The following is a 483153-nucleotide window of genomic DNA, read 5'->3' on the forward strand; positions in this document are numbered from 1 at the left end:
ATATGGTGTAGTGAACAGGATGTTGAACTAGGACTCAGAAAACCCTGGGTTCAAATCCCCACTAGGTCATGAAAAATCACACGTTGTTCAGGGAGTACAACCACTCCCTGAACAACCCACATACCTTGAAAATGATGTTAGAGTTTACAGCACACAACAATAACAAGTCTCCTGTTAGTATCTCCTTAGCTCTCCATTTTTCAAAGATTATGCTGCAGTGCCTCTGTAGTTTTAGCCTTCCCTAGCACACCAACGTTTTGGACAACAGCTCCCATCATCTGGTAGACATGGCCAGTGCTCAGGGAAAATGGGAACGGTAGATCAAAACTCTGGGAAGTGCCCAGTTGTACAAGTCTACAGCTGTGGTCTTTCCACAATACAAGGATGTCTGAATGTTATGTAAAAAGCTAGAATAAATTGGGCAGCATATGTTCAGAATATATGCAGTATTAAAGAAGTCATGCCTGGGATACTTTAAATCAGAGGTGAAATTACTGTTGAATCAGAGTTCCCTTTTTCCCCCCTGATGAAACCTGATTTTTTAATATAGATATTTATAAAATTTTATCTAACGTTAAGGTTGATTGCTTTCCTTTGATGCAAATGTCAATACATTGGGGCAGCAGGCAACATCTCAATGATTAGTCTCAAAGAAAATAGCAACAGAACTCCTGAGTAATTTTCAGCTTGAATAGTCACTACAAAAATTGCTCCAAATGGGGAATAAATAAGAGCTCTTTGGATTCCCTCTGAATACAAACTTTAGTGCTCTGTCATATTTCCAATGCTGAGAATTACACTGAAAATAGGATAGCAGAAGAACAAATAAAACTACTGTTTTGGGAATGTGGTTTTTTTTTTTTTAAAGCTTGTGTAGTTAATTGGTCTATTAAATCCCTCTATTCCACTAGTAATCTCAGCAGTTCAAGACAGAGCAGATCTTGGACTACTTTTATAATACAATTATTTATTAGTATAGTTCTAAAGCCCAAACAGATCTCCTGTTAAGGAAATTCCCATAATTATAAAAGTAATTAAATGTTACAGTTATATTGTAAAAAGAGCAATGTTGCCCCTAGTTATGTTACAGTTGCAATGTCATTGTTATATTTTAGTCATTTGGAAAAGAAATTAGGCACAAGTAACTTGTTGTTGTTTAGTCAGTAAGTCATGTCCAACTCTTCATGACCCCATGGACCAGAGCATGCCAGGCCCTCCTGTCTTCCACTGCCTCCCAGAGTTGGGTCAAATTCATGTTGGTTGCTTCGATGACACTGTCCAACCATCTTGTCCTCTGTTGTCCCCTTCTCCTCATAACTAATTGCTTCCAGACTTTGAGCCAAAGACTTCCTCATGGGATAGATCTCTCAGCAGAAGGGGCAGAAAATGATTCCCTTGCTCATCATGATATTTTGTAGTAGATACACCTGTGTATACATTTTGTAAATTATTCCTTCTTCATTCATTCTGGGTTTCCTTTAACACGTTTGAGGCAGTATACAAGACTCTTCCCTTTCTGCCTCCATTTATCCTCACAAGTTCAACATGGGAGATACCTTAGGCTGTGGATAGGCCCCAGATTGTCCTTTGTGAAGTTAGCTGTGGGGTCTATATTTTCTCTTTGGTAGGTTAGCATGAGGAAAAGAGTCTGTTCAAATGTGATCCTGTGGAGACGTTCCACCTCACTCACTGGCCATTCATGTTTGCTTATCCAGGGAGGCTTTTGGAGCTGAATTAGTGATAGTCCTGCTCGGGTGTTAAGTTCATCAGGAGAGGCCTTTCTCTCAGTCCCACCATCTTGACAGGTGCCTTTGGTAGAGACACAGGAGAGGGCTTTCTCTGTGGCTGCTTCCAGACTTTGGAATTCCTTCTGCCTCCTTATACCTCACAAAGGGGCTATTACGTCACACACAATCACTCTTCAGTACCACTGCCACCAACCATTCCCTCAAATGAAGCTTCAGGCCAAAGTATGATTTAAAAATAAAAATAAGATTTATTGAATACAAACAAAAGGAATGGTAAATCACTTGTATGTAAATAATAAATCAATCACTATAATAATATAACAATCACACACACACTCTCACAGACTCTCACTATATAGCACAGATCTTATCTCCACAGAATCTCCTTACCCTAACCGACCCTAACTCTAAAGCCCTATCTCCCTAACCGTCCCTATCTCAAAGCCCTATCTACCTCCCTCACACCATTCACTCCCCTTATATACAACAGCTCCACCCCTTAAGTCCCACCCTCCATCACGCCATTGGTAGGTGACACACAGCTTCAGCAGTGACGGGCAGGTGATGTCATAGCTGTCTGTAACACTTCTCACAAGAGGCCATTCTGACCCCATCTTTGCTGTCCTTCCACAAGCAGGCAAAGACCGTTCTCTTCAGGCAAGCTTTCCCTCTGTAAGATTTCTTGATGATGAAAAGACAAGAGGGAGGGGTCTAGCTTCATAGCCTGGGAGCAGCTGCAGAGAAGGCCCTCTCTCATCTCCTTACCTAACAAGCCTGAGAAGATAGCGGAATGGAGAGAAGGCTGCCCTAGCAGATCTTAAAAGCCAAGAAGGTGCATATGGGGTCCTTTAGAGTAGACAGTCCTGGACCCAAGCTGTCTGCTGTGTATCTGTTGTGCAGTTGACAGATGAATATTTAGTTTTGTTGATGAAGGGCTGAGCAGACGCAGACTGCATATAAGACATATTCATTTAAACATTCTTTGTAAGCCAAAACAGAGGTCCTTTACGGAATATTAAATATCACAGATGAATAAACAAAACTTGAATGACATCCATGTAATTGATTAGGTCTTTCCAGGTAAGGCAAGATTACGCCACAAAATATAACACAAGAACTCTCTCTCTCTCTTTCTCTCTCTTCTCTCTCTCTCTCTCCATCCACCCCCATCTACAGTTTACAGTTACGTATCTGACATATGTAAAACCACGTAAGATCATAAGGATACCTCATGACTCACTAGAACATGTGTTACTCTCCCAGTGAATTCAGTGGAGCTTAAAAGCATTTAAAGGAAGTGCTTCTGATTTTCATGGTGAGATGAAATAATTCAATTTGAACACATCCACATTGACTGAGAACCATCATGGATTTTAGTTATAACATTTTAGCTTATCCCACATTTTCACACTTGCTCCCAGCAACATAGGTTATTATATTTCTTAATTGCAATATCTGTGTGAACTCTTTCTTCCAGCTATCTTTTGCATTTCTATTGCTGTTTTCTACATATCACATTCAGTTGTCATAGTAAAAGCTCACTTTGAGAATCACTAATTTGGACCATTATAAGGAGACATAACTAGTAAGAGTGTGAAAAACACCCAATTAACCTGTGTTTTTTTTTTTAATCTAGAGAAGTTCACACCAGACGTTAGTGATCAAAATAAGAAAACCAAATGCTTATTTGGAAAAATATACATAGTAGCAAATTAATCCTAAAAATATTATTCAGGCATTTATCAGTAAACTTGCTTACATCTAAGCATTGAAAGTCACTGAAACATTTTAAAATATTGTAATGAGTTTTAATAACAATCTATGTACAAGACAATGACTGTGTTATCTTGAGTCAATAATGGACCAGAAAGCTTGGACATGACCTATGGATGGTACCAGCCCCAATATCTGACAAATTCAGATGATCTGTCTTTGTCAAGATGTGAAATTTTGTGTGTATATAGTGCTAAAATGATTAAGAGGGGTATAGAAAAAGCAGCCATGAAAATGAAAGTGATTTGAAAAGTGAGGTTTGGACAATAGTTTAAGAGTAGGTACAAAACAATCAGCCAGGTCTCCAGCCAAGTCTAGGAACAAGGTACATGAATATTGCCCTTGGAAAAGAATTTCATTTGAGGCTGACAGTTCAATGTGGATATTTTTTTTAAAAAAATGAAAGTGTGATGAGACAAATAAAATTTTGCAAAATGTTAACTTGATTGATAGTGGTGTTTCCAAGTCTTATAATGTTCCCCTTCTGTAGCTAATATACTCTGGTTTTACAGTATCTTGTGTACCAGATGCTTTGTTGTATTCTTGCAAGCTTTGCAAATCTTAGTCACAACAATAATGCTTAGCATTATAATGGCATTTTAATGGCTGCAAACATCCTCACATTGTATAAGAACAAAGGCAACAGGGGCGACTGCAATAACTACCCTGGCATCTCTCTTCTCAGCATTGTAGGGAAGCTGCTTGCCCCTGTTGTGCTGAAGAGACTCCAGGTGCTTGCAGACAGAGTGTATCCAGAATCACAGTGTGGATTTCGAACTAATAGATCTACCACTGACTTGATATTTTCCCTCAGACAGTTGCAGGAGAAATGTAGGGAACAATGACAGCCACTCTTTGTGGCCTTCATTGATCTCACAAAGGCCTTCGATTTGGTTAGCAGGGATGGCCTTTTTAAAATACTTGCCAAGATTGGATGTCCACCTCAACTCCTTAACATCATCAGGTCCTTTCATGAGGAAATGAAGGGCACTGTAGTTTTTGATGGCTCAACATCAGATCCCTTTGACATCCGAAGCAGAGTGAAACAGGGCTGTGTCCTTGCGCCGACCCTGTTTGGGATCTTTTTTGCTGTCATGCTGAAGCAGGCCTTTGCAACCGCAACAAAAGGTATCTACCTCCAGGCTAGATCAGACAGAAAGCTCTTTAATTAATCTAGATTAAAGTCCAGCTAAAATGCATGCGGGACTTCCTCTTCGCCAACTCCTGCAGAGTTTTGCAGGATTTAAAGATCTTCCTGCTACCTACCAGCCTTCTCCTGCAAGCCTCTTCAGCTCCTGCATTAATGTTAACATTGTGAAATGTGCCTTTGGAAAGACAGATTTGCCAGGATCATTTGTAGTCTCTTCCTTGGTGGAATTCTTCACAGATTTAAGACATTATTGAGGGAATGTGCTGTTGTCTTGGAGACAGCTGGCTGTGGACTGCTTATGCCTATTTCATCTCCCAGGAACGCTGACACCGGAAAACCTCCAAACCACAGTAGGAACTGAAAGAAAATGCTAGCTACATTGTTTGCTCTCACAGTATCAATATTATATCACACAGCTATAGTAATTTCTCTCCAAGCCTTGTTACTGTAACTTCCATTTATTTCCACAGGACATTGGTTTGTTGGTTCATTTGCAAAATGGGACATGCTGGGTCTTAAAGGACTTTGGAAGCTGAATAACCTGATCAGCAGCCCCACTATCCATTTCCAAGCAGTGCATGTGTGCGATTACTAAACAGGATGGAGAAATTGCTCTGAACACGACCAGAGGTACTTGGTTAGGATTTCTGGAACAACAATTCAAATTTAAGTCTCACTGGACATTGGAATCAATGTGTGCTGCAAAGCTTCTAAGAGTTGGTGTGGACAGGTTCGTCTTCAGCAGGACGTGAACCCTGAGTTTGCACGGGAAGAAGAGGCGGAGGCGGTTCTGAACATTTAACATGAGTCTTTTTATTGTCCAACATACTTAATTCAACAGCTTCAAATAAACTTAACTCTGGTATTTATTTATTTATTTATTTATTTATTTGATTTTTACCCCGCCCCTCTAGACAGCGTCTACTCGGGGCGGCTTACATAGGCTAAAACAAATTAAAAGAACATATAAATAACATATATAATACAATAAATCCGATAACTACGTACTTTCACATCTGGTGTTCTCAAATCACTTCTCACAGAGGGGCCGGTCCAAACCATTCCCGATCGGTCATAGATCTCGGGGGGGGTGCTCCTCACAGCACAAACTGACCCACAGCATGGGTGTCGTGCCCAGTCCCCCTCGTGTTGTGGATGGAGTAAGGAGGGACTGGGACGGAACACCCTCCGTCCCCCACACTGGTTGCGAGGGTACACTACCACAGTCCATTCCAGTGGTTCTAGTTCACCCTCTTTAGTAGGCAAAACTTTAGGGTCTGGCAACAAATGTCCTCCAAGCTGCAGGTTTGGAAAGTCCTTCATCAGACCCGTAACGCTCTTTGGCCCAAGTACTAACTCTGTTTGGACACCTCGACTCTTCCTCTCTGGTTGTCCTCCGTCCGTTAGGATTCTGAAGGTTCTCCTCTTCCTTTATAGCTTCCTCCCAGATAATTAAGTCTAACTCCTTCCCCCTTTTGTCAGCTAGACACACCTCTAGTGACTCTTTACATTCCACCTCCTCCTGACCTATCTCCACTAGTATCCCTTCCACACATCCGCTGCTTTCCTCATGGGTATGTTCGGTAGAGGACGGCACACTAGCCTCCGCTCCTTCACAGTTGATGACCTGTGCCTTCTAATTTCACACATAGTGTGTTGTTTACTTAAAATAGCCTTTCCTAATCTTTTATATATTTTTTCCAACATTGTACAGAAATATAAATATTCAGTCCCTCCTATCAATGTCATATCATTTTGGTACATTGAAATATTTGGTAAGGATTGTTTCATAATGTCTGGACATACATGTGTTCTTCCTTTCTCCTTTCTTCTTCCCCCGTCCTCCTGATAAAGATGACGCTACTTCAAAAAGTAGTCTCATTATAGCTTTAATGCAGTGGCCGGAACTACTTGGTCTCTTGGGAGCACTGCCTGCCTGCTTGCGCATTGACCCAAGGCAGTCTCTCAAGTAAATAACATGGTCTGTAAAATGCTCCTAATTAGATATTTACCACAGGGAAGGGTTTCACTGCTAACAGAACTCTGCTGCAGAGGATTTTAAATGGAAATACAAGATCCATCCTGGCAAATACACAGTCAAAAGGGAAGGACAGATAATACAGATAAATAAGGATAATAATTGCATGTTTTCAAGTTAATTTTGACTTGAGATGAGCCTTTCCAGGGTTTTCCAGATAGAGAATACATAGAAGTGGTTTACCGTTCCTTTCTTCTGGAAATGCTCTGGGATTGTGCAACTTGCCCATGGCTACACAGGCTGGCCTTTCTCCCAGGAGGCACAGAGAACGAATCAAACGCTCAAACTCTGTTTCCTCATCCAAATACCTAAGCCATCAAGCTATCCAGCCAGCTAATAGGCAGATAAAGCCTCATTCAATTATTCCTACTGCCAGAAGATGAGTCTTTCCACAATTCCATACAGAAAGTACCCAAACAGCTAACAAATCTTATAGCAACTCATTCCTTCTCCTGTCCCTTCGCATACAGTATCTGCTGCCTAAGAAACAATTTGTAGTTGGGTTATCAAATTTGTTTTCAAAATATTATGGCTAGGATCTTATAAGGTGAGCACAGAGTAGCAGGACCATCATGTAAGCATTCTTCTTGCTCCTGCAGGCTCCTTGTCATGTGCCCTGTCTCACACACTGCATGTGAGAGGAGTCCAGGCCAGGTATGTGAAAAGCAGCCTGCCAGAGGATCTTATGCAATAAGTATGCTGCTCTACATTCTCTGAATAGGATCATCATCATCATTTGCTGTCAAGTCAATTCTGACTTACGGCAGCTCTTTCCATGGTTTTCTAGGTAGAGAATACTCAGAAGTGGTTTATCATTCCCTTCTTCTGGGGCTGCCTTGGGACTGTGCAGCTTGCCCAAAGCTACACAAGCGGGCTCTTCTCTCTAGAGGCCCAGAGGGGAATCAAAATCAACCTCTGTATCTGCAGCTAGGTACCTAAACCACTGAGCTATCCAGCTAGCTTCTGAACAGGATACAAGCATATGTAAAATGTATCTTTTATGGTTCTTACTTTTTTAAAGCTCTATTTTTGAATGCATAATCATTTACATTTTACCCTTAGAAGTGTGCGCGCGCATGTGCATATGCACATTCATGTGTGTTGATGCACACTCACTCACCCGCAGATTACAGCCACATAAATTATAAAGTTTCCAGTCTAAAACTTGGCAACATTTGTCTATGAATATTGACAGTCTCCAATAGTTTTTTGCCATTTCAATCAGGAAATACTGGCTAGTGTCCCAGAGTTTGGAAAAGTTACTACTTTGGACCACATTTCCCAGAATCCTTGGCCAACATGCTATCTGAGGAACTCCAAGAGTTGTAGTCCAAAGGAGTAACTTTTCCAAGCCCCGCTATAATATTGTTTTAACATTCTACATGTTGCCATTCTGTTTTGGAAGGACAGTTCTTGTGGGTTAGCATCTCAAGCGTCATCCATGGTGCACTAGAATGAGATGGAGTCTGCCTCCACCTCCTTCTGGTGCACCCCAAGAGGAAAAAGTGGGGCACCTGAAGTGTGACATCAATTGCCAGGGATGGGAAGAGAATGCCATAAACACTTCAATGCATTTATAAACTCTTGCGGTCTCATGGCTGGGAACTGAAATTGAAAATCATTTGGTTAGCCAATCTTGGAAAAGAAGAGTGATGCAAATATAATTAGCAAATAAATAAAGAGACCTAGTGTCATATCTGAGGAGGCTCTGGGCAAGGTGATCTCCACATTCAGAAATTGTCTAGCAAGCACCCTCTAGGAATCTTAGTGGGTGGTGAGGGCAGAAGAAACAAGAAGAAACCATTTGCTATAACATTTCCCATCAATGCTGTTGTGGACATCTGAATCAGAGAGACTGAGTGAGAGGCTGATGATATTCACTGCAACTGATGAGTCTTCTGCTTCTCCTGTTAGTTTCAGTCTCATAACATACGTGTGCATGCAAACATGGATGCATGTGTGCATATATACATCCAGCATATCCTCACTATGCCAGATGGTAATGTCAGGTCTGTAAAATAAATACCGTATTTGCTGGCATACAAGACAACTTTTTGGCCCTGAAAAACATGTCCCCAGGTGGGGGGAATGTCTTATACGCTGGGTGCACTTCCAGCAAACCCTCTCTCTCTCCCAGCGAAGTCACTTACCTGGTAGTAAGACCGAGTAGACCAAGCGCCTCCTTCGTAGCCTGGGAACAGCCTGACTCTAGTGCCAAACAGCTGATTGTCGGGAACCAGCAGAGAGGTGGCAGCCATTTTGAGACGCGACCACATGGCTGCTGCCTCTCAAAATGGCTGTCGCCTCTCCAAAATGGCTGCCGCCTCTCTGCTGGTTCCCGACAGTCAGCTGTTTGTCGCGGATGCTGTCCTTCTTCCAGCAAACCCTCGCTCTCTCCCAGTGAAAGGAACCAAAAGCGGCAAAACGAACTCTCCCCATGATGCAGCCAAAGCAGAATCACGCATGTGTAAGAGGTGGTAGTCTTATATGGCAAGCATATAACAAACTCTGCATTTTGAGTGGAAATGTTGGGGGGTCATCTTATACGCCCAGTCGCCTTATACGCCAGCAAATACAGTAAACAGTTCACAAGAATGAAGAAGTATATATTGGGTTTTATCAAAATTAATCTCACATGATCAATATTACCAAATCTGGACCTTTCATGGCCATGTTAGCAAAATGGGAGAGGTAGATGCATGATGTGAGAGCTAGTGTGGCTGAGTGTATATAGTGCTGGATTATAACCCTGGACACCTGGGTTCAGATCTCCACTTGGCCATGGAAACTCTTTCCCTGAATATCTCACCTATCTTGAAAATTCTAATGGAAGGGGGTGGGTGGAGTTGCCTTAATTTGGAAGCAAGTTGGCTGCACACAGCATCAACATAAGCATTGGGTATGACTTGAATGAGTCTTAGAGGAGAGCTGTCAAGAAATGATGTAAGCTAAAGATAACAGCTGACTTTGTACAAGCCTGACCTTTACCACATGAAATTGATCTACAAAGACATGAAGTGACCCTTGTAATCTTTTAAGTGAGGCTTCACCCATCACAAGGAGAACTTTAAAATAGCTTGTCAAATTTAAGAGGTTTACAATGTGTGTTGCCTTAACTAAGAATTCTGAACCAATGCAGAAGAATATACATATATTCAGATCTAACTAGCTATGGCAAATTCAAGTATGCAAACATTCTCTATTATTATTATTATTATTATTATTATTATTATTATTATTATTATTATTATTATTATTATTATTATTATTATTATTATTATTATTATTATTATTATTATTATTATTATTATTATTATTATATTGATGCATATCAAATAACATGTGTCTGTTTGTATTAAATTCCTGTTCCCATCCTAAATTTGGTGACATTTCATGCAAAATGAAGATCCATTCAGTGTCGTCAAGGAGCTCAAGTCAAAGCTCTTCATAAAATAACTGTTAGGATTTTTATTGTTCATTCATTGCCAACATGATTGATAAACTAATCTTTCTGTTATTTTTTTTGAGCGTTTCTTCTCTGAACGATCTCTTTCCTGCCAAAATTTTTACATCATCTTTGTACTTTGCTTTTCATTTTTCACAGTTGATCCACTGCTGTGCCACCAGCATTCAAAAATAACCTTAACAAAGACAAAACAAGTTCATTGTACATGTTGTAAAAACAACAACAATGAAGAGTAGAGAAAATCAAAATCTCACTGGTTCTCACCAATTGTTTTAAGCAAGAGCTTGGACCGAATGTATCTCTGGTTATAGTTTTGCTTAAAATGTGACCAAAACTGGGATGGGGACAAGGATTTCATACATACAGGTATAAGCAGACCATACTGACCTACTTACTCCAAATACTTTATTCTAAGCATGATAAAAGACCGGATCTAGACTAGACAGAAGACTGAACAAAACCACATCAATCAGTCATTTCAGCTGGACTTATGCACGCATATTGCTCTGCCTTGGGTGTCATGCTTTAAACCTCATTGACGTAGGGAGCAAACTGTCTAAATGAACAACTTAAGAATGACTTGGGGGGGGGAGATGCGTTTTTTTCCTTTCATACATTGAGTTGCTTGAGATACCTTTCCCACTAATGAGACTGTATGTGAAGCAAAAGCATTTCTGATCTCAACTGTTGCATTTTGCCCAGTCACTGATGCAAGAAAATATATCTTCCAAGTGCAGCTCAGCTGTAGGTATTTTCCTATATTGCTGACAGATGTGGGTGAGTTCTGTCAGTAAAGAAGGCAAGAGGGAAAAGCACAGAGTAAGTGCTCTTCAGCTTCCCTGGGGAGCAACACAGCAGCATTTCTCCACACGCCTTTCTTGAAATGAGGCTTAGTAAGTAGATTCTATTAAAAATGTTACTGATAGAACTAAGCACATAGTTGGCACAGTAGTTAGTAATAACATAGCTTTTCAGCATGACACCTGGCAAGCGACAAAAGCAAATAAGTTCTGGTATCTACTGTTAGCCAGTTCAGCTGGCTTCTCATACACCTGAGGCTCAAACTACAGTTTCCAAACTGATGCTCATGGGAAATTTCGAGATAATAAGCAAGTGTACAAAATGACTAGCGGTGTACGTGGAAGGGGATGGGTGGAACCACAACTGCACACAAATACACACAGTGTACACATACAATTATAAATTTCATTTATTAGGAGCTTAGAAATAACACAATGCAAAAAAATATTAATTTTGCAACAAATAAGAGAGCAAGCCAACTGATATGTCTTATCTTTTAAAAAAAATACATTCTGAAAGTACTTTCAAACTGTTATTTTAAAAAGAGTAGACACATCTGCTTGTTCTCTTGTTTGGCACAGAAGCAAAAAAATTAGCATTAATCCTAACACATTCTTCCCAAACTCTAACTGATGGCTCTTCTCCTCCACATAACCTGGCAGTAACCCAGTAATATATATCAGGCTAAGGATGAGAGACTGACCCAAGTAAGTCTTATGCCTTGGAAGATCCAGGTTCAGCATTCTAACTACTACACATGCTGACTCTTATATTTTATACTAACAGAACAATCATTAGAATATCTATTCGGATATGAAGTTGATTACATTCAAGAGACTTATCCCTGATAAGTGTGCTTAACATTGGATCTTTAATTACTAAGATGATTCTTGTTAATCAAGAGTAGAGAACCTAACATAAATGTATGATGGTGATGATGATGATGCTTCGAATTACTGATTACAGTTTACAGTATCGAGCCATGAAATACAATATCAGGTAATGCATTCCATCCACTAGCTATGTTAATCTGTTGCAGCAAAGCATATTTTGGCATTTTATAGATATAGATATAGATACAGATATAGTGCTCCAAACATGAAGAGTTATAGGTTATTTGCATGTGGTTAAATAGGTTGTGGTTTAAGTAAGCTCAAGCTACATGTTTTGTTAGTCTAAGTGATAACAGAAATCTCTCTATCTGGACAATCTGGAAAGTGATCCATATCAACAGACTATAGAGTATTCTCAGTGGAGAGTTAGGAGAAGAAAAAATGATAACAGTTGGGAATATGGGAGAAAGGTAGCACGAGAGTAGGTGAGATTGTTGCTGGTAAAAGGTTACTGTAGTTACAGTATACTATTCCTGATGTTGCAAACTATCCTAGAGGGCAGCAGTGGAAAAGAGAAAGCAGGCTTAACCTGGCTGGTTGTTAATAGGGGATTCCATCAGAACCTTGTGCCCATTGCTTAGAGCTGTCAGGATTATTTTGCTGCCCAAACAGAGAAGGGTCTTTATCTGCTTTGCTTTTTACATTGCATTATATATCTGAACTGTACAAATCTGTATATCTATCTCTGTTTAACTAAATCTCTCTCTCTTTTCTCTCTCTCTCCCTTTCCCTTTCTCTCTTCCTCTCTGGCTAACCCCAAAGTGTTGTGGAAAAATTCTTTCTTTCTTTCTTTCTTTCTTTCTTTCTTTCTTTCTTTCTTTCTTTCTTTCTTTCTTTCTTTCTTTCTTTCTCTCTTTCTTTCTTTCTTTCTTTCTTTCTTAGTATTGCACAATTTCAAATTATGTGTGTATGTGAAATATGTGTATAGTTAAAACCAATCAAAATGTTAAAATAATTAGACTATTTTCAACCAGAAGCAGGCTACTTCAATAGTGTTATCTTGACAGTTTGCTAGATCTTCTTCTGTAATTCAGTGGGGCATAAACTGTATGTACATAAATGCTATGTTGATTGTATCTCTCCACACAGAAAATTTGTCCTGTATCCACTAGCAGTAGGGCACTCACCCCTGGATTTTAGCCAGAACTTTACAGGTGCCATCCAAAATGCCAACGTTATTTGAGAGATGGTGCTCTGTAAAGTTCAGACTACAATTACTATGGTTTCACATTAAATATGTATATTTGATAACAAGGGCCTCCAGATTGTAGAGCAGTGGCAGCTGGTGTCCAGTGTGGTTCAGAAACAAGGTACTCCAGAGTAGGTGAGAAACAGAACTAGGACAAAGTCAATATTCATCTGGTGGTGGCAGACAGGCAGAGAAAAATTCACACGTACACACACACAGGGGGGAGGGGAGAAGGGAGAGGGGAAGCCCAATCTGACTAGTACTTTGAGGATTCTGCGGTGCCCCTGATTGGATTTGATAGCACCCCATGGTGCCACAGTTCTCAATTTAGCAACCATTGTACTATTAAGTTGTCTCCAACTTAGGGCATCCCATTGATATAATGATCTCAAAAAGTTCCTTTCATTGATACTCTTGTTCAGGTCTTACTAACTAAAGACCATGGGTGTTTTTCTTGAACAAATCCACCTCATTATACAGTATCTATCTCTTTTTCTACTGCATTAAACTTTTCCTATTATTGTCTCTTCCAGAAACTCTTATACCTGTAATTACCTGAAAATGCAATACGTTAATGCTAGACCTATTGGAAAGAATATGAAACATAAGTAATATAACTTCAGGGGCTTTGCAAGGAAATTCCCATAAACCTTTTAAATTATACAAACATCACATCTTCCGAAAACTGGAATGAGCTTCCTTGACATAGAAGGGTTAAACAAATCACTCTATCCTGCTTCCTAGGTAGAGAGTCATGCTTGATTCCTAGCAACGCAAATGGTTGCTTAAGCAGACCGATAGGTCTAGGGAATTAAAATTTGGAACGTTCCAAAGTTATTCTTCGTCCCTGAGGTGTTCATGATGTAACCACTGTGTTGGGAATCTTTAGCTGATATATGCAAAGTGCTTCGAAATCTGTTATCTGCTTTCGAAGTGTAAAAATGTTATTGGCTTAAACCCTATGCAGGAACATTCTTCTCATTTTTCACAGGTTACTTTGGCAACGTGGAGGTGTTCCACTTACAGACATCTGGTGCTATTTCATCACAGGTTTAAAAAACAGCAACCCAGCTCTCAATTTAAAAAAAAACTGTGCCAGTTATCAAGTAAACTCTGAAGACTCCTAGTATGCTCTAGGAATAAAGGAATGATCCAAATATTTGTGGAAAGTAGGTGTCTCCAGATGAAAGGAATTATTATTTTCTTATACAATTAGATTTAGAATGGTTCTTCCATACATTAGCATTGTTATGTGTATGTCTTTTATATAGCTATATCTATAATATATAATTTAATTCATGACAGAGGAATTGGAAAGGGCAGAAACTGAAATGTTCTGCTATAATAATTAACATTTCTGTTTCACTTGTAACTCTAAGATATACTGCAATCTTTCCTCCATTATCAGTCTGCTTATGTACCAGGTTTAAGGTGTTGGTTCTAACATATGTGTAAAGTCCTTGAAAGATTTGGTGCCTTGCAGTCTGTCTGAACGTCTCCTGTCAAGTTTGATTGCCCATCTGACTAGGTCCTCAGAGACCATGCACCTATGAATATTGACACCTTGAGAGGCCCGGAAAACAACTACCAGAAGCTAGGCTTTCTCTGCTCTGGCACCTTCCTTGTGGAATGTGCTGCCACAGGAATTACACCAGATGCCTTCCCTCCTTGCTTCTAAAAACCACTAAAACCAGAGCTTTTCAAGGAAGCTTTTGGGGAGGATCTCTTCAGTTGATGAAATGTGTGTAGGAGGAGGAAAGATTCTTTGCTACCTGACAGTTTTCTTGCCACCTGTCTTCTTTAATTCTTCTGTTCTTTGTATTTTAGAATGTGTTTATGAATGTGTTTTTCATAATTTTTATGATTTTTCCTTTACTTTTTGTACACTGCTCAGAGTAGCACTTTGCTAGATAGGCAGTATAAAAATTGGATGAATGAATGAATGAATGAATGAATGAATGAATGAATGAATGAATGAATGAGATGGTGTACTTGAACATGCACAGTATTACGTTATAAGGTTCTATTTTCTACTTACCTGAAAATTACCGCCACTAAAGTCACTGAGACTTGCCTCTGAATAGACATGCATAGGATTGGGCTACCAGGCTGCTATCTGGTAAGTACCCAACCTCTGTGTAAGCTCCACTAAACACAAAGGTCTTACTTCTGATTAATAAATATGGGATTGAGCTACAAAGCTATAAAGACACATTTATATAGGAACATGCCCCAGTGGTCACAGAATTGAGCTAATTTCTGATGTTGTAATAATAGCAACCTATCCAAAGTATACTGTGGAATGAATGAGTCCATTCATTGTTTCTCTGGATATACCAACCCTCGGAAGACTGTCATAAATCCCAAATCAGCCTGAGATTAAAAAAGCCACCTGGAGGCTAGGAGCTCCCTCTTGACTTTGCCTCTCTGGGAACTTGCACATTGTTTACTGAAGAAAATACACAGAAATTCATGCACAGATAAAATGCCACACAGTTCCTTTCATAAAACTGGGAGAGCTGCCATTCTGTACTTGGCTGTGCTATCTCCTGCTGTTTGTACCTTGTTCTGCAATATTACTGTGGAACAAATTTGTCTCATTTGCGCATTTGTACTTTCCTGAAAACTGGTATTGGTACATAGGGGAGCAAAATGGTTTCAAAATTCAGCTGAAGTTCAAAAAGAATGAGTTTTATTGTGAAAGGTTGAGGCAAGTGTCCTTTCTCATCCAGGGAATGAGAAATCCATCAAACTTCCAAACCTCTTTGAGAGCAATACGGGTCCTGTAAAAAAAAAAAAAAGGTAAAAATTTCAGGTGAGGTCCTGGAATTCACTGAGCATTGGTGGCTTGGCAGAGGCCCCAATGAAGCTGATGAAATTGGGGGTTAGGAATTGGAGCTGTGGAAAATGCTGCTTAAAGTTACCCAGCCAAGCTGTTGTCTGCTGCCTACTTTCTCTTAACAAATATGAGGCACAAACTAAAAAAAAAAAAAAAAAAAAAAAAAAAAGAACCAGAAGGTTTGTTAAAAATTGCTGGTTTGTTGGTTCAGGTTGATCATATTGTAGGGCTGCAAATGGTCAATCCGGTGGTGCTCAGCCCCAACTCAGAGCCCCGCAGCACCTGATTGGGGCTGCATGGTGCCAGATTGCCCATTTGCAGCTATGGAGGTGGAGGAGGTGGCAGGACCAGGTAGAGAGGTGACGGGGCAGTGGGAAGAAGTGAGAGGCAGGCTGTGGGGGTGGGAGATTTAGCTTCTCCTTGTCCCAGGCACAAACATTTAAAAAAACAATCCGGTTCATGGTTCATTTTTTTAAAAAAGTTCAGATGGTTTGGGAATTGTGAGTAACTACAAAAAACCATGAGCCACCACTTTTGTGTTCTGTGCCCCTCTCTAGTTACAACTTCTTAAATTTGCCCCCCAGGAGATTTCTGTTTCTTCAACCCCATTCCCCTTACAAATACTGTACATTTCTTTCTCTCTCTCTCTCTCTCTCTCTCTCTCTCTCCAATCCATGAGAGCGCAGAATTCTGACTCCAGTCCTCTGAAGATGCTGGCCACAGAGACTGGTGAAACGTTAGGAACAACAACCTTCAGAACACAGCTAAAGAGCCCGAAAAACCCACAGCAACCATTCCTCATACTTTGGAAATTATTTTAAATTTCTTCTCAAAACTGGGGTTGAACTGAAAAACAGAAAGGAGCGAGGAGCATTTTCCCTTCTTTCTACTTGCTTGTTTGTGTTTGCACATTCAATGGCTATGCCCAAAGCTTCCTCTGTGAAACTGCAAGTGTTGCGCTGATTAGCAGCAGGCTATATAAGAGAGAGCCAGTTTACCTGGATATCAGCAAAACTCCCTCTGAGCCTGAGGAGCATGTCGAAAAACGTCTTATTGAGTTTTTGCTACTTTCCCTTTCCGTTTCTTTTTTTTTTAGAGTGCACTTAGGAAGTAACGTTGAAAGACTATTTAAAGTGTAAACCAATATTATCAGTACCCATTCCTCCTTCAATTTATCAAATGATTCATTGCTTTTAAAAATATGTATACCCATCTTTCTTCAACAGAGTTCAAAGTGGTCTGTCATTTTTTTGAATAAGTAGGTTTTATTATATAATATCCAATGCAGATGCACCCCTGATATTGATTTTAAAAGTATTTGCTTCAGTTTTTATTGGAATAAATGAGCTCAACCACTCTGTTTCTTTTGTTGTTGTTGTTGTTCTACGTTTTCTTCTTCTACCCCCCAACCCTTAACAAGTTTTATTGTTTTTCACATTGCAGATCTAGCATGGCTCTTTTAAATGTAGGATATAGTTGAACAACGTACCTTGATCTGGTAGACTATAAGATTATTCACCAATTTATGTTTCTCTCACCCTCTCTCAGGACTGGGGCCATGCTGGAACCATGCAACCTCGGTGCATGCAGGATGGGCCCCATCCCTCTGGGGAAAACGGCTCTAGAGATTGCAGGACTGGGCTCTTTCCCCGCAGCTGTTGACACCTGTGGAAGCTGAGGACTGGGCTATATGAGAACAGGCTTTCCCTACAGACTTTTGCCTCAGCAACAAAGGTCTCTGACTGTGTTGTTATTTCTGCCTTGCCTGGTGGTTCCTGTTGTGTCTGCTTATCCTGTTGTTCCTGCCTTGCTTCTCCTTGTGTCTCTGGACCCCTGCTGCCTTGATACTGTTCCTCCTGACGTTGCCTCCTGGATTGTTTGGCTATGATTTGTATCATCCTTCAGTGGGGTCTCGACTTACGAACGGCTCGACATACGAATGTTTCGACTTACGAACCGCTCTCATATGAATATATGGACTCGACTTACGAACTTAGATTCAAGTTACGAACTCTTTTTTTTCCTTTTTTTAAAAGCTAAGTCATTTTAGGTTAAAAGGAAAAAAGAAAAAAATATCCCCCTCTAGTGGCAGAAGGCAGAATAGCAGCTTCCCATTAGTTTCTATGGATGAAAAGAGCAGATACGGATTAAATGGTTTTCAATGCATTCCTATGGGAAATGCAGATTCGACTTAAGAACTTTTCGACCTGAGAACTGCCTTCCAATACGGATTAAGTTCGTAAGTCGAGACCCCACTGTATTTGGTTGCTGTTTGGACTCAGAAGCTTAGTTGCTTGGTCTCTGCTTGGGCTGTGGGGTTGTTTCTAACTTGTTCCTGTGGTCTTGCTCCGGAATGGTTCCTGGTGCCTTTTCTACTGAACCCTGACACCCTCATCTTGTTCAATTCCTGTCGTATATATTCAAGGCTACCCTGTAGTTCCCCCTTTATATAGCTCTTTACGCATTGCTTCACTTGTGAGTGGACAGCTATGAATTCAATCCTCCTCCTTGTTATTTACATTATACTTATGCATTGTGGATAGTCTAAATAAAAGAAAAATAATAGATAGATTCTTTGAAACATTACTTTTGTGCACCAGTTTTGATTTTAAAGAGTCTTGTGGCACAGTTCTTAAACTGCAGTACTGCAGCCAAAACTCTGCTCAGAACCCAGGTTCAATCCCAGGTAGCCAGGTCAAGGTTGACTCAGCTTTCTGTGGTTGATATACAGTGGTACCTCGACTTAAGAACTTAATCCGTATTGGGACTGCGTTCTTAAGTCGACACGTTCTTAAGTCAAAGCACCATTTCCTATAGGAATGCATTGAAAACCATTTAATCCGTATCTGCTGTTTTTTGTTCTTAAGTCAAGGCGCTGTTCTTAAGTCCTATGGGAACTAATGCAAAGCTGGTTAATCCGTATCTACCACTAGGGGGTGATTTTTAATTTTTTTCTTCTTTTGACCTAAGGTGAACTTAGGTCAAAAAAAGGGCAGGAAAGGTTTTTTTTTCTTTTTTTGGTTCTTAAGTCGAGGCTCCGTTCTCAAGTTGAAGCAACTTTTTGCAAACAGAACCATTCTTAACTTGTAGACACAAATGCAACAGTAGGCAATATCTATCAAACCACTAATAAAATTCAAACAAACAAAGTTTTTGTGGATAAAGTAGAGTTTTATCCATGAATGCTTGCTGTTCGTTTGATTTTTAGTAGTCTAATAAAGGTATTGCATACTCTTGCATTTGTGTAATCTTGAGGACTACACGGCTTTTTCCTATCTCTTCCTGAAGAAATGCGCAGAAAGAAACAGATCACCCCCCTCTCTCTGCCTGTAGGCAAGAATGTAAACTCCCCCTGGACATCTTGCTGTGAAACCACTTCGGTAGCAGCAAGAGCAACCGATGGGAATGCAGACGCTAACATACCTGCCTGGGGACAGCCTCATTCTGGAATCCAGTAGCAACACTCCAGATGAGGAGAATTTAAAAAGGTTTATGCTGCAGATGATTTCCAAGGGGCCTCAGGGTTCCTTCCATGAGGAGATATATGGCAAGTCTCTGCTTGTGGCAAGCTGGTTGGCTCATTCATTCTATACAAGCAGGAAGTGTGAGCCCTTGTATGATTTTGTTGACAACCTTGCTTGTAGATCTGGTAGATTATTCACTGTGAGCTAAATAAAACAATGGTCCAAAAGGCAGAATTGTATGCATATGCCTTATTCAGGGCACACTTGTCACACATCACTAATCCTCAATCCCAACCAAATAGTTTGCCGAGAAAATCAGAGGTGTCAAGGTGTTGCCCAGAATGGTGTCTTTGTTCCGTACTTCTGCAACTGTGATAGGATTTTCAACAAATGTGGGATATTTAAGGAATGGTTTTACCAGTGCCACACCACCAACACAAGTGAGGTTCCAGTAGCTATGGGGGGATTTGAACCCATATCTCCTGAGTCCATCACTCCATCTACTATATCTCTGCCCGGAATGAAGAAAGCCATGTTTCAGAAAAATTTGAAGTATTGCAGTACTCTCATGGATCCTGCAACTGAAAAAAAATTGCATTTTTCGTACATTAACCAGACTACAAAATCAATTTCAATAAAGACACAATAAAAGGAAAGCCTTGATATTATTTTTAATATATCTTTTGATGCTATCAGTGTTCAATGCTTGAATTTTGTTAAGAACTTTTGTGAACCGCTGAGAAGTCTTGGAGTGCTTCTACCTGCAGGACTCATGGTGTGATCAGTCAAAGGACATGGTGCAGCTGTTCCATCTCTTCCTCTCCACTTGAAGTTTGTGCAAGGAAAAAAGACTGAAGTATAGGAAAACACATTAAAAGATGAAATTGATAGCAGCAGAGCATAGGTGTACACACAGATGTGTGCACATCTATGAATATACACATATTCACATCTATTTTACAGCTTCAGAGTTAATTTTGATAATTCTGCTTCAATATGGTTTTTCATGCAGACTGCTTTACTATGGTCAGCTGAAATAATAAAACAAAGATACACTGAATAAACTTATTTCTTATTTCTCTGCAACTTGATATGGTAATAAGGTTTTTTTTATGGCTCTGCTTTCTGAGTTCTGTTCGAATGCACTGATTCCAGCTTGCAGAAATTTCCTGTGGAGCTACATTTGAGATAGGCAACCATGAGGTTATGGAAGTCTTGCTCTCTGACTGCCACAAGATGGGCAAAAGTGGGCATTTTCATGTGCGCTTTATATATTATAATCTCCTTCCAAAATATGCATGCTCCATAATCAGCAGAGAATTGCAACTGACGACACGGCTGGTCTTTATTCCCAATGAGCAATCAAGATCCTGGTTTTGAAAATTATTTCTTTATGTAATGATAGAAATCACCGGTAGGAAAAGTTGACAGACAGAAGCAGTTAAGTTTTGTATGTACAACAGAGCAGAGTAAGAAAACAGATGCCCAGTTAACAACAGGATTAATTTGTAATTTTATTTCCACATAAAGCTAGTCCAGTGTACCTCTGGATAATATGTTAATACTGGGTAACCCGCTTTCACAGCTCATCCTGGTTTCCATGGTAGTATGGCTCAAACATCCCTTTATTTTGAGAAAGGTGAAATGTAAACCATCTGTGGCTCAGGATTTAGGTGTTACAATACTGGAAAGAAGCGAAATGTAAAAGAAAGCCAAGTCAGGAAGGACAACAACAACGATGCCCTGCCATCTTCCTTAATGCAGCTTTTAAATGAGACTGCCAATTATATTGCTTGGTCCAGTAGGGCACGGGAAATAGACTTGGATCAGTCACCTTGAATGTGGCATCGTTTGAAAAGCTGGGAAGTGGATATGTTGCATTAGGCAAGACAGATATTTGCATGATCCAAAGAGACCTTAGAACACACTTTGTACCCATTTAAAAGACTCTTGTACCAAAGTCACACACTCAATATATTGTTTGCTACTTAAAACTTGTAGCTACTGTTGCTGATAAAAATGTTCCTGTTGCAAGTCTCTCTCATCCAATTCCCAGATGACTTCCCTCTTTCTCTCTCTGTTTGTGGTTCCTGGGAGTCTTCTGTCTTGGAGAGCCTTCTGAGGGGTGCAAAATCTGGATACAGGTCTTATAGTGATTTAGAAAACTGCAGACTGAGTGCCATTTTGAAACTACAGTATGGCTTGCAGTATGTGAAGTGACAGATGTTACTGCAAATTCCATCCATTTTTTTCCAGAGTGTCATTTCATCATTGGTTTTCTTCAGTGGAGGGTGGTGTGAATGCTGTAGACATAATATTGATTTCAGAGAAGACTTTGACAATTTGTCCCATGATAATTAGCAAGTTAACTAGGTGTGGGCTGGCTGGAACAAGTGCAACGTACCCTCTAAATTTCAGCTCTTCCACCTCTCTCATGCACAACTTTGCCCCTGTGTATGCATACTCTGCCCCCCCTCCAAGCATGGAAGGTTCTGTAATTACTGAAACCTAACCATCATGTAACTGTCCAGTTTCCCCCCTAGATGTAGAACTTTGCACTCATCCCTGTTAAATTTCATTCTGTTGTTTTACCCAATGCTCAAGCCTATCAAGATCTTTTTGAAAGTTGTTCCTGTCTTCCAAGGTATCAGCTGTTCACCCAATTTTGCATCATCCACAGATCTGATATTTCCTGCACTTCCTTATCTGAGTCATTAATAAAAATGCCGAAGAGTACAGGGCCCAGGACTGAGCGCAAGGCTGGCATTCAGGAGAAATTTGGACAACAATTTGTCAGATTGATTTTGATTTGGATTTCTGCACTGAGGAGAGGGTTGGACTTGATGGTCTTATAGGCCCTTTGCAACTCAGTCATTCTATGATTCCAGCATTAAGGAGAAATACATGTATGTTGTTTTAGCTTCAGCTCTGTTCAGACAACAATGCTCATCCTCTTCATGACGGGATGCAAGCGTCTCTCTTCCTCTCTGTTCATGCATTCAAGTATCCAATCCCTGTTATATAAGTAACCTTATTCATAAACATGTTGTAGGTAGTTGTGTGCAGCCTCCCACCATCCATGAATTCAGAATAAGCCCATGTTCTGAACAGAACTCTTGCGAATGACTGAACTAAGCTCACAAACAGTTTTTGTTTGTATTAGTGGTCTGATAGTTGCGGCAGCTTTGACTGTTACAGATTGTATTTTTAACTTACGCTTTAAAAATACAAGTAGTGTATTATTAATGGTTGATGGATTGACTTTACTATTGCTAACTATCTAGAGGCCAATGTTTTCATCCCCTGAAAAGTGGGATAATCCCAAGAAACAAATGAATACTGTTGTTGTTGTTGTTGTTGTTGTTGTTGTTGTTGTTGTTGTTGGGAACAAATAAAATAAAAAGTAGAACCTATTCCTATCATGAAGCTATAATTGATAGCACTGGGATGTGGAGCTGGTCCATATTTGGCAAACATGGAGGAGCATTGTATTGTAGTAACGTTACTCAGGGTCACCAAATGACACCCAAGTTGGTACGTTATGTTGGTGCAAACAGGGTTTAATCAGAACTAAGATTAATCTTAAGGATTTCAGCTAATTCCCACAATCTATGTACAGGAACCACAGAGTGCAAGTCAGAAAGCAAGACTTCGGAGAAGACTTGAACTCCGCAGTTTGTGAGAGAAACCTACATGTTCATTTTCTGGTTATAAACTATCACCACAGGGCACAGCTCTCTGCATCACAGCTATGTCTGTCTGCATGACTGAGAAGCCAGGTCCAGTATAAATCTCATATGGAATGTAGACACATTTACTGATTTTCTCTTTGATCACTGACTGCTGATTAATCATGTGATTTCAAAGTATGAATTAAATTTGTTCCTGGAAGATTAGGATAATTCTAGCAATAAGTGCCCTATTGTGGTCATATGATCATAAAAAAATATTTTTTAAAAAGAGTTTGGTAGATTTCCTTTGTTTTAGTAAGTTAGAAAAATATAACTTTAACTTAATCTTCAGAAGGCCATACGCTGTTTCCCCTAAAATAAGACCTAACCTGAAAATAAGCCCTAGTATGGTTTTTCAGGACGCTCGTAATAGAAGCCCTACCCCCAAAATAAGCCCCAGTTAAGTGAAACCCTGCCCTCCACCATTGTGCAGCAACCAGAAGATGACATGACTGTACAGTATTTGAATAAATGTAGATGGTTGAACATGACAAAAATAAAACATCCCCTGAAAATAAGCCATAATGTGTTATTTGGAGCAAAAATTAACATAAGTCCCTGTTTTATTTTTGGGGAAACAGGGTACATCCCCACAGGTTTTTAAAGCTGTGAAATGCTGCTTTCAAAAAAAAAATTATAGCGTTTTCCTGGAAAGAGAAGGAGATCACCACATGGTTCGTTTGATCCTTGTGATTCCCATGAGACCCAACAGCATTAATGGTAATCCCTCACATGTTGAATGAAAGGAAATGGCTTTTAAGAATACATGAATTCGTTCCTTGTTGTGACATGAGAAAAACAGAAATATACTTCATGGCTTTGAAAATGATCACAGCATCAGTTTCCCATTCAAAATGTTTCTGCCGTTCCCATACAAACTTGCAGTAGGTAAAATGCTGTAGATACTGCATATTGTTCCTTTTAATAAGAATATAATGAAACATTGCACAAAATCCTGTTGTGTAACTAACTACTCAGGCACAATTTGACATTGCACCCACGGTGGCTGCGCTAGCACCGAGGCAGAAGTGCTATCTACGAAACACTTCTGCCAACACATTTTTAGCAGCAGGTAGGAGGTTGAAGTTCTTGTGGTATGTCAGCCAGGATTTCATCACTCATCTCTCTGGTGAAATATTTCATAACGTTGTCATAAAGTTGCAATTCCTTCTAGGATTTAGCAGTAGGGTCTCTAGTTAGAGGCAAGTAAAATTTGAAGTAGGATAATGGTCTGCAGGCTTCCTCCAATTATTCAATTTGTCCATTCCTTATCTGCCTCTGATTATAATATTGAAATTATTTTTTATGCTGTGGATGCTCCACTTGGCTGAAGTTGTACGTTGAACTATGTCTTTATCTTTAAATGACCTAAAAGTGACTGAGGTAAAGAAAAACAGCTACAAAAGGAGACACAGCTGAGAAAAAAAACACATACCGTACATAAGTTTCAGACAAAAAGGATTACCAAAAGAAAAAATTATCACCCCAAAATTCTTAGATCACTACATATTTTAACTCACAGCTCTACCAACAGTCTTGTATATGGGCTAGACTCTGGGAACTGATTAACAGATGTTCAAGAAGCAGACTATTATTCCCTGTTGCAGTGAGTTTCTATGACTGTGAGTGCTGCCCGACCCTTCCTAAAGCAGAGGGGTAAGTAGACCCTCCTCAGCCATTGTTTCCATCAACTCCAGTCTCGCGGACCTGCTCAAACTTGGTTTTATTCACATTGGGAAGCAGAGTACGGAAATAGAAGGGCACTGGGCATAACTCTGCCCACCAGTGGGCGGAGGCAACTAATCCAAGGTGATGAATTGCCTCTACTATCCCCCTGACAGTCCAGTCTCTACCTGGCCCCAACTTGCTGTCACTGGAGTCTGTTGGTGGCACCAAGGGGCTTCAGCACAGTCTAGAGCCACCCCCTGCCTTTCTAGGAAGCCATGCACTGCCAACTGCTTGTTAGAGCCCATGTCTCTCTGGCTCTCCTGCAGCCATGTGCTTCTTCTCTCTCTTGGGTATCAAGTGCTTTTGCTGGGTGGAGGTGGGGGCTGGATGCCTCACCAAACACCAAGGTCTCCACAGGACAGGCGAGGGGATAATGCTGGTGGAATAAACAGGGGTGCACCTACACCTCTCCTTGGCCAATCAAGCCAAGGAGATTGGGTTGAGGTACCTCAACCCAAGCTCAGCCTAAAGCTTCTGGGCTTACAAATTGTCCACTTCCCCAGTGACACAGAAGATGGGGGTCAGCTCCTTCGCAGCCTAGCCTCACATCCCTCCTCACATCCTGCCATCTCGCCTGATTCCATCTTCGTCTTTATCTGGGGTGGGTGGTGTATTCCTCATTACAGTGAACTTCCAGGCAACTCCTGGCACTGTGTGAGTCCTTTAGTCAGGAGGCTTGCATGTCACCAGATGACAGCAGAAACTGCTTCTGCTGTCATTGGTCCAAGAAAAGGGTTCATGCTGCTGATGTATTCACAGCTATGCACAGAACTCTGAAGCTTATAGCTACAGGTGTCACTGTTCTGTTACTCATCATAGGCATCCTTCAGTCTCGAGAGACTATGGTAACGTGCTCTGTATGGAGGACATGGAACAGCATCTAGTGTGGCTGAGAAGGCCAATTCGAGAGTGACCATCCCTTCCACACTGAGGACAAATACAATCTGTACCCTGTCCAGCTTCCTGATTTTGCTGCTTTCGTGACTGCTTCTTTGCTTTGGCCTGCTGACTATTATGCCACAGTGGACTGTATTCTGAAGAGCCCTCTGTTCTCCTTCCTTCTGTTTGCTCATGTGTTCTTCTGTTATGCATGATGTTGTGGTACAATCCAGCTGTTCTATTACCTGAATGGGTTCCTCCCAAGCATGGATAACACTGGGTGTGGTCAGTAAGCAACCTTGTGATCCATGTGTGATGCTGGAGTTTCCAAGACCACTAGAGAATATGTCTTTCAGTATTGTAGTTTTGACTTTCCCCAGCAACTGTTGTGATGTTGAGAACAGGATCATGCTGCAGAAGCATTAGCCCTGAGAAATTGCCCCAGCACAATCAGTCAATGGAATCACAATGTTCTTTTGTTTATTTGAACAGTTTATATGGACAGTGACCAATTTGATTAGGACAATAAAATAACTTCATAGCCCTTGACGGGAAATATCATGTCAAGCATTAAGGACATGAAAATCTAGAGTAAACAATGTAAAACTGTTTTGATGGTGTGCTGTATCTAAACGATCAAAGATCATATGAACTGTTGCATTTTTTTCCTAATTCACAAGAACATACAGTTTAATACATTACTTGGAATGATCTCTAGGGCATCAAAATGATTATTTACACAGAGTGAATAATTTTTAAAAGTCCGTTTAGGTTCCACTTCTATATATGTAAACTTTTTGCCTTTTGTTTTTCCTCCATTGAGAAAAGCTGGGCAGCCTGAGATCTTTCTTGACTTAAATATTTCTCAGTACAGTACTTGGATCTCACTTGTTCTTTGCCTTACATAAACTTGCATTTTCCCTTATGCTCCCCTTCTCTGAGGTCTGAGGGCATAATCTACTTCTTTCAGGGGCCTCATTCAAACTAATTGTTGTGTTCTATTTCACTTCAAAGACTGCTTACTCAGGAGACACCTTGTGAGTTACGTTATGATTTGGAAATCAACCAGAAATTCACTCATAGGCTGTCTCCTGAGTAAGCATCTTTGGAGAGCAATAGAACACTCCCCTGCTCCAAAATCACAGGTTACTGATTAGCAATAGATGCCTCCTAGATTACTTGAATTTTTTTCTTCATTTACTCATTTATTTCTCTATTTTGATAGCAGCAGACACTGCAAATTATAAACCAGAATTTATCAGATAAATAAAATGGCAAACAAAATCTCCAGTTAGCTAAGATGATGCCCCCTGGGCTGGTGGTCCTCCTGAATCAAAGTTAGAATCAGAGAACTTGCTAGTGTAGATAACACACATTTTGAAAGTAGCATTAAATGAAATTAACTTAGGCCACAGTTACATTGCTGAGTTGAATCAATTTCAGTTCCAATTATTTTAAATTAATTTACAGTCACGTGGTTTTTGTATCGCTATGTGCCTTCACTTTGAAAATTATTACTCTAGTATAAAGTGGTGGCTTAAAACTGCTTCGGGAAATTACATGTGAGGTTTAAATCATTTCATTAACCAGTATGTTTGCAGACCATATTTTCAATGTTGTGTAGCATTTCATCAGTTTTTTTAATCGTCTGGAATGCCTGCATTTCTCTCTTTTTAAAAAATGATTTTAAATATCACTACAGTGATGCAGTGCTAAAGTTTAAAAAAACAGTGACCGCCCACAAAGTCAGTATTTAATAGAAGTGTCAGATACAGCTTCAAGACAAAGTAGGGAGGCAATGGGGTCCGGGTGGGGAGGGGCAGGCATCCCATTTTGCCCAAGCAAAACAACAAACTGAGTAGAAAAATGTTCAGCACTTTGTTTCATTTCAGCAAAATAGCTTGCATGAACCATAAACACAACCAGCCTAGTTTGTGTTTTTTTCTGGTTCATACAGTAGTTTGGTTCATTCCCATCTCTAATTGAAATGAGAGATATTATTAGAGAAGAATGCAAAAAATAATTGCTGTAGTAAAAAGGAAAGAAAACCCTAGATGGATGATGAAAGAAAAATTTAAATTGCTAAGGATGGGCTAGAAGCAAAAGTATAGGGTATCAAAAGTAGGGTTAAAATTGTGAACATAATTTTCAGTGACTTTCACATACTGTACAATGAAAACAGTTTCCCTAGAAATAGTTCACTGAAGATTGATATATACGTATACTGTAATAAACACACACAGATCTATCTATCTGTCTATCTGTCTGTGTATACACATATACATGTACATATATGTATGCATACGCATGCACATACACACACACACAAAATGCACACACACAAATAGATAAAACAGCTGAACATAGGATGGGATTTTCCTAGGAAGTCAGTTGCCTAGGAAAATCCATAGTGATAGAGGGTTTGCTACAGAAAAGCAAACACCCTTTCATCCATTTCATTCAGATGAGGAAACCTATTAACCATTTTGCTCCATCTCCTGTATCTTCTCGGGCCATTCTAACACCCCTTGGAATACATCACCAGAATGTTGTCTGTGATACTGCCTCAGGGTACCCACAGTGATAGTCTTGCTTACATAAATCTTAAGAGTCAAGAATTACTCACAGCGGAATCTCTTTGTAGCACTGGGCTGCAAAGGATGTCTGAAATGTAGGAATCGTTTCCAACCAACCCCAAACCTGTAACAATATTTACGGGCAAATTAAAGCTCCACATCCCCTTGATCTACAATTAAGTCCAAGTCAATAGGTGCTTGACTGCTGCTGCAGGAGCCTCTCCCTCTTCTCGTTTGGTTCAGTTTGACCTTGGCACAGTGAAGGAAGCATCCAGGGTGCAGCCCTACCACCTCTTTACTTGATCATTGCCCTGCATGGGTTATAAAAACTGCCAGCAGGGTTATGATGGATTGCGTTGTGAACCTCTCTAACGGAGGAATTTCTTCCCTCATGTGTAAAGAAGACTATTATGTAACCATCATTAAATGATGACATCTGGCCATGGACAAGCTGAACAACATTTGCCTGATCACCAATATACACTTTTTGGGCAAGGTGATCAAGCAGGGGGTGGTAAAGCAGCTCCAGACATACCTGGAGGAGGAAAATTGCCTTAATCTATTCCAGTCTGGATTCAGGCCACTGCGAGCCACTGAGATGACACTGGTCACGCTGCACAATAACCTTTTTAGGGAGGCCAACAGAGGGAGGCCATTCCTGAAGGACTGCCTCCTTCCATATGAACCTACTCGGCAGTTAAGATCTAGCCAGGGGGCCCTTTTGAAAGAGCCATCCCTCAAGGAGGTAAGAGGGATGGCTTGTAGACAAAGGGCCTTTTCGGCAGCTGCCCCCAGACTATGGATGCCATCCCGACTGAAATTCATCTGGCACCGACATTGATGACATTTCAGCACCAGGTCAAAACCTTCCTGTTCCAGAAGGCTTTTAATTGAAATAACATCAACTGTGGGTCTTGATGATAATTTTAATTGTATTTTAATCATTTTATCTTTTGTTGTATCTTGATTGAGTTTTAATTGTTGTAAGCCACCCAAAGACCTCTGGGTAGTGTGGGCGGCATATAAATTAAATAAATAAATAAATAAATAAATAAATAAATAAATAAATAAATAAACAAACAAACAAACAAACAAACAAACATCCATCTACCTTGTTGGTCTTCCTTGATCTCTCAGCAGCTTTTGATACCGGTGACCATAGTATCTTTCTGGACAGGATCTCAGAGGTGGGGATTGGGGGACTGCCATTGAGTTGGTTCTGGTCTTTCCTTGAGGGCTGTGTCCAGAGAGTTCTGCTGGGGGATGAATTGTCAGCCCACTGTCCCCTCAATGGTGGGCTCATCAGTATCCCCAATGCTGCTTAATACCTATGTTAAGCCACGAGGGAGGTCAGGAGAGTTGGAGAAAGGTGTAATCAATATGCTGATGACGCATAACTCTATCTATCACTTGCCACCTCTGAAGCGGATGCCATCCAGATGTTAGAACACTGGCTAGTTTTGTTCTTTTTATGCACCAGGGTTAACATGCTCAAAATTTAATCTGGTTAATACAGAGATCTTGCTCCTGGGGTACCACTCAGATAGGCTAGGTGTATTATCCCTAGACTGGATGGCATTGCCCTCCCATTGATGGACCAACTACATAACCTGGATGTGCTTCTGGATCCAGCACTGTTTTGGGATTTCTGGATTGCAGCTGTGTCCAGAGCAGCCTTCAACCAATTTAGGCTTATTGCACAAACTGGCTTAAGCAGGTTATTCCTGTCTTGTGCCCAGGGTCAGTTTTACTGTCTAGTGCCCAGAGCTGACCAAAACTGGCCGTGGGCACTTCAGTCCACAGATACTCACTGGACTTGCAGTAACAGAGATGGATTCAGGGCAGATAAACAGAAGAGAGAGGAAAGGGAGGAAAAGAAGGGGAACGAAATACTGGAGGTAAATCAGCTGTGAATGTGCATTACAGAGAATGCGTTGGGCCCACAGAGATTTCACTGATGGGAATGCAGACTAGGTAAGAGATGTAGTTTGAAGGAAGACATATAGCTACATTTTAAACTGTTGACATAGAGATAAACCCTAACTACAGTATAGTCTTTATTTCAAAGACATTCATAATAGGAAAAGGGGACACATTCAAAGCCAAGTCACAAAGTGGCATCTGGCAGTGTCACCCAGCTGAAGTTATACCTATTTAGTAGTACATGTTTACTGTACTATGTGTACTGATTGATGGTGTGCATTGATGCTGTACCTCATGCTAGGACTCACCTGCCAAGTACACTTATTTCCTTGGCACAGCACAGAACTCCTGCCTGTGTTTGTTTGTCTTTTTCCCCCATGGAAATTGTAACAGTGGTTTATTGCAATGCTGAACAACACTTACCATCACTAAGTTCTTCTTAGTACTTTTTTGAAATCTTCCTTCTTGTAATTTGATCTGGTCCTACTCTGTGAAGCTGCAGAAAATAAGTTTGCTCCAGTTCCCATGCAACAGCCTTTGCAATATTTGAAGATGGCTAACATATGGCTTCTTAATCTTCTCTTTTCCAGGTTAAATACAGCCAACATTCTCAAGCACTCTTCACAAGGCTTCTTTTTCAAACAAAAGAAGTTAGTTGGGCTAAAATCCCACTGCAATAAATGGCAGAATGTAGTTGTGACTAACTTTATTCCGTATGATCTCAACAGGACTTAAACATGAATAAGATATGCTTTGTAGTCTTATTAACAACCATCCCCATCTACCTGAATTTAATATTTGCTTTCCAATGTATAGTATGAAAATCTGCATTAATGATTTTAGGCTTCCTTTTGTTCTATTCTTGCACATTTCTTGCATTATATTTTATTTTTGTTTAAATTTTTTGTATTTCATTGTAAATCACGCTGACTACTGAGCACTCACTGAGTGGAGGGGCAACTCAGAAATATTTTAAATAAATAAATGACTGCTCCTAATATGGAATTTCTTTTATATATATATATATAGAATCACAGAATCATAGAACCATGAACTTGGAAGGGGCCTATAAGGCCAACAAGTTCAAATCTCTGCTCAATGCAGGAATATATATCAAAGGACCATTTTTGGACTATTAAAACAATATAGGAAAGGCAGTAAAAATGTCTTCCCTTAAGAATCTTAGAATCATAATCTGTGTTTGTTTATTTATAATAATTTCAGAGCTGGAAGGGACCCTTTGGATCATCAAGTCCAGCCTCTATCAAGGCAGCACAGTGGGAAATTGAATTTCCAACCTCTGCAGCCAGATACCTAAATCACTGAGCTATCTATCCAGCAGTTCATCACACTTCACTTTCTTCCTGAAATGGGACTCAAGGAGCTCACACAATTTTGGGAGGAAAAAAAAGATACAAATAAGAACAGAATTAAGCAATTTATAATATTAAAAACCACAGAATTTAAAACAAATTTAAAAGTATATACTGTACCTTTTAAAAAAAGTACAGTGGACCCTCTACTTACAGAATTAATCCGTACTGGAATGGTGGCTGCAGGTCGAAAAGTCTGTAGGTCAAGTCTCCATTGACCTACAATGCATTGATAACCAATTAATGCCATAACGGGCCATTTTTGTTCCATTTTTTTTTTTTCTGGTCTGTAGGTCGATTCTACAGGTGCAAGTCGAACCTAAATTTTATGGCCAAAGAAGTCTGTAACTCGAAAAGTCTGTAAGTAGAGCCGTCTGTAAGTCAAGGGTCCACTGTAGAAGAGAATGGCATTAAGAGTTCCTTCAACAGCCGCTAGTAGTCTGCCAAAGGACGGCTTGAATACAAAGGTATTTGTCTTACTGGGACCCATTAGATGCCCTGCTCCACCGGATGCAGTGATTTGCCTCACCTCTTTTTTAAGTAAATAACCAATAAGCTGCTTAAAAACAAACAGTTGCAGCTAATGCCCTCCTAAAAGTCATAGTGATCCTGACATCATCTGGTTCCCCTCGCCTTCTTCCTACCTAGGATTTCCCAGTAGATCCTTTAAGATCTCTTCCATGCTTACACTTGCGTCTCTGTGTGTTCTGTGCTGTCAAATCAGAACCGACTTACAGCAACCTTAATAGGGCTTTCAAGGTAAGTGAGATATTTCAGGAGTGGTTTTAGCAGCTCAACTCTCCCAATGAGTTGCCATGGCCAAGTGGAGATTCGAACTCTCTTCTTCAGAATCCTAGTCTGTCTTTCTATCCAATACACCTCACTGGGAATCCATACTTACATCTAAGAAACTTGTTTTGTTTGCCTTTGATGTCTTTAAGCACATACTGGCCAAAAAAAGATGGATTCTTTAAAGTCCCTTAAGTGTAAGCAAATAAAAAACGGTTGTTGTAGGTTTTTTGGGCTCTTTGGCCGTGTTATGAAGGTTGTTCTTCCGAAGGTTTTGCCAGTCTCTGCGGCGGGCATCTTCAGAGGACAGGAGTAGCACTCTGTGCTCTGGTGCAGTTTGTTTGGGAGTTGACTAAAAGACTGGCAAAACGTTCAGAAGAACAACCTTCAGAACACGGCCAAAGAGCCCGAAAAACCCACAACAACCATTAGATCCCGGCTGTGAAAGCCTTCGCGAATGCATCAAATAAAAAACCTTCTTTATTTTTAAAAATTGTTCATTATACGTGAGTAATGCTTCTGAATATAGAAGCAACTATTCAGGTTCCCAATGCTAACAAATCAAAGGCATTTAAAATACTTATGAGATGCTTCGCCTTGCTAAAAGATGTCCTTATTAATTCTGAAGAAATAATTATGATAAAAAAGAGGTAGTCCTCTAGTGAAGGAAACCTTAGTTATTCACATGAGTTCTAGATAATTATGGTAAGCTGCAACCACCAGGGCAGGACATTTTGATGTCCAAGAGTTCCCTTTCATTGCAGAATCCATAGGGAATGGAATCGTATAGTGTAAATCTTCTATAACATTGCTGCCTGAAACAAGTAACGTCCTCATGCTTAAGCCACTTGCTATGTACAGGTTTTAGAACAAAAATGGCTGGATAAAAAAAATTGTTCTACCTCCTCTAAAGTTTATTATCACCGGTGTAATTTTCTGTCCCAGCCAAAGTAATATGTTGGGAAAATAAAATGTCCCCCCAACATTTTTGTTATTTTTCTTATTAAGCAAACAATAAAACAGAAGTCATATCCTGTGAACATCAATAGGTTTGGCCTCTGGGAAACTGTCAGTGGCTTCTGGTGTTCATGGAACCCAACTTAGAACCCTACAATGCTAAGTCTATTCTGTTATGGCCAGAAAATGCCATGGTGTTCAATGCAAAACAGACAGATGGATAGTTGCATACATATATAAACCACAATGCATTTGTTCAGATAGTATGTTTTGTTCAAACTACTGCTAAAGCTGCAGCTCTCTTTTGTGGACTGAGTTCTAATATTGTTTGTTACTGTATATGACACATACTGTACATTTTAGTTTTTTATTTTTGTTGAGAATCTTTTCTACAGAAAAAAATAGTATTTACATTTTCTAAGGGATACACTGTTGATGGTAGTGTATCCCTCATAATACTGTACATATAGATTTTTTTTTAAAAAAATCTCTGTTGTGCATCTGATGAAATGGACTGGAGCAGTCCATGAAAGTTTAGGTATGCCAGGTAAAGTTCGTTCATCCTAAAGGAGCGTCATGACTTTTTATCATTTAAATAAAATGCAGTATTTAAAACCGTTTGCAGGAGCCCGATTTTTTGTTTTATTTTGTTTCTTTTAAAAACTTAAGTTTTATTTATTTTTTATTTAACCATGTTTTTATATTAACTTTATATAAAAACTTACGTAAACTTTTGATTTAATTCTATTTTTTTTTTTAAATTAAATGTTTAGATACAGTAAACTGAAGTGGTGACGGGATCGGGGAAGAAGGAAAGTCGCCTGGGTGTGATCTCGAGTGTGACACGGGGCTGGCTCAGGAGCTTCAAGCACATGCTCTCGCATGCTTCATCCCCTCACGGCGCCACCCTGCCAAGTGCTAAATGAAGAAGGGATAATTCCCGCGCCATTTAGGGGAAAAGATTAGTTTGGTCAGTTAATCCTGTCCTCCCCCTCCCTCCCCCCCCCCCGGTTGGCCGCGTCGCGCCGAGCGCGGGAAAACAACACCGCCGAGGGCAATATGTGGCGATCTGGGAAAGGCGCCGAGGGAACCTTGCGGTGCCCAAGGAAAGCCGCATGCGCACTGCTGGCCCGGCGGCAGTAGAGGCGCGGGGAGTGGCGTGCAGGAGGGACCGAGGGGTTTCGGAGCGAAAGTTGCCCGGGACGCCGCGCGCCGAGACCCGCTGGAAGAGGAGGAGGCGGCGGCGGCGGCATTGTCAGGGGGCAAGAGGACTCCCCATAGGAATTTCGCCCCTTTCCCGACGATAAGCAGGGGAAAGTGTGGGTTGCTGGCCCTGGGGCGCCCGCTTCGGGGCTCCAAGCACAGCCGCCGGGAGGGAACGAGAAGGCGCCTATCTGACCATGAAGCGCAGGAGGTTAGCGGCCGCTGCTTCCTCCTCCTCTTCTGCCTCTGCCGCTTGGCGAGCCCCCGGCCACGGCGAGGAGAGGAAAGGCAGGTGGATGTGAAACTTTCCAGTGGGATGCTGCGCGGAGCTCCGCGGCTGCTCCTCGCCTGAGCCATCGATCGCCTGGATCGCGCTCTTTCTTTTGCTCGCTCTCGCTCGCGTTCCTTCTCCTTCCAAAAGCTGCCGGGTTGTTTTTTTTTTTTTTTTTTGCAAGGGCAGCACTTTGCACACCCTCCCCCCTCTTCTCCTCCTTCTGTGGAGGGGAGCTCCTGGATGCTGGGGTGGCAGCCGCTCCTCTAGCGTCGGCGGTGGCTGCTGGCTCGCTCGCTCGCCTGGCTCTCGCCTCCTTCCGCGCTTGTGCCAGGGCGGGCCTGCGGAAAGGGGGCGGCGGCGGCGGCGGCGCCAGCGGCGGTTCCTTGCGCTCGCTGCCCATTGGCACCGGCAATGGGATCGTGAACCCCAGCGGAGATCGGGCAGGACCAGTTCGCTACCCGCTGCGGGGCGCCTTTCTCGGCCACTTCGGGAGGTGGCGGAGAAGCTTTTCTTCTCACCTGGCTGCCCGTTCTCCTTGATGCGTGTCTCCCCCTTGGTCGTGAAGATGAAACCGTCCGCGGGGAGCGCTTCCAAGTGAACTGCGCTTCCAAAGACACGGAGGGGACGGATCTTGCTCACGGGCCCCTCCGAGCGTGTCCAGGCAGCTCCGGATCGCGATGGGTCTCGAAGTGCAGCCGGTCTCCCCCTCGAAGCCGTCCCTCTCCAAGCTAAGGAAAGTTCGCAAGAGGCGGGAGATGCTGTTGCAACAGCTCGGCTTCATCTGCGCGATCCTGTTCTTCGTGTGGTGCATGGCCAGTCTGCTCTCCAAGCTAGGTAAGCGGGGCAGAGGTGGCCGGCCGGTCAGAGAAAAGAAGTAAAAGGGGTTTGTGAGGTTGGGCTGGAAAGAGGAGGCTAGGGTTGTATAAACAGAAGTTATACCAGCTTCCCCAAGCTGGTAGAGGTGTTTTCTCTGGCGCAACAGTTGCTGTGATTCACACGTGAATGATTCCTCCTGTCTGAATTCCAGTACGTTAGAATGTGAGAAGATCCTTGTTGAGTCAGATCTATACTCATCCCATAACCCACTATCATCCTGTGTCCAGTCAGGTGCTGGTTGGAAGACCAGGAGCAAGACCAGAAAGCAGTAGCCCAGGTCTAGCAAACCTTTGGCTCTGCAAATCTTATTACACTCAAGATCCCATCATCCTTAGTCATTCTAGTGTGTAGGATAGTACAATGGGAGTCATAGTTCATCAGCATCTGGAGGATTGAAAGCTTCTGCTGTCTCTGAATATTGTTTCCAGCCACTAGTATTCACAGATAGACTGCCTCTGAAAGCTGGAGGTTCATCTTTAGTGAATACAGTATGTCTATTTCCCCCTTTAAAGCTAGGAAAGGTCTTAAGTTCATATGTTCAATAATAAATTTTATGTAGCATTGAAGGGTGTGTGCATTTAAAAATCCTTCCTCTTTCCTGTCCTCTCAGAGACAGCAATATCCTACCTGCTTTTACATTGCCCTTACAGTGCAAACCAATATATCGTTTGCTTTGAAGTTCCCTGGACTTCAATGGGCTTTACTTTCAACTAAATGTGTTTAGGATTGAAGCGTTAATCACTGCAGAGATCATGTTTCATGCTTCTTGATTCACACGAGCATGTGCCACATGGTGGTGGGAGGGCATTTGATCCCAGGGGAACTCTGATGCAGCGTTGCTCCTAGATACTTAAGCAAATGACTCAGGCAGGTCGTTTCAGGGCAGACTTGTGTATGTGTTTATTCCCCAAATAGCAGGTAGGAAAAATGCAATTAATATATGCTTATTTCTGCAATGATCATAGAGTTTATGCATGAGAGTTGATTTATTATTTGTAAATCTCAAAGTAAGATCTGAAATACTGAGTATGTGGAACAGTTTCTCTCCCATAAACAAACAAGCCATTGGATCCCACTTAAGTGTGACATGTATGACTGGAGAATATTACTGTGAATGCCTGTGCATTAAGATTGTTCCGAAAGATGGGGGGGAGAACAGCACAAACCTGGTGTGTGGGTTTTCTTGTATCTCTGTATAGTTATACGAATACTGTAGTGATTTAATAGTTTTCCCATTCCATTTCTTTGTACAATGTATGAAAGTGACAGCTCTCACTGCTTGCATTTTTACCAGAAAAGAATTTTACTAATTATGATCAAATGAACTTCATTTTTCACCTTATGAAGTGTCCTGTGAAAGCTGAGTTGGGAAAAACTTGATTGCTGAAACCTTCCTGCTGAAATACTTTCTGTTTACCTGCTGTGCTGATCTAGTTCTCTCTGCCTTCACTCCGAAGCTTAAAACACTAATTCCAAAATGAGCAGATTAGAATTAGGGTGGTCAGATCAACATTTTAAAGCAAAACAATAAGAAGCCATAGACTTTTGCTGTCTGCTCTGTGGCGTTTGATGAAACACTGTTGGATCAGGCTCTGGGGGTCATCTGTTACAAATCTATAGGGATTTGCCATATTCTCGAACTGTAGACAATCCTCTGAAATACAGACTCTTAAATAAGTGGACATCTGGCAACCTCTGTCAGAGGACTGCCCTTTTCCCTTCCCCACTACCAGCAAAGCATCTTGTGTGCTTTTAATGAGAGACATTTGGCCAAGAAGTTTGGCTGGCGTGGTAGCTCCTCCCTTATTAGCAGAGGTAGGAAAAAGCTCCTTTTCCAAACATCACTCTGACAGGTAGTTATTAAATGAGTGACCTGGGAGGCAAGGGATTGGCAGCTCTCCTTTGCTTAGTTACCTCAGTGGGTGTGCTGGCTGTCATTTCTAATAGTAGGTGTTGTGGAAAATGCAGCATCATAAACCAGATCAAGGAGGCAGTATGGTGTGCCTTGTGTTCAGAGAAGATAAGAGGTTTCCTTCTGTGCTTTCCCTTCTTAACAGAATGGCTAAAGGACGAAGGCTGCAATCTTCTACATTTACCTGAAAGTTGTTGTTGTTTAGTTGTTTAGTTGTGTCCGGCTCGTTGTGACCCCATGGACCAGAGCACGCCAGGCCCTCCTGTCTTCTACTGCCTCCCGGAGTTGGGTCAAATTCATGTTGCTTGCTTCGCAGACACTGTCCAACCATCTCGTCCTCTGTCATCCCCTTTTCCTCTTGCCTTCACTCTTTCCCAACATCAGGTCTTTTCCAGTCAATGGACTCACATCAGAGGTACAGAGTTCAGATTCTACCTCCGGTGGCGTTGGTTTGAATGTTTTTCCCAATCTTGTTGAACAAGGTTGATGAATATTAATATTTACTGTTTATCTTGTTGGAGAAAAGTCCTGATGTTAAAGAATACTAACCTTTAAGATCTGGGTTCTGTCAAAGGTGGGTATCTCATTGGTGGGTCGCCTTAAGTGGTAAGGGACACAGGACACTGAGAAATAAACCTTATCCCAAGAGTCCTCTGATAGAGGGCTTACACAAATAAGGCAAGCCAAACACCAGATTCTTCAAGGAACAAAACTAAACAACACACCTGTTTCCTACTTTGAGTATGAAGGCAACTGTACCTTCATACTCAAAGTAAGAAGTAGGAATGGTCAACTGGACCATTCTCTAAGCCAGGATTCGCCTTTAATTGCATAAAATCTGTTAAGAGGGAGGAGTATGTGAAGATTATATGAAATGATAATAATCATCTTAAAACTGCAAACCTGGAAGGGACTCTATGGATCATCAAGTCCAGCCCCTGTCAAGGAGGTAAAATGGCGAATCAAATTCTTAACCTCTGGCTCTGCAGCTGCTAGAGACCTAAACCACGCATCTATCGAACAGAATGTTTTTCCCTGGAAGCCTTGTCCAATTTCCCTAAAAGTTTGTTAGCAAACAACGAGACAACCTCAGATCCTTGAAATCTACCTCACCTCTTCTGAGTATCAGGTTGAGGTCTTCCTCACATTGCTAACTGCTCCTTTCAACAGAAGATGGTAAACATTGAGCCTATGTGACCTTCTTCATGCAAAGCATGCACTCTACCCAGTAAGCAATGATTCTTCCTTCTCTTCTTGGGCATGCCACTGCTTTCTCAGTCTGAGTATTATGCATATGGATATGTGATATTTCAAGGACCAGTGAGATAATGTGCACAGAGCTACAGAACACTTGACATACCTGAAGGCAAAATGAGGATGGGCAACGTACGACCCTCTTGATGTTGCTGAACTGCAGCTGTCATTAGCCATAGCAGTGTAAACAGTGGAGGGATGTTGGCAACCACAACTGTATAACATCAGGGCAGTCAAGTCCCAAAGCCCCTATTATTGCTACTCTGTTCCATCCCAAAATAAAATGGATATCAGGAGGATAAATATTCAGTTAAAATCAGATACAAACCTACACTAAAGCCTCATTCACTGGTTTAAATGCAGATAGCAAATGGCTGCAGCAGTGGCCTAGCTTGGGCAAGTCTCCAGGCAAAGGGAGTTTTTGTGCCAGTTGTGTGGGAAGCGCCAAGGATGTCTCTCTGCTCTGTGCTCTTATTGCTCTAATTTGGAGAAAGTATAGTGTTGCTAAGAGAGGACTATTGATTGGCTTTAGAGATTTTATGTTGGGACACAGAGGAGTTGGCAGTGTCTATCATTCTCAGAGCCCAAACAAGGTAAAGGAAGAAATCAAAGCCAGCCTTTCACATTGATCTTAAAGGGCAGAAGGGAGTCACGAATAAGAGCTGCAACAAAATGTTGCACTGAGTCCTCAAGTCCTAATATAAATGCTTCTATCAGGCCTTCTGCAACTCAGTCTTCCCCAGCTTGCTGTGCTGCAGATATGTTGGACTTTAAATTTGACCCCATTCCACCCCTGGGTATCCTGAACAAGCTAAGGATAACAGAATCTTTAGCCTAATATATATATATATAGCAGTGGTCCCCAACCTTTTTAGGGCCATGGACCAGCTGGGGACAGCGAGCTCCGTGCACCCCCCACAAGCATGACATGCCCACCGTGGGCACGACACGCCCACCGTGCGAGCATGACATACCCACCATGCGTATGTGCATGGGGGCGGTGATCTGTATCTGCGGCCCAGTTCCAGTAAGCCCACAGACCGGCACAGGGGTGGGGACCGGGGGTTGACGACCCTTGATGTATAGGACACAAGGTTGGAGAAGGCTGCTTTGAGCCATTGCATGCTCATTCATTCTTCTCTTAATTTTCTCATTTTCTTTTCTAACCTAGGACCCTGTGATTCATGATAAGCACAGTACTTAGTACTGTACTCAGTAGCTTATTGTTACTAGAATGTTTGGACTTTCTTTCTTCCTCTCCCCTGGTCCTGCTTCATTAAAGAAAAAGAAACTGTAACCTCCATACTTCAGCATTCTCTGCAAAAATGTAGACATTTCTATCATGCTTCTTCCAGGCTCGATTTGATTTAAATCACAATTTAAATTCTTTTAAAATTGATTTTTAAAGATGATTTAAATTAAAAACCAATTTTTCAAAAATTTTGCACATTCAAAATTTTATATTTATTTAAATCAATTTGATTTTTTAAAAAAGTCATTGCTTTTTATCCACCCTGCTTGTGGCCCTATTTTAGTTTTGGTCATGTTGCCAAGGGAGGATTTAGATAACATTAGATTGTTGGTATTGGCCCCTAGCGCGCGCCCCCCATTTCCAAGAAGAAGTAAGTCACCATATTATGCATCATCAAAACAGTTATCCTAATAGAGAATACTCAGAAGTGAACTACCATTCCCTTTTTCTATGGGTACCCTGGGACTGTGTAGTTTTCCCAAGGCTACACAGACTGGCTCTACATGCAGGAGGCACAGGAGGGAACTGAACTCTGAACTTCTGGCTCTACAGCCAGATATCCAAACCACTAATGTATCCAGCCAGCATTGTGAGGGACAGCCTTATGTAAATACAGGATAATAGTTGGTTTAGAGCAGTGGTTCCCAACCTTGGGTCTCCAGATGTTCCTAAACTAAAACTTCCAGAAGCCTTCACCACAGGCTGTGCTGACCAGGATTTCTCGGAATTGTAGTCCAAAAACATCTGGGGACCAAAGGTTGGGAACAGCTAGTTAGAGCGTCTAACTCTACAATCTGCTGGAACATGTCATATTTTATTATGGATCTGCAGCTTCCTTAGAACATATCCAAACCGTCTTGGATTTGGCCACAACATCAGTCATCGTGGCAAAAGGCTTGACTGCCATTCAAAGAAGACCTGTGCAACCTATCTCCTTTGTGAATGAACTCCCTGGACTCATGAAAGGAGACAGCATAGAATCACATTGTCTTCCCCCAACATTTCACACCAATTGGGATTTCCCTTTTTTTAGCATATTGACCTGAAGCTGAAGGAGCAGGTAACAGCAGTTGTAGAGGGAAGTAATAAATCTTTCCAGGACAACTTTATAATCTCAGAGGCATGGCAATCCAAGTTGCTTACTGAGTATGTTTTGTTGGAAAGTTGTATATGTTAAACTTCAGACCTTATCAGTCACTGTGATATATGTATTTTGTGTTGTGTAAGGGTAGATATGTTCTCATCCCCTTATAATATCTCTAGTTATCTGAACTCACATATTTGGGTTTATTGCAATTTATGTAGTAAAATAAACATACAGTACCTGTATTTCATTGCACTAGATGAGTTTATTATGCTCATGCATTTGCTTATTTTGCCTTTGAGTTAGAGAAGTATAACTTACTTTTAAATGAACAACATTAAGTTCCAACCCAGTAACCTGTTATTTTATTACTTCCTTTGCTTACATTTCCTAAACCAGATCTACATGGATGAACCCACAATGTCTGTTAAGGAAGCTGTGCCCGCTCTTTCTGCTTGTATAACTAGCAATTTCTATAAGCATTCAAATTGCAAGCTCCTACTGGGCTGTTTTGAAATAAAGGCTTCTTTGAATTTAGTCTCTGTTCAGTACGCTCGAAAGGGATTCTTGAACTAGCCCATGTGTTAATTGAGAACCATGTGAGTGCTATGTGGGTTATTTGGTGGGACTTGTGATGGCTTGTCGGTTGAGCTGGTTGCCAGGGGTCCTCTGTGTATCCTAAATAAGGCAATGTTGCCGTCAATCTTTTAAATAGATTTTTTTTTTTGCCTTTGGTCTGTGTCACTGGTGATAGAATCTGAATTTGCTTTTAAAGAACTTGAGATTCATCCTGGATCAAATCAAAAGCTGGTCTAATCCAGAACTGTTTGCATAGAGGACAGCAAGGTGTCTGTGCAAAGCTCACAAACAGGACATGAGTATGATGTCAACCTCTGACTTCAGTTCTCCAGCAAATGATATTCAAAAGCATCTTGCTTTTGACATTGGAGATGATGTATTACCATCATAACTATTAGTTCATCCTCCCTTATAGAGCACCTTTCTTTGAGTTCTTCTCTTTCAGTACAACAAATTTTTTTTGCAGTTTTTGAGGCTTTTCCAAATTTCGGAGGCACACATGCGTGAATAATAATTATTACATTTCAGCAAGCCAACTTATGGCAGCCCTTCCAGGGTGTTAAAGGTATCAGTACTCGAAATTGGTTTAACAATTGGTGGGACAGTACAGCACATCCAAGGCCACACACAAAGCATATAATCAATCAATCAATCAATCAATCAATCAATCAATCAATCAATCAATCAATCAATCAATCACCTGTGGTGGTTGATTGGTCATATGCCTTGTAGTCTTGGGTAGGGTTCTCTTGGGTGGCACAGTGGGGTTTTGCTCCTAGCCTCTGTCTCCACAGAAGACAGACCTACTGGGCAGAATAGAACCTAGAAGGCAATTCTTTCCCTGTTAACAATTGTAAAAATTACAGAGTAGGAAGACATGTTAGACAACATGTAGTCTAGAGGCTTTATACCAGATCCTGGATCTACAGCCAGTTGAGCTACAGTTGATCAACCAGGATTTCTGATTCCCTTATCATAGAATCATGAAGTTGGAAGGTGCCTGTAAGGTCATTGAGTCCAACAGCTGCTCAATGCAGGAATCCAGATCAAAGCAAATCTGACATATGGTTGCCTAACTTTCTCTTGAATGCCTTGGAAGCTGGTCATTGAATTTTAAGAACTATGTTCTTGTGAAGGGAAAGACCAACCTCGGCGGGTCTTTCTGGTGGAGCCGACTCTCTTAAAAACCTCAAAGAGGACACAGACCAGCCTTCCTGCTTCCTCAGGTCGAAAGCAAGACCAGGTACCGACACCTTGAACTTAGAGGAAACCCCCCCAAATGGGGTGGTATCCTGTGCGGTGGATACCAGTGAGTTGGAAGAGACATTTAAAGGGTTAATGGCTGCTGAGCCAAATAAGGAAGATTTAGAGGGAAAGGAGAAGGTGGAGTTCAAGGAGGAGGAATGGGGTTGGGGGACATAACCGTGGGCAGGGGATATATCCCTGGTGGTTGGGAAATGGTGTGGATCGAGGATCCTTGGACCGGACGCTGGGAACAGGTCCGTGTGCCCAAGGAGGAGGCAGAGCGGAGGCATAGGAGAGGTCTAATGCAGAGGCCCTCCTATTGGGGAGAGACGGAAGCTAAAGCCTGGCGTAAAAAGCTGCGAGAGGCAAAGGAGGCTAGTGAAAGGGAAAGGGCGGCCAAACAAGCATGGCATGTAGAAGAATTGAGGAAGATGGGCTGTTACCTGGTCCCTGGAGTGCCTCGCCAGGCGAAGGAGACCCCTCATGGGGGTGGATGGGAGACGAAGAAACCCTCCCTTTATTGAATCCCTTTTTGCAAGGTTATGACAACCCCGAGTTGGGGGAGGTCCCGGTTGGACCTTGGGGACTTGAACCTGTTGCAATGGTTATGAACAATACTGAAGTACCCTTACCTGAGTTGGACTCAGTGCAAGAGACTAAGCAACCACCACCTGTTAATGTTGACGTTCCAGTTGTTAAGGTTAATAAATCACAGTTATAACCAGAACCAAAAGCGTCGACTCCTTTTTGGAACCCCTGGGAAGCCCCAAAGACTGAACCCTCACAGTTCTCTCTTCATTTCTCATATTCAAATCAAATTGCTGGACTCAGAATTTTTTACCTTCTATGGCTTAGGCCGCTGGCTTGGTCTCGGGGCGGTTTCAGCGAGGCGGCCGGTGGTGCCCGTATTGCACCCATTCCGTGCTAGAGAAAGAAGACACGTGTTTCCTCCCTTTGCCTTCTTGCCTGGTGAGTGGAAGAGGCGGGTCCGTCTGTGGGGGGAGCTCTCTTTGACATGGCTTCTCGGGCCAACTCTGCCATTATTGGGAGAAGTACAAGCCCTCGCGCGTGGGAAGATGTGCCTAAGACACGGGAGGGGAGGGGGTGCATGTGGTCCGTGATGCTTCTTTTAAAATCCAAGATACTATGTATGCATAATATTAAGTATCTCATTTTGTATGCTGTACGCCGCCCAGAGTAGCGGGATATAAACATAAACAAACAAACAAACAAATGTTCTGTACTGCAGCTAAAACTCTGCTCATGACCCGGGGTTCAATCCCAGGTAGCGGCTCAAGCCTTCTATCCTTTCAAGGTCAGTAAAATGACTACCCAGCTAGCTCGGGGGGCAATGTGTAGCCTACATAATTAACTTGTAAACCGCACAGAGAGTGCTTGAAGCGCTATGGGGCAGCACGCTTTGCTTTGCTTTAACTGGGCTGGGTCTCTGGGTTCTAATAAACAAAACCAACAAAGTATTTGTTTGTTTGTTTGTTTGTTTGTTCGGTTTATATTCCACCCATCTGGTATATTCGACCACTCTGGGTGGCTTACAGCACTGGTTCTTAACCTTTGTTACTCAGATGTTTTTGGACTGCAACTCCCGGAAGCCTTCACCATCAGCTCTGCTGGCTGGAGTTTCTGGGAGTTGCAGTTCAAAAACACCTGAGTAACAAAGGTTAAGAACCACTGGCTTACAGAATATCAAAACAATTAAAAAACATAAAAACATTAGCATATAACAATAACAAATAGTGCAGGAATAAATAAATAATAAATAGCAAAGCAAAAGAAATCAGTAGTTGACAGGAGGGAAGGCCTAGATGTACATCCATGTTTTCAGTTGGCATTTGAAAGTACCCAGCGTAGGGGCCTCGTGAATCTCCGGAGGAAGGTTGTTCCAAAGGCAAGGAGCCACCGCCGAGAAGGCCCGGCTTCGAGTCTTTTTCCTCCGGGCCTCCTTCGGCGTAAGGCTCCTCAGCCTCACCTCCTGACTTGTGCGGGTGATCCGAGTAGATCTTGGTGGGAGCAGGCGCTCTGCCAAGTATCGAGGTCCTAAACCGTTTAGGGCCGTATAGGTAAACATTAGAACTTTGAATTCAATGCAGAAACGGATGGGCAGCCAGTGCAGCATGGCCAGAACAGGAGAAATATGTTGGCGTTTTCTCACTCCAGTAAGGAGTCTGGCCTCTGCATTCTGCACGACTTGAAGTTTCCGCATCAGCCTCAAAGGCAGCCCCACGTAGAACGCAGTGGTCTAATCTTGAGATTACGAGCGCATGTACCAAGGTAGTGAGCGCCCCCATGTCAAGGTAGGGTCGCAGCCGGGCAATCCGCCAAAGGTGGAAAAAGTCGGTGCGAACTACCGACGCCACCTGGATCTTGTATGTTTTCCCAACCCTGATGTAGTTTACTCTTCCTCAGTATAGAAGTTACAGTGCAGTGGTTACAACTCCATCTTTCTTGACAGACATTTGTGCAGCATCTGCTTAATGACCTCCTGAAAGAAAGCCTGCCATTTCTTGGGATAGCTTATTTGAAGGTGAAAAGCAGCAAACATCTCATGTCCTGAACTATGTAAATCAGAGTTAATCCCAAATTGGGCGGGGGGGAGGTCAAGTGCAAGATGTGACTGCTGTCATTGTGGTCTCCAGCACTAGTCATTCCACTTCATACCCACAAAAACAACAGTGTATTGTGCAAGATTGTTTCTGCTTGAATGAAGGGACTCTTCTTGAAATGGACTGAGGAACTTTGGGTGAACCCAGTTGGACTGATTAAATGTTGCCATGGTGGTCCAATGTTTATAGGTTCAAGTTTTCCCCCTTACTAAGCTAAATCTCAGTTTAGTCGATGCAGCCGTTGTTCATAATGATCTAAGGAAACTGGTCGTTTGGAGAGAGAGATGTGGAAATATATATTTGTTATATATATTAGTTTTACAATATGTTATTGTTTTATGTAAGCCACTTTGGGGCATACATTGAATGATAAGCACAAAATCAAATCAACAACAACAACAATAAACAAACAAAAATTGCAGTTGGAAAAATATGTAGACATACTTGTCTGTAATCCTTTTGTAAACTGGCAGTCTATAGCCAAAGACTTGGCTGGTTATTTCAGATCATATGGTGACTTTTAGACTGCCTCGTCTCTGGAGTTCCTGGCCAACCCCTGGCCATGGGTATCTCTCCTCCCTACCAGATTTCCTTCCCCTTTCAGATTTTTCTCTATTGTTTTTCTTCCCTATGATGTCTGTACCACTTCCTTTTTTAGTTAAGCCTTCCTTAGAATGTCTTGCTTTCGTTAGTCTATTGCCCTTTAAAGACTTCTGCTTTCTCATTTTCTAGCCTTCTGCTATTCCACTCTTCCTCAAAAACATGCACATTTGTAGGTGACAATTTACGTGTAGAATGGGGAGGTTTCAAGTGTGCGTCTACATGAGTTGATGGCTGAATTACAAAGCAGAATAAAGGGAAGTAAGCTGTTGGCTAAAGATACTTCCAACGCTTGGTTAAAAAAAGCATCTTGATGCTGTGTATGATGTTTACTTTTAAGAAGCACTGCAAAGACTCACTGAACATTTCAAAGTACTTTTTGAATGTTTTTTTCAGTATCTAACATAGCCTCTCCATAAGGTCCAAACACTGATCCACAGGGTGTTTTTTTACTATCTTGTTTCCCCATATAGTTATCTGTAGCTCAAAAGAAAGCAGAGGGAGAAAAAAAGAGAGGAGATAACTGCTTATATAAAATTTATCTTGCTGATAGCTGTCCTTACTCATTACAGATATATTAATTTTTTCCCATGGATGTATCATTATACTGTATTCTACCCCTGCGTTGGCTTCAGTATTTAGATTATCTATTTATCCATTTATTTATTTAAAATATTTTTATCCCACCTATCTCCTTGAAAAGGACCCTGGGTGGGTCCTTTTACATCATTAAAAGACAATAGTAAAGCAAAAACAGTAAGTATAAAAGTATTAAAAAGGAAACAAAAGAGATGCCAATCTGAGAAATGGAAAAAACAAGTAGTCCTAAAAACCAATAAAAACAGCAATGCATAGCAACCCATACAAAAATCATACTCAGGTGGCCAGTTACTGGGGGAAGGCTTGGCTGAAGAGGAAGGTCTTTGCCTGCTAACAGAAGGACATTAAAGATGAGGTCAGACTGGCCTCGTGTGGGAAGGAGTTCCAAAGTCTGGGACGAGCAACAGAGAAGGCTCTCTCCTGTGTCCCCCTCAGATGCATCTGTGAAGGTGGCGGGACTGAGAGAAAGGCATCTCATGATCTTAACACCCAAGCTGGCTCATAATGGGAAATATGGGCTTTGAGATATCTTGGACTGAGGCCATTTAGAGTTTGGGTGCTAATTTGTCCTGAGAACAATCCTGTGAGATAGATTAGATTATGAGATAGTGCCTGAAATCTTGTTGCTTAGCATAAACCAAATTGTAACTTTCTGTTTGTTCCTCCCTTGTAAACTCTCCTTGCTGCGATTCCTACCGGCTGGTGCACATGTTGGCTTATGCATAGGTGCCCTGGGAAACACACAAGAGACGCTTTGTTTACCACGAAGGAGTGAACCTAATGTTATGATTTGGCTTACACTAAGCAATAAGATTTTGGCCAATGAGCAGCACAAGCTCACACAATAGGCTTCCTAGCTAACTGTAGATTTTTATTCTGATTTTTGCCCCAAACCACTACTCTAAGCACTGTACTATACTGACTCTCTCCTCTCGATTCTCTTGTCTTGCTGCGGCTTTTATTCTACAGTATGCATTCAGCCAAATATAATGTAATACATACCAATAGAAGATGCCAAGTTTTGCTGAAGTCCTAAGGAATCTATATCTTATGAGGGGTGATGGAAATTGCATATGGATGGAAACAGCCAAGGCTTTTTTGTCACTATAAATAATGTGCCTGTGTTTTTTTTCACGCAGGACAAGATTCTGCTATTGTTGAGAAGAATGTTCTGTCAGAATTATGGAGGAATAGAAGATTGATGGCATCAAACAATGAGTCACACGAAGAAAAGAACTGCACAGAACCAGGTAAGAAATGGAGACTGTCAAGGTATTCTTGGCCCAGCTTTCACTTTACTCTGTTGTTTTGCTCTTTGAAGAGCTGCGGCAGCGTGTTGGACCCGAAGACTCTTCCACGCAGAAAGAAGGTTTAATGAGCTAAAAAGTTCTTGAGAGACAAGTGTCAGAAGAACTTAAGGCTTTGCCGAGTCAAGCACAGATGTAATTTTTAGGCATACAATCATATACCTGAGTCTTCGCTGTGGTTCTTCTCCCTGGGATGCTTGTCCCTTGCAGCTGCGCATTTTGTTTGCACCTGTGTATTAAAAAAAGAGTTTTGTGTTTTTTTTTAGTATGGGATATTCAGATGTTACATGTTTTCATTATATTTAGTGCTGTAAAAGGATGTTGTTTAGTTTATCCAGTTTTACTGATTTCCTCAGAAATGTAACAAAGAAGAATTAAAACCAGGGAAGATAAGCTTGCATATTGCCTTCATCCTAGTGGTCTCTAGCTAAGATCATAGGTTTGCATGGCCCTGTCACTCACCAGGCTCCTACTCTGTCACTTAGGACTGCATTTAATTGCAGATCTCCATGGCTTAAAATACCTAGCCATGTTTTTGTATTTCCATTGCTTTTTCCCATCACTCCCAAATTTTTATTTTTTTTTCTACCCTGATGAATAGAATGGAGAACGTATGCTGTGTGACAAACATGTACATCTTTTAAGCTCACAGCTGTTCATAGGATCTGAAATGTATTCTCAGTGAATCATTCAAATAGGAATGAGGCTATAATTTGAGTCAGTAATTGCTGTTTCCCATATTACATGCTGCGCTTATTAGAATGATGCATTAAAAATACTCATTAGAATGGGATGTTTTTACCATTACTTGCAAAACAGCACTCTAAAATCACAGCCAAGGCCAAACTAAAAATTAATGCTGGTCTTTTCTTTAGGGCCAGACATATCTCTGGTCCTTAAATCTCATGTTCTGATTTTTGTACCATTGTTTGCTTGACAAATCAGTGGATAATTTCACTAGGTAGTCGTTTCATTTTGCTGACATCTTGCTTTGCATGTTCTTTAGTATACAGCAGCACTCCCATATCCAAAGGGGATCTATTCTAAGATGTGCCCCATATGGGGCAGGACAAAGGTCACAAAAGGGCAAGATAAAGGTCACAAGGCCTGCCCCTCGTATGTTGTATATAGGGCTGTGGTAAATTGCGGATTACTGAAACCACAGATACCGATTCCATGGATATTGGGGGTGGGTGGGTTTCCTACTGTACAGTGGTGCCTCGCATTACGACATTAATTTGTTCCAGCGAAATCACTGTAGAATGAAAACGTCATAATGCAAAAATAAAAAGCCATTTGAAACGCATTGAAACCCCTTTAATGCGTTCCAGTGGGCTGGAAACTCATTGTCCAGCGAAGATCCTCCATAGGGCGGCCATTTTCGGTGGCTGTCTTGCGAGGAATCCGTCCAAGAAAACAGCGGGGAGCCATTTTATTTACCCGGCGGCCATCTTGAAACCGTCAATCAGCTGGAGGAAAATCGTCATTTTGTGAAGAATCGGTTCCCGAAGCAGGGAACCGATCATCGCAAAGCGAAAAAAACCCATTCAGTCCATCGTTTTGCAATCGCAATTACGATCGCAAAAAGATAGTCATAATTCGGTTTTGTCGTAATGCGGGGCAATCGTAAAGCGAGGCACCACTGTACTTGTTAATCACCATTTATTTATTTATTTATTTATTTATTTATTTATTTATTTATTTATTTATTTATTTATTCATACACACACGCACGTACGTACATACGTACGTACGTACATACATACATACATACATACATACATACATACATACATACATACATACATACAGCACCATCTAGTAGTTTCCTTTACTCTGGGCAATTTCAGCACTAAACTCTTATTAAGGAAGAGAAACATTATTTTACTTTATCAGCTATTCATCACATTTCTTTGCTGGCTTTCCTCTTTTACCCTTTCCCCATTTTGAAAATCTTGGATTCATAATGGAGCGTAGAAAGGAGACTACTGCATCATGGTTTATGGTCACCTGTTGAGTGAGAATGCAGTCTTCTCCCAGGAGCCAATAGCATCAGCTCCATTAATGCTTCCAAGCTCAGATTAAAGCTTCAGGGGTTTGCCAAGTTTCCTTACTTAGGTATCTCACAAAGTATACACAGTATATTACCTTATGTCCGTGTGCATTTTTAAAGGGACCTACAAAGAAGCTTGATGGATGGAAATCTTTTGTTAATCCTTATTCCTCATTGCCCCAGAGTTTCTATATAAGATATAATGCTAGTTCGTAGATGTAAGAAGACCGTAATGTGTCACATTTGTCTATACATGTAACATTTAAGCATAATGAGAGGCAGGCTAGATCAAATTAAGGGTCCATCTGCTTCAGTGTCCTATTTCCTCTTCAGTGCTTTCTTTTAACTGTGAGCTAAAACAAATATATATTGTTGTTAGGTGTTCTTAAACACAATGTAAATTCCCATTAGCTCATGGTCTCTACCTGTTAATTTGTTAATTACCCTTTGAAGTGATATAAGCCACTGCGGGTGGCCATATCTCATGTCAGCGAGTTCTAAAAAATAATGGTCTATTCTGTGAAGTAGGAATTGCTTTCATATACCTTCTAATAAAAACACAGTGTTGCTTATTCACATACACGTTATATTGAATAGAGTAACATTTCTGCACCTAGGACGTGCACTTATTGCATATTTAAAAACAAGCTATCCTAGGGGCTAAATGCTAGTCTAAGGAGAAATCTAATGCAGATTAGACGACAGTTCACTGTCAGCTGCAGATGATTATTCACCACCAAATGAAGATTCAAATGAGCAATCCAATCAATGTGTACACAGGTATTTGTCTCTGGATAATGTTTATTGACACATACAGAGTTTTATTTATGGGATACTGAAGAGGACAGTACTTTAATACATGTATTGACAATGTCCGATTAATTCTGTATAATGTCCCAAAATCTAAGTTTAAAATCCACTCTAATCTGAAGAACTATATATTTATTTTGGGGCATTCACAGAAATTTCTAGGGCTGTAAACAATTGCGCATGTCAGCATTCACCAAATTTGAAGCTGGTACTGCTTATTGGCACTGCTATGGCTGTTGTAGTTGTTTGGTAAATTCAATCAAGTATGTAATTGGAGAAATGTGACTTCATTTGTAAATGAGTGGATTTATGTTTCCAAATGGTACTTTAGGAATACAAATAACAGGAAGTAGGAACAAATTTTACTTGCCCCACTCAGCGGAATTTTTAATATTTTCTTCAGTGTTGGTGTTAATAATTAGAAAGTGTATATGTACATTCTGTATGGTGCAACTACCAATTTAAGAGCATCCATCCATGGTGGTATAACATATTGTTGTGTATGTATGATCATCTTGTTTCCCAGCGTGGAAATACCAATCTGGAGCTCATCACAGAATCACTGGGATTTTAACATTCTGAATCTTCTGGGATTATTCACAAGTAATGGCTGCCTCATTCTTCTTCCCTATCTCTAGATCATTTGTATAGAAGAAATAAATTGTCCGGTCTCAGTTAGCCTGAACATTTTAGTTTATTCAGAGTCCTAAAAAGAAAAAGACAATGCAGACTGGTAGAATAGGGTAGAAGAGCCATTTTTGTAGGAGGATCTGGCTTGGTAAAAAACATTGGTCGATGATGTTTGATTAGGAAGCGTAACTGGACAGTTTGGGCAGAATGCTGGAGATTACCTGTGTGTTGTGTTTCAAGGGGAACTCTAGGAGCCCTTAAATATAGAGCAAGGATAGACTTCTTGGTGCCCTCTGGATAACTTGAGCCTCAACTTCCATCATCCCTTATCACTGGCCATGCTAGCTTGTGTTGATGGGAGTTTCATCCCAAAATATAATGAGGACACCAGATTACTCACTTCTGGACTAAAGTGGTTACAGAGGCAGTATTTTTTAATAAACTAAAAGAGGTGCTTGGCAGCAGTTGAAAAGGTGGTCCATGCACATTACCTTGTCATCATTTAGATCATTTCTTCAGTGGGAAGCATATCAGCTGTTACTGTTAGAAGATTCAACACAGATTGTGCTGTTACTGATAGCAGATTCAGCAAAATATGTTTATCCATGCTAATTGAATTATGAATTCATATTCATGATATGGTAATTGGTAGAGAAGTATCAGGCAGACACATTTTGTCCTTCTCAGAAAATCATTGCATAAATTATTTGCAGGTAAATGCATGATATAAATGGCTTTAGAGAAGAAGCCAGAGGAACGAGAAAGTGAGGTAGGTCTGGCTGAGAGAGGTGATTGGCTCAAGGCTGTCAAGGTCAAAAGTGTGACACTTGAACAAAGCCTCAGAGCACTGCAGAACTTAATAACACCTCTTGGTAGTTTGAATCTGTGATGATCCATCACAGCTAACATTTATCCATAAAATGATTAAATACCATTGTGAACCAAATAGTCATGACAATTATATCAAAGTTCAACTGAGTATCAAGGTATAAATCATTTACTTGCTCCTGCCTTGTTCACCAGGACTGTAACTTCCTGACTTGCTCCATCTCTTTTCAGAGGATGAGAATAAATCAAATAAAGAAAAATGAGTCCAATCAACATTAGCTTATCTAATTCTACAAGCTTTATCCATCCACATTGCTTCTATGCATAATAATTCAAAGGTTATGGAAAGCATTAACTTTTTGAGAAGTCAAAACCATGTGGCCTCTAAATATCATTCTTACAGCTGTGAGCAAAAGCTATAGTTACAAATATTTAAAAAAATATACGAACTTAAGCTGTTAGCAAATACTTAAGTTAGACTAATATATTTCAGTAATAAGCTTTCAGCTAAAGTTACTGTCAAGAACAGTGCCAAAATACACGCGCTTACAGCCTTAAAAACACATGTAAAAAGTGTAAATCTGTAGTAGTAGAAATACATTTTCATTCTTTTAGCAAATATACTTAGTTTTTATATATGCTTACCCAGCCATCTGCCAGTTTACCTCTGTGGAGGATGATCCATGATTTCTGTGTGTTGCCTTTGTGCTGCTCTGTCTCTGCAGCTTTTGTCATTTTTTCGTCCCCTTGGTTCTTTGACTTGGTTTGGCTTGGGTCCATTGTGGTTCAGCTGGCTTTGCTGGCTGGCTGGCATCTTGCTTACATTACATTAGCCCTTTTATAGGCATGGATGGTTATATTTCCTAATCATTTTTTATACATTTTCACTCCAGTTGCAAATTCTAATTCTAGAAGATGAATTCAAAATCATATAGATTCAGCTACCCAAGGGAATGTTCGCTGATAAGAGGAAGTAAAAACATTCCTCTTTATCTTTATTCTGTCCTAAACTAACAGACTCAATGTGTTTTCCTATTGAATCTGCTGTGGTAGCAAATTCCATGCATTTGCTATGGAAGTTGCCACAGTTGTGAACTCAAAAGACTTCCATTTATTCTGCTCCTTAGGGAGATTACATGGGAATAGATAGGATTTTGTCAATCACACCTGAGTTCTCTCCAATAAATACTCAGCATATTGCTACATAAACAGTTACTTTTTTCTTTTTTCCAAACTTCCATGCTATAGTTATATTCCACATTTCCACAATTATAGTTCTCATCATATAATATTTTATTTATACAAAATACCAAACTTTGACACATCCTTGAAGGGGAGTGTGGATATGTCTTGTTTGTAGATTTTTCTCTGTTGTCCATTAATCCAATTTTGCAATCTTGACGAGGTCACCAAGTCAGCTTCATGGCTAAGTGAGGATTTGTACCTGGTCTCATAAAACCCAATGTGGAAATGGTAAAACAAAACAAAACAAAAAAACAAACAAAAAAAACAACCAGAAGGAAACAAAAGCAAAAAAATGAAACTGACAAAAATGTCTTGGTAGGCTGTGGTCAGCAGTATGATCTAGGAGTGAATTTGAAACCCCCTTAAGCTTGCTAAGGCTGTACACTCCTTTCCTCATTAAATGTTCTGACCGCCATGAAGGATTAAGAAAAAAAAGTCGCTTACTGGTTATGTTTTGGTGCTTTATTTGCTCATTTTGTTACGTCAGCTGTTATTTTTTCTTATTTTTGCTTTGTGAGGTGATGTGACCTGTCAGGATGCAAGAAGAAAGGATGATAAAATATTTGCAGTAATAAATGTGTAAGATGAATGTGAGATGCTGAAAATATTCCCTGTTTTTGCACAAGTTTGTTTGCATAGAATTCGGGTTAGAAAAACAATTTTTAAAGTACTACTGCATCTGCAGGTCTCTTAACAGGAAATCACGGGAAGGCTGCAGAGCAAAAAACTTAGAAGCTCTTGCTGTGTGCTCAGGTCAATATAAAAAACAATGATCCTGGATGTTACCTACTACCCATAATTATTATCATTAGCATAAAATGAACACATGCTTCCAGGATAGCGCTGATGGGGTAGTCACATGCATAAGGAGATAGAATTCCATATCCTTTAATACTTGTGCAGCAGAGAGAATTTCAGCACAAATAACTTACAATGCAAGCTACACACCTGCTGAAATTCCTTCTTCCACAAAAGTATTGCAGGTTTAGGAGCCCTGTCCTCTTGTGCGTTTAGTCATCTTCTCTGTGCACAACCCCCACCAACATGAATGGGAATGTGTACAGAAACATAGTCATAGAATCATAGAATAATTGAGTTGGAAGGGGCCTATAAGGCCATCGAATCCAATCCCTGCTCAATGCAAGAATCTAAGTCAAAGCAGACCTGACGGATGGTTGTCCATTTTTCTCTTGAATGCCTCCAGCGGTGCAGCATCTGCCACCTCCTGAGGTTGCTGGCTCCATTGTCATACTTCTCTAACAGTTAAAGAAGTTCAACCTGGCTTCTTGTAGATTGAAAAAAAGTAAAGTAAAGGTTCCCCTTGACAATTTTTGTTCAGTCGTGTTCGACTCTAGGGGGCGGTGCTCATCCCCGTTTCCAAGCCATAGAGCCAGCGTTTTGTCTGAAGACAATCTTCCGTGGTCACATGGCCAGTGCGACTTAGACACGGAACGCTGTAGATTGAACCCACTATTATATTTCCTGCACTCTGGGATGATTGAGAAGAGATCCTGCCCTTCCTCTGTATGACTACATTTCTTGGGATTTCAAAAGTATTGTTATGTCTTGCCTCAATCTTCTTTTCTCAAGAGAATTTCATTTTATTTATTTATTTATTTATTTATTTATTTATTTATTTATTTATTTGATTTTTACCCCGCCCCTCTAGACTACGTCTACTCGGGGCGGCATACATAGGTTAAAACCCATTAAAATAAACAAACATGTATGCAGGTAATTATAGCCAGGCAAAAGGAGTTGATTTTACTATTTCTTTGGCCTCCAAGTACTTATCAGTGCAACCTCAGCTGAGCTACATGTGCAGCATAAGAAGGTAACAGGAGAAGACTTTGGGCTCATTTAGCTTACATCCCTCGCTGGCATTTAAAACAACTAAGCCATGCCCAGTTATTACCTCCTCTCTCTTCCTAGTATGTAATCTCTTCTTAAGGACTTGGGTGAAATCTAATCAGCAGGGAAGAGCCCATGAGTAACAGTTTCAATTACCCACATAGAACAAATAGGACAGCATCCCAACTTGACAGGCATTCGTAGCCACAGGCCTAATTCTCAATGAGGTGATAAGGCTGTATGTCACTTGCTACTACAGATGGAGGCCCATGTACATGAACGTTCTTTGTACAAAACAACAACCATGCTCAAGAGAAAACCGGTGTGACAGATAAAACCCCTTGTCTTCACAGCTAGTTTTCTAGCTTAAAAAAAGGAAATAAAAAAAGGGAAAGAACATTCAGTCATGTGATCCAACACCAGTTTTGACATTGATTTACCATATGAGTGAGAACTACGTTGGAGATGGATTATCAGAAGATGTCTCAATAACAAAGAAGGCCCTATTTTCTCTGGTACTTTCTCCCAGGTAAACGTACATGGAATTATAAAGTACATTTGCTATAAAGAAATCTCTGCTGAACACAGTGTGATTTACATCTGAGCAAAGATACATCTGGTGTGCTGCATGGTCGAAGTGTCTAGTAAGGATCAGAAGCCTTTGACTGGAAGTTTTGGACTTCGTTTATCAGAAACAAACCATATCAACAGCCATCCAAATAGTGATCTGCATACCTGTATGGACAGCCCTAAGATGGCACGCTCTGGTACTAAAAGCACAATAAAAATTTTGTTGTTGCCATCCAGGAGCTTCTAGTATTACTTTAAAATTCAAGGACCAACATAGGGAGTCATTAGGGCTACAAGCTGGTGTATATTTTAAGGTAGCATGTCTTTCTGCCTACTCAGGTGACTATGCCTATGGACTTGTGTCTATAAAAACTTACAGTTCAGTTTGGGACTTTGCCCAGAGAAAGATAGCCTTTATTAACTCCCAGCTTGTTCCCTGATTCCAATTCCCTAATTAGTTCTTGGATTGCTTCCCACTTGATAGCTCAGTTCTGACAGTACAAAGAGCAATAAGCTCAAACAATATAAACAGAATATGTAACATTTAATCCTGGGATCAAAGAAATGTTATAGTAATCATTTAAAGTAGTGGTGAAACAACAACTGATAACCAGAATATTTATTTATCTGAGTCAGAAACCACTACTATTTAAGACAGTTCTTTTAGTTTACTGCCCTCCATACCCTGTAGATACCACATCTGATGAGAGAGATATTTTCTTATAATTGGTGTGATGAATCCAGCTAACACTGATGTGAATAGGCTGTTTTCCACTGTGCCAAAATTACATCAACTGTATGCACATCTTCACTTTTCTTAAAAACCCGCAAGGATTGTACAGTGGTGCCTCGACTTACAAACTTAATCCGTTCCGGAAGATGGTCCTAACTCGAAATGGTCATAAGCTGAAGCACAATTTCCCATAGGAATGCATTGAAATGCATTTTAATCCATTCTGGCCAAAGGGGGGAAAAATCACCAATTAAAAAACCCCCCACACACTGCAAGACCCATCAGAAACACGATTAATCCGGCTGAAAAAAAAAAAGAAAGAAAAGCAAACAAATTGTGGAGGACCCATCGGAAATACAAAAAAAAGCAAAGCAGAAAGCAAGAAAACCATGCAAGACCCATCGGAAATGCAACAACAAAAAAAAAGCAAAGCAAAAAGCAAGCAAACCCCACAAGACCCATCGGAATAGGGGAATAAAACCCCCCAAAAGCAAGCAAACCCCCAAGACCCATTGGAAAGGGGGGGGACTCAAAAAGCAAGCAAACCTCCCAAGACCCATTGGAAATGGGGAAAAAACCCCAAAAAGCAAGCAAACCCCCCAAGACCCATTAGAAATGGGGGGAACCCCCCAAAAGCAAGCAACCTCCCAAGATCTGTCAGAAATGGAAAAAACAAAACAAAACCAAAAAACAAACCCTGCAAGACCTATCACATCATAGAAACATAATCCCACTATCCAGCCCAAAGCCACGCTGCAAAACCCACCCAGAACTGTTTTTAAAAAAACAGAAAACAGCACCTTACCTTACCAGGCAGTCCGAAGCCTCCTCCAATCACACATTCCCTAAACGTTGGGGCGAAAGAGCTACAAAGAAGGAGCCTCTTCGCCACCAATGGTTAGCAACTTGAATTCCCTGCCTTTCCCCCCTGCCTTATCCTGGTTGTAACTTGAAGCTCTGGCCACAAGCTCCGAGCTCTCAAAGGGCTTCCTCCGATGTTGGGCGGTAAGTTCCGAAGGCAAGAAGGCAGGGATAAAAGGCGGGAAATTCGAATTTTCAGCCTTTTCTCCCTGCCTGTTTGCCTTCCGAGCTCTCAAAGGGCTTCCCCCCCGACATTGGAGGAAGCCCTTTGAGAGCTCCGAAGGCTCCCAGCGGCGGCAGCAGTAGGGTGGCGGGGGTTTCCTGATGCCTTCCAGGCAGAGAAGCAATGGAAGGCATCCGGAGACACCCCCCCTGCTGCCGCTGCTGCTGGGAGCTGCGCCGCGCCCGGCAACCCCAGCCATGCTCGGACTCCTGGGAGTCTGAGCATGGCTGGGGTGGCCCGCCGTGGCACGGCTCCCAAGTGGCGGTGGTGGAGAGGGGGACCTTCGGATGCCTTCCAGGCAGAGAAGCAATGGAAGGCATCCGGAGATCCCCCACCCACCCTGCCGCCGCCGCCGCCGCTTGGAGCCGTGCCGCGCTGTGCAACCCCAGCCATGCTCAGACTCCTGGACAGTCCAGGAGTCCGAGCATGGCTGGGATCGCCCGGCGTGGTTCGGCTCCCAGCAGCAGCAGCGGCAGGGGCCCTCCAGATGCCTTGAGGGCTTCGCTGCCACCATGGGAGGCATCTTGGAGGTCCCCCCCACTGCCAATATCAGCGGTGGGGGGGACCTCCAAGATGCCTCCTATGGCGGCAGAAAAGCCCTGCAAGGCATCCGGAGGCACGACTTACGGCCTACGGACTGGAAGGGGGAGGCTGGGAAAGCGCGAAATTTGAATTGGGCACTTTTCCCGCCTCCCTTTTCTGGTCTTGAGGTCGATTCTCCGGCCGCAAGTTGAAGTGGAATTTTGTGGCTAAAGAAGTTCGTAAGTCGAAACGCTTGTAAGTAGAACCGTTCGTAAGTTGAGACCCCACTGTAGCTCCCTCCCACTCAATCTACAAATTTGCAGGTTGATAGTATTCTCTGCTGAAGAGCTCCAGTGCACTTGCCTGAGCTGTAGCATTGGGACACTCCAGCAGCAAACTCTAAGAGTCTTATCAAACTACAAATCCCAGGATTCACTAGGATAAAGGTTTGGCCTGTACTGTGTGGTACAAGTACATGTTCAAGAATACTAGGTGTTGAGCTTGGATCATGTGAGGTTGTAGTGCTTTGATTCCAAAATGTCCTTGGTTAGGGTTCTCTCACCGTAAATTCTGTATTACTCCTATTCAAATGTGCCGAATCAATAACATACTGTATTTTATTCTCTGTGATCCATTTGCATGGTCAGGAGACTGACAGCATAGAAAATGGCCTTCTTGGTGGTTGTGAGGTAGTTGACCTCAGCCATCTGTTCTTCCCCTATGTCTCTGGAAGGCCCATTGAACATGGAGGCTTTTAGACCTCAGGCAAGTGCTGAAGCTGGTCAGCTTGTCCCCTGGAGAGAGGAAGCTGAAAACTGATGAGAAGCAACGCCTGGGGAAGGAGGTGGGGGCTGGTCTCTGCTGGCAGCTGAGGAGCATAAAGCTGAGGGAGACAGAGGCAAAGGGGAAGGCAGGAGCGATAGAGAGCTGGGTATGGTGGATGTGGAAGAGTAACCCAGCATATACACCAGAGACTAGGGACAAGAAGAGTCCTAATGTGATCTGCCAGAAGAGCCAGAACTGGACTTCTTAGCAGAGGAAATGTGTAAGCACACTTTCATGAGAGATCCCCTATAAGGGGTCCTAGTCAAGCCTCACGTGGCCCAGGGAAAAGAAGGAAATTGCAGCACAGAGCAAATCCCCCAACAGTTGCTGTCATGATCAAGCCAGGAGCCAGGACTGCCAACCCTGATTCTAACTCAGAAGATGAAAAGGAAGTACAGTGGTGCCTCGTTTAGCGACATTAATCTGTGCAGGAAAAAACGTTGCTAAACGATTTAATCGCTAAGCGATTTTAAAAAGCCCATGGGAACACATTAAAACGCGTTTAATGTGTTCCTATGGGCCAAAATCTTACCTGTAAGTGAAAATCCTCCATAGTGACAGCCATTTTGGGTGCCTCTAAAGCGAGGCAAAACATCAGTCACCATTTTGTTTTTCCGGCGGCCATTTTGGAATCGTCGATCAGCTGTTAAAAATGGGCGCTTTGCCATGATTGCTGTGACAAACCCAGACCTACTGGGATCTATCACACAGTTACTAAGCTGCCACCAACCATTCCCTATAATAAGTCACACAGACCAGGGATGGATTTTTAAACAACAAAAGAATGAGGTTTATTTTAAATACAAACAGGGTAAATAAAACAATCAGGTGAATAAAATAAAGTAACGTGGCTTATCCTCACTCATACATACACACAGTTTGGTTCACACAGAACCCTTAACTTGAAGCACAGACCCTGAACCTATCAGTTCTGGCTAACCAACAGACACCTGAACCTATCAGGTTGGTACTCTGACACACAGAAGTACCCTGTCTGACACACAGACTCCCACAACAGCTTCTTCTTCCCAGCTGCTGCTTCGTCACATCCCAGTGTCTCTCAGTGTCTCCCTCTCACCACACAGGTTTCACATTTATATACAGTACAGCCCCTCCTCCTGATGTCCCGCCTTCCACTCCCCATAGGATGGAACTTTCCCTCCAAACCCATGACAGACAGGTAACATCAGTGCTGTATGTAACACCTCCCCTCTTTATAAGTTGTTTTGTAGGGGGAAAGCTAAGGTGCTTTTCACCAAAAAACAACCTGTATAAAACACACAACAACAGTTATACATACCATATTATACTTACTTATACTTACATTCTAAGTTAACCATAGCAAATAGGCATTTAAACATTTACCATATACATTACATCAATTTACCTTTATTCATACAAACCAAATTCAAAAAACAGGTACATTTAACTTTTGTCATCATTATATACATATAGTCCATGTTCTTTCGCCGTCTTCATTCTTCAGGTCTTCTTGATAAGGCGTCAGCAACACAGTTCACTGACCCTCTGACCACCTTCACTTCAAAGTCATAGTCCTGTAGGTTTAAAGCCCACCTCATAAGTTTGCTATTGTGGGTTCTCATTGTCTTTAACCATTGCAATGGTGAATGGTCAGTACACAGAATAAAATGTCTTCCCCAGATGTAAGGCTTGGCCTTCTGGATCGCGTAGACTATGGCCAAACACTCCTTCTCCACGGTTGCCAAATGTCTCTCACCTTTTTGAAGTTTCCTACTCAGGTAGGACACTGGATGCTGGTCACCATTCTCATCCTCCTGGCACAGAACTGCTCCTACCCCGCTGTTAGACGCATCGGTGTAGATGATGAACTCCCGGTCGAAGTCTGGAGCACGCAGGACAGGATAGTGGATTAATGCCTCCTTCAACCTCTGGAACGCCGCCTCACAGTCGCTGGTCCACGGGATGCGGTCATCAGCCGTCTTCCTCGTCAGATCGGTCAGCGGAGCCGCAATCTCGCTAAACCTCGGGATGAACTTTCTGTAGTAGCCCACCAACCCAAGAAATGATTTGACCTTTTTCTTGGTGTTGGGTCTAGGCCAATCACGAACAGCTTCTATTTTGGCCTCCAGGGGTTTTATCACTCCTCCCCCTACCATGTGACCCAAGTATTTTATTTCTGGGCTACCCAGCTGACACTTGCTGGCCTTTACTGTTAGCCCTGCTGCACTTAACCTCTGCAGCACTAACTCCAGGTGTATCAGGTGATCTTCCCAGGTATTACTGAAGATCCCTATGTCGTCAATGTAGGCCACTGTAAAGTCACTGAGCCCTGCCAAGGTCTGGTCCATCAGCCTTTGGAATGTGGCTGGTGCATTTCTGAGACCAAAGCTCAGGACTCGAAACTCATAGAGACCAAAAGGGCTGCAAAAGGCAGTCTTTTCTTGATCCCTGGGATCAATTCTTAATTGCCAATATCCCTTTACCAGGTCCAATGATGAGATGAACCGACAACCCCCTATGGTTTCAATCAGGTTGTCTAGCCTGGGCATTGGGTAGGCATCAGGAGTGGTTACACGGTTTAATTTCCTGTAATCAACACAAAACCTAATGCTCCCATCAGGCTTGTCCACAAGGACTATCGGAGAGGACCAAGGACTAGAAGAGGGGACGATTATGTTCTCCCTCAGCATCTCGTCCAGCTCCTTCCGCACCTTGTCCCTATAGGGTCCCGTTACTCGGTATGGGGATACTGCCTGCGGGGGTGCATCCCCTGTGTGGATCCGATGCATCACTCCCTTCACTATCCCCGGCTTGTTGGAAAACACCTGTTGATATTTACTAAGCAGCATTTTTAGTTCTTGCTGCTGGTCTTGGGTGAGTGCAGGACTGATCTTTACCTCCTCTGGGTTGTATTTTACTTCCCCTCTACCCTCCCAGAAGGGTAATTCAGCTTCCTCACTCTCAGCTGCTTTTATCGCGAATAAAACCCTCTGTTCCCCTCTGTAGTAGGGTTTTAGGGCATTCACATGAACCACCCTCCTTGCTTGGTTCTCCTCCTGCTCTATTAGGTAGTTCAGGTCTGACATCTTGGAAATGACCCTATATGGTCCTGCCCATTTGAGCTGCAGTTTATTCTCTCTGCAGGGCCTAAGCCAAAGCACTTCCTCCCCTGGGTCAAAGTGCCTCTCTCTAGCTTTGTGGTCATACCATGTTTTCTGTCTGACCTTCTGAGCTTGCAGGTTTTCTGCTGCCAGCTCTAGATTTCTCCTTAGGTCATTCATCAAGGTGTCTATGTATGTCACAACGTCTTGTGGGTCATCCTGGGTGATCTGCTCCCTATTTTGTTTGATCAAATCAAGGGGCTCTTTCACCCCTAAGTGCGCAGCAAACATGTCAGAGTGACCCCTTTGTAAGATCATGGGGCGATACTTTTCAGGTACCACCAGCTGACTTCTGATCCCATCTCCCCCTTTTGAGATATTCCTCAGGGTCTCTCTATATAAAATCCCCTTTTTCTCCAGAAATCTCACTGGGGTTTCAGGTGTTAGCTGGGCGTCAGTCACCTGTTCAAATCTGCTGTCTGTGGTTAAGGTTTCCACCACAGCTTCTGAACTCCCCTCTGCTTCCGTCTCTGGCTCATCATTACCCCCCTGAACTGTCCCTGTGGTGGCTTGTGAGCGTGTAATCACTAGCACCCGTTTCACATGTTCAGCCAGGTCATTTCCCACGAGCACGGCTGCTGGCAGAGTCGATGAAATCGCTAGCCGCCAGTCTCCCCTCCAGCCTTGAAAGTTGACAGGTACCTCTGCTACTGGCAGAGAGATTACCTGCCCCTCAATCCCTGCCACCTTCATGCTCTCATTTGGGATTATAAACTCCCTAGGAATAATATCTGGATGGCACAGGGTTACCTGGGAACAAGTGTCCCGCAGCCCCCTATACTGACGGTCAAGTATTCCTACGTCCACCCCTGCTGTCTCAAACAACTGAGAATCTGTTTTTACCAGCAAGCAGCGTTTTACCTCCACAAGAGGACCATTTTCCTCAGCCTGATCAGCAGCGGTAGCTGTTCCAGACTGAGTAGCCATGGCAACAGGCTCCCTCAGTGAGACTGAGCCTTGCTCTTTCTGGACACAGAACACAGCTTTTGGCTTGGTCCCACTAGACTCCTGAGGCACCATTCCTTTTAGCTGCTTTAATTTCTCACACTCTGAGATTAGATGACCCTTTCCCTGACAGAAATAACATTTTCTGGTGTATTTTGATTCTCTCTCATCTTGTTTTGGTTTTCCCTCCAAAATCTGAGGTCTTAGTTTCATGTCTGAGGGCTTCCCTTCACCATGGGCCCCTCCCCCTTGCTGGCTTCTCCCTGGTCCCTGAGAGTACTTGCTGTAGGTTTCTTTGGGTTTACCTACAGATTTCCCCTCACCCAAGGGCTTTCTTATTTGGGAAATAAAATCTGCGACCTCCGCGGCTTCTGCCACAGATTTCGGTTTCCTTTCCCTCACCTGGAATTTCAATTCCCCATGCAGGACTGAATAGAACTGTTCCAGCGCTATCAAATCTTTAAGCTGCTCATAGGTCTCTGTCCCTTCCTGCGATAGCCATTTCTCAAGCAGCCTCACCAATTGGGCCCCCACTTGGGTAAAAGTCTGTTCTGGTTTTTTTGTGAGGGACCTGAATCTTTGTCTCAGCTGCTCTGCATTTATCCCATGTCTGGCAAACACCAGCTTTTTAAACTCTGCAAAATCTTTCATCAGTTCCTCAGGCATCTCGGCATAGACCTCAGCCAGGCTACCACTGATTAAAGATCGCATGATGGTCATCTTCTCAGTTTCCCTCACTGAGAAGTCCACAAACGCTCTTTCCACTAAGGAAAAGAACACCTCAGGACAATCTCCCTTGTGGTACACAGGGAATTTCTTCAGGTCAGCCTTAGACAGTTGGCCTCCCTCAGAATCCCTATTATTATTATTGTTCTGATTCATCAGTTCCAATTTTTTTAATTCAAACGCCATCCTTTCTTTTTCCAGAGCAATTTTCTCTCTCTCTCTCTCTAGTTCAAATGCCATTTTCTCTCTCTCTAATCTTTCCTCCATTTCCCTCACCCTCAGTTCATGCTGTTGGGCTAGGAGTATTTTTCTGAGTTCTGGGTTCTGCTCTCCTGTGCTGTCACCCTGCACTGAGCCAAATTCATCCTCAGAACCTTGGTCAATCTGGGGGTCTTTCACATCACTCATTTCTGCCATCTGGCTTCGAGTCAAGGGCATAATCCCCCCTCAGAACAGGCTGCTTTAAAAGTCAAGCCTCAAAATAAAACGACCACTTTTTTCCTTCTTGCCTCAGAACCAGCTCTCCCTAGAGATTGCTGCTGTTCTTCAGCACTAAACTTGCAACAGTATCGAGTCAGAGCCTACCCCCCTCTGCTGGGCCTCTCAGCTGGCAAGCTAGATCACTGTTACTACGCAGTTTTGCCTCAGCTTTTTCCCGCCAAAACCAGGCTGCCTCAGAGCACCTTAATCTAAGTCTCCCCAGTTGGCACGTTCTTCTACTAGCGCACCTCCCCGTGAGGTACACCTAGAAGATTACCTACGCGCCTCAGACTGTCCCTGACTAGACCCCCCTTGCTCTGGGCACACTTGCCAAGGCTTTGCTGGACCACTGGACAACTGGACCAGTCGTATCCCACACGCTGGACACCAATCAATGTGACAAACCCAGACCTACTGGGATCTATCACACAGTTACTAAGCTGCCACCAACCATTCCCTATAATAAGTCACACAGACCAGGGATGGATTTTTAAACAACAAAAGAATGAGGTTTATTTTAAATACAAACAGGGTAAATAAAACAATCAGGTGAATAAAATAAAGTAACGTGGCTTATCCTCACTCATACATACACACAGTTTGGTTCACACAGAACCCTTAACTTGAAGCACAGACCCTGAACCTATCAGTTCTGGCTAACCAACAGACACCTGAACCTATCAGGTTGGTACTCTGACACACAGAAGTACCCTGTCTGACACACAGACTCCCACAACAGCTTCTTCTTCCCAGCTGCTGCTTCGTCACATCCCAGTGTCTCTCAGTGTCTCCCTCTCACCACACAGGTTTCACATTTATATACAGTACAGCCCCTCCTCCTGATGTCCCGCCTTCCACTCCCCATAGGATGGAACTTTCCCTCCAAACCCATGACAGACAGGTAACATCAGTGCTGTATGTAACAATTGCGTCCCCTCGATCATCGCAAAGCGATTTTTACCCATAGGGGCCATCGCTAAGCGATCGCTCTGGCGATGGTAAAAAGTCCATCGCTAAGCGATTTCACCATAAAACGGAGCGATCGCTAAGTGAGGCACCACTGTACTTGTACCAATGAGAACAAGAGCAGCATCTCTTCAATAAACACCTAGGACTAGCAGTCACACATGTCTACAAACCTTCCTTATGAGGCAGGAGCTGATGGGGGCATCTCTAAGGACCATTGGCAAAGCCTTGGTTTTTGTTTGAACTGGCATTGGTGGAGACAAGCAGAGGCCTTGAGAATGTAGGACTCCTTGGGAAACCAGGGACTTGAACTCAGTTCTCTAGTGGACAGATGGGTGGGGGCTTGACAATGTCAGAAACAGTGTTGTATCACCCAGCGAAGAGTTAAAAAAAGAGTTGTTTCAACTTCCAGTGTGGAGCCTATGGATACACAGATTGAGGAGGGGCTTCCCACCACTCCAACACTTGGTGGGGACAGCAGTCCTCCCAATGGTGCTACGTTATCTTTGGGATACGTTTTCCAAAAGAATTTAGGAAATGCCTCCATTGATGAAATTGGAGTGTCAGATTAAACTCTTTCTATTTAATAAAACATTTAATTGAATGCTTTGTTGTTTTATTTACAACTGCCCATCAAAATGTCAGTTGCTGGCAAACTTAAAGGGGCTGAGTTGGTTGTAATTGTTTGTGCTGGTTAGTTATTTGCTTTAATACTGGCATAGTACCTATTTCTCCCAACCCTTTATTAGTAGTTTAGCCCTACGGAATTGATGGTGACACCAGAGTCCTGACTGACGGTTGGAATTCATTGATCTGTTTATTAAATTCTTATCCCTTATTTCTTCCATTGAGATCAAGGCAACATATGTGACACTCCTCCCCACTCTATCCTCACAGCAGCCATGTACGTAGGTGTAATGGATGTTTTGCAGGTGTTGTGATGCAGCAACAAGTTCACAAACTTTTAAAAGCTGCCATGACACAGGTTATTGTGCAAGAAAAGATCCATACTTCTATTCTTAGCCTGAAGTAGAAATACCAAGCGAGGCACAATAATAAATCCATTCCCAGATGTGATAAACTTTTCAACCAGCTCTTTGGGCTCATTCCTTCTGTATACGGAAGACAGCAAGGCCTTTCCCCCCTCCTCAGCTAGAAAAATTGTCTGCATTGTTTGTTTGGTTCCCCCCCCCCTCTGCTGACAAGTAGAAGGTGGAAGAAGCATTCAAAATAGCAAGGCAAACTCTCATGAACTCCTGTTCCAAATCCCAGCATGCTTAGACATCTTTGGCCCAGGGCATACCTGCTGCCACGAGTGAATCCTGGTAATTGAGGAATATTACGACTTCCACATTTATCCATTATTTTCTGGATCCATATTCCAGCTCTGTACTGAGCTTTCAGTTGTTGTTGTTTCATATACAAGACCTTACTTCATCCAGATCACTCAGAAGTCTGGAACTTCGGGCCCGTGGCTGATTTTGAAGCCCCTGGTTAAGACATTAATACAGTCTGAGAGTAAGTCACTACTCAAGAAATTTCATGATCCTATGCGTACTTGAACCTCCATCTCACAAGTCCCAGTCCAATTCACTACACCATATTGGCCCATCTCCTCTCCTCAGAAAGCTCTAGATATAGCATCATTTGAGGGCGCTCAGAGGAAAAAATGGCAGCCAGTTTACATTGGCCGGTGGCAGGAGATCTCCATCTGCTGGCACCACCACGATAGGCAACAATGTTAAAATAAAAAGAAAGAAAGAAAGAAAGAAAGAAAGAAAGAAAGAAAGAAAGAAAGAAAGACTGACTGACTGACTGACTGACTGACTGACTGACTGACTGACTGACTGACTGACTGACTTGGTGGTGGTGCTCATTTTGTAAGCATTAAGAGGACCTTTGTGCCTCATGTATGAATATCACTAAGGCAAGACAGAATATGGAAAATAAATAAAATGTACCACATTCTATCCTCGGTAGTTTTGATGTTTTCCTTATGGACCAGTTGAATGAAAAACAGACCCAGAACACAAGAACACTAGTGAATTACTTCAAAGCTTTACATTTTTTTTGATATTGATTCAAGCTTTATTAAAAGATCAGTGGAAGGGAGAGGCCACTGCTGTTCTAACAGGCTAAAAGTCATTTTTCTCTCTTAGTGATTGGTTATTTCCTATGAAAAAGAGGAACACAGAAGGAAGCTTAGTTTGAACAAATCTAGGAATAGTCCATCTCCTGTCCACTTCCTTTTTTAGAACTGTGTTAGATCTGATTCCAGAAGCGGCACAAACCAACAAAACAAACAGATCTTCAAAGTGAATTATATCCAGGAGCTTCCATCATACAGCAGACTTGGGAATATTCCATGTGTTTCTTTGAATTTAGTGCCAGTTTTATGAGCAATGGAGAAGCAAGTGCTAAAATCAAGGAGCTCAATTAAAAACAAGAAGGGGCCTTGTACAACTTAAAAGCTGATATGTTTTATTTGGAGTTCATGAACTTCATCGGATGCCATCCCTTCTGCCCCATTTGTACAAAATCCCTCTCCATGGAAGATTTGAAATGCTTTGTATTCTTCTGACTGAAGTGATATGACTCAATTTAGTAAGTTTCCTCATTTATTTAATTTACCGTGTTTATCCCATCAATATGCATTCCTTGGGTGACTTACAAAATTGAGAACAAAACACAGCACTGTGTTTAGAATATTAGGAATACAAGTAACTCAGTAAAATGATACCTAGGTAAAGGTAAAGGTAAAGGTTCCCCTTGACAATTTTTGTCCAGTCATGTTCGACTCTAGGGGGCGGTGCTCATCCCCGTTTCCAAGCCATAGAGCCAGCGTTTTGTCCGAAGACAATCTTCCGTGGTCACATGGCCAGTGCAACCTAGACATGGAACGCTTTCACCTTCCCATCAAGGGAAGGCGGGAGCTGGGACAACTGACGGGCGCTCACTCCGTCACGTGGATTCGATCTTACGACTGCTTGGTCTTCTGACCCTGCAGCACAGGCTTCTGCGGTTTAGCCCACAGCGCCACCACGTCCCCTAAAAAACCCTTAAGTTGAAAAGTAAGAAAAAGAGGAAACAGAAAAAGACCATCCTTTAAAACCTTTTTCTTAAGTTCAAAAAGACCTTGCTGAAGGAAAAGGCCTTATCCAGTGCTAGAAAGATGACAAACAAAAGTGTTAAGTGAGCTTCTCTGGGGAGACTTTTCCATAGCTGGGTTGCCAGCAGTGAGGAGGACTTTTCTGTATCTTGTGTTTTATTTGACACAGGGAGATCTTAAGATCTATGTATGCAGAAAAAGGCAGTATTTCAGCCTATATAGGCCCATGCCATTAATGATTTTTGAATTTTCAACCCACACTTTAAAATGTGCCTGGAGTCTTACCCTTGTGGCCCTGCCCCAAAGTTCTTCCACGTTTGTGAGTATAGAAGGACAGTTGTGTAATCTCAGCCCTTGCCAGGTGCTGCTTGTCAAGGCAAAATATTTAAGTGACAGTAATCACCCAATAAGGGACGTGGTGGCGCTGCGGGTTAAACCGCAGAAGCCTTTGTGCTGCAAGGTCAGAAGACGAGCAGTTGTAAGATCCAATCCATGCGACACTGTCACTTGTCCCAGCTCCCACCAACCTACCAGTTTGGAAGCATGTAAATGCAAGTAGATAAATAGGCATTCCATGTCTAGTCACTCTGGCCACGTGATCATGGAAATTGTCTTTGGACAAACGCTGGCTCTATGGCTTGGAGATGGGGATGAGCACCGCGCCCTAGAGTCAGACACGACTGGACTAAATGTTAAGGGAAACCTTTACCTTTACCTAATCACCTATTACTGTAAATGGAAATGCTGGAGCTAGGGCCTTTTGCATACAAAACATTTGCTTCTTTACTGACCTATAGTCCTTATATGAAGGATGCAAACATCGTCACATTGTACAAGAACAAAGGAGACAGGGGCGACTGCAATAACTACCGTGGCATCTCTCTTCTTAGCGTTGTAGGGAAGCTGCTTGCCCGTGTGGTGCTGAAGAGGCTCCAGATGCTTGCAGACAGAGTCTATCCAGAACCACAGTGTGGATTTCGAGCTAATAGATCCACCACGAACATGGTATTCTCCCTCCGACAGTTGCAGGAGAAATGCAGGGAACAACAACAGCCACTCTTAGTGGCCTTCATAGACCTTACAAAAGCATTTGACTTGGTTAGCAGGGATGGCCTTTTTAAAATACTCTCCCAAGATTGGATGCCCACCTCGTCTCCTTAACATCATCAGATCCTTCCATGAGGGAATGAAAGGCACTGTAGTTTTTGACGGCTCAACATCGGATCCCTTTGACATCCGAAGTGGAGTGAAACAGGGCTGTGTCCTCGCACCAACCCTTTTTGGGATCTTTTTTGCTGTCATGCTGAGGCATGCCTTTGGAACTGCAACAGAAGGTGTCTATCTCCGGACTAGATCAGACGGAAAGCTCTTTAATCTCTCCAGATTGAGAGCAAAGACCAAAGTCCAACTGAAATGCATGCGGGACTTCCTCCTTGCAGATGATGCAGCCATTGTTGCTCACTCTGCTGAAGACCTCCAACAACTCATGAATCGTTTCAATAAGGCCTGTCAGGACTTTGGACTAACAATCAGCCTGAAGAAAACACAAGTCATGGGCCAGGGCGTGGACTCACCTCCTTCTATTACCATCTCCACACAAGAATTGGAGGTTGTTCATGACTTTGTGTACCTTGGCTCAACCATCTCTGACACCCTCTCCCTGGATGTCGAGCTGGATAAACGCATTGGCAAAGCAGCCACCATGTTCTCTATACTCACAAAGAGAGTATGGCTCAATAAGAAGCTGACGACATATACCAAGATCCAGGTCTATAGAGCCTGTGTCCTGAGCACACTCCTGTACTGCAGTGAGTCCTGGACCCTTTGTGCACGTCAGGAAAGGAAGCTGAACACCTTCCATATGCGTTGCCTCCGACGGATTTTTGGCATCACCTGGCAGGACAAAGTTCCAAACAGAGTAGTCCTAGAATGAGCTGGAATATTCAGCATGTATACATTACTGAAACAGCGACGTCTACGTTGGCTTGGGCATGTTGTGAGAATGGCTGATGGTCGGATTCCAAAGGATCTCCTGTATGGAGAATTAGTGCAGGGAAATCGCCCCAGAGGGAGACCACAGCTGCGATACAAGGATATCTGCAAGCGGGATCTGAAGGCCTTAGGAACAGACCTCAACAGATGGGAAACCCTGACATCTGACCGTTCAGCCTGGAGGCAGGCAATGCTTCACGGCCTCTCCCAATTTGAAGAGACCCTTGTCCAGCAGGCCAAGGCAAAGAGGAAGTCACAAAAGCAGCAAAACCAGGGAGCTGGACAGGGGACAGATTGGATTTGTCTTCAGTGTGGAAGAGATTGTAACTCTCAAATTGGCCTCTTCAGCCACACTAGACGCTGTTCCAAGTCCTCCATACAGAGCACGACACCATAGTCTTTCGAGACTGAAGGATGCCTAACTGGTCCTTATATAATCTCCTTTATCCTGTATGTATCAAATAATCTTCTCTCACCTGAGAAATAATGGTTCCCTAGCCATCCAAGCAAGAAGTCTTTCTTAGGCTTTTTCTTAGAATCCTTTTTAGCTAGGGATATAATTGTTCAAATCCAACGTACACTTTTAACATCTCAAAGTTGTGTTCTTTTATCACTAAGAGTTGTTTTTCCCCTTCAACCTTTAACCTGATAGTACTAACCAGGTACCTGAAAGAGCTTATCGACTAAGATCAGCAAAATGCTATCTTAACCTCGTCATTTGTGATTAAATGTATTTCTATAACCTCTCCAATTATCAAATCAGAGAGTTTCTGGCTGTTCTGTTTCCTTCACTGAACTGGATCCTGGTGTTCTTTAACATTTTTATTAATGACTTGGATGGGTTGTGTGTGCAGGCAATGCTTATGTAATTTGTGGATGATACAAAATTGGGTGGAAAAGATCTTGGTAGGCTGAAGCACTGGGCTGAAAAGAACAAAATGAATTTAACAAGGGTAAGTGCAAAGTTCTACACTTAGGGAGAAAAACCAAATACACAGTTACAAGATGGGGGAGTGTTTAGCTCAGTTGTACTATCAACAAGAAAGATCTTGGAATGGTTATAGATCACATCCTGAAAATGAGTGCAGAAAAAGGTGAGCTATGGCTGCAAGAAAAGCTGATGGTATTTTAGACTGCATTAGCAGAAATATAGTTTCCAAATCCCATAATGTGCTAGTCCCCTCTATTCGGCAGGGAGCCCTAGAGAGCCTCAGAATTGGAAAGAGGGAAATGGGAAGTTTTTAATTAAATTAAATATTACCATCATGGGATGATGGCAACATCCTAATTGTGCAGCATAAAATTACACCAAAATAATTTCAGCCACTGCCTGTCTTTTAAATATTTTGTAAGTAATATTGAGACCCTTGACTGGGAGATATTACACCACTGGGTGTAAAGAAAATGAATGAATGAATGAATGAATGAATGAATGAATGAATGAATGAATGAATGAAGCTGTTTTAGTGATGGAGCAGAGTTGAGAGCAAAGTGGAAAATTCATGGAGGAGACATCCATCTATCTGATGAGTAGTCATACACTCTTTTTAGGATCAGCGACCTGCCAGTACGTAGCCAGTTTGTGGAAAACAGCATCAGGTCAGAGCTTTTGTTCTCATGTTCTGCTTGTGAGCTTCCCAGAAGCATCTCTTTGGCCACCATTAAGGATCTTAATGTGAACTGAGTTCATAAATTCATAAAAGTATTTTCATAATGTATGGGGAGGTAAGATGAGGCAAGCGTGGGTTTAGGTCCAGCATGCAGACTAGTATAGGAGGAGCTCCACACTGTAACAAAACCTGTAAATGTATCTTTAGTACATATACGACTAGCAGTTTGGCTTAAAGCAGGAAGAGTATTTATATTAGTGAGGTGGGTTCAAACTTATATTAATTATTTAGATTGGAAAACATGCAAACACAGAACCATCCAGCTTTCTAAAAAGACACCGCCATTTTTATAGAGGGTATTTATAAGGACATCAATTACAGTTCCTGTCTTTATTGACTGGAGCCTGATAACGTCTTTTTGTTGGGATAAGGGTCTCAAGTGATGATTGAATGAAAAAGCTAAGGAAAAAAAACACAGAAAAAAATACACCTAAACCCACCTCCTATAGTAACCAGATGGCATCTTGTTATTAAACATACTGGTTTCAAGGGATTAATACATATTTTTTAGTCAACCTACATGATGTTATGTAGAACACAGACAGTTGGTTGTTTGGAAATGTTTGGGGTTTAGATAAGAAAGAAGCAATGTGTAGATGATAAATCCTTTTTTCACCATGTGTCATTCAACATACTGCTTAAATGTTATGTTTTTCCATTTAAAATGAAGGCTCTGTGTAAATTCTAAGGTAATATAGTGGTGAATATTTAGTATTTGAACTTCATTTTATTGCCCCCACCCCATAACTACTGTAAAAAAATCATTTCATTTTGTTTGCTTTACTTAAAAATAGATTGTAAGCAGTCTGTTTTCCTTGCATGTCATTCTATATTTGCTGCCTATTGATTTCACTGATTTTAATGCGTAATTTTGAAGTGGATTGTGTTCGTGGTGGAGCCTTTATGGGGCTGTTGCACTAGCAATAAAGTACTTCCAATTGGCATAAAGGTTGTGTGGATTACTGTAAAGATAATATTCAGATAGTCTTTCTCTGTTCATGTGTGTGTTAAAGAGAAAAACATTAAAATATTAAGGGCTTTGCAACATCTATTAGGAGAGAAGGGGCAGCCCAAGAACACTCTCTTCTGTGGTTGCCAGCTTCATTCATTCATTCATTCATTCATTCATTCATTCATTCATTCATTCATTCATTCATTCATTCATTCATTCACTTTTTACAAATCCATGCCCCTGTGACATTAAGCAGATTGATTTGTGGACATCAGAATACAGTGGACCCTCGACTTACAGACTTTTCGAGTTACAGACTTTTCGAGTTACAGACTTCTCTGGCTGCAAAATTTAGATTCGACTTGCAGCCAGAGAATTGACTTACAGACCAGAAAAAAACCAAAATGGAATAAAAATAGAATAAAAACCACTGGTTATGGGATTAATCGGTTTTCAGTGCATTGTAGGTCAATGGAGATTCGACTTATAGACTTTTCGACTTGCAGCCACCATTCCAATACGGATTAATTCCTTAAGTAGAGGGTCCACTGTATGAAGTTATTATTATCACCACAGGAGCATGCTCATTGTATTGTTCAGTTGGCGGCATGTTGTTCTCTTCTGTCAAGTCAGAACAGGCTACGGTCCTGCCCACACTGGGAAATGTGTGGTCTGGTCTGTACTTAAAAGGTTCTTATCCTAAGTGCAACCTATTTTAACTCTCACTTGAGCAATCCTCCTATCCACGCTTGAGATTGTGCCATGGGTCTTCTCCTATGCTATGGATCCATAGAAAGCAATGTGCACTCATGAGTAAAAAAGGCAGCAGCAACAGAAGTTGAGGACAGCTGCAGCGTGAGGGGAGAACATTGGGGTGAAGGTTGGGGTAACAAGAGAGGTGACCTCCCTTTTTCCAACCCTTCTTCTCTGCTGGAGCTGTTCTGCTGTGTGGGGACAGAGCCCATGTAATCAACATAGCCCCTTTCCTTGCCTTTTCTCACAGCTGTCATTCAGGGGCTGTGGTGACTTTCCTTTTCTTGCAGTGTATCAACCGGGCATGGATTAGAATTTCACTGTGTTCACTTAGGAAAATATTAGAAATAAAAGAAGACAAAAATAGAGAAGTGGGTTTCTCCATCCTCCATTTAATGCCACAACCCATATAATACATTACAGGGTTGTCTCCTTAGTTAACGCCACCCCCAGTGTCATTTGGTGAAAGTACTCATCTGTGAAGGCCAAACAAAGAGCTATTATGGTTCTCAATGAATCCTGCCAAATAGATTGCATGCCCCAGCTCTGTGCCAGTTTGTTGTGGGACAGCTTTTAAAGAAGGATGAAGTAGAAACACAAGTGGGCAAGTTTTTTTTTCTTTTGTGTCAGGGAGTGCCATCAGGGTTCCATATGTCATAACTATATGCCAGTGTTGACAGGCTCTTATAGTGACCCCAATAGTGCTTTCAAGGCGAGTGAGGTATTTAAGGAGTGGTTTTACCAGTTCCCTATCCCCAGTGAATTTCCATGGCTAAGCAAGCATATGAACCCAGGCCTCCTGAGTCCTAGTCCATCACTCTATCAGCTGGCAGCTTAGGCTTAATTAGGCAAATGAAAGAGCAGCTTAAAACATCTGAGGGAATTCTGTGAGAGCCTTGCATAAGGACCATGACAGCCTGGCTAGTTTCAAATTCGGTCCCTGCCACTGCTCCTGTGACTAGGGCTTATGTCTGAGGGACTTTTTTTTCCTTGAATGGCTTTAGTTATTGCTAACCCAATATGGGCTCAGTAGGCTAACCATGATCTCTTTTTTTGTTGTGAGTCTGAAGCTTCTGCTTACTCGTCTTTGACTTACCCAAACTTATCTGAGGAAGCAACATCCATTTCAATTTCCATCTTTTCCCTCTGGGAATTTTGGAGGGATCCCCTAAACAGGGCTGCCCACTTCTGAATTGGTCCTTGGAAATAAGTGTTACCTACTGCCAACGTTCCCTCTTATTTTCTGTCCCGCTGCAGGGGTGGTGAGCAGGGGCTTCATTTGAAATGGGAAGTAAATAAATCAGCTGCTGGCTGCCCATGCACAGCCCTGATAGAGCTCTTGGCGAGCGCGCACAAAGCTTAAAAGGAACATTGTTCATCGCTAACTGCTGCAGAGCTCTTTAAATGTACAGGCAATGGTGCAATCAGGTTATTTTAGGCACTGGACTTAATGGGCTTATAGGAGTTGGTCAATGTACATACATGTGTGAGAGAAAACACACAATGTGCAATACTTCAGTTACAAATCGTGCAGCTAACATTTCCCTTCGTCTTTCTTTCCATACTTTACAACTGCTCCTACATTTCTGACATGAAGGAGCAAAAACAAATACAAATTTTACTCAGCTAAAATAAAGTCAATGCAAAGCAGAAGCAAAGTGTGCTTCTTATATACTGCCCCATAGTGCTTAAAGCACTCTCTGAGTGGTTTACAATTTAATTATGCAGGCTACACATCCCCCCCCACACACACACACACCGTGAGTTGAGTACTCAGTTTACTGTCCTTGGAAGAATGGAAGTCTGAATCAATCTTGAGCCAGTTACCTGAGCCCATTGCAATCAAACACAGGTCCTGAACAGAGTCTTGACTGCAGTACTGCAGTTTAACCACTGTGCCACGATACTCCACAAAGAGAAATGAGTGTGAGCAGGTTCCCATTTTAAATTCACTTAAACTATAGTGCCTTCATTACTGGAAGAATACAATGAAGTTTGCTTGTGCTGCCCTGCCGTTCAGCATGCAGTTGGCCAGTCTTTGAAGGCACATGTTGTTGGAGAAAGGAATCTAAAACATAGATAGCTGTCATATTCTGAGTCAAACTGGTAATCCATCTAGGTCACTCATTTCTACACTAAATGGCAGGGTTTCAGAAATGGCTTTTTCCTAGTGTTACTTGGGACCATATTCATACATCATACAAGCAATGTCAATTATCTTTTCTCCCTACTTAAAAATTAGTTCCTGCAGGCTTACATTTTTATTTATGTAAATATTACATGGCAAAGCTTCATCTCTTTCCCCTGTGTGCTATTTTGGTTACGTGGTGACTTCATATTTTGAACTAAGATGCAGGATCTTATTATTATTTAACAGCCATGGACAAAAGCCTCTTGTAATTATAAGATTAGCCAGAGTTACACTGTGTTGCATTCTGCCTTAAGTCCGTGGGTGTGTGAATACATGTGCTCTTTGACTGAAAGCGTGATCTGACCTTTCGTATAGGAGCTTGCTTTCAACCAAAAGATTTATTATGTTGTTAAAAAGACTTATTGACTAGTTTTCATCCCAAGCTTCTAAACACTTGGAGGCAGCAAAGCAGATGCTAATAGTGAAGGCCCAAATGTAATGTTTTGGGAGTCCAATAAAAACTTATAATATGGGTTCCTTCTGCACTCAAACCATAATATCATCCCAGTATACAATCTCATAAGTCATAGAAACAAAGTTTCTGTCACAATTCTGAGATTACTTTTTCTAAATTTAGAAGAGATACCCGTGTTGATCTGTGTTAGCATATCAGGCAAAAACAAAGCAAAAATGGGAAAAAAGACAAAAACGTTGTGGCACCATACAGACCAACTGCTATATTTTAATGTGAGATTTCATGAACAAGTCCACTTTTTCAGACTGAAGGTGTGTCTGAAGAAGTGGACATGTTCCACAAAAGTTTTCATTAAAATATAGCATAACCTAAAATAATTAGGTTATGGAAGGCCAGTGGAAGTGATGGCACTCCAGTTGAACTATTTAAAATCTTAAAAGATTATGCAGCTAAGGTGCTACATTCAATATGCCAGCAAGTTTGGAAAACTCAACAGTGGCCAGAGGACTGGAAAAGATCAGGCTACATCCCAATCCCAAAGAAGGGCAGTGCCAAAGAATGCTCCAACTATTGTACAATTGCACTCATTTCACACGCTAGCAAGGTTATGCTCAAAATCCTACAAGGTAGGCTTCAGCAGTATGTGGACTGAGAACTCGCAGAAGTACAAGCTGGGTTCCAAAGGGGCAGAGGAACTAGAGACCAAATTGCTGACTTGCGCTAGATTATGGAGAAAGCCAGAGAGTTCCAGAAAAATATCTACTTCTGCTTCATTGACTATGCAAAAGCCTTTGACTGTGTGGACCACAGCAAACTATGGCAAGTCCTTAAAGAAATGGGAGTGCCTGACCACTTTATCTATCTCCTGAGAAACCTATATGTGGGACAGGAAGCAACAGTTAGAACTGGATATGGAACAACTGATGGGTTCAAAGTTGGGAGAGGAGTATGACAAGGCTGTATATTGTCCCCCTGCTTATTTAACTTATACGCAGAATACATCATGCGAAAGTCCAGACTGAAGGAATCCCAAACCGGAAGAAATATCAACAACCTCAAATATGCAGATGATACCACTCTGATGGCAGAAAGTGAGGAGGAATTAAAGAACCTTGTAATGAGGGTGAAAGAGGAGAGTGCAAAAAACGGTCTGAAACTCAACATCAAAAAAACTAAGATCATGGCCACTGGTCTCATCACCTCCTGGGAAACAGAAGGGGAAGATATGGAGGCAGTGACAGATTTTACTTTCTTGGGCTCCATGATCACTGCAGGTGGAGACAGCAGCCACGAAATTAAAATATGCCTGCTTCTTGGGAGGAAAGTGATGACAAACCTTGACAGCATCTTAAAAAGCAGAGACATCCCCTTGCCAACAAAAGTCAGCACAGTCAAACCTATGGTTTTCCCTGTAGTGATGTATGGAAGTGAGAGCTGGACCATAAAGAAAGCTGACTGCCGAAGAATTGATGCCTTTAAATTGTGGTGCTGGAGGAGGCTCTTGAGAGTCCCCTGGACTGCAAGGAGAACAAACCTATCTATTTTGAATGAAATCAACCCTGAGTGCTCACTGGAAGGACAGATCCTGAAGCTGAGGCTCCCGTACTTTGGCCATCTCATGAGAAGAGAAGACTCCTTGTAAAAGACCTTGATATTAGGAAAGTGTGAGGGCAAGAGGAGAAGGGGACGACAGAGGATGAGATGGTTGGACAGTGTCATCGAAGCAGCCAACATGAATTTGACCCAACTCCGGGAGGCAGTGGAAGACAGGAGGGCCTGGCGTGCTCTGGTCCATGGGGTCACAATGAGCCGGACACGACTAAATGAACAAACGAAAATAATTTTAGGGTGTTACTAATTTCTTGTCTCTCCCCCCACCCCCCATTTTTGTTCTGCCTGACTTTTATAAATTTATGAAACTACATCATGGGCTGCACTGATTTTTTTCCCCTGCTAAAATGCCATCCTGTCTCCTGCAGCATCTTGGTTTTGCTTCTTTGGTTTAATAGAATACCCAGCTTCAAAAAGAGCTCTGTCATTTGTCTTCATGAAGTTATTATCCTGTTGAAGTGTTGATGGTTTCTGAAAATCCTTATGGATCTGCGTAGCCCCCTTTTGCTTGTTTTAGACATGTCATCCAGTGCACTGTTTAGGGTGTTAGCTGCTGTTGCTGTTGCCTAACTGTGTTTGATGTCTGAGATAGTTAGCTCACTCTGTCCTATGCTATAGATGGCTCTCTATTGCCTAATAACCAAGCCAGAGGGTGCTGCATATAAAACTGCTGAAGGCTTGAGATTTGGGAGAAAAAAACATATTTACTGTTTTTGCTTTCACATAAAAGAGGAGCAGGTGCAGAAGCAACAGAGGCAGGAACAGTAATGCACACTGACCTTCTCCATCTCTCCCATCTGTCCTTTGCCATGTTCGCAGAAGAAAGGCAGGCAAAATTAGTGAGATTGGCCACCTTTTCAATCATAGCAAATGGCCAGGTATCCTTCCAAAGTTTCTTTGCCAGTCTCTGTCATACGTGCCAGAAACAAACACAAAGCAGTTGGAAGCAAATGCCTGAATTAATGGGCTTGATTTGCATAATTAGCAGGACATCTGTATAAAACACAAATTGGACTGTCTGGATCTGAGGAACCATGTAGAGGACTGAAGCCTGTCATGACTACTGATAATTGATTCCTTTTTTACAATCAGGGTTTCTTTTGAGAGGAAAGTGTCTGTCATGCATTTGACGAGGTAAAGAAGCAGAAAACCTGTAAATGGGAAACATAATGTCCTGGAGAGGTTACATGAACTATGCTGAATGTTGCTTGTGGATGCAGAGAACGAGGTTCCTCCTCATTGCTCACAAGCCTGTTTATTGAAATAAAAGTGGGGAGCCATGTGGCCATTACAAAATACATATGCAAGAATAGGTGATACCTTTATAGGCCACTGATAAAAAAATTAAAAAAACCCATACAATATGCAAGCTTTAGTAGGTAAATCCCACTTCTTCAAAGCAAATACCAAAAGTCCAAACATTTGTTGCAAGATGGGGTTTGCTAGGAGGGACCTCTTAGATTCAAAGTTCTTGGCAAGATGAATTTTGCCTATCTATTTATTAAAAGCCTGTTTATTGTTTCAGTTGATGTTGGGATTCAGTTTCAACTTGCTCTGTGACTGGCTCAATAAAAGTACATTTCTCCCTTGAATTGCATGGATCTGAGCAGTTTTGGTTATACACAGGGGCTTCCTTCCCCCATAAATAAATTAGTGAGCAAGTAAGTAAATAAATAAATAAATATAAATAAATTAATAAATTAATTAAATGCTGCTGTTTACTGCTGATAGTTGTCTACAGGAAATGGCCTGATAAGGGTGGGTCTTGGGCTTATCTAGGGCCTTTTGTTGACGGTGTGGCAGCTCTTGGTCCAATGGCAACACCCCAGGTGGCCCCCTCTCCTAGGAGGGCGCTGGAGCATGCCAGGAGGCTGACATGGGTTGGGGGGGAGGGTCTGTGTGCATGTGCGTGTGTGTGTGTGTGTGTGTGTGTGTGTGTGTGTGTGTGTGTGTGTGTGTGAGAGAGAGAGAGAGAGAGAGAGAAAGAGAGAAAGGAATAGGAATAGGCATTCTTCAGTCTCGAGAGACTATGGTATCGTGCTCTGCATGGAGGACTTGGAACAGCATCTAGTGTGGCTGAGAAGGCCAATTCGAGAGTGACAATCCCTTCCACACTGAGGACAAATACAATCTGTCCCCCGTCCAGCTCCCTGATTTTGCTGCTTTCGTGATTGCGTCTTTGCCTCGGCCTGCTGGACAAGGGTCTCTTCAAATTGGGAGAGGCCCTGATGCACCCCCTGCCTCCAGGCTGAATGCTCAGATGCCAGGGTTTCCCATCTGTTGAGATTCATGCACAGCAGGAGGGAAAGCCAAACACGTTCCATATGCGTTGCCTCCGACACATTTTTGGTATCACCTGGCAGGACAAAGTTCCAAATAGAGTAGTTCTAGATAGAGTTGGAATTTTTAGCATGTATACATTACTGAAACAGCGACGTCTACGTTGGCTTGGGCATGTTGTAAGAATGGCTGATGGTTGGATTCCAAAGGATTTCCTGTATGGAGAATTAGTGCAGGGAAATCGCCCCTGAGGGAGACCACAGCTGCGATACAAGTATATCTGCAAGCGGGATCTGGAGAAAAAGAGAGATCAACTATTTATGCTTTGTAGTAATTGAGGGGAGCATACAAGTTATACACAGATTTTGAACTACATGGGGGCCCATCATCCCTAACCCCAACATTATTGAAGGGAGAAGTGTATATAGATTCTATCTCCCTCTTCACACACAACCCTTCCCGCTCAAATATACACATTCTACATATATAGGTTTACATATAAATCTTGTTGAAATAAACTGGGATGTGCTGCCCCAGGGTTTTTTTTTTTTTTTTGCAATGTTGCATGCATTGTAGCAACACAATGTGAATATATTCAAGAACCACACTTGTTAAGTGTTCTTTTTCTCACCCCTCTAGACTGTTGTAGGAGTTCACACTGTGTTCTCAGGTTACCACATGGGGACTGATGGGTGCTGCTCATGCAGCTGCTGGCCATTGCCACCAGATGGTGACCATGGCACAAACTCCTATAGCTGCCACAACTGCTCGTTCATGCTTCTGTTCATTTATGACCCAGAAGCAGGACTGGGTGCCAGCATTAGGAACAGAGCCAGTGAGGAAGCATCTTCAGTGATGGGAAGGCAATCAGAACCTTTGGGCTGGATCCTCCCATCTGTTTCCCATCAAGAATGGCAGCCCTCAACCTAGATTTGCCCTTCAACTAATGCCATTTACTTCTAGTATCCAGGAAGACAAGCCAGAGAGACCATGTGAGCAGAGCAACCACATGTCCTCTCTCAGGACAGGGAGATCTTCATCTGAAGGTCCATCAGAAGTCAACCTGCTTATCATAGGTGTTCTCCATGTAAGGGGCTGTCTGGTCAAAGACCAGTAAAGACCCATAAAAGGATAAATCAGGGACCTGAAAGTTTTCCACCCACAATGAGCAACTGGATAGCAGATTCTGGGGGCAAAACAGGTTACAGTCTTCCCTGTCCAAGAGAGATGCACCATAATTCTGTTTAAAGTATTTAAAAGCATTTCTTATTTTGCATCTGTCAATATAAAGTAGCATGCAGCACCAACAAAGAACGTTATGCAACTCTTCCCCCCCCCCAAAAAATACAATTTTAATGCATATCCTTTTTTGTCCTTTTTTTAGTGTTGTACATCCTCCTTTTCGTCGATGTGTAAGTGGTCACCCCTCTTTCCAGACTAATCATCATGTTCATTCCTTACGTCCCACGCCAGGCCAACCTTGGCAATAACAGACTGGTAGTAATGAGGACACCTCAGTATTGTCTAGGAAATTGTCAGAGCACAACTCAGTGGTCTCAGTCATTAGAGGCAATGAGTTATAGTAAAAAAACATTTTTTCATTTAGGTGCTAGTTCAATGGCAAACTAATCCACCACCACCCCCGGCTTGCTTTGTCTGCTTGCCAAGAGATGGACCACTGTCTGGCATTAGCAGGTCGCAGGGTAGGAGCCAGTTGTTTTGGGGTTCAGTCTCTGGCAGGGTCAGTGGCGAAGGTCCATGTGACCTGTAGTCCAAAGCATCTTGGGGACCAAAAGTTCTTCCTCTTCTGTTCCCTTGCAGAGCTTGTAAATAACAATACTGTACGACTAGCAGTTACAAAGGTACTTTTTGCAGTTTTCCCTCTAATTTTCCAGAGTGCTGTGCAGCAGGTCCGCCCCATTGACTGGAAGCAAATGGGCAGAAGCAGTGGCTCATCTGCACGTGACTGATACAGTGCTGCACAACCTCACTCCCACGCACCTTAGAGGGAACATTAGGAATGAGTACACCGAAGTTACTTGGGTGTAATAAGTAATGAGTTGCATTCAGAAGTCCCTTTCAAAGGACATTTTGATACATTACATTGTTAGAAGCATATTCATAGAAACCTTCCGGGTTTTATCTCATTATCTGTCCCTTGGCAAAGAAAGTGTACTTTGGTTTTTGCCCTTTGCATTTTTATAAATGGCAACACTTAGTGTGGTGTAGTGGATAGAGCAGTGGTTCTTGGACTGTAATTCCCAGAAGCCGTCGCTACCACCTACGCTAGTCAGGGTTTCTGGGAGCTGCAGTCCAAGAACACCTGGGTTACCCAAGGTTGGGATCCACTGGGACAGGATCGAGTGCTATGCTATGTCTCAGGAGATCTGGTTTCAAGTCCCTGCTCAGTCAGCTATGGAGACTTGGGGGGGGGGGAATTGGTTAACCCACTCCTTAAATATTTCACTTACCTGGAAAGCCCTATTCAGGCTGCTGTAAATCAGTTCTGATTAGGTGGCACATAATCTCATTTTTATAAATATTTCCAAGGTGTGTTATCCCAAGTAGCTACTACAAGGAATGAGAGAGTGTTTTCCTGCATTTGTTGGCCTATTGGCAGTGCGAGCCCATTGTGTTAATAATGCACAATGCACCAAATTACTTCTGCTATTGAAGCAGCAACAGTAGCCTAGCTGCTGAGAAGTAATGAGTAGTGCTACAAGTTTCTTTTAAATTATGACATTCTAAACACTGGGAAAATGGCATACATCACTGCATGAGCCACCCAACTGTGAAGTGAGAAATATATCCTACCGACCTTTAACTAATCCCCATTTCATATCAAGCCCTCTAGCAATATGATGCTCTCTAAGCTTTGTGTTATGATTCAATCAAATGTTTATACATTTTTTATTTGGGAAGTGAAAACAGAGCAAGAAGGAAGGCAAAACAAAACAAAGTCATCACCTTTCTCGTCTTATTAGTGGGTAGAATGATTTCAAATTATCATGCAAAAAGGGGGAGAAATGCTTATTTATGTTATATTAAACTTCTCATATTGAAATGTACAGATTTCCTGAACAAACATGCATAGTGGTTGATTACCATATATATTTATTTACATGGGTTGGCAAATAGATGCAGTTTCTGTGCTGTCTGGGAAACGCAGTCCAAAACATTTGATAATTTAGCCCATGTATCTTTTGATAATTTTGCCCATATATCTTGTAGCTATTTATAGAGACAATTACAGGTGGGGGCAGTTTGGCTCTTTTTTCTTCCTCTTTTTATAGGGGACACTTACTGATAGCTATTACAAGCCTCGGTGATGGAATTTACTAGAAAGGGCTGATGGCTACTGGATGGAACAGTGTTTCTACATGAGATCAAAGTTAAATGTATTCTTTGGTCTGTTAGAAGAAACATAAATATTTAAAGATATAAATATTCAGAAACTAAGAACTGAGCAGAGCGTAAAGCTCAAGAAGTTACAGGGCATAAAATGGAAGTACAAGATTTTCAGGCAGTGTTAAGTGGGTGAGATTCAGCAATGGGTTTCCTAGACCCTAATCCTTGTGATAGATTGAACATCCGGTACACAGTATTACTGTTTTATGTTTATAATATTTAATAGCAGAAGCCATATTTCCTTAACCTCATTCAGCTTTTTCTATATGAAGATATTTTAAATCAATCTATCTATCTGCCAAAAGAAAAAAAACCATGCCTTTAACTTGAAACCATAAATTGAGCCTTTAACATGCTGGTTTGTACTACTGTGTTTCCCCGAAAATAAGACAGGGTCTTATATTAATTTTTGCTCCAAAAAACGCATTATGGCTTATTTTCAGGGAATGTTTTATTTTACAATCATGTCAATCTTCTGATTGTTGCACAATGCTGCACAATGGTGGACAGCGGGATTTCACTTAACTGGGGCTTATTTTTGGGGTAGGCTTATATTACGAGCATTCTGAAAAATCCTACTAGGGCTTATTTTCAGGTTAGGTCTTATTTTCAGGGAAACGGTAGATTTGGATTTTATTTCAAATTATATTATTATAAATAGATAATATGCTATAATTTAAAGGTGTCGTTTTTTTTAAGTACCACTGATACGTTTACTGGCTGATTAGCAGAAACTTCAGCATCCATCTTTTTTTAAAGGATTATTTACTTTCTAGAGAAACAGGCTCAGCCAATCAGAGATTAGGTAGCAAACGTGATGACATAGAGATGCCTGAGAATGAGGGCAATCTTCCTCAGTCAACATTGTTCACATTCGTAATGAGTGATCACCTGCTTTTTACCAAATGATTCTGAGACATCACCAAAAAGTGGGCTCCACCCGTTTTGCCTCAGCCCTATATACATTTGAGGCCTACATGAATTTGTCAACTATGAGAGAAAAGTAAATGATCTTAAACTATCTGGACAGTGTCTGGCATATTATTTATTATGTGTGTAACTCATAGTTCACCAAAAGAGCTTCAGCCTTTCTAGGTAGAAACAACCTTCAACCTAGATGTGACTTCGGATGAGTTGAAAGACCACCGTTTGAGCAGAAACATCCAATGAGCATGGAGGAAACCCAGGGAGCTTGTGGCCCCGTAGATGTTATTGAACTCTAGTTCCCATCAGCCTCAGTCAACCTGGCCAGTGATGAGAGAAGCAGTCCAGTGCAGGAGATTTAAACATGGAAGATCAACACTTTAGCCATTATCCTACGTAGGCATCTTTCACAATAAGCAATTGACATGTTAGATGCCGAAAGGGTAGCTGAAGAACACTGAGATTTCTTGCCTGTAAATTTTTGCCACATAATAATTCTTTCCTGTAGCCAGTCTGCACAATGAATGGGCTTGCTATGGAAAGTGAAAAATGTCAGGAATTTTAAGCTGTGAGTACCCACCTTAAGTCTTCTGAGAGCTGCACAGCTTTACATAGTTCTGTGCATAATCCCCTCAGTATGCTTTGCTCCCTTCCAACACCCCCACCCCATGAAATGGAACAGCTGACCCCCCCCCCACTGTAAGTAATTAAAAAGGAAAACTTGGACTCACATTGTCTTTGTTAATTATTAAATGGTACCAGACTTCAGTGTGAAATTAAATTGATTAGGCGCAGGAGAAAAGTGAAAATGTCTGTTTTTAAAGAAGTGTATAAAATATAATATGGTTGCCAGCAAATTTGGAACATTTTCAGCTTCAGTTGTTGCAGTCTCAAGTTTAAATGCTTCAGTCTTGTATATACCCTTACCTGGGAGTAAGTCCCATTAAACTTAATGAGGCATACTTTTAAGTGGACATGTAGTCGTGTACTTGTTTTAAGAACATAAGAACACAGCTGAATCAGACCAGTGTTTTGTTTAAGTCATCATTCTGTGTCTGGTGGCAAAAATGCAGATATACATATTACAAATATATTTCAATAATATATTTTTAAAAGAATGCAGAATAAATATTCAAAAGCTCCACTCATTTAAGCCATGAAATTACTGTATTTTGCTTCGTGACTGGAGGTGGTCTTATTTAGTGTTAGCAGAACTGCTGCCTGTGTCTTGTCATAGTCTCCAGTTGGTACCTTAACCATTCCACCTGTCCTGTAATTATACAATGGCTTGGTTATTTAAAAAAACACACCACACAACTTCATATAAAGCTGTTATATGCTGATAAGTTACTTCTGATGGTTGGTGATTACATGAGTTGAAAACATTCAGAATGTCCTATCATTATTAGCTCTGCTTAGATCTTGCATACCAACAACACATGTTAGATTGTTCTTTCTTCCTACTGCTCCTTTCCCACTTTCTAGCAATATGTTTTTCCCCCAGTAAATTCTGCTCAGGTGTTCAAACTAACAGCTGTGGATTCCTTTACTAAGTCAAGCCATCCCACGTTAAGTCTTCTGTTTTTCCTACTGCCCTTCCCTTTCCAGCAGAATAGGCTTTTCCGGTTAGTTCTCTATTCTCATTACAGTTGCAAGGTAGGATAGCCTCAGTTTACTCATCTTTGCTTTATACAGAGTTCAGACAGATTTGACTGCACATCCTCTTATTTGCTTTTCTGGTGATCTGAGGCTGAACTTGTTCAAAAACAGCCCTCTAACAACTGCTATGTGTTTTTGTGAGAATGGGTTGACTGATGAAAGAAGGAGTCAGGTGTTTCTGCATGGTGTGTCTTTGGTACTGAGTGAGCACAAGGTTTTTTTTTTTTTGTAAACCATCTTGATTACTGACATTGGTGCCATTAAGTTGTCCTTTGCTATGCAAAGCTTGGCATCTTTTTTCCTGCTGGCAATATGGGCAGGATATTGTGCAGCAGTACTGGACCATTTCCTGGAATTTTCAATAGTAGATGCAGAAGTACAGTATCCCAAATTCATAAATTAGAGGGGTTTTAAAAGAATTGATAAAGATAACTAGACAGCAGCTGCCCCTCAGCAAAATTCCACATGACACTAATAACTACTTGTTGGTTTGCAGTATCTTGCAACAGTAAGTTCCATGTACAGTATCAGATATGAGCAGCTTGATTTGCCTTTTCTCTGTCCTAATTATACCATCTACAGTGGGGTCTTGACTTGAGAACTTAATCTGTATTGGAAGGCGGTTCTCAAGTCAAAAAGTTCTCAGGTCAAATCTGCATTTCCCATAGGAATGCATTGAAAACCATTTGATCCGTATCTGCTCTTTTCCGTCCATAGAAACTAATGGGAAGCTGCTATTCTGCCTTCGACCACTAGAGGGAGATATTTTGTTTCTTTTTTTCTTAGGTCAAGAAAGGTTCAGAGAAGGCAGGGAAAATACAGTCCAGGCAGTACCAGGCAGTCTGAAGACTGTCTCCCAATCCACTCTCTAAATGCTGGGAGGAGTGAGGAAGCAGACAGGCACCCTTTTCACTGGCCAACATTTAACTGAAAGTGCTAATTTTGCACTTTCCCTGCCTCCCACGTGGGTTTTTTCAGTTCTTAACTCAAATCTAAGTATGTAAGTCAAGTCAATATTTTCCTATGAGAGCGGTTCTTAAGTCAAAATGTTCTTAACTCAAGCCGTTCTTAAGTCAAGACCCCACTGTATTCATTTATGTATTTCGAGCAGGTTGAGACCACCTTTTCAGATTAAGCACTTTCAAGAAGGGGTTTTGTAATACCAACTACAAACTTAAAATGATGTACAGTAGGTTTGTGATATCTGTGCATGATGTTCCAAGCCCCCAGCCTCAGATGTCAAAAAACGCAGAAGTCGTGAATGCTATACATTGTATGCTCCCTCTAGTGGACAGTTCTTGTAACTACATGTTTGAAATATGTATAAATACGTACAGTATTTCTGAGGTTTTTTACTTAGTATTTTCAGGCAGCGGATAAATGAATCAGCAGATACTGATCCCGGGGATAAGGGGGTCCTACCGTATTAACAACAAGGCCAGTGGAAGTGATAGTATTCCAGTTGAACTATTTAAAATCTTAAAATATGACACTGTTAAGGTGCTACACTCACAGCCCTGTGAAACCATCACCACAAAGCACAGGATTCACATTTCACAGGATGATTTAAACTTCTAATATTATGGGAAAAGAAGATAACATTTCTCTGTGTGATGTCCTTTTCCACCCCCTGCAAGCTTTCATGCAGCTACATTGTGCCCCATTAGTTTTCTTTTTCTTTTTCCTCATCTGAAAAGCCTCTGATAATATAGTTTCTTCTCGTGTGGCAGCTGCTTCATTCATTGTCTTATTATCTGCTTTTTTCCAGCAGTACAGTATTATTATTTTTTGAGACTGTAAACAGCACTACAATTTCATTTTAGTCCATTAAAATGAAGTTGTTAAGGACACCCTCCAGTTTGGGTTCTTTGTTGCTTAATTTCCCTTCTTGGAGGCAAATTAAATTTTGTTCTCAGCGGGGATAATGTGCATATATGTTTAGCAGTGGGATCTGACCTCTTTCTAAGTACAAACAGATTTTAAAGTGTTTTTTGTCATTATGAAGCCCTAAGCAACCTGGAGAGTCTCATTGAGGCTCTTCCGCAGGGCGGCTTCATTGTTTTCCAATATGGATTTACAGCAGAATCAGTTACTTAGCATTCTTGCATGTGGGTTTGTTTGTTTTTTCAGCCGCTGGCAGCCATTCATTTTTCATCCTGCCAAAGATTTGGGGGGAAAGGTAAGAACAGGCGTGAGGGATCAAGCCAAAGGTACCAATGGCTTCTGCCGACTACTGAGAGGAACTGATCCTGCAGTGGCGGGATCCTTGCTTGGATCATAGGCTTGTCACCAGGGGTCTATTTTTTCTAGTGTTCTCATAATGACCAACAAGGTGCCCATGAGCATCTCACAAGCAGGACCCGAGGACCCCAGACTGCATGCTTTGCCCAGAAACTGTCACTCAAGATCTCACTACACAAGATGTTGGTTCCATATGTGTTTTCCTTTGGGGGGGGGAGGGGACCCTGTATTTTTATTATTCCACCTTTTATCTTGAAACTGCCCCTTTTGTAGTTTTTTTATTGTCTGATTGTTTTTATTTTAATTTTATTGTTGTTGGGTTTTATTTTAGCACACTGTAAACTGCCCAGAATAATGCATCACACTAATGGGGCAGCATATTATTAATTATTCAAATTGTCTCATGAATTTGCTTCAGGCTGCATTTGCAAATTAGCTTGAGTTTGTTTTGTAATTCATTATTTGGGAACAGGACCTCTTGGTTTGCATACCTGATGCTTCAGACACAGGGAGGCTGAAAGATTTCCATACCTTGAGGAATAATATTGTAAGAGGAGGAAATACATGTTTGCCAGATGGAAATCTCTTTAATCTCTCTAGATTGAGAGCAAAGACCAAAGTTCAGCTGAAATGCATTCGGGACTTCCTCTTTACCAATGATGCAACTGTTGTTGCCAATTCTGCTGAGCAGCTCCAAAAACCTATGAATCATTTTAGTAAGGCCTGCCAGGATTTTGGATTAAGAATCAATCTGAAGAAAACACAAGTCATGGGCCAGGGCGTGGACTCATCTCCCTCTATTACCATATCTACAGAAGAATTGTTGTTGATGATTTCGTGTACCTTGGCTCAAGATCTCTGACACTCTCTCCTTATATGTCGAGCTGGATAAATGCATTGGCAAAGCAGCTACATGTTCTCTAGACTCACACAGTATGACCTAATAAGAAGCTGACGGCATATACCAAGATCCAGGTCTATAAAGCCTGTGTCCTGAGCACACTCTTGTCCTGGATCCTTTGTGCAGGGCAGGAGAGGAAGTAGAACACGTTCCATATGCATTGTCTCTGACGCATTTTTGGCATCACCTGGCAGGACAAAGTTCCAAATAGAGTAGTCCTAGCTGGAATATTTTTGGCATGTATACATTACTAAAACAGCAATGTCTACATTGGCTTGGGCATGTCGTGAGAATGGCTGATGGTCGGATTCCAAAAGATCTCCTATGTGGAGAATTAGTGCAGGGAAAGCGCCCCAGAGGGAGACCACAGCTGTGATACAAGGATATCTGCAAGGATCGGAAGACCTTAGGAACAGACCTCAACAGATGGGAAAGTTTGACATCTGAGCATTCAGCCTGGAGGCAGGAGGTGCAGCACTGCCTCTCCCAATGTGAAGAGGCACTTGTTCAGCAGGCCAAGGCAAAGAGGCAGTCCCGAAACCAGCAAAATCAGGGAGCTGGACAGGGGATGGATTGTATTTGTCTTCAGTGTGGAAAGGATTGTCGCTCTCGTATTGACCTTCTCAGGCACACTAGACGCTGTTCCAAGGCCTCTATTCAGAGCATGTTATCATAGTTTCTCGAGAATGAAGGATGCCTACAGAGCACATGTTTGCCTTAGTACCGTATTTTTCGCACCATAAGACGCACTTTTACCCCACAAAACAGGGGGGTGGAAAGTCTGTGCGTCTTATGGAGCGAAGAAAACAGATTATATTTTCCTGTTTTCTTCTCCTAAAAATTGGTGCGTCTTATGGAAAGGTGCGTCTTATGGAGCGAAAAATACGGTAATTTATTTGACCCTTGAAGACATACAGCCTCTGATATTGGAAGTGATAACTGTATGGGCACCATGGTCAGTAGCTGTTGATGGGTTTACCCTCCATGAATTTGTCTAATTCGCTTTTAAAGCTGTTTAACTTTGTAGCCATCTCTCTACCTTAGGGTGACAAAGTCCATCATTGAACTATTCCCTATGTAAAAGACATATTTCTTTTTATCTTGTCAGGCAAAACTGAAGCTAGAATAAAAAATAAAGAAGGCAAAAACATTGTGGCATCTGAAAGACTAGCTGCTATATTATATGCCACAATGGTTTTCTCATCTTTATTGTTTTATTTTTGTTTTGGTTTTGCCTGACATGCTAGCAGAGACTAACTAAAACTGCCTTTTATTTGTCCCAGACCTTCCACCATTCAGCTTCCAAAAGAACAGGGAGGTGTCTGTTAATTTTTTATATATGTGTGCTGTGCATGGGCAAATTGCTTCAGACTTACGGTGACCTTAAAAGAATTTTCAGGGTATGTGAGATATTTAAAGAGTAATTTTACCACCACCCTGGCTAAGCAGGGATTTGAACCCAGGTCTTCTGAGTCCAAGTTAATCACTATATCCATTACTCCACACTGGATCGTGGTGTCTACTTTTTCTACAGTATGCAGAGAAAAATGGATCACCCCCCCACACACACACTTCTAGTTGGATCAATCCTACAAGGAAAATTTACAGTGTTTGAGGCTGTTTCATTTAGATAGAAGAAAAAGCAAGTGAGAGACATGCCTAAAAGTTTATACTTTTTCTATAACATGTATAATTTTTATAGATCTCTCTCTTGCATCTCATTTTACACATTCCATTCCACACCATCCCACATCTCTGTGTGTGTGTTTTCGCTCTCTCTCTTTCCTGTATGTGTGTATTGTGAGGAACTGTAGAGCTGGAAAGGACCCTATGAGTCATCAAGTCTATCCCCTGTCAGGGAGAGACAGTGAGGAACTGGACTCCCAAACTCTGGTTCCACCTCCAGATATTGATTCTAAACCACTGAGCTATGCTACCTTTTTGATTACAGCACCCAGAATACCTTGGGAATGCATGGCCATGGTCATATCTGTGGTGAAATTTTGGGAACATGTGAGTGTACAGCATTAATTAGGGTTTCTGATTGAAAGGAAATAGCTGAAATAAGAGGAAAAAAAAGATAGTTAATACTGTGGTTCCCAGCGTTGGGTCCTCAGATGTTTTTGGATTACAGCTCCCAGGAATCCTGGCCAGCACAGCTAGTGGTGAAAGCCTCTTGGAGTTTTAGTCCAAGAACATCTGGGGAACCAAGTTTGTAAATCACTGTTAATATATCACAGCAATATGGATGAAAACAGCTGGAACAGAAGTCATTTAATAGCTTACAAATTGTAGTTTTGGAATCGTGGCATACTTGCTGTTCAGCACTGCAGTCTTTATGTAGACTTACCTGGAGTAAGTCCAATGGAATGTGCTTGAATTTACTTATGAGTAGACATGCATAGGATTGTGCTGTTGGTGACCTACTTGCAAGTATCACACTATTTATATAGCTGCTTTAGACTGCCAAGATAGCAGATGCTTTCTCAGGAGTCAAACTTTCTCCTTAAGATAATTTCATAATCCGATGCTAAGATAAAAAGCACTGGGAAAGTAGCTTAGCATTGCATTACATCTCTAGGATGTCATTCATGACTTTTAAATAGATTCTGACTTGGCCTTTTCTATGGTGTAAGGAAAGAAAAGTCTGTGCCAAATGTAACTTTTCAGTGAAATTTCAAAGTTGGAATCTGAATGATGTGAATAGGGGCTTTTGGAAGTAGGCAGAGGTTACAGGAAAGGCACGAACTGTGTGCTATTTAAAGCTGAAGCCTATTAACAAACTCATATCGTACAATGCATAACAGTACAATAGAACCACAATAAAGCAAATGTCCTGTCTACCCTTGCTCTAGGAGATAGTTTTTACCAAGAAAATGTGGCATCCATTTTTACTATTATAAGGCTTGTAATTTTTAGAGTTTGTACTTTTACAGTGCTGTAATTTCGTAGTCAGATTTGCAAGGCCAGATTTTGTAATTAAAAGCTGGTTCCTACTTTGCAAACCGGGCAGCACACTTAAAAAATATGTGTGGTTGCTTGTGCCTGGATATTGTAGTCTGGGGCACAACATTTTCAGACCCAAGAACCACATTATTGCCCTAGTTAGCAAAATGGGACCCAATTTTTAATTTTTCCTAATATTTTTTTAAAGAGGTCTGGTCTGTTGCTTATATTGTATGACCAGGACTTGCTAAAATGGTATTATAGTATTTTTAGAATAAGTGTGAGCTTGATAGTTATCTTTTTAGATAGAGGGCTAGTTTTCTTCATGGAGAGTTGGATTTCGAATCTGTCTTCTGAGGATGGAAGTGCTCCTTCCATTACAGAGTTTCAAAATGTTGGTTAATTTCCCTTAGCTGTGCAGTGGAAGTACAGAGATCCACAAGGGAGAATAGCTACAAATTCCATTCCTTTCTCATTAACTGGCACTGTCTCAATTCAGAGACGTTTGTAGGAGAAAGAATAAAAACATGTCTTTACTTACAGTTGTGAACAGATCAAAAGCAAATCAAAAAAACCCTGCTTCCAGCAGACTAAAAAGAGGGAAAGAAACACCTAGCAGAAAGGCAGTTTTCTCTTTCAGTTCAGAAGTCAGAAGGAACCATTGGTTAGCGTGGGACAGATTGACTGTCACCCCAACCCAGAAAAAGTCCCTCCCAGTCATTGATGCCACAGGCAGCATGTGAGGGTGTAAAAATTCCGACACCTATGTCTTCTGATCCCATTCTGAACAATCTTATTGATAATGTTTGTAAATGTTCTCTTTCCTCCACAACCCCCACACCCTGGTTCCTTAGTCCTCCTTATACGTTCTTGAAGATGTGAGGGGAGGTGATACTGCAGACTACAGAAGGTAGGGACCTTTATTAGAACTACAGTGACGCCTTGCTAGACAGTTACCCCGCATGACAGTTTTTTCGCTAGACATTGACTTTTTGCGATCACTATAGTGATTTGCAAAACAGTGATTCCTATGGGGGAATTTCGCTGGAAAATGTTTGGTCCCTGCTTCGCAAACCGATTTTCACTAGACAACGATTTTGACAGCTCCCTCCGCACTCGCAAAACGGATCTTTTTGGGATCTAAGCTTCCCAAGACAGCTATTTAAACAGCTGATCGGCGGTTTGCAAAGCGGCTTTCCTATGGCCGCTCTTCGCTGGACAATGACGATTCTTCCCCATTGGAATGCATTAAACAGGTTTCAATGCATTCCAATGGGGAAATGCTTTTCGCTAGACAATGATTTCGCTAAACAGCGATTTGAGTGGAACGGATTATCATCGTCTAGCGAGGCACCACTGTACTAGTATCCTAGAGCCAGCACGGATTATGGTCATGCTGGATGTGGAATTCCTGGAGTTATAGTTTAAAGAAGTAACTTTTCCCATCTCTGCTTATGTGAAGAAACAGAAAGTCATGGGTCTCACTTGAAGGAGTTCTTTCATTTGCAAGGCAAATACAAGCAAATAATTGAAAGTAGCACCTAGGGTTAGATTTTTTCAAAGGTTAAATTCACACTTGGGTGCCTCCCTCTAATTGAAGGTCTGCAAAAGCTTCAAAAAGCCATTGTGATCCAAGGTTCAATCAACAATCCTGACCTTTGAAAAATTTGCCTGTTCAGCATTTATTAATGTTAAAGGGTGGTCTAAATCATCTTTGAGGGAGGGCAGACATCAGCGAACTTGAATACTTTGGAGAATCCAGGTTTTTATTAAAGATAATGATGGAAAAAAAATTCACAAGAAAAGGTGATCAAGAGTGTGGGTGTGAAGTGGCGGAAAAGCAATGCACAGATTAGAATAGTGCTTTATGGATTACCTGAGGAACACAATCTCTTCCGGAGAGCTGGAGAAGCCACTGACCTTCTTTGTACTTAATAATGAAATGTGTCACAATATCCTGTCTCCAAATAATGGATGATGGGGAAGATTTACTTCAAGGTAGAGGGAGTAAAAAGCAGTGATCATTTTAAAATAAAATTGATTGTGGAATCATGATTTACATTTTTTAAAAATGATTTTTTTAAAAATCATCAAAAATCTGATTTTTTTTTTTTGAAAGAATTAAATCTGATTTTAAATCAAATCCATCCTGCTTCCAGGTGGGAGGCCCAGTTTGCCATATTTTCCCATCCCCTTTTCAGGGCAAGACATTTGTAAATTACTGAAATTAGGGGGTCATAATCTGATGCTGATGACATTCAGCTCAAATTTGTATATATATATTTTTCCTCTGGATTAAGCTCTTGATGGTGGTGGGGAACTTTCCTGTAATTTTTGGAACATCAAATGGACAGACTATGGATGGCACCGACTAACTAGCCCTTGGAATGCATATAGTAAACATAATCCATAACTTTCCTGAAGTGTATGGTTGCTTCCAGATGGGGGCTTTTTGCCAAGCAAAAAGCATCATGCAACTGGTCCATGTTTTCTTCCATAGAACTTTGAAATAAAGGGCAATGCATCGTGTCGGAGGAAAAGACAAGAAGCATTTATAGATCATTGGAACAGTCCAAATGAGAGAGACAGCATCTAGATCCTGTGAGTGAAGCAGGAAAATTGAATAATAAAATATGCATCTTGTTCAGCCATGGCTATAAACACAACATGAAAGAAATACAGGCAGAATCATGATTGTATAAGTCACATAACAAACCTTATAAGGTGGTGTGTGAAGAATTGTTTCCAGTCCGTTGTCTTCTTCAAATGTGTCGGGGACTCCTAGGGGACCATATGGCCCTCCATTGAGAATGGCTGATCTAGAACAGTGGTTCCCAACCTTGGGTCCCCAGATATTCTTGGACTAAAACCTTCACCACTTGCTTTGCTGACCAGGATTTCTGAGAGGAACATATGGAGGAATGTATGAAGACCCAAGATTGGGAAGACTTCATGCAACTGCTTTATACAGTGTTCCATCTAAAGCTCAGAAGCAGTGTGCTACTTGCTTGCAATCGCCTGTGATTCCAAACTTTGGTTCCACATGCTTCAGTTTGAATAGCAAAAGGAAGAAGTAGAAACAGTAGGTATGAGGAACCGGGAAGTCTTAAATGTTATCCTACTCTTTATTGTGAAGTTCAGACAGGCTTGCTCAAGACTCCTCAGAGTCTTCTGTCTTCAGACCAATCAATGCTCCTCACCCTGTTGGTTCTGCTGGACCATTCAAAGGCTTTCTTTACCATCAACCATTTTATTCTTCTGACCCATCTCTCTGAGATGGGACTTGGAGGCACTTTTTTTACAGTGGCTCCAGTCATTTCTGGAGGGGAGAACTCAGAGGGTGGTGCTGGGGGGACTCCTCTTTGACACCTTGGCCTTTAGCCTGTGGTGTTTCTCAGGGATCTGTTTTGTCCTCTATGCTGTTTAACATATACATGAAATCACTGGGAGAGGTCATCCAGAGTTTTGGGGTTTTGTGTCACCAGTACGCTGATGACACCCAACTCTATCTCTCCTTTCCATCTACAGTGGGGTCTTGACTTAAGAACGGCTCGAGTTAAGAACATTTTGACTTACGAACCACTCTCATAGGAAAATATTGACTTGACTTAAGTACTTAGATTTGAGTTAAGAACTGAAAAAAAACCACGTGGGAGGCAGGGAAAGTGCAAAATTTGAACTTTCAGTTAACTGTTGGCCAGTGAAAAGGGTGCCTGTCTGCTTCCTCACTCCTCCCAGCGTTTAGAGAGTGGATTGGGAGACAGTCTTCGGACTGCCTGGTACTGTACTGCCTGGACTGTATTTTCCCTGCCTTCCCTGAACCTTTCTTGACCTAAGAAAAAAAGAAACAAAATATCTCCCTCTAGTGGTCGAAGGCGGAATAGCAGCTTCCCATTAGTTTCTATGGACGGAAAAGAGCAGATACGGATCAAATGGTTTTCAATGCATTCCTATGGGAAATGCAGATTTGACCTGAGAACTTTTTGACTTGAGAACCGCCTTCCAATACGGATTAAGTTCTCAAGTCAAGACCCCACTGTAAATCTAAGGAAGCGGTCTCGGTTCTAAATCAGTGTCTAGTGTCAGTAATGGACTGGATGAGAGCAAATAAACTGAAACGTAATCCAGACAAAAGACAGAGGTGCTCCTGGTCAGTAGAAAACCAGATCAAGGAATAGGGTTGCATGCTGGATGAGGTTACACTCCTTCGGAAAACATAGGCACACAGTTTGGGAGAGTTCCTGGATTCATCTCTGAGCCGGGGTGCCCAGGTTTTAGCTAGGAAAGTCTTTGCACAATTAAAATTGGTATGCAAGCTGAGAGGTCTGATCTGGCCATGGTGATGCATGCCCTAGTTACATTTCGGTTGGATAACTGTAACACACTCTATGTGGGGCTCCTTTTGGAAGGTGTTTGGAAATTCCAAAAAGTCCAAAATGCCACAGCCAGATTGTTAACTGGGGCTGGTTGTAAAGATCACATAACCATCCTGTTACAGTAGCTCAACTGGCTGCCGATCTGTTTCCGGGCACGATTCAAAGTGCTGGTTTTAACCTATAAAGCCCTAAACAACTTGGGTCCAAGCTATCTAAAAGACGTCATCCTCCTCTATGAGCCTGCTCAGGCATTAAGATCATCAGGGGAGGCCTTTCTTTTGGTCCCACCACCCCCTCACAGGTGCACACGGGAGAGGGCCTTTTTTGATGCTGCTCCCAGACTCTGGAACTCCCTCCCATGGGAAGCTAGGCTGGCCCCATCTTTGCTGTCCTTCCTCAGGCAGGCAAAGACCTTTCTCTTCAGGCAGGCTTTTCCTTAATGACTGGTGGTCTGAGAAGGTTTTAAATGGACTATTGTGCTCTGTTGTTTTAATATTGATCTCAGTTACCATTTTAATATAGTACTTGTTTAATTCTTTTTAAAATATTTGTATACTTACTATTTCAGCTTTTAAATATTATTTTAGTGATGCAAGCCACCTTGGGTCCTTTTGGGGGGAAGGGTGGCATAGAAATATTTTAAATAAATAAATAACATAACAGTATAAAAGAAGTCCTTGAAATAATAGGATAGTATTACAGTGAAGAAGTAGATTTCCTGATACTGTAAAAATTGTAAGAACCCTGCTAGGTAAGGTAAACGTTCACCTTGATATTTAGTCGAGTTGTGTCTGTCTCTAGGGGACAGTGCTCATCCCCGTTTCCAAGCCATAGAGCCAGCGTTTGTCCATAGATACTTTCCGTGGTCATGTGGCCAGCGTGACTAGACATGGACCGCCGTTACCTTCCCACCATGGTAGTACCTATTTATCTACTTGCATTTTGCATTCTTTCGAACTGCTAGGTTGGCAGGAACTTGGACAAGTGACAGGAGCTCACGCCATCGCATGGATTCAATCTTACAACCGCTGCTCTTCCGACCTTGCAGCACAGAGGCTTCTGCAATTTAACCCGCAGCGCCACCACGTCACCAAAGAACCCTACTAGATGAGCCCAAAGGCCTAATTTGGCTACCAATGAATGGCTGGATAGCTCAGGAGTTCAGGTACCTGGCTGTGGAGCCAGACTTTGAGAGTTTGATTTCTCGCTGTGCCTCCTTGACAGGGGCTGAACTCAATATTCCATTGGGTCCCTTACATCTTTGCAGTGTTAGGATGATAGGGATAATGTTTTATCATCAAAAGGTCACTGTTTGTTTTTTGTTCTTTGTTTTCTGTTTTAAAAAATATTTTTAATGATTGATAACCTATTCCAGTATTTGTATTATTATTACTATTAATAGTTCTATTCCTCAGTAACTAACCTTATACCTTAGGGATGCCCACGAGCCCATGAGCACAACTGCAACCTCCTGTTCCTGTTCCTCATACCAGATGTTTGCTTTTAGGATATTCTTGCAAATGTCATTTTTGCAAACATCTGTAAATTATATCACCTGTGTGTCAACACAAGACGTGTTTGATGTCATTGTTGATGTCACAGATGTTAGCCAGTTGGTACCCACACATCCATATGACCATGGTAGTCACAATACTCCAAACAGTGTGATGTCTCCCCAACAGATATCCTAGTTGAAGGAAACATGTTTGGTTCACGCTAGCGCCAGCACAAAAACCCCTTCAGTCATCTCCTCACCAGGGCTTTTCTGAACTGATTCTGCCTCTAGGTTTTTAGAATACCGTATTGGGCCTCTCATTTAAAAGTTTAATAGGTAATTGTTTTGATTGAATATTTGATTGAATATTTAACAACCTGTATTTTATTTTATTTTTAAAAACTTTTCTGGATATCGTAAGATTTGGTAGCATGCAAAGGTGCTAACTCCCATTCCTTCTTTGCTATGCTGGCTACCAGCAAGACAGGATGCAGGATGCTATAGGAACTACGTTTCCCCCAAGGGCTCCTACAGCTGCAGAAGCTCTTGCGTTCTGCACCGGGCATGTTGTTAGCAAATGCACAGCAAAGCTGGAAGGGACCTTATGCATTATTGGATTGAGCCCCTGTCAAGGAGGCATAGTGGGGAATCGGAACTCCCAATCTCTTGCTCCACAGCCAGATACTTAAACCAGCCATCTCCATCATTTTCTTTTCCTGCTTCCTGTCACTGCTGTTATACACTTCTGTTCTGCACAGGGTATATATTTGTTGGGGATGTAAATGTACATATGTGTGAATGTATTTAATCCATTAATTTATATCCTACCTTTATCCCTGTGATGGGATTCTGTCTTTACTTGTCTTCTCCTTACAGTCAAATATTAGAAATTACAACCCTCTTCTTCTCATCAGTGAAGCTGTGAGGGTGTTCATGGTCTTTTGAAAGAGTTCTCACATGAGCAAGAATGATTGTGTTGCACAAAAAATGCCCATTTTGCACAAATAATCTGCTTTTTAACACAAAATATCTACTCCCCCCTCATTACATGGTATTTAGGCAAAATTGTCCAAATTTAGGATGATTGTTGGTTTATTTAAGATCCGAATGGGTTCTTCACACCTTTCTTAGTAATCAGCTTCCAGTCTATGTGTGTTTTGCTTCTCAAAGAGAAATGAGACTAGAGACATTTTACACAACTTACAGAGAGCTTGAAAAGGGAAAATAGAAACTGGAGGTGAGGAATCTTGTAGGGCTTTAGGATGCATAATCCAGGTGTCTTGTTGTGCTAGGTTGCATTGAAGATGCCAGTAGAAGGCATCCCATATCTTCAAAGTCAACAAGAATCAATATTCTTCCCATCTGTAGTATTCAGGCATGTGTAGTCGAGCTTTAGGGGAATAAATTATTGTGTAGGGAAGATTTTGGGTTATAGTGGAAGCTAGGTGCAAAATTTGGGAGTGGGAAAATTGGGAATGATCATCCGACTCCAGTCAAACTAAACCAAAGCTCAAAATAGCGTTTCAAGTTATCTAAGCCACCTTGGGTCCTTTTAAGGAGAAAGGTCAGGTAAAAATATGTTAAATTAATAAATAATAAATAAGCTATCCATACAAACAAATGAAAGCTTTCTGATTTCTGTTATCTCTCCTCATGTTGCAATTTAAGCAAGGATGCTAGCTTTAAGTTGAAAGCACAGAAATGGAACAGCCATCTCAGACCTGGAGAACAATAAGAAAAAAAATGGATGGAAATGGAATTGGGTGTTTTATGTGTCCTGGCGAGCATTTCATTTTATCATATTAATGTCAGAAGAAAGGCCTCTATTTAGAGATGGGCACAAACCGGTTTGTCCCAGTTTGTCCCAGTTTGTAAAGGTGGCAGCACAGGCGCTGCTGCTCCCCCTTCCCTGCCTCCTCTGGCTCAAGCAGCCGCTCAGCAGCCCCGCGTGCGAGGCTTCCTGCACTTCCTCCACTGACCTTCCAGTCCTGGCAGGAGCTCAGGCTTCTCTGCCCCGCCCTCTTGGCTGATGGCCCACTCAGGCAAAAGGGCGGGGCAGAGAAGTCTGCGCTCTTGCTCGTGACTGGGAGATTCGCCAGGGAGGTGGAAAAAGCACGCAAGCTGGGCCTGCTGAGTGGCTAGTCGGCTAAGGATGCAGGGGAGGGGATCAGCAGCACCTGTGCTGCCACCTTTATGAACTGGAATGAACCAGTTTGTGCCCATTGATAACTTTACTCCTCTAGAACAGTAGGGATTATTGTTGAATACATTGGTATCACACCTGAAAACCTACACCTTTTAAAAAACGTATGTATTCTTTTTGCCTGTGTACTCATACATTTATGGAGCCAAGCATATCTCTTTTGGCCAGCATACTAGGGAAAAGGGCACTCTAAAGGTGATTTCTTGTATCACGAATAGCTTCCAACAAGCTATTTCTCTCTACGATGACAAAAGTTCACAGGCAATGCATTTGGATGCATTGTCAGAATGCAATAGTCTGTAGAAGGCATCACGTATCTTCAAAGATGTAAAATGTTCAGTGGTCCAAAATGCAAGTGTCCATGCCAATAAAGAAGTGGCTAGCATGAAATGGAACGATTATACATGAGCACAGAGCTGTGGCCTCTGTAACAGTATGCACTGTGATGCTACATTACCATCTGAAGCAGAATCAGGGTAAAGAGTTGCAGCAGGATTACTTGCTGTGAGCTTCAGTGCTGGGAACAGCTAATATGTGGGATACCATTGTGTAAAGCTTTTAAAGCTTTTAATTGTAACAAAATAATGTATAAGAAGCATCATAGGGAGAAATAATTGATTTGAATACATTGATTTGAGCCTTGCAGTGGTGATGAATAACTTTGTAGTTGTAGTTTCGCTTTCGCTCCTGCTGCAGTATAGTCAAGAAAGGGTCGTGCTCAAATTCAAACTGGAAAGTACAGTGGTGCCCCGCATGACGATGATAATCCGTTCCCTTGAAATAGCTGTTAAGCGAAATCTTCGTCATGTGAAAAACAATTCCCCATTGGAATGCATTGAAACCCATTTAATGCGTTCCAGTGGGGAAATTACCTCGTCGTCCAGCAAAAATTGTCCATAGGGGGAGCCATTTTCCGAGCGTCGATCAGCTGTTAAAATGGCTGCCTTGCGAAGCATGGGTCCAAAAAAACACTGCAGCCATTTTAGGAACCTGACGATCAGCTGGAAAAAACGTCGTCTTGAGAACAAACGGTTTGCGAAGCACGGACCTAATCGTCATCAAATGAAAATCCCCCATAGGAAACATCGTTTTGCGATTGCTATAGTGATTGCAAAAAAGTCATCGTCCTGCGGATTCGTCATTTAGCAGGGTCGTTGTCATGTGGGGCACCACTGTATGAGGAACACATCATAGAATTTGTTGTAAGACAGAACTTCATTGGCAATCCTAAAAGATCAGCTACAAAGGTATTAAAAGCCTTCAATGAATATTTCATTCTATTTAAAACATAATAATGACTTTCTCAATACACATTTATCAATGTCCTGAGCTATGTTTTCTTTTCTTGCACTGTGTAAGCCAATACCGCTTATTGCACACAATATGATTTCCAATGGCCCCCTGTGGTTGAATTTCTTTGACCTGTAGTAGTTACTGATTATGGGGTTCCACAATTTCACATTGATTTGACATTGTTGAATTGCTACTGACAAATGATAGAGCGTAATGGATTTACTTTTCATAAGAAGATGTTCTATCTGTGATAGAAACAAATAGGGATAGGCCAAAGTCTGTTTGCTTCACTTTTTAATACCAATAAAGTCCATGTGTACTTTCTGAATTATTCTGTAAACTGGAACATGGTGCTCTTTCAATATTTGTACTTCTCTGAATTTACTGACAATTTTCTGATTAAAAATGCTTCTAAAAATACATACGAAATGTTATATATTAGAAAGTGCTTGGAAAAATGCATTAGGAGAAATCATTTAGAAAAATGCATGTACATGTTTGGGTGGACTTTTAAGAAATGTTCACAAATGGAAAAATGAGACACGCCGAACGTATGCTTGAAAAATGTGAAAGTTACAGAAGCAGAGCAAATGGATTAATCTCCGCTTAGTCACTAGACTCTAGTGGGAAATGCTTTAATCACATGCATAATTCCTCAGGGAAAGATGTCCATGACTTCACCAAACAAATGAATCTGATAAAAGGCAGACTTATATTCCTTCACTTCAATTAAATAACCTGAAATTTTAAACTGGTGAATTCCAGATCATAGCATTTTAGAAAGTTTGATTTATTTTTTTATTGTTTAGTTGTTAAGTCGTGTCTGACTCTTCATGACCCCATGGACCAGAGCACGCCAGGCCCTTCTATCTTCTACTGCCTCCCGGAGTTTGGTCAAATTCATGCTGGTAGCTTCAATGACACTGTCCAACCATCTCATCCTCTGTCGTCCCCTTCTCCTCTTGAGTTCACACTTTCCCAACATCAGGCTCTTTTCCAGGGAGTTTTCTCTTCTCATGAGATGGCCAAAATATTGGAGTCTCAGCTTCACGATCTGTCCATCCAGTGAGCCCTCAGGGTTGATTTCCTTCAGAATGGATAGTCTCCTCCAACACCACAATTCAAAGTATCAATTATTTGGCGGTCAGCCATCTTTATGGTCCAGCTCTCACTTCCATACATCCAGAGGTGGGATTCAGCAAGTTCGCACCTATTCTATAGAACCGCTTCCTAAATATACTATTGGTTCTTAGAACCGTTTGCTGGCCTGAGATGAATGAAGGAGGAGGGGCCAGGTGACCAGTGACGAGCGGGGGAGAGGGGGGCACAATTAGCTGCCTCCCTTCCCATGCCACACTGAGCCGTCTGAGGTGAGGTGTGGGTGAGAGAGATAAAGCCCTGGAAAGAGCAGAGGCGTCACTGGGGGAAAGAGGGGGGAGGATGAGTCCTTGACGTCACTGGAGGAAAGCCCATGGCCTTGAGGCGGGGGGTGATTGACAAGGCATGAGGGCAGGACATAGAGGGAAAAAGTTTTGGGGTGAGACCACTTCAGTCAAACACCCAACTGTCCTGGTTTTACTATGATTTTTTCAAGTTAAAGGTACCACATAAGACTGTTGCTCTGCTAGAAACCACCAGCTTCCCATACCTTTTGTTTCTGAGACACTGTCACCGGACTGGTGTCTCCATGTCCGTCTGTCTCACTCATGGGAAAAGTAATTTTCCCGCTCCCTCTTTCTCTCCCTCTGGGCACAGTGCCACCTAATTCAACCAGTTCCTCTGGCTGGGCACCTAAGGCTGCTCTCCTCCCCTCTTTGCCACTTCCTGAAGTGTTTCAGGAGGGGGGGAGCTTCATCCTTGAATTACCCCTTTTATGGCATGCCGGGGGGGGGGAGAGAGATTGGCATGGAAGCAGGGAATAGTGGGGTGCAGGGGGGGGACAGGCATCTGAAACAGGGAGGGCAGCAGGGGGAGGAGCAGGGCGCATGTATGAGAGAAGGCTTGGCAGCCCCTTCCATGCTCAGGCACAGCTGCAAGTGCCCGGTGCAGAGCCTGCACTCTGGGCATTGTGTGTGTATGTGGGGGGGGGGGAGAGGGAGTTCTGACCTGCCCCCTCTGGACAGCCGGAGCTCAGTGACACCGAAGGTCGCTGTAGGTGCCACAGTCAAAAGCACCTACCTGCTATGGTGGGTACTGTATGGGATGTACCATGGTTGGATGGGATGTACCATGAGTCTGGTGTGCTGTGAGGACAACTCGCCAGCCATGCCACCTGTGCCACGGTGGCATGAAGGGAAAGAGGGAACTGAGAGGAGGAAGTGGCCGCTGAGGGTGAGTGGGGGAGGTGGAGCCTGCCAGGGCTCTGAGGGAAGCCATCATCACAACCAGTGCCGCCACCAACACCAAACCCCTCAAAGCAACTGACGAGGAGAAGCGGTGGGGAAAGTAGAGGGGAAAGATGGAGGAGGAGGAGACCTCAGAGGAGTCAGTAACTGAAGGACCGATTAAGGTGGTGGGGTTGAGGTGGAGTGGCGACAGATTGAAAAGAGACCATACCTTCCAAGCCAGAAGGAAGTGGGAGAGGGGGAGAAGAACTCCACAACAGGTGCGCAAAGGCGGCCGGCCTCCAGGTAATAACAAGCAGGGCTATCAGTCATTTCAGGAGCAGGAAAGGGGATGGAAGCAATTTTTACTGGTGAGCTATAGGGTGAAATAGGAGGTAAAGGGAAGGAGAGATGTGTCAGTTCTCTGTCAAACTTGGTCATAAGCACCCACTGTGACGTGTGTGTTTGTGTGTGTTTGGCACATGTCTACGGTGAGGGTAACAGCAGCGGTATGCCCAAACAGATACACTTATCTAGATGTCTTAATCATGTGAGAAGTAGTTATGATGATAGGCAGTAGGGAGACCACTGTGGAAGAAACCCTCATCGGATCCCACTGTCCTGGGCATTTATTTATTTATTTATTTATTTATTTATTTATTTATTTATTTATTTATTTATTTATTTATTTATTTATTTATTTATTTATTTATTTATTTATTTATTTATTTATTTATTTATTTGTCAGTAGGACACAGAACCTGTTGTTAATTTATTTGAATCCCACCACTGCATCGCTACTGGAAAAACCATAGCTTTGACTATGTGGACCTTTCTTGGCAAGGTGATGTCTCTGCTTTTTAAGATGTTATCTAGGTTTGTCATTGCTTTAATCCCAAGAAGCAGTTGTCTATTAATTTTGTGGCTGCTGTTTCCATCTGCAGTGATCATGGAGCCCAAGAAAGTAAAATCTGTCACTGCTTCCATATCTTCCCCTTCTGTTTGCCAGGAGGTGATGGGACCAATGGCCATGATCTTAGTTTTTTTGATGTTGAGCTTCAGATCATTTTTTGCGCTCTCCTCTTTCACCCTCATTAAGAGGTTCTTTAATTCCTCCTCAATTTCTGCCATCAGAGTGGTATCATCTACATATTTGAGGTTGTTGATATTTCTTCCGGCAATCTTAATTCCGATTTGGGATTCCTCCAGTCTGGGCTTTCACATGATGTATTCTGCATATGAGTTAAATAAGCTGGGGGACAATATGCAGCCTTGTCATACTACTTTCCCAATTTTGAACCAATCTATGGTCCATAGAGTTCTAACTGTAGCTTCCCGTTCCACGTATAGATTTCTCAGGAGATAGATAAGGTGGTCAGGCACTCCTATTTCTTTAAGGACTTGCCATACTTTGTTGTTGTCCACGCAGTCAGAGGCTTTTGCATAGTCAATGAAGCAGAAGTAGATGTTTTTCTGGAACTCTCTGGCTTTCTCCATAATGCAGTGCATGTTAGCAACTTGGTCTCTCGTTCCTCTGCTCCTTCGAAATCCAGCTTGTACTTCTGGGAGTTCTCAGTCTGCATACTGCTAAAGCCTGCCTTGTAAGATTTTGAGCATAACCATGATAGCATGTGAAATGAGTGCAATTGTACAATAGATGGAGCATTCTTTGGCACTGCCCTTCTTTGGGATAGGGATGTAGACTTATACTTTCTAATCCTCTGGACACTGCTGAGTTTTCCAAACTTGCCAGCATATTGAGTGTAGCACCTTAATAGCGTCATCTTTTAAGATCTTAAATAGTTCAACTGGAATGCCATCACTTGCACTGGCCTTGTTGTTAGGTTTTTCCAACTTTCTTCAGTTTAAGCTTGAGTTTTGCTATAAGAAGCTCCAGGTCTTGTATTTGCTGACTTTAGATGCTGTATTTGCATCTTTGGCTGCAGAGAACATAATCAATCTGATTTCAGTATTGCCCATCTGATGATATCCATGTGTAGAGTCGCCTCTTGTGTTGTTGGAAAAGAATGTTTGTGATGACCAGCTTATTCTCTTGACAAAACTCTAATAGCCTTTTCCCCTGCTTCGTTCTGAATTCCAAGGCCAAACTTACCTGTTGTTCCTTTTATCTCTTGACTGCCTACTTTAGCATTCCAATCCCCTATAATGAGAAGAACATCTTTCTATGGTGTCAGTTGTAGAAGATGTTGTAAGTCTTCATAGAATTGGTCAGTTTCAGCCTCTTCAGCATCGATGGTTGGTGCATAAACTTGAATTATTGTAATGGTGAAAGGTCTGCCTTGGGTTCGTATTCAAAGCATTCTATCATTTTTGAGACTGTATCCCAGTACAGCTTTTCCCTCTCTTTTGTTGACTATGAGGGCTGCTCCATTTCTCCTACGGCATTCTTGCCCACAATAGTAGATAAGATAATCGTCTGAATTGAATTTTCCCATTCCCATCCATTTAAGTTCACTGACGCCCAGGATGTCAATGCTTATTCTTGCCATCTCCTGTTTGACCACATCCAGCTTACCAAAGTTCATAGACTTTACATTCCAGGTTCTTATGCAGTATTTTTCTTTGCAGCATCGGACTTTCCTTTCACTTCCAGGCACGTCTACAGCTGAGCGTCCTTTCGCCTTTGGCCCAACCACTTCATTAGCTCTGGAGCTATTTGTACTTGTCCTCTGCTTTTCCTCAGTAGCATATTGGATGCCTTCCAACCTGAGGGGCTCATCTTCCAGTGTCATATATTTTAGCCTTTTGGTTCTGTCCATGGAGTTTTCTTAGCAAAGATACTGGAGTGGCTTGCCAGTTCCTGCTCCAGGTGGATTGCTTTTAGTCAGAACTCTCCACTATGACCCGTCCATCTCGGGTGTCCCTGCATGGCATAGCTCATAGCTTCTCTGAATTATTCAAGCCCCTTCACCACGACAAGGCAGCAATCCATGAAGGGGGATACCATTGCTACACAATTCTAAATAGATTTATTTGAAAGTAAATCTTATTGATTTTAGTTAAACTTACTGTGGAGACTCCTAGCTGCCAAGGACTACAGTCAACACGTACTACTCCAATTTATTTTTTTATCATTTTTCAGTTCAGCTTAACTTCTGAGTTAGTCTGAACTGCAGTTAACATTCTAGCAACTAACTCCCAAGCCAACATTGTGTGAGTTCAGTCTGTTACCTCCTTCCCTTCCCTCTTTCAAAGCATGAATCATGGATTCATCAGGGGACTGGAAAGACATGAAAGACTGAAAGAACTGGGTGTTTTTCACCTTGAGAAAATGCTGAGGGGAGATATGATAGCACTTTTCAAATATGAAAGATAGTCGTATGGAGGAGGGGCAGGAGCTGTTCTCAGTCATCTGTAATGCAGGACATGTAATAATGGACTCAGTTTGCAGGAACCCAGATTTTGGCTGAATATCAGGAAAAACATCTCAACTATTAGAGCAGTACGACAGTGGAATCAGTTATCTTGAGAGGTGAGCAGCACTCCCACGTTAGAGAAATTCAAAAGAAAATTGGACAACCATCTGTCAGATCTACTTGAAATCCTGCACTGAGAGGAGGTTGGACTTGATAACCTTATAGGCTCCTTCCAACTCCATTATTCTATGATTCTATTGAAATGCACTGTTGCATTCAAGAGTTGTCAAGAGTATGTTGTCAAATCCCAGATTCTACACTAAGGAACATAAAAGAAATAAAACAAGTTACAGTGCAATCCTGAATCAAATATGTCCTGGATGTGGGAAATTAAGATTAAGCACAAGCCTCTTCTGTGGGCAGAAATTCCCTTTGACTTCTGGAAATTGCCTTTTGCATAGGACCCTTTCTAGGATCTCAGCTAGCGGAACCGCTGTCTGAAATCTACCAGCAGAAGAGCCAAAAAGAGGACATAGTAAGGAATGGAGTGAGGAAGAGCCTTAGTTATGCCAGGCCCATAATCTTATCCATCCCAGGGATACAACCGCAAGTTTGTCAGCACAAAGTTAGGCCAAGGTGACAACAGTCCTAGATGTTTTAAGTAATTTTTTATATCCCTGTTCAGTGAAGCTTCAGTTGCCCTAGTGTCGGTTCAGCTGGCCCTTGACCATCTTGACCAGTCAAGATTGTGTTCTAAATTATCCTAAACTAAACAGTATGTAAGAGGTCACGTTATATGGAACAGCACAGGTCACTAATGATGATTAGAAGAAAGACCCATTCTCCAGGGGGAAAAAAACCCTCTGTTTTTGACAACCCTAAGGATCAGGCAAGAAGTTGACAAGAGAGTTGGGTGTGACATGGCCATATTCTCTGATTATGTCTCTAAAAGCAGAGTCTTGACCTTCCAAACATGATTTCTTTGTTTTTATGCCACCTTTCTTCCTGTAGGGGACCCAAGGCAGTTTACAGCAAATAAACCAGTTTTTAAAAGATGGTATGAATATCATATTTGAAAAAACAATTACATGCATATTAAGATTAAAAAGCAAGTTTAAAAACAATTTAAAAATATTTAAAAATCTGTAAGTTCAAAACCAGCGTTCCTCAGACTATTTATTGTTTAAAAGCCTGCTTAAAGGTGTATCTGCAAGGAGAAGGACAAGAGGGAGGGGGTCAGCCCTGCTTCTCAGGGCAGTGCATTCCAGAGCCTGACACCAAGAAGGCCCTCTCCTTTGTCCTCAACAAATGAGCTTAGGAAGGTGGTGGAACCGAGAGAAGGGCCTCCCTAGAAAATCTTAAAAGCCAAGAAGACTCATATGTTATAATATGATACATCCAACATGTAAGGAAACTAAGACAAACTACTTGTTGCATGAATATGTGAAAGGGATTATGAGACTATTCCCCCTAACATGTGGTCTCTGGCTGCAGACACAGAGGTTATCTAACTCCCTGTCCATTTGGGAGTTCAACTTCCTACTGTGCCTCCTTGACCAGGGCTGGACTTGATGATCCTTAGGGTTCCCTTCCAGCTGTGCAGTTCAAAGATGATGATGATGCACATATCTGTCATGCTCCATTGATGTTTATCTGGAAGAAAACAGAAAAAAAAAAACAGCACATGATGTCTCTGCCTTTAAGAGTTGTCTCTTGTTTTAGCATGACAATTTTTTCCCTGAAGAATTATTTGTATGAACTCCCAAATGTACAGGGATAAGACTATTGCAAACATCTTCGCTAAGGGGAGGAACTGGATTTTGTCAGCCTTACGATCATCTTTGCGGTGGCAAACTTAGTTTATCAAGTGGAGGGGAAACAAAGCATTTATATTCCCACATGCAGTGCTGCTGAAATTTTAATTGTCTGAAGACGTTCATAAATATACAGGAAGCTGACTAATAAGTAACTTTTGGAATTTCAGAAAAATGAAATGAATAAAAAAAAACTTGGCACTTTCCAATAAAGATGTTCTCGGCAATTACTTCAGCCAAACAGTTCTTGGCTGAAAACATGTACTTTGATTAATTCCTGGCATTCTGAGATAAACAGTGGAAGGGCTTTAAAAAAAATTAACATCATAAATGCAACACTCGCTATGTGTGGGAGAACCTTAACGAATATAGATATAATAACTGAGAACATCCTAAGAATTTTATGTTGTCTGCCCCCACCCCCCGTTGGTATATTGCCATTGCTATTTAAATTATCCTCAACAGAAATTATGATTTCAAATTGACATAGTTGAATATGGGTTTCATGTCTTGTTTAATGTGACTTACAACTAGATATAGATGTTCTCATACTGAGAAAGTCAGCTGATGTCCTTTGCTTGTTTTGGCACTGATCAGAAGACATCAAAGGCCTCCTGTATTTATTTATAAATAAAGTAAAAATTACCAGTACAGTACAGGTTTTTGAATCTAGACTAGCAGAACACTGGCTTGCTATGGGAGATGATTGCTTTCCTCTGCCACAACTGTGATTTCTGTATTCCTTGCATTTCTACTCTGCTTTCCACATCATGGTCCTGAAACATATTCTCTGCCTCAGCTACAAGAAGTTCCAAACACACTTGCATTCGTCAATATAAGTTTATTGTTCGTTTCCTGATCCTTTATTCACATCCTTGACACTAATGTATTTTACATTGACACTAGTGTATCCAAGAATGATGCATAAGGGGAAGAGTGGGGAGTAGGAAAAAATAAAGTTCTAGTTTGCTCCTTCCTAAACAGCCTTTTCCTAATTTTTAAGATGCACTGAATTGTTTGAGCTGTTGGTCTTATAAAGCAAGCGGACCTAACCCCTTTTCACAAGCTGACTTGTGTCCAATGTCCAATGCCTCCCTTCCTGTTCAGAGGTGGGAGAATTTGTTTTGGGACTGTATTGCAGCTAAAACTGTGCTCACGACCCGGGGTTCTATCCCAGGTAGTGGCTCAAGGTTGACTCAGCCTTCTATCCTTCCGAGGTCGGTAAAATGAGTACCCAGCTCGCTGGGGGGGGGGCAATGTGTAGCCTGCATTATTAACTTGTAAACTGCCCAGAGAGTGCTTGAAGTGCTATGGGGTGGTATATAAGCAGCACACTTTGCTTTTTGCAGAATTCCATTCTGGGGATTTCAGTACAAAATGCTAGCAATTGGATTTGAGAAGTTACCCATAAAGCAAATGCTTCCTCTTCCTGTTCCAACATTTAATGTGATGGCTGAATAGCAAAATCCAGATTCATGCAATCTTCATGTGATCAGAAGCCCTGCACAATTACATGATGACTCTATACATGCATAGATATCATTCCTCAGGTGTCCCCTTTCAGATGCCATGATAATGGAAATAGAGAAACAAAGGGTCAATGCCCTGGGCATGTCCCTCCCTTGCTTGCTGAAGCTGTCAGAATTTTCTTATTGGTTTCAATGATAATTCAAATAATTTTTAAAAGACCTTTGAACAGGAAGAAGGCAAAGAAACAGCTACTTGCAAAGGCTTTCACGGCCGTGTTCTAATGGTTGTTCTGGTTTTTTTTTTGGGCTCTTTGGCCGTGTTCTGAAGGTTGTTCTTCCTGACGTTTCGCCAGTCTCTGTGGCCGGCATCTTCGGAGGACAGCAACCTGTACTCTGGGTTGCTGTCCTCTGAAGATGCCGGCCACAGAGACTGGCAAAACGTCAGGAAGAACAACCTTCAGAACACAGCCAAAGAGCCCGAAAAACCCAGAACAACCAAACAGTTACTCCTTCCTTCCTTTTGGCCTACCATGTAAAATCAGCAGAGTTTGGGCTGTGGTAGCTTTGTACGCTGCTGCCCTAGGTAGGATAGTCAGTAGCCATTTTCAAGGAAGGAAAAAACCCAGGTCACTTATATTTGGGTCATTGTACTTTGGATTGGATTTGTTATCTAACAATTGCTCTAAAAATAGTGCAAGCCATTGTGTGGTTCTTAGGTAAGAGCTTTCTCCACTTGTCTGTTCACAAGTACTGCCAGCAATCTTGGAACTTGCTCCATTGGTAACAAAATGCTGAAAAATCACAGATTTTGAACATGGAATACAGTATTAAGTCAAAGCATTTTTAGCTTTGTAGTGCAGTGGTCAAATCCATTATATAATTATTGACTTTACCTCTATGTCCAATAAGCTTGTTATTTTGATATAAAGGTAACTATTGATAACCTTAGATGGACATGTGTGACTGATGTCAGAAATAATGAAAAACTGCTAATAGATACCATGGTTCCCTGAAGATAAGACAGGGTCTTATATTAATTTTTGCTCCAAAAACCACATTAGGGCTTATTTTCAGGGGATTTTTTTTCATGTACAACAATCTACATATATTCAAATACAGTCATATCATCTTCTGGTTGATGCACAATGGTGGAGGGTGGGGTTTCACTTAACTGGGGCTTATTTTAGGGTTAGGGCTTATATTACGAGCATCCTGAAAAATCATACTAGGGCTTATTTTCAGGTTAGGTCTTATTGTGGGGGAAACAGTGTATGAAAATGGAGACCAGGAATCTAGGAATTCAGCTGGAGTTATTGAGTCTGCATACCTTGCTGCCCCAGGTAAACAGGTGCTGCTACATATTTTGGTATCTAAAAATTTGACCCTGCAATTACAGTAGACCCTCTACTTACGACATTAGTCTGTATTGGAACGGTGAGTGCAAGTCAAAAAGTCTGTAGGTTGAGTCTCCATTGACCTACAATGGATTGAAAATCAATTAATGCCGTAACCGGCCGTTTTTGTTCCATTTTGGTTTTTTTCTGGTCTGTAGGTCGATTCTCTGGCTGCAAGTCGAACCTAAATTTTGTGGTCAGAAAAGTCTATAACTCGAAAAGTCTGTAAGTTGAACCGTCTGCAAGTCAAGGGTCCACTATACTCATTTTAGTATATATGAAGGAGAAGTTTGTGTAGCATGAAAGCTAACCTGAGCATCTCGAGATACCATATAATTATGACTATAATGGATAATATTCTTCAGTCTTGAAGATTAAACTCTCTGAATACAACCCAAATTTTCTGATAATTTCTCTATATATAACATAAGGCATTCGTGGTGTGGTGCATAACCGATAATTTGTTCCAGCATGATACTGAATATTGCCTTGTCCCTCCCTCTTCAGCTAGTGGGAAAATTTTTGATCTGATGGATCAAAAGCCTTCCCCAGACAGCAAAAGTGCTTTAATCTGTTGGAAGCTTCTCTGTGTGTGCACCAGGATCTCTTCTCAGTGATTCCTGTCAGGATTGCGATGGAAAAAAGCAACAAATGCTTTTTGTCAAAATGCATTTTCCATACTGCTTCTTGAAGTATTGTGCTATGTATCATTTAGATCCTGGATTTTTTTAAAGATCTGCAGTGGTCACACATGCATATTGAATGAATCCAAAGGAATCAGTTCCCAAAGGCTTCTGTCTGTTATCAGAATGGAATAATTACAGATCACAGATGACACATCAAGACCAGTTATGATGTTTTCACTCCTTTTCAGTCTCAGTAGCTTGTAGTTTCAGACCCATCCTTTGAGTGTAATCCTATGGGGCCCTCATACAGTCATGGTGAGAGTTACTGTATGCAATAAAGAGCAGAACTTGTTAAGAAAATTTTGTGCTATGAAACATTCCTGCTTATGGTTCTAGAAGGTAGAGAGCAATGTCCTTTTTCAGGGTGCTCCATTATTTCCCACCTGTAATCTTATTGTTGTTGTTTAGTCATTTAGTTGTCTCCGACTCTTCGTGACCCCATGGACTAGAGCACGCCAGGCCCTCCTGTCTTCCACTGCCTCTCGGAGTCATGTCAAATTCATTTTGGTTGCTTCGATGACACTGTCCAACCATCTCATCCTCTGTCGTCCCCTTCTCCTCTTGCCTTCACACTTTCCTAACACCAGGGTCTTTTCCAAGGAGTCTTTTCTTCTCATGAGATGGCCAAAGTATTGGAGCCTCAGCTTCTGGATCTGTCCTTTCAGTGTCCTTCTGTAATCTTAGCTTTCCATTACCCTTTACCTAACAGTCAGCTTTTTATGTCCATTGAGTGTGTTTAGTGCTCATTAAGCTATTTTGCTCCTGCATTATTGTGCTGTTTTCCTTGAAGATTTCTGAAAACCCTTGGGTTCTTCATAGTCTCTTACTGTCTCTCCTTTACATGGCTGATACCATGAAGATCAAAAGACAAAACATCGCTTCTCACAGTTCTAGCCAACTAGCTATTCTCTCTTCCAGGACTCTTTACTCCATTCTCCTTAGATTCCTACTTCGTAGAGAATCAGCAACTCATGTTCATTAAACATGAGCCACTGAGCCTGTTTTTGCCCCCAAGGGGATATCCACCCCCTTTTCTCTTTTTGTCCCAAATGTTTTTGTAAATCCCTACATGGTGTGATCCCTGCACATCTTCTGATACCTTCCTCTTGTGTGTGGATTTTGCAGTTTCTTCTGTAGCATGTATTTGCTGTGTTTTGTTCATTAATCCCTTTGTTTTTGAGCCCTCTTCTTTTTCTGCTGTCTTCTAAGACTTCTGAGCAATTTCGCTTTCTTCTTCTGCATAGTTACACAAAAGATATGTTAGAAATGGTGTTCTTCTCCCACTGGGTTTGTTCATTGCAAGAGAATACCAATCTCTCCCCATCGCACTCTCTCAGGAATAAGTGTCATGTGATCCCATGGATGCAAGTGAACTTACATGGAAACAAAATTTCATTCTCAATTGCCAAAAGGGAATTTCTGCAGCATTTCCAATAGAGTATATACAGGGCTGGTGCAGAAATCAGTTCAAAAGTTCACAGTAGCACAATTTTAGATGCATTTGTTAACAGGATAAATTCTATAATTTATTTCTATAATCCTTATTAAGTTATCTTAACAAGGATTGTAGAAATATTTTCTACCAGATTGGTGACAAGTTTCAAGTGATTTAAAAAAAAAACATTGGTAAAACCCATTTCTTGAATTATTTGGCAGATTTTTATCCCATGTTTCCTCCACTGGCTTTAAGGTGACACGAATGCATGGTGGGTTAGGCAGAGAGAGGGAGAGAGGGACAAGCCTGACATTGTCCTGCTATTTGGTCCATGCTGGGGACAGGCTAGTTTGCTCCTTTTGCCAGTGACCAGAGAACATATTTGCCAGGATGAACTGGCCCCTCCCCAAAGCACCTTCTTGGGGCTACTGTTTGTTAAAGGTAAAGGTAAATGTTCCCCTTGACATTTTTAGCCCAGTTGTGTCCGACTCTAGGGGGCGGCGCTCATCCCACTTTTCAAGCCATAGAGCCAGCGCCTATCCGAAGACAGTTTCCTTTGTCACGTGGCCAGTGTGACTAGGGAACACCATTTTACCTTCCCACCAAGATGGTACCTATTTATCTACTTGCATTTACATGCTTTTGAACTGCTAGGTTGGTGAGGAGCTGGGACAAAGTGACGGGAGCTCACTCCGTTGCGTGGATTCGATCTTACGGCTGCTGGTCTTCTAAACCTGCAGCACAGGCTTCTGCAGTTTAGCCCACATGTCCCCTGTTTGTTAGCTGCAGATAAATTCATTCCATTCTGGGCTGATTCAAGTGTGTGGGATCACTGGGTTTGAACCAGAGTGGCTGCTGGCTGTCCCTTCTTTCCTTTTAAAAGGAAAGATTGTTTCCCTGTAAGGGGAAAGATTTCTCATGATTGTGGAGAACCTGTTTAATGATGTTGAGAAATAGAAATCTTTCCTTTTATATCTACCTTGCAGCTCACCTTTGGAGGTGAAGGGAGGGGACATTTTGCATTGCTTTCTAACCCTCTTTTTTGAGTACAGTATTGCTAATATATCAGCAGCACTTTGGAAGGTTTTTAAAAGCCCTTTCAAAACATCACTGATGCACTGTATCAATTAGGGCAATGGTCACACACTAGTAATCTTGACTTTTATAGCAACAATATTTGTAATCAAAGCAAAAAAAAAATACAATTTGTTTCTTTTATACACCACCCTTTCACCCTGCAAATATTCATTGGATTTAGGATTTAATACTTCACAACGGAGTCAGTCATTTGTGCTTTATAATCTGTCAGTTGCCATAATAATGATAATCATATTTGGCAGCTTTCTCTTGGTTGAGCCAATCAAATTGAATCACAGACACTGCTGAGATCAAATGTTTTAGCAATTGCTGTTTCTTGGAGAAAGGGGGGAGGGTGAAAGGAAGAAGGTCTTAGGAGCAAGAAGGGCTTGCAGTGTCTGTGAGGGAAAGTTTTATCTTTGACTTTTTTTAAACCAATCAAATGTTTAATTCAGAACTACATTGTGGAAGGCGAACCCTCCAATTTTGTTAAGTGCTGTTTCATTGCAGGCTGTTTTGCAATCAATTTGCATTGTCTTAGCAGGGTAGTCACTTAGCACAGAGGTGGCAAATGGCTTTCCAAGGACTTACTCTTTGCAGTCTCTTTTAATGCTCTCCTCATGAGGCTATGTGTGGGTTTAATTAATGGGTTTAATTCATTGTGCACATCTCTTAAAAGCTCGTTGGTGATCGTGAGGAAAGTACAAGTGATATCTCTGCCCATGACTAAGAACTGAAAAAGAAAAAGATAGCTGTTTTGGAATCAGCTGTCTAGTTTGACTGTTTCAGAGAGGTCACCTGAGTGAGTCTGTTGTAGCAAAAACAGTTGAGTTCTTGTGGCACCTTAAAGGCAAGTCAGTTTATTGTGGCAGAACCAAAGTTAATGTAATGAGGTATGCAAAGTATTTTATTGCAAGAATGTTTTTGGAATAATATTTCTTCTCTCTGTGTGTTGGTCACAGAGGCTTATGCCGCAGTAAATTTGTGTTAGTCTTTAAAGTGCCTCTGAGGGAACAGAGGAGATGAATGGCCAGTTCTTTAAAGAGTAAAATGTTCTCTATCAGCGCTGCCTTTCAGGTGAATATACATAAGGCAAGAATAATCCTGCAAGTTAAGGAAGTTGTTGGGGTCTGGTCCGGTAAATGTTTGAGTGATATGATGTTGTAAAAACTTAGTGCATGCTAATCTGGTGCCCATATAAAAATTGTTTGAAGCTTGTGCTCAACAGAAATCAAGAAATATTAGGCCATACGGTCACTATGGAGTGTCAGTTTGACTTTCTTTGATTGTGATTTGTGAGAGGACCAATCTTGACTTCTCCAACTGAATCTAATCTGGCTTTCTATATGATATGTTCTCCATACAGATTGAACAGATAAATGCACTGTTGTCTGACACCTTTGCTTATAGGAAACCATTCTGTCTCTCCATATTCTGTCGTAACAGTAGCTTCTTGTGCACAGTACAAGTTATGCATCAGGACAATCAAGTGCTGAGGTACACACATTTCTTTCAGAACAATCCATCGTTTTTCATGATCCACAGAGTCAAAGGCTTTGCCGTAGTCTGTAAAGCATAAACTGATCTTCTTCTGAAATTCTTTTGTGCTCTGTAGTATCCAGGAGATATTTGCAATATGATCTCAAGTGCCTCTTCCTTTTCTGAATCCAACTTGAACATCAGGCATTTCTCACTCCATATAAGGTAAAAGCCTTTAGTTGCAACACCTTGAGCATCAGTTTTCTTGCCTGGGAATTAAAGCAATGACCTATAGTTCTTAGGGACTGAAATGTATATTGAATGTTTCCAGTGACAGTCTGGGGGCCATTAGTTTGTTTTTTGTATATGTTGGCGTATTGGGAAGTTGAGTCATGGCAACTGGACTTCTTTCTTGTTAGGTTGAAATGTTTTGCTACTCATCCAAGTAGCTTCTTCAATCTGAGGAGAGTCGGTAGGAGATCCCTGATATATCCTCCATGTTGGTTTCATTTCCCCCTGGTCTGAATAGGCTTGTTAGTCTCTTCCAACAACATTTGGTTCCATGTGGTTCCCTGCTTTTGCATTCCAGTCTCCTATGATTGTAAGTATGTCTTGTTTTAGTGTGTGATTAATTTCCTCTTGGACACTTGTATGAAAACTTTCATGTTGATCTTCTTCAACATTAGTAGTTGGAGCATAAATGTGAATGATAGTTAGCTTAGATTTTTCCTGGAGTGTGATTGATATTATTCAATCAGTCCTTGCATTATAGCCCCTAACTGCCTGTGCTACATCTTCCCTCAGTTTAAAGTTACTCAATTGCTCCTGAGTTTGTCATTTCCAGAGTAAAACAATTTGTATTCATTACACTGAAAAGATCCCATCCCAGTCCACTTTATTTCACCAATACCAAGCACTGCACTGTTTATACTATACTTCCATTTCTTGTTTCGCACCAGGGTCGGGAAAAAAATCATTGGGCTTTTTAAAAAGTCAAATTCAATCAATTGAAACCATGATCTAATTTTTTAAAAAAATTTAATTTAAATTATCAAAAAGAACATGTTTTAAAATTTTAAATAGTGATTTAAATCAAATCCACCCTGCTTCCTGTTAACTTTGATACATACTTCTCACATTCCATGTTCTAATTGTATGTTGTACAGCTTTGGACTTTCCTTTGCCTCTTCCCTAGCAGCTGGTTCAATGGTTTCCAACCTTGGGGGTCTCATCTTCCAGCCCTATCTCTTGTTACATTTTGGACTGTCTCATCATAGGGTTTTCATGGTAAAGAAGCTTCAGCAGGAGATTACTGTTGTACAGTATTAACAAAAGTTTTTCTTATTAGTTAACAGTTTTACATTCATTTGTATACACTTTCTGCTCATCCGATAGGCTCTTACAAATCAATGCCTTTGTTACTGAGTCTTTATTTTACCAATAATATCTAGCTTCTGCATGTTTCTGATTCCGTAATTTCTATACAGTAATATACTCACAAGGCCGTTAAATTAACCTTCAATCTGGTCTTCCATTAAGAAAAGTTAACAGAAGTAAATTTTGGAAGTTTTCCAGAAAAATTCTTAGTCTGGTAAAAAAAAAATTGTCTTTGTATTTCTGAGTGAGTTTGGTTACTTCTCTTAGAAAAAGGAGTTTTTAAAAATGAGCAAAACAATTTTTTTCTTCAGTTAGTATTTGATTTATTGGGGAGGGGAAAAAGAAAAATGGAAATACTTAGAAAACAATAAAACCTGAAAAATACTGGTTAGCTGTCTGTTAGAGCAGGGGTCTCCAAACTTTTCACCGTGAGGGGTACATCATATATTTTCCATCTTTTTGAGGGCCGAAGGAACACGTGCCTGCATGCCCCCCACATACACCCTGCACACATGGGCCTGCAGATCTAAGTCTGTGACATTTGCTGGGGTGGCTAAAAAGACAAGGCAGGACAGATGTAACTCATGGGTTGTAGTTTGGAGCCCCCTGTGTTAAAGCAAAGCTATTCTGCCCTGTTTGCCTGGGCCTATAATCTATTGAATAATTTGGCTAATTCTTTTTAGGTATCAGGTACAAACAACAGCTGCACTTGATATGGAAGTATTTTAAGTTTACTTACGGTTGCTATCTATAGTTACAGTCAGTAGAGGAAATAGGAAAAATGGAGTCTCCACACATGGGAGAGACCCCTCCATGATCCCTACATTCTTGGGTGCTCAGAGGAAAGGAAAGGAGAGAGAGAAAGACTTAGAAATAAAGAAAGTGAAACAAACAAAGAGGAAGAGATAAAGGAGAAGCCAGAGGCAGGAAAAAGAACTTTGCTAATAAGTTAGTGGGAAAGGAGAACCTCTTTAGATCCCCAAAGCACCCCCCCCATTGATACCTAGTGCTAGAAAGCATGGTAGATTATTATTATCTCAACAAGACTGGAGAATAAAAGTGAATACTCTGACAACAGAAAACTCTTATACTTGGGCAGTTCAGAACTTTCCTATTATTCTAAGTAAATCCTAATACCTTAAAAGGTTGCAAGAAAGTGTTTAAAAATCATTTAAAAGAAATTTTAACTAAGGAAATGTCTATGCATGTTGTATGAGATGCACTGAAACCTGTGGTGATGTATTGAGTACATTACAAGAGATGGCCAGACTGAAAAAGAATCCTAACGATGCAGGCAGAAATAAAGGAATTAGAAACAACATAAAACATAGCTGATTACCCACCCACCCACACCTGCCCCTGGTCTTGGGTAATTCTGGCATAAATTTCATATACTTTGGGATGCTTTGCTTGGCATAGTGTGTGTGTTGCGTGTTCTGTTTTGTTTTCCACTGTCCAGTTTATTTAATGACCATAATAAATTCATTTATTTCACATACAATAATAGGATTTTTAAAGACTTGACAAATACAAGGAAAAATTAGATTTTTTTAAAAAAAATAGTTTGGTTAACTGCACAATAAGAGTGACTCCTTCAATAAGCAAGTACAGTATCTGTTCCAGTTGTACATCTTGTCTAAAACATGTCACAGCGCACAGCTTTCTTTGCAGCCCAGCTAGCAAAGCAGAGGAACCTGGCTTGGAGTTAGCTGTGTCGGGGAAGCCGTAAGAACATCTTGCACAATCGCCATCCCATTAGGGATGTCTGATAAGGTGAAGAAAGCACATGCCTGGCTTGGTTATAAAACAGTCAATCCACGTGGCTAGTAGTGATATGTTCTGTCAGGCTTATGAGATTTTGGAACTTAGACCATTGGCAAGCTGCCCTTCAGCGGTATAGACAGGGCATATGGGAGCAATGCTCTCATGCTACCCAAGAAACCTGGCTGGAATAATCATCTGGCATCCATTCTAAACAGAAACAGGTGTCAGTTGTGTGCAAGACTTATCCTCCTGATTTTTTGCAGAGCCAGTTTATCCTGTAAAAAAGCAAGAGCTCATTTGGTCAATTAAGTACAGTAGTGCATTTCCCTGTAGCAATTACTTAGGGAAGGATATTGATAACATGAGTTTTATTGTTCTGTTTAGAATATGTACTGGGTTATCTGTGACTCATCTCTTTAGTTCTGCAGAGTCTAGCCATCCAGTAGTTGTTTTTTTAAAAACACAATGTATCCTTTTCGTGAATTTGTAGATTGCTACAGAAACTCACTGAATACTGCATCTGGAAATGGTTGTGATACAGCACTCTCTTATTACATCATTAGTCATTTCTGGTGATTTCATCACAATATTGAAACTGAAACTAAACTCCATGATCATTTAAATATGTATGTATGTATGTATGTATGTATGTATGTATGTATGTATGTAAGTATGTATGTGTGTGTGTGTGTGTGTGTATGTATGTATGTATGTATGTATGTATATGTATATGTATATGTATGTATGTATATATATATACAGTACATTCACACACACACACACACACACACACACATACATACATACATACATACATACATACATACATACATACATACATACATACATACATACATACATACACGTATTTAAAAATAAGCATTTATGCGTCCATTTTAAAAATCTGAAACGACAGCTTACAGTTCAGTCATAGATGTGTTTATCTAGGAAAAAAAATCCAGTCTGCTCGGTCGGTTTACTTTTATATGATTGGGGAAGGCATATCTAAAGTCTTTGCACTTATTTTAGCGATTTATACTTATTTAGTATCCTAAATAGTAGCACAGTGTCATATATAACATTATGTACTGTGAAACATAATTTCTATATAGTCACCATATTTATTCAAGCAAACTGAGTATATTTTTTATTTTGGTTTTTTTTTATAATTTTATTTTTTAACATAAGGGATGACAAAAAGGAAAAGGGGACTTGGGAATTTATGGGGAAGAGGAGAGACCATAACATGCTAACAACCATTCTAAACTTAATGCCATATCATAGTTTTAAATTGTTCTGTTTTCTCTTTTCTGCCTTTTAGATTAAGCACTCATTTCAGTATATGCTATTTACACGTTGCCTGTTAATTTAGTCCATTTGTTGAATAGGTCCCATCTTTCTGTTGCCTTTTGTAGGGGGTAATCCTTCATGACTTCTGATAAAATGTCCATTTCTGCTATTTCCCGTATTTTTTCAATAAGATCTTCTTGCTTCGGTATTGTAGGACTTTTCCAATTTTTTGCATATAAAATTCTAGCTGCCGTAACAATATACATGACTATATGTTTCTTTGACTTATCTATGTTATCAGGTATCATACTCAATAAAAACAATTCTGGAGTTAATGGCACATTACAGAGGATTATTTGTTGTAACATAGTATGTACTCTTTTCCAGTATTTTTTCGCTACTCCACATATTTTTTATTTTGGAGAATGAAACATAAGCACAAAGATTTCTCAATAAGCCTTCGCAATTACAGCCTAAGAAAGCAATTTTGTATGTGAGTTCAACAGAATGTATTCCCAAATAGCTTTGTATAGGAGTGCAGTCTAACTCAGCACTTTTTAAGTAACCTTAATGTGCAGTTTTTAGGGAGTGTATCTCATTGAAAATCAATAGGCCTTTGGAGTAAATATGCATAGAGTTGCATTGCTAATGTTAAACTTGCAATGTTGGACTTACTTTGGGCACATCATGAGAAGACAGAATTCTCTGGAAAAGACAATAATCTTGGGAAAGGTTGAGGGCAGCAGGAAGAGAGGAAGATCAAACACAAGATGGATTGACTCCCTAAAAGAAGCCATAGGTTTGACTGTGCAAGAGCTGAGCAGGGCTGTTGAGGACAGAACAGTTTGATGATCACTCATTCATGGGGTTGCCATAAGTTGACGGCGACTTGATGGCACATGACAAAAACAATTGGACTTGAGCCAGGAAAGGCAGGTTCAAATACTTAGCTTGGCCTTGTGGCAACCTTGCATTAGCTTTCCTGTGGACGTTGTGCAGAAAAAATGGGATCCAAGGCATTTATGTGTTGTGTATTCTCCTTGGAGCACAGATTCCATACAAATTTGGTAGGCAAAGAAATGTCACAAGTCCTATGCACACCTATATGAAGTTTAAAAAGTGGGATGCATTGACCCTACCACTCCAGTGCCCCAAATTTGGGGTAACGGGGTAGAAAGCCAGATAGGAATTCAAGCCATACCCACCATAATGGCCCTAGGTCTACCCATTAACTTTCACACAATCAAAAGGCTGCCATTCATTCAATGAGATCTCTGCCCTCCACAACAATACAGAGTGGTTCTCCTGCATGAGTGAGATTTTTCAAGGGCAATGCCTATACAGAATTCAGACAGACTGCAATCATCAAAAGATCCTTGTAATAAACTGGCTCTTTCCACCCTCATCTTCTGAGCATGAAAACATTTTTTCAAACTATGTCTCAGAGTTCCAAGCTCTACCCAGCCCTAGATCTCTGTCATCCTGATGACTGTGATGATATACTGTAACTTTATGTGATGATACAGATTTAAGCAGTGATACAAGTACAGAATCAATCCTATCACAGCAGTGAGGCCATGCCCCGGGACTCTGGAGGTGGTTAGCCTGGAGGAGCCAGGGGCAAATTAATTTAGTTGGTTATAGTATTTGTTATTCTTCTCTCTTACATTTCATGCATATAAAAAAAATTTCCAGTTGGATTTTCCTGCCTTCGCGATTAGTTCTTACCATCACTTTTGGAGGGTATTTTGCTACTTAGTAATAAAAAGGGATGCATCCTGCTTTTTATACTGAGATGCAATAGGAGGGCAAATCCTGAGTGTAGCACAGGATCAAGCTGAACAGGAGGATCATTCAGAGAGGCATGAGTAATTTGAAGTAGCTGCTTGATTTTTCACCATCAGTTTTACATAATGGGAAGTTCCTTTTTGTATTATACCTGGCTGGCTTGAAGTCTATGGGAACTCTCATCCGAAAGAAGAACATTTCCAGGTTATGGGTTATTCTGGTAGTTTTCCTCATTTTCTCCTTCCTTCCTTGCCCTAAACATTCTTATCCATTGTTAATTTTTTAGGGCAGAAACAGACATTATAAATAGCCTGTTATAAGAACCAAAAAAGTGTTAGTGTTGAATGGGTCTCGCTGAGGTAGTTGGTAATGAGGTTCCATAATGAGATATCAGACCTCATAGGAATCCCATGCCTAAATCTTAAAGATGAATCTCAAAATAAAGGAAGTTAATTTTCAAACTCTAGTAGGTTAGATAGGGTTTCTGCTATGAAATCTGCACCAAATCAGCCCTTAAGGTTTTTCTTCTTCCTAAATGCACTGTTTATAGCATTTGTTCTGTATTTGGTGTTTCAACCACAAAAGGAATAAAGTTAAGAAACTTGGCTAAGAATTAAGTATTGCCAGTTTGTGACTGACTGTCATTTTGTTAGGCATTGACAGAACAATTTCAAAAGTGATCATACTTTAAAGGAAAACCCCCATGCTATCCTCACATCTTTGCGCTCTTCCAGTCCTCTACATTTCATACCCTGACCCAAAAAGGCGAGCCCTTTTTATATGCTGCACAATACATGGGGCTCCTTTGAACATGGCCCAGAAATTTCATTATGCCAGTGCTTTCCCATTTACTTGGCTTCTATGCCATTTTCAGGTAAATTCAGAGATTCTGGATTTAACTTTTAAGGCTCTTTACCAGACCTGAGCAAAGTGCAGCCCTCCAGATGTTCCTGAACAGCAAATCCCAACATTCCTCACTGTGTGGGTTAGGCCCAACTCTGCTCACAATTAGCTGTGTGGGCTAGGCCCAAATCTCCTCACTATTGGTTGTGTGGGCTAGGCCCAACTCTCCTCACTATTGGTTGTGTGGGCTAGGCCCAACTCTCTTCACTATTGGTTGTGTGGGCTAGGCACAAATCTCCTCACTATTGGTTGTGTGGGCTAGGCCCAACTCTCTTCACTATTGGTTGTGTGGGCTAGGCACAAATCTCCTCACTACTAGCTGTGTGGGCTAGGCCCAACTCTCCTCACTATTGGTTGTGTGGGCTAGGCCCAAATCTCCTCACTATTGGTGTGGGCTAGGCCCAACTCTCCTCACTATTGGCTGTTTGGGCTAGGCACAAATCTCCTCACTATTAGCTGTGTGGGCTAGGCACAAATCTCCTCACTATTAGCTGTGTGGGCTAGGCCCAAATCTCCTCACTATTGGCTGTGTGGGCTAGGCACAAATCTCACTATTAGCTGTGTGGGCTAGGCCCAACTCTCCTCACTATTGGCTGTGTGGGCTAGGCCCAAATCTCCTCACTATTGGCTGTGTGGGCTAGGCCCAAATCTCCTCACTATTAGCTGTGTGGGCTAGGCACAAATCTCCTCACTATTAGCTGTGTGGGCTAGGCCCAAATCTCCTCACTATTGGCTGTGTGGGCTAGGCCCAACTCTCCTCACTATTGGCTGTTTGGGCTAGGCACAAATCTCCTCACTATTAGCTGTGTGGGCTAGGCACAAATCTCCTCACTATTAGCTGTGTGGGCTAGGCCCAAATCTCCTCACTATTGGCTGTGTGGGCTAGGCACAAATCTCACTATTAGCTGTGTGGGCTAGGCCCAACTCTCCTCACTATTGGCTGTGTGGGCTAGGCCCAAATCTCCTCACTATTGGCTGTGTGGGCTAGGCCCAAATCTCCTCACTATTGGCTGTGTAGGCTAGGAATTATGGGAGTTGCAATTCAGCAACATCTGGAGGGCCGCATTTTGCCCACCCCTGCTGTTTACCATTCCGACCATATTACCTGGAGGATCTGGTAGACAGGTGTGGATGCTGGCAGTTAGGAATCAGAACCAGTTCTGATGGGGAAAGCTTGGCTACCAGTTACCCAAGTGGTATAGTTTTCTGTCTGGATGCGGTAGTTTTGTCCTCTCCCTGCTTCTCTTCTGGGCCAGAGGCCTGGTCTACCGAAGCCCGTGTAGACATGCCTGCTGCTGCTTCAGCAAGTCTTTGTATATCAACCATCTTTCCTCCACTTTCTTTGCTGATCTTGTCTGTAATCTACACAGCCCACCAAATTAATTGGCAAAGTCTGCCCCCGGGTCTTCCTAGGCAGTATAGGGCTGCCAGGCCAACCCCAGATGTCAAGTTAAGATGCCTTCACCACAGGTGAATGAGAAAGAGATGTGTTCCTTAAATTTGGCACCTGAGGGCTGTTACATACAGCACTGATGTTACCTGTCTGTCATGGGTTTGGAGGGAAAGTTCCATCCTATGGGGAGTGGAAGGCGGGACATCAGGAGGAGGGGCTGTACTGTATATATATGTGGAGCTTGTGTAGAGAAGCTGGAGAAGAGCTGAGAGAAGAAGCTTGAGTGGGAGTCTGTGTGTCAGACAGGGTACTACTGTGTGTCAGTCAGTACCAACCTGATAGGTTCAGGTGTCTGTAGGGTTAGCCAGAACTGATAGGTTCAGGGTCTGTGCTTTAGTTAAATGCGTTCTGTGTGAACCAAACTAGTGTATGTATGATTGAGACTAAGCCACGTTACTGTATCTTATTCATTTGATCATTTTATTTTCCCTGTGTGTTGTTTAAATAAAACTTATTCCTTTATTTGTTAAAAATCCATTCCTGGTCTGTGTGACTCCTTACAGGGAATGGTTGGTGGCAGCTTAGTAAAAGTGTGGCATCCTCCAGTAGGTCTGGGGTTGTCACATTGATTGGTGTCCAGCGTGTGGGATACGACTGGTCCAGTTGTCCAGTGGTCCAGCAAAGCCTTGGCAAGTGTGCCCAGAGCAAGGGGGGTCTAGTCAGGGACAATCTGAGAGTGCGTAGGTAATCTTCTAGGCTTACCTCACGGGGAGGTGCGCTAGTGGAAGAACGTGTAACCTCAGATTGGTGGGACTAGATTAGGGAGCTCTGAGGCAACCTGTTTTGGCGGGAAAAAGCTGAGGCAAAGCTGTGTGAAATAGCAGTGATCTAGCCTGTCTGCTGAGAGGCCTAGCAGAGGGGGGTGGACTCTGGCTGGCAACAGTTGCAAGTTAGTGCTGAAGAACAGCAGCAATCTATAGAAGGCTGGTTCTGAGGCAAAGAAAAAAAAAAGTGGTCGCTTTATTTTGAGGCTTGACTTTTGAGAGCAGCCTGTTCTGGGGGGGGATTATGCCCTTGACTCGAAGCCAAATGGCAGAAATGGGTGAAGTGAGGGAACCCCAGGTGGACCAAGGTTCTGAGGAGGAATTTGGCTCAGTGCAGGATGAGAGCACGGGAGAACAGAACCCAGAACTCAGGAAAATGCTCATAGCCCAACAGCATGAACTGAGGATGAGGCAATTGGAAAGAGAGGAAAGATTAGAGAGAGAAAGAAGGGAGGAAAGGGAAAGGCAATTTGAAATGGAAAAGGAAGAGAAACAGGAAAGGGAAAGGGAGAGGCAAAGACAATTTGAATTGGAATTGCAGAGAGAGAAAATGGCGTTTGAGTTAAGAAAATTGGAACTGATGAATCAGAACAATAATAACAATAGAGATTCTGAGGGGGGCCAATTGTCTAAAACTGACCTGAAGAAATTCCCTGTATACCACAAGGGAGATTGCCCTGAGGTGTTCTTTTCCCTCGTGGAAAGAGCGTTTGTGGACTTCTCAGTAAGGGAAACTGAGAAGATGACCATCATGCGATCTTTAATCAGTGGCAGCCTGGCAGAAGTCTATGCAGAGATGCCAGAGGAGCTGTTAAAAGATTTTGCAGAGTTTAAAAAACTGGTGTTTGCCAGACATGGGATAAATGCGGAACAGCTGAGGCAGAGATTCAGGTCACTCACCAAGAAACCAGAGCAGACTTTTACCCAAGTGGGGGCCCAACTGGTGAGGCTGTTAGAGAAATGGCTATCTCAGGAGGGAACAGAGACCTTCCAGCAGCTCAAAGACTTGATAGCGCTGGAACAGTTCTATTCAGTCCTGCATGGGGAGCTGAAGTTCCAGGTGAGGGAAAGGAAACCTAGATCTGTGGCAGAGGCGGCCGAAATCGCAGACTTTATTTCCCAAATAAGAAAGCCCTTAGGTGCTGAGGGGAAATTGATAGGTAAACCCAAAGAAACCTACAGCAAGTACTCTCAGGGACCAGGAAGAAACCAGCAAGGGGGAGGGACCCATGGTGAAGGGAAGCCCTCAGACACGAAACCAAGACCTCAGATTTTGGAGGGAAAACCAAAACAAGATGAGAAAGACTCAAAATATAGCAGAAAATGTTATTTCTGTCAGGGAAAGGGCCATCTAATCTCAGAGTGTGAGAAATTAAAGCAGCTAAAAGGAAATGTGCCTCATGATTTGAGTGGAACCAAGCCAAAAGCTGTGTTCTGTGTCCAGAAAGAGCAAAGCTCCTTGTCACTGAGGGAGCCTGTTGCCATGGCTACTCAATCTGGAACAGTTACATCTGCTGATCAGGCTGAGGAAAATGGTCCTCTTGTGGAGGTCAGGCGCTGCTTACTTGTGAGAACAGATTCACAGTTGTTTGAAACAGCAGGGGTGGACGTAGGAATACTTGACCATCAGTATCGGGGGCTAAGGGATACTGGTCTGTGTGACTCCTTACAGGGAATGGTTGGTGGCAGCTTAGTGAAACTGTGGCATATCCCAGTAGGTCTGGGTTTGTCACAAGGGCAAAGTCAGAAAGGCCTGCTTCTAGTGCTCAACTAGTTATGAGCTAATGACAAAAGCAAACATTGTTTCATCTTATTGGAGAACAAGGTACAAGACATAAGCCAAAACCTTTATTGGCATAAAGAGAATAAAACATAACCAAACTAGTTCATTAAGTGTCCCACGCATTTGGAGAACAAGCTTTATTGAAGTTTATGATGAAAGGAGAGCAGCAGGGAAATATAAAATATCTTTTAGCAATCAGTTTTGTACCAGTGAGGACCATTGGCTCAGGGTTTGTTCTAGATAAGTCCAAGAAAAAGATGAAATCACATTGTTCTTCAACATTTTTAGTTTGGGACAGCATCTTTCGCCATTACACCTGAAAGCAGGAAGCCAAGGTACAAAAGACAAAAGTGCTTGGCATACAGCTGTCCCCTCCAACATCTGGCTGCTCCTCCCCCCAATATTGGCTACCTGGGACAATCACCTCACTTTGGTTAGTGGTAGGGGCAGAGTGGTTGACATTTGTTTTTGTTTATTTCTGCTTTCCCAAGATTGTCACTGTGGGAACATTCACTGAGCCAATTCACACATAATCTGCTGGATCTTTTTAGCAAGAGTTCGGTATAGCAGATCTGATCAAAATTTTGTCTGATCATTATTTTGAAAAGACTAAGCTAAGTACACAGAACACAGACAGAGTTCTAACTCCTGTCCTCTGAAGATGGCAGCCACAGAGACTGGTGAAACGCTAGGAAGAGAAACCTCCAGAACATGTCCAAACAGCCAGGAAAACCTACAACAACCACTAAGCTAAGATTCTGTATGATTACTACAGATTTCCTACAGAATTCTATAATGATCCTATCTTCTGTTGTCTGGAATTCTCGAAGAAGGGAAAGTATATGGGTGATCCATGATGAAAACATAAAAGGCTGAGTTATAGGAGGTAGATTCTGCACTTCATAAATTATTGTTTGCGCACTGCCTTTATAGTTTGCTATTGTCATTCTGTCAGTGGCAGTTTTGTGTGGGACAGGAAGCAACATAATATGTACTGCCTATCTTCAGCTGCTTCAAATCTCATCCAGTAATCCCTTAGCTAATGAGATTCGGAAGTGATAAGGCCAAGAAACCTGTTCACTGTTTTGTTTTGTTTTAAAATAAAACATGAGATTCACAGGAAGGCTGAGTTTTGTACTTTTCCTACTTGGACACTCAACCCACTATCACAGCGATGGTGAACCTATGACACGTGTGCCACAGCTGGCAAGCGGAGCCCTTTCTGCCGGTACGTGAGCCATAAGTTGCCAGATCACTACTTCCCCCCCACCGCGCAGCCAAACCTGAGAAGGCAGCTGCAGCCGTGGTGCTGGTGCTTTGGCAGGCGGATCCAGAACAGCTGGTGCTGGTAGCAGATCTGGAGTGGGGTCTCGAGGCACCTCTGTGCTGGGATTCTCCCTTCCACTGCCACTTCCGGTGCCGCCATGGCAGTACGTCACCCCACTGTTTTTTTTCCTTCCCCAGTTTGGGCACATAAGCCCAAAAAGATTCGCCACCACTGCACTATCATATATGGAATATTAGACAGCTATTGTTTGCAGCAAAGAAATGTACTGAGTACATAAATCAAATTAGCATAATTATAAGTCGTTTAGGTATTTGGCTGCGAGCTAGAGGTTGGGGGTTTGATTCCCTACTGTGCCTCTCTGACAAGGGCTGGACTTGATGATCCATTGGGTCCTTTCCAGCTCTGCGGTTCTAAGATTATTATTATTGTCTCTGCAGTACATCATATTGTTCAGTTCCTCTCCCCTCTCCTTCTGGCTTACTTGGCCCTTGGAGATTTTTTTTTCTTCTTCTTCTCATGTGCCTTCAGTGAAACACCTTTGAAAAAATATTGCTTTGGTACAAAAATACAAGCATATTTTTATTATTTTATGATGTTTTGTGCCTATCGCCATTAGAAAGGGCAATAGGGGAGGTTTTCATTTCTAGCATAGCAAAGTTTTATGCATTTGTCCTTATTGATTCCCTGTTGGGTTTTGGAACTATTGGCTATCATTCTGAACCTGCTATAAATAACTCAGTCCTTTATTGCAGTTTGCATCATTAATACAACTTCATTTAATTTTCTTTTGGCTAAAGTTTCCAGAGAGTGGGGTGTAGGTATACCAGAAACTGAAAACACATTACAGTACTGTATCTCTTTAGTCTCTACTCCTCATGCTGGCATATATGTCCTTCTCTATACATAGTCATCACTAATATATTTTCTCATAAAACCAACCATGACAGCAAGCATAGTTTGAAGTACATTTGAAAACCATGTTTAGGATTTGGCAAAAGTGAGGTTAGATCCAGTTTTAATTCCAGCTGGAATACATTATGGTTATCTTTTTACTGATTTGGTTGGTGCTCAAGAGGCTTTGTGAGTTTGTCAGAAGAAGCTCATAAGCACAGTGAGTAAACAAGTGCATTCTGTGTGGTCATTTTGTGAGGGAGTTTGAAGAAGGCAGGTGTGCACTTGCAAGAAAGATGGAAGTTGAAGGAGCTTTTGTAGTGACCTCTAGCACCTGTAGTGTGTTTTACTTTCTGCTTTAGGTTGTTAGGCATAGGACTGGGCAGATTCTCACCTTTAAAAAAAGATTCTTGAAAAGCTCCCCTTTGAAGGGGAGCTGAAGCTACTGAAGAAGCTACTTGGATGAGTAGCAAAAGTCTCAGCCTCATAAGAAAGAAGTCTAGTTGCCATGACTCAACTTCCAGATAACCTCACCTGGATAACTGAGAATCTTCACAGATACACTCCCCTTTAAACTGCTGCTTTTGGGCTGCAGTTCCCAGGATTCTGGGGGAATTCCTGGTGAATTTGGGGAATTGCAGTCCAAAAGAAGCAAAAGTTCCATCCTTAAAACCTACAGGTGTACCTTATGCTATTTGTGGGAGGAACACCTAGCATTAGCTAGGTGTTCCTCCCACAATCCTCTAGTGCACAGGTATTAGCATAAGGTATTAGCATATGCTAATACCTGTGCACTAGAGGATTGTGGGAGGAACACTTAGGCCCTAATGCGGGTCCCACAGGGCACTGCAAAACACTGAGGAGCTCTCTTGGCCTCTGGCAGGACTGGGGCTGTGCAGCCCTGTACTGAATGGGAGGTGCAGCCAGGGGGTCACCATGCCTTGTGGGGTCAGGGGACAGAAAGGGGTATGAGGTGCAAGGGCCATTCCAACTCATACCTTGCAGAGGAAATACCATGTCATAAAAGTGGTTTTCCCAGGGGGAGGCTGATCTCTGTGATTTCCCCAAATGTGGGGAATTCGACTGCATAATTTGTGTTAATGGGGGATTACATTTGTGATTACCCTGTTTTTTTACAATCTCTTTACCCTTTGGTTCTTACTGTTTTCACCATTCTTTGCCATTTAAATTTGCAGCCATAGCCCCATTGGGAATACTTTGCAAGATGGTCCCCCCCCCCCATTGAAATATATTAATTACATAAGACATACTTTTTTAATCCCAAAAAGCTAGGGGAGAAAGTGCATGCTGCTATTTTTCCAAGAGGCAGACCCTGGAAAGCTAGCAGCATACACTTTCTCCCCCACTTTTTTTGGGATAAAAAAGTAGGTCTTATGTAATTAATTGGGGGGGGAGAGAACTGTCTTGAGAAACAGGGTAAAAAAAAACACGTTTTGTGAGGCAAGGACCCAAATATCGTCCAGCAAAAACTGCCCATAGGAACAATTATTTTGCGAAGCGCAACATTGCTCGAAAAAGTCATCATCTAGTGAATTCCTCATTTTGCGAGGCAATCGTCTAGCGAGGCACCACTGTATAGTGGCAGTAGGGGATTCTACTGAGGGTGAAGGAGGCAGGATTTTGCAGACCAGACAGGATGTCTTGGGAGGTGTTTTATCCCTTGTACAAAGATCTCGCGCAGAAGGCTTACCAAGACTCATCAAGTCCACTGATTATCATCCCTTTTTTTCTGATCCATTTTAGAACTAATGGTGGTGTCATAAGCCGGTACAGGAACACATCAATGGATGAGAAAAGAAAAGAGGGAAGCAGTTGGAGAGAATGACCTAGCGTATTTTAGAGCAAAGCAAAAAAACATGGAGCACAAGGGTTTTTTTTGGTCAACTCTTTCTGTTGAAGGTCCTGGCTCAAGAGTACTGAAAATGAACAACTGGCAGCCTTGTTTGTTTGTTTGTTTGTTTGTTTGCTTGTTTGTTTAAAATCTTTTCTCCCTACCTTTATCCTTAAAAAGGCCCCAGAGTGGCTTACACGTCATTAAAAAGACAAAAGTGGAGAACTGGGAACTTTTTATTTTGAAAACACACAGACAGCATCTAGTTTGATGCTTAAGCCATTAAACCAATTGTTCCCAACATGTAAATTTGACTTGGTTTGACTTGATCTTGAGAAACTAAGGGCCACCAACTTTCTGCTTGCTGCAAATATAGGTTTCCATATCTGCAGTAACAATAATCTTAGAACTGCAGAGGTAGAAGGAACCCACTGAGCCCATCCCCCATCAAGGAGGCATAATGGGGGCTCCCAACCTTTACAGCCAGGTACCTAAGCCACTAAACTATCAAGCATCTTTGTGGTCTTTTCTAAATGCTCACAGACTACCTGATTAATGATTTGTTCTAGATACTTTCTTGGTAGTACAGTCAGGTTGACAAAGCAACTGCTGCCTGGAGCCTTGCAAACCCCCCCCCCCATTTCTGTAGAGGAGATGACATGTGCCAGCCTTTGGTTTTCAGGCTTCTCACCTGTTCTCTGAGAATTCTCTTAGATTACAGACAATCTGAAATAATATCCTTCAGTACCCTTGAATGGAGCTCATCTGGCCCTGCAGATCTGGAATCAATTGAAGTAGCTGGGTTTTCATTACTTATCTTGGGCAGCAGTCTCCCCTCACTTTCTCCTTCATTCCACTTGTACTAGCTTAAACGTTCTTTTCCTTTGGGAAGAGGACTTGATGCAAGTACTGTACACCTTCAGCAGTTCTGCCTTATTTCTGTCACCCTTAGTGTTTTCCACATCCTCCACATAGCAGACCTACCACTTCCTTTCTCTTTTTCTTGGTCTGAATACAGTATAACTAAAATGCACACACCCTTTTTGTTACTTTTAACCTCTCTTGCAACTGTGGGCTTATTCCAAGTTTTACACCTCACGAGCATCTCACTAAAACACGAGATCTTTGTATTCTTCTTGGTGATTTGCCCAATTTCGTAACTGCCCCACTTACACCTTATCTTATGCAACTGTATTGGTTTCTTAAGATGTCCCTCCACTTTTTTCATTTTAGAGCAGCTTATGGTTATGACATTTGGTCTTTAGGAATTTCCCAGTCTTCATACCCTGCCTTCAGTTTGAGTAACTTTGACCATAGAGTTTCACCAGTATTTCTTTAATCTGCCTGAGACCAGTGATTATACTAGAGATGGGGGTATTCGTATTCGCATACAAATATCTCCGCACAGCTGAAGTTAATGAGCGTCTTCCCCCTGGGGCTGGACCATCCACTCACATGTCCGCCAGTGGCCTCGCTCATCTTTCCAATCACTCCCGGAGCCCCACTCTCTTCCTGCCTGGCTAGTCACTCCAGGTAAGGGGAGGGAGGATGAGTCTCCCTACATAGCTACAGAGTCACTAGCCGAGCAGGAAGAGAGCAGTGCTCTGGGTGCAATTGGAAGGATGATTGAAGCCACCGCTGGACACATGAGTAGGCACCAGGCTGCGCATTAACTCCAGCTGTGTGGGGATATTCATATTTGTATACGAATACCACCATCTCTAATCGTTACACTGCTCTCAGTTTCCCCCTTCCTCAGGACGTACGTATAACAAATCCCCATACAGCATGCTCACTTCCATTCCAGGTTCCCACTATTTCCACTTGGCTAACTCGTTCTTCCCTGCTGGTAAAGACCAGATCCATAATAGTCTGTCTTCTTGCTTCTTCCACATTCCAGAATATAAAGTTGCTCGCAAGGCAAGTGAGGAGTTTGTTTTACTTACTTTTTTTGACACGTTGGGCTTCTGATGAAGCCTCTTATGACTACAGTGTCTTTCTTCTTTGAATGGTTGATAATCTGATCGCCAGACTGGTTTGGTCTGGTTATGTGGTCTGCAGCACACACCTGCCCCCATGATGTCCTTGTTGTTTCTTCTCTCCTCTGACTTTCAACTAAATGCTCTTCCTCTGCTCCAACTCATCCATTTCCTCACAGCTGCACACATAATTTTATACATAATTCTACCCCTCTGCCCTTTTTGTTGTTTTCAAAATAAAATGTTCACAATTCTCCTCCTCCAAGGTCCTGAGTCTCCTATGGAATCCCATTCATCATGGGGAAACTACAGATGTCTACGGACTAGGGATGTTTAATTTCCCCCTGTTGCATTCCTGCAGCTCACAATAGCTTCCCTGTGATAAAAAGGATTCTACAGGAGCCTCAGGACCTTCAGCATTCATATCCGACATTTTTTGTTTCTGAAAAATCCCAGTAACTCAGCCTTTTGTGGCACAGCTGTGCAAACAGGATTTCAACCGATTCATTCCTTCATTCCCCACCTTTCTCCTTAAAAGGATCCAAGGCAGCTTACGTAATTAAAAGACAATATTAAAGCTAACACCAGTAAGTATACAAATATTTAAAAGGATCAAACAAATACCATAAAAACATGAGCAACACCAAAATACATCCAGAGTAGTAAGGTGTACCAGTCCATTAAAAAAACCCACTCAGACAGCCAGTCACTGATGGAAAGCTTGTCTGAAGAGAAAGGTCTTCACTTGCTTGTGGGACAGTAAAGATGGGACTGCCTTAGCCTCCTGCGCAAGAGAGTTCCAAAGTTTGGGAGCAGAAAGAGAGAAGGCTTTGTCCCATGCTCCTACTAAAGCCCCTGTGAAGGTGGTGGGACTGAGAGAAAGGCCTCTCTTGATGATCTTAACACTCGAGCAGGCTCATAAAGGGGGATGTGGTCCTTGAGATAGCTTGGGCCCAAGCTGTTTAGGGCTTTATAGGTTAGATCCAGAACTTTGAATTTTGTCGACAAAATCCTGAAATGGATCAGCAGCTGTAATGTGCTCTAGGAGGGACTGCTGTTAGTAGGGGGGTTATGTGGTCCCTTTAGCCATCCCCAGTTAGCAATCCAGCTGCTGCATTTTGGAACCACTGAAGTTTCCTAACAGTTTTCTTAGGCAGCCCCTCATAGAGCATAGTACAGTAATCCAGCCAGGATGTAACTAAGGCAAGTATCACCCCGGCCTTTAGCACTGATTTAAAAGAGGTGTTCCTTTTAAGTAGTGAAATACATGATTTTATCATTTAGCTTGCTTTGTTTTGTCATAGTCGTTGGAAGTCTGACTGGTGAGGCACACAGCAAGAGGGAAAAAAGAGTTATCTATAGAGAAAATATATTTGCCTTATTTTAGCATGACCTTGGCTTAGTAACAGAATACAGATAACCATTTCTATATGTGGTTACAAGGTGACAAAACAAGGTTTTTAATTTTGCATTCCACTATCTTCACATAATAATGACCAACTCACAAACTGGGGGTTGGAGCATTGATTTAGACAAGATGCTCCTTGTCCTTGAAAGACATGATTTTCCTCATCTACATATCTTTCATTTAGATGTACTCTCAGAAAGACCTTTCTGCATTCTTTTTCTTTAAGGCCATAATCTGTACCTCTGGATAATTACATGGATTGAAATTTGTTTATTTCAGGTTTTTGAGAACCCAGGAAGGTTTTATTAACTGCAATATACTGTATTTTTTGCTCCATAAGACGCACTTTTTCTCTCTAAAAAAGTGGGAGGGAAAGTACATGCATCTTCTGGAGTGAATGCAATAACCCAGGGTTCAGCCACTACCACCCAAAAGCCTCCCACTGCCATGCTGGGAGGCCTCTGAACTGGCAGCAGAGACTGCTTGCTGTTTGGACCTCAGCATTCTGCACTGCTAGCTTTCCAGGATCTGCTTCCTGCAGCCCACCTAGAAAACCAGCAAAGCAAACAGGCCTATGGCAACAAGCAATGCAAACAGCCAAAGACCAAAGAGTGATTCTAGAAAAACCAGAAACACAGCCCCCACTTAAGCAGTTTATTTTCCCACATTTAGGGAAATCACAGGGGTCAGCTCATCCAAAGTGCAATAGATGAACCTTACCCTGGGAAAACCACTTTTACAACAATGGTATCTCCCCTACCAGGTCTGAGTTTGAAGGGCCCCTAAGCCTCCTGGCCCTTTGTGTGCCCTACCCTCCAAAGGCATGGTGACCCCCGGCTGCACATCCTGATCAGAACAGGGCTGCACAGCCCCAATCCCAAAAGAGGCCAGGAGAGCTCTTCAGTGTTTTGGGGTGCCCTGCAGGACCCCCATCAGGGGCTGGATGTTCCTCCCACAATCCTTCAGTGCACAGATATTAGCATATCTCCCTGCTTGCATCACCCAATTGGCTTCTCTATTGGAGAAGCAAAGCAGGAAGGAGGAGTCTCTTTCCCTTCACCTTCTGCAGAGAAGTTAGACCATGTGACCAACCAGACATGTGGAGAACCAGAGAGAGAGAGATAGAGAGAGGACAGAAACAAAAGCTTCTAAAATTGCTAGTAAGTTTAATAGACCTGAGAATGGCGAGGGGAAGATAAAATTACTACTGAGAGCCTGCTGGATGGGGAAAAGGTGGCTAGATATAGCTGTCTGTAGTTCAGAGCTTGGTAGTAAGCTGCATCACTTCCCCATAAATTAAGCCTAAATAGAAGTAATTTTGCAGATATTTAAAACATTAAGGGACCTGGGGGGGGGAGGCTAATGTGTATTGTTAGCCAAATTTCATTCTGAAGCACAGAATGATTAAAAAGGCACTGAGCACATGCAGAATAAAGTTCAAAAGGGAAACCAAAAGGGACCTAACACTCCTTTCCTTAATATATTACCACTAGGGCTACAGGTTTTATTTCGTGTATTAGCTTGCCACAGTTTTTATGGACTCATCAGGAGCAAGGCAATTTGAATTGCAGAGGGCAGATCTGAATCACAGATCTGAATATGTCCAAGTAAAGCTTTGAAATCTTGAAAATTGGTTTAAGAACCCTACATTTCATAAATAGCATTTCACACGTACACACACACAACTGGAAACAGAAATTTTAGTAGTATTTTTGTGTTAACAAAAGCTGCATGGTGTCGCTCCCCCTGTTTTTATTGGTTTTTCTTAATCATTGTTGTTCTACAATATTGCTGGTAGATTTTATCTTTTCATTGTGATTCCCAGCTACTGTATTTTATCGTATTGTAATCTCTAAAATTGGACAACTATCTGTCAGATCTGCTCTGATTTGGATTCCTGCATTGAACCAGGGGTTGGAATTGATGGCCTTATAGGCCCCTTCCAACTCCATTATTCTATGATTCTGTGCTGCTTTGAGATTATATTTGTAAAAGGAAGCAGGCAGTAGATGTGGTGATGAATAAGGGGCACATTTTTCTTGCAGAGTATGGGAACTCATTCTACCAGTGCAAAGCAGAAAAGGCTAGCATTTAACATTCCTTTTAAACTAGAGGTAGTAAAATATGCTAAGGAGTATGAAAACAGTGAATAGTGCAGAGACATTTTGGGCCTCCTCATCTGAAAAAATGATTAGAGAGTGGAGGAAACAGGAGGATCAGCTGCAAAAAGCTGATAAAAGTAAGCACACTTTCTGTGGACATGCTGCATGCTGCAAAGTAAAGAATTGAATGGTGGAGAGAGAGAAAACTATTGCTGTAAGGAAGGGAGGGAGTGGAAGTGAGGCATGCTTTGCTGTTTGCTTACACCTATGCTGGTGGTGATTTCTTCATCATAGCTCTTATTGACTACCCAGCAACAATCTGTTTATTCATCTCTTTCAGTGCAATAACAATTCATTATAAGTGTTAAAACTTGAGATGGTAATTCCCACTCATTGTGTGTCATCCTGCTGTAGAAGTCTGCTTCATGATTCTCCACTTCTGGTACATGTATGACTTGTGAAATGACATGCTTGAGAATACACCAGTCCCAAAACTGTACTGTTAGTAGCAAGAAAGACATGGATTTTGTTCCTCCTTGGTGGTTGATATAAAGCATTGTAGTGTTGTTGTCTGTGGCTATTGAAATAACTTTGCCAACTACAAATTGTTCAAAAGCTCTCACTGTGTTGTACACTGCAAGAAGATTGAGGTAATTGATGTGACAACATCTATCTATTGGTACTGCCTTATGAATTTGCCAGAATATTTTTTTTCCGGTTTTCCTCTCCTAAAAATGAGGTGTGTCTTATTTGGAGGTGCGTCTTATGGAGCAAAAATACGGTACTCAATGAACCTTAATCTTTCCTGATTGTTAAGTTGTCTCTACAAGTTCAGTTCCATAACTCGTCCTTCCTTGTTTACCTTTTTCTTTTCCCAGCAATTCATGAATTCCCTGATGATTTGTTCACACACAAGGAAAGGAAGCAAGGAGCAATATTGCTTCATATTTTTGGTGTAAGTATGCTCAGGCTTTCATGTATATACTGCTAGAATTAATTTGATCATTAGTCAAAATCTGCCTTATAATTATCATTCATTAACTTTTAGAAAACATTTTTAGCTTTCCTGATCCAAAAGATGTAAGCAGAGCAACACCATTTAAAGGGAGCTCTGTTCTCTTATCAATTGATTTTCTCAGGGAAGATTGCATCCTAGTAGGATGCAGAAGGTCCCAGGTCCCATCACCAGTCATTTCCAGTTAAAAAGATCAAAAGGCTGTTGATAGGAAAGACTTTTACCTGGTATCCTGAAGAGCCATGGCCAGCTATAGGCTATGGTGGGCAATATGGAGAAATAGTCTGAACTGGGACAGGGAGGTTCCTTTGTCCACAGCTTGGAATTTTTTTTAAACTATAACTCCGAGATTCCTAGAGCCAGTACAACTTGTTTCAATGAAAGCTGGGTTGCCATGAAAGCTGGGTAGCTGGATAGTCTGGGAAGTGTAATCAAACAAACTAAAATGTCTAACTTCTGAATACATGTGCTTTCAAGCCAAGAATATATTTGCTTCTCTTCTACTTCCGTGTAAGGGGTTCAGAACAACCAGGGTGGTAAAGGAAGGCAGAGAGGACAGGTGAGGTAAGATACAGGGAATGTAGTGTGTATGGAATATGGAAGAGATTGTTTTCAGGGGAAAAGAGACTGCAGAGAGACCCTAAAGAACTGTAGCCATGCAGAGGAGAAAATATGGGCTAGATGGACAAGTAATCTGACTTGCTGGTATCAGGCAGTGTCCTATGTTACTTCAGTCTTTCCCCATAAATCTTGGCTGGAAATAGACATTGCGGATGATGCATGGGTACAAACCATGGCTTTTGTCGTCCTATTGTTCTGCACAATATACATGATGTGATACGTTTCAGTCGTTACCTCACTGTTCTCAGATATAATAACAACATGGAATAAGATGGGGAGACTCAAGAGTGTGATATGTTTTATCTGCCCAGAAAAGCTTAACAGGTACTGCTTGAAGTATTATTAGGAGTTTATTGCTAGGTTGTTGTGGCCTCATTTTGTTAATACCTTTTTTGCCTTTTATTTTTCCACAGGCTCTGTATATGTTCTATGCCTTGGCTATTGTATGTGATGATTTCTTTGTTCCATCTTTAGAGAAAATCTGTGAGGTACGTGAAAGTGAATTTTTGCTCTTATAAACCTGTTTATTGCATGTGGCATGCTGAAGGAGAGTGGCCTGCTTGATAAAATAGAGTAGATTTTTATTTATTTGACCTTCACAAGTGAAGGTCAAATAAATAAGAGGTAGAATGCCCATAGAAGCATGGGCATTATAGCCCTTAATCCTAGTGGTCTACCTCATACTTATTTCTGAAGGTTGTGTAGGCCAAGGATTACATTTTAAGATTTGGCTTCGCTGGTCTTTCTCACATCTGGTGAAAGGGTTTTGTTTTTTAAGTAATGTTATAACCATATAGTAATTGATGGATCCTCCATCTACATTTCTTTCAGAAACTACATTTGAGTGAAGATGTGGCAGGAGCCACATTTATGGCTGCAGGGAGCTCAACCCCAGAATTATTTGCATCTGTCATAGGTAAGAAATATACCCAAAGCTGTGTATGACATATACAACTGTTTTCTAAATGCCAGGGATATCAAGAATGCTATTATACCATGTGTCTACTGATCTTCATAATAGCCACCAAGGAAAATTTCTCATTTATACTCTGTTGGATTTCAATAATTTTCAGTTGAGAATGGAATGGGTAGCCTTTTGGACACCCAAATGTATGGGATTACAGCTCCCACAATCTTTCTGCAGTTGGCTATTCGCAGTGGGGCTTCAGAGGGGCTGTAGGTCCAAGACATCTGACGAGTCAGAGCTTCCCTACCCTTGCATTAAAGCTCCATCAGCAGTGCATTTAATTTGGAGAACTTACGTGCAGCCTTCCTATACTCTCCAGGCTTTATCTACCAGGATCTTTTGCCCATTCTGGGTCCCTGGTTATCCATATTTATTTATTCATTTAACTTATATGCCACCCACACTACCCAAAGGTCCCTGGGCAGCTTACAACAATTCAAATACAGCCAAAAGATAAAAAGCTAAAACAATTAAAATACAATTAAAAATACAGTGCTCTAAAAATTGCCATCAGGACCCACAGTTGATATTATTTCAATTAAAAACCTTCTGGAACAGGAAGGTTTTGACCTGGCGCCGAAACATCATCCGTGTTGGTGCCAGATGAATCTGACTCGGGAAGGCTTTCCATAATCTGGGGGCAGCTGCTGAAAAGGTACATATGGGATATGTACTGTCATACCGGCCAAAGCCATGCTATCTAAAATTCTGGCATCCTTAAATTATCATGCTGGTGTATTTGTCACATCAATGAACTCACTTTTTAGCACCTATGGTGGCTGCTGGTGTATGAAAATTGTTTTGTGCTTTAGTGCAAGATCAGCTGCTTCAGGGTTTCCGTGAAAATGGAAATTACTTGCACAGGCACACATACTGAGACAAACTGAAGCTTTTTAAAAAGCCTAATTGCAACTTGGATTTCAGCTGGAGAGAGAAGGATTAATCCTTCTGTTCCCCTCATTCTGTGGTCTTTCCCTGATGTACATAAAGTTGAAAGGGAAACAATTTCTCTCTTTCCTATAATAGCCAGATTGGTGGGGAGATTCAAGACCATTAAAAAGAATCACTTCTTCACATAGTGCATAGTTTAACTGTGGAGTTCTCTGCCATCTGATACATGAAAAGAGAGTTAGATTTGTGTTTAGGGGCATCAGTGCCTCCCAGTCAGTTTGTCTATGTGTCATCTGCAGTGTTAGAGGTAGTATGCCTGTGTAGTTCAGCTCTACAGAATGAGGAGACAATTAAGAGAACTCTAGTTTCCCCTTAACAAGGATTGAGGGCAGGATGAGCAGCCTCTGTACAGGCATCCCTGCCCGCAACTCCTCCTCTTGCAAGATGACACAACCCACTCACCTACCTGTGAGACCAGTGCAAGACTAGTTGGCTATTTCAGAAAGAGATAGAATTTTGGTCCATTTCATCTGATTGGCTTGTTGAATGATGGGCAAGATGTTTTTGTCTATCCCAGTGGTTCTTAACCTTTGTTACTCAGATGTTTTTGAACTGCAACTCCCAGAAACCCCAGCCAGCACAGTTGGTGGTGAAGGCTTCTGGGAGTTGCAGTCCAAAACTCCTGAGTAACCCAAGGTTAAGAACCAGTGGTCTATCCAGCACAGAGGGCAGATCAGAGGTGGACCTCTTTAAATTAGTCACACTGGCCAGTAATGTGGAAGGGGATGATTAGTGGTGAGTCCCAAAAGGGCATCCAGGTGAGTGCTGATCAGTCCAATGTCCCTGCAATGTGGATCTTGAGATTCCATTGCTGGGGTGAGGGATGTATCAGGGGAGAGCTGCCCTGGCTATTGCTCACTTAAGGTCCTGAGGCTGTAGGCGTGGCAACCTGGGAGGGCCTGCTTACCCACTGCAAATAAAACAACACAGATTCAGGGCTTCGGACTTGCCTTTGTCAGGGTAAGAGAGGAGGTTAGAAGGGACCCCCAGCTCCTGACCCAGGTTTCTGCACTACAGTAGGCCCCTCTGCATATTTAAACTGTGGCTGGCACAGTTTAAGTGTCTAATAAAGTTGGGGCACTCATTAAACCCATCATTTGTGTCTTGACTCATTTTTCCAGGAAGAGTATCTGTTGCTGTAGAACTTAACATGTTGAATGCATTGGCATACTTGTCCATCTGGTGGGCCCCCCACATGCAGCTGGTCGGCCACTGTGCAAACAAGATGTTGGACGAGAAATACCTTTGGCTTGATCCTGCATGGCTTTTCTTGCGTGAAATCACCATCCAGAAAGTCTCCTGCAGGCTCTAGTCTAGCCCATGTTCTTTCCCTCTTCTGGCAGTATCTCTTAAGTCTGGGACTGTTTTCTCAGACCAAAGAATATGTCATACAATTATTTATTGTTTTAAAATCCCAGATGTTGCTCATCCTTCCTTCTTTCTTTTTGTCCCTCCCTCAGGTGTGTTTATCACTCATGGGGATGTAGGTGTTGGAACCATTGTTGGTTCAGCTGTTTTTAATATACTCTGCATCATTGGCGTCTGTGGAATCTTTGCCGGACAGGTTTGTGGGATTTCTCATTCTCTTCCTAATCATGACACCTAAATAGGATGAGCAGAAGAATGTAACACAGAACACATTGTTGTTTGACTATAAATGCATTGTTTGGCTGTGAAGGTAATATGCTTTTAGGCACAATTCCTGCCAATATAAAATTGAAGCAACTTTTTCCTCAGTGTGTCTAAGTCTGCAAACCATTGTTAATATAATTACTAAATGGAGAAAATGTTTTATTTTAGAAAAATCTCTAAAAACCAAGTATATTGGCTACTGCATAACAGTGTTGCCCCTTTCCTGCCAGCTGTAAATGACAGCTCTCTGTACTAGGGAGGGGCAAAGTGAACCACCAGAAACATCTGTGGCTTGCCTCCATCTCAGCAGGATTTTGTACAAGAAAAGGTCATGGTGGACTGTAAGTCTTCCATGCCAGTTTCCCTACGAGAAGAACCGTTGTGTCCTCTTTGTAGAGGCCAGGGATGGAGAATTGAGTCACAGGAGTTGCTGTCAAGTTGGACTGAAGCCATACCAGTGCATTGAACTTGACTTGGGTGTTTTTTTTCAATGACGTGAACTTGACCCGTGGACTTGGAACCCACCCTCCCTTCCTCCCTCCCTTGTTTTCTCTCTGAAAAAAAGTTTGTAGGGACACAGATATGGGGATTTGGACCCAGAACTTGGTACCAAAGACTTGGATTTGGGACTGAGACCTAAAGACTTGCCAACATCACTGGTAGAGGCTCAGGGCATGTATCTGTCCCTCAGACTGAATTACACATTCAAAAATTGTTTTTCTGAGGGTACATCTGCTTTTGAGGAACAAATGTAATCCTTTCTGTGAGACATATGGGAAAAATTACTGGCAGAGCAACAAACCCTGAAAAGCAAAGCCTTCCAGATGGTGCGCTTACCTATGTGTATCAGCCCTTGGTTTTACTGGTGCTACTTTGATAGGGTGTAGCTGTATGACCACATATTTTCAGAATCAGGCCTCTTATAAAGTCTAAAATGAAAGACTTGCTCAGGTGGAGGCTGTTGCATGTATTAACAGTGCTCTCTTTCCAGGTGGTACGTCTTACCTGGTGGTCTGTGTGCAGGGATTCTGTCTACTACACCTTGTCTGTGGTTGTGCTTATTGTGGTAAGAGTCTATTTCTATGACGAGCTTGTTTTTAAAAAAACATAAATGTAGTCATTTCTAAATGGATACATAAGTGATCTGAAAATCTGTGCACAAGATTCCGTGTAGGAGGATGAAGATTTTGTGGCTCCCACAGATTTTAGACTACATTACAAGTCCCATCACTCCTAGCCAGTACAGTGGTGCCTCGATTTACGACCATAACCTGTTCCACAAGATGGGCGTAACTCGAAATGGTCATAAATTGAAGCACCATTTCCCACAGGAATGCATTGAAACCCCATCAATCCATTCCGGCTGGAAAATAAATACTTTAAAAAAAAAACCACTGCAAGCCCCATAGGAACATGCTGGGGCCAAAAAACAGACACACCAAAACAAAGCAAAAAAACCAACCAACCAACCAAACAAACAAACAAACAAAAACCCACAGCCAGCCCCAGCGGAATGCTATGGGGTTGGGGGAAAACACTCAAATCCCCCCGCCAGCCCCAGCAGAACACCATGGGACTGGGGGGAAAAACACAACCCCCCACACACAACCAGCCCCAGAGGAATGCCATGGGGCTGGGGAAAAAACACAGCCCCCCCACACACAGCCAGCCCCAGCAGAACACCATGGGGCTGGGGGGAAAAACACAACCCCACACACACAACCAGCCCCAGTAGAATGTCATGGGGCTGGGAAAAAACACAAAAAAAACCCATACACACAGCCAGCCCCAGCGGAACACCATGGACCTGGGGAATCACAGCCCCTCCCCCACCAGCCCCAGCGGAATGCCATGGGGCTGGGAAAAAAACACACCAAAACAAAAAACATCACAGCACAGAAACATAACCCCCCCAACCCAAACCCACCCTGCAAAACAAAGTAAATGTACTTACTCAAGAGCAGGCAGTCCGAAGCCTCCTCCGACCATTCATGCTAATCGTTGGGGCGAAAGAGCTACAAAGAAGCAGCCTCTTCGCCTACCAATGGTTAGCAAATTTGAATTCCCTGCCTTTTTCCCCTGCCTCTTTCCTGTCACAACTAGAAGCTCTGGCCGCAAGTCGAAGCAAAATTTTGCGGACAGAGATGGTTGCAACTCAAAATGGTCATAAGTCAGGATGTTTGTAAGTTGAGGCACCACTGTATAGCCAAATAGTGACAAATAATGAAAATGTTAGTTCAACCAGACCTGGAGGGGATTACATTCTTCATCTCTACTGTAAAGAATAAAGTGCCCTGTTGATACCTCATCTGAGCAGGCTCCAGGCTTTGGAGGAAATCCTGAGGAAAGTATCTTGTTGTGGGCTCCCTATCTCTGCTGGTGGATCCTAGTAGGCTTACTTCGTCAGCAGTGATGGAAGACACCAACAGTGTCCCAACTAAAGAAAATTGCCCTTTTTAGCTTCGGTGCCCAGAATCTCTCAGCCAGCATGGCCAGTGGGACAAAAAGCAAGCTGTGTAGACATTACTAGTCGGGTAGGTCTTGCTTCCATTTATATTTCTCAGAAGGTGTGTTTCACTGGGGTGGATTGAGGTACCATGGTGGACATGGCAAGTCAGGTTGTGGTCCAGGGCAGACATTGGCGGCAATGCCCAGGAACTGCCCAAGGATGCCAAATGCCATCACTGCTCATGCAATTGGTTGGTTTGGTAAAGTTGATGAGAAACATTTCCCCCAAAAAATCCATCTTTGTACATTGGAAAATGAAGGACAACTTCCTATGAGTCAAGTTCTTGGCTAACTTATGAAAATTCCAGTTCTTTTTGACCTCTAGCCACCAAATTTGCAGCTGAAGGACTATCTCCAGGCATCCTCAGGTTGCCCATTCAGCTAACTGCTGTCCTGCTTACTTCAACTTGCTGGACTTTGTACCATAGGGGATTAAAAAGAAGAGTAGACAAATGGATTGTTTCCACATAAGAGTGGGAAACAGCATCATTGTAGGAGTTAATTACAACTTACATGTCAATAAATACAAGAAAACCATGACTTCCTGAGAAAACAAAGCAATCTTAAATACATTTCCTTGCAGGAGGAAAGAAGTAACTGGGAGGGCTATTCATAGTTTTTTTTTTTAAAGAGCCAGTGATTAAGTATTTACTCTCTTCCTGTAATGCCTCTTTTCAAAGCAGGGGTTTCCTCATGCACTTGTATACAGCGTGTTTTTTTTCCCTTACTGAGTACCTGCTCTCTAATGATAACCAGGAGTTTTGCTGGAGCTCTGATCAGCCACCAGATAATGTGGCCACTTTGGAACCCTGTTCAGCGTATAATTCTTCACTTCTGCTATATATATCAACATGATATATTTTGCCATAAACAACAAAGGTTCATGCGATATTGAATTTGAAGAAATAAAAATGCAGAACCAGGCCTTTATGTTATCTGAGCAAAAGTCCATAACAGTTCTATTTGGAAGCCTTAATACTAAAATTACTTAGTTGTAAAATAGAATTGAAATTCTTCAGCTGAACTAGAGGAAGATTATTATCATCATTATTAACTTTTTCCTGTTCTTTTCCCTTCTTTTTAGTTTATATATGATGAGAAGATTGTATGGTAAGCTGTGCTTCTTACTTCTCCATGATTAAAAATGGAATTCAACAGACAGAACAATTCACTCTTTTTTGTGGGGAAGAATGGCTTTGTTGTGCTCTTGTTATAACAACCAGAACAATCTGACTGTAGCAAAGAAGGGAGTGAAGGATGAGATAGATTCAGTTTCCTGCTGATTCCAGTAGAAAGAAGTTGCTTTACCAATACCAGGTTTAGAAGAGTTGTGAGACAATTTTGTGGTAACATTAGGTAATTTTGAGCAACAAGAGGTATTTGGACCTTGACGTTCCACATGTGGGGCTTCATGGGGTGAGGTGTGATCCTGCTGCTAACCTTTTTTTGCTAGCAGAGCAGTACTTAACGCATTTCCTCTGTTCCCTGGGCCAGTTTACCAGCCAGTTTATCCTACAAAGATAGGATTACTCACTAGTTACTTCAAGCCAAATGGCATGAAGGAACTTTGGCTTGGAACCGCACTGCCTTTTTGCAGCTTACATCTGCAACAGAATCAAAAGTCTGTGAAAAGTCTGACAAATAGAGATGGCGAGGTTGCTTAGGGCCGGATGCCAGAAAGGAATGGGGCAAAGTAGGGACCCGGGAGGCTGACAGCAAGAAAGAGTGATTAAGAAGGAGGAGGTTCAAAGGAAAACAAGGGATAAAGACAGAGAATGGTTTTGACAGTATGAATCGAGATAAAAATCAATGATTTTTAAAAAATCAACTTGATTGATTTTTAAATCACAATTAAAATCACAATTAAAATTTTAAAAACAGATCTTTTAATTTAAATTGTCAAAAGCATTTAAAACATTTTTTAAAATGAGTTTGATTGAAAGCAAATCCTCCCTGGTATGAATGGTGGTTTCTTTCCCACAGAAAATATGCTTTATGACTTACAGTTCTGTTAATGGCATCCTGTAATAATTTCTTTCCTTTTTTTTCTTTGAGGTGGGAAAGCCTTATACTCATCATTATGTATTCATTCTATATACTGATCATGAAGTAAGTGCCCTTAAATTCTCCTTCTGTTCTTTAATTGTTTTTGGCTTTTCACTCATCTGACTTTATATTGTGCTTTGACATTTAGCTAACAATAACACAGAAAATATAACTTCCCCATTTCAATGCTGTTGCTTCCCTGTGCTAGATAAATTATTTTATGGAATACATACCCTGCTCACAATTGCTGTCAGCTACATCCCATCACAGGCCTGAACCATAGCTCAACAAATCTAATTAATATAATCTTGAAATGGTTTGGTGCTGGGGATTTCACATGCAGCAAACAGAAGAGACCTCTTCAGAGAAAAGTGAGGTGTTCCTTCTGGAGTATTCTCAAGTCTCACCTCTCTGTCAAAAACCACCACTATTGGGCACAATCTACTTGTTCCTTCTTTATCTTCACTTTTGCCTGTTGCAGGGATTAGAGCAGGTTATGGCAGGTTGTGGGCCATAAGGAATACCCAAGGCTGTGGGCATGGTTTACTACCTAAAAGTCTGCAGTCCCATCCCCAGCATCTCTAGCTAAGAGGATCAGGTAGCTGGTGATGGGAAAGACACTTCTGATGTATGCCAGAAACCTTAGAAAGGTGCTGTTGATTAGAAAACAAGGCTGTAACTAGGGCAAGGCAACCAGGGTTTTGCTGCATGGTACTGAAATCTCAAGGGGATGTGGTGGCGCTGTGGGCTAAACCGCAGAAGCCTGTGCTTCTGGATCAGAAGACCAGCAGTCGTAAGATTGAATCCACACGAGTGAGCTCCCGTCACTTTGTCCCAGCTCCTCGCCAACCTAGCAGTTCGAAAACATGCAAATATGAGTAGATAAATAGGTACCACCTCTGTGGGAAGGTAAAACGGTGTTCCCTAGTCACGCTGGCCACGTGGCAACGGAAACTGTCTTCAGACAAGCGCTGGCTCTATGGCTTGAAAACGGGATGAGCGCCACCCGCTAGAGTCGGACACGACTGGACTAAAAAATGTCAAGGGGAACCTTTACCTTTACTGTAATCTCAAGGTGAATCTACTGCTGATTGTAGCCTTCCTTTTCTTGAAAACATACTCTTTTTTTTTCTTTTGGGGTGTACCCTGTTCTCTTCCTTCTTTCTCCTGAGGGGCTTCACACCCATCCTCAGGGCAGGGTGGGGTGGGAGAGAAGACCCAACATTTCCAGTTACTACTTGGAAAACACGACATTGGGTGAAGTGGACAAAACCTGGCAGAGTGCAGACCAGTTTCATGCATTCTTTTTGACCTGTGGAAAACTGAAGCAGATATACAGGATGGAGCTAGCAAACGTGGGCACCAGTTTCCCATCCTAGGGTCCTAGCAGGGGCTGTACGGACCTCCAAAAAGCAGAGGGAAATGAAGAAAATGAAGAAATAAAAACCAGAAGTAGCTGGATGTAGAATTCAATTTGATTTTTAAAAAGCTGTTGTTTTGTTTACTTCCAAAGGTATTTTAAAAGCCCCACACTCTGTCAAAAAGGAACATTGCTGCTTCCAGAAGTTTCCAGGAGTGGCATTTCTTCTTCAGGAGGGCAGAAAGGGGGAAGTGAGTCAGAGAAAGGCGTTGTAAAACCAGTTTTCACAGGCCGTACAGACTACCTGACTCCCATCCCACTATAGCTGGCAATGGAGACCAAAGAACGCTTCTTTGTTCTCTACATAGACTTCTTGTAGCTTCCTGTATATGCACAGTTGAGGGCTGTGTCTTCTTTTGTGTTGTTCCTGAATGAGACTAATGTCATGTGTACCTACTCTGGTCTTTGTTCAATTGTTGTGTTGACTGAATGTCTTCAGGATATGCTTTATGCAAGGAATACAAAACACAAAGTCAAAACCATGTTTCTTATAAGACAGTATGTTATGCTGCAACATATTGTGACTCCATGTACATGTGGCAATGAACTACAGTCATTCTCAGCTGCCTAGCTCATGTAGCAATGCTATGTGTTTGTTGCATATGTACATCATTTTTCCAGGTCTCACTGCATTTAGTTTAAGAGGGATGAGCACAGCCTGTACATTTTCCCTTTGAAATCATGAGGACGTAGAAGTACTTAATTCAGGCCAGATCACAAACATAATGTGTAACATGGTTCTCACCTAGTTGGACAGAACACAGTGTCTCAAGCTACCCTGTTCACAGAGGTAATGATATTAGAAATTGGTATAGAAAAGATAACTAACAACATCTTTAGAACTCTACCAACCTGCATTTACTCCCTTACCTTTCTACATCCAGGTACAATGTGAAGATGCAGAACTTCTTTACTATCAAAAGTATGAATGTTGGGAACGGCAACACAGTCAACAGTGAACTGGAAGATGGTAATGACTCTTATGACCTTGATCATGATGACCCGACAATACCATTGTTGTGGAAAGGTAAGGCTAAGCAGACAGGAGCTGAACAAAAGGTTGCCATTAAGTATTTTGTCTATTGGTGGTTCATATATTAATTACTAACTACTGCAGTCTTAAGCAGAATGATACAATATTGTCCATTTACTTTCTGTTGTTGTTGTTTCTTTCTTTCTTCCACTACTTTCAAATAAATGTAATTTAGCTGAGCCTGTGAGGCAATATTAAATTATCCTAGTACATATTCTGTGCCTTATAAACTGCAGCAAAGCCTCTGACTGTGTAGATCATAAGAAACTATGGATTGTTCTGGAAGAAATGGGTTGTGCCTTAGCACTTGGTTGTTCTGATGGGTAACCTGCATTGTGGACAAGAAGCTACTGTAAGGACAGAACATGGAGAAATAAAATGGTTTCCTATAGGCAAAGGTGTCAGAGAAGGGTGCATTTTATCTGTTCAATCTGTAAGCAGCACATATACAGAAAATCAAACTAGATTCAAATGAAAAAGGACTGAAAATTGGTGGAAGAAACATCAGTAGTTTAAGATACGCAGATGACCCCATCTTACTGGCAGATAGCCGCAATGACCTGAAACAACTGTTTGTTTGTTAGCTTGTTAAATTTCTATACCACATCATCTAGTGTCTTGCCACTACACTGGGCATTTTCTTTAAAAAAGCATAAATATAAAGAAGACGATCATCCCCCACCCGCCCACAACCACAATAGTATTTAAAAATTCACAGAAAGCATGAGATGGCAGCTACCAACAAAAAGCAGTAAATGTGGAAAAATCATTATATATATTTTAAAAATAACAAGTGCAAAGAAAGGATGTCCTGAAACACCTCTCTGAAGAGCAATGATTTTATATGCTTTCTAAATACCAGGAAATCAAGGGCCTGGTGCACCTCCACAGGGAGATCATTCCACAGAGAGGCAGCCACCACTGAGAAGGCCCAACTCCTGGTCAAAGCCTGGGAGGTGTGAGTGGTATGGGTGCTAGATCTTGGGGAAAGGTGCTTCAACAGGTACTGTGGTCTCAAACCTTTCAGGTCTTTATATATCAGCATTTCACTATTAGTGGAAGTGGAAAAAAAGTGGTGAAGTAGGACTGCAGTTGAACATGCTGGATAGCTCAGTGGTTTAGGTTTAGGAGCCAGAAGCTGGGTGTTTGATTCCCTCCTATACCTTCTTGACAGGGGCTGGACTTGGTGATCTGTAGGGTCCCTTCTAGTTTTGCCATTCTAGGATCCTGACTACAGATTAGCTATACAACTTTAACATTGACAATGAAGAAAGAATAGTGTGCAACTTGTGTGTAGCACACTGGTTCTCAACCTTGGCTTATTCAGGAGTTGTGGACTGCAACTCGCAGAAGCCTTCACCACCAACTGTGCTGGCTGGGGTTTCTGGGAGTTGCAGTTCAAAAACATCCAAGTAACAAAGGTTGGGAACCTAGGGGTAGCAGACAAGACCATGTGGAAAGTACTGTATGCCCAAATGAAAAACAGTTTGAAGATTTACTATGTTCAGACTATAGAGTATGGAAACAAAGAGTATTTGTTTCCTTGTTCATTTGTAACATGTGACACTGAGTGAAGATCTGCAGGAGAACATAACCTTGCATGCAAGTGCTGGATTCAAGGGAGAAGTGGATTTTCTGACACTTCGATGCTGTATTCTGTCTGTTACTGGCAGCCCAAAGTGCAGGGTACGTTGCTCTTCATGAGTTTTTCAGTTAAGTTCCTAGTACTCTGTGTGAAGAGATAACAGCTAAAAAACTAGTGCATTACTGTAATTAACATCTAGAAGTACTCACCTTTTGAACTGAGCAAGAAAAGATGGAATTCTGTATTGTTCAATTCACATTGTTTTAATGAAAAAACTAGTGAAATTCAAGAACACAACTAGTGAAATTAGTAACCACATAAGTCTCCTTGTGTTACTTCTTGCTTTTTTGGTTTTTTTACCAATTCCTCATGAAAGAAAGCCCGAAAAAACCCCAACAAAGTACACATCTGTCTCTGATTCTTTCTCTATGATTATTTACAAGAGTTTTTAAAATTGAAACTGGTATATGCATATACGCCTTGATTTCACACATAATCATGAGATTTGCAACCATTTCAAGCAGTGAGAACACTGAACCAGAGTACTCCATTCTTGGATTTTGTCTCTTGCTGTACTTTTGCTGTGGTTTTTACAAGTAAGAAGAAACAGTCATATAGGCTGGCTCAGTGAAAACACATGAATCCAATTTCACTATAGCAGTAAATCTGCTCCAGGATTTTATCTGAACTTTCTAATAGCTGTCCAAGGAGCTGAACCATATTTCCAAACTATGCTCAGCACCTTGGTAGCTCCTTTAAAGAGGAAATCCTCCATCTTATGTGCCATTCGGTTCACTAGCCACCCCTGGGCTGATCATTCACATAAAACTGACTTCATCAACTTTAGCATCCTCCAGGTATGTTGTATTGATTTGAATTCCTGCATTGAGCCGGGGGTTGGTCTCTATAGCCTTATAGGCCCCTTTATGATTCTCTGATTATGTCTTCCATTAGAATTCCAGTTTGAGGGGGAAACTGATGTATCACACTCTAAATCTGTACTGTGTAAGTTCAGCTCAAAATTAAACTATTTACCTATATATTAACCTATATATGCCCTTGTTTGTTACCTCTCCTTCCCGAGCCAGGACATTATGTCTGGATTATAAAGCCTAGAATCTCCAGTAGGCATTCTAGTTGGGGGATTCTAAGAGTTGTAGTCCAAAAACTTATTCAACTTCTTCTCATAGCCACTAGTCAGCAGCTTTTTTTGTTGCTAGGCAAAATATGTATGTCCCCACTTTCTGTTGCCCTGGCGATCGTCTTTCACATTTCTTTGGGGTGGGAATTTTACTTTGCTCCAGTCATGATTTTGCCAAAGCAGAGCGCCCTTCTAGCTTTGCACGCTGCATCTAGCAAAGAAGTCTGGGTTGTCTGTTAACACCTCTCCCTGGTCAGAGAGGTTTGACTCTCACCTTAATCTTCTCCCAGTATATGAGTGCAAAGCCTGATTGTTTTCGAACAAAGAGCACCTGCTCACTCCCTGCTGCCTTCTTCATCCTAACAGCAGGGATTTTATTACTTGAGGGTGAGAATAAAAGGGAGGTTCACAGACTGCAAAGCTGCCTTTGAAGCTTGTAACTTTTATTGCTTTCAAGAGCTGTGACTGGTGAAATATAAAAGCTTCTATTACTGGATTCTCATATATAAAAACCTTTTTACCTGGAGGAAAATCCAATTTCAGAGATGAGCCTTATATGTAAGAAGTGAAGATGTGTACTTTTGCAGCTAATGTTCATGTTTTGACAATAGCTCACTGGCTGGACACCCCTATGCGTTTTTTGTGATGACCCACACACGTTTGGCTTTGCTTCCTAGCTGGTCAATAAAAACCTACCGTAATAAAATACCAAGGGTGGGTTTCTGCAGGACATGGATCAGATGTGTATACAACTCATCCACATTCCAGAAGGTTAGCTTGATTGTCTTCTGCATCAACAACAATAACAATCTTCTAGTGTTTTAAAGGTTAACATGTACGTGAGTTTGAAAGCAAGTGGAAATCTAGCAGTGATTTTCATCTTTAGCTTCCTGAACACTTTGCAGTAGACAGGCCCTTAGTGAGGAACAGGAGCTTGCCTTTGAAGTTTTGTTTTGTTTTGTTTTGCTCATTGGTTTCAAAAGCACTTCCAAGCAGATGGTGGAACTGGATCCATCTGGAACAGGCAGGAGAGCATCATGATCAACAGCTATCAGAATCACCTGGTCTGTAGTATATTTCTGCCCTCGATGATGATCAAGTTGTGAATGAAGAGAAAAGCAGTTGAATTGCATAGGTAGTTAATGGCCATAGATGGACAAGCCGTCCCCTATGATTTTGGGAACAACCCCCTGCTCAGCCCACAGGTATTCTTACTGCACTGTCCCCCGAGATTTCAGCAAAGCTCCAAACAATCAGGAAACCTGTTTATTTCTCTTAGCAACCTGTGAATTGTTTGGAATCAGTCAAACTTTAGGCCAATCTTTTCTTTAGGCAATAACTAGGTTTTAGCCCAGAGCTTCAGAATCTTACTGAGTTCATGGTCATTTTTAAAAAAATATAAATGTTATTGGTTGGTCTTCAGTAACGATTAATGTTACTTATTCATTCCTAATGTGTTATTAAGGTACCACTTATTGACTGATTTACACATAATCATTTTAATAATCCAAAAAAATTCCTGAAATGTCCAGAAACTGCCTTAGAAAAGATAACTTTATGAAATAATATTTTCATTTTGCAGAAATAAACTTAATCAAAATGCTTGAAAGTAGTGGCATTGGCTCTTCTTAACCAAAAAGATGAAGAGCAATAAGTAACATTATTTTTAACATATTATATTACATATTATATCCATAGTATATTCTAAAGGTTCCCCTTGACAATTTTTGTCCAGTCGTGTTCAACTCTAGGGGGCAGTGCTCATCCCCGTTTCCAAGCCGTAGAGCCAGCGTTTTGTCCGAAGACAATCTTCCGTGGTCACATGGCCAGTGCGACTTAGACACGGAACGCTGTTACCTTTCCACCGAGGTGATCCCTATTAATCTACTCACATTTGCATGCTTTCGAACCGCTAGGTTGACGGGAGCTGGGACAAGCGACGGGCGCTCACTCCATCACATGGATTCGATCTTATGACTGCTTGGTCTTCTGACCCTGTAGCACAGGCTTCTGCGGTTTAGCCCACAGCGCCACCACATCCCTCTTAGTATATTCTAACGTCACCTAAAAGTCACTGTAGATAAGTTCTTAGAGGCCCGTCTTATATTTTTATTTACCGTTCTTAAGTCTCTGTAATTGTTTTCTCAGTCTGGTCTGGCACTCATGCCAGTTTTGCCTAGTTTCTTCATCTCAGAAGCCCAATCCCATTCATCTGGGGCACATTCCAGCATAATCTCCAGGCCACCAAGTTCCTGACTATCTGCAACATATAATTTCGAGTTCTAAGATGAACAGATGGAAATAACAAAGCGAGAGAATGGAACTCATTAATAGCAGAGGAGTCATATGTTGTCTAAGCAGTTAACGTACAGTTCATTCTTCCTGCCTATAAGCCACAACTTTGATGCAACTGTAAAGTGCTTCTTGCATCCTTCTGAATCCTTCCAGGCTCTTCATTTGCACTCCTCAACCTTATTAACACTCTGAGGGTTACGTTCTGCAGTGAATGGAAACTGTGCTGATGCTTTTCTGTTGATGCATTGTGCACTTCAGAGACATTGCTAAAGAAATCCACCAGAGAGTTATCATTTATAAGATCAACTCCTTGAAAACACCACAGCTTCCTCTTTCATTGAAGTCCAATGATTCAGTGAAAAGCAGTTATAGTTGATCTCTTATTCTTGGTTATAATCTTATTTAATGGATTTCTTACACTGAGAGGGTGAACATTGAAGCAAGTGAAAAAATAAATAAATCATAAAATGCTGAAAGCTAGAATATGTTAGTCACGCAACGAGGACTGAAAAGTACCCATTGTTACAGCTCATCATTCAAAGTAAAAACGGAAAGAAATGCAGGAAGAATAAGAACCTATTGGTTGAAGAACCTGGGAGGCTAATTTGGTAGCGTCATTGTTTAGGCCTGCCACATCAAAAATCAAGACACTCATGAGGATGTCAATTGGGAGAAGAACAACATAGGAAGAATGGCCCTTAGCATTCCTGCAGCACTCTTATCTAAATGTTAGAAGTGGTTCCGATGATTCAGTCTTCCTCAGCCTAGTTCCTTGCAGAGATGTCATATTACAGGCCCCATTATCTGTAACAAATGAAATAGTTCATCATATTACACAACCTGGGTTGGGGAATTCACACAGATTATCTCAATAATGCCTGCAATAATCCCAGCAGATAGATAGTTTCATCCCTCCCAATAATGAACAGCCCATGTCTTGGGGCTGAAGCTAAGAGATAATAGCATGCCTAAAGCTGTCCCAAGTTTCTGTCTTAAGTTGAAACTTGCACCTTATGCATGCCTTTCCCAACTGGGCACCCTTCAAATGTGCTGAGTTGTAATGCCCTGCATACCTATGTGTGGAATTCTAGCATTCCACTGGAGCTGGAGATTACAAGAGATGGGTGGACTTGGTAGTACTTTAAAAGTGTGCCACTAATACCTTGCCTGGTTACTGAGGATCAGTAGCACCATAGGTAAGGTGCAACCCCAGGTGCTTCTTGTCAGCCATAATCAGCAACTTTCCACCACTTGCTCCCACCAAAATCTACCCGGACCACCCGCGCGAGCCAGGGGGTGAGGCTGAGGAGCCTGACGCTGATGGAGGCCTGGTGGGAAAAGACGCGAAACCGGGCCTTCTCGGCGGTGGCTCCTCGCCTTTGGAACAATCTCCCTCCTGAGAGTCGTGCGGCCCCTACGCTGGGTACATTTAAAACGCAAGTAAAAACATGGTTCTACATCCAGGCCTTCCCTCCTGCTAGCATGTAATCTGATTTGACCTAATTTCCTTCCTTTTTTCTATCTATCATTTATTATCTTTGATATATTGTCAGTTTTGTCAGTATTTGATGTTTATGGACTTTATTTTAATTGTATATCCTTTGCTGTTAGCCGCCCAGAGTGGTATGATATACCAGATGGGTGGGATATAAATCAAATAAATAAATAAATAAATAAATAAATAAATAAATAAATAAATAAATAAATAAATAAATAAATAAATCAACACACATTTCTTCCTTCAAAGGTGGCCATTTTAAAAGCTGACATCTTCAGTGCCTCTGTTAGATATATAATGAAACCACATGATTTCCTTTGCTTGCATCTCTGAAGAAAAATGCTCAAGTGCAAGGAAGTGTACACAGTGCCTTTGGGCATTTTAAAAATTTGTAGTGCCATCATCATTCATGCTTTGTTCTCACATCCCCAAATATAGTACGGAGTTTTTGGAAGGCAGGTATCACGACTCAACAAAAATGAAAGCAGCAGGGAAGACTTGAAGTCCTTAGACTATCTAGCTCGCCAAAGTCTGGAAAAGTTACTTTTTAAAGGCGTATAACTCCCTGAATTTTCCAGCCACCATGGCCACTGATTGAAGGGCATGGGAATTACAGTTCAAAAATGTAATTGTCACAAAGCTCTTAGCTAAAGCATCTGGCATATATTGCCAGGTATTAGCCTTTGGCTCTGATACTCAGGTTTTGAAGTACATTCTGCAGGTGTAAGGCTTTGATCCTGAAATTTCAGAGAATCAGAGGCTGCTGACATAAGAACCCTGACATACTGAGGATCACTCAGAGATCTACAAATAGATCAATATTTTCTTTAGTTCCACCATTGGTTTAGAAAACAGTGTTCCTGTTCCTTTTACCAAGGTACTGGCAGTAGGCTTCAACCTGAAAATTGTTCTCAGCAAGCACTGGTATATTGGCCTTCAAATTTTGTCTCCACAGTGTCTGTCACGCACAGAGCATTTTGTTGTGATTGCTGGAGGGCTTTGTTCCTTATGACATCTCAAGGGTGAAGTCTTTATAACATCACCCTTCTGTTCCAGGTTGGGGGCCTCAAATTGCAGGAACTGGACTCCTGTTGATGTAGCAACTCTAGGCTTAGCTGTGATGGAGCCAATTTAAGTAGCACCATTTCAAACAAGAGATTGGTCAGGGACCGCTTGGTCTACTTTTGCAGCTCAGTAGGAATGTTGAGGGGTCGCAAAGAGTCAGACACAACTCTTCCATAGGGTCATGAAGAGTCGGACACAACTCTTCCATGGGGTCATGAAGAATCGGACACGACTTGACGACTAAACAACAGCAAGGAATGTTGAAGCAGAAGGTGCTGTAAATGAGCAATGTGCACAGCTATCTCAGGTAAAAGGGTTAGGGAATTTAGATAGAAAACTACCTTCTATGCTGATTGTGTCTTCTGTTGTGTTTCTAAAATTGTGTTCGCAGTTTATTGTTGTGTACTTAATTGTATTTATATTTGATCATCATCCTCATCTTAGAACTACAGAGTTGGAAGGGACTCTTGGATCATCATGTCCAGCCCCATCAAGGAGGCACAGTGGGGAATATTTATGTGTTTAATGTTAAGCTTTTAATTAAGATTTTGTTTCTGATTTGGATTTTGGCATTGCTGGCTGCTATGAGTTCTTTCTTGGCAGAAAGGCAGGGTGTTAAAGAAATACATACAGAAAGCAAGGAGAAAGTTTCCAACCTACCATCTCATTGATGTGTCATCCCCCTCTCCCCGCAGGACTTTGATGCATAGGGAATTATTTTAAAATATTATTATTTTATTATTTTAAAATAGGATTCTATCCCCAGCTGCTGTCAGGGTCATGCAGTTCAACTTTGTTCCTACTTAATTATTTTCCTTTTGTAGTTTAGACAGTTGACTGTGCAAATTCAGCCCACTTTTTGTACCTTTTCTGTACACCTTCATATTGCCTCTCACATGTCCCAGTTGGGCACTGCATTTCTTAAGCGGGAGAGAGAAATCAGCAAATTGAACTCAGCCCTGGGTAGCTTTGTAGAAGACAGTGCTTCTCTCCAGGATGCAGTTTAAAACAAAATGTTGGTTGGGGCTCTTTCTTATCTCTCTTTTCTATCTTTAACTATGAAATAACAGGCATGCAGTCATCATGTGTGAGACTTTTCTAAGGAATCTTCTTTTATCCTTTTGCTTTAGCTCTGTGTTTTCCCAGATGTGCAGAGCTTTCAGCCTGGAATTATGCACTAATGGTTTATTTATTTATTTTCCACACATACACTAAACTTTCCTGTTGCTCTTAACGTAAGTAACCAACTATAAATACATGTGTGTGTATATATTTTTAAACGTCAGTAACTGGGCAACAAATAATGCTATTGCCCCTCACCCCTTCCCTTCTCTGACTTCCCTTTTTTTCTGGGGTTAATATTTTACTTTACTGCAATGTGTATTCTAACACCATATGTCTCCTGTCTGCTAAGCCTTACTGTACCTCCTTTGTCTCGCTGATAGCATTTGTTGTAATACTTGCATGCACTTATTATGTTTTCCTTTTATTAATACTCAGAGCTATGTGCTTTATATCTGGGTTTAGAAACAGAGATGTATACTGTAAAGCTTCCATTTTTATATAGATAATCAGAAATCCACCAAAACAAGCTTTCTCTAAGCTGTACGGTAGTGTGACGTATAGTAAAGGTAGATATGATACTCTTAAAATTGTGATTGTACCATGAACTTGTTCTTTTTTAATTTTATTCTATTTTGATCAACAGCAACACTAATTTTTCAGGAGTTATCTACTTTGTCTCAGTCATTAGCAAGTTGTTAGCATCAGCATCACTGTTATTATTACAGACAAATAGGTTTTGAGACTTACTGGTTTTGATGGGTAATATTGAACATGTCCCACACTTCCAAGAAGGAAGAATTTTGATTGGATTATAGTTTTTATTATGAATTACCTGAAAGTATTTGAATGTAGAGCCAAACCTGCAAAATAACAATAGCAGCAATGATAACAAAAATAATTGCAAGCTAAAGAGATGGAGTTAGGATGAAGGGCAGTCTATTCCCACACAAAGCCAATCTGTCCTCACATAACCACATCTTGAAACGCTCTTCTTAATGTGCAGCCTTACCCGGATGCATTTTGAAAATCAAATAATTCAAGATTTTTAACATTTCAAACTGAAATCTGAAGGTACTATTGTGAGGCAAAGAGAGGAAAGAAAAGCACAGTGAAAAAGGTACATTAACCATTGGTGTTGTGATCAATAGTGAAGGGAATGCAACAATATGGCCGAAATTCCGTGGTGATGGTCGATGAGATAATTTGTTCCAGTCCTCCGAAATATCGTTTTCCTGAAGCTGGCTTGCGAATAATGATTACAAACAAATTTGGACCAAGAACCAGGCTACGGATGGCAAGCAGGATCATTATTAACGAGGTAAGTCTACAAAGATGAGAGTAGTTGAAACAAAGTAAATGAATCATTTTATATTTTTGTGATTCCTTTAATTTCTATTATATATTTGTTTATGGAGCAATCAAGATATATGGTACTTTGCAAAAATTTATTTTTCAAAGCTATTTACCCAAAGAAATTACTGTTGAAAGGACACAGAAGGTCCCAGATTGAGCTCCAGGACCTGGAAAAAAAACTCCTGCGTGAAACCCTGGAAAACCATTACTGCTATATAGGGTGAACAATATAGGCCTTGATGGACCAAAATTCTGGCTCCAGAAAAAGCAGCTTTCTATGTTCCCAGGGACAGGAAAGATAAAAATAGCAAGAAAGTGATGTAACTTCCATTGTGTTGAATTCACACATGTACTAAGAGCAGAGAATCAATGGGTGTTAAGTTGGTCACAACTAAGATATCCTGTTGATTTCTGTGTGTCTGTTCTGAGTTAATCTGGATCCATTTCATTATTAGAAGGACTTCTTCGCTCAACACACAATTAATATATGGAATTCACTGCATCAGCATGTGCTGGTGGCTACTGGTTTAGATGAAGTAAAATAGGATTAATGCATCCATGGAGGAAAAGTCTATCAATAGCTATTAGTCTGGACACAGTGTTGAACAATCATGTTCAGAGCAAAGCTGTGAAAAGTTACTTTTTTGGACTATTGGCAGGTTCTCTGACCAGTAGTGTCTTGCTTACAGGGCATGTTTGGGAGCTATAATCCCAAAAATAATTTTGCCATGCTTTGGTTTTGAGGCATTATGCTGGCGAACAAAAATGTGAACAAGTTCTTACATCCATGTTCTGTTGGTGGCCTTCCTAGAAGCAGTCATCTAATTACTTTAAGAAACAAGTGCTGGAATAGATTGATGTTTGGTCAGAATCAGCAGTCCTCATTGCACATTCTTATGTTATGGAATGAAAACGTAGGGAAGGTTAAGCAAGCAACATCTGTAGCATCAATTGAGTTGGAGCACCTTTTGTAAAGTTTAGTCCAGTGTTTAGAAAACACTGTCAGTCCAAAAGTTGTAGACTTCACCTTCCAGAAATCCCACCCCATGGGCAAAGGTCCTCACAAGACTGGGACTTGTAGTCCAAAAAAATTACTGTATCAGGAGGACCAAACATTGTCTTGTCTACTTCTGAGAAAGAGGTATTTGAGATAGGAACGAAGTACTTCTAGCTTTATTGATATGACAGCACAAAGTTCAGTCCATAGATGTAGCTGTATATGTCATATTATGGCAATTGTTATAAGGTAGGATTACAAAAAAGGAGACTTTTCCATAAAGATAAATATGCTAGACATTGGGTGGAGTTACATGCATAGATACTCATGTAGTTCATTTCCATGAATGAGCTAGAGCAATATTTGAATTTTAGCCATAGAGGAGCATCAAGGCTAACAGGTATGTTCAGTGAGGGCGGGGGGAATTAGATGGCAAAACCAAACAAAAAATAAAAACAAGTAAGATCAGAAAACTCTTGGAAATCATTTGAGAATATTTACTGGATTTGATTTATATGTTTTCTAGCGCCAGAGATTAATCCAGTCTTCTAATGGGAAGCTCATCCAGAATGGGAAACATGAAAATATTGAAAATGGGGCCATCCACATGGGTAACCAGGAAGAGGAACATGAACATGTCAACTTATCTCCATTTTCGCTTCCAGGTAAATCTGATATGCTTATTATAGAATGAATGAGGAAGATAGATTATCCTCCCTTGAAGAGCTACTCAAATGGTTAAGGTTCCAAATTCTACTTCCCATACTCCCAATATATGACAGTATCTTTCTCTGTCTTGTATAAGCTGTTTCCCCTTCCTCTAGTCTTCATTTGTCTGGTCTATATGAATCCAGTGAAGGCTGGATAAGCACAGTTGAGCTGTTTTTCAACCGGAGCTCCCAGCAGCAAAATGTTGAGTAATGTTTCGTCTTCACCTGGAGCTGAATCCCAAGATATTACATTTTCACACAGGTAGAATTATTTAACTGCAACAAAAGTAGTCCTGACTCACTATATCAGGATGTGATCCTACTAAAAACAAATTCATATGCCTTATTGGCTTCATACTTTGAGACATGTTACCTAATCACTGATGTCATTACAAGTATAAGGCTAATTTAAGTATGTATGCCACAGTGGTTTAGATGTATATGCCACAGTGGTTTATGTCAGCAGTTCTTAACCTTGGGTTATTCAGGTGTTTTTGGACTGCAACTCCCAGAAGCCTTCACCACCAGCTGTGCTGGCTGGGGTTTCTGGGAGTTGCAGTTCAAAAACACCTGAGTAACCCAAGGTTAAGAACCACTGGTTTATGTCACTAAGCGATTGAGCTGAAGGAAACTATAGGATGTGGATAGGCCAATTCTATAGATTTGCATTATATGCACTGTTACATTCAGTGATTTGTACTGACAGCAGTCAGGATGGTTTCCAGTTCAAACTTTCCCAGCTGCAGACCCGGGGGGTGGGAGTTCAGTGTCCCACTGTGCATCCCAAAAGAACCATCCTGTATAGTTTTGGGCAAGCTGCATAGTTCCAGCCCTAACCCCTACCCACCCCCGCCAAAGAAGGGAATGGTAAACCAGTTCTTAGTATTCTCTGCCTGGAAAACTCTGAACATGGATTGCCATAAGTCAAAATTGACTTGATGGCACACAGTTGTTATTAATTATCTGTTGCTTGCCATATTTCGCTAGTAGATTTTGTGAAGAAGAGGCTGGAAATTTGCTTTTGAGGATTGCAACCCTTGGGATCCTACAACCAGTTTGGTAGTCCAGGTTGTAGTCCAAAAAAGGAGCATTTATCTCCTCTGCTATGCATGTTTTTATTTTTTTGCTTCAGAGCACTCCCTGTTGACACACAAATGTGCTAAAGTGCTGTGTAAATTCCCTCTTCCTCCTCTTAAGAATATTTATATGAATAACACTTACAGGAGCAAAAAAAGCACATCTAGAGTAAAGACTGGGTTAATAATCAGCCCATCTTTTCAGGCAGCCCTGAGAGGCATCATCACAAGGATGAGCCTGGTGAACGTTTTTGAAAAGAAAGTTCTTGGCTTCTTTAGACTGAAACTCAGAAATTTTATGGAAGGTCAAGAGAGCTGCATTAATGGAAAATATGTGTATATGTCTGTCTGCTTGTGTACCTGAAGCAATTGATTTTAATAAATAGATCAGCCCTAATGCTTGCTTTCAGAATTGCACAAATTGGATCCCTCTTAATAAATGCTGAGTTTGCAAAATTTTATCTTTATGTGGCAGAAAAGTAGATGAAGAGATGAGTAAGTTATTTATAAGCAAACCATTTAGAAGACAGAGGCTGTTGTTTAGAACAGGGCTCTCCACCTTGAGAATTGATTTGTTGTTAGGTCTCAGCTCCCAAAATTCCCAGCCACCATGACCTGTAATGCTGGATTCTAAGAACTGCAGTTGAAAATATCTGGAGGGCCAAAGACTGAGGATTAGTAGATTGTAATAGTCAGCTGAATTAATACAAAAGCAGACATTTGTGCCATTAAGCTCAGCTGGAGACACATGATTCAAGTAGACTTATCTGGCTGAGAAATCTGAATCCTGTAGCGCAGACCACTCTTAAAACAAAGCCAGTTTATTTGCATGCTTCAAGCTCCTTAAGACTAGCTCCTTTTGTGACAATTGTACATGATCAGCTTTTGGTGATTTTTCTGTTCTGATGAAGAATTGGCTATAATATGTGACTCAGTAACTCAGTCACTGGCTATAATATGTGACTCGGGAAATCAGAAGAGTTACTGAGGGGGCAGTAAGAGAGAGAATGAAGGCTGGTGGGCAAGAATGCTGTTGAAGGGGAGAGCCAGGTGATGTTAGTTGGCGCCCTTTGGTAATTTTAGAGTCTGGTTTTACAGTTTTAAGAGGACTCTGCTGTTTAGTACACTTGCTTTGAAGTGTAGTAAGTTAGCACTGCTGCATTTGGGCACCTTTCTGCTTATTTTGTCAACTGTTGCCCTGAATATCTGCCCCAAAGTCCTGCCTTGAATGTATCATGGGATAGATTATTCAACAGAACCATTATTGATGACACTTTATGAAAGTACAACTTGTTTTTAGTTGTTACATTCCCTACATAAATAAATATGCCTGCCTACTGATTTCATTGCACCTGTGTTTCAGTCTGTATGGGTTTTGTAAATACTGTAACTTACTTTGTTGGTGGATTACACAGCCAAGTAGGTAAAAAGGAGACACTTGTCACTCCCTCTATATCAATCGGTGGAGATCCATTGTGATCTGCTGTGTTTCCAAGCAGGTCTCTGTTGGTTTCCATGAGTGAAATTGCTGTTGCTGTAGTTTTCCAGACAAGTTTCTCATAAAAGACAGACAAATCAGTTGTGAGAACAGCAAAATGCTCCTGGATGAAGTCAGCCTCCTCACACACTATTTCCCAAAGAATTGACAACCTTTACCAGGTTCATGATCCCAATTCTGTCTTTCTGCAAAAGCAGCCTGCCCCTAACTCCATTGTTGTTGAAGCATCTCAATCTTGCTCTCAACATCAACAAAACCTTATTCTGCCTAACAAGGACAGTGGATGCATCAACTCAATGGGCTGCTGGCTCTGTTCCTCTTCAGCCTTGACAGTGTAGGTTGTCCTTCTTATGAGACAACATGTCTCCCTTAATCGAAGCACTGCCTATCACAAACTTTTCAACAAGGAGGCTTCTTGGTGGTTAAACAACAAATGCTTGCAGCACACCACACTGTTGATGCCACCTCTAAATTTATGGCTACCTCCATTGCACTTCACGGCTTTTCTTGGCTTAGAACAACAGGCCTGTGTGGAAGATGCTTGTGCCCACGCCAAAGACCTTCCCTTCAGTGGTGTGGGTTTGTTCAATACTGAGACTGATGATATTTTGGAAAATGTACAGAAGAAGTGGATGGCTGTGAGGCGCTGGGGACTTTGTCCTACATACCAACAGCACCCGAAACTTGTGCACACAGTGACGCCATCCCTATACCTCCTACCAGAGGTTTCAACAAGAACCTCAGAGGCAAACAACCACTGCCCCTTATTATAAGCAGCAATCCTTCCATCCTAAGAACCTCAAATAAAACACCATGACTGCAAGCCCAAGCATCATGTTTGGTATTTCACTGGCTGAGATCTTACTACCACCTTCCCCTCACTACCCGCCTCCACTCATTCTGTGGCAACACTCACCTGCGTGGAGGAACAACATAATCACACATGCTTGGGTTCTGTCCATCATCGAATTGGGGTACCATATAGAATTCCACCAACTCCCTCCATCATTTCACAACATCACACCTCCATTGGTAACCCTGCAGGAAATAATACATTCTTTATTACTCAAAGACGCCATAGGACCACTGCCACTCCACCACACAATGAAAGGGTTTTTCTCTTGATATTTCACAGTCCCTAAAAAGGACGGTAGCTTTCACCCTATTCTAGAACTCAAGGACGTGAATCAGTATATTACCACTACTAAGTTTCACATGGATACTCTCGAGTCCATTCTTCCTCTGCTTCAAAAGAAAGATCGGATCACAGGCATCAGTTTATGGGATGGCTACTTCCACATTTCCATCAGTCTATCCCTCAGGTCTTACCTCCGCTTCCAGTTCAAGTGTCAGGCCTGTCAGTTCAGAAGGTTACAATTTGAACTGGTCACAGCAGCTTGGGTGTTTACAGAATGCATGCCCCCCCCCGAGCAACCAGTGCCATTCTAATAGCTCTGTCGTGGCCATGTCAACGCCAGTTTTTGGCTCTGCATCAACTGGCATCCAAAGTCTATCACCTTCCTCATCTTCCTCACCTTCTCATCAAAAACAGGGCTCAGATCCCCCACCCAGATCTCCCAAGATTTCATCTGGCAGCATGGAGGATTCTGCCTCCATGATGAATGTCCTCCATCAGGCCAGGAAACCCTCCACCAGACGGGCCTATTTTTATAAATGAAAATTTTTTAAATCCTTCAGTTCTTCAGTAGTCCGGTCACTGACTAATTCTTCTCTTCACACAGTTTTATGTTTCCTTCTACACCTTAAGCGCCGAGGACTTCCTATGTCATCACTTAGGCTATCTCTCTCTACTGTTGTTGGACATCAGTTACTAACCTGTCCAGCTTCTCAATTCTTCAGACATTCTTCAATCTGCAAGCGGATTAACATATATAACCTGACGTCCACTCCTCCCCGCCACGGTGGTCATTGACATTAGTAAGACATATCACACGGGCGCTCTTTGAGCCACTAGCATCCAGATCTATTCCTTCTAACATTTAAAACTGTATTCCTTGTGGCAATCACCTCCAGATGACACGCCAATGGGCTGATAGCTGCATGCTCTGACTATCCTTACCTTCAGCTCCACCCTGACAAGGTTCGTCTCTTTAGGGACATTTCATTCCTTCCGAAAGTTGTATTTCAGTTTCACCTCTCTCAGCTTGTGGTCCTTCCGTTCTTTTTTCCATCTCCATCCACTCTTCATGAACTCATCCTTCACACTTTAGATGTCAGACATGCTCTTGTCTTTTATGTGGTCTGCATGTAGCCCTTTCGACAGTCTCCTTGACTGTTCATCAGCTGCCAGCCCCCCTCAAGGGGACTCTAAGTCACCTTCCAACACATCTCCAAGTGGGTCATCTCTGCTATTCAACTCTCCTACCAACTTGCACATACACCAGTACCACAGCCTCTCCACCCACATTCCATGAGAGCCTTGGCAGCATCCACTGCTTTCCTGTGTATAACCTCCCTCCAGGATATCCACACATCTGCCACCTGACCACAGCAGTCTATCTTCATCAACCACTACCAGTTAGATGTTCAGCTGAAGTCTGATGCCTCTTTTGGAAGAGTTATACTTTCTTCTACTTTGGTGTGACACCCTCCTCTGGGTGAGCTAGCTTTTTAGTCACCCAGAGTGTGATTCACAGAGGCCACAAAGAAGGACAGGTTACCTACCTGTAATTGTAGTTCTTTGAGTAGTCCTCTGTGATTTACACATCCCGCTCATTATCCCCACTGTCATCCCCTCACTTACAGCAGTGGTTGACTTAACTGAAGGGAGAGCCTTGGTGCCAAGGTACATGTACGGGGAGAAGGGGTTTGTACTAATGTGTCTTTGGCTGATCCGAGAAGCTCTAGAATATTGCGATGAGACTCCATGCATGCATGGATCACCCGGAGTGTGAAATTTTAAATCCTGTTCTATTTCCCTCATTGTTGAAATGGAGGACTGTTGACTTGGCTTCATTTACATACATTTTTGCTTTAATTATGCTTAAACAGAAGTAAGATTTTTAAATAGAAAACTTACTAAAAGAACATTTTCCTTTCCTGTCTTTGCTATTCAGAAGGAAAAATGGAAAAAGTGAAATGGATTCTGACCTGGCCATTGATATTCATCCTGTTTTTCACCGTTCCAAACTGCAGTAAACCACGCTGGGAAAATTTTTTCATGTTGACCTTCATCTTATCCACCCTATGGATTGCTTTGTTTTCCTATTTTATGGTGTGGTTGGTAAGTGGATGCTTTTTAAAAAAAAAATGCAAACTGTTTTTCAACAGGGAACTTGGTTTTGAAGTAATGTTGGAAAGAGCAGGCATCTGTAATAAGGAAGAACAATGTGTAACATTACAGTTAAAAGAACTATTGGTTCTTTTGTTTAGTGTTACACATATATAGTGACAAGTTTGCCTTATCTATAGTCAGAGAGGTGGAAAGTTAGATTTTTTGGAGCATAGCGCCTAGAATAACCTGGCCAGTGGCTCTCTTGACTGTAGTCCAAAAAGGTGTTGTCTCCCATCTGTGTTTATAGGACAGCTATTCCTGTTCTTCAGTACTTAAGGGATCTGGAGGGAAGGTAGCTTTGATTGGGTAACCTCCTTGGTGGATGGTGGGAATGCTGTAGACATACTGTATCTTGACTTCAGCTAACCTTTGACAAAGTGCCCCATTATATTCTGATTAGTAAGCTAACTAGGAATGGGCTGGATAGAACAAGTGTCAGGTGGATACACGGTTACAGAATAGTACTCAGAGGATGATGATTAATGGCTCTTTCTCAAACTGGGAGGAGGTAACAAGTGAGGTATCTAGGGTTCAGTCCTGGGCCCTGTGCTCTTCAACATTTTTATTAATTACTTGGATCAGAGGGTGCAGGGAATACCTATCAAATTTGTGGATGGCACAAAATTGGGTGGAATAGTTAATATCTTGGAAGACAGAAACAAATGTCAGAAAGATCTTGATAGGCTTAGCTGGAAAACAACAGAATGAAATTTAACAGGGATGAGTTAGAGCAGTATGACAATGGAACCAATTACCTTTGGAGATGGTAAGTGCTCCATCACTGGAGGCATTCAAGAGAAAATTAGACAACCATCTGTCAGATCTGCTTTGATTTGGATTCCTGCATTGAGCAGGGGGTTGGACTCACTGGCCTTATAGGCCCCTTCCAACTCAATTATTCTATGATTCATGTAGTGGAATACACAGAAAATGTCAACGCACATGGCCCTTCTCATTTATCTATGAACACTGACCTGTGCGACACAGGTGCGTTAAGAATAATCAAGGAGCTCTACATGTAGTCATTGGGTTGTGAGTGACACCTTGGCTGAGATAGTGTTTGGTTCCTGGATGAAGCTAAGCTTTTGCTTGAGACAGGTGAGTGGGCAGTTGAGAGAAGAAACATCTGTGGTAACTTCTGATTTAATTGGTCACATTTGATCTCTTTGCTGGGTCTGTTGGGAAGAAAATGGGTTGTATGTTTTTGTTTCTTCTTTTTCTTTTAAAGTTCTCTATTTTGGTTTTATTTTGAGCTGGAGTTCTTTTTCAAACCCTGTTAATAAATTCCCCTCACTCCCTCTTCAGTAGAATTAGCATACTCTTATATGAATATGGCCAGCATGACCCTTTGTGCAATAATCCTCCAGCTTTTTCACTTCTTCTTTTTTCAAAACTAGAACGACCGTAATTGCATCGTGAAAAGAAATAAATCATGAGAAATATAAATGAGGAAGCAAAATGAGTCATAATAATGACATTCATAAACACTATCCACCTCCAAACAAGGTGGTTTTGCCCCTGTTCTGTAGTGGTAACATAGTTGGTTAGTTTCAGCATTAGCACCCAGAGTCAAGGCTTGGAACATTACTTTTGTAAAGAAGTCAGTTCTTATTAGAATTGTAATGAACGCCATCAAAGAGAAGTTCAGCTATTCAAATGAACATACTTCCCATTTCTTAAGAATAACTATAATTCATTAGCTTTTGAGTTACTTGTTATTTTTCAAAATTGAGTACTGGAAGCCACTGTCATGTGGTACAAAATGTACTGTTCGTATCCATGGCATTATTCCCTCAGTGCTCACAGCGCAGCAACATGGGTGTGAAACAGGAGCCAACAGCTGAGGCATGAAATATTTCTCCTACAATGTTTAGTGAAGTCATGCCCTCTGTAGCTACAAAAGTAACCAAAACCTTTCACAAACAACCAGGAACTTTTGTGACATCTTAAAATCGAGCAAATTTTGTCACACAGAGACTATCATGAAGTAAACCCTGCTTCATGGAAGGTAGGTGGGCTGCAGTCCATGAAATGTTATGCCATTACAGAGCTGTGACAGAAGACTTCATTATTAATAGGATTGCTCCTCTGAAAAGTTTCAGTTAAACTGGGAAGTGAAATAAAAAACTATTTAATCAGAGATAATAATGGGAAAAAAGTATGCACATTTGCACATCTGCCTTTCCCTACCCAAAACCTTCCAGCTGTTCTGGACTATGACATATACCCTGACGAAAGCCATGCTGGCTGGTTGATGGAAGTTGTAGTCAGAATATCAGGATGATATACAATTAGGGAAGGCTGCTATACTGTGCAGATGTCTTGCGTACGACATAGGTATAAACTTATATATATATATATATATATATACATTTTAATCCTCCAGCTTTTTCATTTTTTATATATATACCATATATATAAAAGGTATAAACTTATATAATTCTGCACTTCTTTCGAAATGGGTGAACAAGGTTTTTTTTCTTGATAATGTTAATTTACAAACAATACTGTGAAGTGGGTTAGATCACTCAGGAAGCTTCATGACTGAGTGAGAGTTTGAACCTGTGTTGTTTCCACAGTCCTTGTCGAATACTTAAAACACCACACTGGCTTTTTATGGGCTTCCCATCCCCTTAGGACAACAGAAAGAGCCATGCCAGTTGGACAAGAAATGTTAGATTAGGCATCCTTCAGTCTCGAGAGACTATGGTAACGTGCTCTGAGTAGAAAACTTGGAACAGCATCTAGTGTGGCTGAGAAGGCCAATATGAGAGTGACAATCCCTTCCACACTGAAGACAAATACAATCTGTCCCTGTCCAGCTGCCTGATTTGGCTGATTTTGGGACTGCCTCTTTGCCTCAGCCTGCTGAACGAGTGTCTCTTCAAAATGGGAGAGGCCGTGATGCACCGCCTGCCTCCAGGCTGAATGCTCAGATGTCAAGGTTTCCCATCTGTTGAGGTCCATTCTTAAGGCCTTCAGATCCCGCTTGCAGGTATCCTTGTATCACAGCTGTGGTCTCCCTCTCGGGCGATTTCCCTGCACTAATTCTCCATACAGAAAATCTTTTGGAATCTGACCATCAGCCATTCTCATGACATCCCGACCCAACGTAGATGTCACTGTTTCATTAATGTATACATGCTAAAAATTCCAGCTCATTCTAGGACTACTCTATATGGAACTTTGTTCTGCCAGGTGATAACAAAAATGCGTCAGAGACAGCGCATATGGAATGTGTTCAGCTTCCTCTCCTGCCGTGCACAAAGGGTCCAGGACTCACTGCAGTACAGGGGTGTGTTCAGGACAAAAGCACTATAGACCTGGTTCTTGGTATACGCCATCAGCTTCTTATCAAGCCATACTCTCTTTGTGAGACTAGAGAACATGTTAGCTGCTTTGCCAATGCATTTATCCAGCTCAACATCTAGGGAAAGAGTGTCAGAAATTGTTGAGCCAAGGTATACAAAGTTATGAACAACCTCCAATTGTTTTGTGGAGCTGTACAAGAAATGTATGGCTTAGGAAATGTAGGTGTAGTACAGGGTACTATCAGTAGGTACACCTCAGATGAGCAAAGTCCCCTGGGAACATTTCCACCACAATGACTGGAAAAGAAATGGAAAATTCACAGAAATACCCTTTGCACTCCTATCTTCTCACTGATGACCCCTGTTAATCTGTAGGCATTTTTGTTTTGTTCTAAATCATTAGTCAGATAACTGCTGCAATTTACTTTAATTACTAAAATTGTCATATTTATATGTTCAATTCGTGTTAACACCCCCACACTCAAGAAGTAACCTATGACTCACAGTTCTTATCATGCATTCAGGTCTACAAAGAATCATCTCTATTGTTTTCAACTACTGTGTTTTCCTTTGTTGCATAGGTTACAGTGATTGGTTACACTCTAGGGATACCTGATGTTATCATGGGCATTACTTTCCTAGCTGCAGGAACCAGTGTACCAGACTGCATGGCCAGTTTAATAGTAGCAAGGCAAGGTAAGGTCCATGTTGGGTTCAGAGAAATAACTGTTTTGTCTCTTCATTAATGAAACTATGTCTTGAAATTTTGTTATACACAGATGGGGCTGACAGCACTTAAGAATCAGAAGGGGGTTAAAATCTGTATGGTTCACCTTTTAATCAAATAATTAATCTAATCCATAGTTCTGAATTCTTAACATGCAGCCTGGAATCACCCTTTAGGTTTTGCACTTTTCTAAATTGTGTGATGCAGTTGAGCTTTCCAGTAAAAAAAAACATAGAAAATTGCATGCATTACAGGTAAATGGATATAATGATATGTTATTAGTTTACAATATAACTAGAGTTTTCTAAGTATAAATTTCATAGGAAAGGTAAAGGTTCCCCTTGACAATTTTGTCCAGTCGTGTTCGACTCATCTCCATTTCCAACCCATAGAGCTAGCGTTTGCCCACAGACAATCTTCCTTGGTCATGTGGCCAGTGCGACTAGACACGGAACGCTGTTTACCTTCCCACTGAGGTGGTACCTATTTATCTACTCGCATTTTTGCATGCTTTCGAACCGGTAGGTTGGCGGGAGCTGGGACAAGCGACGGGGGCTCACTCCGTCGCGTGGATTCGATCTTACGACTGCAGGTCTTCTGACCTTGCAGCACAGAGGCTTCAGCAGTTTAACCCGCAGTGCCACCACATCCCTAAAACTTCTTAGGAGTAGTTTACTAATTTTGATGGTGCTTTGGAACCAGGTAGATTGCCCAGGTCCAGACAAATGGTAGAGCATGTAGCCCTGTCAGCACACATGCTCCAAGTGGTCTCAGCTAGCCCCTCCCTCAGGAGGCACCGCGTGAGTTTGAGCTCCCAGCCCCTGGCTCCATACCTAGCTGCTCCACCCACTGATCTATACTAGCCTGGCTACAAAGTTAGGTACACAAATGAGATTAGGTTTTTTTAAAAGGCATTTGTCATAGAGATTTGCTGCTATTTACATATATTAGAGGAAATTATGTACAAAAATGTATACAGATTTTTGTACAGATTTTAGAAGACATTGCAGACTGATGCAGAAAGGTAGTGGAAGAAACTTGTATTTGAAAAGAAAAATGGAAGATAGAAAAACGAAACACATTTGAGCATGCTGACTAAAGAAGCAGCGTGTGCCTGAAATAGGGCAGTGATGTTTAATTAATTACAGTGCAGTCCTAACCGGCAAGAAGGAATCTAAACTTTTCCTGGCTAGGAAGGTTGGAAATTATTTATGCTGGTATATTGTCTATCTCCCTGGACCAGAGCAGGGAGCACTCCACCCATTTTTACCCTTTTTAAGGCTCTTTCGCTGGCAGATTTTGGCTGGCACAGTAGTGCCTCTGGCAGATCCTTTTGTAGGTAGATTTCTTCGAGATTAACCACCAGAACAGGGCTGTGCCAGCAAAACAGCATTTCCACTGGTGCTAGGGTTCCACTGAAAGCAACAGGGAAATCAAAAGGAAAAGTTAGCCATGACCTGGATTAAGCCCCATTGAAGCCAGTGGGAATTTAATTTAGGGCTGGCTCTTTTAACGCTGACCCAGCAGAGAATATGCTGGAGGATTACTGTATGTGTATACAAAGATACAGAAGAGGAAAAAGGCTGAATGCTCATTACTAGCCATTTGCAGTGTTTGTGACTCACTACATACACAATAGTCGTATTTATGTATAGTAACTTCTAAGACAAATATTTATACAGTGGCTGAAATCCTGTTGCTTAGCCTAGTAATTTGCACTAAAGTAGGTCCATTGAATCAGAGGGGTTTGGTGAGTCAGTGCCTTTGTGAGTTTGTGATGCAAAGACACTCTTATTGTGACTTAGTAAGCTGCAACTAGAGCAGGTCCATTTGGATCAGTGAGACTTACGGAGGAATTAGCTCACCAAATCCCCACTGATTCAATGGGCCTACTCTAGTACAACTTACCAGGTTAAGCAACAGAATTTCACCCATTGTTTACATGAAAACAATAGCCTGGTTACTTTATAGGCCTATAGCGCCAAGATCCTGACACTAAACAAAATCAGTCTGTAATCCTATACCTACGCACTGTATTTGGAAGCAAGTTCCATTGGTCTCAGTGGAACTTGCTTCTGACTACTGTATTCATATGTAGGATTGTTGTGTTCAAGCTTAGTGTCTCTAGACACAGGCTTCCTCATACAGATCATCACATTTTCTATGATGATCACATTGTCTATGTGAGGATACTCATGCTGAAATGTTTGTTTTTCAGGCTTAGGTGACATGGCTGTCTCCAATACAATAGGCAGTAATGTGTTTGACATTCTTGTGGGCCTTGGAGTACCCTGGGGTTTGCAGACAATGGTGGTTAATTATGGCTCAGTTGTAAGTATGCCAATGTGAATGTTTCTTTTCAGACCTTTGATCATCAAAGAAAATATAGTTGATTTTTGTAGTGCCATTGTTAACCCTTAGAAAATTCAGTGAGTTGAGACTTCATTTAGTCTCGTTAAAAGTAAGCCCACTGAAATGAGTGGGCCTTAAGATTATCATAACTGAAGTAAGCCCCACTGATTTCAATGAATCTGTTCTAATTGTGACTAAGTCAAGGACCAACCTATACTTTCTCTCTAAAATAATAATAACCCAAATCCTTTGTGGACAAGTATTCAGAGGACAGTGGCACAGGCATGATAACATTACAATGGCAGGAAAGCTGGAGAATGCCAAGAAAGCGTTCATCTTAATTTTGGTGAGTTGCCATCTTCATTTGCTTCTGCAAGAGAGTGGCTTGGTTGGGAACAGCAGGCATAACCCATGTTCCAGTAGGCCCAGATACCACGTGGCAAAATGCCCCAGAAGGCTCTGTAGTAATAAGGAAACTTCTGTTTCAGAGGAGCAGCCACTAAATGCCATTTTATCAGTTGAATCTGCCCCAGATCCTACCAGGTTCTCAAAAAGACTTGATGCCATTGTTCTCTCTACTGGCATTAAAGCTATAACATTGTTTTGTCCCCACTGTAGTCTTGAGACCAGTGGTTCCCAGCCTTGAGTTCCCAGATGTTCTTGAACTGCAACTCTCAGAAATCCTAACCAACATAGCCTCGTGGCGCAGTGGTTAAACCACTGTACTGCTGCCAAAACTGTGCTCACAACCTGAGGTTCAATCCCAGGTAGCCGGCTCAAGGTTGACTCAGCCTTCTATCCTTCCGAGGTTGGTAAAATGAGTACCAAGCTTGCTGAGGGGGGGCAATGTGTAGCCTGCATAATTAACTTGTAAATCACCCAGAGAGTGCTTGAAGCACTATGGGGCGGTATATAAGCAGCACACTTTGCTTTTGCTTTCAGTGGTGAAAGCTCCTGGGAGTTTTAGCCCAGGAGATTTGGAAACCCAAGGTTGGGAACCACTAGCCTAGACAAAGACAAATGGAGACACTCCATTATACTCTGGATGCTTCAAATATATGGACCTTCTTTTGGTTCCTGTCATTAGTTAATACATTGTTGTGGATGCAATATTTGTTCTCTGATTCTCTGCTTCTTTATTAAACCCTTTACTACTTAATTCTGTGGCAAAATTCCAGTTCACTTAAAATGAGCAGATTTTCTGTTGATTTTCTTCATTGGGGAATGAATTCTGTAGATTATTTTTACTTACGTAGAAAATGACGGTTTACTACTTAGTGCCTCTTTGAGAAATAATAAATATTTCAAAATTACACATTTTCTTTTTTGGATTTTTACAGGTCAAGATAAATAGCAAAGGATTAGTTTATTCTGTTGCACTTCTTCTCGGATCTGTAGCTCTAACTGTAAGTGTGCTTCCATTGTGTCACTCATGCTCAGCATCCAGACAGTTTAATATTATGCATCTTTATAATATGAATGATAATGTTCTAGGGTACGTTCTCCAGATATCCTAGCAGTTTATGTGTTTTTGCTTGCCATTGTTAGCCATTGGACTCCAGAAAGCATCACAAAAGACATATTATCTTGACATTGTAGGCAACATGATCCAGCTCCTAAAGCTGGATCATGCCAAATAGTTATTTTTATTTATTTATTTGCAGCTGTCATCCAGTTAAAGAAAGCTTAAATGGATTGATCACACGAGTGATGAGATAGTTAGAACGCCCATTTCATTTTGCCCACACCCTGGCTAACATTGGTTTCTGCTGTGCAAGGCTTTAATGTGGATGCAGCCACACATTAAGGGGGATATGTTTTCCCTGCAGTTGATCCATTCTCCTTCTCATAGTGGGATTTCCTCAGAGGTATATATTATACACTTGTAAATTAAGGCTCTGTTTACTTCCAGTGACAAATCACCAAACAAAGTTTGCTAAATACAAGATACATAGATGATAAAAATCACATGCTAGAACAAAGAGACATTTTTAACCGTGTGAGGGTACACCTTTTAAAAATACATGTTTTGTAGCATCTATTTTATTTGATCCTTGATTAACGTATGCATGCATCATGTTTTTTCAGGTTGGAGGGATCCACATAAATAAATGGAAACTTGACAAAAAACTGGGCATCTATGTCCTCCTGCTTTATGCCATCTTCTTGTGTTTCTCAATACTGATAGAGTTTAATGTCTTTACTTTTGTCAACTTCCCAATGTGCCGAGAAGAGGAATGAAAGAAACAGCTGAGAGATTTCATCTAGATCCATTCTGCTATAAATGCCAGGGGACATTTTATAGCTCCACCTGCTTCTCCAAAACTGTGTGTCTTTTTCCTGCTTCATCAGTTTACAAGCACTTTCCCTCTACTTGGAAAGAAAACATTGTTTCTTCGAATAACATGGAGGCTTAGAGCAACCAAAGCATTTTCGTCTTCTTTTTCCTCTCGGATATTCTGAATCCTTCATGCAGCTCTGTGGATCTCATACAGAACTTATAAAAAAGCCCCCTGGTATCCTGTTGCAGTTTTCAGATTTTTTTTTAAGCAGGTGATTGTCATCAACAATCAAGTTTGAGATGAAGTATGGGACAGCATCTCTTCTTCCTTTGGAGAATCTACGGCTTTCCAAATAAAAAGGAAAAGAAAATGAGACAGGATTTGATCTTGACTCATTTTGAGCATCTCATTTATGAGGCTCTAATGTACTTCTTATCACATGCGCAACTAAGGACACTTCTCCCTTCAAGTGCTCTGTTGATAGAGAACTTTCACTGATGCTGAGGAGTACTTAGAGGTGCTCGTTAGTACTTTACCACCCTTCATAAAATTATTTAAAAATAATGGCTTGAAAGACATAAGAACAATCCCACCCATAACAAGGAGGGAAAAGATAATTCAATACTGCTGATGATGTAGTTCTAACCACCACCACAAAACTCTAAAGTCTAAAATACAGGAAACTGGATATCCATACTTGAAAACAGCAACTAAACAAGAAACTGTTGCAAATATAAAAGAGTGACTATATATGGAATGTTAAGCTTTCGAGTGAAAAAAGTTGTGCCAGCACCAGTTAGCTTATTCACTGTTGTTAGAGGAAAACTGAAAAATAACATCCTGGGTGCTCAGAATCTGGTTTTGGAGGTAGATCGTCTGAAAAATGTAAGTCAAATCCAAATGCCTTCCAGGTCATCATAGATGTACGATGGATTTGGAGGTGTTTTATATGTTTGTGTGGGTGTGGGTGTGGCTGAGCTCACGTGCCCCACTCATCCTCTAAATATAAAAAGATTGCTGCGCAATCTCCAGTTTGTTGATGTTCCTCTGAGAAGATGAGCTTCCTCAGTGCCCAGTGAAATAGTTAAACAATTGTTTCACTCTATGCTTCCATCCCAGCATTTAAAGGCAGGCTCATATTAGAGCAAATGCTTTGGAAAATTGGATCCTGGTGAAAGCAGAACTTGAAAAAGTTATTTTTTTGGACTACAGCTCCTGCCATCCAACTACCAACCCTTGCTGGGGGATTCTGGGTATTGTAATCCCACCAAGTAACATTTCTAAGCCCAAAGACCTGCTCACCTTTGGAAAAAAATATTATTTTTTTAAATAATTGTGGCAAATTACTTATTATGTGCAGCTGTACCTTTGTTTCTACCCAGTGCATTTGAATTCGCTTTTGGTCACAATCTAGGACTCCCCAGTCAATACCGAGAATATCATTGTTCACTGAGACTGACAAAACTTGTTCGTCACTAAGATTGAGAACTCCTTCCACTTAAAGCTATTGGGAAAAAAGGTTGAAAAAGTTTCCATTAGCTTGAAAAGGTGGGGGAGAGGCATATGAGCCCTTTAATTTCAAGCCATACTGCCAATTATATGGGGAAAAAATAAACAAAGGTCCCTACTATATATATATTGATCCCCCCCCACATTACTCAGGATGTTGCAGAGTAGATTTTCTCCCACCAGGTGCACATGGAGAACTATTGTTGGTTTCATGACATGTATAAAATCATTTTTAAAAGCATAAGCAATTGGGCAGCTGAGCTGGATTCTTAGCCTCCCAAAGACTGCACTCTTGGTTTCCCTCATCCACAAGTAGGTTTCAGCAATGAAATAGCCCTAGAGTTTTATGGATATGACAGAGAAGGAAACTTGACCCATCAATATAAGACCATTTGGTACAACTACCACTGGTGGAAAAGACAACGTATAAGTTTCTCTCATCCCCTCGTTCTTGCTCTTCCCATACAACATCTGAAGTAATGCCTAGTGACTCCAGGACACTGAAATTCATCAGCTGATGAATGTTCAGCTGATGAAATTCAATATCTAGAAGCACTTGTGCCTCTCCTTGAGGGAAACACAAAAGGTCCCATTTCAGACTTAAGAAGAAGCACGAAGACATGAATTTCATGTCCCTTGTGCTATATGTGAAATGATTCTTATTCGCATGGCTTACTGAAAAGGTAATCCCAACGCAGTGCCAGAGCTATGCACAGGCTAAGTAAGCTATAGTTATGGTCTCAGGTTATTAGGCCTCTAAATGCCTCTAAACAAGTTTCTCAATTTAAAGACATTTTTTTAAAAAAATCATCCAATGCATTGGCTTTAATTCCATTTATGGATTCCAAAAATAATATACTGTAAATTGTTGATGAACACAGAATTACTACAGAAGCACAGATTATCTATATACATAGATTTTTGTGGGTATTATTTTTTTTACATACTGCTAAATCAAACAAAATATTTTATCTGTTTAAAAACACATTAAATATTTATTTTTGCGTGCATGACTCTTTGGCAGAGTTCCTGCAATAACTGCACCAACAACAGAATGCTGGAGTGCTGGGGAAAGCAAAGAGGACTTTTCCAAATAAACTTGATTATTGTTTCATTTCTCCTTCATCCCCATCTTTGATGTCCCAGCTGGTTAGCAATACCTCTGTTGGCAAATCAGTAAAGTTTCTCATGCAGTTAACTCACCTAATACAGAAGAGTATCCATTCCTTTGACCAAGTCTTAATTGCACACCTCATATCATCCCGAGCTCAAAAATGTTCCTTTTTGAGAGGACAACTCCTATAGTCCCATAATCAGCACAGTTGTACTTCCAAAAAAGTAACATTTCTGGGCTGGAATACAGTCCATAGTCCAAAGACGTCCCAGTTTATAGTGACCATACAGGCATTTTTGGAAAGGGGAGGAGGCGTAAAATATAAAAAGAGCCTGGCAGCCTTCTGTGGTCAAATAGAGAGCTTCAGAGAGAGTTTTTCTGCTCACAGGAAACATTTGAAATCAATCAAAATGGAAATGAAGATTTAGATGTTCTGTGTTCTATTTCCCTTGGCCAACTGAAAATACTGTAAGATTCTTGAACACAGCAAAGCTGTGTTACAGGATTGGGTCATATATGCATCTTTTCATTTTGTTTCTTTTGGAAAAGAAACATTTGTAAATAAGGTACTGACGATAGGACTTCCGTACCACTTCCTCCAAGTGACTTCTCGAGGGAATGGAATCCTCCAGAACTATTTCACCCATTACACAAAGCTTGTCTGGGTTTGCTAAGCTGTGCATACTCAGCAGAGATCTGCAGACAAAGCTTGCTCTTTAATGAATGCTGAGTATGTGATAAAATATGCTTCCAAATGCATTGTTTGTATGGGAAGGATGGCTTAAACTTTATGTTCACATGTGGCTTTTATTTGTTCAGTAAACCAGGTGTGCTGTCAAAAAGTGCAATGGGTGATATTACTCAGCATCAGAACTGAGAACTGTTGCTTTTTTTGTTTGACAAAGCCCCAGGCAGCATCACCACTCACCATGCTGGTTGGGATATTTGAAAGCTGTCAAACAAAAACAAAACCCTAACATATAGCATCTCTAATCAAACTTCATTTGCTTGTGATCTCGTGCTGAGCAATCAGGTTATGTGCAATCAGTTCAGCAACATCCATGCATCCCTACAAGCAGGTGGAGAAGTGTGAAGAGGCATCTGTGAATCATTCCTTCATCATCCCTAAGAAAGCTTCACAGCCAAATAAGGCACCACCAGATTTGGGAGTTTGGGGGAGTTGGTTGTTTTTTTTTGTTTGTTTGTTTGTTTTTTGGATGACACCTCATAAAACCCCTCAGCCCACTTAGCCACCAGACACTGTTCCACAAGGCCAGTATCCACCTCAATTCACCATTGCCAAAGAATGGCAAAGGCACAGGTTTTATCCATTTTCTCAGTCATCTTGTCATGTACCAGGCCATGCAAGCAGGCACAAAGCAAACACCATGGAAAATGGACAAAACTGATTTAGTAATTGCCAGTAAATCAATGGAGTACTGGCCAAAAACAAGAGAGAGTAACTTTTCCAAGCTTTGGTCTGGACACATTTCATTTTTTCAGCATTGTTACGGCAAAATAGAATGAAAATTGAGTTTTAAAAAATAGTTGTTGCAGTTATTTTTTGACAGATCACAGTATACTTAGTTTTACTATCTATATATCTGGATGAGGCCATCTAGTCCACTCTGGAAATCCAGATCAAGAACACCCATAACAGACGGCTGCCTGGCCCATGCCTGAAAACTTCAAGGAGAAAGAATCCATCACATATGGACGCAGAACTATATGATTTGCCAAAGAATGTATACACTTTATGATGACAATGATCAATCACATACAGTCATTTATGCTGAATATTCCTATAATACTAGGGTAGACAATGTGGCCCTGCCTGTATTGTTCAGTTGCAGTGACTATCATTGCTAACCATCAGCAGTGCTGCCTAGAACTGATAGGAGTTGCAGCCTATCAGCATCTGGCAGACCCACTTTACCATCCCCTGCCATAGCACTTTTGGCCCATTTGCCAAAGTTCATTTGCATCCAAGCCATGTGGATGAAATGAGCTTGTTGTGGCAAAAACCCTTCGGCATTTGACCAATCCTTATGCTTACAGATGTCTCCAGAACTCCAGCATTCTTGCAAAAGTTTGCCAAGAACCTCCAGGATGGTCTCAGACTTGTGCCTTGTATTATCACTACTGTGATAAAATAACCCCTATAGCCTGGGGGCGGGGGGGGGAATGGGAGTCAGGTCTGACTCTGTCCCACAGCCCCCTATCCATAAAATTTGATGGAGTGTGCAAACTGCTAAAAATTTATTTTACATCTAACAAAACCATGTCTAAAAACTTACATGCATTAGAGAAAGCTTTAGTTGGATAGACTGTAGAGATGGGCGATTCATGAAGTTAATGGGAGAGAAAGCTCTTTCTTATGGTACTGAAAGGAAAATCAGATTAAACAAGAAAAATTCCTATATTTGGACATGTGTATTTGTAAAATTGATTAATTGCTGATGTAAGGCATTTTGCAGAAGTCTTGCAAAATGGATTTATAAACCAGCAAACCAGCGATACTTTGCATTTAAGAGGGCCTGTAGATCAAAACCTACAAACCATCACATTAGCACATGAATGTCCTACCTAGATTATATTTGCGTTCTCCATTTCTGCAGTAAGTCACTTTACCTTGATTTCACACCAGTGTAAATGAAATCAAGGTACCTTTACGGGTCTGTGCTTCATCCAAAATATTTCAAAGCACAATCCTATTTATATATTTATTTACTACAAGTATATTTGTATCATTATGTGGACATTAAAGCAGTGTAAAAGAATGTAACAAACGATACAGATGCAAGCAAAATAATAAAATCACATCAATGCAATATATCTAGTAAAGCCAATATATAGTATATATAATAAATTGAAACATAGGATTAAAATGCCTGGACAAACAGATAGCTTTTGAGTTGGCATCCAAAAGACTGTTGCGTCAGTGTCTGCTGTCTCTTCTTTGTGACATATTTTGCCCAAGATACATGGGAGATTACTTTGACATTATTCATTATTAATAAATTATTAATTAATTATTTTAGAACACAGGTTGATAAAAGGAAAGGCACTGCTTGGGTACCAATGCTGTTTAGTGCTCCACCAGCAACTTGACATGCACTTGGAAGTGAATGGGAAAGCAAGCACATCTCTTTTAGAATTGATAAAAGAAGAGTTTTGCCTAGTTGTACCAATTTCAATCTTGGCAGCTGCATTCTGTACTTGTGGAAGCTTCTGAGTCATCTTCCAGGTCAGCACCATGTACAGCATATTACGGTAATCCAGCCCCAGATGATAGCATTGTTAGATGAAGATGGCTTGAAAAAATATTTGCCAACTACACTGTGCATTCCTCCCACTTTTGCTTCAGCTAAGTAGCTTTTACCTTATTTGGGGATTTTTTCATGGTTCCTAAAAAAGCAGAGTTGTTTGCTTTTTAAATTTATTTTAGGGATTCATGTATTTCCTTAGTACACTGGCCTCAAGGCAGCTAATATGTACATTGTAATTCACTATAAAACAATTTGATCAGAAGCAAAAGTGAGATGAAAGGGAGTGTATGTTTTGCTCTCATAGACTATTTGCACTTGCAGGTTGCTCCATTTCCGGCCTTCTCCAGCTCGCTCGAGATAGCACAGCAATGTTGTAGGTTTGTTAAATTTTTGTTCAAGTTCCTTAGTGGCTTTGACCCGGCAACTGAAATCTGCACTTCAAACTCCACCGAAAGGGAGTATTACTGTGTAAAACGATGCTGCAGGACCAGGTTTTGGGTTTGTAAAGTTTCTGCATTGTTGTCATTTTTAAAATCAGTTTGCAAGAACTAGTTTTGTGCTGCTGCTGCTTCTTTTCACAACTGTGATGATCTGAGCCCCGGTCTTGGGTTGTGAGCCAGCCTGGAAGACCGCTTGCCCACATCTTCCCTTTGGATCAGCATTGTCCTCCTCTCATCATTATTGCTGTGCCAAGTCTCTTTTTATACAATTTCTTATGTCCACAGTCATTATAACAAACATGTAGCTTAGTTTTGCGGCAATAGATTTTTATTTGTTGTTCAGTGAATTTTAAAGCAAAAAAGACAAAACAAAGACAATCCCAATTATTTTCTTAGATTTATATAACAATCTTACAGTTCATCTCACCAAACTCTATTGTGAATGTAGAAATTGGGACTTCTGCCCTCTCTGCATCCTTTGATCTTTACTGTCGTTTCTCCCTCCCCCCCCATCATTTATTGTCAAAAAGTTCTTCTTTGACTGACTGAAATTGTATGTCAATATTGAAGGTTATGTTGTTTGAACAGAGCTTTGACTTAGTTCATTACATACATGGCCTAAGTCTTTGCACTAATGGGGGGGGGGGAAGTCAGATCGAACGTCATTTTAAAGTAACTGATGAAAAATATTTGTACTCGTGTAAAACCAAAGATGTTTGCTATCAAACTGCAGCACCTTAAAAATCTATATTTTTAGAGTAGGTTTCCCTCTCTGCCTAGTATTCAAACTCTATGACTGCCCTCATGTATGTACATTTTGCACAAAGAGTTTTTCTTGAACTCCTGCTTACTTCAGTCCCATTGATCTCCATGTGTCTAACTACGTCTAGTCCAACTACAACTAGGTATGAATACAACCCGGTGTTTAGAAAATGCCAGTACTTAGTAACTTGCAGCTTTGCTATTTGTGCCATTTAACTTGAATAAAGCTAGTTCATCCTGGCTATTTGTGTAGAAAATCATTGCCTTGCCAGTTGATAGCATACAGAGCGAAATTTAGGTTTCAAACTTTTCCTTAAAGAGCCTGTGCTAAGAGTTGAAATGCTTATGAACTCTGCTAACATCTTCCTAGGGTGTTGAATCTCCATTCCCTCAGAGCCGTGATTTTCAAACATTATACAATTAAAGAATTCTCTCTCTTTTTTTTTGATTTGGTGAGAAACTCCAGCATATAATAAGGTGTGTAAGAGGCTTTGATCAGGTATGCAGTGCTTGGAGTGTGACCTAGAACAATGGGTCTCATACTTTTCCCCATGGGCCACTTGCAAATTGCTGAGGTATCATGGTAGATCACATAGCAATCTGTTTATGTTGTTCTACAAATGAAATAGCCCCTACCCTGTCATCATTGTTCACATCAGGGAGCCTTCAGAGAAGGGTTCTTTTAGCTAGAAAATGTTTATTATGATGTTAACTGCACCATCAGGATTGCTAAAGCGGGGTCCTGTTAGCCTATTTGATCATCTGTCAATATATTAATGCATTTGATAATCCAGCCATGAACAAAATACCCTTAATCTTTTTTTTTTTTTCAAAATCCTAGGCCAAGGCAAAATACAATTCCCCGTCCCCCAATAACTCTCCCATTGAGTACTTCAATACAACCTGTGGATTATAGTCTGAAAACTTCTGAACTAGGTACACACCCTACAGTCTCCAACAGGTGCACACTGGTAACAGTGGGCAAACTTTTTTTCCAGAATAAATTGACTACTATTTCTAATCCTCTCCTTCTGAAAAGCCCTGACAAACTACTGTTTGAAAATCGCTGCTGTAAAAGTACCAGGGAATGGATGCTGATTCACCCCTGAACACAGCCTCTGGGATACGTGTTGCAAATTATACGGTACTTTTAATCTGCACTACCCTACACTTTCTTTATGTATGGCATTTTCTCCATGCTGCTGTCCTGATATTCAAGCACTTTCTGGAAGAAAACTGATTGTAATGGAGAGCTGCTGTCAATTTTTTAGTCCCCTAAAAGACAATTGTGGGTTTATTATTTGTGATTTGTTTGTTCGTTCGTATTTCCGCAGAAAGAATGTATCTCTCTTAAGGTCTCTTGACTTAATATGCTTGAAAGGTGTATAGCTTTTGATGTTTGAATTCTGGTGATGTCTGAAAACATCAGAAGCTGAAATAACCTGGTAGGTCAGGTCTACAAAAGAGATCAGAACCCATCAGGAATCTCCCCTTCTTCACTGCAGCAAGATTATGGCCTTTATTCATTAACCATATGTTTATTTATATATATTTTTTCTTCTGAAAGCAGCAGTTTTGTTCCCAGTGGCAAAAATTTTCTGGGAAAGTTCTCCCTTTGTTGGGTGAGATGATTCAGGGACATTTCAAAGCACAGAACTAACTGCTGATCTGCATCAATTACTTTCCCCGTCCGTGCTCAATGGGTTTTTGTTATGTGCATCCCACAGTGGGTGGGTGCGAAAGCGGTGGTACCTCTTCTGAAAACTTTGGGACACTTTTTATAGTGCTGCTGAGAAAATGGAAAGTGACAACTTTGTAAATTACACAGATCTATTTATCATGTTATTTATTTTTTCAATGACTGTGACCTTATGCACTGTGAATGCTCTTGTGATATGGGGTTCTTTGTACAGATCTGTATGTCATTTAAACAAAATTCCAATTGTGATAATTTGTTACATAATGTTGGCATGACCTTTGATTATTTTTATTGTGGAAAAACGAAGAAAAACCCAATAGTTAACATGAACTGAAGATTTATATTTAAAATAACCCTAGCAGTCAGTATTGTAAGGCACTATATATATATTATATATAAAATATAAATATATATCAAAATATGTACACTGTCAATAAAAGACATAAGAACAACTGGAGAATGGGGGTGATGTTTTTCTCAAGAAAAAGGTGTCCAAATACCTGGAAATAATATCAAATAATGGGTGATGGGAATGAAATGATATTCATTCACATAAAGCAACTGTTGTGTTTTATATATTTATTTATAAGTTTATTTTGAGGAAAGCTGCACTCAGCTACATTGCCTTTATCACTCTCTTGAGGTAATCAAGAATCGAGGTTGCAGTAGTGAAGAGTGAGATGAGCTTTCTTTGCAATATTGTCTGTAGACCATTACTCTGAATGGTTTCCCTTCAGTCCTATGGGGAAAAATTAAACAGCATGTGATAGAGAGGATGGAACATGCACTCCACTCAGGGAAACCGTTGTCTGTAGACCATTACTCTGAATGGTTTCCCTTCAGTCCTATGGGGAAAAATTAAACAGCATGTGATAGAGAGGATGGAACATGCACTCCACTCAGGGAAACCGTTGGCCTACACTTAGCTCTGTTAGGTTGGGTAATGGAATTTTTAGTCCAATCCTTCTGGAGGGTACCACATTGCAGAAAGCTGCTTTAATTTTTCCCCCTCACAGCTTCAAGATAGTGGACCTTGAGTCTGGTTTCTAGCCACACTGGACACTGAGCAAGCATACCTGTACAGCATGACTTTGCCTCAGCACCAAGGCAGCTCAGCAGATGTCATCCCACTTTTCTCCATCTTTCATGGTCTTAACAATAACAGTTGTGGTGGATCAAGGCAGACAAATGAGTGGAGAAAGTACAGTGGTGCCTCGCTTAACGATGTTAATTGGTTCCCAAAAAAACATCGCTATGGGAAAACATCACTACTGTACATGAAACACCATTCCGCATAGGAATGCATTGAAAACTGGTTAATCTGTTCCAATGGGAACGGATTACCGTCCTTAAGGGAAAATCGCCATAGGAAACATCGCTAAGTGAAACAATGTTTCCCCCATTGGAATGCATTGATGCCTATTCAGCTGTCAAACCTACAGTTCAATGCATTCCAATGGGGGGCAAAATTCACCAAAAATTAACGAAGAGTCAGAACAAAGCCAAATTACGTTTGCAAAGGTTTTACAAGGTGCACTAACTATTCCAAGCATTTAAAACAGTTTTTGAACATTTTAAGACACTTTAAAAATAGCAAAAACAGAACATCGCTAAGCAAAACAGGGGACCTAAACTGTCATCGCTATGCGAAATTTCCCCATAGGGAACATCGCTAAACGGAGCACAAAATCGCTCCAAAAACCTCATTTCTAAGCGAATACATCGTTAAACAAGGCAATCGCTAAGGGAGGCACCACTGTACCTGTGTCTGGGGATTGTTGATTTGGTTCATTTTCTGATAAAAACATACCAATTTCTTCATAAACAAGAGTAAAAGAAAAACAGTCTTGGGATGAAGGCCTAAATCCAGTTGTTAACCCCAACTACATTAGATCTAGGATTCAGTAAATCAACACTTCTGGGCTTCTGGTTTGCTAGATCTACACAGAGAGCCCTTTCTGATCACGCTTGCCTGACTCTTAAAAGCCTGGTTTTGAATATCTGTAGTTTTAATCCCTGTTGTGATGCTGGATTAGGCAAAGACACCTCACCTGTTAACACATATGGCAGATGGATGCAACATGGCTCTTTTCCTGCTTGGAATAGCTGAACCTCTTCAATTTGGCCAGGGAAGAGGATTACAAATTTTATTATGTGTTCACAAAATTTTTTGAATTCATAAACACAGGGACACAAAACAGGAGGCATGAACCTGAGAACAAAAAAAGCAATCATGAGGAAAATAGAAACTAGCCAAATTGTCCTTTCACACCTACCGCTATCCATTTGGATATAGCTCAATTTCAGTAATCTAAATGGTCTTAAAGGGAAAATAATTCTTAGCCAAACTCTGGTGATTCTGAGTGAGGGGAATGTGGTAGATTTCAGTTCCAAGTGAGCAAATCATACTGGCTTTGAATTGGAAGTTATGAAATTGAGGACTAAATAAGTTTTTTTTTTTTTAAAGAGGATTCCTATCTGCAACACCTGGTCTCAAGCAAAGCTTTAGAAGTTACTTTTTTAAACAACAGTTTATTCAAATATGTTTTCTGAATCCCCAGTACTGACTGGAAGATTTCAGGAGTCCCCAAAAATAACTTTTCCCAGCGTTGGATATAACCTTATCCATACCTTGGATATAACCTTATCCATACCTTGGATCCATACTGTTGCTTGTCACATGTTGTGTTGATAGGCTGATTATCCCAATAGGAGTCGTTCTGGTGAAGCACATCCAACCTCCTCCTTGGAAATTTGTTGCTGGAATGTGCTGTCAAGTCACTTCAGACTTTTGCTGCCATGATGAATGAGTGACCTCCAAAATGGCCTATCCTTTATCCTATTCAGTCTCCTAGTTTTCCCAGTGTTACTGTCCTTTCCAATGACCTTTGACTTCAGCATAGAAATATCAGGTTTCAGTGATTTTCAAAAGCCCAAGCCATTTTTAACAAAACCTTATCCTCTTATTGCAGAATCCACTGGCGGCTGCTAGGCTAGGAGATTCCAGGAGTCAACATTCCGGAGTCAAAATGCAAAAATAGTAACTTTTTAAAATTAGGTATTTATTTAAAATATTTTTATCCCACCTTAAAAAGGACCCAAGACATCTGAGTGGAGAGAAATACTGAGGAGACAGCTTGGGGAAATCAATGGCGTGCTTAGCCGGGATCCTTTTTGTATTGGGAAGCCTTTGGGACGGGGTGGGGAAGCCTTTAATATTGGAAAACTACCCGCTACTGGTCTCACTCACCACTCACAAAGAGGTAAGAAAGGAAATGCAATGAACTCTCCCTCTTTCAGTTGTTTGATCTTTCATTGCTGGGGATGACATGGTTTCTATAATTTAAACAGCATTATAATACATCTCAACAAAGTGGGAAAAACAGAGACCAGGTGACCCGTGTATCTAATTGGAGAGGGCCATCTTCGGAGTCCCAGATTTCCCTCTTTATGGCTCTGTCTTTTAAAATCACGCTTCATAAAAACACTTCCAGAAAGACAGCCTCCTGACAGCCTTCCTGACAGAACCTTCCTCAGCACAATAGGACACATGTCCACTCTCTTCGGGAAATTCATAGACTGCTCAAGGGGCAGGGCAGAGCAAGGCAAGGTTTCCTGAGGTGGGTGCCTCAAAAGGCTGGTTTAGGGAGAGGGGAGGGTAGCAAATTTTTACCCTTCATGAGGATGAGGCTGGTTGCCTTATTTCTGCCAGGGGCAGACAGGGGGACTTGTGCCCCTTTCTGCCTCAGGCGCTGAAAAAAAAATGCTATAAAGGGCGCTGAAAAAATATGAACCGTCTTTAATCCTCCACAGGTCGACTAGGGGAAGGATGAAGTGGCACCGTTTGCTGTCCCACTTCAGGCAGCGAAGTGTCACAGGCAAGTGCCAAGACTGTCCCCTGATGACAGGGCCTTAAAGTCTTAAATAGGCTGGATTGTGGCGTATAAGCCTCAGCAGAGGAGATGAAAAAGTCAGGTCATTCTTCACATAGCTTCGTGTGTATGCGTGCGCATGTGCGTGTTTGTGCGCGCACATGCAAGAGAGTTGGAGAGGGAAGGCAGGCCAACAGAGGGAGAAAGACTGAGAGATAACTTCTTCATGTATGCCTGGAAAAAGGTTAGCATTTATGTGCATGCACACACAGAAAGAGAGAGAGCACATCGGTAGCTCAGTGTTGTGGGAAGACCTATGTCCTTGTGTGTATGAACAGACAGTGGTTTGACTCAGCAGGCCTGGAGGGCCAGTTATGTAATGTGAATTTGTGCTATAAAGGGCTTGTAATCTGCAGATTAACAGCACAGAAGCCTGCCGTGACTTATTCAGCATCCTTATGTAGCCTGCAGATGACATATAGCAGCAGTTCTCACACAGGGGAGAAAAACATGATTGTTATGCAATCTGCACTCCAGCTGACAGCACTTCAGTAAAAGACCTATTTTTTTTGTCCTTTCTTTTTCCTTGGGCATTCATTAAAGCTTACTGACACTGATTAACTTAATTTTTGGAGAGAGTTAGTATACGGCAGCCAATCATGCCTACAATTCACCATGCAAAAGACAAATATATTCCTTGTGTATTCATGCATTTGAAATTAGACCACACCATTCAGTATTTTTACTCCCTGGGCAGCTTACCAATATTCATAATGCCATCAAAGTAATCAAGCAGAAGAACGTTTAAACCATTTAAAGCATAAAAATATAAAAGCTAGCAAAAGCAGAATAACATGTCATGGTCATAATACTTTAAAAAAAGGGGGGGGGATGGCAGAATCCTGTTGGCAGTGTAAACGTGCATACATTAAATTGACTTAGTGCAGTGAATTGCCCTGAATAAGGTGCCAGTACAATTGTAAGGCTCTCTCAACAACACAATCACATTGTTTCTGATGTTATGCCAGGGTTCCTTCATTCACTAACCACTACGGCCTTTTATAGTACAAAACTTCAATGAAAAAGATCTGAATATCAGATGGAAGTCATTACCAGGTGTGAAAGATCACATTGTTTGACACAACGTGCAACATACTGCATGTCTATTAGCTACCCACCCACCCACTGGCACTTTATTTTGGTGCCATTTATAAATGTAGGGGGGAAATCGTATGCAATCTCACTCTTATGTCTGAGAAAGTGGGCTTGATCCACAAAAGCTCACATTAAAATATGACAATCTTTAAGGAGCCACAATGTTTTTGTCTTTTTTATTTTCATAGAATCATAAATAATAATAGAATGAGTGAGCTGGAAGGAGTCTGTAAGGCCATCAAGTCCAATCCCCATGCTCAATGAAGGAATTGAAATCAAAGCAGATCTGACAGATGCCAATTTTCTCTTGAATGCCTCCAGCGTTGGAGTGCTCACCACCTCCCAGTGTAATTGGTTCCATTGTCGTACTGCTCCAACAGTTTAGTTTTTTCCTGATATTCAGCCTAAATCTGTCTTCCTGTAGCTTGAGCCCATTATTATGTATCCTGCACTCTAGGCTGATCAAGAACAGATCCTGCCCCTCCTGTGTATGACTACCTTTCAAGTATTTTAAAGGTGCTATCATATCTCCCCTCAATCCCCTTTTCTCAAGGCTAAACATGCCCTGCTCTTTCAGTCTTTCCTCTTTCAGTCTTTCCTCATTCCAGTCCTCTGAAATTTTTATTTTGTGTTTTTCCTCATATGCTTGCACAAACTAATTAACAAACCTACCTCTTCCAAAATTAACAGTGCAAAAGTCACACATCTAGCAATGTGACAAACAGCTCATCAGTTAATGGCAATCTATTGTAGGGATTTACACAGTTTAATTTAAATACACATACGTAAATAGCTGTAACTAGTACTTTTGGCAAATGAGGGCAATCAACACCATTTCTCACCAACCCTGCTATAAAGAATGGCAGTCAGCTTCCCACATGCCCCCTCTCAAAAAGAGGAAGTTCATTATTTTCTTTAAAAAACAGAAATGGGTGGGAGAGTGAAAATGGCCAGGTGGTATTGCTGTTTATTTTCCTGGCATTTGTCAGTAGATTCACCTGTGGATTTTGGTGCCCTCTAAATGTTGCTGGCCTGGGGCAAAGTACCAGATGCTTCACACTAGTTACAGCTTTGCCAACAGGATCCTGGACAGTGAATATTGAAAGGTTTGAGGAAATAATCAAAAGGTTGTCATCTGATGCCAAAAAGTACATTTGGTTCCAGGTAAGCTTCTCTGCAAAGAACATTCCAGAATGTCACTACTAAAACAAAAATCAAGGTAAATATGAACATTGTCTTCAAAATGAAACAAAAGCAAGTAGCAGAGAAAATCGTGACAGCGAGGGAGCAAGCAAGAGTTGTAAAGCATAATGTGCTTGCTTAATGTGGACAGTGATTAAAATTTCCATGTTTTTGTAAACACTGACAAAAAGCATGACAAACCAATTACATCATCAGCCACAGGCTTTTATCCCTCGTTTATCATTTCCATTCCACTTTCCCATGTTCCAAGGCTCCCTCCCCCGCTTGCCCTGAGGCTCCCCCAGATTGAAAGGGATCTCAAAGTAATCAACTGGAGAGGAGGAGGTGAAATAGGAAAATGCTAATGGATGATAAAAAAAACTCACAGCTGATGATGTCATCAGCTAGTGCAGATGTAACTTTACTAAACAGGATTTTGGCCTCTGTATCTGATGTCAAGCAAGCTGTAAACTTTCATGCAACTTGGTAAAGGTAGAGGTTCCCCTTGACAATTTTTGTCCAGTCGTGTTCAACTCTAGGGGGCGGTGCTCATCCCCGTTTCCAAGCCATAGAGCCAGCGTTTTGTCCAAAGACAATCTTCTGTGGACACGGAACGCTGTTACCTTCCCACCGAGGTGGTCCCTATTGATCTACTTGCATTTGCATGCTTTCGAACCGCTAGGTTGGCGGGAACTGGGACAAGCGACAGGAGCTCACTCCGTCGCATGGATTCGATCTTACGACTGCTGGTCTTCTGACCCTGCAGCACAGGCTTCTGCGGTTTAGCCCGCAGCGCCACCACGTCCCTCATGCAACTTGAGGCAGAAAGAAAAGTGCTACCACCACCCCCATCTTCTTATTTTCTCCACTTCCAACTCCACCCCATTTTTCTCCTCAGCATGTCCTTTTCTTCCTTCACTTTCCATTTTGGCCTCTTCTCTCCCCTGCCCCCCCCACCAAAAAGCCCACACACACCTTCCCCTTCACCTCATCATCGCCGCCACCAGCTCCACCTCTGTCTCTTTTTCCTTCCTGTTCCTCAAGGATGAGAGCTCTTTGTGACATGGGCTGAGGGTCAATTTTCAGTTTGGCTGGTAGCTCATGAGATGCACTGCCCTCAAAGAAGCTGTAAAACCAGCAGTGCGATCCACTAGTGAAAACTGGTAGAACTATTTCCCATCAACTGTCCTTATTCTATTTTTGCTTAGGAATGAAACACTGTTTACTGCTTTTACTTTTAATACTTCTGTGGGGTGGTGCCTCAGGGGTGTCAAAAAGGTTTGAGGCCCACCCCTACTTTGTCTCTTCTTGCTCCATCCATTTCTTATTCCTCTCTACTACTGTTGACCCTGCTTTGGTGATAAAAATAAAAGTACATACGGTACTTTGTTTAATTTCTCAACTTGCAGCAGTTCACCAACAATACTTAGACAATTGTGTCATGCTGGTGTAAAGATTCAACAGAAATTTGGCCAATTTATTTTTGAACTGACTTCAATTTGAATGTGTGCATTCAGATTTCTCCCAAATTAAATAAGCAGGTGACTACATTCAAAAATATTTTGCAATTTGCTCTGTAATTAGCACCTGTGGATTGAAAGTATTTTTTTTAATCCTCACGTAACATAACGGTCAGGGTGAATCAGCCCATCCTTTTTTCCTTTCAATCTGAACTTCTCCTGCTGTTGGGACCTTCTCTAACATCAACAATTCAAACACTGTTTTGCCTGTGTGGTCGTTTGTTTCATTCTACAAAAGGACCAGAGCAGATAACGTTGGTGGTTTTCTGATGATGTGAGTTGGGGCATGTTATTTTGGGACAGCAGGAATGTCCACCCCCACAATCTTTCTTCCTAGTCATCCCAAAGTATTTTTTTTATTTTTTTTAGTAAACCATTGACTCTAGCACTAGATTACCTTATCACTGTATTGCTACATTAATTTAGCACCAAAACGCCTCTGCACAGATGGGGGGGGGGAGATGAAAATCAATATAAAATTGAAACAACTCAAAACAAACTCCAGGGGACTACAAGGTCTCTATGGCATGTGTACAGTATATGTTTGTATGTGTGTAGAGAGCTTTGGAAAACTGTCATTTCCCTCTAATGCCATGCAACCTTTTAAACCATCTCAGTGGCTTAATGGTAGACTATGAAAGGAGAGACAGGGATCAGCAGGAGGGAGGTATCAAAGGAAGAGGAGCTGTGGGAGCATATTGAATTGCATTGGATTGAGATGCATTGTGGACACCTTCACTTAAACAACCTAGAGTCTTCCTATGATCCCATAAATACGTTTGCGAAAGAGACTGCAAATCAAGCCAAAGTTGACATTGCTTTGCCAATGTAATCACACCCTTAGTTATGGAGGTGCTCTTTCTGAGATCAACCTCCTTTTAATGAAAATTTAATTAAAAATTGTTCATAGACTCAACCATGTTTTCTAAATGCTTGGCTGTGAGTTCCTTTTGGAGCTACAGTCATTTGTGGGCTACCATGACATGGTTAATTCTCTGCATAGACAGTCCTGCTATAGAGCCTGTCAACCAGACCTGGATCTGGGAGGTAGTGATTGGGTTCAGTAAAGAGATTGAGCAGTTCCTCTTTTTCAGTGGGAATAAATAACAGAGTCTCATTATTTTCACTTAACACTTTGTTAAAGTTAACATCAGGAGAGTCCACAACTACTTCAATAGGGCCAACTGCTCCAACATTCAATGGGGACTCAACCCAAGACAACATTAGTTCTCCTTTTAACTTTTCTTCATTTACCGGGTGGCTGGTTCAAACCGCTCCTAGTCGGTAGGCTTTCTCAAGGTAGCATTCCGGACTGCACAAATTGTCCCACAACATGGGTGACAAGCCCTATCTCCATCCGGCTTGTAGTGATAGGTATAGGTCCTGGACAAACCACCTTCTTCCAGGGATCGTGTCCATGCAGGAAGACCACCACTGTCCATTCTAAGGGGTCAGGTAACAATCCTCCAACCTTTACATTAGGTGGGTCAGGTAACAATCCTCTAGTCTTTACATTCGGTTCTCCTCATCCTATCTCTGCTCCAATATCTTTTCCTCTCTCTAACTCCTTCTTTATAGGTACTCCAAAGACTCGAGACTCCTTTTCATCTTTCTCTTCCTGCTCTCAAACTGACAGCTGTTCTATCTCTCCCAGGCCTTTTCCCTCTGAAACTAGAAAAACATCTACCCCCTTTTTTTCTCCATTTAACCCCTGCTCTCCTTTCTCTTTTACACTCAGAACTTTCATCCCTTTGGTTATGCCCACTGTTGTTTCATCCTTTTCTTCTCCCTCAACGGTATGAGGGGACGACTCACTTACTCCTCTTTCATTTACATCTATCACTTCTTCACAGAGGTCCCCCAAGTCCACCAATCACTTCAGTTTATAACAACCCTATGAAATAGTGACCTCCAAAGAAATTCTATCCTCAACAGGCCTGCTTAGCTCTTGGGATCTGAAGGCCATGGCTACCTGGAGTCAGGCTCCACGAAAGCTCAAGGCCGTGGCTTTATGGAGTCAGCCTCCATAAAGAGGTGACTCTTTAGGTAAAGTACTCATAAGATAAATATCCTTACTTACTTAGAGGTAAGTAAAGATATTTACCTCTATCCAATGCAGCAATGCATGCTGCTTACATACCACTCCATAGCCCTTAAAGCAGTGGTCCCCAACCTTGGGCCTCCAGAGGTTCTTGGACTTCAACTCCCAGAAATCCTGGCCAGCAGTGGTGGTGGTAAAGGCTTCTGGGAGTTGTAGTCCAAGAACATGTGGAGGCCCAAGGCTGGGGACCACTGCCTTAAAGCACTCTCTGGATGGTTTACAATATAATTATGCAAGCTACACATTGTGTCCCCCTGCCGCGCAAACAGGGTACTCAATTTACCAAATTGGAAGGCTGAATCGGCTACCTAAATCCATTGGGATCAAATGCAGGTTGTGAGTGGAGTTTTCGACTGCAGTACTGCAGTTTAGTCCCTGCGCCACAAGACTCCTCTAATGCCACTAAGGTCATTCCCTTCAAGTAATCAGTATTAGGGTACTGGTTCAGGAGGTACAAGTTCCACTATTCAGATACCAAATAGTCTTAATATGAAGGAGTCATGGTAGACTGGTAGACACTCTGTATAGAAACCATATATTTAAAAAACAGAAAGTTAGAAAACATTTTAAAAATCCAAAATTGACAAGGAAATTGGTTACATATTTTCAAGCTTCAGGCTACCTTTGGAACCAGCATTTCCTGATCAAAGCTTAGAAGTAATGAGGGTATATTTATTAAAAAAATTAAACATTACCAAAAACATAGTACAGACATATTTTCAAAGAAACAAGTGGGAATAATATTGTTCTCATCCTTGGATTATTGGGTTTTTTTTAAAAAAAATATTTTCAAGCCATTCTGAGAAGTTTTCAAGTTTTATGTTGTTCTCTTTTCAATCTGAAAGGCTCATTTCCTCCTCAAAATAATTAACCAGCTAAACAGTACGTTTCAAACATTGCAGTGGCAGTGAATTATCTGCACTGTATATATATTAAAAACCCATTGCAAAGAAGCAACAGAACAAATTCCTGTTCAAAAGCTACTTTCCCTGTTCTGCCTTGTCACAGATGCTACGCAACACTTGTTCACTGAGAGGCCTTTCTAAACAACTTTGCTATCTATTTGAGGACTTGCTGCTCAAAGTGGGTAGGAGGTCAGTCCTGCCCCTAAAGTTGTCACAAGAGAGTCTTGGCCTCTCTAATGTGTGCTAAATGTTTTGCAGTTAATAATTAGCCATGCACTGTAGGAGAGATGATTTTGACCTCAATATTTCAGCCTAATGACCATAAAGTCCAGATCACACTCCATACTCACCATCACAACCTGGAATTCCAGGATTTATTGCCATTAAATTGGTATTCAAAAATAGCAGGCACAGTCAATCCAAATTATAAAAACATTGACTGGTTTCATATAACAGATACAAGTTTTAACCAAAAAAACATAAGTATCTATTAAATATCAATGTAGTATATATGCTGTTCCTAATATTGCTGGGAAAAAGAAACGGGCAGAGATCTGGCATGCACCATTGTGGTTGAAGGTGCACAGTGAAACTGGAATTCACCACCACAAGGTGCAGTGAGGGCTGCTAACTTGATTGGCGCTCTTAAAAAGCAGTTACATACATTTGTGGAGAGTAGGGCTCTTGAACAGGTCAAGATGGTTACAGCGCCTTCTGTATCTGAAGCAGAAATCTTGCGTTTTTAAGTACAACTCCCAGAATCTCCAACCAGCACCCCCCCCAAACCCCAGCAATACTCCGAAAAGTAACAGTTCTAAACTCTGCTTTGTATACCCATTGCCGTGGAAGGTAAGACAACAGTTCCACTTGTTCTGCTGGTAAGTTTCTAAGACAGAACTGGAGTAAATGGGCTTTTGGTTTGGTTCCACATCGCTCTCCTTATGTCATTGTTGTGGGTTTTTGGGCTCTTTGGCCATGTTCTGAACCTTCAGAACACGGGCAAAAGAGCCCAAAACCCCCAACAACAACTATTAGATCCCGGCCATGAAAGCCTTCACGAATACATTCTCCTTATGTCCTTTGGACTTGTTTATTGCATGCAGGTGGGATGTTCAGGGAAGAAAAGACAAACCTTCTGCTTGTTGTTGGTTAGTGGAGGGATCTTCAACTGGTTGTCCAGTAGATACTCAACAGAGTGAGATATAAAAAGATGGCCAACTACAAGTGGACCTGAGGTAAACCTGCTCCTCTCCTGCTGAGGGATTTCTTTGCCAGTTAGCTACATTTATATCTTGTCTCTCCTCCAAAGAGCTGAAAGCTTGCCTCCTTTCTCCTAACAACCCTGTGTGAAGGATATCAGTCTGAGAGGAGTAGCTGACTCAAGGAGGCTCAATGAGCTTTGTGGATCATTAGAGACTTGAACCCGGATCATTTAAGACTAAGCTTAATGCTTTAAATTCTACATCACACTGGCTCTTTTTGGGATCCATTTTCTCCTGTTGAGCTTCTGCACCAAGCAAGGTATACACACGAAGTTGTGCCAGTCATGTATTTTGTTGTGAAGGAAGGAAAAATCATTACATACTGTTTAATATCCATATTGTGGGACAGTGAAAGGTACAGCCAACAGGGATGGCCGTTTTCTCCATCTGCAGCCGTAAGTGGCCCGTTGTTCGAGTGAGGAGAGGGTAATCTCAGCCCAACCTTTTACTAGTACTATAAGCCATCGATGCTGTAGAAAAGGAAGAGTAAATATTTCAGATCCATTCCTCCTTTTGGTTTACCGTCTGTGCTCTGTGATACATAAGTCACACTAAAATGCTCTATAAATGGAGATAGGACTGGATAGTTCAGTGAGTTGGACACATGGAACCAGAGGTCAAGAGTTTGATTTGGACCTTCCAGGGGAAGAGGCAGCCTATGTAGCCTTAGGCAAGCTGCACAGTCCCTAAAGAATCCACAGAAAAAGAGAAGAATAACCACTTCCAAGTCCTATATATCTAGAAAACACTGAAAAGAAGTAATATGATGTCATGCTGCTACTGCTGTTAAATTAGGGCTTCTCTGAGACATTTTTATGTCAGAGACAGAGCAGCAAATGGCTCAATTACCAATTTAAGTCAAGGTGAGGTACACTTGTCAATAACTTATTACAGTGGACCCTTGACTTACAGATGGCTTGACTTACTGACTTTTTGAGTTACAGACTTCTCTGGCCGCAAAAATTAGATTTGACTTGCAGCCTGAGATTTGACTTACAGACCAGAAACGGCCTGTTACGGGATTAATCGGTTTTCAATGCACTGTAGGTCAATGGAGACTTGACCTAAAGACTTTTTGACTTGAGAACCGTCTTCCAATACGGATTAAGTTCTCAAGTCAAGACCCCACTGTACCTAAATAGGGCAGGGCATAAACAATATACCGTATATAGTGGAGTGTTGGGCTACGATTTAGGCAAGCTGGGTTTAAATCCCTGCTCTATCATGGAAACCTATTGGTGAGTCTTAACACCACCCCTTAAACATCTCACACACCTTGAAAACCCTGTTAGTTTTGCAATAAGTGGGAATTGACTTGACAGCACTTTTCTCTCTCTCAGACACACACACACAGAGAGCAAGAGCGAGAGTGAACACTCTTAACAAGCTTCTTGTTTGACAACCAGTCTCTCAACCACTGTGAGAACATCACATGATGGGGAGCCTATAGGAATAGGGAACAGTTAGGCATTTGCCCTTCCACTCTATGTTTAAGCAAAGCCATAGGCTTTGGTGCCAACATTTAGAAAGTGCCAAAATCTGCTGCTGGAGAGCTGTAAAGATATCCACCAGTATTTTTATTTATTTGAAATACTTTTATATTTCAAATTTTATCCTGCCTTTCTCCTTCAAAAAGACGGGTTTGCTAATGGAGGGTGTCAGTCCACCTGCTCTGAACACACATACTCTGCAAAATTAATATGATCGTTTCCTGATCAGACCCAGGTGCTCCTTCTCATTATTCCTATGTATGCCAGCCTCATATGACCTGTGCATTTTGTGACTCAGCTTAGCCAACAGGGCAACAAAGCCTCAGGCACTATGTATGAGGAAGAAAATCACACAAGCACCTCTTTCTCTCCCTGGCAGTAAAATTGCAATTATAATTAACAAATTTCTATCCTTTTGTGATGGCCCCGATCTGCTGCCTAAAATGGGTGTGCAAATGGCAGAGCCAGCCTTGAGTGGCACATTTGTTCATACAGTAGCAATTCTAGGTAGTGGTGCCTGGTGCCCACTTGGATCAGTGGTGGAGAAGGCAGCAGCCAAAGGTGCATAGTGTGAAGACTACAGACAAGCTAAACCACAGGCTACAATGGGTGTAAACACATACACACAGGCATTCACACATGCATAGAAGAATGCAGGCAAAGCCACACAAAGAAAGACAGGCAAGCAAGAATTCCCATATGCCACTGGTTCTCAATATTGGTTAACACAGGTGTTCTTGGACTGCAATTCCCAGAAGCCTTCACCACCAGCGGTGCTGGTTGGGGTTTCTGGGAATTGCAGTCCAAGAACACTTGGGCTACCCAACACTGAGAATCACTGCTGAGCAGAATCCGGATAAGCCTCAACCCCTCTGACTGTTGTCAGGGCACAGCATTGGGGAGCACTCTGGATAGCTTGAGGTGAGACATTCCCATATTTGCCCTAATGATCAGCCACCACTGATTTCAGGATACAGTATATGAACATCAGGAAGTTGTGTACCCCCTGCATGTAAAGGCTCTGATCTTGCAGGACTTGTGTAAACAGAGCGAAGGTTTCCAGACTCCATCTGATTTTAGTTACTAACATGCACAAATATGCATGCCTCAGGAATCTGCAGATAGACATGGCTGTGTAAAACCTTTCCAGCATTCACTGTACTCGTGTCACCTCCAGGATGTACAGTACCTGTAACCCTGATGATTTAAGTCCTTCCATTGGTATGGAAGAAAAAACAGGTATAGAGCCAGTGACTAATAGTCATGGGCTCCTCCCACTTTCTAACTATTCGAGCTAAAGTTCATGCCTAAAAATGGGCTTATTAAAAAAAAAGGAAAGAAATTAAAAACACCACCCTTGACCACCAAGGACTGCCTCTTCCTGAAGGCCCCAGTTCACATAAATACAGGAAGTAGAAAGAAAGAAGCTAAAAAGTACAGAGGCTTGGAAGTTGTTTCTTATTTTGGTGCCTCCAGTTTTTTTGGAACTACTGTGGAAAAAAAGAAGACAAAGAAGACGTAGCCCAGCTTTCCGTTGTGTTAAATCCATCATCTGCCTAAATACATATATATTTATTTAAGAGGGGGGCAGGAGGGCGTGAACGTTTTCTCAGGAAATGCCAAGGTATAACTTGCTTCAGAAAAGAAATCTCAAAGCATTCTGAGGGAAGAAGCCCCACCAGATTCTTGCGGTGAGGATGAAAACATCGGTGCGAGACCAGGCAGTCGGGTGAGTCCTGAAACTTTCTTTTTATTTTCCTCGCAAGTGAAAGTCTTTTCACCCACCCCTCCTCTCTCTCTCTCTCTTTCTCTCTCTCTGTTTGGGAAAGAACGCCTTCTGTCTCCTATCTCCGATTACAGGCTATCTTGCGGATGATAATTTATAATGTTGCTTTTAGTAGACGCTCATAAAAGTTTAGGAGCTTTGTAAGGGGGGGGGGACTCCAAAAAGAAGACGGGGAAGAAAAATTTGCAGAAGGGAAAGCGCCCTTTCCTTGCTGGTATTGTGTAAATCTGCAATCGTAGCAAGACCTGGCTGTGAATCCTGGGAGGAAAGACGCCTTTTGGGCTTTCCAGTCTTGAGGCTTCGACCACAGCTCACAACTTGCAGACTAAACCGGCCGTCCCCCCCCCCCCCATCGGGCTACCCCTCCCCCCCGTCAGCTTCCATGATATCAGGTTAGCTTCACCTGTTGCATTTTTGCAGGGCAGGCTGCAGTTCAAAACGTGAGAGTCGTTCAAAAGGGGGGGAAACAATTAAAAAAAAACAGTGATGCTAAAAGTGGTTCAAAATAGCACAGAGGTGAACACGCAGGAAGTGTGTGTATCCAGTTTTATGATGCCAAGATGAAGGCAGATACTGTGTAAATAGGTAATCCTCACTTCTTGAATCAGGTAGGATCAGCTCTTGAAAAGAGTCTGCACGTTTTATTTTATTTTTGAAATGGCTGAGCTTGAATGGGACAAAAGACAGTCGGTAGAATGCCTATTGGTTAGCAACCATTAATAAAAGCACCAGCCCCACATATAACATCCCAGTCCCCAGAGCAATTCAATGCAAGTGTCTATGAGTTTCCTCTCCTGCTCCACAAGATAGTTCATGAGCATGTATTAAATAAATAAATATTATGTGCCACTTCCGAGGGAAGGAAATGGGCAACACGTTATGTTGCAAACATGCTCACAGAGATGGGAACATTTAATTTCACAAGTCCCAGATTAACTCAGTCCACATGGGCATTGTTCTCTCTTTCCGCACACGTCGGTGAATGTAGACAGAACACATTTGAAGGCCAAGGTTTCACAGGGCCGGATAATTCATTGTGAATGTTTCTAAAATCCTGTGTAACCTTCCGGCTTCTGTGTATTTTTTGATGTCTCTGGGTGTTGTTGCTGCTGGGGTTTCTAAGGAGCAGGTCCAGCTGTGTTTCATTTCAGGAAGAGTTGCCCTGATGGCACACGGCTGTCCTGCCGTGAGGCGTTGCACAGCTTGTTTTCTGTGTTGGTTATAACAACGTCCCAAAGGAAGGACCTTTGCTTGAAATATTTTCCACATATAGTGCTGTTCTTACCAAGCCAGCGCCACAGGAGACTACTGTGTAAATAATGCTTTAAAAGGCAGGGATCCAAGACTTCCAATATCTCTGGAAGATTATCAACTGTATGATTTCATTCTTCACGAATGTAGGGAAAGAGAGATTCATATCTGGTGTCAAAATCAGCACCCGGCTCTACTGGTGCCTCTGTAGAGCAGCGGTGGGCAAAATGCAGCTGTCTCAGTGCTGTTGGACTGCAGTTCCCATCAGTCTTAGCTAACAGAGCCAGTGAAGAAGAGTGCTGGGAGTGGGTACCTCAGCAGCACCATCAGGAGGGGCTGCATTTTGCCTGATCCTGCCATATAACTTCGGGTAGGAACTAGTGAACTGCGGCTACATTTACTAGCCAATGCAATGGTGTCTGTTGCTGGAGATTTTGGAAGAAGGAGGATGACAGAGTTGGTGGCGCCAAACTTGTTGTTGCACAGAGATGTGTTTGGAATCTGAACAACCTGTGACCTACTACATGGCAGCTGTGTGGGAATCAAGTATACACACTTTTGGTTTTAGGGACATTGACTCATAATATGTGGTCAGGACATAATTCGACTTCCGTGAAGTGATACACAATTTGAAAATATTCATTTACATCTTATTTGGATGGATTGAGGCAGGATCCTCAGCACTCTACTGGAAAACTTAATTGTTTAAAAAGAAATTGCTTTTGAAAATAGAGGGCTTGGGGAAGAGGTTAGCCCAGGCTCAACCTAATCAATCCCTACTTCCTCTCCCCCACCCCCAAATTGAAAGGTGTTCCTGTTTCCTACTAAAAACAATCACAGGAAAATGACATAATTCTCCACAACCTTAACTAACGATTTGGAAAAAGCATTGCATGCCAGGCATTACAAGGATCCCTTATCTGTCTTACACACCCCAGGATGCTATTTCCTATGCAGGAAACATCCAGATATCTCAGCGAAGCTTAAGGCCACTATTGAGAGAGAAGGAATGGGCATAAATATGTAGACAATTAGATCGTTGCCCTTCCTGGTTTTGGACTTTGCTTTGTTTCTTTGTTTTTTGGACCATTCAAAACACAACATATGCAGCAAACACCACCAACAAGAATGCCATTTCAGGCAGAAGGGACAAACCTGAGTAAAAATGACAGAAAATTTCAGGACATAACTGTGAACAATAAATGCACCTTCGTCTATTACAAACGATACAAGCTCTTGGTGGCACTTTGAAGGTTCACTTGGTATAAGCTTTTGGGGACTTTAGACCGACTTCTTTATGTGCATCTGTAAAAGCTTGCCCGGAATAACATTTAATTGTTTTTAAGGTGCTGTCAGACTTTCGTCCTTTTTGTAGTAATAGACTAACACATCTACCCCCTTGGAAATTTCAGTGATATGTTAATGTCCAGTAAATCCAAAAACATTTATGGCATCTGTTTTTCTCCTTCATATGCAATAACTACAGTGGATCCTCGACTTACAGACGGCTCCATTTACAGACTTTTCGAGTTACAGACTTCTCTGGCCGCAAAATTTAGGTTTGACTTGCAGCCAGAGAATCGACCTACAGCCCAGAAAAAAAAACCAAAATGGAACAAAAACGGCTAGTTACGGATTAATTGGTTTTCAATGCATTGTAGGTCAATGGAGCCTTGACCTACAGACTTTTCGACCTGCAGCCACCGTTCCAATACGGATTAATTCTGTAAGTAGAGGGTCCACTGTATAGGAATACTACCAACACAGCTCATATGGTTGTCCTCCAATTTTAAAGAAAAGGGATAATATTTTCTATTATATGTAGCACCATCCTAATCATATTTACTCAGTTATGAAGTAAAATTGGCATGGTTACTGACTCTAAAATATACTTACACAGTTATTTACTATAAATATATTTTTATTAGCAGTGAAAGAGAGTGGGTCACTATCCATCCTCCTTCCTTTCTGTCCTTCCCTGCCTTCTTTCTCTCTCACACCCACCCACACATCCCGAAGGGACATATATGAGCAATGTTACACATGATCGCTGGGTAGAGCCAATAATTTTGGTGAGAGAGGTAGGCGGCATGAGGCATTGTGGGCTTCATCATCTCATTTGTTCTAGTAGCTCATCTCTGCCCACTGGTCTTGAAGATTTTGGAAAATGTGATTAATGATGACAGTGGGATGACTATACAGATGGAGAAAAGGTATGGTTAACAGAGATGGTGGCAGTTCAAAACAGTCCGAGACAGATGCCTAAAAACTGGTGTTTTTTTTTTTTTTTTTTTAAAATGGAATCAGAAGTATCTTTTTAATTTTAAATGAACAGGAAATTTAAAATTGTTTGAGTAATTTCAACCATGTCCAAAATGTCTTTTTGCTGGTGCTCCGGGCCATTGTTTCAAATCCTAAACTTATCATATTGATTTTTTTCCCATTATTTCAGATTAAGTCCACATTCCACATTTTTAGGACATGTGCCAGGTTTGTTGTTGTTCTTGTTGGCAGGTTCTGAAAGACAATTTATGATTTCCTTTTTGGCTTGACATAACATGGCTTAGTGGAAAAGAACCACGTGTTAGCAAATCAAAAGTTTCGCTCTCAGCTGATAAGGTTTCTTTCCCTCCTCTAGACCACTGGTTCTTAACCTTGAGTTACTCAGGTGTTTTTGGACTGCAACTCCCAGAAGCCTTCACCACCAGCTGTGCTGGCTGGGGTTTCTGGGAGTTACAGTTCAAAAACACCTGAGTAACCCAAGGTTAAGAACCACTGCTCTAGACCAGTGGTTCTTAACGTGGGCGATAATGCCCCCCAGGGGGCGATTTCATTTTTCAGGGGGGCGGTAGAATGAAAAGGGGCGGCGTGGGGGCACTGGAGCAGAAGGGGGGCGGTAGGGGGGCACTGGAGCAAGCCAAACCTGTGAAGATGGCTGCAGCCTTTTTACAGTGTGCATGAATATATATTTTCCTCCAATTTTAATTTAGTTTCAGACTTTTTGTCTTGAAATTTTTAGTTCCTGCATTTGTTTTTATGCCCTTTTAATATTTCTTTTTGCGTCTTAAAATTCACTTGCAACTAAATTATTAAATGTTACTTTTTGGGGGGCATTTCATTTTCTTGGAATTTAATTTTGTTTTCAGGGGTCATTGGATTTAAGTGTCTTAAATAAATAAATAAATAAATAAATAAATAAATAAATAAATAAATAAATAAATAAATAAATAAATAAATAAATCATCACCGCGGGGAGGGGGGGCGATGATAACTTCCTCAATGGCTCAAGGGGGCGTTTCTTTCAAAAAGGTTAAGAACCACTGCTCTAGACAATACATGCATTGTGGAGATATTAATGTTGACAGAAAGAAAGCTCACTTCATGAATTCTGCCAACTATGTTTGTCTGATAGTTTGTCCAAACTACTCTGAAGAATGAACAATTGAATATTCTCACACTTCTGTGCTTAGCCTATCTGGAGCCCATGAATTATATAATAGAGATAGCAGCCATCTCAGTTGAGATGGATGGACTAGTCTTTTCTCAGACTAGTCTGTATATTAGTTGAGAAGTCTTTCTATATATGTGTGATTTTTAAAAAACTGTATAGAAAATCTGCAGTATTGATGTCCTCATTTGACTCTCAAGAATGCATTTCAATACGCCCCCCCCAAAAACAAAATTGCATTTCTTGACAAGAATTTGGAATCATGGGAAAACCAAAGGATAATCATATGCTGATTTGCAGGTTAGGCTGGGAAGTGTGAAATGAGTTATTTTGCTTAAAAATGCAAACCAAACAAAATAATCAAAGACGCCCATCTCTATTGATGTGCTAACAATATGATCTGATTGGACCTTCAGTCTCCAACTGGCTAGTTATTAGCCAGCTCACAAGTATTTCTGTTGGTCCAGGCATTACTTCCAAGAAGCTTTTAGTACCAGCATCTTAGCCTTTAGCAGTTAACAACTTCCCTCTTTGATCTTCACTGCTGTCCTGCTAAGATAACAACTAGTTTGAAAGCAATAGGGAAAGGTTTGGAACAACCTAGCAGTTCTAAAGAAACAAGAGGCGCAAAATACTCGAGATGACATGTGTTGTGCTGAGGTACATAAATTAAGTAAAACAGGTAAAAATGTGGATCTGATAAGCTTTCCCCTCCGTGTTACGATCTGCTGTTGAATTCCCATAAGTCTTCAGCCAAACGGAATTTAGTTTTGTGGATGAAAATGTGCAAGCTTTTGAGTTGCACAAAATTCTAATTCATACTTTTATGCAGATACAGGAAATGTAACTTTCCTATATATCCTGTTTGGTTTCCAAAATGGACGATTATATTTAACCAAACCAAATTTTGATACTGTTTATCACATTGCCTCAAAACATAATAATTTTGGATCCTTGAGTAACCAGTTCTTCACATATTCTGGTGAGATTTAATCTACACCTACTCAAGTGATACATGGTTCAGGACATAATTATCATTGGATTTCTCAGAAATTTAAGTTATTGGTTCAAAGAGCTTGCCAATATACTTTTAAAATGCCATTAATTTAGGAACATATATGTTTTTTTAAAAAAAATACACTTAGATAAATTGCAGGGATAGTTTGCATACTTTGGGAAAGTACATATTTATATACAGATTTTAAGCAGTTTTTAACATAGAAAAACGATAATAAACTAATAATGAACTCATGTGAAAACAAAGTAGGCAGATGTATGTATGATGACCTTCAGACAGTCCAAAGGACAAACAGCAGGGACAGGGAATTTCTGACCAACAGGGTTGTCCAACCTCAGTTCTTACCAGCCCCGGCCAGTGGTATAGATTTATTTGACTAGCTGTACAAGAGGATGTCAGGGACGTGGTGGCGCTGCGGGTTAAACCACAAAAGCCTCTGTGCTGCAAGGTCAGAAGACCAGCAGTCGTAAGATCGAATCCATGTGACGGAGTGAGCTCCCGTCACTTGTCCTGCCAACCTAGCACTTCTAAAGCATGTAAAAATGTGAGTAGATAAATAGGTACTACCTCGGTGGGAAGGTAACAGCGTTCTGTGTCTGGTTGCGCTGGCCATGTGACGACGTGCCCAAACTGTATTTGGACAAATGCTGGCTCAATGGCTTGGAAACGGGGATGAGGACTAAATGTCAAGGGGAACCTTTACAAGAGGATGTTGGCTAGAAGCTTGAAGGCCCTACACACTGAAATACAATGAATGTGTGCATCATGTGGGATTGTGATAAGAGGCCTTACCACTGCGCTGTCCATGTTCGCTAGAATGTGGTCCTGTCCATATGTAGAAGCATGTACAAAACTACATAGGCCTGGCCTCATTTTAAATACCCTCTGTAAGAAAGTCCTTCTCCGGCGGGGGGAGCGCTGGTGGTGAAGGCGGGAAAAAGACAAGGAGGCTCGTCTAGATTTTCATTAACATTATTTTTATTACAAACAGTTCGCAACTCGCGTGAATCAAAAGGATCTTGCAACAGGTGATCCGCCAACAGATTATATCTCTTAGGACGAACAATAGGTGGAACATCCGGATCCCCTAATAGGGAGCCGGCCCAAACTTCTCACGGTCCGTCATCTGCCTTATGGGCGCGCTCCTCACTGTGCACACCGTGCCGCAGCATGGGTGGCGGGCCCAATCGCCCTCCAAAGGCTTCTTCTGAAACTCCGGGCCAGGACGAATCACCCGCCGCCCGCCTCCAGGGTAATTCAGGGGGAAAACCGATACCTTCCGTTCTAGAGGCTCAATACCTCTGCATCTAGCCCCTGTAGTTAATGGATCTGGGAGCAGTCCACCTCCTGTTATTAGGTTGGGGAATCCCGGTGTCGCATCAGTCCCTTGGCTTTGTCCGAGAATGGGGTCCGTTTGTACCCCTCGGTGCCTAGGTCTGTCCGGGTTAAGATCAGTCCAAGTTCTAAAGTTGCGCACGCTTTCCCCCTCTTTTATCTCCTCCCACATAATTAAATCTAACTCCTCCCCTCCTTCTTCCACAAGACACACCTCCACAGCTTTTTCAGTCACTATCTCAGTTTGATCCAACTCTATTAACACCCCTTCCACACATCCTCATTCCTCTACATCTTCTTTCCCACCAGAGGACGGCACACTGCCTTCAGCTCCTTCACACCCTCTAAGCAGCAATGTGATGGAGCCAGGGTTTGCAAGATTGAAACCCTAGGACCTTCAGGAATGACGGCATCATCAAGAACCCCACTCCACCACTCAGACTCCCTGGTTCTCTCTAGATTAACTCCAGTACTCAGCATAGCTGTCAGATAAAAAGAATTCTGTGCTCGGGGAAATAAACCATCTCTGTTCTAATACAAAATCTTTTGGAGTGGTTTGGTCTTGAACAGGTAATTAAGAAGTATTAGCCTGAAGAAAAAAACTAGTCCTTATTTGTGTGTGTGTGTGTGTGTGTGTGTGTGTGTGTGTGTGTGTGTGTGTGTGTGTGTGTGTGTGTGTGTGTGTGTGTGTGTGTGTGTGTGTGTGTGGTGTGTGTGTGTGTGTGTGTGTGTGTGTGTGTTGAGGAACTGCCATGATAAGCATGTATACTTCTGAACTTAGCACTCCATGATTGCCTGTAAGTAGGGAAGCATCTAGCTGCTTATCTTTCTATTTCCCCCCTCTTATGAAAAACACCATGTTTGAAAAGGCAAAGTTCTCTAGAAAATGAAGGACCCTGCAAAAGAGGGTCCTCAACAGGGCTTGTGTCCTCCCAGTACTGGCATTACCAGTCTTTGTGAACACAATTAATACTTTAAAATACCTAAAAATTCCTAAGTACGTCTTTCTTTTAGCATGCTTTGTTTTGTAATTGGAAGGTAGAAAGGAGTTGAATGTGATTGGTTGAGCATATATCTCTGGATACATCCCTCTGATATATTTTCTCTTAATGTCCCTGCCTTCTCAGCTGTAGTTCCCAGCTGAGCAAATATTTTTTCTGTTTTTCCAGGCTTGAAATACAGTAATAAGTGTATATGAATAATAATAAATACATGCTTTTCTGTTACTGTAGATTTTCGATATTATGGTGATTAGGAACGTAATCATGGAATAATCTAAGGATGGGTATAAGATACATTTATATCTTCTGGAAGATCTCAGAATGATATGTATTAGGTTGGCAATGATTTCCGACTCCCAGTTACTTGAACAATGAATGCAACAATAAACATGGTTCCTGCCCTAAATCACCCTTCCCCAATCTAGTTTCATCCAGTTGTTTTGGACAACATCTCCCCAAATTTCTGACTATTAGCTATGGTGTCTGGAGTTGGTGGGAGTGGATGCAGAACTGGCTTTTTCCAAGAGATAATAATGGCCAAGGGACCAGGAAAAGTCTCACTTGCCTCCCTGTGCCTTAAAATAGGGCCAGTTCTAACCTGCCCTTAGTTTTTCAGAAACAGCAGAATTGACTTGTTTATTTCTACTAAGAAAAACTGTGGCTGTCTTCTTTCTGCAAAGCAGTAAAAGCAAGATGCTGTGGTCGGGCTAAGAGCACAGTTGAACTTGAGGTGTATTGCTACAGACTTCCCTCCCATGCACTGTTACCACAACTGCAAACACATTTCCTTTGTCCGGCTTCTGAAAGAATTGCAAGCCGATTGTCTTAAGTTCCAAATGACTAATGACTAAATTTAAAGAGAACTGGAGGTAGCTGGACAAATCCATTGTTGATAATTTTTATATGCACTTATTTCCTCTGCCCTGTGGCCAGTTTGAGGAAGACGTAAAGAGGGTGCAGGTGTATTCATGAGCGTTGTGACATCCTGAAAACACTTGGCCTCATTTGATTTGGGAACTAAACAGGTTCAGGCCTGGGATGGGACTTAGAGGCACTGTTTTCCGGTATCTCTAGTTCTTCCTGGAGGAGAGAACTCAGAGGGTGGTGCTGAGAGATCAAAACCCTGGTCGCTGGCCTATGGGGTCCCTCAGAGTTCTGCTTTGTCTCCTTTGCTGCTTAACATCTACATGAAACATGGAAAACGTTGTCTGGAGTTTTGGGGTTTGGTGTCACCAATATGTGGATGAGATCCAGCTCTACCTCTCCTTGTCCTCTGAATCAAAGAAAGCTGTTTCAGTTCTAAATCAGTTTCTGGTATCAGTAACAGATTGGATTATTGGTTTAGGACCTCAATATTTGGTGGAACGCCTGCTCCCTCCAAGGTCTACCCGGATTACCCGTGTGAGTCAGGAGGTGAGGCTGAGGAGCCTGACGCCGAGAGAGGCCCGGAAGGAGAAAACACGAAACCGAGCCTTCTCGGCAGTGGCTCCTCACCTATGGAACAACCTCCCTCTGGAGATTCGCGCAGCCCCTATGCTGGGAATCTTTAAAACCAAATTTAAAAACATGGTTATACATCCAGGCCTTCCCTCCAGTCAATACCTGATCTCTTTTCTTATTTTCTGTTATTTTATTATCCCTATATTTTATTACAATTGTTATTGAACGATTATGTATTCTTCTGCATTTTATTGTTTTATCTTATATTGTAAGCCGCCTAGAGTGGACGAGTCGCCCAGATAGGCGGGGTATAAATCAAATAAATAAATAAATAAAATAAATAAAAATGAATAAACCAAAACTTAATCCAGAGAAGACAGAAGACAGATCAAGGAATAGGGATGCAGCCTGTACTGGATGGGGTTTCTGGGCACAATTCAGAGTGCAGGATTTAACCTATAAAGCCCTAAATGTTTTGAGTTCAAGCTGTCTCAAGGACTGTCTCTCCCATTAGGAACCTGCTTGGGTCTTAAGATCATCAGGAGAGGTCTTTCTCGCAGCCCCACCACTTTCACAGATGGCTGTGGTGGGGACATAGGAGGCCGCCTTCTCTGCTGCTTCTCCCAGGCTTTGGAACTCCCTCTCACGGGAGATCAGGCAGGCCCCATCTTTGACGTCCTTCCGCAAGCAGGTGAAGACCTGTCTTTTCAGGCAAGCTTTCCATCAGTAATAGTCTGCTTAAGTAGGATTTTCAGATCGATTGTTGTGCTTTATTGCCTCTAATGTGTTTTTTGGTGTTGCTTTTGTTTACCATTCTTTAGAGTGGCATTTGTTTGAGTCTTTTAGTATTTGTATACGTATTATTTTTAGCTTTAAATATTGTCTTTTGATGATGTACACTGCCTTGGGTCCTTTTTAAGGAGAAAAACAAGTAGACATGGTCTAGAGGGGCGGGGTAAAAATCAAATAAATAAATAAATAAATAAATAAATAAATAAATAAATAAATAAATAAATAAATATATTTTAAATAAATAAATCCTTAACTCCTGTACCATGGATGGAATTGTTGTTACCTGGATGAGAGTACTCCTGTGGTATCAAGGAGTATCAGAGATCTCTAAATAGTGCTAAGAAAAAATCCTGAGTGAAACACTAGAGAGCTGCTGCTAGTCAGTTAACAATACTAGGCTAAGATGTCCTGTATCACAGTGGTTAAACTGCAGTACTGCAATAAAGTCTCTTCTCACGATCTGAGTTCAATCCCAATGGATTCAGATAGCTAGCTCAAGGTTGATTCAGCCTTCCATTCTTCCAGGGTTGGTAAAATGAGTGCCCAGCTCATTGGGGAGAAAAGTATTGTTTATATAATTATGTTGTAAACCACCAGAGAGTATGGGACAGATATATATATATACACATACATACATACATACATACATACAGAGAGAGAGAGAGAGAGAGAGAGAGAGAGAGAGAGAGAAGGTTGCTTTTTCCTGTGTCAGTTTCCTAAGTAGTTAAACACTGTATGGACAGAATCTTGGGTTAGATTCAGCCTGTTCTTATATTCTTATGAATAGTCTAAGTAAGATAAAGCTGAGATGGGCACTCTCATTCACAAAATGTTGAAAAAGGCATTCTGCAAAATGTATTTCATACATCACCTCACCAAATTACAAGATAAAGAAAAAACAGAGATTGTTCTGCACCACTGGCCAGTATCAGAAAACTGGGAATCAGTCCCATTAGAGATGCTGGCTCAGCAAAATGCTGGTTTCTAAATCTTGCACTGTCTTAAGACCCTTTGAAGCATCTTACACCACACCCATTTGGCTCACTCTGGGAACAGGCCCCACCTCACTCTCCATCAGCTGGCAATAAATCCAGACAATATCCCATCTGTCCAATAAACGCAATGTGGTGAACAGTTTCTGTTTTCCTTGAGTGCAAGGGACACATTCTTTGGAGATGACTCTACAGAAGCCTTCTCTAAAGGAAAGCAGAAACTGCTCACGGCATTGCATTTATTTAACAGATGGGAAATTAGTTGGGTTCAGGCCATGGAGGAAAGTTTGCCTGGAAACGGCTCATGTACCAAGATGTGGTCATGGTAGTTTATAGAACTATGCAAGTGAATTTCAATTTACTGCTAGCACGACTCCAATGGGACATATTATCTCCTCTGTTAGGAGACCAAATTAGACCTATGCATTTACCTTTTCCACCCTATTTGAACAGGACCCCCATTAGGCTTTTTCAAACACATGCTTTCATAAATTGTCTTCTGCTGCCTGCCCTTTCCAAAACATTCTTTATGACTGTTTAATGAAGTGCTGATCACTCACTATCATAAGGGAATAATACTCAGGCAGTATTCCAGAGAGATACAGCTGGTGAGTAATGTTTACACAGTATTTTGAAATAGTTAGAGTTCTGCTTTTGCCTCAGGTATCGAAATGTTGGAGAAACATTGCAGAAAATGTAGGGAGCTGTAAAAAGGAGATAAACTTTTTCAACCACAAAAAAACCCTGGAAGCAGCTGGTTGCAGTGCCTTTGAAAAGAGAGCGTATATTGCTCCTTTTGAAATTAATAGGATTCCAGAAACAGCCCCACAATATGGAACTATTATTAAGCCTGGCACGCTAGCAAGGTTATGCTCAAAATCCTACAAGGCAGGCTTCACCAGTATGTGGACTGAGAACTCCCAGAAGTACAAGCTGGATTTCGAAGGGGCAGAGGAACTAGAGGCCAAATTGCTAACATGCGCTGGATTATGAAGAAAGCCAGAGAGTTCCAGAATAACATTTACTTCTGCTTCATTGACTACTCAAAAGCCTTTGACTGTGTGGACCACAACAAACTATGGCAAGTCCTTAAAGAAATGGGAGTGCCTCACCACCTTATCTATCTCCTGAGAAATCTATATGTGGGACAGGAAGCAACAGTTAGAACTGGATATGGAACAACTGACTGGTTCAAAATTGGGAAAGAAGTACGACAAGGCTGTATATTGTCTCCCTGCTTATTTAACTTATATGCAGAATACATAATGCGAAAGGCTGGACTGGAGGAATCCCAAGCCGGAATGAAGATTGCCGGAAGAAATATCAACAACCTCAGATATGCAGATGATACTACTCTGATGGTAGAAAGTGAGGAGGAATTAAAGAACCTCTTGAGGGCGAAAGTGGAGAGTGAAAAAAAGGTCTTAAGCTCAACATCAAAAAAACTAAGATCATGGCCACTGGTCCCATCACCTCCTGGGAAATAGAAGGGGAATATATGGAGGCAGTGACAGGTTTTACTTTCTTGGGCTCCATGATCACCGCAGATGGTGACAGCAGTCACGAAATTAAAAGACGCCTGCTTCTTAGGAGGAAAGCAATGACAAACCTAGACAGTATCTTAAAAAGCAGAGACATCACCTTGCCGACAAAGGTCCACATAGTCAAAGCTATGGTTTTTCCTGTAGTGATGTATGGAAGTGAGAGCTGGACCATAAAGAACACTGACCGCTGAAGAATTGATGCTTTTGAATTGTGGTGCTGGAGGAGACTCTTGAGAGTCCCCTGGACTGCAAAGAGAGCAGACCTATCCATTTTGGAGGAAATCAACCCTGAGTGCTCACTGGAAGGAGAGATCCTGAAGTTGAGGCTCCAATACTTTGGCCATCTCATGAGAAGAGAAGACTCCCTGAAAAAGATGCTGATGTTGGGAAAGTGTGAAGGCGAGAGGAGAAGGGGACGACAGAAGACGGGATGGTTGGACAGTGTCATCAAAGCTACCAACACAAATTTGATCCAACTCTGGGAGGCAGTAGAAGACAGGAGGGCCTGGTGTGCTCTGATCCATGGCATCACGAACAGTTGGACACGACTTAACGACTAAACAACAACAAAAACGAATGGACATGGGATCTGTTATATCTGTTGACAGCTAGGCTCACTTTGATCTTGGCCTAGCAATGGTCATACTTGACACAGTGTTTGGGAATGTGACCCCTTTTTTGGATGAAAGTGTGTGTGGGGGAGGGGAATAACTTTTTCAACTTTATCTTGAAGCCCTGGAGAAGTGCTCCAGCCAGATTAAATAATACAAAAATAAACGATTAAGAGCTGGAATAAGGCAGCTATAGCTGTTCAAGTGTATGATCCAAACTTGGAAAAAATTAATCTTTTGGACTACAGTTCCTAGGGATCAGGCTGAGATATAATGGGATATGGAGTCTAAAAAAATCAGTTTTTCCAACCTCTGTTGCCAAATAGGAACTAGATATAGTGCCTGGAACAGGTAGCTTGAGTTTGTAGATATTGCAGGGCTACAAACTACCACCATTCAAAGCCAACATGGCCAGTGTCAAAGAAGATGGGGCTTTGTTGTCCATTTCTAGGTGTCATCCCCCCCCCCCACAAATATGGAACCACTGAAATACAATGTGGTCACTACAGAGGACTTTGCATTCTTGGCTAAACAGTGCATGCCATGTTACATATATATCTTACTCCAAAGTGATCATTTGTGGACATAGAATGGACCAGGACTACTGTGCACAACATAGGGGCCTGGATCCCCCCCCCCGCAGCCATTTCTCCCCCTAAATGTTCCCCTCTACCAACAGTGGGACTAAAGCAGAATAACTCTTTCCATTGATGCTCCTGTTATAACGGACCACCCTCTCTTTCTGCCTGATTCATCGGACTATGTTCACTGTAGAAGCCTATATACTTGCTAGCTTCCTCCACCTAATTTTAAAAGGTTTGTTATTTTACACCCAGACTGTGTGATTGCTAGCTTAGATCAGTCTTTACTCTCCAATTCGCACTGACACACATGCTGTTGGCACAAACTAGCCTGTCTTAGGTGACATCTGCCCAATATTCAGTACAGTATTTTGAGTGAAGGTTAATCTGTCCTTCTCTTTCTTATGAGAGTGGCTCATGACTGCCGTCACCTTTTGACACCTTAGATGTACATCTCAGGGTGGCTGTCACTGCAGACATCACCCACCATTGCCTGGCTTTAAAGTGATGCTGCTAAACTTTGCCTCAAAAGAGGAATATGAAACGTGTACCTCTTGCTCTTGGATAGAAATGAAGTGGGCGATGGGACCCTCTTTTCTCCACACACAATAAGATTTATCTGGCTGAAGGTTCCCCCCCCACAGAATACATTTTCTGGGATTTCTCTGATGTTTGTGTTCATGTTTTTTTTTTCCTGGATGAAATGGCAGTCTTCGCACAATTTTTACAATTCCTGTGAAGAATGACATCTTTCCTGCATAGGATTTGCCTGTGCAGGATCATTGCACTGGCTGCTCAGGATTTGCCAGGAGCACTACACATCCTACAAATAATGGAATTTTGCTTATGTGGGGTTCACACTGAAAATGGAATGAAACTGCACAAAAGCTGGCTGTTTCTTGTGCAGAACAATGATAAAAAAAGAAGAGAGAGAGAAGGTGGAAATGAAACCAAGATCTTATTTTCATCAGAAGCTGGGAGATCCTGATACTTGGTGGAAGTGACGGTCTTATCAGGTGAAACTGATAAAATTGCCGCTAATGAGACATTTTGTGAATATGTGTCACACTCCTACTTGCAAAATACTAATTTTCTCTGTGGTTCATTGACCTTGTCATGACCTTGTTTCAGATCAAGGTATGTTTCCACATCATGAAAAATAAAGCGCCTCCTGTAGGACATGACTGCAACAGGATCCTCCATCTCACACACTGCAGTAATTGAAAAGCAGGCAGATACAGAGTCATTAGCCATGCTGAATTGGGAGTGTTAGTTCCAAAAAAGTATTTTCCCCCATATCTCTTGAGACTTGCATCAATGGAAAGCCTCTCTTCACTGATGAAATCATGGATTTTCAGCAGACCGTTCCATGAGCAAGGCTGCTTAAGGGACCCATTCAGCTAGTACACCTGCTTTAATCCTTTTGTCTCCCTTTGCCATTACCAATCTACCCCTGAATGAAAAGCCCCTCCTCCTTCCTAGCTAGAAAACTAGAAACCGGGCCTTCTCGGCGGTGGCCCCTCGGCTGTGGGATGCCCTTCCAGCAGAAATTCGGCTGGCACCCTTGCTGGGTGTTTTTAAAAAACAGTTAAAAACTTGGCTATTTAAGCAGGCCTTCCCTCCAGTCAGCTAATTTTTTTTATTTTTTCTTTCTCCCTTCGTACTCTACTCTGCTAACTTTTAATCCAATTGTATTAATATTTTAATTGTATTTTATGATTATCTATATTTTATATTGTCCATTTTGTAAGCCGCCTCAAGTAGACATCGTCTAGAGGGGAGGGGTATAAATGAATGAATGAATGAATGAATGAATGAATGAATGAATAAATAAATAAATAAATAAATAAATAAATAAATAAATAAATAAATAAAAGCTTGCACCAAGCAGCAGGTCTTGGATCAGGCAAGTTTTCTAAAGTTCGCAAACCAGTGTGTTACTTGGCATCTTCTTTCTAAGGAAACCTGTAACGGCAGTGATGTGAATAATTGCATTGGTACCACAAGCTCCTAAAGGCAAATTGCCCTGTCATTTGTTCTGGCTTCCAGCTGAGCTGTCTTGTTTCTCACATCAAATAAAGTACTGTGCTTTAATGTAATTACTATGCAATTAATTAAGCCATATCTCAGGTTATGTAGCTAAAATTAGGCTGCTCTGTAAAATACTGTACAAAATGATTGGTTGTGACTGAGATAGTCAGGAAATTGGCTGTCAGTAAAGTAAGGTGGTGGTCATTGAGGCAGGTTTGGATTCCACTCAGATACAGTTGAGTGGAAACTTAGACAACCACCTGGCAGACCTTCTTTGGTTTGTATTCGTGCATCAAGCAGGGGGTTGGATTTGATGGCCTTATAAGCTCCTTCCAACTTCATTATTTTATGATTCTGAGGTTGGTGTAGAGCTTAGGAAAAAAAAAACCAGTTTTGGACTTCAGATGTTTCCAAAATTCCACAGCCAGCATGGACAGTGGCTTCGATGAGTTGGGGATTCTGGGAGTTGTAGTCCTCAAAGCTACCTTTTCCAGGTTCTGGTTACAGTAACAGAAAGTGATTAACCTATTTTATGGCAATCTGTCCATATGAAGAATTAATAAGCAAATGCTAGGGGTATGGCCAGCAGGTACATTAGGATCTGAGGTGTGGTGAGAGAGTGCTGCTATGATCACATAGGAACTAAAATGTACTAGCAACAAGGAGTTGTATTGCATTATGTCATTGCACTCAGGGTTGTACTTTTTCACAGTTAGCAAAAGGGTGATATCCAAAATACATGTGCATCTGGTTGTGCGTCTAGTTGCACAACTTGTCGCACATGCAACCAGTTACAGAATCTGAGACACAACTGGGTTGTGCATTTGGCTGCAACTCAGTACAACTTAACTAGCAGGAATGTTCATGCTGCTAACTTTATATTGATTTAAGCCATAGTCTGTAGCATTTCTATGCACAGATTAAAATTATATAGGATAAACTGTGTGGTCATTCATAGTAGTAGTAATATTTAATAGCATAGGATTCCTGTCTTGATATGGTAATTCAACAGCTGAAATCAAATAGATATTCCCAAAATGTATATCAACAAATGACACAGAATTTGGTAATCATTCTAGATCTTACATTTATTGTCTAGAAACTGGAAGTGGGTTGTCTTTGTACTGAAAAAGTGAATAGACTATTACTTCCACGTTTTCTGTTATCTCTTTGTAAATAAAGAGACTACAGCAGGGATGAGGAAATTCTAGCCACACACAGGCCAGATATTGTCCACAGGCCTCAACATCCCTACCCAGACCTCAAACTCTTCTATTTTTAAGTAACAGCTGAAAATCTTTTAGCGCCCATCAATGACCGAAGAGTGGTCGCCTAGAGTGGCGAAAGATAAGAGTGGCCACCTAGAGTGGTCGCAATGACCAGATAGGTGGGATACAAATAAAATAAAATAAAATAAAATAAAATAAAATAAAATAAAATAAAATAAATAAATAAATAAATAAATAAATAAATACATACATACATACATACATACATACATACATACATACATACATACATACATACATACATACATACATACATACATACATACATACAGCAAGCAAGCAAGCAAGCAAGCAAGCAAGCAAGCAAGCAAGCAAGCAAGCAAGCAAGCAAGCAAGCAAGCAAGCAAGCAAGCAAGCAAGCAAGCAAGCTTTTTTTCCTGCTTCCTACCAATAGTGCCAGTGAGGCTCTTAAAAAGCCTAACTGTGTGGGGGAAGTGGGATAATTGCCAAGGAGTAAACCATCCTTGGTAATGCAACTCCTTTCATAAAATTATCCTTCTCCACACTGCCGTAGGCTACGGGCTTAATTGAAAGAACACCATTTAGGGAAGATGGGTCTACGTACATTACTGCTTAGAGGTCAGGCTGTACAGTGGACCCTCGACTTACAGACGGCTCGACTTACAGACTTTTTGAGTTTCAGACTTCTCTGGCCGTAAAATTTAGATTCGACTTGCAGCCGGAGAATCGACCTACAGACCAGAAAAAAAAGGAACAAAAATAGAACAAAAACGGTCGGTTATGGGATTAATCGGTTTTCAATGCATTGTAGGTCAATGGAGATTCGACCTACAGACTTTTCGACTTGCCGCCACCATTTCAATACGGATTAATTCCGTAAGTAGAGGGTTCACTGTATAGCGACATCGCTGCCTCATCCCGTTGGCTGTAGACATGGCATTCTCTCTCTAGGACTGTGATAGCCAGAAACAAATAAGAGAAAACAGCAGAGCTTTTTTTCCCCCCAGTTTGATCAGACAGCGGGAAGAGTTCCAGTTTGATCAGACAGCAAGCTATCAGCCTGATGTTCTATTCAAAGCACAGCAGAGATGTATAAACTATTAGATGTGCATGGAGTAAAACAGAGATGACTTGCTTCTCAGCATAGAACCTGAGACTTGGCAGATATGAGAGCATAAAAGTAGACCCTTTTCTGTCCTCTCGGCAACTACCTGTGGCGCTTGCTCTACAGTCAAATTAAATAGCTGATTAAGCTCTTATACTTTTTGACCTCTGGATAGTCTGCTTGTGGAGAAGAGAAGAGCACTGGCCAAACCTTGCTTCCACTGGCTTGATTAACTGATATGACTCAAGGCTTGAACATTCAGAGTTAGGGGAAGATTCACTGGGGACACCAGTTGTGTGTAGAACTGTCTTTCTCTTGCAGCATCTGGGTGTGATTTGTTCCCTTGAACAAGTGTAGCAAGAGAGTATGTTTCTCAGTATTTCTGTACCCCGTCTTAAAGCCTTGCAGTTCTTTTAAAATATGGAACAGAAAGCATTTCACAGGAGAAGATCAGTTTACATCTAAAGAGGAACCTTTTAAAAGCAAAGTAAAACATACAGATTAATTGTATTGCAAAAGAGGAATAGTTCTGTTGATGCCATGGAGCCCACTTTAAACTGATTCCTTTTATATCTATAACTATGTATCTGTATATCTATAGCTATCCATTTATAGATTATGTTGTGGACTACTATTCCAAGTATTCCACAGCCACTGGGAAATTTTAGTTAAAAAATTGTATTATTGCACGAGAGTGCAGTGATGTTATTCTGCAGCACAGCAAATAAACATTCTACAGTGGTGCCTTGCATTACGACGTTAATTCGTTCCAGCGTTGTAATGCGAAATTAAAAAGCCCATAGAAACGCATTAAAACTTGATTAAGGCGTTCCTAGGGGCTTGCAACTCACCATCCAGCGAAGATCCTCCATAGGGCAACCATTTTCGCTGCCATTGCAGCGAAGAACCCATCCCAGAAAAGAGCGGGAAGCCATTTTTTTTACCCAGCGGCCATTTTGAAACCGCTGATCAGCTGTTTTAAAATCGTCGTTTTGCGAGAATCGGTTCCCGAAGCAGGGAACTGATCATCGCAAAGCGAAATTCCCCCATTGAAACCATCGTAAAGCGATCGCTTTTGCGATCGCAAAAAGTTCGTTGTAATGCGGTTTCATCATTAAATGGGGCGCCCGTCTTGCGAGGCACCACTGTACAAGGCAATTCTAAAAATGGGGCAGTCCAAAGAAAAAAATTTAACTTTGAAGCTGGACTTCAGATCATCAACAGATTGGCACACATGTAGCAGGCAGTCTGTTCCTGCTCTGTGCCAAATTTCAAGTTATTTTTTAAAAGTAAAACTGTTCTCCCCCATGCAGAAAAAACCAACCTTAAATGTCCCCAGATTTAAAACAGGTCAAATAATTGATAAGACAACGCTTACTTCTTTTGAAAGAGATTGGTTGGCCCCAGCTGTGTTTTTTTTTTTTTAATTTGGAAAGTTTGTTTTTATTTGGAAGGAATTTCAGCATGGGCAAAAGATTAATCCTCAAAAAAGCCCTTTCAAAAGGGGAAAAACATATGTGGAGAACCTTCCAAAGTAGATACATCATTGCAGTTAAGTGACCAGAAAGAGAGATGTTTGGAAGGTAATGAAAAATCACAAAAACAGTAAGAAGACAGGTTTTATTTGAAAGTCAGAACAAAAACACAAAAACCCCAGTCATCCTTTCAAGAAAGTTATGGAATACTAGAGCTTCATTTTTCCATGTATCTCCAGAGAGTTAGCATGCAATTTTGTTAGGAATTTTCAAAGTAGTTCTGCATTGCAACAGCATAGAGCAGTTGTGTTTTCCATAACTCTGAGCGCTTTCAGTAAACATTCTTTCAGGATTTCTGAAACCAGGCTTCTGAAAGAAGTTTTCAAAGGGGAAACCAGCTCCAAGTCTGGGGCAGTCCTGATATTCAGAACCTAGTTAGCTGACTCTCGGGTAGAACTTTTAACTCCTTCCTGGCCAAAGAGGCACTGGTGATGGAGAAACGATTCCATGTCTGGTTCTAAAAACATTTTAAAAGACATTTAAGAAAGAATAGAGTATAAATCTTCAGACGCTCACTTGTTTAAACTGTGAATTTTTATTTTTATTTTGCTTTGTGGGTGAGGATATGTTACAGAGCTTTGGTGCCATAGCCTGCCAGAATTTCAATTATTCCACCCAACTAGTTCGGTATAATTGTCTGGTAATTATTTTTTAAAAAACTCTCCAAAATGTTGTGTGTCATCAAGTAACTTCTGGTGCTGTATGAGTTAATGGCCTTCAAAATGTCATATTATTAAGAACTCTCCTCAGATCTTGCAAACCAACAGCATCCATTCACACTTGTTGAAAAACAGCCAGAACAATTCCTTTGTTTCTGAAAAAAGGAGTCTGCTTCTGGGATTTAGCCTTGCTCGGTGTCACTTTGTGAATGGCACAAGAGGGTATTCTGTAGAATTGTGATATGAAAATCAGAAGAGGTATTTTTAAAAATAATGATTTCAAGGAAATATGGAATTCATTTCTGGAACATGTCCTGATTAAAGTGAAGGGGTATATGCCGAAAAAAGAGAGAATCAAGGTCTTTCTGGAAAGACATGGGGTGGCATGAATTGTATGGCTAAAGTATTGGAACTAGAGTTAGGCACAAATTGAAAAATGAACCACTGAATTTGTTCAAAAATAGCTAATCCATCCATTCATATTTGCACAAATCAATGCCCCTGATGAATACAAATCAATCAGTTTTTAGTGACTTTTGAGTTGTCAGCTTGTTCTACTAGAAAACACACACACCCCTTGTACCTAGAGACACAGAATGACAGGGAAGCTTCCCCTAATTCTCCTCTATAATTCTTCCAAGTTTGATGATTGGCTTCCCCAAAGTCAGCTCCTAAACGGTACTTTCCTACAGAGACTCACTTTGTGGGTACAGAACTTGGATGTCTGAAGTCTGATCTTCACCAAACATGGTTGGATTGTAGAGGAGAATCAGTAGAAGCTTCTCTGTGATGTTGGTGTCTCTGGATGCCTGGGGAAAACTTTCCTGGGGGGCCCTCGTTTACACTGTATAATTTTGATGTCTGAAACCCAAACTTCAAACTTGTCGTGAATCTCAGGAGTGTATGGAAGTATATGTCTCAAATTTTAGTGTCTTTTTTGAGTTTGTATGTTTGTTATATTATTAAAAAATGAAAATGAAAATATTTTAAAAAAGGAAGAACAGCCATGACAATTCCTTTGTGTTTGATGAAAAAAAGAAATTAGCTTCTGGGATTTCCCCTTGCTTGGTGTCACTTTGTAAATGGTAGTAAGCACAAGATGGTATCCTATAGACTAGTGTTCCCCAACCTTGGGCCTCCACATGTTCTTGGACTAAATCTCCCAGAAGCCTTCACCACCACCTCTGCTGGCCAGGATTTCTGGGAGTTGAAGTCCAAGAACATCTGGAGGCCCAAGGTTGGGGATCACTGCTATAGAATATATTGACTGCCGCCATATGTGCTGTCAACATTCAGGCTGCCTTTTGCTATGTAAAGCTTGGCATCCTTCTTTCCTGCTGGCAATGCAGGCACAAGATTGTGCAGCAATTTGAATTGTGGATACAGAAACAAAATACCCCACATTCATAAACCAGAGTGGTTTTTTAAGAATTGAACTTCGATTGTACATAACATCATGGTGGGTAGGATTAGCTCTGGTTCTCTAATGGGGAAAAAGGAGGCATATGCTGATATACATATATATGATATAGATCAGAAAGAGAAGATTTATATTGTGGTCTTAGTTACTTATGTAGGAGGTTGGTATGCCAGATTTGGTATTCTTGCTCCTGTGCTTTCAACAACACATTCAGTGGCCAATTTTATAATAACCTTTTCTCCAACATTGTGGAAATCTTCAACTGCTGCTTGTTACAAATTGATCTGCTGTTATGGAACTAATGGACTGGGAAGAGTTTTTTCACATTCATCTTTGGTGTCATTATTGCCTTGTAAAATTAAATAACACTATAAATAGAAATTTTCCTTTGAAATGGGTTAATCTCAGCAGGCATCAATCTACTGCTGAGGAATATAAAAACATGTTAAGATTTAAGACTCTGGGCTATCTGGTCTAGCATTCTGTTCCCAAAGTGGTCAGAAAAATCCTGTGGATAGGATATAAAAAGACCCCCTGGGCAGACTGCCTTTGTCCATGTGGAATGGAGCAGATAGAAACAACTGAACATGACTTGTTTTGATGTACAGTGGTGCCTCGCATAGCGATCGCTCCATTTTATGATGAAATCGCTTTGCGATGGACTTTTTGTTATCGCAAGAGTGATCGCTTTGCGATGGCCCCTATGGGGAAAATTCGCTTTGCGATGATTGCCGGGAAGCGCTTCCCCGCGATTATCCCAAAGGCCCCATTTTCGCACAGCTGATCGGCGGTTCCAAAATGGCCACGCGCTGTGTTGCCTCGCTTTAGAGGCAGAGAACATGGCCGCCCCATGGAGGATTTTCGCATAAGGTGAGTTTTTAAGCCCATAGGAATGCATTAAACATGTTTTAATGCATTTCTATGGGCTTTTTAAAATCACTTAGCAATGTTTTTTCCTGCACGGATTAATGTCGCTAAGCGAGGCATCACTGTACATATTATAAAGACATACGTGAAGATCTTATTTCCCCTTTGACTGGCCGATTTCCCGGCTGTACAGAGCAACAATGTATGCATGTGCTGTTGTCTGATTCCAATCCTATACTCACGCGTGGTGTTGCCAAATTCTTTACTGTTGCTATGGGCATTAGAAAAAGGATCCTAAAAGTGGATGGGCCTCTGTAGTCAGAGCATAGTTTGCTAGACATTTCGGCATTGCTTCAGGGAGATGTATTGACACTGTTGGTGCTTACCTCAGAACTATTACTTTGCATTCGATCCCAATATTTTTGCATATTTCTGTACATTTATATATTTTAGATGTTTTATTGGTGGCTGGTCTTTTGGCCGTAATAAATTTTTCATCCTGTGGCTAGAATGCACAATGGATTACTCTAGCAGCTGATATTCAGAGATCTTTAATATTGCTTCTTATACTGGAGGTAAAAATTGTACTGACCGGTAGCGGTTATCCTTCATGGATTTGTCAGTTATGTCAATCACTACTAACATTCTGCTATCTAATTGTATGGAATCATAATATCTATTTCTCATCTTTAATGTATTGGATAAATGGCTACAGATTTTGAATAAAATATTATCTGGCTTGAACTTTCCTTGGTCCATTATGATATTGCAAGCTAATAATTCCATAATGGCTATAAGCCAATGCTTTTTACACCAGACAGTAAAAAAAAAATAGTCATTTCCACTCTTGGTCTCTTAAGAATCAAGCTGCTATACATTTGTTTTCTATAATGGCCACACAACTCATCCCTTTTATTTTAATAAAGTTGCTATACAGTATCTAGCAATATCTTTATATAAACAGGGTTTGGTATCCCTTCCATTAGTCTTAATAAACTTTGGGGAATTGCTCCTAGTGTCCTTAACGGCTCTCAGTCCCCACTCCAGACACTCAGGCAAGATCCTCAGAACTGGCAGCTACTGCATCTGAGATGGGCCAAAGGATGGGAACACCTGCCCTGGATGGGGGAGGAAACCACTGCCAAGGAGATGCACCTATAGAGAAGTGAGGGGGAAGGAGCCAGCCTACAGCCTAGGGTCTCTAAAAGATGCCTTAGAGGACGCATAATTGGAGGCTGGTGGAAGGGAAGACACACAGAACAGGCAGATAGTGATGGGTACTTCTTGGATCTTGAAGAGGAGGAAGGAGTCTGGAGTGACGCATAAGAGGAGGTGTTGGAGGCCTACCTCAGGGAGGAAGTCCTAGAGCTGAAGGGAGGCTGAGATTGTGTGTACTGAAGGATATCTGGACAGGAGTCCTTATCAAACGTCACATACCCAGAAGGCAAGGCAGTGCACTGGACACAGAGACTACCACCTCCAGTCAGAGCAGGGCCAAGGGGCCCCAATGGAGACACTCAGAGGCAATGCTGGAGAAGAAAGAGACAAAAAGCTTACTAGTGGCGCCTCCAGAAGCAGCTACTGTCCAGCCAACACTACTGAACCTACTGGTCCTATAAGAAAAGTCTGAAAGAACTGGGCATGTCTAGCCTGAGAAAAGAAGACTGAGGGGGAGATTAGCGATAATCGGTTCCCTGCTTCGGGAATTGATTTTCACTTTACGAAGATCAAAAACAGCTGATTGTTGGGTTTTCAAAATGGCCACCGGGTGCTTAAAATGGCTCCCCGCTGTGCTTGGGGATGGGTTCCTCGCTATACAGGCTGAAAATTGCCGCCATATGGAGGATCTTCGCTGGACAGTGAGTTTTTAGCCCATTGGAACGCATTGAATGGTTTTCAATGTGTTTCAATGGGTTTTTTAATTTCGCTTTACGACGTTTTCGCTTAAGAGCGATTTTCCTGGAATGGATTATCGTCGTTAAGTGAGGCACCACTGTATATGTATCTTCTATTGGTATTTTCAGCTCAAAAAAAGGGCAGGGAAGGAGGGGGAGGGAACACCTTTTAAACAGAACATGTTTTTTTCTGACTTCAGACCTCCACTGCCTTGTTGCTATATCCACTGATGGAAAAGGCTTCAGGAGTTAACCTCAAGGCAAAATCCAGAGCCGGAGTCCCGGAGGCAGTTCCTGTCATTCTGTCAACTCCTGCAACGTCGCTCTTGCCTTTCCATTGGACTATTTCAGTGATGTGGAGAAGGGGGATTTGCTGGTTGGGTAACAGCCTATCCTCCACATTATTCTACCCAGGCTTCGTGCCCTGGAGAGGACACTCCAGCTTCGCGTACAGCGTCAAAACACTAGACCTTGTTCCAAGTCCTCCATACAGAGCACGTTACCATAGTCTCTCGAGACTGAAGGATGCCTATGAAAAGAAAAATCTCTCTGATTCCTTAATCCCCAAAGGAACTGACAATTGGGCTGTCCCACCACATATGCCAATGCATGCCATTAAGTTCACAAGCCTTCCAATGTAGATCCAATCCCGAGCCCTTAATTCTAGAAATTGGGAGGGCCTTCTCTAGATGTTGGTCCTTCGAGGTTATCAGTTATGTCCAGAACGAGTCAATCCAAGTCTGTCAATGTTTTAATAGCTAACTATTTTATATTTAGTTTTTTTATTTGAAAAATGTGAACTGTTTAATCTGATATGGATATAGAAGCTGATGCAGCTGGCCTGGTGTGCAGAGGCTTTGCCCTGTGCTGAAATTTTGTGAGTCTGTAAAAATGACACCTTCACCATCTTGTCTAATCAGTTGATTCAGATAATTCCAGAATGATGGGAGTATCTATCCATGATGAACAGAGAAATTGATATGTTCTAAGAATTCATTGAATTCCCTTTTAAAACTACCAAAGTTAGCAACTAGAGCAACATCTTATGGCAATGAATACCACCATTAAACTATTTGCAGTAGGAAGAAGTTATTCTTTTTATCTGTCTTGAATGTCTCCACCATTAAAGTTCAGGAGTCAGAAACAGGCTGTGACTGGAAAAAATAATTCTTTACTAATACAGCACCTTTGGAATTATGCAAATTAGCTTGCTTTGTTTGGTGATTGTTCTTAAAACATAAGTGTGGGATTTGTTTGAAGCCTGATTGTCAAAGGTGGAAAGGTTGCCTTCTCTGCAATATTAATATGCTTTCTGCTCAAATTGCCGTATGTCATTAATACTAGGTTCTGGCTTGGATAAACACAAGTTCCCAACACAAAATCCTCCAGCTGCATAAATGTTTCCTCTTTATCACAAAGCTTTCAAAGTTCACCTGTTTCAGGGAAGTTAAGTGCCTAGTCTTAGCCCCTTAAACTTTGGAGGCTCCAAACAGTTCAATTTTGCACATGCTGATACCAAAAAAGCCTGACTAGCATGCAGTGATTCTGCCCTAGTATCAACTTTTAAAGGAAAGCATACCTACTATTCTGTTTGAAATTTGTTCCTTGTGAATCCCCTGGGGGGGGGGGAGGCTTTTCTTTTCTTTTCTAATTTGCAGTTGAAGAAATCTATCAGTAAATCTATATAGTTTTCTCCATTTATATTTATATGCGAGTTGTACCATATTAAATGCATGATCAAATACTTAATCCTCTTACTGTGAAATGCTACTGTATCATTACCTAAATTATTCTTCCATGCATGCTCTGAATTAATTCAATAAGCATTTTAATAATAGCTCATTGGTTTGCGTTTTAAAAAAACGAAATCTATTCTATTTTTTTGCTCTAGTCTTCTTTTGTATCACAACTTTTTTACATTTCACCTTTGTTTTATTCCCTAGTATATGTTCTATTGTCATGAATATTACCAGATTTACCCCTGAACTAATTTTTGTTGGAGTTTTTACAACCTCACAAGCTTTCTGTGGGAGGGACCTTTAGATTACTAATGTGTGACTCTTAAAGCAAGAAGAAACACACTTATTTGTTATATTTATATGCTGCCTTTCTTCTGACAAGGGGACTCAAGGCGAACTTGTAACAGTAAACAAAATAGAATCTAAAATATAATAAGTTAAAGATTAAAAAACAATAAAACGACATGATAATTAAAATACAAGAGAATAATTAAAAGCAAGTGAACAATAAAAACAATCTTAACTTTAAAAAGGCATTCAGGGATTCAATCATGATTGTTAAAAGTCTGCAGGAAGAGATGAGTCTTCAGCTATTGGGAGGATATAAGGGAGGGGGCCAGCCAAATCTCTTGAGCAAGAGCATTCCATAGTCTGGGAGCTGTGACAGAGAAAGCCCTCTCCCATGTCCCCATCAGCCATACTCATACATAATTTTAAAAGATAAGTAAATTTATGTGTTGATCTTCTAAAAACTATGTTTTAGCTCTATGCTTCTAAGCCATCTGTATTCAAATATCAGTCCAAAGAGGCTGTTATGATGTCATTGTTTTCCAATACTATTCCATTTGCTCCTCACATCTGTGAAGAAATCTGACTTTAGACAGGAATCAATCTAGGTGTTTATTTTTTTAAAGTGTCAATAATCTTCTCACAGAGTGTCCAAAGGGATTCTTTAGTAGATTTGTTTGCTGAAGCTCTGGCCTGCTATAACCTGCCATCTGTGATGTCGTCTGAAAATGCAGTAAGCAGTTGTATTGGGTCTTGCCTTTCCATTGTACCTTTTCAGCAACATGGAGAGGGGGGATCTGCTGCTTGGGTAACAGCCTATCCTCCATATTACTTTACACAGGTTTCATGCTCTGGAGAGGACACTCCTTGATTCAGAACATGTTACCATAGTCTCTCGAGAATGAAGGATGCCTATGATGATGAGTGGAAGAGTGTCTCTTGTTTGACACTTGGCATGTGCTGTTGTGTGTGTGCATGTACCAAATAGATTTCAGACCATTCCATTGCAATGTAACAGAATAAAAGCCTGGGAGACCCTTGTACACATTCTGCACATTTTCAGTATGGAAGGAGCCAGAAGTTCTCTTACAAAGCAACTGCACTTTCCTTTTGCTTTTCCTAGCAAGCTTGAGCTGAATTGGCAGAAGAGCAGCTATCCCTCTTTCTGTCTTCCAGCAGATCATCCCCAGCCACAAGATGTAGATGATTCCTTTTAGAACTCAAGAAGCCAGCCAGGCCCCCTTGAAGAGCCTGCCACAAAATCCACACTCCCCAATCCACACTGGATGTAGCTTTGAAACGATCAACCATATTAGAAGAGAAGGGAAGAACAGCTTGGGGAAATTACTTTTTTGGACCACAGCTCCCAGAATCTTCCAGCTGGCATAACTACTACCTATGTTGGCTAAGGGATTTTGGCATTTATAGTCCAAAATTGATTTTCTATTACGGGCAAACCAACTGTAGGCACTCCATGGGGCTGCAAGCTATAGCAGGTGGTAGAACATCTGGATAGGCTACAAACAAGCTCCTTGATGATATAAGGTGTGTAGTTCAATTAAGACCTTTTATGTATCTTGACTGAAATTGCTCCTTCTAGGCTCCACTTTTTCTTTCACTGTGGGCATCCTTAAAGAGAAGGGTCTCTGGCCTGAAGCCTAGTTTTCCTTTAAACTCTCCCCGTGGTAGCCCATGGTAGGCACACTGCTAGTATTGGCAGGCCAACTTCAGGGAATTTGTGGAAGAGGCACCACTGACCTTGTGCAGGAGTTATGTTGGTTCTGCTGATCTTAGTCCAAATGTATGGGTCACAACCATAGGAATCTCAGATCTTTCAAGCTTATGGGTGTCATGTTCTCCAGTAGCGCCTGGAGCTGAAGTCTCTCCTCTCACATCACTGCTTCTTCAGTGTAAGACGAGGGGTGAGAGTAGTAGCCCTCTCGCTGCAGTGCTGTCCCTCCCCATGACAATTGAGAGAGAGAGAGAGACTCAGACTCTGCCTGTCTCAAGAGAACAGAACAGCGGGGGACACATACATGAGAATTAGAGGGAGAATTATGAAAGTTAACGGATGAGGAAACTGAGGAGAAAATGGCGGGAGTAGAACGGAAGAAGAGGGTGCAGAATAAGGCGGGGACAGCAGATATAAGAAGGAAGGAGGAAGGGTCACCACCAGGTTGGGATTGTCTGGATGCAGGACCCCTGGACTGGCATGTGGGAGAGATTGAGAGTCCCGAAGGAAGAAGCAGATAATAGGTGGAGGAGAAAAATTCCCCTGAGACCCTCTTATTGGGGAAAATCTGAAGCCAGGGAGTGGCGGAGAAAGCTGAGGAAAAGGAGAAAGCTGAAAGAGAAAGAAGAGAGAGAATAGAATGGAGGGTGAGAGAAATGAGGAGGAAGGAACACAAGGGTGACCCCAGGCGACCCCCACACCAAATATTCTGAGTGGATGGATGACCGGGACGATGGCACCATTCCCTTACTGGATGGAGAAGCAGGACAGACGGTGAACCTGAATACATCCACAGACTGGCCAGGACTGTGGAACGCGAGTGAAGGGAACCCGTTCCCAGTTGAAGGTTGGAAACCCCTGACTGACCCGTTGTTGGCAGGAGAGACGTGATGGAACGACTTCGTTGACACCAGTTATTTCTTAAATACTCCAATAAATATCACCCCTGTTTCAAAATCACAGAAATCTCCTGATTTATTTGGTCAACGGAAGGAGCCTAGAGTTGAACCCTCATACTCAGCTTCTGCATCAGTGTCCAAGCCACTGCTAAACCCTTGAATGATAATGCTTTCCAAGCTTTACAGGGAGAGTAAAAAATAAAAAAAGGAAGGAAGGAACCAGACATTCATCACCTGCCTCCCCCACCCCCATTTGTCATTAAAATACATTAAATTTAATCTTCAGAAAGCTGTGTTCCAGACAGGGGTGTAAATCTTCATTATTTCATCTTAACAGATAAAGATGAACCTTTTTACACTTCTCTCCTTCAAGTGAGGTTACTTTTTTTTTCCAATTTTTCGCAAAAAACTTTTTTTTTGCTACAGTGGTTTTTATACAAAACCTTATATTTTGTGCAAAAAATGTAAATTTAAACTATCCCAAAACTTGCATTTTGGGTGAAATGCAAAATTCCATATGCAAAATTTAAGTTTTCTTCCTGAAAAAAAATATGGGTTGGGACATCAGCTCTTTTTTTTTTTTTGCTAGTGTTGCTTCTAGTGGGTTTAAAAAGGCCTGGGATTTTGCTTTCGGATAGGAGCTGAAGGTTTTGCAGTATTTGACAATTACTGTGGTCAGCAACTTTGATGAGACTTTTTTTAAGTCAAGGAAAATAAAATTTGCAGTATTGACTACATCCTTATTTTGGAGCACAACAGTAATAGTTTGGAGCCTACCGATAGAGATGTGGTGCTAGGGGCCAGGGCGAAAGTCCAAAAATGAATGCATTTCTGCCAGTTCTGATCTCTGCTGAGGCTAGATCCTTTGTAAAATGAACAGCTCTCTTATGTCCATCCTAGACAAAGCCACACCAAAAGATTTTGTATTGCAACTGATATAGGTGGTCGCAAGATAGTTGCTGGGACTCTGCCCCCAAACTACTTAAGGATCACAGCTGTGCAGAAAGTCTGGGGTGAATGACCACAGCTATCCTTACACCTGATGATGAACAGTCCTGCAAGCCCATTTCTTTCCTTTAGGTGGCAGTGTATTACTCAAAGGTTGGGAAATTACATTTAAAAAGCAAGTTGTTCCCATTATGGAACATTTTAAAGTTCTATGGGGCTATTTGCTTCCAGATATCTATTGATCACCCTTGGAAACACAATTTCACAAAACCAGTCTTTTCTTATTCACAGTTAAATAACAGACAACAACAGCAACAAAATGCTACAATTTGTGCACCCAAGCGCTAGTCAACAGCCCCAATACAAAAGTTTCTTGGAGAATGGCAAAGTTCAAGTGTCCCCTTGAATTCAAATTCAGATAAAAATTCCAAGTCATCTTCCTCAACTGGATTGGCAGTCCACTGCCAAGAAGAATCAACTTCACATTTGGAATCATCAAAACTCTAGACCCAGTTGGCAAGGTCCTCAGCAGTTTAAGTGGCATCAGTAGCTCTGGCCTCTTCAGTTCTCCCACTCTTTCTGATTCAAATCTCTTACTCACAAGCCTACTCTTTCTTAGCCCTACCTCTCTGGGCGGAATTATAAGGGCTACAATTACTTATTACAATATTTGAGAAGCAACCGGTCATACTCATGGTGTTGAACAATGTTGCATTGTTTTTATACTGCTCATGAATTTTTCATTTAAAAAAAATCTTAAGAAATATCTTTGTTCTTCTTCATCATGTTACTTTTTGGAATGTAATTTCATCACATCCTTACTCTCCAGAAGTAACTGGTTACAAAGAACTGTAATTTATAAATTCCAGTGTTTGTTGCCACGTTCATTCTGCAGTGTGTGCTGGACAGCTGCCCCCAAATTCTGCTCAAGAACTAAGCAATGCAGGCTAGGCAGGTCTGTACTTCTCTTCTCAGTACACGTTGCCACGGCTGCCTCATAGGGACTGGTTTCTCTTTTCTTTTTCAGGCCTGCTGCTGAAAGTGGTGAAGAAGAGGAAAAAAAGATTCAGCTGAGCCCGTGCGTTGCCCCAGGGAATTGCTTGCCTCCGCAAGGCATCAGTGTCCTTGAGAAACTCATCAAGACCTTTCCAGCTTGGTTTCACCTGAGCCTCAGTCAGGAGACAGCAGCTGAAATACTTCGCAAAGAACCAGCGGGGGTAGGCCACCACTATGCCAGCAAATAACATCTTATTTTCCTCGAGGAGGTCATTAATAATGCTTTGTTCCACTTGTTAAAAGTAATTTAACAGTAGTTGCTGATAAAAGTTGCAATTTAAAAACAATCCTTTATTTTTAATGCAAAATACTGAGATTTTTAGCTACTTTTTAAAATCAGAAAAAGGCATCTGTGGGGTTTCCTCCCAAGACATTTTGCTACCTTAAGGGGAACAACAAACAGCTCTCCCTCACACACACACACACACGCACGCACGCACGCACGCACGCACGCACACACACACACACACACACACACACACACACACACACTCTGCAGTACCCAAGGCTAACCAAATTATTTTTGCACCTAGAGCAAAAACATCTACAAACACCTTTCCCATCTCCCTGACAGTAAAAGTATGGTAATAAGAAATGAATAATAAAGGATTTGTTGCTTTTCCTGATACCAAAAAAATGAGCTTTCTGAAGGAACTACTTCACTACCTAAAAACAGAGCTGGTCTTGAAATTCATTGAAAGCATCCAGCTAGCACTGTCTTGTTGCCAGGGTAGAATATAAACCACTTCCTCGGGGCTCTTTTTTCCTTTACAGTTCATATTTACTTCTTTATTAGATTTTTATACCACCCCTCTAGCAAATCAGCTACTCTGGGAGGTTTACAACAGTATAATTAGACAAATATAAAATCAACCATCTACAAACAAATGCTATAGCCGCCCAGAGTGATAGAATATACCAGATGGGCGGGCTATAAATAAATAAATAAATAAATAAATAAATAAATAAATAAATAAATAAATAAATAAATAAATAAATAAATAAATAAATAAATAAATAAATAAATAAATAAAAGTTAACTATACATACTATGCAGCAGAGCAGACAGTGGTAAATTAACAATAAGGTGTTCTAATTATTATTCTTTTCCTTCTTTCCTCTCTTCTCCCATTAACTATCAATTTTGCTCCACCAGGAAGCATCTGTGCACGTTTGTAGGGAGAACACGGCCTAGCTGTAAATCTATTTCTGGTGAAAGGGTAATAGTATTACAAAATTTTCATCCCCTTCTGATAGGTTGGTTATTGAACAGGTCAGCCAGGACACTTTTTCATTACCGTATCATTTCATTTACCTTTTTCATTAGCATATCATTTCATGTACCGTTTTCTCTCTGTTTAGATATTCATGGTGAGGAAAGAAGAGAAAATGGAAAACCTGTTCCTCTCAGTTCATAATCCAAGTCATACGGAGGCTTCTGAGGTCTTGGAGTACACTATTAAAAAAGAAAAATCATGTAAGTTTTATCCCCAGTGTAGAAATATAGTCCTCAATCAGGCTATTTTTCTGCCTGTAATACATCTTCCCCTACATGTATTATGAAACAAATTATTAAAGTTTTCCCATCCTTGTAAATTATGAACTTTGGATATTGGGGCTTCACCAAGTCAGAAATTAAAATGGTGTCCAGCAAGAGAAACAGCTTTTTGTTGTTTCTCCTCTTCCATATTATTTGTTCAAAACATGTTGGGAATACTTGCCTTTAAAAGAGGAGATCTCTTGCTGTGGTGCTGAGAAAACAAGCAAGGGCTTAGATTAGGGGTTTTCAAACTATGGCCCACGGGCCACATCTGGCCCACTTTGCTGTTTTATCCAGCCCATTCTCTTCAGCCTGTGTGCGTGCATGCGTATGGGGCCCCCCAGGGGGCCTGGGCACGTGTGTATGTGGGTGTGCATGCATGCAGGGGGCGGGCAAGGGGGGTGCGTGTGCACATGTTCCTTCTCCTTCAACCCTCAAAGAACTTGAAAATACCTGGTGTGGACCTCACGGTTGAAAGTTTGGAGACCCCTGGCATAGATCAATCTTACCTAACCTGATAGCCTCTAGGCATATTAGGCTACAATTATCCACAGCTAGGCCATGATGGCAGGGAATGGTTGGCAATGGAGTCTGGTACAGGTAAAAGACTCTGATTTGAGAAAGGCAGGATTTGATTGCTTTAAAATAGATCCAGACAGGAGGGGAGATTCATGCACCTCTAATTTCTGTACTGTAGTTTGTGAGTACACATGGGACCTATGAACTGACAGTGGTTTGGGCCCGATTCCACATAAGAATCATGTGGATTCATTAGGATCCATGCCTTGGATCACTGTTTTTGCACCACTGCAAAGCCATGCACTCATAATTTCTGTACAGAACTTTAAAAAGCAACTAATTAAAATGAGCAATTCAAATACCATGAAACTATCATGTGACTTTAAATCAAATCCTAGAACACTGTCGCATGTTTCAAGGCATATGAGTTACGTAACTGGACTCTTATATTTACCTCCCAATGACCAGTTGCAAAAGCAAGCTAATTTGTGAGATACAGGTGATGAGAAAAGTTATTGAAAACAGATGCCCTTTGCTTCTTAAATGACCTTTGCTTTTAAATGTGAAGCCACTATCTCATCTAGTTTGACCCCAAGCTAGTGGAAAGGGTTGCTATTGCATTTTGTGGAGGGAAAGACCACATAAAGATCAGCTTTATAAATCAGATATAGATGTGAATGTATTAATAAAAGCAGACTTTGAGCCAGCAACTTTGCATGCTGTGCTCTACTGCAGCAGCTTGACCCTGCCTTCTTGTATGAGGAGAGGGCATTTCCCCTCCCTTGACTTTTGAAGTGGCATGTATGCCCCTCCATAATTACACACACTTCTGGCAATTTTCTTTGCAGACTTCCATTATATAAGCCATTTCTGCATGCAGGTGCTTGCAGTTCCTGCTGATAAGGTTATTAAATGAATCCAAATGCTAATGGTTACCCATGAGTACCACAGCGTTCAGAATATAATGCTCCATGCTGGCTGACATATAATGGCCCTCGTGCTGATGAAGTTTCTCCTGTAAAATATTCTCAGGAACTCCATTTGCGAGCATAATAAACTGTGCCAAAGAGAGGTCAAATGCTGCAAATATATTTGACCAGCATATATATATATGCTGGTCAAATATATATATGCTGGTCAAATATATTTGCAGCATTTGACCTCTCTTTGGCACAGTTTGTGTGTGTGTGTGTGTGTGTGTGTGTGTGTGTGTGTGTGTGTGTGTGTGTGTGTGTGTGTGTGTGTGTGTGTGTGTGTGTGTGTGTGTGTGTGTGTGAGAGAGAGAGAGAGAGAGAGAGAGAGAGAGAGAGAGAGAGAGAGATGCTACAAATACATGCTGGTCATATATTTTTTAATCTTATGTCCCTTTGATGTCTTTATCTCATTTTCTGATACATATCAATGCAAGTCCCCCCCTTTTCCTTCACTGCTACTTTACGATATGTTTAAAAATCATTAATTTTATTTAAGTGCATACCTTCCTTTGAATATCTGGCTCTGCAAACCACTTATGCCTAGACCCTTGTAAGAGCTTGGGGAATATTCATGTGCTTTACGGCAGGCATATCATGATTCAGAGAGTGCTAAATTAGCTTGAACAATTCAGGAATTCCAGCACTATCTGTCATAGCATTCATGCATTATTCATATGAAAGCTAATGAGGAAAATGAAGGGGATAACCAGGCAGAGGTTGACAAAAGGCAGCTTTATTCTTTTAACCGAACAGACAATTTTCACTTTAGCTTCATTATGTATTGGTTTTGAAACTCTTGGTAATTCAGCGTTATCTGCAACTGCATCATTAAGCCTGCAGATACTCTGTGCTTTCAGATCTTTAATTCCACAAGTGAAGATTTAATGAAATGTTGCATAAACGAATTGCAACTTGGTGCTAGAAATAGAATCACCCCTTGGGGTTATTTGTTATTCTTGTATTCCATTCTTCCTCCCAGAAGCTCAGTGCTATATTTTTCTTTGCTATGTTTATGCACAGTATTTCTGCTAAAGCTAAATGGGAACCATAGTCGCATATGAGGCAGTTCTGGGACAATGGAAGCCATATGACGTCCAGTCCCAGCCAGGTCAAGCAGTAGCGACCATTTGGGGCATGTAGGTGCTCAGCATGACAGTTCCCATAGAACAGTGGTCCCCAACCTTGGGCCTCCAGATGTTCTTGGACTTCAACTCCCAGAAATCGTGGCCAGCAGAAGTGGTGGTGAAGGCTGCTGGGACTTGTAGTCCAAGAACATCTGGAGGCCCATGGTTGGTGACCACTGCCATAGAACATATAAAAGCAGGCAATTGGATCGGTCCATATCAACTAATGAGGATAAGGCATTTTATCATAGATAATGGCTCTTAATAGCACATTAAACACTAAACACATTCAACACTAAATACAAGGATATATTGCAATAGTATACTGAGAAACCTGCTTCTCTCATAGCTACTGTGGTGACCTCAGTTGAGCTCAGAAGGAACAGGAAAGCCTGAGGTGGTGATGGCATAATCTTTGTTATTCAGAACCTCCCAGGGTTTTCAACCCTGCAACCCTGGCCTTACTAGGGTGAGGTAAAGAGGAAGCTTCCTTATTTAATCTCCGCCACTGCTGATAATTGGATGGAATGGGAACGAATGGAGAAGAGATTTTAAACTACAACTCATAAAATGGCCCCACTGGCTGGGGCATTCTGGAGTTTCTTCCCCAGAAATCAAAGGAGAATTTAGAGATGTTTTAGGGGGAGGGGACTATTGATCCCCGAGAATCCGTTGGTTGTGCTGTCTGTAGGATTCTGGGAATTGTCTCAAAAACAAACAAACAAAAATAGAACCTATTTGTGCCCAAAAGGCAGACTAGATAGGTGTTTAGCCCACTGTGGACTGGTTTGAATGATGTCTTTGCTGGAGTGAACCAGCCCACTCCCAGAGCACTTCCCTACCCACACCTCTCTGATCTCTGTCAGGAGCTTCTACTTTTGGGAAATGGTTGTGATTGGTCTGGTTCCCACCCACCCCTTCCTCAGCACCTCTACAGAGTCAAGAAAGTGATTGACTTGGGAGTGTTCCCAGCATAGGGTCCACATTTTGGGCAGAAAACTGCTCGCAGTCTGCAGTTTTCATGCAGTTTTCTAACGATGTGTGAAGAAAGACTTCAGGCAAAGGTATTGATCAAACAGGGTTGCTTGAGGTCCGTATGCCATTTGGATGTGAGGATGGCACTAAATGGCATGCAGGACTTCTCAGGGATCCTGTTTATTTACATTGTGTAAATAAGCACTAAGTATCTTTGGAACAGAATGAACAACTTCCACCATTTTTCCTCTTACAACATTGCATTTTTTTAAGAAGACAAAGAGCAGAAGAAATAAATAAATAAATAAATAAATAAATAAATAAATAAATAGTAAGTAAGTAAGTAAGTAAGTAAGTAAGTAAGTAAGTAAGTAAGTAAGTAAGTAAGTAAGTAAGTAAGTAAGTAAGTAAGTAAGTAAGTAAGTAAGTAAGTAAGTAAGTAAGTAAGTAAGTAAGTAAGTAAGTAAGTAAGTAAGTGCCAACTCTCAAATTTAATTAATAGCTGCCTGGAATCAGGATTCCTCATTATACCTGGTTCAATCTCTGTTGCTGCTCCCAGACTGTAAAACTCTCTCCCACAGGAGGCCAGACTGGCGCTGTCTTTGCTGTCCTTCCGCAAGCAGGTAAAGACTTCTCTCTTCAAGCAAGCTTTCCCTCAGTGACTTAGAGCCTGAGTGGGGTGTTTAAATGGATGGTTGTACCTTACTGTTTTGAATGTATTTTTGGTGTTGTTTTTGTTTACTGTTTTTTTGTGTGTGGTATTTGGTTGATCCTTTTTAGTATTTGTATACTTACTGTTTAAAGCTTTAGATATTGTCAATGAATGTTGTAAGCTGCCTTGGGTCCTCTTTAAGGAGAAAGGCAGAGTAAAAAATAATGTAAATAAATAAATAAATAAAATAAAAATGTGCAGTTTAATTAGTAGATTGCATTGAAAATAGAAGTGTACAGATGCACAGTCTTGGTTTATAATCCTGTAAATTTTCAGTTTGTAAATTTGCAATTCCGTTCATGGATTGTTGCCTTGCCATTGCGAAGGGGCTTGAGTAATTCAGAGAAGCTATGAGCTATGCCATTCAGGGACACCCAAGATGGACAGGTCATAGTGGAGAGTTCTGACTAAACACGATCCACCTGGAGCAGGAACTGGCAAGCCACTCCAGAGAGCTATTCAAGAAAATTGGAGATATTAAAAGACCATTTTGTGCAAAGATGTACATGATAAAGGACAAAAATGGGAGGGACCTAACAGAAGCAGAAGACATCAAGAAGAGGTGGCAAGAATACACAGAGGAATTATACCAGAAAGATCTGGATGTCCTGGACAACGCAGATAGTGTGGTTGCTGACCATGAGCCAGACATCCTGGAGAGTGAAGTCAAGTGGGCCTTAGAAAGCATGGCTAACAACAAGATCAGTGGAGGTGATGGCATTCCAGTAGAACTATATAAAATCTTAAAAGATGATGCCATTAAGGTGCTACACTCAATATGCCAGCAAGTTAGGAAAACTCAGCAGTGGCCAGAGGATTGGAAAAGATCAGTCTACATCCCAATCCCAAAGAAGGGCAGTGCCAAAGAATGCTCCAACTACCGTACAGTTGCACTCATTTTGCACGCTAGCAAGGTTATGCTCAAAATCCTACAAAGTAGGTTTCAGCAGTATGTGGACCAAGAACTCCCAGAAGTACAAGCTGGATTTCGAAGGGGCAGAGGAACTAGAGAGCAAATTGCTAACATGTGCTAAATCATGGAGAAAGGCAGAGAGTTCCAGAAAAACATCTACTGACAATGCAAAAGCCTTTGACTGTGTGGATCATAGCAAACTATGGCAAGTCCTTAAAGAAATGGGAGTGCCTGACTTCCTTATCTATCTCCCGAGAAATCTATATGTGGGACAGGAAGCAATAGTTACAACTGTATATAGAACAACTGATTGGTTCAAAATTGGGAAAGGAGTACGACAAGGCTGTATATTGTCTCCCTGCTTATTTAACTTATATGCAGAATACATCATGCAAAAGGCTGGACTGGATGAATCCCAAAGTGGAATTAAGATTGCAGGAAGAAATATCAACAACCTCAGATATGCAGATGATACCACTCTGATGGCAGAAAGTGAGGAGGAATTTAAAAACCTCATAATGTGAAAGAGGAGTGTGCAAAAAAAAGATCTGAAGCTCAACATAAAAAAAAACTAAGACCATGGCTACTGGTCCCATCAGCTCCTGGCAAATAGAAGGGGAAGATATGGAGGCAATGGCAGATTTTACTCTCTTGGGCTCCATGATCATTGCAGATGGAGATAGCAGCCCCGAAATTAAAAGACGCCAGCTTCTTGGGAGGAAAGCGATGACAAACCTTGACAGCATCTTAAAAAGCAGAGACATCACATTGCTGACAAAGGTCCACATAGTCAAAGCTATGGCTTTTCCAGTAGTGATGTCTGGAAGTGAGGCTGACCACCGAAGAATTGATGCTTTTGAATTGTGGTGCTGGAGGAGATTCTTGAGAGTCCCCTGGACTGCAAGGAGAACAAACCTATCCATTCTGAAGGAAATCAACCCTGAGTGCTCACTGGATGGACGGATCCTGAAGCTGATGCTTCAATACTTTGGTCATCTCACGAGAAGACTCCCTGGAAAAGACCCTGATTTGGGGAAAGAGTGAAGTCAAGAGAAGGGGACGACAGAAGACGAGATGACTGGACAGTTTCGTCAAAGCTACCAACATGAATCTGACCCAACTCCGGGAGGCAGTAGAAGACAGGAGGGCCTGGCGTGCTCTGGTCCATGGGGTCACGAAGAGTCAAACATGACTTAACAACTGAACAACAATAAAAATTCTGTAATCTTTCTATCCTGTGCTGTTTACTTCTGAGTAAACTTGTATAGGTTCTAGCTATAATCTCTTCTGCAGATCTTTTTTTTTAATTATAGTTTTAAATTGCATAATTATTCTATTATAGAGGAGAGTAACTAACAAGCTGGGGAAATCAGGCTGCTCAGTTTTGTAGTCAGATAGTGAAACTGATTAGGCTGGATTTCTAATTACTTCCTATTATGAAATTGACTAAATGAGATCAAGAAGTCTCCGGTGTATCTGATGGGACTTACAGCTTGATTCCTAATTATGCTTACTCATAAGTAACAGTAGCGTCAACCTTCTTGATTTTTTTGTGCTTCGGGGATGCTATTTAAAAACAACTTATGATTTTTAGTTACCTCTTTCTAGCCGAAGAACTAAACACACACGTACTGTATGCAGCAGTGTGCTGAAATGGTGCTGAAGGTATCTAACCAAAAATGTCAGGTGACTGTATATGATGACCAAAGTTGGATGAAGAAAGGGAGGCTACAAGTTAAGTACACCCATTAGAAAACATGAATCGATTGACTTGATAGAGAAGTCACAAACTTGAAATTGCAAGATTGCTGTGGGACTGTTAATGATACGACGTTTTGGAGTTCACTAATTCATAGGTCACTGTCAGTCAGAAGCAACTTGATGGCACATAGCAACAATCTCTAAAGCATGGATGGCAATTCAGTTGTCAGCTTACATGTGAAGAAAATATTGTTTCTAGAAACATGTGCCCCTTGACTATGGTAAGCCTACTCAGCATAGTTGATAGAAGGTGAATATCAGGTGAAGAAGAAGCGGACCAATATTACCTGATCCACAGAATCAAAACTGGACAAGGAAGTATGTACAAACCAGGTTACTGGGAATGCCATGGTGTGAACTCCTTAGAAAAATAACTAAGGGTGTGTTCATATTCGGATCAAGTTTGGTGTTTACATAACAGAGAACAGAATCTGGGAGTTGTTCTTTCTGAAACCCCTAATTGCAGCAGTCAGATCAATGACTGCTGGTGAGTGCAGAAGTACAGGACAGTAACATAACCAGGAAAGGAGTAGAGTGATGGCAGAGTAGAACAAAGACCAAGGGTTCATAGTGTCACTTAGCATCTTGTTTTCAGCAAATACTGTTCCATGTGAGCCTCCTTCCCTGACTACGTGTAGACAACAGCTTGTAGACATCCATGCCTTGCCCTGCCTTCCATGCTTTCTTTCTCCCTAGAGAAGCTGTGTTATTTTGCACTGAGCTTTATTATTTACTGCTTCATAGGAGGAGTTCATTTCTGTATCAGAGAGGCTCCTAGCCAGAAGCCTTTCCCTTCAGAAGAAACCATGACCATCAGTGCTTGTCTTCTGTGGAATTTTTGCCTGTTTGGGCAAGCCCTCTACAAATTAGTCTGGTTTCTTTTTAAAGTTTATCTAGGATCTCTTTTAGATTTTAAAGTAACCTCAGACAGTGGGCCATCATCACCATATCATGCAACTGCATGTTCAATACATTAATCATGTGTTGTATGAAGGAAGACAGGAGATGTACAAGTATCTGTAACATGTCCTGATATAATCATGAAGTTGGAAGGGGTCTATAAGGCCATCCACTAAGATGGAGACAGAACACAGACTGATGTTAGGATGCCTATCTCAAGACAGTGGGCTGAACTAATATTGAGATTATTCCCATCTTTATAGTTCTGTAGTTACAGAAATTCACTTCTCCCTGGATTTAGGGCTGCTGGACACCCATATAATTCAAAGTCTGTATATAACTGTGGTTGTTGTGGGTTTTTTTAGGCTCTTTGGGCATGTTCTGAAGGTTGTTCTTCCTAACGTTTTGCCTGTCTCTGTGGCCGGCATCTTCAGAGAACAGCACTCTGTGTTCTGGTGCAGTTTGTCCCACAACAAAAACACACTGATCACCATAATCACACCCTCCTAAAAACGACAAAAGCTGATCTCACAGCCATAAATACTCAGCTGCCAAACAAACTGCACCAGAGCACAGAGTGCTGTCCTCTGAAGAGGCAAGCCACAGAGACTGGTGAAATGTTAGGAAGAACAACCTTCGGAACACGGCCAAAGAGCCCAAAAAACCCACAACAACCATCAGATCCCAGCCGTGAAAGCCTTTGAGAATACATTACTCTTTATATAACTCTTTTGCCCCCCACATAACTACAAAGCATAAACAGTTTATTATCACACACATTTCCCCCAACCCACATCAGCCCCCCAATATACTCCAACAGCCTTCCCTGGCTGCCACATGGTGCCGCCATGACAAGAGAGGGGGTCAACCGGGCTGCCACCATCAGACCAGGGGTGACAGCACTGCCAACAGCAGGACTGCAGATACTTCCGAGACCCACCTTTCTCAGGCCACTTCCTGGAGACGAACAGCAGCACAATGTTTGTTTTTGTTTGAAATTTGTATAAACAAAACCGTGGTGCTTATATCTGTGCACCAAAGGAGGAGTGTAGACTGAGAAATTCACCAGAATTGCAGACATGTTCCTGTCTGCCATTGACTGCAAAGAGTTAAACCATGTACAGAAATCTCAGGGAGATAAAAAGCCGATGTCCAAATTTGATCTCATTCAGTGTGGGGGTAGAAGATGCCGCCACCTTTCTGCAGAATACTCTCTGGAGCCTTGGAGATGTTGCATTCCAGTCATGGTGACGCGTTTTATTTTTAGCTCAACTCATGTGCCAGAGATAGCATTGTCAGTTCTCCATATTTAGTAACTTTGACCGCAGCACACCGGAGCAAACTAAGGGCCGGGCCTCTGGTTCCTTTCCTCATTTAGGGTAAGTCACCCACTTTGTTGTATCCAGGAGCGAGGGACCAACAGAAAGGAAGAAAAATTATTTCTTTATATATATATATATTTCTTTGAGCAGATGATCAAACTGCTAATGCATGTATGCCAGAGCAATCTAATGGATTTCCTGCAGTTTTAAATCATTTTTTCAGATGAGTAGCTTTTCTTCAGCAAAGATAATTGTTTCAGAATACTCTATACTGTATATGGATTGAACATGAAGGGCAAAGGATTTAGTTGAACTAAACTGTGATTCTTTCAGTTGACCTTGGAGTTCTCTAACAAACATCAGTGTTAAATTTTCCAAAGAACTCAAGAGTGTACTAACTTCATGTAAACAAGGAGAGGACTCTGAAATTATATAACCAGGGTTATACCTTTAGGACTGGACTACGTATATTTAAAATGTGGCATTCTGAGTGATGTTATATAGCACCACAGACTGAAACCCAAAGTACAAAGTTGTGTTATGGGATGGATGTCACGTTGAACTGTGTTGCTGGGAATATGTGCTTTGTAAATCCCTGCTTCATCGTGAAGGATACAGTGTGATCGGCCACAACTGCCATGCCCAGAATGTTTAAGTTTAGTCTCTGTCACAGAGTTGTTGTGAGCATGTTGGCCTGCCGTTTGATACAACCTGCCTTAGGAGCCACCATCAGTGGAAGAGCAGCATTTGATGCCAGATTTCCTGGGCAACGATATTGAAAACTCTTGGTTGGCCATTGCACGCTGTAGGATAGGGTGAGTCCACTTTAGGCAGCAGGGTGTCTTGGCTCAGCATGGGCTGTGGGCAAAGGCTTGGGGAAGTTCACAGATCAATTTTGCACCCCTTGTATGGGCTGTATGGCTCTTCTTGAAACCAGAAGTGACTGCTATGGGATAGGAAGTTTTATTTACAACCTTTCGTGCTGTCTGTTGTGAGTGAGTAGGAGGAACTTTTTCTGGGCTAGGGTATTTGTCTATTTATACAGCACTAACCAATAAGTATTTCCAGCTTTCGACATTCAGATACAGACCCACCTTTCTGCTGAGTGTTCTATCCCTCTCTTTTATTGGTTACTGGCAGTTATTTGTTGGTTGTTGATCTATTCAGTTGGTTGTTAGTATATGTGCAGTGAAGAAAGCAGTATATGCAAGTTTGCAATATCAAGCATCTGTTAGTAAAGAAGCATTTTTGTATTCTTTTCTCCTACAAATGTCTCAGAGTGAATTATTGAGACTTTAAATACCAGTTAATAGAAAGGAGTGCACTTTGTGGAACCTGAAGCTATTCTCTGCTATGGACCTCTCTAAGTCTACTGTGTAGCAAAAAGAAAATTGTACCAGAAATTCAAAACTGTGCAACAATTTAAGGGATTCACTAGGTTTTAACCAAAAGTTTTGATTCTGAAGGAGAGAAATCTATGGGTAGAAGAATGCATTAAGGGCTCTTATGGAACTTGTGGGGTGCATATTGCTCACCCCAATGTGGGGTCTTTAGTTCAGTTGTACAGCACATGCTTTTGTATATAGAAGGACCCAGATTCTACTTCTGACATCAGAAGAGCTAGGACATAGTTTAGCCCCAAACCCTGGAGAGCTGCTGCCAGTCAATGTGGAGAATACCAGGCTCAGTCTAGACCAAAGGTATGACTCAGTAAATGTCTGTGTCACAGACTTCTCCTATTGCCTGGCAGCTCCAGGGTGGCAATATGGAAATAGGCCCAGGCAGCCCCAGCAGCCCCACGCAGAGCTCACAAAACAAAGGCTGGTGCCCAATTTTCCTTGCACATTGCACCCAAGTGTGTACACCTGAAATGTAGGAAGTGGCTTACTACTGAGTCAGAGCAACCACATCCTGGTGGTTCTAAAGTGTGACACCTATCAAGGAGAGACACCTTCAGGACTAGCTATAAGTAAAGTAGCAGCTCAAGTGAAGACATTGCTTGATCTCTCCACTACTTGCTCAGCATTTGAATAATATATTTTTATATGTCATTTGTCAAGGAATTATGATTCAACCCCATCACAGATGCCAAAGCTCGTGGCGCAGTGGTTAAAACGCTGTACTGCAGCTAAAACTGCGCTCATGACGTGGGGTTCAAATCCCAGGTAGCCGGCTCAAGGTTGACTCAGCCTTCCATCCTTCCGAGGTCGGTAAAATGAATACCCAGCTCGCTGGGGGGGGGCAATGTGTAGCCTGCATAATTAAAAATTGTAAACCGCCCGGAGAGTGCTTGTAGCGCTATGGGGCGGTATATAAGTCCAATAAATAAATAAATATAAATAAATAAAGCTGCATGCTTGATTCTGGAAATGAGTAGGGCTTTTTTAATATATATATTTTTGAGCCGGGTTGGAGTGATGCTTGTATGCACAAAAGGGTCACTTTAAGGCAGATTGCTCACAGCACAGTGGCCCTTTCCAAGATCCTAGAACACTGTCTGGCTGCCCCCTTAGTCTTTAACCTAGAGCTAGAAAGCAGATGCAAATTCTCTGTTCTGAGAACAGCTCTACCCATTTAAATTTGAGTGATGCAGATGGAGAATTTTGTTCCCTTTTGGTTGAAAGAATTTACTAAAATTTGCACTTTTTCTTTTTAAAAAGACAGAGCACCTGATGATTTAAAAATCTGAGTACAGGAGAAAGTAAAACTGACTGATTATCCAGTGCCTACAGAACACAGACTTTGGGGAAAAGGAATTGGGGGAAGGAGTGATGAAAACACATTAATATTTTGGGCCAGCAAATTTTTTCTCATCCTGAAAAGAATGTAACTTCTGTTTCAAGGTGGTGTACGGTCTTCCCATATTCCTCTGTAAACATAATTGTTCATGGCAATTGTGCCTAGGTTTTTGAAGCATAGTTTGAAGCAGTTATTGAGACATCCAGTAAACACAAAGAATTTCCTTAAAGTCTAATCTCTTCCTAAAAGGATGAACTTCCTTTAAAAAACATTGTCTGTATCAAATAGACACAGTTTCCTTTTTTCTGTTCTGTTTTCTTTTGAACAAAACATCCTTCCCCCACTTTTTTCTTTTTCTTCTCTTTTTGGCATTGTGTGAATAGGTGGGTATTCTATAAGATTCACATCATCAGAAAATACCTGAAAGTAAAAATGATTTGATTTGATCTATACCCTAATTTTCTACTGGGGGGGGGGAAGGAACAAATGTGGTTTAGTCTTTTAAAAAACTGGATTAAAAACTAAAATAATAGATTGTTACAGTATTTAAAATAATTAAACAAATAATTAAAACTGGTAGATAAAAACAGTTCTAAACCACATTTAAAAGAACAGAAATACAACAGAACCATTTAAAGAACCCTATCTTAGGCAGCCAATCATTAAGTAAAAGGCTGCCTGAAGAGAAAGGTATTTGCCTGTTTGTGGAAGGAGAGCAAAGATAGGGCCAGCTTAGCCTCCTATGGGAGGGAGTTCCAGAATTTGGGAGCAGCAACAGAGAAGACCCTTTCCCGTACCTCACCAAATGTACTTGTGAGGGTGGTGGAACAGAGAGAAAGATCTCCTCAATTATCTTAAAACCCAAGCAGGTCCATATAGAGAGATGTGGTCTTTTAGATAGCAAATAATAATGATTATTGTTATTGTTTGTTGTTATTGCTTGTGTCATAAGCAATCCAGTGGAACTTCTGGACTGGAAGGGTGAGCTGACACAGAGCTGACATTGCTTAGGGGTACCCAAATGTGTACACAGTTTTCACATTCTTCAGGGAGCTTGTTCTGCATCCCTTCCAATGATCATGATTGTTTTGCTAGAGGCGTCCAAAACTGCTTTTCCAAACCTGGTGCCTTCCAGATATGCTAAACTACAACTCTTGCTGCCAGACGAGAAGTGGCTGGGGATGATAGGAGCTGTAATTTTAAAACTGGGCTTTAAAATCAGATGGAAATTAAATGAATGAATAAATGAAATACTTCAACACATTTGGAGGGCACCAGAGTGAGAACTACGGAGTTTAAAATAGCAAAGTGTGATGCTTATAAAGCTTAAAGCATTCTCTGGGCAGTTTACAATTTAATTAGACAGGCTACCACCCCACCCCCCGAAAACTGGGTACTCATTTTCTCTATTTCGGAAGGATGGAAGCATGAGTGAACCTCAAGCGGCTACCTGAGAATCAGGTCATGAGCAGAGTTTCATCTACATACTGCAGTTTAACCACTGTGCTATGAGGCTAATGATATGGTGGTGAGTATAACACAGATGGACTAGAGGCATTATGGAGATTTTTAAAGCTTGGGCTGCATATATGCAACGTGTATTTTAAAAAGAATGTTTTTAAAATTTCTTTACAAAAAGAATGACTCTTTCTGTATGAAACAAAATAGTCTCATGCAATGTCGGGTGAAAATAACTCCCATTGCAGAAGGTGTTCAAATTTAAAAAATGATGCAGATGAAAGATTATTGGGAAGGGAAAATGCCATTGTGTTGTGGTTCTGGATTGAATCAGAGACCCCTTTGCTTTGTCTGAAAAATATGGGAGATTCAGGAGGTTTGAGGTGGGCTTGCACAATATACTCTGTACTGAGGGGTGCTACTTGGTGGATTTTCCTCAAAAATGGGCAGTCTGTCGCCCATGGGTGTCACGCATCTCCTAAGACAATTTCTGTGGGCTCACAAAATCCTCACAACATCCCTTTCTTTTCTTTTTCTTTTCATTATATACCTAAAACGTACCAGTCCCAACCCCAGAAGACTTTGGGGTATCATTTCAGGCCATTGGAATGATACCCCCGTTTCAGATTGCAATTGACTTACAGTATTTAAAAACTGAAACAATTGGAGGTTATTGTCACTGTTGTTCCCCCTCCCCCAGATCTCCTTGTGGGGTATATGTATGTTGGGTACATGTTACGACAGAGAGAAGGGAACAAAGTGGGTGGAGATTAATTAGCTTGTCCTCGGTGTTAGTGGAGACATAAAATGATTCCCATTTTACACTTTCACCTTGTGCACAAATGTCATCAATTGTGAATATTGAAGTAGGTTTAAAAATTGTGTTGTTTTTCCTCAGTTGCTCCAAAAAACGCAGAGGGAAGGAGGGAGGGAACATGTTTCGTTGTTTGTTGTTTTGAATGTTTTACCTTTAACATACATTCCATATCTTGAATCTATTCTGTTTCACAACCACGTGAAATAGAACTAGGTGGGCTTGTTTTAACTCAACTGTGATAATTCAAGTAATGTACGGGATGTACTATTTCATCTATTATGTTAAAATTAGCTGTTGCACTGTAGATTGTGTGAGGTCCACATTTGGAAGGGTTGACCCAAAAGAGATGGGGTAAGTCCTCTCTTCTTGGACCACTACTTACCAGTATATGTAGTATTCACCCCCACCTGTGCAAATTCAGTGGGAGTGAAGCTTTGCACTTCATATATTGGCTCTTATAGTGGAATAGATGTTTTAAGTGACTCGATAAGGGATTGAAAAGAGAAAGGTGGGAAACATTTTACTGTGTGATAAATATGACCGAAAGGTTTTTGGGAAGAGTGTATTGCAAATAGCAGCAAACAAGATTTTTGAAAGTCAGTTGTTTAAACAAAGACGCCTTGGAAACAAGTTAGGTAGACCATTTTCGTAGACACAGATACACTCACACATACAAAAAGAAATACAGTTCTGGGTGGAATAAAACCTTTAAAAGGTAAAGGTTCCCCTTGACAATTTTTGTCCAGTCGTGTTCGACTCTAGGGGGCGGTGCTCATCCCCATTTCCAAGCCATAGAGCCAGCATTTCTCCGAAGACAATCTTCCGTGGTCACATGGCCAGTGCGACTTAGACACGGAACACTGTTACCTTTCCACCGAAGTGGTCCCTATTTATCTACTTGCATTTGCATGCTTTCGAACCGCTAGGTTGGCGGGAGCTGGGACAAGCGACAGGAGCTCACTCCATCGTGTGGATTCGATCTTACGACTGCTTGGTCTTCTGACCCTGCAGCACAGGCTTCTGCGGTTTAGCCCGCAGCGCCACGTCTCAGTAAAACCTTTACTGGATCATTAAAATGTTACAAAGGAGATTTTGAGTTTCCAGGACTTTTCATCAGGCAAATACAAAATGAAATTTATAATTAAGGCAAAGAGTCTAAAAATTGGGTCAGATGACTGTTGCAAATTGTTTACTCATAAGGCATATGATAAAGTTTATATATTCATCATGAGACAGATGTGTCAAATCTGGCCATTTACAGTCTCTCTTCTTTCTACAGAGAAAGGTCTGGCTTGGACCTCTGAGGGTCCACTGCCTCCGGTGAGGTTCACAGGCATCTTTATAGGTCCTGGGCAAAAAAATAATTGGGACAAAATAACTGATTCTGTGTCAGGAAATTGACCCCAAACATTGACTATCTCGACATGAATCGGTCCATCATTTTGTATGATTTAATGGGAACTCTCCTTGAATATTTTTCTTATTTCTCCTCAGTGCTGTACTTGGAAGGGTCTCTGCTTGTGTTTGAAGATATCTTCAGACTGGTTGCATTCTACTGTGTCAGTAGGTAAGTAGAAATCTTAGCCAACCCAACTTCCCTTGGGAGGGATGGAGTTTTGCCATCCGTGTTCTGTTACAGGGAAACCTGTCAGCCTAGGCTTCTGCAGTGTTTGGACATGTTTTATTTATTGTTTTTAATATAATACTTATTTAATTATTTTGAAATATTTTATACTTACTGTTTTAGTTTGCAAATTCTTTTTTAATGATGTAAGCCAGTGGTTCTTAACCTTGGGTTACTCAGGTGTTTTTGGACTACAACTCCCAGAAGCCTTCACCACCAGCTGTGCTGGCTGGGGTTTCTGGGAGTTGCAGTTCAAAAACACCTGAGTAACCCAAGGTTAAGAACCACTTGGGTCTCTTTTAAGGAGAAAGGCAGGATAAAATTATTTTAAATAAATAAATTTTAAATAAATGTTTCAGTTTCAAGACTTATAGTATACAATCTCAAAAGCACATATCAGAAAATTATAACCTGTGGATTGCGGAATAGGAAACTATTAATGAGCAATCAAATCTACATGATGGCATAATCAGCTTGTGCTAACAAGCAACACTGGCCAGCATACCTAGTGGTGAAGGCTCCTGGGAATTTTAGTCCAAGAACATCTGGGTACAAGGTTAGGAACCACTGTTCTAAATTAGGGTTCTCCTAACTTTTCAGTGTGAGGGCCACATCATATATTTTCCACATTTTTAAGGGCTGAAGGATCATGCACACACATACGCGTGGCCACCCGCACTCATGCATGCATGGACCTCTGGAAAAAAGCATGCATGGATGGACACCCCTCCACATGGACGCCCACCCGCACACACACATGCATCCCTGCCCACCCACGTGAACGGGCTGAAGGGAACGAGACGGATAAAATGGCAAGGTGGGCTGGATGTGGCCCGCGGGCCATTGTTTAGAGACCTCTGTTCAAGAGCATAATCGTTGGCTCATCAGATATTGCTGAATATCATTTCTCACTAGCTCACCATGGTAAGGAATTATGCGAGTTGTAGTCCAAAATACTTGGAGGGCCAAAGCTTCTCCATCCTTGGCATAAGCTATGTATTTCATTTCTATCCCTCATACTCTAAATTTGCCTTTTTAACTGTTTTTGTTTCAGGGGGGGCATAGATTTGCACTTATAGTAGCATATTTAGTTTCCATATACACTTACTAAAAAGTAGTGGGGTTGCAATTTGATTTCTGGTGGTTGTTCCTTTTTTAAAAAAATAGTCATGCAAATAATTAAGCATTTGCTAAAATTAAATATTTGGACTCGCCTTGAGGAAACTTGTGGTTAAGTAAAATTGCCTCGAAGTGAATGCACTTCCTAAAGAAAACCCGGTGTGCACATGTTTGGTTAATGCAAGGAAAGCACTGGTTGAGGAGGAGGAGGGAAGTGGCTATAGTGAGGTAATTGCAAGTAGCCTTTCTGGGATTCGCCAAGCAAGCAGTTTGTTCAGTACTCATGCTAATCATGTGCGTGTGTGTGTGGGGGAGACTTCCTATAGTGCTTAAAAGCTATAGCTGAACTCTAGGCAGCTACAAAGGAACCCAAACTGACCTGTTGCAAGCTGTTTTTAAAATAAATATAACTGACCTTGGCATGGGAATAGCGACAGACTCTACTGATGGATCTTAAAATATTTTGACCATGTATGGCCCATGGCAACAGTCAAATCTTATTTGTTCTTCTCCTTTCACGAAAATATAAGCATATTTATATCACTTCTCACATGATCCCTATTCTGCCCTTTCCATCAGCAGAACATTGGAGGAGAAGCACTTTTCACATGGGCAGAAATCTTGCTATCTTCACGTTCTTCCACATTTCCTCCAATGTGCTCAAGCCATGGCATACAATATGGCCTTTCTATCATTTCCTCACAATGACATTATGAGGCAGGCAACAGAGAGAATGTTATTGATCCAAGTTCTCTCAGAGGCATCAGTGTCTTGGCAGAAGTTTGAAACTGAACTTCCTGCTCAAAGCCCCCCCTTCTCTCTCTCTCTCTCTCTCCCTCTCTCTCTCTCTCTCTCTCTCTCTCTCTCTCTCTCTCTCTCTCTCTATCTATCTATCTATCTATCTATCTATCTATCTATCTATCTATCTATCTATCTAAAATATTTTTATCCTGCCTTTCTCCTTGAAAGGGATGCAAGGTGGCTTACAACAGTGAAAGACAACATTTAAAGTTGAAAACAATGAGTATACAACAGTGGATAACATGATTACCCTGTTTCCCTGAAAATAAGACCTAGTATGATTTTTCAGGATGCTCATAATATAAGCCCTACCCCCAAAATAAGCCCCAGTTAAGTGAAACCCCACCCTCCACCATCATGCAGCAACCAGAAGAAGATGACATGACTGTAAAATAAAACATCCCCTGAAAATAAGCCCTCATGCGTTTTTGGAGCAAAAATTAATATAAGACCCTTTCTTATTTTGGGGGAAACACGGTAAAAAGACAATATTTAAAACTAAGAACAAAGAGTAAAGAGCATCTTACATCATTAAAAGGCAATATTGAAGCTAAGAGCAATAAGTATACAGTATAAAAAAATCCAGTGCCACTCTGAGAAATGGAAAACACAAGTAGTACTAAAAACCCAATAAAAGTAGTAATGCATATCAATCCATCTAAAAAATCTTACTGAGGGAAGGCTTGCCTGAAGAGAAAGGTCTTTGCCTGCTTGCAGAAGGTCAGCAAAGATGGGGCCAGCCTGGCTCCCTGTGGGAAGGAGTTCCAAAATATGGGAACAGCAACAGAGAAGGCCCTCTCCAGTGCTCTAGCCCAGCGATGGCGAACCTATGGCATGCGTGCCAGAGCTGGCATGCGGAGCCCTTTCTCCCAGCACGTGAGCCACCGGTCACCAGATCGCTTCTCCTCCACCCCCCACATAGCCAAATCTCAGGAGGCGGGTGCAGCTGGTGCTGGTGCTTCGGCAGGCAGATCCTGACCAATTGATGCGCAGCGGAGGGGGCTTGAGGCACCTCTTTGCTGCGATTGTGGGTCCTCCAGGTCCGCTGCCATGGTTCCCCCTTCCACTACCACTTCCGGTTCTGGTTCTGCACTTCTGGGTCTTGGTCCGCTGCCACCACAATAGCAGCGTTGGCAGGACACCACCCGCTGTTTTTGGGTTTTTTCCTCCCAGTTTGGGCACACAAGCCCAAAAATGTTCCCCACACCACTGCTCTAGCCACTGGCACAACACTGACCACCATTATGTAGTCTTGCATAGTCTTGCATGCTCTAGTGATTGGGTAAAACCCACCTGAAAAATTATGCCAATATTACTACTCCATCATCATAAATTTCACTATAAATTGCCTCAAGTTAACAAATCAGCATAGGCAAGATGAGTCATGTGACAGGTGCGTGTAGGGTTGCCAGATACATGGGTACCAAAAGGAAGACATAGAAAGACAAAAAAGAGGACAGAAGAGGACGTAGTGAATGTTTCATTTGAATCACTCCGGATTAAATCCACAATCAATACAATTTTGTTACAATAGCTGTCAATAAATGTCTCTTCGTGAACCAACAAAGAAACAGTCATGTTAAAAAAATAAAAATAAATATTATATAACCAACAAAGTTAAAATAGAGCAACTGCTATTTTTAGGCTGCCAGCTTGCACAAAAATATATTCCTTTAAAAATACAGCTTAGACACTCCAGAAGTTGCTCTATAGTCCTTCATTAGCAGATTCTGGAAAAAATGTTATTTGTTTACTTTAATGTTGGCATCACGAGTGTTGGATTTCAATGCCATCTGAAAGGCCAGAGGTTCCCAAGCTCTGAAAGACACCCTTCTCTTCAGATGGCTTTTGTTCACGAGGGCTGCTGCTGAAGGAGGAAGCCCAACTCTAAAGAATGTCGCTGCCCCTCCCCATTTCTTACCTGACCTGAGCAACTGGTATCAGCCTCCTTCCTAGCCACTCGGGAGACGACAAATGAAACAGGCACCCTGTGATTACAGGACTTCTGCCTGTTTTTTTTTTAAAAAAAAACTATGGTGTGATTCCGTGATGGGTTCACTTCTGCCCTTACAAAATAATTCTTCATAATGGTGTCCCCTTAGTTCTAAACGCTCTGCTTTTCTTCAGATAAGACGAAGAGGAGGATGAGGATGAGGAGGAAGGCCACGTAGAAAAAAGCCGGACATTTTAAAGGTTTTCAGCTTTGCCTGCCAGAAGGAGGACATTAGGCTAAAAAGGTGGACATGTTCTCCTTTTGCCGGATGTCTGGCAACCCTAGGTGTGTGGCACCAGATGCCAGCACTGACTTCCTAACTTGCATCGGTGCTGATGGTGGTACTGGCAGGCATAAATAAGAGGATTCTAAAAGTATATTCTGTTAGTGAGTTCTGGTTTCAAAGTGAAACCTCAATCTATGAGGGTTATATGTACATATATCCTATCTTGTCTCCTAAATGTTTGGTGTGGTAAAGAGAGAAAATAATGTGCAACCTTCTCAAAAACATGTTTCTGTCAAACTAGATTCATTTGCTGCTTCTTATTCTCTCCCATCCACCCCCATTCCCTAGAGATTTGCTTCCCTTCACACTAAGACTGCCACAAGCAATATTGGAAGCCAGTAGTGTTACAGACCTAGAAATCATCTCTAGCCTGGGGATAGGTAAGTTGTGTGTAAAACATCTTCCTAAAAACTCGTGGTAATGTCTTGCCTAGAAGAGATTTTATGTTTGTTAGCAATGCTTTCTGCAAGCATAAACATTTTCCAGACCAAGCTGCCATTGCAACCCTAGCTGCTTCTGAATAGGAAAGCTACTTCAGTTCATACAAATGAGGAATACTTGTAGGTGAGTTTACATTATGTGGCTTGGTGGCCCACTTTACAAAAGTATATGAAGGGCTGAAACTACACTTCCCAGAAAATGATGAAACCCACAGCAATCTCTGTTATAGCACAAAACTGCTGGAATAACTCAGTGTTTAGGTATCTGGCCACAGAGCCACAGTTTGGGAGTTTGACTCCCCAGTGTGCCTCATTGACAGGGGCTGGACTCAATGATATATAGGGTTCCTTCTAGCTCTGCAGTTCTACGATTATGATGATTGTTAAAATGCGAGCTATTTTGGTTCAAAATGGTGCCCAAACTGGTTCTTTCCTGCAGTGGTTTATTTTATTTTATTGTTCAGAAATATACTGCAGTTTCAGGAAGCACAGAACCACCCTTTTTTTCTCAATCAGTTGTCTGTCCATCCCTTCCCCACTCCCTACTCCTGTTTTCCACCCCCTTGTTTTCCACCAATTCCTTTCTTCTAACCTGTCTTTAAAATTGCATATTCAAACATTTGTGATCATGGAAGGATGTTTGTATGTGTGTGTGTGTGTGTGTGTGTGGGGAGAAATGAAGCATTACATTCTGGTCATGTGATGTCACACTCCGCTTCTGACATGCCCAGGATGGCCAATGTGCACACCCACTCACACCACAGTATCTCCCATTTTGTGTATGTATGTATGTATGTATGTATGTATGTATGTATGTATGTATGTATTTATTTATTTATTTATTTATTTATTTATTTATTGCATTTATATCCCGCCTATCTAGTCAACGACAACTCTAGGCGGCTTCCAACACATAAAACAACAATCTAACAAAATTACAATATAACAAGGTTTATAAACATCAGTATAAACGAATTATCCAAAAGGAAAAAGGGAAAAAAGAAAAAAAAATCAGGTATTAACTGGAGGGAAGGCCTCCATAAACATCCAAGTTTTCAGTTGTTTATTAAAAATGCCCAGCGAAGGGGCCACACGAATCTCCGGAGGGAGGTTATTCTACAGGCAAGGAGCCACCGCCGAGAAGGCCCAGTTTTTAGTTTTTTCCTTCCAAGCCTCCCTCGGTGTCAGGCTCCTCAGCCTCATCTCTTGACTCGATTGGGTAGATTTTGGTGGGAGTAGGCATTCCACCAGGTATGTGTATCAATAAACCAGATTAAAACAAAGAAAAAAGAACTACAGTTTGGACATGTGTTGCAAGTGGGAATTGCACTGTTGGCAGCTAACCCATAGAAGCATCATTTTCCCCACTTTTTTTGCATTGATGTAGATTCAACCATAAACTATCAGGGACAGTCCTCTGTTTGAATACACCTTCTGTCTGAAGGGCTGCCTAATCCAAGCCCAGTTTAAAGATAATGAACTGTAAAACAGTTCACATCAACAGCTAGAATGTGGACAGCACACTCTATAGGCAGGCTGACCAGTCCTCTCATCAGTTTTCCCACCGTGGCGAGATGTCTTTCATATCTAGTTAGACTATGTTGTTGTTCTTTAGTCATTTAGTCATGTCCGACTCTTCATCACCCCATGGACCAGAGCATGCCAGACCCTCCTGTCTTCCACTACCTCCCAGACTTGGGTCAAATTCATCTTGGTAGCTTCGATGACACTCTACAGCCATCTCATCCTCTGTCGTCCCCTTCTCCTCCTGCCTTCACACTTTCCTAACATCAGGGTCTTTTCCAGGGAGTCTTCTATTCTCATGAGATGGCCAAAGTATTGGAGCCTCAGCTTCAGGATCTGTCCTTCCAGTGAGCACTCAGGCTTGATTTCCTTTAGAATGGATAGTATGATATCCTTTGTAGTCGAGGGGACTCTCAAGAGTCTCCTCCACCACCACAATTCAAAAGCATCAGTTCTTTGGCAGTCAGCCTTTTTTATGGTCCAGCTCTCACTTCCGTACATCACTACAGGAAAAACCATAGCTTTGACTATTCAGACTTTTGTTGGCAAGGTGATGTCTCTGGTTTTTAAGATGCTGTTGAGGTTTGTCATTGCTTTCCTCCCAAGAAGCAGGTATATTTTAATTTCGTGGCTGCTGTCACCATCTGCAGTGATCATGGAGCCCAAGAAAGTAAAATCTGTCACTACCTCCATATCTTCCCCTTCTACGTGCCAGGAGGTGATGGGACCAGTGGCCATGATCTTAGTTTTTTTGATGTTGAGCTTTTGCACTCTCCTCCTCAGAGTGGTATCATCTGCATATCTGAGGTTGTTGATATTTCTTCCAGCAATCTTAATTCCATCTTGGGATTCCTCCAGTCTGGCCTTTCGCATGATGTATTCTGCATATAAGTTAAATAAGCATGGGGACAATATGCAGCCTTGTTGTACTCCTTTCCCAATTTTGAACGAATCAGTGTTTCCATATCCAGTTCTAACTGTTGCTTCCTGTCCCACGTATAGATTTCTCAGGAGATGAATAAGGTGGTCAGGCACTCCCATTTCTTTAAGGGCTTGCCATAGTTTGTTGTGGTCCACACAGTCAAAGGCTTTTGCATAGTCAATGAAGCAGAAGTAGATGTTTTTCTGGAACTCTCTGGCTTTCTCCATAATCCAGCACATGTTAGCAATTTGGTCTCTAGTTCCTCTGCCCCTTCAGAATCCAGCTTGTACTTCTGGGAGTTCTCGGTCCACATACTGCTGAAGCCTACCTTGTAGGATTTTGAGCATAACCTTGCTAGCGTGTGAAATGAGTGCAATTGTACGGTAGTTGGAGCATTCTTTGGTACTGCCCTTCTTTGGGATTGGGATGTAGACTGATCTTTTGGACACTATAGTAGTGTCCAAATATTCATATGTATGCATCAATTACCATATGCAAATTTTATGCCAAACTGCATGCTCTTTTTTTCTTCCTTTTTTGTTCAAGACGCAAATGGCCACCCTACAGCAGCATTAGACCTGTACCTTTGCTTGGAGTGGATGAAAGATCATATCATTAGCAGCTCGAGATGCCCATATTTCAAAGATTTGTGTCTTCACCTTTTTAGGGATTTTATATTCTGCTTTTCTCCATGTATCCCACAACCAGTGCACATGCCATTTTGTAAAGGCAGCAGATTATCAAGAGAAATAGCATAAAACCCGAGCCACAGAAATAAACATAAGAAACACGAAGAACTGCAAAAAGTGGCACAATGTGTGCAGGAGAACTCTTCAAAGCAGAAGAAAATGAAATAATTTAAAAAATTATTTTAAAATAATTTTAAAAAAAACAATGCAAAAGAGGGGGATAAGTTAAAAGACCTTCCAGAGCTACAACCAAGAAAACCTGGCAATGAAGAAGGTGCTTAATGTCACATTGATTGGGATAAGTTTGATTTGTACCAAATTCCCCCGAGCCAATTGTAAAATTCAGGGAAGATCAGATCTCAGGCCATGTAGTCCTTCCAAGTGCCTTACACTGAGTCAAGACCATTGACACATCTAGGCCAGTTTAATCCAATCTCACCGGCATGAGTTTTCCATATTTCAGACAGGATTTTTTCTAAGCCCTGCCTCCAGTTGTTCCCCTATCCAAATAAAAACCATGTTTGGCCATGTTTAGCTTCCAAACTCAGGCAAGACTTGGTGTGTTCAGGATGGCATGGCGAACATACTGAACTCGCCTCACGAGCAAAGCAATTCCCAGTGTGCCAATCTGCATGTGTACTGCGACTAAGCTGACTAGCACCTGTCATTAATTGGGATCATTATCTTTCACTGGCTTGGTGTGAACATACTGTCTCCAGCAGTATGTATTAAAAGACTCTAATTATCCAAGCTAATATATTCTTAGAATCTGAGACTCTCATAAATGACAGAAAGAATGTGGGTGGGAAAGAACCATGAATATTTGTAATGCAAATATTACAAGCTGAGTATAAATGAAACTGAGATACTGTATTATATATTTCTGCAGTTGGATCATATGTCAGATCTCTAGGGAGGCAGCCAACATCTCAAGATTGTTCTAGAGCAGTGGTCCCCAACCTTGGGCCTCCAGATGTTCTTGGACTTCAACTCCCAGAAGCCTTCACCACCACCTCTGCTGGCCAAGATTTCTGGGAGTTGAAGTCCAAGAACATCTGGAAGCCCAAGGTTGGAGACCACTGTTCTAGAGTGAACTCCGTCTTAACATCTTTACCCAAATACCATTTTCTCCACCAACATTGTGCTTTGGTGAATGTGGGACTATCTCATCTGTTTTTTTCCCCCTGTCTTTCTTTAAAGTGGTGTGGTTGAGCAAAAGAGATAAGCTGGAAATCCCCAGTTCATATTTAGCCAGAGTTTGGAAGTGCTCCTTCCAGGGACTTCCGCTCTCAAATTCCCCTTCTCCAACATCAGCTACAATGGTAATTCTGGGAAACAAGAGTTCAGGAAAATACAGTGGTGCTTCACAAGACGAATTTAATTTGTTCCGCGGTTAATGTTGTCTTGCGAAAAATTCATCGTGCAAAATGCGTTTTCCCATAGGAATGCATTGAAATCTAATTAATGCGTTCTTGTGGGCAAAAAAAAAGTCAGAACAAAGTCAAATTTGGTTTACAAAGGGTTTATTAAGTGCTCTTTAAAGCCATACATATTGTGCAGATGATTTAAAAAAATTCAATCGAAAAACTTTTAACTTTTTGAACATCATAGAAAAACATTTAAAAATCAGCAAACATGAGTCAGGAACAAAAAACGGGAAATATTTGTCTTGCGAAGCACGGCCATAGGAACATTTGTCTTGCGAGTCACCAACCCCCATTGCCAAAACCATTTTGCGAGTTTTTTGTCCTGTGAGGCATTTGTCTTGCGAAGCACCACTGTAACATATCCAGGCTTTGGTTTTACTTGGGCCAGGTTTTACTTTTGGTTTTACTTAGGCCTGCATAACCCTCCAAGCTCATATGAAGTTAATAAGATTGACTCAGCTTACTAAAATAAGGCTGTCTGAGCACATGAATCTCCTTTCTCAGTCATATAGCACTCAAGATCACACCAATGGCTCATCTCCTTCAGTTTTGTTTACACTAGCCTTTTGCAAGTTAATGTCTTTCAAATGTGTTGAACCTGTGATTGGTAATATGTCAAGTTGCTTCCAGTTTATGGTGACCCTATTTTTTTTTCCGACTTATATACTGCCCCATAGCGCTACAAGCACTCTCCGGGCAGTTTACAATTTTTTTTAATTATACAGGCTACACATTGCCCCCCCAGCAAGCTGGGTCCTCATTTTACCGACCTCGGAAGGATGGAAGGCTGAGTCAACCTTGAGCCGGCTACCTGGGATTTGAACCCCAGGTCATGAGCACAGTTTTAGCTGCAATACAGCGTTTTAACCACTGCGCCACGAGGCTCTTGAATTAGTGATCTCCAAAAGGTCCTGTTATGAGCAGCTGTGCTCAAGTTTCGCAAACTGAATGACATGGCTTCCTCTCTTGAATCAATCCATATTGTTGTTGTGGATTTTTCGGGCTCTTTGGCCATGTTCTGAAGGTTGTTCTTCCTAACGTTTCGCCAGTCTCTGTGGCCGGCATCTTCAGAGGACAGCACTCTGTGTTCTGGTGCAGTTTGTTTGGGAGTTGAGTATTTATGGCTGTGAGATCAGCTTTTGTCCTTTTCAGGAGATGGGTGATAATGGTGATCAGTGTGTTTTTAACCTTCAGAACACAGCCAAAGAGCCCGAAAAATCCACAACAACCATTCTATCCCGGCCGTGAAAGCCTTCGTGAATACAAATCCATATTGTGTTTGTTGTTTTGCTTCTCCTACTATCTTCAATTTTTCCTAGTAGAGATGTGCAAATTTGTAATTCTCAACTACAGCTTCCAGCATTCTGTAGGCAACATTATCCAAAAATACACATCTATTCACTTCTGTTTCCTAGCATGCTTGTCTTTCCTGGTTAGTGTTTTCGTCTCATGATATGCCCAAAGTATGATAACCTAAGTTTAGTCATTTTGGCTCCTATAGAGAATCTCTGTATTAGAGCTCGTAACTAGATCTTTCTAGAGGTTCACATTATCTGTAAAGCTCTCCAAATATCATATATCAAATGACACAGTTTTCCCTCATCAGCTTTCTTCATGGGCCAGCTTTTCCACCTCCACATGCAGATTGTGTTACTGGTCAAGTCTCCTTACAAATGACCAGTAACACCAATGGGGAAGTCTGGTCTGGCTCTTCTGTTTTAGACAGGACTCTTTCCCACTCTATCGGAGGATGCTAAGAATTTGTCTTGGGTCATTTTGAATGTAAAACACATGCTTTACCACGAAGCTATGGTCATTTGTTCTCATCCTCCTCCCTCTCTTCTTCCTTCTCCTCCTTCTTCATAAAAAAAAATAGGCTTAAAAACAGCTTGGGTTGTGCTGCTGCTTAGCAAAGCCTAGAACCAAAAGCTGAAAGAGGAGCTAGTGCAGATAGTGTAACCAAGTTTTCCTTTTCCAGAAGGAAAGACTTTATAATCTACATTGCTTAATTATTGTCAATTTCCACTTCCTCCAGAATCACACATTTTTGGAGGAGGAATTCCCCGTTTTGCAGTGACACTTCCAAAGCTTTTACACACTGTCTTTAAAGCAAAGGAGTCAGTCCAGTTAGTAGTCCCAAACAGAGTAGACGTGTTAGCTGAAATCTGGTTCATCTTCACATAACATAAAGTTATGGTAGCATAAGCCTAGCAGACATTGCACCCAGGTAGTCTGGATTGCCTAATTAGATTGCACAAACCTTGTTTGAAGTTTTTTAGATATAACGAAGGAGTCAGCAAAAGGATCAAGAAAGCAAAAGCTGTAGCTGGTTTTCCAAAGGGGGGATTTGATTATTAGGGGATTTGGTGGCTGAGCCAAGCAAGGGTATGAAGGGAAGGGGTATGTTTTTTGGGTGCAGGTGTGAATGTGTGTGCTTTCATGTGCCTGGTCTCTCCTGGGTGACCATGCTGGAAGACAGAGAGGGTTAGCCACCTTCATGGCTTTCATAAGCCTTTCAGAAATACTAAAAAGGGCAGGGTGGTGGCAGAGAAAACAACAACAGATCAGTGGAACAGGACAAAATAAAAGATAGCCTGGCTGCGGAGGAAGCCTGTTTCTTTGCTCTCTGAACCATGAAAGCCTGTTTTCCCCACTGTGCTTGCAGAAGTGTGTTGTGGATAGCACCTCAACCTTGATTCAGTTGTAGCTAACATGAGCATAATAAGTTATGCCTGTGTAGCTACTCAACAGGATTTCAGCCATTGAATCAACAAGATTTATATAAATGTTGACTCAACACCCAAGATCTGATTCAGTGGATCTGCTCTATCTATGTGTACCATCTGGGTTTAGATAAAACCCTGTTTGTATTACCTTTTGTGAATATATTTATATACAGTAATTTTTTTAAAATAAATAATTTCTAATTTCTGCATGGCTGCCTGAGGATAGGATTGAAATTGCTTGCAGCTTTTTATTTGTCCATCTGTTGCTGATGGTCTGCCATAGGGCATTCCTGCCATTTGTGTCTAGATTTGCATAGGGAAAACTATCTTTTTGTTCATCTGTCAAAACAAAACAAACCAGAAACCTCTCTTTTGGGGCACCAACTTAAAAATAACAGAGTATGTGAGTTAGATTTCAAGGCAAAAATTGAATAAGGAATAATTGGAGAGAGAGAAAGGTGTTACAAAGGTTGGTTTGAGTATTTGTAGTAAAAAAACATATAAATCACAAAATACTTTTCAAAATGGTAAGTGAACTATAAATGGTAAGCAAATCATATATAATAGTAAATACTGAGACATAAACTTGTTTATTATCAATATTCATGTCTCACATTCCTATTAGATATTAAGGCAAAATACAGCAGCATTTTAAAACATAGAATCAGGAATTTCAAATAATGAAGAAATTAGTAAATAAAACAACAAAACCATAGGGCATACTGTAGTACTACAGTAAAACATATGGTCTGTGGCCATGGCAGGACCGGGCCGCAGAGATAGATCTCCTCTCCCCCGCATGCACTCCCCCACCTGCACTCACGGCCCGCCCGCCCACATGCACGGGTGCCCCGCCCATCCGCGAGCATGCCCTGCCTATCCACACATGCGCACAGGGGGGGTGCCCAGTGCCCCCATGCACAGACCTGCCCCCCAACTGCTCCCCAGTTCAGAAATGCCTGGGGACCACTGAACTAAATGATTTCTGAAAAAGAGAGGTTTGACAGTCTTCTATAAATTGAAGCAGAGTTATGGATCTTCACACTGTTGTGTTCAGTCCTAACTCAAATATGTGCTTACCTGTAGGGATTTGGAACAGAAGAAGGCTTTTTTTTCTCTTGCAACAGCTGCTGTTACACTGACAGAACCTTCTTTTGCACTGCTCTGCCAGCTATGGTTTGTTTGATACCTTTCTCCCAAAGGATCCAAAGTGGCTTACAGCATATGGAAGAAACAAAGCTGAAAGCCAAATAAAAAAAATTCTTCCAAGAATAAAAAGAAAAAGCATCACACAACTATCATGTTAATATCTGATTCCAGAAGAGCCAAAAAGAAAAGGAAAAGGAAATAAGAAGTAGTGGAGAAGAGGCAAAGTGTGGGAGAAGCCGAGTTATGCTAGATCCAAACGTCCTCCAGCCTATGGCCGCAGCCACTGTGTTGACACAGAGTTTAAACCCAAGTGGAGGTAGTCCTAAATTAAATCTATCAGGCCAGGAGGGGCTTGGATTCAGCATGGTTTCAAATGGCCTACTGTAAACTCTCCTGGCTTCTGGTCATCTTAGTTGGTTAGGATTGCATTCTTAGGCAGAAAGCTTATGTATCCTTAATAGCAAAAAGCAGAGCAAGAACATTAGTTCTTGTGAATGTTGTTTAATTTCTCCACTTCTAAAACTCTTGACCTGTGAAAAAGCACTGTCTGTTCACGTTCAGGGCAGTACGAAATACCTCAGGTTCTCAAGAGCTGTTGTGCAAATCTTCTTTTTAAAAATATCTGGGCTTAAGACGTAATCTTTTCTGTTCTCGAGTTGATAACATTTCAGTTTTCTTTGAATAGGATTCTGGGATTCTTCGTTAAACCAAAAGCGACGAGAGAGGTTTCCCCATTCTGCGGAAGGCCCTGCTTTCACCACAGCCCAGGTCAAAAAAGTAAAAAACTCTACCCAGTGTTTTGCAAGCGGCACAAGCGACTGTTCATGTGAAACTGAGCTGTCAGTAGGAAATGACAGGCTGTGGTTTGTGAATCCTATTTTTGTAGAAGAGAGAAGCGGACAGTTTCCCCCAAATGCTCCTCCTCCTCCTCCTCACAACTGCAGGAAGACTTCTTCTTTTATTGGGGATACTGTGAAAATACCTCCAAAGACATCTCCAAGCCGCCGCCCCCCTCCTCCGCCCCCACCACTTCTACATACTCTGAAGCAATCTAAGAAATTTTCCATGACCACCTCTGAAGACAACCACACTCAGGCCCTGGAGAAGAACAAAAAGGAGATGAGGACTGAGATAAGCAGTAACAATGAGTCAGATGGGCAAACAAGTGTACCTCCTGGTGACCCTTCCCTATCAAATTCTAAGAAGAAGATTCCTCCTTCCATTCCACCAAGGAGGAGTTTGACTGAAAGACCTTCAGGAAAGACCTGCTGTGATAAATCTGGCCAAGCTCCAGGGCCAGGAGGAGAACAACAGACAGCCAAGCAGAGTGTTGGGAGGGCAAGTAGTGTGGATAATCTCCAGTGCTTTGAAGATCCAGAGGTGTTTGAACCAGTTATAGATGAAACCCCCTCAGAAGAGCAAGAAGGAAGGCCTGGGGCTGAGCATAAGAGAAAGCCAGTTGAGCTGCAGAGGAAACTGCCAGAGAAACCAATGGGACCTCCAGTCCCACCCCCAAGAAAGAAGAGGCTTTCTCGACAGCCATCATCTGCCAGCTCTGTTCATTCAAAGCAGGTCACCATTGAAGAGACAGAAGTGCTCCATTCACAGGAAAACATGCACCCTGGGGGGAAAACCTGCTCCGACGCAAAAAAGGAATCCAATTCTGGCGTTAAACTTGTCAGCGCTACAGATTGTGGAGGTTCTCATGACTCACTGCATTGCCCTGTAACAACGCCTGCTTCTGAGCCTGATTCTTATTCGACCAGCAGCACTGAGGATGAGCTGGAGTCCGTGACCAGCCCTTCGGTCAAGAAGACCCATTCCATGATCTTATGCAGGGCCAAGAGCCGGCTCTCTATGGTCAGCCTAAGTCATGTCTTCACAGCTTTCTTGTCTGCTGACAGAAAGCTCCAAAAAAAGATTGTGGAGTTGGCTCAGGACAAGGATTCATACTTTGGCAACTTGGTGCAGGACTATAAAGTATACAGCCTGGAGATGATGGCCAAGCAGAACTCTAGCACTGAGATGCTCCAGGAGATCCGCTTAATGATGACACAACTGAAGAGCTACTTAATCCAAAGCATGGAGCTCAAATCCTTTATGGACCAGGCTGTCCACACAGATGAGCAACTAGGTGAGTGCTTGCATTTCTACTCTTCTTTTGGCAAGGCATTTTGCTTAGAGTTGGGAAAGTTGACTTTTTTGACCTTCAAATGCCAGTTCTGGGGTTCTTTTGTGTGTGTTTTTACGGGGTGGGTGGGTTTTAGTTTATTGTGGCTCTGTTTCACACAAAATCTGTTCATTCTTCCTTTGACTCTTCCTTGAAGCACTGAGAAAGTCTCATACAAAAATGATACCATGGATGGACTACGTAGATAAAGCAGCTAGGCTGAAGAGTGGGAAAGTAGTCTTTCTGAGCAATTGTACTGATGCTTCAAACCCCTGGTGGGAGATGCTCACTTAGATGAGTCTTCTACCATATGTACATGTTGGTACACCAAAGGTTGCTGTGTATGTATTAAGTCAGTCCAAAGGCTGGGATCCAGACATTTCTTCATTCTATTACTACTATGTCTGGTGTGTTATGCTCAAGGTGTCTATCAGTTTGGCTCCAGAAGTCCCACAGGATCTTAACTTCTTCATTTTCTGATACCTTCTCTACCCGATGTTCCCACTGGTTTTTGAAGGCTGGCAAGTTATATGTTTTGCATAATAACCAGTGCACTAAATTTGCCACTCTATCATGTCTGATTTTGTAATCTGTTCATGCAGTCTTGGGACATTCACAGATGAGGTGCCACACTTTTAAAATCCTAAGCTCTTTTAGGGCTTTAAAAGTCAGCATAACAACATATTCATGTTATTGTTTGTTGTTGCTTTTTCTCAACATTGGTGGCACTTGGAAGTGGATCAAAGGGTCAAGGGTAAAAATTGTGGTCATGTCATCATGAGATGACATAACTACAAAATCAGTGATTGTTGGATTTCAGGGAGCAAATTAGCAACTGTGATGATGATTATGATGAATTACATTCATACCACACCTTTCCAGGAAAAGATAGTGCTCAAAACAGCTTACAAACTTTTGAAAAATAGTAAAAACAGACAAAACCACATTTAGCTAAAATATTAATAAAATCTTGTGAACTTGCCCTACTGTACAAGTATAAAAATTAAGCATTAAAATTGCAAAAGATAACATTAAAAACAAAGCAACAGGACAGGTTAAACATCAGATGCCTACCCACACAGGCAGGAGTTTACCCCATTCATTCATTGAAGAAAGAATTAATTTCCATTTTATTAACAGCAGTAAGATTAATGATAGCAAATTAAAAGGGAAAGGAAAGCATGATTTTCAAATAATTGAATGGTATAATGAGATCTGGAATATAGCAATTAATGATAAGTTAACATGTGATATTAAGTTAAAGAAAGGATTGGTGAATAAAAACATATTTAATGATATATAAGGAGATGACATAGACTTTGTATTAATAAAAGGGAAAGTTCAATTATCTACACAAGAAACACTACAATTTTGGAGGGAATAAGGGCCCCTCAAATAATGATAATATCAGAAGTATCCATATTGGTCCCAGTGATGGGGTGCACCAGGTTTTAATTTGAATAAATGTTAATCGCTATACAGTATTTCGTTTCATATGTTATGTATTTGAAACATATTTTCAAAAAGAAAAAGAAAAAAATGTTTTCTTTTTCCTTCTCCCCTCACCCTCTATACACACATGCGTGCACACGCACACACACACACAAGCACACACACACACACACACACACACACAGAGAGAGACAGACAGACAGAGAGAGACAGACAGACAGACAGACAGATGGAAAGGGAGAGGGAGAACTAGTTCAGCAGGAAGGAAACAATATGAGACCCTGAACATTTCCGGGAACAAGAAATGGCAGGAGTGGATTAGTTTAGCATAGTCTGAACATGAAGTAGGGCAATGTCCCAAGAGTTCTAATGGACCAGTCTCCATTGAACGAATAACGGGACAGTGTAGGATCGTGGTAGAGACCTAACCTTTCAATGACCTCATCCAGAACAGACCAACCCCTGCAATACTGGACTATATTTCTAGGTATCTAGCTTCTTTTGAAGACATAAAAGCAGAACTAGAGAGAGAAAAAGTTGACAGTCTCACGTATTTGGAAATGAATTGTTCATTTTCCTAATCTTAAACAACCACTAAATTCTTCCAAATAGCTAGCTGGTGAATGGACTAAAAATAAAGGCTAGAGATGGCCACAGACTGCTGATACCAGTTCAGCAACTGACTGAACAGGTGTTCTGTGCTTCGGTGCCCCTCACCCTCTGGCAGGTGCCCACTCAGAGGCAGCACCCAGAGGAGGTGGAGCAGGGAAGCTGGGATTCTGCTTCTGAGTGGGTGCCTGCCAGAGGGATTTGGGTGCTGAACCATAAAACAGCTATTTGGCCATCTGATGAACCAGCACAAACCACCCAACTGCGGTTCATGGCCATCTCTAATAAAGACTCATCAAGTTTGATTACTTTATTTAAGCTGGAATGGATGATATGAAAAGTAGTGTGGTATTGAGTCCTATCTCATGAGAACACTAGACTCCCTGGAAAAGACACTGATGTCGGGAAAGTGTGAGGGCAAGAGGAGAAGGGGACGACGGAGGATGAGATGGTTGGACAGTGTCATCGAAGCTACCAACACAAATTTGACCAAACTCTGGGAGGCAGTGGAAGACAGGAGGGCCTGGCGTGCTCTGGTCCATGGGGTCCCGAAGAGTCGGACACGTCTTAACGACTAAACAGCAACAACAATTGAGTTCTAATGAACTCATGGAAGCATTCTTTTAAGGAAACATTCTTCAGTGTCCATAAATCTGTTAGCATGGCCTCCAGAACGAGATTGGAAAAGTCATTTTTATAGACTACAACCCATGCTGATTGGCAGATTCTGGGAGTGCTCGTGAAAATAATAATAGTAATCATTTCACCACGCTCGGGACAAAGCACTGGTGTGAGTTAGCAGCTCTGTAGAAAGAGAATTTTTTTCATGAAAGCAACAACTTAAGTTAGCATGAATTAGATCTGTGAGAGGAGAGGAAAATTACTCCAGGAGCTTGATTGCAATCATTGCACTTGTACAAGTTTTCCTTCAAAGCAGGTGCTTTTCATGTATTTCAGTGTTTATCCCCTGTGATTCCATTGCTAAGAAACAAAGCAGGAACACTGGGCACAGTGAAATATAAATTTAGGTCTACTTAAGCTCCTGTAGAGTTCACAGCATGAGAAGGTGTGATGCAATTACCTGTTCTTTTGCAAGTTTGGTGGGAAGATGGTTTTTTTTAGGAGGATTGTTTTACTTGCTGTTACTCACTTGCTGGGTGTTAAGCAACCATTAGGCAACAGCCTCCATAGGGTCTGAACAGGAATAGCCTGATGCAGGATATGTTGTTTGACGGAACTGAATGTGTATGGATAGGATCCAGGCGCATTGTGGAGACTGGTATTCAGCAGATCTGTAGGAGCCAAAGCAACCAGTTAGGCTCATAAGGAAATGAATGGGTCGCTTCCTCTAGCATCAGCCCCGGTTGATTATCTTTCTTTGTGCACACTCATGTTGACGACATTTCCTCCTGGATGCCTTTTAAAATGACACGTCTTAGGTTTCCTTCCTAAAATGCTCCACTTTCCCACTGTGTAGCACTTTCTGAGAAATCAAGCATTTCCCAAAAGCAAATTGTATTGGTTTTATCTCCAACTGTGCTTTCTATCTCATGTCCACACCGTGTGCCCCTGTTTTCCCCTACAACATTTTCACAATCGATGGTTTCCTGTGTATCTGCTGCTTAAAAAAATACAAAAACAAAACATCTCCATACTGTTGAAAATCTTTCACTACATTGCAGGAAGGTTCTGGCCTGCTTTCTTGTCATGACCATCCATTCTAGTTAATTTAGTAAAGCTTTGTTTTAACCACTCGCAGATTATAGGAGGAATGACATTCGAATTTCACAAACTAGGGAGGTGAGATGCTCTAGCTAGACCTCTTTTCCTCTTCTTCCCTGTATATGAAGAAACAGATTTTAATCCACCAAAGGTCTTCACTGAAACAAATTTGTTAGTGTGGGTTTTTTGGGCTGCTTGGCCATATTCTGAAGGTTTTTCTTCCTAATCTTCAGAGGACAGAACTCTGTCTGTGTTCTGGTGTAGTATAGTTCAGTATTTGAAAAGACCGGTGAAACATTAGAAAGAAAAACCTCCAGAACATGGCCAAACAGCCTGAAAAACCTACAGCCATTCTCTGCACTTATTCCTGGTGTCTTCCTGTGTACCTTACCATGCTGGAACTTCTGGTCGAAACCTTTGTAAGGAGAAAAGCTTCTGCTGTGATTTTAAACTGCTAACAAGTCAACCCTTATCACTTGCCATGAAAGCAAATACAGTGGTGCCTCGCTTTACGATCGCTTTACCTCCCTGCAAATTGCGATCGCAAATCGATGGTCTGAATGGGGGAATTTTGCTTTGCGATGATCAGTTTCCTGCTTCAGGAACCGATTCTTCGCAAAATGACGTTTTTCGAACAGCTGATTGGTGGTTTCAAAATGGCCACCGGGTGATTAAAATGGCTCCCTGCTATGTTTAGGGACAGATTCCTCACTATACAGGCAGTGAAAATGGCCGCCGTATGGAGGATCTTCGTTGGACGGTGAGTTTTTACCCCATTGGAATGCACTGAACGGGTTTCAATGCGTTTCAATGGGGTTTTTATTTTTGCTTTACAATGTTTTCGCTTAACGGCGATTTTCCTGGAACGGATTATTGTCGTTAAGTGAGGCACCACTGTACAATGTTACTAATAAAACAAACAAACACACACACACAGAGTGCAAAATGAAAAAAAAAAACAAGGTTTTTCAGTGTATTGAAGCTTATGATGGTCAAGGTCAGAGCTTCTAAATGTCCAAGACAAAGCACCAAGTACTTAAGTTTGCTTTATGTTTATGACAGTTATTAGTTTTCTGAGTCTAGATCTAGGAAATATTTCCATACTTTTTGTAGGTTGACTAAACAGATAAAACTGGTAATTAAGTTATGTGAATGTGGGTCTAGGCTTGAAGATGGGCATGTCTACCAGTCCCATAGGGTGATCTCTCACATATTTCTCTTTCATGTTATCTCCCCTGTTCTAGAGGTGATTATCGAGGCAGCTTTGCACAAGTGTGTCTTGAAGCCTCTGAAAACAGCTATTGATACCTACTTAAGGGAAATCCACAGCAAAGATGGCTCTTTCAAGCTCCTGAAGGAAAACCAGCAAATCATACAAAGTACAACTACCACTGACCTGGGAGTCACAACTAGTGTGCCTGAATCTGCAGTGCTGGAGAAAATCCTGCACAAATTCACAACCATGCACAAGGCCTATTCTCCAGAGAAAAAGATTCGCATCCTACTGAAGTCCTGCAAACTCATCTATGATTCCATGACTCAGGGAAACCCAGGTAGTATGAGACAATCTTGATATTGTTTGCTGTTCCTTTGATGTTTTTTATGTTGCAGAGGGTCTGTGATGGCTAGTTCCTTCATTCATTCATTTATTCAGGTTTTTATCTCACATGCTGCCAAAGGTAGGATTCAGTATGACTAACAATAACTGGATGGCCAGAATCGTATTGCCGTTTTATGCTTGTGTAATGGAAATCATGAAAATCTCGATGGGAAACTGCCACTCATTATTGACACAATAGCTGCATTCCTAATCATGCAGTTGGGTAGGTCAGCAAATACAACCAGCATCTCACCAATAAATGACAATTTGCTGCCAACACAATTTACCTTATACAAGTCTAAATTACGAATAGGTTTCTGGTCTGAATAAATCAAAAACATAATTAAATAGATTATATTGGTCATTATTTTCAGCATGCTGCAGCCAGTCTAAAACTACCTCTGAAGCTTCTGATACATTGTTCATAGAGGCCAAAAGCACAGATGAAATATTTGGATGGGAGCACAGGATAGTTTAATTAAATATAGCAGAGGCATCCAAAGGGTTGCATTCATTTGGATGGTGCTAGCGAGGAATTCATTTTGGCTTAGGAGATCAGACATTGTTGTCCATAGAGAAGATGTTTTGTCAAACATGTTGGGGCCTGTACTCTATTTAGTGGGAAACAAAACTATTTTTGTTCTCTATCATATGTGTTGCAACCACCCAGAGTAGTGCATTGGCATTAATGGGAGTGGGATACAAATTGAATAAATAAATAAAATAAATAGGTATTCTTTGCATCACTGCTCTCAGAATCCTGTAACCAGCATAACAAATGTAAGACTTCTGTTCCAGAGAAGTAACTTTTCAAAGTTGTGGTGAACAGAGCATTCCAAAATGAGACTACAGGGGAGCAGAGCAGGAGATCTACCATCACGCTGGAGACGCATAGGACAAAGGCCATCTCCTTGTTTGCTTAGGAAATTAATAACACTGGTAGATTGTCAACTGGGGAAAGAATGGATACGTTCTCCATACTGTAGACATTTCAAATGTGGAATGAATAGGCCAGGGATATGTGTCTGAATGAATACCTTTGTGGAAATTCAGACAGAGGCATTTGAATCTAGGAGGTGAAGATACTTTGTGAATGCCCATAATTAGCAAAAATAGAGTGGAATCTGAGTTCTAAATGAAGTGATGGTACAAGATGGCCTGCTACCTGAGGTGGGAGTACAAGGACTATAACCCGCACATGCTGCTGCCATTGTGTATTCAGACACACTCCTCTGTAGCTGCTATCCATCTGTATCACACTGGTATGCTCTTTGGAGTGCTGCTCCAGCCTCTTTTTAAACTAGTGATTCATCCAATAACTTGTTCTGAAAGGTCTCCTTGAGTGGGTGGTCACTGTTTGGAGCATTCTCACTTGTTTTTGTGCTGTGGCAAATGCAGCACAACATGACACTGCAGTGAAAAGGGCAAAGCATGGTGATGGTGCGAACAGTGGTCTTTAAAGGTTGTTTAACAGTTCTTGGCAGGTGCTAAGTATGTCGTTTAATGGTGGTTCTTAAGGGTTGTTCAGAGATCATTGGTGGATAACACCTACGTAAAGGTTCCCCTTGACATTTAGTCCACTTGTGTCCAACTCTAGGGCGCGGTGCTCATCCCCATTTCCAAGCCATAGAGCCAGCGCTTGTCTAAAGGCAGTTTCCGTGGTCACGTGGCCAGCGCAGCTAGACACGGAATGCTGTTAGGCAAGCTGGATAACACCTAAGCCAGTGTTCAGGGAACAGGGGTAAATTACCCCAAATGGGGTAAAAATGAAAATCCTGGGGGTAATGAGGATGGTCACGGCAGGCATTTCACCCCCAGGCATTTTATTTCTGACAATGCTGTGTGTAGGCCGGCGTTTCGTCATGGGGAGAGTGAGCCCTGGCGAGGAACTGCACAGGGCACCCAACTGCCCTCCTCACCTCCAAAGTGGGGGGGGGGGAGGGCGGTGTACCAGGCCAGGTGGACTCTTTGCCCGGCAGAGCCCTGGCTAGGGCTCTCCTTCCTGCCTGTGCCCACCTGCCTGGTGCTCTTGTGAGGAGGCCCCCTTCCCACCCCACCTCACCTGAGCTCATGGTCAGTGGACCTGTCAGCCCTGCAGCACCCACCTCCCCTCACCAAGGATGCACTTTCCCAGTGGTGTGGTGGCTCCAGACTGGCTGCCTGGGTGGTGGCCACAGGTCCTGGGTGAGCGCAGAGGCAGGGCGGGGATCGGCTGTGTACGGCAAAAGCCAAGGGGGGGTAATGTCAACATATACAATTTTTTTTTGGGGGGGTAAAAAGTAAAAAAGTTCCCTGACCCCTGACCTAAGCAATAAGAATTACTGTATTGTTAAGACCATCAACATGCTGGACCGGTGGTATTTCTGTTACATTGCACATCCCCCACTTCCTCTGAGTTCTTAAGTGTCAGCTTGCTGAGACTTCACTCCGTTCACCTGAAGGGCATGAAAATGTATGCCAAGCAAAAAACCTGTCCAGCTTTTAAGACTTTATGTTGGCTATGCTGCAACAGACTAATAAAGTTACCTGCTGGAAATAAATCCCTGTGGTACTCCTTGTGGTAGCAGCAGAACTGTGTAGAGTACTGGCCGTTGTGGTGGACCCCCCCGGCAGGTGAAGAATCACAGTTTGGCCATTTTCTGTGCTTTGGCACCTGAGGCTAAAGATTTACCCTGACTAATGAAAGGATGTGGTGGCGCTGCGGGCTAAACCGCAGAAGCCTGTGCTGCAGGGTCAGAAGACCAAGCAGTCGTAAGATCGAATCCACGTGACAGAGTGAGCGCCTGTTGCTTGTCCCAGCTCCCGCCAACCTAGTGGTTCGAAAGCATGCAAATGCGAGTAGATCAATAGGGACCACCTCGATGGGAAGGTAACAGCGTTCCGTGTCTAAGTCGCACTGACCATGTGACCACGGAAGATTGTCTTCGGACAAAACTCTGGCTCTATGGCTTGGAAACGGGGATGAGCACCGCCCCCTAGAGTCGAACACGACTGGACAAAAAATTGTCAAGGGGAACCTTTACCTAATGGAAGGACCAACCCTGTCTTAATCAGACAATAAGGATACTGTTAACTGTCACTGCATTTTTGTCTATATTTACCCAGATGTAATTCCTAGTGTGCCCAGTGCTTACTGCCTAGTAAGTGTGCCAGAGATTTTATACAAAGTAATCCTATTTATGTCCATTTAGAAACAGACCATATTGATGTCATGGGGCATATTTCTTGATGCGGACAGCATTGCACTGGATCTGTCATCTCTTCTCTGATTCTAATTTTAGTCAAAGTAGCTAGTGTTTGTTGCCAGTTCCTGTAATTACTTAAGATGAGATACTGAATTTCTATAGGGCTGGTATAGTTCCTTGATAGGGTGACATTTGAATCGTTTGCTTAATGATGCTTTAAGATGTGTTGAGATCCTCATGCAAGGATAGTACCCATTCCACTAGTGATTTCTTATTTGCCTCGTTGTACCACAGAATTTAGGGAGAAGCACATCTATCCCTGTGTGAGGATAAATGCAGAGCCCTAATTTCTTTATGGAGGTCTGGGAAGGATTCCAACTGCTTTTAACTCTGCATTCAATTATTAAATACCAATTTCATTCGAGCACTGTTGCCCAACCAGTGGCTGATGCTGCAGATCGTTTACCTAGAAGGTTGTAATAGTGAGGGGTATGTTGCACAGGAGAGGGCTTATTCTAAGCTTCTTATAGATATTTATGAAGCAAATGTTTCATGTCATAGAAAAAAAACAGAGGAGGCAAGCTGGATTTAGAATAAGGCAATTCCACCTTGAACAAGTGAGACCTTTTCCAATGTCAGTGAAGCAGCCACTGAAGGACATAATACCCTACTGATCAACTGTTTCATGAAAGTCAGAAGAGAAATGTAGACGTTATCACTGAGACTAGATAAAATCATCTTTTCCTTTCCTCTCCTTTTGTAAAAGGTGGGACTGAACTATAGATATCCAAGCCCTACGCCCCACCAGGATAATTTTTAGATAAATATAATATGACAGATTTTTTTCCAAAAGGCTATGGCAATCAAGGAATGCCATTTCAAAAATAATAGACTATTTTGGAAGCATGCCTCTCATTCATAGGATACAGACTGCTGTGTGCTTTTTCTCCTGTTAGTTTGATATTCATTTTTATTATTCCTTCTGCATCTCTGATCATCCTGGTGCATGAAGAGATTCCCCCAGTCCTCTGGAAAAGATTTAGGGGGATTCAGGAGGTTATAGCAGGAAGGTGGAAACCACACACACATATAGAAAAAACAACCCTACCCTATACTCCTACTTGACAGCAATCTCTGCTGAGTCAAGAGCCAGACATAGAAAGGGTACAGTTGGATTCAAATCCGCATTTTAACTAAAATTATCTTGTGACCCTCTAGTGCTCAATGTTTGCATAAGCAAAAGGTTCAAACATGGACATGGTCTCCTAAATAATCCCATACCTTTCAAAATTACATTGTCTTTTGGACTGCACATGTAAGGATTCCTCAGCCACAATGGCGTGTTTCAGGCAATAAGAACCATCCAAAGATAAGGGTGACTTCTTATTAGGCTTATGAATTCAAGGACCTCAGCCCAGATTTTGACTCTTCAACGATTTTGGAGCATTTAGTATGTATGTATGTATGTATGTATGTATGTATGTATGTATGTATGTATGTATGTATGTATGTATGTATGTATGTATGTATGTATGTATGTATGTATGTATGTATGTATGTATTTTTTTCTCCCATGCCTCGCTTTTGATCCCATTTGTTGAGCACCTTACACTGTCTCAAAGTCTTACTTTTCTTTGCACAAATCATAGTGACCTGCTGGAACCTTATCAGTTCCATTCATGAAGCTATGTTACTTGCCAAGTAGGGAAGCAAAGTACAACCGGCATAGTTGCGGTTGTTGCCTATGAAGCATAGGCCATGGGCTTAGTTTCTGCAACAATTACTTTGGTGATTTTCCTCTTGCCTCTTCCACTTGCCCAACACAAGTGGAGATTTTTTTAATGTGCTTTTCATTTGCCAGACTTAAATTCCCTTTGAACTTCCCTTTTGGTACTTAAAATTGATGACGGATCATTTTTAATGCAGCTGTGGAAGAAACAGAGAAATGTAAAATGAACAGTCCAGCAAAGGTAGCTTTTCTATGCCCATCACATTTTAAAAAAAGGGTGCTGTTTATATGCCACTCCACAGTGCTTAAGGGATGTGGTGGCGCCGCGGGCTAAACCGCAGAAGCCTGTGCTGCAGGGTCAGAAGACCAAGCAGTCGTAAGATCGAATCCACGTGATGGAGTGAGCGCCCATTGCTTGTCCCAGCTCCCGCCAACCTAGTGGTTCGAAAGCAAGCAAATGCAAGTAGATAAATAGGGACCACCTTGGTGGGAAGGTAACAGCGTTCCGTGTCTAAGTCGCACTGGCCACGTGACAACGGAAGATTGTCTTCGGACAAAATGCTGGCTCTGTGGCTTGGAAATGGGGATGAGTACCGCCCCCTAGAGTCGAACACGACTGGACAAAAATTGTCAAGGGGAACCATTACCTTTATCTTTACAGTGCTTATAGCCTTCTCTAGGCAGTTTACAATTTAATTATGCAGGCTACACATTGCCTTTCCACTATCAAGCTGGGTACTCAATTTACTGACCTTGGAAGGATGGAAAGCTGGCTGCTAAGCCCATCAGGATCAAGCTCAAGTCATGAGCAGAGTCTTCACTGCAGTATTGCAGTTTAACCACTGCACCATGAATGGTTGCACTCTTCTGTATGGGTGTAGGGAGGATGAAAACCTGTGCACTACAGTGTGTTGAAAAGCAGATGTATTCTGAAAGAAGTAAAATTATTTCAATACAGTACTTCAGGTCAAGTGCTCTTTATTTTATTGCAAGCAGACTGAGGTAGACAGGCAGCAGTTTTGATGTGCCATTAAAAGGTAGAAGATTGTTTTGTCTTAGGCCTTGAAAAAGGGATATATGCTGTTTTCTATGTTCCCTAAAATGCTATCCTAGATAATAAAAGTGCTCTCTAAAGTTTGAAATCCAGTAACCCCAATGTACCCTTTGTATTCTGTGAACAGCTTTGTCTTCTGTGAACTACATAGAATTCTTGGAAATGGTCTATTAATTCCTATGCTTTCATAGGAAGGCATATAATAGTTATTGCTTGCCAGCCTTTATGCTTCATGCAGGGAAATGGCAAAGGAGAAATCACGATATATACGCAGCGATTATTTGAGGTAATGTTCACCATAGTTATTACCAGTGCAACAAGGGAATGCTGCTAAGCTACATCAGCTATAATGTCAAGCAAAGGTTAGACTTCTGGGGACAAAATCTGTGGTAAAATCTGAACAGAGATGCAGAGGATAGCAATTGAGGGAAAATGGGTTTCAACTTCAGACTACAATTATCTGCAGAAGGAATCGGTAGAGTTAACTTATACCATTCTGGGCTGCCATATGTGTTAGTTTTGAAGGCAGCTTCATGTTAAAAATGATACCTCCCTGAAAATTAGAAACAGAGAATAGAAAAAGGTGGAAGGTTTTAGTCTGTTCTACTTCAGATGTTTCTGGATTGCAGTTCCCATTAGTCTTAGGGTCACACAGCTAATGGCACAGAATGATGGATGTCACGCCTAGACTTATTGTTAGGCAGGGTGAGGCGTTTATCACAGGGTTACTGTTTTCCTTCCTAATAGTACTTCCTCATAGTTGGTCATCATAGCAACCAGATTTGCAAATTCAGCTTGCTGTGTTTACCTTCAGTTGGTCAGTCACATGCTCAGTGCAAGATACATAGGTGACAGTGGCCATATGCTTCTCACAACCAGGTCTATTTTGCTAGAGATAGGAATCTGGTTAGAAAGGAGCCTCTTGTTGCAGTGGTTAAATTGCAGCACTGCATCCAAAACTTTGCTCACAACCTGGGTTCAATCCCAGGTAGCCAGTTCAAGGTTCACTCAACCTCCCATCCTTCTGAGGTCAGTATTGTGTAGCCTGCATAATTAAATTGTAAACCTCCCAGAGAGTGCTTTAAAGTGCTATGGAACAGTATATAAGGTAGTGGAACTGAGAGAAATGCCTCTCCTGATCATCTTAAAACCCAGCAGGTTCACTCTTTAAGAAAAAACAGCCAAAATAAATCCTGCTTTTCTCCTTGCAGTGAGATTCCTCTGCTAAAGATTGGGTTTTTTGTCCTGAGACGTTTTGCAGGAAATCTTGCAGGATTTCAGAAAAAAAATGTGGTCACTTTTTTGAAAAAAAAATGTCAAGCTAAACCAGATTATTATAGAATATCTCCTGTACAGTGGGGTCTTGACTTGAGAACTTAATCCGTATTGGAAGGCGGTTCTCAAGTCAAAAAGTTCTCAAGTCAAATCTGCATTTCCCATAGGAATGCATTGAAAACCATTTAATTCGTATCTGCTCTTTTCTGTCCATAGAAACTAATGGGAAGCTGCTATTCCGCCTTCGATCACTAGAGGGGGATATTTTGTTTCTTTTTTTCTTAGGTCAAGAAAGGTTCAGGGAAGGCAGGGAAAATACAGTCCAGGCAGTACAGTACCAGGCAGTCTGAAGACTGTCTCCCAATCCACTCTCTAAACGCTGGGAGGAGTGAGGAAGCAGACAGGCACCCTTTTCACTGGCCAACAGTTAATTGAAAGTTCACTTTTTGCACTTTCCCTGCCTCCCATGTGGGTTTTTTCAGTTCTTAACTCAAATCTAAGTACTTAAGTCAAGTCAATATTTTCCTATGAGAGTGGTTCTTAAGTCAAAATGTTCTTAACTCAAGCCGTTCTTAAGTCAAGACCCCACTGTACTGGATTCAGCCAGAAAGGGCAGAATAAATTCCAAACTGCACGGCATTGTTAGAATTCCTATGCAGAATGGTGTCTTTCCAGTACAGAATTCTGTGAAGGATTTGGCAGATTCCTACACAGAAAAACAGTTGTTGAATCACAGTAAAGTTAAGGCAGCGGAAATGAAACCAGGGTCTTGTTTTTGGAAGCTAGCAAGTTGTGCTGGCAGAGACGGAAGTCTTGGCATGCTGAGAGTCAGGAAGCAGCCAAGAAGAACAAATCATTCATGACATGAGCACCACCTACTCTAAAGAATGTGATAAACCATGTGATGGGAAGCCTGCTACCACTCAGCTAGTTATAATGGAGCACATAGCATTTGGAAACTTTTATATGCCCAATGCCATAGTTCCCATGGATCCTAGTGGAGCTCTTAAGAAAACTCTGGCCTCCGGATGCCGCAAGACTGTAATTCTCATCATGAAGTGTAGGATGATGGGAATTGTAGTCTCATAACATTCAGATCGGGAAAGGCTGGTAAGTTGGCATACAGACGCACTTACTTTCTGTTTAGAGTTTTAGCACTAAGGCAGAGATACAGGAAGCATCCCTGGAAAAGAAAAGACATTTTCCCTGACTCCTTCCTAGAAGTGTAACAAGAAACGGAGTACGCTTACAGAATCTACACTTAGCTAAAGTCTGCTGGATGTCCTAGGAAATTGGATCCTCTCCTCCTTGTAGCTCATGGTCTGAGCAGAGAGGTTGCCTTATTGCGAAATTTCCGCCCTCCCACCTCACTCCCACCACATCAGGGACAACTGTGATTATTTATGTACGTATTTATTTCTTTCCTACCTTTCTCCTAAGAAGGACTCAGTACTTACAGTGTTAAAAAAAGAAACAGTATAAAAACAATACATGATTACAGTATTTTAAAAGAATTAGGCAATTATACTATTAAAGCTAGTAGATACAAATATTATTAAAAATACATTAAAAACAACAAGAACTCAATCCCCCGCTTTGAAAATCCCTCTTGAGGGGTGTTCACAAGCCAGGTATTAAGAGGAAGCCTTCCTTGAAGAGAGAGGTCTTTCCCTGCTTGCAGAAGAGCAGTGAAGACAAGACCTGCATGGCCTCCCAGGGAAGGGAGTTCCAGAGTCTGGGAACAGCAACAGAGAAGGCCCTCTCCCGTGTCCCCACCAAGCCCACCTGTGAGGGTGGTGGGACCAAGAGAAAGGCCTCTCCTGATAATATCAAAACCCAAAGGTAAAGGTAAAGGTTCCCCTTGTCCAGTCGTGTCCGACTCTAGGGGGCGGTGCTCATCCCCGTTTCCAAGCCATAGAGCCAGTGTTTTGTCCGAAGACAATCTTCCATGGTCCCATAGCCAGTGTGACTTAGACACGGAACACTGTTTACCTTCCCACCAAGGTGGTCCCTATTTATCTACTTGCATTTTCATGCTTTCAAACCGCTCGGTTGGCGGGAGCTGGGACAAGCGATGGGCGCTCACTCCGTCACATTGATTCGATCTTACGACTGCTTGGTCTTCTGACCCTGCAGCACAGGCTTCTGCGGTTTAGCCCGCAGTGCCACCACGCCCCTTATCAAAACCCAAACAGACTCATAAAGAGAGAACAGTCTTTAAGATGCTTTGGATTCAGGGATGGGGACTTGAGTCACAGGACTCGCTGTTGAGTTGGACGTAAGCCACACCAGTTGCTCAACTATGACTTGACTTCCCCCCCCCCCCCGAATGACTCAGACTCAACTTGCGACTTGAAACCCACCCTCTCTTTTTTTTCTGGGGGTGGGGACTTGGTTTTAATAGGTACTCAGATTTGGGACTTGGGACTTGGTACCAAAGACTCGGACTCAGACAGGGGACTCAGACCCAAAGACTTGGCAACATCCCTGCTTGGATCCAGGCCATTTAGGACTTTATTGGCTAAAACTAGCACTTCGAATTGTGCCAGTGGGGCTGCTGTAACAGGCGGACGATGTGATCTTTGTAACCAGCCTCAGTTAACAATCTGGCTGCAGCATTTTGGAACTTCGCAACTTTCCAAACACTTTCTAAAGGCATCTGCATGTAAAGTATGTAATAGTAATCCAATCAGGAGGTGACAAATGCATGTGTCACCATAGTCAGGTCAAGCCTCTCCAGGAATAGGTGCAGCTGGTGCACTAGTCTTAATTGTGCAAAAGAACACCATTCTCCCCACTATACTAGATGATCACAAACACACGCAGACATAAATTGTCTCCTATTAAATGGTAATTTGTATTCACCCCGTGGGTATATATTTGCCTTTTTAAAAATCCCATTATATTGCCATTAATATAGTGAATTAATTTTCTGTTTGTTGAAGGGAGCAAGAATTTCAGTGGCTAAAAATCTGACTAATTCAATCATTTCTATTCAGATGATGATGATAAAATGTTACTTTAAATTGTTAGTATTAGCATATTAAATTACAAAGCTTTGAGTGCCCAGTTTTCATATCTTTTTCAGCATCACGGCTTCCATGAACATTAATCTCCCCTGTACAAACCACAGTATTGTAATTGTTAGTATTCTCTAAGTAGGATACATAAATTTATATTGCGCCAATTGGATCTTGTAGTGTTGGTATAATAATGTGCTACTGTCTTGGAATCTATGGGACTGACTTTTTTAATCAGTGTTGCAAATGTATTCATTCACTTCTCAAAGAATTGCATTTTGAAAAGATTACGAAAAGAACAACCGAAACATATCCAAACTAAATGACACTATATTTCCTGAGTTGCCTGGTCTGATGAGGCACCAAAGCATAAGTTGATTAAGAAGTGCTCCATAAATGTTTGTTTGTTTTGATTTCAGAAACTTCTTTTGCAATGTTCAGCAGAAAAGATGCCCAGGAGGCAAAACATTAGAATATAAGGGGAGTGCATAATATACCAATGTAAAGAATTGGCCCTTCCATTCTCCCTGGAAATATAAATTAAAATCCAATTACCCAAATAAAAGAGATTGAGGATGTGCATTCATTCTCCCTGGAAAAAAGCAGCTCCATTCCTATCCAACTGTTTTTATAAGGAGGACTTTAAGAGCTGATAGACCCATCCTTTAGGATTTCCTGTCTACTGGGCTGGTGGGGGGGAAGGTTCATAGGGGTTATATTAAGAGTGCATCAGACAGAGATGAACTGAGAGTCAAGTCTATTTTATTTCTTGGGATTACCGTGGATAGTTCATTATGGCCAGTTCACAAACAAAACATGACTTGGCCATCGTTGGGCTCACATATCCATGGTACCTCTTGTCTAAGTGGGAAAGCCACCATTATGATCTGATATAATGGTGTGTATGGTCAAGTGGCATTTTAATTTTAGGTCTTTACAAAAGGTTTGTGAAATGTGATCCACAGAACTCTTAACTGGTAAAACTGACACTAGGTCAGATCCTAGGAAATATGTTGGCCATATTAATTGCTGATCCTGCAGCTCCATTGATGGCTGTTTTTCAGAACTGTACTGTGGTTGTTCCTCAGACTTCCTTAGTACTGCAGAAAAGAGTCACACTGTACAAGTGGAACATTTCACACACTACTCATTGAACAACTATGCCTTTTTTCTCTCTAGCAATTTTGGATGAATATATTTTTGCAGATCAAGAAATGCTCTTTCCAAAATGTACAGGATTTTGTGAATGATAATAAATAATTCAGTTTATAAAGTGAGTCTTATACGCATCAGCTTTGCCTCTTTCAACTGAGCTGGTGTTCCTTGTCTACTTATATTCTAGTGTGTGTGCTCGTTTGTGTGTGTGTATGTGTGTGTGTGTACAGTATATGTATATGTATGTACACACGCATATACATACATACATACAAACACATATAAACTATGCATATATATATAGTTTGTATGTATATGTGTGTGTGTGTGTGTTTATGTATGTATGTATATGTGTGTGTGTTCCTTGTCTACATATATTCTAGTGTGTGTGCTTGTGTGTGTGTTTGTGTGTGTGTGTATACATACGCACACATATGGATTAAAGGCTTTATTCAAGACTCAACTGCATATAATTTTTACCCTCAATGCAAACTTCTGTTGACTTTGCTTGACATATAATAAAAACTTTTTAATAGGATGTACTTGAAACGAGACAGTGGGTGCAATTCAGTGTATAACTAAATCTGCTTAAGCTCATTGCATTCAATGGACTTAGGTATGTATATATTGTGTGCTGCCAACTCAATCCCAAATTATGGCGACCCTTTCCAGGGTGTTTGAGGCAGAGAATACACAGAAGTGGTTTACCGTTCCCTTCTTCTGGAGGTTCCTTGGAACTGTGCAGCTTGCCCAAGGCCACACAGGCTGGCTCTAGTCACAGGAGGCACAGTGGGAAATCAAATGTCCAACCTCTGGCTCCAGGCATCATAATCCTATGGTGTGGCAAAGGACACCCAAAAGCATTTTTGTAGCCGAGGAAAAAATGGGTTTGCAGATGTTTGCATAGTTTCATAGACCGACAATACCTGTTTGACTCGCGTGTCCAGCAACAGGAAGTGGGAATCCGCCTTTTAAACACTTTCAGTTCTAATACACTTTACTCTTTCCAGCTTTAAAAGTCTTGAAGTATACTAGTTTTCTCATAATAATAGTAACTAAAATAGGAGTTTGGTGAAGTATTCTCGATCTTCTCATTTAAATTAAACTGCATGTTGCCAAATCCTCGGTGTTATTCCCTTTGTGGAAATTGCAATGGAAGTATGATATCACTTACAAATGTAATGAGCAATCTTGCTATTCATTATGTATGTTTCGGAGAATAGGGAGTAGATGATACCCTATCTTGTCTTCTAAAAATATCATTTTGCAAAGTGCTCCATATGTTTATGATAGAAAAGTGCATCATAATCATAGTGCAATGACTTTGTTTTAGAGTAGATATCCAAACCATTGTGATAGGAATTCAATGAGAAGGAAGCTGAGTTAATAATACCTTGGTGGTTTCCTGGCAGCCCTTGTGGAGTTTCCTGCTGTCTTGGCAGGTGATCCTGTTGAGGTCTTGGCTAATCTCTGGACTGGGGAAATGGCCAGGGTGATTGACACAATCATGCCTAAATGTCACCTCCCACAAAGTGCAGCCAGACTAACACTTTGGTTTACTAAAGAGCTGGGGATGATGAAATGAGTGGGATGGAGACGAGAACAATAATGGCGGAAGCTCAGAGTGAATCTGATCGAACATGGGCTAGGGCTCATTGGAAAGTCTGCTTCTTGGCAGTGCGTAAGCTATTCTTCTCTGCCAGCATGGCATCTGTACCAAGCTGTCCCATTGAGCCTTTTTGGAGATCAAGAACTTGTTGCACAGATGGCCACAAAAGAAGGCTGCAGACCACTCGACAACCTGCACAGCACTTCACAGATATACCCAGTGTGGGGTAGTGGGTAGAGTGATGGGTGAGGCCTCTGGAGACCAGGGTTTGAAACTCATGGGGGGTGTGGAACTGGTAAAAAGACTCCTTAAATATCTCACTTACCTTGAGATAAGAGAGCCCTGCTAAAGTTGCTATAAGTCAGTTCTGACTTGAGAGCACATAACAGCTACAGTGGGGTCTTGACTTACGAACGGCCCGAGTTATGAACATTTTGACTTATGAACCGCTCTCATAGGAAAATATTGACTTGACTTAAGTACTTAGATTTGAGTTAAGAACTGAAAAAAAAACCCACGTGGGAGGCAGGGAAAGTGCAAAATTTGAACTTTCAGTTAACTGTTGGGCAGTGAAAAGGGGGCCTGTCTGCTTCCTCACTCCTCCCAGCGTTTAGAGAGTGGATTGGGAGACAGTCTTCAGACTGCCTGGTACTGTACTGCCTGGACTGTATTTTCCCTGCCTTCCCTGAACCTTTCTTGACCTAAGAAAAAAAGAAAATATTCCCCTCTAGTGGTCGAAGGCAGACTAGCAGCTTCCCATTAGTTTCTATGGGCGGAAAAGAGCAGATACGGATCAAATGGTTTTCAATGCATTCCTATGGGAAATGCAGATTTGACTTGAGAACTTTTTGACTTGAGAACTGCCCTCCAATACGGATTAAGTTCTCAAGTCAAGACCCCACTGTACATCACCTCATATGAGGCTTCTTATGGGGAAGCCCTTGGTTCCACTACCTTCCCAGGTTCATTTGGTGAGGACAGGAGAGACGGCCTTGTCAGTGGTTGCTCTCAGGCTTTGGAATGCAATGCCTCAAGAAGCCAGGTTGGCCCCCTCCCTTTTGTCCTTCAGTTGTCAGGCAAAGACCATTCCCTTCAGGCAGGCTTTTAAGCAGTAAGTGTCTCAGGGATGCCAGAAGCAAAGATCAAGTGGAAGGCCTACCTAACTGTGTATTGTGTTGGCCAGACACTTGCTTATGGGAACTAGCACACAGGAGTGCAACTGCATCCTTCTTTTCATACAACCCAGTACCTGATATTTAGCAGCCTTTGGTACTGGACAAGATGCACAGAAGCTGGTCAGATTAGCAGTTGAATCTTATATTGATGGTGATGACCCCGGACTTCTTCCACTACACTCAAGGGTGGGAGGCTAATTTAGGGCAGTGGTTCTCAGTCTTTGGACCTCCAGATATCATAGACTTCAAGTCCCAGATGCTCCAACTATCATGGCCAATGGCAAAGGAGCCTGGGAGTTGAAGTCCAAGACAAAGACTCAGAACCACTGCCAAAGGTAAAGCTTTCTCCTTCAGTCTTGCTGCCACTTCTTGCCTCCCAGATAAGGTCTGAAATCATGTGGAATGCCACTGCATGTAGACCAGGCTCCCAATTTCAGACCTTCCCCGTCTAACTGTGAGGAAGGGATCAGTATCTTGATATCAGTGATGCCAACCCAGCCAGGACAGTGCTAGCAGATAGTCTGGTTCAACAGGATTGGAATATAAGAAGAGTTCTTAAATTAGTTTCACATGATAATTCCTCAATGGATGGGTCTTCCTCCGCCTTGCTTTTTTTTAAAAAAAACAGTAGAAAGGCCAGCAGGATAATCTTGAACGCTGTGCTTCTGCCAAATGAATTTTTACAGTTGACATCATCGTCGGTCCAGTCCTGTTTCTGATCCATAGACTGGCAGCTGTGCAAGCCAGCTGCTCTGCAGTGCTCTGATATGGAGAGCTGGTTCCCACAGGACACTGGTGCTGACATTGTACATACAGAGGGAAACCTGTACGCCTTATATGGAGGGCTACTCATCCATACCTGCCACCCATAGGGACTGAAGGTTTGAATAAACACTCTTTCTGTTTCAGGGAAGCATTATGGAGCAGACGACTTCCTCCCGGTGCTCATGTATGTTCTGGCCCGAAGTGACCTGACCGAGGTGCTTCTGAATGTAGAGTATATGATGGAGCTCATGGACCCAGCTCTGCAGCTTGGGGAAGGTACAGAATTGCTCCAGTGGGTTGCTGTCACTGAGGGACCAGGGAGGGGTTTCAAGACGCTGTTTGTGAATCTAAAAAGGGATAAGGCTGGGAAAGATGAGTGTGTCCAACTAGCCCTGTGCTCATTGTTATCAATTTGCATTCCCCTTAGATTTATTTCAGGGCCCTGCTTTTAGGTTTGTTAGTCTTAAATCACTTTCCAGAATCTCAGAAAATTACTAGGCTTCTCTGGGTGTCCTTGGGGGCAACAGGCACTGTCGGAAGAAAAAGATATGATATGTGATGTCTTTAAAGTCTGGGCACCGATCTTTCTCCCATTCCCAGCTGGCACCAGAACTCAGTGCCAAGGTGTTTGCATGCTGCTATGTTTCCTTCTTCCCAACCTGCTCTGCCTTTGTGACCTCACAAAGACACTCTCCCCATCATCCTTCTCTGTGACATCGCAAGGACCTGCAGCCATTCACTGAGATTTCTGAGTGTTTTATTGTTGTTGAGACCGCTTTTGTCATTCAGCTTCCACCAAATTAAAATATAAGTACAGAGAGTAATATATACATAAGCAAGGTGCCAGTTTAACAAGCACAACACTGGCAGATTAAAAAGTACAAATACACACATTCACCAAAATACTGGGTTAAAAACAGAATATAAAAAGATTAAAATTCATGTACAATTTCAGTTTTAAAAAATAAGTCATTTCAATTCATCCTGTGGATCTTCAGATACTCTTTCCTTAACTTCTGGGCAGCCATTGTGAGTCTCACCACTCTTATCTGTTACCACCTTGCTAACATCAGATAACAGATAGGTCACTGAGATGTCGAGTGTTTGCCCCGAAATCTCAGTGAATGGAATGGCATGGAACTGACTACCTTGTCTTCAGACAGGAGAGCAATCAGAGTTGGAAAAGTCCCCCTCCACCCTCTTTTTTGGGGGTGGGTGGGGGGTGGGGACTGTGACTCCCAGGATACCCTAGCTAGCATGGCTATCATCCGTTGGTTATGGCCATTTATAGTCCCAAAAAAGGGAGGAACATTTTCTTTCCCTGTGGATAATTGCAAATCTCTCCCTTATTTGTTATCCTCACTTCCTTACAAGAACCTAATCTCAGCCAGCATATTCTCTGACAAGATTGCAGACATTCATACAGCAGCATTAAAAAAAGAGAGAGAGAGACCGGTGAGACTGGCCACAGCCAAGGCACTGGGGGCATCAGCTTCATGGGACAGATGAACAGCTCCCGGGGGGGGGGCAGATGAAGGGAGGACTACAGCTTGTGCAACAGTTTAATTATGCAAAATCCTGTACGCTTAGTTACGCTGGCATAAACCAGATCTGGATGCCAGAAATAATAAATTTAGACAAATCAAAAGCTTCTAACTTCCCCCTCCCTAGGGCTCCCTTTTGTCTTGGGGAAGCCTTTGGGAGCCTTGAGACAAGGTGCATGTGTCAATCTTTAATAGACAAGAATCATTGTAGGATGATAGCTGGTGGTCTTGATCCCAGCAACAGTGATCTGGCAGTACTTTTTGCCTATTAAGGGTTTCCCTTTCCCACCTCCCACTCTGAGGCTTCCAAAAATTTCTTCAGAGTGAAAGAGAACCTAGGGAGGACTTTGGGGGGGGGGGGGATTGGAAGCTTTCAATTTGTTCAAATGCAGCATTTCCAGTGTCCAGATCCACTTTATGCTGGTGCAGTTAAATGAACAGGATTTTGCCAGTTGGCTTGACACTACTAAACAATTCAAGGATTACTCCATAGATTGAGTTGGAAATCAAGTATATACAGGGTAGCTAAGTGACTAAGCTACAAATTTTATTTATTTATTTAAAATATTCATATGCTTCCATCTCCTAATGGGTCCAAGACAGCTTATGGTGTTTAAAAAAAGTTAAAAGCTAAACAACAAGTTATTCCAATATTTTTAAAGCATATTATATATGCATAATATATATTAATAATAATATATAAAAAGCATATTCATAAATATTGGAATAATATATATCCAAATATTGGATATATCCATCCCCCAGTCATTTAAAGGAAAGCCTGTCTGAAGAGAAAAGTCTTTGGCTGGTTCATCAGGAGGTCACCATTTCCAATCAGCAAAGCCATGTACTTCAGTATTATCTGATTGTCTGGGAGACTCGGAGTCCCAGAGAGAGTTTTTGCTGTTATCTGTTATCTGATTCCTTAACTAATCCTGACAGGGGTTCTGTCTGGGCATTCTATATGCAAAGCATGTGTGCAGCCCATTGAATAACTATGAGAGGTTGGAAGGGTTGTTGTTGTTTTGTGACTAAGCTCCAAATTTAAATGACAGCTCCCAGAAAACTTCACCCTGTGAAAGCAGGTCCAAGAAGAGTACTTTTTGAAGCCACCCGCTTCCCACACAAGCTTCTCCCCCTACTCCTCTTTTGTGAGAGTGCAGCATTATCCTCAGAGGCTGCAGGAAAACAAGAGACCTGGAATGTTTACTTTGCAGGTGAAAAGGAGCTGAGAGCAAACTGGTAGTATTGCTACTACTACGACCGCCCCCACTACCACTACTACGATTAATCATCATCATGCACTGATATAATTGACATTAATTATTAGTACATATGCTCCAAGGAGATAGCTACTGTCACTCGCGCGAGTCAGGAGGTGAGGCTGAGGAGCCTAACGCCGAGGGAGGCCCGGAAAGAAAAGACAAGAAATCGGGCCTTCTCGGCGGTGGCTCCTCGCCTCTGGAATAACCTTCCCCCTGACATTCGCGCAGCTCCCTCGCTGGGTATTTTCAAAAATCAATTTAAAACACTGATGTTTCGGCAGGCCTTCCCCTCAGCTAACTCCTGATTCTCCCTTTTTCTTCACTCCTAGTGCTTGTTCCATCCTGTCTTTAACGTTTTTCCCCTTATTTAAAATAGTTTTAATTATATTGTTATATGCTTGTTGTAAGCCGCCTAGAGTGGTCCGTGGGACTAGATAGGCGGGATATAAATAAATAAATAAATAAATAAATAAATAAATAAATAAATAACTAAATAAATAAATAAATAAATAAATAAATAAATAGCTGGAAAATGCTATCATCATCATTTTATAACTGCAGAGCTGGAAGGGACCCTATGGATGATCAAGTCCAGCCGTGCCAAAGAGGCAAAGTGGGGAATCAAACTCCCAACCTGCAGCCAGACACCTGAACTGCTGAGCCATCCAGCAGTTCATCTTTAGAGGTCCGTTCCAGCTCTAAAAGTTACAAAAATGGAACTGGGTCAAGCACCTTCCGATCACATTCCAGGAAGGAGGTCAGAGCTAGGCTGAAAGCCCAGCAGGCTAATTTAATTTGTTCTTTAATCACCTCCGGGCCATCCTCTGACTTGTTTGTTGCCTCTGCTTTGTGTCCTGAAATGCCTGTGTTTCCCACCCACACCCAGTGAGCTTTTCAAGGGAAGTCTTAAGGTTTCCAAGAGTTACAGCTTTGATGGCTGTAACTGCTACAACACACTGTTTATTTATAACAGATCTGGCACCTGGTCATTTGCCCCAAGAATCCCCCAGAGCACCTTTATGCAAACAAATAGGCTCCTTTGGTCATGTTGCTGCCTAGGTGATAAAAAACCTGCTGATGGGCCGAAGGGAGCAGAATGGCAAGCATCAGAAAGAGAAGGAAAGAGAGAGTTAAGGAAAGAAAAAGGAGGAGAATTTTTATAGGCATACAGTCAGTTATAAGGATATATCATGAACTCACCACGAACAGTGCATCTAAAAGACAATGGTATGCAAACAGTATACTATGCAGCAGTTGCATGCTAAGCTCGCATATTGGGTGTATGAACCCTGGGTAAGCAATATGAATAATACTTTGACTCCAGAGACCTGCGGAGCCAAGACAAAAGGTGGGGGAATCATCTGGGCACAGGAGATTTTTTTTTCTGTTCTCTGACATTTCTTCCCATAATACCGGAGGATTCTCATGATCAAGGCATTATTCACATAGCCATCTGAGGAAAAGCGGCTAGGATTTGCAGGAAGCAACCCCCCTCCTCACTGCCATCCATCCATCTCCTACTTTTTTCCATCTTGAGGTGGAAGGAATCAGGACCCTGTCTGTGTTCCTCTGCTGCTGAACTTTCAGATTCGCATTTTGTGTGAATGTGTGTGAGTCTATGAGGAGGGGAGCAAGCAGGGGGATAAGAGTCAAACTGTAGCAGTTTTGGGCACAAGGCATATTTCTCTGCTTCTCAGCAGAGTGAACGGATGGATGGGAGCATGCTAGACTGTGTATCTATCCATGAATTCCTACTTTTGTCCCATCGCTTTCTGTCACCAATGGCTCTGCCCTCTACTGGCTGCTGTGAGTGCTGCCCCACCAAGCACAAAGTCACCATTGCTAGCAAGAGTGAGTAATAAGGGGAGTCCTCAAAACAGACGATGACTCAATGGGACTGCTAGCCAAAAGTCCAACCTTCAGACTATGCATGCATGTTTCTGTATGTCTGTATTTAGCTTCAGTGAAACATGGAGGAGAGTGACCCCTATATGTTGTCTGAGGAAGTGGACTTGTCCACAAAAACGCTCACATAAAAATATAGCATACAATGCACCACAACATCTTTTTTTTTTGCCTAATATGTTAGAACAGACTTAACACGGCTACCTCCTCTAAAACTAATCCCTGTATGTGAGAGGTACAGTATGTGTTTGCATAGGTAAAGAATTGTGTCCTCGAGCTGTCACACCTCACAACCTTAAGCACTAGGTCTAAGCAAAACATCAGATTTTTAAAAATAAAAACAATAATTTACTGTCAAGTCAGTTGTGGTGGATCTTTCCAAGGTTTTCTTGGTATACTACACAGAAGTAGTTTACTGTTCTCTTGTTCTAGAGATGATGGGGCTGGTTTTTCTCCTGGGAATACAGTGGGAAATTGAACCCCTCCCAGCCTCTGACTCTGCAACCAGATAACTCACTCATTATCTGGGCTGCTCTGGATCCAGGCACAGTTTGGTCCAACTTCAACCTAAAGCCTTGCCGAAGTATAGACCTAAACTACCAGAATTTTCATCCCATTAAATATCACAATAGCCTTATTTCAAATCTAAATGGTAACATTACAGAAGAACAGAACTCAAGAAAGATCTGATCATCTCCCTGATAGGAATGAATAGAATTCACAAGATTCTTAGATTACCGTATTTTTCGCACTATAAGACACACTTTTCCCGCCACAAAACAGGGGGGTGGAAAGTCTTATGGAGCGAAGAAAACAGATTATTTTTTCCTGTTTTCTTCTCCTAAAAATTTGGTGCATCTTATGGAGAGGTGCGTCTTATGGAGCGAAAAATACAGTACCTTTTTGATTGGCCAATCACAATCCCCATACTCTCTTTATTAGAATTAAGTCCTTTGTGCTGAGCTCTTCTTAGCTATTGATTTTAATTGTGTTTTAACAAATCTTTTAAATATTTTCTTGGCTGAAATCCAGTAGTAAGTCACAGCTAGAGTAAGCACATTGAATCAATGGAATCTGTGAAGGGGTTGATTCATGAAATCCTCACTGATACAATGGGCCTAACTCCAGTTGTGTATTTCTCCTGGACTTCACCCATTGTTACTAGATTTCACCTATAAGGGGCCAGGACAATATTTGCTGGGCAGTCTTATAAATGAAAACAATCAGTTTCAAATCCATTGAACTATGTTGCATTTTTATTTATTTTTGGTTTTTTGGTAGATCTTAGAGTCATTCATGAGTAGATGCATAGGTGAGAATAATACATGTACACCATCCAGAATAGTGCTGTGCATGAATGGGGCAATCTATTCATAATTTGCATTACGAATAGAATAGAATAGAATCTATGAGCCCCTGGAGGGGTAGGGTTCTGTTAAAAAACACACATGCGCAGAACTCCCCTATTGTGCTTTCATCACCAATGTAAACAAGGGAGTTCAATTTTTTAAAAGTGAATTTTGAGTTGCATCTTCTAAACTCATCATACGAATGTGTGTATCTGTTGACTTAGAGGGTTAACTGATGGAACCAGAGTGTCAAGTGCTTACTAGGTACAATTCACATGATGTCGTGTGGAGGCTTCTTTCAAATGAGAAGCAACCCAGTGGTGCATCCAGAGTGGACATATCAGCCAGCAGGGTTCTGTTGTAGCTCAGTGGAGGCCCAGAAATGTTCTCCTGTTCTTAAGGGAGGCCCAGTCGCTGGTCCCAAGCCTGTGGCTCCTTGTGCTATTTTAAATGTCAGGTTGTGCAGGGCAACCACAAGCTCTGATCTACCATAGGATTATGTGCACATTATCAGGCAATGCATTGTTTGTAATGATGTACTAGTGCCATCTGCTGGCCACATCCATTAAGTGCAACATTGAGACACTAAAATCTCTTTGAACTGGCATACAAATTGTAAACATGAGGTCCCATCAAGTCTCCCTTTAGAGATCCAAGTTCCTCTTTGTTCTCCATTTGGGAATCAGATTCTTAGATCCAGTTTCCCTTTTGTTCCCACACTCAATATGAAGGCTATGAAGAAATTAGCAAATATTTGGAAACGTCTTCAAGAACAAAGTAAAATAAAAGTACCCTCCATGTGTATTAACCAAATTCAAACATGAAGAGGACCATATTTCAGCAGTATTAAAGTTTGCAGTATGGAGGCTAAGCATCAAGAACTGCAGAAAATGATATGCATCAAAGAATTACTGATCAATCTTCTAATTTTTTTTCCTAGGTTCTTATTATTTGATTACTACATATGGTGCAGTAGAACTGATCAAGAGCTATGATAAGCTCACAGTCACCCGACAGCTAAGCTCTGAGGTTCAGGATTCTATCCATCGCTGGGAGAGACGGAGAACACTCAACAAAGCCAGAGCATCCCGTTCGTCTGTTCAGGTTAGAAAATAAATGGTGCACTCTTTCGTTTTATTCACTCATTCATTAATTATATTTAAAATATAGTAATTATATTTAAAATATATTAATTATATTTAAAATATATAGTACTGCCTTTCAGCCAAGTACCATGGGTGGTTTGCAGAAAAGTGTGGCAAACTGTAGGTACAGTGGTGCCTTGCTTAACGATTGCCTCGCTTAATGAGGAAATCACTGTATGAGTAGGTTTTTGCAATCGCAAAATAATGGTTTAAATGGGATTTTTTCATTTAACGATGATCGGTTCCCTGCTTCAGGAACCAATTTTCGCTTTACAATGATCAGCAAATAGCTGATCGTTGGGTTTCAAAACGGCCGCCGGCTGAAGAAAATGGCCCCCCGCTATTTTTAGGAAGGCTTTTTCGCTTAACAGGCACAAGAAAATGGCCGCCGTATGGAGGATCTTTGCTGGACGAGCAGGTATTTAGCCCATTGGAACGCATTGAATGGTTTTCAATGCATTTCAATGGTTTTTTAAAAAAATTCGTTTGACAATATTTTCACTCTACAGCGATTTCGCTGGAACGAATTAACATTGTCAAGCGAGGCACCACTGTAATATGTAATGGCCAGAATCTATTGGTATTTTGCTCTGGAGTAACTGAAATTATATTAGTCAGGGTGGTGAATAACAGCTCATGAATGATATGCCAGTCATGGGCCTGGTCACATGCCAGTCACCCAACCAGGAACGCAACCAGACACGTGATGGGCATGCCGTTGGTTATCTGCAGTTTTTCACCAAAACGTTATGTGCTTTAGGTACTCCAGAATAAAATCCCAACAGGATTCTAGCCAGTGAATGACAAGGTGCTTTTAAGAACAATATTTTAAAACCTGGAATAATTAAAACAGCTTTGTGTGATGGTGAAAGGACAGCATAGTGCCAGGTGGGCCACCACTGAGAAGCCACCGCTGAAAAGGCTTTCCTTCTCTAGACATACCTGCTTTATCTGGATGGTAGGTACTTGGATGATTGCATCTGAAAATGAGCCAGTTGCACAATTAGGTTCATAAGACATCGCACAGTCCTTCCATTTCCTGGACCATATGCCATATAAGGCTTTAAACACAGGTACAGTGGTGCCTCACTTAACGAGCGCACCGTACAGCGCCGAAATCACATAGCGATCCCTTTTTTGGGATCGCTAATGCGATCACTCAACGGGCTTTAGATAGGGCGAAACTCGCATAGCGAAGGTCGGTAAGCGGTTCGCTTACCGACCTTCGCTTTGCGACCCGCCGATCAGCTGTTCAGCGGGTCCAAAATGGCCGCTGGAAGCCCCAAAATGGCCGTGCACAGCGTTTTCGCGCCCTTGTTAAGCGAGGGGAGGGCGCGAAAATGGCTGCCGGTCATCCTGGAACATCGCTGAACGGTGGGTAAAGGAGCCTTTTGGCTTTTCCTGCCCCGTTCAGCGATGTTTTCACATAGCAAGGGTTAATCTGGAACGGATTAACCTCGCTATGCGAGGCACCACTGTATTTTAAATTGTGCTTGGTGACAGACAGGAAACCAGTGAAGTTCTTCCAATATGAGGGACCTAGATTCTTGCCTACCACACACAGCTGCTGAATTTTAAACTAATTGCAAATAAGATGCAAGCACAGTCCTGGGTTATAATCTACAACAGTAGCCAATCTTTGATGCTCCAGAAGTACCAATACCTGTGGGTTTGTCTCTGTCTAGGATATTTATTTTATTTATATCCCGCCTATCTAGTCAATTAAGACCACTCTAGGCGGCTTACAACAAAATATAACAATATAATTAAAAACAATTTTATATAACGGGAAAAACTTTGGACAAGATGGGACAGACACTTGTTTGCAGCTTGTTAACATAGCTCTTCTGTAGCCCCATAGGAGGCGCAGCTACAGAATAACTACTTAATCTATAAACAGGGGCAGAGTGGTGATTTCCTCATCTCATTTCTTCCTCATGTTTTATTTTCCCCTCCCTTTTTTAGCTGTCTAGCACAACAGTGCTGGCATCAAACTGCTTTTTAAAGAAAGAAAGAAAATTGTGTATTCTGTCCAGAGGGGAATGGTAGAGAGCAATGGGACATCAGTTCAATCAATCACACTACCTGAATCAATGTGAACAGATCCCATGGTTAACAAAACTAGAAGCCCAGTGGCAGATACAAAAATTACAGATGCGAGGAAGGAATTACAGGCTGATTTGCATTTCATTTTGCATCATGTGATCACTGGAGAAAAATGCAAATCAGCCTCTTCTAATCCTGTAGCTTTTCCCAATTTGTTTTGTCAATGTGGCCACACCCTAAGTCAGATGAGACTGGAGCTGGATGCCATCAATATACCAGGGGCTCCTCCCTCCCATCTTCCCCTACCTGCAAACACTTTTGTAGCTATCTGAAAGTCTAGAGTGGGGAGAAACTTTCCATCTCTGCCGTGATACAGAATAGGGAGGGCCCAGAGGAGTTTCCTTAAGTGGCAGAATGTAAAAAGCAACAAAAACTTAAATTGGCTGCTTTTTTATTCTCACATACGGCATGATTTACGATCATAGTTTCAGCAAACAAATCCTAGCTATTCTTCTCCAGCCTTCAGTTTTCTAGTAGACTGACTGTCTTTCTTCCCATGGCATTCCATTCTTTCATTGTCCACCCCTGCAGCCCCTCCAGAACACTGTCAGTCACTGGTGGCATAGGCATATTGCAGACATAAAGGAAATAAAGAATTGTGTGCCATCAAGTCAGTTTTGACTTACGTCAACTCTTGTCAGGATTTTGGAAAACTTAGTTTTAAAAGACTTTAGGGTTTCCTGGCCTACAAACACTTGGTGGCAGCAAAGTTCACTTTTATCTCATTTAAACAAACAAGAGCATACAGCAACGTTTGTTTTTACCTGAACCAAGACAATCGGCCTGATTTCTCTTCCTCCAGAGAATTCCTCTGTAGAAGAAGCATCTCTCCTTTATCTAAATCACCTGCTTTCTTGGCAGCTCATTTGACATTAGAAACAAGAGGACATGGAAGGCAAAGGCCGTTGCAAGTTCTGGTCTCCCTCTTATGTCCAATAGCTCTCAAGAGATTCAAGGATTTTATTCGTAGGAACATCTGAGGCAGCCATATACTTAGTTGGATGCTTCAATCCATATAATTCTGTAGTGCCAGCACTTAACTCCAGAATTTTATCCAGGAGTTTTTCTCAACCTTATGAGATATCAAGACTGGGGCCACTTCTATATAAAGCATCAGTTCTTCAAAAAAGCTACAGCCCTTCCTTCCTTCCTTGCTTCCTTGCTTCCTTCCTTCCTTCCTTCCTTCCTTCCTTCCTTCCTGTTTCTTTGCTAGTCTGACTCTGTCTCATAGACTCCTGTAAACTAATCCTTAAAGTGACTTTGTAAATTATGAGTGTAAGCAGACACATGTCTGTCAAGCATCCCCAGGTTGTTCCTCATAACAGAAAAGACACATTTGTCTTTTTTTGTTAACCACATGTGTACTGCGCATCCCTGCTGCAAAGGCTCAGTTTCTAGCAATCCTCTCTAGGGATGCTGTGTACCAGTGAGTTAAAAAAAAAAGATTAGCATTCAGGCAACCACTGAGGATCAAGAGTGTAAATTGAAAATTCCCCAATTCAGTTTCCATCTTGTTAGCTTTGGAAGATATTTGGTTCCATTGTCGTACTGCTCTAACACTTAGCAGTTTTTTTCCCCTGATACTCAACTGAAATCTGGCTTCCAGTAACTTGAATCTATTATTACATGTCCTGCACTGTGGGATGATTAAGAATGGTTAGCTAATCCTCTAAAGGTTTCATCCACATCATTTTCTTGGTTGGGTGGTCGGTAGTAGATTCCAACTATATCCTTTTGGGTTTTTTCTTTTTTTTCCCTTTTTCTGTTTTTGAGTTATATTAACACGGATGCTCTGAATGGGATAACCAAGCTCACCCTCCTGTGTTTCTGTGTAGAAAAACGGGGTTTTTTTTACATATAGTGTTACTCTACCATCCTACCTATTCTCTTCGTTCTTTTTGGACAATATATACACTTCAATTGCTGTATTCCAGTCATGGGAGCCATCCCACCAAGTTTCATTTATTCCTATCAAATCATATGTACCCTCCTGAACCTAGATTTCCAGTTATACTTGCTTGTTTCCCATATTCCTTGTATATAGTACATGTACTCCAGAGACTGTGTGATTTGTGACCTGCTTTCCTTCATACATTTTTATGAAGATCATTAATGGGCCCTATAGAGCTGCTCAGTCTGTTCCTCTTATTGTGCATAAGCCTTCATCTGTCTTTACCTTGTGTTTCTCTCCACCTTCCAATTCAGTTTAACACAGGGTGACTTCCAAAATAACATTTGTCACAGGATCACTGAACTGGAGGTGATTTCAGAGGTCATTTTGTTCAGTCTCTGGTTGATACAGGAAATCCAGTGCTATATAACCCCTGATATTTGGCCAATCAGCTTTTCTCTATCAAAGGAGAGGTGGTCTGTTCTGCTATCAGACAGACACCTCAAATCCTTGGTTTGAGTCATACGACAGCAAGAGAAAACAAATATGCTCCATCATGCATGTGACAGCCCTTCACGTTGAAAAGATTACTCATGTCACCTCTTGATTATCTCTTTTCCAAACTAAAGATACCCAATCGAATCCATTCAATACTTCCACATCAGATATGGTCCCCAGTCCTCTTACCACCTTCATCGCCTTTAGTGTGCATCAATAGTGCTACGTTCTGTATTATTGCTCTTATTGATGTTGTTGTTGTTATTCCATTGTATTTATTAATAATGGTTCTTCTTTACAGGATTTCATTGCAGTTTCCTTTCTGGAAGTTGATTCAGAAACAAGGACACTGGCCTATCGGATTGACTCAACAGCTCATCAGCTGAGTCAGCAATGCGCTGAGAAGTTCGAAGTCTCCGAGCCTCAGAACTATGGGCTGTTCGTTCAGGTTGATGACCAAAGCATGCAGCTTGATGATGATGCCCTTCCTCACCGCATCAAATCCCATTTGTTGAACAAGGAGCCCAAGCCAACTTTCCATTTTATTTATAAACAAATGGGCAGCGAAGAGACACCGGTTCCTGTTATTAAGGACCCAGACATTTTATAGTAACAAAACTGCTCTGCTGTAGCAGACTCATTTCTGAGAGTTGTGATGTTTCTGCTTTCAAAGCATTTTTGATCTTCACTGCTAGAAGAAGCTGTTAGAAAGACAGCTTCTCACTGAACTGTTCATAGTGGGGACAGCATTTGAAATTCTTTCCCTGGGGTATTTTCTTGACAAATTTGATTTGTCACTGTAAAGGGAATGTTTCAAATGAACTGCACTCTTAGGAAACTTGAGAATCTAGAATTTTAACTTGAGAGCAAATGGTGTAGCCAAAGTTGGAAAATCAGATCCACAATATTGTCAGAGTTGGCCCAAGATATTTGGGGATCTGTGGTGGAAAATCCGAATGGTTCTCCCAGAGGTAGTATATAAATAGCATAGTAAACTAAACAATTTGGTGGTCTGCTTCACCTTTTCCAGTAGTAGGGTTGACTTTGATTGCCAGGGATAGCTCAAGGCATTTGGCCGCCTGAGTCAGTGCAGGAAATGGTGGCCTTCCACTCACCAAGGTGAAAGTGTATAGAAACCAAGGCCAATCAAGTTATTTTGGCACAGGAGGCAGAAAACCCTGCAAGAATGTCATCTTTTATATTCTACTTTATTTCTTTATAAACAATTCTACTTTACTTCTTAAAGTAGAAATAAAACAAGGAACTAAATTCCTACAAATTTCCTGCCCCAAATCTGATGTCTAAGGTAGTCATCTCATTTTCCCTAATGGTAGGGCTGGCCCTACTGAACATATGATGGAAATAACATAAGCGTAAGATTTTGCAGTCTAAATAGACATTAAAAGAGAGACAGAACTGCCAGAGTCCCATATTTCCTTCCCATTCTTCCTTATAACATTTAGTTGAACACAACCTGTGATGTGATAAGAGGGGATTGCCCCACATCATTGGTTTTTGGTGGCAGACCAGTTTTCCATACAGTAATGATGTGACGTGTTGTGTTCACTGAGAGGTTAGTGGAAAGAGATACGGAACTATCACATGCTTACATTGCTGATGATACAAATCATAGCCAAGAGTCAGTGTTTCAAATCTCCACCAAGGTCTCTTTGCAGATATCACAGACAAGATAACACAGAGATGGAAAATATGTTCCCTTTCAGCAGATGTTAATGGACTGAAACTCCTGTCATCATTTTCCAGTTGCTGTATGGTGAAGGCTGGTGCAGGCTGTGGGTAACATTAGCCCTGATTTAAGGGAAGACCATTTTATAGATGGACTGTATTGAGGTGGAGAGTCAGAGTTCAGTAGTAAAGGACTAGATGACTGGATATCTCAATCACAGATAGAACTGGGAATTCCTGGGTAGTCCCAGTATAAACCAGGGTTTGTGAAAATAGAACCTATGGGTCACCTGCAGCCCCTGGGATCCTAATGCAACCCCTAACAGCTTGGATTCCTTCCAAACCTACAACCCCAATTTTAAAATAAACATTATTGGGGCTTCCTGCATGAAGCGGGGGGTTGGACTTGATGGCCTTTTATGACCCTTCCAGCTTCACTGTTCTATGATTCTAAGTCTCCTTGTGTATCATGCATAGGTAGGTTCACAACTGGAAGTCACAATTGGCCTAAATAGAGCCAAAATTATACCAAAATCATTTCCTGCAGTCACTAGTGGATAGACGTGGTCTTATTTGACAAAATAAATGAAGATATTCTGCTTGTTTAGAGTGTGTGAGGGGAGATAGGGATATGTGGACTCTAGACTTCTGGAAGTTGCTGGCGTCTGGTCTAGATGACACGTAGATAAGGAAAGAACAGGGAAAGCTAAGGAGTCAAGAGCAGGATACTTGAAATCCACAGCTCTGCCTTCCAACAGAGAGGAGAACCAGGGTTTCTCCCTTAGATCACTTGGTGTATGGAGTGATCACCATTTTCTGTTTCATGGGAGAGCTGACCTCAGAGAAAATAGGGGTGGGGGGCAGTGGAGTTTTTAGAAGCAAAACCCAGCTATGGAAGGGAAACACGAAATGGAAACTGTCAAAATTAGAAAGGGAGAATTGAAGCTGTGGAGTGGTGGGGAGCATATTCTGTGTAAGGCAACAAACAGCCTATGAGTTGCCACCACTGAACCCAGTGGTGTATATTCCTTGAACCATCATCCTGTGTACATTTCACCTTTTGTGGGTCCTTGGAGCTCTGTACAGACCAAACCTAGGGGATCCTGGATGTATGAAACTAAACCCTTGCATGTCATATCTTCTCTGCACATAACAAAACCAGGAGGCAAATATGTATACATACATGGTTTGTTGTTTGGATGGGATGAAAATGAAAAAGAGCTAAATTTAATTTGTTAAGTAGCATCCTTTTCCTTTGTACGACTCACTTTGCTGAACAGATGATTTTTATAGGCTGGATTTAGCCCATCTTGCAGAAACAGAATGTCCAGTCAACTCACTTTTGTACGAGGCTGGTTCAAATATATTTTGTTGCCTGAACTGAAAGACAAGAGGCTGAATCTTCATCCCTTTGGCCAGCAGAAAGTTACTTCAACGCTGATGATGAAACAGCCTTTGCCAGCCTATCAGAGGGCAACAAATAGCTTAGGGGGTGTATGACTAGCTGCCTAGAATCCACAATTCTTCCCTCCAGCACCACTCAGCATCTGCCATCAGAGGTGACCACCTCATCCTACTTTGGTAGCTGCTTCTCCTCAGAGTAGCCAACACAGCCAAACCAATGGCTACTTCCTCTTTGGAACCCAAGTGCCTTAAGAGAACTTGAAATCAACTAGTTATTTAACAAGGTAGATATGGCGGACGGATTAAATGGCGTTATGATGTAAAAGGATACTTTGTCTCATTCAGAATGTGCACACCTGGCAGTATTATTTTTCTAACCTGTTGTTTATAAATATGTTGCCTGCTCTGCCATTGACATCCAGGAACATTTCATTAGATCTGTGCTGTTTTTTTTAAAAAAACTAAATGTATTTATTTTCTTCTGTTATAGTAGGTGTTCGAATACATTGCCTAGTTTGCAGAGAGAGCATAAACAAGAGACTTCGAAAATGCAGGTGTTCATTGCAGTAATTTCCCTTTCCTCCCTGAAAGGAGGTTAAATAAAGGAACCTGAAGGTCACTGGCTGGCCTTTCAATCAGTTCCTTGTGTATTGAGGGTCTCGACTCATTCTTGTTTGTCTTAGTCCTTTCAAGTTGCAATGGTTCTTTGTGTGATTTTTTAAAAAAAATAGAAAGCCATGTTGTCAAAAATAGTTAGCTCCTTACATTCCTTGCCCAGTGTATGGTTCTTTTCTTAAAATGACACTTAACGTTGCATTGACATCCTGTATCATACATTCAAGATCCAACATTTCATCGGTGCTGATCATCCTTCCACAGATGCAAATTAAGACTAAATCATACCAGCATTGTGTTCAGAGTTGCTACAGCCAATTCAACGGCGGAGGCTCCAAAGTTTGTGTTCCACTGGTGTAGCCTTTGGTTGCCCGGGGTTGCCTCCACATACCGGTGAGGTGGCAGAGTAGGACTTTATGGAGAACAGCCCATATAAAAAGTATACCGGTTCCCTAAATATCCTTTTATAAAACATTTTCTGCCTGAGAAACAAGGGATGGGAGAAGAGATCTGGTGGCTCATGCAAAACTCCCCACCCACTCTGTTTTATACAGTGATCAACAAGTTAGCTTTGCTGCAGATCATAGCAATATATGCATCCGTGTGCCCCGCTGGTATCCCCTACCATGTCGGAGAGAATGGGATCCAGCGCCATGGGCTCCAGTTCGGCTTCTTCAGAACAGCTTTGTTTAGCGATAGAGTGCCACTCCCCCACCTGCCTTTTCCCCACCCCCTGCCCTAGTTTCATAGGGATGAATTATAGTCTCTAAACCCTTGAGCGTCACTTGGGGAACCAGGAAACATCACTGGAGTCCCCCAAAGTTCAAGATCTTAAAAGCAGGAAGAAGAGCTTCAGTCCAGGAAGCCCCCCTTTTAGGCGAGCCTTATATAGATGAGCAAAAAAAGTCAGGTTCTGCAGCTGATCTCCCCTGTCCCCTCTTTTGGCATGCTTGTCACTTCCTTCTCCAGGGCTGTGGGGGCATCCAGGCTAATGTATCACCTGTTGCATCATCCCACACATCATCTTCAGAGATAGACAATGAACCTCTGCCTTCCCAGCTCCTGCCCTTCTATTCTCCTTGATCTTGTCCCCTCCATCAGGGAACTCTCTCTTTTAACTGCCTGAACCTGAGAAAACTTACCCACCTCCCGGCTGCCTGATACTTGTACACTGGGGCCTGACAGCTTGCTAGGAGTGTGTACCTGCATCCCTTCACAGCATGTAACATGTATTCACCCACATGGACTTCCCTTCCCAAGGCTACTGACAGGCTGAAGCCCAGAGATGGCAGGTAGTGACTAGTTGTCATTGATAAATATTCGCTCCATCAATTTGCTTCATTGTGTTTGCAAGCAATCCAAAGCAGTAGCTACCACCACATTTTGTGGCCACGGAGTCCCCAAATTAAGTAGAGCATACACAAGAACTGCTCCCTTCTCTCCTTTCCTTCTGTTGGGTAATACTGGTATTGCTTCTGCAGAAGATAAGAGTTGTTCAGCTTGGTCTATTCTGTAGGACAAAAGAAGCAAGAATAAAGGGCAAAGGAGGTGCAGGCTTCTGGATCTTGTAGTCCAAAAATTAACTTTTCTGAGCTCTGGCTTCCCTCCTGCCCACCACCACTGAGAAAGAATAGGGAGTAACTAGAGAGACGGCAGATAAGCATGTGTTTGTGGAAGAATGAAAGTCCTGTTAGTTTCCATCCAACTGTGGGCTGCACTTTGTGATGTGTAAGAAGGAATGGCACCGAAAGAGGTATGTTGAAAACCTATTCCAGGTGGCAAAAAGTGCTACTGTGTTGACCACTCTAAATTGCCCATCTGAACCAGCTCAATGTTGTATTCCATCGGGAATTTCTCCAAGGTCTTCCACCAATTTTTTCATCTGTTTAATCATGGTAATAAACCTATTTAAAGAAAGTAAAACAACAGCACAATATCTTTACACAAATAGTGCTAGGAACTGTCTGGTTGCAAGTAACCCAATTCTCCTTTAAAGCCACATTTTTGGCATTATGTCCCATTAAGTCACTTTTGACTTAATGGTGACTCCATGAATGAGCAATCTTCAAAATGTCCTGCCCTGAACAACCCTGTTCAACTCTTGCAAACTCAAGCCTCTGGCTTCCTTGAGGGCGTCAATCCATCTCATATTTGGTCTTCCTCTTTTCCTGATGCCTTCCACCTTTCCCAGCATTATTGTCTTTTCCAGAGAATCCTGTTTTCTCATAATGTGCCCAAATTAGGACAACCTCAAATTTTCGGCCTCGAAGTATTCCTGCATTACATAGGGGGTTGGATTCAGTGGCCTTATAGTCCCTGTCCAACTCAATTATTCTATGATTACAGTATATGATAGTTTAAGCTTGAGTTGATCTAGGACCCACTAGTTTGTTTTTCTGGGTTAACTGCAAAGCTCTCCTCTGGAGCCACATTAGAAGGCACTAAAATGTAAAGGAGAAGAAAGGCAGGTAGATGGCTGTGGAACATGCATGTCGTTGCTATCTGTAAAAATAGCAGAAGTCTGGAAGAGCAGTCAGATCAGCACCAAGCTGGAATATATAACATAAAAAGTGTGTCTGCATTTCATGACATCTTACAAATTAATTTTCACAAGCCTTATAAATTCACCACCTAACACATGTCTCATTGCCATGCAAATGAAAAACAATAGCCGCCCAGAGTGGTAGAATATACCAGATGGGCGGGATATAAATCAAATCAAATCAATCAATCAATCAATCAATCAATCAATCAATCAATCAATCAATCAATCAATCAATCAATCAATCAATCAATCAATCAATCAAACAACTGATGAGCAGTGAAATATCAAAGGCTTTCTTTATGGCCTGTTTCAGCCAAAATGGCCAACATAAACCACAGTGATCTAGCAACATACAAAGTTCTGACCTCACGTAAGAGTTAACAATTGTACTTTGACTCTCCATGCTATTTGCCAGTGCTAAGAAATAATAGTGTGAGCACTTAAAAGCCACTGATCGTGCCCAACACAAAGGCAAAGATAACCAACTCATTGGAATAACCTTCTAGAGTGGTCTATTGGAATAACCTTCTAGAGTGGTCTATCGACTAGATAGGCGGGATATAAATAAAATAAATAAATAAATAAATCCAAGGTAGTGAAAGGACCCCACTATCTGTAAAACACATTCGGCTAGAAATGGGCAGGCAGGATGTGATAATAGCTGTCAAGTCCTGGCACCACTCTTACACGGAAGAAGGCTAACAATATATAGTTGCCAGATCAGCGGTTGCCCAATCCTTGAAAGTTCAAGGCCACAATTAAAGATTAGGGGGCAGACCTCTATGTCTCTCTCTCTGTGTGTAAGAGAGAGAGAGAGAATATAGATTTCCTGCACTACTTCCTAAATATACACAGTGAACGCTGCACCAGTTAGGAATCTGGAGGGGAAGGACGCACAGGCATTTAAAATACAAGAGTAGTAAAGGTTCTCAGATTCTGGAGTTCCCTTGAAGTAAGGCTACACAAACAGTACTTCTTCTGTCAGACCCTTACAACAAAGGAGACCCATTACTTCGGGACAGGCCTTTGACATGTAGGCCAGTCTGTTGTTATTGGGGATGGGTCTAAATAGTTGGGTGGAAAACAGGACAAAGCATGCACAGTTAAATTAAAAAGTAATTCACTACCATTACAGTTCCAATATTCCCAGCACTGACTTACTGTTGTAATTATACTAGCTGCACAGTCTCAGGGTGCCCTCAGAAGAAGGGAATGGCAACCCACTTCTGAGTCTTCTCATCCTGGAAAGCCCTGAAAAGGGTCACCGGGAATTGAGCAGATGGCACACGGTGATGATTATGATTTATAAATCAAATCAACGAAATAAATAAATAAAAAATAACTTCTCCTTATTCAAAAGCAGCAGAGTTGATACTTTCATTTACTTTTCACAGCATCGGAATTCTATGAATGCCTGGTCTATAGCATCTGACTGCTACAGACCCCGCACATATAGAGACGTAGCCATTCTACGACTAAAACTAACTAAAACCAGCTACAGTGATACAAAAGTAGTGAAATTATCCTTTGTCAGACCACAGTCACAACTAGCCTAGATGAATTTTGGACTTTTCGGTTTCTCTCCCAATCCGAAGCTCTGCAGTCCTCAACTGGATGAAGAATCCTGGGGAACCTATTTGACAAGAACAGTACAGGTATTATCCACCCCAGTTCTTAGATAAAATAACTTAGTTATGAGGTACACACAGAAAAATAGCTGTGCAAAGTTCTGAGTTAGGTAATAATTTATTTATTTATTTGATTTATATCCCGCCCATCTGGTCTATACCACCACTCTCTGTCTGGTCACTAAGACGTTTTAAATAAGGCAGGCTTTCAAATCTTCAGAACTCTGCATTAGCCAAAAATGACATAAAACTTGGGGTTTTCATCTTTGCTTGATAAACCGTTCTGATGAACTTGAAAGCTTGCCTTCTTTGTAATTTTTTCAGTGAAGGCATTGCATAATCCAGAACTCTGCTTAGTTGTGCCACAGTTACTGAAAAGTAAAAAAAGTAACTCCAGTTTCTTTTGTAGTGAGTTTCAAACCTTGGTACAAGGCATATTGCAAAATATCCTGATCCTGGAATAGTTTGATTCCTTTTAAGACTACAATCCCACAATTCCTCTGCCAGATGAAAATATACGTGGAATGTCTCCTCTTATCCCCTATCCTTGTGTCCCAGACAATCACACCACTCTTGTCATTTCAAAAATTAAAATGTAACTAAAGCAGTGGGGCAGGCTGATGACCCATAGGATCATGTGAACGGCTGGGTGATTCATTTACTGAATGACTCAAGGGTTTCATATGATTCTCATCAACAGGCTGGATAACATTCATGCAGCTCCCGGGAACTTTGCCCTCTGAACAAGCCACTCTGCACAGTTGGGGCAAACATCTGTTTCCTTGTCCAACTTTGCATTATTTTCATTCACACAAATAGGAAGGGTGGGAGGGAGAATTAATTGCTGAGTATAAGGATTTAAAGTGCAAGATGTACAAACTCATCCGTTCACTCGCTGGAGAGTCAAATTTAAAGGATAAATTCTTTTCAATCTCAGATTAGCATATCAGACTCTAAGTAGGAACATCCTCTTCCCCCAATCAAGCCTGTCCTTTCTCCACACAGTAGCTAATTTATAAAAATAAAAGGGGCCGATTCTATTAGGTCATTAGCAGTCTAAGGTGTAAAACATAAAACAAAACAACTAGATTTTTTTTAACAAAATATTTTATAGATTAGGTGAAGGGATAGGGGACTGGGGAAATGGGAATGAACAGGGGTTGTAAATCAACATGAACATTTCACAACATTCCTTCTTATCTATTACATTTCAAAGATATACAGTGGACCCTTGACTTACAGATGGGTTGACTTACAGACTTTTTGAGTTACAGACTTCTCTGGCCGCAAAATTTAGGTTTGACTTGCAGACTGAGATTTGACTTACAGACTAGAAAAAAACCAAAATGGAACAAAAACGGCCTGTTACGGGATTAATCGGTTTTCAATGCACTGTAGGTCAATGGAGACTTGACTTACAGACTTTTTGACTTGAGAACCGCCTTCCAATATGGATTAAGTTCTCAAGTCAAGACCCCACTGTATAAGTTTCTGATGTAACTAATTTATAATACATATTCTATTTCTAAATTGATCTTAGGCTTTCAATTATCAAATATTAATTTGCATTCTATTTCTAAGCCAATCATAAAATTTGTTCCAATGATATTCATGATTCCTCTTTCTTGCTGAGTCTAGCCATTCTGATATTTTATACATTTCCGCCATATCTAGGATTTTTTGCTATTAACATCTCTTGTGATGGATTCTCTGGGTCCTTCCAAAGTTTAGCAAAAATAATTCTTGTAGCTGTCAAGATATCGATGACTAAATATCTTTTCATTGGGTCCACTGAATCCAGGATTATGTTTAGAAGAAGAAAAAATCAGTGGTTATAGTTATTGGAATCTCTAAAACCTCTTGCAAAAGCCTTTCAACCCTTTCCCAATATTTTTGGGCTTTTCCACATGACCACCACATATGATAAAAAGAACCTTCTTTTTGTTTACATCTCCAAGCAGCCAGGTCTTATATTGGTGCCAAGAGAAAGTAGATCAGAGTAAGGGTGTGATTACATGGGGAAAGAGATCACAATTTGGACGGCTTGTGGAGTGGACCAGTTTCTTACTTCCCAGGGAATGTACAACACATGGGGAAATGTGCTCCAACATGACCTTGAGGCATGACCAAGGTGAGCCTCTTTGGGCTAGTTGTAGGTCTTCCACTTTGGAGGGCTGGGCTGCAGTGATTCCCCAACAGATGGAAGGGTTGCTTTAAGAGAGATTGCTACCATTAAAGCAATGCTTTCCATTGTGATTCAGCATGTGCCTTTCCAATAGTCTGACCACATTCTCAGTTTATGTGGGATGGCAAAAAGTCCATCGCAAAGCAATTTTGTTGTAAAACGGAGCGATCGCTATGCGAGGCACCACTGTACCAGCATCAAGGATCAGAGTAATATACTCAGAACATACAACTGTTTTTCATAATCCATGGCACTGAATCAGCTGGTGTTTCCAGACTGTCTTCAAGGGCAGTACCATGTAAAATACATTGTTGTTGTTATATGCAGTCAAGTCACTCTCGACTTAGGGTAACATCATGAATGAGCTATCTCCAAAATGGCCTGTTCTCAACTGCCCTGCTCAGCTCTTGCAAACTCAAACATGTGGCTTCCTTTAGGGAGTCAATCCATCTCATATTTGATCTTCCTCTTTTTCTGCTGCCTTCTACCTTTCCCAGCATTATTATCTTTTCCAGAGAATCCTGCCTTCTCATGAGGTGCCCAAAGTAGGACAACCTCAGTTTCAACATTTTCATCTACATTAGAGAAATCAGAACTAGAAATGACAAGTTTGTCGACAAGACCAGATCCGATTTCTTCAGGAAAAGATGTAGACAGCATGCCTGATTAAAATTGGTTTAGGGGAAGAAAAAATAAAAATAAAAGAAGAAATGTTCTTGGCTGCTGTTGTTATCTGAGTGTCAGGTTGAGGTCTGGTTCCTAGAAAACTTCCAGACTGTGAATAGAAACAGACTGAATCGCAAAATTCTGGGAGCTGTATTCCAAAACATAAATCGACATACTTCTACTGAATACTTGATCTAGAATCATTAGAACCTTCAAAGACAGGTTGCCCATCTCATTCGGATTACATCTCAGGTTGCTTGTTCATTTGCTATATTTATATCCTGCCTTTGCTTCAGTTCGCTTAAGGAGGCCTACAGACTTCTCCCCAGATTATCCTCACAACAAGCCTGTAAGATAGTCAGAGAGTGACAGCCTCAAAATCACCTGACAAGTTTCATGGCTCAAAGAAGACTAGAGCCAAGCTCTCCAGGAGCAGGAGGAAAAGGAAACATCTGGAGAACAAGAATCACACCTAGAAGTTATGTAAAAAAGGGTTCATGAGTAATGTCCCCTCGTGCAGTTTTGCTGATCAGGGGGGGAAAAAGGGACCTTGGTGGTACTTTGGCCTATCAAGTCAAACAGATTAACGTAAATTTAGAAAGCTTATATTAGGATCCGTGCAGACACGACTTTAACAGGATGTCCTTGACGTCTAAAATGCAACATTTCAGTTCCTCTTCAGTTCCCTCTTCCCTGCTCTACCCCATGTTTAACCAACCATAAACCTTCCCAAACAGAACTTGCATTCATTTCTGCAATGATGACCGACCTTAGCCTGAGACTGAAATCTCCTGGGGTTGGGCCAACTTCAGTTCAGTTCTCAGATATCTTTAAGTTATATGTGCCTACAGTTTTTACAACAATTCTGAAGTGGCTTTATACATATGGAATACAGAAGCAATGTAGAGTATGAGCGGCCTCCACAGTCCCCTGCATGATAACACAAAGAGTATTTGCAGGAACACGCTCTTTTATTAAAGCAAAACAACTGCAACTGAAGCAACCTGGCTCAACAAGAAAACTTAAGCACTTCTATGAGTGCCAGGGAGCTAATTGCACTCCAAAACAATTCAAGTTAACAGAACTAGCCCACCATATTGTCCTCCCTTTACAGTTCTGACACTTCCTGTAGGTAAGCCAGACTGGACACCACATTTGAAGAAGGATGCCAACGAACAGGAGCAAGTTCAGAGGATGGCAACAAGGACGATCAGGGGATGGGAAACCAAGCTCTATGAAGACAGAGTGAAAGAACTGGGCATGTTTAGCCCTGAGAAAAAACTGAGGGGAGATATGATAGCACTTTTCAAAAGCTGAAAGATTATCATATAGAGGAGGGGCAGGATCTGTTCTCAATCATCCCAGAATTCAGGACACCTAATAATGGGCTCAGGCTACAGGAAGACAGATTTAGTCTGAGTATCATGGAAAACTTCTTAATTGTTACAACAGTACAACAATGGAACCAATGACCTTGGGCGGCGGTGAGCACTCCAACACTGGAGGCGTTCAAGAGAAAATTGGATACTTCTTGGATCTGCTTTGAATTAGATTCCTGCATTGAGCATGGGGTTGGACAGGATGGCCTTATAGATGCCTTCTAACTCAATAATTCTATGATTCAATGGTACTTTTAAAGACTAACTCATGTTGTTTGCCATATCCAGTCATGGACTGCAGCCCATCATGCCAGATGCAAGGCCGTCATGTGTGGGATGAAATGAGCTGCAAATGTAAGGCAAATACAACTTGTTAATCTCTAAGATATCCTTCTGTTTGTCTCTAAGGTACCGCAAGATTCTTTGCTGTTTGGAGCAATTGCAGCTACAGTGAACTCAAAGCTGAGGTCCTTTGTTTCAGTTTTGTTGAACATATTTGCAGAAAAAGAAAACACATGATGCTTCTGTTACCCTTTCTGAGGAAGGAAAAAGGTGGTGGTCAGAAGCTTGTCTTAGTCACAGGATTGGATTTCTCAACCTTCTCCCTGAGTGAAGATATGTAACATCAGCATCTTATTTCTCCGTTCTCATTTGTCCCTCACCATCCCCTGCACACAGTGCAGATGAGATAACCATGTCCTTATGACAGCTGAGAAACAAAACATCACGAGTTTCAGGTCCAGAAAAATCTTCAATTTGCATGCCTAGCAAGGGAGTGCCAGCACATACTAAGTTGAAGGTGAAAAACAGGATTCCATATACACAAAGTTAAAGTGAACAGCATGTCCTTTGCATTATTCAGGCATGTTTACTTTGGTTCTACTAAAACAGCCATTTGTTTAGGATGAGAACTCCCCAAACCCTCCAGCCACAATGTTCACTGCATAGCATAGGCATCCTTCAGTCTCGAGACACTATGGTATCGTGTTCTGCATAGAGGACTTGGAACAGCATCTAGTGTGGCTGAGAAGGCCAATTCGAGAGTGACAATTCCTTCCGCACTGAGGACAAATACAATATGTACCCTGTCTAGCTCCCTGAATTTGCTGCAAGGTTTCCAACCTCTGACTGTGGTGCCATGGAAGTTGTAGTCCAATGCAACTACAGTAACTGCATTTGTTCTTATTATCCCCTATAAAACCCTATATGGTTTGGGTCCAGGCTATCTAAAGATCATATGAGTCTTCTCAGTCCTTAAGATTTTCAGAGGAGGCACTTCTCTCAATCCCACTGCCATCCCAGACCCGTTTGATGGGAACACAAGAAAGGGCCTTTTGTGTGGCAGCTCCCAGGTTGTGGAACATTGCCCCTTCCCTTTTATCCTTCTGCTGACAGTTAAAGGCCCACCTCTTCCAGCAGACTTTTAATAACCATGACTTAGGCCCTAGATGCTTTTATATGTGTTTGATTACCTAATAGGTTTTTAATGATTGTCAAAGCTTTTTTAACCTGTTATTGATTGTGTTTTTAATTTTACTTGTTTTAAGATTGAGCCACCTTGGGCTCAATATTAAAGAGAAAGAGGGCCTTCAAATAATTTTTAAAAAAGGAGTAGTTAACGCCAGAGTGAACATATTTGTAGAATACCAAGGATGGTTTTTGTGTGTGGAATACAGGAGGGGTCTAAATGCAAACATGTACAAAAGCAAGCAAGGATTTTCAGGCTTTTTCATTTCTTATACCAAATGACAACCGGTTCTTAAACTCCATCACTAGCATAATAGCCAAGGTCAAAGCCTAACCGAAATCTAATAGTATTTTGCTATAAATGCTAACAGCTGAGCAGCTGAATGAGCACAATTAGTTCTATGATTCTTTCCTGCTCCACTATGCATGGCTTGTTTCCTGTATGTGCCTACATGTATGATCTAGATTGGGATGTCATCAAAATGCTGAGGAGAATCCAATTCACCTCATCAGCTTGGTACTAAGTGAGAGAGAAAAACAGCAAGGAAGGGTGGGACAGCACAATGCAGGCTGTCACTGGAACAGGGCAAACTGCTCCCACAATTGCTGTAGAACTGATGAAACACCGCCTTACATACAAATGGTCTGATCTGAGGTGAGGGCCAGTTGGTTATTAGCCATCCTTTTGATTCTGTTACATGGAATGCACAGCACAGTGGTTGCTTAGCAAAGCTGGAAGCTGCAACTGTGGAAATGGGTATAAAAAGAGAAAGGGGATGGGCATAATAATAGCGGTTGATATCAGATAATGTTTTTAGTTTATTACAGACATTACTGTGGTTTCCACTGTAAATTTTATGAGGGAGACGTTAACTGTGGAGACTTTCCTAGCCCAGATAGAAGAAGCACTCAGCAGTCGGGATTTTAGCTCCTGTAACAACAGCAACAGATGAGGTCGGTAAAGAAGAGAGAACAGTATTGAAGCCCATTTCCGTGAATACTTTTTATCCAACAATTTGTGTGTCAGTAGAACATGTTATTTCCCTGCTATGTATATTTAGCCTACAGTGGCAGACTCAGCCATTTGTCATTATGAAGACAGATTTTTTTAAAAGGCCAAAACAAGATATGCTGGGATAGCATTTCACTGCCTTTATTTTTCTTAGATTGCCAGGCTTTCCTGCTTGCATTTCCTGAAATTTAATGTGCAAAGTCTTTCCCGTAAAGATCTTAGCACAGTGTCATATGTCTACTAAGTGGGCATATTTCCAGCACAAGCGAGGTTGCAAGTCTCATCCATCCAAGACAATAATGTACAGAGCAAATCTAGACAATACTGAAGGCTGATGGGAATTGCAGTCCATTATCTTGAGGGCCACGTGTTCCCATTCTCTGTAGTAAGTGTTGGAGCAAGGTGAAATCAGCTGGATGGTGAGGACGTTGCTGCAGTTTTTTGGGGAGACAGAGTTGTGTGTGCACAATAAGGCTCATCACCCATCCCCAAAGCCAGCCTGTTGTTATCCAGAAGAGCAGATGATGGTAGTGCCCCAGTGCTAATGCTGCTAATCTGAACTAGATGTCTGTGTCCAATAGCCCTATAGGCAGATTTTTCACTACAAGGACCAACTGTGTGCCATACCAGACCCAGTAATATAAAAAACCCTACCCGAATCAAAATTTAAAATGGTAGAAATATATGTAGCGTTCTACCCTTTGTGATTTGGGAGTGAAATGGTGCTACTGGAAGGCACAGAACAACAAAACAGGTAAAGTAAGATATCTTGTTCATAAGATGCAAGAAATCTAAAGGAAATGGGAATGCTGAAAGCTCAACTGATTTATCCTATCTGACTTGGATAAAATAAGGGCAAGATGGAAACTATCTATTGAGGAAATACACAGAATAGATGCAGGGATGAGACTCAAATGTACGGCATGCAGATTTGGTGGTCATAGGAATGCTAGGAATTGTTTTTGGGGACAAAGGTCAGTGTATGTCATGGAAGACAACTATTCTATAAGCAAAGATATTGCAGAAGCCTGGGTTATTTCTATATAAATGTGCTAAGAAGCCTTGATCTCTATTTAGGCCCTTAGAGATGCATTGGAATTTGTCTATGCAGCCAATTTCTGCTATCTATGTCTTGAGCCTCTCTTTGCTATTCCTTTCTCTATAAAGCCACTTTGAGATCCATAACTGAGCATCCCGGGAGGCTGAAGTGTTCTGAAATTGTTTTTTGGAACACTTCAAAACTTTCCGTTGCCATTCTTGATTTCTGCTTTATGAACACTCCTTCGATTGCACAGAGATCATTCTGCTATCCTATATAAAATGCAGAGGGGCATTGCTGGTAGAAGATAAATACATAAAAGGATGAACAAGTAAATAAACTCCTGATGTTGCAGGAGACATAGTTGGGACCTTTGATGGTGCTGCCAGTGTAGAAATGGGGACACAGCTGGCATCTAGATTTGTTTTATTATATACAGTATACAGGGGGCTTGTTCCTGTCTTCCCATATGCCGCATTGTCTGTTGTGTGATGGCATCTATGATTTTGAGGTTGCCTGTAGGCATGTAGGGACTAGCCACACTCCAAGCCTGGGAGAGAGGAACACTATTGTCCAGAATGGGCCGCAGGTCATTCATAATACACCTCTGTTATCTCAAGTGGACGTTGAAAGTGCTTGCTAATGATGTTTTGTCATTATCTCTGTTGGGCGGGTCTTGTAATGGGCTGTTTCTAGGTACCAGTCTGGCTCATCAATTTGCTATTTCAGTATGCTGAATAGGTATTGTATTTTAATCCAATATTTTCTTGCTGTGTCACATGTCCACCATGCATGTTAGTACTGTAAGTTCCTTCCTGCTTTTTACATTTCCAACATTTATTTGAAATATTTACAAAGGTTTTTGCAAGTCTGGATGGAGGGAGATGCCATTTATATAAAATTTATAAATTTTCTTTATAGGAAGTTGCTAATGTTAACTTGAAATATTCTTGTCCACATTTGTTGCCATTTTTCTAATCCTATACTGCATCCAAAGTTTTTGGCCCATTTTCACATTGTCTCCTTAACTTCTTCGTCTTGTGTGTCCCATTGCAATAAGAATTTGTACAGTTTTTGAATTCGTTTTTCTGCGCCTACCCCTTTTCTGTTGAGATTTGATGGGCCGCCTAATTCCTGAGCCCTAGCCTTCATGGACCCTACAGATGAATGAGCATGAATCTAGTAAATCAAGGTACTGGGTTTTTCCTTGCTGTACTGCACATCATGTTCCTTGTCTGTGTTCTTCTTAATTCTTTAGCTCAAGGTGCTGCATTGTTAACTGTTCCTCTTAATCTCATGCATGCATTTTCACAAAAAGTAATTTGAACATGGTTCTATGTTGAGAACTCTTTTGTAACATTTCTTTGTAATAAAACATCTGGCTCTACAGCCAGGTTCCCCGACCTACTGAGCTACGTAAACCCCAATATTCAGTAAATTGCATTTCAGGAGCATTCCAGGCATGCTCATTTTCATGACCGGACTGTGCCAGATGTTAACTTTGAATTAAATCTTAAGTTCTTGTTCCATCCCTAGCAACAACCTCATTGTTTTCAGTGACTGCAGTGAGAAATTCAGGGATTAATTCTTCTCAGACAAGCTGTTTGGTAGGCTGAGGAATCATACACTTCTAGGCAATAGGGGTGGGATAATGAATGACTTTGTCTAACAAGATTGGGAGAGATATTGCAACCCACACCAGCAAGGTAGAATCTGAAGCCTATACATCTGAAAAGAGTCTGCAGCTCCAACTTTGATACTTATTTTAACAAAGAAACCTGGCACACAGATCTGGCCATGATTTTCTGAATGTTATTGTTATTTCTACACCATCCACAGCTTTGTGGTATCCAACCTGATGCAGACCTGTATAGAGTTGAAATCCAACTTGTGATTTTTAGTGGTCTAACAAAGGTATCACCCACATTTGCTTTCCCATGTTCTGGGTGTCCAGCCTGATGAAGAGCTGTGAAGGGCTAGAAAACATTTCTTAAAAAATTAACAGAGCAATAAAGGCATTGCCCAACTCTACTTTTTTGTCTGACAATTTTATCTCTTCGAGAAGGTCTCTTTCAACCCTAATATCCAAACTGGACTCCCACTGATATTATGGAGCAAACCAGTAAGACTCTCTCCTGCTGAGCTACAGCAAAGGCTGCTACAGAAGGCTCCGAACACTAGGCTGAATAATGCCTGAACAAGGCTTGTGCAATCCCAAACAAGGATTAATCCAGGTATAACTCCATGTGCTGAATATCTGAACCTTTGTTAGAGACCATCAGTTCTGCTCAGTTTAGCGTTGTTGCAGCCATGCACAGCAAAGCTGAACATATACACAGAGCAGAATGACTGGAAAAGGTTCCTGTGAGGGAAAATTGTATTTATGTGGTTAACCTACCCTGGGAGTAATCTAGTGCTGATAAGGAGCAACTGTAAACCTTATGTGTTAAAGAACTGGACAGCAGTAAGAAGTAACAACTGATACAACATCATAAATTTTATTTAATAAAATTCCATCTATTATTCACCATATTCACATCTTACTGTCTTGGTTGCTATTACCAACAAAGTTACAGAGAAGTAGACTTTATATACACACAGTAGTGGAAGGTGAGTTTGATAAGGATCCTGGTGGCAAGAGCACGCACGGACAAGTGTGGAAAGGAAGGGCAAGGACCCACTCCAAGTGTCAAGACAAGGCAGGGTCGCCACAGGTAGATATCAGTGGTGGGGTTGTTATGATGCTGATAATGTCACAGGGGGTTTAGGAGGCTGGGATGAACCCAGGAGTGCAAAACAAAATGACCTTGAGGGCCCTATGAAGTCCACAGGCCACTCTCCCTACCCATGCTCTCGGTAGAATTAGTGATGGCATCATTGGGTCAACACAAGTGTCAAGAAGGGCCTGATTACTATTAGCAGACAAGCTATCTTTCATGAAAACTTGGCTGTCTCTCATTTTCTCCCCAGGACGTTTCTTAGAGATCCAAAGATTCCAAGGCCTAATTTAAAAGCTACCTACAAAGAGGCAGACACACCATTTTGACATTCAAGCCTGACTTAACCATGAATTGAAAAGAAGATGAGAAGCACAGCTAACAAGGCTGCAGAAACAACAGAACTTTTTATTATTCACACGTTGCTCCAAATACTGCAGCTTCTCCCATCAAGATGTGTAAACATACAATTACATGAGAATCAGTAATATAAACAGCCACAGGCAGCATCCTTCAGACGAATGAGGGGAATAACATCCTCCTCACAAACAGGCATTGCACCCTTGATAATTTCCTAACAAAACGGCGTAATTTTAAAAACAGAGCAGCTTTTGTAGAGTTTGAGAACCCAAAATGAAGCTACGGCTCTTTATTCTTGAGCCACACTTCATAAAAACATTCAGTCAATCATTGTCCCCTTGGGTCATTAAAGCTTTAACTCCCAATTATATAAAAGAATGCCTAATTCATAACAGGCCTTTATTTAAATTCCTCAAGTAATTTTCAAAAATGGCTTAACCACTAAAAAAACCACACCTGAGTGAACAATTAAAAAAACCTAACACAATTCAGTTCAAATCAAATGAACATATCAGCCCATCTTCGGTCAATCGTTTTTTTACCTCAGAAATCTTAAGAGTGAAAGTAGGGAAAACACATGGTAATTAATTGTGAAGACTCTGATGAACTTGTCAAATCCAGGGGGACTTCAGAAGCAGCTTTCAGAGTGAAACACCCACTCGCTAATGTATTTTAATGTCCCACTCACTAAAAGCTTTAAAGTGCACAAGCTGGTTAGAATCGGTCAAGAGAGCTCCCACCGTCGGTTTGTCAGGGTTTGCTGTGTGGATGCTTTTAACTGGCCACCTTTTTTTGCTTTGTGTTAAATTATTGGTTTGATTATAACCACGCAATCATCGCTTCTTGCTGGGTTGCTTGACTGAGAAATGTTGTTAATATCCAAGGCACACCTGATCCATAGCTAGTTGTATTCTGCAAGAGATAAAAACAGTTGTAAAGCAAGGACCTCTCACTATGTACAAACGTAATACCAGCTTGCTTGGGTGTGCATGTGCCCATATGCGAATGCACACACAAGACAGAAAGAACTGACCACAAAGACTAAACGATACTGCTGACTTTTCAGTACTGAAGAATACAGGTAGTTCAGTTTGGTGTGGAGTTTTACCTGTCAATGTGATATCCCGATTCACAGACATTGACCAAGGCATACAGCTGTCTCAGAGCATATTCATACTGAAAACAGAAGCAAACAGGAGAAATGTTATACAGTGGTGCCTCGCTTAATGAGCGTGCCATTTAACGAGGAATCTGCATAGCGATCTAATTTTTTAGATCGCCAATGCGATCGCATTGCGTTGTTTTAATGGGTAAAACATCGCACTGCGATGATCTGTAAGCGTTTCGCTTACCGATCTTTGCATTGCAATGTTTTTTTAAACAGCTGATCGGCGGTTCCAAAATTTCCACCGGGTGCCCAAAATGGCTGCCTCAAGTGTTTTCGCGCCCTGCCCTCGCTTACCGAGGGCACGGAAATGGCGGCGCTATGGAGGAACTTCGCTGAACGGTGAGTTTGGGCCCCATAGGAATGCATTAAACCAAGTTTAATGCGTTCCTATGGGTTTTTTCGATCTGTTTAGCGATGTTTTTGCATAGCGACGATTAATCCGGAACGGACTAACGTCGCTATGCGGGGCACCACTGTACCTTATTGCTTTCCATTAGGATTAATTACTATCGTGATTATCTAGGAAGGAACCAAAAGCTAAAGAAGTCCCAGGGTCTCTCTCTCTCTCCACATTAAACTCCCAAATGCCCCACAGTGGAGGACTTTGGTCTCCCTTTCTCTTACCTGTCCCATCCTATTACAGTATGGCTTTGGAAGGGTAAAATGTATCCAGCTAAAGAAGGCAAGCAATAACTTTACTCTATCCCAAGATGGGTCTGTTTCTTGTTAAGCACCACACTGCTGCAGGGTCAGTATACTGGGAACTGAATATCAGTGGTGGGTAAAGCCAGAGCGAAATCGAGATGGGTTTGCCCTTTCCATTTTCCTGATCCTCTCTTCTCTCTCTCTCTCTCTCTCCCCTTCTCACTTCCCACATAGCAAACTAGAAACCAAAGCCACCAATTTCACAGGGCCTTGGGAAGTATGGCTCTAGGACAAAACCTTGACTCCCCTTGCCTTAAATAACCCAGTTATAATAAACACTGCATGTAAAATATGCCATCCTCCCAGAACTATTTCCACAGCTCTCGTCTCCAATTTCCCGTGTTATGGGCAAGATTTTCTAGAACCTTCTGTGCTCCCTTGCCTCCGGTGTTTCAGGCCAAAGTCGGACTTACCAAAGGAGAGTGCCAGTTGAAGCAGCGGGCTTTGAAGTGCTCTAGTGCCGATTCATAGCAATCATAATTCCTGAGCATCAACCGGTTTGATAAGATGTGCTCAGTACGCTCATCTGAGTTTGTTATGAAGTAGATAATCTTGCGCATAGACTTCTGGATTAGCTCTTTTGCCTTTGCAGGAAAATACAAAATAACTCAAATTAGCACCAAGATAAGCCAGCCAGCATTTAAAATATTTCTGTTGCACCTTTCTCCTTAAGGAGGACTCTGTCTCCCACTGCCATATGGAGTCTTGCTTAACACTGCAGATTTTCCCTGTGGCAACTTTGATTCCAGTTCAAATAGGTAAAAAATGTAATTTAGGACTATTCTTAGAGCAATAATTCCACCAGATACCATACCTTATTCCCTCCTGCTCATGACAGATACCCATCCATGCCAAAATCCATACACTGATAATAACACAATTGTGCATAGACCTTTGAGTTCTCCGTAAGTGTTCCTCAAGTTAAATGGAAGAAATAATGTCTGTAGTGCAATCAGCCTTGAGTCCCACCATTGCTTCTACATTATAGCAGGCTTTATTGTTAAGTGTAATACGGTACCTATACATTCCTAGTGCCTCATCAAGCCTGCACTGTACATCCGGAGACTGAGTTTAAGTGTAAACCTTGTGGCTAAAACAGCTATGCATCCATGCTCTTCCTACCCCAATTCCCTTACTACTTCATCTGATGAAAAATTATGGAAACCTGAAAGCTTTACACACCAACATAAATTTGCATCTGGTCCTATTAAAGATTTTGCCAGCCTATGGACTCTGCAGGCACGTTTTAGTTCTTACGATCCAAAACATATTTTTGCAAAATTTATTTCTGAATGCAAGGGAGGAATTTTATTTATTTATTTATTTATTTGACTTATACCCCGCCTATCTGGCCCACCAGGCCACAGAATTTTGAAATTCTGCGTGAGAAAAAAAGCTTGGAAGTACTGAGGTATGTCTGTAAACAGTCTCTTTCTGGATCTCAGGTGTAAAGGGAAATGAAACTGGGCTGGCAGGCAGAGGAGGGACATCTCTGCTTCTTCCTGCCCTTGGCAACATCCTCTCCAGCCCCTGACAATTCTACACAGAGAATTCTGGTTGAATGTCTTGTGATGCAGAGACAAATCTTCTATGAGCAGAGCCCTTCTTTTTTAGCAGATGGCAGATTCTGGATCCAGCTTTATGACTAGATATGTACTATAGTATAATTTTGGGAAACATGGGGCTAGAGATGGGCATGAACCAGTTCGTACCAGTTCGTCAAGGTAGCAGCACAGGTGCAACTGCTCCCCTTCCTGTCCCTTCAGCCGACTAGCCACTCACCAGGCCCAGCTTGCTTGCTTTTTCCACCTCCTCGGCGAATCGAGCTCTTGCCGGGACTGGGAGATTCGCCGTGGAGGTGGAAAAAGCAAGCAAGCTGGGCCTGGTGAGTGGCTGATCGGCTGAAGGGACAGGGAGGGGAGCAGTAGCACCTGTGCTGCACCAGTTCATGCCCATCTCTTTATGTCAATAAAGCCCTTGATAAGCTGGAGTACAGTTCCTATGGTCTCTCAAACTATGCCTGTCGTGCCTGGAGTTAATGGGAGTTGTATTTCAGGAAAATCCTTTGAGCCCTGTTTTCCACCCACAGTATTTCAGTATTTGCCACTAGCATTTGCAGAAGAGATTTTAAAGAATTTTTCACCCTTCTATGTACCAGCTGTGCAAATCAGCCATGTCTTCATACATATTCTATTTTATTTTATTTATTAAGTTCTTGCTACTTTTCTTTTGCTTTATTTTATTTTATGACAAGTGCCATTGGTCTGCCTTTTTGTTAGCTATTGTCCAGGGCAGGATGATGGGAATATTATTTTATTCTTATCTTATCTTATGTAATTGTCAGGGTATTATGTAAACTGCCCCAATTAATGTTCTCATTAAGTCGAATGTTAATTTATTTAACATGAATGTGAAATAATATTACGAATGTTAATGTATTATTTTATTTATTTAAATAAGTAAAATCTTCACTCCTGTAGGATATCAGAGTATGTATGGTCTATTTTAACAGAAATGACCTCCCTGGAAAAAGGGAACACATGGATTTAGTGTCACTTTCACAAGCATTGCTAGCTCTTATGCAAGCCCAATGTGCAACAGATCTTCTTTCTTACCTCCAGATGTCTCTTCATCTCTCCCAAGATTGCCTTTGCCTCATAGACATCGTTAGTGGCCATCAATTTGCGCTTCATGATTGCAAGGGGCACGTCGGGGCTGGGAGTGAGGTCGTAGTGACTGACTGGAGGCAATGAAATGGGGGCACTAGAAGCTTTACTTGTGCCCTGGAACTGGACCACTTTCATATGAGCGATGGACTGGAAAGAGTGGAAATGAAGAAACAAGGAAAAGAACTCATTCAAGAGACACCTGTATTTCCTAAAAGTTGGTTGGTCCTCCCTTCTGTTTTATTTTTGCAGCTACTCTGGGAAGAAATAGAGCAGAAGAGCCATGGCTTACTGGTAGAACACAGACTTTGGATTCAGGTTCAGTTCTCAATATCTCTTAAACAGGTTTGGAGAAGACTCCTGCCTAAAGCCCTGGACATCTATTGCCAGTAACTGCTGACAGCACAGATAGACCAAGGATCTGGTTTGGGAGGATACCTCCTGAGTTAGGATGAAGGAAGGAAAAGTGTCCAAGGCTGCTTGGTGAACTTTGTGAATGAATGAAAGCATGCTTCAAAAAACAGCCCTCTTTCCTTCTTATGAAAAAAAAATCATGTTTTTGGACTGCAGCTGAGTTTTCCAAGCTCTGAAAAGGACAACAAATGGCTAAACTCCTGTTGCTTAGTGTAATTAAGTTACACTAGAGTAGACCCACTGAATCAGTGGGGATTTGGTGAGTCAACACCTCTGAGTTCCATTGGCTCAGTGGGTCCACTCTAGTGTCACTTACTACGCAACAGGATTTCAGCCATTATTTGACACCCAACTGCTAATTCCAATTAGAGTAGACCTGCTGTATCGGTAAGATTTCTGGAAGTGTTGACGGACAATTCAGCAATTCACCAAACACTGCTCAAGCTCCTTTTAAAGCATGGGCAGGTGACCTCCAGAGGCCTACAGGGAGCACACATGCCTATCCTTGATGCAGGAGGGTTGCACCTTCTTCCATCCTTAGATTCCCCCCTCCCTTATAAAAACAAGGGGTATAATTGAAGTAATACCCCTGCATCTTCTAGCAGCCCAAATTTTTTTAAATGTTTCTTTTGGGGGTGTGCATGGCAGACAGAGATGCTGTGGGTCCCTTCAAACATGGCTAAATTGTCCCCTACGCGCTGTAGAAGGCACATGGGGACTTTGAGCACCCATTTCCCCCTGCAAAAATTGAAATGTTGGAGATACAGGGTTGCCAGGCCACACACTACCCGTGTTTTAAAGAAACAGACCTAAAAAGAAGTATAGTTTAAATTGTTTTTTTAAATCACTATTTCTGGTGTCATCAGTGTTGAATTTGGGACTGGGGAAACCTAAACTCAGGGACAAATGGAAACAGAAACAAAAGCAGAAAAATAAACTAAATACACACTTACAACGTATTAGTAAAAATTAGTATAAATGCATTTTATATGTTTTTAAACTTGTTTTAACTGATGTAAGCCGCCCCGAGTAGACGCTGTCTAGAGGGGCGGGGTAAAAATCGAATGAATAAATAAATAAATAAATAAATAAATAAATAAATAAATAAATAAATAAATAGAAAGAATTGGCCCCCAGAGAGCTAAACATAATTCAGCAGAAACTGGACTTAATTGTTCAAGAGGCAAACCAGCAGAGGCACAACAGAAAAGCAACCAACCTAAGTTCCCCATATAGACAGCTTCAGAGGCTGCAGCAGCGAAAAAAGCCCTTTCTACCAAACATCTCTCCAAAAGTAAAGGAATTAAAGAAGGGGCTTCCTAGAAGATCTTAAAACTTGGCCAGGTATATATAGGAGAATCCGATTTTTTTTTTCAGATCATTTTGTCCTAAGTCGTGTTTAGAACTTTATACGGTACCAATTACCCTTTACATAGGGTAATCTGATTTGTGCCTGGAAACAAACCTGACTGCCAGCAAACTCACCATAAGAGAGGAGTTCTATGCTGCCCATAATCAACCCTCAGTTAACAATCCGGCCACAGCATTTTCGACCAGATGGAGTTTCCAAACACTTTTCAAAGGCAGCTTTGGAAACAGTCTCAAACCGAATCTCTGTCCAAGGCAATCACTGTATTATCTTTCCATGGTATATCCTTTTTACATTGGTTTTTAAAAAGAGGAACCAGACAATGATCCAAAAGAAGCTGACCTCTGCACAGAGGTCAGTTACTCACTAAGTTTCCATACTGCATCACATGGCTGGTGTTGGTATGTTTCTTTACCAAGACGAACTGCTTGTGGAGAGTTTCTTTTTTCAGATCCTCCTGCGAGCGAAAGGAAACAGAGAAGCAACCTTGATTGTGGTTAAGCCATAGGTGTACAGCGGCTGAAGCACATCTACTCATGCGAGGAGAACAAGATACGTACATGAAAAGTTGCTTCTGTACCAGTAAAGATAAGCTAGTAAAAGAGGCAATGGCTGACAGGATACCTAACAGACAGCATGTGACATTGGAGAACTTGAGGTTGAAGTGATGCATTGACAGAAACTCGTCATGCATCATTTGTTCTGTGGGGAAAGACCAGTTAGGAAGATTGCAATGATGGGTCATGAAGAGCATGTCTGTGCTATATAAAACTGCTTGTTTTGGATACATGGAGTCACCACTTGCTCCGCAAGTAACTACACGTGTGGGATACGTTGTGCCACTCACAATGGGCACTGTATGCAAAGTGGCAACCTTGAAACTTCCCAGCTTCACCTGTTGAGCTGCAAGAAGCCACATGAATATAGAGCCTGCCAATTCCACTCACCACCAAACACTATTTGCATCCAAAATAAAGACACGGTATAGTGTTCTTCCCAAATTCAGGCGAAAAAAAAAAGATAAGAAGTGGGTTCCATGCCATGCTATTTTAAATCTCTCAATGATAGCATTTTGGAAAGAATTTTCCACATATCATTTACCAGAAATGGGGATCCTTAGCCCCTGGAGCTCATTCCAGTCCTCCTGGAGTGTGAAACCAGCCCACGTGGCCCTTCCCCCAGGGGTGCCATCCTTCAGTAGTTCCCCGTTTTTGTACGGCTCTTCCCCACCTGAAAAACCTCTCCTGTGGTTTTGCTACTGGTGGCAGGAGCTTTAAATGAAAATAGGCTAGTATAGTGGTGCCTCGCTTTATGATTGCCCCGCATTACGACGAATCCGCTTTATGACGATCTTTTTGCAATCGCAAAACGATGGTCTAAATGGAGGAATTTCGCTTTGTGATGATCGGTTCCCTGCTTCGGGAACTGATTCTTCGCAAAACGATGTTTTTCTAACAGCTGATTGGTGGTTTCAAAATGGCTGCCAGATAATTAAAATGGCTCCCTGCTGTGTTTAGAGACGGATTCCTCACTATACAGGCAGCAAAAACAGCCGCCATATGGAGGATCTTCACTGGACGGTGAGTTTTTACCCCATTGGAACGGATATCATTGCGTTTCAATGGTTTTTTTTATTTCGCTTTACGATGTTTTTGCTTAACGGCAATTTTCCTGGAACGGATTATCATCATTAAGTGAGGCACCAGTGTACTTTTGGTCTCACCCACCAATGGAATGCAGCCGCCAAAAATTACTGTGAATTTGGGCCCTCGGGCATTGCAGTATGGTGCAGTTCTTAGCACCTTTGGTGAATGGTTCAAAGTTGGGAAGAATTTCTTCTTGGATTACACCTTCCCAAATCCCCAGCCTGGCTGGGGATCTTGGGACTTTCACTTAAAAAATGCTTTTTCCAGCTCTACTACACATGCACTGAGCTGTTTACTGATTTTTTTTCCTAAAAGGGGGCAAAACCCTGATAAACACTTCGGGCCCCTAAAATTTGAGTAGAGAAGCAAATGGCACTTTCGGTGATATTTCAGTTGTCCAAACCCAGACTGAAAGAAAAGATAGGCCTTAACTTAACAGAGCAGGACCAGATTGCTCTGTTAAATTAAAAGACATGGCTACTCACTGCATCAGAATCTTCCATCCAACTGACACTGTACAAGTCTCCAAGGTAAGTTTGTCTCTTGTCATCAAAGTAACAGGCATATGATGACTCGTCGGAATTGGCAGCGGTCGTGGCGTAAGCTGTGGGGCAAATAAAAAGACCACTTTTCATTTGCTCCCGATGGTAGTGCCCAATGGCTGGATGGGCTCATGTACAACCCAGTTCAGAAGTTTTTGATCCTGGCATAGTTCAGCTTGCTCTCAGAAACTACAAAGAGCTCCTGTTTGTCTCCCCAGGGGACCACTTTTGTTAATAAAGATACTAGAGGCATCCTTACACATATGCTGTAATTCTCAGACAACTGGGGAAAGAGGACTCTGGTCTCTAGCATTATAAATCGATCCAGCACCATATGCTTCAATCTACCATTTCCCCCAAAATAAGACAGGGTCTTATATTAATTTTTGTTCAAAAAAACACATTAGGGCTTATTTTCAGGAGACTTTTTTTTTTTTTCATGTACAACAATTTACGTCTATTCAAACAGAGTCATGTCATCTTCTTCTGGTTGCTGTACAAGGGTGGAGGGCGGGGTTTCACTTAACTGGGGCTTATTTTTGGAGTAGGGCTTATATTACGAGCATTCTGAAAAATCATACTAGGGCTTATTTTCAGGTTAGGTCTTATTTTTGGGGAAACAGGGTAGACCACTGGGAGCATATAAAAACTTCTTTTCATTAAAAACAAGGACAGACAAAAAATACAGGAAAAAAAAACAGGTAGGTCTTGATATATTTGTCACTGTGGGCATGGATGACTTCTTTGACTATCAACCTGTTTCAGGTGTCATTTTAATTTTAACTAGAGCTCCTATTTAAATATTTAAGACTAGACTCAATTACCACCCCCAAGAACAGTAGACTCAATGAATCAATGGAACGTCTACAACGGCAAACTGAACAAGCCCAATTCATTCTATGAGTCTAGTCTGTTTATCTCAGTGGTTATAAACCTTTCCAGTTGTTTGGTATTCATGGATAGGATAACAAACCCATGAAGGAGTAGCAAGAGCGAGCAGGCTAGTCCCACCCCTCAGGTGCTGATGTATGTGCCAACCATGTTCCCCCAAGCAACATGCAGTTAGTAGCAGCCTTACAGGAGTCTATGGGAATGCAGAAGATTCCCTCTCTGTACACATACCACTACCTTCATTGTTAACCATAGGGTACAACCAACATGTGTAATAGCATTTGGAGGCAGGATAAGCTAATAAGTTTGACAACTACCTAGCCCATCCAGGACCCACATGTATAGAATCTCTCTATGGAGGACTGTGTTGCTGAGTAAGTCCTTCAAATGTCAGAGTGGGTTACCAAGGGATGGCTTGGTCAGTGTGCAGTCCTGTCTGAAGAGAGCACTTTTTGTCGGATGTTCATCTCAGTTTCAAGTGCTACTCTTAGGAATTCTTTCAGGTTAGCCTCTCCCAACCTACCACCATCCAGATGTTTCTGGCTATAGCTTCTACTAGCCCTTTCAGCACAGCTAGTGGTCAGGATGATAGGAACTGCAGCCCTAAACATCTGCAGGGCAGTAGATTCAGGAAGACTACCCTGTGTTCTGAAAGATGAGGTGAGACCTCTCCAACACACAACTTCTGAAACAGCAGTAATAGCCTACGACTGCAAGCACCGGGCAGGATCAATCTCTGGCAGAAATCTAGAAAGGGGAGGAAAGGGCTTGTATTCCTGAAAATAAATCACTCAGGAATACTGACCATGAATCCCTGCTGGCTTATACTGAAAATAGGTTCTCTTCATTCCACAGATTAAAAAGAAAACACTGAACAAATCTCTGCTATCAGTATTTTGTGGCTGATAAGTTAAACTTGCAATAAATTCAGTCATGTTAGTAGTATTTACATTCTCGTGACTACAGACTTGATAACAACCACTAATGCTTGATAGACTCCAGATCAAAGGGATGACTGACCACTTACCGTTTATGTTATCTGGTAGGTGTTCCATCATTGATCCAGATTCACATGCCTCAATGTAAAACACCAGCTGCAATTTATGTTAGACACTCGTGAGACACTTTAGATAAGGTTAGATCAAGGTGTGGCATAGCCTAGGCTTTCTCCTAAAGCTCCTTTCCCAAGCTATCATCAATCCATTCGGCCTTGCACTCTGCTCACTCACTAACGAATCCTTACTTTTCATCTCTGCATTACTCTTGCCTATCACACTCTTAAGCTTTTCATACAAATTCTGATATTTGTTCTGGGAACAAATTCATTTGGCTGAATTAAATTAAACTTAAATGAACACCAAACGTGGTGTGATGAAATGGATTTTAAAGAGCATGCTAGTTCTGGTTTTCTGTCTTCTAAACTGGTCTTTTGATTATACATTGTGGGAGCCAGTTTCTCTGGAAAAGTGAATAGAAATGGTACACATTAATGAATCATTCTTCCTGCTGCTCTGTTCCTTCTACACTTCTTGCTCAGGATGGGAAATGACACTTGAAAGCAACAGCCAAAGGGGGGAAAATACTTTTGGCAAACACATTCAATGGATTGTTTTAAGAAAACTGGTTCCTTTAAAGGGGTTCTTACGAGTTGTTTGCACTTCTGCAAACCACTTGATCCCTGTTCAAATGCTGGTATCCTCCGCTTGTGTGTGGAGATTATTCTGTCTACATAAACAGCAGTGTTGTGTGTGTGTGTGTGCATGTGTGCATGCATGTACATGTATAAAATATACATCTTTCCCCCTAAACCCCTATACGTATGTGTTGAACTATCATTTTACCTTCTGGTACTTTTTGTGATGGTACATATACTGGATGGTCTTTTTTAAGTCTTGCACGTTGAGCTGTAAAACAAAAAATAATGCCTATTCACGTCCTATCACCATCCAATAAAATAATGAGAAACACATAGATAACAACACAGAAAACAAGCCAAAGCTCTTCAACAATCAAAGCCTTATCAGTCATCCATACAATAGTCTTGTAAAATAGGCCATCATTAGAATTTTCCCACCAAACTGCAGACTGGGGGGAAGGCCACAAATTACAGACAGAGATTTAATGGTCTGTAATTTAATTTAATGGTTGAAACAGAAGACATAGATAGTAAGAGAATACTCTCATGTTTCTTAATTATGGCTGTACTTAAGCTAGCTGGATAGCTCAGTCTAGAGGTCTGGCCGTGGAGCCAGAAGCTGGGAGTTCGATTCCCCCACTGTGCCTTCTGGGAAAAGAGCCAGACTATATGGCCTCTAATAAGCTGCACAGTCCCAGGGCGCTCCTAGAAGAAGGGAATGGTAAAGCCCTTCCGAGTATTCCCTACCTAGAAAACCCTGGAAAGGCTCATCATAAGTCACAACTGTGTATGCATACAGACACCCACACCTATGGAAGTATTCATCCATATATTTTGATTAGCATCCAAAGGAAAGGTGGACTATTGTAGTAGGCAATGTTCCAAAAGCACAAGAGTTACTGACATTCACTGCATAAGGTATAGTATACAAGGAAGGTACTTTATATACATATTTTTATGCAGCTCTCTAAACTGAACAACCTACTTGTATTCCACACACCATCATTTCATACTAAGGTTTTTGAATCAATGAAAAGCATTGTACTTTTAGCTGACTACAGATTTCTTTCTCCAGAGTGACAGTGTCTTACTTCACATAGTATGAAGCACAATCTTGTACAACTTTTCATTATATAGCATTTTTTTCTTTCAGCTTTTAATAATCCACCCTGAGACCCTCTGACACTGGGTGACTTTGAAATACAACACAAGCAAACCAAAACTAAGACTGAACCATAAAAAAGTTATGCAGAGTCAGAGAGTCGCATCTTTGAGACTATACATTTCAGTCATTAAAAATGTAGAAATCTATGTTCTGATCTAACAAGATTTAAGGCAGAAGGACATGCCTCTGAGCCACAGTCGTTAGAGAACCACTCTGGGTCCAAGTAGAAAACATTGGGAATAAACAAACCCAATTATAAAGGCAGCTTAAATGCATTATGTGTTGCAGAAGGACAAGAAATTTAATTTAGGACTGTATATCTTTTTCTTAGAACTTGAGTAGTTTCATCTCCTACTTACATCATCTGATGGAAAAGCCAGAAGCCCAGGGGCACCATGATCAGTGAAGTAGACAAATACATGATCCTTGGGACCACTGTGGAAAAAAAGAAAGAGGGGAAACAAATTGGCTTTTGTTTCCTTATTAACTGCTCTAAACCACTGGTTCTTAACCTTCGTTACTCGGATATTTTTGAACTACAACTCCCAGAAACCCCAGCCAGCACAGTTGGTGGTGAAGGCTTCTGGGAGTTGCAGTCCAAAACTCCTGAGTAACCCAAGGTTAAGAACCAGTGCTCTAAACTATACTGGAAAGTGAAAATCTTTATATGCATTCTGTCCTCTTTCTCCTTACCTTTTTAGTACTTTCCCTGATCCTTTATTCTTTACTGCTTCAGCATCCCCTCTCAGCACAGCAAGGAAGTTCTCAGGTGTAACATCCTATAGATAGGCAGAAATTTAAACTTGTAACATGGCAATCATGTACCTTTTGTGGCAATTATCAAATGGAGCTTTCAGGGCATGTTGTAGGGAACCCTGGAAGCCTAAGAATACAAGAAAAATCGCATGGGTCTAGTCCGTAAGTTCCCAACCTTGGGTCTCCAGATGTTCTTGGGCTACAATTCCCAGAAGTCCTGGCCAGCACAGCTAGTGGTGAAGTCTTCTGGGAATTTTAGATCAAGAACATCTGGGGACCCAAGGTTAGGAACCACTGGACTAGTCCAACATTCTGTTCACAACACAGCTAACTACATGCAACAGTACCTTGTTGTTTATGCAATGGAGCTTCTAAGCTACAATAGGGTTCATGCTGGGGTGGGGTGTGATGAAAATCTAACCTGTGTCAATCCTGATCCACTTGAATACATGGTTTACACATTTCATTCAAAAATAATTTAGACTGGCTACACACTCAGCAAAACCACAACTGAAAATTTTTAGAGCACATCTAACCACTTTTCCCAACCAAAAACTTTCAGGAAAAAATGTAGTATTCAAAGCCAACAATATTCCAGGGTTATAGATCCAATAAATCTAAGTTTTACCTCTTTCACATAGTCCTTTAATACTCCTTTGTACACATCTGTGCCATTGGGTCGATTGATTATGATACCTGGGGTAGGATTCCTAGAAGTGGGGGGGAAAGACAGGAACATCAGAAGTGTCAAAAAGTTGATGAATATGTTCACATATGAAGGATCATAAGATCAGTAGAACTGAACCACTACTGTATAGCTGAGTTTATTTACACTTCAAAGTGTGAAAAATAACTGGGTTGGTAAGTTAAGCTCACAGGGTAATTTATTTATTTATTAAGTTCCGTGTACAGCAGGAATGAGATACCTCCTTCAGTGAGAATCAGAGGCAATTTCTGGTAAGTTCCCAAACGTTACACTCCTGTGATGGGTGTAGTCAAAATGCCAACATACTTTACTGTTAGTTATGGAACCACAATGACACAGCCTTCTTCTCCACTACATTATAATTTCAGCTTGTATACTATTATCTGAAGTACACCAGGGGATCAGACTGCGACCCATAAGGGCCAGTTTCAGTTCCGGGTCCTGGAGCTATTCTATAAAGTTGTCATAAAAACAAACATATTGAAATAAAGCCCCAGTATCTATTCTACCTTCTCCACAATACTTCTATGTTTCCCATGTATTTAAGCAGCTTACATTAAAACACAACATGCACAAAGAATATCAGAATTACAACATGACCGAACAACTGAATTATTGAAATCAGGGATTTCTGGGTGCAAATGTTATTCTAAATATTATTTTAGCTGAAGCACACGGATTCTGTGTTCTGGCCAAAACTGATTACTTACTCTTCATCATAGGCAATGTCATCGTACATCATAACAACTATCTGTTCATCTGGAATGCCATTCCGGTGTACAATCTGGTAAGCATGACATGCATCAGCCTGAAAAAAATAGGACATTTTTCTTTACTGGCTGCTTTTAAACAAGTTCTGGGCACCAAAGGAGAAGTCATTGTAAGGGATTTTGCATAAGGAGTCTTCAAGGGCACTCTCTCCTTTCATGCAAAGAAGTCTCCAAGCACTCCAGTTAAAAACAGCAACAGACAGGACTGCACACTGACCACTTTTTCAGTTCAAATGCCTACAGCTTTCTAAGTAGCTTATAACCAGTTTGCCGCTATGCTTGCACAAAAGCTAATCACATGCTCAAAATGACCACATGATGCTAACAATTGCACATCTGCACTGTTTTTCCATGCTTTTGGTTTTGTGTCACTTCCTGGAGAAGCTGTTCAACCTCCCAGTTGCTCCTTTGAGAAGACTCTAGCAAAAATGGCGTCACCAAGAAAATACAGAGAGGTATGAGCCTGCTTTAGAGAATTCTACAATTTACAGAAGTACAAATACGAATCAGGAGGGGGCACTAATGGGCTAACTCTATTAATATATCCAAATGATGACTGGCATATTCAGTGTGTTGAATTTCTAGGAGCTGGAAAACATAGGCGAGCGAAGATTGTAAGAAAGGCAAAGGGTGGCAGGCACACTGAATAGGAACAATCCAGACTCTCATGCTCCCAGTAGAATTTAAGCTCCAGCTGGCTCCTTGCCCATTCGCTGCAGGAGCCATAAATTATCCTTTAGTGCAGCTCACCACCGGTAGAAATGGAAAGCATAAACACTCGGCTGGCCCAGTCCTGGGAATTCCCCAGACATAGGTTTAAATGAGTTGTTGTGGGTAACAACCTGAAGCTAAATGTGCATGAAATGGCAGTGTGGAACAAAGCAGCAAATGGGGGCAAAGAGGTCAATTCAAGGACAACTATCATGTATTTATATATTGTTAAACTCTTATTTTATTTTTTATTTATTCGATTTATATCCCGCCCATCTGGTATATTCTACCACTCTGGGTGGCTTATATTTTGTTGTTTCCCCTTTGGGAGGGGCAAAAAAACCCTAAGCACCTATCAAATAAACACCGGTTGCAAGTCGGCCGAAAGGCAAATTCAAGATATCATCAGCTAGAATCAGAGGTCTTTTCATTCCTATAACTGTACTTTCAAAAGATCCCTGTATTGTACCAAGGCTAAGCTGTGCCATACAGGGATGGGAGTAAGGGAGATAGCACACAGAAGGATAATTCACATGATCGATTCTACGTGGTCAAAACATTCTGAACAACTACTCAGTAGATTATATCAAAAAAGAACGCTTTAAGACTTCAGCAAACAGACCCTGTTGGATGTCATCCAGCATTACTGGGAAGTATTTTCATCTCCCTGACTAGCATAGTAACAGGCAAAAACAACATGATCTCAGGGTTCACATTGCACAACACACTTTGAGAATGACTTTTCAAAAGTATTTCACAGTTAAATAAACAAAGCTTTCTACAGTATACCCACCACAGTATATACCAATAGCCTCTTTAAAAGATTGCAAATTTGATGTCTAAAGAAACCTATGGCTGGCACTGTTTGTTTAGCTAGCAATACTGAGGAGAGAGGAACCTCAACAATCAGAAAATAACTGCTGAATGATGAGATCATGGATTTCTATGAAAATTCTGCCCTTGTTTCTTCTCCTCATTTTCTCCCCCATTTGCATGCATTTGGACTGCAAAGTTTCTCCATAGTGGTTCCCTCTGTATGGAACATCTCATACAAATCCTCCCAGGATAAAAATTAATTTTAAAAAAATCCAATTGATGTAAACATTTCCCCCCCCCCTAAATCATCAAAAATCTAATTTTCAAAATTTAAATCACAATTTAAACCAATTTGATTTTTTAAAGATCGTTTAATTTAAAATCAAATCCACCCTGAAACCTCCATGATTATTTTTAAAGAAGTCTCTTTAAACCTGTGGCTGCTTTTAACTGTATTTCAATCGCTTTGGCTGTTCTGTTGGCATCTGTTTAAATATTCTAATTAACAGTGTTTTTAGTTTTCTGTTCTAAAGTTTTATTCTGTGGATCATCCTGGGGAATTTCCATTTAGTTTTTTGCTGATAAGTTATCGCTTTCCCAATTATAAAGGCAAACAATATTGGTGCAAAATAAAAACAGTGTCTCATTAGCCAAATTAGTGCAGCTTTAACTAGTACAGTATTATATTTCTGTGGAAAATGATCCTCTCACAGTTCAAGCCCAGAAGAAATTGAGATGAGTAATTCTGCAAGATCTTAGATCCTGTAGAGGCAGGCTTCCACTATAAACTTTCTGATGCAAGCTTCCTTCACATGACTAACTTTCCTATAGTAGTCCTTACTTCCAGCATTTCACATTGCCTTCTCTCATGCTTATTTCTCAATACATTTTTCTCTCCTTGACCCAAATTGCTTGCAGTTAGGCTTAAATGTCAGAGTGGTGAGTGCCTAAAAATTTCCACATACACTAGTTCTGTTTGGTCTGTCTTGTTTCTCCCTTACAGGTGGAGCAGCAAAGACATGTGAGAAAGGAATTTCCTGGAGGGGAATTCCTGGTGAATTCTGGCAGCTGCAGTAAATAAATAAATAAATAAATAAATAAATAAATAAATAAATAAATAAATAAATAAATAAATAAATTGATATAAATAAAATCGGGGGGAGGGAGTGTATTCCTCATTCTTGTTTTAGGGCTAATTGATTTAATCAATAAATGGCTCCATTTATTCTGTTTTTAAGTTAGACACCCAGATAAACGTACGGGGATCCAAAATTCTGTAATAAAATCCCCAGCAGGTACCAACTACAGTGGACCCTCGACTTACAGACGGCTCAACTTAGAGACTTTTCGAGTTACAGACTTCTCTGGCTGCAAAATTTAGGTTCGACTTGCAGCCTGAGAATCGACCTACAGACCAGAAAAAAAACCAAAATGGGACAAAAATGGAACAAAAACGGCCAGTTACTGCATTAATTGGTTTTCAATGCATTGTAGGTCAATGGAGACTCGACCTACAGACTTTTTGACGTGCAGCCACCATTCCAATACGGATAAATTCCGTAAGTAGAGGGTCCACTGTAATCATCGTGCAGAGAATATTCAAACTTATTATAACAGAACACTGTTCTTTTCATCACTCACTCCCCCTTTGGGCTATGGAATATACCTTCCCCAAAGCTGGAATGGTGCCTGTGCATATAAGAGCCAGCCTCTCATCCGTGAAGAAATCGTTCAACCAGATTCAACACAAGGACTTTCTCCTTTCAGTCAGTCACTAAGTGGGTTTCTGCTCAAGGCATGCTTACCTGGTGCCTGTAGTTATACCAGCCATTTGAACCAGCAACGATGACAACCCAATGCTTGCCTCCATCCTCTGGGTCTTCCAGGGGAAGGGCCCCGATCCCCAGGATACAGCTGATCACTATCACCGCCTTCAAAGCCATTCTCTTTGCTCAAGAACTACAGAAACTGAGACATGAGTAAAAAGACATCAAAGAAAAAGTAACAGAGCTGTAATAATATTATCTGTTTGTTATATTGACTTACGTAACACCCCATTGGTGCCAGAGTATTATCCTGGGTGGCTTACCAGCAGTTAAAACATACTACACAGAATTAAATACAGCACAAACAGCAATGACATCGTCTAGAAACTTAAACAAGGGCACAACCAATATTCAGAGTGAGGCAGAACTGCAAAGGGAGAAGGATGTAACAGAAAACCACTGCAGGGTCAATTCAGTGGGTGGGAAACCTGACAAAGCAAGTAAGTGTGCAGTATTCTTGAATAATGGCAAACATTTTAAAAAAGCAGGGAGGGGAAGAAGTGAAGTTGTATGGGATAGAAACCAACAAGGACATCCTTTTATGTATTCTCCAGCTCATGTTAATGCAACGTATTAGTGTACAATACAGTACTGTCAAAACAGAAAAGTAGCAGCCATCTCCTTTGGTAACCGCTCGTGATTCTATGTGATTCTGAACTTAAGGGGATACTCTGGGAGAATCGGTTAATCAGGATTAAATAAAAAACAGTCTTGGAGCATATGCTGCCAATTCAGCCATCCATCTGCAATTATCTCACTGATATTTTTAAAAACCCCTCCCCCCACCCTTTCAGGGAACCAACATTTATAGCTGATGGTTGTTGTAGGTTTTTGGGGGGCTGTTTGGGCGTGTTCTTAAAGTTTTTCTTCCTAATGTTTTGCCAGTCTCTGTGGTCAGCGTCTTCAGAGGACAGGAGTCAGAACTCTGTCTGTGCTCAAGAATACAGTACATTTATAGCTGACTTGTTCATTTCTAAAAGTATCTGATTATTGGAACAGATTCTGTGATGCTTGCTCAGTTTGTATTAAGTGGTGGCCCCATGGAAGCCAAGCTACCATTAGAGCCATGTTCCTATCTTAGGCCCCCAACAACAAAAAGCATATTGGGTTTCCTAAATATATATACATACAAGTTGATGTAGCCTTGGGCATGCTGCACAGTCTCTAAGCACCCCAAGGAGAAGGGAACTATAAATCACTTCTGCATCCTAAGTCCTTTATAATTAGGAAACGTTGGAAACAGTTGATATAAGCCAGAATCAATTTGACAGCACATTTATTAGTATTAGGAATCTGGTTATGCCTTTTATCAGTAGAGCACAAGGCAGAAAAACAGGAACATAAAGCAATTTAGCACAGTTTCAGCAAACCACCCTTGGGACACACAGTCTAGCCCTTTCTGTAGCAAAAATAATTCTAGAGGCATCTGAATAAGACAGAAGTTCACTCACAGTTATCAGCTGTAACAAAAACAGAAGTTAAAATGCTTGCTTCTTGAAAGATGGTTGGAGAAGAAGAGATAAACAGCAAAAGAACTAAATACAGACATGAAGAATGGGTTGGCTCAACCGCAAGACGCAAGAAAAACTCTAACAATCAAATTAGTGGCAAGTACTGTAGCATCACCAATAGGCATGACCCCTCCCACTGACATTCAGTGTTAAGGCACGCAAGATCACAGTTTTCCCAGCATAGCATGTTTTAGAATACATGAGGATAACCCTTTCTGCTGTTTAATATGTAAGGGGGAAGAGCAGCAGAATAAGAAAGCTATCCTTTAGTCTGGCATCGGCTACCAAGGAACTCCATGGTCCACACTGCTTCAAAACAATAGTAACACTTAATAACCCTTCCCTCGGCTCACCTCTTGAATGAAGCAATAGTTATCAAAGTGATGATAACGATGGTCACCTCTTCCCTCCGTAAGAGACCATTTTAGTAGTGGGTTGATCCAGTCTACCTTAGAGTTATGGAAGGAAGTCTGTGCTCTACTGAAGCTGTCTTTTTTGAAAGTCAATTAGTTGGGCTTACATTTGAACAGAACACTATTAGGGCTGCACCCCTGAGCTAACAGGGGCCCCATAATCTACTACAGTGGCCCTCTGTGATGAGCAAGAAAGAAGGTGGCTATGCTCCACTAGGTTGCTGCAACAGCCCAACAGGAAGCCACTGAGCATGCTCTGCACACATAGCAGCGGGGCCAGCTGGAGTAGGGCATTCCTTTCTCTTCCCACCCAGCAGCATGCAGCTACGGGAAAGGAAAGCACCCTGCCGTGGCCGCGTGACAGCTGAGTCATCAGAAAATAACTCTAAACAGTCTGAAAAGACCAATTTGGATGAAGTGTGTTATTAAGAGAAGGTCTATTTAAAACAGGAAGAGAAGGTCTACTTAAACCTTTCCTGGATCTCTAGATAAGTATTCCGATTCCAAACTGTCGGTCATATTTGCTGAGGATGATAGGAATCTAAGTCCAAACATAGGAAGAGCATCAGATTGGAGTAGTTTGGACAAGATATTCCAGACTAGGAAAAAGCAGTGATACAGTCAACAATGTTGATTATATTCATAACCTACCCTAGTTACATTAAGAAAAAAGAAAAAGTTTGAAATATTGTATGTATGTATAGGCATCCTTCAGTCTTGAGAGACTATGGTAACATGCTCTGAATCGAGGAGTGTCCTCTCCAGAGCATGAAGCCCGGGTAAGGTAATATGGAGGATAGGCTGTTACCCAAGCAGCAGATTCCCCCCTCTCCACATTGCTGAAATGGTCCAATGGAAAGGCAAGAGCCAATACAACTGGTTCCAGCAACGTCGCAGGAGTTGGCAGAATGACACATGTTGCCTTCGGGACTCCAGCTCCGGATTTTGCCTCGAGGTTAACTCCTGAAGCCTTTTCAATGAGTGGATATAGCCACAAGGCAGTGGAGGTTTAAAATCGGAGTTTTCCTTCTCCTAGATGGGCTGCCTTCCATGGCTGACGAGCCCCACCTACCCGGCCTGCTCTTTAATAGTGCAAAAGTATGATCTGATCCTTAATCAGATCATACTTTGAAATATTACTCTTTATTCAATCAATCAATCTTTATTTTGGGGTCTCCAAACCATTAAAATACATGCATCTAATATTTAAAATAAATGGAAGCAATTAAAACATTTCAAGATAGAAATATTACTCTTTAGTCAGTCCAGGACAGATTAACTACTGCAGGGAAAAGAGGATTTTCCATATTTTCCAGTGTAGCAAGCATGTTCTGGACAATGGTTAAAATCTACTTTAGCGACTGAAAAATAAAGCAGGTGGTACAAAATAAAATCATATATTTTATTAGAAAGGATAAAACAGCCAAGAACCAGGTACTTAAGAGAAACCATTTGTCTGCAGGATTCTTCATATGCATCCTTCAATGCACACTTTTTGATAACGGACTTAACTAAGATGTGTAACAACTTGCCTCTTTCAGCAGAGATCCTGTTCCTTTGTACCCACTGTACTGGTTGTACCCACTGTTTGCTAGAGATGCCATCAGTAAACAGAATGGACAACTAGGCTTCCATCCAGCCTACCTTAGACTTGCATAGGTGTGTGAGACTTGTCTGCCAATCAAAATCCCTTCTTCAGCTCCAAGGCTGGAAAGAGGGCTTAGATTTATCCAGCTGCTGTGTTGCAGAAGAGTCCAGAGTGCTTCAGCCCCCACTTAGGGAAGCACAAAATAGGAGTGGCATTTGACCCTTATTTGACAACAGCACCTGGAACATCAGCAGGAAAGAGGAAAGGCTATGGAATGAGTGTCCTTGTTTTTTGTTTTGACTGTGGGACCACAGCTGTACAACATCCAAAACAACAGACAACAAGGAGCAGGCGACCAGTTTTTGATTAGGCTATCAGATTCATCCAGCAATTATGGACTACATTTGCCGCAAGAACTTGAGAGCTCCTGTTCCCAGGCCTACGAGTAGCTTTGAGCCTGCCACCTGGTTAACTAATCCTTCAGATCTTGGCCCACATTTCAAGAAAGTATATGAGAATGTTTAGGCTAGCCCTTTCTAATGCATTGCCAAAACAGTTAATTATTCTTCTTTGTCTGTAAATCCAAACAGCAGCTGATCATAGTCCAACCGGAAGGTCTTTTGAATATATTCCCTTTGAGCAAGGAAGATTGCTATCCAACTTTTGTGAGGCAACTTCCTTGTGAGGGGAAAAAAAAACCTACAACAGAATCTGACACACCTCTAGATGTTCTGGATGAAAACTTCCAGCCCTCCAGCCATTCACGACACTAGCTTTGGCTCATGAGCATTGTAGTACAAAGCATCTGGCAGACAGCTGATTGCCCAATAAATGTACTTTTTTGGAAAGTACACTGGTAACATTTTTGCAAGGTTTAGATGCAACAGAAGGCTTCTTCAGCACAAGGGAGGAACCACTTAGTGCTTGGAAATCTGGGTGAATTAAGTAACTACAAGGGCGGTACAACCTACATAGGTCATACTTCCATCCAGGCAAGTGAATAGGAAAGAACAAAGAGCAACATTCCTGTGGCACTTTCAAAATACATAGATTTTATTAGGTGTAAGCATTTGTGGACTGCAGTCCATTTCTGTAGTACACAAACTTTCATGTGTAACAAATCTGTCCATCTTTGAGATGTCATATGACCCCTGACTGCGCAAAAACCAGGGTTACCACAGTGGAGAAAAAAATAAGGACTCCGTTTCCCTCACTCTTGCCTAGACATGCAGTTGTGACACAGCCATCCATGTCTTAAGCTTCTTTTTGGACTGGTGGTGGATACTTTTATGCTGATCTGGTCATGCAACTAGGATATGCATCCACTGCGGATAGGGAGATCTTTGACAGTAAGAGATTCTACAATTGGACTGATAACAATGATGTCAGAGATTAAGTAATGGAGATTAAGTTATCTTTGCATCTATAGGGGCATTCATTTCCTTGAACCATATATGCAACTAATGATAAACAGGGACATTATCAGATCCCCTACTTGATCAGACAACAAGAATAGCAAACAGTGCAAGTGACCATCTGAAATGCAAATCAGCAGACAGCAATTATCTTTGGTTTGAAGTCCTTCATAAATAAATCAACTAACTGGGCATCGCATATTCTTCTCCAAGTCATTTTTGCCATTTTCCTTCTGATATTCAAACTGCATCTTCTACTAGAGTAGAAAACTGGATCTGCAAGTCTTGTTGAGATTTCCTGATAAATAAAAGTGGCCTAGTAATCTACATCCCGTGAAAGTTTGCCATAAGTTATGATTGTCCTGATGGCACAATAGTTATTAAAGCAATCTTACTTGACACACATATACTCCACCTTCAGAAATCTCACCTTAAGAAAGTGACATAGCAATATTTTCTTAAACTCCTTCTCACAAGCACACATACGTAAGAGTGGTAGAATATACGAGATGGGCGGGATACAATTCGAACAAATAAATAAATAAATACACTTTCAAAATAAAATTAACTGGTATCTACCCTAGGAAAACATTCAGACAAGGGCAGGGGAGCTACTTCAGCCTGCGATCAAGTTCAGTTTCAAAGAAGGAGGGGGGTGAGGCCAAAGGCAAAAGGATAGGACTCCAATTCCCAGCCTTTTCAAGTATGAACATCTTTTAGGCAGCAACTATGGCTGGGGGGGGGGGGTTCAATGTTTTATTATGTGAAAAACTCATGCAAAAGGTAGGACATCATAATAGACAAGAAGAGGAGAGTGGCAGTCTTTGGAAGCTATGAGGGTCATTACCTGTTGCCTATTGTTTAAGAAACAATAGGCAACAGGTATTGTTTCTTTAAGCTGAGTAAGGTAACTGGTCCATCTAACCCAGTACTGCCAACTCTGACTGACAGCAAGGCTCAACAATTCCAGGCAGGCTTCTTTCTACCCGGAGACCCCAAGCATTCCCTGATGGTCCCCCACCTAAGTCCTATCCAGACTAAGCCTTCTAGCTTCCAAAAATCAGATATGCCAGATATGGTAAGGACAGTATTGTGGCAATACAACATTATGGTATAAGAAACGCTTTCAGGTTACTTCCTGTCAGCAGTGCAACATTATCTTCTGCATTGACTTGCCTGTGGAACAGCATCAGCCAGCATAGTCAGTAGTGGCGGATTTTGTAGGCATGCATGTAGACACACTCAGTTGACAGAGGGGACTGGCTAAGCCTGTTGGGTGATACAATTGTTTGGAAGTTCACCTAGAAGATGCCTGACACTCCCTGCCAGTCACGAGCTGGAGGAGATGATAACATGATTTGTTTACGTTGAAGGCCTTCTATTTGCCTATCCTGAATGTCAGCTGCTGTCCTTGAATCCTTGCACAATGAAAAAGGAAAACAAGTCTTCCTATTTACAGTACCTTCTTCACATCCTGTACAGTTTCAGCACCTTTATCATGTCCCTGCTTACTCAAGCATTGTAAATCAGGGGTAGTTGCTCCAACCATTTGATCATTTTGGTTGCTCATTTCAATGTTTCCCTTTCTACAGCGTTGTTTTTGAGGATAGGTAGGGTGAACCAGACCGGCATACAGTATCCCAGCTATTACAGATTTGTGCAAAGATGCTGGCAGTTTCATCATTAGTTCCTTCGTTAACACCCAATACCCAACACAAAATTCACCTTTTTCACAGAAGCTGCACATTAGACCAGTATTTTCACAGACAAGTTTGTGTGCAGTCATAGCCATTACAAAAGACATACAGTACAGTGGTGCCTCGCTTGACGATAATCCATTCCAGGAAAATCGCTGTTAAGCGAAAATATCGTAAAGCGAAAATAAAAAACTCAATTGAAACACACTGAAACCCGTTCAATGCGTTCCAATGGGGTAAAAACTCACAGTCCAGCGAAGATCCTCCATACGGCAGCCATTTTCGCTGCCTGTATAGCGAGGAATCCGTCCCTAAACACAGCAGGGAGCCAGTTTAATCACCCGGTGGCCATTTTGAAACCGCCGATCAGCTGTTCAAAAAACGTCGTTTTGCAAAGAATCAGTTCCTGAAGCAGGGAACCGATCATTGCAAAGCGAAGTTCCCCCATTCAGACCATTGTTTTGCAATCGCAATTGCGATCGCCGTTAAGCGGTTTTGTCGTAATGCGGGGCAATTGTAAAGCGAGGTACCACTGTACAAGTAATATAAAATAATTAAATAAATTACTCAACGAAAGTCATCTAGAAAACATACTCTAGTTTCTCTTCAACATGTTCACAAAGCTAACCAATACAACCCCCTAGGATCTCTTTCCTGGTCAGTCACTGCCATTCGGGACCACATATATGTACATTCTGGACTGCACATATGCATATATGTACACTTTTGGGGTGAGTATTATTGTACGCAGATGCATCACTGTCTACACTGAACTGCATTTGCCATTTCCACGCCTTCAGATACCCCCAGTTTGCAATAGGTCCTCTTGCTAGCTCTCTAATGCCCTTTCAGTTTCAGCCACCCTATATAACTTGGGTGTAACCTAAAAACCAAACAAAATTATTTAATTATTTAATTAATTAATTTGATTTAGATCCCGCCCATCTGGTCTAGTTGACCACTCTGGGCGGCTTCCAAAAAGTTGTATACAATAAACATAAATTCAAACACATACAATAATAAAACAAATATTGAATGAGAGAAAAACTAAAGAAAGAAAGAATTAGCTATTGACAGGAGGGAAGGCCTGAACATATAACCATGTTTTTAGTTGGCTCCTGAAAGTGCCCAGCATAGGGGCCGCGCAAATCACCGGAGGAAGGTTATTCCAGAGGCAAGAAGCCACCGCCGAGAAGGCCCGATTTCGTGTCCTTTCCTTCCGGGCCTCCCTTGGCGTTAGGCTCCTCAGCCTCACCTCCTGGCTCGCGCGGGTGATCCAAGTAGATCTAGGTGGAAGCAGGCGTTCCGCCAAGTATCGAGGTCCTAAACCATTTAAGGGCCTTATATGTAAGCATTAACACTTTGAAGTCAATGTGGAAACGGATGGGCAGCCAGTGCAGCATGGCCAGAGTAGGAGAGATATGTTGGCATTTTCTCACTCCAGTGAGGAGTCTAGCTGCCACATTCTGCACCACCTGAAGTTTCCAAAAGAGAGGAAACCATGTGTGGTCTTGTACAAAATTTGAAGCCAAAGGTGTGTGTGTGAGAGGGTTCTGATGTCAGGGCCTCTTTAATTTCAAATAAACCAGGAGTCATTTTTGAATTAAACTTCTTGTCTCTATTTATTAACTCCGGAAACTGTAAAACATCTTCAACAGGTTTTGCAGGAAACTTCTCTTGCGAGATTAACGGGTCTCACAAGGGCAACCACATGTCAGTTTCAAAAGGGTTCATAGACTTAAGCTCCCAAGGTCCCGCCATTACTTGCTCCAACTCTTGGGCATCTGCTTCCGTCCCTTCCAGTATCAGTTAACGGGAGGATCTCCTCATCCCCTGCCCCTCCCCATTAAGGAGATCCCTCTCTCCCCGGGGCATCCCACCGTCCTGGTTGCACCTCATCTTCGGCAGCTCCTCCATATGCCATGCCCGGCGTTCAGACTCCCTTGCTACAGCCTCTTTTTCTTCCTTCAGACGGCGTCTCCACTCATGGGCCTCAGATTCCCCCCAGTAGGAAGGGCGCTGGAGTAATCCTTGTCGGTGTCTATAATTTGCCTCCTACTTGGGAACCTTTACCCGTCCACGGGTCTTCCAGCCATATCAATTCCTAGCCACCCGGTATGTTGTCCCGGTTTGTATTTATATCCCCTGCTCCCGCCTCTACCATCGGCTGCCCACTCTCTTTTCCCGCCAAAACAGGTTCAGTCTGAGTTGCCACACTTAACCCCCCGCATGTCCAGTTCCAATTCTCTGGTATCTACACCCTGGTGTACCAGCCTCGACCTCCTCACGCTGTCCCCCAACTCCCAGGTATCTAAACCCTGGTGCATCATTTTAGGTGGGCTTCGTGGTGGAGCAGTCGGCATCTCTCTAGACTCCTTGGGAGAGACAGCACTCCCACGAGGACCTCTCTGCCCAGGTCTCTGGCTTCACATGGTGATACTTTTATTAGACCAATTTAAAAAACCAAACCAAACTGAAGCTAGCTTTCAAACTCATGCAAGCCTTCATCCAGGTTGGGCACCACAGAGTTGCAGATGGTGCAAGAAAAATATACAAGTTCCAAAAATCACGGCTAGATGTCCATGCCTGATTCCTTTGTTAAAAGTGAGTTTGCAAACTCAAGTCAGGTGTGTAGGTTTCAAATTCAACCCTGCCGGTGATGATAGAAATTTCTGTCCCAATCTTAGAGAACAGTTTGCTAGTCATTGAAACACAAGGTTCCTTTTTGGCTGGAGACAGGGATACACAAAAGCATGCTATCTAATATTCCCTCTAATTTTCAGCCCCGCTGGGTGGGGCTCTGACCTTCATGTTCACCCTCCCCATGGGGTTCCATCGCACCAGGAACCAAAGGGGCTGATAATGATAGCTGTGAGTGCATGGAGGGGCAACAACGGACAGAAGAGGCAAATGCACACACTTTAGAGGGAACCTTGGTGCCATCTAATTACTTCCGAAACACAACATTTTATATTCTCCCCAAATAGAGAAACAGTTGGTCTTGCTCAAACACGCTAAAGACCAAAGGTCAAGAGTAATGTGTTACTTTTTAAACTAATTATTTAATTTGAAGCTTAAAAGAGAATGGCCCCACTACACCCACAAACATTTTAAAACATTGTTTTTATCAAGTGCATGGTCATTGTGCATGAAATCTTTTATCTCTTGTAATTTTGATACTTTATTTAGCATTTACAACTGAGCTGCTGTTTTTATAAAACTCACTGTTTACCACAAATCAGATAATGTATGGACAGTAGAGATGGGGTTATTTGTATATAAATATCCCTGTGCAGCTGGACTTAACCAGGGTATAGCCCCTGGGGCCGGACTGTCCACTCATGTGTCCTGCTGTGGGTGCCAGTCCTGCTTATCCTTCCAATCGCACCCAGAGTGCCGCTCTCTTCCTGCTCAGCTGGCCGAGCAGCGAGACTCATTACCCCTCCCCCTATTAATACAAATACCCCCATCTCTTGCAGACAGATTAAAAAACACATTGCTCCCAACATAGGTCCATGGGAGAATCCACTATTTACATTCCTCCATTAAAATAACTGTCCATTTATTTCTACAATCCACCTTTCTGTACTTAAAATAAGTTGCCTACCTACAAGAGGACTTCAGCAACAACGGACAAAGCATATGGTTGGGACTGGTAAGGGTTTGTGACATGCTTTATCTTGGCTCCACGGACCCACAGATCTCATTCACTCACTCTCTCAGTCATACATGTCCAGGGCTATGATCTGAAAAGGATGTCACTTCACTAAGCTGAAACTCCTGATTAGCAAGGTGGAAGAATGTTACATGCTACACCCTTGAGATTACAAGAGGAGCCAGTTCAACCATCCATGGAGCTCATAATATAAATACAGTCTTCCTGCTGGTGGTTTTTTCACACATTTTAAACATTGTACTCTAACTTACACTGTTTCTCTACACGGCAGCTCACATCCATAAAAATCTCATTCAATGAGAAAAAAATAACAGCCGGACGATGGAAAAGTTACTTTCTTGAACTACTGTTTTCGGATTTCCCCCCACCATAGAGTGGATTTGATTTAAATAAAAAAGCTGGCTTTGTTGACAATCTAAAGTTTAAAAATGATTTAAAAAATTTAAATAATGATTTAAATCACAATTTAAACTGATTTTTTTTAAAAAAAATCATTGCTTTTTGTCTACTCTGCCCCGCCAGTAGGTTTGATGGCCAGGGATTTCTAGCAAGTTTAACTTTTCCGAAGTCCAGCAGCAACACTGACTAAAAAGCTTCAGAGTCAATGGTAACAATCCATTCTAACTACCTACCAACCCATTAAAAAGATATCTGTTTCAATTCAAGATTTTAGCTGAACAATCTTACATAACATTAAAAGTGTCTAACTTGCCTAGATCAGGAATGGAGAAAACTGGACCTCCCAAATCTCATCATATCTATCTGGTGGCCAAGGCTTATGTTATGTGTCATTTTTACAATATGCAAGTCTGCCCACGGGACGTGGTGGGGCTGTGGGCTAAACCACAGAAGCCTGTGCTGCAGGGTCAGAAGACCAAGCAGTCGTAAGTTCAAATCCACGCGACGGAGTGAGCGCCCGTCGCTTGTCCCAGCTCCCGCCAACCTAGCGGTTCGAAAGCATGCAAATGCGAGTAGATAAATAGGTACCATCTCGGTGGGAAGGTAAACAGCGTTCCGTGTCTAAATCACACTGGCCATGTGACCACGGAAAGATTGTCTTCAGACAAACGCTGGCTCTATGGGTTGAAGAGCGGGATGAGCGCCGCCCCCTAGAGTCGGACACGACTGGACAAAAATTGTCAAGGGGAACCTTTACCTTTACCTAAGTCTGCCCACAATCCTTTTTATTCCATCATTCTGCATCTCTTATTGTAATATAATACATCTAAACAAGATGGGCTTTTTATTTATTCATGTATTTTGCAGTATTCTTGAGAGATCCATTACAAACAAGAAGTTTTAACGTATGCTTGCTAGAGAACAATGGTCACTGATGATCTGAACATTTGCACATAGCAAAATTACTGTATAGCTCACTGGAGCAGTTGCCTTCAAATGAAGCAATTTTAGAAAGACTGATGTGCTTCTTTCAAGAAATGTAACAGAAAAGCAAACAATGACATTTTGTAGCATGGGGATTGGACTGGATTATAATCTGCTAAACTTCAAACTGAAATAAATCTGTTTTAATGGTGCACAAGACCTCATATTCTTTGTTTTGCAATATAGATCCTAACTGTGTATGCTGGTTTTTTTTTCAAAGACTACAATGGGAATCCCCCAGCACGGGGCTTCTGGAAGTTGTACTCAAAAAGTAATATTTCAAAAATTTAAATTTATGACTACATAGGCCTGTTCAAGGAAAGAGGTTTAAATGGCATTTAATCAATTCTTCATTTCACTCTCACCCCAAGGTACTGTATGCTGCTCAGTTCTGAGCTAAAGATTCAACCTTTCTGTTGAAGCGCTACCTTGTCCGCCAACAATTCTAAGTGTACTGAAATTTACTTCAGAGTACAAAGACAGGGCTCAAGAACAAATACAAAAAAAGCCCCATTAAATTGGACCAAAGATCACAAAGCACAGCCTTCTACAAACTTGTTATTGAAGCAAAACAACAATTACATGCAGTCATAATAAAGCGAGTTATTTCTAGATGCCTGTCTTTAGCCCCTGGCTACATCTTATCAAATATGGGAGGCGATGCCTCCTGTGACTACAGGAGTTCCAATTAGACGTAACAGCCAACAACTTCAACACAACGCCTCATTTAAGAAACAGCTTTCAGCAGAAATTTTGTGGAAAAGAATTCCTTGCTTGCTCTCCACATGTCGCAGTCACTTGCTGCAGTTACAGGAAGTTTGACTGGAGGCCCACATTTGTGTCGAATGCTGCGCCCTCCCTCTCAGGCAAGTCATTTTGTAGCTTTAGTAGAAGGGTGACTTCCAGATGTCTTGGACTACAGAGCTCACAATGCAATGCTAGTTGGTCAGAAGGACACTGCAGACAGGCACAACTCATGGACCGAACGGAGGGGTGACTCACTCAAAATCTGGAGGAGGCATCCTCCATTCTGGTCATGAACTGCCTATGGTTGCAAGTCAATATCAGAGTTTGGAAAAATTACATTTTTCACTAGAACCACCACCCCCTCCCCAAAATTGCCTTTTTCAAGTTCCGAAGAAAACATCTATCTAGCGGGTCAAAAGTTTCCCACCTCAATCCAAAGAAACAAAATTATTTGCCTGGTCTCAAGTGTTGTTGACTGGGAAGATGCCTAAACACAGAACATGAGAAGCCAGGCTCCCTTGTCAAGAATGCACAATACATTTCATCTTCAAGGAAGATCAGTCCTTTAAGTTAGACTACAACTTCCCACATATTTTAAAGACATAGGCATTTTTCCTGATACTTTACCAGGGACAGGTTCTCATTGCTATCAATGGGCAGTATAGAACCTAAACCAGAAATTAAAGCCCACTCTGGGAAGCGATAGCCATCTTTTTCTCTCCAAGGCACTCCATGCAGAGCCATGTGCTAATTCTCATCAGGTACGTAGCTGGGATGAACCCTGTACAGTGTATCTTAATATGCTGAAACACAATTTGTTTGAGTCATTCAAGTTAAGTAAATACCCTTAGAGCACTGGTTTCAGTATTTTTTAACTACAAGCAATCCTTTACACAGTGCCTATCATGAAAAGTGGACAGAGTGCCTGAAGAACTATGGAAGGAGGCTCATAACATTGTACAGGGGGCAGCAACAAAACCATCCCAAAGAAAAGGAAATGCAAGAAAGCAAAGTGGCTGTCCAACGAGGCCTTAAAAATAGCAGAGAAGAGAAACAAAATGCAAGGGAGATAGGGAAAGTTACAGAAAATTGAATGCAGATTTCCAAAGAATAGCAAGGAGAGACGAGAGGGCCTTCTTAAATGAGTAGTGCAAAGAAATACTGTAGAGGAAAATAGAAAGGGGAAAACCAGAGATCTGTTCAAGAAAATTTGAGATATTAAAGGAACTTTTTGTGCAAAGATAGACATGATGAAGGACAAAAATGGTACGGACCTCACAGAAGCACAAGACATCAAGAAGATGTGGCAAGAATACACAGAGGAATTATACCAGAAAGAACTGGATGTCCTCAACAACCCAGATAGTATGGTTGTGGACCCTGAGCCAGACATCCTGGAAAGTGAAGTAAAGTGGGCCTTAGAAAGCATTGCTAACAACAAGGCCAGTGGAGGTGATGGCATTCCAGTTGAACTATTTAAAATCTTAAAAGATGACTCTGTTAAGGTACTACACTCAATATGCCAGCAAGTTTGGAAAACTCAGCAGTGGCCAGAGGATTGGAAAAGATCAGTCTACATCCCAGTCCCAAAGAAGGGCAGTGCCAAAGAATGTGCCAACTACCGTACAATTGCACTCATTCTACACGCTAGCAAGGTTATGCTCAAAATCCTACAAAGTAGGCTTCAGCAGTATGTGGACCGAGAACTCCCAGAAGTACAAGCTGGATTTCGAAGGGGCAGAGGAACTAACGACCAAATTGTTAACATGCACTGGATTATGGAGAAAGCCAGAGAGTTCCAGAAAAACATCTATTTCTACTTCATTGATTACACAAAAGCCTTTGGCTGTGTGGACGATAAACTACTGTATAGCAAATTCTTAAAGTAATGGGAGTGTCTGACCACCTTATCTACCTCCTGAGAAATCTATAAGAGGGACAGGAAGCAACAGTTAGAACTGGATATGGAACAATGATTGGTTCAAAATTGGGAAAGGAGTACAACAAGGCTGTATATTGTCTCCCTGCTTATTTAACTTATATGCAGAATACATCATGCAAAAGGCTGGACTGGATGAATCCCAAACTGGAATTAAGATTGTCGGAAGAAATATCAACAACCTCAGATATGCAGACAATAGCACTTTGATGGCAGAAAATGAGGAGGAATTAATGAGGGTGAAAGAGGAGAGTGCAAAAGCTCAACATAAAAAAAAACTAAGATGATGGCCACTGGTCCCATCACCTTGTGGCAAATAGAAGGGGACGGAGGCAGTGACAGATTTTATTCTCTTGGCCTCCATGATGAACTGCAGATGGTGACAGCAACCACAAAATTAAAAGACGCCTGCTTTTTGGGAGGAAAGTGATGACAAACCAAGATAGCATCTTAAAAAGGTCCACATAGTCAAAGCTATCGTTTTTACAGTAGTGATGTACGGAAGTGAGAGCTGGACCATAAAGAAAACTGACCATCATAGAATTGATGCTTTTTAATTGTGGTGCTGGAGGAAATTCTTGAGAGTCCCCTGGACTCCAAGGAGAACAAGAAGGACACATCCTGAAGTTGAGGCTCCAATACTTTGGCCATCTCATAAGAAGATAAGACTCCTTGAAAAAGACCCTGATCTTGGGAAAATGTGAAGGCAAGAGGAGAAGGGGGTTGGACAGTGTCACTGAAGCTACCAACATGAATATGACCAAACTCCGGGAGGCAATGGAAGACAGGAGGGCCTGGTGTGTTCTGGTCCATGGGGTCACGAAGAGTTGGATGTGACTTAATAACTAAACAACAACCATGATAAAGTCTTATATCAACCGAAGAATCTTGAGGGAAGGAGTTCAGAACGCTGCAGAGGAATTTTAGAGCAGCAACCAAGCCTTTTGGTTATTACGTGATGTATGAACCCGGTCTTTCTCAAGCTAGTGCCCCCAACTACTTGGCTTGTAATTTCCAGAATCCCCCGCCCAACTGGACTGTAAGACTCTTTGGGTTGAAGTCAAACATATCGATAGAGCATAAATATAAGGAAGGCTGCCCCAATACATGCACAGCAATGGCGGTGAATTTTTGCAGATGGTTACTAGTTGTGGGCAAGTTCCATTATCAATCTAATTAAGTAAGACCTGACAAGCTTCCAAGAATTCCATTGTTTCTTCAGAACACAGTATGAAAACTGAAACTGTGCTCCCATTTATACTCCACCCTTTGTCTCTTGTGGTCTTAAAGGACAAGCCAGCACTGTCTCAGTTCTTACAGTTAATCAACGTTATAACTAATAACAGGTGAGATAAGACTTATAATGAGCTCACATCTGTAAAAGCATGTCCTCTACTAAATATCTGCATCTGGGATTTTAATCATTAACTTTCCCCCTATTATTAGTGGGGGAATAAAAGTATAAGATCCTACACATCACCCAAAAGAACTCCCACTGATTATAACACTAGCAAAATACTGAACCCAACATGATAATTGATCATCATCATTCCTACAGTGAAGGAAGTTCTGGAAAGACGCACAATCCACTTCAATGTATGCCACCTCCCAACCTGTACAGTGAAAGCTATAATGATCCTTGGCACACTTGTTTTGCAAACAGAAACCTTTCATATCATACCAGCAGCATAACTGCTAACTGCATTTCTTTGGTACCTTTTCTGCCTTTTTAAAAAAAGGGGGGGAGACTCAAAGCACCTCAGCATTCAAACGCTGCAAAAGTATCAATATAGACATGGGGGGGACGAATTGTCGCTTACCCCACCCACTCCCAATCGCTAAAGGATAGCCTGGCACACAAACCAGCCCTACAATACCACCTGTACCAGGGGCAAAATATCTTTGGAGCCCAAACTAACCAACCCCCTTTCCCTTGTGCCATGGCAAGTTAGCTTTGGGCAAAAGAGACCTTTAGTCAAACACTGCAGGGCAAGTTTTTATGGCCTCCTTAGTCATTCACACCCTCCCTACCAAAGCAAGTGGGCATTTCAATCTCGCCCTGCTGGCTAGTGGCCCATCGGAGCTGGCTACTCGCTTGTCAAACAGAAACACACACACTCTGGACCTCTTGCCCGCGTAGGAACACAGAGTTCCCCGGTCTGGCTCTCACCCAGGCTGAAGGAAGACGCTGTGAGCAGTCGTCGTCGTCGCCCCCCACCCCCGTGCAGAATCCCGCCGACGGCTGAGGTCGGTTCGGTTGCAGAAGGTATTTATGCGGGCGGCGGGCCCAGGCGTGGCAGAAGCGTGATTGGCAGGCGTGGAGGCCATTGGTTCGGCCGCAAAAAACACAAAGAAAGGCCCGCCCCTATTGGACAAGGACGCTGATCCCTAGGGACAGAGGTCGTCCAGCGGAGAGTGCGTTGCATGTTGGGAATTGGAGGCCGAGGGTTCAGAACAGGCGAAGTGGGAAAGGAGTGGAGAGACCCTTTGAATGACATTGGATAGACGCATTTTTTTGGGGGGGGAATCCTGTGCATGTTCCCTCAGAAGTAGTGGGTCCCTCTGATTTGACTGGAACTACCTCTCTAAAATGAAATTACCTGAGAGTAAGGCGCACTGAATTTAGTGGGGTTTATATCTAGAAGATAAGTGTGTGATTGCATTTAGACTTATAGACAAGACTTATTAGTAATAAATTATTACTAAAGCATCCAAGCCCAAGAATAATTATTGGGATTTTTTAGGATATAAAAACTCTCATATACATTGTTATTATTGTTTGGTAGTGTACAATTGACTTTGTCACAGACATACTTAGCTTCTTTCTTGAATCTTTCAAAAGGACTGAAAGGTCTCAGCCAGTGTCCTCTGCTGGATAAAAACTGAAACTCCAGCTAAATTTGAGACAGACTTTCAAGTACAGTACACAGTACTGTAATCTCTCCCACTGTAAGGTTTTCTTCTAACCTTAACTAATCAATGCAGTTTGTTAAAATCCCTATCTCCTGATATATCCCGATTCAACATTTTAATAGAATGATCACCTGATAAAATAAGTATTAATAAGTAAAAAATTAATGGGACAAAATATCTTACAACCTGTTCTCTCAGACTCAAAACAAGCTGTATGAACTGAAGGAAATCTAAATCTTTCCAAACTGACTTCAGAATTTTCTCCGTGTTCAGACAAACAACCATTTAAGAAGGCTGAAAATAATAATTATGTGCCGTCAAGTCAATTCTAATTTATGAATTATGTCTATTTTCAGGGTTTTGCAGGTAAAAAAAATACTCAGAGATGGCTTCCGATTTCCTTCTTCTGGGGCCATCCTGGGACTGAGCAGCTTGGCCAAGGCCACACAGGCTGGCTCTACTCATAGGAGGCACAGTGGGGAATTGAACTCACAAACCTTGGCTCTGCAACCAGAAACTTAACTCTCTGGGCTATCCAGCCAGCTAAGAAGGTTGCTGTCTTCAACCTTTCCCAGCGTTGTTGTCTTTTTCAGAGAATCATGTCTTCTCATGGTGCACCCGAAGTAGGACAACCACAGTTTCACCATTTTTGTCTCCAGCGATAGACAATTTTGGTTCAATTTGATCTAGCACATACACTGTACAGTACTTTGAAGACCCTAGTATGGTCACCATAGGTTGGATGCAATTTTATTTATTGTTTATTAATGTCACATTTATCCCGAATGAGATTTAAGAATTTACTCATCATGTAATCCTGTAATTTCCACTGAAAAGTAAATTCTGTTTCTTCTGAGGTGGAACAGCAAATGCTGCCACCTAATACCCAGTGTCACAGAGCATATGTTGGCTCTATGATTTGGGCATGTGGGACAGAAAATGGTTAAATGGCTGGGCTGGGGTTTTGGAGATCCAGGTGCAGGTCACTAAGTGAACCATGAAATTCATTTAAGGATCATGGGCCAGGCACTCCCTTTCAGTTTGATCTGCCTCACAAGATTGTACTGAGGATCAAATGACAAAGAGCTAGGTACACCAACCTGTTGGAAGAAAAGGAAGTTAGAAATATAATTAATGACTGAATAAAATCATATGACCACCTATTTCTTAACTTATTTTATTTATTTATTTATTTAATTTCTATGCCACCCAATCTACCCAGAGGTCTCTTAAGGCTTGGATCCTATATGCCTGACAAGTGTGTAGCCCCAGTGGTAATGAAACTTAATTCTGAATACACATAGATGTGTATTCATATACTGTATAGGTTTGCATGTTAGATATATAACAGTGCTGGCAAAAGGAGTTCACCTGGAAAATCTGAATATAAAGTAAATCCCATAGACTTAAATTGGCCTTAGTTCCAGGTGAATTGAGAATTACATCGTATTTGGGAATTAAGCCCAGCTGAATTAAATAAGACTTCGTTTTCAGAGCAAATGATACCGTTTAATGGCTTGGATAAGTTACTTTTTGGATTACAACTCCGACGTTACTGGCTGGGATATTCTGGGAGTCGTAGTCACGGAAGTAACTTTTCTGAACATTGCAGTAGAACAGTTCAGAAAGGAAAGCTCGGCCACAGAGACTGGCGAAACGTTAGGAAGAACCACCTTCAGAACACGGCCAAAGAGCCCGAAAACTCCACAACAACCGAAAGCTCAAAAGTTTATCCTGAAAACAAGAGGGGGGGAAAAAACCCGACAAATGTGTCACTGAACATTACACCCTTCGCCTCGAAGTGGAAGTAGAAAATAATTTCGTTTTAAAAGCGGAAATGCAAAGGTGGCGATCACAAGCCCACTTCCGTTCTAAAATAGATCTAGTTCTTCTCTCCTGCTAACGAACTGGAGATATAGAAAGTCCGCTAGCAGTCTGGTTTACTTTCCTCTGCGGCCAACATGACTCTACTTTTCTATCTCTACGCTCTTCCAGAGTTACCTTTAAGGAGCTTTGGTGGTTTGCGCATGCGCGTTTGTTTCTTTTCCGCACAGGTTGCGCTCACGCCGGCACCGCTGGGTCCTTGTGCTCGCGGATTAGTGGCCACGTCTCCCGGAAGATGGATCCGGTTCGCCTTTCCTAGCCTGCGGCCTGGCAATTGTGCCCGGCGCTCTTTGTCTCACTGCGTCCTTCTTTTCCTCCTTTTGGGCCCGATCTGGACTCTTGGCTTTCGAGGTCGGGGCAGGGGCGGAGACAAACTGGAGCTGAAGGTGAGTAGCGGCCTAAAAAGGACCGGGTGAAGGAGATTGCGGTGGAAAATCATAAAGAGCAGGAGAGACATGGTGGAGCTAAATGTAACTTCTTGATCCCTAGTGATGGTGGTGATCTCTAGTCCTCAGTTTTGTACAGCGCCTGGCACCTAGAGGGGTGATTCTTCCCTCTTTTCTGGCAACAGGTTCTTGTGACAGGTCGTGATTCAGCAGGTGAAGCTTTTTCTCATCGGGGGACAGCGGTAAGATGTACTTTCCCTGGAAGCCTTACTTTTTCTGTAGCTGGAAAAGGCAAGGGAGCCTACCCACACAAAAAGGTGGCAACTCTACAACGGGCCTGATACTGTCACTAATAATAACTATTACAGACGAAAGTGGTCATTTTGCACAGAAGAGGAAATGCAGAGAGGGATTTAAAAGCGCTGGTGATCTTTAAAAATAGAAATTAGGCTGGCCTGTAAAACCTAGATCAGTAAGGGCTAAAGAGAATAGGCACACTTCCAGAGTATTGCAGACTGGCTGATGACAGAAATATGCACAGTTGGTGAATGCTTAGGTCAGTATGTAAGGTTCATGCACCAGCCATTTGACACACCCACATGTTTTGCCCCCCCCCCAAAACAGGGCATGATCTTCCAGTGTTATCAGAAAATCTACCCACAGTGACATAGATATGCCCAGGGTGCAATTTTTTAAAATAATGGTGTCAGGCATTCTCTGTTTAAACATGATCCTGGCATGCTAATCTGTGCCGGTATATCCAGCAAAATCCAAAGAATATTTGCCTGACAGTGAGTTTATGGAGTGTGTTTTTCCTCCAGCAGCACAGCTGCATCTATCCATTGGAGTGCCTTTGTCCAAATGTGGAGCACAAGCAATGTGGTTCCTGATAGTAGAGAGAAATAGCTGCTGTGATTTGGTTTCTGGTACACCCATTTGCTTAAGATGACAGGATCAAGCTGACTCCATCTATTGACCAGGAAAGGTGGAGTATCAAGGCTGCCTTCCTTGAAGAAAGAACTCTCCTCCAACTGTCAGTTGACCTGAGGCTGCAGAGCTGTATCCCCCCAAAGGCCACCGGGAAGCCACTGCCTCCCAGTAAGATATCAGTCATAGTGAAGGCCTAGTCTCCTATTTGACAGAGAATAATCACCTACAGGAAGCTGCCCATGCCATAAAGATCCTTCTCCTCTGCTTACCTGAATTTGCTTCCTTTCTTTTCCCCTCTTCAGTACCTTTTCCTTTGCTATTATTTCAATTATTGTAATTGTTTTCCTCTTCCCTTTCCAAGACCCTTTCTTTCAACTATAACAAATTTCTCAAAGCAGATGGAAGATCAGAAACTACAATGAACTAATTGTGTGAAATAGATTTCTGTAATTTCTAGGTATATAGCAGCTTGAAGATATGAGCTTCTGCCTATTTATTTTCAGAATATGTTATTTTCAAAACAATAAAGAATCTATTGGCATCTAAAAAGGCAGTGTTTTATCTGGCATAAACTTTTATGAACTACAGCTTACTTCATCAGCTGCAGATGTTGGAATGAGGTGTAAGCAACACAAACTTATGCCAAATAAAATTTGTAGTCCTATAGATGCTGTAATACCCATTGTTGTAAATGTTGTAAATAATCTGTATTCATATTCTTGTCTGTGTGTTGTTAGAGTCAAATAGATGGCACTGTCATTTATAAATATGTAATCATTGTTGTGCCTAGTTCTTCCTTGGGAGAATTTATTCTAACAGTTTAACCTATTGTTCTACTCAGCTTCATTGTACATTTTTTTTTTAAAAAATAGCATGTTTAATTTTGGGGCTTGCCCAACTCCAGTTAATTTCAGTGAGGCCTCTACAAAAAGACTTCACAACTGATTGTGCCCTGTGGATCTGTTTCCCACTTGCTTGCCTTTAATAATGTCCCAAATCCATCTCCTGCAGGTAAAATGCATTATTTCCAGAGCATGGAAAAAAACTAGTATTGGATTATAGTTCTTAGAATCAGTGCTAGGTGGAGGATACTGGGAACTGTACTAAAAGAACAATAACCTTTTAAATAATTTTAGACAAGATAGCTGTGTTAGTCTGTACAGGCATATCCAGTAAAATCCAAAGAAATAGGACAAGACAAAAAGATGTGGCACTTTAAAGACTATTAAGTTTTAATGTGAGCTTTTGTGGAATCATGTCCACTTCTTCAAACAAGTGGGGGGGAAAAAGAAATGCAGAATGAAAAATGGATTGAAGAAGCCTCGGTTTCTTAAGTCAAAAAAAGTCAAAAACATGTGGCACCTTAAAGACTTATATTTTAAGCCAGTGAATGTTTTGAATGTTTTACTTGTGATTTCTTTATTTCATTCTGCATCTCATTTTTTCCATATATCTGAAGAAGTGGACATGATCCACAAAAGCTCATGTTAAAATATAATGGTTAGTCTTTAAGGTGCCACATGTTTTTGTCTTGTTTTGTTTTTTCTTTGAATTTTGCCTGATAACTTTTCTCAGTTCTCTTGTTTGCTTGCTTGCTTGCAATTTGGCATTTGATTTGAGTCTCCCTAATCTAAAATCACGATTGCTTATATGTTTATCCCTCCAGGGTGAAAATTGGATGACTGGATTTTGTGTAGTCTTTGACATCAATAATGTCGTGGCTTGCTGAACTGGCTGGAAAGGCAGAGGATCTTCTCAACAGAGTAGATCAAGGTGCTGCATCTGCCTTAAGCAAGAAGGAGGAAGGAGGCAACGTGATCTACAGCAACAGTCGCCTGGATGACGTCGGCGAATATTCCAGGCTCGAACCACAGAGCAGAGAGCAGCAGTTTCAGGCATCGTCTAAATCCAACTTCATATCCTCAGCAGCAGAAAACATTAAACACCAGAAGGCAACAATCCTAGCAGGGACTGCCAATGTTAAAGCACCACCTAGGGCATCTGTGGAAGCCTCTCCTTCCACTGACATGGCTTCCACTCCCAGGCCCTCTTCCCAGTTTGTGCGAAGGAAAAAATCTGAACCCAGTGATGAACTCCTGTTTGATTTTCTCAATAGCTCTGAAAAAGAACCAAATGGGAAAAAAGAGCTTAAAAAAGAGAAAACCAGACCGGCCGCTGCTCAAAATCATTCTCGGACTTCAAGCATTAGCTCCGTGTCGGCAAGTTCTCAGAGCTTGAAAACCAGTGAAGATGTTTCCATTCAGAGCCAAGGCAATGGTAGTTAAGCATAGACCAGAAATGTTAAAAGAGAGTATTAAGGAATATTTGAATGTATATTATTGGCAAAAGGAACCCAGCTTTGTATGATGACTGCATCATACAAATTCTGATTTGGGGTGTGTGTGTGTGTGTCTAAAGTAGTGTTGTCCCAGTTTATGGATCTTCAGTTGTGGATTCCTCTTCAGTGTTAATGTCACCACCAGAGTGGATTGCTGTAGATCAGTGGCTTCCAAATGTGATTCCCTGAGATTTGTTGAACTTCATATCCCAGAATCCTGTGACTATTGATCATACTGGCTAGAGCAACTGCGAATTGAAATCTAAATTGTCTGAAGAATGGAAGGTTGAGACCAATGTTGTAGATCACCTGAAAGTCTGGCTATCATTTACTAGCAGGATCCTTGGTTATAAATTCATGACAATTGCATGGCTTTTTAAGCTCAGATGTATAGTTAATATTGCTGTACCAGTTCTGGAACCAAGCCCCTGCAGATATGTTGGGCTGTAATTCTTACTATCCCCAGCACCCTAGCCAGGGATCCGTCTGACTGGGAGTTGTCAGAGTTGTGACACATGACACCCAGGAGGCATTATACTGAGGAATGCCCTGGCGCCCCCACTCCCCCTATTCACATATTACTTATAGAGCGGGGAGATAGCAAGCCCAACCTCTGTTTCAAGCTGTGTAGTGTCCAAATAGGATAATGAGAAGGGTCTTGAGAAAATGGGCAGAAATACCTCCCCCTGTCACATCTACTTTAGGTAGCATGTACATAAATGAATTGGAGAACTGGCTGCTGCAGTATGTACTGCATCTCAACGTGCTTCTTTGAATGCAGCCTTCTGGTTAATTGTTTTGCTAGTGCTAATTGGGTGCCACTGTTTATTCTTTTGATTTCATGTCAAAGGGCAAAAAGTTGTCTTTTTCTTCTCAGCTAATGTTGAGGAGTATAGTAGGATGTCCTTATCCATTTGCTCAGTATCTGCTAGTTCACTTATCTGTGGTTGAAAAATGTTAAAAGAAGAATCCTAGAAATATATATTTCTAAAGATGAAGTTACGAGAACTGGCCACTAGAGGGGGACAGAGACCAATGCTATGTACATTTGCTATATTGTACAGTGGTGCCTCACATTACGAGCGCTCTGTTTTACGACAAAATCGCTTTACGTTGAAGGTTTTGTGATCGCGAAAGCGATCGCAAAACAATGTTTCCTATGGGGGAATTTCGCTTTGCGATGATCGGTTCCCTGTTTCGGGAACCAATTCTCACAAAGCGATGATTTTCGGCCAGCTGATTGGCGGTTTCAAAATGGCTGCCAGGTAAAAAACATGGCTCCCCGCTCTTTTCTGGGACGGATTCCTCGGTGCACAGGCAGCGAAAATGGACGCGCTATGGAGGATCGCTGGATAGTGAGTTTCAAGCCCCTAGGAATGCATTAATCGGGTTTTAATGCATTTCTATGGGCTTTTAATTTCACATTATGACATTTTCATTCTACAGCGATTTCACTGGAACGCATTAACGTCGTATTGCGCAGTGGTTCTTAACCTTTGTTACTCAGATGTTTTTGAACTGCAACTCCCAGAAACCTCAGCCATCACAGTTGGTAGTGAAGGCTTCTGGGAGTTGCAATCCAAAACTCCTGAGTAACCCAAGGTTAAGAACCAGTGGTAATGCGAGGCACCACTGTAATCTGCATATAGGGGATGTGCTGGCGCTGCGGGTTAAACCACAGAAGCCTCTGTGCTGCAAGGTCGGAAGACCAGCAGTCATAAGATTGAATCCACGCGATGGAGTGAGCTCTTGTTGCTTGTCCCAGTTCCTGCCAACCTAGTAGTTCAAAAGCTTGTAAAAATGTGAGTAGATAAATAGATACCATCACAGTGGGAAGTTAACGGTGTTCCATGTCTAGTTGCGCTGGCCATGTGACCACGGAAACTGTTTACGGACAAACGCTGGCTCTATGGCTTGAAAATGGGGATGAACACCGTGCCCTAGAGTCGGACATGACTAGACTAAATGTCAAGGGCAACCTTTTCCTTTAACTATAATCTGCATTTTGCAGCATTTGGGAGGGTTGTCTTGGAACCAATACCCTGCAGATACACGAGTCCTACTGTACTTCTAAGAAAGTAGAGGGGGTGTGGCTAGTTAAAAATAGCTTCACTTTTAATCCTTAGTTGCCAAGGTACTTGTTGGTGTCCATGCTGGAAACATAATCTTATTTACCACTAAAACAGAATATGCTTTATTTCTCTTAAGCCATGAGATGGGGAGCCTTTGTTACTCTAGTTGTTTTGGATGACAACTTTCAGAAACTAGCCAGCAATGGCCAGTGGATTGTGGGAATTGTAGTCCAGTACATCTGGTGATCCAAAGGCTTCTCACTGTTTCTATAACACCATAATAACAAGAGATTCAGTAATATTGTATTTGTGTAAAGTGGAAACTATCAGGAACCAAGTAGGCAGTGGTTGTTCCTGTTGACCTGCATTTCATCCTTAGGGTGTATTAATTGTACTGGTTCTTCCTGTAATTTCCCAGCAAGCTCTGCTAATTAGGAGGCTTCAGTTAGTTGGCTGCTGGTCTCAGTGAATTGTTGAACTCCATAATTCTACTTGCTAATTATTCTTGTTGCACGTGCAGTGTAGGTATTGCCAGCATACATCGGCTGTTAATTTTCTAGCTCTTTACTTTGTGTTTTTTTAAAAAAGGAAAAGTCTAATGATCAGTTAAGATGCAAATTGATATTTGAAACTTGGAATTCATTTAGCATCCCTTGGCCATCAGGATCTGTCTGAAACACTGGCAAGCTTGGGGTAGAAATCCAAGTATCCCATCTGCTAACCAATGTGAGGTGAAATCCTTGACAAATTCTCCTATATATAAAGTTGAAAAAGTTCTCTTAAGGAATGGGAACTGTTCTCTTTTGTATTTTCTCTCACTTCATTGTGTGGGAATTGTTCCCTGTGGATAGTCTCTTGTGTTGCTGTGTTTCATTTCACACCCTGATATGGCAGCCTCGTGTTTTTTGATGATAGGTTTGCCTTTACAGCTGGGATGAAAATGTTTGGCTTAATAGATGCCTTGGGTCCTTCTGCTGATCATTATCATCTTCATCACCATTATCCATCAAGTCTGATAGTGATCCTTTTCAGGGTTTTCTTGGTAGTGAATACAAAGAAGTGTTTGCCATTCTCTTCTTCTGGAGGGGGGGGGGGGTTGTTGTCCTGGGACTGTGCACCTTGCCCAAGTTCACATAGGCTGGCTGTGCTCACAGGAAGCACATTGGGAAACTGAACTCCGAAGATCTGGTTCTGCAGCCAGATACCTAAACAACTAAACTGTCCATCTAGCCAGTAAAAGGTAAGGTAAAGGTTCCCCTTGACAATTTTTGTCTAGTTGTGTTCGACTCTAGGGGGCGGTGCTCATCCCCGTTTCCAAGCCATAGAGCCAGCGTTTTTGTCCAAAGACAATCTTCCGTGGTCACATGGCCAGTGCGACTTAGACACGGAACGCTGTTACCTTCCCACCGAGGTGGTCCCTATTTATCTACTTGCATTTGCATGCTTTCGAACCGCTAGGTTGGCGGGAGCTGGGACAAAGCGACGGGCGCTCACTCCGTCGCATGGATTCAATCTTACGACTGCTTGGTCTTCTGACCCTGCAGCACAGACTTCTGCGGTTTAGCCCACAGCGCCACCACGTCCACAGCCAGTAAAAAGGTGGGGTATAATTCTCATCATCATAAAAATAATAATCTTAGAACTGCAGAGCTGGAAGGGATCCTATGGATCATCAAGTCCAGCCTCTCCGTTGAGGAGCCACAGTGAGGAATCAAACTGCCAACCTCTGGCTTCGCAGCCAGAGACCTAAACCATTGAGCTGTCTAGCATGATTTAAATCAGGTGTCTCAAACTCAGTTTACCTGGGGGCCACTGGAGGCAGAGCCTGGGTGAGGCTGGACCACATCAGATTTTCCGCCAAGCGGAGCAAGAGCCCGAGGAAGCCGCCCAGGAGTTTCCTTAGCTGGCAGACAGGTGGGCTGGCTGGCAGGCTGCAGTTATGGATGGAGGGTGCAAGAGGTGCTGTCTTGGGAGAGAGCCGGCGAGCAAGGCGAGCCTTTTTTTTTACTCTTGACAGCAGAGGACATGTGGGTGGTTTGGGGGGCAGGCAAGGCAGGGGCTGCAAACTATCATCTGGTGGGCTGCAAGAGGCCCCCAGGCCGCATGTTTGAGACCCCTGATTTAAATGAATAAATGTTTTGGACTTCAGTTGTCAGATGTCCCGGTCAACAAGAGATAAGAGGTGGTTGTGTGGATTGTCATTCAAAACATGTTGAAGGGTCAGAGAGCCACTTTGCTCTACTGGAGAACTGTATTTCAGGACACTTGAGCACAGTTTCCCAGGTCTGGGGCAGGTGTGGCACTTTCCCTTTCTTTGACACATCCTACCTTCTTCTGGAGCCCAGGTTGATACTGGGGATGTCAAAAGATGTGTGCATCCTTCCAAAGTTTGGGAGAGAGAGTAAACATTCTGATAAGTGGCATACTTGGAGGCTGAGTGTCCCTGATATAAAGAGATGAACTCTTGAAGCAGGAGACCACCTCTGTCGGTGGTGTAAATTTGGTAAACAGCGGTGAAATCCAGTTTTGAAGCTACTTTTTTTTGTAAGCATATTGATAAAAATAGATGGAGGATTCTTTTTAAAATATTGTAGGAAATTCCACATGGACTGAGGGATTCGAAAAGATGTTATTTATATTTTTTAAATAACATTTGTGTTTTGTTCTGTAACTGGAATGTCGCTTCAGAGTGGCTTTTGCATTAATCTCAAAACTAAATGAGCCAGATCCTGCCCTCAGGATTATGATCTGAGAATGCTTAACACACAAAGGGAGGGGGAGGAAAAGGAAACAAGGAAACCTAAGGAGAAAAGTTAGGGTTGGGAGTTCCTTCAGCCTTCCCTGTTCCTGAGCCTTTGATGTGAAGCTATCTGAACAGCTTCCTCAAGATGCACATTTTATGGCACGCAGTGTTGGTTGTGATAAGGCAGACTTGTGAATCTGTGCCACTTGCAATTCACTGATGCTAACTCAGTTGTCCACTGTGTTTTGTCTTTTACCAAATGTCTCATATTTATGTGGGCCCACTGCTGGATAGCTCAGTGGGTTAGATCTCCAGCTACAGAGCCAGAAGTTGGGAGTTCAGTTCCCTACTGTGCCTCCTTGAGATAGTCCGGGTTTGGTGATCCATAGGGTCCCTTCCATCTCTGCAGTACAGTTATTGTTGCTGTTGTTAAAAAATGCCAGGCACAGTCACTCAATAAAACATTGGCTGGTATTATATAAGAGATGCAAGATTTAACCAAAAACCTAAATATCTGTTAAATACCAGCACACTATGTATGCTGTTCCTAATATTGCTAATTTTTTGTAGCTTTGATGTTGTTTTTTCTGAAATCTGCAACTGCTTATAGTATGCATGAAATTTCGTGATATTGTTCCTAAAGCCCTGATGACTATGGGGACCACTGAAGTGTGTTTCTTCCAGAGGCGAGATATTTCGATTGTCAGCTCTTTGTATTTTGTTAATTTTTCCAATTCTTTACTTTCTAATAATAATAATAATAATAATAATAATAATAATAATAATAATAATAATAATAATAATAATAATAATAATAAATAAATAAATAAATAAATAAATAAATAAATAAATAAAAAATACAGTGGTGCCTCGCTTAGCGATGTTAATCCGTGCAGGAAAAAATGTTGTTAAGTGATTTCATCGCTAAACGGAATTAAAAAGCTCATAGAAATGCATTAAAATGCCATTAATGTGTTCCTATGCGCTTCAAAACTAACCTTAAAGCGAAGATCCTCCATAGGGGCGGCCATTTTCGGTGCCTCTAAAGCGAGGACACACAGCGGGCGGCCATTTTGAAACTGCCGATCAACTGGCCAAAAATGGGGGCTTTGCGATGATCGCTTCCCTGAGATCATCGCAAAGCGAATTTTCCCCATAGGGACCATCGCTAAGCGATCGCTTTTGCAATCGCTTAAACTCCGTCGCTAAGCGATTTCGTCGCTCAACAGAGCGATCACTAAGCGAGGCACCACTGTAGTAATAATAATAATAATAATAATGATAATGATAATGATAATGATGATGATGATGATGATGATGATGATGATGATGATTGAGATGTGCAGACACAATCTCCACATGGGCCCCTCCAGCACATGGAAGAATCAAGAGGTTAATTCAGCTTCTTATGACCTATATTTGGCATTATGGATCAAGGCTTGGTATGCCTTACTACTGTTTCTAGTCCTTTTAAAACATCGAAACTGTTAGTGTTACAGTGGTGCCTCGCATAGCGAGGTTAATCTGTTCCGGATTAACCTTCGCTTTGCGAAAACATCGATGTACGGATCAAAAAAAGCCATTCCAAATTGGCAGAAAACTCACCGTACAGCGATGTTTTCCGGGTCCGGCAGCCATTTTCGCGCCCTCAGTAAGGATCAGCTGTTCGGCGGGTCCAAAATGGCCGCCGGAACACCCAAAATGGCCGCGCACAGCGTTTTCGCACCCTCTCCTCGCTTACCAAGGGCGCGAAAATGCTGCCCGTGGCCATTTCGGGTGTTCCGGAGGCCATTTTGGCCCCGCTGAACAGCTGATCTGCGGGGCGCAAAGCGAAGGTCGGTAAGCAAAACGCTTACCGATCTTCGCGATGCGAATTTCGCCCATTGGGGCCAACGCGATGCCTTCGCATTAGCGATCCCGGAAAAGGGATCGCTATGCGAATTCATCGCTGTACGGGGCGCTCGTTAAGCGAGACGACACTGTATTTATGGTGGATTTTAACTTCAATGAAGCTTTAGCATGAATAGATGTCTCCTGTTTGGATAGGTGTTTAGTTGTTCAGACATCTTTTAAAATTGCAGTCTATTTTCCCTCATTACTGTAGCAGCAAATTTCCTGTTTGGCTGTGATCTTAAACTTGCTTACTGAGAATAAGTCCTATTGAACTCAGTGAAGCTCATTTTTTTAGTAGATTTAGGATTTCACTGTCCATAAGTGAGCAAAGAATTACGTTTGGTTCAGTGCTTATGTCTTTACACAGGGACTCCTGACAGTTCCAGTTCTGGACTGGAGGCTGATGTGGATGTCAAAAAAGAGACATTGCAGAGCACAGAACTGAATCCCACCCTTGCGCCCAGTGATAGCACATTGCACGAGCTATCCAATCTTCGCTTAGAGAATCAGCTTCTGCGGAATGAAGTGCAGTCTTTAAATCAAGAAATGGCTTCATTAATCCAGCGAGCCAAAGAGACCCAAACAGGTGAGATTTTTCCTTTTCTTTCTTTCTTTTTCTCCTCTTTTTCTCTCTCTGTCATCCCATTTTCTTTCTCCTTTCCACTTTTTATTTATTTATTTATTATTTGAATTTACATCCTGCACCATCTGGCAACCAGGCCACTCTGGGCGGTTAACAACAATATAAAGGGAAAAAAATTAAAAACACAATAAAAATAAATTTGTTGTTGTTGTTTAGTCGTTTAGTCATGTCTGACTCTTCATGACCAGGCCCTCCTGTCTTCCACTGCCTCCCGGAGTTAACAAATAAGGAAATTAAAACAGATGGCAGTAAATGTGATAAAAAGAGTGATGGAGAGGATGGTAAAAAGGAAGGGCAAGATCCTTGTACTCCGGGAAAGCCTGGCAGAAGAGCCAGGTCTTCAATGCTCTTTTGAATCCATCCAGCAATGTTTCTCTATCACTCTATGGGGAAAGAACAGATTCTTCTTGCAAAGATCTTAGTGAGATTTATATGAAATCAGGCTGAAGGTTACCTGTAAGCTCAAGAGTTGACCTGGATTCAGGTACTGCTGTACTCGAGTCTTTAGAAGTCATGATTAATACTAGCTGTGATTGGTCTTATAACCATGTTAGGAAGACAGGGTTTGAAAAAAGTTTGTAAACTCTGCTCTAAAAAAGTTTGTTAGTATTTATGATGGGTTACTCCAGTATCAGTCAAGCACAGTGCTCAAAATAAACAGTGGATGGAAGGGAGGAATCCATGCAATGATTAGAAGAAAAAGTGATGTAAGTTTGTGTAACATGCCTATTCCAACCTCTACCTATGTTGGCTAGGCTATTTGGAACTTGTGGTCCAGAAAAATACTCTTCCTGTGCTCTGGTTTGAGAATTGGGGGCATTGTATTTGCAGTGCATCAGCATAAACTGATTTCCTTGTATAGTGGTGCCTCGCTTAACAACGTTAATTTGTTCCAGCGAAATCGCTGTAGAGCGAAAAGTCATAAAGCGAAAATAAAAAACCCATTAAAACCCGGTTAATGCATTCCAAAGGGCTAAAAACTCACCGTCCAGCGAAGATCCTCCATACGGCGGCCATTTTCGGTGCCTATATAGCAAGGAATCCGTCCCTAAGCACAGTGGGGAGCCATTTTGAGCACCCAGCGGACATTTTGAAAACCCAATGATCAGCTGTTTTGATCATCATAATGCGAAGAATCGGTTCCCGAAGCAGGGAACTGATCTTCGCAAAGCAAAAAGCATCATCGTGAAGCGGATTCGTTGTAATGCGGAGTAATCGTTAAGCGGGGCATGACTGTATTCTGATTCCTAATTGCTTTGAGAATCATGTTGCTCACATAAGAAATGTGGGTGTAGACAGATACGCCACCCACAGGCTCAGTCATGCTAACATTTGTTGACCTACACGTTGCAGAACTGAATAATGCCCGGGCAAGAGTTGAGAAGTGGAACGTTGAGAATTCACACAATGACAGGCTGGTTCGGGAGCTTCGAGCTCAAGTTGATGATCTGACAGAAGTGGCAGGTGCCAAAGATTCTCAGTTGGCTGTCTTGAAAGTGCGATTACAGGAAGCAGACCAGCTTCTGAATTCACGCAGTAAGGCATTGGAAGCACTGCAGAACGAAAAATCACGGTATTTTAAGTCATTGCTGCTCTTTTGTAGTTGGAAAGATTGATTTTGTTAGACTTGTTTTCTCTGTTGTGCCCATTTTTGTTTCTAGACTTTTTATGTGTCTATATAATCAGATTTCGTCAATGGTCAGCTAGCTCCAACCAGCCATCTCTGACTTTATAGGAGAACCCTCATGGCACCGGCCATGTTGACTGGGGATTCTTGAGTTGTAGGTTAAGAAAGAACTTTTTAAAGCTCTTGGAAGGTTTGATTTAAATGATGCACTGGTAATTTAGGAGCTGTTGCTTTTGTAGTTTCTCCCTTTTAGTTTGGGTAATTTTTGAGGTTTTGAAAGGGAGCGAACAACAGATGCCCAATCTGGCAGCTGATGATTTTGAACCATAGAAGCTCTTAAGCTATATCGATGAAGCTCTTAGTCAGGCTGTTTTGATGGGAGAGCCATCCCAAACCATAGATATCATTTCAGTTGGACCTAATTTTCTTCTCAATCTGGAACATTTCTTGTATCTTCCAAAAGCCTATCGGCTGGAATCCAGACCCTTCTCCATCCAAGGGATTATATAATTTTGGGGTGGCTTTCATTTTTTCAACTCTCTGAGTTCTAAGAAGGAGCTTGTAATGCAGTGTAAAGAATTATTCCCCCGGAAGCACAACATACGGGGGGCTCTGCTTATATTGTCCTGCTTTTCTTTGGGTGTTCTAGCTGGCTGGTTAGCTCAGAGAGTTAGGTATCTGGCTGCCGAGCCAGAGGCTGGGAGTTCGCTTCCCCACTGTGCCTCCTGCAAGTGGAGCCATTCTGTGTTGCCTTAGGCAAGCCGGACAGCCCCAGGATGCCCCCTGAAAAAGGGAGTGCTAAACCATTTCTTAGTATTCTGTACCTAGAAAACCGTGGAAGGGTTTGCCATCAGTCAGAATTGATTTGATGGAAGGTAATTATTTTTATTTTTGCATTTCAAATTACTGAATCCGTTAGATTAGCCTACAATCACCAAGTGAGCTTCATGGACAAGAAAAGGTGTGAATTCAGATCCCTTTTCCTAGGCGCTAAGCGCTCTCTCTCTCTCTCTCTCTCTCTCTCTCTCTCTCTCTCTCTCTCTCTCTCTCTCTCTCTCTCTCTCTCTCTCTCTCTCTCTCTCACACACACACACACACACACACACACACACACACACACACACACACACACACACACACACACACACACACACACACACACACACACACATCCCCCAAAGTTAACCCTCCTAGAAGAGCAAAATCTCCATCCTTCCACAAACCAACCAACCAATGAAATAGGAAGTGGATGTCCAGCCACATCCTGTTCTGATTTTTTCTATGAGTAAAACAGCCTGTGGATGGGCAGTTTCTTTCATAGTTACATACACAGAGACGCATACACTCCTACCTTTACTTATCATGGAAATAAGCAGGTGAGGGGAGGGGGGGACAGGGATCCTGGACAGAGTCCAGGAACTGAAATGGGCTGGATATAGAAGGTTTCTGCACCATTGCATGGGTTGTATTTTGGAAAGAAAGGATATGTCTCATTCTGCTTCAGTAACTCTTTACTTCTTGCCTGCCTAGAATAATTCAGGATAACAGTGAAGGGAACAGTTTGCACAATCAAGCTCTCCAGATGCTTCAGGAAAGGCTGCACGATGCAGAGTCTGCACTTAGAAGGGAGCAAGAAGGCTACAAACAGATGCAGGTTAGAACGGCCAATTTCAGAGTTCCTTGCACTGACTGAGGGATGGCACTATAGCAGGGGTAGACATTCTTGGGAGGTGAGGGGTCTACTTCATTTTTTCCCTGGAATTCCAAAGTCTTCTAACGAGTATGAAAAGCAAATGCTTAAAATCAAAGCGAAGGGTTCTCGTAAGCCAATTGAACTTCTTTTTAGTACTAGAACTAAACTGGGTTCACAGTCCAAAGGTCCACTCCTGGCTACCCCAAGCTTTGTATATTAAAGCAGCTTAATTTGAGGAGGAAAAACCTCTGTGTTGTTGCTGCTCTTCAACTGTTGGGCACATAACGTAGAAAATTCAGTGTTCTCACTCTCACACTAGCTTGAAATCATTAAGGAGAATTAATTGTTAAGGTCAGAAAGATTAAGAAAGATGACAAACTTAATTTATTATTCAAAATGTCAAACTTGAACAAATGATTTTAAATGTCCAGTAGTGAAATACAGCATTGATAGCAGTTGTTACCTAAAGTTGATCTTGCACATTTGAACAAATTAGGTAAAGGTAAAGGTTCCCCTTGACATTTAGTCCAGTCATGTCCGACTCAAAGGTGTGGTGCTCATACCCGTTTCCAAGCCATAGAGCCAGTATTTGTCCGAAGACCATTTCTGTGGTCACGTGGCCAGCGCGACTAGACACAAAGCGCCGTTACCTTCCCACCGAGGTGGTACCTATTTATCTACTTGCATTTGCATGCTTTCAAATGGCTAGGTTGGCAGGAACTGGGACAAGCGACGGGAGCTCACTCGGTTGCGTGGATTCAATCTTACGACTGCTGGTCTTCTGACCTTGCAGCACAGAGGCTTCTGCGGTTTAACCTGCAGCACCACCACATCCCACTTGGTTGAACAAATTAGGAGGAAATTAATATTAACCCACATTGTTTCTGATTTTTTGTTGGGAGTCAGAAACTTTTGCGGACGAGATTGGTGCGTTCAGACAAGAGGGTGCCACATAACCTCCCTTCCTCTGCCTGTGTATAAGTTAGTGTATGTGGAGAGAAGCTCGCCTTGCTCATCCATCTGTAGGCACATAGACTTTCTATGCAGTTGAGGGCACGGCACTGGAGTCAGCATGCATACTTGAAATGGCATGCTCAGGAGGAATCGTTTTAAAATAGTTCCACACTCAAGTTATCAAGATTTTGCCTTCTATGTGACAGTGCCTTTTGTGAAGGAACATCCATTTTAAAAAAAAAAAAATTTAAAAAAAGAAGAAGCTAGAAGTATAACTGATTGTTCAAAGGGGATAAATAGAGCAAACATTGGTTCCATTCCCATACACAGGTATACACAGAACTGGGCCAACCTGCCCCATTCTCCATGTTGATGGACTGTTGTGTCAAACCTTACATGTTAAGCCCCTGTTGGGGTGTGTGTCTGTGAAATGTCTAGTGAAGGTGAACAGTGTAATTCTGCTCGCCCCATACCCTGCGGCATACATTCCAGGCATTAGCGTAGTGCCTTATTGGGAAACAAGATCAAGCAGGGAAGTGTTGCAGCACAAATGTTAATTTAAATTGGACTATTTGATATATTTTTAGAAATTCTAGGCCTTTATTTTTTATTTAATATTATACAATTTCTCTGTTTTTATATTCATGTCACAGTATGCTTATGCTGGTTGCCCTTTCCCACCTTTTTGGGTGTCTCACCTTTCTAATAAAAAATTTGAATTTGCTCTATGCAGAATGAGTTTGCTGCTCGTCTGAGTAAAATGGAAGCGGAACGTCAGAATTTGGCTGAAGCTGTAACTGCAGCTGAAAGAAAGTTGGCGGAAGAGAAGCGGAAGGCAGATGAATTTCAGCAGCAAGTTAAAACAGCCAAAGCTGGTTTGGAGTCTGCCAAGCAGGAGTTGGTTGACTACAAACAAAAAGCTACACGGATCCTCCAGGTAAAGCTGTTTTCTCCAAATCCATACAATACAATTCAGGCCTCATGAGAGAGTGTGTGTGAAACCAAGAATGAGACCAGGTAATAGTGATGCCAATTCATGTTATGTAAACATAATAGCTTTGTCCATACTGAGGTTGGAAACAGGACATTTTCGAACTTAGAGTTCCTAGAATTTTCTATTCAATATGGGATTCTGGAAGTTGTAGTCTAAAAATTACTTTTAATAACTCTGGTCCACACATAATGTGAGAAGTATCATTAGCCTGTGGCCAGAAGGCCGGGGGGGGGGGGCAAGGGCGGGCGCAGCCAGGCAGACATTTAGGTAGAAATGGGAGAAAACATCCCAGTGAGGTCAGAGCAGACTTCCTTTCATTTTTGCATCCCTTCTTTCATTTTTATCCCACTTCTTTCCTGAAACGGGATCTGAGGCAGCTTCATGGCCACAGAGCGCTAACTGACTGTATGGATGTGGGTGAAGTCTGGTGAAGCAGGGCTGGAATGGAGTGGATAGCTGGTATCCAGAACAGGGAATTCTATATGAGGCAACATTTAATTTTAGCCCTCATTTGCAGCAAAGGAGTTTCAGGGATAAGGTTAAATTCTGTTTCCCTTTACCTTGTCCATCATGGCCACTGGTGAGAGATTACAGAAGCTGTAGTCCAACAATACCTGGATTGTTACCCATCACTATGTCAAACTATTAACCATGCAAGCTAAGTATGCAAAAGGAATCTCCATGTACCAAGATAGTGCATCTCTTAAATACCAGATATTTGTTTCAGAGTTTTGAATTTTTGGTTAAATCCCTATAGCCACACAGCAGAAGTGCAGGGACTCGCAGAGCAGAATAGCTTCAGGTTTTAAGACATAAGACATAAGACATAAGAAATTTATTTGTCATTGCGCTCACAAGTGGGTGCAACGAAATGAGGTGCTCTTCCCCAAGGTAAAACTGGACAACACTACAAAAAAAAGTTAAAATATACACAACTTTCACCATCCAAATATAGATACCCCGTTTTCTCTCAGCAATTAAAATCCACCAAAAACCTATGGCCCCACATTTAAACTCAATACTGCACTTGGGTAAAAACTGTTCTTGAATCTGCTTGTCCTTGCTTTCAATACCCTGAATCTCCTTCCTGATGGTAATAGTTTAAAGAGCTGATATCCCGGATGAGAGGAGTCTTTCAGTATGTTAGATATCTTCCTCTTACATCTGTTCTTATACAATTCTTCCAAAGAGGGGAGTGAACAGCCAACGATGTTTTGGGCCGTCTTAATCACCCTTTGAATTGCCTTTTTCTCTGCCACTGTGCAGCTCGTGAACCATACACAGAGACAGTAGGATAATATGCTCTCAATCGAACTCCGATAGAAGGTGATTAACAAACTCTCAGTCAATTGTTGCTTTCTAAGAATCCTTAGAAAATACAACCGTTGTTGCGCCTTCCTGATTAACGCAGCGGTGTTTGCACTCCAAGTCAGGTCATTTGTTATGATAGTCCCAAGAAACTTACATTCAACCACCTGTTCCACACAAACTCCATCTATATACAGTGGCTGAATGTCTGCTCTTTTTTTCCTATAGTCCACTATGAATTCCTTGGTTTTTTGGATGTTAAATAAAAGATTGTTTTTTTTGCACCAGCGGGATAGCTGTAATACCTCGTCCCGATACGCAGACTCATCATCCCCAGAGATAAGTCCTACTAGTGTAGTATCGTCTGCAAATTTGATAATCCTATTACTGGGATGGTTATTGGTGCAATCCGATGAATAAATGGAGAACAGTAGTGGACTAAGGACACAGCCTTGTGGAGTGCCAGTGCTGAGTATCTTGTCAGTAGAGATGTAGTCATTCAGTTTAACCCTTTGTGGACGATTTGTTAAAAAATCCAAAATCCACAGACAGATAGAATCTGGAAAATCAAGATCTTTAAGTTTTCCACAGTAGTCCAACCCTTTTTCTCATTAACTGGCACTTACAGTCTCAGCCTCACTCAGAGACATAAGTAGGAGAAAGAATAAAAGTTTTAATCTACTTACAGTTGAACAGATCAACAGCAAACTGAACAAACATGGCTGGCTGACTTTCAGCAACAGGCCTCAGCAGACTCCTAACTGCCAGCGGACAACACAGGGAGAAAAAAGCCACAGAGCAGAGAGGTGGGGCTTCCTTTGAAATCAGAGACAGAGAAGGAATCATTGGTTGCTCTTAGACAGATGGACAGTCATCCCAGCTCATAAAGGTCCCTCCCAGCCAAACCTACTAAAGGCAGCTTGTGAAGTTGCAAAAATGGTCCAATAATATTGGCAAATAACAAGGGATAGCTGTTATTTTAAACCCTCCTGATGACCAATATATTGTTAGATTCAGAACGAACCCTTGTAACATAAATATGTGATCAATTGTATGTCATCAAGCACAGGTAGATTCTGGTGATTCTTTTGAACAGCCTGTACTTATTTGTTTAAACCTCAGTCCAAAGAAAAGTTGATAAACAGTCTGAAAGAAGGCTCTGGGATTGAAGGCCTGGACAGCCAAACAGCAAGCCTTATGGAGTTGGAAGAACTGAGACACGAGCGGGACATGCAGAAGGAAGAGATGCAGAAGCTACGGGGGCAAATACAGCAACTGAGAACAGAACTGCAGGTATTATACTGAACCATGAATCGAGAGTAAAGAACTCCCCAGTATTTGTCATTGCACAAAAGCAGATACCAGTTCTGCTTTAGTTCCTTTTTGGGGTTTTTTTTTTTGATTGATGTAAATCAGGTTGGAGTGGAAAACTAACCTAATATGATACAGTGGTTCAGATGTCAGGTCATAACTAGACTTCAGAAAGACTTCAGATTCCTGTCCATCATAAAGTTCAAAAGGTACTCCTAATCAAATGCCCTCAACCCTAACTAGTTCAGAGTTGTGTGAAGTGAAAGATAGAGTAAGCGCATATACTCTGCCCTCGGGTGTTCTGAAGAAATATCTGAGAAGTTTGATCAGAGAAACTCCCTTCGGTATAACGCTTTCCTGTAGCCCTACCCTTCATTGTGGTGCTACCTTCACTATGGTACTTCTCTGTGGTGCCACCCTTCACTATCTGTCTTCCTCTCAGCTCAGCTGCATCAGGGCCAACCCTGGTCCAAATGAGATCAGTGGCTGTTAATCACGATGACCTGCGGTTTCCCTTAGAGCGCCAGTGGTTGGGGAACATAGGTAGGTTCTTGTGGGATTTCCATGGTGCTTTGACTGGCCACTGTGGGGAAAATGATGCTGATACTAGGTAGGCCTCTGGTCTGAAGTAGTGTGGCTCTTTGTATATTCTTCAGGTTGCGCTCTCTCCTTTTGGCCCCGATGTCTCTGTTTCCAGTGCCATGCTTCCATATGAAAGAGAAAGAAAGAAACAGAGAGCCTGTTCTGAATTGTGAGGATATGTGGCAGAGTGGGGCCAACAATAGCTGTCAGGATGGTTTGACAGTGAGACAAAGGCACAAACTCAGCATGACAGAAGTGGTTCATCAGGCAGTGACTCTTGTTTTGTAACTTTCTGATGTAACATCCCCAGAAAAGCTTGAGTGGGAAGGCACATCCAACCCATCAAGACAGACCAAAGATATTTTAATGCCTAAAATGAAGGACAGGATGGCACCCTTCCATACCATGTACAATATTCTGTTAAATCTCCCTTCAGTAGTAGCAAAAGGACAGAGTCTCCATTGTATCTGAAGGCTGCAGGGTAGGCTGCATGATCTGTGAAAAATAGCAAGGTACTATTTGTGGGGTGTGTGTGTGTGGTTCTTAAGATATACAGATTGTATTCTTTGAATATCTGCTGTCTGAGGCCGCTACCTAATTCTGCTTAATTGTAAGGTTGGTCTTGTGACTGGTGCATATTCCCCAGCAAATTTTCTTCTAGGTGTTACAAAAATCTGCCAGCCTAGGATGTACGTAAAAAGCTTGTTTATGAGATGGAGCAGAAGTTCTTTGGATGGAGGATCAGGATCTCTTGCTGTTTTTTGTTTACTAGAAGAATTGCTATTTACACAATGGCATAAAATTGTACAATAACATTCCATTTTTTTGTAGGACGCAGAAGCACAGCAGATAAGTGAAGCTGAGTCCACCAGAGAACAAATTCAAGATTTGCAGGATCAAATTTCAGCACAAAAAACAGCCAAGCAAGAAGTGGAGGCTGAGCTAGAAAGACAGAAGCAGGTAACATCTAGAGAGCTAATTCTATCTGCCCCCCAACAAGCTTTTTACCACCTTGAAAACTTTTAGTTTTTTTAAAAAGCAGATATGGGGCAGTACAATTTTATAAATTTGACATGTCTGTACTGATTTCATCTTTATAAATTGCAGTTTTACAGTGCAATCTTAAGTATGTTTACTCAGAAGCAAGTAAGCATCACCCCCCTACCCCCTGAGTCTCTTAGGATTTGCTTTTTTTGTGAATATCTTTAGGGTTGCAGTCTTCAGATGCTGTTTGTTTTGGCTAAGTTTTAGATATTGCATTATATTTGTATAGTTTGCTTGCCACTTCAAGCATTCTCAAAAGAAATTTGAGATAGAAATGATGAAAATTAAATGCTTGAATCACATAAAGGCATCAGATGCCAAGCGGAGACATTAGTTATAAAGGGAAGTACGAGTGGGAACTTGGTTCTACACAGAGCTGTAAGTTTTTCCATTTCAAGTTTAGAGTAGTTGGTGACTGACCTATCACTTTTTTGACCAGAGGAAGTGATGGGAAAGGGCACATAATATGGGGTTCTCTTCAAATAGCCATTGGACATGTCTCACAGCTGCAGATCGTTAGTGGTCTCCACCACCAGATTTTGATATTGGCATACTGATTTAAAATAATGGTTTTTACTTCTGGAGTCCTCCAGGAAGTGTCTTTTTCCCCCTATTCCTTTTGATCTAAGTAAGTTGGGAGACCCTCCAAGTTTTCCACAAAATGCACCTCAAACCACAGCTTCTAGTTTTAGTCGTTTCCAGGCCTGGCACAGCTGCTCCTAGTGCTGGGGATAAAAATTTGGCCTCTACTTCTTAAATAAATTAAGATGATGTTCTTCTGTGATGAATAATGTTAGCTGTATTTGTCCTGTAGGTAGACAAGTAGGATGACCATTATTAGAGGTCGAATGCTTATACTTGAGGGGAAATGGCAGAACATTTCCTGTATACTGTGGTGCATGAACTTCTAGTAAGGTCACCGAGGAGCCCTAATTTTTTTTTCCTTTTTGAGATGGTTGTAATTTGCAACCCTATCCTCTGTTGGAGTGGATTGTTTTTCCTGTATCTCATCTTTTTTTTTATCATGAATAGTTACTGTGAGATGATGCTGAAGCTATGGGAGAAAAAACATTTAATTTCATTTACCTGACGGGAACTTGTTATCTTGCAGGATTACCTGTCCCTTCAGAAATTCCATATTTATTTGATAATACCAGGCTGAACTAATGAAAAGGCAAAAGATCGACATTTGCTCTCAAAATATAGTTAGTTAACATGAATTATGAAGATTTATGGAAGTGTTCTATTACAGTTGTCCCCTTGATGCATAGCGAATATTCAACACTACCTTTGGCTCAGCGGTGGAAATATTATTAAATACTATCCAAACCCTTTGAATGTGACACATAAATCTTGGCTCTTATTTACTTGACTCTTCTTGGCTGTTCAGGTGCTACAACTTGGTTTTAAATGGTATGATCATTATGTATGAATTCTGGCAACTGTGTGTCCCCTCTGCAGTTCCAGCCCAAGACATTTTGCTGCCTGGGGCCAATAGCAGGATTGCACCCCTCTCCTCATTCCATAAATAGAAACTGACCACAATGCCAATTTAATCTTAGCTTCAATATTGATGATGTGGCAGCATCCTTCCTTGCTTTGGGGACAGGAGTCATGTTTTAAAGGATGGAGACAAGCTAAACTGACACCTCCAGCTCTGTACTCCAAGAGAGGGGGATGGAGGAACAATTTATTTATTTATTTATTTATTTGATTTATATCCCGCCCATCTGGTATATCATACCACTCTGGGCGGCTAACAACAAGGATATACAATTAATATAAAAATCCATAAACATAATAAATGATAAATAGAAAAAAGGAGGAAAATTAAGTCAAATTAAATAAACAAAGGGAGATTCATTGCTGCCCTTCAGTACTTGCCACCTGAGATCGTTGCTTCACTTTGTCTAATGTTAGGGCTGGCCCTGACCTAGTCCATTCGAAAACAAACAAGCAGCTCTTGATCCATTCATTGCACTTAGTGGAGGCACCTGTTCTTGTCAGATGGCAAGACTGTTCTACTTTAGCTCGGTTTTCTAGCCCTCATGGCTGTGGAAACATGTTTTGTTATATGACTGAAATATCCCTTGAAGCAGGGGTTGGAAACCCACGGTGTTCCTGAAAGTTTTTAGACTGCAGTTCTCATGATCTGAGTGCTAGCTATGCTGAAGAGGGCTGAGGAAAATTGTAGGCCAAAAACAGCAAAAGGACAACAGTTCTGTTCTAAAGTATGGGATTCTAGGTGTAGACACGGAAGATTCATAAGCCGAGCCTTTCACAGGTACCTTTTGATTCCTTACTTAGGAGCCATTTGTTGTGAAGCTAAAAATCATTTGCGTGAGGCTAATGGCAACTGCTGCTATCACTACGATTTATTACTGCTGCTTTTGTTGATTGTGAGGAGTGACTAGGAAGTTAGCTTCTGGTGTTACTTCATAAGAAGTGGTGTTGGCTTGTCCAGCTATTCTCTTTGAGCTACAGTGGTTGTTTTATTGCGCCAGTGGTGTAAAAGTGTCTTCATGCAAGAGGAGTCTCTCTTTCCCTCCGAAAGCTCTTCGCTCATTTAAATTACTGGAGAGATGTTCTGGATCACCAGTGCTGGTTCTTGCGAAACTGGTGGGTAGCTGAGAGCCAACGTGGGGAAGAAGCACCCAATAAAACTGGCCTTTAAAGTTCCACAGCATAAACGCCAGTGGAACACGATGGCAGCAACTTTGTGTGTTTTGCTTAACCCTTTTCCACATGGATAAAAGAGTACAACTCTTCTGTTTCTTACTTCATGAAGTTCTGTTTCTTACTTCAAGAAGTTCACAGGACTTTTTTGGGTGGAGGGAGGGAAGGGCATTTGGCATGTTACATTGACTTGACACCCCAGTGAAAAAAGCATGTATTTTTGCCCAGCTGGTTTTTTGTCTGTATTTTTTTAAAGAAAAAAAAACTGTGTTTACAGTTTTCAGGGATGGTGCCATAGAATACCTATCTTGCCAGTGTGGATTTTGCAACAGTGGCTGAAATCCTGCTGTGCTGCAAGGCAAAAGTCATAATCTTTGAAGGCAAATTGCCTCAAGTTAAGAAATCTGCAGAGATATTATTTGTTGTGTACTGAATTATACAACTCTGCACACAATGTGTAATGTCTACAGAGATTCCTTAATTTGAAGCAGTTTGCCTCCACAAGTTATGCCTTTTATGTACCAGTGTGACAGGGTTTCAGCCAATATGTGACTGCACTCAAATGTCTATGTGCCTGAAGGATGTATTTGATAGTGGTATTTGATAGAATAATCACTTCTGGCTACTTTTTTTTTCAGGAGCTTCGCTATACTGAAGAAGAACTTTACCGAACCAAAAGTACACTACAGAGCCGAATATCGGACAGAGAGGAGGAAATTCAGAAACTGAGAAACCAAGTAAGTAATAAAGTTTGTAATAAATGTAGTTCATCATTATTCCAGTGAGTGTAATTACTCAATATTCCATTAAGTGGTAAGCAGTGCAAAGTTTGTTGAGAGAACATGTAAAGGCCTGGGTGAATGGTCAGACTTTAACTTGGCATTGAAATAAAAGCAGTGACATTGATGCCATTTGGAAGTCATTCAGCAGCTGGGACCTTACATACGAGAAAGTCCTCCTGTGTCTCCCTGTAGTTTATGGATCCTACCTGCAAGGTTGTATGTAGAAAGCACTCCCTCAAACAAGTGCCTAGGGCCCAAGCCATCTAGGGCTATGGAAATTATTAATAACATATTGCACTGGACCTAGGCAGCAAGAAGTGCAGTTTTATTAGAAAAATATAGAGTCATGGGGCATCATAAGGTTACTACATGGCTTTTTACTATATCCAAGAATCTCCCCAATTTCTGGCCAGCTTTCCTGGCCAAGAACAAAATATCACCAACTTCAACAATTCCTCATCCTCAGCTTTGATGTAGGAGAGGCCTGGCAGTGGAAAGAAATGTAACCAGTTGGGATCTGCTGCCTAACATCCCTGCAACCCCCTAACGGCTGCTAGATCAAGACAACTAAATATTACCATACCGTATTTTAAAATCCAAAATATTACATATTAAAACCATTACATGAAAACCATTGGAAATGATCGAAAAGCACATTTAAAAAAGTAGAAAGTACAACTTCCCTCATTAAAGCCCCTTATTGGGCCACAGTTTATTTACCTAGCCTCATCAGACAAAGAGTTGCATATTCATCAAAAAATATCTTCGCTCATGTTCTCAGCAGGTGTGCTGGGTAGAACTGTAGTGAGTCAGCCCCCCCCCAAAAAAGGGGGCACTCACTTAAAGATCTTAAAGTGCAGGGATTCCCATATGGGATAATTTCAGACGTATATATTCCAGCATCCTTAGCTGCCTTCAACACCAGTGCAGTGCAGTCATGCCTCTTCATCTTTTCCCATCCTACTGCTGCCATAGTCTGTCCTTTGCTTACTATAATTAAGGAGGAGATGGAGAGACCATCGCAGTTAGTTGCCCACAGTGAGTTCCAGCCCTACCTACCATTTTGGTTGTCCAAGGCCAAGATGCCTCTTAGGTTAGCATGTCCATTGTTTCTTTGCATAGTACTCCTCCTTGCAGGCTTTGGCCCTGCATGGCTGCTCTTCCTCTTACATTCATTCCTGAGGAGGTGAGAATTACTATGGAACCTGCCTAGGTATTCCCTGCTCTCCCCCTTAGCTTCACAGATGGAAAGAAAACTGGCCACTTCTCATCCTAGCTTGAATGTATCTCCACACTTGCCAGGGTGACTAGACTGGATGTATTGAAGAATTATTGATTACTTCTTCTTTTAACATTCTTTATTGAGATGGGCAACATGTGGCCCATATTTCTGCTTTCAAGGCTACTCCAGAGGTTCCCGTTAAAAAAGATTAAAAACATTTTTGGTCAGAAAGCCCTGTTTCTGCATCTGGAGGCCTCCGGAAATGGCTGTTTTTATCTTAAAAGACCTTGAGAGCTTCCCCAAGGGCACCTCAGTCCAAAAACCAAAACTGGAAGTGCTCATCCAAGGTCCAGGTGCAGCTGTTGGGTCAAGAATTTGGTCCCCAGACCCACTGGGATAACCCCCTCCTGCTCTATGTGATTGCAAACAGGTATGTTTTCTTGCAGTAATCAGTTAGTATGCATGCCTGGCCAAGGAAACCTCTGAAATGTGCAATGGCAAAACGGATTTAAATCGGTCTCTGTTTTTGCAGTGGCCTAAATATCTTCTGTCGCCATCCTTCTATTTGTTCCCCTTGTTTTTCAGCTGACAAACAAAACACTGAGTAGCAGTAGCCAGACAGAGTTGGAAAATCGACTATATCAGTTGACTGAGACACTGATTCAGAAGCAGACCATGCTGGAGAATCTCAGCACAGAAAAGAACTCGTTAGTTTACCAACTTGAGCGACTGGAGCAGCAGCTGAAGAATGCCCAAGGACCTGCGGCAAACGGTCCTGCCATTAATATGGCTGGAATTGAAAGCAGTGAAGGTAAACAGGGATGCGGGTGCAATGTTGATCTATTAACTGAGAATGTGCATTTTACAAATAAATTAATGCATGGGTGGCTTTAAAAATTTAACAGAAGGAGCTCAACAGAAAAAGTTTTCCACCCACGAACTACAGAAAAAGGGCACGGTGAAATGCGTATTTCTGCTTCAGTTTGAGGAAATATATTGTCAGCATGTCTGAAACCTCCTACCTGATATTTAGAATAAAAGTTTCCTTCATTTTAGGTTAGAGAGAAAGTACCTCTTTTGCGTCATACTGTAAAGTCTTCTAAAACAGAATTATGTCTGCTGAGAAACATATTCTCTTTTCTACTGAGTTGCAAGTGGATGCTTAGCAAAAGGCCACATACCATTGAATCACACTGAGATCAATGGGCCTTAAGTTAGCTAGGATGCACACACTCATTATGTTTCAGTGCAGCTACCCTAGATAGTACTGCAGTGTACTTTGAACAACACTGTTTTGGCATTGGGAAGATCAACAAAAATGGGCAACGCTTGCTGGAGTTTTGCTGTTATTATGGTCTTTGCATCAGCAACACGTTCTTTAATATGAAGCTTCAACACAGAGTTTCCTGGAGACATCCAAGATCGAAGCATTGGCATCAACTCGATTTGATCCTCACTAGATGCTCTAGCCTTCCTAGCATTACAATCACACACAGTTATCAGGTGTTGATTGCGATACTGATCACTCCCTGGTGTGTAGTAAAAACTGCGAACAAAGAAATTGTATCACATGAAAAAGGAAGGAAGACCACATATTGACATCAGCAAGACTTGTGATCAAAGAAAAGTGTAGAAATTTGCCCAAACACTTGGGGGAACCCTTCCAGGCTCAGCTGATACAAATGCACCTGAACGATAGGAACATTTCAAGAACACTGTTTATAACACCGCCTTGTCCACATTTGGCAAGAAAACCAAAAAGATGGCAGACTGGTTCGAAGCCCATTTGGAGGAGTTGATGCCAGCCATGGAGGAAAAGAGGAGAGCTCTAGCAACATACAAAGCCTGTCCTAATGAGTACAACTTGCAGGTTCTTCAAGTTGCTTGTAGCAAAGTCCAACAGGCTGCCAGAGAAGCTCCAACGATTATTGGCTTCAGCTCTGCTCTCAGATACAGACAGCAGTGGACACAGGTACCATAAAGGGAATATATGACGGTATCAAGCAGGCTTTAGGTCCAATACAGAAGAAATCTGCTCCTTTGAAGTCTGTTACAAGAGTGATCATCCAGGACCGAGCACAGCAGATGGAACGCTGGGTGCAGCACTACTCTGAGCTATATTTTAGAGAGAATGTAGTAACCGAAGAGGCATTAAATAACATTGAGTGCCTGCCTGTCTTGGAAGAGTTGGACAGCAAACCAACCTTAGCAGAAATAAAAGCGGCCTTGGATTCCCTTGCCTCCAGCAAGGCACCTGGGAAGGATGACATCCCTGCTGAAGATGACATCCCTGAACTGTATGAAATCATCTGTCTTTGCTGGAGGGAATGTGGATGCAAATTTCGTCACATTGTACAAGAACAAAGGTGACAGGGGCAACTGCAGGAACTACTATGGCATCTCTATTTTCAGCGTTGTAGGGAAGCTGCGTGCTCGTGCTGAAGAGGCTCCGGATGCTTGCAGACAGAGTCTATCCAGAATCACAGTGTGGATTTTGATGTAATAGATGCACTAGTGACATGGTATTCTCCCTGAGACAGTTGCAGGAGAAATGTAAGGAACAATGACAACCAGTCTCTGTGGCCTTCATAGATCTCACAAAGGCCTTTGATTTGGTTAGCAGGGACGGCCTTTTTAAAATACTTCCCAAGATTGGATGTCCACCTCAACTCCTTAACATCATCAGGTCCTTCCATGAAGGAATGAAGGGCACCATAGTTTATGATGGTTCAATATTATATCCCTTTGACATCCGAAGTGGAGTGAAACAGGGCTGTGTCCTCGCACCAAACCTTTTTGGGATCTTTTTTGCTGTCGTGCTGAAGCACGCCTTTGCAACAGAAGGTGTCTATCTCTAGACTAGATCAGACAGAAAGCTCTTTAATCTCTCTAGATTGAGAGTGAAGACCAAAGTCCAGCTGATATGCACGCGGGACTTTCTTTTTGCCAATGATACAGCCCATTCTGCTGTAGACCTCCAACAATGTATGAACCGTTTTAGTAAGGCCTGCCAAGACTTTGGATTAGCAGTCAGCCTGAAGAAAACACAAGTCATGGGCCAGGACGTGGACTCACCTTCATCTATTACCATCTGTACACAAGAACTGGAGGTTGTTCATGATTTTGTGTACCTTGGCTCAACGATTTCTGACACACACTCTCTAGATGTCGAGCTGGATAAACACATTAGCAAAGCAGCTACCATGTTCTTTAGACTCACAAAGAGAGTATGGCTTAATAAGAAGCTGATGGCATATACCAAGATCTGGGTCTATAGAGCTTGTGTCCTGAGTACACTCTTGTATTGCAGTTAGTCCTGGACCCTTTGCACACAGCAGTAGAGGAAGCTGAACATGTTCCATATCTGCTGTCTCCAACACATTTTAGGTATCACCTGGCAGGACAAAGTTCCAAATAGAGTAGTCCTAGAACGAGCTGGAATTTTTAGCATGTATACATTATTGAAAGAGTGACGTCTACGTTGGTTCAGGCATGTTGTGAGAATGGCTGAGAGTCAGATTCCAAAAGATCTCTTGTATGGAGAATTAGTACAGATAAAGCGCCCCAGAGGGAGACCACAACTGTGATACAAGGAGAGGAAGGGACAGGTTTGTTTTCCACGGCTCCAGACATTAGAATAAGGAGCTATGGTTTCAAACTACAGGAAAAAAGATTCCACCTGAATCTCAGGAAGAACTTCCTGACAGTCAGAGCTGGTCAACAGCGGAATATGCTGCGTCGGAGTGTGGTGGAGTCTCCTCCTTTGGAGGTTTTTAAGCAGAGTCTGGATGGCCATCTGTTGGGAGTGCTTTGATGGTGTTCCTGCATGGCAAGGGTTTGGGCCCAATAGCCCCTGTGGTCTCTTCCAACTCTGTGACTCTATGATTGAATGAAAATATCTCCATTGCAGGCACTCGCATGCGAAATGTTCCCGTCCTTTTTGGTGATCTCGATGTGAACACGGCGGGAATGTATGGCAAAGTCCGCAAAGCTGCCAGTTGTATCGACCAGTTTAGGTGAGGAAATTATGCTGTCCTCATGTGAGTTCCCCCCGCCTCCCATTAACAGAATTAGCTGGTAATATAAAGATAATTCAGAAAAAAGGATTTAGATAGACCAGAGAGCAGGGAGCTTTGGACCCTCTAGATGTTTCTTGAAATCCCAACTGATACAGCCAGTGGTGAAGAACTCTGAAAGTTGTATCTGAAGGGTCATTTACTTCAGTAACTGAAGATAATGACTACGGCACTAAATCGTTTTAGAAGCAAACTAGAGTTAGTCCCATTTGCTTTGTTACTCCTGTCAACATGGTGACTTCACTTGCCTCTTGCCAGATTCTTTGGGTACCTCTGTTAAGGGAGTGGTTTGGATCATTCCTATTGGGCATCTCTTTATACCTTTATATACATCAGAATTATGAAGAGACACTTGTTATGTGTGGACTCAAAACCATGTTATTTGCAAAGGAGAAGAAATGTGTGACTTCGCTGCCACCTAGGCTGCAGAATTTTGGGCCTTCAAAAATCTACCCCACCCCACCCCAATCTGCTTACTAAGCAGTAAATTCTAAAACAATGGTTTCCAGCCTTGGGTCCTCAAAGGTTCTTGGACTAATATTCCTAGAAGCTTTGTCATTAGCTTTTCTGGCCAGAGTTTCTGGGAGGTGTAGTCCAAGAACATCTGGGCAACGAAGGTTGAGAGCAGACTAATATCCACTGCTCTAAAATGTTGTAGGCTCTCCTGCTTATCAGAGCAGAGACTAATGAAGGGGGTCATCAAGCACATGTGCCAGGAGGGGTTGGGAACCTTTGGCTTTCTTGATGTATTGGAAAACACCTGCCCTAATCCCTTGCCATTGAGCATAGCAGCTGATGTTTCTAGGAGCTTAGAAGTCGAAAACATCTGGAGGATCATCTGTTCTCCACCCTAATCTACACTGTGCCTTCCATAGAATTCTGTCCAGCTGTGTCCCCTTTACTGATACAGGGCTTGTAGATTTCATGGGGAATTGCAGGAACAGAAAGGTTGTAGGGAAATCATTTTTCATTTCCAAGTCTTGTACATTCCCTCTTTGGTAGCCTCCCTGTTCCACTTCCTTGCTTTACGCAATAGCTCCCAGACACGGAACTGCAATGGGACAGATGAACTGAACGATGCAAAGGGGACAGGGCGGACTCATGATTTCTCCTCTTTCCTTCTGTCCCTTTCACTTTGTGGAAGCTTCTGCTGGATTGAAAAGATTTCCATGAGTGGAGAGGGGAAACGGCATACAACTGCAGGAGTTCAAGGAAGAATGGGGTGTGACTTGAAGGAATTCTTCCTCCCTTATCCTGCCTGCCTTCCACAGATTTGGTGTAAAGATGACTCTAGGCTCTCAACAACTGTGGCCGTGGCACGCAAACTATAGCAGGGTTTACCAATGTGATAAATGAGCCCTTGAGGCACTCTGTATGTCTACCATACAATGATCAGCCTAAGTATGGAGAAGCTTACCCCAGAAATTTGACCATCAGGGGATGAATTGGTCACAACAATTAGGAACATAAATGACAAGGTGAAATATATGATCTGCAGTGGTGAAGGGATTAATCTCCCCCATGAAATTACAATGGCCAAAGCATTTAGCTATTGTTTAGTTATTTAGTGATATGTAATTTATAACTGATGCAGGGGAAAATACAAACAGAGAAGTAATCTTTTTCTGTTGTTGTTGTTGTTGTTTTTATTTTGGCCACAGCATTCGACTTGGAATCTTTCTACGACGGTATCCCATTGCAAGGGTATTTGTAATCATTTATATGGTAAGTCTGTTTAATCTACTTAAAGCGCAGCAATTTTAGTCTTCCTTGCATAATACATAATCTTGATCTGACAAGCATTGAGTGGCATATGTAAGAAAAATGAGTTATAATTAATTTTGCAATTTACTGAACTTTGTAATCAGGTTACACAACCTGGTTCTTGTAACTTGTGTACCAGGAGAGATATAAGTGTGACTTTCTATGTTTGTAGACTCTCTTAATAGATTTTGTATCAGAGTATTTTCCATTTGATTACATTTTCTAGTATTAACGTCCCTGAGAGTCTCATAACATCCCTGACAGAGAGAGAGAGAATGTGGCTGTTCGGATTCTTGAGGAGAGAATAAATGCTCAGCATATATAAAATTGCTATTGTTTTCCATTAGAAGGAAGCTGTGTTTCTGGCTCAAAGGCATATCCCTGTATAATAACTTTCTCCAATCTGGTGCCCTTCAGATGTATTTAACTATCCCCTCATCATCCTGAGGCATCATAGCCTTTGCCTGTGTGGTCGGGGATGATGGGATTTGTAGTCCTGTACATCTGTAGGGTACCAGGTTGTTGAAGGCTGCTGTGTGAAACCATTTGCACTGCAGCTGTCATCCTCTACTCTCTAAACTCCAAAAATGCCTTTCTCGGAAAAACATGCTGAGTATCCGTGGTTGCCATTTTTCCAGGCTACCTCATAGTTGAAGTACTGCAGGGGGCAGAACAGTACTTCATCTTGGCAACTGTACCTCCTGTCTCTATAATGCTGTTCTGAACATTAAATCAAATGGTTCATGTCAATTTCCCACCTTCTGTTAAAAAAAAAGTATTTAAACCAACAGGCCCACTCCCACTTGCCAGTAAAATCTCTAGACTAATATCCAAGCTCAGTTAGCAGCTGTGGTGTAAAATCAGCAGGGCATTGGCCTATGTACAAAGTAATCTATAATCTCCTCAGCAACCATTGTCACTGCTCACAGGAGACTTGCACAAGGTCATTCTTGTATTTGTGAGGCTTTTTATAACATGTCAGGAACTGCAGTTTACTTTTATTTGCACAGACCCAGTACGCAAAAGATGTGAAGTATGCACCTTCTCGGTTTTTAAAATGGAAATATTTTTTTAAAAATAGCATTTATCTAAAGTCTTACCAGAAACTTTCCTCTCTTGTTGGGATCCAGAACTGAACACACGTGTAGGTTCCGGTTGTCTCCTAAAAATCCAGTGTGGTGAAGCAGAAAGAATGTTGAATGACTTGAGGAGATATCACGTAAAGCTTCAACCAGCCATAAAGTTTACAGGGTGGACCTTTATTTAAAAAAAAAATTACCCTGCCTTTCTCCTTAAAAGGAACCTTGGATCAGTTCTACCTGCCTCTAAAATAGGGATGGGAGAATATTTGGCTCTCTAGATTGGAGTGGACTAGCTTTGAAGTGCCAGGGGCACTGGTCGGTTTTGTCAAGGACCAGTTTTCTATTTTGGAAAACAGCTGGAAGCTGTACCCCTGGCTTTTTAAAAATTAACATTTCTGGAGGTTCTTGGGGATAGGAAAAAATGGCCTGGGACGTCCCATTGTGCTCACTGCTGCACCAGATGTTATGGCCAGCTTCCATAATGGCTTATCATTGGCCATGCCAACGGGTGCTTCCGGGAACTGAAGCCCAAAGAGCCCCTGTTTCTAAAATGTGGTTGTGGTGATCAGCTGGAATATTATTGGATATCACAAGCAAGGTTGTTTGAGGAAAGACAGAATAAAAAATGAAGACTAGTCTCCATGTGCATTTGATAAGTCTCATGATGCTTGTAAGCATTACGAGTGCCTTTTATACATGTCTGTACTTTTGGTCTTCTCAATGTATTAGTACTTTGTGGAACTTTTTTCTTTCTTTCTTCCTCCCCCTCCCCCCCAAAATTTCTAGTGTTACATGCTAACTCCTGTTCTCTTTCGCCAGGCTTTGCTTCATCTCTGGGTCATGATTGTTCTGCTCACCTACACGCCAGAAATGCATCCCGTGAATCCAAATGGGAATTAAAACACAATTCTGGAGGAGAGCAGACTCCTGCGATTAATAGAAACTTTATTGACCATGAGAACAACAGAAAGCAGTTGTGAAATAAACGAAGGGGAAGGAGCGCATTGCCGGGGCAAACACGGTTCAGCCACTGCTACTTCTCTTCTGCTCCTGTCCTGGCAAACCTAACTTATTCGACCGGTGATCTAAGTTTAGTACCTTTCACTTATATAAAACCAAAACTGTCTCCTTAGGAAACGGCTGTTGGGTGAATTCGAACCTCTGTGCTGCCTTTATCACGGTCCTAGTGGGTCACGCACATCAACACTTCTGCATTTGCACAGAACAATAGTTGGTTTTGAGAACAGAGATGTCTATGATACATACTGAAGTTTTGGTCCTACAGAACAAGGGAGATAACTGGACTTTGAAGTGGAAACAAATGTTTGTTCTTTCCATTCTGTTCTTGCACCTTCTACCTTTGTAAATATATAAATTTCGCTTTCCTTTCATTTGTTCATATATTGCAGACCTGATGGCTTCTTGACAGTGTTGTTCTTCACTGACACCCTCCTTTGTATATAGCTTTAAATACAAATAAAAATATATTATGCATTGCTTTAATTTTAGTCCTTTGGCATTTCAGAAATGTTATCTTCCATAGTAATATTAGAAAACTTGTGTTTTAAATGCAAATTTTAATAATTGTGTATAATTGTGTATATATAGAATGCCAAGTGCCTTTGTTCCTTGCTTCTCTGACATGGCCCATTAGCTGCCTTTCTTGTGTTCAGATTTTCATGGCCTCTATCTTAACGTTAATAGGATGTTAACAGAGGAGAAAATATTTATTCATCTGTAAGCTCAAACTGGACTCAGGTTTCATTAATGTATCACAGGCTCATCATTAAAGGGGCTGCCAGAGGACAATAAAAGCAGGAACCTAATTCAAGTTCCTTCTGACCACTGCTGACTCCATGCCATTTGTGTTACACTGTACATCCGTGGTCTTATCGATCTGCCAGTGCTGACTTCCTTTGGACATATCCTCCCATTAAAAATTGAACGCTGTCTCTCTCTGGTACTTGTATGCGGGGGCGGGGAGGGGAACAAGCGAATCAGTTAAGATAAATAGATTTTCAGCATTTAAAGAAACATCCCCTTTGGCTTTAACTAGAACTTACTCACAGCCTGTTCCATCTCTCAGAGTTTTGGCTGGCAGGTAGGCAAGCAAGGAGTTCATTCAAGATTTAATGTGTTTTTTGGAGCAGCTTCCTTAGCTTGTCACACCTCACCACACCCGACTTGGGCAGCCTTGTTTGCTCCTACGCAGCTCTAGATAAGCTGGTTGGTGCTCATGAGGCAGCCTCTCTAGAGCTCAAAGGAAAAGCGTCAGTGGAAGCAACCACCTCCATGGCAGGGTTGCTGCTTTCTCTCATCACTCTCTTCCTTGCCTAGCTGTTGCCTTATTGTGAACCTTTAAGTCTTGAACTTCTGTAGTGTGTAGAAGGCCTATTGAGTTCCCATGTTGAATAAGGCGCAGTATGAAAACCTTTCTCCTTTCTTGGAGCATCATAGAAAAAATGGACCAATCCCAGTCAAACAGACTGAATTGTCTCAAAACACTTCACAGGTTTAGCTTCCAAATAAAAACCTTTAATAAAACAATAAGTTTTGACTGGAATTAGTCAAAAGGACGTAAATATGAGAAAATAGTTTTGAGTATGAGGCTGTACCGAGTGGTTGCTTAGCCTTAGTATAATGTTTTCTAGTCCATGTCCCCTTTTCATAAACATAAATATCTTGATTCCACTCCCTTCAAGGTTCCTTCCATCAATGAGATTTTAACTAGCACAGCTAAAAACAAATTATTTTTTTCTAAATGTAGGAGTGAATTTCTTTTCTCTCAGCCTGCACTTTTTTCACATTATACAGCATATCTTGGAGATAAAGAAGGACAAATGATAGTTGTTGCTGCACTGGTGGGAAGATACAGTATGCTACCTACTGCAAGCGATACTTGTCCCCACTCCAGTAGTAGGCATCCTTCAGTCTCGAAAGACTATGGTATCGTGCTCTGTATGGAGGACTTGGAACAGCGCCTAGTGTGGCTGATGAGGCCAATTCGAGAGTGACAATCCCTTCCACACTGGAGACAAATCCAATCTGTCCCCTGTCCAGCTCCCTGGTTTTGCTTCCTTTGTGACTTCCTCTTTGCCTCAGCCTGCTGGACAAGGGTCTCTTCAAATTGGGAGAGGCTGTGATGTACTGCCTGCCTCCAGGCTGAACGATCAGATGTCAGAGTTTCCCATCTGTTGAGGTCTATTCCTAAGGCCTTCAGATCCCGCTTGCAGATATCCTTGTATCGCAGCTGTGGTCTCCCTCTGGGGTGATTTCCCTGCACTAATTCTCCATATAGGAGATCCTTTGGAATCTGACCATCAGCCATTCTCACAACGTGCCCAAGCCAGCGTAGACGTCGCTGTTTCAGTAATGTATGCATGCTGAAAATTCCAGCTCGTTCTAGGACTACTCTATTTGGAACTCTGTCCTGCCAGGTGATACCAAAAATCCGTCGTAGGCAACGCATATGGAAGGTGTTCAGCTTCCTCTCCTGCCGGGCACAAAGGGTCCAGGACTCGCTGCAGTACAGGAGTGTGCTCAGGACACAGGCTCTATAGACCTGGATCTTGGTATGTGTTGTCAGTTTCTTATTGAGCCATACTCTCTTTGTGAGTCTAGAGAACATGGTGGCTGCTTTCCCAATGCGTTTATCCAGCTCGACATCTAGAGAGAGGGTGTCACTATATTCTAAATAATAATTTAAAAATACTACAGTAACTTGAATGTGTTTTTCTTTCAAAGCACAACTGCCTCGCCTGAAACTTTGACAATTCCTGAGGGCAGCATGACCCAATGGATGTGGCTCAATGCAAAGTGATTCTATTCACAAGTGTTGGGGCGTTTAAAAAATATGTCCATATTTATTAGGCTGATCCTATCGGCAATATCTTGATAAATCAAAGTTACAGCATTCAAAACTGTAAGAACGAAGGTAATTGCAAAGCATGTTTGCTTAACCATGGGAGAAAAGCACAGCTGCTTTCATAAGCCTTAACGGTCTCTCTCTCTCTCTCTCTGCTACAACAGATTCTGTCTATTACAGAAAGGGATATTATATAATGGAGATCACAACGTTCAGAAGTCCAGCTGTGCAAGTGAGCTCAGTCTTCTAAAGATTTTGATATTTATTTCTGGACGGTATGATCAGCTAATTGCATGTATGTAATTTCAGAGGCATGATGGAAATTCTGAAGTGTTCTACGAAAGCTAGCCTCTTCCTTGCCTATTTCTGAGAGTCCTGAGGCAGAGAAAATGGCTAATGGTGCTGTTAGAATGCAGCGACAAGACGGAATAATCCAGCTGGTCAGTTTTCCTCTTAAGTCATCAGGTCCAAGCAAGGCGGAACATATGGTGGTCTAAACCCAGGGATGCTCCATAATGTTTTTTCTGGTTTGTGTTTTGAAGTAGACCAATCTTGCTCCCACCTCCTGCTTCCTTCATGGAGTGCTGTCATTGTTTTTCCTTCCTACAACCTTGAGAGCTCTTTCCATTTCCCATGGAAATTGGACTGGATTCTTTATTTTCTCCAAGTTCAAGAGCACTTACAATACTTGCTGTAGTAATGACATGATTTTATAAACCACCAAATCTGATTTATTGCTCAGTTTTATTGAAAAGTGACCTGCAGTACAAAAACAGATCAGTTTCTCTGTATTTTTACTCAAAGGGAAACTTTTCTAGGAAAAGGCTTACCTAGTTGCTTATTACATGGAGTTCACCTTATAATTTTCCAGTCCCCTTTATGCATTTTTATATGACTCTTGTAATAAAGCAGCTTCTCATTTATCTCAAGTCATCTGTTCTAAGAACAGAGGTTGACTGCTGCAGCATAGGCCAGTCTGGACTAAAACTGTGATTCTGGTATGGCTGTTTATCAACAGAGCATAATAAGCGTTCCATGGATTGCTTTGTATGATAAATCACAGGCTTTCTTGGCAGAATGCAATTCTCCCTTCAACAATGCTGGACCCTCTGTAGTTCAAAATCCATATATAAATCTTACACACACACAGAGAGAGAGAGAGAGAATAGTTCTATCACGCTTCTCTTCCAAAGCACTGATAATCCTTTCCATGCAACACTATGTGTAATGAGACTTAAAGGTTCTTATGACATCCTAATCTAGAGGCTGAATTAGAGATCTTGTGTTGGGGGGCGGGTAGACCACTTCAACACTTTCAGTGTTTGAACTCGTGCCTCTGGTTCTGGGTAGCCAGGGTCACCGTATTTATTGAATATTTATTTATTGATTAAAACATTTATTAATTTAAAAAAAGACCTATGTATAACCAAATCCATGCTGCTCAGATCTGTTCTGCAATTCAAGGGAGAAGTATATACGCAAGCAGCAGGTGTGCATTCCATAAGCATCACTTTCACATACTTTGCACCAAAAATGCTGATTTAAATTTGTGTGTCAATCAAAATGGACAAATGTTTCACAGCTGGGTATCTATACCCAAAAACAAATAGCATAAGAAGCATCTCTAACTCTGTAGTAGGGTTGGTTAGTTTTTGCCCTCTGAATGTTCTGGACAGTATTTGGTAAGGGATTTTGGGGGTGGTGATCCAAAACAACTGGAGGGTTGAGCATCTCCATCTCACCCTTGGAGCTTTTGAATGCTAATTATTCACTGTTCTTAGAGCACACATTATGACTGCTGCCACAAACATGCGGTGCATACTTACCTTTAACTTCCTGTGTGCATGGTCTGTGACTCCTGACTGAGCCAGGGATCTCAAAGGCATGTGTTTAATTATGTGTGTTATCCATGCATGACATACCGGTATCTCCTATGGAAATAACTGATGATAAAAACTTCATTGTGGTTACAAAAAGCCCAACAGTGGGTTTTTATGCATGTAAGTAGGCTGGTAGCAATTATGGAGGAGAGCCTATGTGTGTAGCTAGGTCCCCTTAACAAATAAAAATAATAACAGCTGGCTTCTTAGAAAAGGGAAGAAGCAGACCCATCTGCATTATCAGTTATCACTTCTAAAAGACAAGAGAATAAGATAACCCAAGCCCACCTGGCTACCTACTGCCTTCTACTTGTTACATGTTTTGGTACTCAGACTTCTGATACTCTCAAGTTTGTATATGCTTCTGCATAAGGAGTCTGTCCTCCATGTACTACCACGATTTGGGTGAGATTTAAACATCTTTGTAAGGGTTTGGTACAGCTTCTGCCACTGTCCAAATGTGATGAGTGATGGGGTACATGCTGACCTATTGAATCTCCATTTCCTTTTTCAAGGTCTCCTATCCACCATTCCTCCAGTTGTCTGTGTTCATATCTGGCACTGGAACTTTAGAACAGGATTAGAACTACTATCCTATCCTATATTCTATCTATCCTATATTTGGTCTTCCTCCTTTCCTGCTGCCTTCAATCTCTACAGCATTATTGTTTTCCCCCAGAAATCTTACCTTCGCTTACCAAAGTAGGACAGATTCAGTTTCATCACTTTTGCTTCCAGAGATAACTTGCCAAACAAAAAAAAAGATCCCCAGATATGGGCACCAAATTCGGGGGCTTCTGTAACTGAATTTAGGAGTTATTTTGTTCCTATAATGATTTCTTAGCTTGTTAACAGAAAGTTTCCATTTTGCCTCATGCCATCAGTTCCTAAAGTAGTTATCTTCACTCAGCTGCTGGATTTTGCATGCATAAGTACAAAATAATTTTTGTAGGCAACTGTGTGGAGTACTACCAAGATCATTATTATGAGAAAATTCAAAATTCAAACTAATATCTTCTTATCAGGAGCAGTGCTGAATTTCATGGGGGCCTTGAAAACCATGACCCTTTCTAGCCCAACATATGCAGTAGTAGGCTACATTGCAATCAAGTATTCCATTCCAGGTAGGAAGATTGGTGGAGAGGTCTAGAGACGTGTTTTTGTGACTGACATATCTCAAACTGGTTGGGTTTACACTAGTGACAACCTTGAACCTATGCAGGTGTGGAGAACCATTTAGGATAGTCTGCTCCTGGAGGCTTATAGACCCAGATGTTTCTCAGATACCTTGGACGTCTTCCAGTTGACTGGTGGGCCTGGTTTAGAGATCAACACTGGTTAATCTCTAAAACCAACTATCAGGCTCTTTACTGTGTTGGCTTCCTATGCAGAGAAAACACACACACACACACACACCCAAAAAACCCAGAAATTCCCTCTTTTTTAGTAAGAGAATTCCACCAAATACACATACTTTCAGACCACAACACTTTTGCAATGTTAATAATATTAATAATAAAATACATCCCCATCTATTGAATGTTCTGTAACTGTAATTACAGCCCACCTGGCTGTGGTTGTTGTTGTTTTTACTTGTATACTGTCTCATAGTGCTAGAGCACTCTCTGGGTGGTTTACAAATAATTTGCAAACAACAACTTGCACCCCAGTGAGCTGGCTACTCATTTTACCAACCCTGGAAGGATGAAAGGCTGAGTCAACTTTGAGCCGTCTACCTGAACCCATCAGGATTGAACTCAGGTTGTGAAGAGAAGCTGGACTGCAGTATTGCAGTTTAACCACTGCAGCGGCAGAGTTAAGACATTATTTTCACAAACCAGTGATGGGATGTGAATGGCAAATTCCCCCCACCCACCCACCCATATGTTTGGCTGGAGTCAGTTCATTATCTCTATGATTTATTGTTGTCATAGAGAGGGGTAGTTTTATATTACTGAGACATTGTTTTTATTCTTGCTTGTGACTTCTGTATAAAGATAAGAAAAGTTACTTTTTAGACCATAACTGTCCACTGGCCATGCTGGCTTGGGAACTCCAGGAGTTGTAGTTTGAAAGTAAATTTTCCAAGGTCTCTTTTTATGTTATAAGATGGTGTGAGCCCTATAATTTTTTTTAAGAACAAGGGTATCTAAATCAACTAACAATGATGCTTCTGAGTTCTCTTAGATGAACTCAGAACTGCAAGTACTTGAGTAAAATAATTATAATGGTTGTTCTGGGTTTTTTGGGCTCTTTGGCCATGTTTTGAAGGTAATTCTTCCTCGAAGAACAACCTTCAGAACATGGCCAAAGAGCCCAAAAAACTCAGAACAACCATTAGATCCCGGCCGTGAAAGCCTTCGTGAAAATAATTATACTTGATTTATGTGCCTATATCAGCATAATAGATATTAAATAGGATTTATGTAAATTACTGACCTAAGCAGAAACATTTAGCAGAGCATATACAGGTACCTTTATCAATGTGTCTTAAGGATGGGACTCAAATATGGGTGCCTCATGGACCAAAATGGGGAACACCCACCCACTCCAGTCATAAGTCGTCACTACCCTCTGATTATCTATCTGACGATGTTGTCAACCAGCTGAGGATGCTTCTGCAAAACAGCAAGCAGCTCAAGGAAGATAGTGAAAAGACTGTTTGAGAATAGTAGTTGAATAAAATTAAAAGGAGAATTGTATTTCCAAGTTAAAAATAAGTTCTGTCTGCAAAATGGATCACACCTGGGCATTGCTGACAGTCACCTTATAGGTAGAATGAGCCTATTGTTTTGATCTCACTCCACCTTCATGATGCCACTTCCTCTCCTATCCCCCTCTTTTTGGAGGAGCAGGGGATTTTTTTTTAAAAATAAACTATATCAGTAAGTGGCATAGCATTCAGATGGCTTGTCACCCAAGTGACATAGTGCTGGATACCAAGAAAAGAACATCCCCCTCCATGGGAGAATGGGGGAAATCAAGATTTAATATATTTAATATTTATGGCATGTGTGATTCCCAGTATTAAATCAAAGTGGTACTGTTAGGTGTTTCATGTCACTTGGCTGGCAAGACAATTCAGTGCTACACTACTTCCTGATATATCTATATGGGGGAAAGCAAGATATATATATGGGGGAAAGCAAGATTTAATATACAGTATATATCAGGAAGTAGTATAGCACTGAATTGTCTTGCCAGCCAAGTGACATGAAACACCTAACAGTGCCACTTTGATTTAATACTGGGAATCACACATGCCAGAAACCCAACTCAAATGGAGGAATTCTACCCATGCTAAGAATCAGTAGCCACTGCCTGTGATCTAAAAAGGTGTGGGTAGTTGACCTAACTTGTCAAGTCCTGTTCTTAACAATACACTCATTTGGAGGCATCTATATAATGAAGTGCTTGATCTCCAGCAGTATAAAGTGATCTTCACCTTAGGAAATGTGGGGGCCATGTGTGAAATCATACAATTTGCTAAGAAGGTTTCAGTCTGTGTAGAAGTTGAAGATTTTCTTACTTAAGACGTTTTAGCTACCTGGGAACATTTAAAGTTGAATCTCAATAAAAAAAAAATTTAGTTAGTTTTTATCTAGTCAAAAAGAGAGCAGACTAAAAATCTAATTCTTAGGTCCAAGTAGAGTACAGCCATTGAATCAATGGTACTTTCAAAAGTCCTACTGATTCAGTGGGTGTCTTCTCCAGGTGGGACCAACAAGTGACTTTACAAACTTCTGCATTGCATTTTCAAATGTGTCTCAATGATCTATTTTTGTTTTCAATTGCAGGCGCGTTTTCTATTGAGCCAACATCTGTACTGAAAACAAATCACAGCATTTGTTGAGTAATATTATTATGAGTTTTTTAACTGAGCATTACTTGCAAGAGTTGTGGTGCACACGCTGACGCAAACCCTTCAAACCCCGAAAAACAGGACAACGATTAGTAATCATAATAGAGGGGCCAGTCGCTCGGCCAGTTCTGGAAAAGTGCCTGAATCTCTGCCTGTAGGTTTTCATCAGGATTTGGTGGTTCCTTCTCTAGAATATGCGCCAGTGGCTTTTTTTCCCAAATCCGACTTGTCTGGTTGTAACTGCTTCTAACTTCTTTGCCAGTTTTTTGGTTAACCCAAGCTGGACCCACTTCATGTTTAGCTTCCTTTCTTTTCTGCCATTCAGAAGGCATTTGGCCCTCCGGAGCCTGACGTTCGATGGATTCTACACTGTTGCCTCCCACCAACTGTACTCCCGGGTGCTGACCTCCTTCGCAGGATGCCTGCTCCGCTGGTGTCGGGATGCTGTGATCAGATTCTGTGATTGTCTCCAATGGAGTTTCAAGGAATGATGTCCTTCCATGAACAGATTCTTCTGTCCTGTCCGTAAAGTATTCATGAAAGGAAGGCTTCTCATTATCGACATATCTAGCAGAACCTCCATCTTCCTTCACATCTGTTGCATCGTTCTCTCCCTGGGATGCTTTATCAGAAGGGTGGAGAATTTCTGCCAGAGGCTTTTTCTCCCAAATTAAACTTGTCTGGATGAAATTATGTTGCAGTTCTTTGCCTGTTCTTCGGCTTATTAAAGGTTTGTTGTCCATGGTGTCCACTTCACTGGTACGTTGCTTTTGGAGAGATTTAGGGCTGCGAAGTGAATGCTGGCCTGCAGACTGTCTACTGTACTTCTTTGGAATTCATTGCCTAAAGGCTGCTGGATACCACCAGATGACTGCTTCCTGCAAGCTGTTGTGTTATCTCTTACGCTTCCTAAAATATTTGACTGAGAATTTTTGTCCTGATCCTGTTCCTTACCTTCTCTATCTGTAATTGTTCTCTCTGGGGCTTCTTCATTTATTGCTGGGCGGATACTTTCACTCGGCTCAGGTTCATTTATCTCATTGTTGCTGTTCTCCTTAATATCATTATAATCTTGTTCCTCTGCATCTCCATTTGACATGTTCATTTGGTGTTCCCAAGGGATACTTGGTCCAGCTGGTTTTTAGAAGCGCCCATCTTTTGTCTCCCAAACTGCGGTTATCCAGTCAATTAATTGGTTTAAGTCTGTTGAGGCACTGAAATGTTCTTACAGATACTTCAGATGATGGCAAACTCCTCCTCAGTTTGTTGTCTTCCTTTTCTTTGAAAACTATAGATCAAGACTATTTAGGTCTTTTTTTCTTATTATTTTCATCTGAGCCCTGGCTTGTACATAGGTTCCATTAGATGGCTGGTACCTATTTTAATGGGGCATTTTCAGAGAAGGAGAGTTCAGCTCAGGACATTGATAGAATAACCTCAGTATGTTGGATGCAGTTTTCTATGGTGTCTTTGAGTTTTCTCAGTGTCTAGCACACTATTCTAGAATTTCTGTTTGAGTTCTATGACATCACTGTCTCTCCATTCAGGGGTTGCTTGATGTCTGTCTTGCATAAACCCCTTTAAAAAACAACCTGGAATCTGAAATCCACCAGCTAGTGCTTTAAAAATAATAACAATAGTTATTGTTTAGTCGTTAAGTCATGTCCGACTCTTCGTGACCCCATGGACCAGAGCACGCCTGGCCGTCCTGTCTTCCTCTGCCTCCCGGAGTTGGGTCAAATTCATGTTGGTTGCTTCGATGACACTGTCCAACCATCTCATCCTCTGTCGTCCCCTTCTCCTCTTGCCTTCACACTTTCCTAACATCAGGGTCTTTTCCAGGGAGTCTTCTCTTCTCATGAGATAGCCAACGTATTGGAGCCTCAGCTTCAGGATCTGTCCTTAAAACCTGTCACTGCCTCCATATCGTCCCCTTCTATTTGCCAGGAGGTGATGGGACCAGTGGCCATGATCTTCGGGTTTTTTTTGCTGTTGAGCTTCCGACCATTTTTGGCGCTCTCCTCTTTCACCCTCATTAAGAGCTTCCTTAATTCCTCCTCACTTTCTGCCATCTGTTATGTGCTGTCAAGTCAGAACTGACTTATAGTGACCCTAATAGGGCTTTCAAATAAAATCTGAACTATCTCTGGAGGCAAAAATTATGAAATTGAGTCTGTCCTATTTTGGGCACCTCAGGAGAAGGCAAGATTCTCTGGAAAAGACAATAATGCTGGGAAAGGTTGAAGGCAACAGGAAAAGAAGGCAGCCAAATATCAGATGGATTGACTCCCTACAGGAAGCTGCAGGCTTGGGTTTGCAAGAGCTGAGTACAGTAGTTCTGTTCAGGACAGGATATTTTGAAAACTGCTCATACTTAGGGTCACAATAAATTGATGGCATACAACAACAATAGGGCTTCTATGATATTTAAGGTGTGGTTTTACCACTTCCATACCCTCAATGAGTTTCCGTGGCTGAGCAGGGATTCAGATCCCGGCGTTGTGAGTCCTAGTCCTTCATTCCATCTCTGACACCATACTGAGTATCTACATAAACACAATTCCTTCCAGAATTTCAATACTTCTTTTGCCTACCCCTAACTCATAAATCAATAGCTAAGGTCTTACTGGACTGAACCAAAACACTCACATGATGATCTTAGGCATGAGCAGGTTCACTGCTCATGCATGGAAGATCTGACACCCTGTTGCACAAGCAGACATTGTGTTGTACAATGACCTGTCTTTTCGGGGGGGGGGGGCAACTTTTTAATTGTGGCTATCATTTATGGATGCTGCAGTTCTGCCTCTCATTCTTGACATCCTCTGAAAGCTCAACGTCTCTGCTTTTGTGTTTATCCAAGAGGACAATGTAGAGAGGCAGTTACAGAATGCGAATTGTGCTTTTTGTAATCTTTCCCTGAAGCAGGACTTGCTTTTGGGGAATCTTTTTCTGAATCTAGAATATAGATCCTGTATAAAACATTGGCCAGCACACCAAAACTTTATGGGGGAACACCAGATTTATGTATAACGCCTTGTAATATGTGGGAGCTGTCTCTTTCAGGTAAGAGACGGGGCAAGTAGTACACGTTTCAGATAATCCTCTGTAAGCTTTTTACTCCTTGCTATTTGCAAATAGGCCTGAAACTGCCTGTTTTACACATCCTGTTTTAATACAGTTCCTTGGCTGCCAGCCACTGCTGTGTACTGACAGTGCCAGTGTTTGGAAAGCAGCTTGTCTTGCTGATCAGCAGCAAAAAAAGAGAAGAGCTATTGGAGCTGTTCCCCTCACCTGGCAAGATCACTGCCAACCCGCCATTGCTGAGGGAACAAGGAAGTCTCCCAACACAGACCAGCAGCGACACGGTTCTTGCTGGGGAGGCAATTGCGGTGGGTGTGTTTTTGCCACACTCAGCAGGCTAAGACTGCAGTCCTCGCCTTTGTGCTGTCAGTAGCTCGGAAGCCTCCCAGCACTGGCCAGCCAGCAAAGGAAGCCTTGATGCAGTTGTTGGGTTTTTAAAAAAATGTCCATTAGTGCCATTTAGAAATCGCTGCAGGACTTTCTTCATGTGCAATGACAGGCGTTGCTGTGAATTCCATTCAGGTTTTCCTCTGTGCAATTATGGCACAGCTTAAAAGGCAATTCGCTCTCTTTGGTGAATGGCTATAGTTTCGTGTGGTTTTTGTGGGTTTTACGGGCTCTTTGGCCGTGTTCTGAAGGTTGTTCTTCCTAACGTTTCACCAGTCTCTGTGGCCGGCATCTTCAGAGGACAGCACTCTGTGCTCTGATGTAGTTGGCTTGGAAGTAGAATATTTATGGCTGTGAGAGAGGCTTTTGTCTTTTTCTGTAGATGGGTGATTAGTGTGTCTTGTTGTAGGTGTATTGTTGTGATAAGAAGGAGAGATTATCTGTCACTGTGGTTGATGGGTGTCATTAGCTGGTCTTTTGTGTGGAGTGATCCCCTGTCCTTGTGGCTGGGTAGAGTTCGTTGACCTTTTGCACGCTGTATTTTTGAGAGCTGGGAGCCAAGTTTTGTTGAGTTTCAAACTTTCCTCTTTTTTGTTGAAGTTCTGCTGGTGCTTGTGGATTTCAATGGCTTCCCTGTGCAGTCTGATGTAATGATTGCTGGTGTTGTCCAGTATTTCAGTATTTTGAAATAGAATTTCATGTCCAGTTTGGCTATGGTTTCCTTAGAAATCCAGTTCTAAGTGGTTTTGAAATGCTGGTCTGTTTTGTACAGCAAGTCTAAGATCTTATGTTACTGCTGATTGTTTCCTTGCTTCATGACATTTAATTTCTTCTTCTTCTTTTTAAACCTTAGCTTATGCAATACAGACAGACATTCTTCTACCAACATTCATGTCTGTGTCCGTACATGGATGACTTATGGCAACCTTGTGAATGAGCGGTCTCCAAAATGTCTTCCTCTCAACAGCCCTGCTTATTAACTTTCTGATGACAAAAAAGTTCACGTGTTGTTGTTGAAATCTGTACTCACCATTTTCCAGAGTAATCTGTTCTACTGTTGGACAGTTCTTACCATCAGGAACGTTCAGTCAGTGAATCCATCAGTCGTGGTATGACCATCTTGATCAGCAGAAAACAAGAGTGTTCCTTCTTCCATGTGGAAGTCTTTCAAACATTCACTATTCTCTTTTCCATGCTAACTGTACCCAACCCACTCATAGGGCTTGGTTTCACCATTGTAGTCGCCCTCCTCAAAACACAATTCAGCTTATGGATCTCCTTCTTTAAATGTGGTGCTCAGAACTTTATACAGCTCCTCAGATCGGTCCTCGCTGGTTACTGTAGATACCAAGATCAGAGTGCAGCCTACTGAGATGAGAGTGCAATCAGGCGACAAATTCAGTAACTATAATAATTAATGGCTATCAGTCACATTGACTGTACTGTATGTAATTTCCTTCCTCTCCAATATGCCTCTTAAAATGAGTTACTGGGGAGTGGAAGCAGGGTGCTGCTGCTGTGTTCACATCCTGCTTCTGAGCCCTCTCACAAGCATCTGCCTGGTCAGCATGAGAGCAGAATGGTGGATTACAGTAGGTGGGATCCAGCATGACCCTTCTTGTACTGTATTCTGAATTACAGAGGTTAATAGAAAGAGGAGAATGGATTATATTATTAGCCATTTTGGGAGCTGTTGAAACTTTAATGTTATTTTAGGCCTGCAGATGGGCCCTGACGCCTGGTAATTACATGGTACTGCCCACTATGCAAGTGCTGTTTTTCTCCATTGAGTAAAGTACGTGCCCATTTTATCAATTATATTTATCCTGGTGATAGAGTTAATTTGGTTACTGTGTTCCCCTGTTGCTTTGTACCCTGTCAGCAGGGCCATGTGGCAAAACAAACAACTCCTTTATTAAAGTGGACTATTTGCTAACAGTCAAGCTATGGAGAATTATAAAGAAATGGACATTCGTCTTTTCAAACTAAAGCCTTTTAAAATTATTGTTACTATCATTGCTAATGAACGGAGAGCTGACACTGCCTGTTATTGACTGGCTTTCTGTGTAAATTTTCATTAGAAAAGCTGTTAAATAAGCAAGGAAAAAGGGTGGCTGGAAAATTCTATAGGCTGAAAGGACATTTGTTCTCTTCATTCACTGAGCTAGCAAACAAAGTCAGGACCCTTCCTTTCATGTTTAAGCACATTTTCCCCTTACTTACTAGTCAGAAAGGAAAAACCTTTGTGAAGCTGCAGGCAGCCAATTTAGGTATTTGGGTTGCTAACAATTACTGTTAATTAATCAGCTTTCATTCAGGGCATGATCATATTTAATTGCTTTGAGACAATTTTTGACACAAAGGCTCTCCCTCCCACCCACCCTAAAAAGAAAATAATCTGATTTTCAAATGGCACGGGTTTCTTGACAAACAGTTGTTTTCTGACACCAGATAATTAGGACGAACCACTAGAAATTTATTCGTTGAAGATACGGGGAGATGTGTGATGTTCTCTCTCTCTTTGCTACTTCTGAGGTGAGAGTTATTATACTCATAGGACGAGCCTTACTGGCCAGAATGAGAAATGGGACAACAGACATGAAAGGCCTTTGGTCTCATGCAGCCATTCTTAACATTTTTTATTCTTATTTATTTATTTATTTGGCCATGACCATAAATATAACATGAAAGGATTATAGGCTGAGTCAGGGCTATAGAAGTCACATAATGAACTTTATACGATGGTATGTGAAGCATTGTTTCCAGTCGGTGGCCCCTTCAAATGTGCCTGGAGTCCCCAGGAGGCCATACGGCCCCCATTGAGAACGGCTGGTTTAATGTATTAGCAGGCCTCTGGTGCCTTTGGCTCAAGATCAACAAAACATTCTATATCTGAGGTATCAAGGTTTAGGAAACAGAGCACTGTCCTATGCAAGTCTGCTCAAGATTGCTGAAGTCCTGCAGCCCTTTAGAGCAGTGGTTCTGAACCTTGGGTCACCCAGGTGTTCTTGGACTGCAATTCCCAGAAACCCAAGCTAGCACAGAAGAAGGCTTCTGGGAACTGCAGTCCAAAAACACCTGGGTGACCCAAGGCTGGGGACTACTGCTCTAGATGTTGCTGGACTGCAGTTCACAGCATTTCTCATCACTGGTTCTTCTGGCTAAAGTGAGTGGAAGCTGCAGTCCAACAACAACAACTGGAGGGCTGAAATAGCCGTTAATCGAGATACTGAAAAATTCAAGCCACATTATGCAGATGTAAGAACCGAGATGGTGTGCTTGTCCTAACTAAGTGAAACCATGGTCACTGGGGCCTCAAGCACATTCACTGGCGTGATGAGTCTCTAAAGCCTCCTATAGTTTTGCACACCTAATTCCTGTGAGAGGTCTTCCCCAGTCGGTGGGGAAGGGGAACCATCTGACTCTCAGACTTTTCCCCTTAGCTGACTTCAGACTGTATAAGCTGTAGATTTACACCCCAGTTTGAGAAATCTGCCATCTAGTGACTGAGAACAGGACTGGAGGCTTCAAAGCAGACAACCCTAGTTTAAACCAATTTAAACTAGATTTAAACTAATTTAAACTAGTTTAAACTAATTTAAGGTAAAGGTAAAGGTTCCCCTTGACAATTTTTGTCCAGTCGTGTTCAACTCTAGGGGTCGGTGCTCATCCCCGTTTCCAAGCCATAGAGCCAGCGTTTTGTCCAAAGACAATCTTCCATGGTCACATGGCCAGTGCGACTTAGACACGGGACGCTGTTACCTTCCCACCGAGGTGGCCCCTATTTATCTACTTGCATTTGCATGCTTTCGAACCGCTAGGTTGGCGGGAGCTCGGACAAGCGACGGGCGCTCACTGCGTCACGTGGATTCGATCTTAGGACTGCTTGGTCTTCTGACCCTGCAGCACAGGCTTCTGCAGTTTAGCCCGCAGCGCCACCATGTCCCTAATTTAAATTAGTATAAATTAATGCATTTTAGTGGGTGTAATTTAATTCTGGCTATGGCGTAATCAATAACGATGTTCCGTGTCTAGTCGTGCTGGCCATGTGACCACAGAAACTGTCTATGGACAAACGCGGGCTCTACAGCTTGGAAACAGGGATGAGCATTTCCCCCTAGAGTCAGACACGACTGGACTAAATGTCAAGGGGAACCTTTACCTATAGCATAATCAAAGTCAAGTTTAACTGACGCTATTGCAATCCATGGGACTGAAGTGTGCCTAGTGATAGCTGAATTGTACCTTTTATGATGAAGAATAAGGAACGGTAACAAATCTTTTCTGCCTTGCAGCAGATTGCAGAACCAGCTCTTTGCTGTCACTCAAATTGTATTTACTGCCTCCCATTAGAAAGCTAGCTAAGAGATTAAAAAGAGAGCTTAGTTTAGTAGCCACACTTTTCAGGGTTAAGAAAATCCAATTCAGCTCTGTGTTAACTATAACTGTGCACAGATGGCCTTTCCAAGTCTTCACCCTGTTTTCATGCAGAAAAACTGGGAGGTGGTGGTGGGGAATAAGTGGATGTATCTTCTTCTGAAAAGGGTTTTTGGTTTATGCACTGCCACTTGCAAGGCAGACAGGCTAAGTATTATGCTTCGTCAACAAAATCTACCCGTATCACCCGATCAAGTCAGGAGGTGAGGCTGAGGAGCCTGACGCTGAGGGAGGCCCGGAGAGAAAAGACAAGAAACCGGGCCTTCTCGGCGGTAGCTCCTCGCCTCTGGAATAACCTTCCTCTGGAGATTCATGCGGCCCCTTCGCTGGGCATCTTTAAAAACCAACTGAAAACTTGGATGTTTATGCAGGCCTTCCCTCCAATTAATGCTCGATTTCTTTTTTCTTTTTCTTCGTATATTTTTTCTTTTTTCCCTTTTTTCATCTTGAATAACTTGTCCATTGATGTTTAAAAAATTGTCATATTTTATATGTGGTTATATATTATGTTTAAAAATTTGTAATATTTTATATGTGGTTATATATGTAGGTAGCCACCTAGAGTGGTCGTTTGTCTAGATAGGCAGGGTATAAATGCAATAAATAAACAAACAAACAACAAACAGTGCTCTGTACCAAGTTCCCTTAATTTTAGTGCGTTGTGAAAGAATGCGCCGAGATTAAGAAAAAAAAAGAAAAGAAAAGCTAGAGAAATTTTGAAACAATAAAGTGGCTTCTCTTCTGGGGCGGTTAAGGAAAAGAAAAATCTTACAATGTTTCTGCTTCTGACTTTTAACATTTGTGGCTATGAAAACTCATTCTGAAATGTTGACTTAACACCAATGGTAATTCCTAGTGACCAGCAAAAGAGATGGGCACAAACCAATGATTCAGCAGTTTGGCGTAGTTTGTTTCCGGCCAAACACCTGATCTGGAGTTTGGTGCTCGGCCAGTGGGCGCCCATTCAGTAGCAGTGCCTGGAGGAGGCATCAGCTGTTGGGCTGGAGAATGATGGATGCCAAACTGCCAAACCAGCAGTCAGCCCCTTTCCCAAGCCTTCTGAATATTGCATTTTCAAGGAGTTGCTATAGAAATCCATTTATTTATTTAATTTATTTATTTATTTGATTTATATGCCGCCCACTCTACCCAAAGGTCTCTGGGCGGCTCACAACAACCATTTGTCCCTGTTGCACACATGCACTGCAAGACTTCTAACAAGAGCCAAAGAAGGGAATGCTGTGTTCAGCTCCACGGGGAAAAATGTAAATCCATCTCATCAGACACAAGGAATGTAAACACGATGTCCTCTTATATTTATACATACCCTCATGGGAAGGCCATCCATAGCAACAGAAACAACCCCAACATTGTCAACAAAGAGGCAGACAAAGGAGGGGCTGTTGTTGACATGGACAAACAGGACTACACAGTGGAGACTGAGAGACAATTGTCCGATATCCAGTTTCGCACATTGACAGCCATGCATCCAGCTGTTGAAAACAAGAAAGAGCTAGAAAACCCAAATAAGTGATTCCCTGGACTGTTCTATGATCAAATCCTAACAGATACACCATGAGATTCTTAAACAACTGCCTCCTATTATTAGCCAAAATACATAAGCGAGATGACCTTGAATAACATCACCTCTGTGGTATCTGGACATGTGCACCTTGTTCTGAAACCAGATGCCTCCAACATGCCCATCTACATGAGATATCCAGTCAGCATTCCTAAGGAAACTGCAGCCTATTCACAGCCTTCTAGAGCAGTGGTCCCCAACCTTGGGCCTCCAGATGTTCTTGGACTTCAACTCCCAGAAATCCTGGCCAGCAGAGGTGGTGGTGAAGGCTTCTGGGAGTTGTTGTCCAAGAACATCTGGAGGCCCATGGTTGGGGATCACTGTTCTAGAGAACACCATCCTTGCCAGAATGAAGGTGCAGGCACTTTGCATCAATATTCCTGACAAAGATAGCTTACAAACCATCAAAAAATACTATTCCAAATGAAGTCATGGTGAATCCTCTAAAAAAAAGTTTTGCGACTTTGTACTCACACATAACTATTTCTCCTTTATCTCAATAACATATATCTCTAGATCAATGGCACAGATTTGACTCCATCGTATGCAAATATATTCAAGGCTGATATGGAACAATATTTCCTCAGTACTTGTACCCAGAAATTTCTCCCGTATCTTTCACTGACAACATCTTCACTCTCTAGACTCATGCTGAGAAATCATGGTAGAAATTCCGTAAGTGCCTCAATAACAAGCCTGGAACAATCCACACAACTAATATATTCTACTTTCTGGACACCATGGTGCAATTGCATATGGGATGTACCAGCACTAAGTTATATCAGAATTCTGTCAAAAGCTTTGTTGAAGTCAAGATATATTACATCTGCGGCATTCCTACCATTTACCAGGGAGATTGCCTGATCAGAAAAATGAGATAAGAGTAGTCTGGCAGGATTTGCTGACAAATCTATGTTAACTCCTAGTTGTTCATTGTTTTCAAGGAGCTTGCACAATGATCTCCTTATAATCTGCTCTAGAATTTTCCCTTGGAATTGATGTCAGGCTGACTGGTCAGTAGTTCCCAGCTTCCTCCTTTTTGAATTTTTGAAGACAGGGACTACATTAGCCCCCCTCCAGTCATCTGGCACTTTACCCATCCTCCATGATTTCAAGAAAATAATAAAGAGTTGTTCTTATAGTTTTTCAGCCAATCCCTTCATCTTTCTTGGATGCAGTTCTTTGGGCCCAGGAGATCCAAACTCATTCAAAGTAGTAAGGTATTCCTTGTTTATTTATTTATCAATCCCAAGCTGAAATCTTGTTCCATCCATTGTACTTCACTTTTGCTTGAAGTTGTATGTTGGACACATCATGAGAAGGTAAGAATCTATGGAAAAGACAATATTATTAGGAAAGGTTGAAGGCAGCAGGAAAAGACCAAATGTGAGGTGGATTGACTTGATAAAGGAAGCCACAGCCTTGAATTTAGAATTGCTGAGTGGATCTATTGAGGACAGGATATTTTGGCGGTCACTAATTCATTGGTTTGCCATTGATCTCCCACCCTTCGTCCCCTAGAAATCCTTATGTTTTTAGACCCTCAGAAGACATCTGATTTTAATAACTTCCTTTTTTCAGAAGGAAGTTTCTCTTATGGTGTGGTGCTTTTGACATGTAAAAAAATCCCCCTCTTTAGGTCAATATGCTTTGTTAGTTGAGCTAGAGTACATAGATTGATTCAGTGGGGTTTATACAAGTGTTCGCTTATTATTCAGAAATTGATTCAGCTGATTTACTTTTAGTTCAGACTAGCAATAAGATAGTGGCCTTCTGGTTTATGAGGGCTTTTAGTATGGTTTTCCTATAATGCTGTTTCCTCTTGTTATGAAAACCTGAATAGCTGGTAAAACAAGATAAAAGAAAAGAAGATTCTTAAATGAAATGAGATCAAAGCAAATTCACTTGAAAGCATTCAGCATTTCTGCAGGCTAAAAAAATAAATAAAAACCCACCTCAGACCCATGCAATCTACTTTTTAGTTTCAGAACAGAGACATAATAACACCTCCTTCTGAAATTATGATTATTCAGATCATGTTTCATGAAATGTGAGTGCTAAGTGCCGTCAATAGTTCATGAAGTGCAAGTGCTGAGCGCCATCAGTATGGTAGGTCAGAACTGGAGAAAACTAGTTTCAAACCCATTCTGAGCCATTAAAGGCATTAGGTAATTGTGAATTGATCATTCTTTCTCTGCTTAACCTATTTCATTCAGTTGCTATGAGGATAAAAAAGAGAGGATCAGCCTTGGACACTGCTATAACTACTTTTGAAGAAGGGAGAAGTAGAAGGGTAACAAAGAAAACTGTATTATCTCCGTAAACATTACAAGAGGGGTATGGAAAATCCCAGATGCTCTAGACTTCAGCTCCCAGAATCCTCAGCCAAGACAGGTAGCTCAAAGAGATTTTGGGAGGTGCGGTCCAAAAACACTGGAAGTTTCCCGACTCTTTCAAAATCCCAGCAAGGTAATTCAATATCATTATCCCTGCAAATATGATCTGCAACGTAATTTACAAAATCCTGTTGCTTAGTGTATTAAAGTGTAGGCCCATTGAATCAATGGGGATTTGGTGAGTCACTTCATCCATAGGCTCCATTGGTTCAAATGGGCCTACTCTAACATCAATTTACTGTGCTAAGCAAAACAATTTTGGCGGGTGACTGCAAACATTGTTGCTTATTTCATATAATAATGAGTGGACAAGTTCCAGAACTCTGTAGGCCATTGCCTAATGCAAGATGCACCATGCCCAAAAACTGAAGCCAGAAGTGACCAGACATCCATTCCTGGTTTTGTAAGGCCCTTTCTGGGGCCAAATGTCCTCCAAAAGATTCAGGGAGCTCTGTGCTTTTTTTTTTTTTTTTGTTATGTCCACCCTGGAGAGGTGATGGAACGTTAGCATTATCTTGACGGAAACTTCATGGTAGTGCAAAAATTAGAGGCTGCATACAACCTATGCCCTATATATTGGCAAATACCAGATGTAATAAAGGTAAAGGTAAAGGTTCCCCTTGACAATTTTTGTCCAGTCGTGTTCGACTCTAGGGGGTGGTGCTCATCCCCGTTTCCAAGCCATAGAGCCAGCATTTTGTCCGAAGACAATCTTCCGTGGTCACATGGCCAGTGCGACTTAGACACAGAACGCTGTTACCTTCCCACCAAGGTGGTCCCTATTAATCTACTTGCATTTGCATGCTTTCGAACCGCTAGGTTGGCGGGAGCTGGGACAAGCGACGGGAGCTCACTCCGTCGCGTGGATTCGATCTTACGACTGCTTGGTCTTCTGACCCTGCAGCACAGGCTTCTGCGGTTTAGCCCACAGCGCCACCACGTCCCTATACCAGATGTAATAAGTAGCATTTATTGGTTACTTCTGGGAACCCAGCGTCTAGTGGATAAATTGATGGTCTAGGAGTCTGGAAACCAGGGTTTGAATCCCCATTCAGCCATGAAAACTCACTAGGGGTGTGGAACTTTTAAAGCCACTACTTTAATACCCCACTTACCTTGAAAGCACTATTAGGATTGCTGTATGTCAGTTTCAACTTCATGGCGCGTAACAAGAACAAATCGATTACTTCTAATTGTTATTCGTGGGGGTTCATTTTGATAATTTTGGACTTGTTTAAGTACTGCATTAGCAATAGGTATTTCTAAATGCATTTAATGTGTTTTTAGTATAGATTTTATTCACCCTTTCAAATAATGGTTTCATTCTTCTTAAAATATTTGTATGCTTTCTGTTTCCAGTTTTTAAATATTATCCTTTAATTGTTGCATGCTGTCTTGGGTCCTTTTAAGGAGAAGGGTATGGCAAAAATATATTTTAAAAATAAATAATGAATAAATTAACAGCACTGACTAACAAATTACTTTTTTGAACAACCAATAAGGCTAACAAGTATGGTTTTTTGCAAAACAGTTTCCAAGCTCTGAAATAAACGCATAATGGGCCAGAGTGACCGAACTTACCAGAAAGCTGTTTAGAGTAGACTCTCTCCTTCTTCTCCCCCACCCCCAATCAGGATTTTATGCACAGGCTGCGCTGCATTACAATGGGGAGGACAGCTCATCAACCTAAGCCTCAGCTCGTTAGCAGCTTACTGCTAATTTGCGTAAGTAGCCAGGGAGAGTAGAGTAGATGCTAGTGACCTCAATATTGTTTGGAAGGCTTGACAGGTGCTGTGTGTCTAACACACAGGGAGTCTTCGTAACCTAAAATAAACAAGATGCTAATTAGGTGCCTTCTGTCAGGACTTGCTCTCAGAGAAGAACACCTAAGCGTTCCTTCTGGAATAAGAATATTGAGACTATATTTATTATTTTATTTATTTTATTTATATCCCGCCTATCTAGTCACTTAAGACCACTCTATACCGTACCAAAGCAAGTTCAAGAAATCAATGAGCCATTCTGTCACAACTCTATATGACTGGGATAAGACAAGCAATGATATTATGTTTTTATTTGTTTGTTTAGCAGCACAAGTACGTGTGAAGCTTGAATGGCACTACAGCTGTAATCGACATTCAGCGGGACCTACCTCCAGGGACAACGTATTGACAAAAAGGAAGCCATTCCTGTTGCTGTTGCTAATATGTCCACTTCATTAACCAGGTTGATGAAGCCCTCTGACATTTCACTCTAACATAGGGGCATAGTTAAGTATGCCGGACTTATTTTTTTAAATGATCAGTTGTCAAAGAAAAATGGGCTCTGTGATAGACTGAAAAAGAAGAGGCGGACATTTTTCCCCCCTGTGAAGTAACTATAACATTTGAAATATGGGAGAATTGCCCATTTTGAGAAACAAAGGGATCTGTGTATTGGATACACAAATTTAATCCTATTTAATGGCTTACTGTCACTCAGTTTATAAGTGGAAATAAGCTGGGTGTGCTTTCTGGCTGGGGTATTCTGGAGTCTTGGATCTTAAGTGGAGGTTCATGAACACAGGAAGCTCTCTTAAACAAGCTCACATCATTTTGTATATCTAACACAACATTGTCTTAGGTGATGTTTGGAAAATATGTGTTGGTCCACCTTCTTTCTGCTAAAAGTCCTGCTGCAGGCTGATTTTTCTCTCTTTTCCCTCTGGGTAATGTAAGGTTTGCATTTTGACAAGTCCACAAGACCCTTGGTACAAGCAACCCATGGCTGTAACCCATTCTGGCAGCAAGAAGTACAGTCAGAATGTGGTGCCTGCCAGCAGAGAAAAGACAGAGAAATCCAGAGCAGGAAGAGCAAAAGGAATATCATAGGCCCCTGTGCTTCTACTCTGTCGACATTTAGCCCATTTAGATGTGGAAATTATGAGGTTCACAAGCTGCCTGCAACCATGGAGACTTATGTAATCCTAGAACAACCCATTACAGGGGCCCAATTCTTCATTTCAATGCTACCCCCACTTTGCACACTTTATTTAGCACCCAAATAACAGTTCTTTTGGAAAATTAAACATGAGGTCCAATCTACTGGGCAGGAGTTGGAACATGAGGCCAGTACCCTTGGTTTAGCCCCAAAAATAAATAATTGCCATTTTGGCTGGAAGCAGAAAATGTGGGAATGAAGAAAAGGCAACGGATTCCATGCAATTTCTGGTAGCCCTCCGCGCCCTGTCATTGATGTTCCAAGGAAAGGGTCTTTGGGGGGGAGGGGTCTAGGCTAGGCCAAGCTGAGGAGGATGAGGAAGTAAGGAACCCATTCTTCATGGCCGTCAAATCTCTTTTCTTTCAAAAACTCTGGGTAGTTCACTGCTGCCAAGCCCTCATTCTGTAACAGAAATAAAAGACAAAACAACTCAGGTAGTTTAGACCAAGAGTGGTAAGGGTAAGAAAAATTGGACTTAGATTGAACCAAGAGTAAGAAACATTGAACTTAGATTGTTGTAAGCTGCCTAGAGTGGTTGCAATGACCAGATAGGCAGGGTATAAATCAATCAATCAATCAATCAATCAATCAATCAATCAATCAATCAATCAATCAATCAATCAATCAATCAATCAATTAAACCACGTTAGCTATCCATTCCCCAGCACAAGGGACAGTTTAGAAAGGGGTGAACATTATTAAAACAAAACAGGGAAGACATTGTCTAGGAGGATTAAACAGTGAAATATCACAGACTGCTCCACATCTCTTAGACAAGGCAAAGCTTGGTAAAACCAGTCTATTAAACCTCCATTCCTACATAGCTAAGCTTTCTGTATGCCTGGGCTTTAGGCTAGGCTCAAGTGGCCTTCTTCTGTAAACATGGATTTGTCATTCTCAGGAGGCTGCTTTCCTCCTGAATCACCTGGAGGGGCCAAGAAGACTTTAAGTAGTTTTTTGGCCCTTTGTTGATTCTTGGGAACCCTTTCGCCAAGCACCATTTCTAGGAGGGCTTTTGCTTTAGGCAATTAACTGAGTTTCTTCAGCAGGTAGAGCTGGGTCTATCTGCATGTCAAGGGCCAGGTGTGCTCCCCTGACTTCCTTGGGCCAAATGTGGTTTACAGTCCCCCTTCAAATAGTGCTTTGAAATGTGTCTTTGCCATTTGTTGGCAGGTTCTCCTCAACGTGTGAACTTGGTGATATCTTTGAACCTTCAGTTTCTATATCTCTGGCATTCTAACTTGAGGGTCTCTCCCCATCTCTTTACACCAAGATCCAACCAAAGACCTTTGGGGATGTTTAATCTCTCCTCTAACCTGTTTAATCTCTCCTCTAACCTGTTTATGCCTTTTAAAAGGAGTGTGTGGTACTTGTTCGATTCAAGAGGTATATGAAAAATGAGTTATAGTACAGTGGTGCCTCGCTAGACAATGATAATCCGTTCCACTGAAATCGTTGTTTAGTGAAATCATTGTCTAGCGAAAAGCATTTCCCCATTGGAATGCATTGAAACCTGTTTAATGCGTTCCAATGGGGAAGAATCATCGTTGTCTAGCGAAGATCGGCCATAGGAAAGCCGCTTTGCGAACCACCAATCAGCTGTTTAAATCGCTGTCTTGTGAAGCTTAGGTCCTGAAAACACCCGTTTTGCGAGCGCGGAGGGAGCTGTCAAAACCACTGTCTAGCGAAAATCGGTTTGTGAAGCAGGGACCAAACATTGTCCAGCAAAATTCCCCCATAGGAATCACTGTTTTGCGAATCGCTATAGCGATCGCAAAAAGGCAATGTCTAGCGAAAAACTGTCATATGGGGTAACTGTCTAGTGAGGCACCACTGTAAAAATTTCTGGACATTAAAACAGTGCTCTAATGCTGTGTGGCTCTGTGGAGAAGGAAAGAGAGCAGACATCCGTGAGAGGATAGGCTAAATAAAGTTCTTCCAAAGCCGGTAAAATTAAGTATCATATAGAGCTCTGAACTGCTCTTTCTGAAGTCTACATTTCCGAGTGCATGTTTCTTGCATTGTAAGCAAACGTATTTCACATTGCTTGAGAAATGTGGTTTCCTAGAATCAGCACAGAGGATCAAGCTTTTACAATATGCAGCAAATAGGTTTTTAGGACTTTCTTGGCAATCTTATCAATGTAGCCAGAGTGAGGTATCCAGGCAACCAGCCAGCCACATTGATTAGAAATATGGTGCCTGCCTGCCGCCCGACTTAATGAAGCCTCACAGGGAGACCTGATGGGGCCTATGACCAAGAAAAAACACATCCAGAAATGTAAATATGGTAACCGTCTTGAAACACAGCACTGTTGGTATCTCACCATCCCAAGCATTGCACGAAGCATTCTTTATTTCTTTATTCATATCAGAGTACTGCACAATTCAAAATCATGTACATGAAATAAAGGCAAAATGAAAAACCAATTAACATGCCAAGGCAATTAAGCTATTTTTGATTAGAAGTGTTCAGAGCTTGAGATGTGTGCAGAAATATTTCCTTGACTTCCTTGGTGTCCATAAAGTGGTTGGGTTTGGTGTTGCTCCAGTGCAACACTTCTGGAAGTGAAGGGTTTGCCAGCTGCACACTGTTGCCCAACAAAACATGCAGTGCACTCACAATGCTTTGGAGAAGCTCCTTCTGTGTCCCCCATGAGACCTACTGGAAGATAGGAACATATATAGCTTCCTAACATCTGCTCTGTAGATATAGTAGAACCAAAATCAATAGAACAATTGCACTACATCAGCACAAAGAATCCTGGGACCCTGCAAATGTACATCTTTCATTCCCACCTGCCTAGGTGGCTAACAGTCAGGTATGATGGTGTAACAACCCCAGACCTACTGGAGTATCCCACCCTGTAGTTAGGCTGCCACCAACCATTCGCTCTACCAAGTCACCCAGACCAGGAATGGATTTTAATAAACAAAAGAACAAGGTTTATTGAAAAAACAAACAGGGTAAATAAAAGGATCAGGTAAATAGGATACTGGAACTTGGTGTAGTCCCAATCATACACATACAACAGATTGGTTCTCACGGAACACTTTAAGGTAACGCACAGACCCTGAACCTATCAGTTCTGGCTACCTAGATAGAAACCTGAACCTATCAGGTATGTACTGTCTGACGAACAGTTGTACCCAGTCTGACCCACAGACTCCAACTCCACTTCTCCACGTCAGCTCTCCTATGATGGACTTCCCCCAAATATATATACAGTACAGCTCCTCCCCCCTGATGTCCCGCCTTCCACTCCCCATAGGATGGAACTTTCCCTCCAAACCCATGACAGACAGGTACCATCAGTGCTGTATGTGACAGATGGAAATTGTTGTTCGTCAACATCCAGGTAGCAAAAGATTTCCTAGCTTTGTGGTACTTTGAGATGTGCCTTTCGGCAGTGTCAATGAGATCCAAACTGACAGTTACAGATGCTCTAGGTACAAAATAATAAGGATTTCACTTAGTTCCAAGAATGTGCTTCATGCTGAATATGGTCCACAGTGATCTGGTCAGTCTGTATCTTGGGCCTGAATTTAACCACTGATCCAATGGCTGCAGTCCTGGGCCTGATTTTTTGGCTGTCTGCCCCTCCCATCCTTTCCCTTTTTGTACCAGTGAGTCTCCTGAAGAGTTAAGAAGGCATCAAAAAGCTTCCACACTTCTGGTACATTTTGGCTGGTCTGGGGAAAAAACGGTGCATTTTGCTTTTGAAATTGTGTGTTCTGACAGACAAGCATCTGTTCTTTGTTTATTCTTTTGTGGAATTTGTTGCTGAAAGAGATAGTGATGGCCAGTTGACATCAAAAGCTTTACAAGGGGTTCAGACCAATTTATTGAGGATTGGGGCTCCCATATTCCTGTTTTCTATATCTGGGCAGCCTCACTTGAAAAATAAGCACATTAATTGTTGCATTGGTTTTCTTACCAATATGTTTTAGCCTTGACATAATTCACAGCTGTTTTGAGTGCACTGATTAGCAGGCTGGGTTGGGAACAAGGAGATCCAAATTCAAATCCAGGCTTAGTCACAAAGCTGACTTGCTGTCCTTGAGCCAGTCAATATCTCTCAGCCAAGCCTATTTTATAGACGGGTTTTCAGCATAAAATTGAGAGGTATCAACCATGTAAAGAAGGCATCTATATCACTGGTGCATTTAAACAGTGAAAGAATGAAATAAAGAAATTATTGGTAGATATAGAGGTAAAAATAGACATAGATGCAGATATAAAAGCCAGCAGCACCAGTCCAGTTTGGCATCTCCCCATAGCTTCCTTCTTCTTGTCCTCGGTATAAATCCTTGGTAAACCAATACTCTCATTAGCTGATGTTTTGGTTCTCATTGCTATATTGTAATAGGGAATGAGAGTCATAACATTTACGTTTTTGATTATGGTATATAGAATCCCTCAATCAGGATACTCATTGATGATGTTCGCTAAGGGATTCCAGGAGTAGTAGTAGTAAAAAAAAAAAGTAATTTAGTAATTTCTGCTTTCCAGTAAGTACAGATGTAATCATTTTCTATATAACTTTACTAATTGGTAAGACCTCAATGAGTTAGGCACCTGGCTGTGGGGCCAGAAGTTGGAGTTCGATTCCTCACTGTGCATCGCAAAAGAGTCGGCTTGTGTGCCCTTGGGCAAGTTGCACAGTCCCAAGGTGTCCACAGAAGAAGGGAATCGTAAACCACTTTTGTGTATTCTGTACCTAGAAAATCCTGGAAAGGGTCACCATAAGTTGGAATCAGCTTAGAATCATAGAATAACTGAGTTGGAAGGGACCTATAAGGCCATCAAGTCCAGGCTCAATGCAGAAACCCAAATCAAAGCAGGTCTGACAGGTGTTTATCCAATTTTCTCTTGAATGCCTCTAGCGTTGGAGCACTCACCACCTCCCAAGGTCATTGCATTGTCCAACTGCTCTAATAGTTAAGACATTTTTCCTGATATGCACTCTGGCTTGCTGTAGCTTGAGCCCATTATAATGTGTCCTGCACTCCAGGATGATGGAGAATAGATCCTGTTTCTCCTCTGGATTACTTGATGGCACACAGTTATTATTCCTCGGAACCTGGAGGATACTTACTTGAGGAATCCTGGGAATGATAGACTTGAATTTGATTCTTCTGTAAGGCTGTCAAAATGCATACCATCAAAGCACAAAGAAGTTCCTTTTTCAGAACATAGTTTCCATAATCACCCAACCAGCATTTATTCATTTTCCCCCTATCAACTGTCTGTAAACAGCTCTGCAAACAGATTTTAAGTGATTTTAACAACACAATTAGGATTATACTTTCCCAGAACTGCAACATTTATGCATTAGTCTTACACATCTGTGAGATCCTGTAAAACTGTGGATGGCTTCGCTCATCATTTCTCACAAATCAATTGGCCACATCGGTGAGGGCATGTTGTGCCTTATATCTCTGATTTTATCAGAGCCAGATACCTACAGTTCTCAATTGTGAAAATTTGGCATCTGGTTGATTGAGTAGCTAAACAGGAACCAAGTGGCATTCTAAAATACGGGCAAACAGGCAATTCTACTGGGGACAAGCTGATCAGTATCTATAATTAGCCTTGACAATCAAGTGGATCCTCCACATTTAGGATCAATGTATCTCTCAAGACTGGTTGCTGTGAGGAAAACAGCTGGGGAAGAGGTTTGCCTTAATGCCTTGTATTTTTGCTCTTCAGGCATTTTTGAAGGGTGTTTCTACACATGCTCAGCAACACACACACCCTCTCATCAGCCACTCTGGCTGACCATGCCTGGCTGAGAAATTCCGAGATCTGTAGTCCAAGAAGTAATTTTTCCAAGCTCTTCTCCAAAGTTGTATCTTCTTAATTATTTGCAATTGTCACTTAGAATGTTCATGAACTTTCTGTAGCCAATGGCTTGTAGGCTTCTAAACACGATGAAACAACAGAAATCCCTCTGTCTCAGAATATTCATGAAATTATTGTGGCATCACAGCAGTTCATTGGGAGGCATTGAAAACACAATAGCAAAATGACAGCAATAGCTAAAAGCTCCCTCCCTCAGCTGCCAAAAAACGTTACAAACACACCCCTTCTGTGAGCTTTTCTGCATTGTTCTGCATTGACTCATTTCTAGTACCTGTGGATGCAGCTGTTAAAACTGCTCATATAGCCGCAGTGTCCCAAAGCCACGTTTTAGAATATGTAATTTCTTACGAAGCAAATATGATCAAACCTCCCCAAGGAGGCCTTGCAGCAATTAAAGTCCTTAGTTAGGCAAGCACCATGGAATTCTGATTAAATTTTGAATGATGCTTCATGCCAGGTCCCTAAAGCAGAAAGTAAAATTGGAACTATTATGCCCAGAATCCCTTAGCCAGCATGTAGTGTAAAAAATAACATTTCTAAGTCAGTGAATTGTGTGTGTTGCCCCTCTCTGCCTTGGCTGCTTCCTAGAAGTAGTAAAGCAAAACATTATATCTCTTTTTGATCAAATCAGCCTAATCATCATCACGTTGAACATGACAGTTGAGTAAACACTTCTTGATTAAACCACAGTTCAAACAGCTCAAGTTACTTGGCTTATTAGCTTATTAAAAACCCGCTGTCTGTATGTTACTTTACACGCCACCCCATCAATTTCATGCATGTTCATAAAGCGAGGGATAACAGCTATTTAATTGGGCAGAGCATTTGTTTAATCATCATATCTCATTTATATGCAACAGCAGGATATTGAAAGCAGATGTGTGACCGACAAAGGCCTTATTTAATGATTCTGGAGAGAATAAGAAGGGATCTATTAAGGAATATTCACATTTGCACAAAACTTTTTAATTAAGGTAAGAAGGAAATTCAGTAAAATGGATTCCAACTTTTTAAAAATGTAACTCCTCTGATTAAATGTTGAATGATTCTTTATGCCCCTAAAGCAGAAACCAAAATTGGAACTATTTTGCCCAGAAGGAGAAGCTAGTTTAAAAGACAGACCAATGTTTATTTCAGACAAAAGCTGTATTTTTAATAGCGTGCAGATCTTGGAAAAGTTACTTTTTTGAACTGCTCTTTCTAGAATTTTCAACCATCATGAGCATGGGCTATGACAGCATTGGGATTCTGGCAGTTATAATTAAAATATAACCCTAGCTTTTCTAATGTCATGTTCCTGAGGTCCTCATTGTCAGCATAGCGATTCGCCTTGAAAACCAAGATGATGGAGAGAAAGCTGTGGAAAATGCATGTGATATAGCAACCGTGTTACAAAGTTGGGATCAGATTTCAGAGAACCAGGTGTCCCATCGAGCCATAAAAGTCATAGGGTGATCTTGTGCCAGTCTTGTCTGTCTGTCTCTGCCTGGCCTACCTGAAAAAGTTGCTCATAGAACCCTAGAACTGTAGAACTGGAGGGGACAGCAAGTGTCCTCAAGTCCTACTTACTGCCCAAGCAGAGCTACACCTAAAAGATCCTTGCCAAGTGGCCATCTAAATCTCTATATAAAAACCAACCAAAGCAGTCCATTCATTCGGAAACACTTATTATTGTCAAGAAATTCTTTAGGCAAAACCTCCTTCCTCATAATTTGAATCCACTTCTTCGGATCTTACCCTTTGGAGCAACTCAACAGAAATCAAACCTGCTCCATCTTCCACGTGGCAGCCTTTCAAATAGCTGCAAATGGCTATCATATTGCTTCTCAGCCTTCTTTTCTCCAGGCCAAACACAACCAGCTCTCTCAACCATTCCTTGTAGGGTTTGGTTTCCTGATCTGGGCCATCTCAGTTGCCCTCCTCTTTGTTGAAGTATCCCAAATGGCCTTCTTAAATTGTGGTGCCCAGAACTGGAGACAGTATTCCAGATGTGGTCCAACCAAAGCAGAATAGAGTGGTACATGTGCTTCTCTCATCTGGACATTTCTGTTGATGCTGCCTAATACTGCATTCACCTTTTTTTTGCTGCTCCTGTGAATGGAAAGTCAAAATAAACATCCTCAGATAGATAAACTGATCATAATAACAGGTGGCAAATAAGAAGGTGTGGTATTAGATCAAGGCTGGCTCTGTCATTATGCAGAGTGAGGCAGCCACCTAAAGCAGTAAAGTTTAGGTTTTGTAACAGGGCAATATTTTGTCAGCTGTTTCATTTGTTCTTATTGCATTTTTCCTGCTAGGAAAATGATAGGTTATTCTGCCATTCTCTGCTTCATGTGTCAGCATAACCTAGCTGGCTTTGAGTACTTTCTGCACCTTGACCTAGATATGGAGAGAGTGCTCAGTTTAACACTCTGTCTCAGCCCCAACTCGAGAGGACTTTATAAACAAACCCAGAGTCCTGGACTCGATGGTCTCATTGGCAGATCCAGAGAGCCACTGCTTCTGTGCTTTACCAGACCGAATGCCAGGCCATCTTACTGTGTAGCAGTGGCTTCACACTGCCATGCCATCTGGCATCCCTGGAGGTTGGAGTGTGGAGGCATGAATACAGCTTGCAAACCATTCAGGGACATAGCACTTGTCTCAATAAGCCCTCAAGAAAAAATGGTAGAGTCTCAAACAGGTGATTGTTTTATATCCTTCTTTGGAACCTCCTATAAACTTCATTTGCATGAATGATACAAGAGGGGAAAGTGCAGTTAGTGGAACAAGGGAGCAGGAAACCAGTGTAATATAGAACGGCAGTATTATCCCAGCAGTCACTGGTTCAAGCTGTGTTGCCTTTGCCATGAGGGAGGGGTAGTGTGTGTGTGCGTGTGTGTGTGTTTGTGTGTGTGTGCGTGTATGTGTGTGTGTGTAAAAAGCATCATGGATCTAAAGGAAGGAAGGGAAGAAAATCAGCAGCTTTATGTAACTGTTGGATTGCTCAGTGGATTGGGCATCTGGCTGCGCAGACAAAGACTGGGAGTTCAATTCCCCACTGTGCTTCCTTGACAGGGGCTGGACTCCATGGTCCATAGGGTCCCTTGCAGCTCTACAATTTGATGATGATGATGATGATGATGATGAATCAGATCATTGGTCCATCTATCCCAGTATTGTGAACTCTGACTGGCATCAGCTTCCCAGGCTTAGAGTAGGATTCTTTCCTCTTTCTCCCTGGAGACCTCTGAGTATTCTATGGTTTTCTTCCATCTGTAATACCTTTTACTTTAGAGTGTAGAGTAACTAGCCATGTTTAACTTATGAAATCAGATAAGATTCTTTTGTTTACAGTGGTAAAAGAATATCACACTGGCTGAAATCCTGTTCTTTAGTGTAAGAAGTCACAACCGGAGTAGTCCTTTTTGAATCAATGGAACTTATGAAGAAGCAGGCTCACCAAACCCACATTAACTCAATGGGCCTATTCTAGTACAACTTACTATGCTAAGCAACAGGATTTCGGCCTATATGTATTAAATGCATTTTTCTCTTATCTTTCTTTCACTGACTTTAAGGTGGCATTCCTGGCTCTCTACCTGTGAGGCAAATCAGGCAGAGACAATAAGGTCACACAGTGAATTCCACAGTTCTGTTGGGAATGTAACGGTGATTCTGAAACCTTGCCCCCCAAATGTTCATGTACCTGTGACCCCCTACATGTTTTGTTTCCTCTGAATTGTTTGCCATTGTCTTTCTGTTGGACAATAAGCTCTGTACCAATATCTTCAAGTGAAAGGAGGTATTACTGAAAGGTCACATCTGGTTTAAGAAACCCCCAACACTTTTGGACTAAGGGAAAGACCCACATGGAAATCATATCCCCTGGAAGTACCGTTCTTCCATTTTTGTTTTTGTTTTTAAATTGGCTTTGGCAGGCCACATGCACTGGACTGCAGGGTTACCACCATCCATGTGCATAGCTGATGCTACTTTGGGGACACCTCTAATGGTTACATGGCCCAGTTTTGCTCAGTGGGTTGTACAAACCACCACATTTGGGGTGAGGATGGGGGGGGGAGAAGTGAGAGAGATGAAATCAGAAGTGGCTCGAAGTCCATTTCTGATTTTTAAAAAGAGACAGTTTGGAATGCTAAACAATAACTGGTTTGAAACCTGAATTGCCCCTTCTAGAAGCTCCCAATATATTCACCTTTTTTGGCTGGGGGAAAAAGGGTTCTGGAGGAAGGCCAGGAGCTTTATAACAATGGGAAGGGGGCAAATAAATCCCCAAGATTGGTCACACTTGTGAGATTCTTTGAGCTTGGAAAAGCTACTTTTAAAATTAACTCTCATAATCACTCTGTGATTGTTGTTAAAAATGCATGTGCATGTTTTTCCATGCTTTGCTAGTAATTATTGTGCTAGATACTTGTTCAGTCTATTGCTTGAAATGATGCTAGTTACTGCTTAGGTACTATATACTAGATAGAAATTAAAGCTATTACTTGAAATGCTTCTGGACTTCCATTGTTGGGGAACAACAATGAATCTTGCCTTCATATCTTGTTTGAGGACATCCCAATGACAAGTGGTTCATCACTGCGGCAAAGCAGAATGGTGAACATAATTTGTCAGGTCAAACAAATTACATGGATTTGCTGAATCTCTTGTTTTTCAGAAAAAGAAGAAAGCTACAATGAAGCACATGTTATAGATGCTGTGGTTTCTTTTAAGAAAACATTGTCCAGTCATCTCCTCAAAATATTTATACCTGAATTCAAGGCCTTTTTATTATGTTTTATTTTACTATAAGTTGCTTAAAAGTTTGTGATGAAACAGAACGTGAAATGATATTAGAATAATATAGGGCAGGATTCCAAGACATGTTCATATGCTCAGTTGAACCCATTCCTTAATTGAACACTGGGGGGGGGGAATCCCAAATGCCCTCTTAAATGCATTCCTTAATGTGGTGAGGGAGAGTTGTGTGTGTCAGGGAAACTAAGAGTGACACTGTCAGAATGTTAAAAGCGTGCTGCTTATATACTGCCCCACAGCACTTCAAGCACTCTCTGGGCAGTTTACAAGTTAATTGTGCAGCCTACACATTGACACCCCCCCCCCCCCGCAGTGAGCTGGGTACTCATTTTACCAATTTCAGAAGATTAGAAGGCTGAGTGAACCTTGAGCCAACTACCAGGGATTGAACATCAGGTTGTGAGTACGGTTTTGGCTGCAGTACTGCAAGTTTAATCACTGTGCCATGAGACTCCTTCACAAGGCTAGACACCTGACAAGGTCACCCAGAGTGGAATGGTCAATGTCTTGTTAGTTTTATACAGAAGGAGGCAGCAGTAAACTACTTATACATCAGAAACCCAATGATGAGGCAGTCCAAAAGCAAATCCAAAACAGTCTAACATCCAATTGTTAGTGTCAACTAGAGCGGATGTGGATGCAGATTTAACAAGTCCCGTCAATGCGATGGATCCACTCTAGCTGGACCACCAACTGAGTTTAGCTCTTAATGTCCAGCACCTCATTCAAACTACAGCATCAGGGTGGGTTCAAAAATGTTTTGCTTTTTCTACATCATGAACACTCGTTGGTTTCTATTTGCATGAAAGGCCTTTATTGGCAGTATTGATTGACTGCACACAGCTCATTCAACACAGCACAGCAAGACCAGTCCAGTCTTTGCAATAGCATCACTGTGCATTCTGAGCTGTCTGAACCATTTGTTTCTTCATAATTTCGTAAGCACTGTGCAGTATTGTACTGGTCATGATTCTACTGCAACAGTAGAATACAGCTCTCCTAAACGGGCTGACTGCCACATGTACTGGAATGCCACCACTGAGCTTTGTAGTTCAACATATCTGGAGGATGTCTAGTTTGGGAGGGCAGCGTTTATTTCCCCAAAGATTGGAAGAGTTACTTTTTGACTACAGCTCCCAAAACGTCTAGGAGTTGGAGCCGCCCAAATTAGTAACAACAAGCTCTCGATTCTCCTTCTTGGAAGTCAATATGTCAATGTGTGTAACAACTAGAAATGGGCATGAACGGCCATATTTAAATTTCATATTTTAAATATTAAATTTGAAATACCTACCTACCTATGTATATATATAAAGGTGCCCATAGGATTTTGGCCCATAGGATTTTGGCCTGAAAATATGACCTATCAAGTTTACATTCTGTTGTGTGTACAGAATTAGTTGCCTGTATCTTTTTAAAAGGTCCTTCTCAATGGTTGTACTAAGGATGCCCTCCCAGTGGAATTTTGGCAGATTCTCTCTCTAAAAATGAGCTGCTAATCATTTTTTCTCGATGTATGATTACAAATCTTGCTACAAGCACATTTATTTGTTTGTTTTTTACATGCCATCAACTACTTTGAACTTTTGGCAACCCTATCAATTAGTGACCTCCAAAAGGTCCGATTGTTTAATTTTAAGAAGCCATAACTGGATGAAGTGTAAGAAACCAATGTAATCTGTCCTTATCCAAAAGCAAACGAAACACATGGAATGCAGCAGTGTGGATATGTTTAACAGTATTTGTGTAATAGAAGCTCAAAGCATTTATCTGTATGACCTTGCTAGAAAGCTGTTTTGACTAACTTTTTTTTAAAAAGGAGACTAGATGTGACTGCACAGTGGATTTGGAAATAAAGGCTTTATCAGATTCTGCCTTGTTGTCCCAATGGAACATCTCTTTTATAATAAATGTAGAACAGATGGCTAGCTAGCCTGGAAGCAGATATGAGCCTTCTCCAGAATGCTATGGCTGACTTTCCTCCTTTTTTATTTTCCAGCCCTAAAATGCCCATGGCCAGATCCTCCACACTGATGTAAGATAGTCTCTCAGATTTCATTTCCCAACCCTGCCTCAGCTTGGCCTTTTGATTCCCCAAAGTTTCTCTTGGTGAGCTTCAGATTCACTCCCCTCCCCCATCTCCAACCAAGACATAGTCTATGGCTTGACTATGCCACCATGGCTAGATAAATCAGCCTAGCATCTCAGGGAAAGATGTTAGGTTAGCCCAGTTTGCCAGCTTTTAAATTAAAAACAAAACAAAATGGGTCTCCAGCTTCTGCATACGACCTGTAAGTGGAAGCTGCGACTTCAGCCATTGGCGAGACATAGTGGTCAGGAATCAACAAGGCAGCATGGCTGGATAGCTCCGTGAATTGCAGTACATGGCTGTGGTGCCAGGGATTGTGAGTTTGTTTCTTCCTGGAGGAAAACCCACACTGTGCACCCTTGTGCAAACTGCACAGTCCTAAAGCACTACTAAAAGAAGGTACTGAAAAACCATGGCTGAATACTTTATAACTAGGAAATCCTGTCAAGGGTTGCCATGAGCCAAAATCAACTTGATGGTACATTAAAAACAAACCAAAACAGAACAAAATTTCTCTTTCGAGAGAAAATGGAAAAATGGAGTCCCCTTCCCTCTTACAGCCTTTCTCTCTTTCATCTGAAAAATCAGCTCTGGAAGGAAATTTCCTGCAGCCCCCTATACAGTGGTGCCTCGCTTAATGAGCGCACCGTTTAATGACGAATCCGCATAGTGACACGTTTTTTGTGATCGCTAATGCGATCGCATTGTGATGATTCCAATGGGTGAAAATCGCATTGCGATGATTGGTAAGTGTTTCGCTTACCGATCTTCGCATTGCGATGTTATAAAAACAGCTGATCAGTGGTTCCAAAATGGCCGCCGGAAGAATAAAATAGCCGCCCGCAGCATTTTCGCGCCCTGCCCTCGCTTACCGAGGCGGCAAAAATGGCAGCCAGATGGGGAATCTTCGCTTACCGGTGAGTTTTCACCCCATAGGAACGCATTAAACAGAGTTTAATGTGTTCCTATGGCGTTTTACATTCCGTATAGCGATGTTTCCGGATAGCGACGTTAATCCTGGAACGGATTAACGTCGCTATGCGGGGGCACCACTGTACCTAGGTTAAGAAAAAAACGTATTCGGACAGAGCTAGATAACATAGCCAGCTCATTGTTAGAGCACAACATGCTTCAGAGGAAAAATACATCTGTTAGTCCTAGTACAAGTTTGCCTTGTTCTGCATATTGCAAATTATGCAGTTTTGTTCTGTGTGTGGTCGGTGAGAGGTAAACAGGGCCCTCATTTGCATTTCGAATGGCTCAGAGACAGAGCTTTGAAGAGACCCTGTCTGGCTAGAAAATGTTACAGTGGCAGAAAACACAGATTCCCTTTAACATGTAAAAGGATATGTGTCTAAACACTACAACTGACATATCTGGAACACAGCTGATCAAAGAAGTAAATGCAGAGTGGCTATTTCCAGAAGAAAACTTCTGCTGCAGTTTGAACCAATTTATTTGGTCTACCTTTGTGGAGTAATGTTTACTGTCCTTAGAAAACAATTGAAAAACCCAGAATTGATGGGCAGTAACATATTCAGCATGAAAAATGAAACAAATGTTGAACAGGAGAAATATTGGTGCTTTTATCTAGCACGTGACCTCTCTTTCTCCTCGAGTCTGTAAATATTTAAAGAATTATCCTGCCCATGGAAATGAATTCCAACATTGTACTGTACATATATTGGGTGAGTAACTTGGGCAGTTGTCTGGCACTGTGATGGAACACAGATTACATCGTCATTGTAATGTAGCTCTCGCAGAACTTACAACATCCCTACAGTCCAGTCCAGTGGTATCATACAGTCTGCTGGTATATATGGTTTCTCCAGGGAAATCTGTTCTACCGCTTCTTAATTTTGCCACCACAATGCTTATTTATTTATTTAAAATATTTTTACTCCACCTTTCTCTTTAAAAAAGGACCCAAGGTGGCCCTCATCATTAAAATACAATATTTAAAGCTAAAAACAATAAGTATACAAATACTAAAAGGATCAAACAAAAAGCACTCTGAGAAATTGCAAACAAAAGCAATACTGAAAGCACATTCAAAGCAGTAAAACAATCCATTTGAAAATCCCACTCAGGTGGCCAGTCATTCAGGGAAAGCTTGCCTCAAGAGAAGTCTTCACTTGCTTGCAGAAGGACAGCAAAGATGGGGCTAGCCTGGCCTCCTGAGGGAGGGAGTTCCAAAGTCTAGGAGCAGCAACAGAGAAGGCCCTGTCCTGTGTCCCTACCAAAGGCACCGGTGAATGTGGTGGTACCAAAATAAAGGCCTCATAATGGAAGACATGGTCCTTGAGATAGCTTGGACCCAAGCCATTAAAGGCTTTAAAGGCTAGAACTAATGCTTTGAAATGTGCCTGGACATGGATTGACAGCCAGTGGAGCTGCTCTAATGGGGTGGGGGTGGGGGTGATGTCTGTGGGATCCTTGTAACCAGCCCCAGTTAACAAATGGGCTGCCGTGTTTTGGACCCACTGAAGTTTCCTGATACTTTCCAGAGGCAGCTCACGTGGAGTGTGTAACAGTAATCCAGCTGGGATTCAAATGCAGGGAATATCACACTGTCCCATCACCACAGTTGAAAAGAGGTTCAGCTACAAGTCGAATGGTTTTTTTTTTTAACATGGACGACAGGGGGCTCCATCTTTTTTTCCCCTCAGGAACGATATTTGTCCCTAGCTTAGGCATGTTACCGTATTCATGATCACTTAGGAATAAGCCTAATTGAACCCAATGGGGCTTAACTTCTGAGTAAACATGTGCAACATGTAAACGGTTTAGGACTAGAATATCTGAAGACTTTCTACTACTTTGTGCGCCAGCAGTTAAGATTTCCTGTTCAGATGCTCCTACCTCTGACTGAAAAAGGTAGCAACAAGAGTAGCAGAGGCCTTTAGGGTTATGCTGCCTCCTTGGCTTTGGAACTCCATCTTCCTTCCTGGATGATGTTGAGAAAATAACAGGAAACCAGTGTTTCCTCCTTTAGCTTTCAGTGGGGTTTATTATTATGACTGTTGAATAATTTTAATTTTATAATTGACTGAAGTGTGAGATATTAGCTTTCTGTATTCTCAGCTGCCTTAAGAATCCTTGTGATTGAAAGAAGCAATGACAGAACTGTCATTCCCAGAATACCCCTACCAGTATGGCCAGAAGCAATGCCACCGGCAGGAATCTGGGCGTTTTCATCCAAAAAGGAATTTCCACCTCAAAACCTAAATAACATATTTTAAATGCTTTTTTTAAAAAATAGAAAAGGCAACTTCCTCACAAATTAATAGCAGTTCCCTTTATGTTTTGTTCGTGGCACATTCAATTATGAATAGAGATCTTTAACCATGCAGCATTTTTATTGACTGCAATGCCATTCTTGCTGTAACAAACAGGGGAGTGGAAACTGTGCTAGCAGGGACTAGCTTGGGACTACATTGCCATACGTACCTCAGATACCCATGGCTGGAGGCGGCAACAGACCTAATTGTGAAGACGACTGGAATTAAACACACCCAATACAATTGTAGCTGCAAGCAGTTTCCTGATCATTGAATTGCCAGCATATATATACTTGTATGAAATTTAAGTATGCAAACAGAATGGCTATTTTTATGAGAATCATTCAGTTTGGGATTATATTGATTCACATAAATGCAAAATGGCCCTCAAAATGTGCTTCAGAAAAGAGACCAAAACAAGCAACAGCTGCTGTGAAAAAGGCAGTGTTTGCAGTTTTAATTCTAATAGCCAAAACAGTGTAACAGGCACCAGAATAAGTGTTAATATGACAGACACACAGAATGTCAGAAATTCAGCAAGGAATTATTTCTTTGAATTACAGCACAAAAGAGGCTGCCAACTTTTACAGGAACAAGGAGCACAGTTACATATGGAAAAACTGCATTGGAATTGGGTTTAGCAGGTTTGAAATCAATTTTTTTAATGGAGACTTGGGAGGGCCAACTGGCAAATGACCCCGGATGACTAATTAAATTCACTGCGTGACCTTGGGCCACTTACTTTCCCCTGGCCTAGCCTACAATACAGGGTTGCTGTGAGGATAAAGTGGACAGGAGAAGAGCCATGAACTCATTGGATGAAAGTTGGGATATCAAGGTGTCTATTAAACAAATTATTATTCTGTTGATGCTTGCTGAGTTCTCTTGCATCACCATGTCAGTAGGTGGAGAATCCAAGATGCTTCTGTGCAGGCCTGTAAACAACTGGCTGCTCTGCAAGGAGGAACGTCCTGAGTGCTCAGATGCTACAAGTAATGGCCGAACCCAATTTCCTCTGCCAAACCACTTCTGAGTAGAAAACCCCCAAAAACAGAAGTCTGAATTGACTTGATGGCACACAACTGTTATTAAGGAAAATATTACTTGGGCATCCGTATGAAGGAAAGCTCAGTCCAGAGTGACAAGAAATTGAACTTTGCATGACACCTCCCAAAGTTCCCACCCTACCAGCATAAACTTGGAGCCATTCTTGTTCGGGTATCGTGGGAGTTATAGTCCCAGATACTAACTTTTCCAGGCAGAGAAGATAATGCAAAATAGGACACAAATCCTATATTATAAATGTATTTTTAAAAAATGAGGTGCAGCTTTTCATCCTCACCTGCATTCCGGAAGTCTTATTTATCCAAATTCGTTTTCTTTTACAGAAATTTCTCCTTTGCTAGGTGTGGTTATCCTTGCCATGGCCCTGCTTCCTTTCTACCTCCTTATGGCTATTGTTTACATGGTTAAATAGTAACACTGGAAAGCTGTTCTGCACTTTAAATTCTCCCATGGGTCTCTTGACTGATCCTCCTGGGGTCTTGCTTTCCATTCGTTCCCTTGGTTGCTGAAACCCCAGGCATGCTGTAATAAGAAAAATAGGTGGCCAGCAGGTTAGCAGGATAGGCTGGAACCGAGAATCTGTGCTTACGTTATCTCCTTGCATCTCATGAAGTGGGGTGCAGTCCATGAAAGCTTGTGCCAAGCAGAACTTTAAGTTACCACTTGACTCTTTAGCCCAAATCCTATTTTTGTTTTGTGGTGTGTACGGGAAGTTGCTGTTTTGAATTTCTGGCAAAATTCTCGTTTTGCTTCACGGCACAAGTACAGAGGATCCACAGAGGAGAAGAACTTCAAAGTTCCCCAGAGTCTGCCCCTTTCTGGTACTCCAATATCTCACTTTGAGACATTTATAGAAAAGGAATAAAAACAATTCTTTACTTACAGTTGGCTAGAAATTACAGACTCGTGTATGCTGTTTTCTTTGCTGTACACATACCGGCAAGATCAACAGCAAAAGAACAACTGCCACCAACTGATGAAAAATACAGATAGAATACTCAGCAGAGATGTGGGTCTCTCTTGGAATTCAAAAGCTGGAAGGAATGGTTGGTGTTCACCCCAGCTCAGAAAAGTCCTTCCCAGTCACTCAAACTACAAACAATATACAAGGTTGGAAATAAAAGTCTAGCAATTGCACAGTATTTTTTTCTGCTACATTTTGCTGCCCTTTGCTTGATCAGCAGCACGATAGATTTCACATTAGGTACACATCCCCACTTGTGCAAAAGAAAGCCTGCAGGGGGACAGACGTGAACACCCTTAACACGATGACAAAACTGAACAGGATTATAATCTTTGTTACTTTATCCCCATTGGGATGGAATGGAAAGATACAGGACAGATGTTGAGTTAGAAACATGGTTGTTCCCCGTTGCTTAAACTCTAGTAGAGACACTGAGACACTCCTCCAATGCTGTTGGCTTTCAGTTCCAGTCATCTGCAGCCAGCATGGCCAGTAATCAGGCATGATGGGAGTTGTAGTCCAGCATTTGAGAGGGCCTAGTTTCCTCATCCACACTCTCAAATATTTGTATCACCAATCTGTTGTCTGCAGCTTTTGTTCTAGCCTGATGCCAGTCTTCAGAAAACAAGATCCAAATACCTGGATGCCATTTCCTAATTATTTAGAGAGTATTTCGGAGCACGTGCAGACATTTCTCTAATTCATACAATCCGTTTAGAGAGTTGCATGTCAGACTCCTTCCTGAAGACATAGGATTGTCCTCTGTAAAAGAAACACACCTTCATTCAGCCTAACACCTCCCCTAGGCCACTTAGATAAATTAAATCATAATGCAGATGGAATTTTTAATGTCAAATTTATCTTGCATCAAAGGATTTAATGCCTCTTGGGTTTTTTCCACCCTCCATTAAGAGATACATATGGATCCTGCCTCATCCTTGGCTGAATGACAGATAATGGTCTCATTAGAGGTTCTGTTGAGTGTTGCTTTTTTCAAAGCCCGATATCATATCTTCCTACTACTTTTTTCTTAACCATCACATACAACACTCATTATAATTAAAGGGAACTCAGACCCAGCCCCCCCCCCCAACAAGGGCAATCAAGGTTAGAACATATCTTATTATCACGATCTTTATGCTACACCAAGGTTACTGTACTTTGGCTACAGTTTCATGCGGTAAGATTTATGGCACAGACTGCTTTACTTAGCTGCTTGATCTAATTCATGAACCTGCCCCTGGATATGTTTTTTTACAGAATCCAAGATGTAAATTACACCTCTTGCTGCTGCCAACAGGTCAGAAAATTTGGCTCAGCTCAAGGGTTTCCAAAAGACCATTCAACTGAACCTAGGAAGCTTCCCCAGTGAGGATTTTAGAGGTCTCCTGGTGAGTCATATTATTGGCATCGCAGACTTCTGGTTCCATTGAGTATTGTTACAATTACACTTATAAGTGGCTGTGAGGAAATGGTCATGTGAAAAGTCTTACCCATTGTAATGTTGGGTCCCTAACAGGGGATTGAATAATAGAGCTTGAGAAAGATATTTTTCAAATCACAACTCATGGAATTATTCAACCCAGTGGATGGCGAGTAGATGTGTGGGCTGGAAAATTCTGAGAGTTGTGGTCCAAGGCTGCTAACCTGTCTGGCTTTCAGCATTTGTAACTGAAAACACATAAACCACTTTGGGTGATGCAGATAGGCCCAGACACTTGTCTTGTTGCACGGCTATGAATAGGTCACTGGACTTGTTATCATCACAGCCTTTTTTGTGCTAGGTAGTTGCATGCAAAGGTCATTGAGCAGACTGATGTTGTTATGTGCAATCAAAGTCACCTCCAACTTATGGTGACCCTATGAATGAGAGATCTCCAAAATGATGATTAATGCAAGGCATACGGAATCTTTAACAATTTCATTTTCTTCATTATCAACATTAAAGCTATAAGGTTTCTTTTGTAGTCATGATTGTTGTCTTCTTAATGTTCAATTGCAGTCTTGCTTTAGCACTATGGGTTGTTCTGAAAGAATTAGGTGTGCCTCAGCACTTGAATGTCCTGATGCATAACCTATAATGTGGACAAGAAGTTACCATTGGGGTGGAATACGGAGAGATGGAATGGTTTCCTACAGGCAACAGTGTCAGACAATGGAGCATTTTTTCTCTTTTTCTGTTCAATCTGTATGCAGAACATAACATACAGAAAGCTAGACTAAATTCAGATGAAACAGGAATGAAAATCAGTGGAAGAAAGATCAGTAACAAGAAGAGTGCATTGCACTAAAGGGGCGATATATAAATTAAATAAATCATTTAAGGTGTGCAGATGACACCATCTTTCTGGCAGAAAGCAGCAATGACTCAAAGTGGCTTTTAATGATAGTGAAAGAAGAAAGTGTCAAAGCAAGACTGCAGTTGAACGTTGAACAGCCTACTGTCTTCAAAAAGTTTATACAGTATGTATATACGTAACAGCAAATGTTGATTTGCATTGTTCTGGGTATCTTTGAAGAATGGCATATAAATGAAAATAATAAATAAATACTAATGTCTCAGAATGCTTCTAAAACAGTCAATAGAAAGCACACATTGTCTGAACAGGAAATAAATTATCAGCTGAGTAGGTGGGAAATCTTTCTCCTTGTCACACTGCTTAAGGTGAAGAAGAATATAACATCTCTCCTATTCGAAATGTAAAAGCCAGTTGGATTGTTGTTGAATCTTTCTTGGGTGCTGATAGTGGACTAGCACCTTCTACCATCCCTGAAGGGGACACATACTGAGCATGTTACCATGGTCTTTCAAGACTGAAGTATGCCTAAGAAGGACGCAAATGAAAACAAGGACATATGCATTACTATTTTATAAAGATACCACAGCAGTATTGCAGATTTCTGGCATTCTTATGCCACAAAGAAACTCAGTTAGGAAAGTATCTCCTGGTAATTTTTAATGTTTTGGAGGGAGGACAGAGAGGAAGAAGAAGAAGGAGAGGAAGAGAAGGAGAAAACATCTAAAGTAGATTTCCACAACAGGACACCTTCTAGACGTGTAGGATTACAACCATCACCTAGTCAACATGACCACAATGTTGGGAGTTTTACTGGAACTCAACTGAATGGTGCCATATTGGGAAAGAAGCATTCTGGACTGTGGATGAAAAGAGATACTTAAGATTGTGGTTTTGAATAGACAATTGCACAGAATGCATTTGTATTGTAACACAGTTTGGCAAGTAAATGAAAGCCAAAACAAAACAAAAAAAACATTTAGAGAGACTGGAGAAATAGCAGCCTCACATCATTCAAGGCACAGACAGTTTAGAACAAGATTCCTGACTTGAATGTCTGTCTTCAAACTGCAATTAATGTTTGCTGTCATTGTTCTTGCTTTGGTGGATGGTGAAAGCTGATGCTTTCAAACTAGAGGGTACAGCAGGGAGATACTGCTTTGGTTCTACAGAAGAGATCCCTCTGGGTGCTGCTGCAGCTGCGTCCTCTCCTTTTTTCGCGTCTCTGCTAGCATCTCTGTCCCAGTCACGTGCAATCGCTAAAATCGAGTCCGTCCCTGCAGCAGCTGCCCAGATTCACCACAATCTCCAAGCAGAGGCCAGACTTTCTGACAGGCAGGAGGTAACTGCACATGTTTTTATTGCCAGGCTGGTTTCTATCCCTCAGCATGACTGGCAGAGGACAAGAGCCGGGATCCTGTCCAACTTTAATTAATGCCGCAGCATGCTTTGCGAAAGAGATCAAGGATTGAAATCCAAGCACAGGTTGTGAAAACTCTCATCACCAAAGCACAACAGCAGCACTTCCAAACGGCCACATGAATGGTGAGGGTTGCAGCTTCAAAGAAGAGGCACATGGCAGAGACAAAAGGGTTGCGTCCCTTCTTCTGAGGACTGTGGAAACAACAGGAACTTGCCTAGCTGCTCACATACTGTTGACTGCCCGGACAGAACCTACGTGTGGAAGGTTTTGTCCCCATCAAAGCCTGGTATCTCCAAGAACAGCTGTTCCATTTTCATCCCATCCATGGCCAAGCTTCAATGGCCAGATCGCTATTTTTCAAAAAAATATCTACAAAGTACATGGAGTGCTACCAACTGCTTTGAGAATATGTACCTGGTAATTGAAATGATTGCTTAATAAGCTGCTACACTTCCATCAGACTAAATACGGTCTTGAAAATTATTTCCATCCAAGCAAGCTATAGTCGATTTTAATATGCATTTTGCTGCCCTAAAGCTGATTGGACACTTGAACATACTAACTCAGAGAATACCAAGCTTTTCACCTAAAAGCTATCTGCTCTCCTAATGGTTTTTAACTCACTCTTTTGCAGCTATGGGATTATACACAGGGGCTTTTCCAGAGCTCCACCACTGTCAGCGATGATTTTAATTACATCCAAGGCTTAGGTTTTAACAATCTGTTTCTGAGCAAAGCAAATTTGCTCAGCCTGCTCAACATCTAAATCATCATGCGGAGAGAGTTACAGAGAATGCTTGACATCTGCTAGCTAGATTTACTTTGGGAAAACGTTTCCCCCTTATTAGCTGGGAAAGCATAAAGTTTAACGAGATGCCTCGCTCCCCAGGCTTCCTCCCTCTCCTGGATCTTTAAATCTATCAGCAGCATTGTTCTCCTGCCTTGTGAGTAAGGAGGTATAAAATAGAGGTGGGCAACTTCAGCAGCTTTCTGCCCCAGGATTCCCAGGAGGGGGGGGGGGCTCCAATGATTTTCAAAAATGGTAAAAAAAATTTGGAATGGGGGGATGATTCCATCCCACTCCAATTCCACCCTGGTGGAAAGGCCTTACTTTGCCCACAGCTGGTGTACAATTCTGGAATATGCAACTCTAGTCTCTGGACTGCATGTGCACACAGTGCAAAGTGTGTGTCTGTGTGTGAGTGAAAGTGTGTGTGTGTGAGAGAGAGAATGGGGGTGGGGGCAATGTACAGCCTTCATAATTATTTTGTAAACCACGCGGAGAGAGCTTTAAGAACTATTAATGCTATATAAGCAGCACACTTTGCTTTATGTAAGAAAATTATAAATTTGCTGCTGCATGTTGGTGAGTCTCTAAACCATTAGCTAAACTGCTGTGAAGCTACAGAATGTTCCTGAATTCTCACAGGGCCAAAGAATAGCAGGCAGGCACAACTGTTAAAAAGAAACAGGCCTGGAGAGTTTAAGTTGGAAAAGCTATTTTTCAGAAAGCTTAACAAACGAATCTTATGTAATCATGTATTTCTTTTGCAAACGTTTCAGAGTTTTTCAGATATGAACAGAATATAAGTCAAAGACAAACATAGATGAACTCTTATATGGCTTTAATGACACATAAACTTAATTAAAAACTGGAGGTTTTGTTTGCTAATCAGGCCACAGAACAATAAACTATACCAGCTGTAGCAGCAAAACAAGACTTCACACGCCTTGTCTTGAAAGGTGAGTCAGCATTGTGCAAAGACAAGCCTATTAAATATATGTGGGAACACAATATTCCAGGATCTGACCGTGATTGATCAGGCAAAAGTAGTTCTTTACAAGTTATCTCAGATGGACACCTAGCAAATTATAAACAAGGACAGGGCCACAAGTAATCAACCACCAAGGACACTTGGAAAATCAGTTGTTTCCTTGAAGTGTTACAGATTGTTCAGCTTTGGCCTCTGAAGCAAGCCAAGATATTTTGGTATCTATCTGAGCCGAGATAGGATCAGATAGTACCCTCTCCTCATTCCTCACAATGATGACAACTGAACTGCCATGTACAGGATGACATATTCTGTTGGATTTGTTTGCAACCTCACATGCTGCTTTTAGTAGGTTTGACTGGGAGGGATCTTTCTGGGTTGGGGTAATTGTTAGTCTATCCAGCTCTAAACAGTTGTTCCCTCCTGCTTCTGTATTCAAAAGAGAGCGTCTACTTTCCTTTTCAGTGATTTTGCCCTCTCTTGTCTGCTGACAGCCTGTGCTGAAGTAGCTGCTGAAAGCAGTCATGTTTGTCAGTTTGCTGTCTGATCTGTTTATTTGCAAGAAACAAAACCTGTAAGAAACAAAACCTGTAAGTGATGCAAAAAAAAGGGTGAACTAACCTGGAGAACTTTAAGCTATTCTTCTCTGTGAATCCTTGCACTTCTGTTGTGCAGCAATATACCGAAAAAATTCAAAACTCTACAACATCTCCTGCAACACCATAGGTAGCAGAACAGTCTATGGGTACCAGGACAAGCCATGTGACCTATGCATCTTTGCCATCAAGTGATGGGAATAGTGATGACAGGTCTTTGGAGGAATTACTGCATACAAATGCCTGCTGCCTGAGGCAGTTTCTCACTCCTCCTGATTTGTTCAGTATTGCACCCTACCTTTCCTCCACTTAACTCAAAGCAGTGGACATCGCTATCATCCCTGCTACTTTATCCTTACAACGGCTGTATGAGAGGTCAGAGCTGGAATTTGAAAAACAAACTTTCAGAATTCAGCCCCCACAATCTCCCATGCTGCCTAGTGATTATTGGACTTGTAGTCCAAAACAATGTTTCCAAGCTTTGTTCAGGCTGAGAAACTGAGTGGTCCAAGGTCAGCCAGCGAAGAACTGAATGATCATATGAACCCAGGACTCCTGAGTCTTGGCACTTTAATAACTATATCACACTAGTTGCAAAAGAAGGATTCCAGTCTCAATCAACGATTAACACACAACAGATTACACAACATCTGAGTCTGTTACAGACTCAGATGCCAACTCTGCCTCCAATTTATTCTGGCAGCACTGTTACAAGACTTAACAATGTCACACACAACATAAAAGGCACCTTTACTTGTTCCACAGCTAATGTGATCTATGCCATCTTTTGCCAACAGTGCCCCTCTGCACTCTACATAAGACAAACGGGACACTATCTAAACAAAAGAATTAATAGGTATAAATAAGACATCAGAATTTGTAATACACAGAAATCTGTCTCAAATCACTTCAGTCTACCAGGACACTCATCACAAGATATGAAAGCTGATATTCTGGTGGTGGTGGGGAATACAGCAGAAGAGGAATACAGATAGAAACAGCTGAGATAAAATGTATACACATGATGGACACCCAGATAAATGGACTGAATATCAGTCAAGGTTTCTCAAGTCATTATCAAATGTAATAATTATTCTGTTATCCATAGTTATTTTCCTTTTCAACTATCAGACCCATATTATAGAACAAGGCTCAAAAATATGCATCCGGATCTTATGGGTGACCCATCACTAGAGGTTTTCAAGAAAAGATTGGACAGCAGTCTTTCCAGGATGGTATGAGGTCCGGGATGGTATGAGGTTTCCTGCCTTGGGCAGGGGGTTGGACTAGTTGACCTCCAAGGTCCCTTGCAACCCTACAACAATTGCATGTTTCTATATAGACTCATTCTCTTTATTAATACACATTTTTCCTATTGTTTCCTTTTATCACATTACTGCTTACAATTGGTCTTTAAAGCTCTCCGCCTGTCTCCCCCTCCCTCCCTCTTCTCCTTTCCCTTCCCCCATTTTTGTCTGATTTTATTGGAACATTTACAGAACTGGATTCCAAAAGAATTGAATACCAAACAGAGCTAATAAATTATTGTATATGTGAAATGTAACCATCCGCCACTGTCTCTTAGACCCTGTTTTACTGTGTGATCACCTCATCTGTCTGAAGAAGTGAGAGAAAGGTATAATGCAAAGGCTGTTAACCTATCATCTATGGACCATTGGCCAAAGAATGGGCTTCATGGGATCCATGAGCTGGGAGAAAATAATTACTGTATTTTAATCTTTTTGTATAAAATATATTACATGCTAAGTTGTATAGGTATTTTATAGGAGTTAAGAACCATCACTTCAGAAGGAATACTTCACTGACAGGTTGAGAAAGTTACTATTTTGTACAACAACTGCCTAAATTGTCCATCTAGCATGGCCATGCTGTCATAGAGTTGTTGTCCAAAGTTTTCAAAAGTCTTGCATCTGGTTGTCTACTGTGTTGCACATGAAGCTGAATAAGTTGGTCTCATTTAGCAAGGCACCTTTACATTCATATATTCATCAGTATGTCCCATGTTTATTGATTTTTATATGCACAAAAGCCTTGAGGCTAGGCAAATTTGTAGGATCATACAATGGTAGGTTGGAATAATAGGAATGTTGCCCAACTCTCTTCTTATGCTGGAATGATCACTGCCCCAACCGGTGGTGGATGATGACTCTGCTTTTGGAACAGCTGTGGACACAGGCCAGGTTTTACTTTGCATTATACAGGAACTATCCAAGGTGCTGAAGTCTGTTCCCCCATAGAGGTTCAGGATCTTGGATACAGTCTGTAAAGTACAGACTTAAACCACCAACCTCTATTGCCCACAATGGTTGGTTGGTTGGTTGGTTGGTTGGTTGGTTGGTTGGTTGGTTGGTTGGTTGGTTGGTTGGTTGGTTGGTTGGTTGGTTGGTTGGTTGGTTGGTTGGTTGGTTGGTTGGTTGGATGGATGGATGGATGGATGGATGGGTGGATGGATGGATGGATGGATGGATGGATGGATGGATGGATGGATGGATGGATGGATGGATGGATGGATGGATGGATGGATGGATGCCCCATTAGTACAAAGCACTATTCTGGGTGGTTTGCAGCTAAATAATAAAGCACAGAATTAAAACCAAGCAACAGATAAAATCAGATTCTACAAGAAGTGTGATCTCTAAATATAGGGCAGTGAGCAAGGCTTAAAAATTAGGCAGGGTTGTATTGGAAGGCTTCTATGTAGAGAAGCATCTTCAGAAGCCTTCTAATCATTAGGAGTGGGGGAGCCAGGAGCAACTCCACTTGGAACTGATTCCAAAGTATCGGTGCCACAGTGGAGAAGGCCCTGCTTCTCACAGTTGGTTTCCTGCCCTCCTTCCTGGAAAAAAGAACCTAATATATGAAGTAGGGAAAGCTAACGGAGGGAGAGAGGAAGACTGGTTCAAGATTACTCAGGTTTGTGGCTCAATCGGGACTGGAAAGTGGGCTGCCCAAGTACTGCTCCAACCTCACAGTAGCTTTCACATCCAGTGAGAAGAAGAATAAAAAGCTAGTCATGAAACCTCCCAAAAGAAACTGACACTCTCTATTTATCTGCCTCTATTTTTGACAGGGTGTAAACCAGATGCTTGGCAATTCATGCAATTAATTTCAGGCTGCTGTAAGTGCAGTCAAGACAAAGGCAATCAAAGGGAGTCGGTACCACTTTGCTGCTGACCTAAAAATGACTGCTAAAGATGAATACTCTTTAACAATGCAGAAAGATGACAGCCTGATCTTTGAAGCTGCTGTCTTTGGGAGAATATGTCATCCGACATTTGAGAAGTAATTCACTCGCACAGTAAAAACAACTCTGTTTGTGGAGAAATATGAGATCCGGGCAACATAAATGCATTGCTTGTGCCATTCTCTTGAAGCAGCTGAGACCAGGTGTATGGGACGGTCCATGGGACATTGGTAGAACTCCTAATTAGTATGCAGAGTAATCTTCACATCTGCAGCTGAAGTATCTCATTGAGGAGAAATGGAAAAGAAGAGAAACCTTAAAGAGATGCCATCAGGCAGCACAGATGAACCTGGGATAAGATGCACAGTTTGTTTCAACATGATAACAGTGTGAGTTCCCATCTAGGGTCAGATTAAAACCTACTGAGACCCTAAGATATCTGTCAGAAGCTCCATAACTGAACTGAACTTCTAGATAGCTCAGTGGTTTAAGTATCTAGCTGTGGAGCCAGAGGCTGAGAGTTCAATTCCCCACTGTTGTCTCTTTCACAAGGGCTGGACTTGATGATCCATAGAATCCTTTCCAGCTCCTCAATTCCAAGATGACGATGACTATAGATTATTATAACATTATCCCAAAAGGTGAATGATTCTAACATTCCAACAATTGTGCAAAACCTAAAATTTGTTTGAAGGAAATTATTTAAAGGCTTCTCATAATCTGAGGCCCTACACTGTATTTTTTACTCTCTTTGAAGTCCAGGACTGTTGTAATAACCAAGCTGGTTTCAATCATGTTTTCTTTACTAAGTGTCAGATGAGATAGATACTAATTCTGTAACTAATATAAAAGGTTAAAGGTAAAGATTCCCCTTGAAACTTTGTCCGGTCGTGTCCGACTCTAGGGGGCGGTGCTCATTCCCGTCTCCAAGCCACAGAGCCAGCATTTGTCCGAAGACAGTTTCCATGGTCACGTGGCCAGCGCAACTAGACACCGAACGTCATTACCTTCCCACTATACTGGTGCCTATTTGTCTACTCGCATTTTTACATGCTTTCGAACTGCTAGGTTGGCAGGAGCTGGGACAAGCAACAGGAGCTCACTCTGTCATGTGGATTCGATCTTACGATGGCTGGTCTTCCAACCCTGAAGCACAGAGGCTACTGCGATTTAACCCACACCGCCACCATGTCCACGGATCTAATATAAGCTAATTAAATACGATGGAGAAGTTTTGCCAGGAGGCAAAAACGTTCCTTTTTAAACAAGCATATGGCATCTAAATTCAGATACTGTATTTTATGGGAGAATAGGTGGTAATTACAGTAAAGCATATATAAATACAGTATTAAATGTTTTAGGTATGTTCAATAGCTTTCAATTCTTGTTTGTATAATAACTCAATGATTTATATATTATATTTCATATACCTGTTTTAAATGTTGTAAATTCCCTTGAATCTCTTATACTGATTGAAAGGTGATATATAGAAGAAATGCCTAACAATGGTGGTTCATGTACAGTGGTGCCTCACTAGACAGTTACCCCGCATGACAGTTTTTTTGCTAGACATTGACTCTTTGCGATCGCTATAGTGATTCGCAATACAGTGATTCCTATGGGGGAATTTCGCTGGACAATGTTTGGTCCCTGCTTTGCAAACCAATTTTCACTAGACGACGATTTTGACAGCTTCCTCCGCGCTCACAAACAGGTGTTTTCGGGACCTAAGCTTCGCAAGACAGCGATTTAAACAGCTGATCGGCAGTTCGCAAAGCAGCTTTCCTATGGCCGATCTTCACTAGACAACAACGATTCTTCCCCATTGGAATGCATTAAACAGGTTTCAATGCATTCCAATGGGGAAATGGTTTTCACTAGACAATGATTTCGCTAAACAGCGATTTCAGTGGAACAGATTATCATCGTCTAGCGAGGCACCACTGTATTGGTGATCTTTAAAACAGACTACTGTAATGCTCTCTCTGCAGGGCTGCCCTTGAAGTTAGTATGGAAACTTCAGCAGATCCAGAATGCAATGGACAGACTGATAACAGGTACTAGCAGATATGGTCTCGGCACACCTTCATTGGCTGCCTGTTACTTTCCATACTCAATTCAAGTTGCTGGTCATGACCTATAAAGCCCTTAATGTTTTAACACCTTGATATTTGTTGGAATGCGTCTCCCACAAAATAAGTACTCTCCCACCCACTTCTCACAGTTCTTGATATTGAAAATTGTGTGTAATAGGTGTGTGGGCTTGTGTATACAATCATATTTGAATGACCACTTTTACTCCTAGCTCTGGCTATCATTCCCACAAACACCCACATGCACAACTTTGTCTGTCCTAGCATCTCTGTATTCTGCCTTATCTGTCAAAAGGGAAGCAAACACCATTGGGCTACTGGACCTGTTAGGAAGACCTGGCTGGTCCCATTTGGTCTGCAAGCCATAGACAAGGTTTCTCAGCCCTGCTGTAGTAAAACCTTGTTACCTGGCTAATCTTGGTTACCTGGGATGTCTCTGCTCACTGCAGGTTTCTCTATGTCAAGATTTAAGGAATACCTTTTAAACACTGAATTATGAAGACACTCTGGATATCTACAGGTTGTGCTGAATTCTTGCCAATTTTTAACAGACTAATGAGCTGCCGTATAAAATAACAGAATTGCCAAGCACTATTCCAGCAGGACAAGATGAACACATTTATCCATTTATTCATTTGTAACCTTTGCCAGAAAGACAAACAAGTTGGTCCTAGAACAAACCAAGCTCGAACTATCTCTGAAGGCAAAAATGTTGAAACTAGAGATTTCATGAGAAGACAGAACTCTATGGAAAAGACAATGATGCTGGAAAAGGTGGAAAGCAGCAGGAAAAGAGGAAGACCAAATATGAGATGGATCGACTCCCTCAAGGAAGCCAGAGGCTTGAGTTTGCAAGATTTGAGAAGGGTTGTTGAGGACAGGACATTTTGAAGATTGCTCATTCGTAGGGTCACCATGTAAGTCAGAGATGACTTGGTGACACATAACAACAACCTTTATATCTAGATTTTCCTCCAATGAGCTCAAGGCCACATAAAATGATTTTCCTCCTCCCTACTTGATTTTCACAACCTAATGAGGTAAATCAGGCTGGGAGACTTTGTCTGGTCCAAGACTAACCAGTGGGTTTCATGGCCGGGTTCTCCCAGTTTCTTGGCCAACATTCTGCCCCTTCTCCAAGTGTCTTCTAACAGTTGTTGTGGGTTTTTCGGGCTCTTTGGCCATGTTCTGAAGGTTGTTCTTCCTAACATTTCACTAGTCTCTGTGGCCGGCATCTTCAGAGGACAGCACTCTGTGCTCTGGTGTAGTTGGCTTGGGAGTGGAGTATTTATGGCTGTGAGATGGGCTTTTGTCTTTTTCTCTAGATGGGTGATTAGTGCGTCTTGTTGTGGGTGTATTGTTGTGATAAGAAGGAGAGATTATCTGTCACTGTGGTTGATGGGTGTCATTAGCTGGTCTTTTGTGTGTAGTGATCCTCTGTCCTTGTGGCTGAGTAGAGTTCGCTGACCTTTTGCACACTGTATTTTTGAGAGCTGGGAGCCAAGTTTTGTTGAGTTTCAAACTTTCCTCTTTTTTGTTGAAGTTTTGCTGGTGCTTGTGGATTTCAATGGCTTCCCTGTGAAGTCTGATGTAATGATTGCTGGTGTTGTCCAGTATTTCGCGAATACATTGTCTTCTAACACCTCTGCACATCTCCTTTCCTGAATACTTCCTGGTGTTTCTCCTCTACATTCTACGGGGCTGAACAGTACAGGAGAAAAAGGCTGCTTACTCTGCAAATGGAGACATTTGTCAGAGACTGTGGCTCTGTGCAGTGCTTTTTCTGTTCTTGGAAGAGTGAAACTCCAAAAATAATTATTCCCATGCAGCAAACAAGGAAACACAACAGCTGACTGAGAGACCCTTGAGGGTGTTGCTGCCATCTTGGGTTGATGGCGATATGGTCCTGGGGGCTAGATAAGAAGAGAATTGAAAAGTAACTGTTGCTAGGTGACAAATGGCTTCCCAACAAGCCCCTTAAGCTGTGTCTGTCCCTGCATAAGTATCTTGGCTCTGAAAAGGTTGCCTGCTTATTGATTCTCATCCTGATTAAAGCAATCTCACCTTTATGCAGTTTGATTGCTTGGTGATCATGCACCGTCATGCATTGTAGCAGAGTTTCGAAAGGGGATGGAGACTAATGCGATAGCTTTAAAGCAAAAACCAGCATGGAACTACTAATCCCAGAATCCTCTAGCTAGCATGATGTCAGCTGTGCTGCCTGGGAAGTTCTGGGAGTTGTTGTGCAAAAAGGAACTTTTCTTACGTGTTGCTGAAAAGCCACCAGAGTCTATTCTTCTTCTTTGGCATCTGCTTCCTGATTTCCCAAGTACATCCTCACAATGTGTACATTGTACAATGCATCAGGATTTTGTGTTGTATGTGATCTCTGCCATCTTAAAAAATGTGTGTATGCAATTTTAAGTGGCATGTGTACATTTATACACCTATGTGAGTCTACTCTTGTCAGGAGCCATCCAGATGGTCTGATCTACAACCCTCCCCTCATCGTTTCCAGTCAGTATGACTGTTGCTGGTTGGGGATGATGGGCACAGAAGTTAAACATACTGTATCTGGAGAACACTAGGTTGAGGGGATGACTTGTGTTATCAGACTTCACAGAAAAAAGTGAAACAAAATTATAGAATTTTCAAACATTTGGTGATAGCATCATAATCATGTGTTGTTCAGTCAATTCTGACTTATGATGGCCTTTTCCAGGCTTTTCTAAACAGAGAATATTCAGAAGTGGCGTATCATTCCCTTCTACTGGGTGCACCCTGGGTCTATGCACTTGGCAAAGGCCACACAGGCTGGGTGTAGTTGAATTTGATCAAACTCTAGGAGGCAGTGGAAGACAGGAGGGCCTGGCATGCTCCAGTCCATGGGGTCACAAAGACTCGGACACGATTTAATGACTAAACAACAAGAAAAGTTTAAAGAAGCATACTGGGGATTCAAACTCCCAACATCTGACTCTGCAGTCAGATATCTAAACCCCTGAACTATATGGGACCTAGCTAATCGGTGTCTACTGTATACAGTTCTCTTATGCTGAGAGCTTGTAGAAATGAGGTGGAACTTTAAGAGAATTCAGTCCAGGAAAGAAAAGTGTATATGCATTTTCTAGGTGTGTTCTGATCACCTTCATCTCACTTAAAATTTGCAGCAATGCAGAAGTAGGTTGCAGCCCATGAAAGCTGACACCAAATAAAACATAAAACAGTCTTTAAGGTGCTGAAAGATGGCTGGTCACATTTAAAATGCAACCACCCTAAAGGGCAAGATTATCACGTGATGTAGAATAACAAATGCCATAGTAACAGGATAGTAGAATGATTTCACCTACATCTCAACAGAATAGGATTAGTCGTTGCCATGCTTTTCATTTTCTCTTACAGATAACGTACCTTGTAATCTCTTCAACCTATCTTTTTCCTCAATAAGATTTGCATCATCAACAGCAGGGGCAGCAGGAAGGGTAAATATAATCTGGGAAAATACTGGTGGGCAACCTCTGTAGATAGGACTGATTTCTTTATTGTGTATAGTGAATTTAAACAGCTGGGTAGATTATTGTCTGTAGACTAGAAAAAGCTAGCTCACATCCGCCTTCTATAAAGACTTCCTTACTTATATTAAAACAAAGAGTTTCATGCTTATGTAAACAGTCAGATTTATGAAATGCTACTGATATTGGCTGGTACGTCACGGAAAGGACTCGTGATTCTTCTTGCAGGTGTTTTTCGGTGTTCCATGTGCATCTCGCATGGCAAACTTTTAAAATGGCAAAGGGAAGTACGCTTCTCCACAAGAATCTAGACACATATGGCAGACTGAAATTAGGAAGGTGTGATGTGTTGTGTTCCTTGCCGTGTGTCCCTTACTGCATTTTCTCTGGTTCTTCTTTTGTATCACAGTGGGTGTGTTGCAGATGTGTCTTCTAGATGTGTTCAGACTACAACTCCCACCCTTTTCTGCTATGACACACTGGTTGGGATGCTCGGAGATCAAATACATCTGGAGACAGTCAGTTTAGGGAAAGGCTGTAATAATGGAAGGGTCAACTTGTATTCAGTTGCCCTGTGCTTAACTACAGTGAATTATCTTCCAGAGTTGAAAGTGAAATGAGACTCCTGTTTACATATGCCATCAAGTCAGTTGTAACTTAATAATGCCCCTGTGGATTAATGAGCTACAAAAGTCCTATCATCAATAACCCTGATCAGGTCTTGCAAACTAAAGACTGTGACTTCCTTTATTGAGTTAATCCATCTCATATTTGATTTCCCTCTTTTCCTACTGCCTTCATTTTTCCCCCTAGCATTATTTTTCCCCAGTGAGTCTTGTCTGCTTTTCCTCTTCCAAAATAGGATACCCTCAGTTTAGGCATTTTAACTTCTACAGCCTAGGCTTGTTTTGATAGAAAAATCCACCTACATGTCTTTCTGGTGGTCTACAGTGTCTTTAAACTCTTCTAACCCCACATTTCAAATAAACTGGGATTTTTCCCTGATTGCTTCCTTAATTTTCACACACATAGCAATTTGGAAACACCACAGGAAAAAATAATCTTTCCCTTATTTTCCAGCATCCTATCCTTACACACTTCAGGATCATTTCTAGTTCTTTAATATTAGCCCTTCCAAGTCTCAGTGTTCTTTTGATTTCTTGGCTACAGTTTCCTTCTGGGTTGATGACTGAACATTTTAATATTCAGTGAAAAGCAGCGTTTAAGGACCCTTTGGCGCAGTGGTTAAACCCTGCTCATGACCTGAATTTGATCCCATCCTTAGATAGTTGGCTTAAGGTTGACTCAGTCTTCCACCCTTCTGGGTTCTATAAACTGAGTAACCAGCTTGTTGGGAGGGCAATATGTAGCCTGTATAATTAAATTGTAAATGTCCACAGAGAGCATTAAGTACTATATGGTAGTATAAAAGCAGCAGCACATTTTGCATTAGAAGTGATGGAGAAACACTTCTCGTGGTGGTCCATCCCCATCCATGATGAACATGTCCTGAACTTACGTATCTTACAAAGCACCTGTACCCGTATATATTTGTTGCATTTATAACTGAGCCTCCTTCCAAAGAGTTTAGGCATCAACCATTATTCTACGTGCCCTTCCTTCCAGCCTGAATTTAGCTTCACAATAATCTTGTTTATGTATTTATTTGTTCACAACAGCAAATTGCTGCTCTGCACAATATAGTTCATTTTTAATCGCCCCATTATAGGGTTTTCAAGATACAGTATAAAATATGGAGAGTAAATGCCTTCTTCTTAGTAGTGCTAAAGAGTCTTTGCCTGAGTAAACTCCCAAGCACCTCCACTGCTTCTGCTTTTGCCAGATAGCTGCTCTTCTTAAGTTTTTCTGCCTTCATCACAATTGAAACCACAAATTCTGCTGATGTGACAGTTTATTCCGGAGAAGGAATCAGGGCTCAGCTTTGTAACAGAATCGAGCCTCCTGATGACATTGCTCAGTCCTTTCTCAGGTTGTCAGATCCGCTCACCATGTTAAGGGGTACATCCAAGAGGCAGAAACTTGATGGCACAGAATGACAACATATATATATGGTACAGAATGACAACATAGATATATCTATGAAATAGGTTACACTTAGAGATCATGACTGGCTAGTGGCCATCACATGAGTTTCATGGTTCAGTAGTGGTATGAACCAAGCTTTCCCCAAATCTAATCCAACATATTATCTTTCTTTCTCACACAGCTTCACTTGGCTCTTTGCTTATGGAAATTGTAGCTTGATACATCTAGAGGGTGCCAGATTGAGGAAGCTGGTCTAACTCCTGATATAATCTACTGAAATTTTGCTATCTGCCTTCTCACCTTGTGAAGTTCAGTAGGTGGACCCATAGCACCTTTACTATAATGGTGGCAAGACAAGAGAAGGATCTGTCTGAAAAATGTCATTCAAAACATTTAGAGGGCCAAAGGATGAGAAATATTGCTCTAGGTTCCAGTTTAGTGGTTCTCAATCTTGGGTCTTTAGATGTTTGTGGACTACAACTTCCAGAAGCCTTCACCACTAGGTGTGCTGGCTAGGATTTCTGGGAGTTGTAGTCCAAGAACATCTGGGGACCCAAGGTTGAGAACCACTGCTCTAGACCAGTGGTCCCCAACCTTGGGCCTCCAGATGTTCTTGGACTTCAACTCCCAGAAATCCTGGCCAGCAGAGGTGGTGATGAAAGATTCTGGGAGGTGTAGTCCAAGAACATCTGGAAGCCCAAGGTTGGGAACCACTGCTCTAGACTATATGCCTGGGTCCCAGATGTTTTAACCACAGTAGCTATAAAATGTAGCTTTTACTGAAATGAAAGAAGCTTGGAGTGGACATGAGTTGAGTAGACATGGTCTAGAGGGGTGGGGTAAAAATCAAATAAATAAATAAATAAATAAATAAATTTTATGTGAAAGGATTTGTAGGTGTGTTGAGCTCTGATCCTCAAAATAAATTCCTGGATCCAGAATTCTTTTAAATTTAAAATGTGTGGAAATTGTTTGGCAGAACTCAAACAAGTTGCTTTAAAAAAAAAAACTACAATGCCTAGGATCCCCCAGCCTTCACCAGCCTTGAGAGTTGCACAATTAAGAATTGCAGTTGAGGAGTGACCTTCCTAATGATCCTAGCGTGCTCTGGTCCATGGGGTCAGGAAGAGTCAGTCACGACTAAAAAACAACATTGAAAAAATGAAAGTTGATCCCACAAGGCTCCTGCACAACACATCCGCACTTCTTTCCTTCCCTCTGCTTTCTTGATGCCAAGCCCCAGCGATTTCACTTGAGACCTTGCCTGATGGCACCCCTCACCTATTGCAGCCAGAATTAGGCAAGCCCACAGGCAAGCTTTCGCCCCTAGGCTGTGACACATGTCAAACGAGCGTCGCCCTCCCGTGTCCCAAGAGCAGAGAGTCCTGGCAGCGTGTGGGATTGGCTAGGCTCCAGCTAAGCGGGCGCTCTTAGCGGAGAAGGGTTAGCTTCACCCCCTCCACCAGCTCTGCCATTCCCAGCAAATGAGCTCTTAGACCAACCCTTCCTAAGGACGGGGGGGGGGGGCTTCCTCCTGACGCCGTTTCCGGAGGGGAGGGGAGAGGATATATAAATGAGGTGACTGCAGCTGCAGTGCCCTGTCGGGGATCATCCGCTGAAGCATTAGAAGAGCAAGAGGATCTCGGGAGAAGGGCAGGGACGGGCGGATTAAGCTCCCTCCCGGCTCAGCTTTCGCTCTCGTCCAATGTCAGTCGCCCATCGTCACTCACCAGCCGAGACCCACCGTCTACCTCCGAAGCCCAGCCTTCAGCTATAAAGCCAATAAACCTCCTCCCGCACCTCCTCGCTGCCCTCCTTTCAGCCTACCGTCTGTTTTTGGAGTCCAGCAACATGTCCCTCGCGGCAGTTTTGGCCGCCTTCTTACTCGCAGCACAAGGTAAGCCAGAGAGGGAGGGAGGGAGAGAGAGAGGGAGGGGAGGCCCCAGGTTTTTGCCTGCAGTTGCTCAGGCAAACGGTATCTTGTCCGGAACCGCTCTCCGCATTGACTGTCCTTTTCAGCACCAAGGACAGAGCCGCAGGCTTCCGCGGGGCGGTTGGCCCACATAGTGAAAGCCTGGGATGGAACGTGGGGTTGCGGGTGGGCAAAATTGATCTGGGCGGAGGGAAGGAGGGAGAGACGAGTCTCTTGTTTATGCTGAAAGGTGTGGGTTGGATTTGAGTGCATTCCTCTGTGTGTGCGTGTGAACCCTTCAGTGGGGTATAGTCAAGAGTTTTAAGCAATCTTCCGAAACACGCAAGGTCATTTTACCCCAGCAAACTTTACAAAGCCGGTTGCCGAATGCTCTTTTCTGCAACACAGCCCACATCTCTCCTGCAATTTGTGTTTTGAACCACAAAGTCATCACTCTTCTTTACCTCCCCACCCACCTCTTCTCTTTCCCCTTCCCCTTCTCTATATCAGCTTGTTTGAAATCCATATATGGTGCAATCATGAGCAGTCAATCAACGTGCCAGCCAGGTTACTCAGTCTCTGGATGCTGGAAAAGATTCCGCAGCCTACTTCTGAATGGTGGATGGCAGTTCCTTTTCCACACTTACAAAACTGTTTCCACAATCTGCTAGGTTTCACTGAAGATATCTGCTTCCGTTACTGTAGACAGGAATCCAATTCTTCTGTCCTGTTTCTGAACTTGAGAAAATGAGCAAATGGATAATGGCATGACCTGCTTTTAATGGCTCATTATTCCAATTGCGTATCTTTATGCCAGATCATCTAACTTGTACTGGCTGAATTTTGCATGGTTTGTGCCAGCTAGAGAGGACTGTTCCAAAAAATATGCAATAATATTAAATCTCTCTCTCTCTCTCTCTCTCTCTCTCAGTAATTTCACTTCCAGTAACAAACCCAACAACTCAAGATGACACTAAGGTGAGTTGCCAAGTCAATGTTGTTTTCCTCGTCATTAAACAAATCCTTGGGAGCATGTTCTAGCCTATCTATCTGAAAGATTCCTTGATACAATGCTTTTAAAAAGAAGTACACTCAGGATTTGAGGATGTTTTCTAGTGTTCGCCTAAACTACTGTTCATCAGGGGAAAACAATGGTTAAATGACACACATGCACTCATTAAAGAAGCACGTTTTTCTGCACATCTACTGTAGGGGAAACCCAAGTTTGTTGATATGTAATGTGCAAAACAGATTTTTCCCCCTGCAATGTTTTCTGCTTGTTGTGTGATAACTCTCTGCAATGAGGACCTGTATTTGGTTTCATAAGTTTTCAATAGAAGCTTTAAATGTTGGTCTCGAGTAACTGAAAGAGTGCAGTAGAGTTCCAGTTATATTCTGGATAAGCCCATTTTGAGCTAAACCTAACCCCCCCCCCACTCCACACCCCGCTGTTAAAGTGCATAAGGGTTACTGGAAACAAAACTGAATATTGACATTAGGACTGAGGCGCTGCCTGAAATGAAGCAAAATAAAAGTAAACACACTTGCTGAAAGAACAGACACTGTGCAAATGTATTATTATTTCGGGTAAGTGTGTATTCCATGGAAACAATGATACTGATGTAAGATTATTTAAAAACTTACAGTAAATTAAATTCACATTTGAAATAGGTGTCAGTGAGGATTTCATTTCACTTTGTTTTCTATGAGAATTTATCAATTTAAAAAATTCTTTATATTTTTATGAAAATAGTGTATGTGTATGAGAGAGAGAGAGGAATGGAGGAACCACCTTAATGACAAATTTCTCCACCCAGATCCTTATGCGTTCAACATACTGATGCTGAATTAGAGCTGCCATGTCTTTTTTCTAAAAGATTCCTCACCTTTAACAGATTTATGGGAGGCAAATACCATATGGCTGTCTGTTCTGAGAGTATACCTACTGAGTTTGGACACTGCAAATGGGTGGGAATTTTAATTTCATTTCATCTTTGCCATAATCCACAAATGTCTTAGTTTTCACAATGGAAATAATTTAAGATTTTGGGAAATTAAGGTGCAGAAAGTAATAAAACAGATTCTTCCATCCTTAATTTGAAGAAGTGGTTGGATATAGGGATGGCTGCAGTTGAGATAGAAAAAGAAATGAAAAGAGAAGAGTAAAATGGCCAGAACTTTAGCCAGCACTGTGTAGCAACGGAACTATAGGAAAATAGGGCTACTGGAAATTATTTACTTCTATTTGTCAATCCAGAGTACAGACTCACATCTTTCTTCTCTCTGTACATTTCTCACTAGTTTTATGTTTCTCTGGGAGGAATATATGTTACACTGAATCAATGTATTGCTTTACTCACTATACCTCTCACCTGGATCTATTTACTGTTGCTGTATATAGTGCAGCTGCCATCTGCTTGTATCCCATTGTGATCTAGTTTGCATAGAAACATACAATGTGGGTTGGGGGAGGTGGGATGCCCAGATATCCTTTGGAGTTTGGGGATGAACTGGGCGTTCCTTTCACACTTTTGAAGTCCTTAAAGACATAGTCCCATGCATGTGTCTATTGCAAGCGCACAAGTAGAATCAAGAGAGTTATGGAGTAATATACTTTCACACCCATGTTGCAAGTCTGATGTGAATGCATATCTCCATCCACACGGCGCAATGTAGATGGAGAGAGCACCAATCATTTTCCATGAAGATGCGCATTTCATGATAAATCTGTATGCAAATATCCATCCAAATTCAGGATTCCAATCCAGTAAGGGAATCCATACATGAAACACTGTTTTAGGTATCCTGTGCTGGATTATAGTGTTTATTTAGCATAGCCTTGCACGTAAATACAACGAACTGCCAACATCCCATCCTACAATGTACATTGCTGTTGGTGCAGGTGGTTTTTTGTTTGTTTTTGTTCCTTGGTACCTGCTGCTTTCTGTGAAGGTGGAAACTTTCTTTTGGAGATTTGTCATGCTATGCTTAACGTAGCTATATTTTAAAATCTGCCACTATTTCAATTTACCAAAATAGGTTCCCTTATTTATTTATTTATTTATTTATTGATTGATTGATTGATTGATTGATTGATTTGATTTGATTTGATTTGATTTGATTTGATTTATACTCCGCCTATCTGGACCACCGGACCACTCTAGGCGGCTCTTAGTCAATTTTAAGATTTTTGTGGATTCTGAAAAGCTTTTGCTAGTGTTCCCTGCTAGGTACCTTAATGAAAGTAAAATAAAATAAAATACCACAATATAAAATCAAACAAAAATAATAATTAATTCAAGAAATACACAGCCCTCTCCATGTGAGCCTGAGACCTGGAGGGTAATTTAATATGGCACTCCAAGCAGGCTCAGCAGCCATCTGCAGCATCTGAAAGTCTTGGGACATTTACTGTGGTTTTGGTTTTGGTGATGAGCCACACACTGGGTCAGATCATTGTAACTGGGTAGGATTTTCCAGCATAAGTGTAGATCTCTATTTCTGAAGGCACCACACCTTGCTTTGAGACAACTGTGATAGGCCCACAAACTTCCTTTTTCTACCACATCCATCCAGATACAGTTCAGCATAGAGCTATATGAATTGATGCTGCAGATTCTTCCTTAACTTTGCCCTCTGTAGTACAACATACTAAATCCATTGTCTGTGGCTTAAATCCAGAGTCTAGCACAGCAAAACCCGATGGAAGTCCTTAATATCCCAGTGAATTACCATGTGTTTTCCCTGAAAATTAGACAGGGTCTTATTTATTTATTTATTTATTTATTTATTTATTTATTTATTTATTTATTTATTTATTTATTTATTTATTTATTTATCCTGCCCTTCTAGACATATGTCTACTCCAAAAAAATGCACTAGGGGAAAAGCGGAGTTTTAATTTTGATATTGCAATATGAATACAGTAGCCTGGACGTATATTTTTATTTCTCCTTCCCTCCTATTTTCCCCTTACACCCCCCCCCCTTTTACCTGCTGTATTCCATACCCTAAACCAATGTATTTTTTAAAAAAAAACACTAGAGGTTATTTTCAGGGGATGTTTTATTTTTTCATGTACAACAATCTACATTTATTCAAATACAGTTATGTCATCTGCTGCACAAGGGTGGAGGGTGGGGTTTCACTTAACTTATTTTGGGTAGGGCTTATATTACGAGCATCCTGAAAAATCATAGTAGGGCTTATTTTCAGGTTAGGTCTTATTTTCGGGGAAGAAGGGGATCTAAAATGGAGTGGGAATCTTGCATCTTTCCAGATACTGTTTTACTGCAACTCCTGCTGGCTGGGGCTGATAGGACTTTGAATCCAGTTACCTCTGGAAGGCCATCAGTTTTCCACCTCAGTCTTGAGCAATGTTTGAAAAAGTTACCTTTTTCTGATTACAGCTGTTAGAATTCCGCACCTAGCACAGCCAGAGGTGAGGGATTCCAAAGGGTGAAGTCCGAAAGAGTTAATTTCCCAAGGTGTGATTTAATAGAAAAGACTATTATTTGATTTCTTTAAAAGTCTGAACGTTGAGGAGGTTTTATAAAGGAAGCCGTGTACTAAAGCTATCTGATGATCCAGTCAGAATTGTTCCCAGTGCTAGTTAGCCATTCTGATGTGAATGTATGAAGTGAGTGTGCGTTGGAATGTGGGGTTTATGGAAATAACTCCAAGATCCATGGAGGGAAAGCAATATATACAGATACTAAATAAGTAAAGGCTAGTTAGAAGATTCCTGATTCCCCAGTGTCAATTGAGAATGGTAGTAACCTACCACCTAAAAAGGTTGGTGGAGTCAAGTTATGAAGGCAGGAACTCCAGACATTCTTACCTGGGAATAACGTTGTAGAACTTACTTCAAAGTAGACATGATCAGAATTCTCCTGGAAAATTTCATTCATTCATTTAAAATGTTTAAATTCTGTCTTTCACTTGCAAAGGAGAGGTACTCTGCACACCAAAATTATTGTAAAAAGGGCAGAGAAATATTAATTCTTAGGATTATGGTTCCCAAAATCCCCGGACTGAAAATTGTAGACCAAAGAAGCAATTTTTCCAAGCTCTGGGTATAAATTAACTACAAATGACACTGCTGTTCACTAAGCACATATGGAATAGCCAATTTCCCTGCGTGGAACACTAGACCATCATATGAACGTGGGCCCCTGTCACAGCCTCTCTTGCTGATTTTGATCATCCAGCGTTGCTGACAATACAAGAAAGCAAGTGCTGTGAGTTAGGAAGTTACCCTTCATCCGTAGTATAAAACTGCCAGCACATCTCTATTGATTTTTCACTGGGCACCCATGATACCATTCACCAACTGCCGTGCTGGGCATACTGCAAAGTACTGTAACACGGAGCAGATGCTTTGGGCAGCAAATTCCAGAGGAAAGTACCATTAATCTTACTCCAGTGTTAATTTCTGTATGTCCTTTAAAAAATGAGCTGCACCTTCAATCTATAAAAAAGTACCTAAAGTTAGCCCTGGCAATATTCAGCATAGAAAGTATTTTCCCCTATACAAACTTTTCTCCTGTGTAAGCTAATGGCCAACCAGATGAATGAATACATTTTGAAGGTCTTGATTTGTGGGTTTGAATTCCTGAAGGGCCTGGATGCTTTTGGAATATGTTGGGACTTTTTCTCTATTTGTGACAAATTTAGGAGAATGTCTCTTATTAGAAAATCACTACAGGAGGGTGGGGAATTCTGCTTGATCACTTTCTGATTGCTTTCATTCCTTTTTCTGCAAATGCACAGTGTTCTCTTTTCCTATCTGTTCTAAAACTAATCCAGACTTTTGTGAACCATGACAAAGGCCTCCTTGGCTCCCTTAATGGGGACTATCAATTAATTTATAAGAAGAAATCCAGCTTAGCCTTCTGTCCAGAAAGGATGACTTGAAGACTAGGAAACTTTATGCCCAGATGTGTGTAGGTGAACTGGTTGTGCATATTAGGTCCTTTTGGAAGGGCATGTAAGAATCATCCATGAGATAACAGATATAATTATCAATGGCTACTACTCATTATCTCCAGTATCAGAGGCAATATGCTTTTCTGAATAATCAGTTACCAGGGAGCACCAGCAGTAGAGTGCAATTGCACCAACGTCCCATCTGTGAGTTTCCCATTGGCATCTGGTTGGCCATTGTGTAAAACAGATTGCTGGATCAGATGTGTTTTTGGTCCAGCAGCTTTTTTTCTTTTTAAGGCCTTGTGGGACACTGTTTGTATGTGTAAAGTTTTCAGTTCATATGCCCTTTTACTCCGTGTTTACTCCAGTTTTGAGCTAATCAGATTTATGTCGGGTAAAAAGACATAAATCGTGGTCAAGAATTGATGAATGTTGGATCTCAACAAGCCTAATGAAAGAATTGGAGCAAATAGATATTTTACCTAATACATTTGCAGATCACAGTCCCATTTCAATACAATTGGGTAGCAAATCAAGTGAATTTAATTGGAAGCTCAATACTTCACATTTTAAAAATGAGGAGTTTATCAAGCAAATAAAAGAAGACATGGACTTCTTCTTGTAACAGAACATGAGGCCAGAAACACAAATGACAATGGTTTGGGAGGCAAGTAAGGCATTTTTTAGAGGAACAGTCATAAGATTTGCATTAAAACAAAAAGAGAAAGACAGAAAAAATGTAAGATTTTGGAAAATAGATTAGTCTCAGATGAACTACAGCAGAAACAAAATCCATTAAATACAGAACTGAAAGAGAAGATAACATTAGTATACCACCAGATAAATATATTGATCACTGAGGAAACTGCAAAGAAGCTTAAATTGTCAAAGCAAATTTTTTTAAAAAATGCAAATAAGCCAGGGAGATGGTTAACATATAAATTAAGGAAAGAGAAGGAGAAAACAATAATGCAAATACTGAAAGATGAAACAGGGGCTGAGAAATCTAAACAAGAAGAAATAAAAAAGATTGTTGACGACTTTACTGAAGTTTATACAGTAAAAAGGAAGTAGACAAAGAATCTCAGAAAGAATATGCACTGAAATACAATAAAATGAAACTGACTAAAGATCAAATGTGCTCTTTAAATGAGCCTTTAATATATGCAGAAATTACAGAAGCCTTCAAAAAGCAAAAAAAAAAAAAAAAAGGAAATTACCAGGCCCAGATTGTCTTCCATTTGAATATTGCAAAGAATTAGAAAATGTGTTGCTTAAATCATATAAGAATCTCTTGGAATTTGTTGAAGAAAAGACAGAATTGCCACCAACGTGGTCCAAAGCGATGATCTCTCTCATATATAAGGAAAACATGGACCATAAAGAAATTAAAAACTATAGACTGCTCTTATTACTAAATGTGGATTACAAAATATATGCAACCACGTTGGCAACTAGACTGAAAAGAATCTTAATACAGACAATACATCAGGACCAATCGGGCTTCCTTCCAAAAAGACAGATGAAAAATAATATAAGGATAATCTTAAATACTTCGGAATACTATGAAGCTCATCCGGAAAAACAAATGGCTATGATATTCTTGGATGCAGAAAAAGCTTTTCATAATCTGAATTGGAATGTTACGCTAAACCAATTGAAAGTACTACAAGTTGGAGAAATTTTTTGGAAATTAATTAAAGCAATCTATACCCAGCAAAAGGCAAAAGTTAAAATCAATGGAGAGCTGACGAAAGAAATACAAATACAGAAAGGTACAAGACAGGGGTGCCCACTCTTTCCATTACTATTCATTTTTACTCTAGAAATATTAACTGAGCAAATTAGAGATAAAAAGGAAATAAAAGGATTGAAAGTAAGAGGTCATACTTCCAAGCTTTTGCAGATGATCCCGTTATTTTTTTTTGGAGGATCCAATGGACTAAATTGAAGGTCTGATGGAGATGCTGATGAATTTTGGTGATATGGCAGGAATGAAAATAAACCAAAAGAAAACAAAAATATTTGTTAATAGAAATTAATAGAAAGGACTAACTTTTAAGAAGAGAAGAGAGTCAGATACTTTGGGATCCAAATCACAAAGAAAACTAGTACATTATTCAAAGATAATTATATGAAGTTGATTGAAGAGATACAGAACAGCTTGGAGACATGGGACAAATTACAGCTATCGTTGATGGGAAAAAATTATTTTTATTTCAGACAATTCCCATAATATTAAAACAGTCATTTTTTCAATAACCTACAAGATAATCATGAGATTTGTGTAGCAAGGTAAAAAAACCAAGAATTAAAATTAAAGCAATGCAAGATGCCAAACAAAGAGCAGGTTTTGGTCTCCCAGACTGGGTATTGTATTATGGAGCCTGTGTATTAGTCTGGATAAAGGAATGGATAACTTTAGATAATGATAGACTACTCAAGTTGGAAAGACATAATTTACAGTTAGGTTGGCATGCTTTTCTATGGTACAAAAAAGATAAAGAGCAGAAAAGTTTCAACTCACATATAAGAAGAGCCCTACTAGGGACTTGGAAAAAGATAATCCAGCAGATTTACCAAAAAACACCAGGCTGGGTATCACCCATAGAGGCCTTTACACAACCTAACCTCATGACAGAAGCGAAACTTTTAAGATATCAAGATCTATTAAAAAATTATTGTAGTTAAGGTCCAAAGAAGAGTTAGAAACACAAAACATATCTAGACTGGTGGTCCAGAGTATAAGTGAAATCTAAGTACTGTATGTGTGTGTTTAGTCGTTTAGTCGTGTCCGACTCTTCGTGACCCCATGGACCAGAGCACGCCAGGCCCTCCTGTCTTCTACTGGCCTCCCGGAGTTGTGTCAGGTTCATGTTGGTTGCTTCGCAGACACTGTCCAGCCATCTCATCCTCGGTCATCCCCTTCTCCTCTTGCCATCACACCTTCCTAACATCAAGGTTTTTTCCAAGGACTCTTTTCTTCTCATGAGATGGCCAAAGTACTGGAGCCTCAGCTTCAGGATCTGTCCTTCAAGTGAGCATTCAGGGTTGATTTCCTTTAGAACTGATAGGTTTGTTCTCCTTGCAGTCCAGGGGATTCTCAAGAGCCTCCTCCAGCACCACAATTCAAAGGCATCAATTCTTCGGCGGTCTGCTTTCTTTATGGTCCAGCTCTCACTTCCATACATCACGACAGGAAAAACCATAGCTTTGACTATTCGGACTTTTGTTGGCAAGGTGATGTCTCTGCTTTTCAAGATGCTGTCAAGATTTGTCATCGCTTTCCTCCCAAGAAGAAGGCGCCTTTTAATTTCAGGGCTGCTGTCTCCATCTGAAGTAATCATGGAGCCCAGGAAGATAAAATTTGACACTACCTCCATATCTTCCCCTTCAATTTCCCAGGAGGTGATGGGACCAGTGGCCATGATCTTAGTTTTTTTGATGTTGAGTTTCAGACCGTTTTTTGCACTCTCCTCTTTCACTCTCATTACAAGGTTCTTTAATTCCTCCTCACTTTCTGCCATCAGAGTGGTATCATCTGCATATCGGAGGTTGTTGATATTTCTTCCGGCAATCTTAATTCCAGCTTGGGTTTCTTCCAGTCCAGCCTTCCGCATGATGTATTCTGCATATAAGTTAAATAAGCTGGGGGACAATATACAGCCTTGCCGTACTCCTTTCCCAATTTTGAACCACTCAGTTGTTCCATGACCAGTTCTAACTGTTGCTTCCTGTCCCACATATAGGTTTCTCAGGAGACAGATAAAGTGGTCAGGCACTCCCATTTCTTTAAGAACTTGCCATAGTTTGCTGTGGTCCACACAGTCAAAGGCTTTCGCATAGTCAATGAAGCAGAAGTAGATATTTTTCTGGAACTCTCTGGCTTTCTCCATAATCCAGCGCAAGTTAGCAATTTGGTCTCGAGTTCCTCTGCCTCTTCGGAATCCAGCTTGTACTTCTGGGAGTTCTCGGTCCACATACTGCTGAAGCCTACCTTGGAGGATTTTGAGCATAACCTTGCTAGCGTGCGAAATGAGTGCAATTGTACGGTAGTTGGAGCATTCTTTGGCACTGCCTTTCTTTGGGATTGGGATGTAGACTGATCTTTTCCAATCCTCTGGCCACTGTTGAGTTTTCCAAACTTGCTGGCATATTGAATGTAGCACCTTAACAGCATCATCTTTCAAGATTTTAAATAGTTCAACTGGAATGCCATCACCTCCACTGGCCTTGTTGTTAGCCAGGCTTTCTAAGGCCCACTTGACTTCGCTCTCCAGGATGTCTGGCTCAAGGTCAGCAACTACATTGTCTGGGTTGTCCGGGATATCCAAATCTTTCTGATATAATTCCTCTGTGTATTCTTGCCACCTCTTCTTGACGTCTTCTGCTTCTGTTAGGTCCCTCCCATTTTTGTCTTTTATCATGTTCATCTTTGCGCAAAATGTTCCTCTAATATGTCCAATTTTCCTGAACAGATCTCTGGTCTTTCCTTTTCTGTTATCTTCCTCTATTTCTTTGCATTGTTCATTTAAGAAGGCCCTCTTGTCTCTCCTTGCTATTCTTTGGAAGTCTGAATTCAAGTTTCTGTAACTTTCCCTATCTCCCTTGCATTTTGCTTCCCTTCTCCTCTCTGCTATTTCTAAGGCCTCGTTGGACAGCCACTTTGCTTTCTTGCATTTCCTTTTCTTTGGGATGGTTTTCGTTGCTGCCTCCTGGACAATGTTACGAGCCTCTATCCAAAGTTCTTCAGGCACTCTGTCCACCAAATCTAGTTCCTTAAATCTGTTCTTTACTTCCACTGTGTATTCATAAGGGATTTGGTTTAGATCATACCTGAGTGGCCCAGTGGTTTTTCCTAATCTCTTCAGTCTAAGCTTGAATTTTGCTATGAGAAGCTGATGATCAGAGCCGCAGTCAGCTCCAGGTCTTGTTTTTGCTGACTGTATAGAGCTTCTCCATCTTTGGCTGCAGAGAATATAATCAATCTGATTTCGATATTGCCCATCTGGTGATTTCCATGTATAGAGTCGCCTCTTGTGTTGTTGGAAAAGAGTGTTTGTGATGACCAGCTTATTCTCTTGACAAAACTCTATTAGCCTTTGTCCTGCTTCGTTCTGAACTCCAAGGCCAAACTTCCCTGTTGTTCCTTTTATCTCTTGGCTCCCTACTTTAGCATTCCAGTCCCCTAGAATGAGAAGAACATCTTTCTTTGGTGTCAGTTCTAGAAGGTGTTGTAAATCTTCATAGAATTGTTCAATTTCAGTCTCCTCAGCAATGCTGGTTGGTGTATAAACTTGGATTATTGTGATGTTGAATGGTCTGCCTTGGATTCGTATTGACATCATTCTGTCATTTTTGAGATTGTATCCCATTACAGCTTTCCCCACTCTTTTGTTGACTATGAGGGCTACTCCATTCCTTCTACGGGATTCTTGCCCACAATAGTAGATATGATAATCATCTGAGTTGAATTTGCCCATTCCTGTCCATTTTAGTTCACTGATGCCCAGGATGTCGATGTTTATTCTTGCCATCTCCTGTTTGACCACCTCCAGCTTCCCAAGGTTCATAGATCTTACATTCCAGGTTCCTATGCAGTATTTTTCTTTGCAGCATTGGATTTTCCTTTCACTTCCAGGCACGTCCACAGCTGAGTGTCCTTTCGGCTTTGGCCCAACCACTTCATTAGCTCTGGAGCTACTTGTACTTGTCCTCAGCTCTTCCTCAGTAGCATGTTGGACGCCTTCCGACCTGAGGGGCCCATCTTCCAGCGTCATATCTTTTAGCCTTTTGTTTCTGATCATGGGGCGTTCTTGGCAAAGATACTGGAGTGGCTTGCCATTTCCTACTCCAGGTGGATTGCGTTTAGTCGGAACTCTCCACTATGTCCTGTCCGTCTTGGGTGTCCCTGCACGGCATAGCCCATAGTTTCTCTGAGTTACTCAAGCCCCTTCGCCACGACAAGGCAGCAATCCATGAAGGAGAAGTACTGTATAGAAAAGAAAAAACAGAGGGGTTTTGCACAGAACAAACAATATTCGATAAACTTCTACTGGGCTCAAATGATAAAGTAATTAAGAAAACTTATGATTATTTGCTTGAAACTAAAATGCAAGATGAGATGGTAAAAGAATGTATGATTAGGTGGGCACAAAATATAGGACATAATATTGATATTGATTAATGGTTGCAAATATGGAAAAATAACATAAAGCTCACAAAATTGGTAAATTTTAAGGAGAACATATATAAGATGTTTTATAGGTGGCATATGAGTCCGGGAAAAAATTGTCAACGATTCATACAGAGGTGTCAAATGCTTGTTGGAAGTGTGAAGCACAAGAGCTAAGCTTTTGCCATATGTGGTGGACTTGTAGAGTAGTGAAACGGTATTGGATAGCAGTACATATCCTGTTACAAAAAAAATACTGTTTTGTAATGTTCCACTAAACTCAGAATTGTTTTTACTGAACATTATACCAGATAATATAGATAAGACAAGGAACTACCTAGTTTTATATATATATAGTCACTCCGGCCAGAATTCTGTATGCTAAGAATTAGAAGAAATCGGAGATACCGAAACAAGAGGAACTCACTGAGAAGATATGGGAAGCGGCAGAAATGGATATTCTATCAGAAGTGTTGAAAGACTGTCCAATACAAAAGGCAACTGAACGATGGGATTTATTATATAAATGGTGTGAGTCACCATATAGCGCTTGAATAACATAGAATTAAGCTAAGATGTAACTGTAAGTTGAAACCTGGAAGGCAATCAAATTGTAGAAAGGCGAAAAGTCGACTTGATATCACAACATGAACAAACAGATTGGATGACAGTACATTTTGTGGTCTCCTTCCCCCCCCCCATCTTCCCCCCATATCCCTCTCTACCTTTTGTACTCCTTACCTTATCCCTAGTTTTTTAAAAATAAAAACAATTTAAAAATTTTAAAAAACAAATAGCAAACGTTTGAAAATGACTAAAGCAAAGAATATTATTGGCAGCTGAAAATCAATCACTATCTCCCTGTAAAAAGAGCTGTAATGATCTGCCTTCAGTCTGAAGTGGTAAAAGGTAGATTGAAAAAAACCCTACTGATGATTAAGGTTTTCAAAGTGTTCTATTTGTGTAAACACACACACACAAATACATTGAGATCCACCCACAGTACTTTATGATAGCTATTTTAAGCACTCTTCTACTTAATATGACCCAGTTTGCTTGCTACATGGATATAGAAGCCATTATGAATTACTATCCTTTATAAATATGATTAAATTGAGATGTGGAGCTCGGCAAACAATTGAAAGAGCAGGACTTAAATATTTTGGAACACTGCAAGCCCTCTCAGCCATGATTTGGAGGCACGTTCTCTCAGCTATATACATGATTGATAAATTGGGATAGGAAAAACTGGATAGCTCAGTGGTTTAGGCATCTGGCTGCGGAGTCAGTGGTTGGGAGTTCGATCCCCCACTATGTGTCTTGATAGAGGCCGGACTTGATTATCCATAGGGTCCATTCCATCTCTGCAGTTGTAAATTATGATGATGATGATGATGATGATAACCTTCATTTCAACATTGGTTTAGAAATTGTGTACAGCTTTAAAAGCTAAAGCATTTGTGCTGAAGCATTTTTAATTTAGGCAAATAAAGGACTTGTGAGTTTGTATCGGGGGCAGTAGTGTAATTTGCATCAAAATCAGGGTACAATTGAAAGTTAATTTTTATTACTATTTTGCTGTTACTCTGATTATTACCTACTACATCATGTCACTATGCTAGCAATAAGCTATCAGAAAGCCTGAGAAAATCAACCACATAGTACAGCAATAGGTTGGTTCCACAATCTTTATGGAACAGCATACATATTCCACTAAGGTGCTGATTGGAGAGGATCTCAAATATATCACCTTGCAGCAGTTCTAAACATGTGCTGAAAAACTCCAGAGGTTTTTGGGAATAAAAAACACTGGAGCATCTATTACATGGGTCACCAAAGGAAGTATGAAAAGTTTCTTCATGTTATCTTTATAAACTGTATTTTTAAATGATTTTTAAAAGGTTTCAATGGTTTTACTTATTTTTTTCATTATTATTTTTCTGTGTCCTTGTTTCATAGTTTTATCATTCCTTATGTTATTGTTTATATACTGTATATACAAATTCACTACCTTGGCAGACTATAGAAATTTATTGATTGATTGATTGATTGATTGATTGATTGATTGATTGATTGATTGATTGATTGATTGATTTGATTTGATTTGATTTTTACCCCGCCCCTCTAGACAACGTCTACTCAGGGCGGCTTACATCAGTTAAAACAGGTTAAAATAACATATAAAAATGCAGTTATACTATTAGTTCTAAGCAACATATTTCCAAGATGGTGATACACAAAAGAAAAAGAAAAAAGATAAAGAAAAAGAAAATCAGAAGAAAGGTTTCTGTCTTATATTCCTCTTTTATGGTAAGTTAAACATAGCTATACTGACTCTGGTTGCAACCTGTTGTGTTGCACCCGAGCCAGTTTCCAAGTTCCTCTAACCAATACATGCTCCTTCCTGCATTTCTCTTTTAATTTACATTAAAAGAGCAGTTGTAGAAATCCCAAGGCAGAAAGATAAAAGAGAAATGCTTTAAATTTTTTTTTAATTTATTTCTCCCAGAGAAGCCACTCAGGATGGTGTACAGCAGCTTTAAAAAGTGTACTTAAAATCACGGTAAATTTAATATTAATATTAAAATACAGTGGTGCCTCGCATAACGAGCGCACCGTTTAACGATGAATCTGCATAGTGATGTGGATTTTGCAATCGTCACCATGGGAGACCTCCTGGGGGTCCCCCGCTGCCACCAATTGCCACCTGGTCTACCCCCTGGGAAAGCCTGAAGGCAGTGATTGCTGGCGGGGGGGACCCCCAGGAGGTCTCCCATACTGGTGGGGAAGCCCTGGGAGACCTCCAAAGGCAGCGATCAGCGGCAGTGAGGGAACCCCAGGAGGTCTCTCATGGTGGGGGGGAAGTCCTGGGAGGCCTCTGAAGGCGGCGATGGCGGTGGCACCAGAAGCCTGGGAGGCTGAGCCTCTCTTTCCCTAACCGTTGAGTTGAAAGAGCTACAAAGAAGCAGCCTCTTCGCCACCAACGGTTAGTTTTTTTTAATTTCCCGCCTTTCCCCCCTGCCTTTTTTTGTTCGTAGATCAAAGCTCTGGCTGCAAGTCAAAGCAAAATTTTGCGGCCAGAGCTGTTCATAAGTCAAATTGTTCATAGGTCAGGGCATTCGTAAGTTAAGGCACCACTGTATTTAAACCAAGAACTGCTGATTTCTAATTTATCACTCTGACCATTACACCAGTTTTTCTACATAGTCAGAGACTTTTTTTGTAGTCTATAATCCATCTCCTAATATTCTTCTGAAACTCTTTGGTATGCTCCAGTAGCTGATATATATTTGCAATATGATCTCTAGTGTTTCTTTCATTTCCAAATCCAAGTTGAAAATGTGTCATTTTTCAGTTGCTATATGGTAATAATCTTTGTTAGAAAATTTTAAGCATCAATTTGCTTGTATGGAAAATGAATGCAATGGTCCTACAGTTACTGCATACTTTAGCATCTCTTTTGTTGGGAACTGGCATATATAACAGACATTTCCAATCTGTAGAACATTTTCTTTTCCATGTTTAATATGATAATCTTATTATCTCTGTTGTTGAAAGAGCTCTATTGTTATCCCACCTACTCCAGCTAATTTATTTCTTCCAATTGCTTTGAGAGCAACTTTTACTTTACTTTCAGAAACTACAGGTTCTGAAAGAAATGTTTGTGCCAGAAAATTTGATTATCCTGAGGTGTAACTTGAACTCTAGAGAAGGGGATAGTAGGGCAAAAAATGGAGAAGCAGAATGATTCTCAGTTGACAAAAGTGCCAGACAAGTATATCTCCCACAAAATTGGTGACAGGATTATTTTCATATAATAATTAATTAAAAAGATATGCAAATAAAACCATATTACTGGCAGGAAGCAATAAAAGGACTACTAATGAAGATGAAAGAATCAAATGCAAAAGCAGGATTATAGTTGACCATTAAGAAGATGACAATCAAGAATACATAAGAATTGTATAACTTGTGATGATTTGTGTTTTTATGTGTATTAGAATGGTATATGTAGTCCTAAGATTGTCCCAATAGCATCCATTTTGATTTAAAGTCTGTTCTGTAGTAGGAAAGTTTTACATGCTGTTTCAGAGAAGCTTCGCTCTCTGGTTATCTCGTTGCTAAGATGAGCAGGGAGCAGAGACTTTCGTAGTCAAAATAATTCTGCCACAAAGAATGAAAACAACTGAAGCTCCATGAGAAAGTTAGGCGGGACAACAAGACCCAGGAGGCATTCTGGGAAGAAGAAGGAAGAGGGAAAGGAGAAAAGAAAAAAGATGGAGTTTGCCTGAGAAAGGGGCAGACACGTGCTTTTCCCTTAATGGACTATTTTTCCTACCATGGACTGGTTTTCATCTAGCATCAGCCTTTGAAGACCCAAGACACGTGAGATGGACTATGTTACCCTTTATATTAGTTAGCATAGTTTCATTTCTTTATTTTTTTTTAGCTGGAGTGGGGGGAGTGGAGTGTTCCGTTGGCCTTGAATGAAAATGTACCTACTGAACTATTTTACTATCAACTGAAGCCTTTTCTAAAGCAATTCTTTTTAATAAAACAGTAATGATTGATTTCTATCTAGAAGCATTGTTTCTTGTTCAGACTAGCTGAGGAATATTAATTGGCCTTATATGTTCGCTACCAAAGATTTCTAGAGCCCAGATTAATCTGAGTATATCTCATGGTTATGTCTGTGTTGCTTTCTTAAGGGGATTGGATTTTGAGGAAGAAATTTAGACAAGACCTGGCTGGGAAATAAGTGGCTCTGCTCAGCAGTTAGAGGTTTGTCTGGATTTCGTACTCATCCCAGTCTCCGGCACCCCCCATAAATCTCTTTGGAGATAAGGGGCTGCTTACATAACTTTCAGGATGACAATGATGAAATGGAAATTGTTAAAGATTTTCTATATCTTTTTAAATCATCAGTCCAAATGAGAATGCTGCCAAGAAATCAGAAAAGGACAGAAACTTGGAAGAGCAGCTATGAAGAAACGAAAGAATAATTAACTGTGTAAGGAAATGTTTCTGGAGACCAAGGACAAGACAGTATTATCCATACTATGATAGTTTCAGTTATAATTTCAATATAAAAGCCAGACAATAAAAAAAGCCGACAGAAAAATTCCCAGTGACAATTCATTTGGCATGTGGTGTTCAAGAAGAGATTTACAATTAGCATGGACCACCAGAAAGACAAATACATGGGTTCTAGATCAGACCAAGCCTAAACTCACAGTAGAAGCTAAAATGACTACAACAAAGCTATTGTATTTTGGACGTATTATGGAAAGAGGAGACTCACCAGAAAAGACAATAATGGTAAAAAAAACAGAAGGCAACAGCCAAGAGGAAGACCAAACTTTAGATAGATTCAATAAAGAAAACCACAGACTTTAGCTTGCAAATTCATAACATGATCTTTTGGAGGACATTAATTCAGATGTGACTTGACAGCATATATCAACAACAATTTGGCATGTAAACTGGACTATTTCTGAAAGGGATTTTAATTGATTGAGCTCTGCCTGTTTCTTTTATCACTGTTTTTCCCCCCATTGATCTGTTTTTATGTTGTGGTTGAATTAAGATTTTGTTTTTAAATTTTAAGCTGAGTATCATTAAATTGTCCTTGAATAATTTTTTTGGCATAAAGATAGGCAACTAAAGCAATAAAAATTCATGAATAATATAGAAAATATGGACTTTTAAAAGAGAAGGAACAATTAGTAGGAAATAGTACAGCTTTAGTGCAGCAGGACCCTCCACATCCTCCTGGTTCTGCTCTTTCTGTGCTGATTGCTCCTTGATGCCAGTCTACTTAGGCAGTACAAATAATCTGAGTTAAAGAGAACAGCGAGGGAATATAGATTAAACATAATTAGAACAATACAAGTTTCATTTTCTCATTTACCTAAATAGTGTAGTGGCTGATTATGGCTGGAATGGAACTGAGGGGGATACTGGTTCAAATCCCAATAGAGCCATGACGCCATCTTGATTTCTTGCGCTGGCTGCAATCCCGCGTCCTAACTGATCTCACAGGGTTGTTGAGGGGTGGGGGAATGTGGTGCATGGAAGAAACACACATGTGGTCTAGAGTTCCTTGGGCAAAGAACAAAGCATTAATAAAGGCATACACCTTTATTTGATGTTTTTCTAGGTGATGAAATGCATTGCTGAGGTCATTTCCGACACGGTGTCAAAGCCAAATCCAATCCCAATCAGCCAGGAATGCCTAGAAATTCTTCAAGGAGGTACAGTGTTTAGTTTCTCTTTTTCTGTTCTTTTGGGGATTGAGGAAAGACGGGGGTCTTTTCCAGATTACAGCGCCCATAATCCCCAGCTACCATGGTCTTTGTGAGAAAAGCTTCAGATTTGTTTCAGCTCATCAGCTTCAATAGCATGCCTTAAGACTGTAACTTTAACCGCTTCTAAAATGAAGAGTTTAATAAAGAATCCAGTGTGAATTTTTAAATGCAATTGTTTTTTAATGGATTGCCATAATGAAATTGATAAACAAACAAACCAAAAAAAAAAATGAATCTCATCTATCTAAAATGCTAATGGAACTCTGATGAGAAAAATGTATCTTATGCCAGCCTCCGGTTACAGGAGAAAAACTCACATAACAGTTTCTTTTTTTACAGATGAAAGGATCCGTTCTATCCTTCGCCATCAGAACTTACTAAAGGAGCTTCAGGAAATCGCAATCCAAGGTGCAGTTCAGCTGAAATCATGGGGTGTGGGTGTGGGCACGTGGCAGAACACTGACTGGCATTTCAGTGCACAGAAGAAATGGCCAGGGATATCTGATCCAGGCATGCAGAAAAAGGACATGGGACACATTTGGTCCTATCAGCCAAACTCTACATTATAGCGCTCCCTTATAGTCTCCCGAGGTCACAGGTTGATCGGTGTTAGCCTGAGGGTGGTTTATTGAGCATAGAGAAATTTTGTGGTCCCCACCAAAGGGTTGAAATGTTCACAAATGCTTATAAATATGTATGAAGGATTCCCTATACCCCAAAACGTGTGTCCAAACCAGTTTGCCCTAGATGATCCAATGGTTCAAAGGATAGCTATAAAAACGCTGTAACTGATTTTCCCCATATACCATAACTACTGCACAACTAATTATCTGTTGTACACGCTTTTATTTGCATTTTTTATATTTTAGCCATATAAAATGTTTTACAAGCTGGTCACCTGACTGTAATAAATAAATACAATACATTACAGATGGCCTATGATTAGAAGATGGAAATCTGTTCGTATTCCACAGGTGTCATTCAGGCAGACCTTTGTGAATGGGCAGTCATACTTGCAAATGAAGGCCAAATATATGTCAGATGCCCAATAAGAGAACAAAGCAAGCCAATCTTCAAACTATCTGAAGACTAATAAAAAGAAAACACAAGCTAATTCACAAAATACAGGAAGTGTGAAAAGCTCCATCCGTAACAGTCAGCTGTTGTCAGTATGAAAGAATGTATTTGCAAAGGCTTTCACGGCCAGGATCTAATGGTTGTTGTGGGTTTTTCGGGCTCTTTGGCCATGTTCTGAAGGTTGTTCTTCTGAAGAACAACCTTCAGAACACAGCCAAAGAGCCCAAAAAACCCACAACAGCCAGTATGAAAGAAATATATTTTGGTCTTAACTCTTGAGAAAGATAGCTTTCATTAGACCAACACTATCCTTCTAGTTGTTCCAAATGTTCATATAAGGACTGAAATAGTGTGTAATCAGGAACTGATGAGGCAGCTGAATAACTTCTCTGCTGACTAATAATAGCAAATACAGCCCTTTAGGGGTCTTCAAATCACAAGTAAATTAAAAAATTGAAAAAGCAGAATGAATTCTACAAAATAAGAGCACAATTATGCATAGTTTATTCATTTTAAACAAGTCATTGTAGAATATATACATTCCTTAGAATATTTGTTGGCTAAATTGTTTTGTTTTGAGTAATATGGTTTGGGTGCACATGACTTCGGTTGCATTGTGTATGAGTTAAATGCACCATAAAATAGCCAAAGGAAACCCTTAGCAGCGATTTGCCAGTGCTGATGATTCCATTCCCACTGTAAAACAGGATTTCAGTCAACAGTTATGATAGTAGCTGATACTGCAGTTAAGTTGGTTTAGCACATGGAATTGAGAGCATTGAGCTGTTTAGTGTCCGTGTTTTCAAAGCATTTCACAGGCATTACTGAGTTGCAAACTTCACAACTCTACAGGGCACTCTATTGTGTCATTATGTCTTCATATTGCTTATCTGGGTGGGTTGAGGTTCAGAGAAACAGTGCCTTCTATGGTTGTATGATGAATTCACAGCAGAGGCAAATTTCATACTGGGGATCTTCTAATTCTCTTGAACATGCTCAGATCAACATGGAGTTTGCTCTTGGATGTCTGTTTTTATCTTTATAGCAATATGTACGTAGTGTTTGTTCCCTTCTCATGATGTGCCACAGCAACATAGAACTGGACATTTAATATGACATTGCTCTTTAAAACAGAACTTTCAAAAATGCAGCAAAATGGAAAAAATATCTGGGTGTTTACTGTGTTTGTTGTTCTGGGAAGGAATATGTTGAAATAGTCTTTGTGATTTGACAAGAGGAGAGTTCTCAAATGCTTATTTCACTTTCTCACCTTCCTTCACAACTTGGCCATGTGCAATAGGAGCAAGTGAAAGGACAGAGCAACAAAAGAAAAGCCACGGATTTGAAGATGAGCTCTCCGAAGTCCTTGAAAGCCAAAGCAACACAAACACAGAAAGAGGTTGGTGTCAGCATAACCCACACAAAATCCAAGCACAGCAACGTGAGCCTGGATTTCATTTCAAATGGCCTTGCAGGCCCACCTGCTCCACATCGGAAGTCAACCACCACAGTGGTGTAAACATATGAACACCACACGGTTGTTCCTGCAATGGAGGAAAACTTCAGCCATGGAGCCATATTGAACTTCCAGCTCTCTAGTAAACACAAAAACGCTCCATCCCACACAGCAAAGGTCAGCTCTCAGGACATTCTGTTGCATGAGTTGAAGTAAAGAACAACACCTGCTTCTAAGTCAGTTACTCTTATCCCTTAAAGTGGTCCAAACAGTTCTGACACTCAAGGCAGCAAATCACAAAAGTACTTTTCTTTCTTCTTAGAAGTTAAAATAACTTAATAATAAATGAAATAAAAAACTAAAACCGGAGCATGAGCCTAATTATAGTTTTTCCATCAAAACCATTCCAGACTTTGGGTACCACTTCCCACAACCTTGGTTATACATCAGACCTCATCTGTGTTTCATATAGCAGATGTTAAGATATTTGGTTATGGATTAATGGGGTTTTTTCATGTATCTAGCATTCCACTACACACATATACAGAATTATTTCCTGCTTTTTTGCTTCATTCTTGTTTTATTATTTGACTTCCAGATCTATTGGACGAGTCTCCAGATGAGGATCCTGTTGCTTCCTTGGCTGAGCTAGAGGCAGAGAAGAGTCAGCAGAACAGAGAACGGGATGGTTCCAAAGAGGAGGGAAACAGCTGGGGGGAGAGAGAGCCTAGGGTTCGAGATGTTGAGTCTGAAGACGACAAGGAAAACGGTGTGGGATTTGATAGCAACAAGGTTAGTGAGACTGAACTGCCATGGGATGACGCCATAGACAATCATATCCGCAACAATGCCCAAGATGACGAGGTGCCTGACCAGAGAGAAGCAGATGAATTTGAAGAAGAGGAGAAGGAGCATGCTTACCAACACAGCCATGAGGAAAGCAAAGAGGAAAATGTCAGAGAACAGATTGAGGAAGAAGAAGAGGATGAGGAAGAGGAAGAAAAGGACGGAGAAGAAGGAGGAGATGAAGATGAAGAAGAAGAAGAAGAGAAAGAGAGGAACACCTCTGAAGAGGAAAATCCTCTCAGTTCAGAGGATATGGAGGATCAAAGGGAAGATGGTACGTCCATCGGTATATGCCCAAGCCCCCTTATTTCATTGATTACTTTGCGAGGCCTGCATTCACTAACACCTACTTCACCCTGAGCATAAATGTCAGGTGATCAGTTCTATTTCAGTGTTATTTACAAAATGGCAAGACTGGGGGTGGGCATGTGACACTTGGCTATTCTTGCACCTTTTCCTTGGCCCGGCATACTTGCTCGACATGGAAACAGAGGGGTGGATGGGGATTGGTGCTGTGGTTACTGATGTCATTTTTGATCACTCAGTCAGAGGAACAAAGAGAAAATTATGCACCCCTCCATGAAGGGGTTTATAATGTACAAGGAGATAACTCCCTCAGATCACCAGGAGAGAAGCCAATTAGGGATCTAAAGATATAATAAAGGCATGTTCAGTGTTCCCAGGGACAAATGTGCATCTGGTGCAGATGTTTGAAGACATGTGGGGAAACCAACTACTAAAGAATCAGACAAAAGATTTCTTGCCAGTTTTTAAAGGTAACCCCAAAGAGGGACCTTCAATAGTATTATGAAGAACCCTCCAAATCACAAACAATAATGACTATATTTCTGTCTTCTAACAGTGGGCACAGCTTGTAAAAGTCCATTTTTTTCTTACTTACAATTCAGACAATGGATAGACACCACCCATTATAAGCTAAACATTTTTACATAGGAACTATTCGTGGCTGATCATTCCCACACTGAAATCAGTAGTAAAACTTAAGCTGTAGCTGAAGTGGATTCAGTGTGTTGGCAGTGATTCATAATTCTGGTCATGAATGTCTTTCGAATTATGAACATGGGTTTCTGTCTTAGCATGTCGTTGAAATATTAACCAGGTACCTCCAAGTACGCAAGTCCAAGAGGTTTACAGCCAGTTTTCACTCTGTAACTAGTGTGCATGTGTATTATACATACTTCCATACTTTGTCGCATTCAGAAAATATTTATAGGTGTGTGTTTGAAATGTCCTGGGTAAATACTTTAAAATGTCATGTCTGGAATGGCACTTTTAAGTTTCTTAGTAAAGTTATTAGTAAGGAATATATTTCTGAGTCGGGAGAAGTAATGACTGGATTCAGTTCACTTGAAGTAAACAAAGGCTCCACATACAACGAATAAACACATATGCATGTTTGCCGATATCCTTCTAGATAACCAGGACACGAAAAGATTTGAACAGGATGAAAATGCTTCAGGAGAAAAAGAGAAATACCACCACACAAAAGGAGGAAGACATCACTCTCTTGATGAAACCAGGCAGGATGATGATTCCTCCCATGTTAGGGATACTGAACGTGAGGAAATGGAAGAGGATTCCTCCAGAGCTTTAGAAGATGCCAAGAAATGGAACAAAATGGATGAGCTGGCCAAGCAACTGACCACCACAAAGCGTGGAGAAGAAACAGAAAGCAGTGAAGACCCAGATAGGTCTATGAAGCTGGCTATGAGTTCCCACAAGTATGACTTCCGCAACTCCGAAGACAACATGGAGAGGCCACCAAAGCATCATTCAAAAGAGGAAAGCAGTGAAGGGGGCTTTCCACTTGTTGCCATGCCTGAAGAAAAAAAAGATGAAGAAGGAAGCGCTAACAGGCGGACAGAGGTAGGAATCCTCTATGCAAAATCATTTCTGAATTATATGTTGGTCAAAATCTTCTGGCATAGCTAAGCAAATGGCTTTAACTTTTGGGGGTGAATTGCCCCAAGTTAAGAAATCACCTTAGACATTGTAAGTTGCTTGCTGAGTCACACAACTTAGTATGCAACAAACAATGTCTAAGGTGACTTCTTAGCTTGGGGCAACTTACTTCCTAGTGTAGTCATTTTATGCTGCAGTAATGTAACTATGTAAGAAGTTTAGGCTGTTGAATCTTAAGAATAAACTTTGCGTGGAAATCATTTGGCCATGATTTCCATTATCCCTAAAAATATCTATATTGCCTGGAGTTGATGGGAGTTGGAATGAAACAATACTCAAAGCACCACAGGTTCCCCACCACTGGTTTGACACAGTAGTTAACTGATGCTGTCCTAGACATAAGCACAGTGCATATTGCCTATGATTGGGGAGCATCTTAGCAAAGAAAAATTTAAAAGGAAAGGAAAGAGAAGCAGGTTATAAACATATCAACTAGTTTTTCGTTGTTGTTTGGTTGATAAGTCATGTCCGACTCTTCGTGACCCCATGGACCAGAGCACACCAGGCCCTCCTGTCTTCCACTGTCTCCCGGAGTTTGGTCAAACTCATGTTGGTACTTTTGGTGACACTGTCCATCCATCTCATCCTCTGTCGTCCCCTTCTCCTCTTGCCTTCGCACTTCATCAGCGTCTTTTTCAGGGAGTCTTCTCTTCTCATGAGATGGCCAAAGTATTGGAGCCTCAGCTTCAGGATCTGTCCTTCCAGTGAGCACTCAGGGTTGATTTTCTTCAGAATGGATAGGTTTGTTCTCTTAGCAGTACAGAGGACTTTCCAGAGTCTCCTCCAGCACCACAATTCAAAAGCATCAATTCTTCGGCGGTCAGCCTTCTTTATGGTCCAGCTCTCATTTCCCTACATCGCTCCTGGTAAAACCATAGCTTTGACTATGTGGACCTTTGTTGGCAAGGTGATGTCTCTGCTTTTTAAGATGCTGTCTAGGTTTGTCATCGCTTGCCTCCCAAGAAGCAGGCGTCTTTTAAAATCCTGGCTGCTGTCACCATCTGCAGTGATCATGGAGCCCAAGAAAGTAAAATCTGTCACTGCCTCCATATCTTTCCCTTCTGTTTGCCAGGTGATGAGACCAGTGGCCATGATCTTAGTTTTTTTTTTATGTTGAGCTTCAAGCCATTTTTTGCACTCTCCGCTTTCACCCTCATTAAAAGCTTCTTTAATTCCTTTTTACTTTCTGCCATCGGAGTGGTATCATCTGCATACCTGAGGTTGTTGATATTTCTTCCGGCAATCTTAATTCCGGTTTAGGATTCCTCCAGTCCAGCCTTCCGCGTGATGTATTCTGCATATAAGTTGAATAAGCTGGGGGACAATATACAGCCTTGTCGTACTCCTTTCCCAATTTTGAACCAATCAGTTGTTCCATGTCCAGTTCTAACTGTTGCTTCCTGTCCCACATATAGGTTTCTCAGTAGATAGATAAGGTGGTCAGGCACTCCCATTTCTTTAAGAACTTGCCATAGTTTGATGTGGTCCACACAGTCAAAGGCTTTTGCGTAGACAATGAAACAGAAGTAGATGTTTTTCTGGAACTCTTAGTATTTCTCTATAATCCAGTGCATATTAGCAATTTGCTCTTGGGTTTCTCTGCCCCTTCGAAATCCAGCTTGTACTTTTTGGAGTTCTCGGTGCACATACTGCTGAAGCCTACCTTGGAAGATTTTGAGCATAACCTTGCTAGCGTGTGAAATGAGTGCAATTGTACGATAATTGGAGAATTCTTTGGCACTGCCCTTCTTTGGGATTGGGATGTAGATTGATCTTTTCCAATTCTGGCCACTGTTGAGTTTCCCAAACTTGTTGGCATATGAAGTGTAGCACCTTAACAGCGTCATATTTTAAGATTTCAAACAGTTCAACTGGAATGCCATCACCTCCACTGGCTTTGTAAGCCTTGCTTTCTAAGGCCCACTTGACTTCACTCGTCAGGATGTCTGGCTTATGGTCAGCAACCACACTATCTGCTTTGTCCAGAACATCCAGATCTTTTTGGTATAATTCCTCTGTGTATTCTTGCCACCTCTTCTTGATGTCTTCTGCTTCTGTTAGGTCCCTCCCATTTTTGTCCTTTATCATGTCCATCTTTACATAAAAGGTTCCTTTAATATCCCCAATTTTCTTGAACAGATCTCTGGTTTTTCCCTTTCTATTCTTTTCCTCTATTTCTTTGCACTGTTCATTTAAGAAGGCCCTCTTGTCTCTCCTTGCTATTCTTTGGAAGTCTGCATTCAATTTTCTGTAACTTTCCTTATCTCCCTTGCATTTTGTTTCCCTTCTCCTCTCTGCTATTTCTAAGGCTTCGTTGGACAGCCACTTTGCTTTCTTGCATTTCCTTTTCTTTGGGATGGTTTTTGTTGCTTCCTCCTGTACAATGTTACGAGCCTCCATCCATAGTTCTTCTAGCACTCTGTCAACCAAATCGAGTTCCTTAAATCTGTTCTTCACTTCCACTGTGTATTCATAAGGGATTTGGTTTAGATCAGTGGTTCTTAACCTTTGTTATTTGGATGTTTTTGAACTGCAACTCCCAGAAACCCCAGCCTGCACAGTTGGTGGTGAAGGCTTCTGGGAGTTGCAGTCCAAAACTCCTGAGTAACCCAAGGTTAAGAACCAGTGGTTTAGATTATATCTGACTAGCCCAGTGGTTTTTCCTTCAGTTTAATCTTGAGTTTTGTTATAAGAAGCTCATGATCAGAGCCACAATCAGCTCCAGGTCTTGTTTTTGCTGACTGTATAGAGCTTCTCCATCTTTAGCTACAGACAACATAATCAATCTTATTTCGGTATTGCCCATCTGGCGATGTCCATGTGTAGAGTCGCCTTTTGTGTTGTTGGAAAAGAGTCTTTGTGATGACCAGCTTGTTCTCTTGACAAAACTCTATTAGCCTTTGCCCTGCTTCATTTTCAACTCCAAGGCCAAACCTGTTGTTCCTTTTATTTCTTGATTCCCTACTTTAGCATTCCAGTTCCCTAGAATGACAAGAACGTCTTTCTTTGGTGTCAGTTCTAGAAGGTGTTGTAAGTCTTCATCGAATTGGCCAATTTCAGCCTCTTCAGCATCAATGGTTGGTGCATAAACTTGGATTACTGTGATGTTGAAAGGTCTGCCTTAGATTCATATTGAAGCCATTCTATCATTTTTGAGATTGTATCCCAGTACAGCTTTTCCCACTCTTTTGTTGACTATGAGGACTACTCCATTTCTTCCACTCATATTCCTTGCCCACAATAGTAGATATGATAATAATCTGAATTGAATTTGTCCATTCCCATCTATTTTAGTTCACTGACACCCAGGGTGTCAATGTTTATTCTTGCCATCTCCTGTTTGACCATGTCCAGCTTTTAGTTCAATTGCACTTCGTCAGGACTCTCCACTATGACCTGTCTGTCTTGGGTGTCACTGCACCACATAGCCCATAGCTTCTCTGAACTGCTCAAGCCCCTTCACCACAACAAAGCAGCAATCCACCAACTAGTTTACACTTCTTTAATTATTATTAGGAGTATGTGTAGGGTACTATGTGTTGGGACTCATGGAAAAGTAGCCATCAAAGCACCAAACTGAAAAGTATGCTGTCTAATTCCTTTTCTTTGAAAGCATAATTTATGTCTTCCTTTTGAGTGGGGGCAGGGATATCATTTTCTCCTCTTCCTTGTGACCCATGGTAGGGAGGGTCAGAAATAGCACTGCTTGCCCTGGCTCTACAGGAATGACCAAAAAAAACTTTGCTGCTTCTCACATGCAGTTAATCCCTTTGAGTTTAGATACAATCTTTAGCAACTGGTAGTCGGAGATGAGGATGACCAGCACAGCTGAATTAAAAGCAGACGAGGTGCAATAGTTGGAGCTATATTAGTCCCCAAATCCTCAGCTGCAAAATAAATACACAGGCTAACAAAAGGCAAGCAGAGACCAAGCAGAAAAACAGTCATACTGCCCTTGACCTTCAGGGGAAGATCAGTGGAATGCTTAGGGTGACCAGGTTTCCATGTCCCCTCCTGAGTTATGGCATGTGGGGGTGAGGAATAGGCCGCTGTCCACCCCTCAGCACATGCTGCCTGAAGGACTCCCTCGCTTTGCTGGACGGTTGGTCTAGCTCTATTCCACAAACCTACTCAAAGTTAGAGGAGCCTTCTGTCCCTGGGGTCCAATAACAATAGTCTCTAACAATCAGGAAAGAGAGGCCCACTTGACTGGCTGCAAGATGAACCAATAAAGCATCACCCTTTCCCTCAACAACAACAAATTCTGCCTTGTGGCTCCGGTTTCAGTGTCTACCTTGCAGGCACACAACCACGGTACTCTCAGAGAATTACTAAGACACTGACAAGGGACGAGGTACGTGACCAAGAAACCTTGGTGACAATCCCGTGGGTGCCTCAGGAGAACACAAACCCTCCTCTTCAGCTCAGTAAAGAGGAGGCGAGAGGGAGGGAAAGAGGTATATGCCCTCAGGGGTATATACTCATTCAGCTGTCACAGGCTGTGTTGTCAGGTGAGAGAGTGGTGGTGGAGAAACACGTACAAGAAGAAACACAGACACCAATTAGCAGGGCTGATGAAGAACGATCTCTGCTTGTATTGTTTTCTGCAGAGACAACTTGAGGCATTTTGATGCCTGAGGCAGAACTTGTACAAAATTGCCCGGACATGTGTATAATTCTTACTTCTCTCACTGAGCAGGGGAAAGCATCTTTCGCCACACCAAAAGGCAGCAGACCAGCTTAAGAGAGGCAGGGCAGACGGTCTGGAAATTATAACCTTGAACCCACCCCCCACCCCAGGGGGAAGGGTGGGATAGTAAGAGTGGCAAAGAGCCCAGTCTTTAAGACATCACAATTGTGTGTTATTTCTGCTGCAACAAGCATAGCTGTCCTTCTGGAAATAACAATAACAGTAGGAATACCTCCTTCTCGCGTGGCTGTCAATACCACAAGTGACACTGGAGAGCCACTAATGGCAAGGTTAAAACCACCATCAGTAATTATACTCTTAGAAGGCTACTTTTCCAGGCAGAGCTGGCCCAACGTAATTTGCTACATGAGGGGGAGCACAAGATGTTGCGCCCTCCATTTCACATGAAAAAACTGACTGGGTGGGAGAGCATCTACAGCTGCACCTTAGGGCAAAAGGCTAGTATCGTGGCTACAGAGCAAACTCTGATACAGCTCTCCCCCAATACCTCCTGCTGCCCCTTGTTGAAGGATCTCCTACCTGAGGCAGCCACCTACCTCACCCCACTTTATTATAGGCCCATGATTGCTTAAGTTCTGTTTGAAGAATCCAAAGAGATACATAAAATAGCAGGTCTTTCAGCCTTACTGAGACTCTTACCTTCTTTTTAAAAAACTTAAATTTTATCTGTTCAAATTAAGAAACTATACAAAGTACATCATAAAGTCAAACAAAATAAAACACACAAAAAGTATAATGTAAAAATCTGAAAGGCTATCATAAAAAAAGGGAATCATTTCGGGAATGCCTTCTGAAACCCAGTCTGAACCTAAAATGAGGAAGAGGGCTTGAGAAATTTCTTCAGACAGCATGTTTGAGAAGTGTAGAAATCTGACTCTTCTCACTCACACCCATCCTTTGAACTGCACCTATGGGGGACAACACTTCCTGCCACAGTGGTTTGCAGCTCTAAATGCTGTACATTTCCATTCTTCTTGTAGGATCAAGATCTGGAAAGCCTGGCAGCCATCGAGGCAGAACTGGAGAAAGTGGCTCACAAGCTCCACGCCCTGAGAAGAGGCTGATGCTTCCTTGACATGCGATGTGAGCAAAAAGCCAGAAGTTTTAATTCAATGTATTAAACCCTGACATTTACTCTCTCTTTTTTAAAATTTTAAAAGGGAGTAAGAAGAGCGTGGGCGCATTTTGCATAGAAAGCCAATATCGCTAGGAAAAACAGCCACCTCTCTATGTGTATGTGTGTGTGGTAGTACTGCGCTCCATCATTAATTACTTGTTGTTTGCTTTCATGCTTGCTTTACTGGCTATCAGTTTTCTCTTGTAACGTTGGGATTATGACATCACAGGCACTCACAAATTTTCTATTGAGAAAAAGGGGTTGTTTGTTATCCTCCCCCTCCTTATTTTCCTTTGTTTTAAAACCACGACAGCTTTTTAGAATGTTTTCCTTTTAGATTTACTGGAGAAAATAACTTGCAATAATTTTGTTAATCTTTTGATTCAAAGAGGAGGATTCTGACTGTAATATATTCTATATAAAAATTCAGGACTAAAATAAACACACAGTTTTGGGTTCCTTCACTTCTCTCAACTGTGGTTTAATGAACTTTCGGAATAAATACTACTGGCTTAGGTGGAATGGGACAGTGGGTTCAAATCCTGGTTCTCTGTCAAGATCAATGATGACGGCGTTGTGTAAATCACATAATATGAAACACAGGTGATTAACCTGTGGTCCCTGTCCTAATTTTATATAGCCCAGCTACAGGTTTCCTAAAGGTGTTCCGGCTCCGCCCACCACAGGGGCGTGGACCTTCTCTGAAGGAATAGAGCCCTCAAGGAGAAAATGTCAGCCCTGCTCTGAAGCCTATCCTAACCCTAGCCTCATACCCATACACACCTTAAATGTAACTAACTCCAGGAGTGCCACCCTTCAAAGGATGCTGTAGAATTAAGAAACACACATGTATTCTGCCCTAAATCCAAATAATTTTAAAGCGACAAGCTGCGCAAATTATTTAAGACAATAATTTATCATCACTTTATGACTTTCGAGAGGCTGGGCTTCTATTTGTTACTACAGGAGAGTCATTAAAAAGCCATCAAATATTGTCCTGTTAGAACATGATAGAGTTCAGTCAGCCTAGGGTCCATCATATTGAATTATCAACTTCTGTGTCCCAGATATGACTCCACCATGCGACTGCAGATGTGGGAAACCTTCCTGTTGTTTCTGCCCAAATGCCAGTAATGGTTAGTTGTTGGCAGATTTTTTTTTTGCCAAACCTTAGGTGGTTTTGGACAAATCTCATATACTGAAAAAATATCAAGTGGTCATAGGGGCTAGGGCAGGAACTACAAATTTCAGATAACCTGCAGCAAGTTTGTTTTTTTTACTGCTCATTATCATCCTTGCATGACATGAAGCAGTCCCAGGCCCACAAGCTTCTTACCACTGCTGACAATGTCAGGATTGTGGCAGTCTTGCCTGCTTGCCATATGGGGACGAATGAGCCCCTCCAGCTGCCCTCATGCCCAGCAAGATGTTGCTAGCTAGCCAGTGCCAAGGTGACTGGGAAGCTTCCACAGCACTGCCCAGGTAGCAATACTGTCCATGCCTAAGAGGCAGCTCCAGCAGCTTCATTCCTGCCACATGATAAGCACTGGCCCTTGTGCTGTCAGCAGCTGGGAAGTCCCCCAGCATCAGCTGGCGGTGACAGAAGCCCTGTTAGAGTTTAAAAATAGTGCCAATGCGTACTTTTAAAAACCACACCACGGCTTACATTGGGTGAGATGACTGAAGCCACTATGAAGTCAGGTTTGGGCTGGGTATGAGGAAAAAACTGTTAGAGCAGTACGACAATGAATCCAATGGCCTCGTGAGGTGGCAAGCGCTCCAGTGCTGGAGGCATGCAAAAGACAATTGGACAGTCAGCTGTCAGATCTGCTTTAACCTGGACTTCTGCATTATAGGCCTCTGCCAACTCAATTATTCTATGATTCCATGAAGTGACTTTGGTCCTTTCTGAAAGTGAACTTCTGGTCGAGGTGCATTTTTGGGTAAGGCAATGGGGGGAAGAACATACCTTCTCCCTGTAGGAATTCAGCACACTGATATGCACCACAGGGCCTTTTCTGCATGCTAAACAGCACAGGTATCTGCAGAAGGAAACTGGATGTGGCCCTTCTCATCCCTTAAACATGAGAGGTATTCATTCCAAAGTGTCTATTGGTCCCAAAAGTTTGTATAAGGTGGGGAGAGGGTAAACGAAAAAAAATAGCAAGAGTGGATATACAACTCCCCTGCTGTTAGTAATAGTTCTGATTCCCCAAAGCCACATGACAGCTGGCCTGTTCTTTACTACTTTATGATCCTCTCCAGTAGGAAATCCATGTGAAACCATCCCATTCTACATGAAAAATGGATTAACACAAATACATTGGATTGTGAAACCTGAATGTAAAGAAATCACGTTTTGTAAAAATTTTATTGCTGTTGAAGATTGTGCTAGTGGAATTAAACACACACTTCACCCAGGTTGCTTCAGGCATTAACAAGAATGCAAGGTAACATGTTGGAGTAAGGCATTTTATTTTAAATCCAGAAAAGGACAGATCTGTCTTTGAATCAAACACAGAAACAGATGACTATTGAGTGCACTGAAGTCTACTGTTAAAAGAATTAAAATAAACAAACAAACCCAGATTTGTCACAAGTGTTTGGCAGAAAAAAAGGGATAAACTAGTGTTGAAAATCAACAACTTAAGCAAGAGACAAGAAGCACCATATTATTACTGAGAAAGATGTCTTGTCATGCAGTACAAGTAAAAAGCCATAGAATTAATATTTTTGGTTTTTATAGAAGGTCAGATTTTCTCTCTTCATATATATCTTTATATATAGATATGTATATATGTACACATTAAATACAAAATCATTTAGTTTTCCATAAAACTAATTTTTGTGATCAAGACCAAAGCAAATCACAACACTCGCACTTGTTAATGCTATATCAAGTGGCAGGGGACTTAAGATGAAACATTAATGATCACATGGAAATTTGGCAAAAGCAGGTATTCAGAGCTTTGCCCTGGAGACAATAAATGAAAAGCATGCCTTTCAAAAAATACACACACAACACAACTACAAATCCTTAATTACTGATAAAGGCAAAAGAGTCCAGTTTAATGGGATTTTCACTGGGATCTCATTTGGAAGGAGGAACAGGTGCCACCTAAGGGGAAGAGAGAATCTAAAGAAATAAATAATTAGAAACATTTCATACTTAAAACATAACCATTATTGACTTTTCTTTACAAAAGAGATAAAGATCCTATCATTTCTACGGGCTGCATACACTCCAAAATATAGAAATCACATTTTTAATACTTAAATATTTGCAATATTTAAGTACATGTATCTCTTCACACACTGAGAAGTTTTATTAGGCAGTTACTGTGCAAATGACGGAAGGAAAAAGTAAACGTGACCTGGGTTGCTTGCAGAAAGGAAGACATGATTTCTTGCCTTCACCTCATCCCTGCTTTCTTCAGATCTCAGTAAAAACCTTGAATAGTCCTTGAAATCTCTTCCTTTTTTTCAGCAGTAGGTAAACTAAATTGCACATTTACAACATGTGTTTCTCAATTTGAACAAGGGCAAGATATAAGATTTGGACTAAATCAGAGCTAGGAGCATAACCCTTCTGATGCTGTTGGACTACTACTCACACAGCATTTCCTCCACCAGCTATTCTGGCTTGGATTGGTGGAAGCTGCAGCCCAAAAACATCTGGTGGGCCATACTCCTGGGCTAAATTCTATTTTATTCCCAGCTACAGTAGATCTATTGAAACCAATGGGAGATCTGTCAGTGTTAACTAATGACCCATTCGATTCAATGTGTCCAACTCTAGGTAAAGGTAAAGGTTCCCCTTGACAATTTTTGTCCAGTCGTGTTCGACTCTAGGGGGCAGTGCTCATCCCCGTTTCCAAGCCATAGAGTCAGCGTTTTGTCCGAAGACAATCTTCCGTGGTCACAGGGCCAGTGCGACTTAGACACGGAACGCTGTTACCTTCCCACCGAGGTGGTCCCTACTGATCTACTTGCATTTGCATGCTTTCGAACCGCTAGGTTGGCGGGAGCTGGGACAAGCGACGGGAGCTCACTCCGTCACGTGGATTCGATCTTACGACTGCTTGGTCTTCTGACCCTGCAGCACAGGCTTCTGCGGTTTAGCCCACAGCGCCACCACGTCCAACTCTAATTGAGTCTAAAATGGGATTTTGCCCATCATGTTCTGTTGGGTCGACTTTACTAACATAGTTGACCAAAAGAGAAATTGATATAGCTGACAAAGAAGGCTCTGCTCTAATAGTTGCTACTCTTGTGAGGTATCACAACAAGCATCATTTATGTCCCTGGTCTATACTAACTCAGACTGCACTCAAGGTTCTCCTTGGATGAATACTTCACCATATGACCAAATACAGAACTGACGGAACAAATTTAGACACTTGTCTTTCTGCATATATTTCTTCCCATCCTCCCACGGAAGAATCTGCAGTCCTGCTAGAGTCTAGAAGGAGTTTAATTCTGTAATGTGCTTTGTGCCAACTGGCTCTCGTTTGCACAAGAGTGTTTTTTAAAAGACAATATTGAAAATAAGTCCAAAAGAGAATGTTCTCATTCTGGTTAAAGAAGTATATGTACATTACTGAAAAGTGAATTATGTTGGACATACATGTTCAAAGTATCACAGAGGGCTAAAGGGAGGGGCAAATGTTTAGCCATGAAAATCAAGATGTTGTGAAAGAGATAGTAACACTTATTTCCTGCTACAGTGTGAATTATATAGAAATCCTGTCGGTGGTGGAACTGAGCATTCTGCACAGAGTTCTCAAATTACAGTGGCAAAGTTTAAGCTAACTGTTTGACTGGTCAGTTAAACTTATTTCTTTCTTCCTTTCTCTGAGAAAAAAGTCCCAAATTATGATTTAATAAGCTCTTCAAAATATAAGAATTTATTTATTTATTTTTAAAAAGCAGATTTTGACGCAACTCCAGGAGGCAGTGGAAGACAGGTGGGCCTGGCGTGCTCTGGTCCATGGGGTTACAAAGAATCAGACATGACTTAACGACTAAACAACAACAAAATCCTATTGCTTAGAGTAGTAAATCACACTTCAGTAAGCTCACTGAATCAGTGGGGATTTGGTAAGTCCACTCTTCTGTAAGTTCAAATGGGGTACTCTACTTGCAACTTACTAAGCTAAAGCAACAGCATTTCATTCACCATCTTAAAAGAGGAAATTCACCTCTTAAAAACTGGAGATGTTTCTTCTACGATGAAGACTACTGCACATACTGTATGTCTGGATTAGATAAAAATGAGCATTTCCCCTTGCTCTATCTACCTATCAGCTCAAATTTCAATTTAAAGTCAGTCCATTAAAATTCACAAAGTTGACTGAGATGCCTTTAACTGAGTAAGAATATATGTTTTAACCAATTAAATAGCTGACGTTAATTACTCTGACGGATAATTTTCAAATGTGTAAAAGCTAAGGAAGTCCATAAGAAGGTCACTTTTCATTTAATGTACAAAGAGTCCACAGGTGGGAGGATAAGCAAAGCAGACCCTTGTGATTTTAAGTCAGTAAAAGCAATTGTAGTAAATTAGCCACATTGTCAACATATCCCACATATTTCAATTGTTTTAGAGTACATATCTGTATGACAAATAATTTAAATAAGTAGGCTATAACACTGAAGGGGATTCTGAGAAAGAGAGAAGGATTTTACACACTACAGGGGGACTAAGGTTGTGCAAATGCCTACAGTGTTGCAATCACACCGAAGGGGCTAGGTTTTATAGACTTTCTCAAGAAAGAAATGTTTTCAAGAACAGATGTTGAAGCTAAGGGAATGATGGGTCCATCTGGAACTTTTGGATGGGATGTGAATTTATGTCCAAGTGGGTTCTCAAAACTATCAATCCTTGTGTGCCTATGACATGCAAGGCACACCTTCTGCTAGTCCATAGTTTTGAGACTGCTGAGGACCACACTACATACAAGGATAAAAATCTTGCAGAATGCCTATTTCTTATCTACCCCAACTTCTGATTTAGCAGGTGCACTGAAAGAGCTGTCATCTCAAAGAGACTCAAGGTTGCCTCCTTGTTCCGAGGAAGCATAACTGGTTTGATATGGCAATAACCTAAAGAACTAGTGCAATGCACACTTGTCTAAAAACTGATAAATTTGCTTTACAGTAAGTAAAGAACAACAGTGTTGCTCTGTGATGGGACAGTCAACTTCTAAGATTCCAAGTGCCATTTTCTATTTTCCCTGCACTCCTTTGGGCTGCTAGAATAAGACATCACATACTGTAGCTCTGTAGCTTTAGAGATGAATTATGCCACCTGGAGACTTCTGTATGGACCATTCTGAGTAACGGAAGGAAATGGTCTGGGTTGAGTGGGGTACATGATTCTCAGTCCTGGTCTATGCAGATAATATTCAAGCTTTTCTACTCCATCTTGCTGTTGTTGTTTATTACTCTAGCTGATCATGTATTGGCTCTACCCTGTTTCTCCAAAAATAAGACCTAACCTGAAAATAAGCCCTAGTATGATTTTTAGGATGCTCGTAATATACAGTAAGCCCTACCCCCAAAATAAGCCCTAGTTAAGTTAAACCCCACCCTCCGCCATTGTGCAGCAACCAGGAGATGACATGACTGTATTTGAATAAATGTAGATTGTTGTAAGTGAGCAAAATAAAACATCCCCTGAAAATAAGTTCTAATGAGTTTTTGGGAGCAAAAATTAATAGAAGACCCTGTCTTATTTTCAGGGAAATACGGTACTTATTTTTACAAACTAGGCATCTGGTATTTTTAAAAAAGTCATTCCCATGTCTGATAATGGCAAAGCCATTTAAAAATAACAACAAAAATGGGGCGTGTGTCTGGGGGTGGGGGGGGGGGGAAGAGAACAACTGAATTGCAATATTTTAACATTGGTTTCAAATGAAATTATAATTCTTCTGGCACCATCCTCATGTGCAAACTCTTTAGGATCAGCCTTTACTGCAGATATAAAAGTAAGCTTGGATCATTTGAGATTCCCTAGTGTAATATATGCCAAGAAAGACTATTTTAACAATTTGGAACATTTATCAACATAACTTTTTAATACTGCACCCATATTTATTTCCAGAGAAGACAGTCTCTTCCCAGATTTCAAACACAATTTGAATGGATGTCAATCATGTTCTTAATCTTGAAAATCTTCTGGCAGTAAGTTTATAAACGTCTCAGCTTTTATTAGTCATATGAAGACTTCTATGAAGTGTGTGAAGCAAATAATAATTTAAGGGCAGCTTTACATATATCCTTACCAATGTGCAATATTCCCTGGATTTCAGTTTGCAGCATACTTACAAGAAGCCAAAGCAGCTGTTGCGGTAATAAGGAGCCTGATTTTTAAGCACCTTACAGCAAACAAGGCCTTTGCAAAGCAAGCTATAACAGTAAAAAATGACATAATGTTTTAACTAGAATAAGAGAGATTTCTTTGCAACAAAGACTTTTGCCACACTTTGATCTTGGTCCACAACTCACACATAAGACAGCTGTGCTTTCTTAAAAATAACAACAAACAACAACAAAAAATACAACCAACCCAAAACAAAAACCATATACCTGTATGCCTTTATACATACACACTTTTATCCTTCATCCAGTCCTTCCTGTCCCTCAAACTCACAATAATTTTATGAAATGCAGTAGAACTTTTCCAAGGACATTATAGATGACCCAGTCCAAACTGAGCTGTATCAGATACCTGTAGGAATCTTCTTTCTTCTTTTTTGTGTGTGCATAGGACAAAAAATGTGCAAAAGGCTTCTCCATCTGTGTGACAGGAAATACTATGCATACACAAGTCTAAGTATATTCAGCAGTGCAAGCACCAATGAAAAGCTGCCCTTGCAGACTAAAATATTAAAATATCTATAGAATCAAACCTATGGACTCAAGAGCTATAGAAGCAAACCTATGAACCTATGGTGCAACTATAGCTCAAGATTCAAAAGCTCATTTGAGGTAACTGTTTTTTCCCTCTGCTCTTGCTCAATTTCACTCACTACTGTGTGCTTGCAACTGCATATTCTTGCCTTCCCTGGCACCTAAAATAATTAATAACTCAAGCCTT

At 41.5% G+C, this 483153-nt stretch overlaps 5 protein-coding genes, 2 long non-coding RNA genes, 1 other non-coding gene and 1 pseudogene across 13 annotated transcripts; 6 read left to right on the plus strand and 3 right to left on the minus strand.

The window, feature by feature from the left end:
• Nucleotides 1-10232: 10232 nt before the first annotated feature.
• On the plus strand, nt 10233-14175 carry LOC144586074 (uncharacterized). Its single transcript, XR_013540797.1, has 2 exons — nt 10233-11068; nt 14050-14175. It is a non-coding gene; the product is annotated as an uncharacterized LOC144586074 (long non-coding RNA).
• A 21072-nt stretch (nt 14176-35247) lies between these two features.
• On the plus strand, nt 35248-178914 carry SLC24A4 (solute carrier family 24 member 4). Of its 2 annotated transcripts, none has more exons than XM_020802238.3 (17): nt 35248-35628; nt 47957-48067; nt 138530-138606; nt 139701-139775; nt 140119-140203; nt 142666-142769; nt 143829-143903; nt 146430-146455; nt 147401-147454; nt 149696-149838; nt 159642-159811; nt 161370-161508; nt 167205-167371; nt 171315-171429; nt 173679-173791; nt 175153-175218; nt 175901-178914. In XM_020802238.3, exons 1-17 carry the CDS (start codon nt 35472-35474, stop codon nt 176051-176053), a joined length of 1830 nt encoding a protein of 609 aa, XP_020657897.3. In that variant the 5' UTR covers nt 35248-35471; the 3' UTR covers nt 176054-178914. The 2 variants fall into 2 exon arrangements, with proteins under 2 accessions (XP_020657897.3, XP_020657898.3); XM_020802239.3 differs by having other exon boundaries at nt 149696-149781.
• Nucleotides 131301-131439, plus strand: LOC144586189 (U1 spliceosomal RNA; annotated as a pseudogene).
• Nucleotides 136159-136320, minus strand: LOC140703557 (U1 spliceosomal RNA). The gene has a single exon (XR_012082888.2). It is a non-coding gene; the product is annotated as a U1 spliceosomal RNA (small nuclear RNA).
• Nucleotides 178915-185454: 6540 nt separating the features above from the next.
• LOC144586076 (uncharacterized) lies at nt 185455-187021 on the minus strand. Its single transcript, XR_013540799.1, has 2 exons — nt 186939-187021; nt 185455-185626 (listed from the first exon to the last, which is right to left on the minus strand). It is a non-coding gene; the product is annotated as an uncharacterized LOC144586076 (long non-coding RNA).
• A 12733-nt stretch (nt 187022-199754) lies between these two features.
• On the plus strand, nt 199755-300012 carry RIN3 (Ras and Rab interactor 3). The gene is made up of 10 exons (XM_072986590.2): nt 199755-200103; nt 231569-231758; nt 232960-233074; nt 248846-248918; nt 253463-253554; nt 262737-264185; nt 269249-269557; nt 284716-284847; nt 291575-291738; nt 296576-300012. Exons 1-10 carry the CDS (start codon nt 200072-200074, stop codon nt 296882-296884), a joined length of 2865 nt encoding a protein of 954 aa, XP_072842691.2. The 5' UTR covers nt 199755-200071; the 3' UTR covers nt 296885-300012.
• A 14370-nt stretch (nt 300013-314382) lies between these two features.
• LGMN (legumain) lies at nt 314383-349442 on the minus strand. 4 transcript variants are annotated; one of them, XM_072986589.2, is made up of 14 exons: nt 349304-349442; nt 332744-332906; nt 329352-329449; nt 328564-328645; nt 327873-327958; nt 327539-327614; nt 326220-326282; nt 325406-325472; nt 323431-323549; nt 321667-321756; nt 319466-319666; nt 317264-317434; nt 316086-316153; nt 314383-315889 (listed from the first exon to the last, which is right to left on the minus strand). In XM_072986589.2, the coding sequence occupies exons 2-14, from the start codon at nt 332879-332881 to the stop codon at nt 315850-315852; spliced, it is 1299 nt and encodes a 432-aa protein (XP_072842690.2). In that variant the 5' UTR covers nt 332882-332906; nt 349304-349442; the 3' UTR covers nt 314383-315849. The 4 variants fall into 4 exon arrangements, with proteins under 4 accessions (XP_072842690.2, XP_078239862.1, XP_078239863.1 ...); XM_078383736.1 differs by lacking the exon at nt 349304-349442 and adding an exon at nt 344813-345809; XM_078383737.1 differs by lacking the exon at nt 349304-349442 and adding an exon at nt 334629-334924.
• A 2630-nt stretch (nt 349443-352072) lies between these two features.
• GOLGA5 (golgin A5) lies at nt 352073-385895 on the plus strand. 2 transcript variants are annotated; one of them, XM_020802214.3, is made up of 13 exons: nt 352073-352316; nt 354913-355523; nt 362660-362878; nt 364289-364508; nt 366093-366216; nt 367943-368146; nt 370634-370804; nt 372236-372364; nt 375763-375861; nt 377714-377939; nt 381039-381144; nt 382866-382929; nt 384870-385895. In XM_020802214.3, exons 2-13 carry the CDS (start codon nt 354959-354961, stop codon nt 384948-384950), a joined length of 2208 nt encoding a protein of 735 aa, XP_020657873.3. In that variant the 5' UTR covers nt 352073-352316; nt 354913-354958; the 3' UTR covers nt 384951-385895. The 2 variants fall into 2 exon arrangements, with proteins under 2 accessions (XP_020657873.3, XP_078239861.1); XM_078383735.1 differs by lacking the exon at nt 352073-352316 and adding an exon at nt 352331-352558.
• Nucleotides 385896-444965: 59070 nt separating this feature from the next.
• Nucleotides 444966-475513, plus strand: CHGA (chromogranin A). Its single transcript, XM_020802193.3, has 8 exons — nt 444966-445433; nt 446380-446426; nt 463712-463805; nt 464199-464267; nt 466237-466335; nt 466991-467512; nt 468674-469125; nt 474913-475513. The coding sequence occupies exons 1-8, from the start codon at nt 445388-445390 to the stop codon at nt 474994-474996; spliced, it is 1413 nt and encodes a 470-aa protein (XP_020657852.3). The 5' UTR covers nt 444966-445387; the 3' UTR covers nt 474997-475513.
• The last annotated feature ends 7640 nt before the right edge of the window (nt 475514-483153 follow it).

The sequence above is a fragment of the Pogona vitticeps genome, chromosome 1, assembly GCF_051106095.1.
Source record: "Pogona vitticeps strain Pit_001003342236 chromosome 1, PviZW2.1, whole genome shotgun sequence".
Taxonomy (NCBI): domain Eukaryota; kingdom Metazoa; phylum Chordata; class Lepidosauria; order Squamata; family Agamidae; genus Pogona; species Pogona vitticeps.

Excerpts from the sequence above, each read along its gene's own strand:
- SLC24A4 (XM_020802238.3), top strand. The coding sequence starts at position 35,472 with ATGGGTCTCGAAGTGCAGCCGGTCTCCCCCTCGAAGCCGTCCCTCTCC. Across the intron at positions 35,629-47,956 it reads CAGTCTGCTCTCCAAGCTAG|GACAAGATTCTGCTATTGTT; the intron begins GTAAGCGGGGCA and ends TTTTTCACGCAG. Across the intron at positions 48,068-138,529 it reads AAAGAACTGCACAGAACCAG|CAATTCATGAATTCCCTGAT; the intron begins GTAAGAAATGGA and ends TTCTTTTCCCAG.
- RIN3 (XM_072986590.2), top strand. The coding sequence starts at position 200,072 with ATGAAAACATCGGTGCGAGACCAGGCAGTCGG. Across the intron at positions 248,919-253,462 it reads GCATTCTACTGTGTCAGTAG|AGATTTGCTTCCCTTCACAC; the intron begins GTAAGTAGAAAT and ends CCCATTCCCTAG. Across the intron at positions 291,739-296,575 it reads CATCCCGTTCGTCTGTTCAG|GATTTCATTGCAGTTTCCTT; the intron begins GTTAGAAAATAA and ends TCTTCTTTACAG.
- LGMN (XM_072986589.2), bottom strand. The coding sequence starts at position 332,881 with ATGGCTTTGAAGGCGGTGATAGTGATCAGCTGTATCCTGGGGATCGGG. Across the intron at positions 329,450-332,743 it reads GGTATAACTACAGGCACCAG|GCTGATGCATGTCATGCTTA; the intron begins GTAAGCATGCCT and ends TATTTTTTTCAG. Across the intron at positions 327,959-328,563 it reads TAAAGGACTATGTGAAAGAG|GATGTTACACCTGAGAACTT; the intron begins GTAAAACTTAGA and ends GCCTATCTATAG.
- GOLGA5 (XM_020802214.3), top strand. The coding sequence starts at position 354,959 with ATGTCGTGGCTTGCTGAACTGGCTGGAAAGGCAGAGGATCTTCTCAAC. Across the intron at positions 366,217-367,942 it reads AAGGCTACAAACAGATGCAG|AATGAGTTTGCTGCTCGTCT; the intron begins GTTAGAACGGCC and ends TGCTCTATGCAG. Across the intron at positions 381,145-382,865 it reads AGTTGTATCGACCAGTTTAG|CATTCGACTTGGAATCTTTC; the intron begins GTGAGGAAATTA and ends TTTTGGCCACAG.
- CHGA (XM_020802193.3), top strand. The coding sequence starts at position 445,388 with ATGTCCCTCGCGGCAGTTTTGGCCGCCTTCTTACTCGCAGCACAAG. Across the intron at positions 446,427-463,711 it reads CAACTCAAGATGACACTAAG|GTGATGAAATGCATTGCTGA; the intron begins GTGAGTTGCCAA and ends ATGTTTTTCTAG. Across the intron at positions 466,336-466,990 it reads CAACACAAACACAGAAAGAG|ATCTATTGGACGAGTCTCCA; the intron begins GTTGGTGTCAGC and ends TTTGACTTCCAG.